The sequence below is a fragment of the Panthera onca genome, chromosome D4 (genome assembly GCF_046562875.1).
Source record: "Panthera onca isolate mPanOnc1 chromosome D4, mPanOnc1 haplotype 2, whole genome shotgun sequence".
In the NCBI taxonomy this organism is placed as follows: Eukaryota; Metazoa; Chordata; class Mammalia; order Carnivora; family Felidae; genus Panthera; species Panthera onca.
Window position 1 is genome coordinate 24,909,025 of NC_138351.1, and position 519,368 is coordinate 25,428,392.

The 519,368-nt window shown below is 41.1% G+C and overlaps 1 protein-coding gene and 2 long non-coding RNA genes across 4 annotated transcripts; 2 read left to right on the plus strand and 1 right to left on the minus strand.

The window, feature by feature from the left end:
* Window positions 1-50,376: 50,376 nt before the first annotated feature.
* LOC132663895 (uncharacterized) lies at window positions 50,377-54,534 on the plus strand. The gene is made up of 3 exons (XR_009603312.3): window positions 50,377-50,536; window positions 52,768-52,819; window positions 53,265-54,534. It is a non-coding gene; the product is annotated as an uncharacterized LOC132663895 (long non-coding RNA).
* Window positions 54,535-175,517: 120,983 nt separating this feature from the next.
* On the plus strand, window positions 175,518-222,800 carry LOC132663579 (uncharacterized). Its single transcript, XR_009603134.3, has 3 exons — window positions 175,518-175,749; window positions 176,705-176,795; window positions 222,603-222,800. It is a non-coding gene; the product is annotated as an uncharacterized LOC132663579 (long non-coding RNA).
* Window positions 176,012-486,414, minus strand: FRMD3 (FERM domain containing 3). 2 transcript variants are annotated; one of them, XM_060609959.3, is made up of 15 exons: window positions 486,095-486,414; window positions 332,555-332,659; window positions 315,732-315,774; window positions 295,885-295,963; window positions 289,829-289,926; window positions 283,385-283,508; window positions 267,352-267,439; window positions 265,673-265,761; window positions 262,465-262,528; window positions 261,249-261,337; window positions 249,329-249,403; window positions 248,712-248,780; window positions 240,772-240,896; window positions 181,011-181,469; window positions 176,012-176,235 (listed from the first exon to the last, which is right to left on the minus strand). In XM_060609959.3, exons 1-15 carry the CDS (start codon window positions 486,239-486,241, stop codon window positions 176,222-176,224), a joined length of 1,668 nt encoding a protein of 555 aa, XP_060465942.1. In that variant the 5' UTR covers window positions 486,242-486,414; the 3' UTR covers window positions 176,012-176,221. The 2 variants fall into 2 exon arrangements, with proteins under 2 accessions (XP_060465942.1, XP_060465941.1); XM_060609958.3 differs by lacking the exon at window positions 176,012-176,235 and having other exon boundaries at window positions 178,627-181,469.
* Between the last annotated feature and the right edge of the window lie 32,954 nt (window positions 486,415-519,368).

Genomic DNA, 519,368 nt, shown 5'->3' on the forward strand with positions numbered 1-519,368 from the left:
AATACTTGTGGGTCAGTGGGCTTCTGTCATGGAGGGCATCTTCTCTATGCCTGCTCTGCCTTCCCCTTACCTCTTCTTACCATCCCCACTCTTGCTTACATTTGATGGGGAAGGATGAAGACGTTAAAGCCATTTACTGGTATTGTAAGGCAGGCCCGTTAGGAATATAGAATGGTCGCTGTGCTGAAATATTATCCTGAATTTGCCCTTCAAAAAAGTCTTTGGTCAGACAAAATCTCACACATCCCCAAACCGTGCATCTGTTCCTTTCTGTTTCATCCTATTCCAGTCAGTGTTGATGGGTCAGGTCACTTCACAGAATAATGTTGGCTGTTCTACCAAGACACAAAAATGTATCAGGCAGAACCCTGGCTTCTAATTCATCCATCCACAAGAATGTATGGTTATTTCAGTGATTTTTTTAAAAAAGAAAAATACACAGATCAAAGTCAGATTTCTAAAGAACAATGGGACCACTTTGCTGGGGTCTGGTTATGATGCTTACAGAGGGGAGATTACCTGAGGGTTCGCAGATAGGTGCTGATTTCCACCAAGCTCACATCTGTTACCTGAGAGCAAGAGCTGATGACCAAACTGTCCAGTTTAGGACACCGTGTCACAATGCAATGGACAATCCGATCCCTCAGCTACAAGAGGAAACAAACCAGAATTATTTTCAAGCACAGGGCTCTCTGCACAGAAAAGACAGGACGATGAATCGTGTGTGTTAACGATAAAAATGTGCATTTTTTCCCAGATGCATTATCATTATTATCATCATCATCATATTAGTAATTCTCTTTTGAGGAGTGCTTAAGGTGTGTCAGATCTTGAGCTAGTCACTTCATATACACCAGCTCTAATCCTTGCAATGGTCCTACAAAATAGACATCAATACCCCCACTTTACAAGAAGGAAATTGTGCACCTGGGAGTTAAATTGCTGAGGCTGCCCCTGAGTAAATGGAAAGCATAAAGTCAAATCTAGAACTGACGGTCCCAAAGCCAGTATTTTTCCAAGGTACTTTCAGTGAAGAACTAAACTAGTAAGAGTCAGTCATCTGATGCAAGCACTGAGGCTCATTACTAATATAATTGGTAACTAAGAGAGACCTTGATAAATTAATGATATAAAATGGAATTAGTTGTAAGATTCTAAAATGAATGTCAAATTTAGGCTTAGTAAGTTCTGTTTTAGGTTATTATTAGAATAAAATGAGTTATGAAACACTAAGAAACTGAGGTGTTATGAAGGATCAGAATGCACCAGACAAGAAAATCAGATCTAACTTGTGATTAACTGCATTGTTTTCTGATTTTTCTGCTTATTTTAATCACTGTTCACTATGTTTTTTTTTCACCATAATGTTAATAGCTACTGAGCACTATCTTAGTAGGAAGATTTTATTCATCTACCTAAAATTATTATCGTAAAAAGTAACTAATAATCACCTAATTGCTACTAGGATGGTGCTAGGCACTGAATGAACACAGACTCAGATTTTCCTTCTCATAATTTATAATAGGACAGGATCTTAGAAGCCCTGTCCCTTTATATACATATAGGTGTAGGCACCTATAGAGAAGGGGAAATCAACTCCTCAAGCCCTCATCCACCCTTACATCTTTATCTGTCCATCTCTATGTCTTTACATAGATTTATATCTATCCATGTTCTGTCATCCATCCATTTATTTTTTATGTTTTATAATTATGCTATAAGAATTATTGCCTTTACCCCATATAGTCTGGTTTAAGTGCACATTTACATTTATGCTCTCTTACATGAGTGAGTCCGAGCCCACTTTTCAAACCTTGAGCTCTATCTGGACCACAAAGCCTATGGTTTCAAGAGCAAAGAGACCTGTCCTTCTTCCATAGTGACTCTCAAGTTCTTGCTGAAAAGCTTGGCATTTAGAGATCATAAAGGGTCTTTGACTTTCTGGGACATAAGAAGATGGAAAATCACAAGAGAGATCCTGTCCAGGATATCATGCTGTGCTAAGTGATTTTCTCATACACTCAGGTGACCCACACTTTAAGAAAACCTTAAGTAAGAGAAAGTCAAACTTAAACAGTAGGCAAATTAGGCAGTACCTATTCATTTAAAAATAATTCCAGACAAAGTTCTTAAATAGAACAAGCCTTCCCTATGCATTCAAAATGAGACCTGACTCACAATATTTCAATCAACACATAATTTACTGTGATATAGCCTTCACAGCCTGGTCTCAGCCCAATCATTAAGTTAACACAAATTTACGTAGCACTGACTGTATTACAGCAACTGTGCCTTGTTCGTGATCAACACTCAGGGCCCCAAGACCTTTTGGGGCTGGGCTCCAAATCTGTGATCTTATATGGCTGTTTTAGTGCCAGAATCTATAGAATTCCCATTTGGTTATATAAATCAGAATGTCATAGAGGTGCTTTGTCCCATATTGTACTTAGATTAACTAAGGAGCCTCAAATACTATAGTGATACAGCATTTCTTAAACTAGGCTCACAATTTAAGTAATGGGCTCTGCCTATCTCATTCAGGATATCAAGTAATCCAACATGGCATACATAATGCTAATTTGGGAGCTCTTCATATGTTAGAAGCGAATGCCAAACATGAAGTAAGATTAAGCTATTGTTACTGTGTGAGTTTGCTGTTTTGAGTAAAAAGAGACGAAGAATTTTGAGTTTGTGAAAAGACTTTCCCAAACATATCTAAATACATCATCAAGCAAGCTAAGAGCAGACTGTCGACTTTTCAGTGGAGAATGCTTTTCAAGGACATGACATTTTGATTAAAAGAAAAAGAAATGCAGTATTGTTCTTCTCTCATTACTTCATTCAGAGTGGTGTTCAAGGCAAGAACACTTCAGAGCTCAAGATGAGACTATAAAAGAGAAAACTGAGCACAAAAAAAATTTTAATTCAACTGCTTACAGCAGCTGACCCTTTCACTGGCTTCCAGTCAACCAGTACCAAAAAACACGAGGATGTTCTGAGCCAGAAGTACCATCCACTCAAAGTTCACAGAATTGCAGTTCATATTCAGTTTGTGAAGATCAGCCTGCCCCATGGTCATGTCACCTTTTGGCTCATCTGGTGTGGAGGGAAAAGTCAGCCTGCCTTGTCCTTCCGCATACCGGTGGAAACCGGTGGATATGGGGTGGGGGGTGGGGGGGACAGCACACCTGGGTCCAGGCTTACTAGCTTTGTGACCTGAACCATATCTCTTTCAACCCTCAGAACTTCAATGACTCCATCTGATAATTGGGGAGAATGTTGCCTCTCCCACAGGGAGGATGGGATGCAAATGAAATAATACGTGTAACAAGTGCCTTGTACAGTTCCTGGAATATGGGAGGGGCTCAATAAATGATAGCTATTATCATTATCTCTTATTTGTTCAATAGTTTTATTGAATTACGGTAAATATTAGTTCAGTTGCAAAAGTGGTAAAAGATCCAGTTAATGGGTCGACTTTTAAATCTATCACCTGATCCATAACTATATAGCATTGTTTCCTTAGGGAGATCGTATTTGCTCCTCTAGTTTAAAGTATTTTGAGTGGAAAAAATAATCCAATGTCCAAACCCTTTCTATCCAGGTACTATGGGATTCTTTGCCTTCTGTAAATGCACATTACTTCATGATGAGGCTGGAAAGCCACAGAAACATTATTAGTTTTGTGTTCTGGAAACATAGGAATGTGGAGACCTCGTTAAAAGTCTGCAGACCAAGAAGTCTCACCATTTTGAGGCCAGCGACATTAAGTGCAGTTACTTCTCCTAAGTTCTCCAGGCTCCTGACCAGGCAGGCCTCAGAAACCTTGGGGACTCTCCCGATGTTCAGGGTCCGCAGGTGTGGACATTGCACGGCCAGGGAACCTACACTCTTGGCAGTGAGAGCAAGGCAGCCAAATACTTCTATTTTGTGGAGACTAAGGAAGGAAAAAAAAATTAGCAAAATATACGGTGCTTCCTGATCCACTGCACATGAGAAGATCCCTAAAGTCACCTGAGTGACATTTTTACTTTTTCATGGTGGAAGGCCTGCATTTTAATGTCATACTTGAGGCATAAACATATAGTGCTGATAACATGAAATGAGTTGGTAAATTTCATCAACAGACGAATAAAATTCACTAAGTGTGGTATTCTCAGCAAAGACAAGTCTTGATTCTCCTTATTCCTGATAGCTGTGTTCTATAAAGCTGCTGCAAATACTGGATGAGTGAATATGTAACCATTGTTTCTAAGGGAAATACAAGGTTAGGTTCCCACAAGCCTCTGGTCTTAACATTTTTGTCAACTCATCGATACATAACCTTGTTTTATGTGTGTTCTTGCTTAAAGACACTTATTTTAATATATGTTATTGATTCATTAGCATTGAACATGGCCAACACTGTAACTCCTGCCTAAATAAATTGAGCTGACACATGTAGACACTTTACAACCTTCTTGCCCTTAGGAATACTACACAGCACTTCAGTACAATGCTTGGGGGCCATTTTAATCAGCAAAATCGCCAACAAAAAAGCACAAAAATGTGAAAAACACAGCATTCAATAGACTGCATAAAAAATACTTTACACAATGAGAACTGAAACAAGAAGACAGAGCCTCGCCCTGTTGGATCTCAGCTGAGAATACGCACTTTGGGCAACTCAAATTTGTTACCACTCTATGCATGTCCACAAATGGCCAGGAAAGCTCCTCGAGTGTTGATTTGGGGGTTACAGATAAATTTTAGTAAGTAGGCAAGTTCACAAATATGGAATCCACAAATAATGCGCATCTTCAATATCAGTACACTAAATTCAGCAATAGTATGTACGATTAAAGGCAGCTTCTGAGAGGAAGAACAACCTTAGCTTATATTAGCGGCACCTGAATTACAGGGTAGCTGTGCTCACTGGCAGTGCAGGTTTATCAAAAATATTTTCACATTTCTTACAAATTGATATTACACGGGAAGATGGAACCATCCCTCACCTCAAACTAATTACAAGGACTTGTAAAACCTGTCTGCTTTAAAGCACTAATAAGGCTTGCAAATCTGAAGTATCCTTTCTTTAAACTATTTTAATTTATTTATTGAGAGAGAAAGAGCAGGAGAGGGGCAGAGGAAGAGAGAGAGAGAATCCCAAGCAGGCTCCACTCTCAGCACAGAGCCTGACACAGGGCTTGATCCCACAACCGTGGGATCGTGACCTGAGCCAAAATCAAAAGTTGGACGCCAGACCGACTGAGCAACCCAGGTGTCCCTGAGGTACCTATTCTTGTAGCTGGTGCCGTGGTGTATTTTTCACACATATTTGCCTGATCTGGGTTACTTCTTGCTGTGTTTTAGGAGCCTCCTCTTAGAGAATCTCCATTCAGAGTAGAAGCATGGGGAAGGATTAACGGTGTCTCCGTGGTATGAGGCTACAAGTTCAAGAGTCAGCTCTGAAGGAATCAGGAAGTTCCCACCAGCTCCTCCTGGTAGCAGCTCTCCAAATGTGCTTCCTGAACCAGTAGAACCTTGTTAGAAATGCAGATGGCTGGGGCCTCCCCAGATCTATGGTATCAGAAGCTCTGAGAGTGGAGCCCAGCAATCTGTGGCTGAGCCGGCCTCAGGAATTTTCTTCATCCTATCCAGGTCACTTTAGTACTTAGCACAGGCACGTGGGTCCTGGATCCATGTTTACATCTCGGATATGTAAGTTCACTAGTGCATAATGAAGCTTTAATTATTTCCCAGAACCAGTACAAAATAATAAGCTACCTTAAGTGATAGCCTGCTTTTAGGGCATGATTTCAAAATCAATCCATATGATAATGAGTTATTGTGAAGTATTTTAACAGATAGCCTGTTAATTTATTGCCCCATCCATCTAGACAGGTTAATTTGAGTCAAGGAATTTCTTTAAAAGAGCAAAAGGAGAGTGAGTTTTCAGGTGTGGGGTGTTTATGTTGTGTGTTAGTGGATGTTTGTGAGTATTTGTGCATACATAAGCAACAGTCAGAAAGAAAAATCTGGCATATTACAATAACAGAATTATAATGAAATATGACATAAATTGTTATTAGAACATTTTTTCACAAGAAAGTAATTTCCTGGGGTGCCTGTGTGGCTCAGTCAGTTGGGTTTCCGACTCTTGGTTTCAGTTCAGGTCATGATCTCACGGTTTGTGGGGTTGAGCCCCACTTTCATTGCGGAGGCTGCTTCGGATTCTCTCTCTCCCTCTATCCTTCCCCTGCTTGCTTGTGTGTGCATGCCCACATGTGCGTGTACTCTCTCTCTCTCTCTATCAATAACAAACTTAAAAAAAAAGAAGGTCATTTCCCAGTTATCTAAATAAATATTTATTATACTGATTGTGCTACGGCCAACTATAGTAGTCCACTAGAACTTGTTACTGTGAAACATGATCTATATTGAATAAAAGTCAGATTTTACTGAAAATTATCAGTGTAGTAAGAGAATATGTCCTTTAGTGTCAAAGACCTCCGCCTTTTTTGCAGCCTGTGTTCTTAGGACCAGTCCTTCACCTCTCTGAGGCTCGGTTTCCTCGTCTGTAAAATGAGAATATTAGATTTAGAGAAGTCTATGGTGCCTGATCTGAGATTCTACCTAAGGTGGACACTGAGCTGGATATGCAAGCATTAGCTTGAGAACTAGAGTCTCAGAACTAGAGACTAGAGTCTCAGAACTAGACTCTCAGAACTAGAGTCTAGTCTCAGAACTAGAGTCTCAGAAGAGGAAACACTTGAGGTAGAGTCAGGTACTGAAAGCCTCAGTTTCAGTCCTTCTCTGTTGACTATTATAAGATTGCATGGGATATGCAGCACCAACAGGAATGGTAGCCTGAGGGAAGAAATACTGGGGAGGCATCAACATCAAGTGCAAGGGAATGCTGCTTCCTAGTCCTCAGGGAATGTATCTGAGACGACATTCGTACCTAAGAAAAACTATAATTGCCCCTGGAATTCAACCCACCTCGGGAAGCCAGCAAGGTAATGATTGCCTATTGCCACTCAATTATGATGTTGTTCACGTGCTATTTACCTCATTGCCTTTGTCCCCATTGCTCTTCTTTTATAGAGTTTGATCTCCAACCTGATTACCTGACCCTGGACCCTCAACCAGCTTCCAACTAAGCTTGTCTGACCTTAGAAAGGCCCTGATATTAATCTCAAGAGATTTTACTCAGCTTTTACCATCTTGTTTTATTGTTTAATTTTTTTAATGTTTATTCATTTTTGAGAGAGACAGAGCATGAGCGGGGGGAGGGTCAGAGAGAGAGAGGAAGACACAGAATCCGAAGCAGGCTCCAGGCTCTGAGCCGTCAGCACAGGGCCTGACACGAGGCTCGAACCCACAAACTGTGAGATCATGACCAGAGCCGAAGTCAGACACTTAACTGACCAAGCCACCCAGGTGCCCCACCATCTTGCTTTTAAATGTAGGTTTTATTATTATCCAAGTATAGTGAGACCAACAGATCAACAGTTCCTAAGAGAAGGGGCATACAACACAACAGTGTGCCACATGGGGAAGCAACAGAGGGAAATGAAGGGAATACGGCCAAGAGTCTTTATTGTGCTTTCCATGGGAAGGAATGAGTGAGGCAGGGAGAGCAGGTTTAGGATTAGTTGGTTTGAATAATTTTGATGGGCTTTAGGGCACAGGGGCTGTCGCTGGTTGTCTGGTACCTGGCCCTGTGGTGATTAGGACAGATAGATAGTGGCCTGGGGTATAACACGTAGGTAAAGAAGGTGGTTAGGGGATATGGGCTTTGGATTGGTTGGCTTGCATATGAAAACCATACTTGCAAGTGAGTCCTTTACTCTTTCTAGGAACTGGAGCCCTGGGAACAGCAGTGTCTCCAACGTCAGCAAGGCCCCAGATGTCAAAACATCAGAATAAAAATGCTTAATACACATCTCCAATGACCACTTTCCTCTGGCTACCCTCAGCATCCTTTAGTTCATTCTCAGGTATCACAAGACTGAAAAAAGGGATTCTCTGCACAAAACAGATGAAGTCAAATACTCAAAGAATAGCCTTTTATTTGATATGGTCATATATACTGCAAGTGCAAAACTTAGCTAAGTATTTGTAGGGGACCCAAGTTCAAAACCCACTGTCACTATTCAGTAGCCCCTGAAAATGTCATTAACAATCAAAACCTCTGGGTTTGTTTTTTTTTATATGCTAAATAGTAATAGAGTAATATATAACAAATGATTGTGATAACTTCATGAGATAAGGCACTTTAAAACTGTAAATCGCTATGTAGGTTTTAACATTTAGAATGATTTTAACATAAAATAGATTGACAGAGGCAAATACTGAAGTGTTTATGGGTAAAATAATATATCTGGGATTTGCTTTAAACACCTCCTTCCCCCCAAAACAAACAGGAGAGTGGAGGGGATTGATGACACAAGATCGACAAAATACTGGTACTTATTGAAACTGAATGATGGGTACATGGGAATTCTTCACACAATTTTGTGTATTTCTGAATATCTTCATAACAAAAATTAAAATTTTTTTTAATGTTTATTTTTGAGAGAGCGTGAGCGGGGGAGGGGCAGAGAGAGGGGGAGACACAGAATCTGAAGCAGGCTGTCAGCACAGATCTGTCAGCACAGAGCCCGAGGCGGGGCTCGAACTCTGAAAGGTGAGATCATGATCTAAGGGGAAGTCAGATGCTCAACCGACTAAGCCACCCAGGAGCCCCTCATAACAAAAATTTTAAATACAAGTTGAGAGACATAGAGAAAAGAAGCATTAGACTTTACAATCTTTGGAAGTTTGCTATTCTATAAAAATGCAAACTCTACCATACAATATTTATTTTTGTCTACATGAATCAGAGGCCCTTCCTCTTTCCTTGGACTTCTGTATTGCTAAGGCGACTGGATCTTATCAATGGTTCCAAGTACCTCTAGGCTAAAATTGACGGAGGTTAATCAAATTCTTGTTATAATCCATTTGTGTTAAGCAACGGAATTCCTAATGGTAAAACTATAATCAACATGTTATGACTGGTTTATGATGAGAGGTCCTATCCAATTAGAAAATTTCCCTAATCAAAGGCTCTTCACTCTCAAGAGAGCTTCACTGAATAGCGGTGGAGGTTGCTTAATTAGTAAGGTTAAAACATCCTTCAGAAACAAGGTCAAGATGACATTTCTATCTGTGCCAAGTTGATGAAAGAATCCTCCAAAGACAGCACTGAGAAATCTTGATGTGAAAATTCCTAGAAGACTTAGCAAGAGAAGGAAATGTAAAATACATTGATATTAATAATATCAATGGACTTTTCTCTAAGCACATTCTAGGCAATGGATTTACATAAGCATTTCCTTAAGCTTTCCATAAAAGCGACCAACTTTTTGGCTTCAGAAAACTCTTTCCCCAAATGTATTATTGTTGTTTTAAAAAATAAAAATCCTTAAAATAACAATAAGCCCTCAAAGCCAGAAAACCATAAACCACAACTCTGACCCAATCAACAGAGGAAATTAAAAAAGAGGCAATTCTCAGAGAGTCTTTTTTTCATGATATCTATAAGGCCACTGAAAGAGATTGCAAGAATCACTGAGTCAGTCTGTGCAATAAGAGGAGAAGAATAACATAAGACTCTTTAATCAAAATGCTGTATGCAATGACAAAGAAGTTGATAATCAATGTCAACTAAACAAAAGCTCAGTGACAAATCCTGATTTTTTTTTTCTTCATCTGACCAGACAATTCTGCTTCCCAAACTATTACATTCTTGGTAGATGGCATCAGCTTTCAAACCCTCATTTAACTCTGTGTACTTTAATATAGCCTACAATGATATTAAAATGTTATCTGCTCTCTAAAAACATTTAGCTATTCAAATTAGTAACAGGACACCCAATAGTATAAAATAAAACAGGTCCCATTATGTAACACTTGCTCACTATCAAGGCTGGCTTGCCTCAAACAGAAGACACCCTTTCTACACTTTCAAACTTCACTTTAGTGTCAAGTGTAGACACTAGTTCAGCTAAAAGGATGAAATGAAAGTCTCACCTTTATGGAACAGTCTACCTTGTTCCAGGTAAATGAGTTTTATAACTTTCATTGTTAATAGGAAGGAAAATGGGGTTCGGGAGCAATTATGTAGCTGACTCAAGCTTGAGCATCTGTAAAAAGGTAAGTTTCTACACTTCATGCTTGGTTTTTTTTTTTGTTTTTGTTTTTTTTTTTTTGCTACTTCTGAGGCCAAACTGAGCTTTACATTACCAACCAAATATTCACAGCTACTTCCCTCCCGATTGTGAAGAGTCATAAAGCTAAATGAGAGAATACAGACTCCTGCCCTGAGGACCATTATTTAAAAAGTGAAAAGGGGCGTCTGGGGGGCTCAGTCGGTTAATCCTTAATCGTCCGACTTTGGCTCAGGTCATGATCTCGCGGTTCATGAGTTCGAGCCCTGCGTCAGGCTCTGTGCCGACAGCTCAGAGCCTGCAGCCTGCTTCAGATTCTGTGTCTCCTCCTCTCTCCGCCCCTCCCATGCTCATGCTCTGTCTCTCTCTGCTCTCAATAATAAATAAATGTTAAAAAAAAAAAAAGAGTGAAAAAGAGTGGAAGCCATCATCAAGTCTGGGGAACAACCTGAAGACTCACCTGCTAAAATTAACTTCAATTTGACCATTCAGGGTCTCTGAAAACTGACAAGAGATATACCTCGTCTTTCACTCCTCAAGCTTATTTTTCAAATCTTAATCCCCTCAATGTGTTTTTTTCATTTCCACGTGAGAAAACAATTCATTTAACTGAAATTATTAACCCAATATAAAATTTTCTTTTCTCAGCCTGAGTTTTCCCATAATTGTGGATAAACCACAAGAGAAAAGCTTTGTGTTTATAAAAAGAAAATGCAAGGCATTATTTGGGATCATGTGCTTGAAAGTACCTTGAAAACTGGTTCCAAAGCCTGGAAATACTATGAAAGTATATGATTGCATGATTATAGATCCCAGCCAATTTATGGCAAACAAGTATGATGCCAGGATATAGCAGCTAACTTCATCATAGCCAGGAATTTTGATTACAAGACTGAATAACAGTAAAGGTTTTATACCATCTCATGCCTTAGCTGTAGGGTTGCAAGTGACTTGACCCAAGGCCAAGTGACTGCAGAAATTCCAGCTGCTGGGACCAGTATCATCTAAGAGAAATCATCTGGACATGGGCCCATTACCCATTCTCCTCAAAAAGATTAGCTGAAAACCCACTATGCATTTTCACCAGGAATGCCCAAAGTATGAGGCTCTGGCCATCCATTCTCTCCTGCACCCTCACCCCCTCTGTCATACTTCTGGGCCCTTGACCCAGCCCATCCCTCCCCTACCCTATCTAAACCCTTGAGCTCAGCTCTATGGAAATACCATTCCATACACTAAAATCTTCTATGAAGTTATCAGTTTCTTTGCTTAATCCCTCTACCTTTCCTTAAGGGAGTCCCCTCCTCCTCCATGCAGTTACTTTCCCACATCCTTCACAAGTTGATACTGTTCATTCTCTCACTGTTATGTAGCTCAAAATCTGGATGGAGAGATTTTGTCCTTTGTGTTCCCCACCATCACTTGCCAGCAATTATCACCTCCTCTCACATCATGTGTGACCGACTGACCACCTCTCCCCTTCCTCTTAGCTGTCACTTACCACCCTTGCGTACACATCAACTTCCCATATCCCTCAATCACTACCATTTCTGAAAGACTTAACCACGGGCACAGTCTTCCTTCCCACCCAACTCCTGCCAGTATCCTGGGCAACTTTAGTAGCCAAGTGGATGACCTGTCTGACACCTTGACCTTGGGTTCTTGACCTCCTTATCTCTTACAGTCTTCTCCTCTGCACACCATCAGCCACCCATTCCATCAGTATGGCCTTAGACTTCATCATACTGTGAAGTTACTAACTAGGGCATCCCTTATTTAGATCTTGACTTCTTTTCCTTCCAGCTAACAACTACTTTTCAAGCTACCATGGCCATTCTTCCACTTCATCAGGGTCTCCAAATAAGTGTCCAGATGCAAGGGATTTTTCAAACATACACACTTTTCTTAAAAAGATAAAAGTAAGAAAGACTTTGTAATGGAAATGCTGTTTATGCGAGCATCTAAAAACAGAGTTCTGGAATTAGGGAGAAGGGTAGGAAGGGTATCATAGGAAAAAGTATACAGTACAACCTGCTGCTACTAATTTAGTCTGTGCTCGTTACAAAATATGGGGTAATCAAACCCATTGTGTAAATGAAGTCCTTAAATGAACAATATGTGTGTGTTTGGGGGCTCAGTGGAGAGAGGTAACTCATGCACGAACATAAGCTGATGTGAACAGTAGTTCCTGGAGATGATCATGAGTCAGCTGAAGCAAAAGACTAAAACCAACAAAACCAGAAAACATCTGCCTGTTGTAGGAGGGTCTAAAAATGTTTCTGTAATAAAGTAAAACTTAACAAAGACAGCAGTGGAAGATGTGATGGACATGAGTCCATTTGAAGTTTATAAGCCCTAAATGTGTTAACAATCTAAAAGCATATTTATCACATAAAAGCATAAATATTGACATAACATAAAAGTTATGTCAATATTTAATACATAAAAGCAGAGATGGTCGGGTAGCCTCAAGAGAACAAATTAGGCAAATACTATGATATGGAGAAAGCAGGACTTCCTGGAGAAAAAATCCACAATAAAACCAATAGAGGGGCGCCTGGGTGGCGCAGTCGGTTAAGCGTCCGACTTCAGCCAGGTCACGATCTCGCGGTCCGTGAGTTCGAGCCCCGCGTCAGGCTCTGGGCTGATGGCTCGGAGCCTGGAGCCTGTTTCCGATTCTGTGTCTCCCTCTCTCTCTGCCCCTCCCCCGTTCATGCTCTGTCTCTCTCTGTCCCAAAAATAAATAAAAAAAAAAAAAAACGTTGGAAAAAAAAAAAAAAAAAAAAACCAATAGAGGAAGACAAAGCCACGTTCCCACCTTTAAAGTTTAAACATAGAAATAATGGAAAATAGATGTTGTTCCACCAGGAACCCAAATTCCTAAGTTCCTATGGCTGCAAAAGACTCAGGGTCAGAAGTAGTCCAGAGATGGACTACAATCTGGAGAGTTACCCAGAGCTAGCGCTGTTTGTCTAATTTCATAAAGTAGACCCCTGGGAATCACCCTTGGTATCTTCCATTCCTCCTGTACTATCCTAGTTTCTCAGCAACTTCTCTCCATTTTAACTTGTAAATATCCTACTTCTCTCTGAGTTTTCACTGCCATTGCCCTTGGATACCATTGTCTCTGGTCTAAACCACACCAATAATAATTACTAGAGGAGAGCCCTGCTACTCAAACATGATTCTCATGCAGGTGGCATCAGCACTATGTGGGAACTTGCCAGATAGGCAGATTCCCAGGCCATACCCCCTGAATTATAACCTGAATTATAATCTGCATTTTAACAAGACTTCCAGGTAATTCATATGCACATAAAAGTCTGAGAAGCACTGAACCAAAGGACATGAAACTTCCTCGAAATTTCATGAGCCAATGGTAGTATAACACCAATTTGGTTTCTACATGGTCTTAATATGAGCCCTCACTTGTTAAGAACACACTTACGGGTAGGAGGTAGGGAAGATGGTGGCTTAGGAGGACGCTGGGCTCACCGCGCATCATGCTGATCACTTAGATTCCACCTACACCTGCCTAACCCAGAAAACCACCAGAAGACTAGCAGAACGGAGTCTCCGGAGCCAAGCGCAGACGAGAGGCCCACAGAAGAGGGTAGGAAGGGCAGCGAGGCGGTGCGCGCTCCACGGACTGGCGGGAGGGAGCCGGGGCGGAGGGGCAGCCTGCCGGCCAAGCAGAGCCCCCGAGTCTGGGTTGCAAAAGCGGAGGGGCCAGACGGAGTGTGTTCTGACAGCAAGCGGGACCTGATATCTGGAAGGTTATAAGCTAACAGCTCTGCTCAGCAAGCGGGAAGGCTGGAGGACAAAGGGAGGGAGAGTTGCTGAGCCCCGGGAGGACAGAGCTCAGTTTGGCAGGGAACAAAGGCGCTCGCCAGCGCCATCTCCCTCGCCCATTCCCTAGCCAAAATCCCAAAGGGAACCAGTCACTGCCAGGGAACTTGCTTCCTCCGCGCAAACACCCAACGCTGTACTTCTGCGGAGCCACCCCTCCGGCAGCGGGTCTGACTCCCTCCCACTGCCACATGGCCCCTCCTGAAGTGGATCACCTAAGGAGAAGCGAGCTAAGCCTGCCCCTCCTGCCCCCGTGCACCTTGCCTACCCACCCCACCTAATATGCCAGATCCCCAGCACCACAAGCCTGGCAGTGTGCAAGTAGCCCAGACGGGCCACGCCACCCCACAGTGAATCCCGCCCCTAGGAGAGGGGAAGAGAAGGCACACACCAGTCTGACTGTGGCCCCAGCGGTGGGCTGGGAGCAGACGTCAGGTCTGACTGCGACTCTGCCCACCAAGTCCAGTTATACACCACAGCACAGGGGAAGTGCCCTGCAGGTCCTCACCACTCCAGGGACTATCCAAAATGACCAAACGAAAGAATTCCCCTCAGAAGAATCTCCAGGAAATAACAACAGCCAATGAACTGATCAAAAAGGATTTAAATAATATAACAGAAAGCGAATTTAGAATAATAGTCATAAAATTAATCGCTGGGCTTGAAAACAGTATAGAGGACAGCAGAGAATCTCTTGCTACAGAGATCAAGGGACTAAGGAACAGTCAGGAGGAGCTGAAAACCGCTTTAAATGAAATGCAAAATAAAATGGAAACGACGACGGCTCGGATTGAAGAGGCAGAGGAGAGAATAGGTGAACTGGAAGATAAAGTTATGGAAAAAGAGGAAGCTGAGAAAAAGAGAGATAAAAAAAATCCAGGAGTATGAGGGGAAAATTAGAGAATTAAGTGATACACTAAAAAGAAATAATATACGCATAATTGGTATCCCAGAGGAGGAAGAGAGAGGGAAAGGTGCTGAAGGTGTACTTGAAGAAATAATAGCTGAGAACTTCCCTGAACTGGGGAAGGAAAAAGGCATTGAAATCCCAGAGGCACAGAGAACTCCCTTCAGACGTAACTTGAATTGATCTTCTGCACGACATATCATAGTCAAATTGGCAAAATACAAGGATAAAGAGAAAATTCTGAAAGCAGCAAGGAATAAACGTGCACTAACTTATAAAGGGAGACCTATAAGACTCGTGACTGATCTCTCTTTTGAAATTTGGCAGGCCAGAAAGGATTGGCACGAGATCTTCAATGTATTGAACAGAAAAAAATATGCAGCCGAGAATCCTTTATCCAGCAAGTCTGTCATTTAGAATAGAAGGAGAGATAAAGGTCTTCCCAAACAAACAAAAACTGAAGGAATTTGTCACCACTAAACCAGCCCTACAAGAGATCCTAAGGGGGATCCTGTGAGACAAAGTACCAGAGACATCGCTACAAGCATAAAACATACAGACATCACAATGACTCTAAACCGTATCTTTCTGTAATAACACTGAATGTAAATGGACTAAATGCGCCAAGCAAAAGACATAGGGTATCAGAATGGATAAAAAAACAAGACCCATCTATTTGCTGTCTACAAGAGACTCATTTTAGATCTGAGGACACCTTCAGATTGAGAGTGAGGGGATGGAGAACTATATATCATGCTACTGGAAGACAAAAGAAAGCTGGAGTAGCCATACTTCTATCAGACAAACTAGACTTTAAAAAAAATTTTTTTAACGTTTATTTATTTTTCAGACAGAGAGAGACACAGCATGAATGGGGGAGGGGCAGAGAGAGAGGGAAACACAGAATCTGAAGCAGGCTCCAGGCTCTGAGCCATCAGCCCAGAGCCCGACGCGGGGCTCAAACCCGCAGACCGCGAGATCGTGACCTGAGCCGAAGTCGGACGCTTAACCGACTGAGCCACCCAGGCGCCCCGACTACACTTTAAATTAAAGGCTGTAACAAGAGATGAAGAAGGGCATTATATAATAATTACAGGGTCTATCCATCAGGAAGAGCTAACAATTATAAATGTCTATGTGCCGAATACCGGAGCCCCCAAATATATAAAACAATTACTCACAAACATAAGCAACCTTATTGATAAGAATGTGGTAATTGCACGGGACTTTAACACTCCACTTACAGAAATGGATAGATCATCTAGACACACGGTCAATAAAGAAACAAGGGCCCGGAATGACACATTGGGTCAGATGGACTTGACAGATATATTTAGAACTCTGCATCCCAAAGCAACAGAATATACTTTCTTCTCGAGTGCACATGGAACATTCTCCAAGATAGATCATATACTGGGTCACAAAACAGCCCTTCATAAGTTTACAAGAATTGAAATTATACCATGCATACTTTCAGACCACAATGCTATGAAGCTTGAAATCAACCACAGGAAAAAGTCTGGAAGACCTCCAAAAGCATGGAGGTTAAAGAACACCCTACTAAAGAATGAGTGGGTCAACCAGGCAATTAGAGAAGAAATTAAAAAATATATGGAAACAAACGAAAATGAAAATACAACAATCCAAACGCTTTGGGACGCAGCGAAGGCAGTCCTGAGAGGAAAATACATTGCAATCCAGGCCTATCTCAAGAAACAAGAAAAATCCCAAATACAAAATCTAACAGCACACCTAAAGGAAATAGAAGCAGAATAGCAAAGGCAGCCCAAACCCAGCAGAAGAAGAGAAATAATAAAGATCAGAGCAGAAATAAACAATATAGAATCTAAAAAAACTGTAGAGCAGATCAACGAAACCAAGAGTTGGTTTTTTGAAAAAATAAACACAATTGACAAACCTCTAGCCAGGCTTCTCAAAAAGAAAAGGGAGATGACCCAAATAGATAAAATCATGAATGAAAAGGGAATGATTACAACCAATCCCTCAGAGATACAAACAATTATCAGGGAATACTATGAAAAATTATATGCCAACAAATTGGACAACCTGGAAGAAATGGACACATTCCTAAACACCCACACTCTTCCAAAACTCAGTCAGGAGGAAATAGAAAGCTTGAACAGACCCATAACCAGCGAAGAAATTGAATCGGTTATCAAAAATCTCCCAACAAATAAGAGTCCAGGACCAGATGGCTTCCCAGGGGAGTTCTAACAGATATTTAAAGCAGAGATAATACCTATCCTTCTCAAGCTATTCCAAGAAATAGAAAGGGAAGGAAAACTTCCAGACTCATTCTATGAAGCCAGTATTACTTTGATTCCTAAACCAGACAGAGACCCAGTAAAAAAAGAGAACTACAGGCCAATATCCCTGATGAATATGGATGCAAAAATTCTTAATAAGATACTAGCAAATCGAATTCAACAGCATATAAAAAGAATTATTCACCATGATCAAGTGGGATTCATTCCTGGGATGCAGGGCTGGTTCAACATTCGCAAATCAATCAAAGTGATACATCACATTAATAAAAGAAAACAGAAGAACCATATGATCCTGTCAATCGATGCAGAAAAGGCCTTTGACAAAATCCAGCACCCTTTCTCAATAAAAACCCTTGAGAAAGTCGGGATAGAAGGAACATACTTAAACATCATAAAAGCCATTTATGAAAAGCCCACAGCTTACATCATCCTCGAATGGGAAAAACTGAGAGCTTTTTCCCTGAGATCAGGAACACGACAGGGATGCCCACTCTCACCGCTATTGTTTAACATAGTGTTGGAAGTTCTAGCATCAGCAATCAGACAACAAAAGGAAATCAAAGGCATCAAAATTGGCAAACATGAAGTCAAGCTTTCGCTTTTTGCAGATGACATGATATTATACATGGAAAATCCGATAGACTCCACCAAAAGTCTGCTAGAACTGACACATGAATTCAGCAAAGTTGCAGGATACAAAATCAATGTACAGAAATCAGTTGCATTCTTATACACTAACAATGAAGCAACAGAAAGACAAATAAAGAAACTGATCCCATTCACAATTGCACCAAGAAGCATAAAATACCTAGGGATAAATCTAACCAAAGATGTAAAAGATCTGTATGCTGAAAACTATAGAAAGCTTATGAAGGTAATTGAAGAAGATATAAAGAAATGGAAAGACATTCCCTGCTCATGGATTGGAAGAATAAATATTGTCAAAATGTCAATACTACCCAAAGCTATCTACGCATTCAATGCAATCCCAATCAAAATTGCACCAGCATTCTTCTCGAAACTAGAACAAGCAATTCTAAAATTCATATGGAACCACAAAAGGCCCCGAATAGCCAAAGTAATTTTGAAGAAGACCAAAGCAGGAGGCATCACAATTCCAGACTTTAGCCTCTACTACAAAGCTGTCATCATCAAGACAGCATGGTATTGGCACAAAAACAGACACATAGACCAATGGAATAGAATAGAAACCCCAGAACTAGACCCACAAACGTATGGCCAACTCATCTTTGACAAAGCAGGAAAGAACATCCAATGGAAAAAAGACAGTCTCTTTAACAAATGGTGCTGGGAGAACTGGACAGCAACATGCAGAAGGTTGAAACTAGACCACTTTCTCACACCATTCACAAAAATAAACTCAAAATGGATAAAGGACCTGAATGTGAGACAGGAAACCATCAAAACCCTAGAGGAGAAAGCAGGAAAAGACCTCTCTGACCTCAGCCGTAGCAATCTCTTACTCGACACATCCCCAAAGGCAAGGGAATTAAAAGCAAAAATGAATTACTGACCTTATGAAGATAAACAGCTTCTGCACTGCAAAGGAAACAACCAACAAAACTAAAAGGCAACCAACGGAATAGGAAAAGATATTTGCAAATGACATATCGGACAAAGGGCTAGTATCCAAAATCTATAAAGAGCTCACCAAACTCCACACCTGAAAAACAAATAATCCAGTGAAGAAATGGGCAGAAAACATGAATAGACACTTCTCTAAAGAAGACATCTGGATGGCCAACAGGCACATGAAAAGATGCTCAACGTCGCTCCTCATCAGGGAAATACAAATCAAAACCACACTCAGATATCACCTCACGCCAGTCAGAGTGGCCAAAATGAAGAAATCAGGAGACTATAGATGCTGGAGAGGATGTGGAGAAACGGGAACCCTCTTGTACTGTTGGTGGGAATGCAAATTGGTGCAGCCACTCTGGAAAACAGTGTGGAGGTTCCTCAGAAAATTAAAAATAGACCTACCCTATGACCCAGCAATAGCACTGCTAGGAATTTATCCAAGGGATACAGGAGTACTGATGCATAGGGGCACTTGTACCCCAATGTTTATAGCAGCACTCTCAACAATAGCCAAATTACGGAAAGAGCCTAAATGTCCATCAACTGATGAATGGATAAAGAAATTGTGGTTTATATACACAATGGAGTACTACAGGACAATGAGAAAGAATGAAATATGGCCCTTTGTAGCAACCTGGATGGAACTGGAGAGTGTGATGCTAAGTGAAATAAGCCATACAGAGAAAGACAGATACCATATGGTTTCACTCTTATGTGGATCCTGAGAAACTTAACAGAAACCCATGGGGGAGGGGAAGGAAAAAAAAAAAAAAAGAGGTTAGAGTGGGAGAAAGCCAAAGCATAAGAGACTCTTAAAAACTGAGAACAAACTGAGGGTTGATGGGGGGTGGGAGGGAGGGGAGGGTGGGTGATGGGTATTGAGGAGGGCACCTTTTGGGATGAGCACTGGGTGTTGTATGGAAACCAATTGGACAATAAATTTCATATATTGAAAAAAAATAAAAATAAATAAAAATAAAAAATAAAAATAAATAAAAAAAAGAACACACTTATGGGTGCCTGTGTGGCTTAGTCGGTTAAGTGTCTGACTTTGGCTTAGGTCATAATTTCATGGTTCGTGGGTTCGAGCCCCCAGTCAAGCTCTGTGCTGACAGCTCAGAGCCTGGAACCTGCTTCAGATTCTGTGTCCCTCTCTCTCTCTGCCCCTCCACACTCACTCTCTTTCTCTCTCTCTCTCTCTCAAAAATAAACATTAAAATTTTTTTTAAAGAATACATTTAAACCTTTAAAGTCTTCAATGAGTAAAAAGTACTCAGTTCATATTTCAATTTGTTGATGTTATTTGTAACTAAGAGTTCCTGAATTGCAATTTCTGTGTTTGTGATTTAACTCCAGGTGGTGGGTGGGTACAGACAGCAATTCTCCTGCATCTCCTTGTGGCCCCTAGTATAGCACTATAAACACCAAAAGGACCAACAAATTCCTGCTAGTTAAGCAACTGGGGTCTTCAGTAACAACAATATAAAGAACCAGGATATCTATAATAAAAATGTATGTGTTCAAAAACACAGGTGAGCCTCAAAAACAAACATTATGCTGAGGGAAAGAAGTCATATACACAAAAAATACACACTGCTCTATAATCTCATTTAAATGAAGTTCACCCGGGTGGATTGGTGTCTCAGTTGGTTAAGCATCAACATCAGCTCAGGTCATGATCTCACACTTCGTGGGTTCGAGCCCCACGTTGGGCTCTGTGCTGACAGCTCAGATCCTGGAGCCTGCTTCAGATTCTGTCTCCATCTCTCTCTGTCCCTACCCTGCTTGTGTTCGTGCTCTCTCTTTCCCTCTCTCTCTCTCTCAAAGATGAATAAACATTTTAAAAATATTTTAAATGAAGTTCAAGAAAAGGTAAAACTAAGTAAACTAAGCTACAGTGATAGAAGAGTGAAGAATGATTACTTCCAGGGAGAGGGAGATTACAACTACAGAGGAACAATAGGGAACTTTCTGGAGTGATGAAAATAGTCTATATCTTGATGTGGGTGGTGGTTATACGGATGTATACACATGCAAAAATGCATTAAGTTGTACTAAGATTTGATCATTTTACCCCACATAAATTATACTTCATGAAGACACAAAAAACAAAATAAATAAAATTCGTATATTAAATATGATTTTCATAAAAGGGAAAATGTGGATATACTTACTTCAGCACAGTATTTTGAACATGAGTTCTTTTTGGTTTTGTTAAGTTTATTTATTTTGAGAGTGCGAGCAGGGTAGGGGCAGAGAGAGAGCAAGAGAGAGAGAGAATCCCAAGCAGCTCCAGCACTGTCAGAGCAGAGCCGGATGCAGGGTTCGAACTCATGAACCTTGAGATCATGACTTGAGCCGAAATCAAGAGTTGGATGCTTAACTAACTAAGCGACCCAGGTGTCCCTCAGCATAGTATTTTGAAAGTTCATGCTACCAAATCATAGCCTAAGCCGGGCCACCATGTTTTTGTTTAAAAAAAAAAAATGTATTGGAACACAGCCACATCTATTTGTTTACAGAGACTATATGTTCTTCTAAACCTAAAATATTTACTATCTGGTAAATACTATCTGGTCTCAGTTTTAGCCAGTCCTGTATCAATCCATTCATTTTGTTCTCCTTCTAGGTGACAGTCTATATACTAATTAGCTTTAGAAGTTTTTCTGAAAATGTCTAGAGTTGGTACCGGGGTAGACCAAGAACACCAGAAGTGACGAGCTGGTGTCCTTAGCCTCAATACTAGAGAAGAGCACAAGGCGATAGCTTACAGAGAAGTGAGCGGTCTCACATCACATATGAAGAATACTGACATGTTTATTTAATAGACCAAGAAAATAGAGGAAGCAAAAGCACGGGGACCAAACAGTGGAGCGTATGTGGATACTGTGAGCTCTTTCACAGCAGGGCTAGGCCCACGCATCCATTTAGCCCCTGCAGCGCCTTGCACGTCGTAAGAAACTAATAAGCAATAAAGAAATGGATAAATTAAACCAATTTATAAAAACAAAAGTCATTATTTTATTTAAGTGGTTCAGGCTTCCTGGGAGCAACATGATAGTTTGATTTATTTTGCATTACATAAAAAGACAATTATGAGTGGGGAACACTCCCTGTGTTTCTGTAATTCTGATTTCATATTAACGTGCTCACACAACATATATCAAAGGTCTAGTTGGTGGGAGGCCTGCCAACTTATTAGCACCACTTATTGTCCTGAAAGAAAGCACTCACAGAGTCATTTGAGGAGGACACGGCATGTTTGACCAATTCCTAAATAATTTTAAAAAAAGTTCACACAAAATAAAGACACCTCAGTCAGCATGATCTCTGATCTAATGCTAGTTGTACGATTTTCCATTACTGCCTTCCTAGCTGCTTTACAAACAGTGGGTGGCATTTTACAAAAGCTGATTAATGCTGGGATCTTAAATTGCCGAAAATTGAAGGAATGTGCCCATGCTGACAATTTGTTAACCAAAAAGTTGTCATTTCTGTCATTGTGCAAGGCTTTAGCCCATCTTATTTTTTCTCAAATGCCATGTTACATATTCTCCCCTCAGTGAAACTGAATGCTTTTTTCCCCAACAGTAAAAAGGTTTTATGGGTTCATCAAAAGGTTAAATCTTTCTAATTCCAATGAATCAACTACCAAAGTGGAAGGAATATATTTCTGAGTATATTTGCAATTTTTTGTATCAGTTTGATAACAATTCACAGATCTGTGGTGACACTGACCTCTTATAAGTTTATCAAAACAGCATTAGTGATACAATTATATACAATTATATATACAATTATATTTTTAAAGAAAATGAAATGTGCATATTCAGTTGTAGTAGGTAGCATTGTTAAGCCCTCAGAGCAACTGGCCTACATCAGCCTATGCAAAGTGGCCATCTCAATGTAGACAAATGATGACCACCAGAAAAACCATATTTAGGAGCCAGAGTGAACTCAAAAGAATATAAGCCACTAGTCCCTGTGGCTCCTGACCCACACTGTCCTAGTGGCTCTCACCATCCCTTCCCACTTGGCTTAAAGTCAAGGGGCACGTCCCTCTCTCATTAGAGTGTACTAATAACTTATTCCTCAAAATCCCTTTTCCAGCGCTTTAACCTTTACTTCTCATACAGGCTGAGACTAAGCATTTGCCAATCCTGCAGAACTAACAATACGTTCCGTTAGCATATCCTGTATGGGTGGTCTAGCATCTTGATTTACAATGAAAATGGGAGTATTGTCTCAAACCTTGTATTTTAAGGGCACCACAGAAGACAGGATATAAACACCCTAGGGTATGTAGGAAGAGGGGAGTCAGAAGAGAACCGTGCACACAGAGCCAGGATTCTTAAATGTCTCTACCTTCAGGAAATAATAAATTGTCCTCACCCTAGAAAAGGAGACACCGCAGAAATTGCCCATCTCCCTGAATATTATAATCATATTTATATTTATGTTTATAATCACACTGCTTTGTGGCCTAAATTTGTACCACCTGTTTGGTCTGAAAAGCCCTAAGTCCAGAATTTCTTCGAAGGTGATTCTGATTTAGCAGGGTTGCAAAACCAGGAAGAAGAAAAGGCAAATGCTTACCAGAGAAATATACATTTACCCTGTTCTTCTGCTGTTTCCAAAGGAGCTTGAAACACGAGCTGACATTAAAATCACAAGCCACAAGAGGAAACAAGGCACCGTGAGCAACAATTGCCAGAAACAGGGGCGCCTGGGTGGCTCAATAGGTTAAGTGTCCAACTTGAGCTCAGGTCTTGATCTCGCAATCTGTGAGTTCAAGCCCCGTGTCGGGTTCTATGCTGTCAGCCTGGAGCCTGCTTTGGATTCTGTATCTCCCACTCTCTCTGCCCCTCTCCCACTCGCACTCTGTCTCTCTCAAAAATGAACATTAAAAAAGTTTAAAAAAAACCGAATTGCCAGAAACAATAAGTGGCCAAGTCAGATGCACAAGATGCACAGAACCTGAAGATATTGTAATTTTTAGATGCAGAATATAAAATAAGAATTTGTACTATATCTAAAGAAATAACAGAAAATATTGAAAGTACTGTATGTGCAATAACAAAAAACTATCAACTTCGTTAGGCTGATAAGAAGAAAGGAAGGAAGGATGGAAGGAAGGAAAAGAAAAGAAATCCACCAGTAAATATGTAATAATTAAAATTTAGAACTCAATTGATGGATTAAATGGCAAACTGCATGCAATGCAGGAATTAATGAGGTAGAAATCAAGCTGAAGATTCTATGCAGAATGCAAGTGTTTACAAACTTGACAAGATATCGATTCTTCCAAGATAACTTAAAGTTTAAAAAAAATTAATAAGAAAATTTTAGAGAGAATTTTTGAAGGAAATTGATAAAACATTTCTAAATATAGTCCAGAAAATGGAACAGGAAAGAATGGAGAATAAAATGTTTAAAAATAAAATGAAGAGCTTCTCCTTTTATAGATCAGAATATTTGATAAAAATATAATAGAAAAATGTGCTGTTAGCACAAGAATTGACAGACAAATTAATGTAATAGAATGGGTTGCCATTCTACATGTTCTGATGAGGAGGAAAGCTTACTATCTGTTAAAGAAAACATTCTAAACCAATAAGATACTATTTAGAAATATTTCTATCTAGCAAATAGTATTAGGAGATTGGCCCAGCTTTCAGAACTTATGCCAAATCCTTACTTGACACTAAAATGAGTGAGAAGGGATCTTCAGGGTTGGAACTTTAACATTGACTCTCTTTTCCTAGTAGCCAATGGAATGAATGACCAAAACCTGAGAAAAGTGAAAACATTGCAAATTCTTCAATAACAACCCAGAAAAGACAAAGATCATTGAATGTGATAAACTTTAAAAAAAAATTTTGAAAGGAAATAAATGGATTCTGAAGCTGAGAGGGATCAGTGTGAGTTGGCTCCCAGCCCCACGCACCCCAGAATTCATGCTAACAACAAAATACTGAGAATTCTCAGCAGTTCCTACAAATATGTAGAGCAAAATGATTTTGTGCACAATGAGTTTATAAATCATAAGTATATGACTTTTTCCTTGAAAAGATAAGAAAAAGGAAGACTGAAAAATATTTAAATATTAATAGCAGATAATGTGTTAAGAATACATATAATTACATTTTCTTGGTAACATTTTTAGTTTCCAAAGAATAACATCTTGAGAGTTAACTGAGGGGCACCTGGGTGGCTCAGTTGGTTAAGTGTCCAACTTCAGCTTGGGTCATGATCTCAAGGTTAGTGAGTCGAGCCCCGCATTGGGCTCTGTGCTGACAGCTCAGAGCCTGAAGCCTGCTTCAGATTCTGTATCCCCCTCTCTCTCTGCCCCTCCCCTGCTCGCTCTGTCTCTCTCACTTTCTCTCAAAAATAAATAAAACATTAAAAAAAATGTTAAGAGTTAATTGAGAAAACACATTTTAAAATAGAAAAAGCAAATAATTAATTTCACAGGTTGCAAAGCCTTTTTTTAAACTAAACACAATGGAAGAAAACATAAATGAGATTAATATAACTAAATAGCTTTTATAATTCTGAACATAGAAGTGTTTTTAAAATTTTTTTAAAATTTACATCCAAGTTAGTTAGCATATAGTGCAATAATGATTTCAGGAATAGAATCCAGTGATTCATCCCCTACATATAACACCCAATGCTCATCCCAAGTGTTCTCCTTAATGCCCCTTGCCCATTTAGCCCATCCCCCCACCTACAACCCCTCCAGCAACCCTCACTTTGTTCTCTGTATTTAAGAGTCTCTTATGTTTTGTCCCCCTCGTTTTTATATTATTTTTGCTTCCCTTCCCTTATGTTCATCTGTTTTGCATCTTAAATTCCACATATGAGTGAAGTCATATGATATTTGCCTTTCTCTGACTAATTTTGCTTAGCACAATACACTCTAATTCCCTCCACGTTATTGCAAATGGCAAGATTTCATTATTTTTGATCGCCAAGTAATACTCCATCGTGTGTGTGTGTGTGTGTGTGTGTGTGTGTGTGTGTGTGTGTGTATACCACGTCTTCTTTATCCATTCATCAGTCAGTGGAAATTTGGGTTCTTTCCATACTTTGGCTCTTGTAGATAGTGCTGCTGTAAACATTGGGGTGCATGTGTCCCTTTGAAACAGCATACCTGTATACCTTGGACTACCTAGTAGTGCAATTAATTGCTGGGTCATAGGGTAGTTCTATTTTTAATTTTTTGAGGAAACTCCATACTGTTTTCCGGAGTGGCTATACCAGTTTGCATTCCCACCAGCAGTGTAAAAGGGCTCCTCTTTCTCTGCATCCTTGCCAACATATGTCATTGCCTGAATTGTCAATTTTAGCCATTCTGAAAGGTATAAGGTGGTATCTCATTGTGCTTTTGATTTGTATTTCCCTGATGATGAGTGATGTTGAGCATTTTTTCATGTGTCTGTTAGCCATCTGGATGTCTTCTTTGGAGAAGTGTCTATTCATGTCTTTTGGCCATTTCTTCACTGGGTTATTTGTTTTTTGAGTGTTGGGTTTGATAAGTTCTTTATAGATTTTGGATACTAACCCTTTATCTAATATGTCATTTGTAGATATCTTCTCCCATTCCGTCAGTTGCCTTTTAGTTTTGCTGATTGTTTCCTTCACTGTCTTGATGAAGTCCCAGTAGTTCATTTTTGCTTTTGTTTCCCTTGCCTCTGGAGACGTGTTGAGTAAGAAGTTGCTGTGGCTGAGGTCAAAGAGGTTTTTGCCTGCTTTCTCCTCGAGGATTTTTGTGGCTTCCTGTCTTATGTTGAGGTCTTTCATCCATTTCCGGTTTATTTTTGGGTATGGTGTAAGAAAGTGGCCCAGGTTCATTCTTCTGCATGTCGCTGTCCAGTTTTCCCAGCACCATTTGCTAAAGAGACTGTCTTTATTCCATTGGATATTCTTTCCTGCTTTGTCAAAGATTAGTTGGTCATATGTTTGTGGGTCCATTTCTGGGTTCTCTATTCTGAACATAGAAGTTTTTAAATGTAAATGCAAAACTGGAAAAATGCTTGCAATAGCTATGATAGAAGGTTAATATCCTCTATATTGAGAGTTCTTAAAAAAGAAATAAAACCTCTGAAATATAAACATATATTTCACAGAAGAATAGAAACAAATAATAAACTTCTGATAAATGTTCTTTTTTTGGGAAACAAATGTTCTATTAAATGTTCAACTCTGCTATCAAAGAACAACAAAATAAAATGATAAAGCATGACTTAATTATATAAAAGAAGCAAATATTTGTATTTAAAATTATAATAATGCTCAATGCCAGCAAAACAAGGTTAGAGCAACACTTCTACATTCTGTTGGAATATATACTATTACCACTTTCTGGAAAGCTATTTTGCAATACTTATGTTCAGTAATTTCATCTCTAAGTCTCCATCCTAAGATTTTTCATCATATCATATATAATAGCAAACATTCAGAAACCATTCAAATATGTTAGTGAATTTGTACATTAATTTTATGCAACCATCAAAAATTATTCTTTCAAAGGATATTTAATGAATTGAGAATATTTTTTCAATGTAGTCAATGAAAATAAATAGTACAAAACTCTATCCTTGTGATCATGGTTTTAACTACTTTTTTAACAAACAGAAAAAAAAGACTGAAAGAAATTGATCAGATGTGAACACCTCAGTTGGTAGTAAAATTAAGGGCAATTTTTATTTTCTTCAATTCTGTATGTTTTTATATTTAAAAACTTTGTTTTTATATTTAAAAAATATTTTATATTTTATATAAAAATATTAAATATTTTAATTTTAAATTTTAAATAAATTTAAATTTTAAATAATTTTAATAATAATTTAATATATTATTAAAATAAAATAATATTATTTTATAAAATAAAATAATATAAATTAAATAATTTAATTTAATAATAATAAATTTTAAATAATTTTAAATTTAAAATTTTAAATATAAAAATATTAAATATTTTATATTTAAAAAATAACCATTACATTTAAAGTTCCCTATGGGTTTGAGAGTCAATTTTCAACAAATATATAAGAAATAAAAGAAAATATAGATATAATTAATATCTAGAGAGAAAAGAACTCTGTTATCTTAAAAGAAATGGATATAATGTCTTTGTTACAAAAATCACTATGCCTTCCATAAAACTTGAATGGAAAATTTACAATTGAAGAAATGCATATAGCTAACATATGAATAAAGACAAAACCAAGCAAAGACAGGAGTATTAAAGTAAGCATGCAACATCTTTTTTTCCTTATTAAATCAGTGATGTTCACTTTGTCCCTGTCCGTCAATTCTACCCCACTCCAAGGAACAGTGACTGACAGGAGTATGATGAACAGGCATTCTCTTCCACTGTTGATGGAGCATAAATTCAATCCTTGAAATCATCTGGATATGTGAATCAAGAATTTTTAAAAATTTTTTAAGTTTATTTATTTTGAGAGAGAGAGAGCATGAGCAGAGGAGGGGGCAGTGAGAGGGGGAGAGAGAGAGGGAATCCCAAGCAGGCTCCATGATGTCAGCACAGAGGCAGATGTGGGGCTTGAACTCATGAACTGTGAGACCCATGACCTGAGCCGAGATGAAGAGTGGGAAGAAGCTTAACTGACTGAGCTACCCAGGTGCCCTGTGAATCAAGACTTTAAGGTATTTTCATGCAGTTAGACCCAGAAATCTCCCTGTACATATTCTAGCCTAAATTCATAGTCATAAAAGAGCTGTAGGAATCTCCATGTAGGAAAGATGTATCGTTAGAGCAGTATTTACTTTCAAATATTAGAAACCTTTAACTGCTCAACACTTCAGAGATGGCTAATAAATTTTGCAAACATTAAACTGATGTTAATCGCAAGTTTTCAATAATGTAAGAAAGTATTTGCTAAAATGTTAAAGACAAAAAAAGCTACAACTATTAAAAAACAATGCATTATGGGCGCCTGGGTGGTTCAGCTGGTTAGGCACCAACCTCAGCTCAGGCCATGATCTCACGGTTCGTGAGTTCAAGCCCCGTGTCAGGCTCTGTGCTGACAGCTCAGAGCCTGGAGCCTGCTTCAGATTCTGTGTCTCCCTCTCTCTCTGCCCTTCCCCCACTCATGCTCTCTCTCTCTCTCTCTCTCTCTCTCTCTCTCTCTCTCTCTCTCTCTCAAAAATAAATAAACATTAAAAAAAATTTAAAACAACTTATTAATAACACTTAAAAGCAAATGTATCCAAACAGTAATAGCTATAACAATGAAACAAGGACAATATACTGGAATTTTTCGAAACCAAATGATTAATATTCCAGAAGGAGCAAAGGTGCAATTTGAAACAACAGGGACCATTTTGGAATTCTCTGCCAAGACTTCATTTCTAGTTTTATCTTTCCATTTAATGTTGACTTCTGTCAAAATTGTACAAGGACAAGGATTCAAGAAACTTGAGATAATTCAGAGAAACAAGAGCCGGCTGCCAACTTATGTAAGAAATGCTGACCTTCTTAATTTACTCATACACTTTGCCAATCAGAATTCAATTTGATGAGGCTTTTTATTGGCCAGCTGCACTTTTTTTTTTTTTCAATCACAGGGGTCACGCTCCTTGGTGTGTTTTTCTACCAAATGAACTATTACACAATTCACAGGCTATTGACCTTGGGAGGATTCATGGTGTTTTCCCAAATTATTTGTGTAGTGTGTCAGATCCCACAGGTGCAAAATGTAGTCTTGCTTTAAAAGTTGCTTCAGGAGACAAGGTTATCATATTAGAAATATTGGGGAATAAACAGTCTATGATACAGGCATTCAGAGAAGTGGACAAGTCACTGCGAGGTGGGTGTTTTTGTTTTGTTTTGTTTTTATTTAGTAAACATTTCCTTAATTTTCATAGGAGCTCTCTCTGATAATCATTTGACCCATACTTTATAAATAAGGTAACTGGGACTCAGAAAGTGTATAACTTTCCTAAATTCACATAATTAATGAACAGGCTTATATGATTTCATTTTTTCCCCTCCTACTCAAAGAATGATTCACAGAGAAGGTTTGAGAAAACCGTAAATAACATGTCAACAGGTTAAAGGATAGATATTCTGTAAACAAATTATAATCCACCCAATACTTTCTCTTCATAAAAAGTTGATCAGTGATTTGAAGCAGTTTCATAGAATATTTTTCTCCTTATAAAGTAGAAAGTCTAAGGTATCAAAAATAACCACAGTCTTAAGCAAATATCTAGAGCCTCTCAGTCTTTCCAAAAGCACAATATTAAACATATTCCTATGCCTCATGGTTTATAAAATTATGAAGAAGAGAGTTAAGCAGAGTGAGGATGTTTCAAACAGATTCTTGACAAAATATCAAACTCCCAATTCACATCAGATTCATCATTTGCCATGTTTTTAAAATATCATCACATCTAATGTACTACTTCATTAGACTTTCCCAGGCTGGTAACATTGGGAATTTTATTTAAAAAAACAAAGAAAAGTTGAAGAGAAGGTTGTAGCCTCTCTCCCCGGGGAGTGGCCGAGATAAAAGTTCTGTTTGTCCAGGAGCTGTTTATGTATAGAGTCCCGTGCACCTTGGTCTCACACTGGGCTGGACTCCCCGGACTACTTTGGAATGTCCACAAATCAGAAGCAGACTCAAACCAGAGGAATAAAAATGTGTCATCCTCTGAATCATCTCACCCCAGAAATATGAAGAAGCCAGCCCTGCTATTCATGAAGCTTCTTTCTCAATGTTTCCTGTAGGTGTGGAAGCAGCAGCTGCCGCCCTGAGAGACCAGACACCTTATCTGAGGACTCCACGCACCCCTGCTTGATGAGCCTTCATGTTACAGAAAGCAAACCTCATCCAGCCCTATCCTGTGAGTCTGCAGTGCCTTCGCACAATGCCATCTGTTCCTGGTCATCTTACTATAGTGGGTGGGCAACTCCTCCCCCAAAGTGTGGGGAAATGACAGCTGCTGAAATTATAGTCATGTGATCTTTCCACAATGGTGGGGTAAATGCATGGTATTAACTCTTACAGTTCATCATTAAATCATGATGGGGAAAGTCTCTAGTTATTTGTGATTAGCCTTGAGGTTCTGAACAAGAGGAGAAGAAAATGTTTTCCAGATCTTTCCTTCAGTTGTTCCAGAACACAAAGAACACTCTGCTTGAAACTGGAAAGTCTAGCTTCTGTATCTTACTGTGTGCCAGTTAGCGTGTCACTTAGTGGCCCTGGGCCTCAGTTTATTCAACTGACAAATAGGGAAAATGAGTGCTTGATGAAACACCAAATAACATAATACAAATAAGACAATAGAATGCTCTCTGTGTAATGATAGGTGATACATAAATGTAAGGTATATGTAAATGAGAAGCTTATCACTATTACCTGTTTCCATGTTTTTTCACTAAAGCTCTAATGGCTTTATCTGTAATCTGGCATCCATTAATGGACAGTTCTTGAAGGCTGGAAGTTTCCAAAAAAAAAAAATTACATCTCAATAATGTCTCTATTTAAAAAGAAGAATTTCATAGCAAAAGCTTGCAGTTGCAGTTCTTTATTTATTCAAATAGTATCAATATATCTGAAGAGGAAGGGCACCTGGGTGGCTTAGTCGGTTAAGCCTCTAACTTCAGCACAGATCATGATGTCATGACTCATGGGTTCAAGTGAGGAATTTTGTTTTAGTAAACAATGCACTTCAATTTTGGTTTATCAACTTGGGGAGGGCTCGATAAATCAGGCACAAATATTTATCTTTATTTCTTGGATTTCTTTTCTGTAACTTTGATTTTGCCTTTTTAGAAAATATATTTTCATTTCAAATTATTTTATCCAGGCTTTGGTTGTGTCCAAGGAACCTGGTTGTGTAAGGGCTATGGTATATTCCTGGGTGTAGTCATTTTAAGTATACTTTCCATCATCACCATCATGTTATTAAGTCAAGAATGGCTTTCTATAAATTAAAGAAAGCATACAATGACATCATGACCCTTATAAAGATTCTCTATGCTCTACAGCAGTCCAGGCTTCAACTAGAAATTAACAAAGAAATAAAATACAGTGAGTCTTACATAGCCTTTAATTTTAGATTTACCACCATATATAATGGGACATAAAAGCAACCATGTTTTTTATATGACACATTCCTTCCCATTGGATGCACAAAATCAAAAAAGCTACAAAAGCATCTTACCTGACACCAGATTAGTTTAGCAGTATGGATTCTTTCTAAAAGCAAGGCTCAATATAAAATTCTTATCTTAGAACATCCTATAAGGAAAGTTTTCATGTTGAGAAGCCTGATTGAAGGAATATTAGTAAAGTCATATGTTACAGAAATGTGTATCTTACATTATGGCTGGAGCAAAGGAAGAATACTGAGACAATAGCTCTGGAGATAGAGATTTCCCTCCCCATCAGGCATGCCATCTGCAATTTTGAAGCATGCCATGAAGGAGTTGCAAGTTGCTCTATTCTCCTTACATAGGCAACTGGATGAAATTATTGATATTTCTCAGGGCAGCCATTTCCTGGTTTTCATCTGTTATATACTTGGAGACATCGTCAACAGTGGATTCCTGTCTCACTTTCCCCTTTTGGGAAACCAGTAAAGACATTGATATCTTCAAAGTGATACTAAAATACATTTCTTAAACAGTTCTTATGGACCCTGTGTGTAGAAATTACATTTGTGATGATTGACAATACATCTGGTTTTGCTACTTGGGATGGAAAAGCCATTATGACTTCTGCATCTGACATATTGACATCAAAGATTCTATTAAAAATTCTGAAAGAAGCCTTGCGTACTGCTGGAAGAGTTATCAACTTCATCAGAGCTAGGGACTGGGTGGTTAAAGAGGCAGGTGGAAAACTAAAAACTACTTTGGCCATAATTCTACTCTAGAAGAAGGGATTAGAAAAGGTCAATTATCATATCAGGATGGCTGTTCAAAATTGTCTGGCTTTCTCTTTCCTTCTAGAAATGTGCTCGGATTGCAATTCTACATTCAGTAGAGCTCACTGCTTTGACTATGAAATCTAATCAGTGGCGTTAGGATCTGGTGCACGCTTCACCACGTTCTCTTTTCCTTCTTCTGTGACGTTTGCCAGGATTCCAGACAGTGCTTACTCTTCTAGCCTGGGCCCTGGTCTTAGCCCAGGGTAGCTGTGGACTGGAGCCTCCAACCCATCCAGGATGGACATGAGCAAGAAATAAACCTTTGTTGTTTTAAGCTCCTGAGATCTGGAGGTTCTTGGTTACAACATAATCTAGCTTCTCCTGACTAATTCAAGGACTATGACAACTTTCTATCACCAGAGTACTTCTGCAAGTAGAACTCTGCAGATAATCAGAAACACTGCAGAACTCTTTTATGTGTTTCTTAAACTCAGGTGACCCTTAAAATGTAAATGTAGATCTGTAATCCTTTTCTTGCTGCCATAAACAGCACCAATGATGAAAACCTTGCCACAGTGACCTCTTGCTTTAGGAACAAAGGAAGTAATGCAATATCATTTCAACTTAAGAGCCTCTGGGAAATCCAGAATGCCTTGATATCCATCAACCATTATCTGATAAAGAGACCTTCTAGAGTTCTGATTCTATTTATGTGCCTCTGTAAGTCAGGGCTGTCAGCTCTCAGCTTCTGTTACCATCAAAACAAAAAGTCACAACCATTAGGATGTTAAAGACGATGTTTGTACTCAGGAACAGCCTTTATAGAGTTTCACTGGAGCAGATTTAATTTTTGCTTTATGCTTTAATTATGCAATTTGGAACTTTTTCAGGTTGTCAGGGATGGAATTAACTTTTGCATGAAAGATATTTATGAGATAAGTTATTTGAAAAGATTATGTTCTGATTTTTCTGAAAAGAATAAATGTTCAAGGCAATATATTAGTAAGTGTAAATATATCATACCAATAAATATACACATATGTGTATCAGGTGATATATACCTACATATACTACAGACATACACATATTTATATATATTAATATACTTATCAACATATGTAAAAGGTTTTATGCATGTGTTTATGTGGCTCATTATGGATAAGGAATCCATTACTTTCATCTGATTCTCAAAAAAGTCATACTCATAACACTGTAACTACTTCTCTCAACTAGGGGTCAACAAACTATGGCCCATGGCCCAAATGTCACCTGCCACCTGATTTTGAAAACAAAGTTTTACTGGAACATGACCAGGTTAATTTGCTTACATATTGTGTATGACTCCTACCAAGGCAGAGTTGAGTAGTTATGACAGACCGTATGGCCTGCAAAACCTAAAAATAAACTACCTGCTCTTTAGAGGTAAAGTGTTCTGATCCCGCTCTGGACTCTGCTCCATCGAGAAATCTGGCACTCCTGGCTGTGAACTTCTATTAACAGGGCTGACTTTACAAAAATCATGGCTTGAGTACAGCCAAACATTAAATCCATCCTCACTGTTTCTTTCTGCAGGAAACAGATATAAGGCAGAGGGTGATGAGACTCTAGGTTCCAATACAGACTCTACTACCTAACTCGATGTGTGAAGTTAGACCAGTTACTTGATCTCATTTGCCTAAGTTTTCTTCTCAGCAAATTGAAGAAAATAGCAAGAACACCTACATCATAGGGGTTAATATAATTCATAAATAGAACTTAGAACAGTGGCTTGCGGGGAGCCTGGGTGGCTCAGTCAGTTAAGTGCCAACTCTTGATTTCGGCTCAGGTCATGATCTCAGGTCATGAGATTGAACCCCACATTGGGTTCTGAGCTGACAGTTCAAAGTCTGCTTAGGATTCTCTCTCTCTCCGTCTCTCTCTGCCTCTCTTTCTCTCTATCTCTCAAAATAAATAAGTAGAACATTAAAAAAAACCAGTGGCTTGGGGTGCCTACGTGGTTCAGTCGGTTGGGTATCCGACTTTGGCTCAGGTCATGATCTCATGGTTGACGAGTTCGAGCCCCACGTTGGGCTCTGTGCTGACCATTCAGAGCCTGGAGCCTGCTTTGGACTCTGTCTCTCCCTCTCTCTGCCCCTCTCAGCTCATGCTCTGTCTCAAAAATAAATCAACATTAAAAAATTAAAAAAAAAAAACCAAAACAATGGCTTACATATAACAAGAGCAAGAAGTGTTATTTCCAAAAATGTGTTATCAGTGAATTAATTGGAGGCATGGCAGGGTAACTCTTGGTGCATTACCTTGAAGCTCCTTGCATGAGAGCCATCACACCCACATCTGTGGCTCCAGACCAACTCATGTCCACTGCTGTCAATCTGGTGCAAAGGGCTCCAGCATGGAGCAGGACCTTGTCTCCTGTAAGCCCAGGACCATTGCAGCTTGTCACATTCAGTTCCTGGGTGATTAAAACCAAGTGAGCATTCATTAGAAATGCTTCAGAATGCCTTCGGAACAGGGCATGAACAGAAGGAGATTTTAGTAACTAAGGAAGAGGATTAGAGAGTAAGAGAAATCACCATAGAAGCCAACAGCTGAGGTATAAACAGCTCAGCAAAGGGGGAAGAAGAACATGACTAGAGCAATCGAAATAGAATGTTCCTTTCTCAGCTGGCCTGTCTTCCAGCAGGCCTGTTTACTGAATCCATCACACCTTCCTTCTGATGGCTGAAGATTACACTAGGGGAAAGAAGGAACTCAAGGGCCATTATAGGATTACAGGAGCTCATTCAAATTGTCAACATTATGTAGCCATTCAAAGTTATTTTTATGAAGAGCTTTTAATTAATTGAGAAAATGTTTAAGTGAAAATGAAGACTACAGAATGTTTTATATATTTTATAATCCCCATTATGTTCTCTTTTTCTTTTGAAAGAGAAAAGAGAGAGAGAGGGAGAGAGAGGGAGAGAGAGCACATGTGGGGGAGGGGCAGAGGGACAGAATCTTAAGCAGGCTCCATGCCCAGCGAAGAGCCAGACAGTGGGGCTCAATGTCACGACTGTGAGATCATGACCTCAGCTGAAATCAACAGGCAATTGCTTAACCAACTGAGCTACCCAGGTGCCCCTCTATTATGTTCTTTATTATTATTATTATTTTTTTTTTTTTTTTTTTTGAGAGTGAAGAAAGAGTGTGAATGGGAAAGGGGAACAGAGGATCTAAAGCCAGTTCTGCAGGGACAGCAGACAGCTGGATGCAGGGCTCAAAATCACAAATCAAAAGATCATGATCTGAGCTGAAGTCAGACACTTAACCACCTGAGCCACCCAGCCACTGCCTCCCCGCATTATGTTCTTTACATGTTGTTTTAAGATGATCTTTAATTAATATGTATTAATTTTGTAGCCTAAAACATGTCATTGCAGCAAGGCAAAACTAATTGCTAGTGCACAACTCGGAACAGTGATTAGCTGTGGGGACGGTGGCGTGGGGACTAAGTGGGAAGGGGCTTGAGCCGGTGAGGTGGGGTGGAGTAATCCTATATCGAGATGGGGTAGGTTACACAGGTGTATGCCTTTGTCAAAACTCCAGAAATGGTACACTTAAAATATATGCCTTTCATTATATACAAATTTTACCTCAAAAAGAAAAACAAAAAGGAACTATAATGATATGCTTGCTGAAGTGTACCAGATGTCTATAACTCACTTTGAAATTAACTTTTTAAAAAATAAGGTGGGTTGATGGACAGGTAGAGGAATGGATATGTTTATAATAAAGTGAATATAAATATCAACTAATGGTAAGACCAAGGTGGTGAGCATAGGTGCTAACCATGCAATTCCTTCTATTTCTAAGTATATTTTAAACTTTCATTTAAAAATGAGGGGTAGGGGCACCTGGGTGACTCAGCCGGTTACGCGTTCAAGTTTACCCCAGGTCATGCATGATCTTGCCGTTTGTGGGTTCGAGCCCCACATCGCATTCTATGCTGATAGCTCAGAGCCTGGAGCCTGCTTCAGGTTCGGTGTCTCCTTTTTTCTCTGCCCCTCCCCTGCTTGTGCTCTCTCTTTCTCTCAAAAATAAGTAAACATGTAAAAAATTTTAAAAACTAAAATAAAAATGAGGGGTAAATCCAGCCAGAGCATACATCTGGTCTGGCCTTCAGTCCACATCAGAGCTTTATACCCTACACTTTAGAGCAGCATGACTAATATGGACTGGTTGGGTGGGAGAAGCTGGTTTGCCCATCTTTGGCAAACCCAATTTGTGAAAACTAAGAATTCTAAAACAGCTTATTGGATATAAGTGCAATTTATCTGGTCTGGGATGATAAAAGATACAAGATAAATTTTCTACTAGTAGAACCTAAAAGTTTTGAGAGGCTAAATTAAAAATGAATGATCTGAAATCATAATGACCTTGAAGAATCTTCCCATTCCTCAGATTCGGCTCTTGATTGCCCCCCATTCCTGCTTCCATAACGCTAAAGGCTGAAGCTGGAGCCTTCAGCTTCACACCTTCACACTTTCCCCAGGAGGATACCCAGCGGCTGCCTACTGCCCTTAGCTCTCCAGAATTCAAATAACCAACATCACCAAACATTTCCTGTTCATCATTAACACCAAAAGTGTCATGTGCAACATTATTCTAATTAAAGATTATAAAAATTAATTTTTAATGCCTCACGCCTTTTAAAAACCTGATAACTTGGTTTATCCTGGGACACCAAAGAAACAGGCTTGGATTTCTAGCTCTGACTATTTGTTTACAGAACAGTTTTAGCTCTTTTTGTGCCCTGCACTCCATTGACAGACTGATGGAGCCTATGAACCTGTGTCAGAATAATGGTTGTAAATGAATGAGACACAATATATAAGATTGCAAAGAAAACCAATTGCATTGAAAAAGTTACCACATTTTTAAAAATCTGTGAGATAGGTAATAATTTTGTCTCTTTATGAATGTAATATATCATATGATCTAGCTGCTGGTCTAATTTTGAAGTAGTGACAGACATAAACCTCATTTGAGATTTTGCAGCAACCTTAATATAAAATGAAAAGAAGTGTGTTTTCTGCTGACACTCGGTGGGTGATTAGTCGCCAGTAGTCATACTAGAAGGAGAGGCTGAATTTCTACAGGGTAGACGTGAAAATCCTTTTTCCAAGTTCACAAGCCCCTTGAATTTTATCCAAGGGTCCCAGGTTAAGAGCCCCTAGCTGAGACTTTCCCTAACCCTTTGTTAGGACAAGCTGGGAAAGAAAAAGTGGGAGGAGGGCGTGGGAGAAAGAAAAGAAAAAGAGAGAGAGAGTAGAGATGGAGGGATTGATATTCAGAGTGGAACAATTCCAGCAAAGTGAATGAAAGTGTGGTGTGTGTGTGGGCAGTAACAGGGGAGAAACAAAAGGCAGGAACACAAATGAAATGAGAGCCTGGAAGGAGAAAGTGAGCTTCATTTCCGAGACACCACAGGTGGCAGTTAGTTACAGGGGTGTCCCGATCCAGGAATGTCACCGCTTTCACAGGTGATCCTTTGTGAGCTGCCCTGAAACCAGATACCAGCAGCAAGGATGTGGCAAACGTGGCAAGTCACCAAAACGGACCTTCACAGAGCCCGCGGTAGCCACTGACTCATGAAAACAAATTCAGAGATGATGGGTCTAATTTTTTGTGCATTTCAACAAGAATCGAACCTGCTGGTGATGGCAATATTTCCCACGATATTCCTTGGATGGGTTCATATTTGCTCCCATGTATTGATCTGACACCCAAGGAATGGAGTGCCTACCACCACAGAGAGGATTTTTCGCGAAAGCTAATGGAATTATTTCTGACACTTCCACTTCTCCTACTCTGTAATTTGTATAAAGACAATGTTTTCATTATGGAGCATCTCAGCAATTCTGAAACTCTAAAAATAATGATGGTGGCTTCAGTATAATAGTTTTTATTCCATATTTATTTTGTTCTTTTAAGTCCATACTTCTAGTATCTGTCAATCACTCTTTCAGCAAAGAGTGTATTGCATGTTTATGACTATTCGGAGAAAATAGTTCAAATCAATGGATTTTCTCCCTGTACAGGTCAGTTATCTTTAAACAAAAACAAAGAGCCAAAATCCAGTTATGTTCTATCTCACAGACTATATACTATTAACTCTTGTTGGATGACTTTCAAATAGTGCCTCTGGGACAAAGACATCTCTGTGATAAAATCAATAAAAATTCATCATTAGTGTGGGAATGAATTTTAAGTACCTTGATTTAAAGTCAATTAAAATTTAACAGCTAGTGCTTTAAATTCAAATATTTTGTTATTACTCTGGAGTATTTATTTCAAAGAGAAGAGGTGCCCTCTTCCCATTTAAGCCAACAATTCACATAAGAGTAAGATATTAAGTGGAAGATCATTCCTTATTTTTTAAATATGTGGATCCTCCTTTGGCCAGGCTTAGCTTTACTGTCAGGAAGCCATCCAGTTTGATAAGGGCCCATCTTACTTGGAGAAGTAAGGCCCTTCCTTACGAGGGCCATCCTGGACTGCAATGGATCACTTCTGAACCTGCTCCAGTCTACATGCGTGAATGCCAAGAGATTCTACACACTCTGATTTAGCTGTTGGCACTAATGTGGAAGGTTACAGCATTAGCCCTTTCTGAACCATAAAAATTAAACATCTAAGTGGGTACACCCTGGACTACAGAATTTAAAATAATAGTGCCTTTTAGTATCATTGTGCTAAATAATCTCTTTGTGAATTCCATATCTGGACATGTCCAGAATTTGCGAAGACACCTTTTTTGGCCAAGTCTGCCTTTTTACGTAGAAGCAGCTCCCGTGATAACTGCCTAAAGCAACATTCACGAAGTATGTTTCGTGGAACCGACATTGAAGAGATTCCACGGAGAAAAGAGAGTCCTGTGGTAGAATGTATTTTCTTTTTTTTTTTTTTTTTTTTTTTTTTAATTTTTTTTTCAACGTTTTTTATTTATTTTTGGGACAGAGAGAGACACAGCATGAACGGGGGAGGGGCAGAGAGAGAGGGAGACACAGAATCGGAAACAGGCTCCAGGCTCCGGGCCATCAGCCCAGAGCCTGACGCGGGGCTCGAACTCACGGACCGCGAGATCGTGACCTGGCTGAAGTCGGACGCTTAACCGACTGCGCCACCCAGGCGCCCCGGTAGAATGTATTTTCCAAAGATGGTAGCACAATATCTCCTCCTTGTCTCCATGCTCTTATGGAGCTCTGCCATTTTCTCATCAAGATGTAGAATTGAACTTCCCTGTTTTTGTAGTCCTGTGACTCACTTGCATGTAACAGGAGGCAGTGAAAATAATGCTGCATCATTTCCAAGGTTATAAATCACTGTAGCTTTCACTTGTGGATTGAAATACTTTCATTTGAGGGGTGCCTGGGGGGCTCAGTTGGTTAAGCATCTGACTCTTGATTTCGGCTCAGGTCATGATCTCACAGTTCGTGAGTTCGAGCCCCATGTCAGGCTCTGCGCTGATGGTGTGGGGCCAGCTTGGGATTCTCTGCCTCTCTCTGTCTCTCTCTCTGTGTCTCTTTCTGTCTCTCTCTGTCTCTTTCTCTCTCTCTTTTTCTCTCTCTCTCAAAAATAAATAAATAAACGTTAAGTAAAAAAAAAAAAATACTTTCATTGGAACCCTGAGCTACCATGTAACAGTCCTATTAGCCTGAGGCAGCCATGCTGTGAGGAAGGCCAATGTAGCCGACATGAGAGACCTCAAGGAGATACTCCAAGGTGACATAAAGAGAGAAAGATGCCCAGCTGCTCCTGCCACCTGCTCTTCTAGCATCAGTCACCACCTGACTACACTGCATGAAAGACCCCAAGTCAGAGCCATCCTGGTGTGAGTCCTTCCCAAATTCCTGATCCACAGAAACTAGGAGATAATAAAATGTTTATTGTTTTAAGTCTCTAAGCTCTGGGGCAACTTGTTTCACAGTAATATGAGGAGGTTCCATAACAAAATTTGGTCAAAAGTGAGTTAAACAAAACTCCATAGATTTTTGTTTTCCCTGCAGGATTTTTCAGAGCTTCTGTATGCTAATGAGCATATGCATCTCCCAGACTGGCATTTAGTATGCAGCACTTCCCAACTTATTTCCCCAAGAAACCATTTCTATAGCTACTGTCAAGGGATAACTTTGGGAAATGCCAGGCTAAACGATGCTCTCTTCTCATGTGCGGGTTGCCCTCTTCCCCAGTGATCTGAACTACAGACAGTGAGCTTACTTCACTGTGATAATAAATTGAAGAACAAATGGTTATTGGCCAGCCCAGAAAGAGTCACCTCTTGGTGACTCCTGCGTGTGATGTAACTCATTCCAACAGTATCACAGAGCAAACAGCATAAACTCTGAATGTCACTCACTATTTGCTGTGCCAATAATAGCTCCAGGATGTGCTACTCTTCCAATGGGTTTGACAAACATTTCCATGCACTGAAATGTTCATTAACCCTCTGGCTCTTCCAGTATCTCACTTTCAAACTGAAAATCTCTAAAAAGTTGGTTAGAGAAAGAGGGGGATGGGATTTGGTCCCTAATGTCTTCAAGGGGAATAAAGGAATTAGGAAGAAAATTCTACTTTGTGGTATCAGTTCCCCACATAGCTCTAAAAACAGAGTGCTTCTCCTGTCCAGAAAATTTTAAAAGGCCAGGAGTGAGGATTAAACTGCTACAGATTGTTGGGAAACTTTTGCCCACTTTGTTGAGTGTTAAATAATTAGAGGGACAATATTGAAAAAGTTAGAAAGAATGCGTTTTTCTAATCAAATATGTGAAATGGGAATTAAGGTTTACAAACCTTAGTAAATATATAACAAGGGAGTACCACTTTCTGATTTGATAAAAGGATAGGAGTTACTCCTATGATTCCCAATTAGTCACTATATGACTATCAATGTATGACATCAAATGCTCTAATCCATGACTCAGTTTCTCCATGACTAAATTGCCACTCAGTTTTTAAGCCCTTTTACCTAAAAACTCTAAACATATTCAAAGTCAGACCTGGGACAAGGATGAAGCCAAGGAGGCACTTCCCTTGGATGTAAAATTTAAGGGGGTGCCCTAAATCTCAGTTATCAAGATACATAATATTTAGTGTAGTAGTTTTTTGAAAATCTGTATTAATGCAAACAAAATCTATAATGAACAAATGTCAAATTTTTCAATGAAAGCAGCATCAATATTACCAATTTGTCCTTTTGCCTCAAGCTCCAATATGGCAAAGTGTGGTACTATTACCAAGCTCTAAAAGTAAGATAAATTGAACTCCACTAATACATCACACATGATAATTATGACAGACAAGTAATCAATACCTACATTGTTTTGGGTTCCCTCAAGCAACTCAGAAACACTATCTTACATACCAATCATATTATTTACTTAAGCAAATTACTTTAGGACCCTGCACTAGTCAAAATTCTAATAGCCAATTTTAACAGATATAGATTCAGATATGGGTATAGAGATAGACTCACAGATACAGATATAGATATACAGCTCTATATGCCTGATGTACTGAAGTGGACTTTTCCCATCACACACAGGCTTCCTCATCCCTCTTCTCCCCTCCCTATTCTCGGCCCCGCAGCAGTACAGGTGGCTTTCCTGTACTTTCACAGTTGAGTGCAACAAGTTACACAGAGAAATCCTGCTCCTCTTCCAAACAGGTCTATCATTTTGGCCAAACTGATTGGGAGCAGATTCTTTATTCCAACAAATAATTGGTTTCTCTTTGATCCTAATAGCTTCTCTCTCTCTCTCTCTCTCTCTCTCTCGATAGACAGACCACAGTCTTTGTTAAATTTAAAGACAGAGATGGTACCCAAGTGGACTAAAAGCCCATTGCAAAGTGCCTATGGCCCACAGATGGGCAGTCACAGATTTTTTTAATAATTCTTTTTTTCTTATTATTAAAGTAATATATGCCCATTTTAGAAGAATAAGTGAGTGAAAGGAGAAAGTAAAAGCCCCCCTGCTGTGGGATTGTGAAACAGTCTAACTATTCTATTTCTGCTTTAGAAAACAACTTCGGCAGCACCTCAAAATGTCCAATATATAGTTACCATGTGAACCAGCAATTTCCCTCCTAGGTGTGTAGACAAGAGAATTGAAAATAAATCTATGTTCACACAAAAGCTTATACATGAATGCTCATAGCTGCATTGTTCATAGTAGCAAAAAAGTGGAAACAACCCAAATGTCCATGGATAAGCAAAGTGTGATGTATCAATAAAATGAAAATTTTCAGCCACAAAACATGAAATAATGATGCATGCTATAATGTAGACGAACCTTGAAAACATGCCAAGTGAAAGAAGCCAGACACAAAAGGCACCTATAATTCCATTTATATGAAATATCCTGAATAGGGAAATCCATAGACACAGAAAGTAGATTAGTGATTGCTTGAGCCTGGAGGAGGGGGAATGGGGATTGATTGCTAATAGGTATAGGATTTCTTTTGGGGGCAATGAGAGCATTCTAAAATTACATAGTGATGGTTGTATAACTCAGTGAATATAGTAAAAATCACTGAACTGTACACTTTAAAAGTAGGAATTTTATGGTTTGGAAATCATATCTCAATAAACCAGTTATTCCTTTAAAAGTCAGTTGTAAGTCTAAGACATAAAAATAAGTACAATTAATATTTCCAGTGTTGCTACTTATCCCCTGATGGGTATCCACCAGTCAGTTTGCTCCAAAATAATCCCATTTCTCAATGATGCAGACACAACCCAAATGCCTGGAAGCCGTGTTCTCCATAGGCAGGAAATACTACCTGCTTTGTATTTCACAGACATGTTAAAGTACACAGTGTTAAGAATATTTCTTGCAAGCTTCCCCTCACCCCTTAGTTGAAACTGCATGGCCTATACTTTGCTCATTAGTGAGTATGTCAATGTCAGTAGAGAGTCTGTTGGTCAATAAGTAAATAGTACAGTTTCCCTGGGAGACCAACAGCTTCACTAGGTTCATGAGAATGTAAATTATATGTATGTATATATTACAAATAGTAGCAATCACTTTATGCATTTTAATTAAAGCTACAGTATTAAAAATATGTAAAAGCAATAATAGGAAAACCTTAAGTTCATTACCCTCATGAAATTGCTTTTATTTCTACCTGTATATATTTTGTCTAGTATGTGCTAACAGAACTTTTTATAGTTGCAATCATAATATAATAACATGCCTTATGTTTTTACTTAAACGTCTCCATACATCTTTAGAATTAATATTATTTGCGTGGTTTCATAACATACCTTTGTGCAAAGTGTATATGCATAACCATATCCCTAATATTAATTGTGGTAAAGTTAGATTGAGTACCTTTAATGTAGAAGTATACATGAATATGGAAATACTAAGTAGTTATATCTATTTAATATGCACATGTGACTCATTTAACCTTGGCTACTTCATTAAAATAAATTTCTGCATTGGTGGATGATTAGCTCTTATTACAAACTATCACATTTCCTTCCAAAAGGTAACCAATTTATAGAGCTGCTACTAGGAATGGGTACTGATTCTACTATAACATTGCTGATATTATATGGTATCATTTTAAAAAATATTTCAGTTGACATATTTTAGTTATCCAGGGTTGTTTATTTCATATATTTATTCCTGGAATGATGAGCTTTTAGAAATTGCTTTCTATGTGTTCTCCCTTACTCAATTATTCCTTCAATGTTTAATAAATACGTATTAGGTGTGAAATATAAGGAAATATCCCTCTCCTGACAGAGTTTACAGTCTAGTGAAATATATTTGTATCCTCTTTATCCTTTGAAGTTTGGATGTCTCCTTTGTAAAGATGAATTGTTAAAAATATTATATATATGAGTGCCTTTGGGGTTTTTTAATAGTGTAGAAATTTTAAATACTGCGGAAGCTATTAATCATACCTTTACAATTTATTTTATTTCTTCAAAAATGAAGTTGTCCTCCTGTATATTGAATAAATGTTCTAGTCTTTGTTAATTTTTCTTATAAATTGATTTGATTTTTATATTTTTATTCCATATTGATTGATTTTGAAACATGATAAAGCAGGGACTCACCTTAATTTTACTGTAATGTTATCCTGTTTCTATAATACTCTCTATTAAACAATCCTTCCTTAGCCTTTTTAAACACATACACAGTTTTGCATACATATATTAATATATTATCTTACGTTGGTACTCTCTAGTCTGTATTAATTGATATTCCTATTTTCATTGTAGCAAAATACTGTCTGGGGAATTGCGTGTTTATGGACTAAACCTGGATAGTACACATGATAAAAGAACATAGTCCCTGGATGCAAAATGAATAAGTAAGATAGTAAGTATATAATGAAGATAATAATCATAAAATTGGAGCCAGTTGGAGTAGGGAGTTAAGTGTGGCAAAATATTTGTATTTAAAGGTTAATCTTGAAAAATGTTACTGCTAGGTCTATCTTAAAGTGACATTTCCTGTAACAGTGAGACATCATTCAGTAGACAGAAAACAGGACAATGGAGAATGTTGAGGAGGAAGGATTAAAGTGCTACAGGCAGCAAGACAGTACCAGACGGGTTCACGCTGGGAAGAAGAAAAACGGAGTGGTCCAGAGTTACTGAAAAGCTTGCTGACTGAAGTCAGAAGCTAGATCAGCTGGGGCAGGGGGCCAGTGCATGTCACTTGATTGGAACGATATGGAAAGGCATGAAAAGATTATTTAAGCACAGTTTGGAGCCAGGCAGAGTTAGAAGGCTGGAAATTCAGGAGGCAGCAGTGGAGCAGTCGCAAGAGATTTTTATGTATGAAGAGGCTGAAAAGGACAGGATGTAGAGCAGTAAATGCTAAGCAGCAGGGAGGGAGGGGCGGAGGGCGGGAGGAAGGGCCAGATGGATGGATGCAGGTTAAGCTGGCAACACGCTGTTACATTTCTTAAAAAGATAAAAGATACTTAAAAGACTGACTTTGGTGGAGGATAGACAAAACTTGAACATTAGCCTCAGAAGGAGCTGACCTATTTTAAGATATAAATGCAATTTAATTTTTTGTTACTTTACAAAGACTAAAATAGTATAAGGAATTAAATAATAACAGCAATGATTTGTCCAAAGCTACAGAACCTGTTTCAGTGGTACTTGTGTTAATCTGCTTTTCTAAACATCTAAGGCTCTGAAAGCCTCCCCCCAGGGGAAAATTGTTTTCCTACCTGCATCCGTTGGCCAAATACTCCCAGTGGGCTAGTTTCAGATGGCACTATCTGAAAATGCCACCACTATCTGTCCTTTACGAAAGGTCTCAAGCTTACTTGCTACGCACTTACAGTTCTTAGCGACAGCGTAACCCATTAACCACCAATCACAAAGATAGTCCTCTAAGGAATTAATGTTTAGGTTTGACACCATGAACATGCCCAAATGGGCAAAGGATCTTCCAGATCGATGGGAGCTTTTGTTATTAAATGTTAAAACATCAACAACTCAGCCCTTCTAGAGCAGAGCAAATCTTCACCCTGGCTCTCCTTCCCATAGTTCCACACACACCCTTGGCTTGGCTATTTTACTAAGAAGACTGCATTCCTCCCCAAATCCCCCGTGGAGTAATGTGACCTCTTGCTCTAAACGTGACTCAAAGGACTGTCTGAATTGACCTGCCCTACAAGAAAGCCTACTTGAAACTCTTAGAAGTTTTTTTTTTTTTTTTTTTTTTTTTTTTTTAATAAAAATGTATTACTGGTGTCATGAAAATGATAAGACTTATCTCTGGTCGCCACCTCCCTCCTCCAACAGTCTCCACCCAGATAAAAAGGCCCTGAGTATTTAAATGTGAAATGGCACACAATTATTGACCTAGCAATCACTTGGTGACAGTCTCTGTTTTGGGGGCAGGTCAGGGACACCAGGCCCTCGGTGGGTGTGGAAATGGTGACATGTCAGAATTTTCCCTGTTTGCATCTTCCTGAATGGTCATCAAAATACAAGTGATTTGGGCTCCAAATCATGAGCATACCAGCTGCTGTAGCACCTTCCTGCTCATAACAGCAAAATTAACATCATTGGGGAGCTCATTAGAAAGGCAGAATCTGCATTTTACCAGGATCCCCAGGGGATTCATATGCACATTAAAGTTTTCGAAGCACCATATATTAAAGATTCGCTGCTCCAGTGCACACTCCTCCAAGATATTTCTTTGTATATAAACTAGAGCAGAAGACATATAAACTAGAGCAGCAAATGTAGAGCATATGAATGGATTTGGGCTAAAAATCTTAAGGATCAGAGAAAAAAAATCCCTCTTAACATGAAGACATCTCCTTACTTTAGCCAATATTAGGATATTTTTAGCATATGGTAGCAGGCTGCTGGTTTCCTCTTCCTACTTTAAAATAACAACATGTCGGGGAAATGACAATAGCAGTGGAAACTAGGGGTGTAAATCAATAATATTTATGATGCTTTTCAATCGCCGGGAGGAATTCATCCTACTGCAGTGTAGATTGGTCACACTGAGACATGATGGCCAGTGATTTCATATGGCTTTCTTAAGAAAGCAAGACAGTTATAAAAATTCATCATTAGTGACAGACCTAATTCTTTAGAAGCTCTTCCTCCCTAAGGGAATTATTTCCTGGGAATTCTTCAGTGCATCATTGCTAGATTGACTATGGAGTCTATAACACCCAGTAATTTAACCTGGCCATGAGCTCATGGGTCCAACGATAGTGAGTTGCACCCAATGTTGTCAACTCAGGAGTAAGTGGGGGTATAAAAGGAAGCAGTCCACCTTGGAGACCGGACTTACCCATGCTGTACCTGTCACAAAGCACGAGCTACATGCTGATTTGAATTTTTCGGTAGTAAATACACTAGCTCATAGTAGAAAACTAGGTAATATGAACAAAAGTGGACCTGCCTCAACAAAGTACTATTGAGCAGGATAAATGTCTTCTGGACACTAAAAACTCAAATGCTAGGGGTTTGTGCCTGTTTGGCCTCCCAGCTTACATCCCGAAAGATCTGACTGCATGTTGGTAGACAGTGAGAGAATCCATATGGAATATGTGGACAACTATCAGATGGCAAACATCAGGCTGGGATCCATCTTCCTTGTTCAAAATTCAGTAATCAGAAAAACATTTATATATAATATGAAATTTTTGAAGATCAAAGAAAGATATAATTGCCCCACATAGGGAAAATTATTCTTTTTTTTTAACAGAAGAATTTAATTCTTTTAATGTTTATTTATTTATTTTGAGAGAGATATAGAGCATGAGTGAGGGAGGGGCACTGAGAGAGAGAGAGAGAGAGAGAGAGGGAGAATCCCAAGCACATTCCACACTGTCAGCACAGAGCCCAATGCAGGGCTTGAACCCATGAACTGTGAGAATCATGACTGGGGCCAAAATCAAGAGTTGGATGCCTAACCAACTGAGCCACCTAGGCACCCCAGGGAAAATTATTATTATTAGCAATGAGGTGTCAGATAAAAATTTTAGAAAGCATTTCTATTTTCGAAAACACAGAATAACTTTAAAAAAAAAGAAAGAAAGAAATGATGGAGAAAGAACTGACTGAGGCACAAGGGCTGATATAAAAAGGTAAACAGCAAGGACACATAAGAAATGTACAGAAACAAATGTGGCCAGAGCCAGCTAAAGGGCATCTCAACAGCAGTGCACAGCAGAAGGTGCCTTGCAGAAAACAGAACAAGTGTGATGAGGTGAACTAGAAACCAGAATCAGTGCGATCAAAGACCAACTAGTAAACCCAGAAGGAAAAAGAGATGAAGATAAGATAAAGAGCGAGCAACAGATCACAGAGCAAAGCAAGCAAAGATCCAAAATCAGGTCCAAATCAGATCCAGATCAGGTGGACAACTGTAAACAATAATTTATCCACAAAGTATTTGTGCTTAAACAGCAGCTAAACTTCAAGAAGGAACAGTGGGAGTCTGAGACATTCTTGGACCGGCAGCTCTAATCACTTCCCCGCTTCTTCCAGCTCTGTAGGCATGGGGCTCTGCCTGGACAGGGGGCAGGCTGTGCTTCCAGGGAAGGTGGTTCAGTCCCTTTGGGGTGGCGGTAACACCCATGCCCAATGGGATGGTTGATGGAAGTGATGAAGGAGGTGATGGAGAGAAATGGGGAGGGGACAGTAGCTCTTCTGCCTGAGGTTGAGGTCCTGACTGAGGCAAGCACATTCTCGGCTCAGCATTGGCTAGGGCTGGGGAGTGGGAGCAAGGATTAACTGCATGTGAGCACACAGGAATTTTCTGGGATCATGAAAATGTTCTAAGACCGAAAATCACTGAACTGTACACGTAGCATGCATACATTTTATATGACATTTATTCACCAATAAAACTTTTCAAAGACTATGTACAAAAAGAAAAACTTTCTAGGGCAAAAAAAAAAAAAAAAAAAAAAAGTCTGAGTCTACAGCTCTAATGAGCCCACCATGTCCCTTGCAAAAATTAATTTAATATTGCTCAGTCTTCAGCTTGTCTTGGCAACAGTTTTATTTTCATGATGAAAATTGTATAAGTGATATGATCTTATCCATGTAGGAAAAGGAAGCCAGACAAACAGATTACTTGCAGAAGAAAAATAATCACTGAACCCAAGCTTCTCCCATGCAAAAGTAAATGTCATAGTAATAAAAAGAAGAAATTTCTGTGCAACAGGACAAGTTGAGCTCTCAAAATTATATGCCAAGCTAAGATGTAGCTCTTTGTTAGGGCAAAAGGATTATAATCAAGTTGAGGCAATGGAGCCTCAAGTTTAATTGCCTTGAACTTGAACAGTGACAGGTAAGTAACCTGAACAAGGGGAGAAAGCCAAGTGTATTACCATGGTATGCTAGAGTCATTTTGTTGGAGTTTTAGCACTGATTTAACACTTAGGTTCTGCATCAGGGAAACTACAGGGACTGGTGAGGACTGTGGCAAACTGCAGAGCGTTCCAGCAGATTGACACTTTTCAAGAATGGGAACCCATAGGTGTGCCTGGGTGGTTCAGTCAGTTGAGTGTGTTTGACTCTTGATTTTGGAGTTCAGGAGACTGAGCCCCGAGTTGGGCTTTGCGCTGACAGCAAGGAGCCTGCTTTGGATTCTCTCTCTCACTTTCTCCGCCCTTGCCCTGCTCGCATTCTCTCTCTCTCTCTCTCTCTCTCTCTCTCCATATATATATATATATATAAAGAATGGGAACCCGTATTGCTGAGTCTTTTCATTTCACAGAGAAATTAGATATCTAGATTTTTATATTTAAAAAATCTTCAGTTTATGCATCTGAAAACAAAGGGCTTTGTTCAGAGTCAGTGGCTTTCATGATGTTTTATGCTACAGAAGTCTTTCTTCAAATTAAATTCTCCATAGAACACAAGATTTTGAAACAGAGAGAACTAGATTATATTTCCAATCCCTGTGATTTTAAAGGACCCCAAATATCAGTTGGCTGAGTTTTGACCTGTCATCTAGCTGTTTCGCATATTTAATGCCAATTTAATTCATTAGGTTAGCTCAATTTAACATGCGTTAAGTGACTGCTATGGATGGACACTGTGTCCAAGTCATGATCTGTGCCTTCGTGGAGATGTGATCACACAGTTGACAGTCACACCTACTTCTTTCAGAGCAAGAAAGGTACAACACCATAGAGGTTGCAGAATATCCTGCTTGAAGAGGAAGAAGAAGGGGAAGATGTCAGCCAAGGGGACATTTCTGCTGTGCCTTGAAGGACGGACTGAATTTTTCCAGGTAGAGATGGGACTGGTAGTGTGGATCTGGAACAGCATGAAAAAACACACATGGTTAAGAAAGGACACAGCACATGCAGAGAAAATGAGACACCTGGTACACGAAAGGAAACAGCACCCAGAAATTAAGCATTAACTTATTTACTGGAGAGCAATTGAGTTACACTAATCAGTTACTTTCTTAGAGTTTCCTGCATGGAGGGATGAGAAAAACCAGGGCTCAGAGTGGCATGGATGCAAATCCTAGCCTACATGTATAAATCACTCATTCAATTATGCACTTTTTTTTTAAGTTTCCTTTTTAAAATTTAAAAAAAAAATCCAAGTTAGTTAACATATAGTGTAATAATGGCTTCAGGAGTAGAATTTAGTGATTCATTATTTATGAATAACATCCAGTGCTCAACCAAATAAATGCCCTCCTTAGTCCCCATCACCCATCACCCATTTAGCCTATCCCCCCACCCACCTCCCCTCCAGCCACCCTGTTCGCTGTATTTAAGTCTTTTATGGTTTGCCTCCTTCTCTGTTTTTATCTTATATTTCCTTTCCTGCTCCTGTGTTCATCTGTTTTGTTTCTTAAATTCCACATATGAGTGAAATCATATGGTATTTGGAATTATGCACTTTAAATTAGATAATTTTACTTTAATAATCCAAATTTCTCTTAAATTTTATAAATACTTAAAACACAAACATGCACAGATTTTTGTACAAAATATTAATAATATCGGCTTGATTCTCATCAACATTTCTAGTCTTCATTTCTAGGATTACAATCTGGTAATTCATCAAGAAGACAATTTAAATCATCCCCAGCAATTCTGAGGCTACTTTTCCGAGCAATCTTTGGAGCTGCATCCTCAGTTTGCTAAACATCCTTAACCACCAGAATGATTGGCGGAATGTAGACCAAATTCTTGTTCAAAATCCAGGTGACACAGAGCCCTAATTTATGCCTTTAACGAGGACTATAAAACTTAGAGAAGGAGTTAATCAAACATTCCACATTTCTGGGGTGACGTCACAACATGACATAGTTTTCAAGTCATGTTTGAGCTTATAAATCCCATCCAGGGTTACTCTACCACTAGAGAGAGTTCTGGGTTAATTTCGCTCCCTATATTATATTTTTAAGACATATTGTATTTTTTTTTTTTTGCAGGCTCCAGGCTGTCAGCATGGAGCCTGTATTTTTTAATATGTGTTAAATATGATCATTTGTTTCCCATTTAGCTGAAGAGACCTTAGAACTCGAGAGAAACCTGAATTCTTTTCATATTATTCCTACTTGGCAGGGCCCCAAAGTTTTATTCATTTTTTTCCCCAAAGTTTTATTCAATATTAAAAAGGCAGCTAATTGGATTCTCTATCTTTTAAGACTGTCTCATCACACCTGCTGAGGTGGGTCTGTTGACATTGCCTGGCATATTTTGTAGTGCAATAAATAATAGATCCAAAGAAGATTGTGAAGCATAATATTGAAAAGGATCTTGTGTAACTTCAAAATACCCACGGGTCGATAAGATTAAACATAAGAAATGGAGAAAAAAGGAAGACACAGAAAAAAAAGGCATGAAAAATAAAATGAGACCAAAGTTTAGGTTAGCTTACAAGATATAAGTCATAACATGCTATGTCCTACTAAGATGTCTAATTTTACAAATTTGAATCTAGATTTCTTAGCAGCCATGGCAAAGCAGAAAGCATAGTCATACCTTCCATAAGGTAAATACAAATAAGTTACTCAGAAGAATGACAAATATCCCTAAGTCCAAGTTTTTTGAGAAATTTATTTCATGGGTCCCCATAAAGAGTTCAATGGAGACTACTATAGCGGTAAAGAATGCTCTGAGCTGAAGTTTAATAATCCATGATATGTGAAGAGGATGAAGGAAGTGCAAAAAAGGCAAAAAAACCAAAAGATTTCTTGAAGGTGAAGGCTCCTCAGGGAGCCATAAGTTAAGTCCTCAAAGACATTTGTATACAAATGCAAAATCAACTATTTTTTTTTTATAAGATCCCTCAAAGTAGGCCAAGTATATGAGTAATCGCCAGAACTCAGTTCATCTCTGTGGACCTCAATATGATTAATTTGAAAAGGAGAAGATGACAGGCAGGTGGAAAGGCCTAGATAATCCCTGAGGGTCCTTTTAGCTCTGGAATAACGTTTGTGATTTTCTATTATTATTATTAAAGTGTAATTGAGGTGCAGTGTTATATTTGTTGCAGGTGTACAACGTAGTGATTCAACAATTGTATACATTACTCAATGCTCACCATGGTAAGTATAGTCACCGTCTGTCACCATATAACATTACTGAAATATTATTGACTATATTCCCTATGCTAGTTTTCATCTCTGTGACTTTTTTGTTTTATGACTGGAAGTTTGTAGCCCTTCATCCCCTTCATCTATTTCACCCATCCCCCCACCTCCCCTTTGGCAATCACCAATTCCCTGTAAAGAATCCATTTGTTTGTTTTGGTTTTTAGAATCCACATATAAGTGAAATAATGTGGCTTTTGTCTTTGACTTATTTCACTTAGCATAATACCTTCTAGGCCCATTTATGTCACTACAAATGGCAAGGTTTCATTCTTTTTGCGACTAATGTGACTCTTTTTATTAAATTTTTAAAAAAAATATTTATTTATTTTAGGGAGAGCCCAAGGTGGGGTGCAGAGAGAGGGGGACAGAGGACCTGAGGCAGGCTTTGCACTTACAGGCTGACAGCAGCGAGCCCAATGTGGGGCTCGAACTCATGAACCGCAAGATCATGACCTGAGCCGAAGTTAAGACGCTCAACCAACTGAGCCACCTAGGTGCCCCTTTTTTATTAAATTTTTACTGAGCCCCTATTATGTGCTGTTTCCCTGGATTCAAAAGAATTCTACACACACACACACATACACACACACACACACACACACACGCATGCACCCCTTTGAGTATCTCATAATTTTGCCTTTCTGGAGAGTAGATGTGTTGCTATTTGCCTGTTATTATAGCAAGAAAGAATCCAATATTTGCACACCAGTTGATCCATGAATGTCAACATAGCGCAGGCACCTTCTGTCCTCCTAAACTGTTAATCTGTGAACTCAGATGAAGGTTAGAAACTCTCACTAAATGTTTAAAATTCCTTTTGGATGCTTCTGTCAGACTGAAATTTTCAAATATGTGAATGGTACATATGCTAAATGAGGCACTCGACACCCCCACTCTTTTAGTAAAGTCCTCGTATTCAAAATCCCAGGAATATTTCCCACCATTAAAAACCCATAAGTGAGGATACAACTAAACTGTTGGGCTTTTGAAAACTTGGGGACACAGCTGTGCAGAAAAGACAGAGCCCCTCAGGAACTGGATGAAAACAGAAGTGAGACCAACAACAATTAGCGATCTTAAGAGGAATTTTAAGAGGTAATGGTAAATCTTCAAGGTGTTTTATAGTATCATTATGCTTCAAATCTCCCAGATGCCACAAATATTTAACTTTACACATATATCACTTAGGTATCATATGTATGTGTGTGTGTGCCCCATAATATTTATGGAAATATTTTGGGAATATCTGTAAATCTGGCTTAGAACATTTTGCAACCCCATTTTTCTCTGCCTCAAAAGAAGAAAACTATGTAACAAAATGAAAAGCATATTCCAGATCATTTTTACAGTTGTAGGAGCTCGACATCTTTCTGTAAACATAGAGTGCTTTCCATGCGTTGTCTTGGTGATCCAATGTTACACCTGGTATTGCTATTAATGACATGCTATTTCCAAAGCCATGAGCAACTCTTGGTAAATTTCCAAACAAAACATCATACTTTTTCCTCAATAAACCTGGTAGTTGCATTTCTGAGAAATTCAACACATATTAAAACTGTGCAAAAATTACTTTGTATATGTAAAATAGTGTTGTTCTGTGCTCAGATAATTATAAAGTGTTTTTTCACCTGTATGCATGTCCAATCTGACATTAAAATATCATGTGGGATATGTGTTATGGGTTGAAGTGTGAGTCCCAAAACTTCACATTTTGAAGTCACGTCCCCAAGGGCCTCAGAACGTGACCTTATTTGGGAATAGGTTCATTGCAGATGTAATTAGTTAAAATGAGGTCAGACTGGTATAAGGAGGGCCCCTAATGCAATATGACTGGTGTCTTTCTAAGAAGGGGATATTTGGACACAGACAAATGCACACATCATTCATATGCCGTGTGAAGATGAAGGCAGAGGTGGGTGGTGCTTTACAAGCCAAGGAACGTCAAGGATTTCCGGCAAACCAGCAGAACGTAGGAAAGAGGCATGGGACAGATCCTCCCTCATGGCCCTCAGAACGATCCAACCCTGATGACACCTTGCTCTCAGACTTCTAGACTCCAGAACTACGAGACAATAAATTTCTGTGCTTTAAACCATTCAGTCTGTGGTACTCTGTTATGACAGCCCTCACCAACTGATACAACATGGGTGAGTGAGGTACCTCAGAGGATATCTTTTCTTACTATTTTCACTTTTTATACTACGTGAAATGTGGTGCCCATTTAATAGACTGCATTTTTTTGTGCAATCCCATGCAAAAGAGATTTTGTTTTATGGGGAGTGAGGGGAAAGGTAGGGAGAAAGCCATTAGAACCTGATCCATACAATTCCCCTTGGGGGAAAAAGCATCATGTATGTGGCCAGTACTGATACCTGAAGAACATCCCCGCAGTGCTGGAAAAGTCGCTTCAGCCCTTGGTCCGTCACGGCCTGGCCAGCATGGCGGCAGCGATGCAGAGACAGAGAGCGGGGCTGGTGGCCAGCCAGAGCCACCAGCCAGTCATCCTCCAGGACGTGGCAGTCTGTGATCTGGACCTGCTTCCCTGGGAGTTAAAAAAATAATGATAATAAATAAAACCAAGGGTCTTAAGGAGCTCCCCTTCGACAACACCCTCCAGATAAGGCCCATTCCAGGGTGTTTTCTCTTATGCCACAAATGTTACTGAGCACTAACATGTGCTAAGCACTGAGGTGACAGTGGAGATGTAACCACACAGACAGGGTACCTGTTCTCGAGCTGCTCAGGAGCTGCATGGGGGAGCTCCTTGTGTTTAAGGGTCATATGCACAAGGTAATTAGCAACCTTGAAAAGTGCTCAAGTACAAGATGCTGGAAGATTATATGAGGGGTAACACCGGAGTTAGAGAAGCCTTCCCCAGGAAGGGACATTTGCACTGATACGGGAATCCACGTGGCAAAGGGGGATTGGAAGGAGCTTAGCACATGAAAGTGAAGAAGGGCTGGTGTGACTGGCAGCTACACAGTTGGGGCGTAGGGTGACCCAAGATGAGGTGGCAAGGAATCACATTGCATGTGACCTTGTGCACCAGCATGAAGGTTGGGAGTCAGTGACTTTTTGTTGTTGTTGAGATTTTAAAGTAATCTCTACACCCAACATGGGGCTTGAACTCACAACCCTGAGATCAAGAGTCAGACACTCCATGGACCCAGCCAGCCAGGCACCCCTGGAACTCAGTGATTTTAAGCAAGGATCAGTCTTGGGTTGTTTTTTTGTTTTGTTTTGTTTTGTTTTGTTTTGTTTTGTTTTGTTTTGTTTTGTTTTAAAACAGGTCACTCTGGCTACCTTGTTGAAATGTGGTAGTTCATTTTTTAAAAAATTATTTATTTATTTATTTATTTATCTATTTATTTATTTATTTATTTTTGAGAAAGAGAGAGAGAGCATGGGGGAGGGGCAGAGAGAGAAGAAGACAGAGGATCTGAAGCAGGCTCTGCGCTGACAGCAGAGAGCCTGATGCGGGGCTTGAACTCACAAACCATGAGATCATGACCTGAGCTGAAGTCGAACAATTAACCAACTGAGTCACCAGGCAGGTCATTTTTAACACTCGCCCTTCTCCATAGGGCCAGATTGTTTCCAATAACAATTATTTGTTTTCTGGAATTGTTTAGGTTTAGTGCAATACCTTTACAAGACATTTTAAATTTTAGACATTTAAATGGAAAGACATTTCCATTTTAAAGACATTATTTAAATTTAGTAAATCACTTCGCATATGAACAAAAAAGTGCACATATCAAAGTTTTGCTGTTGAAAACATTAAACATATCAAGTCTCTATGTGGTCACATGGAATAATTGAAGTAACTCAAGTTCTGTTTCTTTATCTTTATAATCACTGTGCTATCATCATGTAATTTGGATCTGCTGTTTACATGCTTGAATGTAAAGCTACAGAAGGATTAGAGACAAAAACCATAATGAAAATGAGCTCCTCTGATTCAGAACCATCACAAACTTAACTTTCAAAAGACCAACAAGTCCATGCATGTCAGGGGCCCACTGTGTTACTTAGAGCTCAGAGTCCATTTCCATGTAGAATACAATGTTTGTTAAAGGGTAAGTATTCAGATGGACTCATTTAAAGCTCATATATTAATTATTAAAATTCCACAGGAACTGCAGCAATTGTATAGAACTTAGATCATCAAAAAAGATTTTTTTTCAGGGATTAGTTTTTTACTGCTGAAATCCTTTAGAATTGCCCATGCATGGTGATAGTAAAAAATGGACTGACTTTTAAAGGTTTTATTATTGCTTTTAAATTCTTTATAGTCAATGCACCCCTTTCCTAACTGCACCCAGGGCACATCTGCCCCCCTTTCCCTACCCCAGCCCTCAGGATACCACTGGTGCGGAGAATGCATGAAAGGAGAACAAGGGATTTGGAGGAGGCCAGTAAGAGGGAAGCCCATGGCAGAGAAAATGGAGGCTTGTTGGGACTTTGTGACTGATTAGACATTTAGGTGGGGACAGGAATGAGGCCATGTTATCTCCCAGCGTTCTGCTGGGGTGCCCAAGGGGATGGACTTCTTGGTATGTAGATGGGACTGATGCCACAAGAATGGTTGCAATTGCCTGGGGAGAGAGTATTGTGCAATAGTTCTAAACCTTGATGAACTCTAACATGTAAAATGGAATATGCTGGCAAATATTATTTCCATTTTGCAACTGGGAAACCAAGGCACTGAGTGATTATATCACTTTTCCAAAAGCAAGTTAGGAGAGATACCAGTGTTGATTTTTGTCCTCATCATGTGTACCCAGTCACTTGATCAAACTGTGATTTAAGAAAGAACCATCTTTGGGAGATATTGAAAGGAAACACAGGTCCTATCATTCTTCCATGCTAGGGAAGAAATGCTGATGGATGTTATCAGTCTCTGGGACAGGTGGAACTTAGACCTAATGAGTACGTGGTATGAAGGGAGCAACGTGGACTTTCATTTCTCTGGAAATAGATGTGTTTTACTTGAAACATGGTTTCAGGAAGTCCAGAAAGGCTGCCAGAGATGTGGAAGAAAGCTCGAAGAGCATGGCATCACCAAAACCAAGAGGGGAGGACATTTCAAGGAGAGAGACCTTTTCTGATATCCCTAGTGCCGAAGCATGGGCTCTCACATGTGGTAGGTGCTTAATACTTGCAAGATGGTGGGAAATCGGATAGACTAGAAGTCACACTAGGGTAGGGATCATTTACCTGAATATAGACCCAGCTCTGGGAAAACTAAACGTGTACTCTTAATCAAGTAATTGAACTGCTCAGATTGGTCCAAAAGCTTTCTTTCAACTCTAAGATTCTACATAAAGGATGACCACTCCCAAAATAATTAACAGTTTGCTCTCCATTCATCTGAATGATTCAAAAAGCAGAGCTGGAAGGGACCTTAGAGACCATCTCCCTTCTTTCAGCCCCTCAGTCTAAGGAAGCCCAGGCTAAGAAAAAGCCTATACTTTGATAAAGGTGCATCAGAATTCAATCCCACATCTTCTCCCTTCCGGGTCACTGTTCCATCTTATAGCTCCATTGTCTTTCTTCATGTGTAGAACTAAAACAAAAATGTTGCATAAGGTTTTCTTCCCCAGTATTCTCTCTTTAGAAGTGCCATTATGGTTAACTCCTGGGCATTCCACATTCTTGTGCTAACACACTGAAAATGATCAATGAAAGCCAGTTGATTCTCTGAAGGTGTATGTGTACACACGCACACACACTGAGAATTATAACCGAGGCCTAACTTACCTATTTTTCCCCATCAATCTCACCAACCTCTCTTATACACTATTGATAGTGCCAGCTATAACAAAGAGATAAATAAAACCTCAGGCACTATTGACAAGACTAAATCTTGCTAACCACATACAGCCCTTGTATAGCAGTGAGTGACATTGCACTCAGAAGAAAATAAGCACATCACTGGAGAATTTGGAAGACCAATGTTTTCTACTCTAGCCTAATGAAATATTCTGTGCCGCTTGATTTTGCCGTAAAGAACACCTTCAGAAAACTGTTTTTACAGACATCTCTGTATTATATAAAATTTACAGTTGACCCCTGAATAACACGGGTTTGAACTACATGGGTCCTCTTCCATGCAGACTTTTTTTTATATAAGTGTAATACACTACTGTGTATTTTCCCTTCCTTATGATTTTCTTAATAACATTTTTTCTCTAGATTGCTTTATTGTAAGAATATAGTAGATAATACATATAATATACAAAACATGTGTTAATCAACTGTTTATGTTATCAGTAAGGCTTTCGGTCACCAGTAGGCTACTTACTAGTAGTTTTGGAGAGACTTTTTACCGCACGGGGGTCAGCACTCCTCACCCCACATTGTTCCAGGGTCAACTGTAGTCGAAATTAGAAGTAAGAGTGATCAATTCCAACTCAACTCCTATGACTTTAGTTAAGACTTAGCTCAGCAGGTCTTGTCAATTCTCTCTCCTGAGTGACATATTATCACTAACATCGCCATTTCCCCTTATGCACCATGTATGTATCTCCTCCCCCAACACCTACTGCTCTTCCCATGACAACACATTTATTAAATGCTACCTACCTTATTGAAGACATTTTCTTTTTTTAATGACCTTTTTTAAGTAACGTTTTTCAACATTTATTATTTTTGAGAGAGAAAGAGAGAGAGAGTGGGGAGGAGCAGAGAGAGAGAGGGAGACACAGAATCTGAAGCAGGCTCCAGGCTCTAGGCTCTGAGCTGTCAGCACAGAGCCCAACACGGGGCTTGAACTCACAAACCATGAGATCATGACCTGAGCTGAAGTCTGACGCTCAACCAACTGAGCCACCCGGGAACCCTGACATTTTCTTTTTATTTTAATATGTTACTGCTTATAAGAAATGTGCTGTCCCCTGCACATTCAAGGGAACCCACTATTTACCTTAAATGTTCCAAGGCACTACAAAAATGTCCCTGACTTTAAGAAGACCATCTCTAATGCTATGGAAACTTCAGGGAAGGTTTATATCAATTGCAAGTTACTTGGGGTGCTTTTGTTTTGTTTCTCCATCCTGGGATATACTTTCCCTGGAGTGACAGTGGTCTTTCTTCTCCAACCTAGTAATTCAGCTGCCCGTCTAAAGCTCTCAAATTCCATCCCATGCCATAGAGTTCTCATACCAGACCCATTTTATAAGGCTTTTTGATGATATTTCTTTTTCTTTTTGTATTCTCTTGTAGTCCTCAGCACCAGGGGGCCTTAAGGGAAATAAAAAGATAAAACTTCAAAAGCAGCACCTAACAATATAGTGAAAACTGTGTGGCACATTCCGACCCAGGTGCGTCACCCACTGTCATGGAATGCCATTTTGCTGAGGCCAGGGCTTTGCCCTAGCACCTACTTAGTACCCAGCAATTGTCAAATCACCTTTCCATGAATCCTTAGTGAGGCTGCATGGAATAGTGGAGAGTGCATGGGAGATAGAGTCAGAGTGCCCAGATTAAAGTCTTGGCTCTCCTATTTACTGCTGTGTGACCTTTTAAGAGTTGTTTAATCTCTCTGGGCTTCAGCACATATGGGCCCTGGATAGCTTGGTGGGAAAAGAGTAGGCAAGATAACAGCCCACATCCTAGTCTACATTCTGCCCCTTGCCAGTTCTCAGTCAATATGGCCTCAAATGCCTTAGTTATAAAACAAAGATAATAATATCTTCCCTGTTTGCACAGAGTTGCTGTTACAAGGAAAGGAGAGATAGGATGTGGAAAGCCCTGTGAACTATACAGTCTTCAAAGACTGAGTGAACACTCACCCTCCTTGGGCCTCCTTATGTTATCCGTTTGCCTATAAAATCTCATTTAAAAATTCAAACCTTTCTAGAACCTTTTCTCCCCAGCACTGAAAGTGTCATCCACAGTCATATTTTCAGTTGCATAATTTCAGATGGGCCGGGAACTTCCAGAACACCGGGTCTCTGTCTGTCTTAGAGACACAGTGAGAAAACTCACAGCTGGGCAGAAAGCTGTTCTCCTCCCCTTTCCCTGCCCTCACACTGTGTCCTCACTCCCTGGGTACACACAATTGCCTTTGAAACACTAAAAATTCAGGAACAAAATTCAGCACAAAAAGTTGGAGCATGATTTCTACAAGTTCTTGATCATGGCTAGCCATCTCTCTTTCTATCCCATGGCAATTCCCTCGCTCACCATCTGATTTTTTTTTTAAGCCTTCCTTTTCCTTTTGCCACACAAGCACACTCCGCATTCTTCTTTCCTCCTGCTTATTTTTAAAATAAGAATCTTTACATCCACAGAGTTAAGTGTTCTCACAAAGGTGAAATTACCAATACTTTATTTTAGGCTCTCAGGTGTCTAAGGAAGTAATGGCAGAAGGTGTTTTTATCCCAATTTTGGAATTTCAAAAATAAAAAGGCAAGAGTCAGAAAGGCTGGGCGATGTGCTCAAACGCCACATAGAGAGGATGTGGCCACGCCCGGCCCTACACACCAGCCTGCTGACTCAAGGTCAATGTTCTAACCACTACTTCTTGTGGGTTCCAAAGGAAATATAAGAGGTACAGCCAAGAAGGAACATTCTAGCCACCTATAATGAACAGACAGGTTGAATTCAGGAGTAAGCCAGAAAGGAAAAAAGTTAAAGGTCAATGACTCCAAGAACAATGGGCAGCATTTGGGGGTCATTTGGTCTCCCAGTCGTGTTAAGGGGGCCATGAACACACTTATATGACCTTAGGATTCCTGGATACCTCTGTGGCTCTTCTTCTATCTGTGGTGCCTGCATTCCATATGTTTTCTTAAGATATGGAACTTCCAGTTAAAAATATACACAAGTGGCTCCATTTTCCTTTTAAAATGAGTATGGAGTAAGGGTAGAAATATTTTATTTATTTATTTATTTATTTATTTGAAATATTTCATTGATTTTTGAGAGAGAGTGAGAGTAGGGGAGGGGCAGAGAGAGAGAGGGAGTCACAGAATCAGAAGCAGGCTCTAGGCTCTGAGCTGTTAGCACAATGTCTAACATGGGGCTCAAATACACAAATCATGAGATCATGACCTGAACTGAAGTCAGATGCTTAACTGAAAGAGCCACCCAGGTGCCCCTAGAAATATTTAAAAGTACCAACGAGAATATGCTAGAAGGAAAAAAATATATCATTTTCTCCACTTTTTGCATTCGCTTCAACAGATGTATAGACAGAGCCAACTTGGTGCTTAGATTCATCAGTCAGCTTCCAGCAAGATTTGGTTTTAGAAATTCTAGGGTAGCAGTTTGGTGCAGTGAAAAGAACACCAACTCTGCAGCCAGCAGACTTGAGTTTACATCCCAGAATCTGCCACTTAATAGCTATGGGGCCCTCGGATGCATTTATCCTGCCTGGGAACATAGGAATATCTTTTGAAAAGTTAATATAGCAAGTATCACAAACTTATGACCCAAGGGTTTTATCTGGTCCACAGACACAATTTCCTTGGCTCCCCAATTTATGAAATGTACTTTATAAATTCCTTTATAAGAGGGCTGCCTTCTCCTGTTTGGCACACCCTTTATTCTTCCCTCTGGTCTTATAATGACCTGCATTATGGTTTGTGTTCTGTGCCCAGACCCATGGACCGCTTCTTCAGGAGTCCCATGAGAGTGTAAAAGCTCCTAGCATACAGCAAACACTGAGTGAATACTCTGAGCACTCTTTGCAACTGGGTAAGTGATTCTACAATCTGAGTTTCAGCTTTCAGTCTCTGTTGCTGGCCCCTCCTCTTGTCCCCCTTTCCCATGATGGAGTGCCCAGGGCATAGTCCGTGGACCTCTCCCCTTCCCTATGACACTTATCCCCACTGGTGACCTCATCCAATCTCCTGGCTTCAAATATGATATTTACATACTTATGATTCCCAAATGTGTAGATTCCCAAATGTGTGCGAGAACAGACACGCCTCAGGAACTCCAGGCTCATTTATCTAACTGTATGCATGACTATCTCCACATGACTAGCTAATAGTGGAGTAATCTTATATTTGTTTCTCCAGAACCTTCCTGGTTTGCATAGAACAGCCCTGGATTGTGCCTGTGGTCTCAGCAGTATCCCATCTGACCTAGCATGTGTCCTAGATTTTTCTTTTCTTTTTTTTAATTTTTAAATGTTTATTTATTTTTGAGAGAGACAGAGACAGAGTGCAAGCAGGGGAGGGGCAGAGAGAGAGGGAGACACAGAATCTGAAGCAGGCTCCAGGCTCCGAGGTGTCAGCACAGAGCCCAACGCAGGGCTGGAACCCAGGAACCATGAGATCATGAACTGAGCTGAAGTTGGACACTTAACCGACTGAGCCACCCAGGCGCCCCCTAGATTTTTCATTCTTAATGAAATATCATTATTTTAATTACAATGAGCTGGGATGGTTTGTTAGGTCTCTGTTTTGTACTTCCAGCTCCTGCCCTGGTCTTATCTAGTAATGTGGAAGATGCTTGGCCAGTAGACAGAGTTTTCACATTAACATGTGGTTACATTTAAAATAACCTCTCTAGGGGCACCTGGGTGGCTCAGTCGGTTGAGTGTCTGACTTCGGCTCAGGTCATGATCTTGCAGTTTGTGAGTTTGAGCCCTGCATCGGGCTCTGTGCTGACAGCTCAGAGCCTGGAGCCTGCTTCGGATTCTGTGTCTCCCTTTCTGCCCCTCCCCTGTTCGTGCTCTGTTTCTCAAAAACTAAATAAAGGTTAAAAAAAAAATTTTTTTTTAAGTCTTAAAATAACCTCTCTTTTCCCAACCATTTCCAGATGAAGCCTAATGCCTCCCTCTCAAATACAGCACTGAGGACACTTACTGCTTTAAAAAAAAAAAAAAAAAAAAGTCTGGATAGAAGAGATGGTATTGGGTGGTGATAGGAAAATATCGGAGGCTCCTGTTGCAGTCAGATACTTGGTGTATCAACCGGCTTTGCTATGGATGCTACCATGGCCTGCAAAACACATGAAGATACAGGTTGCCAGTCAGTGAGGTCAGTGGGAAACACAGGAATTACAGGTCAGGTGGACATAAAAAATATTCAAGAAAAAGATTAGTCTTAGTAGTTTAGTGAACTTTGTTACAAGGGTCTTGTCATTCACGGCATCCTATTAATCTACAACTACTTATTTATTTTATTGTTTGAGAATATAGCTTTTATTTTTGCAATAAATCTTTTCAGCAGCAGTGAGCTGAAAAAGAAATGAAAGTGAATGTTAGTGAAAACTTAAGCAGATGAATTTACCTGCCAAAAAATAATTGATAATCAAAGTGTAATTTATACAAAATGTTGACCCTTACAGGCTGTGGTGACATCAGTGACCACGCGAAAACCAGATACACATCTACTGGCAACCTTCAGCACTTAACTCAAAAATGATTCAATAGTGATTAGAAGAAAGCTGTGCCCAGAGATGATTTAGCAGATGCAACTACAAAAGGTACATTTAAATATTGTTCTGGGAAACATGAATTTTTGCATCAATTAAACGACTCTCTTCAAAATTAATCTAGTTTATTTTTGACTCCAAGTTTTCTTGTACATGTAGGAAAATTGAAGTGATAATAGTTAATGATGATGCCAGTTTTATCTCAGTATAATCAGATACTAAAAATAAGCAATCATTTAAGGTAATTTAGATTTTTAAGATAACTTAGACTTTTTTAACCCAATTAATGGAATCAAAACAAAGCATTTAGAAAAGTAGTCTGCCTAACATGAAATAGCTAACATTTTGCGAATGTCATTGTAAATGAACTTAAAGGTCAAAATTGAAGGTAAAATTGTGTGCAGTGATAATATAAATGCAAATTTTGGTAAAGCATAGTGTTGTGGTAAAAAAAAAGTTTTCTTACTGAGCTGAGAATCTCATGAGGCAGAAATGTACTAGGAAGTGGTTGTGGTACACATGTTAGAAACAATCTGTGACATCTTCTAATCAAAACAGACACTCCAGTTGTCAACACTTAGAACTACTATATACATATTTTTTAATAGTTATAAATACATATATTAAATGTAAACTGTTAGAAATATTTACGAATATATCTAATATTTGTAAGTAATATTTGTAAGATATATATAAAAATTACAAAACTGCATGTGAAGCAGATATTGAAATTTATATGCAAGACAAAGATATGCTTTCTCTCTTCAATGCATAGTTTTAAGCAAATTTTAGAAAAGTTTGAGCAGTTTAAAAACTGCTTTGTGAATTAACCTTGAATATTCTACACCTACATAGAACATTTTATAAATAAATCCTCTAAATTTGTATTCCTTTTGTTCTGCATCATTTGAAAAGCTTTAGTGAAATATCCAACGAATGGAGTACCAAAAATTTTACCTTTTGCAATTTGCTTTTAAAAGTTCCAGTGAGGGGCGCCTGGGTGGCTTAGTCAGTTAAGTGTCTGACTTCAGCTCAGGTCATGATCTCGCGGTTTGTTGAGTTTGAGTCCTGCATCGGACTCTGTGCTGACAGCTCAGAGCCTGGAGGCTGCTTCAGATTTTGTGTCTCCCTCTCTCTTTCTGCCCCTCCCCAGCTCATGCTCTCTCTCTCTCTCTCTCTCTCTCTCAAAAATAAATAAACATGAAAAAATAAATAAAAATAAAAGTTCCAATGATACATGAAAAGATGCTCAACATCAATCATCGGAGAAATACAAATCAAAATCACAGTGAGATACCACCTCACACCTGTCAGAATGGCTGACATTAACAACTCGGGCAACAACAGATGTTGGCATCGATGTGGAGAGAAAGGAACCCTTTTGCACTGCTGGTGGGAATGCAAACTGGCACGATCACTCTGGAAAACAGTATGGAAGTTTCTCAAAAAATTAAAAATAGTACTGCCCTACGACCCAGCAATTGCACTACTAGGTATTTATCCAATTGATACAAAAATACTGATTCAAAGGGGCACATGCACCCCAATGTTTATAGCTCTATTGGCAATAGGCAAAGTATGGAAGGAGCCCAAATGTCCATCAATTGATGACTGGATAAAGAAGATGTGGTGTACATATACAATGGGCTATTACTTGGCAATTAAAAAGAATGAGATATTGCCATTTGCAACAATGTGGATGGAACTAGAGCGTATTGTGCTAAGCAACATAAGTCAGTCAGAGAAAGACAAATATTATATGATTTCACTCATATGTGGAATTTAAGAAACAAATCAGATAAACATAGGGGAAGGGAAGCAAAAATAAGAAAAAAACAGAGAGGAAGAAAACCCTAAGAGACTCTTAAATACAGAGAACAAACTGAGGGTTGCTGGTGGGGAGCTGGGTGGGGGGATGGGTTAAATGGGCAAGAGGCATCAAGGAGGACACTTGTTGGGATGAGCACTGGGTGTTATATGTGAGTGATGAATCACTAAATTCTATTCCTGAAATCATTATTATACTATGTTAACTTGTATTTAAATAAAAAGTACATTAACATAAAAAATAAATAAAATGAAATAAAAGTTTCACTGATAAAAACAAAACTTAAAAGCAGAAATTTACTGAAATAAATTCTATAAAAGCAAGGGAGGAACGAAAAAATTAAATAATCAGAATTCCTATGGTAAACAATATTTTGCTTTGAAATTCTCTGTGCTTTTGGATATCCTGAGGTATAGGAATGCTCCTTTGATGGCATTCCTATTTTTAATTGGATAATTTTATATTCTACATTGAAATGGAATAGAATTGAGAAAATATACAAATTTTCACCATTTAGATTTGGAAAAACATCCAAAATAATCATAAACAACTTATTTGATGAATTTTATCTTATAAAAATATTTGTTGAATAAACATAAAATTTATGAAAGTATTATGGCTGCTATATTTACAAATTTCAGAATTCAGCTGTGGTTCACTACAGAGGATTTCCTGTGAGCTTTCTAGGTATCTACACACCTATCAAGAGCACAGTATATCAGTTTAAAATATGATGGCTTATAGATGAAAATCCATTGAAAGTATCCATTATTTCAAATTTGTAACTATATAATGCAACCACTTTCTCAGACAAACAAAAACTAAGGAAGTTTGTTGCCAGAAGATTTGCCTTGCCAGAAATGTGAAAAGGTCTTTAATTTTTTTAAATGTTTATTTATTTTTGACAGAGAGAGAGAGAGAAAGAGAGAGATATCGAGAGAGAGCAAGAGCAGGGGAAGGGCAGAGAGAGAGGGAGACACAGAATCTGAAGCAGGCTCCAGTCTCTGAGCTGTCAGCACAGAGTCCGACTCGGGCTTGAACTCATGAACTGTGAGATCATGACCTGAGCTGAAGTTGGAGGCTTAACTGACTGAGCCACCCAGATGCCCTTGAAAAGAAGTTCTTTAGAGAAGAGGAAAATTATATAGCTCAGAAACTCAGATTTATATAAAGAAAAGAAGAGCATCAGAGAAGGAGTATATAAGAGTAAAATAAAACTTTTATTTTTCTTATTTTTAATTGTTCTAACCCATTACAGTTTGTTCAAAACAATAAGAGAAACAATGTACTTGATTAGGCATATGTATATGAAATGAATGACAGCAATGATAAATGGGACAGGAAGGAAGAATTAGAGTAGAGTTACTATGTTATTATAATGTACTACAATGAACTCACACTACCTGTGAAGCAGTATAGTGTTATTTGAATGTGGACTTGGATTAGTTGTAAATGTATATTGCAAACCCTGATGCAACCTCTAACTAAAGTTTTGTTTTTTTTAAGTATAACTAATATGCGAAGAAAGGAGAAAAATGAAATCATATAAAATACCCCACAAAACCCACAAAAGGCAGAAAAAAGAGTGAAAGACAAAAATATGGCTGTAGGTGATAAGAGTGGGGGTGACCTCTCATTGGCTGTGGGTGATGTGGTGATGTGGTGGCCTCTCATTGGCTGCAGGTGACGGGCGCGGTGGTGGCTTCTCATTGGCTGTGGGTGAGGGCAGCTTGCTGTTGCCTGGCTGAGAGAAAATCTTCCTCCTTCCTGCCTGGCTGTGCAAGCTGCCACAAGTGGTGAGTGGTTATGTGGTGAGAGCCCTCCTTTCATGGTTTCCGGACTCCAATTTTGGATTAGGTTTCCTGAACACATTTTCACACTTCTCACTTAGATGATTAACTCCTCCTTTACCTGCTCCCAAGCTATCTCAAGCCAGAGTGAAATCGTGAAAATAATAATAATAATTATTATTATTATTATTTAGGGGCACCTGGGTGGCTCAGTCGGTTAAGTGTCTGACTCTTGATTTTGGCCTAAGTCATGATCTCAGGGTTCATGGGCTTGAGCCCCGCTCTGCACTGAGAGCCTAGAGTCTGCTTGGGATTCTCCCTCTCCCTGCCCTTCCTCTGCTCTCTCTCTCTGTCTGTCTGTCTCTCTCTCTCATATAAACAAACTTAAAAAAGAACAGAATTTCTTTATTAGTCCATAAGCTAATAAACATAATAAACTAATAAACATAAGCACTGAATAATAAATATAATAATAAACATAAAGCACTGAATATCAACAGCTGCTAACATCACACAAAAAAAGCAACAACTAGACATTCTACTTCCTCATGGAAGAACACAACACCACCTAAAAAGTTATCTGACAAAAATAAAATCTGAATCTAGGTAGACCTCTAAGTCTAATTAATGATGTAGAGGGAATACCAGGGCACAGAGACATGTAGTGCATCAAAAGATAGCATCAGCAAAACCAGAATGTGGAAATCTCCACAACTCTAGTAACAACAATCTGGATTTTTCTAAAAATAATCTAAACAGTTAAAAAAAATAAAATAAGGGTAGGGAGAGAACTTATAGATTAAAAAAGACTGTTGTATCAACCAATTGCAAGGTGTGTCCCTTATTTAGATCCTGATTTTAAAAAAAACTAAAAATATGACATTTGTGGGAGAATTAGAAGTATAAATATTGCTTGGGTATGTGATGATATTAACACATTGTTAATTGTGTGGTATTAATGGTATTGTAATTGTAATGTCTGCTCAATGAACTCCAGTGCCTTCTCATTTCCTTTGGAATAAAATGCTACAGCTCTTACAATGGCATTATAAAACTTACATAAACTGGCCACTTTACCTGTCACTTTATCTCTTATTATTCTTCCTCTTAGCTAATAGGTAATTAAGAGAGAGAGAAGATTTAGTGGGTATGGAAGCTGTAATACTAAACAGTATAAACCAGAACATACTAAAAGTCATGTAAAACAGAATCATCCTTGGGGCACCTGGGTGGCTTAGTTGGTTAAGCATCTGACTCCTGATTTCAGCTCAGGTCGTGATCTCACCATTCATGAGTTCGAACCCTGCATCAGGCTCTGCGCTGACAGTGTGGAGTCTGCTTGGGATTCTCTGCAGAGAGAGAGATTCTCTGCTCCTACCCCTCTTGCATTCAATCTCTCTCTCTCTCTCTCTCTCTCTCAAAATAAACTTAAAACAAAACAAAACAAAAAACTGAATTGTCCTTTTATCCTACCAACATTTCTAAGCTACTCTTCAACTTTCAGCACAAAAGCATTTATAAACTTTTTTCCTAAAATAAAATCACAATTTAGATTTAAGTTGTATTCCAATAAATAAATAAATAGTAAATAGGACATCAAGAGGAAGACACACTCGGGTATATTAAAAGGAGGAAAAATTGCAGAAGTTCCAGATTATAAAGAAATGAAGGCTTGTCTCTGGAAGGATGCTTTTAAAGGTACGGTCATTAATCCTCCCCACAGCTACGCACTGCACCCTGAATAAAGTACACAGCCCTTGATTTAACCACCATGTGAGCAAAATGCATGACGGTCCCCGGTGCAGGTGGCCTTGTCTTCCCAAGTGAGCTCCAGGAAAACAAACATTCCTCCACTCCAGCATTAAAGCTGCCTGTTGAACTCTTCGAATGTCTCAACATAATTGTGAAATGAAGCAACGTGGCCCTTGTCCACAAAGCAAATACAAGAGTGACTGGGCATCCCCGGAGGTAGCCAGGTACAGACCCTGCTGGGGAAGGCAGCCTGTGTGACCTGGTAAGAACTCTTAATTACACTTGACACACACAGTTGCAAATAGGGACGGGAAAAAGACAAGGAAAGCACTGTCACACTCGTAAGCCTTCTCTAAACAACCAACCAGAAAGACAAGTCCAGGAACTAGCTGTGGACGCCCATTGACGCAGAACCCTGAGAGCCCTGGTGTAAAATAACATGCAAACCTGTGGCCAAGTTAGCAGTAAGACACTGAGGATTGTGGTACTGCCATCGGCGCAGTGTGTGTGTGTGTGTGTGCGTGTGTGTGTGTGTGTGCGCGCGCGCGCGCGCGCGCGCGCGTGGGGGGGGGGTGGGCGGGGGCAGGGGGGAGGCGGGGTGAGTGAGTGGGTATGTGCATTGAGTCTTTTTGAATCTCACAGCTCTTGTTCAGGATCCCTCTTGAGTGGTGTTAGGTTTCCAGGTGGGTTTTTATAAGACTGAGGACATAGACTCTGCAGCTTCTCCTCTACCCTGCCTACCCCACCCCCACTCCAGCTGGATCACCTGATAGATGGAGGATGAGTTTACTTACTGCCAAGCAAGGACTGCTCCCAGCTGAGCCCTGGACCTGGGGTCATCAATTCCCTGATACCATTCACCTGAGGCTCTAGTGTCAGGAACCCAGAACCACCAACACGCTCAGGTAGAACCCCAGTGTCAGATCTCAGCACGACCACACAGATACAGCAGCCTCTCTTCATCTTTCTGCACTTGAGGATGAGGTCCAAGACACCCGCATTCAAGGGAGAGAAGTGCTGTGCCAAGTGCAGAGACTCCCTGGGTTCGAATCCTAGCTTTGCCAGTTACCAACTGCATGATGAGGGAAAGTTTTATCCATGCTTCTATTTCCTAATCTGCAAATGGGGTCAAAGTAGCACGTTCTTCAGAGGGTTGCAGTAAGGATTTAATTAGTTAATATACTTGAAGGGCTTAGAAAAGTGTCTGGCACAAAGACTTATTTATGATTCCCTACATAGGCAATTGAAGTAAAATAAGTAAGAAGCAGATAACCTTGGGGGAAAAAACCTTGTATAATGGAAATAACACTGGAATTGGCCTCAGGGGTGGGGGCTGGCATCTCCTTGCCCTACCACAAACTAGCCAATATCTTAGGTAAATCACTTAAAGTCTTTTGGCCTTATTCTCTGACAATACAAATCTCTTGCCAGGATTGCTATGAACGCCCGTAAGATGTTAAGGACAGCAACACTTTGTAAATTAAGTATTCTACAAATGTTGGGGATATGCCTTTTGTATTTCCTTCCTCTTGCAATAGCTTTATTGACACATAATTCATATTCCATACAGCTCACCCACTTAAAGTGTGCAGTTCAGAGGTTTTTCGTATTTTCACAGTTTTACAACCATTGCTATAATCAACTTTAGAACATTTTTAACATCTGCCAAAATATATCCCACATGCTTTAGCAGGGACCATCCCACTACTCACTTCCCCCCTCCCCCAAAGCTAGGTAAATTCCAGTCTACTTTATGTCTATATAAATCTGCCCAGTATGGACATTTCATATAAATTGAATAATATAAGGTACGGTTTTTGTGATAGTGTTCTTTGACTTAGCATGATGTTTTCAAGGTTCATCCAAGTGGTGTCAGTACTTTATTCCTTTACATTACTGAATAATATTCCATTGCATAGATATACCACATTTTACTATCCACACAGTTGATGAGCATTTGGGTTGCTTCTACATTTTGGCTATTATGAGTAATGCTGTTTTGAACATTCATGTATGACTATTTGTGTGGACATATGTTTTCAGTTCTCTTTGGTATATACCTACAAGTGAAACTGTTGGGTTATATGGTTGATTTCATACTTAACTTTTTGAGGGGCTGCCAAAATGTTTTCCAAAGAGCCTGCTCTAGCAGGCCCACCAATTTCTGCATGTCCCTGTCAATGCCTGTTCTTATGTCTTTTTTATTATAGCCATCCTCGTGGGTAAGAACTGGTATCTCACCATGGTTTTGACTTGCATTTCCCTGAGGGCTAATGATGTCAAGCATCTTATAATGTGCTTATTGGCCATTTGTATATCTTCTTTGGAGAAATGTATATTCAGATCCTTTACTCTTTTTTTACTTGGGTTATTTGTCTTCAAACTATCAAGTGGTTGGAGTTCTTTACATATTCTAGATGCAAATCTCTTACTCCAATATAGCTTTACTCCCACCACCTCCTTTGTGCTGTTACTGGCAAACATATTACATTTCTATATGTGATAGATCCACACTACAATTAAATATGTATTGCTTTGTATGTCTGCTTTTATTTTTTTTAAGTTTATTTATTTTGAGAGAGAGGGAGAGCATGAGTAGGGGAGAGACAGAAAGAGATGGAGAGAGGGAGAGGGAGAGGGAGAGGGAGAGGGAGAGAGAGAGAGAGAGAGAGAGAGAGAGAGAGAGAATTCCAAGCAGGCTCCAAGCTCCATGCTGAGCCCAACATGGGGCTTGATCTCACAGACAGTGAGATCAGGACCTGAGCAGAAATCAAGAATCCCACACTTAACCAACTGGCCACCCAGGCACCCCTGTATTGTTGGTTTTTAAATCCATTAAAACAAGAAAGGAGAAGGCTACACACCCAGCATGGAGGCCCACTTGGTGCTGAATCTCACGAACCATGAGATCATGACCTGAGCTGAAATCAAGAGTCAGACACTTAACTGACTGAGCCACCCAGGTGCCCCAGGGTTCTGTTTGTGTGTGTGTGGATTTAAATTACTATCTAAACAGTTACTTGCTTTCAGTCTGAAGAACTTCCGTTAGTATTTCTTGTAAGGTGGTTTGGCTAGCAACAAATTATTTTTATCTGGGAATATCTGTATGTCACTTTCATTTTTGAAGGATGGTTTTGCTAAATATAAAATTCGTGGTTGACAGGTTTTCTTGTTTGCTTATTTTTCAAATTTTGAAAAGGACATTCTACTGTCTTCTGGCCTACATTGTTTCTGGTGAAGTTTCAGGTGAGATGTTAATTGTATTCCTTTGTCTGTGCTATGTCATTTTTCTCTTGCTGCTTTCAAGATTTTTCTTTATCTTTGACTTTCAATACTTTTACCATAATGTATCCTTGTGTGGATCACTTTGCATAAATCTACTTGGGGTTTGTTGAGCTTCTTGGATGTGTACATTAACATTTTCTCATCAGTTGTCTTTCTCTCCTCTCCTTCTGGTACTTTCGTTATGTGCTAGTGTACTTACTGGTTTTCTTCATTCTTTCCTTTTTCTCTCTGTTCTTTGGGTTACAGAACCTCTGTCTTCAAACCTGTTAATTTGTTCTTCTGCCAGTTCAAGTCTACTGTTGAGCCCCTGTAGTGACAATTTCCAGAGATTTTAAATGGTTGTTTTTAAATACTCCTCATGAGTTATGGTTGTTTCATTGTGGGGCGGTGTGTGTGTGTGTGTGTGTGTGTGTGTGTGTGTGAGTTTCAGAGCTCCTCACACTGTCATTCCAGAAGTGGAAGTCCCTCCTTTATTGCTACCTCCTCAGGGACATTAAAGGTGAAAATCTTTTTCTCTCCTTTAGCCCACTTTACTATAAAAACACCATATTTACAATGAGGTACCATTCAAGCACTTGCTAATTGACAAATCTTATGGGCAATTCTTGCCTTGTCCTCCTGACACTATTAGGTACTCCCTCCTGGAGATTTTCTTCTCCCCTGGTTTCTCTATTCAGGTCACTCCTAACCATAAAATGGCTCTCCTGAAGAGGGTTCTTTCCTTCTATCTACTTTTAAATGCTGGTGCACCCAACAGAGTTGTCTGTTATACTGTCTCTCCTTGATACGTGAATGCCCAGGCAGCCTCATCCATGCCCATGGCTTACAGTCTCACTTATACCGTCTAACCACCAGTTCATGTCTCCAGCCAAAACCTTCCTCTGAGCCCCCACACCAAACTGCCTAATGGACATTTCTGTTGTTGACCCATAGACACCTCAAATTTAATAAACACATCTGAGATCAGACTCCCCCCTTTTTTCCAAAGCTTGTTTGTTTCTCTTCTTATATTTCATATTCTGGTTAATTATATCCAACTGTCTAGTCACCTAAACCAGGAATCTTGGAGCTTTCCTTGGGTCCTCCTCTCTTCCTACATTATATTATCCTGAGAGCTGGGATTTTTCCATAAAGTCTCTGCCTTAACTCAAGTTTTTATTGTTTGCCAACCAGCCTAGCATCATCTTCCATCCTTCCCCAATATCAGTCCATTCTCTACATGGCAACCAAGGTGATTTTTTTAAATCACAAATCTGATTATTGATTCCTTGTCAAAACCTTCTTATTACCAGCACTATCGTCTACAACCATGTTCCCTAATTTCAGTCATTTGAATACTACTACCTTCACGATTTTTGCCCTATCATCATCATCATCATCATACGTTTATTTGCATAGGACCTTTAGCATTATTTCCTTACTTAGATTTATTTCAAAAGGAAATTTTATCTTTGTATTTGAAAAATCAGTCTCACTGACCATAAGGGAGGTAACTAGAAAAATAAATCCATAGCTATTAAAACAAAAAAACAATATTTGTCTGGGTACCATCTAAACCATCCTGCTTCATAACATTAGTACACTTGCCACTGAGAAACTTAGTCCTAGAAAAAAATCATTGTCATGATATAGAAAGAAAAGGCTTTTGAATGTTCGATAAGGGTAAAATGTTGGATAAGATGGCTTATGTCAAGGGATAAATATTATTTTGGTTTTTGTTTCTTCAGTATCTATAGTGCCAACCCAGTCCAATGAGAAAGGGCAACAACATTAGATCAAGTTGCATCAAGGCAAGGACCAATGTCTTTTTCATTTGCCACCTGTCACTCACACTAGCCAGAGTGTGGTAGGCGCTTACTGAATACTTGATGAATAAATGTATCTAAAAAACACATTGTAATTGCAAAGAGATTTCTGTGATAAGTTCATATTATATTAAAAACCCAAGTAACTTGATATCTTGCTTTAAGGAAGGCATAGTGTGAATAATATGTTACCATATGCATAACACACACACACACACACACACACACACACACGAAATGACCACAATGACCACCTGTTAAAGGATAGGGTTGACTGCGACTAGAAGAACTGAAAAATGGAGAGAGAATGAAAACTTTTTTCACTATATTCCACTTGGTGGCACTTGAATTTTATACCATATGTACATGTATTACTTTAAGAAAATGTTTGTAAGCCAAGTGCAAAATATAAGAGTCCAAACCAAAAGGAAAATTCTTTTAAGTCATACAATGTGTACCTACTAAAATGGTTAAAATTATACTAACCTGCATCTTGCAATCAAAAAAAAAATGAAGAGCAAGCATGATTAAAGATGAAATTTCAGCCTATGAGAAGTAAGCACATAGTAAATAGTAGCCAGCCACCTTAAACTCAAGTCTTGAGGTCTGAAAAATCACATAATTTTACAGAAATCCGTATCTTTGCCAATTGTGAATAAGAAAATAAGATATAGACAAATGGTCAAATGCTACTCTTGTTTTCAAAACATGGCAAAAGGAAACTTAAAAAATCTGATCAATAAATAGGACACCAATCTCAGTCAAACTTCTAGAACACATTGATAAATGCATCCAGTGCAATCATTAGATCCAAGAAAAAGAAGAGAACTAGTATTTATTGTGTTGCTGTGCTGGACACTGTGGTGAGTATTTTACCTAATGTCCTTTTCAGCTTAAACTAATCACTATGGGGTGGTTAGGGAGAAACGTTGCTTTAATTGGCCAGATCTGGGTCATGCGTGCTCCTTGGAAACCATGATGAACCCAACTGAAGGAAGAATGCTTCCTGAGAGGAAAATTGGGAAGCAATTACCAAAATGGAAATGGAGGCTAGAAATTCAAGAGGAACACTCACCTACAACAAAATGTAGCCCGTAGCTGCATTAGAAGCAAAGCACTCAGATCTCAGGAAATAAGAATGCATGTGTAGCTGTGTCAGTCGGAATTCATCCACTTAGTCTTTATGACGCATTTTAAGTGAGATTTTGGTAAGAAGACCATATGTCTTGGTTTTCCCTGGACAGTCCTTATTTATACTTTTTTGTCTCACTGTAATTATTAGGTACCCCTTTTATTCTCAAATGTGTCCCAATAATGGGGAAGTAAATTATAAGATGATGCTAGATCTTGACAAACAAGAGAGTATCAAAAGGGGTGTATGTTCAAAATGGTGAAAGTCTGACTTCAAAAAAAAAAAAAAAAAAAAAAAAAAGGAAAGTGCTGGAGAAACCAGGGATGCTTATCCAACAGAAAGCTATCATAAGGCACGAGAGTTGTCTTCAAATATGTGAAGAAGAGCCACTTAAAGAGAAGGGCTACAATAGAACTGTTTTTGTGTGATTCCAGAAGACAACCAGCTACCAGGGAGTAGCTTTCATCTTTATATAAGAAAGAAATTTCTGAGCACTGTCTGGATGGAAGAACCAGAATGGGAGACAGGTTCAGATTCCTGAGAAGAGTTGTGCTCGAGAGTCAGATAGATGTAATAATGTTATTCCCATCAGACCACAGACCTTCAGGAGCAAACATGGCCAGACTTAAAACAGTATTTAGAATAAAGCAGTGGAGGAAGAAAAGATATGGATTTCTGTTTAATTGCAAGACTGGAGGAGGCAGTCCCTGTAGCTAAACATGTTTCTGAGGCTGAACCCTGTGATCCAGCCCAGGATGCCGGTGTCATGGAGGAGTCGGCAGTTAGAGAACTTCCTTAAGGTGACAGCAGCATGGTAATCAGTGGTCATTCCTTCATGTAAGATAATTTCCTGAACACAGTCACTTCCTGGTCAGGAAGGAGATGTGACCATGAGCAACGACATGCCTCCAAACCATTTCAGATTAGAACACCATTATTGCTGCCCAAATACCACCAATTAAAAAGCCGTTTAATCCAGGGGCGCCTGGGTGGCTAAGTTGGTTAAATGTCCGACTTCGGCTCGGGTCATGATCTCGCAGTTTGTGAGCTTGAGCCCTGCATCAGGCTCTGTGCTGACAGCTCAGAGCCTGGAACCTGCTTCAGATTCTGTGTCTCCCTCTCTCTCTCTGCCCCTTCCCTGCTCATGCTCTGTCTGTGTCTCTCTCAAAAATAAACAAACATTAAAAGAAATTTTTTTAAGCTATTTAATCCAAAGCATGATAAAACTGATGTTCACACGTTCCTCTCATTGTTTGACTAAATGTAACATGACCCAATATTCCTACCGACCTTTCTTCATCACTATCATATTACAAAACGCAGTTAACAAGCAAAGGCAAACACTGGTTGCTGTTGACTAGAAATTAAACATCAATTCATTTCACTTGCTTAGACACATCCATGTTTGTGGTCTTGGTCTGAGGAACGTGTGCATAGGCAAATGAAGGACTCGCATGTCCAATAAAACAGCCAGAAGCCATGTGGGGCTATTTAAATAAATTCATTAAAATTAAAAACATAGTTCATTAGTCACTTTTCAGTGTTTTTTGCTTATATCCATATGTGGCTAGTGGCTACCATATTAGCACAGACACAGAGCATTTCCATGATGATAGAAAGTTCTGTTCAACAGCACTGTTCTGTAGTCTAAATTGAGTTTCTATACATGTGTTTTTCTCCTTTTATAAATGGAATCATTCAGTATATACACTTATGTATCTCTGCTCTTCTGTCCAATATTATGTTTGAGCTCCATGTATGTTTTTGTTTATAGGAGTACTACATTCCTTTCCATTTTAGTAATGAATTGTGTCAATGGATCACAATTCATCCATTCTACTCTTCTTTTTTTAATTTGAGAGAGTGTGAGTGGGGGAGAGGAAGAGAGGAGGGGAGAGAGAGAGGGGGAGAGAGAGAGAGAGAGAGAGAGAGAGAGAGAGAGAGAAGGGATCCCAAGCAGGCTCTACATTCAGCCGGAAGTATAACTCAGGGGCTCACGACCTGAGCCGAAATTAAGAGTCAGAGGCTCAACCGGCTGAACTACCCAGGGGACCCTATTTATCCATTATACTCTTGATGGACATTTAGATTATATCCAGTTTGGACTATTACAAATAATGCCACTATAAAAGTTCTTTTGGTGCATATATGTATGTGATTTTGTTGAGTAGATACCTAGTAGTGGAATTGCTCAACCCACTTTTCACTGAAATAGCAAATGAAGCAGAATGGAGCTGGATGGAATGGAACAGAACAAAACATAATAACGTAGAAATAAGAACCTACCACATGCAATAAGGTTAAGTACCGTTTTTCACAAACTTTTGTTCAGTCTTACATGTATGCTGAGTAATGAGATAAAATGTATTTCTGCAGATCACAATCAATAAAATTTGTAAGCACCGGGAGTTTTTTCTTTGGGGAGAAGAGCAGGGATAGCTGAAATGAGGGGAAAGGGAAATCCGTGCTTCGTGGTACCTGTGAACGCAGTGGCTCAAGGTGAGCATTTCCTAGAAGGGGTATGGGGACAGGACTCCCTTCCAAAAATGAACTAAACACACGTGTACCAGTATACCAAATCTTTCACTGCATAATTCTAGAAAGATTTTCAATTGAACGCCCCTGGGAGAAGTAACACACCAACACATAATACTTCCATGGCAGGTAAGAAAGATTTTCCTGAGGGTGTTTTGAGAAAGTGAAAGAGGTAAAAGAGGGTATAAGGGTGTGTCTGGCAAACTTGCTCCGCTTCACAGTCTTGCCGGACCCTACGGAATGGGACTCGTGGACACTGGGACTTCCACTGCTGGGCTGATGTTAACTAGCACATCCCCAGCTTCACTCCCTAGCGCCTGGGACTAAGCACTTAGAATTCTGAGATCAGGCAATTCAAACACCTAGGCGCTTTTGTCTTAGTTCTTTGTAATTCAACCTAACTTGGGTCCACCTGGCTGCATATCTGCGGAGACAACATTCTTGTCACTGACAACTGGGACTGCCAGTGTATTAACCACACTTATGTGCTTTTTGCTCATCCTGGTGGTCCCTTTGCCTAGAAAGCCTCTCTCCTTCCTCTTTGGCTGGTAAATTCATAGATGTTGCTAAGGCCAGATCAGCCAACCTGCTTCTTAGAACTTCAAGTTAAATCAGCTCCCCTGTGCCCTGGGCATTATACTTAAAATCTTTAAGTGGCATTATAACTTAAAATCTTTCTCCTTCAATGCCTGTTTACCCAACTAGCTTTCCCTCATGGGTGATACATGGTGTTCTTTGTACCTCTTAGCACCAAGCAATACTAGGCACATAAAGGCACTTAATAAATAGCTGATATGGGGCGCCTGGGTGGCTCAGTTGGTTAAGTGTCCAACTTCAGCTCAGGTCATGATCTCACAGTTGGTGGGTTCAAGCAGATGGCATGGAGCCTGCTTTGGATCCTCTGTCTCCCTCTCTCTGCCCCATACCCCACTTGCTCACACAAGCGCATGCTCTCTCTCTCTCAAAAATAAACATTAAAAATAAATAAATAGCTGACTAACAATATGGATTAGAGACAACGTCTGTGCAACTGGCTGCTGGATGTATTCATTACATATGAGAAACCATTTATTTACAAAACACAGAACCTTAGGGGCGCCTGGGTGGCTCAGTCAGTTAAGCGGCCGACTTCGGCTCAGGTCATGATCTCGCGGTCCGTGAGTTCAAGCCCCACGTCGGGCTCTGTGCTGACAGCTCAGAGCCTGGAGCCTGTTTCAGATTCTGTGTCTCCCTCTCTCTAACCCTCCCCTGTTCATGCTCTGTCTCACCTTGTCTCAAAAATAAATAAAACGTTAAAAAAAAATTCAAAACACAGAACCTTAAAACAGCATCAAGAAAAGTAACATAGTAACATCACTGCCCTAAAAAAACCACCACTGAAGTGTCTCTCCTAGGAAGAACTTGCTTCTGTGAAAAGCCTTTTCTCTGAGCAAGTGGCTTGCTTTTCCTTTCTGAGCAATGAGAATTCTGTGATTCATCATGCTCACCTCTTTCTCTAGGCCCAGGAAATTTCAGAGTCAATTGTGCAGTGACTTTATAATTATGAAAGGATGAAAGAAGCACCCAATTCTATGTATTTATTTCCCCTTGTCTGTATTTTTTGACCTGACCCTTAGTTTTCTTTTGCGCTAAGGTCATTGTTTTCTAAAATGAAACACATATATTTTTTATTTATACACATTTTTCTAAATACCTCAAAATCTTTTAGGAATAAGTAGGGGGTACAGAAATAAATGATAACATATGAAAAATGTCTTCAAGTATTTATAAAACTACTTTCTTACATAATTTGGTCAACAAAAAGGAAAATTCTATGGTAACATTGTGCAAACTTTTTTCTCTATACTCATCCACTCCTGGAAACAAAAAGCACAACCAATTGAGGTCATTCCCCAGAGTAAGTGTCCACTCTTGTTCACGGCTAGTTGGATGCCATTTCAGACGAAGGAGACTGGTGTGGCTCAAAGATATCTGCACATCGCCCTTGGCTGCCCTCTAACCATGCAACTGCTCAAAACATTTGGCCTCATTTGCAGGATCCCAGCCCAGGAGTCCTGTTCACTATAAACATGCCTGATGTCTAAAACACTGATGTGCTGTGTCTGAGATACAAGAGTGCTGTTTCCAGACATTCAGTCTTGTTCAACACAGCCAGTTAATGTTAGCTTTAAATTTTACCGTGAGAATGTCACAGAAGCCAAAAATCTCTGACTAGCAGCAGGTGAAAATCAGACCAATCAACAGACATTGGCACCTCTTCAAATATATTTTTTACAGCCTTAGAGCTCCCTTTGACTGGATCATGAAAAGTGGGAGTTTCCTACACATATACCATGACAGTCACTGGGCAACCAAAAATTTATACTATCCATCAAAGGGAATCTGTGATTCAACTTTTAAAATTCCAACTGAAGTATAATTTCTTTGAATCACCTTCAATAAGGCTATTTAATTTGAAAGCAATTATCTTATAAAAAATTACATCACCAGGATTAGTGTAAACACTTAGGCAAATACACTCATATTTTGGTTTCAATTAACCAATTACATTGTCATTAGCAGAATGGTCAGATTGACCAATGGAATAGAATATAAAAAAATCCAGAAAAAGATAAATACATGTAATGATTTGGGTGACTTACCATTTGGGAAAAAAAAGTTACATTCCCAAATTTGCCAAATGCTAGATTGATTAAATATTTAAATGTAGGAGCAGAATTCATAAAAGTAGCAGAAGAAAATTTAGGCAAATATTTAAACAACCTTTGAAGTTTAAATGTGTGTTTTTTTAAAAAAAAGAACACAAAGTTAGAAAGCATAAAAAGATTTCATTACATTATAATTTAACACTGGTACATCAAAACAAGACCATAGAAAATCAAAAGGCAGGTGACAAACTGGGAAAACATTTGTAAAATATATACTAGGACATTGAAACTTCAGCATCCAAGGCAATATGTGCCAATTACCTGGATTCTAAATGTTTAGAAAGGGAGTTTGTGAAAACCAATTTTGCAGCCCTAGGCCACTCATCTACTTTGACAGGATCAAAAGGTTTAAGTTGGAGAGGCTAGAAACTGGAGTTGAGAGAATTTCTTTAGGAACCACTGTTGATGTGCTAAGGGTAACAGCCATGAGTGGGTAGTACTTGGTTCTTCTCTCAAGCCTAGAGACACACAATTTAAGACTTCTCAAGGAACTTGGTGTGCACTTCCTCAAGTGTGCAGGGCAGGATGGATTGGTAACTGACTCAATTCCAAATTTTAAAAAAATGCACCACAAGTGGGAGGCAGGGTGAGGCAAGTGTGTTAACAAACCAGAGAATTAAGTTTGGGAAATAACTCCTCTCCCCCAAATAGCAGGTCAGAATACATAATCTGGGAACAGATGTGGAATGCACCAGGTGAATATCAAGTAAGGGTCATTTTTAAAGGGATCAAGGAGGTATTATCAGGGCATCTGTTTCGGGACACTCAAACCAAATCTCCCACTGAGGACAACTTAAAAAGCTAAGGCAAAGTTACTTTTAAAGTCATCTTGAAAATACTAAAAAGCTAACTAAATGGTAAGGAACTACCTACCTAAAATCCTGGAAAAGCTGTAACCCAATATGGTGGGTCTACTACTTGAAAGCCCCTTTTCCCTAGGGCATGTACCTATCTAGCAAAGATAGCAGAGAGGCCAGACAGTAGTTTTCATAGGCTCTTGGGGATTGAGGGAATCAAAAGAAAGAATCCAGGCCCTGAAAGACAAAGACCCAAGGCAACCACCAGTGGGTTTGATCTGAACCATAGGAGCAAGAGTGAACTAAGAGTAAATCAGTTCTGGGACTTGTACTCTTCTAGGGGGTCAAGAAAACCTCGAGCACTAAAATTAGATAAAGTTGATACCATGTTAGTAGTGCCCCCAGGGGCCAAGTAGAATCAAATAAAAGCACCTGCTACAGTAATATAAAAGCATCTTAGGGCTCAAATTTTCCCACAAATAATTTCTCAAAAACAATGTTCCATCTATAATCAAAGCAAACAAGGCTCATAAGGACATAAACAACATGAACAAAACCCAGTACAAATAAGAAACAACAGGAAAGGACCCAGAGGGCTACAAATTACCAGACATGGGCTATAAAACAAGTATGGTCACTATAGTCCAGAAAATAAAATCTTGGAATGAATCTGCAAACTTTAAAAAGTGATTCACAAATTTAATAAAGAAAATGAAATTCAAGAACTGAAAGATGAGAAGAAAAAATTTAAGAACTCAACAGATAGGATAACACACCATGATGTGCTTGAGTTTAATATTCAAATGAAGGATTGGTTTAATATTCCAAAATCAATCAATGTAATTCATCATATTAACAGAATAAAGGAGAAAAATTGTATCATTTTACTAAATGAATAAAAACATGTGATCAAAAGCAGTATCAATTCATGACAAAAACTCTGAGCAAACCAGGAGTAGAAAATTTCCACAATCTGATAAATGTCATCAATTTAAAACCAACAACCAACATCAATCTCAATGATGAAATATTAAATTATTTCCCCCTAAGACTGGGAAAAAAGCAGGAATGATAGCTCCACCATTTCTGTTTAACATCGTCCTGAAGATCCAGAAGACAAAAGGCAAAAATATTGCAAAGGAAGATGTAAAACTGTCTCTATATTCAGGTAACATTATTATCTCTATCTGCATAAATCTAGAAACAAACATTAAATATAAGAAATGAACTTAGCAAGGTAAGGGGATACGATGTTGATATATAAAAACAATTGTATATTTTGCACTGAGGGCAAAGAAAAATAAAATTTTCAAAAGTCCACTTACAGTAGCATCAAAAAACAGAAAACACTTAAGAATAAACTTAACAAAAGATATATAAGCCTCTATAATAAATGCCTAAGTCATAGCTAATAAACATTATTTTTATAAGTTAAATAAATGGAAATATAGACCATGTTTATGTATTGGAAGACAGCATAATATTAGCATAGGGATAAAGATAGATGAATGGGACAGAATAGAGAATATGGAAAAGACCTGCATTATATGGTCAGTTGAAGTTTTATAAAGGTGTCAAGGCTATTCAGTAGGAAAAGGATAATCTTTTCAACAAATGATGCTAGAAGAATTGGAGATCCATATGGGAAAAGAATAAACATCACTCAAAACTTAATTCAAAATGAATAAACAACCTAAATCTAAAAGCTAAAACTATAAAAATTCACTAAGAAAACATCAAAAATTTTTGTGACCTAGTGGTAGGTAACAATTTCTTAGATAGGATATAAAAAGCACATATTGTAGAAAAAAGATTGTTAAGGTGGACTTTATCACAATGAAAAAGGTTTCTGTTTGAAAGACACCATTAAGAAAGTGAAAAGACAAGCCACAGACATAAAGGACTTATATCCCAAATATATAAGGAACTTTCACAATTTAATAAGAAAAACAACTTTAAAAAAAGGCAACCTATTTGAACACGCTACAAAAGAAAATATACAAATGGCCAATAAGCACATAAAAAGTTGTTCAAATGCAAATTCAATACCCAACGAGGTATCACTGCACATACATCAGAGTGACCAAAAATAAGACCGATGATACCAATTGTTGACGAGGATGGAGAACCACCACACGTCTTATACACTGATGGTAGGAACCTAAAATTGTACAACTATTTTGGAAACTGGCAGTTTTTAAAAAAATGTTAACACTTTTCCATGTAGCACATGACCCATCCATTCTGCGTTAGGCAAGATAAATAAAAATACATGTTTGTGCAAAGGCCTGTACGTGAATGCTCACCGCAGAATTATTTGCAATCACCGAAAGCTCAAACGTCCACCAAGTAAACCAACAAATGTGGCAAATCCAAATGTGAAAAGGAATGCAACAACATGGATGAATCTCAAAATCCTTGTGCTGAGTTCAAGAAGCCAAATACATATCATATGATTCTATTTACATCGAATACTAATTCATCCATAGTAACAAAAAGTTGCCTGAGACCAGGGGCCAAGGGTGGGATAGACTGCAAAGACATACAAGGGAAATTTGAAAGATAATGGAAATATCTTTTTATATCTTGACTGTGGTGGTAATTTCATAAGTGTAACTGTCAAAACTCATCAAATTGTATACTTTAATTGGATGAAGTTTTATATTATGAATTGTAGCTCAATAAAGTTAAAAAAGAAAAAAACTAATAAAAGGAACATTACTTAGACCTCTTAGATATATTTAGACTTATATACATATGCATGAATTTGTGTCTGCATGGAAAAAGCATTCTTACATACTCTATATACAGGGCCAATCAGTTACAATTTCACTGGACAATAAGCAATAAATTGCAAATCCTTGAATGTTGCAGTGTTTCTAGATAGGATTCCTCATTATTTTTTCAATTCTTCCAATGAGAAAGAATATATTCTAGAAAAAGAAATATAGAAAGAAAAAGAATTTATTCTAGAATATATTCTAGAAAATCTTCTGATGCCTTGCTTAATCTGTGCATTAGATTAAGCAAGGCATTAGAAGATTTTAAGTATGAATATAGTTTACTTTAAATGGACATAATATTTTTTAAAAATGAATTTAATCAGCAGGGTTTTTCTTCCTACTGTTAGATAGCTTGACTTCTATTAAATCATTGTTATTATCCAATTTGTTACAGCACTCTAAAGCATTCATTATCTATGGTTGAATTATAATCATTTAAAAAAGCAGTCAGGGCATTTGTACTACATAATAAAGTCAGTGAAATGTTAAACTTATGGAGAAAACATTCTCATTTTGTTTCTAAAGCAAACTGCTGAGGAAATTAAAACTGTTCATCTTAAAAGAAATGCAAACTCTCAATGCTTAAAATGGACTGTTAGTAATTAGAGAGTGGGGATTTCATCCTGGAGGAAACAGACTTCTGGGAGAGCTCTGGGGCCACTTGCCAATAAGTGGCTTTCCTCACAGAGCAGTATTTCTCAGAATCACCTGGCAGGCTTATGACAACTTAGATTGCTGGACCCACCCCCAAGGCTTCCCATTTGGGTCTGGGGTGGGGTTGGAATATTTGCATTTCCAACTCCTTGGGTAAGAGGACCACACTTTGAGAACAGGGATCATCACAGAGAAGAACAGGGAAACTAGAGATGAGAGATGATGCGTAAGACTTGGACACAAGTAAGTGGGGGAAGGAATGATACCCTCATCAATTTAACCTATTCACTAATCAATAAAATAGAGTTTGAGGAGGAACCGAGGACATTTTAAATGAGTCCTTGGTGGCATTTGAGCTGTGCCATGTGGGACTGGTAGAGATAGGAGAAAAGTAGATGTTGGGTACAGATATCAGGGGCAAAGGATCAGGAACAGCCTTGGAAAGTATAGAAAGCCCTCCCGGAACAGTGTGGGATCTAATCAAATGGGAAAGTAGCCGATGAGACAGGAGGGTGGAGCCAGCTGGTGGGGAATGTCCTCCTCCATGGCCAAGGAAGGCACACTGCTCTGTGGAGTCAGTGCTATCTGTGTACAGGGACTTTTCCACCTCTGGCCCTCTGCCCATGCTGATGGGTCCTTTATTGCTCCCACATCCTTTATTCCACCATTAACCTCTATTCTCAATTCAAAGACCAGCTCAAGCCCTATTTCACCCTGAGCTCTTTCCTAAAGACCCAAATCCACATTGAATTGTCCCACCCCGATCTACACTTGACTAGACCTTTTCTCCAATTTATATGCAGTCTTCATCTCTGCAGCCAATGAGAAAATCCCTTCAGGACAAGGACCAGCATGCCACAATGCCTAGTGCATCCCACAATGCACTCAGGTGCCAACTGCATAATAAGAATTAAAACAAAATAAAACCCTCACTGCTTGATTGGCAGGTTGCTAATAAATAATCAACATTAATTGTTTTTATTGTTTGTTTTCTTCATGACAGTGGCACTCAAAAGATGGTTCCTGGCCTAGCATCAACACCTGGGAATGTGTTAGAAATACACAGACTTCAGCCCTGCCCAGAGCCACTGAATCACAGACCATGGGGGTAAGGCAGTCATCCGTATTTTAATAAAACTTTCAGCTGATTCCCAGGCTTGTGTAAGTTTAAGAACCACTGGTTTCTACAAAGCCTGTACTCCAAAACGAGTTCAGCCAGCTTATAAAAGCTTGTAGACAGTACAGTATATAATTTAAAAATAGTATTTAAAGGGGCACCTGGGTAGCTCAGTCAGTTAAGCCTCTAGCTCCTTTTTTTTTAAGTTTATTTATTGAGGGAGAGAGAGAGAGAGGCAGGGAGGGGCAGAGGGAGAGAAGCCCACGCAGACTACACACTGTCAGTGCAGAGCCCGATGTTGGGCTCAAACTCACAAACCATGAGATCATGATCTGAGCCGAAATTAAGAGCTGGACATTTAACTAACTGAGCCACCCAGGTGCCCCAAGCCTCTAACTCTTGATCTCAGAGCTATGAGTTCAAGCCCCACATTGGGCTCCATGCTGGGTGTGAACCCTACTTAAAACAGTATTTTCAATTATAAAATTCTATTTTATCATTATATTTTATATAAGAAAGATATACACTATTTTTATCTAATATATGTTATTAGATAATATATACTAAGATGTATAATTATATTTTGTACTATAAAATTATATTTTAAATTATAAAGATAATTTAAACAGGAACAAAAAATGATATAAAAAGAGAAAACAAGGATAGGAAAACTTACTGGCACCAGCCCTGTTCTTGCTCAACAAAATAAATACCGGCACACTTCTCTGCACGTGTGCAATGGGCCACCAACGTGGCTTTAAGCTTTCTAAAGCAGCACAATTACACAATTCGGTGCCGTGAGATGAAAGAAGAGAGTCATTTAGGAGAAGCACAACTATTTCCGGTAGCAAGGCCTCCCCGTGGGTGCCACAGGGAGATGGCTGTGTAATGTAGAATATGATATTCTCAACATGCTTCCAGAAAGCACAGTGAGTCTCCCAGGGCTGTTTCTCAGCGGAAGCTGCCGGTGGCCATAGGCCAGATGACTTTCTGCTGAGGTGACAGTGCAAAGCTGGGAGACTAGCTCCTCTCGGAGGTCTGAATTTATTTATTTATTTATTTATTTATTATTCATTTTATTTATTTGTTTTTTATCATTTATTTAAAAAAATTTTTTAGTGTTTTATTTATTTTTGAGACAGAGAGAGACAGAGCATGAGCAGGGGAGGGGCAGAGAGAGAGGGAGACACAGAATCCAAAGTAGGCTCCAGGCTCTGAGCTGTCAGTCAGCACAGAGCCCGACGTGGGGCTTGAACTCACGGAATGTGAGATCATGACCTGAGCCGAAGTTGGACGCTTAACCGACTGAGCCACCCAGGCGCCCCTTTATTTGTTTTTTAATATTAAATATAATTTATTGTCAAATTGGTTTCCATACAACACCCAGCGCTCATCCCAACAGGTGCCCTCCTCCATGCCCATCACCCACTTTCCTCTCTCCCCCACCACCCATCCACCCTCAGTTTGTTCTCAGTGTTTAAGAGTCTCTTATGAAAGGAGGCAAACCATCAGAGGTCTGAATTTAAAACAGGGACCGACGGCAGAGTACCTAGAAGAAAAGATGCACTGGAAGCCTCAGCCACTCCTCCATAAACACCTCCCCTCAACTGGGCTTCTGACACACTCCAAACGTCAGCAACATGGAGGCCCCGGCCCGTTGGGGTGTCCCCAACAGCCCCCCAGGGTGTCTTATTTAGTCCTAAATTTTCCCCTCCCAATTTAGTGAATGCAAAGCCACAGTGGTCACTAGAGGGGCTGCCTTCACAGCCTTTTGCAGAATGAATGTCTCCTGAAAGAATCCTTCTCTCACCCCACAGAAGTGCTATTCCACCTGTTTCCACCCTCCACTGAAACATTTGTCCCAGTGTTGAAATGCATGACACCTAAAACCATAATCTTAAAATGACCTTTTTTTTTAATGTGTATTTTATTTTTGAGAGAGAGACAGAGAGTGAGCGTGGGAGGGGCAGAGAGAGAGGGAGACAGAATCCAAAGCAGGCTCCAGGCTCCCAGCTGTCAGCACTCAGTCCAATGCGGGGCTTGAACCCACAAACCATGAGATCATAACCTGAGCTGAAGTGGGCCATTTAACCGCCCCTTAAAATGACCTTTAATTAAGATTAGCCTCGGGGCGCCTGGATGGCGCAGTCGGTTAAGCGTCCGACTTCAGCCAGGTCACGATCTCGCGGTCCGTGAGTTCGAGCCCCGCGTCAGGCTCTGGGCTGATGGCTCGGAGCCTGGAGCCTGTTTCCGATTCTGTGTCTCCCTCTCTCTCTGCCCCTCCCCCGTTCATGCTCTGTCTCTTTCTGTCCCAAAAATAAATAAAAAACGTTGAAAAAAAATTAAAAAAAAAAAAAAAGATTAGCCACAAATAATTAAGAGGTTTGATTTTATCATTTGCTCTACTGGAAGAAAATTTAAATTTGAGGACTTGGTATTCACACTTGAGATTGCAAGGACAATTAAAAAAGCCCAATCAGGGGCTCATAACTAATTTCTAGTATTTTTCTATGGCCACGTGATTTACATCACCCAGGAGAGTAGGCAAATTGAATACAATTTTATTTTGTTTTAGTGTTTATTTTTTTTAAATTGTTTTTCAAGAAAGCTTAAACATTATAAAAAAGTACTGCTTAAGCCCCTACATCTCAGACCCAAAAGCAAAGAGGTCCATAGTTTTCTCTCTCCACAGAAATTATCCTGGAAAAAGAGGAATCTGGTGGAATCTAATGTTTAGGCAGGAACCAGAAAACTTTTTCTTTAAAATTGTTAAAGAAATGGGGCGCCTGGGTGGCTCAGTCGGTTAAGCATCTGACTTTTGATTTCAGCTCAGGTTGTGATTTCATGGTTCAGGGGTTCGAGCCCCACGTCAGGCTCTCTGCACTGACAGCGCAGAGCCTGCTTGGGATCCTCTCTCTCCCCCTCTGTCGGCCCCTCCCCTGCTCGCACTCTCTCTTTCTCAAAAGTAAACATTAAGAAAACAAAAGAAATAAAAGTTTGAAAGAAACTAAGTAGTAAATACATTAGGTTTTGCAGGTCATAAGGTGTTTGTGACAGCTACTCAATGTCAGCCCGGCCGTCGTAGCAAGGAAGCTGAGTCACAGGCAGCGTGTGAACAATCGGGCATGGCTGTCTTCCCAAATAACTGTATTTACAAAAGCATGTGGCCAAGGTTTAGGAATCTGTGGTTTGGAGAATCCTAGAACTTTTCTGATACCTAGCAGGAAAGGTTACCACAAACACAAAGGAGTAAGTTATCCAACAAAGCCAAGTGACCCAAATTAGGAACCCCCTTGTTCACTAATCCCCTTGTGCCCTGTGAGAAACTCATCCCTGCCTTTGAAACAGTACAGCAAGACTGCGGGGATCTGTTCTCAACAGATTATTAAGCACTGTCTACCGACAGAACGAAGCCAGAATAAGACAGAGCATTCCCCATCTCTCACACCAGAACCTTCAGTCATGGTGGACACACAAGCCCCCACCTCCAAACAGCTACCCTCAGATGGCAGAACAAAAGTAAAGAAGGCTACCTGGCTTCTTGATGACATCACAGAGCAATCCAATCAGTCCTGGACAACCTATCTATGGATTTCACGTCACTCAAGAGAAACTAAAACCCTTTCTGAAAGTTTAAGCCACTGTTATTTTGCGTCTCTGTAACTAGTCGTCAAACATAATCCCTAACCAACGCAATGCCTCTTTGCTTTCTTCTTGCTATTCCCTCTTTTTCAGAACGCCCTTCTTCCCTCTACCTTCTATTTCTCCACCCTTCAAAGTACTACTCATTTTTCAAAACTTGGCGCAAATGCAACCGTCTCCTATATTACTCTCTCATTTCACAGCTCCCCAGTCCTTGGCTCTCTCCCTGTACAGGAGTTGCACGGGAGGCTTTGCCATCTGCAAGCCATGAGATCGTAAGCCTGTTATTTAACCTTTCCAAGACGGACTTCCTTCATCTGCAAGACGGGGTGGAGAGAGTTCTTGTTTATATTATTATTGGGAGAAATAGATGACATAGAGTACATGAAACAGTATACTGTCTGACACATAGAAAATACTCAATAAGTGATTTAAATGACCATCATTATTATTATAATTAGTTGGGTCTCAGTTGGCTATAGGTCAGTCTCCCTAACAGTATCAAAGTGCTCTGAGGGTGGGGCCAAAATCTCATTCTTCTCATTTTCCCCATAGCACCTAATTTATAAGTCTGATGGATAGATGGACAGATGATAAAATGGCAGCATTGTACCAATCAACGTGATAACGGCCAGCAGAGTGTAAATGTACTTTCTAAAGGACTTCCCTTAGACAATGGAGAAATTAGAAAGCAGATTTGATGAAGTCACATGGACATTTTCTTCCCAATTATGGCCCATTCATTTCAAACATGGTTTTGTCTGCTTACAGAGACTTCCATCACTTGCAAGCCGGTAGGGGTGGCAACACACTTGTGCAACCTGGGCGAGCTCCTTGTGAGAAAGAAAGGAAAATATACAAATCCATATTTCATCAGGCAGCAGTAGCCACTGTGAGAAATCAGCAGCTCCCTTGTGCTCCTGGAATGGAACAAGAGACAAAGCTAGTCCAGAGACGAAAGGTCACACATCTCCAAAATAAAATGCACCGCATTTGCACAAAGCACATATACTGCACAAGAGACCAGGTATCTCTTTTCTTCCTTTTATCTACCTCACTCCAGCTCACTCACAACACAGAGCCCAAACATGCCAAAGTTTGGGAACCAAAATGAAAAACATCAATGAAGAAACCCAATAGAATATTTTTAAACCCTTCTGGGTTCCCTACCACGCATCGTCTTACTGGCATTGGCACTGGCTAACCACAGTTCAGCATCTTCTACTTCAGTCTGTGGCGTGGAGCTGTCCTCAAATCTCCCGGTGTCTGGCAGGGAGGAGCCCTGACCATGGCTCTGTGGTTCCCCGATTGACAGCAAATCCACCACACCGTCGGTCCACATTACGGGGTGAGGCCTTAGCCACTGGTGCTGGAAAGGAGCTTTGAACTGCCCCTTCCATGGATGATTCCAGTTTCTTGAGAAATTGGGTTTCTATTGAGGTTAAATGAAAATCTCCCAGATGAGATTTTTATTTGTAAGTGATTCAGATGTTTTTCATTTTGGAGATTCTTCATAGTATCAGAGAGGACCAGGTCTCTATCTGGAACATCTAGTTTGAACCACATCTTAAACTCTGAAAAGTTGTAATCCCAATTTCAACAGTGGTGCCCTAAGAACGATCATATTTCATGTCTTATTGCTCACTCTGCAATCTTATCTATGCATTCCACAGGTAAGGCAGACATGATACATTTGCACTGCTGTCTCAATTATTGTATAAATCTGAGATGCTCACCTGGAATCCAGAATCCTAGTTGTTAATAACCGCAAAAATGTAATTATGTCTCTTCTGGAGGCTGTCCCTGTGTGCCTCATTCAAATAAGCATCAGTGTAACCATCAAAAGCAAGAAGCAATTCAAATATTTACTAGAGTCTTTCTAAAAATATCAAAGGAGACTCCATTCCAATAAAGTGTCTTAAACCCCCCGCTTCCTTGTTTATTTGTTTACTCCTTGTTTAAACTCCTGATTCGTTCAAACTTCCTCACACTCTGGAGTGGCCCCAGGACTATACTTCCTGCTCTCTCTCTAAGCTCCTCCCCACCCAGTCCGCTCCCATCCCCCTGCCTTTCTGGATTTATTTCCTACTTTCCCTAGTTTTATTCCTTTCCAGTATAACATCTCAGCAGCCGACCTGGCCTCCTGCAATTCTGGAGCACTTTTCTCACAATATTCCCATCATCAACACAAATTTCTAGGATTCGAGAAGCCCAAAGGACCATAAATAGTCCTCTACATGCAATGTGTTGTCCCTGTTACATGAAGCATTTGCATCTGAATTATATGCATAATGTAATAAGCCCCATGGAAAACATACTCTTTAAAACAGTGTGAAAACTAATGTATTATTAAATGTACATTTAATTATTGTATTATTAACACTGCATTATTAAATGACTAAACTATGTTAAAAAATATACTTGTGAATCATAAAAATGAACTGTAAGTTACCCATTGAATTCTAATGGGTCAATGGGCATCTACCTAAACACACAAACACAAAAGACAAACACCTGTTCTTTGATGAGCTGGCCTTTCATTTACGTGATACATCAGGTCTTTGAGGATTCAGCTTTATACTCTTAGCTTTTCATTTTACTTATGATTATGGATTTCACAGCCCTCAATATTTTTATTCTGTGAATGCTGCACTTTTTATCTTGTGCTTAATGACAACAGCTTTTGCATATTGGGGGGAAAAAAGATGCCTTAATAAGAGAAGAGGAACACCTGGAAAGGCATGGCTCCTGGCCAAGGTTCCCACCTGCATTAAACCCTTCGTTAATATACATAATTACCGATCCAATTTAAAGGCATTTTTACTCTGATTGCCACAACTCTGATCATTGAAAAAAGCCTGAAATCCTCACCTGGCTTTAGGAAAAACCATAATTCAGAGACTCATCAGTCTTTCCCATCTACCATGTTCCATGCCCATCTGATCACCAAATGACCTTCCTACCAAAGCAAGGTTTTTTGCATTTGGGGCTTTTCAAAATTAAGTAACAATGAGACTAGCATATTGATTATTCATACAGTGCATGGGCTACCTACCTCATTTTCTGTCTCCACATCTTGAAGTACATTCTTACAAAAGAGTTTTTCAACAGGTTCTAGAAAAAGAAAAAAAATTAGCACATAAGACCCATCGGAGGAAACCAGACAGTGACATGGTCTTCTAGTGATATAGTCTTCTAGTCACATGAGCAAATACTCCCACAGCCTCCAGGAGGCTGTAAGTAATCACACTCAACTCACAGAAAGGGAAGTCTGGTCTGGGAAGTTGTGATAAATCTGTGGGTTTTGAACTTTCAATCACCAGGAAAACCAATCTGCTAACAAAGGCTGCAGAAAAGACAAGGGCCTTTCCCCAGACAGAGGGCATCTTAGTTTAATTACATTTTCCAATTACAGAGTGATGAACTGGCAGGTAACAATTATAATCCTACTGCTGAAACAGCCCCTTCCACTTCACAGCTACCCCTTTATTACTTCTTGACAGATTAAGACTAAAAGAATATCAGGTGATGAAAACAGGAAGGCCACCAGCTGTACTCAATCATGTCATCTGAACAATTTTCATCCATGATTTTTAAAACACTTGGAATCTACGGAAAAGAACCATGTGGTCAGTGATTGTATCACACCCTTAACACGTTATCCACTGGAGCTTCCATTGGAAGCCCACAATACTGAGTCATTTTTTTTTTTTGAGGAATTACTGACTTCCAAATTTCAAACCTTTATCCGCTTCCTCCCACTCTCCTCACCCCAATCAAAAAAAAAAAAAAAAGTTTTCTTTGTCAATGACTTGGATTAAAACATTATTTGGTGATATTAACATTAGAGAAAGTTGGATGAATGGTATATGGGAACTCCCTGTACTTTGTAACTTTTCTGGAAATATAAAATTATTCCAAAACAAAAATCTTTTTTTTTAAGAGAGAGAGAGAGAGAGAGCGCATAAGCGGGGGTGGGGGGAGAATCTTAAGCAGGTTCCATGCTCAGTGCAGATCCTGATGTGGGCTCCATCTCATGACCCTGGGATCATGACATGAGCTGAAACCAAGAGTTGGATGCTCAACTGACTGAGCCACCCAGGTGACCCAAAACAAAAACTTTTTAAAAAAGGAATGGGTTAGATAATGACAACAGTAGTAAGGACCACTGGCCACAGCCAGAGCAAGTAAAGCCAATTGTCCCAGGTTAACTGAAGCAATGAAGAGTGAAATTTTATCACCAAGGAAGAGAAAATAGTAACATCATGTTGAAATGCAAACTGTTGCATTATGATTTCTTATGTAAATGTCTCTACTGTTGAAAACCCGTAAGAATATGTGTTGGATAATGTGCCCAGGATCCTAGGAAGAGACAGGTTATAACATCCAGAAGTTAAATGAATGCATCCACACCATGCAAGGCCTTCTTGAGGTTTCGAGTACAGAATAAGGAATGCGTTTGCTGTGCAGAGATGCTGGTATCTTTGCTGCAGGAGTAGTGGGCAACACTGCAAAATGGGATAAAAAGGAGTTGCCAAAACCCATGTGCGTGCCCATCCCACCTCCCTGGGAGCAGCCCTCGTGCCCAGTCCCCACCCTGCCTGCCCCCATGTGCCTTACTCAGGTTCACACTGCACAGCCAGACCTGCAGGAAGGCAATACAGAAACCCATCCCCATGCTAAAAGATGAGAGAGAATGAAGAGTGGTTTTATTCCCCCATGTAAAGCAGAACTTCCTACAGGTATGTGAGATCAGAGAAAATCCAAGTACTGTGGACACTCACCCTATAGAATATCTTTCTTCATCCTCACTATGATGAATAGAAGTTTATGCACAAAATCAGTATGCTAGTAATTCTAAGCACTTCAATGAGCCCTATAGAGAAAAATCCATTCTTGGGATGGGCAGAACTCACCCCCCCCCCCTCCATATTACTGCAAATGAATGAAACAGCACCTAACACAGTGCTTGGTACATAGGAACCATACAATAAATGGTAGTTTCCTCCCTCTAAATGGTCTCATACATGTGGAATTATAGATCAAAATTGAACTAGATATTTATTTATGGTAGTAAATGTGATAACTGAGACCAGGAGGACATATCTAAAATCAAAAATAAAGAGAATGTAGGGGCACCTGAGTGGTTCATTTGGTTAAGCCACCGACTCGGTTTCGGCTCAGGTCATGATCTTGCGATTTGTGAGTTCGAGCCCCACATTGGGCTCCACACTGGCAGTGCGGAGCCTGCTTGGGATCTCTCTCTCTGCTCTTTCTCTGCTCACTGTCTCTCTCAAAATAAATAAAACTTAAAAATTTCTTTTAAAAATAAAGGGAATGTAAATTAGGCAGTAGGTGGCTGAAGAGCAACCAGCAGGGTCTAAGGGATAGCATATTTGCATAAACAGGTAAAACAATTATATTGAAACCTGATGACATAAAAAGCATTTTGCATTTGGGCGTCTTCCATCATACCCAATGAAGCCCCTCCAAGCATCCAGGAGGACCAGGTTCTAGGCTGCATGGGCTTGGGTGGACTGCAAATAGAAGTGCTTACTAATTCTCCATTGCTTTTTACACAAACTGCATTTTAGAATAGTTGTAGATGTAGAGAAAAGCCACAAAGGCAATACAGAGTGTTCTATATACTCCTCACTGTGTTTTGCCTATTAACACCTTATATTACCATGGAATATTTGTCGCTCCTAAGAAATCAACACCAGCAAATTACTGTTAAATAAACTCCACACTTTATTCTTATTTTGATAGCTTTTCCACTAATGTTCTTTTTCTGTTCCAAGATCCATCCAGGATACCACGATACATTCAGTCATCACGTCTCCTTAGGCTCCTCTCGCCTGCAATAGTTTCTCGGACTTACCTTATTGTCCATGACCTTGATAGTTTTAAGGAGTACTGTATTTAAGGTATTTTGGAGAATATGCATTGATTTGGGTTTGACTGAGGTGTTTTTTTTTTTTTCTCATAGTCTGTGTTTCTGGATTTTAGGGAAGAAGACCACAGAGGTGTAGTGCACTTCTTATACATCATAGTCCACCTGTTATCAACACGACTTATCACTGATGATGTTTACCTTGACCACCTGGCCAACATAGTCCGTCTCCACTGTAATGTTATTTTTTCTCCCTTTTCATATCCTTAAATCACTAAGGATAGCCCAGACTTGAATTAGAGGCGGGGAGTTTAAGCTCCACCCCCTTATTATATAAGTTACTAATACATAAATTATTTGGAATTCTTCTATAAGGAAGATTTCATCTCTTCTCCCCTGCTGATTTATTCATTCATTTATATCAGCATGGACTCATGGGTATTTTACATGTTCAGTTCTAACACTAGGTTATTTTCTTGCACTCCTTTGACATGCCCACCCTTTTGTTTCTTGAACAATTCCTTACTTTCTGGTACTACAAGGTATTCCTGACTCATCTTGTATACTTCCTTCTATGTCTCAGACCTAGAAGCAGACATTTGTCAAAGGAGACTTGCTTGCTTTAATTAGAGAATGGTATCAGAAAGGAAGAACCATGCACTGGGTACTCTCCATTGATTTGGTACCTGGAGATCACACCGCAACTGTCTATGATGGGCTGGGCCTTCCTGGGAAGCCTACCTTGGAGCCTGCACTTGGTCCACCAGCATCTTCTTACTGAATTATGGTTGTCCCATGTCAGGGATGTCACACTTCTGTGTGGTGGGACTTCAATTTGAGGAATTTTTCTGCCATGGACATGAATAAGAGCCAAGGCATATGGGTTCAACTGGACACAGAACAATTCATTCTACCATTCAGAGACAGAATAAATTATTTGGTGATTTTGAAAGAGGGAGCTAAGTTTTCTCAACCCCTTTGAGGTTCTCTCTCTTCAACTCCTTCAGGGCTCTCTCTTTCCAATGAGTCTGGTAGAAGAGCTGGGGCAGGTGTCACTGTCTGATGTCATCAAGAGGTCTGGGGTTGGGGCACTTGGTCTCACTTAGGGGTGTGGCCATGCTGCTAAGTCACGTCAGTCAATCAACCATCCATGCATTTGTTTGTTCCTTAGGTGACAAATATGTACTTACCTCATATACAAACTAGGCTCCATTCTAGGACTGGTGATACAGCAGTGGAAAAAAAGACAAAAACCAGACATCCTGCCCTCATGGAGCTAATACACTTGCAGGGGAATAAAGAGAACAATCAACCAACATCTAAAGGTCAGAGGGCTATCAGTGCTATAAAGAGGCAGGGCAGGCTAGGTAGAGAGAGCCAGTGAGGAGGAAGGGAGTCCAGGAGAGGACAACATAGACTCTGAGTGAGGTTGAGGTCATCAGTTGGCTTTGAACCCAGGAATAGTTCCTATCCTTTCTGTTTTGTTAGTGACCACTCTGACTGTTATGCTTGAAGTTGCCCATTGATAGGAGTGTTGGCCAGTAGGAAGGCAAAGGGCAAAGCAGGAAGGCCAGCCACGTGGCTCTCATAGTCACCTAGGCCAGGGATGACAGTGGCCTGGGATGGGATGGTGGCAGTAGCTGTGGCACATGGAAGAGAGAAAGAGCCATGGATTATTCCGAAGTGTTTGGTCTGTGCCACTGGCATGTAGAGTTGAGCTTGACCGAGATGGAGAAGGATGCGGGATTAGGTTGGGGTGGAGAGGATCAGGAGTTTGATCAGAGACACGATAAATTAGTAATTGTGAGGAAAGTATTAATGTCAGTGCCATAACTGACCAGGCCCCCTCAGAACTACCTTAGAAGCAGCAGTTAAGATAAATGGGACTATCATCCCCACTCAAGTGACTATGTGCCTGGACTGGAACGTCAGCCTGGGCCTGCACAACTAGAATGATATAGACCATTCATAAAAAGTGGAGCTATGGCTTCTGTGCGTCCAGGCGAGCCCATGTACCTTGCTCTCATTCACGTCCATGTCAGCCTTACACAACTCATGTGGGAGACAGGGCAGAAATGAGCTGTCTGCGGCTTGCTGCTGACCTCTCGACATCATGAGGATGCTCTGCCTGCTGTACTTTCCATTTTGTACCTTCCTGTAAAGCCCCCTAAACTTAACATGAGATTAAAACCTATTTGTGCCTTGTGAGTCGTTTACCCATAACCGCAGCTGTGCTGCTGCATAATAAAGATGATATTTAAATCTCTCTCTGTCTTACTCTTGTCCTCCCATAATTGGGAAGGGAACAAAGCAGCATTAATTATTGCCTCCCTGATTCTCTGACATCCCAGTGGGAGTTTCCTTTAGGTGGTGATACGTGCTAATCAGTCTTTATGGTAACGCAGAGGGCAAAAAGCTAACTGCAGACCTAGAAATCTAACCCTGTTACATCAATCAAATCTTTACCAATTCTTGGAATGACAGAAATTCCCAAGTACTGTTCCTTAAATGAAGAACGGATAGAGCCCCAGACTGGAAGATGTGAGCTGGTCTTCGATCAAGGCTGTCACTGAAAACTCTGAGCAAAATGGCCCCACTCTACCTCTGGAAGGCTGTGCTGTCACAGGGGACAGAACAGTGAGCAGTCCCAGAAGCTGTTTTACCTCTTCGTGAAGCATCTACTGATACTGCATAAATGTAGCCCATGGGAACCACAGAAAGACCAGCCTGGAGAGAGGTCTTTGCTGATGGGCACACAGAGCAGCTGGACTGAGCCTGTCGCTTCTTCCCTCTACTGGTGGCAAGAGGAAGAGAAATGACAGCACAGTATCACAGGTTATGTTGGTGGCATTCAATCATGATTCCCTAATAAGGAACTTTTGAAGAAAAGTTTTAAAAAATATTTTTGAGGGGCACCTGGGTGGCTCAGTCAGTTAAGCATCCAACTCTTGATTTTGGCTCAGGTCATGATCTCATGGCTCATGGGTTCAAGCCCCACGTCAGCTCTCTCTGTGCTGGCAGTGCAGAGCCTGCTTAGGATTTTCTCTCTCTCTCTCTCTCTGTCTCTCTCTCTGCCCCTCCCCTGCTTGCTCTCTCGCTCTCTCTCAAAATAAATAAACATTAAAAAATTATTTTTGAGACCACAGATTTTATGAATGCTTCTCTGAAAGCGATGCTAACATGCTAGCAGTTTGAGAGTCATGGATCCAGGTTTCCTTTCTTCACCCCCTGCTTATCAGCTCCCTCAGTTTTTAAATTTTAACTGGGTTCAGCACATGCAACCTCTCTCTTTATTTCCATCTGACAGATTTGACCACTTGGCATATTAATAACTTGGCCACCTACCAACAGTATAAGCACTGGGATCAGTCCTGGGGGAGACACCCTTCTCTGCTCCAGCTGAACTTGGTCTCCAAATGCTTTTAGATCTATGGCAACAAAAGCAAAGGGAGACAATTCAACTATTGGATGGTGGCACTGCTTTGTTCCTGCACATCAGAGAGAACCATATCTTGGAAGTTCATGGATACACCTCCTGAAGATCATCGCAGTCATTGCCACCTCACAAAATTTCTCTCTGGTCTAAGAGATGGCCCCAGAATGAAATGACTTCTATGACCAATTTATTTACTATAATTACACGACCACAGTTCATCATTCCTTTAATATGTAATGTCAGGAATCTCCAAATAATGTATTCTTTGCTAAATTATTCAAAGGTATATAGTTTGGAAATAACGAGCCACCTGAAATCTATGACTACCTAACACTGATGTTCAAAGGAAACAGACAGCCTAACACATGATTTCAGTAAAGACAATGCAACAGACATCACCCTCTCCTCTCCATTGCCAGGCCAACAGTTCCCTTTTATTGTGCAAAAGGAAACCTCTTTCCTTTTGCATAATTAGCAGCTTTTCACTTCCACTCTGGTCATGTTCTTACTCGGGATGAACCCCATGCCAGCCGCCCTCCTGGCAGACCCCAGAGAGCGGCCCCATTTCATTAACCCATTGGACTGCCTAATGTGGCACCACATGGAGATAAGGACGCCAATTACTGGACCTCAGGTGCCTCCCAGCTCTTACCACCCACCCTTCACCTCAGTCCAATGTCTCAGGCAGAATAAGCTTGCTTAATGGGCCTGAAAAATAAAGCTGTGTCCCCTCAGCATGTCACTCACTGAACACATTTTAGTTACATGCGCCTTGAACACCGCAGCCTCCTGCACCGGTAGGGACAGAGGAAACGTAGCCCAAAAGGATGAGAAAAGGCAGATGGAGGAGTTTTCTGTTCCTATACAATTTTGAAAACTACAAATAGGGAAAAGGGATAAACATAGAGAAAACACTTTACTATAGAAAGAAACACCTAAAAGACAATGAAAGAAGCAAAGATGGCGGCCACAAAAGCCACCTCTGCACACAGAGAAGTGTATACAGAATGTTACAAACGCCAAACAACTGTTCCCAGCACGGGGATGCTTTCATCTCATATTACTCTGGTTGCTAATTGCCTAGCTATTTCCAAGACCTTTGCAAGAGAAAAAAAGATCCAACCCTCTACCAAAGTTTGGCAGGATTTTAGGTGAGGAAATAAACTAGGTTACACTTTTGCAAGTTGGAGGCTGAGAAGTTATCATCCCTGCCCACTCCTTCCCCGCTACACCCTGGTAAATTTTGGAGGCCCGTGAATGGATCAAAATAAACAAACAAACAAACAACCCTGAAACAAACAAACAAAACCCCAGCCCTTGACCTCTGAAAACATATTAACACAAAGTCAGTTTTATTTTCCGGTTAGAGATCTGCCATAGAGTTACGTCCTTTTAGCAAAATCATGTGTCTATGCAGCTATTGACTCGCTTGTGTTGTGGCGGCCTGTTTGTAGCAGGGATTGCTAACCAACATGGCCAGCCTGCATGCTGAAATAGCATCATCCACTAGAGGCCAGAATGAGACTGTCATGTTCAGTGCTGTTGAGGCCCCTTCAGACAAGTACAGGCTTACGGACAAATGAAGCACGAGATATCAGTGAGTGACACCAGAACCATTGGTGACATGCCAGCACAATGCATTTCTGAATCCTCTTACTGAGAGTATCCTTCCACATCTAACTTAGATAGCAAAGGAGGCATTGACAGGACAACATCCGTCAGCAAGAGCTGACAGTGAGAACTCAGAAAGTAGCACGAAAATAGACACGCCTTTCCTGAGCTGAAGGTCAGAAGGAGGAAAAGCACAGGTAGGACACTGGAGTTGGCAAGAGAGAGGCCAAGATACAGCCAAGTGGCCAATACAGGTGGCAGTAAAGGGGAGCAGAGAAATGGCAGGGAAAATGCCTCTCGAGTTCTCAGACCTGGGGATGGACTGGACTTCTAGGACAGCCTAGAACATTCGTGGGGAACTGGTTAACTGCACATGACACATGAACAATGGATGTAGAACATGATACAGCCACCAAAGAATGAGGCAGGCATGTCCCTTGGTATGGAAAGACCTCTAAGACATGCTTAAATAAGAAAATACCAGCAGTATGCTCTTTAATGATGGCATTGGTGTACATCTGTTAGTGTTAGGTTGCACACGGACACATATATACCCACACATGCATGAAAGACTTCCAAAAAGATTCACGCACACACAACCAAACAGGCAGCTTCCAATCAGGGCCTTTGCATGTATTGCGCCCATTCAGATCTGTCCCCAGAGCTTCCTCTCAGCTCTTGGGTCAATTACAATCTCAGTAGGATACCCATGGCCGCCACATTTAAAATCCCAATCCCTCCAGCACTCTCTATCCCCCTTTGTTTCTTTATTTTCCTACCAAACACCTATTGCCAGCTGCCACATTTCATGGTTTCCTTATTTATGTGTTATATTTTGTCTCATTGTCTGGATTGTAATTTCCATGAGGGGAGGGATATTTTTGTCTGTTTTGCTCACTGCTGGGTTCCCCAGTGCCTAGGGCAGTGCCTGTTCCTAAACAGGTGCTCAATTAGTTTTTTACACGAATTAGTCAACCCAAGATGTTTCCTTTATTGATGTTCCCTGAAGTGTGAAGGGCCAGAAGTTACTTAAGGTTACCAAGGCAATGCAACTGAGCTGAAGCTGCTGCCCGGGGCATCATCTCTAGTTGACTTCACTCCAGAATGGGTCCAAGGAATCAATCAGTTCTGTTGGTCCTTAGCCTCTGGGACTTTGTACTTAAAGGCTTTCATTCTCTGGAACGTGTTTGAGGCAAACTTCTAACAGCTACTCTTAGACTTTGGACAGAAGGGTGGCCCTCCTTTTCCCAGAAAGGTCATCTACTTCAGCCAATGACACAGGTTTGGGAGAATCCTGGAGAAGCTGGGGATGAAGGACATCTGCCTGGCAAGTTGAACCAGGCTACTGCACCGTGGCTTTGAAGGGATGGCAACTGCCATGGTGTCCCTGTCTGGAATGAAGTTCTCGTCCACATAGCCTACTTCATTCAGCTTCACACTGCACCAAAAAGATGCAGCAGAATGTCAAGAAACGGCTCATCCAAGATTCTCAGCAGGGAAGTAAGTGTCTGCCTATCATCATATCTTGCTGAAATAACTGAATTGTCAGAGCTTGGATATTATCTTTGCAGAGGTCTTGCTAATGGAGATACCTCCAAATACTAATCGGATTCTGGGGGCGGGGGGGGGGGGCGGGAAGGGAGGCAATTCCTTAAGCAATCTAGCCCCATTTCACAATTTTTAAAAAATTGAACCATGAGAAATGTTTTTGGAATAAAAGGTGTGTTGTCATGTGGGCCAGTATAGAGCCGTTGGGCTAACTGTAAATATTAATGGGATGCTTTTTCTACTTCCTCATTCCTAACTGCAAATTAGTTACCTCCTAAAGATCTAGCTCTACTTAGCATGTAGATAGGGAAAATTACTTGGTGCAATTTCATGCTTGGTTTGTATTCTCTTCAGTTCTATTTATCAAGTGGTTTGCATTCTATTTTAAATGGTTTAGCTGCTAACTGCATGAATAAATATGGTAATATCTCTCTTCCCAGATTATCAGACCTGGGACTATTTCAAGTTTCCAAAAGTCAGCCCAGGACAGAGATGAACGCAGCTAAAATAACTCTGCATCATAGAACTATGCACTTTGCTTCTAGGCTTTCATGGAAAGCTTTATTAACTCTTATTTAACAAACAAGCTTAACAAGTATGTTTAATTAATTCCTAGATCTAAAGCAGATCGGAAGGAAAATAAGGCTAGGAAAAAGACCTAATAATAAGGCAGCTCAAATGACACAGAGATGAGAAGGATGATAATAATAAAAGGGCAAACAAACCATAGGTAATGAATATTTATAATGAAGATCAATTGTCAAGACAATATTTAACTATGACCAGCATACACTGAAATGTCAGGGAGCTTTCTAATGTTTTTTAGAAAAATTTTAAACAGAAATAGCTTTAGGGGCGCCTGGGTGGCTCAGTTGGTTAAGCATCCAACTCTTGGTTTCAGCTCAGGTCATGATCTCATAGTTCGCAAGATCAAGCCCTGCATTGGGCTCTCTGCTCACAGCACAGAGCCTGCTGCTTGAGATTCTCTTTCTTCCTCTCTCTCTGCCCCTCTCCCATGCGCTCTCTCTTTCTCTCAAAATAAATAAACTTAAAGAAAAAAGAAATCGCTTTAAAAGAGAGCAGTGTTTAAGATCTTGATTATTTCTTCAATAATTTTCTTCAACTTCTTCAACTCTTAATTCTTTAAGCTAGCCAAATGGAAATGATTACATATATATAGGCTATATAACATTCATATGTGTACATTACATATATGGTATACAGGTATATTAGAGATGATAGATCACAGAAATCCACTACAGATGAGGATAGCTGTCCACAAACTACATTTATTCACTCATTTATTCAATAATCTTATTAAGTGCTAAGCACAGTGCTGGTTCCAAGAGAACTGGACAGACTTGACCCTGCCCTCGTAGACCCTCCTTACATTCTATTTCATTACATTTTAGATAAGCTCCCAGAAAGATGAAAACTGGGTGCCTCGAGAGCATATAGATGAATAGACCAGATCTAGTCTGAAGGTGGTGACGTCCCTTTGAGCTTTAAGCTCAGATCTGGAGGGCTCATCACTTAAGTGGGTAAGGAGCTGGTGATGGGGAGGCACTCCTGGCCGGGGAAAGCTTTTGAGTGCTTTTGATACATTTGATTTCAGAAATTAAACCACTTGCACTTTCCAAAGACATTGGATGAAACAAGAAAAATGGATTCCACATCATAAAGCTCAAATAAAACATGTAAATATATAATCTAATAGTCGGCAGTGGCTGTAACTTCACATAAGGTTGCATCAACATCGCACAGCATACAGATGTCTTCATAGCAAAACATATTCAACCACAAGTTCACAGTCATGTTCTAGGGGTGGCAATCAGAACAACTGGAAATCCAAACAGATTAGCCTAGACTCCTTCATATAGAAGTTTACAGCTGTGGTGTCATGGGCATAGACATGAACTGGTTCAGAAATGTGGTGTTAATGACCTACAGGGCTCTAGAAAATGAGTCTGCAGAGAAAGTGGAGTGCAGGGGCTCAAAGCAAGAGTTCTCAGATGGGTTTGGACATCAGCTCTGCCACTTACTAACCAGGTGACCTTGGACAAGATCCTAACCTCTCTAAGCTCAGGGGTCTCTTTTCTAAAATGGACTGCTGGAAGGAATAAATGAGATACTGCATGAAACATGCTTAGCACATACAAATAAGTACTTCACTGTTTTGAGGAAGAGGAGAAGGACTATTAAAATAGTCATGGGACTGTTTTATAAAAGGAGTATAAATAAAAAGATCAGACAGTTCCAGAAGTTGGGATGTATCAAATAGATATACTATTAATATTACTTTTAATTTTTTTAATGTTTTTTTATTTTTGAGAGACAGAGCATGAGCAGAGGAGGGGCAGAGAGAGAGGGAAACACAGAATTAGAAGTAGGCTTCCAGGCTCCTAGCCGACAGCACAGAGACCGACGCAGGGTTCAGACTCACAAACCATGCAATCATGGCCTGAGCCAAAGTCAGACACCTAACTGACTGAGCCACCCAGGTGCCCCTTACTTTTCTTTATTTAAAATTTTTAATGTTTATTTATTTTTGAGAGAAATAATTATTAATATTACTTTTACTAATCATATCTTACATGTACTAATCGTATCTTACATGGAGCAGTCTGCTTTAGGAGCTGCCTCTACAGATTTTGCCCTGTAGCCAAATGTAATATAAAAGATGGATGAGGGTCCTTGTCATCTTGGAAGCAAAGCCAAAAAATGGAAAGAGGTTGAATGCTGACGTCATTGTGTTGAAATGTTATTTGAAACCATAATAAATCTTCAAATAAGAAAACTAACACCTTTGTTTTTTTGTTACCCAACTACTTTGAGGAATGTTTCCGTCACTTGCAACCAAAATAATCCCAATATATCCAATGAATTAGAAATATATAATTTAAATTTAATATAAATTGGATAAAATATAATCCAGCATATCCATTGCTCCTTCAAAACAATCTAAGTATCTCACCTCTGCAACTGTACTCATTCCATTTCCAACTGGTTTTTCTTTTCCTAAGTGTTGAACTCTTTTCCATCCTTCAAAGCCTCTCTTACCATCAACTAAATGAAGCCTTTTCTGATTCCAGCAGCATAATAACTTCTTCTTTTGCACTCCAAGAATTTTATTTTCACTTCTCTTAAAGAATTTCATACTCTGGAGTAACTGCCTCTTCTTCCCTTTTGTGTCCATTATAGCACCCTGTATCTTGCAATGGTAGACCAAATACATAATTGATTTTACCACATTGTATAAACTAGACTATTAACTAGTTTCTCAGAAGACTGCCGATGTTGATCTTAGCTAAAATGTTAATATTGGGGCACCGGGTTGGCTCAGTTGGTTAAGCATCTGACTTCAGCTCAGGTCATGATCTCATGGTTTGTGAGTTCGAGCCCTACATCAGACTTTCTTTCCACTGTCAGTGCGAAGGCTGCTTTGGATCTTCTGTCCCCCTCTCTTTTTGCCCCTCCCCTACTCACTCGCGTACTCTCTCTCAAAAAATTAAGTAAACTTAAAAAAAGAAATAAAATCATTTGGTCATTAAGAGAAGATTTAAGAAAAATAAAATGTCAACATTATGTGAAAAAGAGAAGTCAAACCTTGGCTTCACATCTCCATGTTTATGGGATGAACCGGCAGCATCAGGCATTTTCTGATATCCCCCATTGCTGGTCATTCTGGATGTCATTTTTGGGGTAACAGAACATAACCTCCCTAAAAGTATAAAATGAAAGGTTACAAATCCATCGCATTTCATATTAAGCACATAGACTGTATTTTACAGATGTACTCTGTAATCTGCACTACCAGAAGTCAGGACACTCAGCTTCCCAGATCTTGCAAGAATATTTGCAGCATACTTTAATAACATGTATATTCTACCATTTCAGCTGTATCTCAAAACATCTTTGGAGTGTTATATTTTACTATTTATAATCAATCATGTAACCCAGTTTCAAGAAACAAAACAAAGAATGAATTCAAATAAGAATTTTTTTGCATAAAGATCTAGCAAGGTGTTGTGAATTCCTAATCTGAGCTTATTCTATGAAATGAAAATGCATTAGTCATTTTCTATCTACACAGCACTCAAATGGGAGAGGCAGATTCTATTTTCTAATGCTTGGTTATTAAAATGTATTTTAGATGAAAGGCATAAAATGCTTATTTCCACACAAACTACTAGATAGCAGAATGAATAGAGTCATCATGCTCATGAAAACTGCAAGCACCTGAGAGAGATATCTATTCAGCCAAAAGAATGCTATAGTATTTATCTTTCAGAATAACTATTTCTAAGATTATTTTTAATTAGCTAATGGCTTTGGTTTGCCAAAATAAAGCGAATATTTGCATAATATCTTAACAGTTTATACTTTGATAATTATCCCTGGCATGGACTGAATGCTTGTGTCTTCCCAAAATTCATTTGTTGAAACCACCCCCCCCCCCCAACCCATGTGATGGCATTAGGAGATGGGTCTTTGACAGGCCATTAGGGTTAGATGAGGTCATGGGTTTGAAGCCCTCATGATGGGATTGGCATCCTGAGATGAGTCACAAGAGAGCTGTGTGATGTTGAAGACACAGCAAGGAGATAGGAAGCAGTCCCTCACTAGACACTGGATATGCTGGTACCTTGATCTTGGACTTCTCAGCCTCCAGAACTGTGAGAGATAAATGTTTGTTGTTTAAGCTACCCAGTCTATGGATGTTTGGCTACAGCAGCCCTGAGGGACTAAGGCAATCTCCATTTTATATTTATGGAAAATGAAGTTAAGAGGTAATACATCAAGCACATGATGAAGCCAAAAGCCTGTGTCTCATCCCCAATGACCACATGACATGTTATACAAGTGTCAATAAATTTGCTGCTCATGAAACTCTTTTCCCCAGCTTTTATTTCATACCATAGACACCTTGAGGTTTCCAAAAGCTGGTCTCTTCTGGAGCTGCTTGCTTGGCACAGCCTTGTCCTTGGGGATGGGTACCCCTCTCACTTTCCATAGCTGCAATGCTGTCCCCACCATCTCTCCACTCTTTGGTCTTTCTGTCCAGGCTGGCCACTTTGGACCTACCCTTCCCTTCTGGAGATGTGACTACGGACTCTGATCTGCACATTCCAGGCCCCCAGAAAAGCAAAGAAGAGTTCCTCTTTTCTGAAGAGAGACCCTTGCTCTTGTTCAACATGTGTAAATAATAGAAATACGTCTCCAGCACACTGGCCCCTTGCTCTGGTTTATGTGGTTGCTCATCACTCCAGGAGAGGGTATCACCACCATCTTGGAATGGGAAGGATCCTTTCAAACCAGTTTTGGAAACATCTCTGGAAATGGGGTGAGTTGAAGGGAGTGTCTTTTCCATTTGCTCATGACTTGCTTGTCTGGTGACTACTTGGGGTGCCTGTACTGGTCCACCGTCCATCTTAGTAGATGGCAATTGGTCAAACCAAGCACTGCCATGTGCACCATGTGCATTTGCAGCGGGCCCACGGAAGACGTTGGCACCCAAACTTCCATGAAACGCAGCATTGTCCAAGGCGCCCTCTGACACATTCAGTGAGAGGCTGGAAATTTGAGGATCCAAATAACTCTCAGGATGTGTGAGGTCAAATTCCGAGTGATCATAGGAAGGCTGCTTTTAGTAGAGCTCTGCATGCTTCTGTTTGGCTCACCTCTTGGCACTCTCCCCGTGAGAGTCCCCTCTACTCTCTCCATGATGGGATGTTCCCATTCATTTTTGTGTTTAATATCAGTTTGGAGGGACCCCAAAGCGAACCTCACATTATCTGATTCCTTCCTCCTTCCATTGGAGCTGTGACTGGGGGATATACTTGGACCCCCAGGCAGTCTCTGGATGGAGTTTTCACCTCTGGAGCTGCCAGCCTTGAATTTTACTGTGAGATCCTTGGGGCTCCTCAGATGGGACTCCTCTGGTCCTCTGCACTCCTTCCTGACTTCAGCCTGCAGGGGTACCTCCCCAGGGGAGGGAACACCACTTAGCACCATGGTTCTTGATGCTAGTGTGCTGTCACTTGTGGGAGACAAAGCAATTCCTGAAAACCCTCTACAGTTCCTGCCTAGAACACACTTTCTAGGTGTTCTCTTACTTTCTCCAGCTTCATCCAAATGTTCCTCCTCTGAGCTATCAGTGAGTGGAGTCCAGAAGTAACTATTTCTGGGTGAGCTCTGCCTGGTTCCCTCTAAAATCTTACTTTCTTCAAAAGTGCAGCTGAGTGGTGGCTGGGGCCCCAGCCTCTCAGGAAATGCCTCATCCTCACTGGGAATGTGAATACTATTTCCTGATCTGGAATACTTTTGTTGAGCAGAATCTTCCCACTGAAGACTGTTAGGAGGGCACTCGGCAGCTCTTCCGTCCCCCTCGTTCCTGACTGTAGTTTCTTGGCACTCACAAGACTCACTGCCAGGAAAATCCTCCCTCAAGAAGGAACTTAGAAATTCTGAAGACAAGTCCATTTCTGACCAGTTATTTGGGGGGCTTAAAGAGAATATCTGAATGTTTGTTTGTGCACTAGACTGGTCTGCTCTGAGCAGGAGTGGGCAATCAGGTGACTTCAGATGAGCATTCTTTTTATTTCTTGGAGCTTCTGAACTTTGGTATGGGTTAGACCGAGGGAATCCTAGAGAAGCTGTGGGACCCTTCAACCCATCCTCTTTTGGAGGTTTGGGCAAGAACTTCTGAGCCCAATTTATAACATGTCGTAGCTTCTCTGTCTCGGGGACCAAGGCATCAGCCAGCAGCTTGAGATCCAGCTCTGTTGGGGGTCTCTCTCTCCTGGGCCCCTCCTGGACCCTCTGGTCCTGATCCTGTTCTGCTTCTCCAGGTACCACTTTGGACACTTCCTGGAGCAGAGGTTTCTTTTCAATTGCCAAACAACCCAATGACATTTGTAGGCCTCTCAGCCCAAAGCCTTGATTTTCTGAGGGATTCACTCTGGTGTCTTGGGAAGCTGTCCACACTGGTTGGCTGCTATTTCTGGAAGCATCACCTTTGATGATCCCAATACTTTCATAGTAAGCCACACGCTTGGCTCGTAAGTGCTCTAGGTCATGGGTCCGAGGACTGTCTGCCTCATTCCATGGAGGAGAATGTGCAGTCAGTATAGGGAGTAAGGGATCCATCTGCAAATAAAAAGAGACAATTCAAAAACTAAAAGAAATTCATCAATGACTCTTCTGTCTACAGTGTGGTCCTACCATATTCATTAACATCCTACAACCCAACTAACATTTTTATAAGAACTTGAGGGCAGTTTTCTAATTACAAGAGCAAGACAACTAACGTGATGAGAAACTAATGTGGTGTGAGAAGAAAAATTTCACCACTAGTATTTTATCATACCCAGTCACGCGATGGGTCTTAGTTACTGAATGAGAAAGGTTAGTTTTGTCTTTTGAGGGGATACATGCTAATTTAGTGAATAGAAAATAGAAGATGATTTTTAAAATAAAGGTAGCCTGGTAGATTTCACTGTTTTTCTACTGCTTAATTTTTTTTTTTTTACCAAATATATAAGTTCTTTTTCATTTTTATAAATAGCATAGGAATTTAAAAAGAACAAAAGGCAAAAGTCTATGAAGGGGGGGGAAGAGGACAAGACAGGTAAAGAACATTTATTCAGACCCACTCGGTATAACCATTTCATAGAAATTTATCCTTCCTCCATACCTGGCCAACCCAGGCCAGGACAGAGAGAGACAGGATGGTAAAGACAGGCAGAAAGGCTCGAGAGCAAGCAAAAAAAAAAAAAAAAAAAAAAAAAAAAAAAAGCCAGAAAGTCACCTCAAAGTCACCTATCAACTGAATAGGCTACTCACCAAAACTGGACTCCTGACAAACCCCCACTTAAGAAAAAATTAAATCATTAGAGTCCTTTATTCCTAATGTAAGGCATATTTCGTAAAACAAAACTTCTCCTTTCTTCATCTCTTCTCTGCCTAATTTGCTAGTCTCCCTTGAGGAAGCTCCAGCAATTTGAAAATTACTGACATAAAAAAATACTCTTCACAAAAATACTATGTGTGGGGTTCTTCGGCATCTTTGCCATACATGGTCAGCCCCAGGAAATTTCTGCGTGGATAAAGCGATGAATGCAAGCACAACAGACACTAATAATTTAGAGATTTGCAGCCTGAATGCATGGCCACGCTCCACACAGTCTCTCCTTTCATCTCCACAGTGATCCTGAGAGAGCTTCAGGTGCAGTAAGTGAGGTTCAAGGGGGTCAGTCATTTATTTAGACACAGACTCACACCTGCCAAGCAAAGACCAACAGTCACATCTTCTGTTCCATCCAAGGTGCTCAGTGTTAATAACTCCTCACTCTGAACATAGGACCACCCTTCTTGCAAGAGTTCGATGAGAACTGGAACATTTTGAAGGGGCTCTTGATGTTCAAAAAAAACCAAAAACTCACTTTTTCTCTGAATTTCTCACCATCCCTTCTTCCAGGCTGGACATGGCTCTGAATTGATGAAAAAGTGTCTGTCCCAGACATTAGTTGATTAAAAACAAAATGTTTATTTACTTTTGAGAGAGACAGAGAGAGAGACTGTAAGCAGGGGAGGGGCAGAGAGTGGGAGACACAGAATCCCAAGCAGGCTCCAGGCTCTGAACTGTCAGCACAGAGCCCCACGTGGGGCTCAAACTCATGAACGGGGAGATCATGACCTGAGCCGAAGTCAGACGTTTAACCAACTGAGCCACCCAGATGCCCTGACATTGTGAATTTTCTTAATCATTATACTAAAAGTATAAGGACTCTCATGTTTTTGGAGGAAGAAATTTCCGTTGGAGCTGGACTTCTATTCAAAAATACCTTGACTTCACCTTGACCTTGACTTGACTTCACCTCGACCACTCTCTGCCCAATAGGAAATCAATCTCATAAATAAATGCATTCCTAGGTGTTACTAAATGACAATAAATTGTAATGTCATACAAATGATGCTGACACTAAATAGTACTAAGAGGACACTCTTAAACATGTACTTACACACTTTGACAAATAATTTCTGAAGACACCATGTCTGTCCTGGAAGGTACAGATATTTGAATCAATGAATTTTTTAGAAGAAAGGGACTCATCTATCTTACGAGGCAAGGTAACTTCCACTGTTTTCCATGGTAACTGCACAATTTTACATCCCCACCCCGGTGCACAAAGGTTCTCTTTTCTTCACACCTTCCCCAACACGTGTCTTTTGCTTTTTAATAACAGGCATCCTAACAGATGTGAGATGATATCTCATTGTCGTTTTGATTTGCATTTCCCTGATGATTAGTGGTGTTGAGCATCTTTTCATATACCTATTGACCACTGTATGTTTTCTTTGAAGAAACATCTATTCAGATCTTCTGCCCATTTTTAATCAGGTTATTTTTGTTTTATTTTTTTGCTATTGACTTGTAGGAGTTTGTTACATATTTTAGATATTAATTCCAATCAGGTATATGGTCTGCAAATATTTTCTCCCACCCCAAAGGTTGCCTTTTTTTTTTCTTTTCCTCTCAAAAAAATAAAAATAAAAATAGAACTACCATAGATTCCAGTAATTCCACTTCTGGGTATATATAATCAAGAAATAAAATCAACATCTTGAAAAAAATATCCACACTCTCATGTTCATTGCAGTATTGTTCACAATAGCCAAGATATGGAAATAGCCTAAGTGTCAACAGATAAATGGTAAGAAATATGATACATATGTGAATATTATTCAGTCATAAAAAGAAGGTAATCCTGTCATTTGCAACTTGGGTGAACTTGGAGGACATGATGTTGAATGAAATAAGCCACACACAGAAAGACAAATACCACATGATATCACTTATGCGCGGAATCTAAAAAAGTCAAATTCATAGAAACCGAGAGTACGATGGTGGTTGCCAAGGGCTGGGAGATGGGAAAATGGAGAGATGTTGGTCAAGGGATAGAAACTTCCAGTTATAAGATGAATAAGTTCTGGAGCTCTAATGTACAGCATGGTGACTATAGTTAATGATACTGTATTATATACTTGAAATTTGCTAAGCAAGTAGGTCTTGAGTATTCTTACTACCCACATACACACAAAATAGTAACCATGTGAAGTGAAAAAAGAAGGTGATTATAAATAATAAAGAATTATTTTCCAGCCAGTGCCTTACACTCTGCAGGATTCCAGGCTTGCAAGGAGGATCAGAGTGCAATATAGATTTTATACAGTGGGGTTGGGTGAGGCCAAGGGGACAGCAGGACTGCAAACCCTTGGTTCACTTCAACTAGAGCAGTTCCATTCCATCTGTGGCCAGATGAGACCACAGGGTGCAGGCTCCACTGCACACCAGGTGGAGCCCTCAGACTCCCACTAGCGCTCATGGGGTGCCATCGCCCACCTCTGACCATTCCAGCTTACCGTGATCACTTCTACCAGTGACACCACTGTCTGTACTACTGCTCGGAAACTAATCATGCACCGCTTCTTGAACCATGCCTGTATGGGTCGCTTGACTTACTACTGCTTGAATTATTTTACTTTTTACCAAAGCATTTATTTGGAAACAACTGGCACTTACGGAACAGTTACTGGTACAGTAGGAACAGAGTGACCAATCACCCCCATTTGCCTGGGACAGAGATGGTTCCCAAGCACACAACTGTCAATGCTAAAACTGGGACCATCCCAAGCACACCAGAGTGGTTCAAAGAAATTTCCCGAACAGTAAGCTGCTAACCTGATACTCCACCACCTCTGACCGCTGAATACGTTAGTGTAGATTTTATAGGAGCTAGAACATTTTCTTTCATAAAATAACAAAATAAGGAAAATAACATTGATACATTATGACTATCTTATTCTCAGATCCCACTCATGTTTAGCAATTGTCCCAACAATGTCCTTTCTAACAAAAAGATTCACTTCTGACTCATGCTTTGCATTTAGTTGTCGTGTTTTCTTGGTCTCCTTTAATTTAGAACAGTTCCTCAGTCTTTCCTTGACTTCAGTGACATTTTACAGTAGCCACACCAGGTTTCTCTGATCAGCCAGGGTCCAAGTTCCTTTGGGGCTCATGTTGGTTGATCAGTTATTTCTGGAACATCTTCCACAAGACGATAGTGTGCTCTACAGCACACTAGGCCAACAGTGCCTGTCACTTGTTAGAGATGGACTCTGATCCAGAGAGTAGGACCACAGCTATGCCCACGGGCAATAGTGGTCAAGTTTCAAGGGAACTTGAAAGTGAATTCTGGAAGCCCAGTGCTCTTGCCACAGCTTTCTGACTGTAAACAATGATGGCATAAAGACCACTGTCAGGAAGTTGTATGCCAATGGCCTCAGAAATCCAGAATCCAGTAACTTAAAAGGGGAGTGGGAAACCCCGTGTGTGTGTGTGTGTGTGTGTGTGTGTATAATATCTATCTATATCTAAAAAAATTTTTAATGTTTATTTTTTTTGAGAGAGAGCACAAGCAGCGGAGGGGCAGAGAGAGAGGGAGACACAAAATCCAAAGTAGGCTCCAGGCTCTGAGCTGTCAGCACAGAGCCCGATGTGGGGCTTGAACTCATAAACCGTGAGATCATGACCTGAGCCAAAGTCAGACGTTCAACTGACTGAGCCACCCAGGCGCCCCAATATATCTATATCTATATCATGGTCCAGTCCAGGGTATCTATGGAGAACCATGTAATCACAATAACACAATAATTACTAACACATGGCTTTGAAAACAGAGGCACAGAGCCGCTAAGTAACTTGCCCAGGGTCACACGGCTCATAGGTGGGAGGGCCAGAGTTCTTGCTCTTAACTCTTGTATATACTACCTCCCACTTAATTATTTAGTTGGCTCTGCATTGACATAACCGATGAATAGCCCGAGTTGACAGGTGACTAATTCAAATACAAACAGATTGGCTTGCCCATTGGAAAAGAAAACACCTGAAGCTAAACAGAAAAAAAAAAAATGTTTCAAAGTCATTGGCTGGCAAGGACTTAAGAGCATGGTGCAGAACTGGCAGTGGCAGAATATGCAGATAACAGATGCCTCCTTAATAGGTCTGTGTCTCATTCCCTGGTAAATGCCAAGATTTCTTTCTAGACCTCAGTGCTTCCTTGTTTCAATACTGTTTTCTTGCAATCTACTGAAATCTTCAAAGAATTCAGCCCTACCTCCCAGCCCCTCCTCAGACTGCGGTCTGCACATGCCACCTACAGGCATAACAGGATGCTGGTTTTCTCCACAGCAGCCAACAGGATTGCTTAACTCACTGCCATCCCTAAAGACCCTAGAAGGCAGAGCAGAAGTCGAGGTAGAGGCACAAAAACTAGCGACATTGAGAGACCCATCACAGGTGAATAAAGGAATTGGCAATCCAATGGGAGAGAAGAAAACAAAAGGGTCAACCACATTAAATTAACGGCTGAGAAAGTAGGAGAGTTTATCGGTTACAACCTGGAAGCGGAGCGTGGCTTTTACCTAAAGCCAGATCACAGGTGCTCTGGTAAATGGTTAGAGTGCAAAAGAGAACCTTCTAGGAAAATAAACCTGGAAACACGACACAAACAAGACCCTACATATTCCACAGCAAACCTTTTCCCCACAAATCCATCGGCCCCCACTACTGATCCTGGTGCTTACACAATACCTTCTTAGTTTCAAATAAAATAACCTGCAATTCCATCATAGCTTGCCTGAGGAAGAAGCTGATAGATAAAAACACTTCCAGTTTTCCCAGCCCCTATTTTCACGTAGAAGCTTCAGTAATCTCTAAGCCGAGACCTAAGTGAAACAAGTCTGCCAATGAGGAGCTTTCTCGGGCTTAAGCACTTTGCCATTATTTATAGGCTTTCTCTCTCCCATCATGCTTGTTGACTGGCTAAAGAATAATATATCCACAATCATGTTTTCACTTTTCATTTTTCTCTTAGAAAAAAAAATTTACCTTCCCCTTGACCACTACCACACCATTCCAGATGCTCCAGCAGATAGTGTGGTATGTTGGAAAATTGCGGAGTTTGGATTCTGGCAAACAATCCTGAGTTTAAATCCTAGCTCCATAAGTGATCAGTGTCTCTTGACCCTAGTTCCCTCATTCATTAAAAATAAAAAAATAAATAAAATAAAAAGAGGGATAGGGCACCTGGGTAGCTCACTTGGCTAAGCAACCAATTCCTGATTTCGGCTCAGGTTGTCATCTCATGGTATGTGAGTTCGAGCCCCACATTGGGATCTCCGCACGGACAGTGGGATTCTCTCTCTCTCTCCAAATAAACTTAAAAAAAAAAAGAGGGAGATAAAGTGAGGCTTACAGTACTTCCCTGTCTCAGCGTACAGAAATAAGTGGGGGATTATATACCCTAGGTGCCCAGCCCAGAAAAGGCAATCATAAATCTCCATTATGTTTCCTGCTCCTCCTAATTTATACGACAAATGCAAAAACTCTGAAGCACTCATTCTCACTGTTCTTTATTCATTTGCCAAGCTTTCCTGGGAGTCTTCTGTATGGCAGATACAGCCCTTACCATATGGATGCCACCATCTCTGTCCCTGTGGAACTACGATCAAGGGAAGGGGGTGGGGGCAGAAATGAAACAGCTCGCTGATAAATTAATGAGGGGGTGGGGCTTGAGTAAAAGCTCTATTAGGGCAAAAGAGAATGAACCTAAATTCAGGGTACTGCATGTGACCGTGTAAGCCAGACCCCGAGTGGGTTTAATTCTGAACTCCACCACTGAGCAAGTCCCTGAAATTCTCTGTGCCTCCCCATCGTCTTTGATAAACTGGAGATAATCATAACTCCCCATTGGGTTACTGAGAAAAGTGAACGCTAACACCCCTTCCTAGGGTTCCCCGCTTCTCTGCAGCACTCACTGTGCAAATCCACAGGCTTCCTCAGAGGCCTAGATTTCCATTAAGCCTCCAGGCATCTTGAACTTACCCCAAGGAAACACTTGTGAGGTAGTCCAGTGGTCATTACCAAACAAACAAACAAAACCACTGACATTCCTCGCCCCAGGGTAGGACCTGACTAGCTGACAGATGCAGACCCAGCTACCTATGGGCAGCTCTTGAGGAGTATGCTCAAAACCAAGGGCTGACAACAGCAAACCCAGCACTTCTTAAAGCTATGGCTCTCTCCTAAGGGAGGTTGAGTGGAAACAGCTGGGGCTCATTGATTAGAATTACCAGTTTCAACCCAGATGTATCTGCTTCACAGTTTTCACACCCACACGGGCGCCTTATAAACCTGACCTCCTCCATCTTGGTTCAGCTGAGGCTGCAGCCCCTTTGGAGAGAAAGGCGGGACTGTAAGGGACAGGAAGTCCACGGTCTGGGAATCCCCTCCCTGTGGCGGATTACCAGCATAACTGCATAAGCCACGCACCTGAGTGTCCTGGTGGATCACAGGAGGACAGTGCAAAGGTAAATAGCTGAGGCAAGTAAGAAATCGCGGTGTCTTATAGTCAAGGGGTCGGTCTGTCCCAAGGATTTGAATTGACCATGAAATGTTACATAAAGGTACTAGAAAAGCATGTGTGCCTCTTCTCCCACCTCCACCCCTAACAAAACCAAAACAAACAAACAAAAAAACTCTTAAAGCTTATTTTAAATAAGAATGGGCACAAGAAATACTCAAATCTATAATAATAGTAATAATAATGTTACTTCTTAGTCTGCCTGTTCTGGACCAGAATCCTCTTCTCCGTAGGGCAGTGGGCGCAGGAACAGACAGGTGGAACCTGACACAGTCCTAAGGAAGCAGCACGCAGTGCGCGTCCCGGGTCACCAAGGAAACCGCGGCGGCGGCGGCTGTGGCGGCTGCCGGGCGGATCCGCGGCGGGTGGGAGGGGTCGGCCAGTAGCTGCCCCCGGGAGCAGCGGGAGCAAAGCTGCTGACTTCTGGGTTCCATTGACCCGCGAGAGCTGGGCCTCTCCCCGGGATCCGGAAACAGAAAGTTGCTTCCCAACTCAGAAATGTCCAGATCTGCTAGGGGATCAGAATCACCTGATTAGAGACCAGAATCTGGTTTAGAAACCCAGACCCCAGGTATCCAGTTCTAGCCTGCTAAATCAAAATCTGCGCAGCGAGGACCCAGAATCTGGATTTAACCAGATGTTATTGAAGGTAGGGAGGTTGGGAGGCACTGGGTTCGCCTATTATTCTTTATCAGCACTCCCTCCCCCTCTCTCCCACCACCTCCTAACAGTAAAAGAATCTGCACCCAATTTCCTCCCCAGCGGCTCTCAAGGTTGGAGGGGAGGGTTTCCAGCTGGAAATGCAGAGTACCTTCAGTTCCTTGAACTAAAACGTAAGCTGATTGAAAGCGTCGCTGCTTTGTGGGTTTCCCACTTGGGGGCAGCCTAGTCCTTTGCTCCCGTTCATTCCGCAAAACAGTGGCCAACGTGTTTATTCCAGTTTATTTCTGCTGCAGTTTTAATATAAACTGTTCTAGAAAGCCGAGTTTAGATGCAGAGAGAAAGGGGCGGGGTCTCCTTAGGAGGAATGGGGCAGTAGCAGAGCCTGGGGCTGTAAATATATGAAGCTTTAGCTTCAATTCCTGGTTTACATTTAGGATTCAGAACAAAGAATCTGTGCTTGTAAAGCTACGTTCTTCTTAAGAATAATGCATGTGCACTGAATGACAAATTCTCAATTCTTTGAGCCCTATCCTTTATTGGACAGTTGGATGGGACCTCAGGATTGATGGATGATGAAGTTTTGGGGGTGATGGTGGGGTTCATGGGGTGCGGAGCCCATGGCCAAGAAAGAAATCTTGAAGACGTCTTTGGTGCAAAAATGGTGATTTTATTAAAGCACGGGGACAGGATCTGTGGGTAGGAAGAGCTGCCCTGGGACCGTAAGGAGAGATTGGTTATATACTACGGAGTTGAGGGAGGTAAAGTCCAGGGGAAGTTTCCAATGGGATTTTCACAGCTAAAGAAGACTCAGGACACTGGAGGCCTAGCTGTTGTCAAGCTAAGGTTGTTTTCCCTCTAGCAAAGCATTAACATTAAGACCATAGGGATTTCCTGGAGAAACTCTGCCTGCTTCAAGTATGTGCCAACGGGCTGCAGGTTATAAGGAAATTTAATTGTGGGCTGCAGGTTATAAGGAAATTTAATTGTGGGCTGCAGGTTATAAGGAAATTTAATTGTGGGCTGCAGGTTATAAGGAAATTTAATTGTGGGCTGCAGGTTATAAGGAAACTTAATTGTATCTGCCATTTCCTTCTGCCTTTGTTGCCCACATCGTTGCAGACTGATGAGGGAGTGTGGGGTAAGCGGGCAAAATACAGGCTAACGGCACCCCCCCCCCCCCAAGACGGAATATGTGTAATATTCCTTGGACACTCCTGACTACCCAAGAACAAAGGGAAGGGCTTTAAGTGCTTGCCATGGTAATGTGGGAAACTAAGGCAAGTGAGAAATTAAATTCCTTTACTGCCTATAGCCCACTGACAAGTCCTTGAAACCAACAGTGACCTCCCTCTAGGAGCTCAGCTGCCTGGATGATGACCCTTTGCTAGAGGCAAGAGAGAATCTTAGTTTAACATCCCAACCTCGAGGAGCCTATAAATCTACTTCCTTTATCTCAACAGCCCCAAGATATATGCTGGCAATCATACTTATGCACCCTCCATATACATTTGAAGGGTCTCATGACTGAGGTTCTATTAAACAGTAATAAATGGTGTTCCCTAGCAACAGCTAGCCCCTCAAGGTCCTAGAAACCTTGCTTCCAAAATACCTTAGAGACTTACTCTATCCCTGACCCTCTCCCAACCTGAGGATATATAATGAGTTACCGTCATGACCCCAGTGCAGATCTTCCTGCCCACGGGTCCTGTCCCCATGCTTTAATAAAAGCACCTTTTTGTACCAAAAGCATGTTCAAGAATTCTTTCTTGGCTATCAGCTCCAGATCACCCCACCATCACCCCACAGCTTCACAGACAACCAGCCCTGGTTGCACCTGAAACCCGGGCAACCATGTGCCTCACCTGCCTTCAGGAAGCAGCAGGGTAGTGAAATGGGCGAGGGGCTCGCTTCTGCACTAATGGGGATCCCCAGAGCAAAGTCAGCCCCCTCTGAATGCAAAAACAGTCACTGTAATATTTGCAGAAGCCTGGGGAGGCTCATCTCAATGGAATGGGATAATCTATGGACCTCTAGTACCCGATGCATTTACCATGCCTTATTATGATAACCTGTTTATAGGTCTGATTTCTGTGTTGCATGCATGGCATATAAAGGCAGCTTGTCCTAAATATTAGCTTAGAATGTACTTCCTCCAATTCAAATTTCCAAATCTGAATTATTGCTAAATGAGTATGAGGGGGCTGGGATGATTAAGGCCAATTGAGAAGCCCACGATATGTCCCTTGAGGTAATAAAACATCTTTTACACAAGAAAGGGGCTTTCCTGAGCTAATGGGTTAGCCATTGTGACTTCTCAAGATAAAGCTACAACAATGTAGCATTTATTTCCCATGGCACCTTTTTTCTAAGAGTGACTTAGAGAAACTATGCTGCAGAACATGCTTTGGGAAACTAAACTAGAGGAGCAGTGTGACCTCCCTGCAAAGTTTGTGGAAGGTAGAGTGGCACTGAGCTGTTGGACACTTCTGGTTTTTCAGCATGGCAATGGCAAAATAGATTAGGGCTGCCTTCTTCAGGAGAGGGGTGGGATCAATCGTTTGAGAAAGAGGGGATAAAGAATTAAATTGCTGGGTGGGGGGCACCTGGGTGGCTCATTCAGCTAAAGGTCAGACTTTGGCTCAGGTCATGATCTCACAGTTCCTGAGTTCGAGCCCCACATCCGGCTCTCAGCGCAGAGCCTGCTTGGGATCCTCTGTCTCACTCTTTCTGTCTCAAAAATAAATGAACATTAATAAAAAAAAAAAATTGCTGGGGAACATGCTAATGTGTATGTTTCAGACGCTTGATATTTTGTATTCTTGCAATCACTCTCTGAAATATTGGTTTATCCCCATTTTAGAGACCAAGAAACTGACATAAATTATTCCAATACTGTGTCCAACCTTATGTAGGCAGGAAGTGCTATGGTTGGTATTCGGAGCCAGATATTTCTTAGTACATGGCAGGACCCCGGCGTAGCACTAGGGTAGCCAGCAGGGCTTGGGGAGAACAACAGGTTTTATTTTCATCATCAGCTGAGTAATTAATGGTGAAAAACAAAGTAGAGCGCAATCAGCTCTCAATTAGTGAGCAGAAGAAAACCCCCAATGCCAGCTTTTGATGGTGGGCAGGGGGCAATCCTTCTTCAAACTACATATGGTTAGCGGAAAAAATTAAAAAATTCATTGGAATAGCACAGAGCAGTGACTTCATGACCAACAAAATTTTCATAGAGTCAGGGTGGAGAGCAAGCTTGACTTTGAATTTCCTGGTTTCATTGAGTGGGAGAAGGTAATGCCATTAGTCAGGCTTAGCAACAGAAGGAGAACAAGGATTTTTTATTATAAATTTTTATTTCGATTTGCTTTTTCAATCTTGTTTTGGTGGAAAGAGAATGAGCTTCGGATAGAATGAACCCAAACCCAAAGACCCTGTGAGCTATTTACATGGACCAAACACAAGTGTGAAATTGGGTCTCAATGCTGGATTATACTAATTTGGATTCCAGGTGCTACTTAAAATCATCAGCATGATAGGATTGGCTGCAGAGAAAATGGTTTGTGGGGTAAAGAGGACAGACGTTTTTCGGGATACCTGCGGAGAAAGAGATCTTGAAGGTAACAGAGACCGGCCTTTGAATTTTTTCTGGTTTCCAATCTTTTTGCCATTCTCTACATGGCAAAGCTATTTTACCTGCAACATAGAGAATCCAAATGGAAGAAGTACAGAGGGATATCTTCGTGCTAAGACTCCGTTTCTGGAGGGGCGCCTGGGTGGCTCAGTCGGTTAAGCGTCCAACTCTTGATTTCAGCTCCGGTCATGATAATGAGGTTTTGGGGGGATGATAGTGGACTTAATGGGGTCCGGAGCCGACGGCCAAGAAAGAATTCTTGGTGCGAAAAGGTGATTTTATTAAAGCATGGGGACAGGATCCGTGGGCAGGAAGAGCTGCCCTGGGACCGTGAGGAGAGACTGGTTATATACTATGGAATTGGGGGAGGTAAAGTGCAGGGGAAGTTTCCAGTGAGATTTTCATGTGCTAAAGAAGACTCCCAGGATAGTGGAGGCCTAGCTAGTGTCAAGGGAAGGTGGTTTTCCCTCTAGTAAAGCAGTAGCTTAAGACAGTGGGGAGTTCCTGGAGAAACGTTTCACTCTGCCTGCCTCAAGTATTTGTCAGTGGGCTGCAGGTTACAAGGAAGTTTAGTTCTATCTGCCATTTTCTTCTGCCTTTGTTTTCCACATCACTATGGAGGGTTGATGTTGGGGCTCCAGAAAACGGAGTCTAAAGGTTTCTGGAGATTAGGCTATTGATAAGAATACCTTTTTCTTATGATTTACTAAGATAATTGTAAATAGATGGAGACTTAGGTCCTGCAGGACTGTGCTCTCCCTGTTAACCATTTGTTTTTCCCCTTTCCTTTGTTCTTGGGCAGCCAGGAGTGCCCAGGAATATCATATCCCACCTGGGGGTGGGGGGTGTTTGCAGCCTGTCAGCTTGCCTTATGCTCCCTCATCAATGATACTTAACTAAGCATCTGATTCTTGATTTCAACTCCTATCATGATCTCGCGGTTTGTGGGTTCGAGCCCTGCAAAGGGCTCTGTACTGACAGCTGCAGAGCCTGCTTGGGATTCTGTCTTCTCTCTCTCTCTCTCTCTCTCTCTCTCTCTCTCTCTCTCTCCCTCTCTCCCTCCCTCTCTCCCTCTCTCCCTCTCTCCCCCTCCCCTGTTTGTGTTTCTCTCAAAAATAAACATTGGGAAAAAAAAAGACTCAGTTTCTGGAAAGCATTATGACATTTTAGAAGCCTAAGAAACTGGTTTCTCTCATGTTTTAGGTTCACAGTCAAAGGCTAAATCCCTGAAGTGAATGAATCAAAAGTTAAAAATAACATGTGCGTGGAGCCTGCTCTTAAATGTTTGCTATCACGTGTACTCCCGTAGGGCTCATATGGAAGGCCCATTTAAGCACAACAGAGATGCTTTCTGGAACTGGGAAGGCTGCTGGGTCAGCTGGTGTAGGGTTCCTGATGGAGGGCTCCTCCCCCTACGGTCAGCCACATCCAGAATATCTTTCAGTCTTCAGAGTTAGCCAGACTCAAAGCACACATGTCCGGGGGAGAGAGAGAGAAAGAGAGAGAGTTAGCCAACAGTCAGTGTCACTGTGGGAAACTGACTAAGAAGTACAGTTGGAACAGGAGGATCAAAGATTAGAAGCCGGCCAAGGCTCGCACACACAGCTGCTGAAAGAAAGGGCCTGGGGCCCTCAGCTTTCATGTGTGCTTACAATGATTAACTTGCAGGTGTCAGAAAATACCTGACAGCTCTCGGGCTTCAATAACTCTTTGATAACAGGCATACCCAACGTTCAAAAAAGCTGATTCCCAAAGTCATCCGTATGTCACCTGTTTGAACCTGGAAATGCTTGCTGCTCAGGACGGAGCCTCTCGATTCTTTACCCTTGTAGACATTCGTTCATTCTGTGGTCACCAGCGCATGTTTAATAAGCACCTACTGCATGACATGAGCGTGAAACATGTAGCAGTGAACAAGCAGACAAAAATCCTAGCTACCATGGAGCATATAGTCTAATGGGAGGGGACAGACTGTGAATAAGGAATATATATGGAAAGCATGTCATAGGGGCACCTAGGTGGCTCAGTCAGTTAAGTGTCTAACTCTTGATTTCGGCTCAGGTCATGATCTCACAGTTGTGGGATCAAGCCCCACTCTCAGCATGGAGCCTGCTTGGGATTCTCTTTCCCTCCCTCACTGCCCCTTTCCTGCTTGATTGCGCATGCTTTATTTCTCTCTGTCAATAAACGTTAAACAAATAGAAAAGCATGTTATATATTAAATAGTGACAAAACAAAAGAGAAAAGACATGCAAGAATAGACGGGGCGGGGGAGGGAGGTGCTGGGGCATGTGGCCTCATTGAAAAGGAGACATTCAAGAATCGGAGTTGTGCAGATGTGTGGAGAACTGGCATGCAGGGGTGAAGGGAAAGCAAATGCGAAGACTGCAGGGGGAGCCTGACCTCATGTCCAAGAGCAGAAAGGAGGCAACGTGGCTGGAGCTGACTGAGCAGGTAAGAGAGCCCTAGGAGGTGAGGTCAGAGAAGCAGTGGAGAGCGTGGTTCTACAGAGCTTTCTATTCCTTTGACTTGTTTCTCCGACCTATGAGGCTGTTGGAGGGTTTTGAGAAGAATAGTATGATCTGACGTCTTAAAATACATATAATTCACATACCATTACATTCACCCATTCAAAATATACAGTTGAGTGATTTTTAGTCCATTCAGAATTGTACAACCATCGCACTCTATAATTCCAAGACCTTTTCATCCTCCCCAAAGAAGCTCTGTGCCCATTCCTCATTCTCCCATCCCCCAAGTCCCTGGAAATGACTATTTTCATCTCTGTTGACTTGCCAATTCTGGACATTTCACAAAATTAAGTCCTACACCGTGTAGCCTTTGCATTGGGTCTCTCTGTCACCTGGCATATTTTCAGGATTCATTCATGCTGCGCCGTGCATCAGTACCTTATTCTTTTTCATGGCTGAATGATATTTTTAATTTACATGGGTATACCACATTTGTTTATCCATTCATCAGATGTCATTTATGTACTTGTCCACTTTAGGGCTGTTACAAATAATGCTATTATAAATACTCATGTGCAGATGTACTGACTTTTTGTGTGTGAACATGTGTTTCTGGTTTTCTCAGGTACGTACCTAGGAGTGCAATTGTTGGGTTACATGGTAACTGTGTGTTTAACTTTTTGAGGAACTTGCCAAGCTTTTTTTTTTTTTTTTAGAACAGTTTACCTCAGCAATGCATAAAGGTCCTAATTTCTCCATATCCTCGCCACCTTTTTTTTGTAGCCATCCTAGTGGATGTGAGGTGGTATTTCATTGTATTTTTTATTTGCATTTCCTAAAGACGAATGATGCTGAGCATCTTTTTATGTGCTCATTAGATATGTGTATATCTTCTTTGGAGAACTATTCATATCTGTTATTTTAAAATTGGGTTGTGTTTTTATTGAGTTGAAAGCTTCTTTGTATATTTTAGATACTAGATTCTTCTCAGATGTCTGATTTGAAAATATTTTCTCCAGTTCTGTGGATAGTTTTTTTTTTTTTTATGTTCTTGACTGCCCTGTGAAGCATAAAACTGTTTAATTTTGGTGAGTTCCAATTTATCCATTTTTTATTTTGTTGATAATGCATTTAGTGTTATATTTAAAAACCAATACCTAATTCAAGGTCACTAAGATTTATGCGTATGTTTTCTTTTAAGAGTTTTATGGTTTTGGCTCTTACATCTAGGTCTTTGATCCATTTTGAGTTAACTTTTTTTTTTTTTTTTTTTTACATTCTGTGAGGAATGCGTCCAACTTCATTATTTTGTATGTGGATATCCAGTTGTCCTAGGGCTAATTGTCGAAGACTGTTCTTTACCCCTTTGAATTATCTGGGTACCCTTGTTGAAAATAATTGTCCATGAATGTATGGGTTTACCTTTGGAGCCTCAGTTATGTTCCATTAGATCAATCTATCTTTACGCCAGTGCCACAAGACTGTCTTGATTACTGTAGCATTTTGTATTAAGTTTTGAAATCCAGAAGTGTGAGAATCCAACTTTGTTCTTCATTTTCAAGATTGTTTAGGCTATTCCGAGTACTTGCATCTTCATATGAAATTTTAGGATCACTTGCCAATTTCTGTAAAATAGGCAGCTGAGATTTTGATAAAGATTGCCTTAAATCCGGAAATCAATTTGGGGAGTATTGCCATCTTAATACTAAATCTTCTAATCCAAGAACATATGATGTCTTTCCATTTATTTAGGTTGTCTTTAATTTCTTTCAATGATGTTTTGTTATTTACAGCATACAAGACTTCTACTTTTGTTAAATTTATTACTGGCTATTTTACTCTTGTGCTATTGTAAGTAGAGCTGTTTTCTTGATTTCAGTTTTGGATTGTTCATTGCTAGTATGTAGAAATACAATGAATTATTTGTATATTGATCCTGTATCCTGCAACATTCTTGAATTTGTTTATTAGCTGTAATAGTTTTTTGTGTAATCTGTAGGATTTTCTATATACAAGATCATATCAGATGAAAATGGAGATAGCTTTAGTTCTTTCTTTCCCATTTACATACCTATTATTTTATTTCCTTGCTCAATTGTCCTGGCTAGAATCTCTAGTAAAGTGTTGAATAGAAATGGCAAGAGAGGGCGCCTGGGTGGCTTAGTCGCTTAAGTATCCCACTTCGGCTCAAGTCATGATCTCACAGTTCAAGCCCCGCATCCGGCTCTATGCTGACAGCTCAGAGCCTAGAGCCTGCTTTGGATTCTGTGTCTCTTTCTCTTTCTACCCCTTTTGGGCTTGTGCTCTGTCTCTCTCTCTCTCTCAAAAATAAATAAACATTAAAATTTTTTAAAAAAGTAAGAAACATTGCTGATTAAGTATGATGTTAACAGTGGGTTTTTCTTAGATGCTTTTGACAAGGAAAAAAAATTTCTTAGTGATTGCGTGTTCCTGTCATAATAAGATGTTGGATTTTGTCAAATACTTTATTAGAATGATCACGTGGACAGGAGTTCCTATATTAATATGTTGTATTACATTGATTTTTCATATTTTAAAAATTATTTTGTGAGCCATTGCCCTTCTTTTTAAATTTTTTAAATGTATATTTATTTTAGAGAGACAGAGTGTGAGTGGGGGATGGGCAGAGAGAGAGGGAGACCCAGAATCCAAAGCAGGCTCCAGGCTCTGAACTGTCAGCACAGAGCCTGATGCATGTCTCCAACCCACAAGCTGCGAGATCATGACCTGAGCTGAAGTTGGATGCTTAACCGACTGAGCCACCCAGGCACCCCTGATTTTTCATATGTTAAATCAACATTGCATTTCTGGGATAAGTCCTATTTGGTCATAGTGTATAATCCTTATTATATGTTACTGGATTCAGTTTGTTTATATTGAAGATCTTTGCATCTATATTCATAAGTGATTTTGATCTATAGTTTTCTTGTGATATCTTTATCTGTTTTGGTATCAGGGTAATGATTTGGGAAATGTGCCTCCCTCATATTTTTTACAAGAGTTTAAGGATTGGTGTTAGTACTCTTTTTTTTTTTTTTTGTTTATTTGTTTGTTTGTTTTTTAATACTGTTTGAAGCCATCTGGGTCTAGACTTTTCATTGTGGGAAATTTTTGATTACTAATACAATATCTTTGTCATAGGCCTTGATTCACATATTCTATTCTTGATTCACTTTTGGTACTTTGTGTCTTTCTAGAAATGTATCCATTTCATCTACATTATCTAATCTGATGGCATATAATTTTTTATTTTTTTATGTTTTTAAGGTTCAAAGTAGTTTTCTTTCATATTTCATTTCAGTAATTTGAGTTTTGGGTTTTTTTTTTTTTTTTTTTTATCATGTCTAGCTAAAAACTTGTCACTTTTATCTTTTCAAAGGACCAAATTTTGGTGTCACTAGTTTTCTCTATTATCTATCTTCTATTTCATTTATTTCTGCTCTAATATTTATTATATCCTCAATTCTGCCTGCTTTGGGTTTAGTTCTACTAGTTAAGGTGGAAGATTAGGTTATTGATTTTTAAGATCTTTTTTTTTAAGTTTATTTATTTTTGAGAGACAGTGAGCACAAGTGCGGTGGAGGCAGAGAGAGAGGGAGAAAGAAAATCCCAAGCAGGCCTTACGCTGTCAGTGGATAACGCTACATGGGGCTCAAACTCAGAAACTGTGAGATTGTGACCTGAGCCAAAATCAAGAGTCAGATGCTTAACCGACTGAGCCACCCAGGCACCCCAAGATCTTTTTTAATATATGTTTATAACTCAAAATTTTTCTCTCAGCACTGCTTTTGGTGCATCCAAATGCTTTGATATGTTGTGGTTTTATATACATTCATCCCAATATACTTTCTCATTCTCCCCTCCCCCCCCTTTTTTTTTTTTTTTTAACATAACAGAACCATTGCTAGCATATTTAGAATTTCAGACTAGTTGGTTTCATTTGTGTGTCTTTTTCCAGAGTTTTAATATCAATGTACATATCTATTATTATGATAATGTCCCAAATTAAAAATGTAAAACCTAAAAAGATTTTAATGAAATGAAGATAAGTGTCTTGCCTATAAAGAATGCAAAATAATGACCGTTAACATCCTCACCAAGCTCAGGAGAATGGATGAACATAGTGGGAAGTTGTGAATCTAATTTTCCAACTATTTGGAATAATTTAAAGAGAAATGCCTGTCCCTCTTTCCACATTGAATAGCACCAGAGCAATGGCAAGGTGTGTGTTGACCTGCTCATTCTCTAGGTATCCTACTCCACTATTCATAGCAGAATGCAGTCCCACCAGGGTCTTGCACAAAGCCAGGGCGGGGAAAATGAATTGGTTTAGGCAACAGTCTCATGCTTTACATCCACTGAAAGTGCCTTAACTACGAAGATCACAATTTTAAGTAATCTCATCATTTATTAGCAATCCAAAGAAGAAAGAAAATTGCTGAAATGTCCACCATTTTTTGAATGTAGGATTGTGTGTGTAATTTGTGTATTTGAATTTAAAGTGTGTTCCCTGGAGACAGCATATAGTTGGGTCATTGTGCCAGTATCTGCCTTTTAAACAAAATTTAAGTTTTATTTTACAAGTTTACTGTTCTATTTTTTTTCTTTAAATTCCAAGTGGTTAACATACAATGTAATATTAGTTTCAGGTGTAGAATTTAGTGATTCAACACTTACATGCAACACTCAGTGCTCATCACAAATGCAGTCCTTAATCCCCATCACCTCTTTAACCCATCCCCCCCACCCGCTTCCCCTCTGGTAACTATCAGTTTGTTTTCTGTAATTAAGAGTTTGTTTCTTGGTTTGTGTCTTTCTCCCTTTGCCCATTTGTTTCTTAAATTCCACGTATGAGTGAAATCATATGGTATTTGTCTTTCTTTCACTGATTTATTTCACTTTGCATTAATAATACTCTGTAGCTCCATCCATGTCATTCCAAATGGCAAGATTTAATTCTTTTTATGGCCAAGTCACACCACATTTTCTTTATCCATTTATCAGTTGATGAACATTTGGGCTCTTTCCATAATTTGGCTATTGTAGATAATTCTGCTATAAACATCATCAGAATGCATATCCCTTCAAATTAGTATTTTTGTACTCTGTGTTAATACCTAGTAGTGCAATTGCTGGGTCATAGGGTGGTTCTATTTTTAACTTTTTGAGGAACCTCCATACTGTTTTCCAGAGTGGCTGCACCAGTTTGAATTCCCACCAGTAGGTAAGAAGGATCCCCTTTCTCCACATCTTCACCAACACGTGTTGTTTCTTGTGTTGTTAATTTTAGCCATTCTGACAGGTGTGAGGTGATATCTCATTGGAGTTTTGATTTGGATTTCCCTGATGGTGAGTGATGTTGACCATCTTTTTCATGTGTCTGTTGGCCATCCGTATGCCTTCTTTGGAAAAATATCTATTCATGTCGTCTGCCCATTTTCAACTGGATTATTCATTTTTGGGTGTTAAGTTTTATAAGTGCTTTATTTTGCATACCAACCTTTTATCAGATATATCACTTGTAAACATCTTCTCCCATTCCATAGGTTGTCTTCTAGTTTTGTTGATTGTTTCCTTTGCTGTGCAGAAGCTCTTTATTTTGATGTCCCACTAGTTTATTTTTGCTTTTGTTTCCCTTGCCTCAGGAGACCTATCTAGTTGTCACAGCTGATGTCAAAGAGGTTACTGCCTGTGTGGTCATCTCCTCTAGGATTTTAATGTTTGCCTGTCTTACTTTTAGCTCTTTAATCCATCTTGAATTTTCTTTTGTGTGTGGTGTAAGAAAGTGGTCTAGTTTCATTCTTTTGCATGTTGCTGTCCGGTTTTCCCAATGCCATTTGTTGAAGAGACTGTCTTTTTCCCATTGGATATTCTTCCCTGCTTTGTCAAAGATTAATTGACCATATAGTTGTGGGTTTATTTCTGGGTTTTCTATTGTGTTTCATTTATGTGTCTATTTTTGTGCCAGTACCATACTATTTTGATTACTACAGCTTTGTGATATAGCTTGAAGTCTGAAATTGTGATGCCTCCAGCTTTGCTTTTCTTTTTTGAGGTTGCTTTAGCTACTCAGGATCTTTTGTGGTTCCATACAACTTTTAAGACTGTTAGTTTTAGTTCTGTGAAAAATGCTGTTGGTATTTTGATAGGGATTGCATTCAATGTGTAGATTGCTTTTGGTTAGCCTAAATGTTTTAACAATATTTGTTCTTCCAATCCACAAGCATAGAGTGTCTTTCCATTTCTTTGTGTGTTCTTCAATTTCTTTCATCAGCATTCTATAGTTTTCAGAGCACAGGTCTTTTACCTCTTTGGTTAGATTTGTTCCTAGGTATCTTAGGGTTTTTGGTGCAGTTGTAAATGGGCTTGCTTCCTTGATTTCTCTTTTTCTACTTCTTTATTGGTGTATAGAAATGCAACAGATTTCTGTACATTGATTTTTGTATCCTGTGACTTCACTGAATTGTTGGTCAATTCTAGCAGTTTTTTGGTAGTCTTTTGAGTTTTCTATATAGAATGTTATGTCATCAGTGAAGAGTGAAAGCTTGACTTCTTCCTTGCTGATTTGGATGCCTTTTATTTCTTTTTGTTGTCTGATCAGGCTAGAACTGGAAGTTCTATGTTAAATAACAGTGGTGAGAGTGGACATCCTGCCTTGTTCCTGACCACAGGGGAAAAGCTGTCAGTTTTTCCCAATTGAGGATGGTATTAGCAGTGGGTTTTTTGTATATGGCCTTTATTGCGTTGAATATTCCCTCTAACTGTACTTTTTTGAGGGTTTTTGTCATGAATAGATGTTATACTTTGGCAAATGCTTTTTCTGCATCTATTGAAATGATCATATGGTTCTTATCCTTTTATTAATGTGGTATATCATGTTGATTTGCAAATATTGAACCACACTTGCAACATAAGAATAAAGCCCACTTGATCGTGGTGCATGATTCTTTTAACCTACTGTTGGTTTCGGTTTGCTAGTATTTCATTGAGAATTTTTGCATCCAGGTTCCTCAGGGATATTGGCCTATGGTTTCCTTTTTTAGTAGAGTTTATCTGGTTCTGGTATCAGGGAAATGTTGACCTCATAGAATGAATTTGGAAGTTTTCTTTCCTTTTCTATTTTTTTGGAATAGTTTGAGAAGAATACATATATTTTTTTAAAATTTTCTTAATGTTTATTTTTGACACACACACACACACACACACACACACACACACACACACAAACACACACACAGTACAGGTAGGGGAAGGGCAGAGAGAAAGGGAGACAGAATCTGAAGCAGGTGCCAGGCTTTAAGTTGTCATCACAGAGCCTGATGCGGAGCTCGAACTCACAGACCAGGAGATCATGACCTAAGCCGAAGTTGGATGCTTAACCGACTGAGCCACCCAAGCACCCTGAGAAAAATATGTATTCACTCTTCTTTAAATGTTTGGAAAAATTTGCCTGTGAAGCCATCTGGCCATGGACTTGTTGGGGGACTTTTTATTACTGATTCAATGTCTGCTGCTTATTGGTCTTTTTAAGTTTTCTGTTTCTTCCTATTTGTTTTGGTCATTTCTATGTTTCTAGGAATTTATCTGTTTCTTCTAGATTGTCCAGTATGTTGGCATGTAGTTTTTCATGATATTCTCTTATAGTTCTATTTCTGTACTGTTGGTTATTATTTTTCCTCTCATTTGTGATTTTATTTGTGTCCTTTCTCTTTTCTTTTGGATAAGTCTTGCTAGGGGGTTATCAACTCAATGAACTTTTTTGAAGAACTAGCTCCTGGTTTCATTGATCTGTTCTGTTTATTGTTTTTTAGTTTCTGTAGCATTTATTTCTGCTGTAATCTTTATTTCTTTCCTTCTGCTAGTTTTAGGCTTCATTTGTTGCTCTTTTGCTAGCTCCTTTAGTTGTAAGATTACTAACCTATTTTCTATTCACTGAAGTCTAGTTGACATCCAATATTAGTTTTGGATGTACAGTTTAATGATTCAGTAGTTAAATATATCTGGAAGTGATCACCATGATAAACCAAGCTACCTTCTATCGAACAAAAATAGTTACATATTATTAACTATATTCCCTGTGCTGTACATTTTTTCTCATGTTTTATTTATTTTGTAACTGGAAGGTTGTACCTCTTAATCCGCTTCATCTATTTCACCCATTGCCCCACCATGTTTCCTGCTGGCAGCCACCAGATTGTTCTGTGTATCTATGAGTCTATTTATCTTTTGTTTTTTCATTTGTTTTGTTTTTTAGATTACACATATAAGTGAAATCATATGGTATTTGTCTTTCTCTGTCTGACTCATTTCACATAGCATAATACTGTCTGTTGTTGCAAATGGCAAGATTTTATTCTTTTTTATGTCTGAGTAATATTCCAGTGTGTGTGGGATGGGAATCTTCATTCATTCATCAAATGATGGACACTTAATTGTTTCTATATCTTGGCTGTTGTAACTCATGCTGTAACTGTACACAGTAGTAAATATATCTTTTCAACTTAGTGTTTTTATTTTGTTCAGATAAATACCCAGAGAAGGAATCATGGTATCATATGGTAATTCTATTTTTAATTTTTTGAGGAATATCCATACTGTTTCGATAATGGCTGTACCATTTTGCATTCCGATCTACCCCGCATGATGATTCCCTTTTCTCCATCCTCACCAACGCTTGTTACTTACTGCCTTTTTGATACTGGCTATTCTGACTGCTGAGAGGTGATATCTCATTGTGGTTTTGATTTGCATTTCCCTAATGTTTAGTGATACGGAGCATCTTTACATGTGTCTGCTGGCTATCTGGATGTCTTTTTTGGAAAATGTCTGTTCAGGTCCTCTGCCTATTTTCTTATTGGACTTATTTTAAGTTGTATGAATTCTTTATTTTAGACATTAACCCCTTGTCAGTTATATTATTTGCAAATATTTTCTCCCATTCCATACATTGTCTTTTCCTTTCCTTTTGTTAATGGTTTTCTTCAGTGTTAAAAAACTGTTTCATTTGATGTGGTCCCATTGTTTATTTTCCTTTAGTTGCCCTTGCCTGAAGAGACAGATTAAAAAAAAAAAAATACTGCTAAGACCAATATCCAAGAGCTTACTATCTATGTTTTCTTCTAGGAGTTTTATGGTTTCCAGTCTTACCTTTAAGTATCTAATCCATTTTGGGTTTATTTCTGTATATGGTGTAAGAAAGTGGTCCAGTTTCATTCTTCTGCGTATAGTTATCCAGTTTTCCTAATACTATTTGTTGAAAAGACTGTCTTTTCCATTACACGTTCCTGCCTCCTTGTGAAAGATTAACTGAAGTTAATCACAAGTGTGATTAACCACAAGTGTGGTTTTATTTCACAAGTGTGGTAAATTAACCACAAGTGTGGTTTTATTTCTAGAATTCATTCTGTTCCATTGATCTATGTGGGTTTTTGTTTTTGTTTTTGTTTTTTGCCAATTTCATACTCTTCTGATTTACTATACCTTATAGTTTGAAACCAGGAAGCATGATACCTCAAGCTTTGCTTTTCTTTCTCAAGATTGCTTTGGCTAATTGGGTTTTGTTTGTTTGTGGTTCCATACAAATTTCAGGGTTTTTGGTTCTACTTCTGTGAAAAATGACATAGGGATTACATTGTATCCATAGATTGCTTTGGGTAGTATGGGTATTTTAATAGTGTTAAAACTTCCAATCTGTGAGCACAGTATATCTTCACATTAATTTGCATTATCTCTAATTTCTTTCATCAATGATGTGTACTTTTCAGAGTACTGAAAAGTACTTTTCACCACCTTGGTTAAATTTATTCCTAGGTATTCTTTTTGATGCCTTTTCTTTTTTTTTTTTTTCTTCTTTTCTCTTTTTCTTTTTTCTTTCTGTTTGGGATCTGATTGCTGTGCCTAGGACTTCCAGCACTATGTAAATTGGTGAGAGTGGGCCTTGTCTTGTTCCTGATCTTAGAAAAGCTTTGAGCTTTTCGTTATTGAGTATGATGTTTGCTATGGGTTTGTCATTGTGGCTTTTATTGAGATATGTTCCCTCTATACCTCATGCTGAGATTTATCATAAATTGATCATAATTTATCATAAATTGATACCAGAATTTATCAAATGATTTTTCTGCATCTATTGAGATGATCATATTATTTTCATCCTTATTTTTGTTACTGTGATCATGTTGATTGATTTGTGGATATTGAACTCTTGCATCCCTGGAATAAATCCCACTTGGTTATGGTGTCTGATCCTTTTAATGTATTGCTGAATAAGGTTTGCTAATATTTTACTTTTGCATCAGTGTTCATCAGGGATATTTTTCTGTAATATTCTTTTCTTTTTTTTTTTTTTTTTTTTTTTTTTTTTTTTTTTTTTTGTAGTGTCTGTGTCTATTTTTGGTATCAGGATAATGCTAGCCTCATAGAATGAATTTGGAAGCATTCCTTCCTCTGCAATTTCTGGAATAGTTTCAGAAGGATAGCTATTAACTCCTCTTTGAATGTTTGGTAGAATTTATCTGTGAAGCCATCTGCTTCTGGGCTTTTATTTGAGAGTTTTTTGATTACTGGCTCAATTTCATCACTGGTAATTGGTCTATTCTATTTTCTATTTTTCATTCAGTCCTGGAAGATTGTATGTTTCCAGTTATTTTTCCATTTCTTCTAGGTGGTCCCATTTATTGGCATATATTTGTTCCTAGTAGTCTCAGATCTTTTTAACTTATGGGTTATCAACTGCAACTTCTCTTTCATTTCTGATTTTTTTGGGGAGGCCCTCTCTTTTTCCTAATGAGCCTAGATAAACCAAATACCACCTCTTAGTTTCATTGATTTTTTTTTTTTCCGTTTTTTAGATTTTATTTATTTCCACTCTCATCTTTATTATTTCCTTCCTTCTAACTTTGGGCTTGATTTGGTCTTTTTTTTTTCTGTTAGGTATAAACTTGGATTTTTTTTTTTTAAATATATTTTTGCTTGTTGAGGTGGGTCTATATCACCATAAACTTCTTAGAACTGCTTTTGCTACATCCATTATGTATTGGAATGTTTGTTTTCCCTTAAATTTGTCTAAAGGTATTTTTTTATTTGCTATGTTTTCACCATTAACTCATTAGTTGTTCAGTAGCATGTTGTTTGTATTTTTTCCAGTTATAGCTCTTGTAACTGATTTCTAATTTCATACCATAAAAGATATGATTTCAATCTTCATAAATTTATTGAGACTTATTTTGTGGCCTAATATGGTATTTAACCTGGAGAATGTTGTATGTGCATTTGAAAAGAATGTGCATTCTGTTATTTTTGGATAAAATGTTCTGTATATATCTATTAAGTCCATGTGGTTCAATGTGTCACTTAATGTCTATGATTCCATGTTGAGTTTCTGCCTGCATGATCTATCCAGTGACATAAGTATGGTGTTAAAATCTGATACTATTGTATTACTGTCAATCTCTCCCCTCCTGTCTGTTAATATTAACTCTGTCTTTAGGCGCCTCTATGTTGGGTACATAGATATTTAGAAGTATTATATCGTCTTGTTGGATTGATCCCTTTATTGTTAGGTAATGTCCATCTTTGTCTCTTGTTACAACCTTCATTGTCTCTTGTTACAACCTTTGTTTTGTAGTAGAGTTGAAACAATGTTACATTAGTTTCTGGTGTACATTATAATGATTTACCTCTACATTATGCTATGTTCACGGCAAGTGTGGCTACCATCTGTCACCATACAACACTAGTATAGTAACATTGACTATATTCCCTATGCTGTACTTTTAATACCCATGACTTATTCATTCCATAACTGGAAGCCTAGACTTCCCATTCCCTTTCATTCATTTTACACCCCCACCCCAGGTTAGGTAAACACAGGAACCATATGTTCTCTGTATTTATGGCTTTGTTTCTGCTTCTTTGTTTCTTCCTCTGTTCAACTTATCTCACTTAGCGTAATACCTCTAGGGCCATCCATACTGTCTCAAATGGTAAGACCTCATCTTTTTTATGACCAAGTAATATTCCATTGTGTGTGTGTGTGAGTGAGACATTTTCTTTATTCATCTATTTATGGACACATGGGTTGCTTCTGTATCTTGGCTATCATAAATAATGCTGCAATGAATACAGGAGTGCATATGTCTGTTTAGTGTTTTAGGGAGCACCTGGGTGGCTCAGTCAGTCAAGCACCTGACTTCAGCTCAGGTCATAGTCTCATGGTTCGTGGGTTCAAGCCCCACATCGGGCTGTATGCTGACAACTCAGAGCCTGGAGCCTGCTTCAAATTCTGTGTCTTCCTTTCTCTCTGCCCACCCCTTACTCACTCTCTTTCTCTCTCAAAAATAAACATTAAAAAAAAATTTTAAAGAAATAGTGTTTCATTTTTTAGAGTAAATACCTAGTAGTGGAATACTGGATTGTGTGGTATTTATAGTTTTAATTTTTTGAGGAACCTCCACACTGTTTTCCACAGTGGCTGCACTAATTTATATTTCTACTGACAGGGCATAAATGTTCCTTTTTCTCCACATCCTTATCAACACTTGTTATTTCTTATCATTTTGATACTAGTCATTCTGACAAGTATGAGGTGATATCTCATTGTAGTTTTGAATTGCATTTCCTTGTTGATTAGTGATATCGAGCATCTTTTTTATCTGTTGGTCATCTGTATGTCTTTGGAAAAATGTCTATTCAGGTCCTCGGCCCATTTTTAATCAGATTATTTAGGGGTTTTTTTGGGGGGGTGTTGAGTTGTAGAAGTTGTTTACATATTTTGGATATTAATCCCTTCTATATATCATTTGAAAATATTTTTTCCAATTCAGTAGCTTGCCTTTTTGTTATTTTGATTGTTCGATGTGCAAAAGGCTTTTAATTTTGTGTAATACAAATGGTTTATTTTTTTCTTCTGTTTCTCTTGCCTGAAAAGACATGTCTAGAAAAATCTCGATAAGGCCAATGTCAAAAAGATTATTGCCTATGTTTTCTTCTAAGCTTTTTATGGTTTCATGTCTCACATTTGGGTGTTTAACCTTTAACATTTGTTTAGAGAACTGCTTATCTCTTTTTCCATTCTGAATGATAAACTTATTGGATAGAGTATTCTTGGTTGTAGATTTTTTTTTCCTTTCAACACTTTGAATATATCATACCCCTTCCTTGTGGCCTGCCAAGTTTATGCCAAAAAAATCCACTGATAGCTTTATGGGGTTTTCCTTGTTTGCAAATAGATACTTCCCTCTTGCTGCTTTTAAAATTCTGTCTTCATCTTTAATCTTTGACATTTTAATTATTATGTGTAAGGGTGTGGGCCTCATTAGGTTGATTTTGTTTGGACCTCTGCTTTCTGAACCTGGATGCCTGTTTCCTTCCCTAGGTTAGGGAAGTTTTCAACTATTATTTCTTCAAATACATTTTCTGCCCCTTTCTCATTTTTCCTTTTGGGACACTGTAATGTGATTGATTGCTTGATGTTGTCCAAGAAGTTCCTTAAACCTATCTTCATTTTTTAAAAATTGTTTTTACTTTTTGCTGTTCAGCTTTAGAGCTTTCCATTATCCATTACCCTATCTTCTAGATCACGGATCCATTCTTCTGCATCTTCCAATCTGCTGATGATTCCCTCTGGTGTATTTTTCATTTCAGTTATTCTTCAACTTTGGTTCTTTTTTTTCTATTTTCTTTTTAAGTTCTCACTGAGTTGATCCACACTTCCCACCATGCCAGTGAGCATCTCTTTGACTGTTACTTTAAACTTTTTATCAGGCAAGTTGTTTTCTCTGTTCTATTTAGTTCTTTTTGTCAGTTTTTGTCTTATTCTTTGGAGAATATTCCTCTGTCTCCTCATTCTGCTTGACTTTCTGTGTTTCTGTGAATTAGGTGGAACAGCTAATTCTCCTAAACTTGAAGGGATGGTCCTATGTATGGCCATCCCCTGTGTACACTCTGTGTGCCTGGTGATTTTGTCTGGCTAGCTGGAGTTATGGCTGTTGTGAGCTGATTTTTCCTTGGCACTTCGTGCTGGAGCCATCTTGGTGGTTGGCCAGAGCTGAAATGGGCAGTTCCAGGGCTTGCTGTGCAGAGGGCACCCTGGCAGGGCAGCTGAAGCAAAAGTGGGCATGAGCGGGAGTGATACTGGCTCCCTGTACTCTGGCAGGATAACTGAAGCTTTATTGTGTGCAACTTGGGCAGCCTAGGGCTCTCTGTGCAGAGGCTATCCTGGCAGGATGGCTGAGGCTGAAGTGGGAGCTCCCACAAACTCCACACATGGGCACCCTGGCAGGTCAGCTAGAACAGAGGCTGGCATGGATCAGGGGGTTCTAGGGAAGTTTGCACAGGACATGCTCTTGTAGGGCAGCTAGAGCCAAGGCATACAGAGCCCAGTGCAGTGGTTTGAGGTGTTCTGCAGAAGGGGACACCCTCATGCGGTGACTGGACCCAAGGCAGGTGCAGTCCAGGGTGTTCTGGGGCACTCTGCACAGGGAACATCCTGGCAGTACAGCCTTTGTTTTGATGTCTCTATTGTTTGATGTAAGTATTACTACCACAACTTTCTTTTCATTTCCATTTGCATGGATTATCTTTTCCACCCCTTTGCTTTCACTGTGTATGTGTTTAGATCTGAACTGAGTCTCTTGTAGGAAGCATATATATGAGTCTTGGGTTGTTGGGGTTTTTTTTATCCATTCAGACACCTAATGTCTTTTGATTGGAGCATTTAGTCCATTTACATTTAATATAATTATTGATCTATACTTACTGCCCTTGTAATTTGGTGACTCTCCTTAGTGTTATGTTTATATGCCTTTATTTTTTATATATCTATTACGTGTATTTGTTTGGTGGTACCATGAAGTTCATATGCAATGTCCTGTGTATACAGTGATCTCTTTTATGTTGATGATTACTTAAGTTCAAGTAGAAGCACTAAGTTCTAAAAGCACTACCTTTTTACTCTCTGCCACCCCTTTTTAAGTTTTTGATGTCATTTTATAATTTATTATTTTGTGTATCCCTTGACTAATTATTGTAGATCTAGGAGATTTTTACCACTTTTGTCTTTTAACCTTTATACTAGCTATAGTATAAGGTATATAGGTGGTATAAGTATATAGGTAGTTTATCCACTACCTTTGCTATATGTTTACCTTTTCCAGGTTTTTTCTAATTTTCTTATTTCTAATGGTCTTTTCTCTTCCATTTAAAGAAGTTCTTTTAACATTTCTTGTAAGGCTGGTCTGGTGTTGATGAACTTCTTTAGCTTTTGCCTGTCAGGGAAATTCCTCCTCTCTCCTTGAGTTCTGAATGATAACCTTGCCAGTAGAGCATCCTTGGTTGTAAGTTTTTTTCCTTTTAGTACTTTGAATGTATTGTGCCATTCCCTTCTGGCCTGTAAAGACTCTGCTGAAAAATCAGCTGGTAGTCCTGTGGATATTTCCTTGTATGGAGCTAGTTGTTTTCCTCTTGCTATTCTTTTCCCTCTCTGACTATTGACACTTCGTTTATAATGTGTCTTGGTATGGGTCTCTTGGTTCATCTTATTTGGGACTCCTTGTGTTATTCCTGGACTTGGATGTCTGTTTCCTTTGCCAGTTTAGGGAAGATTGCAGCCATTATTCCTTCAAATAGGTTTTTTGTTCCTTTCTCTCTTTTCCTTCTGGAACCCCTATAATGTGAATGTTAGTACACTTGATGTTGTCCCATAGGTCTTTAAACTATCCTCATTTGTTAATTCTTTATTCTTTTTGTTGTTCTGATTCACTGACTTCCACTACCCCATCTTCCAGATTGCTGATCTGTCCTCTGCATCACCAAACTGCTATTCACTCCCTCTAGTGTATTTTTTATTTCAGTTATTGTATTCTTCAGCTCTAATGATTCTCTTTTATAATTTGTCTCTTTGTTGAAATTCTCATTGTTTCATCCATTTTTCTCCCAAATGAGCATTCTTATGACCACTACCTTGAACTCATTATTGGTAGATTTCTTATCTCTGTTTCACTTCATTTTTTTCCTTGAGGTTTGTCTTGTTCTTTAGTTTGGAGCACATTCTTCTGTCTCCTCATTTTTCATACGTCTCTTTTTCTAGGTACTGGGTAGTTAGGTCTCCCTGTCTTGAAGGAGTGGTTTTATGCAGGTGTCCTGTGGGGCCTGGTACCCCAAGCCCCCTTGTCCCTAGAGTCAGGTGCTGCAGGGATGATGCCTGTGTGAGCTGTATGGGCAGTGTCACGATTGGTGTGGAGTTGCTGCTGTGCAGGACCACCTCCTTGTGTGGCTGTGTGCCAGGTTTGGCCACAATTGCCAAGGGCATGCCAGTGCTTGTCCCCTAGTTTGTCTAGCTGGTTGTGACAGCTTGGGCATGCTGGTGGGTAGGGCAAGGCTTAGGTGCAGCTTGCTGCAAGGTCTAGCTATAACTGTTGTAGGTGGTCTAGTGTGCCAGGGTGGCCCCCTTGGTGGGGGCAATTGGAAGAGACTCCCACCCTAGCCATGGGCACTTTCCAAGAGTGACCAAGCAGGGAGCCACTTGGGAAGGTCTCTGGTGTTGGTTGAGGGTACTCACTGAGGACATCCGCCAGGTGTGGCATTGCTGGAAGCCACTTGTGAGGGACTCCAGCTGGGTAGACAGGATGGGTGAGGTGAGTCCACAGGGGAATGCTGGGGCAGGGTGAGAGGTAGTAGCATGGTAGATGGAGAGTATCAGGAATGTTGCTCACCAGTGCTGGGCCACCTAGGTGGGCCAGGAAAGGGAAGAGAAGGGGGAAAATAGTGAGGAAAAAATGGTGCCCACTACTGCCTCTACCCCAGGAGACCATTCCAACAGATCCCTACCCCTATAGCACATGCCCTAAAATTAGTCAGTGGATCTCCTTCACATGTAACCTAGGGGCTTGTCAAACTGCTGCCTTTGCACCAAGACTCAGAGCAAATGATATAATGCGTACACATTTTAAGAATGGAGTCTCAGTTTCCTGCTGCTTTCTGACTGTCCTATACCAAATCCCCTTTGGTTTTCAAAGCCAGATGTTATGGAGCTCATCTTGCCAGTGCAAGGCCCCTTGGCTTGTGGAGCCCAACACATGGAGCTTGGTACCCTTATTCATCAGGGGAGGGTCTCTACAGTTATGGTATCCCTCCCTTGTGTGTGTCGCTGCTCCCAAGGGTGTGAGTCTTGAGTATACCACATTTCCACCCCTCCTGTCTGTTTTGATGTGGCTTTCTCTTTATATCCTTAGTTGTGTGTGATCTTTTCTGCTACCCTTGAGTTCACTCTCAGAGATAGTTCTTGTATATGTAGTTGTAGATTTTGCATATCTGTGGGAGGAGGTGAGCCCAGGATCTTCCTACTCTGCCATCTTGATCCTGCCTCCATCTACTTTTTAAGTAAAGTGTCTTAGTCCTCTTACACTTAATTACTAATAACACTCCTGTCTGCTACTTTCTTGTTTCTTTTCTGTCTTCTATAGCTTTCGTTGTTCTCTTCCTCCTTTATTGCCATATTTTGTCCTATATAGTTTCTAGTGTACCATTTTAGTTTTCTTGTAATTTCTCTTCCTATATGTCTTTTGGATTATTTTCTTAGTGGGTGCTGAGGGTGTTACAATTAACATCTCAGTTTATAACCATCTGGTTCACATTAATAGAAAGATATGAATAAACAGTATATTTATATTTAATATTTACCTATTTATGATTATTAGTTTCCTTAGGTACATTGGAGTAACCACATGGTGTATTTTCATTTCAATATTAGGGACTCCTTTTAATATTTTTTTCAGGGCTGTTTTGTTGGTAGCAAATTCTCTTTGGGAATGACTTAATTTCTTCATTTTTGATAGTTGTTTTGATGAATATAGAATTCTTGGTTGATAGACTTTTTATTTCAGTACTTTGAATATGTCATCCCACTGCATTCTGGCTTTCATGTTTTCTAATGGAAGTCAGCTATTAATCTTTTTAAGTATCCCTGAACATGATGAGTCACTTCCTCTTGTTGCCTTTAAGATTATCTTTCTGTCTTTATCTTTCATGTTTTTGATTATGATGTATCTAAATATGGATTTGAGTTTACCCTATTTGGATTTGGTGGAAATTTTTGGATGATTGATGTTTCTCATCAAATTTAGGATGTTTTCAGTCATTTCCGTAAGTATTCTTTCTGCCTTTTTTTTTTCTCTCCTTTCCTTCTGGGACTCCCATTATGTTTATGTTGATACACTTGATGGTGTCTTATAGATCTCTTCCGCTGTGTTCATGATTCTTCATTCTTCTCTTCCTCCTCTTCCTCAGACTGGATAATCTCAATCAACCTATCTTCAAGTTTTCTGTTTCTTGCTGCTAGTTTAGATCTGTTGTTGAGTCCTAGTGAATTTTTCATTTCTGTTATTGTACTTTTTGAATCCAAATTCTCTATTTTTTTTATAATTTATAACTTGTATTTGTTTGAGACAGCATTCCTATACTTCTATTTTTTTAGACCTGATTTACACACTTAAAATCGTTGATTTAAAGTCTGTATCTAGCAGGTCTAATATCTGGCATCCCTTGCAGCCAGCTTTTATTTATTCCTTTTCCCCCTTGTTTATGGGCCGTATTTCTTTCTTTGTGCTTATAATGTTTTGTTGAAAACTTTACATTTCAAATAATATATTGTGGAATCTCTGGAATTCAGTTTATCCTCCCTTGGGGTTTATTTTTGTTGCTTTTTGTTTATTTAGTGACTTTTCTGAACTAATTATGTTGTTTGTATTCTTTATCACGTGTAACTACTGAAATCTTTGCTTCCTTATGTTAGTGCTCAGCAAATGTTTGGGCAGAGATTTCTGTAACTTTTGGGTAACCAAAGTTCCCCAATTTTTGCCAGTGGGTGGGGCGTGTGTGCACGTGTGTATATGTGTGTGCATTGAGGCATGTAGTGAACATTTAGCCAGGCAGTTGAAAACTCTGCATGAATGTTTGCTTCTTGCTTTCCAAGAGCCTAAGGCAAGAAGTTAGGGCCTTCTCAGGTCTTTCTAGGACATGGGCACAGCCCTGTGTTTGCTTGTGGCTTTCTAGATTACTAGCAATTTGTTAGAGCTTTTTTGAAGGCCCTTGGGGCATCTCATTCCCCAGATTTTCATTTTAAGCTTTTTAATAAGTCTATTTCTTGCCACAGCAGTTATCCACTGCTTTGGGCAAACTTGAAATTAAACAGTTGAGTCTAAATGTGTTAGACAAATGTCCCTGGAGAAGCAGCTGTTCTCACTTAGGGAAAACTTAGAGTCAGTTCCAATCAAAACAGCATTTCAAGTGGAGTCTTCCAGAGAACCATTAGATAGGTCACATAATGACAGTTCTTTGAGAATAAGGCTTGGAAGAAGCTCTATCCATGTGTTTCTAGGTGGCTGGTTTTCATCATAATTTAAAGCTGTTTCAAGGCTACCATAGAGATGGAGAAAGAAGGATGGGATGAGGGGAAGTGAAAATGCCACAGAGCTTCTTATTCTCACCTAGATTCAACTGTTTCTATTGAGTGAATACAGCTCCCCAAATTGCTGTAAGTCTTTAGCTCCTTTCCAGAGTTCTGACAGTTGATTCTGACCACTTTTGCCAATTTTTTTTTTGTTGGTTTTATGGAGGAAAGAATTTTAAGAGGTCACTATTCCACCATTTTCATCTGACCATTTAGAAGTTTCTTTTTAGTTTTTTTTCTTTGAAGAATGGACAGCAATTGGGCAAAAGTGGAGGTGGGAATACCAGCTAGGTTATTGCAACAACTCAGATTATGTAGTGGTTTGGGTTAGTGTGGCCGCAGTGCAGATGGTTAGTAGTGATTGGACTCTAGACATATTTGAAGATAGCAGGTTTTGCTGATGAATTTGAATGTGGCCTATGAGAGGTAGACTCTGAACAGAGTCTGAACAACTAGAAGGATGGATTGCCAAATAGGGAAGACTTGAGAGGAACAGTATTTTCCTGAAGCTGTTGGTGTATATTGATAATTAGAAAACTTGACAATGTTGCATTTTCAGGAAATCATAATCTGAATTACCACTTTGGAGGCAAGGAACTCACCTGTCTCAATGGCAGCAGAACCAAGGTCTCCTTTAGCTCCAGTCTGTCCAAATTAGCCCTCCTAGGGTGAGGGCCAACTCAGATGGTGTGTAGAGTTGTGGATAGAAAACAATGAATGGATTCTCAAGTAGCTGCTCAGGTGACGCAGGTAACCTGAAGCAGTCAGACCAAAGGTAGAGCCAGGGCTGAAGTCCTTGAGGGGGAATCAGGAGCCCAAACAAACAAACAAACAAACCCACACACACTCACAGAAGAGGGCTGGAGCCAGATTTGTAAGTAAGTGTGAACCAGTCAGTAAGCAGGATTGAAATGGTATAGGTGGGAAACAGGATATAAGCTTTTTGATGATGGCTTCTCTGATGGTCTCACCCCTGTATATGTGGGATGTGGGCATGTTCCCCCAGTGATATGGGGTCAGGAGCAGTATAAGCTACTTGATGCCTTTTTCTTTCATAACACTACAGGGTAGTGTCCTTACTACTTTCCTTATCTGTGTTCTCAAGCAGACTGTGGGCTTTTGAGGGGAGACACTAGTCTTCTCTATGTCCCCAAGGCTTGGTAGAATGCCTTGAACATAGACTAATAAATGTTTGTCAAATAATTTAATGGTGGCTGTCCTGTGTTTTAGAATGGAGGCTAAGGAGAGCATGAGAAACAGGCAGAAATCTGAGGGTTTGGGTGAAGGTTCAGGAGAAGGTGAGGGAAACAAGGACCTTTTGGTGAGGTCTCTTCCTTGAGTGTGTCAACACCTTGATTTTCTTTGGTAGCCCCAAGCCCCTGTCAACCTGGAAACAACCCGCCACTAGTTGTTCCTGCCCACATTATCACATCCTTGGTTCAGAGGGAGTCAGAACAACCAGATCTTCATAGCTTTACTCTTCCTACCACTTTCCAAAAAAGATACCACATTTGGGGGTTTTCTCAGAGTGCTACTTTTGGAAACCAACAGAAATAAAGGGTTTTTTTTTTTCCTTTCCCTTTCCTTTTTTTTTTATCCACTTTGATTCTATTTAGATACTAATGAAGCATCTTGGTACACATAGGGGTGAACAAAACTCAAATTTCTGAGAAAAAAATAGAGACCCAGAATTTTCTGGGTTGGATTTGGTAGAGGGATATGGAGTGAAGAGCAGGATGGAGCTACAGCAGGGACAGGAAGGAGATGGGTGGTGTGTGGGAAGCTGCAATAGCTGGTTAGGCCTTCCAGTTACAGACTGAGGGGCAGGTGTGTGGGTGGAGTGTATGTGTCGGAGAGTTTCAGAGTACTCTTTGAGCCATCCATTTTTTAGATTCATCCCCTGAGCCACAGCTACAGACCATAAGTTGCTTCTGGCCCTAGAACTGCGGAGCAGAGAACAGGTAGAGTCAGGATAGCAGAGCCATCTGAAGGAGGGGAGGAAGGCCCAAGTGAGGGCAACAACATAGGGCAAGGACATTCCAGTGGACTCTATTCCAGTGACCACCATGCTGCTGAGAGCATGACCAGAATTGTTGTTGGAAGGCTAATGCTGGTCCCAGATATAGTCAACAGTGGATTCTAGAAGAGACACTGCATTAAGGTCTCTCTGCCTTCAACAAGGAGCCTGGTAAAAGATATTCTTGACAAAAGGAAGTAGCGTATAAGGAGCTATAGAGAAGGAGGGAATTTCGGGAGATTGAAAACTATATAGTCAAACTTAGCTTCTGTATCTTGATTGTGTGAATTGGTTCCCATGAGTTGGATAAATTACTAGAAAATCATAGGAAGGGTAGCTGTTGCCACCGTTTAAGTATTTCTTCCTATATGCACTTTGAAGAGGGACTAGCTAGCCCTGAAACTTCCTTTCTCTTCCTTGGGGTAGTTTCTTTGGGCTGTGCTAAGTCTTCCCAAAGCAGAATATTCTTTGTCTCCCTGTTTCCTATCTTTATAAAAAGAAAAGTCCAGGTATTTCTATCACTTGTTCTCTAAAGTTCACTTCTTTTGGGTCTTTTATTACAAAAGACACTGTAAAATGTCTTTAAATGTCCAATTAAAATTGTTGATTAGGAAAAGAATCTCACCCCATGACAGTAAGCTTGAAAAAGAAAGTAATAAAGAACAAAATTGAAATTACCCATATTTTTACTCAAAAATCAAAATAACCCTACGACACAGGAAAATCCAATATTAACTTGAGATTTTTATTTTTTCAGAGTTGGAATCCTGAGCAGAGGTTCTTTCAGAGTGTTCTACTTTATGGTTTCTCACAATAAAAATATACCTATCTGCCTTTATCCTAGGCTTTCTCCTCTGTTATCTGCCCGCCCCCACCCTTCCCCGTGGCAGCACTGGGCTCTCATTTGGGGATATCCTACTTTCCCTGACTTTATGACTTGTCTCCCTTCTATTCTTATATACCTCCTAATTGGCTCCAAATATCCAATTCTTCTGATATGCAGCCTTCCATGTGGTGCTCTCTCTGGCCAGCTGTCGGCCATCCTGGAGGCCGTTTGGCATAGTCCATTGCTTTGGCCCAACAACATTAAATGTCAGTCTTCTTTTCAACCACATTCATTTTGGGCTTCTTTAAACAGCATGGCTATTAGATATCTGGGCTCCAGTCCACAGGTCCTACCAGAGGATTAAGTTTCCAGAAGTTTGGCCTGTAATATCCAGATCAAATTTAAATTGGGTGCAAACTGCTCCCTTTGCTGGATTCCTCATGGGCTGCCCCTGCTCCCCCCACAAGAGTAGATTTCTAACCGTGGCTTAAATATTTTTGCAGACAACCTAATTCTGGCTTGAAGGAAAGAGTCTGTGTTATTCTGGGGAGAATTCCATAAATAGTGCCATCTCCAAAGACCAGAGGAAGGCATGCGTTCTATACTCTTCTTAGACATTCCTTTCCATATTAGCATGACTGGGATTCCTTTGATATCTGCCTCTTTGCTTGACTAAGGTTTCCCTTTATTTGCAGTTCAGCTGATAGCAAAAGGAATATCCCAGTTTTTCCTGAGCACATATCTTTTGAAGAAAGATTCTCCTGCCTACTATCAGAAGCTGACACTACAGGCTTTCTTCTGCTATTTGATGGCTGATTGTTCTCTATTCCCACTTTCCACCATTAATTACTTCGATGATCATAAAAAAGAAACCTGTTGTTCTCCTTGCTGGCTGTCCTGGTGCTGGGTCTGGGTCTGCCATGCGCTGAGGATGATCTGGCTCCAAATATCAACACTATCACTTCCTGCTTAGACATGATATTTGAGTAATTTGTGTGTTTCAGCTTCTTTGGTTTATAATACAAAACCGAATACCAGAAAGGACAGAATTTTACAGGAGAAATCTGGAGATCTGTAGAAGGTCCTTCTCAAGTTTTCAGCAGAGTAATGATCAACACATGTACATGAGGAAGCTACTTGATAACCAAGAAAGATTTTAAAAGTGATTAGAAGAAATAGTGTCTGGCACTTACAGAGAGTAGGGAATAGTGCCTGTTGCCCTCAACAATGCTGAAAAGCTCATAATTCATAGGGCTTTCATTAGAATACATAGAATATTCTTGCCTCAGAAGCAGGGAATTATGAACCCTACGGTAAATTCTGCTCCCCTTTTTTCTAACAAATCTTAAAAGCAAAACCCAAAGGTTCACACTGTTTCTAAGAATACTAGATGTATCTCAGAACAAGCAAAAGAATATTCATAGGAATACAAAAGTCTCCAGCACTCAACTAAGTAAAATTCACAATGTTTGGCATCTGATTAAAGATTACCTTTAAAAAAGTTACCATATATACAAAGAAGCAGGAAAATATGACACATAACAAACCCAGAACTGGCAAAGATGTAATTAAAAGCTAAGAACATTAAATGTGTGTCCTATACGTTCAAAAGGTTAAGTAGGGGCATCTGGGTGGCTCGCTTAAGTGTCCAACTCTTGATTTTGGCTCCAGTCATGATCTCATGGTTCTTGGGTTCAAGCCCTGCGTTGGGCCCTGTGCTGACAGTGCGGAGTTTGCATGGTATTCTCTGCCTCCCTCTCTCTCTGCCCCTCTCCAGCTTGCTCACTCACTTGCTTTCTCAAAAATAAGTAAACATTTTTTAAAAAGTTTAAGTAGAGACATGAAAGATAAATTAACTTTTTTTCTAGAGATGAAAACTACACGGTGTGCGACTTAAAATACACACACACACTCTTGATAGGACTAACAGCACATCATACATCAAAGAAGTAAAAATTAGTGAATTTGAAGACCTAACAATAGAAACTCTCCAAAATGAAGCACAGAAGAAAAGAATTGACTAAATAACTGCAAAGAGTGTGAGTGAACCTACTATATCTGCAACTGGAGTCCCCAAGAAGAGAAAAGAGAAAGACGGGAAAAATGTAAAACCCAAAATTGTAAAATATCTAGAAAAGAACATAGCAAATCTTTGTTTAGTTAGGTGAAGATCTCTTTGCTATGACACCAAAAGTATGAGGCATAAAAGAAAAACAAAGTGTACTTCATCAAAATTTAAAACTTCTACTCTTCAAAAGGTACTGTTAAGAGAACAAAAAGACAAGCCACAAACAGGGAGAAAGTATTTGCAAAGTGTATGTAATACATCTACCTAGACTATATGAAGAACTCTCAAAACTCAAGAGTAAGAAAACAAACAACTTAGTAAAAAACTGGGTGAAAAACTTGAATGCACACTTCACCAGAAACATACGTGCATGGCAGACAAACACGTAATATCCTCAACATCATTAACTGTTATGAAAAATGAAAGCACCGTGAGATACCACTGCCCACTGTTAGAATGACAAAAATTGGAAGGACTGACCATTCTAGCTGTTGTCTGGGATATTGAGGAATTGGAACTTTTACATGTTGCTATTTCTTTCCTTTTCTCTTTCTCCTCCTCTTCCCCCTTCCCCTCCTCTTTTTTTTTAAGAGCTGTTTATAATCAGAAATGAAATCAACAAATGAAATATATATACACATCTGTCCAAGAAATTGTGCATAATGTGGCTTTTACAAGATTAAGACCAGAAAGTGGAACTTTTGAAAGAGGACCCATCAGGGAACTGAGGTCACGGGACCAACCACCACCCTGGAATATGCAGAGAGCGGTGAATCTAGAGTCCTATCTGAGATCTGTGTGCCTGGGACAAAAAAAGCTGGAGCCATAAACTGGTAGGAATTGTAATTTTGGCAAATCGCCAGAGGCTCAGTGTGGACAAAATGAGAGTGAGCAAGTCTCAGGGAAGCTCTTGTGCTTTTATGGGTTTTATCTCAGGGAATGCCATCAGGCCCTTCTGATGAGGAACCTAGAAAGGTCTCTAGGGATGGGAGGGAGAGAGTAACCACTGTGAAATACATCAGAAGCATTCTTTAGAGCAAAGGCTTGTTCTAGTGGGAAAGAAATACTCTACCAGGTGGTGAAAAGCAGTCCTCCCACCTCAGCCCCCTCTAGCCTTCCTGTCTCATCTAAGAAAAGAGCTAAGGAATGTCACCAGCCCAGAGACAGAGGCCCACAAGAAGACTGAAATTTAACCTAATATTATAAAATGCTTCTCCTCCCCTGCACCTTACCACCACACAAACAGGACCCCGTATAATAATAGTGAATTACAGCAGTAAGAGAAATGCAATATCTCTTTGAAGAGAGGGACTTAGCAAAGCCCACCATAAACAGTGGAGGTGAAAACAAGGACGCTGGAGGAAGTTGAATCTTCTGGCACCTATAGCTACAGCAAACATCAAACACAGCCCAACTGTTAGGCAGATTAGCATAAAAACTCACACTAAAGATCTACCTGCAAAACCGTTCTTGTTATCTGATACATCTGGCTTTCCACAAAAAAAATTAAAGCATGATAAAAACGCAATAAAAAACATAGTCTGGGAGCACCTGAGTGGCTCAGTCCCTTAAGCATCTGACTTCGGCCCAGGTCATGATCTCAAGTTTCGTGAGTTCAAGCGTGCTTCAGATCCTCTGCCTCCTACTCTCTCTGCCTCTCCCATGCTTGTGTGCAGGCTCTCTCTCTCTCTCTCAAAAATAATAAACATTTTTTGAAAAAACGTAGTCTGGAAAGTCTAAAGCATAGTCTAAAAGCAGGCATTAGAATCAGACTAAGGTATGATGTGTTAGAATAATTGGATGGGGAATTTAACTATGACAGGTTAAGGGCTCTAATAGAAAAAGCAAACAATATATAAGAACAGATGGATAATGTAAGCAGAAAGATGGAAGCGTTAAGGAAGATTTAAAAAGAAATGCTAGAGGGGCACCTGTGTGGCTCAGTTGGTTAAGCATCCAACTCTTTGATTTTGACTCCGGTCATGATCTCATGGTTCATGAGTTTGAGCCTCATGTTGGGGCTCAAAATCCTGTTTGGGATTTTCTATTCTGTATTCCTTATTTTCTTATTCTCTATCCTTTTCCTTTCTCTCTCTCTGCCTCTCCCCTGCTCTCTCTCCCTGTCTCTCAAAAAATAAACTTTATTAAAAAAAAATTCTAGAAATGAAAAGCACTGTAACAAATAAAGAATGCCTTTGGACTCATCAATAGACTAGACACATCCAGGGAAAGAATCAGTGAGCTCAAAGATAGGTCAATAGAACCTTTCCAAACTGAAATGCAAAGAGGAAAAAAAAGGGAAAACAACCAACAACCCAGAACAACAACCCAGTACAAGGTACTTCATGTATATTTTTTGAAATTTGACTAAGATTAGTTATAAATGTATACTACAAACTCGATGGAAACTAAAAAAATTTTTAAAGAAGTACAATTGCTATGCTAAGAGGAGAAAAATGGCATTATGGAATTAAAAAAAGTTTTCAATTAAAACTGCAGAATGCAGAAAAAGAAGGAAAGATTAAAAAAAATAAAGTACAACAAACAAGAAAGTTATCAATATTGTAGGAATTTATCCAGCTGTACCAATCCCTTCATCCTTGGTCCCCTGACATCTGTTTGAACACCCTTCTGTCTCCAACACCTATCCTTGACCACGTGAATAAAGAATTCAGCTTCTGTTTTCATCCCTCTGAAAGAATGCACATTTGCATGTGTGCACTTTTAATAAGGATTCTATAGCACAGACTAGCAGGAGCTAAAATCCTATGACCCAGAGAGAAAAATTATAAATTTATAGTAACATTTCTTTTCTGCAGATTTTCTATTTGGCCATTCTGTTACTTAGAATTTAGTTTTTGCTTCCTTTCTTGCATTTTTTTCTTTTTTTTTTTTTTTAGATGTATTTTGCTTCTCATATTTTTCACTTTTCTTTCTGGTTCATAGAGAGTACTGCAAGCCCCTCTGACTTCTCTCTCTACCTTTCTTGAATTTCTCTACCTCACCCCCAGCTCCGTTACCTTCCCCTTTACTGTGCAGGGTAGTTGGGATCTGACCCGGTTTCTACCCCAAACTTTGGGTGAACAGAAACTAAGAGCTCTAGCAGGACAGCCTCTTCCTTAGGGGACAGTTTACACTTGCGTTTGTAACTTGACCTTACATTTTAGATTATACTCCCCACCATGCAACAACTTACCCAAGCAGTTCTTGAATGCAGTTTTCTTCCTGAAAGGAATTTTGATGTATTATTTTTTCTGTATCTTCTACATTAATATTCCACAGGAATCCATCATCTAGGATAATTTCCCTTATTCTTTACCTATTCCATAACAAAATTGTGAGAATACTGTTCTTTTAGACCACGTGGCTGTGGACACATTCTTAGCACTTTAACTTGGAGCAGAATTAAAACTATTTTGGATACCGATGCACTTTACAGCTCTCAGAGTGTTTGGCTTTTAGATAAAGATAGAAGGAAAACAGAAGTTTACTTTTTAAAAGAGCAAGTTCTGATTCTTGTTATATCTCCTTCTGAAATTCCCAAATCCAATTTTGTTATTTTTGTTTCAAAGATGCTCTTGCTTTGGGGGAACAGAATGTCCTGGATAACTGACAGGATTACCATGAATCTGTGACGCCCCGGAGGTAGGGGACTATCCATCCCAACTCCAAACACTCCTAAAGCAGGTACTGTGCATCCAGTACGCTTCTAAAGGATTTACAAATACAAACTCGCTTAAATCTCACAACTCTGAAATAAGTTTTGTACATCATGTCACTTTAAAAGTGAGGAAATCAAGAGAGAAAGATGAAACCACCTGCCCAAGGTCACCCCTAAGCACAGCAGAGCTGGGATTAGGGCCCAGGTTATTTGTCTCATAACCCAAGCTCTTCATCACCCTACTACGTTGATTTCTTCTCCAGGTACACCAGATACTTTTATTAACGCCTTCTGGCAACTATTTGTATACTCTGGTCTTTTGTCATTATTATAAAAGCACTAAATCCCCACCATCAGCATTAAAGTTACTTTATTAAAAATGCACTATGTGTTTTACTTAATGTTAATATTTTGGGGTTATAATTTATATTCTAGTTAACATACAGTATAATATTAGTTGCGGGTATGCAATGTAGTGATTGAGCACTTCCATCCATCACCCAGTGCTCATCACACAAATGCTGTCCTTAATCCCCATCACCTATTTCACCCGTCCCTCACCCCCTCCCCTCTTGTAACCATTAGTCTATTCTCTACAGTTAAGAGTCTGTTGCTTGGTTTGCCTCCCTCTCTTTTTTTACCTCTTTGCTCATTTGTTTTTTTCTTGAATTCTACATATGAATGAAATCATATGGTATTTGTCTTTCTATGACTTATTTCACTTAGTATAATACTTTCTAGCTCCATCCATTTCTTTGCCAATGGCAAGATTTCATTTTTTATGGCAGAATAGTATTCCATTGTGTACACACACACACACACACACACCACATCTTTGTCCATTTATCAGTCATTGGGCACTTGGGCTGCTTCCGTAGTTGGGCTATATAGTAGATAATGCCGCTATAAACATCAGGATGCATGTATCCCTTTCAATTAGTATTTTTGTATTCTTTGGGTAAATACCCAGTAGTGCAATTGCTGGATCATAGGGTAGTTCTGTTTTTAACTTTTTGAGGAACCTCCATACTGTTTTCCAGAGTGAGTGCATCAGTTTGAATTCCCAACAGGTAAGAGGGTTTCCCTTTCTTCACATCTTCACCAACACATGTTGTTTGTTGTGTTGTTAATTTTAGCCATTCTGACAGGTGTGACGTGATATCTCATTGGAGTTTTGGTTTGCATTTCCCTGTTGAGCATCTTTTCATGTGTCTGTTGGCCATCTGTGTATCTTCTTTGGAAAAATGTCTATCCTTTCTTCTCATTTTTATTATTTTTTTTTAATGTTTATTTATTTTTGAGACAGAGAGAGACAGAGCATGAATGGGGGAGGGGCAGAGAGAGAGGGAGACACAGAATCGGAAGCAGGCTCCAGGCTCTGAGCCATCAGCCCAGAGCCGGACGCGGGGCTCGAACTCACGAACCGCGAGATCGTGACCTGAGCCGAAGTCAGACGCTCAACCGACCGAGCCACCCAGGCGCCCCATCTTCTCATTTTTAAATTGGATTATTAATTTTTGGGATGTTTAGCTTTATAAATTCTTTATATATTTTGCATACTAACCCTTTATCAGATAATATCATTTGCAAATGTCTTCTTCCATTCCATAGGTTACCTTTTAGTTTTGTTGATTATTTCCTTTGCCGTGCAGAAGCTTTTTGTTTTGATGAAGTCCCACTAGTTTATTTTTGCTTTTGTTTCCCTCGCCTCAGGAGACATATTTAGTAAGAAGTTGCTATGGCTGATGTCAAAGAGGTTACTGCCTGTGTTCTCCTCTAGGATTTTGATGGTTTTCTGTCTCCCATCTAGCTCTTTAATCCATTTTGAATTTTCTTTTGTGTATGGTATAAGAAAGTGGTCCGGTTTCATTCTTTTGCATGTTGCTGTCCACTTTTCCCAGTGCCATTTGTTGAAGAGACCATCTTTTTCCCATTGGATATTCTTCCCTGCTTTGTTGAAGATTAGTTGACTATATAGCTATGGGTCCTTTTGTAGGTTTTCTGTTCTGTTCTATTGATCTAGGTGTCTATTTTTGTGCCAGTACCATGCTGTTTTGATCACTACAGCTTTGTATATAACTTGAAGTCCAGAATTATGGTGCCTCCAGGTTTGCCTTTTGTTTTCAAATTTGCTTTTGTCTATTCAGGTTCTTTTGTGGTTCTATACAACTTTTAGGACTGTTCTAGCTCTATGAAAAATGCTGTTGGTATTTTGTTTTTTTTTTTTTTTTTTTTTTTTTTAACGTTTTATTTATTTTTGAGACAGGGAGAGACAGAGCATGAACGGGGGAGGGGCAGAGAAAGAGGGAGACACAGAATCGGAAGCAGGCTCCAGGCTCTGAGCCATCAGCCCAGAGCCCGACGCGGGGCTCGAACTCACGAACCGTGAGATCGTGACCTGAGCCGAAGTCGGACGCTTAACCGACTGAGCCACCCAGGCGCCCCTGCTGTTGGTATTTTGATAGAGATTGTGTTGAATGTGTAGATTGCTTTGGGTGGTATAGACATTTTAACAATATTTGTTCTTCCAGTCCATGAGCATGAAATGTTTTTCCATTTCTTTTTGTGGTATTGAATTCTTTCATCAGTCTTTTATAGTTTTCAGAGTACAATTCTTTCACTTCTTTGGTTATGTTTATTCCTAGGTATCTTATGGTTTTTGGTGCAGTTGTAAATAGGCCTGATTCCTTGATTTCTCTTTCTGCTACTTCATTATTGGTGTATAGAATACAACCAATTGCTATACGTTGATTTTTGTATCCTGTGACTTTGCTGAATTCATTGGTCAGTTCTAGCATTTTTTTTGTAGAGTATTTTGGGTTTTCTATATAGTGTCAGGTCACCTTCAAATAGTGACAGTTTGACTTCTTCCTTGTTGATTTGGATGACTTTTATTTCTTTTCGTTGTCTGATTGCTGAGGCCAGGACTTCCAGTACTATGTTAAATAACGGTGGTGAGAGTGGGCATCCCTGTCTTGTTCCTGACCATAGAGGGAAAACCTTTCAGTTTTTCCCCATTGAGGATGATATTAGCTGTGGGTTTTTCATAGATGGCCTTTATGATGTTAAGTTCTGCTCTCTCTAAACCTACATTGTTGACTGTTTTTTATCATGAATGGATGTTGTACTTTGTCAAATGCCTTTTCTACATCTACTGAAAGGATCATATGCTTCTTATCTGTATTAATATGATGTGGTGATTTGCAAATATTGAACCATGTTTCCAACCCAGGAATAAAGCCCACTTGATCGTGGTGAATGATTTTTTTAAATGTATTGTCGTATTTGGTTTGCTAGTATTTTATTGAGAATATTTATATCCATGTTCATCAGGGATATATTAAATATTAAAAGTAACTACTTAATAGTTTACCTAATAAAAATAAAATATAAAATTTTATTAGAAATTCATCTCTTAATGTTACATACAAATGGGATTATTCTTTATTTTGTATCCAGGGAGAATAGTACTGTTGCTAAAATACAGCTGGATTCAGTATCAACCTCTTTCTCATTTTGATAGAATTAAGTGCTGAGAAAACTTGCTGACAAGGAGATAGAAATGGAAAGATGTGGTTATTGCAGAGCCACTCAATTCATGAACCCCTTATAAAATGTTACAAAAATAACATAGGGAACTATAAACAAATGTAATGTTTATAACAGCTTTATTGAGATATATATAATTCACACACCATTAAATCACCAATTTAAAGTGCACGATTCGTTGGTTTTTAGTCTATTCACAGTTGTACAACTGTCCCCATCACCACTACATAATTCCAGAACATTTTCATCACCTAAAAACTGTACCTGTTAGCAGTCACTCCCCTTTCTCCCTGCCCCTAGCCCATATAAACCAGTAGGCTACTTTCTGTCGCTATAGATTTGCCTATTCTGGACATTTCATATCAATGGAATTCTATAACATGTAGCCTTTATTTCTCGTGTCTTGCACTTGGCATAATGTTTTCAGAGTCGATTCATGTTGTGACATGTGTGAGTACTTCATTCATTTTCATGGAGTGGATAAATCACATTTTGATTATCTAGTTTACAAGTAGATGGATATTTGGTTTGTTTCCATCTTGTACTGTTTTAAAAAAGCTGCTGTGAACATTTGTGTGCTGCCATTTTTTGTGTGAATATGTGTTTTCTGTTCTTGTGGATATATACCCAAGGGAGGAATTGCTGTCTCATATATTAACTTTTTTTTTTTTTTTTGGTAGAACTAACAAATATTCCAAGATAGCTGTACAATTTTATGTTCCCATCAGCAATATGTGAGGGGGTTCCAATTTCTCTGCATCTCTGCATCTTCACCAACATCTGTTATGGCCTGTATTTTCTTTTTAACATTTATTTATTTTTGACACAGAGAGAGAGCATGAACAGGGGAGGGTCAGAGAGAGAGGGAGACACAGAATCCGAAGCAGGCTCCAGGCTCTGAGCTGTCAGCACGGAGCCTGACGTGGGGCTCAAACTCACGGACTGTGAGATAATGACCTGAGCCGAAGTTGGATGCTGAACCAACTGAGCCACCCAGGTGCCCCTGGCCTGTATTTATTATAAGCATTCTCATGGATGTGAAGTGGTATCTCATTATGGTTTTGATTTACATTTCTTTAATGTCTAATGACGTTAAGCATCTTTTCATATACTTGCCATTTGTATATCTTCTTTGGAGAAATGACTATTGTGATTCTTTGCCCATTTTAAAAACTGGATTGTCTTTTTATTATTGAGTTATAAGCGCTCTTTATAATTAATATAACCTTCTTACCACATATGGGTTGTAATTATTTTTCTCCATTCATTGGGTTGTCTTTTCACTTTTTTGATGTTGAGTCCATTGAAGCACAAGTTTTTAATCTATTACTATCCAGTTCATGTAGTCACTACTATGCTTTTACTGTCATCTAAGAAATCATTGCTGAATCAAAGGTCACAATTATGTACTTCCATGTTTCTTCTGAGAGTTTTCTAGTTTTAGCTCTTAGACTTAGGCCTTTGATATTTTGAATTAATTTTGTATGTAGTGTCAGGCTATGGGTCTAAATCATTTTGCATGTGGGTATTCAGTTGTTACAAAGATTATCATTGCCCATTGAATTATGTTGGCACTCTTGTCAAAAATCAACTGTCCACTAGCATATTAGACTTTATTTCTGGACTCATAATTCTATTCCATGGATCTAACTATCTTTATGCCAGTACCACAGTCTTGATTAATGTAACTTTGAATTTAGTTTTGAAATCAGGAATTATGTGTCTTCCAACTTTGTTCTTTTTAAAGATTATTTTAGCTATTCTGGATCCCTTACATTTCCATATGAAATTTTAGGATCAGCTTGTCAGTTTCTGCAAAAGAAGCAGCTGGGATTTTGATAAGGATTGTCTTGAATCTGGAAATCAATTTAGGAAGTGTTGCCATCGTATCAGTACTAAATCTTCTAGGATTTCCTTTCACTTTTTTAGGACTTCTTTAATTTTTTCCCGTGATGTTTTATTGTTTACAGTGTGTCAGACTTATACTTATTTTGTTAAATTTATTGCTGTCTTTTATTCTTTCTAATGATACTGTAAATTGATATTTTTAAATTTCATTTTTGGATTATTTATTAATAGTGTATAAAAATATGATTAACTTTGCATATTGATCTTATATCCTGTAACTTTTTTTAAATTTGTTTGTTAGGTTAATAGAGTTTTTGTGAATTCTAGGATTTTCTGTATTATAACATCACTTCCTTCCCAATCTGGATGCCTTTTCCTTTTCTTGTCTAACTGCCCTGGATAGAACTTACAGTACAGTGTTTAATAGAGGTGGCAAGAGACACCTCTTATCTTGTTCTAGTCTTGGGGGAAATAATTCTTTTTTTTTCTTTACACATTCATTGAGCAGTAGCGCAACCCTAAGAAAACAGTGGTTGAAATAATACAGTTTTTGATACTGAAGTATGATGTTAGCTGTGGATTTTTTCATGGATAAGTCTTTACCAAGTTGAGAAGCATTCTTTTCATTTCCTAGTTTGTTGAGTATTTATGATTATGAAAGTGTTTTTTTCAAATGCCCTCTCTATTGAGATGAACATGTCATTTCTAAACTTTATTATACTGATATCATGTATTATATTCATTGATTTTCATGTACTAAACTACTTTGCATTCTTAGGATAAATCCCACTGGTCATGGTATATAATGCTTTCTATATGTTGCTAGATTCAGTTTGTAATATTTTTTGAGGATATTTCATCTTTAGCATAAGATCCACTAGTTCTTTTCCTGTCTTGCAGTGTCTTTTAGTTTGAAATCAGGGTAATACTAACTTCAGAATAAATTGGGAGGTGTTTTATACTCTTCTGTTTTTTGAAAGATTTTTCTGAAGTACTGGTGTCTTTTCTTCTTTAAAACCTTGGTGGAGGGGCACCTGGGTGGCTCAGTTGGTTGAGTGTCCAACTCTTGATTTCGGCTCAGATCATGATCCCAGGGTTCTGGGATCAAGTCCCACATTGGACTCTGTGCTGAGCATGGAGCCTGCTCAAGAGTCTGTCTCTCCTTCTGCCCCTCTCCTCCTCGTGCTCACTCTCTCTAAAATAAAACAAACAAAACTTTGGTGGAATTCACCAGCGTAGTTATCAAGTTCTGCACTTTTTCTGTAGGAAAATCTTTTATTACTAATTTAATCTTTTTACTTATTACAGATCTATTGAAAATTTCCATTTTTTTAAAAGTTAGTTTGGATAGTTTGTCCATTTCATCTATGCTAGTTAAATTGTTAGCATACAACTGTTCATAGTATTCCCTCAAACTCCTTTTTATTTCTGTAAGGTCTATAGTGAAATCCTCTATTGTATTCCTGATTTTAGTAATTTTAATTTTCTTTTTTTTAATTTTGGTCAGTCTAACTAAAAGTTTTTCAATTTTGTTGACATTTTAGAAAGAACCAACTTTTGGTTTCATTAATTTTCTTCATTGTTTTTTCTTGTCTCTATTACATTTATTTCTATTCTAATCTTGATTTTTCCCTTACCTCTGTTAATTTTAAGGTTCAGTTTACTCTTTCTTTTTACGGGTTCTTATGGAGAATGGTTATTGATTTGAGATCTTCTTTTTTACTACGGGAACTTACAACCATTATTTTCCCCCTCAGCACTATTTTAACAAAATGCTATAAGTTTTGGTATGTTGTATTTTCATTTTCATTCATTTACCACATATCTTTCTACTTTTTCTTATGATTTCTTCTTGACCCATTGGTTATTTAGGGCTATGTTAATTTCAACATATTTGTGAATTTCTTAGGTTTCCTTCTGTTATTGTTTCCTAATTTCATTTGATTATAGTCAGAAAACATACTTTGTATGATTTTGATAACTTCAAATTCATTAAGACTTGTTTTATCGACTAACATATGGTCTGTCCTGTAGAATATTCCATGAACACTTTAAAAAAATGTCTATTCTATGGTTGGGTGGGGTGTTCTGAAAGTATCTGTTAGATCTATTTGGTTTATTGGGTAAATCAAGTCTTTGTTGATCTTCTTTCTAGTTGATCTATCTACTCTTACAGTATTGAAATCTCCAACTATGATTGTTAAATCATTTATTTTTCTCTTCAAATCTGCTTTTTCTTCATGTATTTTGGCATTCTGTTCTTAGGTGCTTACATATTTATAGTTGTTACACTAGTAGTTTGACCTCATCATTATAAAACGCCCTTCTTTGCCTATATTAATAATTTCTTTAGTTTATTTTGTCTGGCATTAATGTTGCCACTCCAATTATCTTTTGGTTACAGTTGCATAGTTTATCTTTTCCTTTTTTTTTTTTTTTTTTTTTTTTTTTACTTTTAACCAGTTTGTGTATTTGAATCTAAATTGTGTTGCCTGTAGATAACATATAGTTAGATAGGCTTTTTTATGCATTTTATGTAGCTCTGTGATAGTGTTTAGTTCATTTACTTTAAATGTAAATACTGAAAAGTAAGTTTTATATCTATTTTGCTATTTGTTTTCTTTATGTCCTTCGTCTTTTTGTTGCACTTCTTAAATTACTGCCTTTTGTCATTATAGTTATATATTTTCTAGTGTACCATTTAAAATTCTTGTTAGTTCTGTTACTGTAATTTTGGAGTTATTTTCTTATGCTGAATTGGGGCTTAAAATTAATATATTACTTTAAAATATCATTTCAGTTACTACCAGCTTGATATCAACAGCATACAAAACTTTGATCCAATATAGTTTTATCTACTCCTTCCTTTATATATCTCTATACCTGATGAGCCCCATAAAACATAATTATTGCTTTATGCATTTGTCTTTTTTTAACTTTTGCATATATTTTGCATGTTTACTTTCATAGCATATTTTTTTTAGATTTTAATTCTTAGAACAGTTTAGGGTTCACAGAAAAATTGAGGGGAAGGTACAGAGACTTCCCATATGCCTCCTGCTCTAACACATACACTGGCTCCCCAATTATCAATATCCCCAACATAAGTAATACATTTGTTAAAATTGAAGAACCTACATTGACACGTCATAATCACCCAAACTCCATAGTTTTATATTATTGGTCACTCTTGGTGTTGTACATTTTATGGGTTTGTGTGACAGTATAATTACATGTATCCATCACTGTGGTAAATGGGTTTACTGTCCGAATGGACTGTCCTAAAAATCCTCTGTGCTCTACCTATTCAGTCCCCTTTCCTAACCCCCTGACAACCACTGATGTTTTCACTAGCTCCATAATTTTGTCTTTTCCAGATGTCACATAGTTGGGTCCATACAGTATGTAACCTTTTCAGGTTGCCTTCTTTCACTTAGTAATATGTATTTAAGGTTCCTCTATGTCTTTTCATCAATAGCTCATTTATTTTTAGTACTGAGTAATAGTCCATTATCAGGATGTATCACACTTTGTTTATGCATTCACCTACTGAGGGATATCTTGGTTGCTTCTAAGTTTTGGAGTTATGAATAAGGCTGCTGTAAACATTTGGGTGCATGTCTTTGTGTGGACATAAGTTGTTAACTCCTCTGGGTAAATACTGAGGGGCATAACTGCTAGATCATATGATAACAGTACGCTTGGTTTTGTAAGGAACCACCAAAGTGTCTCCCAAAGTGGCTGGTACTATTTTACATTCCCACCAGCAATAAATGAGAGTTTCTGTTGCTCCACATCCTTGCCGGCATTTGGTGTTGGTTTTCTGGATATGGGCTGTTCAAATAGGTGTGCAGAAGTATCTCATTGTTTTAATTTTCATTTCCCTAATGAAATACTATGTGGAACATCTTTTCATATGCTTATTTGTACTCTGTAACAGAAATGTCTGTTAAGGTCCTTTACCTACTTTTTAATCAGCTTGTTGGTTTTCTTAATGTTGAGTTTTACACATTCTTTGTATATTTTGGATAACAGATTTATCAGGTGCATTGTTTGCAAATATCTCCTTCCAGTTTGTGGCTTGTCTTTTTATTCTTTCGACAGTGAATTTTCCAGAGCAGAAGTTTTAAATTTTAATGAAGTCCAGGTTTCCAGTTTATCAGTTATTTCTTTCATGGATCCTACCTTTGCTGTTGTACCTAAAAGGTAATCACCATTCCCAAGGTCATCTAGGTTTTCTCTTAGGTTATCTTCTAGGGGGTTTATAGTTTGACATTTCACAGATGGGTCTGTCATCCATTTCGAGTTAATTTTTGTAGAGTATAAAGTCTGCCTAGATTTTTTTTTTTTTTTTTTTTTGCAAATAGGTATTGAGTTGTTCCAGCACCATTTGTTGAAAAGACTCTCTTTGCTCCATTATATTGTCTTAGCTCCTTTGTCAAGGTCAGTTGACTATATTTATGTAGGTCTGTTTCTGGGCTCCCTATTCTGTTCCACTGATCTATTGTCCATTCTCTTGCTAATACAACGCTGTCTTGATTCATATAGGTTTATAATATGACTTGACGTTGGATTGTGTCAGTCTTCCAACTTTCTTCTTCTCCTTCAATATTATGTTGACTATTCTGGGTCTTTTGACTCTCCATATAAATTTTAGAATCCATTTGTCAATACACACAAGATACTTGCTTGGATTTTAGTTGGGATTGCACTGAATCTATAGAACAAATTTGGAAGAATTGGCATCTTGACAACATTGTCTTCCTGTAGTTTTCCTCCTGTGCATATTTTGTTACTACCTAAGTATTAGTATTTCATTTGGGGGGGGGGGGTATTAATGTAAACAGTATTGTGTTTTTAATTTCAAGTTCCACTTGTTCATTGGTGGTATATAGGAAAGTGTTTGACTTTTTTTATTTTTTTAATTAGAAAGAGGGTGAACAGGATAGGGGAGGGAGGGAGGGAGGGAGAGAGAGAGAGAGAGAGAGAGAGAGAGAGAACATCTTAAGCAAGCCCCACACTCAACATGGAGCCCAACATGGGGCTCCATCCCACGACCCTGGGATCATAACCTGAGCCGAAATCAAGAGTCAGATTCTTACCCAAATGGGCCACCCAGGTGCCCCAGAAAGTGTTTGAATTTTAAATAATAACCTTGGATACTGCTACTTTGCTATAATCACTTATTACTTCCAGAAGTTTTGTTGTTGTTGTTATTCTTTAGGATTTTTACATAGATGATCATGTCATCTGTGAGCAGAGACAGTTTTATGAGTTCCTTCCCAATCTGTACACATTTTATTTCATTTTTTTTGTCTTATTGCACTAGCATGAATTTCCAGTAATGTTAAAAAGTGATCTTAGTGGGGAAGTTTCAAATTTCTCACCATAAGTATGATGTTAGCTCTAATGTTTTTATAGATATTCTTTATCAGGTTGAAGAAGTTTCCCTCTACTCCTAATTTCCTGAGAGTTTTTATTATGAATGGGTGTTGGATTTTGTCAAATGTTTTTTTCTGCATCTATTGACAGGATTGTGTGGGATTTTTTTTAGCTTACTTTAGTATGTTAGATTGCATTAATTGCTTTTCAAATGTTGCATAAATAACTGGGATGAATCCCACTTGGTCATGGTGCATAATTCTTTTTATTCATAATTGGTTTCAGTTTGCTAATATTTTGTTGAGAATTTTTGTATCTATCTTCATGAGAAATATTTTTCTGTAGTTTCAGGTATTAGGTGATACTGACTTCAAAAATTGAATTAAGAGGTAGTCTATTTCTAACCTCTGAAAGAGATTGTAGAAAATTGGTATAATTTCTTCCTTAAATGTTTGGTAGAATTCAATATTGAATCCATTTGGGCCTAGTGCTTTCTGTTTTGGAGGGTTGTTAATTATTGATACAGTTTCATTAGCAGATGTAGTCCTATTCAGATTGCCTATTGTTCCAGTGTAAACATTGGCAGACTGTGTCTTTTAAGATATTGGTCCATTTCATCTAGAATATTAAATTTGTAGGCATAGAATTGTTCATAGTGTTCCCTTAAAACATTTTAATTTTCATGAGATCTATAGTGTTGTTACCTCTTCCATTTCTCAATTTAGTAATTTTTGTCCTCTGCTTTTTTCTTAGCCTAGCTAGAGGCTTATCAACTTTATTGATCTTTTCAGAGAATCAGCTTTTGGTTTCATTGATTTTTCTCTCGATTTCTGACTTTTGATTTCATTGATTTCTGCTTTAATTCCATCTATTTCTTATGTTTACTTTGGATTTAATTTGCTCTTTGTCTACTTTTCAGAAGTGGAAGTTTAGATTATTGTCATAGACTTTGAGTTTGGATCTTTTTCTTGTCCAACAAGAGAGTGGACACAGAATTAAATATGAGAGAGGCTAATGTCTGGGAGGAGACAAGAGCCCTGAGTAAGGGTCCTTGCTTTGTATTTATTAGGATCAGAAGGCTTACAAACGTGATGGGCATGCAGAGACAATGAAACAGTGAACATTAACTCAAGTGTATGAGAGAAAGGGCATTTCCAAGATATGTGGTGTTAGGGGTTTGGGTCAATACAAAACAAAATCCTGGTGCTGAATAGATGACTGTTTATGGCAGGCACCAGGCACCTTGTCTGTTTATCTTAACTTCCCTAGGGAATAAGACTGAGCATGCTACCTCAGGGTCAACAAGGCACCGTTCTTTTGCTAATTAGCTTCAGGCAATTTCACCCTGCTGTGGTGGTCTATTGCCCTGTTTACCTATTCTGGATGCTTTCATTCTGTGGAAGCAGCTTTCTGCTTTTGTTCTATGCTGGGGGCACTTTTGCCCCAATTACCTATTCTGGATGTTCGTCCTAAACCTTGTTAACCCATTGGTGCAAGCTCCGGGAATTCCTAAACTTACTCCCCATAGATTATTGATCATTCTTGTTTCTTTTAAAAAAAAGTAATACTTTCTTTTCTCCAGTTTTATTGAGGTATAATTGACAAAACTGTAAGACATTTCAAGTGTACAAAATGATTTTTTGATATATGTATATGTTGTAAAAGGATGCCTTTTATTATGTCAATTAACATATCCATCACCTCACACTTTTATTCTATTTTTTTTTTGTTTTTGGTGAGAACATTTAAGTTCTACACTCTTACCAAATTGCAAATATATGATACAGCTGACTGTAGTCAGCATGTCATACTTTAGGTCTCAGAACTTATATATTGAGAATTTGTACCCTCTTAGCAAACTCCCTTTTTTCTCCACCCCCCAGACCATAGCAATCATTTTCCTACTGTCTGTTTCTAGAAGTTTGACTCTTTTTAGGTTTCACATATAAGTAAGTAATACCAAGCGGTATTTGTCTTTCTTTGCCCAATTTCACATAATGCCCTCCATGTTCATCTATGTTGTCACAGAAGACAGGATTTCCTTCTTTTTAAAGACTGAAAAATATTACATTGTGTACATATGCCACATTTCCTTGATCTGTTTATCCATTGATGGATGCTTACATTGTTTCCATACATTGGCTACTGTGACTAATGCCACAGTGACCTTGGGGAATACAGATACCTCTTAAAGAAAATGGTTTCCCTTTTGGGGGCAGGGGAGGATATATATCCAGAAATGGGATTTCTAGATCATATGGTATAGTTCTATTTTTAATTTCTTGGTGAACCTCCATGCTGTTTTTCATAGTGGCTGTACCAGTTTATATTCCCACCAACAGCGCACAAGTTTCTTTTTTTCTCCACATCCTCACTGGCGTTTATTATCTCATCTTTTTTTAAGGTTTATTTATTTGTTTTAAGAGAGAGAAAGACAGTGCGAGTGGCAAAGGGGCAGAGAGAGAAGGAGGGAGAGAGAATTCCACACAGGCTCGATGATGCCAGCCCAGAGCTTGATGTGGGGCTTGAACCCGTGAAAACATGAGATCATGACCTGAGCCAAACCGAGTTGAATGCTTAACAGACTGAGCCCCTGTCTTGTCTTTTTTGTGATAGCCATCCTACCAGGTGTGAGGTGATATTTCATTTTGGTTTTGATTTGCAGTTTCCTGATGATTGGTGATGTTGAGAATCTTTCCCTGTACCTGCTGGCCACTTGTATGTAATCTCTGGGGGAAAAATGTCTATTCTAGTCCTTTGCCCATTTTTTAATGGGATGATTTGGTTTTCCTTGTTTATTTGATTTTGAGTTACAACATTTCCTTGTGTATTTTGGATATCATCCCCTTATTGAAAGTGTGGTTTGAAAATATTTTCTCCCATTCCATAGGTTGTGTTTTTGTTTTCTTGATTGTTTCCTTTCTTAGGAGAAACTCTTTAGTTTGAAGCAGTCCCATTTATTTTTGCTTTTGTGGCCTTTGCTTTTGTATCAAGTCCAAAAAATATCATTGCAAAGATTAGTATGAGAAGCTTCCCCTCTGTGTTTTCTTCTAGATGTTTTACACTTTTAGGTCGTCTATTCAAGTTTTAAGTCCACTTAGAGTTGATTTTTGTTTGTGATGTAAGGTGGGGGTCCAGTTTCATTTGTTTGCATGCGTCTGTCTGGTTTTCCCCACATCATTTATTAAAGAGACTATTCTTTCCCCCATTGTAAATTAATTGATCATATATGCATGAGCTTATTTCTGGACCCTGTCCTGTTCCTATTGGTCTATTTGTCTATTTTTATGCCTGTAGTATACTATTTTTATTATTATAACTTTGTAACATAGTTTGAAATTGGACATGTGATGCCTACAGCTTCATTCTTTTTTCTCAATATTGCTTTGGCTATTTTGGAGTCTTGTGATTCTGTACCAATATTAGAATTATTTGTTCCATTTATATGAAAAATGCCATTGGAATTTTGACAGGATTACACTGATTCTGTAGATCACTTTGGGTAGTATGGACATTTTAATATGTTTCCAATCTGTGAACATGTGCTACCTTTCCATTTTTCTCCTTCTTTATGAATGCAGCCTTGCTGGATAAAAGGATTCTTGGCTGCGTATTTTTCCTATTCAGTACATTGAATATTTCCTGCCACTCCCTTCTGGACTGCCAAGTTTCAGTGGACAGGTCTGCTACTACCCTTATGTGTCTACCCTTGTATGTTAAAGACTGTTTGTCCCTAGCTGCTTTCAGAATTCTCTCTTTATCTTTGTATTTTGCCAGTTTCACTATGATATGTCATGGTTTTGACCTGTGTTTGTTGATTTTGAAGGGAGTTCTCTGTGTCTCTTGGACTTGGATACCTGCTTCCTTCCCCAGATTAGGGAAGTTCTCAGCTATAATTTGTTCAAATAAACCTTCTGCCCCTTTCTCTCTGTCTTCCTTCTTCCTCTTCTTCTTCTGGAACTCCTGTGATACAGATATTGTTTCATTTCATGGAATCACTTAGCCCTCTAATTCTTCCCTTGTGATCTAGTAATTTCCTTTCCCTCTTTTTTTCAGCTTCATTTTGCATAATTTTATCTTTTATTTCACCTATTCTCTCCTCTGCTTCTTCCATCCTGTCACTGTATCTAGTTTATTTTGCATCTCACTTGTAGAATTTATTAATTCATTATGATTAGTTCTTAGGTCTTTGATTTCTGCACCAATAGATTTTCTGCTATCTTCTATACATTTTTCAAGTCCAGCTACTAGTCTTATGATTGTTATTCTAAATTCTTGTTCAAATATATTGTTTATATCTGTTTTGAGCAGTTCTCTGGATGTCATTTCTTCCTGAATTTTATTTTGAAGAGAATTCTTCCATTTTGTCATTTCAGCTGTTTGTCTTTTGCATGTTTTAATAGCTTGTTATGTCCTGCACCTGGGAGTACTACCATATTGAAAGGGAGTCATTCACTGTCCAGGGCCTGGCACTTCAGGAAGGTGTTTTTGGGGTATGTTGCGTGTACTCTGTTGTTGTGTTTTGGCCGCTCTATCCCACCGGTCAGTCCTCTGCAGAGCTCCTCCTTGCGTGTGGTGGTGGAATGTTTGGACCTTCCACCAGGTGGACTTTGATTTGTTTGTTGAAGTCACCCTGGTTTTTCTTTCCTGTGGTTAAAGGTCAGGAGCTACGCAGCCTGTGGCAGTGACAAATCCATGTGTAGATTCCAATCTCACACACCCAGAGAAGAAAAGAGACAGTAGGTGGCATCCAAGGATGCAGCATTGGGACGGGGGCGGGGGGGTGGCAGCGGCATTCACCCAGCTTCTGTTCTTGCACCTACTGCCCCCTGGGACTCCAAATTCTTTTTTATGGCTGAGTTATATTTGATTATATATATCTATGTCACTTTATCCATTCATCTACCAGTAGACACTTGGATTGTTTCATATCTTGGCTACTGTAAATAATGCTACAATAAACATAGGGGAGCATATATCTTTTCAAATTAGTGTTTCTGTTTTCTTTGGATAAATAACCCAGTATTGGAATTATTGGATTGTATGCTGTTTCTCTTTTTTAATTTTTTGAAGAAACTCTATCCTGTTTTCCACAACCGTTTCATCAGTTTATACTCCCACCAACAGTGCACGAGAGTTCCCTTTTCTCCATATCCTTGTCAACACTTCTTTCTTTCTTTCTTTCTTTCTTTCTTTCTTTCTTTCTTTCTTTCTTTCTTTCTTTCTTTTTTTAAGGTTTATTTATTTTTGAGAGAGCCAGAGACAGAATGCAAGTGGGTTAGGGGCAGAGAGTGAAGGAGACACAGAATCTGAAGCAGGCTCCAGGCTCTGAGCTGTCAGCACAGAGCCCGATGTGGGGCTTGAACTCACAAGCTGTGAGATCACAACCTGAGCAAGTCGGACGCTCAACCTACTGAGCCACCCAGGCACCCCAACACTTGTTATTTCTTGTCTTTCAGTTATTAGCCATTCTCACAAGTGTAACATAATATCTCATTGTGTTTTGATTTGCATTTCCCTGATGGTTAGTAACATTGAACATCTTTTTTAAAAAAATGTTTTACTTATTTAGTTAGAAAAAGAGAGTGCATGAACAGAAGAGGGGCAGAGAGAGAGAGGGAAAGAGAGAATCTCAAGCAGGCTCCATGCTGTCAGCGCAGAGCCCAGAAGCAGGACTCGAACTCACAAACCATGAGATCATGACCTCTGAAATCCATAGTCTGATGCTTAACCAGCTGAGCCACCCTGGCACCGCTGAACATCTTTTTATGCATCTGTTATGTGTCTGGCCATCTGTATGTGTTATTGGGATAAGTGTCTTTTGAGATTCTGTATCCATTTTTCTATCAAGTATTTTTGATGTTGAATTGTAGGAGTTCTTTGTGTAGTTTGGATATTAACCCCTTACCAGATAAATCATTTGCAAACATCTTCCCCCATTCAGTAGGTTGCCTTTTTTTGTTGTTGTTGATGGTTCCCTTCATTGTGCAAAAGCTTTTTATTTTATTATCATCTCAATAGCTTATTTTTGCTTTTGTTTTCCTTGCCTTAGGAGATATATTTAGAAAAATGTTGCTAAGGCTGATATCACAGAGATTATTGCCTATGTTTTCTTCTAAGAGTTTTATGATTTCAGGTTTTACATTTAGGTCTTTAATCCATTTTGAGATTATTTTTGTGTATTGTGTGAAAAAGTGATCCAGTTCCATTCTTTTGCATGTAGTTGTCCAGCTTTCCCAATAGCATTTATTGAACAGTCTTCCCCATTGTATGTTCTTGCCTCCTTTGTAATCTGTAATGTATTACAGAAGATTAATTGGCCATATTAGCATGTCAGTAGTTTATTTCTGGGCTCTTTATTCTACTCCATTGATCTACGTGTCTGTTTTTGTGTCAGTACCATACTATTTTGATTACTGTAGCTTTGTAGTATATCTTCAAATCTGGGATTGCGATTCTTCCACCTTTATTTTCCTCAAGACTTCTTTGGCTGCTTGGAGTCTTTTGTGGTTTCATACAAATTTTAGGATTATTTGTTCTAGTTTTGTGAAAAATTCTGTTGGTATTTTGATAGGAATTGCATTCAATCTGTAGATTACTTTCTGTAGTATGGACATTTTATCAATACTAATTCTCCTAATCCATGAGCAAGGTGTATCTTTCCATTTGTTTGTGCATCCTCAATTTCTTTTATCAGTATTTAAGAGTATAGGACTTTTGCCTCCTTGGTTAAGTTTGTTCCTGGCTGTTTTATTCTTTTTGCTGCAGCTATACGTGGAATTGTTTGCTTAATTTCTCTGTTACTTCATTATTAGTGTATAGAAACAATAGATTTCTGTATATTAATCTTGTATCTTGAAACTTCATTGAATTCACTTATTCTAAATTTGTTTTTGGAGTCTTGGTTTTCTGCAAGTATGGTTTTCTACATATATCTACATATATGATATATCATCTGCAAATAGTGAAAGTTTTACCTTTTCCTTACCAATTTGGATGCCTGTATATATTTTTCTATTCTCTCTCTATATTCTCTCTATATATTCTCTCTCTGTATATATATCTTCTGTATATATTTTCCTTCTCTGGTTGCTGTGGCTAGGACTTCCAATACTATGTTGAGTAACTGTGGTGAGAGCGGACATTCTTGTTTGACCTGGTCTTGTTTGACCTTTGAGGAACAGCTCTCAGCTTTTCACTATTGAGGATAATGTTACCTGCGGGTTTGACATTTATGGCCCATATTGTGTTGAAGTATGTTCCCTCTAAACCCACTTGGTTGACAGTTTTATCATGAACAGATGTTGAATTTTGTCAAATAGTTTTTCTTCGTTTATTGAGATGATCAGCATTTTTATCTTTCATTTTGTTAATGTGATGTGTCAGTTTGATTTGTGGTTATTGAACCATCCTTGAATCCATGGAGTAAATTCCACTTGATCATGGTGAGTGACCTTTTTGATGTATTGTTGAATGTGGTTTGCTGATAATGTGTTGAGGGTTTTTGTATCTATGTTCATCAGGTATATTGGTCTGTAGTTTTTGTTGCATTTTGTCTGGATTTTTTATTAAGGAAATTCTGGCCTCAGAGAGTGTATTTGGAAGCTTTTCTTCCTCTTCCATTTTTGGGGATAGTCTGAGAAGAATAGATATTAACTCTTCTTTAAATGTTTGGTAGAATTCACCCTGACTTTTGTTTATTGGGAGATTTTTTATTACTGATTCAATATTGCCACTAGTAATGTCTGTTTAGAATTCTTATTTATTCTGGATTTGGTTTTGCAATATTGTACGTACATTTCTAGGAACTTATCCATTTCTTCTATGTTGTCCAGTTTGGTGGTATATAGTCAAGTAGTCTCTTATAACCCTTTATAGTTCTGTGGTGTCAGTTATTACTTCTACATTTCTGATTTTGTTTGATTCCTTTCTCTTTTCTTTTTTTTTCCTTGATGAGTCTGGCTAAGGTTTATTAACTTTTTTTTATATTTCCAAAGAAACAGCTTTGGTTTCATTGATCTTTTCTACTGTTTTTTAAATCTCAGTTTCATTTATTTTCACTCTGATCTTTAGTGTGTTTCTTTCCTTCTATTAACTTTGAGCTTGTTTGTTCTCCTTTTTTTGTTTCCTTTAGGTTTAATGTTAGATTTTTTTTTTTTCTTTGAAATTTTTCTTGTTTCCTGAGGTGGGCCTGTCTTGCTACAAATTTCCCTCTTAGAACTGCTTTCACTGTGTACCAAAGATTTTGGACTGTTGTTTTTTCATTTTCATTTGTCTCAGGTATTTCTATTTCCTCTTGATTTCTCCATTAATCCTTTGTTTTTTCAGTAGCATGTTGTTTCGCTTCCAATTGTTAGTGTTTTTCCCACTTTTTTTTTTTTAATTGATTTCTAATTTCATACCATTCTGGTTGGAAAAGATGCTTGATATGATTTCAGTCTTCTTACATTTATTGAGACGTGTTTTGTGGGCTATACAGAATCTGTACTGGAGAATGTTCCATCTGCACATGAAAGGAATGTGCATTATTTTGTTTTGGGATGGAATGTTCTGTTCAGTACATTTGGTCTAATGTGTCATTCAAAGCTACTGTTTCCTTATTGATTTTTTGCATGGATGATCTATATATTGATAAAAATGGAGTGTTAAAGTTCCCTACTATTTTTGTATTACTCTCAATTTCTCCCTTTGTGTCTGTTATTTTATTCATGTATTTGGGTGCTCCAGTGTTAGATACATAGTTACTTACAATTGTTTTATCCTTTTGTTGGAATGATCCCTTTGTCATTATATTATGTCCTTCTTTGTCTCTTGTTATGGTCTTTCTTTTAAAGTCTTTTTTGTCTAAGTATTGCTACCCTGGTCTTTTGTTTGTTTTTTGTTTCCATTTGCGTGGAATTTTTTTCTATTCCTTCACTTTCAGTCTGTATATATCTTTAGGTCTGAAGTGAGTTTCTTATAGGCAGCATGTTTTTTGTTTTTTGTTTTGTTTTTTTTTTTAATTGATTCCATCACCTCATGTCTTTTAATTGGAGCATTTAGACCATTTACATTTAAAATAATTATTGATAGGTATGCACTTACTTCCATTTTGTTAATTGTTTTCCAGTTTTTATAATTCTTCTCTGTTCCTTTCTTCTCTTGCTCTCTTTTCCTGTGATTGATGACTTTCTCTAGCACTATGGTTGTATCCCTTTCTCATTATTTGTTGTGTCAGGTTTTTTATTTGTGGTTACCATGAGGTTCTTATATAACATTCTAGGCACATAGCACTGTATATTGGTGGTCACTTAAGTTTGAACACCATCTAAAAGAACTTCATTCGTAAACTTTTTCATGTTTTGTGGATATATGGTCATATTCTACCTCTTTATTTTCTGAGTCCTCTGAACTAACTTTTAAGTTACAATCGATTTTACTACTTTTGTCTTTTAACCTTCATACTGGCTCCATAAATGATTACTGCCTCTACTGTATGTTTGCTTTTACTTATAAAACGTTGTTCTTTCATAATTTGCTTCTAAATATAGCCTTTTTTTTTCCACTTAAAGGAGTCCATTTCACATTTCTTACAAGGCCAGTTTAGTGGTGATGGCCTCTTTAACTTTTGTTTGTTTAGGAAACACTTTATCTCTCCTTTAATTGTGAATGATAACCCTGTGGGTACAGGATCAATGACCATTTTCGTGGCCCAGTGCAAAATGAAAATGTGGAGGTTTTTGTTCAAAATAATATTTTATTACTTGTAAAACATAAAAGGGTAATAGCAATATGTGAGTAACAACATTTATGTTACAACATGTGATACAAATTGCAAACAACATTTTGATCCCATAATTTTGTATAATACAATAAATAATAGCTTGTTATAGCAATATATGTGAATATATAAATATCTTGATCATAACATTTTTAGGGTTCATTTTTCTATAAACTTTTATTAAGTCATCAAAACTTATTTTAGCAACTGCATTTTTCAATTAATATAATTGAAAATAATATCAATCACCTGATTAATGTAAGATCACAAATAATTTTTGTTAATTTTCAGTTTTGAGAAGGATCTTTCTGCTGATGCAACTTAGTGGTGCTGTTAAGAATATTTCATAGGCTAACAACATTAGGATACATTTCTGATAAATTATTTTGAAATATAAATTTGAGCATATCTAGAGCTGGTTATTCTTGCACAATAATTTTTCTCAAAAGATTTAACTCTTCTTACAAATCAATTTTTTAAGTCTGAATGTAGGTTTAAATGTTACTCTATATCATGGCATTTTAATGTTTCCTCTGATCTTTCCTATAACTTGTAGAAGTTGTACAAGAAGCTGAAAGTTAGTTTCATGATTTGTATATAATTTCAAATGCCTATTTATGAATTCTAAAGCTAGATCTTCAATCACAAGGGAAAACTATTTTATAGTTGTTTGTTAATAACTGGCCCATGAAAGTTTTTAGATGAAAATGGAGGGTGGATTCTATGGACTGTGAGGGTCTTTAATTTCTATTTCCAAGCCTGTGGGGATTTGCTTTGCATTGTTGCAGTGGTTTTCAAAACCAGAAATGCTAAACTCTTTGAAGACTTCTAATGACTCTCTGATAGTTTATTATGATGTCTGTGTGCACACTTTCATGTTGTTAACAAGTTACTATCAGAGTTTACTGCCCAAGTGCTGGCAGATATTGTTCCAGTGCTCAGGCCAGAGTTGTTATCTGTGCAGATGCTTCAGAGATGGGTTCCAGGGATTGACAGGCAAGCTGGCCTCCCACCACAGGTTCCAGGGCCAGCCACCCCTATGTGGAATACCTCCTTTTTCCAGGGCCAGCTTCTGCTGCAACTGACACCATTGCCATTAATATGGGTTCAGGTTCTGGTGCAGGAATTCCCCTCAGGGACCCCTGGTCCCTTAGAGTGCACTATGTATGCATGTGTACATGCCTTGTATCCAGGCCAACTGCACAGTATGGCATGGTGCCCACTGTTGCCTGACTGATCTTTACATTTCATTTTCCCATTGGACTTCACTTACAAAACACAACTTCAAAGATAAAAATTAAGAATTTCAAGATAGTGCTATCAGAGCATTAAACCAAAGAGCCCTATACAAGTTCACAGGTCACATGCCCATGAAACCACTCCTGAACCCAGTAGTTCAGGGGTGATTTTGCCCATCAGGGTGGGTTTCCTTGGGTTCTAATAGTGGACGATTCCAATTAAGCTTCTGAAAGCAAGAGTGCCAAGACATATTAGCACCAAAACTAGGCCCCCACCCAGGTTTGGCACAGAATGGCATCTCTTCCCCTCTGTAGAGTGGTTCTCTAAAAGATCTCCCAGAAGACTCCAGTGCTGGGCGGTCCTTAGACCTGCTTTCAGCTGTACTCTCCTTCATTAGGGACGATAGCCAAATTGAAGAGTAGGAGTGGTAGCAGCAACAGACTTGGAAATTTCCCAGTTAGGATTGTGTTGCTCAGAAGTAGTCCAAGATGTGTTTGGTTTAGGATGAAGGGGGAGGTGCTCTGCTGCACACAATCAAGCACATCCAAATTGCTGGCAGCTCAAATATCCTCGACTTTAAGGCCATTGCAGTGTTAACATCCAGTGGGCAAATGGAGGCCTACGCCTAGTCCAGGCTTGAAAGCGATACAGATCACTTCCTATGCAAATTCCATTGGCCACAACTCAGGAATACAACATACCTAAGTATACAAGGGCTGGGATATGTAGTCAAATTCTGTGCACAAGATGAAGAGGAAGCTATTTTCATGTTCAGCTGCCAGTCTCTGCCACAAGAAATTTGAAAATGGGAGACTGGTAATAAAATGTGTATAATGTGTCCCCAGACCTTCTGAGAAAGGCATGTCCATGGGAACACCTGGTATCTTGGGGCAGACTGCCTTGAAATGCAGCTTTCCAGCTGTGATTCCTTGTACTTGATAATGTTTGGTTCACATTACAGCTTATGTTCTGGGAAGAGCACACGTGGAGCATCTAGCATTAAACAACTGCCAGCCAAGCTGGCTGGCATTTCTCAGTATACATGATCAAGTTGGCTTGACTGTACTTGACTGTATACTTTCTCAGTATACATGATCAAGTTGGCTTGACGCGTTGAACAGTCACGCACTGTTAAACTGATTCTGTAGGTGCAGATCAAAAATGTCAAAATCAGGACTATGGAGGCAAAAAGGAGCATTGAGATCATTTTAACCTTCTACCTGCCTCACATTGAACAAGAAATTCAAAATCAAAAATGGCAAGTAAATTGAGTGTATAGCATTAAAGACTCAATGCCAGAGGCTCACTTAAAATGATCTTCTGTGTAATTTACAGTCTTACACCAAACCACATGATAGGATTTATTTTGGTAAATTTCAATCTGATTTTTGATGGCAAGGAGGAGGATATGAGTATCAGGCAATAAAATTATTCCTTGTCAATATTTTAGACAAAGAAGCTGGGGCGTTTGTTGAAAGAGGGTACCTAGCTGATTGGGCAAAGCCTTACAGGTAGAACGTCTGGAGCAGTCCTAGTTAATACCTGATATTGTGACATAATCGTTAAAAACACCCCTTTCACTCTCAGAAGAGCCCTGGTTTGGACGATAAATTACATAGTAACCCTATGACCGGGGAGCAGTATGTTTATGTGGCCACCACTGTTCAAGGTCTGGTCCGTAACTTTGCAGAATTGGCAGTTCAGGGGTGTCAGGACACCTGGGCTGATTCAGGGCAGGAGGAAGCGGATTCACATCAGGGAAATTACAGGAGATTGATGCTTACACCAGAACGTTGAATTTTTAACTTATTATGAAGACTGCCAAGCAGAGTAGAAACTAATGTGGGTTTGTTATTGTGTTCTCTCCCTTGAAGGATTGTCTCCGCAGAAAGCCAATGTTCATGATCATTATTCTTGCGGATGAGGAGTCTCAAGGTGACTGGTGTTTGCTGGAGAAGCTGCTGTAATTTGCAAGACACATTTCAGTACTCAGTACCCACAGGAAGTATATACAGCCATTGTCCTACTAAAAGTTTTTCTTTACAACCGGGAAAGTGGCCTTGGTTATCTTTCCAAGGAGATATGTGGTTAAAGCATCAGCTACAGGTAAAGAATAGGGATGCTTGGTTCCAACTAACCTTTTGTTCTTTACTAGGTCTCAACCCCCTCACTCACTTGCAGGGCCTGGCAAGGCCAGTGTCAGTGGCCGACATCCCCTGATGCCTGAGGTCCAGCCAGAAGCAGCCCTGTCCTTTCTTCCCCTGCTGCGGGTTGCAGAGATCCTCAATATTCTGGAGTGTGCTTAGTGTGACTCTCGCCCCCAGCCACCACCCCAGTTCCCAGTAGACAATAGACACGATGGCCAAGAGAGGATTAAAATCAGTTTTATTAATAGGTTGGAGAGCACAGCTGGGATCTGAGACCCAAGTGAGGCTTCTTTTGTCCTCTCTGAAGTGATGGCAGCTGAGCCCATTGGGCGGGGCTCGCCAAACTTACCCACCCCATCACAGACCGAGGCTGGTGTGTGGAGAGCCGAGTCCTGGCTGGGCCCACCACGGGCTGGTCCTGCTGGGTCTGTTTACTGCATGTAGACTGGAAGCCCAAAAGCAGGTCCAAGAGAAAGAGAGAGAGAGAGAAGAAGCAGGAGGACAAGTAAGCAGGGACTTTTAATACATTATCTCCACCCAGTAGAGACAGATGGCCCAAAGAGTCTCAAATTCATCAACCACAACCATCCCGAGGTCACCCCACAGGTGGAACCTTCTCCCCAGTACTTTCCTTCCAGGCTGGAATGTGGTTAAGAGATCTTTTCCCTGTTGGGCTAAGCAAAGACTATAGGAATAAGGAAAAGGGTTTCTCCCAAGAGATGAGGTTGGGTCAGGAGACTGGACTTCTCAAGGAATAAGTAGCCCAGAGTCACCTTGTGTGAACCTTCCAGTCTGTAGACACTAAGCCAAATAAAGTTGTGAGCTACGGCAGCTAGAGCTGGGACCATAGGTCCCTAAGTCACCTCATGCCTGAATAATAACCACAGAATTCTTTTCTTGCCTGTACTCTACAGCCTGACCTCTGACAACTGCTGAGTAAGAACTTGACAGACTTCCCCCACTCCCCACCCTCAGGTGGGCAAAATGGATGAAAGTGGTCAAAAGGTACAAACTTCCATTTATAAGATATATAAGTCCTGGAGACGTAGCATACAACACGGGAACTCTAGTTAACAATACTATATTGTACTGAAAGTTGCTAAGTGAGTATATCTTAAAGGTTCTCATCACAAAAAAAAATTAAATAATTCTGTGAGGTGATGGATTTTGACTACACTTCATGTGTGATCATTTCACAACATATACGTATATATAACCATTACGTTCTACACCTAAAACTAATAGAGTTTTATATGTCCATTTTATCTGAGTAAAACAATGACAGACTTGAGGCCACCACAGCTGAGGTACAATTTGGCTTGACGTCTATGGTGTTCCTATAGAGCGCCCTTTTTGCTTCAACAGAAACACCTTCTGATTTAGCAATCAGGTATGGAGTTGTTAGCTTTGTGTCAAACCAAAGCAGAGGGCCTTTTAGGCCATGCTGTATGGAAGGGAAGATAAGAATAGAATAATAAGATTCTTCCAGAGCCCATGAACAGAAGTTTCATGGCAAGTGTTGCATCTGACGTGGTTCTCTCTGGCACAGGAAAGCACCCTTTTCTGCCAGAAATGACTACCTGCCAATTTTTTAACATCCTGCAATCCTTCCTCCTATCTGTAATGAAGAACCCTCTCTTCTGTTTTTTTCCATGCTTTGCTATTTCTCTAGTTATCTTAATGCCATTAATTAGACTATAGCTATCTTTTACATCTGGGTGCATTTTCAGTACACTCAATATTCCTGGTTTTAGCCTGAGTGATTTCTGCAAAGGGTTGATTCCATCCATTACTTGTAATTTTGCTTTTTGTTTTGTTTTGTTTTTTCATACTATCACCATTCAAGGGTGACCTCATTCATGGTCAAATATGGCACCTTTCTGTAGTTTCCAATAGGCTATTTATACAACTCTCCTTTGAATAAAACTAAATGATTGCAGAAACATTTTTCCCCAGAGTATTTTTATTAGGGATTCCTGCCACCATATTAACATATAAAACAATCTGGATGTTGACATAGAAATGCAGATCTCACTATACAAAGATAAGGCTCCAATCACAGGTCACATGGCCCCAGTATCTCTAGTATTTCAATGAAATCAACTTTTGAATTCTTCCCAGAGTTGTCTTTATAAATATTAGACAAACCACAAAATATATTCCAAATACATAACATTTTACAGTATGTTCCAAGCACAGACAGAAATACACGATACTTTACCTACATTTTTTTCATGATCAACTTGCATTAGCACTAAAGACAAGACTGTGTGTGTATATGTATTTGCCATATATGTGTGTATGTATAACCACAAATGTACACACAGTTGTTTGAACTGTGGAAAATTGAAAGCTTTGAGACTGTGGGTTTTATCCACCATGATATCTGAGAGGGAAAAAGAATAATATGTTACAAACTCCTCAATTGGGGAAAAATAAACACAACTGTGTATGAAAGGCATGTCAGTTGTGTGTATAAAAATACACACACATATATACAGATTCATATATAAACACATCTATACCAATAATATGGAATATACATATACTCACACACTTGCTTTGAATTCTGTATCTCACTATGTTATAAACTCACCATCCTTGGAAGCACTTTTCTCCTCATTTGATTCAGGCAGCCGGTGACTGTCTCCTAACAAAACTTAAGTGGATATTTCTAACAGGCTGATGCCACTCTGACAAAAAGGTATTTCAGGATCCAAGTTTTATGTTTGGTGGCTAGTGCTTAAATACACAGACCCTATTCTGTTAACTCCTTCACTTAAAAAACATTTCTATTCAATAATGATGTTTTTTGCCTGAAAGAGATGTTAGCTGGAAATGTTAAAAGTAATTTGTTACTCCCTAATATAAATCTGCATGGTTGGATTGTGTGTGGCATTTATCCTGTCAATATTCAGGGTTTCATGATGGGCAATAATATATTACTTCCATGATTTAAAAAAATATTTAATATTACTTTAAAAGGGCAAGGGCTAGGTTTGTTATGGTTAGAACCTCAAAGGAAATGATAAGCATGATGACAAGGGGGACTAATTTTGTGCAGACTATACTGGGTACCCTTTTGTCAGAAAGTATGACTTGGAAGTCATAACAAAGGGGAGTAAAAACCTTTGAAAACTTCCAAAATAAACTATAGAAAATCTATTGCTACCAATAGAATTGGTATCAAATTTCAGGCAATAAAGATTCTTCAAGAAAAAGCAAAATAAATCACTGAAAGCACGTGAGAGAAAACACCCTACAAACTTAATAGCAAATGTGTATTATAGTTTGCTCAACTGAAGGCTTCATGAGCAGAATTTTTAAAACTTATTTTCAAACTTAAATGTCTAATACAGTGCTCAGAGCTCCATGAATGAGTAGGACAGGAATGGCCAATTTGGAAATCAGGCTCATGATAGAGTTGAAGCATCTATTACAGTTTAGGAGAGAATATGGGCATCCAATCTCTTTGTAAATGAAGGGATTGGAACATTCTCAATCCAAGGAGAAATCCCAAATGCCCTAAACTCCATACCCTTTTCTTTCTCAGTTATACCACAGTATTGGTAGGATCTGTTGCCTCCCCATGCAGAGTACTTGTCTTTCTGTTGTGGATTTAATGGTATGAAGGAAGGTACTAGAACATTTGTCCCCTCTGCTATCTGGCTAGGGAGTCATTTTACTATTTCACCCAGGCTGAAATGGTGGATCACCTAATGAATCCATTCTACTTTCTTAATGGGAGCCCCAATTATGAATGAGTTAAGATCTTAAGAAAAAAAGGAATATAATGGCCAACACAAACGAAGATCATCAGCATGATCAATAAGTCAAAATCCATTCTTTTCATATCCTCCCCCCATCCTTCTCACACATACACTTCTTTTGAAATTTCTTCCACAGAATCAAAATGAATGGCATGAGGGACCAAAAAACTATGCCTTAAAGTTTCTCCACTTTTATTTAGATCCACTTAAACATATTCGTGTCAACTCAACAGCAAGTACACATTATATCATCCAGTACCATGCATCAACACCGCTTTCAGAAAAGCTGGTTTGCCTGCCACCACTTGCGTACCAGCCTCACCAGAACTCCTGTTTTGCCACTTGCCCCATCCCCATCTGCTTCCACTCTTGGGTTAATGTACGATCATGTGCGATTAACTACCATAACTTTTAACTTTTTTCCTTTAGTTTCACTTTCTTTTAAAAACGTTCTGCTTCCCCAACCAAAATATTATGGACAGAATGCAAATGAAAGTAGTAAGTCTTCTGGTCCAAATACTTTGAAAAACAGACTACCCAGTATCTGCTTGAGTGTTCTTAGTTTCTACATCCTCTAGTTCCATCATCCATTTTAAGAGCTTACTTACTACAGTGTCTTCCTATTTTCTATCTCCTCTGAAGGTAACAAATTATGTAATTGTTCAGCCAAAAATATTTTAAAAAACAAACCAGTGCCAAAACATTAAAAAATTCCCGACATACCCTTTGTGCATTAGTCTCACAATCTGTACACTTAAATAACTCCAGGAGGCTTCTTTTTTTTTTTTTTTTTGCTAAAAATTTACCAAAATATTTTGAACACATAAAAATAGTTTTAAAAAAACAGAAAACAAAAGCCCAGCATAAATTTAGTTGTATAGGCATCGGTTAGAGGACATTGTTTTCACTAAGGATTATATTCAAAAACTTTCTCTTGGGTTTTTACTAAAATTCTGATTCTGAACCTTATAATGGTGCTAACTATTAAAAAAGGAGGAAATCTAATTCAGCGCAATGTATTCTGTATTATGATATAATAGATAAAGAGTATGTCTGTAGTATACTAAAAAATAAACATATTTTTGGTTAAAGGCCATCTTCCTGACCTAGAACTAAAATAACTGCATTTGACTTAAACTTACTTAGCTGCAGTGAATTATGGAAAGCTAACTTAAAGTTTTTAATAATCAGTTATGAGTAACGAACACCTGTTGATGGCCCCATGACCATTCGGAACCAGGTAGTTGCTGAAAAAACCAAAAAAACAAATCACTAGTATTGAATATAGCCCTTAGTCACATGAGATATGAACTTTATGAGCAACCCAGCATGTAGAGAATGAGGTTTACTTTGCCAGCCACCCACTCCTTTAGAGGACAGTAGTAGTCATAGTGAAACTGCTCAAACTCTGGCGTCTGGCGGATTTCACATAAGAAGGAGAGATCAATACCTGACTCCAAAAGGAGGAGGAGCAGGGGGAATACAAAGAGCAGCAGCCCCAGGCCCACCACAAGGAGCCTGGAAAAACTCTTGACCAGTGGGTTCACCCGAATATGGCCGCTCAGAATGTCATAGCTCCACGACAAAGCTTGGCGAGCCTCCTTCAGCTCTTCTTCTTCGGCCATCAAAAAGGCATTTTCATCTGCTTCCAGTTCCTCAAATGAATCTGTGTCTTCTCTTTCCAACTCCAGCCTTGATGGACAGTCAAAGAGCATGTCAATCTCATCATCATCAACAGGGGTGGGGAGCAGGCTGGCACTCGGGTTGTATGCCAGTTCAGAGATGGTCAAGGGCTCTTCTTTTATTTTATCTTCCTCTTCACTTGGGGGGTTTTCATACTCCCGGGCTTCCTTCACTGGCGAGCTAGAGATCAAGGGGGCAGAAATGTCTTCTTTGGGTAAGGGAATACCTGTAAAGAGACATTTTTTACCCTTAATTTTATATTTCAGGTTGTGGGTTCCCTACCCCACCCCCACAAAGATCTGTAGATGGAAACCAACCAAAAAAAGAGAAAAAAATGGAATTCAGGAAATTATTCTGTGGAATCCTAATTTTAACAGGGTCTGTTACAAAAAATGACTTTAAGGTCAACATGCTAAACCCCAAATAACCAATGGTTGGCAATATCTGTGTGTGCGGTTATGGTCTGCAAACTTCCAGCTTGGGCCATGTCGGCAAGAATAAGATGACAATAAACCACTATTGTAATTTTGAGCGGTGTCTTTTAGAAGTCAACACTATATAGTACTTCACTGCATGACAGATTATAGAATCTACTGTTCAATGATAGTCTATTTTTACATATTCTAGGTACAAGTTAGTGGTTTCGAGATTTAGATAACTGCGAGCATGTATGCACAAATTTGCACCTTGCTCCCTTCATTTAACATTTTAACATTCTCTATGTTGAAATGGATGCCCATTGGGTTGAGTCACAGCTAATGGCTATGGAGAGTAGTCCCCAAACCCATGTGACAGGAAGGGCTGGTGAGAACACCTGGAAGCTGCCGTACTCAGCAGTGCTCAAGCTAAGGGGTAGGTGGGCAGGGCTGACTGCCCTCAGGGCAAAGCAAGGAGCCCTGTTGGCCAGAAAAACTGCAGCATGAGTCAGCTTGAGTGAGGACAACAAAGAGCCTTACTAGCCTTTGAGCTGCTTCCCCTGCCGTGTCCGGGCAGGGAAACTAATTCATAGCCCCACTCATTGCTGAAAATTTTAAGCCCGCCTGACCATGGAGCCTAACCAGCACACGTCGGATGTTGCATAGACCATTCAACAGTGGCACTTGAATGCAGAGCAAAACTAGTGGCCTCACCTGCCTGGGCTTTCCAGTGCACACTCTTGCTTAATCCAGGCCCCCAAACTATGCAGGTCCTGCATCCCATCCTGCTGCCCTAGCAGGGCAAGGAAGCTAATTCATAACCCTACCTTCCCTGCTGAGTCCTGCATCGAGTCCTGACCATCCAGTAAGCCTACCCTGAAAATCTAGGAAACTCTGGTGCCCATCGTACAGCCTCACTTGGGCCGGGCACCAAGCCAGCAGTCCTATCAAGCTGTTCTCAGTTGGCAGCACACCTAACCACCCATGATCTCAGAGCTTAAACCCTTGCCATGCTCCCAAAGAGTCCATAATAGCAGGCTCAAAGATGTTACTGGTAGACCTGTCCAGAAATCCAAACCAAGCTAACTGTTGAACTGTCTTTGCCAAAATTAACCTGCAAAGTCTGAGAGAGGAGATTACTTACCACTTGCAGATACCAAAGTAAGGAATTAATAATCACAAAAAGGCAACTTTGCCCCAGAGGAAACTAATATAGTGCTAATAACCTTAAAGAAATAGAGATCTGGGAACTGTCAAAGAATTCAAAATAATCCTCTTAAAGAGGTTTAGTGAACAAGAACACACAGCTAACTAAACAAAATTAGGAAAATGAAAAATTAACAAAATGACAAGTTCAACAAAGAAGCAGAAACCATCAAAAAGAATCCTAGGGGCATCTGGGTGGCTCAGTTGGTTAAGCATCCGATTTTGGCTCATGTCATGGTCTAGCAGACCGTGGGTTTGAGCCCCACGTCAGGCTTTGTGCTGACAGTTCAGAGCCTGGAGCCTGCTTCAGACTCTGTGTCTCCCTCTCTCTCTCTCTCTCTCTGCCCCTTCTCTGCTCGCACTTTGTCTCTTTCTCAAAAATAAATAATCCTAGAGCTGAGGAATAGAGTAACTGAACTGAAGAATTCAATAGAGAGCTTCAAAGGCACACTCAACTATGCAGAAGGAAGAATTAGCAACCCGGAAGATTGGACATTTCAAATTATCCAGTCAGTAAAGCAAAAAAAATGAAAAAGTGAGATCAGCCTACAGACCTTATGGGATAAAATGAAAAGAAACAATACTGGCATTATGGAAATCCAAGAAGCGAAAGAGAAAAAAAGGGATAGAAAGGATATTTAAAGCAACAATGGCTGGGCTTCTGGTCTAAGATACAACAAGAAGACCCTGAACTCACTTCCTCCACCTCCACACCAGATCTACAGCTAGTTACAGAGCAGTTCCTCCTGAAGAATGGCGGGATGAATGAATAGCTTCTGCACAACACACTAGAACACATAGAGAATGGCAAGAGAGATGGAGACGTTGTAATGAAGGAAACCCCTACCCCTGATGCTGCCAACTACACAGGGGAGAGCTAATACTGAGACCGGGAGCAGATTCACTGCAGCACAGAAACAAGCTGTGGTTAAAAGAGCAGCTACGATATGAAAGATCGAGCCCTAGAACTCTGCCAGATGGCAACAGAACTGCTAGAACTCTCTTTGGATCAGAGGGGCTGGCAACTGTCATGGTTTACATTCCCCTGCCATCTCTATAGCACAGACGGGAGCAGGGTCTGGATAGAATAGCCAGGCTGCCACCTCAGGGAGCCCTAGGCACCCAGCCCATACCAGTCCTGGATGCCCTGGGGCACACAAAAAGAGCTGTGGTTTAAAAAAGCAACAGGGGCGCCTGGGTGGCTCAGTCAGTTAAGCATCTGACTTCGGCTGAGGGCATGATCTCCTGGTTTGTGAATTCGAGCCCCACGTCGGGGTGCTGACAGCTCAGTCTGGAGCCTACTTTGGATTCTTTGCCTCTCTCTCTGCCTCTCCCCGACTTGCTCATGTGCTCACTTGCTCGCTCTCTCAAAAATAAACATTAAAAAAAAAAATTTAAAGAGCAACAACAATATAAAGGATCCAGCTCTAGAACTCTGCCAAATGTCAGGCAAGCTCTGGAACTCTCTCCAGGTCAGAGGGGCTGGTGACTAGCATGGTTTACAGTTTCCCTCCATCTTGGTAGCATGGATGGCAGCAGGGTCCGTGAGGCCTGGGACCCTAATTTACACCATTCCAATTGTCCAACCAAAGTGGCCCCGGCACAGCACACACCGAGGCATGCCCAATCAGTGCTTACGATAGCTCCGGTCATCTTACCAAGGTATCACAGGAGCAAAGCACCCTGCACTGCAGGCCCACACCTGGGCCCACACCTCAGCTCCAGCTGACTTGCTAGGGCAAGCTCACACCTGCTTCAGGTCCAGCCACCCAAGCCAGAAGGCACCCTGGGAACACCCAGCTAGTACCTGCCTCAGTTCCAGGCACCAGGGTGTACCCTGTGTGAGCACCCCAGGACCCCTGGCTTGTACCCACTTCAGCTTCAGCTGTTCTGCCAGGGTGCCCTCAGCACAAAGAGCCCTGCGAACCCCAGTCCATACTGGTCACAGCTGAGCCAGCCAAAGTAATCAGGAACACACAGGAGACAACCATACACAAGGCCATTCTTTTGTATTTAGAAGAGGCAGTTTTGCCACCTAAGTCATAGAAATAAACACAAAGTAAAGTGAGGAGACAGAGGAATATGCTCCAAATGGAATAACAAGACAAAATCAGAGAAAAAGAACTAAATGAAATGAAGATAAACAATCTATCTGATAAAGATTTTACAGTAATCAACATATTGGGGCACCTGGGTGGCTCAGTCGATTAAGTGTCTGACTTCAGCTCAGGTCATGATTTCATGGCTCATGAGTTTGAGCCCTGGGTTGGGCTCTGTGCTGACAGCTCGGAGCCTGCTTCCAATTCTGTGTGTGCCTCTCCCATGCTCATGCTCTGTTTCTCTCTCTCTCTCAAAAATAAACATTAAAAAAATTTTTTTAAAAAGATGCTTGCTGGCCTGGAGAAAAGAGTTGAACTCCAAACTTAACCAAAGAAATGAAAAAATATGCAAGAGAAAATCAATAGTAACTTAGTGGATACAGAAGAATGAACAGATCAGTGACCTGGAAGACACAGGATTAGAAAGCACCTAACCTGAAGAGCAAAAAGAAAAAAAAAATTTTTTTTAATATTTTTTTAACATTTTATTTTTGAGAGACAGAGGCAGAACATGAGCAGGGGAGGGGGAGAGAGCGAGCGAGAGAGAGAGAGATACAGAATCTGAAGCAGGCTCTAGGCTCTGAGCTGTTTGTTAACACAGAGCCCGACGTGGGGCTTGAACTCATGAACTGTGAGACCGTGACCTGAACTGAAGTCGGATGCTGAACCAACTGGGCCACCCAGATGCCCCCAAAAAAGAATTTTTAAAAGTGAGTATAGGTAAAGGGATCTCTTGGTCAAAATTAAGCAAACAAATATTCACATTATAAGGGTCCCAGAAGAAGAGAGGGCAGAACACTGACTTGAAAAAATAGTAGCTGAAAACTTCCCTAACCTTTGGAGGGAAACAGACATCCAGGTACAGGAAGCACATAGTGCCAAACAAGGTGAACCCCAAGGACATTAAGTACAATATAATTTCACTTATACATGGAATATAAAAAACAAAACCAAAAAGCCGAAACAGACCTGTAAATACAGAGAACAAGTTGATGGCTGCAGGGGCAAGGTGTGCAAAATGGTTGAAGGGGAGTGGGAGATACAAGCTTCCAATTACAGAAGGAACAAGTCACAGAGATAAAAGGTACAGCATAGGGAATATAGTTAATAGTATTGTAATAGTGTTGTATCGTGGTGAATGGTAGCTACATTTGCAGTGACCACAGCATAATGTATAGAGTTGTCAAATCGCTGTTGTCCATCTATGACTAATGTAACATTGTGTGTCAACTATAATTTTTTAAAAAAGCAACAATGGCAGAAAACTTCCCAAACCTTGAGGGAGAAATACACATTCAGACCCAAGAGGCTCATAGGACCCCAAAGAGGTTGAACCTGAATAGAGCAACACCCAGTCATATAATTTGTCAAATGTGAAAGACAAAGAATTAAAAAAAAAATTTAATGTTTTTATTTTATAGACAGGGATAGAGCGTGAGCAGGGGAGGGGCAGAGAGCGAGGGAGACACAGAATCCGAAGCAGGCTCCAAGCTCTGAGCTGTCAGCACAGCGCCTGACGCGGGGCTCGAACTCACAGACCGTGAGATATGACCTGAGCTGAAGTCGGACGCTTAACCGACTGAGCCACCCAGTCGCCCCCAAAAGACAAAGAATTTTAAAAGCAGCAAGAGAAAAGAGAAGTTACATACAGCAGAAACCCAATGAGACTATTGGCAGATTGTCAACAGACACCTTTCAGGCCAGAAGAGAATGGGATAACATATGCAAGCGATCAAAAGAAAAAAGCCTGTCAAACAAAAATGCTATACCCAGTGAAGCTGTCTTTCAGAAATGAAAGAGGAATAAAAACTTTCCCTAACAAACAAAAGCTGAGGAAATTCTTTACCACTAGACCTACTTTACAAGACATGCTAAAGGTACCTCTTTTAGTGGAAATAAAAGGACACTAATTAACATCATAAAAATGAAAAAGGGAGTGTAAAACTCACTGGTAATGGTAAAATACAGTCAAAGTTAGATTGTGTAGTATGGTAAAGGTGGAACATAATTCATGTGCCTTTAGTAAAAGGTAAAAAACAATAAAAATCATAAAATCTTATTACACAATATAAAAATATGTAAACTGTAACCATAAAATGTGAAAGGGAGCAGAAGTCAAAGTGTAGAGCTTAGGAATTCTGTTAAAGTTATTATTTTCAAATACGGTATTATAATTTTAAGATAGTTTATGTAAGTTTTATGGTAGTCACAAGGGAAAAATCTGTAGGAATTACACAAAAGAACATGATAAAGAAATCAAAGCCTACTGATACCACAAGACACCAAAACATTAAAAACAACAAGAAAAAAAGAGCAGGATAAGAACAAGGAACAATTAACAAAACGGCAATAGTAAGCCCTTACTTAGCAATAACTACTTTAAACATAAACAGATTAAATTCTCCAGTCAGAAGACACAGAATGGCTGACTGGATAAAAACAGCTAGATCCAACAATATGCCTCCTACAGGAGGCTCACTTTAGCATTACAGACACAACATAGACTGAGAGTGAAAAGATGGAAAAGATATTTCAAGCATATCATGGTAACAAAAAGAAAGCAGGGTTAATCCTTCTTACATGAGACAGAATCTACAGTATAAGTTATAACATTTCCTTTTTCATGTATAATTTTATAAGGTTGGCATTACCCTGACACCAAAGCCGGAAAAGAACACTACCAGAAAACTACAGACCAGCATCCCTAATGAATATAGATGCAAAAATTCTTAGTAAAATAATAGCAAACTGAATTTAGCAACTCATTGAAAGGATCATTTACCACAATCAAGGGGGATTTATACCTGGGAAGTTTCAACCTGCAATCGGTGTGATACATTACATTAACAGAATGAAAGAAGACGTCTTGTTTCAATAGACACAGAAAAGCATTTGACAAAATTCAACATCCATTTATGATAAACACTCAGCAAATCAGGTACTGAAGGAGTGTACCTCAACATAATAAAAAGATCACATACAATAAGCCCACAGCTGACATCATACTTGACGGTGAAAGGCTGAATGCTTTTCCTCTAAGATCAGGAACGAGACAAAGGTGCCATTCTCACCACTCCTATTCAACATAGTACTGGAAATCCTTGCCAGAGCAGTCCGGCAAGAAAAATAAACAAAAGGCATCAGAGTTGGAAGAAATAAACCTGTCTCTATTAATTGATAACATGATTTTATAAATAGAAAATCCTAAAGACTCAACTAGAAAACTTTTAGAGCCAGTCAACAAATTCAGTAAAGTTACAGGATATATAATTAACACACAAAAAAACAGTAGTATCTCTAAACACTAGCAATGAATTATCTGACAAAGAAATAAAACAATCCCATTTACAATAGCATCAAAAACAATAAAATACTTAGGAATAAACTTAACCAAAAAGGTGAAAGATCTCTACCCTGAAAACTACAAGACACTGATGAAAGAAATTGAGAAGACACAAACAGAAAGATATCCCATATTTATGGATAAGAATTAATATTGTTAAAATGTCAACGCTACCAAAATCTATCTACAGATTCAGTGTAATACCTGTCAAGATTCTGACGGCATTTTTTATAGAAGTAGAGAAAACAATCCTAAAATTTATATGGAACTACAAAAGACCTTGAATAGCCACAACAGTCCTGAGAAAGAAGAATAAAGCAAGAGGTATCACACTTCCTGATTTCAGTAACGTATAGTAATCAAAACAGAATGGTACTGGCATAAAAACAGACAAAAAAAAATCATGGAACACAATTGACAGCCAAGAAATAAACTCAAGCATACCTGGTCAAATAGTATTCAACAAGGGAGCCAAGAATACTCAATGGAGAAAAGACAGTCTCATCAATAAAATGGTTCTGGGAAAACTGGATATTCACATTTAGAAGAAAGAAGCTAGACTGTTGTTCTTACTCCACTCACAAAAATTAACTCAAAATGCATTAAAGACAGACAAAAAACATGAAACCACAAAACTCCTTGAAGAAAACACAGGAAGCAAGCTCTTTGACATGGGTCTTGGCAATGATTTTCTAGATACGACACCTAAGTTACAAGCAACAAAATAAATAAGTAGGACTATGTCAAACTAAAAAGTTCTTCCCAAGAAAAGAATCAACAAACTGAAAAGACAACTTACAAAATGGGAAGAAAAATATTTGCAAACCATCTATCTGATAAGGAGTTAGTATATAAATATATAAAGAACTACAACTAAATGGCAAAAAAAAAAAAAACAAACAAAAAACCCAAAAACAAATAATCCAATTAAAAATAGACAAAGTCCCTGAATAAACATTATTCCAAGAAGATATACAAATGGCCAACAGGCACATGAAACAACGGTCATGTATAGTCTTAGGAATTGAATTTAAGAAAACACAGAAAAATAAATCAGATTTGTGGTTACCAGAGGTAGTGGCTCAGAATTGGGGGAATTGGAGGAAGGGGATTAAAAGGTCCAAACTTCCAGTTATAGAATAAAGTGCTAAGAATATAAAGTAAAACATGAAGACTATAGGAACACTGCCGTATTATACACATGAAAATTATTAAGATAACAGATGCTGAGAGTTCTCATCACAAAGAATTTTTGGTTTTTAAAAATCATATCTGTATGAGACAGTATATGCTAACTTTGCTGTGGGAATCATCTCACAACATATGTAAGTCAAGCCATTATGCTGTACACTTTAAACTTACACAGTGATGTGGGGTGCCTGGGTGGCTCAGTGAGTTAAGCATCCGACTTTGGCTAAGGTCATGATCTCACAGCTCATGAGTTCGAGCCCCGTGTCGGGCTCTGTGCTGACAGCTCAGAGCCTGAAGCCTGCTTCAGATTCTGTGTCCCTCTCTTGCTCTGCCCCTCCACCACTTATGCTTCTCTCTCTCTCTCTCTCTCTCAAGAATAAACATTAAAAATTATACAGTGATGTATTTCAATTATATCCCAATAAAACGGGGGGGGGGGGGGAGAGAAGATGTGCAGAAGTGAATTATTGGTTGTATCTTTCAAAATTCAGATATTTCCTGATAGCTGCTATGATAGCACTGAGCAATGTATATGAACAATACCATAAAACATGTAAGCCACATACAAGGTCCAACAAGCACACGAAAAGATGCTTAACATCGCTAGTCATTAGGGAAATGCAAATCAAAACCACAAAAAGCACATTACACCCACTAGGATGGTGACTATTTTTTAAACCTGAAAATAACAAGTGTTGGTAAGAAATGCAGAGAAATTAGAACTCTTGTACCAATGGGGGTTTAAAAATGGTTCAGCTGCTGTGGAAAACAGTTTGGCAGGTCCTCAAAAAGTTAAACATAGAACTACCATCTGATGCAGCAATTCTGCTCCAATGTATATACTCCAAAGAGTTGAAAACAACTACTCAAGCCAATACATGTACACAAATGTTCACAGTAGCACTCTTCCAGGAGTTAAAAGATGGAAGCAACCCATCAGTGGTTGTACAGATAAAATATGGTGTGTTTAAGGGTGCCTGGGCGGCTCAGTCAGTTGAATGTCTGACTCTTGATTTTGGCTCAGGTCACAATCTCATGGTTTGTGGGATCGAGCCTCATGTCGGGCTCTGTGCTGACAGTGCAGAGTCTGCTTGGGATTCTCTCTCTCTCCCTCTCTCTCTGCCCCTCCCCTGCTCACACACTCTCTCTCTCTGTCTCTTTCTTTCAAAATAAACAAAAAAAATATGGTATATCCATACAATGGAATATTATTCAGCCACAAAGGCAATGAAGTATGGATACATGCTACATGAATGAAACAAAAAATGTATGCTAAGTGAAAGATGACGGACACAAAAAGTCACATAATATGTGATTCCATTTATCTGAAGTATCCAGAATAGGTCAGTCCATAAATACAGAAAGTGCACTTACAGTTTCAGGGGCTAAGGGAAGAGAGGACTAAGTGACTGCTTAATAGGCTTCATCCTTTCGGGGTGATGAAAACATTTTGAAACTAGACAGAGGTGTTAGTTGTAAAACATTGTGAAGGAACTAAACACTACTGTATTCTTCACTTTAAAATGTTTTGTTTTGGGGTGCCTGGGCGGCTCAGTCGGTTAAGCATCTGATTTCAGTTCAGGTCATGATCTTAAGGTTCGTAAGTTCGAGCCCCATGTCAGGCTCTGTGCCGATAGCTCCAAGCCTGGAGCCTGCTTCTGAGTCTGTGTCTCCCTCTCTCTCTGTCCGCCCCCCCCCCCCATGCCTCTCTGTCTCTGTCTCTCAAAAATGAATAAATGTTAAAAAAAAAAAAATTATAAAATGGTCGGTTTTATGTCACATGAATTTCACTTCAATAAAACTAAAAAAAGTAAATGCAAGCCATAATCTTCCTAGTACTATATAATACTCCATGAAGAGTATTTCTCTGAAGGGAGAAAATATTCACAGTGTAGAGGAACATGACAAGCGTTAGGATTGTGGAATGCTAAATCCTTACATATCTGGTATTCCATATCCCCAGAAGGAGGGTCCGTGTACTTTCCTCTTCAGGAGAGTAGTGAAAATAATGTATTGGATATAGGTTATATTACTGCTCTAGAAAGACCATTCCCATTCTGGTTATTTTGGCTATTTTCTTTGCTCCTGTGGTCACACAGATCTTCCATACTTTTTGTACTAACAGCATCTCCCATGTATGTTTTTTCCTCCTCACGTCTCCTAACACACAACGTCTTCTCCCTCTGTCTTCTGCTTTCCACATCCTTCTCCTATAACACGAGGGTAAGGGAAATCTCATGTCTTCAGACTGCAGTATTTAACTGATGGCAAATTAATGCCATTCTTCCACCCCCACCCCCCCCCATGCCTTCCCACCTTTGGGTGGGTTTGCTCACACCCAAAACCTTGACTTTCCTCTACGTACACCCACACTGTACCTGTCAGCAGCTTCTATGTCTCTACCTTTAAAACATATCCAGAATCAGACTACTTCTCACTACCTCCACTGCTACCACCCCGGTCCAAGCTATGTCCTTTCTCACCTATATTACTGCCCCAGCATCTTATCTCCCTGCTTCAGCCCATGCCCATGTTAGGGCCCCTATCAATACAGCGGCTGGACTGATCCTCATGAAAGCATAAGGCGGTTTATGCCATGCTGTTCAACGCTCTCCCGTGGCCAGGACAAGCCAAGTCCTTACAGTCCCTACTCAGTGTGCTGTGTCCTTCCCTCCTAACCTCTCTGACCTTGTTCCCCTATGGCTCTCTCCTTTGTTCACTCCATTGCAGCCACACAGATGCCCTGTTGTCCCTCAGCTATGCCAGTTGTGCTCCCACCAAAGGGCCTTTGTACCTGCCGTTCCGTCTGCTTGGAGCACTCTTCCCTCCAGATTGCTTCACACTCGCTCGCTCTTCACGGGTCTTTGAACAGATCTCACTTTCTCAGTGAGGCCTTTTCTAGCCACATTATGTAAAATTTCAGTCCCTATTCCCAGCGCTCCTGACTCCCCTTCCCTCATTTATTTTTCTTTTGAGAAGTACAGGATACAAGGACGAAAAGTAGAGCATAAGCAAAAGGTGAAGGCAGTAGCTTCTGGGGAAGACAGAATCACAGCAACTAATACAGGGTCACAAAGGCCAGTGGCTCCACAGGCCAGGCAGGTACTTAAGGTGAATGAGTGTGGGACAATAGGAAGTGCTGGGGACTGGGGAAAATGGACCATATTGAGCTTCATCTGAAAGCTTTAAAATTCCAATTTTAAAACACACCCATACAGCTCACACAAAATGTGCCTGTGGGTCCTTTTTGGCAATAGGCTGTCTGTCTACAACAGCTGCTGTGACCAAATCAGCCAAACTGCTGATGTTTCAAAGTCACCCAAGTGTTCTACTACTTTGATCTCAATCACAGGAGTATTCACTTATTTTCCTGGAACGGAGGAAGTAGGCAAGGGAATAAGTGCTTTCTTCTCTTTCCTAATTTTTCTAGCCACTACTGTTAGATGTCTGGAGTTTCATATTACTTTCCCTTCATGTCTATGCTCGAACTGTAACTAAGGTTGCCAGGGTAGAGTGGTAAGGAGACCATACAAAGGTTAGGCGACCCTGGGTTTAAACGCCAGCGCTGTCACTTACCTGTGAGACTTTAGTTATTAAGTAACTTCAATTAAAAGTTAATAGTCTAGGAACTCAGGTTGCTTCCCTAGAACACAGGAGTAACACCTACCTCATAAGGCTGGAGGGAGGGCTCAATGTAATTATGGATGCAAAGGTGTTATCTATGGCAAAAAAAGAAAACCTATAGAAATCAGATGTTACTATCTTACCCAAGAACACTAGGCTACATTTGCTCTTATCATCCAGCAATATCATTTTATCACCATGTAGGTTATTTTTCTAAAAAGTCCACTGTTGTCAACCACAAGGAGAATTATGTTATGGTTGCCTATCTGTATTTTTTGTTTTCTTTATATGCTACATGCTTAAAGTTTCCTATCCACCTTTTCTGGTGAATTCTAACGAATATCCAAAGAGACCAGGGGTGTCTGGGTGGCTCAGTCAGTTAAGCATCCAACTCTTAATTTCAGCTCAGGTCATGATCTCACAGTTGTGAGTTTGAGCCCCACGTCTGGCTCTGTGCTGTCAGTGCGGAGCCTGCTAAGGATTCTCTCTCTTCCCCGTTCTGTCTGCCCCTATCCTGCGCTCTCTCTCTCAAAATAAATAAACTTAAAAAAAATAATATCCAAAGATACCAGAAATACTGGAAATTAGTAAGATTTATCTACACTCCTTTATTAAATTTATTTTTACTTCATCCAAATATGAAAAGTTTCCTGAATATATTCACAAAGCTCAATGGCTGACGAAATTTTTAGAAATGACAATAATAGAGGAAAAGGAAATAGCTTTCAAGTTTATATAATTATGCTGCCCCAATTAAAATTAGATAATGGCTGTAAAGTTTCTAACACATAGGAAATGTGCAATAAATATTAACTATTATACATTAGTACAATAATATGTTTTAATGCCATTATTGTCATTATTCAATTTGAAGAAATACTCTATTAAGTGAAATAGCAAGAATCAAAAGACACTGATGGAAACGACCGGCCACTGATGATAAACAGGCAATGTGCCTGCCATGTATAGTCAAGCAGGTTGCACACTGCCTATTCCATATAACACCGTTAACACAATCCCAATGTGATGGCACTTCCTAAAGATAAGCCACTCACCACAAAACAACCTACTCAGCAGGATTCTAACAGATGCTGTTACGGAAAATGTTGTTATTCCTCTCATTGCTAAAGGGAAAACAGACCTTTTACATACACAGAAAAATTAGTGGCAGATAAAAACGGAGTAAGTATTGCACACATTGACATTCAGAAATCAGCCCCTCCATTAACTGAGCATACGACCGAATCCAAATAATAGAGCAGAGATTACCAGCAGCATGTGTGCATACAAAAGAGTTAAGGGACTGACTAATGGTCTGTATCTGGTTTGCCTGTGTGTGATGATCTTTGTGATGAAGCAATGCAGTATCAGTGGTCAACAGATTAAGCCTCTTAAAATGAAGCTAATAGTAATCCCCAACTATCTCACGAGTTTGCGAAAAGGCTCAAAAGTATGTAGAAAAGAAAAATGAGAATTCCCTTTAGGGGCAATGTGGTGATATCATAATATAACAGATCCCCTGTCATGTGCATTTATCTGCACTAACTTCATTAGCAAAGACGCTGGAGTTTGGATTACTTGGGGAAACTTTAAACCCACTTGGCAGTAACTTTTCTATTAGAATCTGCCGATGCTGTTGCTGTCACTGGCTGAAACCAAACTGGCTCACTTTGCAGGAGATAACTCCTACAGCCTTTTCCTTTCTCCACCCCTGCCATTGGCCTCATGACATTCACCTTGTGAGCAACACACCTTTCTTGGTGCTGGAAGCTTTGGGGAAAAAATGGCACCATTGGGAACCACCATTCTGGTTCCCTGTGAGGCACTCCAAGTCACCCTGTGCTGATTCCCAACTACAGAATGCCCCTGAAACCACACAGAGTAAAGATACACACAAAGTGGTACTGCCATTTGTCAGGGAGGAGGGTATTTAGAAAATCAGAGAGGCTATTTTTAGGAGTCACAATGGTTAGAGGGGCCAGCGTTATCTAACGGGTGAGGGTCGAGGATGTGCAGGATGGTCCCACAAAATGAGTAATAATTTTGCATCCCATATGCCTTTCAGATGTCCTATCAAATATTACCCATCTCGGCAAAAACTTACCAGAATGATCTGAAACTATAACCTGTCTCTGTGTTATACTTAAACTTAAGGCATTTGGGTATGATAAGTGTATTTTTTTTGAATTTTTCATGCATACATCCACTGGGTAAACTGAAGGAATTTTTTTTTTGACGAGTTTCTGATCGGAATATCCTATCACTTCCATCCTGAATATCTAAGGTGTCCAAGACGCCTACGTAGTAGCATATGTTCACACATCTGTGAGTGGTGCCCTTGGTGCCCATGTCCCGCCATTGCATTCACATAGGTACCAGCATCCCATTCCATTCTGCCTCCCACTGAGTCATACTTAAGAAAAACCTTTGGAATGACTTACTGTTTTATTATGAATTACTTTCTTTTTTTTTTAAGTTTATTTATTTTGAGAGAGAGAGAGAGAGCAAGAGAAAGAGCATACGCATGTGAGTGTGGGGAGGGGCAGAGAGTGAGGGAGAGAGAGAATCCAAGCTGACAGCTTGGAGCCCAATGCAGGGCTCAAGGTCATGAACCGTGAGATCATGACCTGAGCCAAAATCAAGAGTCAGATGCTTGACCGAGCACCCCATAAATTACTTTCTTCTAATTTCTCCTAACATTACAATTAAAGCATTAATTTGACTTTTAAAGCTATGTGTAAGTAGACTGTGTTTTGTCAGAGTTTCATCTCAGGATCATAGAGCATTATAAAATCTTTGTTCTCAAATGAGAACACTGGATCTGAAAGGGATGACAGCCACCGCTTATGCACACACAAAATGGACAGGTCCCTACAGAGGTTGCGTATTTGATGCCTAATAACCAGAACCATCATCCTTTTTGAGGCTTCTAATTAAGCTACTTATGTTGATCAACATAGCCATACTGGCTCTGGGAGTTGTGCTGTAGTCTTAAATTGAGGGCAGCGACAAGAAGGGTGAAGGAAGAGTGGGGGACAGGAAGGGAATAGGTCATCACTCCACTTCTGGGAAGTAGGACAGATAGGAAGAACAATGGCCTGGAACTCTGGGAACCTGGATTCACTTCCCAGCTGAGCCAGAACTCTGTGTGTCCTTAGGCATGTCACTTCAGTTCTGTAGGTCTTGGAGTTTTAATCTGCAAAATGGACCTTTCCTGCTCCAATGTTGTGTTGCTCTTAGTCTAAGTCTGCCAACAGTATCCCATTTAAGGGGCGCCTGGGTGGCATAGTCAGTTAAGCATCAGACTTTTTTTTTAATTCTTTTGAAATGTTTATTTATTTTTAAGAGCTGGAGAGACAGAGTGCAAGCGGGAAAGGGGCAGAGAGAGAGAGGGAGATACAGGTTCCGAAGCAGGCTCCAGGCTCTTGAGCTCTCAGCACAGAGCCTGATGCGGGGCTCAAAGCCACCAGCCGTGAGATCGTGACCTGAGCTGAAGTCAGACACTTAACCAACTGAGCCACCCAGGTGCCCCTAAGCATCAGACTCTTGATTTCGGCTCAGGTCACAATCTTATGGCTCATGGGTTCAAGCCCCGCATCTAGCTCCACACTGACAGTGTGGAGCCTGCTTGGGATTCTCTCTCTCTCCCTTGCTGTCTGTCCCACCCCCACTTGTGAGCGCGCTCTCTCTCTCTCTCTCTCTCAAAATAAATAAACTTTAAAAAAATGTCCCACTTAAAACTATACATGTACTTTCCTGCAAGGACCAATCACCTGTATATAATAAGCAAAGCTACTATTCCTTTAGCTCTTGAAAAATGTTGTGGGTGAGGAAGAGAAGACAAAGGCACTAAGAATTTTAATAAATTTTTACATGGCTGGACATTCTAAGCACATGATCATGTGATATGCATAAGAGGAGATACAGAAACTAAGGCCCAGAGAGGTTAAGTGACTTATGCAAGATCAGGAAGGCAGGAAGCAACAACGCAGGGGTTTGTACCCAAGCCAGTCTGACCCAAAGCTGGTTCCAAACCACCATGTTGCCTGAAGAAAAAGGGGTCTGAGAGGCCCAGAGAGATCAATTTGTAACTAAGGAGGAAGAGTCTTCTCTGTTACTGGCCCAATTTCATTTGCTAAGACCAGTGTCATCATATGTAGGATGATCATTTGTCCCCATGTGTCGAGAACAGTCCCACTGTATGCCTGTTGTCCTAGCAGCGTTATTAAAGTTTCCTTTTCACTCTCAAAGGGTTTGCCTAATCAAATTTTACAGTCACCTAATTATATGTCAGATCTGTGGTTATAGCATGGCCAGAGTAGAAACCAAAAAAAAAAAAAAAAAAAAAAAAAAAAAAAATATATATATATATATATATATATATATATATCACTTGCTGTTGTGAGGAGAGAAAATAAACTTTAAAATTTACTACATTTCTGCATGTGCAGTCAGTCCCTAAAATGTTTTCTATCCACATTAAGCAGCATGCAGACTTCCAAAACGTGGTAAAAAAGTATACCACTGACCTCCTATGTGACTCCTTTATCTTTCCTTTTTTGGGGATAAAGTTTAATCCTTCAAGTGAAGCTCATATCCCACAGGTTTAAAGAAAAGATCCTAAGAATGACATTTACTTTTTCAGATTTACTTTTCCCTTTCAGGCATGGACACTGCAAAAGATCTCATACTAGAAATGTACCTGATGCCTCTGAATATCCTTGGGAGGCTGCCCATTCATTCTATTTAAAACCCACGAAGAGTCATCCCAGTGACTCAGGAAAGTATGGACGACTGAACACTTAAACACACACACACAGAAAATCCTAATGTTTTTCCCATCTATGCACCCGAATCTCACTTCTTTTTTTTTTCATGTTTATTTTTGAGAGAGAGACAGAGAGGGAGCAGGGGAGGGAGAGAGAGAGAGGGAGAGAGAGGGAGACACAGAACCTGAAGCAGGCTTCAGGCTCGGAGCTGTCAGCATAGAGCCCGACACGGGGCTCAAACTCACAAACCGTGAGATCATGATCTGAGCCAAAGTTGGACGCTTAACCAACTGAGCCACTCAGGCGCCCCCAAATCTTACTTCTTATGGTCATTATCTACCAAACTTCTGGCCATGTCTCTAAGAGTAGCTGAACATTTTAACACTCTTTGTCTTACCATCATTTGGGGCAATTTCAATATCTAAAATTCAAGGGGATGATTCACTGAGTCCTTGTCATTACATTGTAGCAGTCAGCTGCCCCCACCAACCCCCTGAAATGGGTCTCACCAGAATCACCAATGACAACCATATTGCTAAAGACAATGTGTGTTCTTTTTTGCCCTCCTACTGACTACTCGGCCTCTGAGACCACACTCTCTTGGTTTTCATCCAGTGATTCTGAGCTACCTCTGTCATCTTCAAAATCTCACCTTTATTTGTGGTAGCCAGAACCGCCTGGTCTTGTCATTCTGGACCCTCTCCCTTAGAGTCCCAACCATATGCATGGCCCAATATGCTACTGCATCAATGCTCAACTCAGCTCTGTGGGTCACTAGTGTCCCTTAAAGTGCTGCCAGTTGTTCTTTGAAAAGAGCATTCTATTACTTTGAGAAACTGAGCACACAGCCCTTTTAGATATTACCATCAAGGTTAAGTGTACAACTTCATATGGCTATCATCCAAACTAGAAGATAATGGTAATGGAACTCATCCAAGCTGAACAGCAAAAAGAAAAAAGAATTTTAAAGATCAAGGGACCTCTGGGACAACATCAACTGTGCTAACATTCACAGTATAGGGGTCCCAGAAGGAGGAGAAGAAAGGGAGAAAGGGACAGAAAACTTACTTGAAGAAACAATAGCTGAAAACTCCCCTAACCTGGGGAAAGAATCAAATATTCAAGTCCAGGGCACAAAGAGATCCCCAAAGAGGTCCACCCCCGGACAATTAATAATTAAAATGCCAAAAAGATAAAGGGAGACTCTTAAAAACAGTAAGAAGAAAAGCAACTAAATATTTACAAAGGACACCCCATAAGACTATCAGCTGACTTTTCAGCAGAAACTTTGCAGGCCAGAAAAGAGTGGCAAGACATAGTCAAAGTGCTGGGGCGCCTGGGTGGCTCAGTCGGTTAAATTCTGACTTTGGCTCAGGTCATGGTCTCGCAGTCCATGGATTTGAGCCCTGCGTTGGGTTCTGTGCTGACAGATCAGAGCCTGGACCTTTGCTTTGGATTCTGTGTCTCCCTGTCTCTCTGCCCCTCCCATGCTCATGCTCACTTGCTCTCTCTCTCAAAAATAAATTAACAGTTGGGGCGCCTGGGTGGCTCAGTCGGTTAAGCTTCCGACTTCAGCTCAGGTCACGATCTTGCGGTCCATGAGTTCGAGCCCCGCATCGGGCTCTGGGCTGATGGCTCAGAGCCTGGAGCCTGCTTCCGATTCTGTGTCTCCCTCTCTCTCTGCCCCTCCCCCGTTCATGCTCTGTCTCTCTCTGTCTCAAAAATAAATAAAACATTAAAAAAAATTAAAAAATAAATAAATAAACAGTTAAAGAGAGAGAGAGAGAGAGATAAAGTACTTCAAGGAAAAAAACCTGCCACCAAGGAGACCCTACCCAGCAAAGTTATCATTCAGAATTAAAGGACAGAGTATCCAAGACAAAAGCTAAAAAAGTTAATCATTACCACACCAGCCTCACAAGAAATGTTAAAGGGACTTCTTTAAATGGAAAAGAAAAAGCCATAACTAGAAGACAAAAATTATTAAAGAAAAAAATTTTACTTGGTAAAAGCAACCATGAATCACCTTTAAAGCTAGTATGGCTAAAAGACAAGTAGTAGTAAAACCAATTATATCTATAAATTTTAGTTATGGGATCCACAAAATAAAGAGTAAAATAAGACATTTTATACATAAAACATGGAAGGAGTAAAAATGTAGTGCTTTTAGAACGTGTTCAAACTTAAGTGACCATCAACTTAAAATAGACTGTTATATACATAGGGCTTCATATATGAACCTCATGGTAACCAAAACCCTGTAATAGGTATACAAAAAATTAAAGAGAAAAAAATACAAGCATAACACCAAGGAAAGTCACCATTTTACAAGGGAAGAGAGCTAGTGAAAAAGAGTAGAGAAGAACTATAAAAACAAAACAAAATGGTAATAAGTATACACCTATCAACAATTGCTTTAAATGTAAAATTGCTTTAAATGTAAATGGTCTAGAGAGAGAGGAGGTGTGTCACGGGAGAAAGGGCCCTAGGAAGCTTCTTGCAGCAGCTCCAACCTACGCTTCCTTCTTCACTTCTTGCCACTCTGGCATTCCCGGCTCTTGACCTGGGAAGGATAGTTACAGTAGTCACGAAGCTGGTGCAGCGCTTTCACTTCAGTTACTACTAAAGACACTGGGATGGGTCTGCCTCCCTCCCGGTGCTGCAGGGCCCCTCCCACAGGGGACCACCCATGGCAAAGCGAGCTAAGCCTGCCCCTCCCACCACTGTGCACCTTGCAGACCCACCCCGGCCAATACGCCAGATCCCATCGAAGCAGCACCACAAGCCTGGCAGTGTGCAAGTAGCCCAGACAGGGGCCACACCACTCCACAGTGAGTCTTGCCCCTGGGAGAGGGGAAGATAAGGTACACACCAGTCTGACTGTGGCCCCAGCAGTGGGCTGGGGGCAGACATCAGGTCTGACTGCAGCCCTACACACCAACACAAGTTACTCCAGACAGCACAGGGGAAGTGCTCTGCAGTTCTGCACCTCCCCACGGACTATCCAAAATGACAAAATGGAAGCATTAACGTGAAAAGAAACTCCAGGAAGTAGCGACAGGTAACAAATTGATCAAAAACAATTTAAGCAATATAACAGAACAAGAATTTAAAATAATAGTCATAAAATTAATCGTTGGGCTTGAAAAAAGTATAGACAACAGCAGAGAATCTATTTCAATTGCTACAGAGATCAAGGGACTAAGAAATAGTCATGAGGAGCTAAAAAATGCTACAAATGAGGTGCAAAATAAAATGGAGGGGACCACAGCTCGAATTGAAGAGGCAGAGGAGAGAATAGGTGAATTAGAAGATAAAATTATGGAAAAAGAGGAAGCTGAGAAAAAGAGAGATAAAGAAATCCAGGAGTATAAGGGGAGAATTAGAGAACTAAGTGATGCAATCAAACGGAACAATAACCATATCATAGGAATCCAGAAGAAGAAGAGAGAGAGAAAGGGGGTGAAGGTGTACTTGAACAAATCATAGCTGAGAACTTCCCTGATCTGGGGAAGGAAACAGGCATTGAAATCCAAGAGGCACAGAGAACTCTCTTCAGACATAACTTGAATCGATCTTCTGCATGACATATCATAGTGAAACTGGCAAAATACAAGGATAAAGAGAAAATTCTGAAAGCAGCTAGGGATAAACATGCTCTAACATATAAAGGGAGACTCATAAGACTAATGGCAGACCTACCTACTGAAACTTGGCAGGCCAGAAAGGAATGGCAGGAAATCTTCAATGTGATGAACAGGAAAAATACTCAGCCTAGAATTCTTTATCCAGGAAGTCTGGCATTCAGAATAGAAGGAAAGATAAAGGTCTTCCCAAACAAACAAAAACTGAAGGAATTCATCACCACTAAACCAGCCGTACAAGAGATCCTAAGGGGGATTCTGTGAGTGAAATGTTGCAAGGACCACGAAGTACCAGAGACATCACTACAAGCATGAAACCTACAGACATCCCAATGACTCTAAACCCATTATCTTTCAATAATAACACTGAATGTAAACACACTAAATGCTCAAACCAAAAGACATAGGGTATCATAATGGATAAAAAAAAATAAGACCCACCTATTAGCTGTCTACAAGAGACTCACTTTAGACCTGAGGACACCTTCAGATTGAAAGTGACAGGATGGAGAACTATCTATCATGCTACTGGAACTCAAAAGAAAGCTGGAGTAGCCATACTTATATCAGACAAACTAGACTTTACAGTAAAGGCTGTAACAAGAGATGAAGAAGGGCATTATATAATAATTACAGGGTCTATCCATCAGGAAGAGCTAACAATTATAAATGTCTATACACTGAATACAGGAGCCCCCAAATATATAAAACAATCAAAAACATAAGCAACCTTATTGATAAGAATGTGGTAATTGCAGAGGACTTTAATACTCCACTTAGAGTAATGGATAGATCATTGTATAGATCCATTACTATATAGATCTATAAAGAAACAAGGGCCCTGAATGATACATTGGAACAGATGGACTTGACATACATTTAGAACTCTGCATCCCAAAGCGACAGAATATACTTTCTTCTTGAGTGCACATGGAACATTCTCCAAGATAGATCACATACTGGGTCACAAAACAGCCCTTCATAAGTATAAAAGAATTGAGATCATACCATGCACACTTTCAGACCACAATGCTATGAAGCTTGAAATCAACCACAGGAAAGAGTCTGGAAGACCTCCAAAAGCATGGAGATTAAAGAACACCCTACTAAAGAATTAGGCAATTAGAGAAGAAATTAAAAAATGAATGCAAACAAATTAAAATGAAAATACAACAATCCAAATGATTTGGGATGCAGTGAAGGCAGTCCTGAGAGGAAAATACATTGCAATCCAGGACTATCTCAAGAAATAAGAAAAATCCCAAATACAAAATCTAACAGCACACCTAAAGGAAATAGGAGCAGAAAAGCAAAGACACCCCAAACCCAGCAGAAGAAGAGAAATAATAAAGATCAGAGCAGAAATAAACAATATAGAATCTAAAAAAACTGTAGAGCACATTAATGAAACCAAGAGTTGTTTTTTTGCAAAAATAAAAAAAATTGATAAACCTCTAGCCAGGATTCTCAAAAAGAAAAGAGAGATGACCCAAAGAGATAAAATCATGAATGAAAATGGAATTATTACAACCAATCCCTCAGAGATACAAGCAATTATCAGGGAATACTATGAAAAATTATATGCCAACAAACTGGACAACCTGGAAGAAATGGACAAATTCGTAAGCACCCACGCACTTCCAAAACTCAAACAGGAAGAAATAGAAAACTTGAACAGACCCATAACCAGCAAAGAAATTGAATCAGTTATCAAAAATCTCCCAACAAATAAGAGTCCAGGACCATATGGCTTCCCAGGGGAATTCTACCAGACATTTAAAGCAGAGATAATACCTATCCTTCTCAAGCTGTTCCAAAAAATAGAAAGGGAAGGAAAACTTCCAGACTCATTCTATGAAGCCAGCATTACTTTGATTCCTAAACCAGACAGAGACCCAGTAAAAAAAAGAGAACTACAGGCCAATATCCCTGATGAATATGGATGCAAAAATTCTCAATAAGATACTAGCAAATCGAATTCAACAGCATATAAAAAGAATTATTCACCAGGATCAAGTGAGATTCATTCCTGGACTGTAGGGCTGATTCAACATTTGCAAATCAATCAATGTGATACATTAATAAAAGAAAAGATAAGAACCATATGATCCTGTCAATCGATGCAGAAAAAGCATTTGACAAAGTTCAGTATCCTTTCTTAATAAAAACCCTCAAGAAAGTCAGGACAGAAGGAACATACTTAAACATCATAAAAGCCATTTATGAAAATCCCACAGCTAACATCATCCTCAATGGGGAAAAACAGAGATTTCCCCCTGAGATCAGGAACATGACAGGGATGCCCACTCTCACCGCTGTTGTTTAACATAGTGTTGGAAGTGCTAGCATCAGCAATCAGACAACAAAAGAAAATCAAAGGCATCAAAATTGGCAAAGATGAAGTCAAGCTTTCACTTTTTGCAGATGACATGATACTATACATGGAAAATCCAACAGACTCCACCAAAAGTCTGCTTGAACTGATACATGAATTCAGCAAAGTCGCAGGATACAAAATCAATGTACAGAAATCCGTTGCATTCTGGCACACTAATAATGAAGCAACAGAAAGACAATTAAAGAAACCGATCCCATTCACAACTGCACCAAGAATCATAAAATACCTAGGAATAAACCTAACCAAAGATGTAAAAGATCTGTATGCTGAAAACTATAGAAAGCTTATGAAGGAAATTGAAGTAGACATAAAGAAATGGAAAAACATTCCATGCTCATGGATTGGAAGAATATTGTTAAAATGTCAATACTACCCAAAGCTATCTACACATTCAATGCAATCCCAATCAAAATTGCACCAGCATTCTTGAAGCTAGAACAAGCAATCCTAAAATTCATATGGAAACACAAAAGGCCCCAAATGGCCAAAGTAATTTTGAAGAAGACCAAAGCAGGAGGCATCACAATCCCAGACTTTAGCCTCTACTACAAAGCTGTAATCATCAAGACAGCACGGTATTGGCACAAAAACAGACACATAGACCAATGGAATAGAATAGAAACCCCAGAACTAGACCCACAAAAGTATGGCCAACTAATCTTTGACAAAGCAGGAAAGAATACCCAATGGAAAAAAGACAGTCTCTTTAACAAATGGTGCTGGGAGAACTGGCCAGCAGCATGCAGAAGAATGAAACTAGACCACTCTCTTACACCATTCACAAAAATGAACTCAAAATGGATGAAGGACCTGAATGTGAGACAGGAAACCATCAAAACCCTAGAGGAGAAAGCAGGAAAAGACCTCTCTGACCTCAGCCGCAGCAATTTCTTACTTGACACATCCCCAAAGGCAAGGGAATTAAAAGCAAAAATGAACTATTGGGACCTCATGAAGATAAAAAGCATCTGCACTGCAAAGGAAACAATCAACAAAACTAAAAGGCAACCGATGGAATGGGAAAAGATATTTGCAAATGACATATCAGACAAAGGGCTAGTATCCAAAGTCTATAAAGAACTCACCAAACTCCACACTTGAAATATAAATAATCCAGTGAAGAAATGGGCAGAAAACATGAATAGACACTTCTCTAAAGAAGACATCCAGATGGCCAACAGGCACATGAAAAGATGCTCAACGTCTCTCCTCATCAGGGAAATACAAATCAAAACCACACTCAGATACCACCTCACGCAAGTCAGAGTGGCTCAGATGAAGGAATCTATAGGCTCAGGAATCCTGGCTCAAATCAGGAAACTATAGATGTTGGAGAGGATGTGGAGAAACGGGAACCCTCTTGTACTGTTGGTGGGAATGCAAACTGGTGCAGCCGCTCTGGAAAACAGTGTGGAGGTTCCTCAAAAAATTAAAAGTAGATCTCCCCTATGATGCAGCAATAGCACTGCTAGGAATTTACCCAAGGGATACAGGAGTGCTGATGCATAGGGGCACTTGTCCCCCAATGTTTATAGTAGCACTTTCAACAATAGCCAAATTATGGAAAGAGCCTAAATGTCCATCAACTGATGAATGGATAAAGAAATTGTGGTTTATATACACAATGGAATACTACATGGCAATGAGAAAGAATGAAATATGGCCTTTTGTAGCAATGTGGATGGAACTAGAGAGTGTTATGCTAAGTGAAATAAGTCATACAGAGAAAGACAGATACCATATGTTTTCACTCTTATGTGGATCTTGAGAAACTTAACAGAAGACCATGGGGGAGGGGAAAGGAAAAAAAAAAAAAGTTAGGGAGGGAGCCATACCATAAGAGACTCTTAAAAACTGAGAACAAACTGAAGGTTGATGGGGGGTGGGAGGGAGGGGAGGGTGGGTGATGTGTATTGAGGAGGTCACTTGTTGGGATGAGCACTGAGTGTTGTATGAAAGCCAATTTGACAATAAATTTCATATTTAAAAAATTAAATGTAAATGGTCTAAATGCTCCAATGAAAAAAAGGGGGGTGGGTGACTGATTGGATAAAAAATAAGACCATCTATACGCTGCCTATAGGAGACTCACATCAGACCTAAAGACACATATAGACCAAAAGTGAAGGAATAAGAAAAGATGTTCCATGCAAACAGAGGCAAACAAATGCTGGGATTCTTTAGCCCTAAGTAACATGTAAATTCAAATGAACTAATACGCCTACCTATTTTACTACTTTCTCCTCACCTCATAAACCTAGTACAACAGTGTTCATTAAATAGGTGATAAAAAAAAACACAGTTGGGGTAGCAATACTTAGACAAAACAGTCTTTAAAAGAAAGACTGTAACAAGAGACAAAGAGCATTACATAATGATAAAGGGATCAATCCTCTATACAAGATGATATAACAATTGTAAATACCTAAGTACCCAACATAGAAGCACCTAATATGCAAAGCAAATATTAACAGACACAAAGAAATTGACAGTAACAGAGTAATAAGGGAGACTTTACCACCCCATTTAGGTCAATGGACAGATCATGCAGACAAAATCAATAAGAAAACAGTGGCTTTGAACAACACATTAGACCAGATGGACTTAACAGATAAATACAGAATATTCCATCCCCAAACAGAACACACACTCTTTGTAAGTGCACAGCAAACATTCTCCAGCATGGATCACAATGAATTAAAAAGACTGAAATCCAGGGCGTGTGGGTGGCTCAGTCGGTTAAGCATCTGACTTCAGCTCAGGTCACAATCTCACAGTCCGTGGGTTCGAGCCCCGGGTCGAACTCTGTGCTGACAGCTCAGAGCCTGGAGCCTGCTTCCAGTTCTGTGTCTCCCTCTCTCTCTGCCCCTCCCCTGCTCATGCTCTGTCTCTCTCTGTCTCAAAAATAAATAAAAACATTAAAAATAATAATAAAAAGACTGAAATCCTATCAAGAATCTTTTTGGACCACAAACTATGAAACTAGAAATCAATTACAAGAAAAAAAAACTGGAAAAAGCATAAATATGAGCAGGCTAAACAACTTGGTACTAAATAACCAATGGGTTAATGAAGAAATATAAGACAAAATAAAAAAAATACATAGACAAATGAAAATAAAAACACAAAGTTCCAAAATCTTTGGGATGCAGCAAGAACAGTTCTAAGGAGGAAGTTTATAGCAATACAGACCTATCTCAAGAAATAAAATTTCAAACAATCAAACCTTACCCCAAACTAGCAAAAGAAGAATAAAGCCCAAAGTTGGAAAGAAGGAAATAATCCTCAAAATATTAAAAATAAAGCCTCCATATGATCCAGCAATCCCACTTCTAAATATTTAGCCAAAAGAAATGAAATCAGGGAGCGCCTGGGTGGCTCAGTCGGTTAAGCGTCCGACTTCGGGTCAGGTTGTGATCTCGCGGTCCGTGAGTTCGAGCCCCGCGTCAGGCTCTGTGCTGACAGCTCAGAGCCTAGAGCCTGTTTCAGATTCTGTGTCTCCCTCACTCTGACCCTCCCCCATTCATGCTCTGTCTCTGTCTCAAAAATAAATAAACGTTAAAAAAAATTTTTAAAGAAATGAAATCAGGATCTTGGTGAGATATTAGCCCTCCCATGTCCATAGCACACTGTTCACAATACCCAAAATGTAGAAACAACCTATATATCTACCAACAGATGAACTGATAAAATGTGGCATATATACATACAGCAGAATATTATTCAGCCTTAAAATAAGGAAATCCTGCCATTTGCAACAACATGGATGAACCTGGAGGACATGTTGCCGAGTGAAATAAGCTAGACACAGAAAAAAATACTACATGACACCACTTACATGATGACTCTAAAACAGTCAACTCACAGAAGCAGAGTGGTTGTCACTCTGCAACAGTGGTTGTCAGGGGCTGTGTGGAGGGGGAAAATAGGTATTAGTCAAAGGAGGCAAAATTTTAATTACAGAAGATGAGTAAGTCCTATACATCTACCATCCAGCATAGTGCCTCTAGTTAACTCTATTGTATATCTAAAAATTTGCTAAGAGCCTGGATGTTATGTAGTGTTTTTATCACAAAAAAATAATAAAGGCAGAAGGAGGAAAAAAGAAAGAAATAAGGAAATAATAAACATCAGAGAAGAAATAAATGAAATGGAGACTCCCAAAACGATAGAAAAGATCAATGGAACTAAGAGCTGAGTCTGGTTAAAAAGATAAAAAAGACTGTTAAACCTTTAGCCAGACTCATCAAGAAAAAAAAGAGAGGACTCAAATCAATAAACAATAAAATGAAAGAGAAGTTACAACTGACACCACAAAAATACAAGGAATTATAAAATACTACAAAAAGTTACACATCAACAAATTGGACAACCTAGAAGAAATGGATAAATGCCTAGAAACATATAATCTTCCAAGACCAAATTAGGAAGAGAAAATCTGAACAGACTGATTACTAACAAAATGACATCAGTAATCAAAAAAATCTCTAACAAATAAATGTCCAGGACCAGATGGATTCACAGGTGAATTCTACCAACCATTTTTTTTTTTTTTTTGAGAGAGAGCGAGAGAAAGACAGCCTGAAAGGGGCAGAGAGAAAGGGAGAGAGAATCCCAAGCAGGCTCCATGCTATCAGCATGGACTTACGTGTGAGAACATGACCCGAGCCAAAGTCCGGCACCTAACTGACTAAGCCACCTAGGCACCCCTCTACCAAGCATTTAAAGAAGAGTTAATACATATTTTGCTCAAACTATGTCAGACAAGAAGGAAAGCTTCCTAGTACATTTCACAAGGACAGCATTATCCTGATACAAAACCAAAGAAGACTACAAACAACAACAACAACAAAAACATTATAGGCCAAGGTCCCTGATGAACATAGATGCAAAAATCTTCAACAAAGTATTAGCAAACCAAATTCAATGATACATTAAAAGGATCATTCACCATGATCAAGTGGGATTTATTCCAAGAATGCAAGGGAGTTCAATATCCACAAATCAATAGGATACATCCTATAAACAAAATGAAAGATAAAAATAATATGATAATCTGAATAGATACAGAAAAAGCATTTGACAAAATTCAACATCTGTTCATGATAAAATCTCTCCATGAAATGAATATGGAGGGAACATACCTCAACATAATAAAGACCTCATATGTAAAGCCCACAGCTAACATACTCAATGGTGAAAATCTGAGAGCTTTTCCTCTATGATCAGGATCAAGACAAGGATATCCACTCTCACCACTTTTATTCAGTGCAGTGCTGGAAGTCCTAGCCACAGCAATGAGACAAGGAAAGAAAGAAAAGGCATCCAAATTGATAAGGAAGAAGTAAAACTGTCACTATTGGCAGATGACATGAAATCATACGTAGAAACCCTAAAGACTCCCGACAAAAAAAACTTAGAATAAATGAATTCAGTAATGTTGCAGGATACAAAATTAATATACAGTGATGTGTGGCATTTGTATACATCAATAATGAACTATCAGAGAAATTAAGAAAGCAATCCCATTTACAACTGCATCAAAAATAATAAAGTGCCTAGGAATAACTAACTAAAGAATAACTAAGTAGGAGTACTACTAAAGACTTGTACTCTGAAAACTATAACACATTGAGGAAAGAAATTGAGGATGACACAAACAAATGGAAAGATACACCAGGCTCATGACTTGGAAGAATATTCGTTAAATTGTCCACACTACTCAAAGCAATATACAGATTCAATGCAATCTCTATCAAAATAACAACAGTTTTCACAGAACTAGAACAAACAGCCCTAAAATTTGTATGCGAACATAAAGACCCCAACTAACTGAAGCAATCTTGAGAAAGCAGAACAAAGCTGGAGTTACCACAATTCCAAATTTCAAACATACTGCAAAGCTGTAGTAACCAAAACAGTATGGTAGTGGCACAAAAACAGACACATAGAACAATGGAACAGACTAGAGAGCCCAGAAATAAACCCATGTGTATATGGTCAATTAATCTACAACAAAGGTAGCAAAAATATACAACAGGGAAAAGACCGTCTCTTCAATAGATGGTGTTGGAAAAACTGTACAGCTACATGAAGAATAAAACTGGTTCATTTTCTTATACCGTACACAAAAATAGACTGGACTAAAAACCTAAATATGAGACCTTAAACCATAAAACTCCTAAGAGAAAACATTAGGCAGTAAACTCTTTGACAGCAGTTTTAACAATATTTTTTGGATCTGTCTCCTCAGGCAGGGGCAACAATAGTTAAAGTAAACAATTGGGACTACATCCAACTAAAAAGTTTTTTGTTCAGTGAAGGAGTCCATCAACAACCTATTGAACAAGAGAAGATATCGCAAGTAATATTTCCAATAAGGAACAATATCCAAAATATATAAAGAACTCATACAGCTCAATGTAAAACAACAACAACAACAACACATCCAATTAAAAAAAAAATGGACAGAGGACCTGAATAGACACTTTTCCAAAGAAGGTATACAAATGGCCAACAGACACATGAAAAGATGTTCAGTGTCACTCATCACCAGGCAAATGCACGTCAAAACCACAATGAGATATTACCTCACACCTGTCAGAATGGCTAGTATCAAAAAGACAATAAATAACAAATGGTGGCAAGGATGTGGAGGAAAGGGTCATACACCACTGGTGGGAATGTGAACTGGTACAGCCACGATGGAAAACAGTATGGAGGTTTCTCAAAAAGTTGAAGATAGAAATCTTATACAGCCTAGCAATTCCCTATCTGGCTATTTACCCAAAGAAAGTGAAAATACTAATTTGGAAAGACACATGCCCCTCTATGTTCAAGGCAGTATTGTTTACAATAGCCAGGCTATGGAGCTATGGAAGCAACCTAAATGTTCACCAATAGATGAATAAAGATGTGGTAAGTGCACACACACACACACACACCCTGGAAATTGTGTTGTTTGCAACATGGATGGACATAGTGGGTGTTAGGATACATGAAATGAATCAGAAAAAGACAATATACCCTGTGATTTCACTTATATGTGGAATCTAAAACACAAATGAACAAAACAAAATAGAAACAGACTCATAAATACAGAGAACAAGCTGGTGGTTGCCCGAAAGGAGGGGGTAGGGGACTGGGCAAAATAGGTGACGGAGACTAAGAGGTACAGACTTCCCATTATAAAACAAATAGGTCATGGGGATGTACAATCAGTATAGGAAATCTAGTCGGACATAGATGCTCCTATCTGGTAGTTTCTATAGTTGACTCCTTATTGTCCATTTCTCTCCCAAATGATCAGTCTAAGCCAGTCATGATAATTCCATTCTCTTGGTAGTGTCTGGTTTAGATAATGAAAATTGAAGGGAGGAGCTGCAGGAGGGGCAGGTGGTGTTGGAGGCATAGAGACTTCTGAGAAAGGTTTCTGGCTTCTCAGAAGAACATCCTAGAAAGATACAGACTCTTTCTCTTGACATTGTTGTATCTGAAGGAGATACCAGGAATTCTGGTAGCCATCCTGTGATGCTGATGGCAACAGGCCTGAGGGGAATTCTGGCCAAGTGACCAGGGCGGTGCAGGGAGATTAAATGAACCTGGGTTCTCAATCCGGGAATCCTCCCTGACTCTGGACTTGGAGTTTGTCTTGGATAATAAATCACCTTATTATTTAAACCAGTGTTTGTTAGAGCTGTCTATCTATTACTTGCTGCTAATGGCATCCTCACTGATGCAGCTGTCACACCATCTCTTTGGATCTCTCTGTCATCACAATCAATCATCAGGTCAAAGTCAGGAATGTGACAAAAAACCCTGGCTACTCTTCGGTGTCATTCTGGTAGCCCTGAATAATGCAACGCGATAAATACAAAAAATGTTGTACTGGAAAAGAAGACACACAAAACTCACTATTTGCACATAACACTATTATCCACAAGAAAGGGCAAATGTTTCTAATGAGAAGCTATGGGAATTAATGAGAATTCAGTGAGGTGTTCGAATGCAAGATCAGTATACCAAAGACAATATAAAAATATGATCATGGAAAAATCGCATTCAAAATAGTTAAATGCCCAAATCAGAACAACCATATAATATCCAGGAATATCAGTAAGAAATATGGAAAACCTGCATGAGGAAAGTAATAAAACATAGCTGAATAACATAAAAGAAAATCTGAAGGAAATGTAGAGACATAACAATGTTCCTGAATAGAACTCAATATTTCAAAGACCCATACCTTTTCTAATTAAAATTCTCTGCAATTCCAGTACAAATCTCAACACATTTTCATAAATGGCAAATGGAGAAAGTACACATAATGAGTCAAGAAACTGTGGATACAAAAACTATCAAAAAGGGGGGAACTTGACATGATAATTGAAACTACACTACAGGGGCGCCTGGGTGGCTCAGTCGGTTAAGCGTCCGACTTCAGCTCAGGTCACGATCTTGCGGTCCGTGAGTTCGAGCCCCGCGTCAGGCTCTGGGCTGATGGCTCAGAGCCTGGAGCCTGCTTCTGATTCTGTGTCTCCCTCCCTCTCTGCCCCACCCCCGTTTATGCTCTGTCTCTCTCTGTCTCAAAAATAAATAAAAACGTTAAAAAAAAAAAAACTACACTACAAAATTAGAAATGGAACAGGAATACTAAAATACACAAATGAGAGAAGCGCCTGGGTGGATCAGTCGGTTAAGCCTCCGACTTCTCCAAGTTTGTGGGTTTTGAGCCCCACATCAGGCTCTATGCTGACAGCTCAGAGCTTGCTTCAGATTGTGTCTCCTTCTCTCTCTGCCCCTCCCCAACTCATCCTCTCTCTCTCTCTCTCTCTCAAAAATAAACATTAAAGAAATTTTTTAAATACACAAATGAGAAACATGGATTTGAAAATAATGAAAATTACAAATAACTTTGAGAAAAACTGCTAACCAATATAGGAGGGAAAGTTTCTATCCCTATGTTATGGCATAGACACAGTGACAATTCTGAAAACATTAACAAGTTGAATAAAAACAAATCCAAACCACATGAAATCACCATTTTTATAGGTCAAAAGCAGTTGAGGATTAGCAATTACACACAGTTCAAGTTTCTGCATTAATTATGAAGAAGAAAACATTTCTATAATCTTGGAATGAGGAAAACAGACATTAAAAAAAAAAATAAACCATAGAAAATTTAAGTAATCCACACATGTAGAAGTCAGCTGTGCATATGAACGGTGCTGGGGCTTCAAAGTCAACATTAAAATAAGCTGAAAGCCAAGAACAAATTAGGAGAAAAAAGTGAATATCTGTAAAAGGCAAAGAGTTAACATGCAGATTATAAAAGAATTGCTACAGTCTATAAGGACAGGACAAAAAGAGAAATGTGTAAAGTAAATAAGCAACAGCCAGGAGAAATGCACATGGAAATTAGCATTTGAAAAGATGCTCACCCTCACTAGTAAAAAGGGACCTGTAAATTAAAACAATAAAATCTCATTTTATTTCAACCTTTTTGCAAAAAATAAACCAAAAAACTGGTTATATCAGAGTTAGTGGTTATCTGGGGGAGTAGACATTCTCATACACACCTTGTTAGTGAGTGTTAGTATTTTTAAGACGATGATTTTCCCATTTCTGTCAAAATTTAAGACTTGTGTATCCTTCAACCCAACCATTACACTTTCACAAAACTATCATAGTGAAATGCCCATGTGCACATTCATTGCAGCATTTTCTGTTAAGGCCAATAAATAGGAAATATCCATTTCCAACAAGAATTTAGAGATTGAACAATTATGGTTTTCTATACTACATAATATTCTTCGGCCATTTTAAAAAAGGATATAGATTAATATGTATTGATATGGAAAGTATCAAGTCATGATAAAGTGGAAAAAAAAGGAATTGGAATATACAGAACAATTCCATTCATGCAAAATCACGTATCCTGTATTTTACATGTCAACATGCATGGATTGGTTACTGGGGGTATTAGGGCCAAGGAAAACACTCTGTATAATTGTACTTTTAAAACTCTTTTATGATAGGAACACATCACCTATGTCATTACACAAGTTCAAATTAATTTCATTTCAATTCACTTAGTTCGTTCCACATGTGTGTATCAGGTGTGGCCAATTCCAGACATTGTTCAGGATTTGTTTTAAATAATTGGTGAAAACCATATATCTGTATCTGTATCTATATCTATATCTAACAGCATCTTTTCTACAGTAAGCTCTAATTTTTTTAAATACCTCTTTCCCCCAAGGACCACAAAATAACACAAAATACATTTTCAGTGAGAAGTAAAGTGACAGAACAGTTCCCAATTCTTTAACCTATAATGTTTTGGTTACGCTCTACTTGGAAGAGAAAGGAGTTCTGCCTCATCCAGGAAAGCACACTTTAGATTCTATCCTTCAAACAATGAGAAGGAGTGGGTAGCGTGTTTGATCATCCAATCTGCCTTCTCCATAATCTTCCAATGATCCTGAGCTATCTGGAATAGGCACACCACCACGGCCTCCTCCCTAGGGCTGCCAACAGGACTGCAATTAGCCTTTATGACTTCATACCATTTTCACATAACAAAAGAGGACCGCATTCTAGTCCCCCCCCCCACCCTTTCCCTTTGCTCCTGCTTGCTCACTCTGCTGCTCAATCTCCTGCTTGCTCAATCCTGCTGCTTCTAGCTGGTCTCTGGGCTCTTCAGCCTCCCTCTCCCATCCTTATCACTAACCTCTAACACTAGGTTCACGCTGGCTTCTCTCCCAGCTGCTAGCTGGCCAGTGAGCAGGAAGCTGGAACCCACACCCTTCCCCCAGGCACGGAACGACAGCCCAGGGAAGGGCACGTACCGGCATTTCTAGCTGTGATCTTGGAGCTGTGTCTCAGCAGACGGACAAACACATTGCTGCTACAGTGGTTCACCATGTGCAAGCGGAGGCCCCTCCGAGTCTGGATCTTGACCAAGCATTTTGCCATAACTGTTCTGATTCCCTCCGTTCTCCTGTGCCTGTCACGGCCTGGGGCAGCTACCACCAACCATAGTGGCTTTGACCTTTCACTAACTCTCCATTCTGTTTTAAAGGACTGAGGCAGGGCCCACTCAATGAATCAAATGTCAGGTTCCTAATGCAGCCAACAGAAATAACTCCGGAGGGATCAGCGTGGGGCCGGAGGAGGGAGGGGGCTGCTATTTTTAAACTCTTCACTCACCCCACTAACAAACAATGAAATACTATGCATCATCCCAACCCCAGCCCTTCTAAACCTTCCCATGAGAGGACCCCTCCTAAACGCCTTAAAGTATCTTAAGAGGCAAATACCCCCAGGGGATAAAATGACAATTGGGCAGCTCCAAAAGAAGAAACACAGCTGCCTTGATTTCTGTTTAAAAAATATTTTATTGAGCCTTTATTTTGTTCGAGAGCAGTGATGTCCAATAAAAACACAATGCGAGCCACATTTAAAAAGGAAAAAGATTCAGAAAGTTAAAAAAAGTATTAAAATTATGTGTTTACTTGAACCTAACGGATTCAAAATAGGATTATTTTGCTATAGAACAATACAGAAATTAATAAAATAGTGTTGATTCGTTTTTAGTGCTAAATCTTTGAAAGTGATGTGCATTTGCACACCCAGAGCACACGTCAGTTCAGACAGGCCATATTTCAAGTGCTCCGTCGCCCCATGGGGCTGCCTCGGCGGACAGCACAGCCATGCATGGAGCGCTGAGCTCCTCGCAGCATTTTCTGCACCCTCAGAACCAGCGCTGATATTTTCTTCATTTTATAGACAAGGAAACAAGGCCCTGCAGAGTAACTGATCTTCCTGAACTCAGTAAGAGACAAAGCCCCCATTTGCCCCTAGGCTCCAATTAATATCAGTTGACTATAAAAACCAGGCCTGAGAGCTGTTCCTGCCCCCACCTCTCACCAACTGTGTTTGAAATGCAGGATCCAAACTTTACATCTTACCTCTCAGCATTCTGGAAGTCCTGCACTTGTACATCTGCCGTATAAAATGTGCTTGCACCCCGGTGTAACAAATGATTTTCAATGTTTCAGTACATGCTATATTTGAAAAAAAATCTCAACTGATTATTAACTGTGCCCCACATGCCATCTTTCTGTTATATTTCTTTGCTGGCACGTTTTTCTCTCATTTTCAGAAAAAAAATTTTTTCCCCTCACATATGTACAATTTCATGCATACATGCATTTTTCTACTTTAAATAGTGACTGTGGCCAAAAGATAATGTTCTAATAAAAATACTTTTTTTTTCTTTTCGGTTGAAATAAAGCATTAAATTCAAGGCAGCTGGCTGAAATTCTGCATTGTTATACTTCACTGTGGGAATATAAATTGATTTAGCATTTCTGGAGAAAAAGAAGGTTAGCAAAGTATATTGAGTTTTATACGTGGGATATTCTTTGACCCAGAAATTCCACTTTCAGGAATTTATTCTGAAGAAATAATTAGAAACGTTGACCAAAGTTTTGGGACAAAGGTGTTCATCAGAGTATCAGTTATTATAGCCACGGCCACACCAAAAAAATCTAAATTTCCCATGGGAAAAATGATTAAATACACATAATGGGATATTGTACATTCATTAAAATTTATGTTTAGGAATATAACGATGGGGGAAATCTTGCAATATATTGATAAGTGAAAAAAGCAGTTTATAAAAACAATACAACCTCAACTATGTAAAATTGTACATTATAGGCCGGACTGTAAATCTTGAAAGGGGAGAAAGGTGGCAATTAGCTATGCACTGTGAGCCCAGTCATCTCCGGAGACCTTCCAGGGGGTTCCTGATGCCCCTTCCCCAGGTTACCAGTTCTAGGCACAGTTTGGGGGAGGGGTAGTCAGTTTCCATTGGGGGGTGGGGGGTGCGTAGTCAACTTCCAAACCTGGAACTTCAAAGGAAAATACCCCTAAAAATTCACATTTTCAACCCTTTGTAGCTCCTCTTGTGGTATAATTCAGAGCAGAATCTTCATCTATAAAACAGATACGCCACACAGTGGGGCCCTCAGATAGAACCTACTAGGCCCTTCCTCGCTAGCCACCAACAGTGGATCTTAAAGAACTGCTGAAAATCTTTAGGATGCAGAAGAATAAATCAGGAAATCCCTGTCCTCAATAAATCAGCACTTTGCAGTAACACAGATGAAGGATTTCAAAAATTCATGTGGGTTCATTCGCACGGCAGCAGCAGTGGGCCAGGCTCAAACAACAAGAAAATCTCCCTTTGTCTGTTTGGAGGGGATATAGATAAATCTGTATGCCTGTCATTTTGTTAAGAAACATGTGACCTGATCCCACGGCACACTCCAACAAACAGACCTTCCCCGCCCCCCACCCACCCAAGAAAGGCAAGTAAACAAAACCACTGCCATACTTTTTGTTCTTGTCTGTGATCACTCTCCATTAATTCTCAAGCTTCAAATCTCACCAGTTTTAAAATGTCACCCTCCTTTCCTTTTATTAACTACAACTCATCCTAATATTTTGCATTTCATACATTTTTTATTTTTCATACATTTTCATAGACTTCATACATTTTTAATTCTCTTGAATTTGTGCTCTCTCGATGCTACTTTTCAGAGATCCTAAGTAGACTCTTTAACCCTCTTTCTGCTGGGGAACTTCTGCTTTATTTAGAAAGAGAGAACAGAGCAGGACCAGCATTCCACATGGTCCCAGCATTTCTTTCGGCCTTGCCCGACTCTACCCAAAATGGCTGCATTTCAAGAGGGAGCAGCAAAGGCGGGCAGAGAGGCAGAGCCGGCCTCAAGATTCCGGGAGGTCCTGCACAGGGAGAGACATTATTATTCGAGGTGCTGTGCTGAGAGCAGTATCAACAGCACAATGATTGGACGCCCTTCAGTACCCTTCCTGGTTAGATTCACCTGTTTGTTTGAAGGATCAGGAGCGCATGTCTGGGAAGTGACAAGAGGCTAAAGAAAGCTGAGGATGTGTGAAGAGGGGAATCGATTTTCCATAATGAGATGCCAGAGACTGATAAATCAAGCAGAAGCCAGAGTGGAGGGAGAGAGTTCAATGATAAGAGCTGTTCCTGGGCCTGAATTCCAGGTCTGCTTCTGCGACAAAGCTCCTGACACAGATTTGGCATAAGGCAAAAAGCTTGCCTTTGCTTTGTGGGTGACTGGGAGCTACGGACAACTTGGAGCCCTGGTGGAGCTATAAAACGGGGACCGTACTCCTCTCGTGGTTGCTAGGACCATAGCTCATGCATAGCAGCTGCCTAGTGTAGTGCTGGTTCCTAGTCGATGAACTAGAACTTTATAAGTAGTTATAGAAAGCAAGGTTTAAAGCACAGGCTCTGGGTTCTAATCCTGACTGTACTGTTTTATTATCTCTGAGCCTTAGTTTCCATGCCTGTAAAATGAGCAGAGCAACGGCAGTACCGACCTCCCAGGGTTGTGAGGATTAATGAAATTAATCCACATGGCAAGCACCATCAGTGCCCAACACAGAAATTACTCAAGAAGCATTAGTGATTTTTCCCCCCAATGCTCATTCCTTTCTCTATCTGAACTACTTAAGCAGAGGACAGTGAGGATTCTAAACAGTCTGGATTCTCTTCATTCTGTCAACCATTTGCCCTCTAGCATTTCTAGTTACTTCTCCCCAAACAGTAGGGACGCAGTTATCAAGAGTTTACCTGACCAGGGGTGACTGGGTGGCCCAGCCGGTTAGGCATCCGACTTCAGTTCAGGTCAGGATCTCAGAGTTCATGAGTTCAAGCCCCACATCAGGCTCTGTGCTGACAGCTCAGAGCTTGGAGCCTGCTTTGGAGTCTGTGTCTCCCTCTCTTTCTGCCCCTTCCCTGCTCACACTCTCTCTCTCTCTCTCTCTCTCTCTCTCTCTCAAAAATAAATAAACAGTAAAAAAAAAAAAAAAAAAAAAAGATTTAAGAGTTTACCTGACCAGCCCTGTAACCGTGGGAAAGTTACACAAGCTTGTTGAAATGCAGTTTTTGGTCTTTTAAAACAGTAATGATATTGGCACTTATGTAACCGAATCCCTGCTATGTAGTAGGCACTTAGTAAATGCTAAATATTGTACTCTATCATCATCAATATCATATACCTTAGCTGTTTTGATAACAGATTTCACAGGTGTCATGGATTTAGCCATTAAAATACAGATTCACTAAAATTTTAGCTGTTATCTCCAATTAAAAAGGTAATTAAAAAGTATTACATACATTTAAATGTGCTTTGTAATAAATTCAGACTTTAAATATCCATTATTAAGAGTTCTTGGGACTATCACATACCTTGAAGGACTTTTTAAATATTTTTATGGACATAAAAACAATATAATAATGATACAAAATATTTTAACAGTCAGGGCCCCTGGATGGCTCAGTTGGTTGAGCATCTGACTTTGGCTCAGATCATGATCTTATGGTTCTTGAGTTCGAGCCCTGCATCTTCACTGCTGTCAGTGCAGAGCCCGCTTTGGATGCTCCTCTCTTGCTGCCCCTCCCCCACTCACACTTTCTCTCTCTCTCAAAAACAAACATTATATATATATATATATATATATATATATATATATGTATATATGTTAATAGTATATTTGTGATATGATGAACATATTCTTGGGTGTACAGTAAGGAGAAGTGGAGGCCATTCCCAACACTGAAACAGGGTCATTCAGCTAAATAGTCAATCATCTCTATAATTCAGTTTCCTCGTTTGTCAAGTTAAGGCAACAATGTCTGTCCTATCCATTTGAAAGAAATAGTCCTGAGCCTCAAATGATGATAACTGATGTGAAAGAAACTCTGAAAATGTAGAAGATGCTCTGGCATATTGGATACTATTACACTTATTATTCCCCTTATCTAATGAAGCATTTGCTGAGTGTTTCCTGCCTGTAAAATGAGAACACTGCTCTGTGGGGCCAGGCATCACCATGTAGTGGTGGGAGAAAAGCCAATGAAAACCCTCTGGAGAATTATAGTTGCAGACAGAATAGAATTCAAACAGCGCAGCTGGGCTCCCCACAGCACCATTGTGGGGAAAGAAAATCCTCTTTGCAGGAACTCTATGGCTGCAGAGCATTCTAGCATAAGGGCTAATCCATCTGCTTTCCTGGCCGTCTCATGCACTGAGAGCGTGGCATCTCTAAATAGGCAGCTTATGCAAGCCAGGGAGAGGGAGAGAGGCAGAGCCCTCTGTCTGTTGGGGCTGCCAGCGATTATTTCTAAATAAAGGCAGAAAAACCGAGACAAAGAGATCAGGGAAGAACCCATCGGATACTGCTCTGCTCTCACTTCCTTTCTTTAGCGATATGGAAGATCCTGCGATGTTCCAAGCAAGAGAAAAGGAATCCCGCAATGAAGCTGTCGCAGCAGGCTGAAGAGCTGGGGGCAAACGTCAGAGTTATTTCTGCACTGCAATGGACTCTGGGATGGAGTGGGTGGGGGTACGGGGAGGGGTAACAAGGCAAAGATGGCCTCCAGGTCTCTGGCTGAGCAACTGTGTAGATGGTAATGTCACTGACCATGTCGGAGCAGGAGCAGTTTTGAGATTGGGGTTGGAGGCAGAAGAGAACATGAGTAGTAGTAAATCCATTAAGTTTGATGTGTTAGGTATGAGCTGTTGTGTGGCACCCAGGCAGAGGTGGCCAATAAGCAGCTGACAGTTCAGGATGGCAGTGTGGGACTGATGGCAAGCACCATCAATGCCTGACAGAGAAATTATTCAAGAAGCATTGGTGATTTTTCCCCCCAATGCTCATTCCTTTTTCTCTCTGAACTACTCAAGGAGAGGACAGTGAGGGTTTTAAACAGTCTGGATTCTCTTCATTCTGTCAACCATTTGTCTCTAGCATTTCTAGTTACTTCTCTCCAAACAGTAGGGAAGCAGTATTACTAATTGTTAAGAGTTTACCTGAGCTGTATGGAGGCTAACACGAGGGAAACAGAGAGGAGGTCAAGATCACCCTGGTCAGTGAAAACACTGCACCTAGCATCCTAGTCTCCAAGTTCAGTGGTCTCTCCACTTTGCTGCTTTGTCTCTCCAAACACAAGAGGAGAACAAGTTTTGCTGTCTTCTAATCAGGGTAAGATAATATTCTGCACTAGTAATGGACGGGCTTCTCCTTTCACCCAGAATTCCTGGAGGCTTTTTCTTGATTGGTAGCCCAGAGATCAAATCTAGCCCACCAATAAAACAATGACCACAAATACTTGACCATTAATTTCACAAACCATAAATCCAAGACGGAAGGACATTCCCCACCTGCACACTGGACAAAAGAATCCATACTCTGAGTAAAGGAGAATCGAAGGGGCCTCAAGTAGAGGAGAGGGTGAGATAAGGGACCCAAACCTCCAAGGATCGAGGACCAGCCACTGACAGTGCCTAGGTGCCTCATGGGAGTCATTACCCAGCAAGCCACTCATAGATTGTGCAGCACCACAACTCTCCCTCCCCGGTCTGATTTATCTACGTATATGAGAGACACCCGGTGCACCTAGGCGGCTCAGTCGGTTGAGCATCCGACTTTTGATTTCAGCCCAGGTCATTATCTCACAGTTCATGAGTTCAAGCCCCATATCAGGCTCTGTGCTGACAGTGTGAAACTTGCTTGGGATTCTCTGAACCCGCCTCCCAACCCCCCCACCCCCGCACTCTCTCTCTCTCTGCCCCCCCATTCGTGCTCTCTCTCTAAAAATAAACTTAAAAAAAAAAAAAGACATCCATATTCACTGGCCCAAGGTACTCTTAAAACTCTTAAAAACCAAGGTGAATAGGGTGCTGGGGTGGCTCAGTTGGTTAAGTATCTGACTTCAGCTCAGGTCATGATCTCATGATTCATGGGTTCGAGCCCCACATCAGGTTCTGTGCTGACAGCTCAGAGCCTGGAGCCTGTTTCAGATTCTGTGTCACCCTCTCTCTCTGCCTCTCCCCCCATTCACACAATGTCTCTGTCTCTCAAAATTAAATAAATGTTTAAAAAAAAACCTTTTGTTGAAAACAACCTGTGAATAAAGGTAGTGCCAGAATACCTACAGTTCCCCGCATTATAGGGGTGGTGGTAACACAAAGGGGAACCTTCCACAGCAGTCCATAGATGAAACCAGCAGAAATCTCCCACAGAGGCTGGACAGGGACTAGGAATTTCACAACTATACCATATTCTTCAGGAGCAGACATGGACATGAGGATCTCCCTTGCAGAGTTCAAACCAGCTCACCGACCAAGGCTACCTACAATTCAGACTCTACCTTTCATATAGACAAAATGTTTTTCCTCTATCCTCGCTGAAGCTAAGGCTTAAAAGTTCCCCAACTTAGATGCATCAAGGCAATCGATGGATAGTGCAGTTTGTCAGATGCCAATTCAGCCCCCCAGAGGTCTCCCTGGAGGAAATGGGTGGCAGCACTATCTTTCCAGGCTCTAGGCGGAAAGGCCTCCTTTGGTCTGGGCTTAGTAGTTTCAAGCAAGAACCTATTTCCTTTGTTTCTGGGCGGAATGACTTTGTTTTCTCACCGCATCTACTTTATTATTTCACCCCCTCCAGGCACAAGTCACCATTACAGATAAGCCATTTTTCTCGGAGTAAAAGGAAATTAAACTGGGCTGCGTTAATAAATAGTTTTTCCCCACTTTCCCCCAACAGCTTTGCCGATGGTATTCAGGAACAAGGCATCTGTATCTTCCTATGGGGAAAACAATAAGCAAAAAGCAGGCTCTTCTGGAACCACAGGCTCCTTGTGCAGCTGCTGTGTAATCAAGAAGCTAGAGGTAGCAGGACCCGACCCTTCTGCCCAACACACCAGCCAAGAGCCTCTGGTGCACACATCCTAGTTACCTGCTCAGAAAGGGAAACACAATTGGTCAATAAATGCAAGAAAAAGATCCAGCCACTCTAAGTTTTGCCTTTCAAATTATCAAAGATTTTTAAAAACTTGCTATACTCAGTCTTGTAAGGCTACGATAAGAGACATTCATATATAATTTGGTGGAAGGTGGGGGAGGAAGAGATATTTTTGTGTAGTATTTGATTGAATAATGTATGTCCCTCCAAATTAACACTGTGGAAGAATATTTAATGTCACAGGGAATGCTCCTATGATATTAATGAAAAAGCAGATTACAAAATAATATCTCAAGTATAATTCTCTATTTGTTAAAAATATACAGATGAGTTATACACATTCAAACCACAGTTTGAACATAAAAGGCTGCAGGTACTTTTATACTTTTATTTGTGGTTTCTGTATTTGCCAGATTTCCTACTATGACAATGGTATGGCTTTTGATTTCAGATTAAAAAAAAAACAAAACCAGAAAAGAATATGCTTGGCTTCCAGTAAACCCTAATCCCAGGAGAATATTCCCCTTACAGGCTTTCTCTTACATTAAAAAAAAAAAAAAAAAAAAAAAAAAAAGCTGTCCTGGCTGCAGTTAGAAATCATACATTCATTCATTTACTTGTTCACTAATTTGCCAAGTATTAATTTAGCTCCTTCTATGTGTCAGAGCGTCTCTTCAGTGCTGGCAATAATAGGCGGGGGGGGGGATGTAGCAAGCGAAGTCTTCTCTCACGGAGCTGACGTTTTAGTCAAGGGAGACAACCAACAAACAGGACAAATAGTTATTGAGTGTTTGATAGTGCTAAGCACACCTGACAAAAATCAAACAGGGTGATGGCAAGAAAGAGAACAAACAGGTAGGTTGGGAAAACTAACAGAATTTGGTAGTCAGGGAAGACTTTCCAAGAAGCGGAAACCTCAGGTAAGACTTAAAAGAAACAGCTGGCCTTACAATGACCAGAGGAAAAGCTCTTCTGAGTAGATGAAAAGGCTTGTGCAAAGGCCCTGAGGTAGCCATGAGCTGGCATAGGCATATTCTCGGGGGAAAGGCAACTGGTATGATAGGAACACCGAGATTCGAGAGGAGAACAGTAGGAAATGGCCTAAGGGTAGGGAGGGGGCAAGGTGTAGACCAGAGCAAGGAGCTGAGATTTTTTGACTAGATCAGAGTTCCATTTATAAAAAAATCACTGGCTTGCCGTGTGGGAAATATGGGTTGGGGAGGGGGTTGGAGCAGAAGCAGAGATACTGTATATCCAGGAGTCAGAAGAATGGCTGTGGCTGGGATGGTGCAGTGGCCATGATTCTGGGGTATATTTGAAAGGTTAAAGTGAATAGGAATCTGCAGACGGATTTGACAATTTAGCTTCTTATGACCACTGGGCAGTCAGACTCTTCTACTCAGGATGGGGCAAGTGCTAGGAAGGAGTCTGGTCTGGGAAGGAACAGAATATGGCCCCAATAGAAGCCAGCAAGGGAGATCCATGCAGGCTGTCAACCCAAAGGATAGGGCAAGGCCCCGGCCGGTTGGGAGTACGGCCTAGCCATACTAGGTCATGCTAAGGTCCACTGAGGACCATACAAGGCCACTAAGGTCAATCTGGAGTAGAGTCTGTCCCCAGGGCAGCACCAGGATGGAGACTCAGGAGAAGGAGCAAGGCTGGCATGAGGACCAGAAGGAGACAGGGCAGAGCAACAGAGCAAGAAGAGAAGCCTGATCCAAAGCACGGGCTTCAGCTTCTCAGTTCCCTCCCAGGTCAGGGCAGGATTGGCTCTAGAGTCGGGGTGAGGCTGAGCCCGTATTTAAGGGCAAAATTGCGCAGTTGTGGCAGAGGGGCTCAGGCAGGGGGACTGACGAGCCCATAGATCACAAGGGAGGTTTTGTTTTTTGAATAGGGATACCCCTTCCTTTAACCGAGAAACCTAGTCTATGTTCCGATTACCAAGTGGGTCATCCTGAAAATCCGATTTAGTTCTCTTTTGGCCACAGCACCTGCCCATTTTCACACTTCCTATGCTGAAGTGGAGATTTGGGAGTTAAAAAAGTCTCCAAATTGGACTTCTCTTCTAAAAGGAGACTTTTTAGAAGGCTCTTTCAAGTGGGGAAATGTTCATCTTATATGCCCTTTTAAGCTAGCCGCTATTAATTTTCAATTTTATACTGGAAATTTGCAACTCACAGAAATAAAGGAAAAAATGTAACCCTGCTTTTATAGATCATTGTGCCCCATGCTTACTGTTTCGTTAGCCACATTTAAAACGATGTGTATACTTATTTTGAGAGAGAGAGAGTAGGGGAAGGGCAGAGACAGAGGGAGAGAGAGAGAATCCCAAGCAGGTTCTGTACTCAGTGAGGAGCCCAACATGGGGCTCGATTTCACAACCGTTGAGATCATGACCTGAGCCAAAGTCAAGAGTTAGATGCTTAACCAACTGAGCCACCCAGCGCCCCTGAAAGCACATTTTTAAGAATGGCAGCAATCTGGGGGGACGATTATGAAACAACAGCCAGAGTGGGGAAGAAACGTAGACATAATCTCATCTTGTTTTATAAAAGAGGAAATAAGATCCAAGTGATGTCAGTGGCTAGCATGTACCAGATAAAAAGTAAATGTTTATCCAATGAATGAAGGAAAGAAGGAAGGAACGTACTCCGGCCCTCTCTCTCTTTATCCAATACCCTCCCCACCACCAGAGAACCCTCACTAAGGCCGTGTCCTGTGCTCACTCAGAAAGGGAAGTCTGGCACCCACGTAAGTCAGGCCACGGGGCTGCCACCGAACATGTCAGTGGGAGTGACGCAGCACCTGCCATGCAGCTTGGCAAAGGTCTAGCCAGTGCTTGGGTGACTCACCCCGGTTTGCCAGCGTGAAAGACCAAAAGCATGTAAAAAGGCGTGTCACCACCGTAACTAGAGCACATAGATCTCACATCTATTTTAGGAATCTGGGGTTTTGGCATGAACTGGGTTTTCAGAGTTTCAAAATCATGCCCTGCCTTTTCTTCTTTGTAGACTCATCTGGAAGATCTACAGCAGTTGTAACTGGACCTATTGGGTGGGGGGAGGAAATATGTGCCTACTTATGAATAAATGCATATTTATTTATAAATTAGACACATATATAGCTGTCTTCATATATTATGTCCCATATAAAAGTCACACAAATAGAAACTTTATAAGAAGGTGATAAAAGTGAAATACCAACAGAAGTCTGAATAGTTTCTTTCTCCGCCCCAGCGGGCCGTTGTACACAGCCACTGCCCATGCACCCCGCTCTGGAAGCCATGTCTCTAGGACCTCAATTCACCATTAGCCAAACCAAGCAAGAGGCTGCACCCCACTGTAGATGGCATTGGACATGCATCCTAATGGACACCCCAACATCCAGCCTGCGCCCACTGACCACAGCCTCCTTTTCCTTTGCTTTTGTTTCACATTTATTACTGCTTGGTAAAATCCGGAAACTTCTGAAATTATAAAATCAACTTAGGCCATGTTACTCTTACTACTCACTGAACTTTATACTGCTATCTTTCTCTCTTTAACTGTGGTAACATATACCCTTCCTGCAGACACTAAAAATGTTAATACAGTCAAAACTTTAAAAATTATTTTTTTAATTTTTTAACGTTTATTTTTAAGAGAGAGCATGAGGTGGGGGAGGGGAAGAGAGAGACAGAGACACAGAATCCAGGCTCCAAGCTGTCAGCAGAGAGCCCGACATGGGGCTCAAACTCACGAACCACGAGATCATGACCTGAGCTGAAGTCAGACACTTAACTGACTGAGCCATCCAGGCGCCCCTAAAAATTGTTTAAAAATAAAACAGTCAGAGCCTCTTTTCTGAACCCTGCCCGTACTGCCCATAATATTGCCACAGACCTACCATTACAGGTCTACCTACAGGAATGGATGCAGCCTAACACTTTTTTTTCTACAAAATTCTGAGTCTTAACAGAAGAGCAGGGAGGGGGGAGATTCTGTGAGATCCTGCCTCAACCTAAGCCTGGGTATCACAAAGAACATTTATTTAACACTGCTAACCCACTAACAACAACACTAGAAAACAGAACCCCATGCTGATTCTGGAATGCATCTAAAATTCAGACAATTACAGCCTCTGCTTCCTAATGACGATGGTTTAGTAATATTTTCACTTTTCCCCTCCTGCGGTTTCTTAGGGACATGATGGGAGTATTTACTTGTGTAAGTGCCAAGCCACATTTCTCTCCATCACACACCACGCTCTGGCTGTCACAACTACTCACACTTAAACTCTCCCCTGGCTCATATCCCAACCCTCAGGGGCCGTGACCGGATTACTTCATGGGACACTTGACTGACATATTTTTTTCCCACCCCAGCTGAGTCCTTTAAAGCAATTAATTATTACTACTTAAGTACAGCAGCAAAGTGCCCACTGGAGCAGGAGCTGGGATTTGGGAAATTCTGTACCGAGTGGCTTTCACTAATGAAACAAAGATCCTTAACACAGTAATGAGCAAATGAGTAATTAGAACTTGGCCCGAAGTGAGCCATTCCTTATTTAACAAATTCGACTTTAAAATCAGAATATGATTCCCAGAAGGCAACAAGCTTCCTGCTCAAAGTCTGGGGTTTCCCCTGCAACCAGGTTCTACTAAGAATTCTGCTGGGTGTGACACACACTCTGACCATGCCTTTCCCGGTAGGGTGACACTCTCCAGTGTGCTGGAGATTTCTGAGCAGTTACTGGGGCCTGGCATACTGTGACTGAAAGCCAAAGGCTCGAACCCCCCAGCTGTACAGCCGCTCTTCTCACTGAATCACAGATTCCTTATACTTACAGAAGTCACCTCTTTTGATAATTCATTTGATAGAATTTAAAAAGAAATGCAGTCCTTTGGTTACTGATTCTGTTTTAGCAAAAAAAAAAAAAAAAAAAAAAAAGCCAAGCCATCTTAGATGTGTTCGATGCCATCTAAGATCCCTGGCCCAGGAATTTGATAACCAGGACCTTACCCAGCTAGCGACTTTGGGCAAACTATCTCCCCTCTCTGGGCTTTCTCATTTGTAGGATACCAAGGGGATGGGGGGAGTGCTAGATCAGGGATTGCCAAACTTCCTCTGAGGGCCCAGATAGTAAATTTGAGGCTTTGCAGGCCAAGAGGTAAAATCAAGGCTATTATGTAGGTATTTATATGATCATCTGAAATGTAACCATTTGCTCCTGGGCCAAGAAAAAAAAAATAAGCAGTAGGCCAGCCATAGGCCATAGTTTGCTGATATCTGTGATAGACCATCGTCTACCTCCAAAAGCTGTGAAAAACATTCCTGTCCCCAAGTTCCCATTTACACTGTAAAAGACGTCAAGCCATATCTTAGAATTTGGCCTTGATATTAAGCAAAAGAATCGAGTTTAGAGCTAGAAAGTATTTGAGTGGTATTCAAGGCCACTCTTATTACCTTATAGACCAGAAAAATGAGGCTCCAGAAAGTGGAGCATCTTGTCGATGGTCACCTACCTGCCTGGTGGAGGTGGCAAGACCAGAGTTCGTACTTCCCCATTTGTCTAAGGCATCAATGCAGAAACAGAGCAGCTACCTGAATCGGTGCTATATTTACACTGAGGAATACGGTATTGTGTAAAATAAAATTTATGGGAATTAGCCAACTATAGACCTGAGATGATGCACACTGTTGGCATCTTGTGATGCAAAATATAAAATCCTTGCAAGATAAAACACACGTAAATCACATCAGAAACAAAGCATTTAGCTTCCTTACAGCAGGGTAAATGCTTAAAATTTCAAAGATCTCCTTCAAGTGAGCAAAACTCTTAGGAGTGCTTGAGTAGTCAGTAGATACCAGAAACTAAAGTTCCCGAGATGAAACAAACCCCAGAGAAAGGCACACAAAGGGAAGGTGAAAAGCTTTTAAGAGCTCACAAATGTGAATTTGCAGAGCTTGCTCAAGGCCTTTATCTCGTCCCCTGAGTGGTTCTTGGCATCTCTACCCCAGCGGAGTGGCTGACACAAGCTGTGGTTCTTTCTTCCAGAGCTCAATAGACGTGATAACAGATTCTGAATTTTGACTTTGCTAATCCACTACCGCAGTTATAAATACACCCAGAAGCTGTCCTCTGCTCTGGGAAGGCGACTAGCTCCTACAGAAGCAGGTGTGGCTGCCATATGCCTATCAGCAGTGGGAAACTGTAGGTGCCACTGAATGAAAAAGTTCAAGAGAGCCCAAAGTTGCATAGTGCTGGAATGATGCTTGAAATAGCCCTTTCAGGAGTACCTTGTTATTCAGGATATTAGTCCATGTGTCTGCATTTGTGCTAAATATGTTCCCAATTCATTTATGATATATCTTCTTGCACTGATGGTTTCGACATTAAGCAAACAAAGCAGGAATTTCAAAAACTATGCGCATGAGATGATTGCGATGGCATTAAAATGCATTGGGAAGGAAACTGCTAACACATTAACATTGATTGTCTCTAGGAAGTGGGACAATCTGGGAGGTGATTTTTATCTGTTTTAGAACTTTGTAAATTTTCTAGATCATAATCAGTTTTATAATAAAAAATAAAAACAAACCCTACGGCAGGGATGAGTGCAATTAGAGCTGGTGCTAATTGATCTGCCGTCACCAAGTAGCAGCGACCACAGGGGGAAAGGTGGTTCCACAGAATTTATGAACAGCTCCTACTGTTTGCTGGAATACGGTATAAAAGAAATTTCAAAAAAGACCAGTGTGTCACTCCTAGTGCATATCCTGATATATGCTAAGCCAGGGGAAGAAATTACTTAACATAAGGGGGAAAATGGCAGGGAAGAAAGACACTGAAGCTATGAGAAGAGATTAAATCTGTCTGAGCCAGAGCCATGAAACCCCACAGAGGGAGAAAAGAAGGAGGAGAATTTTCATATCAGATCAGCAGGGAGGGGGCCAGACCCAGTGGAGAATGGAAGAAGGAATTCATAAGCAGCATACCCCTAGCAGCCTTGGGATGTGAGAGGCTTCACCGGTGATGTGACTGGTTCAGCTGTGTAGTGTAAGAGTGGCTTTGCCCGGTATGATGTTGAAAGATTAGCACGTGGGGTGGAATGGATAAAAAAAACAAGACCCATCTGTATGTGCCTATAAGAGGTTCACCTCAGATCTGATGACACATTCACACTGAAAAGTGAAGGGATGGAAAAACATTTACCATGCAAATGAAAATGAAACAAAGCTGAGGTAGCAATACTTACTTAGATCAGACAAAATAGCCTTTAAAACAAAGACTGTATAAGAGACAAGGACATTACATAATGATAAAGGGATCAATCCAACAAGAGAATATAACAATTGTAAATACCTATGCACATAATACTGGAACACCCAAATATATAAAACAAATATTAACAGACTTAAAGAGAGAAATTTATGATAACATAATAATAGTAAGGGACTTTTAATACTCCACTTACATCAATGGGTAGATTATCCAGGCAGAAAATCATTAAGTGTCTTTAAATGACACATTAGACCAAATGGACATAACATACATACAGAACATTCCATCCAAAAACAAAAGAAAACACATTCTTTCCATGTGCACATGGAACATTCTCCACAAGAGATCACATGTAGGCCACAAAACAAGTCTCAATAAATTTAAGAATATTGAAATAATACCACACATCTTTTCTGACCATAATGAAACTAGAAATCAATGAGAAGAAAGAAAACTGGAAAAAGCACAAACATGTGGAGGCTAAACAACATGACACTAAACCACCAGTAGGTCAACAAAGAAATCAAAGAAGAAATCACAAAGTGCTTGGAGATAAATGAAAATGAAAACACAACAGTCCAAATTTTGGAAATGCAGTGAAAGCAGTTTTAGGAGGGAAATATGCAGTAATACAGGCCTACCTCAAGAAACAAGAAAAATCTCAAACAATCTAACTTTACACCTAAAGGAACTAGAAAAAGAACAAACAAGCCCAAGGTGAGTAGCAGGAAGGATATAATAAAGATAGAGAATAAGCAAATGAAATAGAGACTAAAAAACAATAGAAAAGGTCAACGACACCAAGGGCTGGTTCTTTGAAAAGATACACAAAGTTGATAAATCTTTATCCAGACTTATCAAGGAAAAAAGAGAAAGGACCCAAATAAATAAAATTAGAAACAAAGGAGAAGTAACAACTGACACCACAGAAATATGAAGGATTATAAGAGAATACTGCAAAAAATTTATATGCCAACAAATTGGACAACCTAAAAGATATGGATAAATTCCTAGAAACATACAGACTTCCAAAACTGAATCAGAAAGGAACAGAAGATCTGAACAGACTGATTACTAATAATGGTATTTAATTGGTAATCAAAAAACTACCAAAAAATAGAAGTCCAGGACCAGATGGATTCAGAGGTGAATTCTATAAAACACTGAAGGAAGAGTTTATACCTATTCTCCTGAAATTATTCAAAAAATAGAAGATAAAGGGAAGCTTCCAGATATACTCTGTAAGGCCAGTATTAACCTGATACAAAAACCAAACAAAGATAACACACACACAAAAAATTATAGGCTGATATCCCTGATGAACACAGATATAAAAATCTTCAATGTCATATTAGCAAACCACATTTAACAACACTTAAAAGGGTCATTCACCATGATCAAATGGGATTTATTCTGGGGATGCAAGGACGGTTTCAATGACTCCAAATCAATCAATATGATATCCTACATTAAGAAAATGAAGGATCAAAATCATATGATCATCTCAATAGATGCCAGAAAAAGCATTTGACAAAATTCAACATCCATTCATGATAAAAAATACTTTTGACAAAGTGGGTTTAGAGGGAATATACCTCAACATAATAAAGGCTATAAATTACAAACCCACAACTAACATCATACTCAATGGGGAAAACTGAGATCTATTCCTCTAAGATCACCAACAAGACAAGCATGTTCACTCTTGCCACTTTTATTCAACAAAGTACTGGAAGTCCTAGCCACAGCAATCAGACAAGAAATAAAATGCATCTATATCGGGGCGCCTGGGTGGCTCAGTCGGTTAAGCGTCCGACTTCAGCTCAGGTCACGATTTCGTGGTCCGTGAGTTCAAGCCCCGCGTCGGGCTCTGGGTTGATGGCTCAGAGCCTGGAGCCTGCTTCCGATTCTGTGTCTCCCTCTCTCTCTGCCCCTCCCCCGTTCATGCTCTGTCTCTGTCTCAAAAATAAATAAACGTTTAAAAAAAATGCATCTATATTGGTAAAGAAGTTATACTGTTACTATTTGCAGATGACATGCTACGAACAGAAAAGCATAAAGACTCCACCAAAAACTACTAAAAGTAATAAATGAATTCAGTAAAGTTGCAGAATACAAAATTAATATGAAGAAACTGGGTATTAATCAGTACTAATTGGGTACTAATAGCAAAGTAGAAGAGAAATTAAGAAAACGATCATAGTTACAACTACACCAAAAAGGAAAAACATACGTAAAAATCAATTTAACCAAAGAGGTGATAAATCTATACCCTAAAAACTATAAAACACTAATGAAAGAAACTGAAGATGACACAAGAAAATGGAAAGATATTCCATGCTCATGACTTAGAAGAATTAAAATTGTTCAAATGTCCCCTTCTACCGAAAGCAATCTACAGATTCAATGCAATCCTTATCAGAATACCAACAGCATTTTTTATAGAACTAGAACAAATAATACTAAATAATAATAAGTATTTCTGAAGCAACCTTGAGAAAGAAGAACAAAGCTGGGGTTATCACAATCCCGGGTTTTAAGATGTACTACAAAGTTGCTGTAATCAAAACAGCATGGTACTGGCATAAAAATAGTCACATAGTTCAATAGAATAGAATAGAGACCCCAGAAATAAACTCATGATTATGGTCAACTAATCTATGGCAAAGGAGACAAGAATATACAATTAGAAAAAGAGTCTCTTCAACAAATGGTATTGGGAAAAGTGGTCAGCTACGTGTTAAGGAATGAAAATGGACCACATTCTTTTACCATACACAAAAATAAACTCAAAATGGATTAAAGACCTAAATGTCTTTAGGTCTGAAAGACCTGAAACCATAAAAATCCTTGAAGAGAGCACAGGCAGTAATTTCCCTGACATCAGCAATAAGGCAAGCAAAAGCAAAATAAACACACACAAGCAGGGACACACACAGACAAAAGTAAAAATAAACTATTGGAACTACATCAAAATAAAAAGCTTCTGCACAGTGAAGGAAGCAATCAACAAAAGGAGAAGGCAATCTACTGAAGGGTAGAAGATATTTACAAATGATCTATCTGATGAAAGGTTGGTATCTAAAATGTATAAAAAACTTACACAACTCAACACCCTCCCCCAAAAAACAATCCAATTAAAAAATGGACAGAGGACCTGAATAGACATTTTTCCAAAGAAAACATCCAGATAGCCAACAGGTACATGAAAAGAACTCAACATCACTAATCATCAAGAAAATGCAAATCAAAACCACAATGAGATATCACTTTACACCTGTCAGAGTGGCTAAATTCAAAAAAACAAGAAATAACAAACATTGGTGAGGATGTAAAGAAAAAGGAACTCTTGTAAACTGTTGGTGGGAATGTAAATTGGTGCAGCCACTATGGAAAACAGTATGGAAGTTCCTCAAAAAAATTAAAAGTAGATATATTATATGATTCAGTAACTCCACTACTGGGTATTTACCAAGGAGAAACAAAAATGCTAATTTGAGAAAATGCACCCCTATGTTTATTTTTTTAACTATTTATTTTTGACAGAGAGAGAGAGAGAGAGAAAGAGAGAGAGCACACACAAATGGGGGAGGGGCAGAAAGAGAGGGAGACAGAGGACCCAAAGCAGGCTCTGTGCTGACAGCAGAAAGCCCGACACAGGGCTCGAACCCATGAACCATGAGATCATGACCTGAGCCGAAGTCAGACACTTAACCAACTGAGCCACCCAGGTGCCCCTATATCCCTATGTTTATTGCAGCATTATTTTTAATATCCAATAATAATAAAAATATTATTTTTAATATGGAAATGAGCTAAGTGTCCACTGATGAATGGATAAGGAAGATGTGGGGCATGTGTGTGTGTGTGTGTGTGTGTGTGTGTGTGTGGGTATGGGTGTGGGGGTGTGTGTGGGTGTGATGGAATACTATGCAGCCATAAAAAGGATGGGATTGTGCCATTTGCAACAACACGGATGGACCTAGAGGGTATTATGCTAAGTTAAATAAATCAGACTGAGAGGCACGAATACCATAGGACTTCTCCCCTATGTGGAATCCAAAAATAAATAAATAAATAAATAAATAAATAGAGAAATAAATAAATAAATAAATAAATAAACAAACAAACAAACAAACAACAAAAAGCAGAATCAGACCTATAAATACAGAGAACTGATGGTTGCCAGAGGGTTGGGGGAAGTATGGGCAAAATAGATGAGGGGGAGTGGGAGATACAGGCTTCCAGTTAGAAAGGAATAAGTCAGGGAATAAAAGGCACAGCATAAGGTCATGGTAATGTAATAGCATTGCACAGTGACAGATGGAAGCAACATCTGTGGTGAGCACAGCATATGCATAGACTTGTCGAGTCACTATGCTGTACACCTGAAACTAATGTAACATTGTGTGTCAGCTATATTCAAATAAAAATAAAAGAAAGACCCTAAGATGGGAAAATGCAGTAGGTCGCAAAGGGCACCTGCTCTGTGCTGGGCTGAAGGGAGTGGGGTCAAGAGTACAGCATGCTTGATGATAAGGACAATATGCCTTTTAAATGCTTGGAATGCCTTCACAGATTCACAGACTTCCTAGAATTTCAATGGCATCATTGTAAGCAATCTATGGTTGGGGCTGAACCCTGTAAACAACCCTTTAAATTGTAACACTGTAAACACCCCTCCACACACAGAGCCACATCCATGACACATGCATGCACTCGAACACACATGCACAAACACACACAGACATTTACAGGGACACACACACACAAAAAGATAAATGGTGGCATGGAAGAGCTAGTATTACCACTCTCCTTAATTTCTATCTATGCTTTGGTGTAGATCTATTCTCAACCATATGCAAATGCAGCTTCAAGCCACCCTCAATCCAACCACCTTGCCATCCTGAAGACACTCCTTTATAGAAATTCCCGTGTTGCCACTGTGCTTTTGTTTTGCCAGGGGGAGGGTATCAAACACTTTCAACTCTTATTTAGTTCTTTCTACCAAGGGAAGAAAGCATGCTTCCCTGCCTGTTCATTTATGCCAGCCTGCACCACTGCTCTCGTAGGTAAGAATGATTTTCACTGGGTGTCAGTAATTGCCAGCTACCAAGTCCTGCAAGAATGTTATTCACCTTCTCTACCATAATCCAGCATTTCTATAACAAAAAGTACACTCCACAAATAAAACACACAAGCATTTTGCTGTCCACACTATGGAGACCCTACTCCATATTGAGCGTGATTTTATTCATATTAATGACTCCTTAAAATGTCATTTTTACCCAGAACAATTCCTACTTACAATTTTTTCTTCTCCTGAAATTTTCAGAAGCTCTACAGGGCACTTTTCAAATGGTTTGCCATTCCCATAGAAAGTTTTCCATATAGCACTCATCTACTTGGATCCTGTATCTGAGCAACTTTGGGGTAGCAGTGAAAACTTTCCTATTGCCTAGTGGTGCCTAGGAACTGGTTTTGTTTTGTCTCTTCCCAGATACAGCCAACTTCAGAGCTAATCCTCCAGCTGTCATAGGAATGACTGGGGTCACACGTTTTCCCAAAGCGCCACCAGGCTAATCTGGGCAATAATGCTTTCCACAGCTGTCTTTGAGAAACATGAAATTCTAGGAAGAATAAAAAGAGCTTGTCAGACAAATGAGTGGTTATAACCCCAGAGAGTCATGATGGCAGCACAGATGCCACCACCATGGCACCCATGTGAGACAAGGTGCCAGGACCTTCCCAGGACCTCACAGACATGGTGCCTCCGAGGGTCAGGGTTAAGAACTTCTTTCTTCTCCCAACCCAGTTTTTAAAAAATTCCTAACCAGACAACTCCTGTAACAGAATTCAGGCTGCCAGCCTTGACCTGTTCATGGATCCAGTTCCAAAATGTGTGATTTGAAACTCCACCGAATCAGAATCTGAACCACTCTACGGAGTCAGGGAATAGTGAGGTCCACTCTCCACACCATGTTTGAAGCTCAGCAAAGCAATGCATAGTATGTAACTCTCTCAATGCCTCCAATATCCAAATGGAATCATTTTTGCCATGGACTCCCAGTGTGATACTGACACGTCACTTAAGCCTTCCTATGCCTCTACGGTCTCATCATTAAAGAGGCTGAACTGTTCACTCTGAGTCTCAAAAACAAGGGCAGAACCTGGACAGGAGTCCATGGGTTGCTCACCTGCCATGTAAGCAGTGACCCCGTGTTGACAACTCTACCACATGACTAGCGTGGATGCACTGCCTCCTCCCTAGTCCCACTCTCTCTGCCTCAGTTCAGCCCTTGTTTATCTATTTTCTGGGCTTTTGCTATGGTTCCTGTGTGGTCTCTGTGCCTCCAAACCTGAGATTCTCAACCAGGGAGCATATGTGTTCCCCCTGGAAATCTGACAAAACCTGGAAACATTTTTGGTTGTTGAGATAGGTGGGATACAACAGGCATCTACTGGGTAAAAGCAAAGGATGCTGCTAACCAGCCTACAATGTTCAGGACAGTGCCCAACAAAAAATTACCCAGATTAAAAGGTCAATGGTGCTGATGTTTGAAAAACTCTGCTTCGGCCATACCTGCCTCTAATCTGTCCTCTCTACACCACAAATGATATAAAACACAATTCCAATCAGGTCATTCCCACACCTGAAATCCTCCAGGGTCTTCCAAATGCCCTCAGATTAAAGTCGAAGCTCTCCAGGCAAGTCATAGAGACCCTCATGATCTGATCCTTTCTTAACTTTCTAACCTGCCTTTCACTTTATCCCCTGATCTTTCTTCCCCAAAGCAATCAATGCAGCCAGACCAGATCACTCACAATTCCCTCTGCCTGTCAGTCTCACCCACCCCATTCCTTGGCCTACCAATTTTATGTCAGACACTCTAATTGGACTAGAAGGGAACAAGGCACTCTCCAGGTAGTTTGAGGCACTGATCTCTCATGAGGCATGTAGAAAAGTGAGTGCACTTTCAATCTGCAGAGGCAGAACCTACTCGTCACCTCTGTGATTCTGCTTCAGATTCCCCAACAGGCTGTGAGCCTTCAGGAAGACAGTGTCTTCATCTTTATAGGCTACAGTAACCTGCACATGCTAAGTGTGGTCTACCAGTTGTATCTGTTGTATTTATCATAGATGCTGCATTTAGGAATGAATGAATTCCTAGCTTCTTTCAATTTGGCTGATGCTCAGGCATAAAAAGCACTGAACTATCAAAATACAAAGATGAAACTAAATTAATCACACTGTATATGCCAAGAAAGTCCATTCACAAAGGTGGAAACATCTTTGTTTAAAGCTGTGTTCTCTGCGTCTCTTCTCTTTATATACCAGAGAAATACAAATCTGTCAAATAAGTATTTATCCCTATGGATTGTCTAAATCCCATTGCCTGATACTCAAAGACAAGATACCCAGAGCAGAATCAGACTCTAAAATAGTAACTGAGAAATAATGGTATCAAGAACACAGAACTAGGTTCACTGTGAGGAATCATAACTTTGAATTTCATGGTACCTAAAATGATTTTGCTTTCTTTCTCTAGATTGAGAAGGTCATTCCATCTACTGGACATTTAACAATACTGTCATTTTTACTTCTCTTCCTTTTAAGTTGATTCTATATCCTGGAGATTGATAGGGTTTGCCTGAGCTTCAAAATCCAGATGTCTCATAAGGAGACTGTCTAATAAAAAAGTTTTTATTAGACATTTATAGAGTCATTTTGGACTTTTATTTTTTTTTAAATTTTTTCTAACGTTTATTTATTTTTGAGACAGAGAGAGAGAGACAGAGCATGAACGGGGGAGGGGCAGAGAGAGAGGGAGACACAGAATCGGAAGCAGGCTCCAGGCTCTGGGCCATCAGCCCAGAGCCCGACGCAGGGCTCGAACTCACGGACCACGAGATCATGACCTGAGCTGAAGTCGGACGCTTAACCGACTGAGCCACCCAGGCGCCCCTCATTTTGGACTTTTAAAGAGAGCAACCTATCAGTTTGACTTTATAGCTGGTGAAAGAACTTAAGATTCTTCTTTAAAATAACTGGAAAAAATTGAAAAAGTAGCTTATGGATTCTTATCACACATCATGTACATTTGTATTTTTATTGCAGTTAATTGTAATGTATGTGTCTCTTGTCCACAGTGTTCACGTTAAAGACAAGGTTAGGATTTAGCAGTGGAACCTCCTTATGGAAAATGGAGCAAAATGGAGGTTTTTAATTGAATGGGGGCAGAGGATCCAGGGTAAAGCTTTCCCAGCTCCTTATTATATCCTTGGAGAGACTCCTGGGGCCACAGCGGCCTGACTTCCATATTCCTGATGGAACCTTTATTCCCATCTAGGTTTCCATCTTTGTAGACAAGGCAGTCAAAACTCCAGGCTTGGATTGTTCCTTTTCCCTTCCTCTTCCCCATTCAACTTTGGAATAATCATGACCTCCAGCAAAAGCGATTTCCAGGTATGTGAGAGTGTAGGGGTCCAGGGCAAGCCGCCCAAATGTACTACGGTGCATATTAATTACTTTGAATTGAAGTTACTTGGAAAAAAAAAAAAACAGTGCAAGGACACTCAGACCCTCCTCTGTCCCCCAGAAAGCAGGAAACACATCTCCCATATGAAAAATACCTTCCCTGAATTGGAAAATAAAACAACATCCTTATCACCAGAGACAGGGACTTTGGAGCCAAGAAAGCTATAGAAAAAAACCCTGTTATTTTTTTCCAAACTACTACAACCTCAGCCTAAATTCTGCTTAGAATTCCCTGCTAATTAAAGCTCCCAAACACCTGTTTTCTTTATCCTATCAATACCTCACAGATTTATTATCTCTTTGTCTAAAATGTATATACAGGGGCGCCTGGGTGACTCAGTCAGTTAAGCATCCGACTTGAGCTCAGGTCATGATCTTATGGTTGGTGAGTTCAAGCCCCACCTTGGGCTCTCTGCTGTCAGCAAAGAGTCTGCTTTGGACCCTCTATCTCCCTCTCTCTCTGCTCCTCCCCCGCTGGCTTCCTCTCTCTCTCTCTCTCTCTCTCTCCCCCTCTCAAAAATAAACATTTAAAAATTAATAAATAAAACGTATACAAAGTGCCTCTCCTGATCACTTATTTAGGTCTCAACTTCATTTTGGGGCCTCTGTGCATATGTAATAAAACTTCAGGGTTTTTTTCTCCCATTAATTTGTCTTACATAAATTAAATCTTAGCCCAGCTGAAAGACCTTGAAGGGGAAGAATTTTTCCTTCTCTACAAGAGGAATCCCAGAAGAACATCACTGGTGATCAGGAGTGAAAGCTGCTTTTATTTCACTTGAAAACCATACGAAAACAGAGAGGGTGCTGGAAAATGTAGACAAGCACCATGGACTGAGAGATCCTTGGACTGAGAGAACTCATTTAGCATGGAACTTCCAGAGTTAGTTAAGACAGAGTACAGGCCATTATTATAACAAAGACATTCTCCTTATCATCATCTTGTGGCTCAGCTGGGTCCCCTAAGGCCCCATCCTTCCTACTTTGCGTGCTTTCCTTCCACTCATGGAATCTGGGGCCATCCAGTTATCCGGTTCTCCTTCTCACCATTAAACTTGCTTACAGGTAAAAGATTTACTAAAATTATTTACACTTCAGTGTCAAGTAGCCACTGCTACCTCTCCCAAGAGTATTTGCATCCCAAGCCACACTCTTATTACAGGCAGAAGAGTTTTCCCCTATGGACAGAATCCTTGAAATGAAGCTGCAGGTAAAGGTGATCTTTTGGGGACAGAGAGACCTGCTCTCTTGAAGCTGCTCAATATCCTAATTTTAAATGATAAAACCCAAGCCACTTAATGTTAGGGAAAAGCATGTTATGTTTGTGTTCAAGTTTCCAGTAACTTTATTTTGTGTGTATTTGAAAATACACTGAAATTAGCATGTAAGATTTGCCTCACCAGGTGTCTACAGCAAGCAGTGTGGGGAGATTCTTCTCTGAAGTAAGTAAAGTCCTTAAAACCAAAAAATTTAAAAAAAGAGAAAAAATAAAAAGCCTAGACACACACATATTATAGTCCTTAAAAATACAACTTTTGAGTTGAAGTGGACCATACATATTTTAGCTTGTATCAAAACTATCAGAGAAAGGCCTACGGAAAAGCGAATATAAGCATGAAGAAATATTGAGGCAGAACAGAATGACCAATATAGAGACACTTATGGAGATTTCTTTACAACCATTAATTTGATTACGATTATAATAAAAACTTACCATCCAGGAAAACTTTGTACAGTGATGGAAATGTTCTTGGTCTGACCTTTCCAAGATGGTGGCCATTAGCCACATGCGGCTATACTACTCATTGGAAATGCAGCTAATGTGCCTAGAACTGAATTTTTAATTTTTAATTTTAACAAATTTAAACAGGTTTCAAACAGCCACACATTGCTACTGGCTACCATGCTGGAGAGTGGGGGTCTAACACCATTACTGCTTTAACACATAATTTTTAGGAATACTTTGTATCTGTGAACTTTCTCTGGGAGAAACTAATAAGACTCTCAATATAATGCAGACTTCCAGCTGCAATCAGTTTATTTACTAGAAACAATTCATGACTCACTCCATCCCCTACCCTAACCATTGCCCAGGTATCCAGGATGGGTGCCTTCTCATCCCTTCAGGGTAAGGCTGCAATGCCAGCTTCCGGAAGGAAGGGTACTTACCCTCGCCCAATGGAAGCTCCTCTTCCTGCTCACTGGGGGAAGGCAGCAGGGGCTGCAGGGGCTCCATGTTAATGATGAGCTGTTTGTTCAAAGAGTGGGAACTTCGGCTCTGAGTAATGTTGGCTCTGAAAACAGACACACGCCAGGGTGTTGGTTTCTGTTGCAAACACCAGACCCTCCATCTCAGTCAGCTACCAAGGTTGGGAACTGTCTCTGGACTCACACAATGGATTAGGCCAGTGGTAAAGGCAACATAACACTTAGGATGCACCAAACTTTTTAACCTTAAGGTCCTGACAAAATGTCCTTGTGTTCTAATGCAACACAGTGACTGAAAATGTACTTCCCCATATGTTACCAGATTTGGGCATGCAAGGTGACAGCATGGGCATTGATAAAGACATGGGAGGCAGGTGTCACTGAACTAGATATGCAGAAAAGTAAATGAAGGTGGGGACTTCTGGGTGGCTCAGTTGGTTCAGCATCTGAGTCTTGGTTTCAGCTCAGGTCATGATCTCACAGTTTTGTGGGTTCAAGCCCCACATTGGATTCTGCACTGACAGTGTGAAGCTTTCTTGGGATTCTCTCTCTCTCTCTCCCTCTCCATCTCCCTCACTTGTGCTGTCATTCTCAAAAATGAATAAATTTTAAAAATTTTTTAAAAAAGAAAAGCGAATGAAAGGCATGGCTCAAAGTAATTTAACAACCACCAAAAAAAAACAAAAATGAAGGCAGAACCCTGCCAGACAGACGGTACAGGAGTTCTACGGCTTTAAGCAACCTTGCTGTTGCTGGATGTCTAACATTTAATATCAGTGTTTAATACTCCCATTTGAATTCACACCCCTCTCATCAGCCAGGCACAGAAGCTCTTTTTTCATTTTGAAAGGAGCAGACATGCGTCATTGACTGCAATGGGCAGCAGATGGCAAAGAAAATGTACAAGTGTCTTGTCAAGACTACTGGCTGATAGCAGGAAGCCCGTCTACACTGCCTGCTGCAGGGAGACCAGCTGTCTTCCCTGTCATACAGGGAAATGGGGCATCTCTGGTGGGGCATCACCTTTCCCTCCTCATGTTTCCTCTCCAAACCAAAAGCCACCCATCTTCAAAGATGATATCAAATGTCTCCTACCTCTTGATGCCCCCTTGGATGGCTCTCACAACACATATTCATTCATATTCTCATTCTCTCTCTCTCTCTCTCTCCCACACACACACACTGTTCTCCCTTCTTTCACATCTCATGGCACTTGCCACTTCTGTCTCTCTGTAATTATTGGTGTGTACTAATCAGCCCCACCTTGACAAGTGCCTTAAGGTCAGAGACAGATCTAACCATCCTGGTGTGCCTTACAGCGCCTCCCGAGGCATCTTACTAAGGGCTGTTCACGTTGGAAACTGGTGTAAATTGAATGCAATCCTGGCTTGACATAAGCTGCCATTTCAGACTGGCATGGGTGTTCCCCGGCTGGTAAGGGGACTGCCTTATAACTCAGGCATTTCTATTTGGCACAGGACAGGAAAGGAGAAGAATCTAGCAGCATCTAGAGTAAAAAGCCCTCCACAGCTGTCACTGGCTGGAAAAATAAAATTATGAGGACTTACTTAACCATGGAGTCCTGTCCTTCATTATTTCACTCTACAATCACTTATTCTGCAGTTGATATATATGTAGTGGATGGTCTGCCGCATTCTGGTGAGCCATGGTCCTTGCCTTATGTAACTCACTCTTTAGAACTATGATTTTCAAACATTTTAACTGAGACCCACATTAAGAAATATAACTTAGGGGTGCCTGGTGGCTCAGTCAGTTGAGTGTCCGACTTGGGGTCAGGTCATGATCTCATGGTTTGTGAGCTCGAGCCCCACATTAGGCTTGCTGCTATCAGAGTAAGCCCGCTTCGGATCCTCTGTCCCTGTCTCTCTCTGCACCTCCCCCATTCATTTTCTCTCTCTCTCTCTCTCTCTAAAAAATGAGTAAACATTAAAAAAAGAAATATCTTTTATATCATTTTTCTGTACACACTCACAGAGAGACATACAGGTAAAGTGAGTGTTTCGTGCAACAATAGTAACTAACTCTTGTTACGTTTGATTCACTTTTTCTCCCCCATTCTATTTCATTTTCTTTAAAGTGCTGGTCTGTTTTCATTTCATGACTCATCAATGCGCTACAGCCACAGTTGGAAAAATATGTATCTCATGGTCGAGACTGATGGCCAAGGATTCCCCGGGAACATTAAGGAGGGACACCTGACCCTGCGGTGGCTGAGGGGAGAGCCAGGAAGGACCTCCCAGGGGAAGAGATGCCTGCGGCACATCCCAGCAAGCATGGTGGGATTGACAGGGCAAGAAGTGAAAACAGGGATTCCTTGCAGGGAGAAGGAAAGAAGGAAAGAGTAACAAGGGATATTAAAATCTACCATGAGCAGTTCCATCTTTTATTGTGATGGGTCCTCAGATTTTGAGCTTTCATGGGATTTCCTCTGACCCTGTGGCCTTCGAAACTCTGATTCTGGCTCTGCGAAGCACCTATTGCCATGTTTGTGTGGACCATGAAGCTTTCTGACCTCAGAAAAGCCCATTCCCCATTGTTGCACAAACTCTGAATTGCTCTGCCCACCTCTGACCACCCACGCCGGCTGACTGGCAGCATTTCCATCCCCCAGAAATTACCACATATCATCAAGAAGGACCTGTAGCGAGTACAGAGGGCTCCACAGCAGCCCCCCTCCCAACATTCTTCAGTTGAAGTTGTAAAGCATCCTGCCACCTGCCACCTGCCCCCTACCAACACTGTAATGTCTGGGCAATTGCCTGGGACAGATTGAAGTCACTGAGAGTGACCTCACAGGTGTGAGCCTGTAGGGCACTGGCTGCTCAGGAGGATGCTGACTCAGGGCCCATACTCACAGGCTTCTGCTGCCAAACTGTAGTGGAGTCCTATGGCCAGGGTCAGGGGGGTTAGGGTCTGTCTGCTACAGTTGATTACAACCCTGAGACTCTCCAGTTCTATGATTCAGAGAGGAATACTGCCTCCGCGATAAGTGCAAAACTCAGATAAACCCAAAGGTGGGCACAACTAGAGGTCTCCCTAGAGCACAAAGAATCCAGGGCTCCAGACCATGGTGCTGGGCAGTAGGGCAGCTAGAGGGTTAGCTTAAGCAAAATTAGAATCAAAATGCATGTCTCCCACCCTTTGTTTCCCAACTCTTGTAGACTATGGGCTACCTTTTTATACCTCTCTTCTTGCAACATTTTGGAAGGTGCCAACTGATCCTGGTTTCATTTAAAGCAAGAGCCCTAGGGGCACCTGGATGGCTCCAGTCGGTTAAGTGTCTGGCTTCAGCTCAGGTCATGTTCTCACAGTTCATGAGTTCGAGCTCCGCATCAGGCTCTGCACTAACAGTGTGGTGCCTACTTGGGATTTTCTCTGTGCCCCTCCTCCACTTATTCTCTCTCTCTCTCTCTCTCTCAATTAATTAATTAATTAATTTAAAAGAAAATAAAGCAAGAGTCTGCCAGCATAGTTATACTAATAATGAATATAATACCAGAATTTGATGGCCCCTTTTATAGTTTACAGAACAGTTTTATTTATTTTTTTAACATTTATTTTTTGAGAGACAGAGTGAGACAGAGCACAAGTAGGGAACGGGCAGAGAGAGGGGGGGACACAGAATGTGAAGCAGGCTCTACGCTCTGAGCTGTCAGCACAGAGCCCGACACGGGGGCTCGAACTCATGGACCATGAGATCATGACCTGAGCCAAAGTTGGCCGCCCAACCCACTGAGCCACCAGGCACCCCTACAAAGCAGTTTTATACACTTTACCATACTTGTTTTCCTCAGTGTACCTGTAAGACAGGCAAGAAAAGTACCATATTCACAGATGAGGACACTGAGACCTGGTGAACTTATCGAACTTGACTAAAGACACTTAGACATGCAGACTCAGATGACCTGATCCCCAGTCGAGAGGTTCTGCTGTGCTCTGCACTGCCTTTCTGCACCTTCTGCATGATTTATCCTACAATGCCCCAGAGAGGACTCTGTTCACTACTGCTAATGTCCTGCTCTCTGGCTAAATGAGGTTCTGCTGTGTCGGGCAGTCTTCTAGAACATACGCCAATATCCCAGTCAGTTCCCACCCTACCCTCCCACTTGATCTCCTGATGCAACAGTTTCTCTGGCTAGAGTCTCCCCAAGCCAGCTAAGGGTCTGTACCATGTTTCCCATTCTCAGAATCCACCCGTCAACGGGTTCTGCAAAATGCCTGACCCCCTTTGCAGCCCACTCATGTGTGTACTTAGTACAGAACAGTTTTCCAATGAAACGATCACTAGGAATTCTATTGAGGTAGAAAGGTTTCTTTGGAAGCTGCAAGTATATTCTAAGATTGGCTTCAAAAACTGATGGCATAAACTCAAGCAACTAACATAAGGTTCGTGGAATCTTCCAGCAGTTCTTGTGGTGGAGGAAGTGGTGTTGGCCTGTCACCAAAACTCCATCTGAAAAAGCTTTAATGAGGACACATCTGTCAAATTCTAGCTGCCCATCTTTGGAGGAGAGACAAGAATAATAACATCACCAATTCATGTGTGTATGGCACTTTCTAATTTTTAAAGCACTTTATTTTAATGCCCATAACAAAGCCTAGATGTTGGGCAAAGTAATATTCTGAATCTCATTTTATAGATGAGTAAAGTGATGATCAGAGAAGTTAAGAGACTTACCCAAGACCACACAGCTTGTAAGCAATACAACCAAGATGAGATCCCGTTCATGACCCCTAGACAGGTGCTCATTTCAGGTCCAAATGCTGCCTCTATGTGTCCCCTGGTGGTGGCTACTATGCCCAGGTGGCTCACACTTCCTTCTGCCTCACTGGGCCCCTGACATGGATGGGTGATTCTCACCAAGTAATCAGCCCAGGAGAGCTTTGCTTGGGGATCTTACCATCAGCAAAGATCAGTGAGCTATCATGAGAGTTAGCTTTCTCTCTTTTTTTTTTTTTTTTTGAAAAAAACCAAAAAAATCCCAAGACAGTGTCCTCAGTCTGTCTCTGCTGCCTCTCTCTAAACACACACACATCAGCAAAAGGAGTAGTCCATGAACTTGTCATTCTTTGAAGAGTACAATCTCAGGTGTGAGGGAAGACAACCAAATGAAGGCTTACTGTCACCATTCTAACTAAAGGAGTGGGCATCTCTGAACACAGCCAGAGAAAGAATTCATTACTATACTCTCACTTTTGACAGCCACATCAAAGAAGCCAAAATAATTCAAAAATAATTGTTTAAGAGAAACAATTTCCTACCATGCAAATGGCTACTAGGAAGAAATGAGAAGTTGCTACTGAGAGTGGTATATCTCCATGGCTCCGATCACACTATTGCCTCCCAGGAGGCCAAGGTCCCCAGAGCAGCACCTTGGACAGATCTCAGGTCTCAGAAAATTGCAGGCATGCCATTGTCACCCCACACTCCTGGTTCATACATTCATTCAACAAATATGCGTTGACCTCTACTGTGAGCCAAGTGCTGTCTGTGTTAGGTGCTGGGTGATACGTAGATGACCAAAACAGACACAAGCCTTTTCCTCCCACATCTTGCTTTGTAACATTACTTTAAACAAATTCCTCCCTGTATTGTCAGAGATTCGAGAGACACTGCCAAAGCTGAGGACCAGAGATGGGTCCTGAGGATGTGAGCTCAACAGACTTTCACATACACATAAAAGGGGTCAGTGTAAGGGAAATAAATAGCATGTAAACCAGTATCTCAAGGGCCTATAGGTCCTTGTTTGCAGTAACATCCTGGGGGATTTTAGAAGATTCCAGAAAAGGGAAACTATAAATTGACTGATGCTTCATTTCCATCTCCCCTGGTGGTTCAGTCCACTACAGGAAAAGATTCTCACTGTGGTCACTCTGCTCCCTTCACTCCTACATCCTGGCTATTCAAAGTGTGGTCCATGAACCAGCCACATGGCCATCACCTAGGACTCAATGGAAATGCCAGATTCATGAATGAGAATTTGACTTTAACAAGATCCATAGGTGATTCCTGTCAAAGTTAAGGCTTGAGAAGCCATGATGTAGGAATCCTTGATTTCCATAAGTAATGCAAACATCAACTGAAAAGAGAAATTTTTTTTTCAAATTATTTCTGATCTCATTACCCAGCTATATATGGTAACTATGGGATTCTTGGAAAGTCTTAAGTATTTGGAATATGTCTCTCTGAAAGTACCTTGTTAAAAACAGTTTCCTTCTTCGTGTTTGTGCTATCAAGAGAACTCCCCGGCATCAAGTATTTCTTCTTCTTCTTTTTTTTTTTTTTTAAGATCAAACACTCATACTTCAAGCTACAAGAACAAAACCCAAGCTGAGCCCCTGGGGTGGTTCTGCCTCCCAGCTTCTAAGAGAATGCCAGAGGTTTCTTGGGCAGAGGCGGGAGGGGGGGCAAATGCTACAAAGAAAATAATGTGGGCTTAGGTATGTCACAAAAAAAATTTATGACCTTAGATAAATCATTTAACTTCTCCAAGACTCAAGTTTCCTTGTCTATAAAATAGAAGCATCAAATTAGGTGATGCTTAAGGTCATTTCTGGCCCAAAGAATCTAGAAAAGTTCAAATAATACATTTTATCATTTCCTCTTTTTCACTTCTGCTTCACTGAGTAACCATAATTTGCAGTAGAGGAGGGAATATACAGACTATTTTAAAATAAATACAAATAAAAGACTAGTGTTGTCAATGGGTAGGCTGTAAGACTTGCTCAGTTTTGTGCTAAGGTGCTCCCAGCCAAGGTGTCCCCGGCTTCCCTAGCCTGAGAGCTTTCTCCTGCTTCTCAAAGCAGGGAAGACCACTTCTGCTGACATGCCCATGACAGCTTCCCACTGAGTCACCCAAACCAGGAATGAATCATTCTCTGCACACGTCTGCATGGGATCTTGTGCCAACTGTAGTTCTGCTCCCCTGCGTGGGAGAGAAGTGCTATCTGGAGGCCCGTGCCAGGCTGGCTCAGCCACACTTCCAAGAGACCAGCAACCCAGGGAATAAGGCAAGAGGCAGCCAGCTCACTGGGTCATGCTGGAAATAGAGGAGACTGGGCAAATCTGAGGATAATCCCTTATGCTCCTCCAAGCAGGCTCCTTGGAGCCTCCTCCAAGTCTGAAGAGGGGGAAGGAACAGGTGCCAACCAGTATGTAGGAATCTCCTGAAAAACATAACCTAGGATGACCTTGCCTTCAAAATGGGGAGTGTCGTGGTGAAAATGTCCAGCTTTGTGTATTTAGCATGTTTGAGGCTTCGTGTGCAATGGTTCGTGTACCATGGTGGTATGAAGTCCAACATGACCAAGAGAATATTTAATTCCTAAGAATCGGAGATATTACCACATCAATGAAGATACATACCCTTGAACTGCTAATCACTAAGTTCCTCATTTCTGTGAGTGACCTTTGGGGGTAAGGAGCCCTAGGAGAGATGAGCACCCTTGCCTTCCTCATGTGAAATAGCCTAGAAGTTGGGCCAATGGGGACTGGCCGTGTCTGGTGAACAGAGGCAGGAACAGAGAGCAGCTCTAAGAGGACAGGTCGGCAGACTCAGCCAGGAGGTGACAGTGCTGTGCCTCACACACACCGGTCATGTTGGCTCCGGGCCCAATCAAGCCGACGACTCCCCACAGAGCAAGGAACTCAGAACAGCATCAAGCTGTACCCACACTGTGGGCCTGTCAAGTCTGCCCCCGAGAGGCTGCCAGGATGATGAGGGTATTGTGCCTGGAACAAAATGTGCCCAACAGGACACCGGCACAGGCAGCTGGTACCCTTATGCCCTTTCCTGTTATAGAGGAATTGGCAAAGCAAGCTTTGAAATCCTTTTGTCCATCCCAGAAGCCTCTCAGAGCCCTGAGGGCCACCCACTCACCTGTGCACCTCCGGAGGCTCCCTCTGGATTTTGGAGCTGGCCTCCACCACCTCTTTGGCAACTTTACCACTGCAAAAGACAAACACAATGTCTGTGCACAGACACTCAGAGCAGAAGGGGAGGGGTGTGCACATGTGTTTGTTTTTTTTAACTTCCCTACAGTCGGATCCACTCTAGAAATCCATGCTTTTTTTTTCCCTCTACAAGAGAAGTTACTATGGAATTTGAGGGGGCCCCATGAGTGTAAGACATGAGTAGAGTGTAAAGGAAGAACCAAAACAGGGGGATAAGTCAAAGCGCCCTGATTTACAAGCAAAATATTCAAAAAGTAAATGGCTGGGGCGCCTGGGTGGCTCAGTCGGTTAAGCGTCCGACTTCGGCTCAGGTCATGATCTCGCGGTCCGTGGGTTTGAGCCCCGCGTCGAGCTCTGTGCTGACAACTCAGAGCCTGGAGCCTCTTTCAGATTCTGTGTCTCCCTCTTTCTCTGACCCTCCCCTGTTCATGCTCTCTCTCTGTCTCAAAAATAAATAAATGTTTAAAAAATTAAAAAAAAAAAAAAAAGTAAATGGCTGCTTCCTCCCCAACCCATCACCAATATGGAACTATGGGTACCCACCTATATCGAAATCTACTTCCTTTGAAAAATATCTTGCTGCTTGACACAGTCTTGATCTGACTGGATTTCGCATACCTTTGAAAAGAAGTGAAACAGAAGTGGTAGTGATATTGGCAAATCCAAGTGAGACATGCTATAAAGTGCAGTACTTGGGTATTTTGGACTATAAGAAATGCATGCTGTTGGATGATTCAGCACGTGCACACAGGCACACACACCTGAAAGAGAAGTTCCACCAAAAGACAGTTACTTTCACTATGGGTATTGTACTCTGTTATCTCTCTTCATTCTTTCTAAATGCTAGTGATGGCCCATATATGGTTTCATAATCCATTATTGGATCATGACCTGCAGACCGGACCAGGTAATACTGATGAGCCAAAGGGCAGGGCTAGGTGGGTGATGGGGATTAAGGAGGGCACTTGTTGGGAGGAGCACTGGGTGTTGTATGTAAGTGATGAATCACTGAATTCTATCCTGAAACCAATATTGCACGTATGTGAACTAAAATTTAAATTAAAAAAAAAAAAAAGGAGGGGATTCTTTCCCAATTTCCAGTGGAAAGATATGGAGAAGACGCATTATGTCTCATGGTGTCAAGTTCCCGGTTGCCAGGGCACTTTCTTGCCTGTGCCTGAACCAAAGCTACAACAGAAAACAGCTTCCCAGTGATACAGGTCACTCGCCATGTCACAAAGAACCCACCTACTGTGTACTGCCTGAAAGACGACCCAAGGGCCTATGTCACCGTGGAAATGGTCACTGGCTTGAATATTCTCCGGTTAAGTCACCATGACCCAGTGCCCTTTAAAAGAACCCAGGCTGGTAGATGACTAAGATACACGCGGAACAAGAAGCCCAACCAAGCACTAATTCAGCAGCTCTGAGAACACCGTAAACACACGTGTAAACACGAACAAAACCACAGCATTCTGGAAAACGATGAGAACATGGGCTGCCCGGAGGCCACACACAGGGCACTAAATTGCCATGACAGCTAAACTGCCTCTCCATCAATCACTTTAAGCCTCATGCAACTAAACCCAAATTAGAAAGAATGGTCTGCAAGAGTTCAGGACCACTTAAAACACTGAGAGTCACAAAATCTTACTAGAAAAACCACACAGAACAATATGCTGTATAGAATTGTTCTATATATAGAACAATATATAGAATATATTGAATATGTTATATATAGATATACATAAATAGAATATGCTGAATATATATAGAATATATAGATATAGATCTATCTATATCTATCTATATCTATCTATATCTATCTATATCTATCTATATCTATCTATATCTATCTATCTATCTATCTATAATATGCTGAGCAAAGACCTGCACATAGCCAGGGCTGTGGTTAGAAGTCTCCCCATGCAGGCAGTGATCCCCACCCCCGGGCATCTTGAAGCCTTCATTCATCTGTTCAGCAATTATTAACCAAATGACTAGCCTGCTCCACACACCCTACGCTAAGAAAAGATACATGATCTCTGCATTCAGCTGTACGGTCTAGAAGGGAAATGGATATTAATCTAGAAACGAGGCACATAAGCGAATAACTGTAAAGTACAAGCGGTGGTGGGGCCATGAAGGAAATGATGCAATGAGAGCACAGGATGGAGAGATTAATCCAGTCTGGGGGCAGGGGTTGGAGCTGAGATCCAGGGGTGGGAAGGTATTAACCAGGCAAGTGGCGGGCAGTGTTCTGGGTGGAAGGCTCAGCAGGCACAAAGCCCTGAGCCTGAGCACTGAAGAACTAAAAAGATTTGATGTGCATTTCCCCTGTTGTCATTATTACTGTTATTATAAACCCACTCCCACATACATATATTTTTTCCCCTAATTTAGCAGGACCTGACCTTAAGCTGTCGTCATTAAGGATTTTGGCCTTCCTCCTCAGGACAATGGAAAGCCACAGTAACACTTTTACAAAGGAGCCCTTTCTCCCTTCCACCTCTGCCAACAGCCTGAGCCAATAGGGAAGGGTGCTGGGGACAAATGAGGAGCAGAGATGGGAGGGGAAGGGGTGAAATCCTGGGGAGGGCGATTCCACGTCAAGGCAGGGCCTGGAGAAGACCGTGTGGGAGCCCTGAGGAGCATATGAGACCCACACCGGGGAGCTCCCCACACCCGGGACAGGCAGTGTGGGCTGCTGGCCACAGCCAGGTTCTAGGAGGATACAAATCCCCAGCAACTGTGCTGACATGGGACAGAGTCCCACGGCACCCTCCTCCCCCTGTGAGGACATGCCTGCTCCTGCTCCGGACATACCTGCCCCCGCCACACACACACACACACACACACACACACACACACACAGCCCCGAGGAGCTGTGAGCCTGACACATTACCTACAGGAGCCTAAGAAAAGGCTTCATGTCTTTCTCCCCATTTTCTCTACAGGGTGTTGCTCCCCCAGCCTCAGAGGCAGGGGGGCCGAGAAACTTTTAAAGACGCTTCTGCTTTTAGAATGTTTCTTATTGTTGTTCTAGGTTCTAAGGATCCTTGGGGCAAGGCAGTCGGCTAAGAAGGTTAAGAACCTTAAATGGAGTTTTTAACCCCTGAAACTAATGAAACATCATGTCCACTATACTTCAAAAAAACATTAATTAACGGGGCACCTTGGTAGCTCAGTCAGTTGAGCACCTGAGTCTTGATTTTGGGGCCCAAGTCAGGATGCCAGGGTCATGGGATGGAGTCCCCCATCGGGTTCCACACTGAGCATGGAGCCCGCTTAAGATTCTCTCTCTCCTTCCGCCCCTCTCCCCTTCTCACACGCTCTCACTCACAAAAAAATAAATAAAACATTAAGAAAGAAAAAGCTTTGGGGCGCCTGGGTGGTTCAGTTGGTTAAGCCTCCGACTTCGGCTCAGGTCATGATCTCACGGTTTGTGAGTTCAAGCCCCGCGTCAGGCTCTGCGCTGACAGCTCGGAGCCTGGAGCCTGCTTTGGATTCTGTGTCTCCCCCTCTCCCTCTGCCCTTCCTCTGCCTGTGCGCGCTCTCTCTCTCTCTCTTAAAAATAAACATTTTTAAAAAAAGAAAAGAAAGAGGAACGCAGCTCTGTGCCCAGTTTCTAGAAGATACCAGAAGCTCAAAGGGGTGTGGCAAGCCCAGCAGTTCCAGGGAGCCTCTCGTGGGGAGGGGGAGGGGTGGCTCTGCTTTTCACTGGTTCGGCCTCAGCTGCTCTTGCAGGCCCTAGGAGGAGGCCGCTGCTGTCTCACGCCAGAGCAGCCTCTTGGTGGGAGGCCTCAGAGCTACTCCGCATCCACACAAGCCCTCAAGAGAAACAGGTCAGAAGACACATTTCACAGAGAAAGTGAAGAGCTGCCTGCTCAGGATGTGAGGAGTGAAACCGGTGTGGGCTGCTTTCTGGCAGCTGACTGCCCTGGATGAGGATTTGTTGTCATTTCCTTTGCTCAGAGACACTCTCCTGAGAGGTTTACTGCCAATTCCCCACCCTCCCAAATGTGCGGGCAGACTCCCACTCGTGTTTGGGTTGAGATTTCTTCTTTTTAAATGTTTATTTTTGAGAGAGCACAAGTGAGGGAGGGAGGGAGGGAGGGAGTGGCAGAGAGAGGGGGACAGAGAATCAGAAGCAGGCTCTTTGCTGACGGCAGTGAGCCCGATGTGGGGCTTGAACTCAAGAACCTCAAGATCACGACCTGAGCCGAAGCTGGACGTTCACCCGACTGGAGGGAGATGGTCAGGGGGAAAGAAAGGTGGCTGGGTTACACGACAGGTCTCCAGGTGTTCCCAGCAGCATCTGGAATAGGGGTCAAAACCCCGTGGCTCAGGCTCCATCCCTAGAGATTCTCATTCAGCAGGTCTGAATTTTTTATCACACCCCCCGTCATTCCAAGGCAGTACGCCTGCACCTAAGAACCCTGAACCCCCACATTCTCCTTGAATGACCCAAAAGATGGCGTTTTACCTGGAAGAGCAGAGGCCCAAGGCTCCTACCTGCTTTTGCAGCTTTTCCAAGCCTCAATTTGTCCATGAATTTTTTAAGGGGCAGGGGGAGGGTATTACAATGCTTAATTCATAGTGTTCTCAGGAGCGTTAAGCAAGATCAAATGATTTGAAAGCTCCTGATCATTATGTAATAGTTTCCCTCCCTCCCTAATATCACTCTCAAACCTCTCCATTGCCTTCTCACTATTGAACCATGAGAGCCAATCCTCTGAACCATGCAGATTCTGGGGAACTATTTCAAACACCCCGAAAGCATAAGAGAACCTTCATGCTCTAACTAGCAGACACGTTCCGGTGCTCAGTTCACCAGGCTCTCACATCCACAATGAAGCCGGAGCAAAAGTCTGCCCACTGAAGGCAATGAATGCACAAAGGCTAAACAGTAATTCTGTCTCCTCCAGCCTTCTTTCCTGTCTGCCCTCTCCCTCCTGCCATCTGCAGCTCCCCCATCAAAATCTCAGCAGAGAAGCTACAGAAGACTGTTCTCAGACATCTGACCTCACAGAGAAACCCGGACAGTCCCCAGTTTACCAACACCTGGCCTGACAACAACTATGTATCCACATGGTGGCCTAGTCACAGCTCCCCACTACCACCACCCCAGAACTGAAGCCACTGTACCCAGAGATCCCTTCCTACCACATGAGGGGGTTCTGCCCAGTCCTGACATAGAAGCTGTGCTTTCAATGGAGTACCTGGGGTGCCTGGGTGGCTCAGTTGGTTGAGCGTCTGGCTCTTGATTTCAGCTTAGGCCATGATCTCACCGTTTGTGAGTTCGAGCCCCACATTGGGCTCTGCACTGATACTGCGAAGCCTGCTTGGGATTCTCTCTCTCCCTCTCTGTGCCCCTCTTCTGCGTGCACTCTCTCTCTAAAAATACGTAAATAAAGCTGAAAAAAAACTTTCACGAGTGAAATAAATAAACGGGGTACCACGAGATGTGTGAGGCGTGCCATGCATGCAGACAGCACCTGGAATGCACGAAGTGCTCACTAAGTGTTAGGATCATGTGACACACAGCGCAGCCCTGCAGAAGAACACCTCCCCTCGCCCCCCTCTGACTCCTCCCCTGGTGCCTGCTCCTACAGGTGCTGGGGAGATGCTGGGTGGTGCTCCAAGACGTCACCTGTAGAATCAACAATACAATTTCCCATTTTATCATGGTTTACAGCTTTTGGAGTCACTACAGGCATAACAACACATGGTTATTATTGAGCACCTACTATGGGTCATGCACCATCCAAAGTATCTCAAACATTGATTTGGTTATTCCTCATAGCTTTCTCCTAAGAGGAAGCAATCTACCTTTTTATGGGAGGAAACTGAGGCACAGAGGGGTTAACTCATTGAATGATAACATGATAGAAGCTGGAGAGACCGGGTTGCAAATCCAGGTCTGTATTTTTTAAAATAATGCATCAGCCATGCAGGTTCTCAGGCTTCAGGGAGCATCAGATTCACCCGGCAGGCTTCTCAAAACACAAGTTTCTGATTCAGTAAGTCTGGGGTGCAGCCCAAGAATCTGCATTTCCGGCAAGTTCCCAGGCAATGCTGATGCTGGTCTAAAGACCCTATTTTGAGAATCACTGGATTAGAGCATTTAACCCTCAACTGCGCATTAGCACTGCCTGGGAAAGATTTAGTTCTACTAATATCTAGATCCCTCATCCCAGATTCTGATTTTTTAAAATAACTTTATTGAGATATAATCCACATACCATAAAATTCACCCTTTTAGATCATATACTTCAGTGGTCTTTAATATAATTCACAAAATTAAGAAAAATAAAATATTTTCATCACCCCAGAAGGAACCAGCCTCCCATTACTTGCCCTCATCTTCTCCACTCCCAGTCCTAGGCAATCACTAATCTACTTTCCGTCTGTAAGGATTTGCCTATTCTTGACATTTCATACCGATAGCATCATACAATGTGTGGCCTTTTATGTCTGGCTTCTTTCCACTTAGCTTCATGTTTTCTTTCTTTTTTTATTTATTTTTGAGAGAGAGAGAGCGCTAGCAGGGGAGGGGCAGAGAGAGAGAGGGAGACAGACTCCCAAGCAGGCTCTGCACTGCCAACATAGAGCCCGACACAGGGCTCCAACTCATGAACTGTGAGATCATGACCTGAGCCAAAACCAAGAATCAGACACTTAACCGACTGAGCCCCCCAGGCGCCCAAGCTTCATGTTTTCCAGGTCCATCCGTGCTGTGGCACGTAGCACTACTTTCCTCTGGATGGCTGAACAATATTCCATTGCATGGATATTCCTCTTTCTTTTATCTGTTCAGCAGTTGATGGGCATTGTAGCTATTATGAATAATGATATGAACATTTGCGTCCGTGGTTTTGTGAGAACCCGGATTCTGGTTTTTTTATGTATTTATTTATTTATTTTTTTGAGACAGAGAGAGACAGAGCATGAATGGGGGAGGGTCAGAGAGAGGGAGACACAGAATCTGAAACAGGCTCCAGGCTCTGAGCTGTCAGCACAGAGCCCGACGCGGGGCTCGAACTCACGGAGTGCGAGATCATGACCTGAGCCGAAGTCGGCCGCTTAACCGACTGAGCCACCCAGGCGCCCCTACCCGGATTCTGGTTTAATTGGATTTGGGGGTGGGTCCACAGCTTGGTAGTTTTTAAAAGCTTCCCCAAGTGGTTCTAATGTGCAGTCAGTTCTGAGAACCACTGGATTAGAACCTTATTACTCAAAGTGTGGTCCACAGGCCTGCAGCACAACCTCACCAGGGAGCTGATTAGAAACATGGACTCTTGGGGCACCTGGGTGGCTCAGTCAGTTGAGCATCTGACTCTTGGTTTCGGCTCAGGTTATGATCCCAGAGTCCTGGGATCCAGCCCCGTGTCAGGCTCTGTACTAAGCAGAGCCTGCTGAAGATTCTCCCTCCCTCCCTCCCTCCCTCTCTCTCTCTCTCTCTTCCTTTGCCCCTCTCCCCCACTTATGCTCTTTTTCACTCTAAAAAAAGAAATATGGACTCTGATGCCCCACCCCAATCTAGCAAATCACAATCCACATTCTGACAGGATTTCCGGGTAATTCACATGCTTACAGAAGTGTGAGAGGCCCTCATGCAGGGAGCTGTCTGGGCCCTTACCCACCAAATGTAATGCCGTTTCTCTGACAAAATATGTACCAAATTCTGGGAAAGAAATTTGTCAGGGACTGCCTTTAGCCCCTGCAAACAATCCCGTACAAAGTTGAGGGTGAAGAGTGTCATTTGAGCCTCTACAGTGTCCCCAGGGCATGGCATAAAGCAGATGTGACAGATTCATTGACTGGAACTCCTCAGCCCCGAGCCCTTCAGCGCATCCCGTGTGCGCTCGGGGAACCAGCACCGCAGGAGCGGCGGCACCTAGAAAACACACGGCAGAAAGGAAGCTCAAATGGTGGCTGTCAGTGTTGGGGATCCCCTGGGGTTTGGAGCAGGAGGGAAAAGCAGAGTTTCTGCACTGGGCTCCATTCCCAGGCAGCAGATCTCAGAGCCAGGGCTCTCAAACCTGATGGGTGGCTGTGGGCCAGCTGACAACTAGCAACACATTCATGTCTTAAAAGCACACTAGGGAATTCCTAGGCATCAGTCACCCGCCTCCCTCCCTGTTCCCAGGGCAGGTGAAGCAGGAAAGGAGGGAGCAAACCACCCCCAACCCAGGAAACGAAATCAGGGCCTTGCTTTGCCGGCAGAGACCGTTACAACGCAGTGCCAAGTGGACAGAGCTAGAAGCAGGTGCCCACCCCTGAGCTTAAGAGATTTAGAACCCTTCAGAGTCAAAGGGCCTGGGCTCTTGAACCAACAGGTGCTCAAAAATCTTTCGTCATCAGTGAAGGGGGAAGTAGTCGTGGTCACTGCTGCGACTACCACCCATAGATGGTCAGTGTGCCTGGTACGACTAAGCACTGCCCGGCAGGTATCACCGATCACATTTTAAACGAAAAACAAAGTCGGGGCTCAGGGTTTAAGTGCTTTGTTCCAGGCCACACTGCTAGTAAGTGACAGATCAAGACTCAAAGCCAAGCCTTTCACTTCCAAAGCCCATGCTCGTTAACACTCAACCACACTGAGGCAAACGAGTCTCGCCCGAATCCCTGTCCCCTCCATTGTACAGGTGAGAAGGCGGAAGCCAGACCTGTCTGAGGTCACGCCACGTAGCTGTGTCAGAACAGGTGATATCTTTCCTTCTCCTTGAAGAACAAGGATGGTTATGGAACAATGAAGGAACAAAGGGTTCTGACAGAACTCAGATAAGTACAAGTATGAGGGATCAGATGTCCTCATGAGGGAGATGGGGATAGCCTGACCTAACAAAGTGCAGGTGCAAGGACTCCATCACCTCTGGAAGGTCCCCAACACATGATGGTTTGATTTATAGTATTTTTTTTAACGTTTATTTATTTTTGAGACAGAGAGAGACAGAGCATGAATGGGGGAGGGGCAGAGAGAGAGGGAGACACAGAATCAGAAGCAGGCTCCAGGCTCTGAGCCATCAGCCCAGAGCCCGACGTGGGGCTCGAACTCACAGACCGCGAGATCGTGACCTGAGCTGAAGTCGGACGCTTAACCGACTGAGCCACCCAGGCGCCCCGATTTATAGTATTTTTAACGTAGGATGAGTTTATCAGGGTGTAGCCCCATCATAAGTCAAGGAAGATCTGTAAGGTGCCACTCGTCCTGCCCACTGAAGCCTCTGGGTCTTTGGAAACATCCACAGAAGACGGGGAGAGGTTCCTCTGATGTGCCTGGTCGTCCCATATAATGATAGGATTACCACACTGACCTCTTCCCTCGCTGCCAGCTAATGAGCACACCCTAAAATGTGCAAAACAAACCCCCCAGTTGGCAGGGTTTTTCTCCTCCTTCCCCTCTTTTCAATTCTGTTTTTGTCTTTATTTGACTCCATCCATCAGCAGACTCCCTCACACATGATAGAACAATATGTATGCAAAAGAAGCAATTAATGGCCTAAGTTGTTCTTTGCTAGAGATCCTAGAATTTCGATAAGGATCTTCAAAGCTGTGCTAAACCCCTCCCAAGAAGGGCTTACTGAGGTGCCTCTAAAAGGTCTATCTATGGAGTGTTTCCCTTTCCTACTCTCTCCCCCTACACTGTGTGTGGCCAGCAGCCATCAAACTCTCCTCTGCTGCCTCTCTCACAATGGCTGAGCCCTCTGTTCCCGCCCCATCATCTCCTCCCAGTCTCCTTCATCCACCCTCCACTCCAGCCTTGTGTAACTTCTCCTCCACAGTGTCTTCCACTTTCCTGCCTTGGTCTCTTACTCAGAATGTCCTTTCACCACCTTGCTCCCCCAGCAGCCAGACTCGCCCCTCTTTCGGGGTCCCCTCCAGCATTTTATTTGTACTTCCTTCTTGGTCTCTATCACAAAATACAAATCTCCTGAGGATAGGAATCAGGCCTTATCAATTGATCCAGGAAACATTTTTTTAATACACTGGATCTTTAGCAGATACAAAGATAAATAGAACCTAGTTCCTCCCTTCAGAGAGATCTGATCTAGTACAGATACGTACATAAAAATCTACAATAAAATAGGTCATGATGCATCTTGTCTTGCTTTGTCTCAAAACTCCCAACTACCAACTCCCTCAATCATGAGAAAAGATTCGTTCAGACTAACTAAATGTCTTCAAATTATCCCTTGACAGGAACCAGATGATTTTATTAAAGGAGGAACAGAAGAGTCCCAAAAGCTTAGGCTCCAAAAATAGTTTGTCAGTTTCTCAAAATGTTCTGCATAGTTACCCAGTGATCCGAAAACTCCACTTCTAGGCATGAACCTGAAAGAACTGTCCATAGAAAAGCTTTTATATGGATATTCCTAGCAGCATTATTCATAATACAAGAGCGAACAACCCAAATGTCCATCAACTGATGAGTGGATAAACAAAATGTGATCTATCCAAACAATGGAGTATTTAGGCATAGAAAGAAATGAAGTAGTGATAAATGCTACAACATGGATGAACCTTGAAAACACTACCTTAAGTGAAAGAAGCCAGGCACCAGAGGCCACATAGCTTCTGATTCTGTTTATATAAATGTCCAGAATGGGTGAATCCATAAGCACAGAAAGTAAACCAGCAGTTGCCAAGGTCTAGGGAGAGCGGGGAAATGGGGAGTGACTGTTAACGGATGCAAGGTTTCTTTCAGGGCTGGGGAGGGCGGGGGGCAGTGGTGGGGATGATAAAAATGTTCTGGAATTAGATAGCGGTGATGGTTGTGTGACTTTGTGAATTATACTAAAAATCACTAAATGTATACTTTAAAAGAGTGAATTTTGTGGTACATGATCTCAATTTTTAAAATAATTTAAATCAACAACAAAATATGTGCAGGCCTCAACTAGAGACAGAGCCTCAAACACTCTGCCTCTTCCTCTCCAGCTGTCATGCGCACAGACAGACTTGGACATGCTGATTTCAGAGGCCATCAGATATCCTTATATACCAGTTCCCAAATACCACAAGAGACCCACTGATGCTTTGAGGTGAAGATGGTTGTGGGAAGGTCTTGATACATGTTCTCATTCACAGTATTGTGTAGTTAATCTCATCCAAGGGCTTTCAATACTATGCCTCTGAAACGATCTGCCTGGGACAGAGGGGTCTCCCAGGATACAGGACTGTCAACTAGTCACCCAAGCTCCTGGGAAGTAGTGAGCAATGGGTGAAAGGTCTCCAGTCCCCAGTCCCAACTCTGGTCCCTGCCAACAACCACAGCTTCTCTATTTTTACCTGTTTTTCTCTAAAGCCTACTAGGGTTTGTCTACACATCTGCTTGAGGAAAAGAGCTCTGTGGATAAAAAAGGATTTGAAAAAGATTGCCCAAGCCATCATTCTGATCCTTGTCAGCCAAAGCCCAGGAGGTCCAGAAACTTAGCATCTTCAGAGACAGGTGTCTAAAGCGGGCGGCAGAATTCAGGGTTGGGGGCTGACAGAGCAAAATGTCACCTGAATGAGCTCCAGGGGCCAGCAGTGCTGATACCCTGGGCAGGGCTGGCCCGGCTCTTGCCTGCATCCATCACCACCATTCTTCCAATGAGCAAATGTGTCTCGAAGAGGAGAATCTGGAACTCGGTGGAAAGATCTCAGATTTGAAGCTCTTTTGAAACCTGAGAGCTTTATGGGTGGTTTCTGAAGTCCTGTCCAGTACTGACTTTCCATGATCCTAGGCTCCAACAGCATTCTACCCACAAACATTTGGCTCTCATCTCTGTATGCTGAAGGCTTCTTATTACGAACACCTGTGACTCTGCCAAAGCTTTCCTTCTCTGGTTGTGCGAGCACATTCAGCCCACATTCAGAGTAAGTCAGAGAGTATTAACTCTGCCCTCTGAAGTGGCCTTCCACCAAAATGAATGGGTAATTGGTAGACAAACAGCCCGGGTCCTTTGCTGGTCAGTGGGAGAACTCGGAGGGATGTTCTACAGCATGATAGAGTTCCTCAGAGGTGCTGACTGAGCACAGCTGCCCTCAGGAGTGACCTGCTCAACAATATGCCCTACATTGTTTGCTGTCCCATCTCTCTTCCCCAATCCCCTACTGGTATGTCCAGAAACCACATCCTAAAGAAACTACTTGAACTCAACTCTTCTCAAGGTCTGCTTCTGAGGGAGGCACCCAACCAAAAACAGATTCTGTGACATGTTGAATGGAAATAACAATGCTAAAAACAAACAAGCAGCCCACAGCAATTCTATGGGCATCACCCAAAGTGGAGCTCAGGCTTAGTTGGGCCAACAGTGGTTGGGAGTCAGCCTGCACAATGCATTAAACTTATAATTCCCTTTAATATAATAAAAAGGACTGAATTAAAAGAAATGATTATGCAGCTATTTGAAAAACATAAATGGTTCCATGGATGCTTTTAAAACCTGTGATTCAATGAATAAAAGCTACTCACTTATAAAAGGCCTGGTTCTCCACCCCACACTTCCAAAGATGTTTGCAGGCAGCTGGTGTTGAAGTATGGAATGCCAACATGGCTTTTTTCTAATAAAAAAGACAAAACAAGACAACAACAGGCATGTTAAACATAGTTTATGTTTTTCATGTTGCATCCCACCACCTACTAAACAAATTAAAAGTAATTTATGCATTACTATGGTCTTAAAAGTGTTGTTGGGGCACCTGGGTGGCTCAGTTGGTTGAGCATCCAACTCTTGATTTCGGCTCAGGTCATGATCCCAGGGTTATGGGATCAAGCCCCATGTCAGGCTCTATGCTGAGCACAGAGCCTGTTTAGGATTCTTTCTCTCTCTCCTTCTGCCCCTTCCTACTCCTGCTTGCATGCACTTTCTCTTTCTTTAAAACAAAAAAATAAATAAATAAAAGTGTTTTTGAAATGGTGTCTCCCCTTCCCTCACCCTTTGGAGACATCACGAATCTATTTGGGCCCTGTTTCTAACAAAAACAACAGCCTCACAACCCTTATCAACACTCCAGGAATCACTCACCTCTCGGTCAGACTTGGATTCCTTTAAAAACTTATTTGCCATCCTTGAATAACCAGTGCTTGTACTGAAAACTAGGGTCAAGAAAATCTGCAGACTTCCAGACCCAGCTCTGAGGCTCAAAGTTTCTGTAATGGCCTCCTCTCAAATGTGTTCCCTGATGAACCCAACCTACAACTGGTAACTTCTTTATTTGAAGACTCCTGGGGAGTATGGACTCTATTCATGAAACTGTAGACAGCAGTCATTGATTAGCCAGCTTTGGAAGTATTCTTTGCTTGTTTCATAAATCCATATTTTGGCAGATTACAGAGGTAGGAGGTGGTTCCATTTTATTTTATTTTAATTTTAAATTCCAATTAGTTAACATAGAGTGTAATATTAGTTTCAGGAGGAGGCTCAATTTTCTATTTCTCAAAGTCTATCCAAGGATATTTTTTTACACAGCAGTATATGGTCCAGCATTGCTCACTGACTTTGGTCTTTAAATGTGTAAACCCACTATCTGTTTACCTCTCAGATGTTCAGCATAGAGCTTCCATTAGCATCATTAAATTTCAAAGCGGTGGTGTCCTGGGGCTACAACACTAAAGGCACGTTTTATGCCTGTGTCTCGCTCACACACACGCACACACAACTACAGGTAATTCAAAAGCAGTATCTGACCTCCTTCTGGGTGCCAATCACATAAAATGTCTTCCCTTCAAACTTCAATTTGCAGACATCTGGCCTAAGAAAAGAAAATCTCTTTGGGTGAGATGCAAACAAAACAAAACAAAACAAAACAAAACAAAACAAAAAAAACAAAAAAACAAAAAAAAACATCCCTGGCAGCTAACCAAGGTACCTGGGTTTCCCAGAGGAATCTGGCTGACTCACAAATACCAAGCAGACTGCAATGAAACAAGATATTATCTTATCATCAGTGAAGGCCTAATGAGCACCAAAAAGCCCCCAAGTGAATTATACAGCAATTTTCTTCCCAAGAGAGGATCTGGAGGCAGCTCAGAATTATTTATTCCATTTTTTACAGTCAAGCTGCCTCTTTCTTCCAAGGAGCTCTGGGGGTTTCGTGAACATTAACGACCAAAACAATATTAACTGGCCAGCCCACTTTGCAAGGTAGGAAGAATGTGATCATTTCAGGTTCGGGTAATGAAACGACACGGACTCACAGTATCTGTCTCTCTCACCCTTTCATATCCATCAAGGAACACACACGACATTGCAAAATTTTCATTTCTGCTCTCTCTGTTCATGAAAGAATAGTTTTATTAGAGATTTAGATGTTCAAAATTGTGAGGACAACTTGACACATTGTACTCAGAAGAGTGATGTCTGGTTTTATCTTAAGGAGCTGCTCAATTAAAATCTGCCTGAAACAGGGACCCTAGGTCACCTCCTTGGTGAGAAGATATATGTAAAGAGAAGAGACAATTCTATTTCTATTCCTTTGATCTAATTCCTAGGAGACTGATATGTGCCCCTGTGCTTTTCCTGGGGGAAAAAGAACAGTGTGGTCACATTAAGCGGTTCAAACTTAGGAGAGCATTTGCAAGAGTGACAGAGTTCAGTGGATGTTAAAAAAACAAAACAAAACAAAACTAGGATTAACGTAGGAATCAAATTTGTTTTAGAAACATGTCCACAGCTGTTCCAAACACACGTGCCTAACTAGAGGCTGGAAAGGGGTGGGGGAGACATCAAACACCCCACCCACCATGAACTCCAAGATGTAGAACCCAGAAACAAATGGTCCGGGGATTGTCCATCTCAATTCTTCTGTGGACCCAGGAAGAAACAGAAGCCCAAAGGGCAGAGACTTGCAATTAATCTGCCCTGGACACCTGTCAGGTTCTCCCCTACCTACTTCAGAGCTCAAGCCATTCAGAAACCTGACGATCCAGCATCCGTCAGGACCCCCACGTCTCTTGTGGTCCTAGGGTAGGATTGGAGAATTCCCCAAATTTTCCATGCTTCCCAAAGTCAGTAGGAATTCCTAGGGAGCTTATTCTGGAATGGCCTGAAGGGTGATTAATAAATACCCTTCTTTACAACGTGCGGAAAACACAGAGAAGAAAACTATTCACCCCACCATGCTACCCATACACAAAATGTCACAGTTCATGAATCCCACCACTCATGACACTGTTGCATCTGATTCTCCTCCATCTCCCCTCCTCCCTGGAAGGCAGCCAGAAATAACTGACTCCCACCTTACGGATGAGTACACAGAGATTCAGAAAAGCCAAGAGGTTTATTACAGGTAAGTTTTGAGAACGCTCAGTGTGGAAAAAGAGAACAAGTGGGCACGGAGGGGAGCTGAAAGTAGGAACTGAACAAAAGGCAATGATAAAGAGGTCAAGGAAGAGATTGGTGAAATTGGGGATCTCAGAAAGAGAGGGCTGGTCATAAGGAAGAGAAAGTGGTGCAGGAGTGGAGTGGACATTAACTGGCTAAAGCTAACCCAGCAGAGAAGGTTTGAAAAGGTGGGGGGGTGCCAGGAGGACAGTGCACAAAGAGAGGGTGTTGATATGATAAACGGGTGCTAGAAGGAATCCTGAAGGTAACAGAACCTGGAAACCAAGGTTCAGGTAAGTATAAGAGCATTTCCAGCCCAAGACTGAAGATGGATGCCCACTGACCCGTCAAGAACAACTTCAGACCACAGGGGTGAGCCCACCGCCCAGTGAGACAGGATGGGGATGACAAACCTCTCAAGGGCCATCAGGGAGGAAACCAAATCAGGCTGAAAGTATGAACACCACTGAGCCTTTACAATATTCCACATACATTCAGCCTTCTTGTTCTTTGCCCAAACCATCCTGCTCCTTGATTCAACCCAGCAGGTGCTGCTGGTCATGTACCCTGCTCCACCCTCCCACTTCTGTACTGATGTGACTCAAGGTGACATGTTCATACAGATAATGCTCTTCTCAGCTGCAAGAGGTGGGTCTTGATTTGACCAACCCAGTCATGGCGTCCCCACTCTTCTCAGAAGGATTGGTTTAAGTAGGTGTGTGTAACCTAATCCTAGCCTATTAGATACATGGGAAGTCTCCTACAGGGGTTTTTGTTAAAAAAGTGATCATTGTTTTAATAGGAGACACATGGAAGGGGTGCTCTCCTCCAGGTAATGGGTATTGCTGTATGAAGATGGGATGAACAGAGTTGCATGTGTGGCCATCTTATGAGCTTGAACCTGGAGACAACAGCCACTCCCCTGGGATGACAGAGAAGAAAATGGGAGACCCAGATCCTTCACGGTGTTGTCAGGTAGTTAAGTTAAAGGATCATGGAAATGCCTGACCTCTGGAACTTTTGCTATGTGACATAACCTCTTATCTGTAAGCCACTGTGAGGAGATAGTTCTGTTACTTTGAGCCAAAAGCATCTTCACTGATATACTGGATACCATAGGATGAGTCTGCAACAAGGATTTAACAGAAGAGTATTGGAGAGAAGTGAGCAGAAGAGGGTCCTGAGTTATTCAAGTGAACTTGCACCTTTACCCTGCCCTGACCTACCCTAGGGTCACCCCTCTGGCCAGACGAGCAGCTACTGGTGAGGAAACACTGGACACTTTCTCTTTGGAGACAGAGCTCCTGAGCCCAAGACACACTCTAGGTCTCCTGAGGTCAAGGGCAACCTAGATTGGCTTTTATTTATAGATGTATAATCCCTTCATAATGACTCTCCACAGCAAAGAAATGAATTCTAAGCATTCTACCAGACATTTCCAATACTCATTCCCAAAGGGGTTCCCCTTTCTCCAGACATTTCCAAACAAACAAACAAACAAAAAAATCAAAGGCTGGGAAAGAAAAACAAGATTAAGAAAAATGGTAAGCCAGTTTCCCAAAGAAGTACTTACCATTTTATCAAATGGATTCTCTTATTTCCCTGAAATACCACAAAACCTGCTGCAGTGAATCCCAAAAATGTTGTTGTGCCTGTTGAATCCTGAAAAAAAAAAAAACAAAAAAAAACAAAAAAAACAAAAAAAACAAAAACCAGAAACAAAAACATCTAGATTGAGAAATATAAAATAAATGATAAATGGTATGCTCATTCATCTTCCTCCTGGGTTAATTTCAGGTTAATTCCATTGATTATAGTAATAAACTAAGTTTCTGAGATGGGACTTCCAAGGATAATACTTCTAAAATCTAGGGAAGGTCTGGGAATATGTAGCTTTTTCCTTCTACCTCTCCAGGAACATCCTGGAAAAATACAGATTACTCACAAACTACTATGTCTATTTCTAACTGTGTCCTGGGGCCACCTGAGTGCTCAGATCTGCCCTATAATGTGGGCAAACTATTCTCAGTCATCAAGAGCCCCCAAACCAAAGAGGCTATGAAACCAAAGCCCTGAATATCTAATTTAACTTCATTCAATTCCACATGATATTTCTGGCAATTTTAACATAAAGAAAGGTCCAGAAATGCCTACTTTGCTTTTAGCCTCAACCAGAAAAATTAAGCATAGATCACTAAAGGCAAAGGAAAGACAACAACAAAAATCAAGTCCATTTCCAAGTAACAAATAAACAGAGAGGCTCAAAATTGTGGATTAAGTCTAATTTGCTAAGTGGAATAAACTGATTTATACCATTACTAGGAAGAGGATCCTGGCCAATATGCTAAAATAATTGCATGGGCAGAGCAAGAAGCCCATGCCAATGTGAACAAGTACCTGCTGTAGTCATCTGGAGAGCCTGCTCTGCACCCCCACAGATCCTGATGTGATTGGGCGGCAGAAGTAGATGAAGCTACCCAGGTGCTTCTAATGAGCAGCCTGCACTAAAAGCTATTGACCTAGTACTTTATCAAACACTGTTAGCTGGTACCATATGGGTAAAGAAATGTTCCAGTAGGACTCAAGAACTTACCTTTAAGAGCCTGGCTGATATAAATGCTTAGTTTAGGATTCTAGTTAGTGTCTGGTTGATGCGTGGCTAGTGTAGGGTACGGAAAGAAGAAAGCTGCTTTCACGGACCATTTCTGGAAAATGTGTGCATCATCTTGGGGGCTTGTTAAAAAAGCATATTCCCCCACTGCACCCCCAGCGATTCTGATTCAGCAGCTCTGGGGTGGACCCCAGGTGATTCTAATACATGCTTAAGAAAAATACTGTCAAATGATACGAACAACAGAAACAGGAAAAACAATTATTCCTAATGTCAAAATATAATATTAAGTCTTTTTTTTCTTCTACCTTCCCGATTTTCAAGAGTCCGTTGTTGCTGACAATGGTCTTGAAAATCTGTTGGGATCCTATAACTTCTCAGGGGTAGAATCATCCACTTGATGGATAGATGGATGAATCATATGTGTTAATTGAGGAAAACGTGGCCACTACATAGCAATTAGCAAACTATTGGGAGGCTGCAATGGAGAAAATCAACTACCAGAACACGACACTGCAGCCTACTGTTGTCCCTTCCAATTAGGGGCAATGGATCAGGCTGTAGAAATATCCTGCATACCAATTAACTCTCTTGTGTGCAAAACAATCATTATATGTTGGCCTGCTATGAGGGGCACTCACCTTGCATGGGTGGGGGTCCACCCCATAGGTTTCCAAAGTGTGAGCTTTCAGGAGTAAGTTAAATTCAGCAACGGGTGGGCTCTGGCCTCTAAAAATCACACGAGAATAGTTTAGGGTGTTAATACAGAAGATTATAGAAACATAGAATCCTTTCATTCAATAAAATGTGATATCCTAAACTAAAAAAAGAGAGACATCCCTACATAAATAGTAATCAGTAAGACTGATCACTATTTCTCACCATGAAGAGCCCTTTGCTAAGAAACCTAAGCTCATGTTCCCTGGCTAATTGTTTCATAATAAACCTACATGTACTCTGAGGACTCCAGTGACCCGTACAGTTAATCGACATTATCAAGTTACCAATAAGTAAGCCTTGCAAATTCAATCTTAATATGAAATAGAAGTCAGCATCTGTTCTTTCCTGCTCACTTAAAAAGATTATACAGGGTAAATACCATTCCTTTTTGCTCAGGGTAAAATACAGGCAATCCTGTTACCCTACCAACAAGCCTGAACAAAGCCATCTGGTAGCACAAACTGTCAACCATTCCACTGGAAAGCTCTGGATTTTGAAAGGAAATCTCAGCCACTAATCCTAGCAGTGTCCTCCAGGGTGGTAAACAAGGTCTTGGCCTCAGCAAGGGAGAAAGGGGCTACAATACAGATGGCTGTAAAGCCTTTTGGGGCTAAATTCCAAAGCAGGATGGTGCAGCATTCCAAAGACTCCACTTTAACTAATGTTAATATCCCACATGTATCTTCGAGAATCCAAACCGTTCCCTAAGGATAAATATGTAACCCTAACAACCAAGTAGAGTTTGCTAAAGAAAACAACAGGAATGTGTTTTTATTTCCAAAACCTAAGATTACATTGTAATATTAAATCTATTTCCACCCACGCTTCCCCCCATAGATGCATTTCCTCCCCAGCCATCAAGACAACTAAATCATCGTGCCTCTAAATCAAAACAGCATGCCATCTACCTTCTCCCTGAAGCCTTTTGAGATCTTCTCTTTACCCTGAGTGACTGAAATTCCACTATGATATGTCTAAGGAGTGTCTTTACTCATCATGATCAGCACTGTGGGGATACTTTTAATCCAATGATTCATTTTTCTTTGGCTATTTCTTTTCGTCTCTTCCCAACCTCCTTCTTCACCAACCTTTATTTCTTTTCTTTCTCTTCTCACCTTTGAGAGACCCAAGTAAATGGATATTGAACCCCCTAGGTCTATCCTCCATGCCTTATAACCTTTGTTTCATTCTCTAAATCGTTCTTTTTGTACATTCTGTATCATTTCTTAATTCCAACTTCCAACTTGCTCATTTATTCTTCAGCTGCATGCATTCTGCTTTTATTTCCGTTTATGAGTTTTTTTAAATATAAATATTGCATTTCCAATGTAATATCTAATTGGCTCTGGAAATAGCTGCCTATTCTTATTTTATGCAATAAATTCCTTTTATTCCTCTGAGGAAAAAAACACATGGTTTCCTTTAAAATCTAATCCTGTTTACACCGTTAATGCTGTTTTCTTGGTGATGGTCTTCGGTTTACTGAGTCAGAATCTCTCATTCACGGAGTTGGTTTCCTTAAGTGTTTGGCGATTCATGGATGGGCATTCATTTTTGTATTTGATATTATTTAACGCAGTGGCCTCTAGAGGTTGTAGGGAAGGAGCGGGTGGTGGGGCATGCCATCTGGGAAGAGTATGTGTTAGTAACTTGATTTTAAACTGAAAGTTGTAGTTTCTCCAAGTGTTGCTCACACACAGGGTACTTCCAGCCCAAGCCCGCTATTGCCCATGAGGAACCAGAGAAAGAGGTCAAAGCTTCCCAACTGTGCCAAATGTAGTTTTGCACTCACCATGATGGCTGACCTGGGTATCTGTTGCCTGAAGCACCCAGAACCACTCCTACCCTACATATGTATTTAACCTGGATTTGCTCCATCTATTTCCCATCTTCCAGAGACACTGTAGGACTTCTGATCCAAAAATGGTCCACAAATGGTATACTTTCCTGCATCTGCTTTCTAGTACTTTTTCTATTATCCATAGGGACTTGGAGAGGGAAGAAAAGGTAGCCATATGTGTTCTTTTCAAAGAAGAAATAATTTTTAATTCATCCTTTACAGAACATATTTCTGAGGGATTGACTCAAAGACCTGCTTTAAGAAAATAAAGTCTTTCTAAAGCCTTTCAGGCTTTCCTCTTCTTTGGTCTTAGTGTTCTAAAGTTTTGCCATGATATATATAAAAACAGCATCTTTATTCATCCTGATCAGCACTGTATTGGCCCTTTCAATACAATTCCTATCTTTCTTTGATTCTTTTCAAGTCACAGTCACTGTGAATTATTTCTCTTCCTGATACCATAACAATAGGTTCAGAAAAGTCACCAACTATATTGATGGGGAAGGGAAAAGGGATTTGGGGGGAAGTTTTCTCAAAACATGCAGGTATTTCTCCATAGCTCTCGTGCAAGTTCCAGTAGTAATAGCTTCTCTTTCACTGAAAAATAAGTCATTAAATCCAAATATTGGATGCCATTTCCTTCCCTGCCACACATTCTCACTCACTCACTCACCCAGAGGCTCATAGCACCCTCTGACGAGGGGCAAAGCACAGAGCTAAGCCATCCAGCATCTGGTGGCCCTCAATGCAGAACTTCAGTCTAATGGCCCAGATGGAGGCCAAAGGGAACCAGGACCCCAGGGCCAAAGTAGCCCAGGCCATTAGCTCTGCTGGGGATAATACTGGTTGACATGAAAGGGCTCTACTCCGTCCCACACTAATAAGAGCTCCTCTGCTCTTGAGAGCTGGCCATTCTCCCCAGTGGTTACATTGTCAGCACCTCTGAATAAAGAACATGGTGTTTATTCTTAAAATCCAAGTTTGGTTTTAAAGCAGACCCCTCTTTTCTATTCAGTCTGGGAACAAGTTAATCATGAAAGGTTGTAATTTCGAAGTTCACATTGGAAAATGAATGGGTTCTGCTCGCCTGGGTGGTCTGACCACTTTCCTGTCCTTTGTAAATCTGATAGGCATCTGATTTCTAGTTGCAAACACTCAACCACAGATGGTAGCAGGTGCAGTGCCACACAGCTCCAGAGGAGGGGCTGCTATTAAACTCAAAGACCTCTACTCACTGGGAGATCACATCCAGGGTGTAAAATGGGAAGCCCTAGTACAGGAAAAGATTTCAGCAACAGGTGCAATAAAAAAAAAAAAAAAGGACTTCTATGTAGAATTTGGTTTAAACTCCAACAAATCAATAAACAATAAAATTTTAAAATATAAAAAATATATGTATATAGATATATATGTCTGTGTCTGTGTATATATATATATATATATATATATATATATCTCAGAAGAAAAGTTAGCAAGACTTAAATAGGCACTTCATAAGATATCCAAATAGCCTACAACTATGTGAAAATGTGCTTAACCTCCTCATGATCAGCAAAATGCAAATTAAAACTATGAGAAATCATTTATACATCATCTATACATTATATACGTTTAAATAGCTAAAATTTAAAACATAGTACCAAACACTCACAAGGATTTGCAGAAAAAGCAACTCTTATACTGCTGGTGGGACAGCAATTTGGTAGAACTATGTGGGAAATTGGCATTATCTACAAAAATTCAACATGTTTACCTTGTAATACAGCAATTCCATTAATAGTTTTATATGCAACAGAAACTTGTGCCTGCCACACCAAGAAATACATAGAATTTTCATAGTAGTGCCATTTGTAGTAGCAAAAAAATAGGAAACTCAAATGTCTATGCACAAGAGAATGGATAGACAAAGGAATGCTCAACAGCCACAAAATTAAATGAATTAAAGCTACATACAACATGGGCAACTATCACAAAGATAAAACTGAACAAAAGAGGCCAGATATAAATGAGTACACACTGAACGAATTTATTTATATGGCTTTTAAAAATGAGTACAACACAACTAACATGTTAAAAGTCAGAGAAGAGATTCCCTTTGGAGAGGAGAGAGAAGGTAAATGTTGAGAAGGGGCAGGATAGGAGCTTCCGGGCTGTTACCAATCCTCTCTGACTTGGGTGGTAGTTATACACATTTGCTTTGTGACAATTCATCTAGCTTTACATTTATGTTTTGTGCACTTTCCTGAATCCGTGTTCTATTTCCATTTTTAGAGCATAAGACAAAAAAAAAAAAGGTGATGAAGCACTGAGAACCCTCACGTACTGTGGGTGTGAGTGTCAGCTTGAGAAACCCCATTAACAAACAAGCCACCACTTCCTAGAAAAGCGAACACCATACAAACTCTACAGCCTTACAAATTCTACACACAGGTTTCTACCTAGGCTAGGAACTCCTTTACATATGCTCCCATGAGAATTATTCAAGAAACCATAAAGACTTTGTAATAGCAAAAACCTGGAAATAACCCAAATGCCCATCAACAGAATGGATACATAAAATGTGACATGTTCATATCATAGTGTATTAGTTACAAAGAAGTACAAATAAAGACCCATGGCTACAGGCATCTGCTTGGAAGAACCTCAAAAACAATGTTGATGGGGAAAGTAAGATGCAAGAATAGAGTAGGATCCCATTTATGTGAAAGTCAAACACAAAGCAATGCATTATTTAGTGATAAATATCAAGTACACTTAACGAAAGCAAAATAAGAGAATGAATACCTCCAAATTCAGAACAGTGCAGAGGAGGGAAGAAGGTGATCTGGGAGGGGTGCACCTGAGATTTCAGGGCATCTGGTGATATTCTAATTCATAAACAGAGTGAGCAGGTCATGGGTGTTTTTTCAACTATTCTATATTTTTTAAGGTTTTTAAATTTATTTTTGAGAGAGAGAGAGAGAGAGGGAGAGAGAGTGAGTGAGTGTGTGCATGAACAGGGGAGGGACAGAGAGACAGGGACACACAGAATCCAAAGCAGGCCCCAGGCTCTGAGCTGTCAGCACAGAGCCTGATGCAGGGCTTGAACTCACACTGCGAGATCATGACATGAGCCAAAGATGCTTAACCGACTGAACCACCCAGGAGCACCTCAACTATTCTTTAAATTACACATATATTGTATATAGTCTTACGTGCTATATATTTGCAATGGTGGAAAAAAAAGGAATAATTCCTGTCCTTTTAATAAAATAATTATTGAAAAAAATATCATTCAGTCTAAAAGTACTGCTGAACAAAACAGGATTAGGAACATAACAGATATGCATGCTGGGCTACCTTTTACTAAACTCTACTGTTCCAAGTGAAATATAATCATTTCTGTTGTAAAGCAATATATGTATTTTGTCACTTAGCACTCATAAAGGAGAAATTCTTATCATTTTATAGATGAGGATTCTGACACTCAAAAAGGAAAAGTAACTTGCTCAAGGTTCCTCAACTAGTAAATGCCAAGGTGAAGTTCACTGCTCAGTGCCTTTGTCACCATCACTACCAACATGATATGGTCATGCCATCGCAGAGCACATCAAAATGAAATGGTTTCTATCAGTTCTTATAAAAACCCTTTTTAAACTCTAAACACTGCATCTTATCAGTGATGAAGCCATCCATCTGAGGTGCCTGATATTCAGACCTGATGAGAGCAGTGAGGTCTCAGTTTTAATCTGGGTCAGAGATCCCCAAACTGAAGCCCATGGGCTAAATCGGGACCACTGCCAGGTTTTGTACAGCCCTTGAGCTAAGATTGGTTTTTCCATTTTTAAATGGTTTAAAACAATCGAACAAAGAGTACTTCCTGACCCATGAAAATTATGTAACATTCAAATTTCATTACCATAAACTCTTACTGGAACACAGCCATACCCATCTGTTTGCATACTGTCTATGGATGTGGTCATGCTCCAACAGCAAGACTGAGAACTTGCAACAGAAATCATATGTTCTGGGGGCCGCTGGGTGGCTCAGCTGGTTAAGCATCCAACTTTGGCTCAGGTCATGACCTCACAGTTCATGAGTTTGAACCCTGTGTCAGGCTCTGGGATGACAGTTCAGAGCCTGGGGCCTGCTTCGGATTCTGTGTCTTCTCTCTCTGTCCCTCCCCCACTCACACTCTGTCTCTTCCTCCCCAAAATAAGTAACCATTAAGAAATCATATGTTCTCCACAGCCTCAAGTGTTTATTAAGCAGCCAAGTATAGAAAAAGTTTGCTGAATTCTGAAGGGTAGGAAGTGAACACAGAAATAGAAAACAACTAAAGCTGATCTCCTTGATTCCATAAAATGAAGGTAAAAATAGTGCCTACACCTTGAAGATGTGGTGTACAGAGTAAGAGGCTGACAGATAAAAAGCCAGTAGACTAATGCCTGGCACAGAGTACGGCCTCCCCTCACCCTCTGAACAGCATTAGTTCAGCACGTGACTGAAATCAGAATCATGAGGCTGAGGGAAATGTCAGGAAGCATGTCAAGATATTCACACCAAAGCAAAGACCCCTCTTTAAAATAAAAGTCCTCAAATGGGTATCATTTGCCTTGGGTTTGATTGCAGATCTCCAACAGCTAAGCACTGAAAAGACCTTATCTAAAAAAGTCAGACACAGAGAAAGGCTAACTGCAAATGTTCAGAGTATAAAGATGTACGAAACCATGGAGGAAAGATGGAGACCCCGATGACACTGGAAACTGAGTCTCCCTGACTCACAGAGGAAGAAGCCAGTGAATGAGCAGGTTTTCAGGAAGACACTAAGACCAGTTAAACACATTTTTTGTGCCTCCTCAGATCTCCCTCTGGACATTTGTTTCTGTCAAAAACTCTTTTTGGTAATGGAAAATAATGATTTTCTATCCTTTGAATCTTACATCAGAAACTGTTCTGCTAAGATTAATAGTGTCTCTAATGAGACATTTAGATGAAACACCAGTGATTAGGTGAATTCTGTAAGAGCTAACAATTCTCTAAAAATATGCTTTCCTAATAAATTAGGTGAGGTCAAGTAATCGTGTATTTAGCCATCTATCTCCCTTCTACCTACCTGGTATTCTTTTTTTTTTTTTTTTTTTTTTCCAAAAGGAACACTCTTATTATCTGTGTATGATAATTAAACGGGGTGTGGGTCTTGCCAGCAAGGATCTGGATTGCTTGGAGCACGGCTGGCAGGAAGGGACGGATTTGGTTCCACCTGATCCATTCAGGTCTTTGAGATGCAGAATTAAACTCAGCAAAGTAGAATTCTCAAGCTAAGTTAGGTTAGGTTTTGCTGCAACTTGGTTGAAAACTTTAGATTTTACTCACCCCTGGCTTCAAATGCTTGACAGTGCTCTCAGAACTTACCCTTCAGCAGGGCTTGGGATCTTAGCACCCATTAGACTCCACAGAGAGTTCTCTATGCTTTATAGCATTGCTGTCAACGTTTTGAACTTCAAGGAGTCTCCTTTGCTTTCTAGAACCATCACTGGCCCTCTGCCCTTCAGAAGGACCTCCCTGTGGTCCTTTCTCTGCTGTTGGCAAGAGCTACCCTGCGCTGGATGAAGGTCTGGAGTGTCTTGCAAGAGTTTCACTCACCTACCTCTCCGATCCTGTCCAACTTCTTCCCTCTTCGCTTGGTGAAGGTCTAGGGCCAAATGGTGGTGGGAAAGTGCAACTCACTCTGTAGCTGGAGTCTTTGTGGTCTCAATCCATTAAGTCAGCCCACTCATGGCCATCAAAGGCTCATTAAGGATTTGGCTAGCTCCCCTTGACCCCACCTAAGGCATATTCCTCCCTCTCCTCCTCCTCCTCCTCCCATATCATCAGAAGTGAAAGCAAGTGCAGGTCTCTACTGTCCTAGGAAAGACATTCTGGATTTTAGTATTTAGGTTTCTTTTCTCTCAGATTGGTTTCAAAAATAGTATTCTGTAGTCTATGTAGCTTGTGGTGTTAACTTGGTGTTAGGGGAAATCAATGTCTCATGCTTTTCTATGTCCTAACTAGGAGTGAGAGTCCCCATTTTGTCATTTCTATTTGTTTACTTAGAGAGGAACATGATCTCTTGCAAACTCCTTGGGGACCACTGGGAACCATTCTTATGAGAGCATTAGATAGAACACTACTCATTTGGGTAACTGCCATGCTATGAGGGAGACGGTGGTAATGCCCGGGGGCCTGGCAAGGACAAAGCTTCCAGGAGAGCAGCCTCTTAGGAAGATGTGCAGGAAAACTCAGGTTTTAGGTCAAGGTCTATTGCTTCTTATCTGTAGGTCCTTGGATAAATTAATTTTTCAGGCATCCATTTCCTTATTGGTACAAGAAGATAGTCGCAAACTCAACCAACAGAGGGAGAAGGTGAATGAGCCAAGCAGGGATGGTGGCGATTTGGAGAGCAAATGAGTCTCCTACAGATAACTGATGCTGAGCTCTGGCCAAGCACTGCTGCATAGGAGAAGGTCTGGCCTTACCAAATCTCCCAGGCGCAAGTAAAGCTGGGGCTTTATGGCAACTGATGCCATTTTGAAAAATGTATTTGGCCCAAACACCTTACATCTGAGTCACAGCATAATTCAACAACTGTCATTTTATAACCCCTGCTTTGGACTCCAAGAGTCCCACAAGTGCAATAACTGAGTGTCAAGTTTTTGGCTTTTGGTTAGTGACCTCTTGATATTCAAAGGCTCTAGGTGGTAGTTTTAGCTGTGTATGACCAATAAAAATAAGGAAACAAGTTAATTGTTACTTTGTGAATATTGTTTTTTAGATAAAATCTTTCAAAACATGAGGGCATGGGAGAGTATAGATGATGAAGGGGATCCCAGCTTGGTGGTGAAGCAGTTGAGGATCAGTGGGCTAGGTCATCCAACACGACCACAGTTTCTGACACAGAGTTGCCTTTTAATAAGTATTTGTTGCATCAATAGATGAACAAATAGATGTATGGATGAATCATGAATGGGTGCATGGGTGGACGGACAGATAGATGGATGCATGTCTGAGTCATGAATGGGTACGTGGATGGATGGACAGATAGATGCATGAATGAATCATGGATGAGTATGTGGATGGACAGAGGGATCACTGGATGGATACACTGTTATAAGCTCATCTAAAGTTCAAAAAGCCTTTGACTATGTCTAATTTTTTTTTACATTTACTTATTTTTGAGAGACAGAGAGAGACAGAACACAAGTGGGGGAGAGGCAGAGAGAGAGGGAGACACAAAATCTGAAGCAGGCTCCAAACTCTGAGCTGTCAGCACAGAGCCCAACGCGGGGCTTGAACTCACAAAGCGTGAAATCATGACCTGAGGCGAAGTTGGACGCTTAACCAACGGAGCCACCCAGGCGCCCCTGACTATGCATAATTTACATGTCACATGTTGGGGGGATCAAAGAATGTATTGAGTCATGGCTGATTCAAGCTGTCAATACTATCCTTCTCCCCTTCTTCAAAGCTATGTTGCACTTTGATGACTTTGCTCTTTCTCCTTTCAAGTCACTGTAGCTAGATTTTACCTATATAAAAATGCTGGTGGCTTGGGTGCATACATGACACACACATGATTTGCCCATGGCCCAACCCTCCCTAGAAATGTCCCTGACTCTAAGCCACATAATACAAGGATTCAGTTTTTACAGGAGGAGCATTTGATGCCAAGTAATTCCCTCTTCAATTCCTATGCCAAATAACAACAGAGAATGGAAATGGATTTGATGATCTTTCAGAGAGAGAGAAAGAGATTCTAGGGCTTTAAAATGAGAGACTTGAGAAAAGAAAGGGCACAGGAAGGAGGTAGTAGAGATGATTAAAAGCACATCTTAAGAAAGATTAGAAGTTGTACAGTAATCTGATCGTTCCCATTTTCCTTTTATACAATAAACGCTCTTCCCCAAGCTGCACAAAAAACATTTCCTGAGGGGGCTCTTGTAATCTCTTCATCAGAAGCACAGGTAGAGGGTATTTATCATTGCAGATCACTTATTTCTAGAAGACTAGACGTTTTTGACACTATAAATCCTTGCCAGGAAGCACATGATTTACAGAGAATGTGAATTTTGAAAAATAAAAAGATAATGACTCTGTATGAAATATACTCAGTGTCATTATTGCTTCCAGGACAAGCCTCACTGCATCAGATCATTATGGTGGTAGTTAATTGGATGATTTTTCTGCTTTTTAAGGACAGGGAATATACTTCATCAAAAACACTTCACCACCAAGTGAGACTTTTGAATATTTGAAAGCTGATGACCTGTGCCTGAAGCTAATCCAAATGTCTTTGCCTCTAATGAGAAATCTGATAAACTGGTATTGAGAGAACCAGCTGAGTAGAAAGTGTAGGAAAACCTCCAGAGAAGCCTCTCAGGGTTCCCGATAGTAAAATCAATCATATTCTTGATCATCAACCCTCAGGACCAATGGAATGGGTATTCCATTCCCTTCTAACCCACATGGCCATGATTAAAGCTGTGGAAAACAGTAACCAAGACAGGCAAAAAAATAACAGAATTGTCACACCCCTAGGGATTGTGGCAACAGCTCCTTCCGGCCACCAGAGGGCTCTGGAAGGAAGAATAACCTATTGCTAAGCAGCCCCAATGCTAGGACCTCATTTCTGCGTACCAAACTCAAATGAAATCTGTAAATCATAAGAGATTCTTTCTTACATGTAGTTTTAAAAAATACTGATCTTTTGTCTTAAAATTATCTACAGAGGCAGGACAGTGAAGCAGAAATTGATTCCAGACCTGCTCTACCACGTGTTCAGAGCAGGAGTCCGCAAATTGGCACCCATGGGTTAAATCTGGCCCACCATCTGTTTCGTCAATCAAGTTTTATCGAATCATCGCCCACTAATTTATGTGTTGTTTAGGTCTTCTTTTTGCTCTACAAAATCATAGCTAAGTGGCTGTAATAGAGATCCCACGTGACCCAGAAAGCCAAAAAATTTATCTATCCGTGATCAAGAAGAATCATTCAGCCTCAGTGAGTTTTAGCCCTAATCTGTATTCAATAATGTGAATCACATATCCCTACATCCTCTAGTTTACAAGTTAGTAGGTGGCCCAATGATGCCTGTATAAAATCTCTCTGAATAAAACACTCTTCACTGCACACCTATTAGAATGACCAAAATCAAGAATGCTGAAAACACCAAATGCTGGTGAGGAGGGTAAATGGAGCAACAGAAACTCTCATTCGTTGCTGGTAGGAATGCAGCCACTTTGGAAGATTGGTGATTTATTTCTTTCAATTTTTCTTTCAATATTTCTTTCTTTCAATATTTCTTTCAAAACTAAACATACTCTCACCATACAATCCTGCAATTGCATTCCTTTGTATTTACCAGAGGGGTTGGAAATTTATGTCCACACAAAAAGCCTGCACATGACTGTTTATGGCAGCCTTATTCATAATTGCCAAAGCTTGGAACCATCCACGATGTCCTTCAGTAGGCCAGAGGATAAATTGTGGAACACACAGACAATAGAATATCATTCAGCAAGAAATGAGCTACGGGTGAAAACACATGGAGGGACTTTAAATGCATATTGCTAAGTGAAAGAAGATAATCTGAAAAGGCCACACACTGTATGATTCCAACGACATGATATTCTGGCAAAGGCAAAACTATGGAGACAGTAAAAAGATCACTGTCTGCCGGTGGCTGTGGCAGAGGGAGAGATGAACAGGCAGAGCGCAGAGAATTTCCAGGGCAGTGGAACCATTCTGCCTGATACTATAATGGTGGATACATGTCATTATACTATTGTCCGTGAAATGTACAACACCAAGAGTGAACCCCAAGGCAAACTACAGATTGTAGGTGATCATGATGTGTCATGGTAGGTTTATCAATTGCAACAAAGACAACACTGGTGGGGATATTGATAACGGGAGAGGCTATGCAGGGAGAATAGGGGATACTCTGTACCTTCCACTCAATTTTGCTGTGAATCTATAAAAAAATAAAAAATAAAGTTTTTTTAATTAAGTAAAAGTTTAAAAAATCCAGGGGCGCCTTGGTGGCTCAGTTGGTTAAACGTCCGACTTCAGCTCAGGTCATGATCTCACAGTCTGTGAGTTCGAGCCCCGCGTCAGGCTCTGGGCTGACAGCTCAGAGCCTGGAGCCCGCTTCAGATTCTGTGTCTCCCTCTCCCTCTGCCCCTCCCCTGCTCATGCTCTCTCTCTGTCTCAAAAATAAATAAAAACATTAAAAAAGAATCCTATTAGTTAATGAGATTACAAAAGCCACTAAGAGTTGTTTGCCAGTTATTTCCAGTTTGCACCTTCCTTGCCATTAGGTAGGACCATGTGACTAGTTATGGCCACAAGCTGAAGGAAGACCTTCCAGAACTCTCTTTTCCCTTTGGCTCAACAACTGGTAAATTCAAACCTGTGAGTACCTTGAGTGACAATGGTGAGCAGAGACCCCCCCCCCCCCAGCTGACATCTGATGGACACTTAGCAGAACAATGAGCCTCGCTCATTCTAAACACAGAGCTTTTGGAGTTGTTCCCTGATCAAAATCTAGTTTATTGTGACCAATATAGAGATGATCAATAACCATGTTGGTAGATTTGCAAAACTGTGACTTCTCCCTACCTACCCTCCTGTTCAGATGGCACATTTAAGGAAGCAAAATTGACCCAGCCATAAATTTCAATCTTCATTCACAAATCTCTTAACATCTAAAAGGAATCTAAGTTGATAACAATTCTTACTACACCCTTGGTCTCCTATTTTCAAGCACCTCAAAATTCCAAGGAGACTCTCTCACTTTCTTCTCCCTAAAAAACTCTTATTCATGGCCGTCTATCATGGCATCTTGGTTCCAACTTAAGGCAGTGTGTAGACTCCCAGAGACAGTGGTTTTCTTTTTCCTCCCTGGTTATTTTTCTCCTAAGAATCATAGTTGTGTCCCTTCCTCAGAGCACATATAAGGAGAAGGATTCCAATCATGTAAAAAGGCAGAAGATTGTGAACCCCCACAGGTGAGTACATTTATCTCACTGTAAATCATCATCACTATTTCTGCTGAACTTTGTGTCCCCCCTGCCATGTCTTTTGTTTTCTTTCTCCACTGGTTCAGAAGCCATGTAGGAAGCAGGAGGTTAGTTTGGGGGTCCCTCAGACCCCCCAAAATGCCAGCTGAATCCTCTCAGGAAGTTTCTGTAATAATAGTTCAGTGATCACACATTATCCCTTTGCTGAGTGGGGAGGGTCACGGGTGCTGTGATAACCTTGGAGAGTAAGATGTTAACACTCTGGTACAGCCTTGTATGGTTGTCTTCCCTCTACAACTCCTTCCTGACACTGTTGGGTTTGCAAAGTGATCCAACCAAACGTCCAATTTCCCACACCAGAAAATCAACACTTTCAAAACCTGTGTGCAAAGGGCTCACTGACTCCCCAAAATAACCTGTCTCTATGGCAGCCTTCCAACCAATTCTAGAAAGTCTCTCTCCCTCTGCACTGTCAGCTCATTCTGCTCTTATCTTCCCATCCAAACCTATAATCTCTCTCTGCTGTACTGATGCAGAAGGAAATGCATAACTACTTGAGGATGAGCAAAAATTCATAGGAATTCAAAATCACCCTCTAAACCTCTCCATGCAATGTCACATTACTTCTGGCTATTTCATCCTTCAACATACAACTTTCACTTCTTCACAAGGGCTTTCTGGATGTTACAAATGTGTAGTGCTTCCGAGTAGCAGCTTTGATCAAGCCATGGCATTTGCTTCCAAGATGTATAGATCATGGCTAATTGATGACCCCCTCTTTTCCCCTGGTGCATGAGGACTACTTTCAGGGTTATCAACAAAGTCAGGTGCTGGTACAAAGTCCAATCTACAGCTTTCTGATTATAAAAATCAACCTGGCATCTTCTCTGATTCACTCATTTACTCACGAAATCCAGGAGGTCACCAAGTCTTGAGGTATGGTTGCTCAAAACTCTATCTTTCAATATTCTCTACTCCTATTCTTTTTCAGGTCCGTAGTGTCTCTTGTCTGGCGAGCAGAAATAACTGGTCCTCCTGCTCACAGTCGCCATCCTCTGGCACCACTGCCATGGTGATCACTGTGGAACACCAACAGCTTATCTGATTGGCTTATGACTGCTCGGCACAGTGGATAAGAGCATGGGTGTTGGTGTCAAGTAAGAGCAAGTTTCAAGTCCTGACTTCACTGCTAACAGGGCAAGTCCTTGATCCACTCAGTGTTGTGCTATTTTCACCTTAGACTGGGAACAATAAATAGCACCTCCCCTGTAGAGCTTAGGAGGGCTGGGAGGACACACCTAAGACTCTTCACACAGTGTTTTGGCATCTAGTGATGCTCAATAAATGTTTACTAATATCTTATGTTCCAGGCACTTGAGCTCCTATAAATTCCGGTCACAGCAGACCTTTTGATTCCCATCTCCCACCAATCCACACGGTGGATGTGAATCCTTCGCCCAGAGGTTCTCGCCCTGTGCTGCCCAGACACTGCTGGTCCACAAACTCCTCAGCTAGAACATCGGAACTTTATTTTTACTCTAGCATTCACATCCCCACAACGTAAAAAGAGTAGTCAGTGTCTTATATTTTCAATAAAGCTTTTCATTAGGATACAATACTCCTAATTACACAGAGATGGCATGTTGCTTTCTGAAATCGGTACACTTCTGGGGTGCCTCGGTGGCTCAGTCAGTTGAGCGTCCGACTTCAGCTCAGGTCATGATCTCACAGCTCCATGAGTTCGAGCCCCGCGTCAGGCTCTGTGCTGACAGCTCAGAGCCTGGAGCCTGCTTCGGATTCTGTGTCTCCCTCTCTCTCTGCCCCTAACCCACTCACATTCTGTCTCTGTCTCTCTCAAAAATTAAAAAAAAAAAAATTAAAAAAAATAAAATTGAAGTCAGTACAATTTTTTGATGTCTAATCATCTTTATCTGTTAAGAACAAAGGTCATCTTTCAAAGCTGAAATACGCTGCCACCTTTAATGCCCACACATATACTCTCCTGAGACTCTCCAGAAGGGGGAGTGCTTGCGTAAAGTAGAATTTGAGCACTCCCGCCACAAGGGGACGGTTACTTGTTCCAGAATTCATAATCCGGTGACACTGTTTCTTTTTTATATATAATTACCGGAGGTCCAGAAGATGGAGGCGTCTCCGTTCTTGCAGGTCTTTGTCCATACTTGTCATAGCAAAGCCCATGATTATTATCAGAGTGAATTTTTCTGTGACTTGCACAGATCTAAATCCTAGTTACAGACTAGAGCACCTGAGTTACTTGATTCCAAGTTGGCAAGGATTCCTCCCCATGCCCATGTCATACCTGGTAGCCTACGCAGAGCAGAAGCATCCCAAGGATTAAGAGCACAGACTCTGGAGCCAGGCTACCTGGATTCAGATCTGAACTCTGCCACTTGCTAGCTTGGGTAAGATGCTTAATCTCTCTGTGCCTCAGTTCCCTCATGTGTAAAATGGAAACTATCATGGTACTTATCTACTAAGTCACTGTCAAGGCTAAGTGAGTCACTATGTACGAGTACTCAGAATGTTGCCTGGTACACAGTGAGTCCTGTGTGCGATTCCACTACTCCCATCGTCACTGCTCTGTAGTTCGCAATCACAATCAACCTGGAGCACCACAGACAAGGAACAGAGAAGACACTGAATCTGTCATCTTGAAAGGAAATCTCATCGACGGATTTTACCCTATCTGGAAGTCAAAGCTTCCAGCAACGGACACAGGAGAGGACAAGGCAATGCAAATTCAAAACAGAAAAAAGATCACTCACGTATGTACCCTAGATTTCACTTACAGAAACGCAGTGTGGTTAAAACCCATTGGAAAACAGAGGGCTCTAATAACTGCTGATGGTTCATAAACAGCTACCCAGGGGACCCCACGCTATTGAGATGGTTATTGATGGAGATCTTGACAGTGCCCAGAAAGATCCCTCTGCCGCCAGAAACCGTCCAGCCATACATCACCAATATTCTTATTTCACAGTACAATTTCCACATTCCCTGCAATGAGAATACTTTCTCACCTCTATCATTCTTCCAAATGTTTACCCCTATTACCTGAGTTCGTTTTTATGGATTTCCACTATTTTTCTTTCCAGCTTCTGTGACTGCTTGGGGAAAATCTCAAACTCACTGATGTAATTTTCGGGATGCTCGTCAGGATCGTAATCACCGAGCTCAGCTGTAATCAGTAAAAAATAAAGAGAGAGAAAGACTTAACACAACAAGGGTAGGGTACTTGTGAGATAGCTCCTGCCACCCAAACGAAGAGCTGGGAAGAGCTCACCCAACAAAACGTATTTGTATCCATGGGAGGACCACAGCCTGCATGTCTAGAAGCCCATGTTCTAGCTCAGATCTAGCTGTAGGAGCTTAGACACTTGCCAACCTCTCCAGGTCTCATTTTCTTCATCTATATAATAAAGGAATTTAAATAGTTTTTTTTTTTTTTTCCAATGGGGAGCTACTGGCATTTTGGGAGCTAAACAATTCTTTATCGTTTCAGACCTTCCAAGGCAGATAGGACATTTGTCCCCCCTACCCTTCAGGTACCAAGTGTTAGTGGTATACCTAGTCACTGCGATCACCACAGATGCCCCCAGGATTTCCAAATGTCACCCAGGATAGTAGTTGGAAACCACTGGATGTCCCTCAAGGTTCCTTTCATAGCTAATTCTCTGAGTCTAGGAATTCTCTGGCTGGAGCTGCCCTGCTCTGAGATTTGTGCAAGTGTGGGGCATCCAATAATAATAACAAAGTCACAACATGAAGGCACCTAAGAAGACTGCACTTAAAAATAAATGGAATGCTCTTCAGATTAAGGAGTATAAATCTAAGCATGGGCAAGTGTACCAGATGAAGGTTGTTGTTGGATTCTAATACAAAGCACCCCCAGAAGGTCTTTAAGGGAAAAAATAAATACTGGCACATCTCTGAGTTCCTAGAGGCTCTAGGAAACGATGGACCTGGGGCACCTGGGTGGCTCAGTCGGTTAGGCGGCTGACTTAAGCTCAGGTCATGATCTCGAGGTCTGTGAGTTCGAGCCCCGCGTCGGGCTCTGTGCTGACAGCTCAGCACAGACAGTTTCAGATTCTGTGTCTCCCTCTCTCTGACCCTCCCCATTCATGCTCTGTCTCTGCCTGTCTCAAAAATAAATAAAAACGTTAAAAAAAATTTAAAAAAAAAGGATGGACCTAGGATGTGCATCAACCATAGCCTGGAGCAGCAAAGGTGATGCTCTGGCAGAGGGGATGCTTTTTATGGATTGCACAAGCTTGCTAAGGAGAATGAGCCAAAAGGGGCAAGTGTCTCAGGCAGAAATGGCCCACAAAAGATTAAAAGATGGTGGGAAAATTGTATTAGAAGAACTTGATTACCAACACGACTTTGTAGCAGATAGGAATCAATATGCGTTGAGCACATCTGCAAAATCACATCCAACTCTGTAATTTGTATCTACTGTCCCTTCATTGTTGAATCATCTAATGACTACAGAAGGACAAAACTGGGAGGAAAGCAAAGCTCTTTAAAGCTTCTTAATAGAATTCAAATTACAGAGTTGTTAAAACTACTTCAAATGTATATCCTACAGGGGAAGGACTTTTAAAATAAGATCCAAAACACCATCAACCATAAAAGGGAAATCGATTAATTGGATTGTGGTAGGGTCCCCTCCCTAAAAAACAAACAAACAAACAAAAAAACCTCAAGGCAACCTGGCTTTACCTGTAGGTGACAACATCCCTCAAGACCTTGTAACATGAGACGACTTAATCAGACTGCCTGTTTGCGTGTTACCATATATGGGAGAAAAGAAGTAAAAAAAATATAAAAAAACAACGCCATGTGGCCTTCAGGGCTCTGTTCTTTGGGTACGAACCCAACTGTGCAGTGCCGGCATGAATAAAGTTGCTTTCTGGAAAGAAAAGCCTGGGTATCATGAGTCTATGCCAGAATCCTGCTACAAGATCATATTAAAATCAAAATACTTCTGTTCATCACAGGTAGTCCTAGACAAAATAATAGATAGATGACAAATTGAAAGACTATATTTGCAAAATCCAAAACCGACAAGGACTGATATCCAGAATAAAGAAGAAATTCCTACCAATCAACAAGAAAATGGGCAGGAAGACCAGTAGGAAAATGATCAAGTGACAGAAGGGGAAAGCCAAAGGACGAGTACAGAGAGAGAGGTTCAAACTCATGAGTAATCAGAACTATGGAGACCAAAACAAGACATCACTTTACACCTAGAAGATGGGCAAAAAGTGTAGGAAGCCGGATGATTCCATGTGTCGGCAGAGATAGGAGGTAATGGAAACACTTGTACACCTTCTGGAGGATCCTTGAGGCATGTAGCTCTTCTAAAGAGTCAGCTGGGAATGTTTAGTCGAATACTATCACCCACTAATCCCACTTCTGGGCATATATTCTAAAAAAATTCTTGAGTACAGGAAAGGTTTCAAAGGCAACTTGGATATTCGTTGTTGGTAGGAGCAATAAATAAAACACAAGCAACGTCCCCTAATGGATGCTCTGTGACAATTGAAAGCAACCAAAGAGATGGATACCCAGCAACCTGAATAGATCCCCCAAACAGTGTGTTGAGCATAAGAGGATTAAAATGAGTTTTACAGCCCCATCTAATTTACAAAACTTAAGCGGGTATACACACGACACGATGTAATCATTTATAAGGATGTATGTAAAGTCAAAGATCTACATGAACCCAGTTGTTGCCTTTAGGAATGGAAATGGAGAATAATGAAAAGGGAAAATCAATCAACTGGTGGACCCAAAGGGACCAGTGACGAGAATGAGGCATCAACTGATGATTAACTCAACCTAAGTTTCACATATAATACACCTATACCCACACCTACACATACGTATCACCCTGTGAGTCAGCTATGGACTTAAAAATTTAGCAGATGGTATAACCCCCAGTGTCTCCATTTTTCATAGGGAATGAACCCTCAATACAAAACTGGGTCGCGCTGGATGCAAACGTCAGCTTACGTGGTGGTTGGTGAGGGAAGGCATTGTTTGGCAGGGAGTCGGGGAAGGGTCTCTTTCCAGGAAAACTTGTGAGATGAAATGGACTTGTACTGCTAAACATCGCAAATAAGTTGGAAAACGCCAGAAAACTAAAAGAAGACCTGCCTTGGAACCTGCACTCGTTTGCTAACAAGGCAAATGTCAGTGCCTCCCGCATCACGTGCCCTGCTTTCTTGTCCCTTAAAGAGTGTCTTTAACTCGGACTTCACCTGAAGCAAAAGGCAGTTCATAAATGATTCAGGACTTGTTACTATCCAGACTTTGTTTTCCATACCAAGAGGAGTTGGGTAAGCGAGGGTAAAGTTGTGACAAAGGCACATCGGATGCCTTGCAATTTGAAACAGGCCCTAGTGCGTGTCTAAGGGAATTTAACTGTCAGAAAAATCCAAAGAGTTGAAGCAGAAGGATGAGCGCAATTGGGTGACATTAGTAAGTCTAAAGGGCAGGCCAGGTAATGCGTCCGCCCCCCCCCCCCCGCCCCCACTTTGGAGAGGACTCATTCCAAAAGAACAAGAGATACAGGATGTTACAGCTCCAGGGTCAACTCTGTCAGGAGCCTTCCCTGACCACCCTCCTGAGGTCATAGCAGGGACCTGGGTGTTCCTCTGTTGAGCCATTAACACATCACACTGCCATTTACCAGTCTGTCCCCCCTACTGCTCCCTCCCAACCAGGGACTTTGTACAGCAGTGCCCGCACCTAGCAGCTGCTCGGTAAACGTTCAGAGAACACGCAAACAAATAAGCGAATGAAGTAGGGAACCAACTGCTCTTTCTCAAATATAGAAATAAAGCCTACATCGCTGCAATTTAGGCAAGTGCCCTGGTTCACTCAGGACATCAGTACTGGAGAATGTCCTGTGTGCCAGACACAGGGATACTACGGTGAAAACTGCACCCCGAGGCCTGCTTCCATGGAACTTAGATTCTACATAGAGGGAAGGCCTAAGAAGTTCCAAAAACAGCGCAATAACATGATTCCAGATATGAGTGCTTAAAAGACAACAAAAAAGGGGTATGAGACAGAATGACGCGTGGGAGAGAGGCTGCTTTAGTAGTCCAGGAAGACTTCTCAGAGGAGGTGATATCTGAACTGAGTTCAAATTCAGTTCTGAAACTCTAGAACACACCAGGCGCAGGCGGCCAGAAAGAAATCCCACCACGTTGCTGTTCTGCAGAAGGAACAGGAAAGATACTATTTTTACCAAGAAAAGATATAAATAGATCCCTAGGGTTTTTGTGTATTTGTCTTGCAGTTTGTATTATGAAAGCAAATGCATTGCACATCTTGAATATGCTTGCTCACTGTGTTCAGTACGTACAACCAGCAACACTCTGGGTGCTGCCTGGTTTTCATATACCAAGAATATTGTGAAGCTTCAAACACGCTCCTTCAGACAGCGTTAGCAAGTAAGAAGTCAACGAACAGCCACATGGCCTCTCGCTTTCTAGTCATTTCCTCCACGTTCCCTCTCTCTCTCTAAGCATAAGCAGGTCCAGATCTTTATCAGCATTTGTAAGGATCTCTAGAGCTGCAGAAATATCACCCCAAGCATCAGAGAAGTTCATGAATCCAGCTTTTACTGGGTTTGCTACAAATGGCCCACTGCTGTATCGTAGAGTGGAAGGGTCCTTTCGAGTTCTGCCAGTCCATTTCTAGCTCTATTTCTCCACAGCATCTGTGCATGTGGTCAGGGGTAATAGCACCGAGGGCCCTGATTGTCTGGAGGGAGACTTAGTGGCTTTATTTCAAACACAAAATAGGATGGCGGGTTTCCCGTTACAGATCCATATTGAGCTTGTCCTTGGAGACTTGACCGTGATTCACTAATGCCTAAATGTGTTCTGAAATGCTCATGTGCTGGTCTGTTGCTTGGATTAGTATTGATCTGCTTTTCCCTTACAGAGGACGGTGGACCCTACCAGGAATTTGCAATCTCACCGGAAAGGAGGAGGCCTATGGGTTCTCACATCCCTTAGCTCTGCTATAAGAGAGGTGGTTTGGGGAAACACATACTCCACCTTGGGACAGATGGAAGGACTATGTCCCATCACCCTATCACTGTAGTTCTGACTTCAAACTTGAATATCTCCACGGGTTTGAACACCTCTGCCAAACGCGCTGTGCAGCACCAGGTGGACCCCAGGGGAAGGAGAATGCAACACAGACAACGCTCTTCAGAATTCTCAGGAAGCTCCCCTCCCCACCCCGGAAACAGGGCCCAAGGAACCATTTCACAGCACAGAGCACCCCACAGGGACCGTAGTGGGTAACAGTGAAACCCCAGGGGGAACGATGGGTCTCTCTCTTAAGCTCTGAGTGAAGCTTGGAATTATAATAGGCAGACGTCTGTCACGATCTGCTTAGGACCCATCATAAGCTCCTTTGTTATCCTAGACCCTTTATAAACATGACATGCTCACTTGACAACTGCCCCTCTCTTCCCCTGCCCCCTCCCTCCTCCTCCCCTTCTCTCATCAACATGCCATTAGCATCCACACAGCAAATGGCTGCATCACCTGGGTCCCTCCAAACAGGACTGCCAGCTGCCCCCCACTGGCCCAGGGGAACAGAACACCTGAGTCATCCTTTGCTTGGGTCCTAGAACCACCCCCACGGGCCATGCGCCACCTTGGGCCCAGAAGATGGCCTTCCAGGTGGTTTTCCTTATAGGTAGAAACATCCAGAAGCCAACCCTGGGTCATATGCCTTTACAGTTTCCCGCTGCCCCATCCTCTGGGGCTCGTTCAACCCTGAAAGGAAGCCTCGTGAAATCTTCACACAGGCGTGAAATGCCACCCCATTTAATATATGCTTAAAGAGCTGAAATAATTTGTCTGTGGTGAAATAGCCAGCAGATGGGAAGGGAGGCTGGACCCGAGTCTGACAGACTGTGAGCCTGGTGCTTTCCTCATGATGCTACCTTAGCCTGGAGCTGCTTCAGATTCTGTGTCTCCCTCTCTCTCTGTCCTTCCCCCACTTGCATTCCATCTCTCTTTCAAAAATAAACAAACATGAAAAAAGATGTAATACAATTAAAAAAAAAAAAAAAGACAGACCTGACATCAACAGTCAGATGCTTAACCCACTGAGCCACCCAGGCACCCCTCTAAGTGTAATTTTATAATTTATATACAAATATATTTTTAATTATTTTTAAAAGTATTTTTAAACAATAAATATAATAAATTTAAAAACGAAACATAATTTATATATATATATATATATATATATATATATATATAAATGTATATGTATAATTTTTTTTTTTTTGGAATTTCATTTCAAATGTCTGAAATGACCCCTATTTGACACCTACCTCCCTGGACAAACTTTTCCTCCTCGTGACACCCATTAGGCACCACACCTGGTGGTCAGAACTCAGAGCATAGAGCCCCCCGCCTCCCTTCGGAGCAGGTGGGCAGCTTCAGCCACGCTTACCTTGAACGATACAGGCACCCAGGTAGGCAGCATCTGAAAAGGAGCAGAGCAGTCGACCGTGGAAAATATCTCTTTTAATTTGCAGGTACAGAAGATACCTGCAATACAAAACGAGAAGGAGTCACCCTGTGTTTGGGCTGAGGCCTGGAAGAAGCAGAAGGATCGTTCGTGCTCTGTCCAGCTGGACCAGCAGGGCCTGACCCAGCCCCGTGGAGTGTCTGAGCCACACCAGGCCCCTGGGAGGACAAGCAGGGCAGACTGAGGGGCCCTCTGGATTGAGGAAATCTGGAGTGACTGTGGCAGCTTCCAAAACTGGGTGGCTGGCCCCTTTTAAAGAGACATGAGCCGGGCGCCTGGGTGGCTCAGTCAGTTAAGAGTTTGACTCTTGGTTTTGGCACAGGTCATGATCTCACGGTTTGTGAGTTTGAGCCCCACATCAGGCTCTGCGCTGACCGTGCGAAGCCTGCTTGGGATTCTCTCTCTCCCCCTCTGTCTCTCTCTCTCAAATAAACAAACAAAAATTAAAGTAAAAAAAAAAAAAAAAAAAAAAAAAGACACGGGAACAGAAGAAAGACACAGGGCCCAGCAGCCACGGTCCCTGGAAGGACAGGGGACATCCATCCCACCTCAGGTCCACATTGCCCATGCTCCCTGTGAAACAGAGAGTCAGGAAATGGACTCAGTCAGTATCCAGAGATTAGTCTCAGGGGCAGACAGACTCACATTAATCAATCTCAAAAGGACTTGGTTAGGAGGCCAGAAAGCCAATTAATTCACAACAAGAGCTGTCATTTGCTCAGTGCCCCGTCCCCCTCTCCAGGGACGGGAAACTCAGGTGCCCACAAGAGCCAGGCAACCCGATAATGAGTGAAACAGGCTAGTGTCAGGGGCTCCAGGAGGCAGAGTGGAAAGCACCGACTCCCGGGCAGGGGCAGCCTGGTGACGCAGCACAGAAAGCCGGCCAAGGGCAGCCAGCTTTTCCAGAAAATCAAAGAGACCGGTTTAGAAGTGGAATCCTTTGAATTTTAAATGTTGCAACAAATTCTGTTTTTTAAAACACCGTAGTGCCAAACAAAAAGTACGTGCAGGCCCCATTCAGCCAGGGGAGAGGGGACAGGCAGGTTTGCAACCTCTGGCTCAGGCTCACCTTGTCACGTCCCTTTTGTTCTCCATGCTGATCAAGCCCCCTTTAGATTTCCTCATATTTCTTAGCCACGTTGATTCTTTCCTGCAAGGCTCAGGCTTGGGGTCTACGGTTTCTGACTAAAGTGGCCCTGCATGTGTGCAGATTCTTTGGTTTTTTTTTTTGTTTTTTTTTTTTTTTTCATTTAACTCTCAGAGACCACTCTTTTTAATTCCAGGTTCTTGGAACCAGGTGGGGGCACTCAACTGGTCCAAGTCGCCACACCCAGGGCTCCGATGATCTGATCGTTACCCAGTATGTGAGCCAGGTACACAACGCACATCAGGGAGCGTGACTAACGTGCTAAGATCACACAGCCCCTGAGGCCTGGAGCTCCCCGGTCTGGCCACTGGATCACCTAAAGCATGCTGAACACGCTGAAGTGTTCAGAGGCTCACCAGTGTTTCCATTTGATGAACCTTTATCCTGTACCTGCTTTATGCCGCACACGGCGCTAGGCACTGGGGCCACTGTAGAGGCTCAGATGACACTCTTTGTCCTCAACTTTGTATAGAATTGTTTGCAGGGCATAAAGACAGTCTCCAACAAATTTCTCGCCCAGAGTTTGGTACGTATGTTGTCAGAGAAACAGCATTACGCTTGGCAGGTAAGGACCCAGACAGCTCCCTACAGGAGTGCCTCTCACACTTCTGTGAGAGGGTGAATTACCCAGAAATTCTGTCAGAATGTGGATTGTGATTCATTAGATTGGGGTGGGAATCAGAGTCCATATTTCTTCAAATTTTCAAATTAAAAAAAAATTTTTTAATGTTTATTTTTGAGAGAGAGAGAGAGAGAGAGAGACTGTGAGTAGGGGAAGGGCAGAGAAAGAGAGAGACACAGAATCTGAAGCAGGCTCCAGGCTCTGAGCTGTCAGCACAGAACCTCATGTGGGGTTGAACTCAGGAACAGGTTCATACCTGAACCAAAGTCAGACGCTTAACTGACTGAGCCACCCAGGGGCCCCAAGAGTCCATGTTTCTAATAAGCTCCCTGGTGAGGCTGTGCTGCAGGCCCGTGGACCACACTTTGAGTAATAAGGTTCCAATCCAGGTTCTAATGACCACACATTAGAACCACCTGGAGGAGCTTTTAAAAACTACCAAGCTATGGGGCACCTGGGTGGCTCAGTTGGCTGAGCCTCCAACTCTTGATTTCGGCTCGGGTCATGATCCCAGGGTTGTGGGATCGAGCCCCACATCAGTCTTCAGTCAGCGTGGAGACTGCTTAAAATTTGTCTCTCTCCCTCTGCCCCTCTGCCCCTCTCCCCGGTTCACACTCTCTCTCTAAAATAAAATAAAATAAAATAAAATAAAATAAAATAAAATAAAAATTTACACTACCAAGCTGTGGACCCTACCAATTAAATACGAATCTGGGTCCTCACAAAAACATGGACACAAATGTTCCTAGCAGCAATATTCATAATAGCTACCAAGTAGAAAAACCCAAATGCCCACCAACTGATGAACAGATAAAAGAAAGAGGAATATCATGCAATGGAATATTGTTCAGCCATCCAGAGGAAAGTAGTGCTACGTGCCACAGCACGGATGGACCTGGAAAACATGAAGCTACATGAAAAGAAGCAGACATAAAAAGCCACGTATTGTATTGTATGAAATGTCCAGAATAGGGAAACCTGAATAGACAGGTAGTCGAAGAATGGCTGCCAGAGTGGGGTTGCAAGGAGAGGAAATAGGAAATGACTGGATGGCTACTGGCTTCCTACTGGGGTGTGATAAAAACATTCTGGAATTAGATCATGCACAACTTTGTGAACACACTAACCTCCCTGAGGTACACGGTCATATCTACTAGAAGAAACTAATACTTTTGAAAATCCATTTGCCTTAGAGTAGTTCTCAAATTTTGACATGCTTTAAAATTACCTAGGAAGGCTCATGAAAATACAGATTGCTGAGCCCCGTTCCCAGGTCTGGAACAGGGACCAGGTTCCCAGGTGCAGGTGCTGCTGCTGCTGGTCTGGGGACCTCACTTGAAAGACCTCAGCCATAGAGCATTCAGACTACCAAGGTCACACAAGTACGATCAAATCTTTCCCTTTTTAAAGGCTGCAAGCTACCAGGCCAAATACCATGAAGTTTCTTGTCTATGTGTTAAATGTTACGCACTGAACAAAAAGCATTCCTTTCCATTTTTATCAAGTTTATATACTGATGAATGAGATGCGTGAGTTCTCCTCTCATAACTCGTAATCAAATTTGATGGAAGCTTCCAGAGAAAAGAAAATCCGCTTTTCACAACGTCTCAGCTTGGGTCTAGAGATCAGTGATCTCTAGAGATAATCATAGATTATTGTGGGTTCAACATAATCCACTGAGCCTTACAAATAGCTTCAGGATCAGATACTCATTTTTTAATATAATAGCAACCAAAAAATAGTAATATTGCATCTCCTTTTAGTATCACTCCTGTATAAAAAGACTAAGCAACAAAAGCACAAGAAGATCTGGGCAAACATTCTTGTGTCATCATTAATGATACTGCTTCTCTAACATGAACTTAAAAATGGTTCTTTAAAAAAAAAAATTAAAACCAACATACATTGATTATATTCAATTGTATACAGCATTTACAAAAGCCCCAGAAATCTAAAGGATTGAAAGAGGACTGTGTAAATGGAGAAATAAATGAATAAAAAATGATCTCAAATATCCTTTTTTTTATGAGTATTTGTGGTGTGACTCTTTCCAACCTGCCTTTTCTCCAATGTCTCTTTACCCCTAAGCACGGTCACGAGTGTGATCTTAACTTCTCATAGCAAATTCTTCCTAAACTTTAGATCAACCTGGGGCACCTGGTTGGCTCAGTTGGTTAAGTGACTGACTTTGGCTCGGGTCATGATCTCACGGTTCATGAGTTCGAGCCCTGCATCAGGCTCTGCTCTGACAGCACAGAGCCTGAAGCCTGCTTCGGATTCTGTGTCTCCCTCTCTCTCCGCCCCTCCTCTGCTCACGCTCTGTTCTCTCTCTCTCTCTCTCTCTCTCTTTCTCTGTCAAAAATAAATAAACATTAAAACAGTTTAAACCTTAGATCAATCTTACAACAAAATAACAACTTATCAAAGGACTAACTTCTTTCAAGATAGTTTAAGCCATAAGTACCAGGGGCATTCCACAGTTTTTAGATTCATTTTGAATTCTAAGGATTGTATTGACTAAGAAAAGCCCATTTCTATCTGTGCAAGAACAGGGCATTGTCTTAATTTCCTTTGGAGACATAAAGATGTTCACAATCTTCCACTGTTCATACCTTAGCTATTCAGTCTAATGCAGGGAAATGCTAGCAACTTTAATCGAGAGGAATTTAACTGGAGTTGTTAACTAACACTTTATATTCTTCTACTTTCAAATGGGACTCTTCTCAACAACAAAAGATCCATCCTTAACTTATATCATGACACATATTCAATTTTTATCCTCCAGACAAAATTATAAAAACAAATGACAAGAGTGAGCCATGGTGGCATCTGACTAAATAATGCCCAGAGTTAGTATTTGATTTGATTCTTCTAGTTACATTATGGGCACCGAGAAGGCAGGACAAATGTCTTTTTTTTTTTTTTTTTTTTTTTTGGTAGTTCATGCAGCCCCTGCCACATATTACATGATTCCACTCATACAAAATGTCCAGACTAGGAAGAGTAAATGAGCAGATGAGTGGTCATCAGGTGTCAGGGGCTGGGGGAGAAGAGAGTGAGTAGTGACTGCTACTGGGTACGGTGTTCCCTTTTGGTGACGAGAAAAAGTTTTGGAGTGAGACAGTGGTGATGGTTACCCAACAATGGGAATGTACTTAATGACACTGAATTGTACACTCTGAAATGGTGAAATTAACTTGTGTTACGTGAGTTCTAATCTTTTTTTAACAAAGCAAGCCAGATTGCAAACTGCCAGCCTCCACTTAATGTCCATTACTTATGTATCCCTCATTTCCACACATGCCCTGCCCCCGTCCCCAAGCACAAACCTCACTAGTGGCTGTGTGCAAATTAATAATGGAGAAAGGAACCATCTGCTCCCTGACAAGGTCACCTCAGTGCCACAATGGTCAAGCTTTACTGGAGACCTGTGAATAGGAGGAGGCAAAATATCCAAGAACCCCATGTATCACCGTGCATCTCTGCTGCGTTCGGACCTATGCAGGTTATTCTGAGGGATGAGTGTGCACAGTGATGTCTGGGGTCCCCTAACCAGAGCCTCATCGAGAACTAAGCATGTGTCAGCTCTTCACCACCCACCAAGTTGGCCTTCCTGGGACCCTGCTCAGCTGCACTGGCTGAGGCTGCTCTCAAAAGCAAAACCCAGAAGGAGACCTGGATATGGTCCCAGTCGAGGCAGATTAGAAGGGAAGAGGCTGAAGAAGTGGAAAATTCAGAGTTGGCCTGAGAAGAGTCTCCAAGTAGAGGGAAGACAGCCCCAAGGTTGGCCATTCAGCAAGCGGAATGTGGGGTGATGGTCCGTACTACCCAGTGATCTTTTCCCTTCCTGAACAGCTTAGATCCAAGAGATTGTCCCAGGGGCTGCACTAGCCATGAATTTGCCTGTATCCTAAAGACCGTCACCATCTATCTATTTTTAGCACCCCACTGTCAGATGTTTTCAGAGAATACCTTCTTCTTATAACCACCACTTTTTGTGTGTGCAGTTAATTACACTCCCAATGACAACGGTTTGAAAAATCCCAAGGCAATGAAGCGCAAGAGAAACAGGCCAAGCCAAAACGCCGAACTGAGCGCCTGCTTCGGTGAGACGTTCTGATCGAGACAGGAGGCACAGCTAGCCTGTAGGACTTGGAGGCCCTGGCTGGTTAAAGGTGCACGTGAAACATACAAACAAACGAAAAATACCTTGTGAGCTCTTCTTTAATCTTCAAGGGTTCATGTGGGTAGAATTTCACTCTAAAGCACATGGTGTATGGTGGATGAGCTGAAACATCATAAAGAAAAGGCATGAGAAAAGCAGCAAAAGACCATGGATTCCAACACACACAGGAAAGTCAGCTGTGAAGTTACAGCCTAGCTTGGGGGTGGGGGATGGGGGCCGGGGAGAAAGAGATTTTTCTGGAGGAAACAGATCTTATGCCCAGGGAAACAAAGCCACAGCGACAATTAAAGAAAACGCTTGACAGGACACCCAAAGCAAATGCGGGACACAGGCAACCTAGTCAGTTAGCACATCTTTCCACATCACGTTCTCTCCAGGTCACAGCTTCAAATGATATTCTTCCTTCAGATTCTTCCCACCCCCTTGTGACAGATAAATTGCCCGTTCAGGCCTTGGGCCTCGCAAAGTATTTTTCAGACTGTGAGGTGGAAAAATGACACGGCACATGACTAGTTTTCCCAAAATGATGGTGCCTTTGAACTAAAATCGCGATTTTAAAAATGATTTTAAAAATGAGTCAGCCATGCACAGATTCTACTTTGTATACATTTTTGATATTATTTTGGTATTATCTACGAGGCAGTCACTATGAAAATAAACGCTTTTATAACTGCCTGATTTCTATAAATCGAGATAGCAGTCTGATATTCCGATTGAGGTTCATGATTCTAGAATGTTCTAATTGCATTAAGTATCTGGAACTCAAGGACCAACTAAGTGATTCTGCAGGACTTCTGACATCCTTAATTATGAAACCACTGTTGACTTGAAATATTAATCTAATAAATGCACACAAGTGTAGTAAGATGCATTCAAATTCCAAACAGCACATAAAATGCACCCCTTAAAATTAAAGAAATACGACAGTTAGTATAATTATTTCTATGGATCTCAAATACCCACTCATGTTTTGCTTTTGTATCAGTATGGCTACTTGGGATGAGCTCTGACTCTACACCCAAATGCAAACAGGAAACAGTGTCCTATTCTTGTCCAAGAATCCTCTTTCATAATAAGGAGAGGTTAAATACCCAGCCATCTCTATAATGCCTGGGGCTATTCTGTATGTAGACAAATGATGTAGAGAGAACTATCAGCATCAAATATGAATGCATATTGAGTATAATTTAATATGGAAAACAGTTCTTAAAAATAATTTGAAAGAAAGCATCCAAATCACAGGAAAACACAGAAGCATCTTTCTGGCCATCTCAGCAGAGACAAACCGATTATACACATACACCCACACACACAGATGTCAGAGCTCTTTCCATTCAATGCCCTACTTCCCCACTAGGAACTAGCAAATTTCCTGAGTTGGATGCTTCTAACCCAACCCTGTGTTCCCTGGATTTAAGGAAACATTTTTTCTGGAGCACTAGGAGAAAATAAACACCAGCAAAGAAACAACGAAGAAAAAATACAAATGATTCTCCAGTCATTCATCTTTCATGATATCTAGAAGTTCAGTTTTAACTCAAAATATTTAATCTTTACACATTCCCCAGATTTAATGTGTTTAAGTCACCACCTTTAAAGGATTAGAGCTGATGGTTTTTCATTAGGAAACCTCTGGGCTGTCTTTAATAGAAAGGTTGAGACCGTTTTTATAAGACAAGAACAACGGAGCAAACAATGGAAACAGCATAAAAAAGGAATTTTTCTTTATAGCTTCTTTTATTAGTCTTCAAAATTAATACATGTTTAAGCACAACCAATGAAGATAATCGATAGACAGACAGATGGATAGATAATAGATTGATAGACGGACAGATAACAGATGGACAGATGGATGGATAGACAGATGGATGAATGGATAAACCATCCCCTTTCATTTTCCTTCTTTGTCTCTATTCCTGTCCCTTCTGTCTCTCAGGTCCCCACCCACTTTGCCCTTCCAACTCTCCAACCACTGTCAACAATTTCACCTATAGGCTTCCATCCTTTTTGCCATACTCATACAAATATATGCCAATATGATCACATATGTAAGGGATTTTTTTATAACTTATTCTCACAAAAGGAGATCACGCTACATGTTTCTCTTGCTTTTCTCACTTAACTATACTCTTCCCATCCTTCTAGGACAGTAGTCATAGATCCAACTCGTTGTCTATATTAACTGCATAATAGTTCATATTACGGATACATCTGAATTCATTCCACTATTTTCTTTTAATTGTCATTCAGGTTGCTTCGACATTTCTGTAATATTTTTATATACACCCTTGTGCATATTTCATCAAGTATTTATATTTTTATTTCTATAATACAGACTTCCAAATTTGGAATTGTTGGGTCAGTAGGTACATGCAAATGTTTTAAAGGGAGCTGAAAAAATAAAAGCCCACTGAAAGCAAACTGGGGAAAGAAGGATCACAGAAGAGGACTCCAAACTAGAGCTGTCATTTTCTCTTCCTCCTGGTCAGCATATCTGCTTACTGTGCCCTAGGCTGGCTTTAGTAGGTATCTGAGCTCACTGGCTACAAATCAGGACTCTTGACTTTGCCTAAGGAATCAGGCACTGAGGCTCAGACAGCTCCCCAGGCAACCATCTTTGAACACCCCTCACTGTAGGAAGTCCAGCCCAGGCATCCTCGTTCTCAGCCTCAGGCTCCAGAATGGTCTAATGCTTCTCCCACATGCAAAGCCCTTCCCTCATTTGGAGGAAGTTCTTAAGTAGTACTTATGGTCCTTCTGAGTCTTCTCGATAATAAACATCCTCCATTCTTCAACTGCTCTTCACATGAAACAGTTTGGAGTGCCCCATTCTGGGTATATTCTTGTCTATTTCCTCAAGCACCCCCCAGGGACTGCCACATCCACTAGGGTAAGGGGAACATCACCAGCCTCAGTTTGGACATAACTGTTGCTCCCCTTCACGAGCCTCATCTCATTGTCGATTCACTCTGAGTTTCAAATTGGCCAACACTCTTCATCTTTTTCATATATGCTGTTGCTAAGTCACACAGAAAGTCACATCTGACATCTTCCATTTTCTAGGATGTGATCATGGAAAAAATTAATACAAGGTACTGGGGATACACTCACCACCAGACCCATTATCAGAGAAGGGATGAGAGCACGCAGCAGAAAAAAGAGACAACGTCAAGTCTGAAATTTTCTATCCATTTTCTTCTACCATCATATATACCCCTACTGTGTCTTTCTCTCATATTGATCCAGCATTATTGACCCCGTGTTACCAATAAAAGAAAAAGAGTTTCCCCATAAGTTAAAAGGAGCACATGACTTTGACATAGTGAACCATATATTGCACCAGGGATCTGAGCTGATGAGAAGTTCAACCTCCTTGCCCAGGCCTGAAAAAGTCAATGTGGCAACAGGCTTCTCCTTGAGAAACTCTCTTAAGGCTCTGGATGCAAAATTATATTACAAACCAAATAAGTTAAGGAATGCTTTTTGACCGGGCTGGATCAGGATGAAAAGATAAATAATTTCTCCCCCAAAATGTTAATCTAGTTATGGATGACAAGATTTATGAGGGTGTGGAGCTATATATCTTGTTCAACTTTTTACCCCCAGAGCTAATTATTGATAAAAGATGGACTCTGTCTGGCTGAATGAATGATTAACCCCAAACTTTGAGGCAGATGTCAAAACAAAACAAAACAAAACAAAACAAAACAAACAAACAAACAAAAAACAACCATGCCCTACCATCACCATTCATCCCATCAAAATACTGGTCTAGAAGGCCCACCATGGTCTGAGTTATTACAGCAATTCCTAGGATTGAGATTTTTGAAAACTTCTGACCCTATATTTCAATTTCTGCCCTTCAACATCTGGAACAAATTCAGGGACTCTAGAGTTGGTTGGAATAGCTATTTCTAGAGGGAGGATTAATTAATTCAATCAACAAATGCTTATTGAGGACCTACTAGGTATTAGGCACAAGTTCAGATGTACAAGTAAGAGTAGCTATAAAAAGACAAAAGTTAGGTCTTCATGGAAGACATATTCTAGTGGAATAAACAGGCATACAATCAAAATTAATAAGTGAAATAAATAGGTCATTAGAAGGTCATAAATGCTATGATCAACAGAAAATAAAGAATAAAGCAGAAAGGATTTAAGGGGTGAAAAAAGACCACCCCCACCTCTGTTCCCTTTTACCCTCCCCACTATGACTAAATCCATGCAGGTAAGTGCAATTCTCTTTACTACCGTCCAGAAAACCAAAGAAGGGAAGAAATACGATTTAAAATGTTATGTCATTAAACCAGGGGATAGGGGAAAAGTCACTCCCAAAAGTGCTGGCACTGGTTTGGAGCACTGGCACGCACCCACACTAACTGGGTAACTAACTGTAAAAGTGAAACTGGTAACCAAAGTGTTAATGGGACTAACAAGTACAACTGTAACTCGTAACCCAAATCTGCTTTTCTCGGAATACAGCCTGCAGCCATGTTTCCATAGATGGCATTCTTACCTGAGACCACGATAGCAAAATGTTAATTTAATTGTTTTGCACAGACTCAAGGCTTTACCGTGAAACTGGCCAGAACCAGTCAAACTACTGGCCATCTCTTTGAGCATGTGTGTGAGTCCAATGGATGCACTTTTGACACAGAAGCACCTAAAACTCAACCCTTAGATCATACTAAGGATGCCACTGACAACGTAGGCAGAAGATCCCGACAGGTACAGAAAACAAGTCCCCTACTTATTACCGGATTCTGAAGTTACGTAGCTCCTCTCCTCTATACCCAGGTCCTTCTTCCTTTGCCTTTAAGTATCCCTGATTCTCCTGCTTTGAGGAGGCAGATCTGCAGCTCGCCCCCTGCAAACATCTCCTTGTTTGGTTACCTCTCCAATAAACCCTTTCCTTGCTGCATATCTGATGTCTCAGTGATTGGTTTTGCTGTGTATTGGGTAAATGAACTTGGATTTGTGTACAAAAGGAGCCTTCCCACGATCAACCTGGCAGCTGGCTGGGACATGTCTAAATGTCCTGTTTATAAATGGCTGTTCCCTTGTAGAGATGAGCCTATTCCCTTCTCCAAGAGACTACAGGTCTATGCCATTCCAACTTCCACACCTTCTTATCCTTAAGCTACAGGAGTAAAAGGATGAAGGATGACTCTTATCTGTGCCAACCATTTGGTACATGATCAGTACCTGGAAACATCTGATAAAGGAGCTACCCAGGGAACAGGAACCACCAGACGTGGAGCCCACACCCTGAACTGGGACCCTATACCATGGTGTCATCATGAACAGCCACTGTGTGTCTTTACTAGACCAGGCAGCATGGTGGCCCCATGGGGGAAGACGCTGTAGCCCATTTCTACTGAGGTTCTAAGGCTTCGGCATCAGTGACAGGGGCACACAGGGTGGAGGTAACCTCAAATCTCCCAAGGGATGAGTCCCCAGATTTGGAGGGGGACTTCCAACAGTGACTTCGAGCAAGCCACCTACATTCTCAGTTTCCTGCTCTGGAAGAGGGGACAGCACCAGGGGCCACATCTACCTTGCACAGGTGTTTGTACAGGCCCTTGGCAAGTGCACATGGCACACTACCTAAATATGAACTTTCGTTTCATTGGGATGTTTAGCCTACTCCTACTGGAAGAAGAGAAGGATATGAAGAGTTGGAAATGAGAAAAAGAAATGGAGAAGCCTGAATTGAATTCAGCTGAGAAACATTTACTCAGCCACGTAAGTGCTAAAAACGAGAATACCACTGAGTAGCAGAGGAGGGGGGAAATGCCAAAATCCACTTTAAAAATGCCTGGAGCATGTAACTGCACTGAGAATAACAGGGCCCCTGTCTCACAGAGGTCCGTTACCTGCCAGACGAGGGCTGGGGAGGCCAAGCGTCTCCATAGGACAGCTCAGTGGCCCCTTTGGGCATCAGCAGATCCCAGGTATTATCATTTGGGTAGCTGGTTAACACAGAACACGGGGAGAGGAACAGCCATTTATAAGGCAGAGACAGATTTTCTCATCTCCACTTTGAGATCTTGCCCAGAAATGGGGTTGGGGTGTGCAAGGATTAGCTGAGCAGGGTCCTGGGTGAAAACGAAAAAAACTACTTTCTATTTTTAACCAATGACTGTTATCAAATATTTATAAGAACAATTAGGGTTTGGGGGAGGTTTTTTCGAGAGGAACATCACTTAGCGGCCTGTCATAAAAGGAGTCTTCCTCCAATCGTGGTGTAGAGCTATAGGAAAACAAAAAGCATAACTGTAGGGACATACATATAAACACATGATCTTTATCATAAACACTCAGGCTGACACCTATGAAGAATCCACCCCCCAAACTCCTTTAAACTGCAGTTGAAGCTTAGAGCTGGTGGCTCCAGCAGATGTTAGGGCAACTCTTATAACTTGGACTATGTCTCTCCTGGGACTCCACGGCAGGGGCAGGGGCAGGGGCGGGGGGCACCGATCAATCTGTCAGATTTTAAGACTTAGGAGAAACACTGCAAAGGGCTTATTGTTGCCAACAAGACCTCTAGAGCCTGCAAACAGGAGGCTCGTTTCCCAAAGGGCCCCTAGCAGGCATCAGAGACTCCTGGTCTTCTCAGCACCACCAATACCTTTTTTTACTCTTAACCAAATGAACAATGTCCCTCCTGTGTCTTTCGGGGAGGGAGGCAGGGGCTTTACAGTGAGAACCGAGGGGCACACCGCACTTCATTGTGCATACAGCATGCATAGTGACACCAATGGATTTATCGGTGCTGTCTCTTCTACGAACCACTCAGGAGCACAAACTCTGTGCACATGCGCAAAAGGACACTTGAGCACCAAAAGGGCAGAGTATTACTCACTCATTCAACGAACTGTAACTCTTGGGATGTTTTAACGAGCCAGCCGGAGAACTGCTCTCTTAACGACTGCTCTCTTCTCGCTGGAAACGATTATGATCTTGCCGCGACAACTGTTACTATCATCATCATCAAGATGATAATCCCTCCGTCATTCTTCCACTGATATGACAACCAGCAGCCTCCAAGATGCTACTGGCACTGTGTTGCCTCTACTTCCAAAGCAGAGAGGGTTGGTTGTTTTTTTTTTCTTCATTGTATTTAATTCAACCTCCTCCTGTTACAGTTCTCTTAGGTTGGAATCACACAGGCAGACGCGCCCACACACACAAATGGATGCACTGAGAACTTCATAGGGGATCCTGGATCACCAAGCCGCTGCTTCACAAACGCTTGCTCTCGGAACTCTCTGGCTGCCTGTGCTGTTCAGGAGAAGCTCTAACAGGGACTTTGGTCCACCACTTCTAATCTCAAGTTCAGCATTGGGACAAACTGCTACGGCCAAACTGAAAACTCTCAGCTTCCATTTCCTTCTCTGTAAAATGGGGATAATAATGGAACCAACCACCCAGATTAAGGATCAGTGAACTTTTACTTTTGACTTTGCGGGATTCAAGGGCTCTGTCTCAACTACTCTGCTCAGCTGGCGTAAGGCAAAAGCAACAACAGACAAGATGTAGATCAATGGCATGGCTGTGTTCCAATATGACACTGAAATCTGAATTTCAGATCATCTTCACAGATCACAAAGTCTTGTCTTTTGCTTCCCCCTCCCCAACCATTTAAAACTATGAAACCTACTTTTAGTCAATAGGCCATAAAAAACAGATGGCAGGCTGCTTTTGGCCTCAGGGCCATAGTTCGTTGATCCCTGATATAGAGCCCATGATGAGGAGTATATGAGTTAATGACATAAAGCTCTCAGCAGACTGTCTGAGACCTAAGTACTCAACCCATAGGATTTGTTACTATTCTAGAGGACAAAAAAGAAACTGATGTAGATGAGGGAAAGCCCTTCAACTTGACCTAGACCTACATAAGCATACCTCAGAGCTACCGTGGGTTGGTTCTAGACCACCACAATAAAGCAAATATCTCAATAAAGTCAGTCAAATGAATTTTTTGGTTTCCCCACTTTGCTCCCTGAGAGCAGGGTGCAATGACCTGAGAATTTTAGCAAAACAAAAACAAAAACAAAAAGTTAGCAAAAGTACATGAAACTGAAGGCAGGAGATCCAGGTGTCTGCTTGCTGCAGATGTTGTATAACTAACTACACCCTGAGGAATCATGTCGGTAGGTGTGAATCAACTAGTAATGATGATAATTATAAAAGCCAAGTTCAATGACTTATGTAACTGCATACTAAGATTTTATACTATAAAATTGCATCCAAAAATGAGGCATTATAAAGGATTTCCAACCAAATGGAAAGAGACCTGAATAAAACCACCTACTTGACCCATGTTTGCATTGCCTCCAGTACTCCCATTCCAAGCATGGAATCTCCTGGTCCATCGGGGTTATCATTCACACATTTAGACCACTCACACATGTATAGGTTTGAATTGTGTGGCCCGGGAAACAACATGGGTGCTCCTGAAGGTAGAAAGAAGCCCCTGGAAGGTATCTAGCAGTGATTCAAGGGTGATGCTCTTTTCCTTCTGCTCTCTCCGATACCCCATCCCCTCCCTCCTTCCAAAGAGGAGGGGTATTGGGTCCTCCCTGAAGCCCAAGAACTGACCATTATACCCAGTAAAAATGACATCAGTGTCACCAACCATACCATAAGGACAAGCCTAAAAATTATCAGTCTGTGACTTACCACATGTGCATATCATTTAGAATTGCACACCATAATTTAAGGGTGTTTTTTTTTTTTTGTCATGACTCTCACTACCATCATTTCTTTCCATATTGGAAATAACACAAGAGTGCGACATGAAGACCACTTATAGGCCCAGACTGTAAGGACTTTCTGATACAAGGACCAAATGTGGGAATTTTCAGTGAAACAGTTGTACCTGGAAGAAAAAGAGATACCATGCCAAACCTACTGAGCTATCACTAGAATAACAGAAGCTGGCTTCCAAAGCTGGAGAGAAGCAATGGAATGAAGAAAGCTGGAAAGAATGAAAACAGCCACAACTAAACCACAACAGCTGGAGACCTACAGTTACTTGATTTATGCAATGGGTTTTCATCAGGTGTGTGTTTTGATTTGTTTTTAAAGAACACGACAGTCGATCTTCTTTTACCTGGTCCCTAAAAGGAACATTTTTGATTCTAGTCCACAAGCATTTATTAGGTACTGATTACATGCATAGCCCTAGCTTAAGCCATGGACCAGGTGAAGAAATCTTCCAAATTAAATACAGGGGATATGATTAGACAAGTATATAATGAGGCCAATGGGACAGGCCGCCCCAAGAGGTCAGAGATGGGGTTACTGTCACTATGGGTGTCTGGAGAAGTAAAATGTATGAAACTTTACTATCAGAGGCATATGATCGAGGTCTGCAAGAAAGAACACATACAACAAGTGGGGAAATGAGCCACAAAGCAAAAGCATGAAGGTAACTGAAAGAATAAACAGAAACATTAAAGGATGTGGGAGATCTGAGTGGAGGTCACTCAGTGCAGTGGGCTGGGTAGTGTTCCCTGGGAAATTCCTGCCCACCTAGAACATCAAAATATAACCCTATTTGGAAATAGGGTCTTCACAGATGTAATTAACATGAAGTCCTACTGGGTTAGAGTGATCCCTAAAGCCAATGACTGTTACCTTTGTAAGAGAAAGGAAACAGACTTGGACACAGACACAGAGAAACACAGGGAGAAAGTGATACGAAGATGGCGATAGGAATTGGAATGATACAGCTACAAGCCAGGGAAGGAACACCAAGGCCAGCCAGCAACCACCAAGAGCAAGAAGAGGCAAGGAAGAATTCTCTCCTAGAGCCTTCAGAGGGAGCATGGCCCTGCTGATACCTTGAGTTCAGACTTCCAGTCTCCACAACTGTGAGAAAATGGATTTCTGTTTTTCTAAGCCACCCAGTGGGGATAGTTTTGTTATGGCAGCCCTCGAGGAAACCAACGTACTCAGCAAACAGAGTCACTGGAAGAACAAAACCGGTGGCAGGCAGGCATCCAAACTGGCCTCGTGGATAGGTATGGGACCTACGGTTTTTCTCCTTCTGTTCCTCACCCCAGAGCAAAAATCTAGGCTCCTTGTACTCTCTCTGTATGCTGCAGAAGAAGATACATTCCCCTTTGAGGAAATTATTCAGCAGCAAGGGGACTATTCAGTAGATTAGCCTCAAGGGGTGCTGGAAAGCTAAAGAATGCCACATAAATACAAAGTTTCACAAAGAGCGCCATCAGAGAGAGAAATTACATGCCCTCTCAGGCTTCCAGGCAGAGCCGTCATAACTTCAGGGAAGGAACGCTCCAGACACCAGCCAGCAAACTTGACTCGACATTGCTCTATGGCTGAGTTACACCATGTATTATGCAGAAGCTGGCGGTAATCCCCATCCTGATTTGCATGCAGAAGCCACTGTCAAGCACCCCTGTTCCTTCAGGGTGCTTGGCAGCAGCACAGTGTCTGAGAAATAGAGCAAGAAGGTGATCTTAACTACCCAGCGGAGCTAATCAGGTACCAGCCAGGATTAAGCAGAGAACCTCCCTGGAGGTGAGCCTTCTTTCATCTAGGTATGTTTTTGCTATAGCAGATTTTTTTTTTTATTTTTATGCTTATTTATTTGGGGGGGGGGGGGGAGAGCATGAGTGGGGGAGGGGCAGAGAGAGAGGAAGACACAGAATCTGAAGCAGGCTCCAGGCTCAGAGCTGTAGGCACAGAGCCCGACGCGGACCCATGAACCGCAAGACCATGACCTGAGCCTAAATCGGATGCTTCACCGACTGAGCCACCTGGGCGCCCTTCTATAGTACATTCTTAATGCATAATGAACTTTGATTCCTCCCTTCCTCACTCCCCACTTCTCTCCCCCCTAACTTTCCCTCTCCCTCTCTTTCTCAATTTTTACATAAAACAGTCTCTCCTTCTGTTTGTTTTCTCTTTATTACCAAGAGATCTAGGAAAATATTCTCATTGTAAAAGATATGAGTAGGGGTACCTGGGTGGCTCAGACCATTAAGCATCCGACTCTTGATTTCGGCTCAGGTTATGGTCCCATGGTTCATAGGTTTGAGCCCTGCATCAGGCTCTGTGCTGAGCATGGAGCCTGCTTGGGATTCTCTCTCTCTCTCTCTCTCTCTCTCTCTCTCACACACACACACACACACACACACACACACACAATAAACTTTAAAAAAAGGATCTGAGTAAAACATATAAATACTTAAAAATATGCAGTTATTTTGAGAGAGAGAGAGAGAGAGAGAGAGAGAGAGATAATGAGAATGCAAGCAGGAGAGGGGCAGGGGGAGAGAGAAGAGAGAGAAGACACACACACACACACACACACACACACACACACACAGAGAGAGAGAGAGAGAGAGAGAGAGAGAGAGAGAGAGAGGATCCCAAACAGGCTCCATGCACAGAGCCAGACGCAGGGCTCAAACCCACCAACCACAAGATCACAACCTGAGCCAAAATCAAGAGTCAGATGCTTAACCAACTGAGCCACTCAAGTGCCCCCAAAATATAACTATATATAATAGAATGTATTTTGTCACCTCCCTCTACCCTACTCTCTTCCCCTGAGGTAACCAGTTAGTACAGACGTTTGCAGAATTTCTCTGCACTTACATATTCATCTAAAATAATCTGTTTAGGGGCACCTGGGTGGCTTGGTCGGTTAAGCGTCCGACTTTGGCTCAGGTCATGATCTCGTGATTTGTGAGCTCGTGCCCCACGTCGGGCTCTGTACTGACAGCTTGGAGCCTGGAGCCTGCTTTAAATTCTGTGTCTTCCTCTCTCTGACCCTCCCCCGTTCATGCTCTGTCTCTCTCTGTCTCAAAAATAAATAAACATTGAAAAAAAATTTTTTTAATAAAATAAAATAATCTGTTTATTTTCATATATAGGGATCATTCTCTAGGTGGTATCTTTAACTGCTTTCTTAACTCCAAGATCTATCTAATAAATTTTTCAGTGTCAATACTACAGGCTAATGACTGTCTGTATTCCACAATTTATTCAGCCTTGCCAAAATTACAGGCTTTTCATTTCTTCCAATTCTCGGTGCTATAAGCAACACTACAACAGATATCCTTGCATTAATATATACCTGTGCTTGGATAAACTTTGCTTTCAATAGATTCATGGAGATGAGTTCATTGGATCAAAAGACATAGGCATTTTTTTAAACACATCTACACTTTTACTTCTGATTTACACTTTAAACATCCTAGGTACTTTCTTTGAATTCACCACTTAGTCTCATAAATTTTGATGTTGAATATTGTTAATCATTCTAAACTAACCTATGAAGCATATCATTGCACAGTGCAAAATTAAAATTCAAGAATCTCCTATACAAAGCAGTTTATTCTACACAGAGAGAAAGTTAACTCATCAGATGAGTCCAAATGAGCGATGGCTGATGCCTTTAGAGAGAATTTTAATTCAACAACAAAAATGTAATCAAATCAGCTAAAACATAATTTTTATATTACCTTCCAGCTACTTTTTTGAGCGCTTTGACAAAAATGAAAGAACTAAAAGGAATCCAATGGCTAAATTACCACCATTTTGTTATAGTTCTTCACTTATTATGCCCAGGACAGATCATTTGTCATTAGCATGTGAGGGACGCAGACATCTTTAATCTAGAAAGATATGTCCAAATTTCCCTCCCAAATGGCTTTTCTAGTTTATACGCCCCCACCAGAAGTGTTGCCCTTATCCTCATCAATTGGATATTATCAGTATTAACCATTTTCCCAGTGTAACAAAAAATACCTTAATTTACATTTTCCTTGTTACTAATGATATTGAGCACCTGTTTATGAGTTTCCTGGCCATTTATTTTTATTCCTTCTACGGGTCTTTACACATTTTTTATTGAGTTGTTTATCTTTGGGTTTATACCATCACACTTTATAGATTCTGCATATTTACGACTCGTTAGGTAGTTGGCAAATGCTCTTCCATTATTTATTTTGCTTGTGCTTTAATTTATTTATAATTTGTTTTATACTCATTCACTCGACAAATATTTACTGAAAATCTACTGCTCATTTGCAGTAGCAAAGCAAATATTCTGGTACATGAGTTTAATTTTTCCACAAATTTGTCAGCATTTTGCTTCATTATTTCTGTTTTTTATATTTTCCTTAGGAAGCCCTATTCCACAATTATAAGAAATAGTCCTGAATTTTTACCTAAAACTTGTATAGATGATTAAATATATTGGGCTTTTGAATTTATCAGGAATTAATCCCATGGTGTGAGGTAGGTCTTTAGCTTCTTTTCTTTTTCCAAGTGGAAAGGCAATCCATAAAATCATGCCTTGAAATCCATCTTTCTGATAGGAAATACAATCTTTATCATAACCCATATTCTCACAAATAATAGGTCAGTTTGAAGGGTTTTTTTCTTTTTCTGTTTGGTTTCTTTTCCTATTCCTGTGTCTATCTTAACGTGTCTATCACGAGGACTCAATAATTATAGCTCATATGCCTTGATTTGCTACCTAATAAAACAAGGACCCTATCATTGTTCTTTTTCACATATTTATCAGCTATTCCGAAGCATTTTCTTTTGTAAATGAGCCTTTTTCACATTTTTTTAAATGTTTATTTTGAGAGAAAGAGAGACAGACAGACAGACAGATAGACCATGAACAGGGAACGGCAGAGAGAGAGGGAGCCACAGAATCCGAAGAAGCAGGCTTCAGGCTCTGAGCTGTCAGCACAGAGCCTGACATAGGGCTCAAACTCACAAACCATGAGATCATGACCTGAGCTGAAGTTAACGCTTAACCGACTGAGCCACCCAGATGCCACTGTAAATGAGCTTTAGAATCAGTTTGTTAAATGCCATAAGGGATCTCATTGATATTTTGATCTGAAAATTATCTGAAGGTATGCATTAATTTGCAAAAAAAATTGACCTTCGCAATATCAAATGGAAGCTAAGAAGTCTCCATTTACTGAACTCTTTTTATCTACTCCACAATAAAATTTCAAAATTTATATAGATTTTGCACATTTCTTGTTATATTTATTTGTGAGTAATTTATGTTTTTATTTGTTATTGCTATTGTAAGCAATAGCCCTTTTTCCCATTACATTTCAGAAATAGTTGCTGCTTATGAATAAGTATTGTTTCAGGATATTAATCTTGTATCCAAGGACAAAAACCAGTATCAATTGTGGGTAGGGGGTGAGGAAGGAAGACAAGTAGAGAGCCTGGAGAGACCCAGAGGACACAACCACATTTAAGATGCTATATGGAGCTATGCAAAGGCATCCAGCACCCCTGAACACCCTAGATTGGCTGAACAGAGTGAGGCATGGGAGCAAGACAAAGAAATCCTGGAGTAGTTTGGGGAAGTGTTGTGTTACGACTTTGAAGGACACTGAAGGACACTGTGAGTGTCAGTGAAGGACACTGAAGAAATGGCCCCATGCTGTGTTTAAGCAGAGGAGCACCTTACATGGTGTACATAAGTTTTCCTGAGGCTGAAGCATGGCACAGAAGAGGCTGAGCAGTGTCTGCCTGTCCCAGTGGTAAATACAGAAGTGCTAAGAGCCAGTGAGTGAAAGGTACCTGGAGAGGGCACCACCAGAGTGACACTCTGTAGACGTGCAGGGCAAGACCATGGCCAGGAGCACAGGTCTTAGCAGCATATGCCAGCACACACTGAGAGGCCAAATGGGACCAGTCACATTCCGAGAGGGTGCAGTGGGGAAAAAGGGCAGCAACCAAAGGCCAAGTCACAGAAGACAGGCCAGAGGAAGATTCAGAGGACTGGGCACAAGAGAGATGTCACCCTCACCGCCATGATGATACGTAAGCTTCCCCTGCCTCATGATGCCATTCTGGGAATGGAGAAAGAGGAAAAGCTCTCGGTATGGGAAAAATACCCCAATACGGAAGTATGCACTTTCAAGTGACTACGTTTAAATAATGAATTCACTGAGTAATTTCCTGAAAGAGATCAAATTCTAAACTGGCAGATCTTAAATTACCCTGAAGTGGCAAGACTGAACTTTTTTGTCCCCAAAGGAAAAGAGGCTCACAGCAAATTGAATTCAGTCATGGGGAAATAATGTCACATTTGTGCATGTCTGAGTCATAATGTATAACTTTTTAAAACCTCTTCATGCTAATACAGTTTTTGTGGTTAAATAGATCCTACAAGACATGAAAGTTCTGTTCTCTTGATGTGTGCTACTACATGTGAACACACTAAACTACATTCTCCAGTTATGGGAACAAGGCCAAAATCTGTAGGGTATAGGTGAGAACATTCACTATTCCTACATGGGAAAGAAAGACTCTGAAAACCAAACATCCAAAATATGCCATTTCATTTAACACTTAATCTGCAGACAACCCACTATCTGAATACTCTGGAAAGAAAAAGATGAAAGCACAGTCCACATTTGAACTTATGGACATGCAATGATGGAATAGGGAAATGAAGAAGATATTCCCCTTAATGCTGCCCAAATTATGTAGCCTACCTTCATTTTGACCTAGTCAACAAGGAACGATAAAAAGTTTGATCTGAAGGTTCCAGTTCCAGGAAGTGCTGATTCATTGCACCCTACCCTGTCTCTCCCACTGAATGCAGCTATAAAACCTGGACAGAATGTGTACAGCAGCTACCTAAGGACACTGGAAAGTAAATAATAGTAGGTAGAGTGGAAAAGACAACAAGAATTCAAAGGACCACTGAACTGGTGTTGGATTCTCCACAGTCTTTTCCTATGGTATCCCCTGGAGAGATCTCTGAGATACTGGAAGGGCACCACCATGGATGGTGAAGCTCCAAGAGAAGCTCCTAGTTAAGGCAAAGGGGGCTCTGGCAGCAACAGAGCAATAGCAAATGGGTTGGAGATTTTCTTGTCTGGAAGTTTTTTAACCTACTTTCTTTGATAATTACAAAAATTTTCAAGTTATGTATTTCATATTGGGTGAGTTTTGGTAATTCCTGGTATTTGAAGAATGAGCCCATTTCATCTAAGCTGCCAAACTTAAATGCCCAGAGTTGTTCTGTGGGGTCTGTAGTGATAGCCTCTCTTTCATTCCTGGTATTGGTAACTTGTGTCTTCTATTTTTTTTTTCTTTATCAGTCTTGCTAGAGGCTCATCACTTTCTTGATATTTACAAAGACCAATTTTTTAAATTAATTTTGTTTCATGTATCCACAAACAAAGCAACTTGGCTGATTCTCCGAGTAATTAATGCTGATTCAAGAAGCCAGTCTCAAAGGATTGCATGCTTTAGGATTCTATTTATATGACATTCTCAAAGGACACAAACTATACTGACAGAACAAATCAGGGGTTGCTAGTGGTTACGGGAGGAGGTGTGTGACTACAAAAGGAGAGGACAAGGGAGGTTTTGAGGGTGATGGATAGAGTCTCTACCCTGACTGTACTGGAGATTATACAAACCTGTATGTTAAAATTTATAGAACTATACACCAAAATTAGGTCAATTTTACCTTATGTTCATTTAAAAAGTAAAATTTAAGTTCAGAGGAGAAAAAAGACTTTGGTTTAAGAAGTTTTTCCACTTTAAAATGTATACCAAACTAAGGAGCTGTCCAACTAACTATTCTCTCAATTAAATATTTCTCTTCCTTAATATTTGGAGTCAACATAAAAATAAGTTTGATTCTGCCTATTTTCAACAAGATTCGGGGGAAACAAGCACTGTCATGTAACATTGTTGGGAATAACTTACTATAAGGTCTTTAAATGGATATTTATCACTAAGGAAATGAAAAATATGTATAACTTTTAATCCAACAATTTCATTTCTAAAAGGAATTTCTAATACAGATGTACTTGCATAAGATTCGAGAAAGTACATACAAGAATGTTTATTGTAGCATAATGTATAATAGCAAAATATTAGAAAATATTTTGATGTCTATTAATTATACATTCATGTAATTGTCAGCCATTTTTAAAATGAAGCCAGTCATCAATCACTGATACTAAAAAAAAAAAAAAAAAACAAAAAAACCACAAAAAAACCCTCTAAAATTACTAAAAAATAATAACGTGAAGAAAAATGTTTACAGATTGATCTCATTTTTTGTTTATAAAAGGTCTCACATACATTGGGGAAGTTTATATATACATAAGAAATCCCAGAAGGATATACAAAATATTGTTAACAGTTATTTCTTCAGAGTGGGCTTGGAGATACAAGGGGGAAGAGAAAGGAAATAGTTTGAGTTTTAATTTTAAATTATTTTGAACTAAGAAAAAGCATGGACATTTAAAACCTATTTTAATACATGAGGTGTGGATATCTATGTGAGGTAATGGATATTAACTAATCTTACCATGGTAATCATTTTGCACCATATACATATATCAAATCATTATGTTACACATCTTAAACTTATACAATGTTACATGTCAATTATATCTCATTAAAATTGAAAACCTTTAAATAAAAAGTAAAATAAAAATAAAGTTTTAAAAAATACTAGTAAGAAATAATAATGCCTTTGTAGAGAGTTTGTTAATCAGGGTAGCTGACCTCAGCCAACCCTGGGAAACACCATTCCTAGAAACACCCATAGGTAAAGGTATCTCAATAGGGTCAGGGAAAAGAACCTGAAAGTCTACCATCAAACCATTCCTCCAAGAAATTTTGTCCTCAATGGCTTCTGAAAAGCAGTCAAAGTATAAAAGGATACCCAAGAAGGAAGTTGCCTGGAGTTCTGCAACCAGATACATCCTTTTTCGATGAGTTCCAGGAGTTGAACCCAGTTTCTCTGGGTTAACAATATACAAGCCCTATTTTAAATTTTTTTCTAATTTAAAGTTAATGTTTCCAGGATATACATATAAGAATAAAGAAATTCTTGATACTAAAAGACACCATCATCAACAACAACAAAACTAGATTTGTGATCTTGGGAAAATTACATAATTTCTTGTTCAGTAATGTCCTCAAAAATACAATAGACTGGGTGATGGACAAGACCTTTACCACTTCCTAGAGCTAGTGAGTCACCCCATCTGGTTTGGAAATTGAATTTTACACAGCTTTTATCCAGATTCAGATTTCATTTGTCATTAGATTGACATTACCCAGTAGTCAAATGTCAATCTTTAAAACATTTTTACCAAACATTATACATTTCCAGTTGGTTGTTCAGGTTTACTTAGCATGGGAACAAAGCTCTTAAGCAGCAAATTCTTTACAAATTACAAGGTTTTTTTTTTCTTCTAAGTACTGAAATACATCCGACTTTAAAGATATTTATATTTTTAAACTGTGTGTAGCCGAAGGAAAATATTGCATGACATTGAAGAACCAAAGTCAAAGAATCATTAAATATGAAAATAAGTTTACTGAAAAATCGTCTAAACACGTTTACATACATAAACAAAAATATCGAAACTTAGTAGCCAAGGGATAAAAGCTAGGCATCAGCAATTTTTTTGGACATGCTATTCACTCTTATTATCCTGCATATCATTCTATATGGAGCCTCCTGAACATGCTATTCACTCTTATTATCCTGCATATCATTCTATATGGAGCCTCCTGATAACTGTCCTGCTATTTCTTCTTGGATGCCTGACCCAATTCTATTCCAGTTACACCCCAACGCACTGACCTCTCTGGACTTCACATGTCCACTGCTGCCCTTGTTTTCACCTCATACATCTTTACTGCCAGCTCCCTGCAACAGCCATGGCTCCCAGCAGCCATGGGCATTAGCCTGCCACAGAACAACTTAGTTGTCCTTCTTGCATTGATCCAGAGTTTGTTTGCTCCTGAGACATAGGGGAGGGAAGGAAGAAGAATGGGAAGGGATAAAAAGAAGGAGGGATGGGGGGGAAGGGAACAAGAGAGGGAGGATGGGGGGAGGTGGGGAAAGAGGGTTAAGCAATAAATGTATTAGTGGCTAGTTTGCCATCGGTGTTTGGTTTCTTCCTTCTTCCACTTAAAAGGCCTGCCCAGAATAATTTCTTCATATTTGAAAAAGGAAAGAATCCCCTGAATAATGATAAATGACATAATATGCACTAAACTGATTTCTGATGAGAAACTGATTTATCGCCTACATTTCAGAGCCGTGGGAAAGTTGACATGGAGGGATAAATGGATTTCAGGGCAGGCAATGAATTTCTGAAATGCATTTCAGAAGCCCTCCTCCGAGCCATAAATAAAAGCAGGTTGCCTACAGCCTGGCACAGATGACCAGGACAAAACACCATGCCATCTAGGATCTAGTCAACACCCTCTTCACAATGCCCAAAGTAGATGACCAGATGTTCTAGAAAGACGTTTCCCAAGGCAACTTCCCTCTGTTTCCCCCCACCAAAAAAAAAAAAAAAAAAGGCAGTTCAGAACATCATGAGGGCTTGAAAACAATTACTAAGGGGGAAAATTATTGTATGGAGTTTGAGGAGTACAAAAGAATAATACAATCTTCAATAAAGTTACTGGCAAGATTCTAGTTTCAAAATACACCTGTTTTCCTTATCCCCCCAAGACTGCACCTCCCATCCTGAACCACCTACTAGCAACCTCCACAATCCAAAGGAACCAGGTACCTGGTGATTATGTTGAACAGATACTTAGTCATCTAATTCCAACGTTCCTGTTCAAATATGAAATATGAAGGTAAGGTGATAGTGACTTCAAGGAAGGCAAAGGCCAGAAAATAAGAGAAGTTACACAGCACCCACTAAGAGAGAGAAGCCCCCACCCACACATGTTCATTTCCCTCCATCCATTTCTTCCCTGGCAGGAGAAACTTTGTTAAGAGACAGGACCTCTCTTTGGACATTTCGTAGCAAAAGTGAAACCACAGATTGACACTTACATTTCATTTGCTTGGAGATGGACTTGTTAGGTTCAAGCCAGTGCTAGGAAGAAAAAAGCAGAGATCATGGGTCAAACGGCTGAACCATACACATGACACATACTTAATAACTAAAAGAAATTTAATACAGATAGTCTTTTTCCAAAGTACAGTCTTGGTTCCCATAGATATTCCTCAAGGTTCTGCCTTCTGAAGATCAATACAAACAATTCTGCAAGAAGAATACAACAGGCAAGGGTATAAATTACAGAGAATTAGTACTTTCTGAGTAGTGTATGAGTCACACAGTTGCTAAGAGAGAAGAACAAGGGAGAGAACATGCACTTCAATGGGATATTCTCACGGCTCCAGTGGACTCCTAGGTGATACAGTTCCATTGCTCTGGGCAAGTCACAGATGGCTGAAGACTTTGACATCCATGACCTCAAAGAGTCACAGTCCAAGACAGTTTCAGCACCCTGCTCCCCTGCCTGGTAGCCTCTGTTCAGGTGAACAGTGGGCCAAGCCAGCATTAGCCCCGTCACACAGAGGCAATTCTCCCTTTATAGTAGGGAGGAACAGAGGACTTTAAATATCTAACTTCAAAGGCCTGAGATCATCCAGAAGAAAAACCAACTGTACCACAAAACAAAGATGCCCAAAGACTTGGGTAGCTCAGAATGGTGTTAGTGACAGGCATTCAAAGCCGATACCATGCTGGGCCCAGTGGCTGGCTCATTCCACACCACGTGTGGAGGTCACTTCAACATGCTAAGAGCCAGGCGACTTTTGAGATCACTAACCAGGGTGTCCCTGAAGCCACTTGGGAAATGTCAAGAAGCGTCACTCTGTACACCTGCGGTTTATAAAGACACTATGAGGAGTGCCACTGGTATCCACCGGGAGATCAGAGAGCCCACACTCACCGGGCATCCCCCACGCTCAATACTAGAGACAAAAGAGGATGCTCACCATGAGTTGAGGCTTACACCCCATTTGTGCCATCCAGCAAGCCTCAAAGTTCTGTATTGTCCCTACCGTTTGATATCCATGCACAACCATGAAGTTTAATAAGCACTAGCGTTGGTTGAGGGCTTCCTAAATGTCAGGTGTTACTCTAAGCAATTCCATGGGTCATCATTACCACCCCATTTACAGATGTGAAATCAGGGAGCTCAGAATATTAAACAACTAGCCTAAGGTCACCCAGAGAACAAATGGTGAGGCAGTGCACAGCGGGATTCCAGAGCACAGGCCCTTAACCTTGGCCATTCTGCCTCCCAACAGATCAGTTTGCTCTAAAACATATTAGTCTCCTCAACAAACATCACTTCTTTCCCCAGGAGCTGAAAAATTGAGCAGTCAAATCAATAGTTTCCAATCCAGGGTGTCAGAGCTCTGCAACCTTCAAAAACAAGACTAGGGGTCTTTTAACTACGTCAGCATCGTGAAGAGAAAGGCACAGAAAACCGTGCCTTTACCTCTGACGTATCGCACAAACTGAAAGAGCAAGTTTCTTTGCTTCTGATCAAAACTCTATCAGTTCATCTTGAGAATGCTGTTTATCTCCTTTTTTCATTTTTTTAAATTGTGGTAAAATACACATCAAATTCACCATCCTAACTATTTTCAAGGGTACAGTTCAGGGGTATTAAATACATTCATAATGGTGGGAAACCACCACCACCCACCTCTAGAGCGCTTTCATCTTGTAGAACTGAAACTCTAGTCCTAGGAAACAGTCAGTCCCCAGTCCCCTCTCTCCAGGCCCCTGGAAACCACCATTCTACTTTTGGTTATGTGTTTCTTTTTCTTATTTTAATTTTTTTAATGTTTATTTTTGAGAGAAAGAGAGAGAGAGAGAGAGAGAGAGAGAGAGAGAGAGAGATTGAGAAACAGCATGGGTTGGGGAAGGGCAGAGAGAGTGGGAGGCACAGAACCCGAAGCAGGCTCCAGGCTCTGAGCTGTCAGCACAGAACCCGATGCGGGACTCAAAACCACGAACCGTGAGATCGTGACCTGAGCCGAAGTTGGACGATCGACCTACTGAGCCACCCAGGCGCCCCTTGGTTACCTGTTTCTAATCAGAAGTGACGCTTGGCATTTACACAGTTATAAATGAACAGTGGGAAATATATTGATCGCACAAAGTTATACAGCTAGTAAGTGGCCCGAAGTGTTTTACCTCTCTCTCAGTTTCCACAACTATAATACGGGAATAGCAATAGTACCTACCTTGTAGTGTTGTTGTAAGGATTTTAGAAGTTAATAAAAAGTGAATAAACATAAGACATTTACACAGTGCCTAGCAGGTGAAAAATATCAGTAAATGCTTGTTTGCGGATCCTGAGGATACTTAAGTACAGTTTAATTGGTAGACCACATCCCATGGAGGAGAATAATAAAAGGGGCTTCTGACGATTAAATTATTTTCTAGAAATAAATAGGGTAATGTAGAACTAAGGCAAGAAAACAAATACCTACGGAGATCAATACCTACTGCTATTGTTTCACAGAGGAGAATCACCGGTCACAAAGACTGAAGTACGCTTTCTGAATTCTCCTTGCTTGGCATCCTGTGAACTCCTTAGCTCTTCTCTGCCAAACTTCAACCTGCCGCTCTTCTTCCTCTCTGCCTCCAGGGAGGACAGGTACATTTCACTTTTTGTGCCCATACTAGTTAGTCAGTGGCAATCTCCCAGGGCTGCGAAGAGGGTTTCAAGGCTCAGTGAGAATGAGTGCCATGATGGATTGGCTATCTCTGCCATGGAGGGGTAGGGAATATTTAAGGTACATCTGCAAGGTATTTGCCATCCGTGCCCCGAAATAAATTTACTCGAAATGAACTGGCCTCCTCATTGTCCTACAAAATACACCCTTAAGTTTCTGATGGGTTCTGACCTTCCTTCTCCTCTTGGCCTATTCACACCCCATGCTTGCCTCTCAAACCTTGTGTATCTTGTTTTTTTTTAATGTTTGCTTTTGAGAGAGAGAGAGAGAGAGAGAGAGAGAGAGAGAGAGAGAGAGAGAGGATGAGTGGGGGAGGGCAGAGACAGAGGGAGACACAGAATCCAAAGAAGGCTCCAGGCTCTGAGCTGTCAGGGCTCAGACCCATGAGCTGTGAGATCATGACCCAAGCCAAAGGAGGACGCTTAACTGACTGAGCCACCCAGGCACCCCAAACCTTGTGTGTCTTAATTACGTATGTCTACAGTGTGACCACTAAATATTCTTCCAGGACAATGATCCTTATGCAACAGTACAGTCATGGGGTGTAGAGCCCTAAGAAAAATAAGCCAGCAGTAGTCATGTGTCAAGGGATTATAGGAAATCATTTCTTCAGAAAGGGTCAATCTCTAGTATTTCTTAAAATCTAAATATCTGACTGGCCTATGGCCCAGCAATTCCTTTATCCCGCAATTTGTCCATGTGAACATAGAGGAACATAACAAGGATTCTCACTGCATAATTATAATACTACAATTGTAAAGTATTAGAATGTTAATGGCCATCATCAGGAAAATGGTAAGCAAATCGTAATCTGTTCATATTCCGGATTCTGCAGTGTTTTATAGGAGGTAGATCTTTATGGGTTAACATGGTTAGATCTCTAAAGCACGCTGCAAGATGCAAACACTGAATTCAGAACTATGGCCACAGTTCCCAATTCCTACACTGAAACACTCCAGGGAAAAGCAGCCATTCTAGACATCTGTCAGACACCCAGGGTGCCAACTATAAGCTCAAGGAAGTTCCCGGTTCCAACATTAGATCATGCTACATTCCTTTTGATATCATACTTTTTGAAAAGCTGGGTTTTTAGCGATTTCTGTGATAAAAAGCAAGTACCGTGCTAAAATAGGTGTGAGAGAGGCAATGAACATGGTAATATTGGATCCGATCCCAGAGTCTGAGGAGCCATGGGGCGCCCAACAGGTACACACATCCTGTTAGTAAGTAATTGTGGTTAAGAATGAACTGAAAATACTATTTTCATGTACGTCACATTTTAAATGGCACTAAGTTGTTAGCACATAAATACTAAATTGGTTGGCTCTCGCTCTTATCAGATAGCACTGTCAGATATTCTTTTTACCAAGGGCACCGTGAAATAATTACTAAAATACTGACACAGCCATAAATCAACAATGTTTGAGAACCTCTGAACTATTGGTATCATAGAATCGATGTGTTTTCCAAGTAAAAACTACACTAAACTACCATATATTTCCAAAGAATACATAATAAGCATCTCTATGTATTTTTAAAGACCTGAAATGATACACACTAAACTGATACCAGTGAGGTTGGGTAACAGGGAAGTAACAGGAATTTAGGGGTGTTGCTCAAAAGAAACCATGACTTCTGTTTTATCTGATGTTTTAACATACTTTTTACATGTATTCATGCATTACATGAATAATTAAAAGTCAATTTTTTAAAAAGGAAGCTAAGCTCTACTCAGAGGTTAAAGGTGGATTCTATGTAATTTAGACTCAAGAAGAACAATTTCATCCACAACAGGCAGATGCCAGGTCCAGCTGAGCCCCCAGCATTGGTCCAGCTCAGGAGCCAGCCTGGGTTCAAATCCCAGCCTGGCCACTTCCTCTGTTTCTTCCCTTACAGCAGCATCATGAGGTTGAAGCAGGTTAATTCATTAAGAAGTTCTGAGAACAGAACTTGGAGCATAGTGAAGGCTCAGGAAACACCGGCTGTTCTCATCTTCTGTGAGTTCACTCAGAGACACTCCCAAGTTGGTGCAACGGCCCCTCTCTGGTGAGCCCACCTCGGCTACTCTCTTCCTCCCACACTCCCTCCCCAACTGCCTCTTGCTCTACGTGAAGGGTAATTCTCCTACCTTTTTTCCTTCTTCCTTTTAGAGTTGGGCAATGAAGCTGAGTCTAGACCACACCAACAACTCCCGCTGTTACTATATGTACAGGTGGATCACACACCTGTGAGAAAGTCACCATGATGCTGTGTGCTTGATAATTAGAAATAAGGCTCAGAACATTCTATCTTCCTTTCAATTGCCACTTGGGATATATGCTAGTTTTTGTTTTTGTTTTTTAAGTCTGTTTCCTTGCTGAAAACTGAAGTTCCCTAAGAGAGGTAGAAAGAAAAGCCTGCCAGCCAAATCTCTGAATTTGTGGCTAGTTTACAATAGTTGAAAACTTCAGTTCTTGAACTCTCCCTTAGAATAAGAATTCCAAAGACTAAAGAGGCTAAGACCCAACTATTAATTCTACCTAAGGAGCTTAAGAAGTAAGAGCAATCGGAGGATGCGTTCCCTCAGTGTGATCTGAAGGTATCAGGAATTTATCTGCAGAGATAACACCAGGGCTCTGCTCAGATCCCCTCGATGCCATTTTCTCCTTGGTTATATAGCACCCTGACCCTTTTTAGGAAGGCTGCCTTCAGGTTACTGGAATCCAATGCAGGGTGAAGAACGAGCCTCCCCACTCATCTGTTAACTGACAGGTTAAGAAGTGACTGGTATCCAAGATAAATACCTCTGCTCCTTCACCCCTTGGTCGGGACAACCCTAAGGCATAACCTACCACTCTTCCAGAGCTCCTGTTTGGCTTTCAGCCCAAGTTACATGCCACACGACTTTGCTCAACACCACACACTTGTGGGACCTCCTTCCCTTCCCTGTCCCAATCCCTCCAATCTCCTACAAGTCTTTCTTCCTGGGAACAATGCCTAACAAAACTGGAATTTTTATCTCAGGATCCGCTTCTGGGATCCAGAGGCAACACAGCTTCCCTAACTCCCTGCCCAAAACTGCCCTCCCACCATGGTATTTAAAATTCTTCCTTTGAAGGTTTTATTCCTTTTGCCTCAGGCTGGAACCCCGGTAACCTGTATATCCCCCAAGAGAGGTCCCAGTTTGACAAAGGTTTCAGTCTCGACAATCCAGCCTGACCACATTTGAAGCCACCTCTTAGAACAAATTTATTTTGATTGATAGCAGCTTGATGCAAAGAAAAGTCAAAGGAAGCCTCACAAAAGGGGTGAAAAGCAGAGTGCTGAATAACCCTTCTCTGTCCCCATTCCCTTCTCTGTGGTCTTGGAGGGGGGACAGATTCCAGGAACCCTAAGATTCCTTCAGTTCTCACATTCCATATTCTATGAACCTGAAGGATGAGAATATTGCCAATAAATGTTATCTCTTTAATTTTGCAAGGCCCAGCTGCACTTAGCCCTAAGAGATCATTTTTCTCTACCCCATCATAGAAGTGGTGCATTTCTTTTATACTTTCCAATTTTGGCTTCTTTAGGAGAAGTTGGGGGGCGGGGAGGGAAGGTGGGTGTGAGGTGGTGATTTGTGACTAAGTAGATTGATTTTTAATTTGGTAGCTGCTAAGCCAGGGGGAAAAAAAACAGAACTCCCAAAGGTAAACAATATAACACACTTGGTTATCTTCAAATGTTGGGCTTCTGTTGAAATTGATTCACAGAATAAATTACACACCTCTCTGTTATCTTTCTCAAAACCCTTGATGCCCTAAACCAGAATAATCCATAGCCCAGAGAAATGTGTTAAATAACCAATGGGGCTTTAAATAAGAATGAATGAATCTCCCAAACAGGAGATTGTCTTTCCCCTCAGGAGTAACCAGATCCAAAATCTGACCAATTCCCATCACAGCCCTGAAAAGATGGCCTGATTCTCACATCTCACCTGGACAAAGCCCTAGAGTAACTCAGTCTCCCTGCATTATCTAGCCAATTTATGCCATTTCTAGACCCTCTGGCCTCTGCAGGGGGAAAAAGAATGCCATCTGAATGCACTCAACCTCAACAGTGTTCTGGATGGCCCAGTTAGAGCTAGCCCCTAGCTATTTAGCTACCGGTAACCAATGGTTTCCACTCCAGTTTCAGTGAAATCTACAACACAATGCCAACAACAGCAAAAATGTCTATAGACCAGGCACACTCATGAGTTGTTGTCCTTCTGGAAATCAACCTACGCAAGAAAACCTTCACTGCTTCAGTGTAATGTATTTCTTCAACCATAACTGCTCTTGCATTCTGGGTTCTCAGGGATGAGCAAAATAGAAGTAACAGCTGGGAGAAGAAACACCATGGGAAACAGAGGTGGAAACAGCAAGCCTAAGAAAGCACCAGCACCATTTTCTTTTCATAAAGGACTAGACAGCATAAATATTTTAGGTTTTGTGGCTCATATGGTCTGTCAGGACTACTCAACTCTGTCATCAGAACACAAAAGCAGCCATAAACAATACATAAATGAATAGAAATAGCTGTGTCCCCATAAAAATTTACTAAACAAATGGGGGCCATCCTGACCCTTGTGTGCCAAGCCCTGCTCTACATCCAAGAAACCCTTAATGTATACTTCAAGGAAAAAACAGTAGTACTCTGAAAATGCAACAGAGGTTGTAAAAATATCAACTGTTTAACATTAACACAAACTGCTGTTTATTTTAAAGTACACTAAGACACCAAAATGCAATTATAGAAGAAACGATGGGGTTCCTTCAAGCAGTGGAATTCGTCACCATGTAACACTTGCTGTCTAGCCGTAGACATTTCACATCGTCATCAAACTGGTCTAAGGTCAAAGATCTTCTAGCTGCCAGAGGCGCTGGGTGGCTCAGTCGGTTGAGTGTCTGACTTCAGCTCAGGTCATGATCTCACACTCCATGAGTTTGAGCCCCGTGTCAGGCTCTGTGCTGACAGCTCAGAGCCTGGAGCCCACTTCAGATTCTGTGTCTCCCCCTCTTTCTGCCCCTCCTCTGCTCATGCTGTCTCTCTCTCTCTCAAAAATAAATTAAAACTTTAAAAAAAAAAAAAAAGAAAGAAAAAGGAGAGGGGCACCTGGGTGGCCAGTTGAGTGTCTGACTTCAGCTCAGGCCATAATCTCGTGGGTCATGAGTTTGAGCCCCACTTAGGGCTTGCTGCTGTCAGCGCAGAGCCTGCTACAGATCCTCTGTCTCCCTCTCTTTCTGCCCACCCCCACTCATGCTCTCTCTCTCAAAAAATAAAATTAAAAAAAAAATCTTCTAGCTGCCAAACACACGAAGCTTTCAAACGCTTTAAAGCATGTAGTAAAAGATCTGTTACATGTTGGTAACATGGACTAATGCACTTAAATAACAGCCCTGTGGCATAGGTACCATTAGTGTACCGTCTTACAGACAAAGAAATTGAGCATAGGTTAAAGAGGCTGCTTAAAGTCATACAATCAGCAAAAGGCAGAGTCAGGACTTAACCTGGCCTTCCTGGTATAAAAGCTCTTAGATCTTGAGCAATAATGTCTCCCCTACTCCTTCCTTCTTGATGTTTAACACTGGAGCCCATTCTCCTTATATTAAGTCGACCAGCTACCCTTGTTTCCAGAAGGTCTCCCTCTCCTCATTCTATTATTTCTGCTCTAAATGTTCCTGGTTGGTCTCCTCTACTGGCTTCTCCTTCTGGACATCCTTTTTTTTTTTTTTTTTAATGGATGTTCTTTAGCCTTCAGATTCTCCTCTTATTCTCTAGTCTTTTCCCTCAGCTCTGCAGTCTCTCCTCAGGGTTTTGAGGTAATGAAGACCTCACATGCTCCAAAATCTCCATCTGTGGCCTAAACCTCTTCATTAAGCTTCAGATCCAGGCTCACAACTATAGACTGAACAACTCTACCTCATCATCTCACAGTATCCCAAACTCAACATGTCCAAAACTTACCACTTCTTCCCCAAACCCTCTTCATACAGTTTATTTCATAAGTGACTCTACCTGTACTTGGAACTCAAAAGGGCTCTGTAAGAAACTCAAACACCCAGATGGACAGGCTCTGTGGAGAAGCCCAAAACCACATGCAGAGGGAGGGGGCCCTCAAGCCCCACCTTCCAGCCACCCCCATCAAGGTTCCAGGCATATGAATGAAAGGACCTTGGGCCCCCTGCCCTCCAGAATAGTTCAGCCACTAGCTGAATACCACTGACTGAGCCCAGTCAACACCATGTGGAACAGAAGAAACATCTAGTTGAGCCCTGCTCAAATTTCTGAACCCCCAAATCCTGGCATATATAAAATTGTGTTCCTTTAAGCCCCTGAGTGTTTGAGGAGACTTGTTACACAGCAGTGGAAAACTAGAACTCTTACTCCTTGTTGTAGACTGAATGTTTGTCCTCCCCACCCCCACCAAATTCACACATTGAAGCTCTAATCCCCAATGAGATAGTATTTGGAAGCAGTAACTTTGAAGGTAATAAGGTTTAGAAGAAGTCATGAGGGTAGAACCACATGATGGGATTAGTGTCCTTATAAGATTAGGAAGATAGACAAGAACACCTGCATGCTTTCCCCACCCCCCACCCAAGTGTGCACACAGGCAAAAGGCAACACTCTGCAAGCCAGGAAGACAGTTCTCACCGGGAACCAAATCTGTTGGCATCTTGAACTTGGACTTCCCAGCCTCCAGAACTGCGAGAACTAATTGCCGTGCATGAGCAGGTGTTTTCTTCTCGCAGCCCAAGCTAAGGCACTCCTCATTATTCCTCTCCGTGGACAGAACACAATTACAGTTCAACCTTTAAATGACATTTTCTTGAGCATACATGAAGAAATAAACATCTGCTCAAATCGTCATTTCCCAACCTATACTGCTTTTATTTCTCCAAGTTATACATCATAGTTACATTCTAGTCTTCTTCTCAGCTTGACTTAAAAATGTTCTCTAGAGCTATTTGAAACTTCCAAACCTGCTGGTTTGCCGTCAGCTCTGATGTTCTTGCCTTCTGGAAGTCCAGTGAGAGCTTCTCTAATGGAAGGAACTTAAACCTCATCAACCTAATTGATTTGTGCCCTCTTCTGAACCAAGCCCAGGAGGTTCCCACCGCCAAGGAGGAAGACTGAGTCACCTTGGATATCCTCCTGGTTTTTCCCAACTCACATAAGAATAAAATGGCATTTTTCACCACACTTATTCCTGTGTCTGCCAATTGGCCCAGACAAGATAAACAGTTCATGTGCTTGCTCCTCCCTCTACTAAAATTATGACATCCCAGTTACCTAAATGACTTACAGATTGCAACCTGTCTTTATCAGGCATCCTCATCCCTTCCTAGGAGAGGACATCCAGTGTAGACAGTGTCTATTATGAGCAATCATTTTAGTTAAACACCAAGTTCTGCTTTCTGCTGGAGGAATATGACAATTTCCCCAAATCTGTCAAGTTAATACCTTGGGCCACAATTGAAACACTACACAAAATATCCAGTTTTCTTTTTTTTTTTTAATTTTTTTTAACGTTTATTTATTTTTGAGACAGAGAGAGACAGAGCATGAACAGGGGAGGGTCAGAGAGAGGGAGACACAGAATCTGAAACAGGCTCCAGGCTCCGAGCTGTCAGCACAGAGCCCAACGCAGGGCTCGAACTCACGGACTGTGAGATCATGACCTGAGCCGAAGTCGGTCACTCAACCGACTGAGCCACCCAGGCGCCCCAAAATATCCAGTTTTCAAGCTGTTAAGATAACTGCTATGTTTCCTGTAACGTGAATGCTCTAAGTCCTTTCCCATAAAGCCAAGTTATTTGTTCATACCTTCTCCCCAAATAGGCATCCAAATGGTCTTGAGTTTTAATACCCCTGAGACTTTTTTTTTTTTTTTTAATGTTTATTTATTTTTGAGACAGAGAGAGACAGAGCATGAACAGGGGAGGGTCAGAGAGAGAGGGAGACACAGAATCTGAAACAGGCTCCGGGCTCCGAGCTGTCAGCACAGAGCCCAATGCGGGGCTTGAACCCACAGACCGCAAGATCATGACCTGGGCTGAAGTCGGACGCTCAACCGACTGAGCCACCAAGGTGCCCCACCCCTAAGACTTTAAAAACAAAATCGGACAAATTCATGACCAGTGACCTAAAGCAGCAGTACAAACCTTCTCCAGTGCAGGGCTGCCCTAAATCTTAGGTACCACTCTTGATCCTAGTTACAAGCATCTGTGGGACAATTATCCCCAAGAGCAGGAAGCAGCCTTTCAAAGGCAGAAGCAGCTGGTGGGACATAATGCTGTCTGGCTTCCTGGCACCATCCCCAGAGTGAAACCTAAAATCATTGGGATTTTTTTATTCTATTCTAGATCCTCCCCAAAGGTGCCTCTAGAAAAAGCAAACTGCCCTAACGTAGAAAAGGTCTTTTCTAATTATTAATAAAACTCATTGATAGGTTCACTAGTTCTTTCTGGCTACCAACATTAAAAACGCCAGGGCTGTAATTATATCTGCATAAAGAAGGCATGTCTTTCCATTTATGATATCCCAGGTCATCCAATCAGAAAGTATATCCGGTGGCCACATGACCTACAATGCCCAAACACAGAATGGTGGAGGAGATTGTCCCAAAGGTGTCAATTTCTAAAGGGAATTTGTGGTCTTTGAGGATGAATCGGAATGGCCCTGAAGTTAGAAAAGTCAATGATACTGACGCAGGTGGGTTAAGCAGATGCTTAGATATAGGGAAGTTAAAATCAAAAGCACTGGGCCCAATCTGCCTGCAGACCGTAAACCAACACTACAACCTAGTCCTGGAAGGAGTCCTCCTCTGACTGGGCTGGTGGGGGAGGGGGTACTTCCTCAGTTCTAAAACACTGGGGGTGACTTCCCCCTAGCTGGGTTTGGGAAAGGGGAAAAGCCAGAAGGGAAATCTAGGACAATGGACATCCCAAACCATAGCCATAGAAAAACAGAGTTATGAAATCCAACTATTTCAAAACTTCAGCTTTCCAAAGAGAAGTTACCCAAACACCTGAGAAGCAGTGGAAAGAAAGTTACATTGAAGAAAAAAATGCCTGGACTTAAGCCAAGTACTACTTTTTCCTTCTAGAATTATTCCTTCTAAGACTTCTAAACTTCTAAGCCCAGCTTTCTCCATCAGTAAAATGAAAGGAATAATCACGTAACTTTTCCCTAATCTCAGGCAACTAAGATTATAGGAGTTCTTGAGAAGAACAATATGGTGGAAAGTGGAGGGGATTTTTACCGACTGGTATTCAATCTACCCCTCCCTACATCAAATTTTTAAAATAATGGAAATTCTAAGCCCTTGTCATTAAAATAGCAAAAGATAGTCATCATTTACTGATTCAGTCCTCATCACTCTCAGAGCATATGGGGCATGAGACATCTTGTCAAACATATGGTGTTCCAAATGTAATAGTGCTAAATATTTAATATTCCACAATGGTTTACTGTAAATCAAGTTGTGAAGAGTTGTAGGCAAACCACCAACTCCCATAGCAAAGGTAAGTTCCACTTCAGCTTTTCTAACTAACTTGATTTTCTGTGTTGACCAGCTTTCTATCCAAATAATTCACTGGTTTTTATTTTCTGCTGAGGAAAAAGTACACGACCTGATAAAACCACCAATGCTGGTCAATTAATCTCTGCTTAAAACTCCCATATCAGCAGGTCTTTGTGCCTCTGAGCCCATTTTTCTAATTATCCAAGGCTCATTTTCCCCCTTCTCTCCCCAAAGATCATAATAATGGCCATCCTGCCTTTAAAAGAAGTTTTTGACATATATAGATCTTAGACTCGTTAATCGTGGTTGTATTTCCTCTTACAACCTCATACAAGTGCCTCACTTAGACCCAGCCAAAGAATAATTGTAAAAATCACAATAAAAAATAACACACACCATGTACTCAGTATCTACCATTTGTTAAACATTTGCATGCTTTATCTCTAATTCCCATATCAACCCTACATGTATTGTTATCTGTTTTAACAATCAGGTAGGGACTCAAAGCCTCAATAACTTGGTCAAGATCACACAGCTGACTGACCAGCAGAGGTGGGATTTAATTCACATCTTTCTGAGTACAAAGTCCATCCAGTTCTGTGCCACAACTACTTTGCAACCCAAGTGGAAGCTAGACTCACACTGAATCTTCAGAATCAAAAGGCTCTAACAGTCGTATGGTGCATAGAGGGAAAAACTATTGAAGCAGCCCTCTAAGCAAATTTAGTGGATACATCAGATAAGACTATTTTGTTTTGAGTGTGGCCCACATTTTTTCCGCTAATATACTACCCAAATCTAGACACTAAAAATTAAGCTAAGCCAAGCCAAAATATAAAGAACAATGAAACACATCAACCTAACCACTTTTTTTTAACTTAAAAAAAACACAATTGTACACATGAAAAAAGGTACAATAGTATAACCATGTTCTTCCCCTAATGTTAACATCTTATATAACCATAGTACAATTATCAACATGAAGAAACTAAGATGAACACAATGCTATTAACTGAACTACAGACTTCATCTGGAGTTCACCAGTTTTCCCACAGCTGGACTTGCTGAGAATCCCACATTGCCTTAGTTGACGTGTCTCTCTTAGATTAGAGAGTTCCCCAGTCTTTCCTGGTCTTTAATGGCCTCAATGTTTGTGAAGAATATAGGTAAATTGTTTTGAAGAATGTCTCTCTCACTTCAGTTTTTCCTAGGTTTCCTAAAGATTTGAACAAAGTTATGCATTACTGGGAAGAATACCACAGAAACAATGTGCCCTTCTCAGTGCAGGATAATCAGGGTGTACATGATGTTGGTAGGTCCTCTTACTGGCGATGTTAACCTTGATGGCCTCATTAAAGTCGTGCCTGCCAGGTTTCTCCACTATAAAGTTAGGCTTTTCCCCTTTGCAATTAAAAAATATCTTGGGGCACCTGGGTGGCTCAGTCGGTTAAGCGTCCGACTTCAGCTCAGGTCACGATCTCACGGTCCGTGAGTTCGAGCCCCGCGTCAGGCTCTGGGCTGATGATGGCCCAGAGCCTGGAGCCTGCTTCCGATTCTGTGTCTCCCTCTCTCTCTGACCCTCCCCCATTCATGCTCTGTCTCTCTCTGTCTCAAAAATAAATAAACGTTAAAAAAAAAAAAAATATCTTGGGGGAAGGGCACTTAGAGACTATACAAATATCTTGTTTCTTCTCAAACTTCTGCCCACTAATTTTAGCTTTCATCAATGAATCTTGCCCACAACAATCACGGTGATGTTGTAACAGTTTTCTATTTCTCTCATTCCTTCTACATTTATTAATTGGAATTCTTCTGTAAGGAAGAGCTACTTCTTCTCCCCTTTTATTTATTCAATTATTTATACCATTAAGACTCATGGATATTTTATTTAATGGATTATAATCCAATACTATTGTTATTTATTTTGCCCTCCGATTTTCCAGTTTGGGCCACTGGCAGTTCTTTCAGGTTCACTCTGTGCCTTTCTAGTGACCTTTTATTTTTTTTGCAGTTCCTTACTTCCAGGCACCACAACATGCTCCAGGCTCATCTTGTGATTTCCCTGCCTCAGCCCTAGAATCAGCCATTTCTTCAAGGAGTCCTTATTCCTTTTATTAGAAAGTGATGTTTAGAAACCAAGATCTAGAGGATAAGTGTGCTCATTGCTAATATGGGGGTCATTGCCTCTAGGACATCTCAGAAAACAGAACTTGGAAATATATACATATGCATACTATCCCACATGCCCATCTATGTTTCTGTATTTTTTTAAACTATGAGTTCATACAAACATCTGATTCCAATTCTAAAGACTTCTCTTATTAGGTTATCTAATATCTTCCCAATGAATCAAGAGAAATGAAAATAGTTTATGCACTTAAGTGGTTTCCAGATATTATCTAGGCCAAGGGTCAGCAAACTATGGCAAATTGCCTATTTATAAAATACTTTTATTGGAAAAAAGTTTTAGAAGAACACAGTTACATCCATTAATTTAGGTATTGTCTATGGCTGCTTTCCACTAGAATAAAATAATTGAAAAATTATGACAGAGGTTGTATGGGTCACAAAAGTGAAAATATTTTCTATTTGGTCCTTTACAGAAAAAGTTTACAAATCCCTGGTCTAGGCTATGTTTCAATTTTTCACTTGGAAGAGGAGTGGAAAGAATGTGGGTTCAAATACCATCCTTCCACCATTAATTACTAGTCATGTAGCCTTAGGCAAGCCACTGACCCTCTCTGCACCTCAGTTTTCCCCTTCCTTATAATGTTGTGGGGAAGACTAGAGACTTGCTCAACTAATGGCTGCTAGAATTACTTCCGCAGGTCAGGTTTCTAGAGTTGATAGAATTTTACACAAAAATAATCTATATTCAGTGGTGATTAGATGGCTAATATAAACCACAGAGTCTACTTGACCTGCAGGGATTAGGGTTTGAACCATAATCCTAAACTCAACACTCACTCCATCACTTACTAGCTATAGGACCTTGGGCAAGCCACAATATCTTTGAATCTGTTTCTCTCTCCATAAAAGGTTAATATCTTCATAAGCCACAAGAAGCTATGTCTATGAATATCTTTATGCCATGGTCCCCAATACCAGTCTGAAGACCAAAGCTGGGATGGCTACATCAAATGTAGAATCAGGATGTGTTAAAATATATGTTCCTGGTCCCAGCCTCAGGTATTCTGATTCAGGAGGTCTAGAATAGGGTCCATACTAAGTATTGTTAGTAAACCCCTAAGGTGATTTTGTTATAGAGCCAGGTCTGGGAACCACTGCTAACAGTAGGAAATGCCATATGAATCCCCTCCATGACCTCATGTCAGCACTCCGTCCTCACCAGTATCCTGCTACCTTCCTCTCAGGTAAATGGCCCGTTAAAGAGTTCCTGCAAGTGCTACAGGAAAGCAAAATCTCTTTCTGAGCCACTGCATTGTATGTGTTTACAGAAGATTAGGTCCTACTGGAAATGATTCCCCATGTTTCAGAACAAAATCTAATCTATTCCTTAGACAGCCTCTTCCTTTACAAAAATACACTCTATAAGCCTCTCCTCATTGTGTTGGGTCAGTAAATATGAAACGAAGACTGTGGGGAGGGAACAAGGCAGAGAAAGATGACCGGGGACACCAATAGGAGGAGAGCAAATTAAAGAAGGCAAAGAGGACCTGTTCCCCCATCCCAGACCACCACCCAGCTGACCCCTGCTTGGCAGTAGGGGATAAAAAGCAGGTATCAGAGCAGGTACAGGGCCTTATGATCCATAGCTGGGACCCACAGCAGGGTTGCAGGAATGGGAAACCCCAAGTGGTGGCCCAGGATGGAGATTCCTGAGACCTTTTGGATGTGAAGGACAGATATCACTGAATCCAACGTATGTCATAAATATATATGTGCTGGTGCAGTACCCAGCTCAAAAGGCCAGACTCCCCTACTTTCTGTTACAAAATCAACAGATACCAAGAAGGATAGGCATATTCAGGAACAAGGATACAGTGGGGGTTGTCAAATTTAGTGGTATTCAAAGAGCAGCTTTCAAAGTATCTTAACACTTTCATCTGCCAAAAGCTTTTTTAAAAATTGAAACGAAATTCACATAACATAAAATTGACCATTTTAGTACATTCACAATGTCGTGTAAACACCACCTATATCAAGTTCCAAACATTTTCATCACCCCAAAAGAAAACTTTGTACCCATTAAGCAGTCACTCTCCTGTTCCCCTCTCTATCAATAGCTTTTTACAGTGAGAAGTAGATTTTCTCCACAATAAGATTTTATGTCGTCACTGTCTGAACCCAATGTTTGTCAAACCTTCTCAAAGACATAGGAACTGGGTGGGAATAGCTTTCTGGAAAGGTCTAAGGTAAGTTTTCCTTTCTCCTGTCCTACCCAGTCCAGTGGGAGTAGTGCCAAACTCTTCCACTCACACACACACCAGGCTTGTCGGTCTTATGTGGTCAATAACCATGAGAACAAGTATACATCATGAATTCTCTGAGAGGAACCTCTTTGCTCACCCATAGCCTGAATCACTCCCCAAAATGGGTTCAGACAGAGGTTGACTCTTACCCGCTGCTTCTCTGGGTCCACATAACGAATGCCAAAATAGTCCTTCTCCAGCAAGCTGTAGTAATTGCAGATGTGGTCAATAAGAAACTGTCCTTTGGTCTCCCTCTGCAAAAGAAGCACATTTAAGTTTCAACTAGAGCTCACCTTGTACATTCATGTCTAAAATGTACCTCATTCACACCATAGGTCTGTCCTTAGAGACTGGATTAACTCACTCCAGTCCCTGGAGTAGGGACTCCCAAACTCCTTTAACTACAATCCACAGTGAGAAATACTTTTTAAGGCTGTGAATGATTAAACACACACACACACACACACACACACACACACACACACACGAAACCAAAGGAAAACTAAAAAGAGAGCCAAAGAGACACAAAATAATACCCTGCATCAATGAAATGTATATGTTCTATTTTATTCTTTTATAGGCCATTTGATTTTTCTAAAGCTATTTATGACTCAGAACACTGCTTTAACAACTCAGTACCTAGTGGAGACCCAGAGCTCACAAACCCATATACAATGCACCTGAACGTTTGCTGTAATTGCTCTGTAGGTAGTCACTCATCCAGGCCTTAAAATGATCCTATGAGGAAGGTCCTCATATTATGTCTTAAGAAACGGAGGTAGTGAGAGGCTCAGCAGCTTGCCCAGAGTCCCACAACCCATAGAGAGGAAGGTAGGAATTGCCCCAGGCCACCTGGTTATAGAATCTGGGCTCCCACAACACCAATTTGTCTCCCTGGAACACTAGTGAATATACTGCAACTCTGCTAGAAGGCACAGTCTGGATGGTGCAGGACTACAGTGAACTGTATCGGATGGAACACCCTCCCTCCTACTAGGAAAGGTGGGAAACCTGCTGCTTCAGGCCTCAAAGCCGGCGCATCACATCCAGAAGGAAAGGAAAGGCACTGTGGGAGATGGCGGGGGAGGGGAGAGGGCAGACTGGGATTCCAAGTGACCCTAGGGACCTTAGGCAAACTTCACAGCTGTTTCACATGGGCAAAATGAGTTGGTTGGATTATTTTTCCTTCTAAAATTCTAGAAGTGAGAGCTTTGTCAGCCAAATCTGATTAAGATGAATACCATTACCACAAAACCCTGTTAATATCAAGGACTCTTCCAAGCCCTCATCAGGATCTTTGATAAGATTAATTTCTGCTTCAATCAAAGTCGCTGACAGACCCGAGGAATATTTTAGGGGTGGAATGTGAACTATAAAAATAAATGAAGAAATTAGAGATATTAAGTGAGCTACTCTTCTAAGCTACTAAAAATAATTTTGGAAGATCAGATTGATCTGTTACACGATTATCTTTTCATTAGAAACTACCATCATCAGTTCAGGAAGTTGATGAAAAAGCCACTCACTGATCTGGGATGCGCTGCATTGAATAAAGGACTGCGGCATATACGTACATAATATGATATGAAGCCCCAATTCTCCTCAAATTACCTTCAGTTTAATTTTGAATAAACTGAGCCTTTACTTCCTTTAGAAGAGGAAACCATCTGATGTAGCTCAAAGAGGGACAAAGCATCAAAATGGAATTTGTTTTTAGATTTCTCTAATTGTGTTTAACCCAGGAGGCTCAAATGACAAGCTATACCTGATGACTGCTGAATCTAATGCCCAGAATATAATCGATGGATTTAGTTCCTTTTACAGATTTCCTCTGTAATGCATCCATAGTTAAGAGGCTGCTGAAGAATCAAATCACCGAACACAACATGAGTCTATCATTTTTTATGATGGGATTGCTAAGCTCTCTGCATTCAGATTTGCTACGGTGGACTGCCCCCACCATATGTGAGACACACACGATATGTGGGTCAAAGCAATGCTTTGCAATGATGTGGGATTAAGCAGAATTTGATTGGGCCTGGCAGCTAGCATTTTGCCCTGAAGATGTACTCAAAAGTGCAACAGAGATTTTTTTTTAAATGACTGAACACATCAACCAATACATACTCTCATACTACGTAAGACCCTTGAGAAAAGGAAATGCCATTGTAGACTATGTGTTGACTGAAATACATAAATGTGGCTGAAACAGAAATCAAGATCTTCCACAAAAGCAGGGGAGGCCAGTTTCCACGCTTCCAGGCCACCAGGCCCCTGTCCCTGGGAGCACTGCCCACAGACCAGCAATCCTGCAGAGCAGTGGCCTCAGCATCACCTGGGAGGGAGCTGGTTGGAACCACAATCTCAAGCACCGCTCCGGACCAACTGAAGCGAATGTGTACTTTAGCAAGATCCCCTGGTTATTCACATGTTCATTCAAGTTTGAGAAGCACTGGTCCAGGGGAATTTCCCCCATGTGTGAGAAGTGCAAAAATTGTACCTGTCTCCAGACGTCACCAGAAAACAAAGCCCAGTTTCCCCTTGAGAATGGTCTACTCCTCAAGTCACAAAAATGAAAGTGTTTTCCATTCTTAAGAACAAACACTGCCTCTGCATCTGCAGGCTACAAGCCAGCCTCGTCATCTTGAGATGCTCTGTGTCGCTGCCTCTTGCCAAGAAAGCCAGCGTACAGCCTCATGTTCTGCTCTGCTCTGCCTGGAAATCTGGACAGTGTTCTTAAGGCGTTTAACTTCCTATTATCATTTCTGTGCATGAAGCCCAGTTCTCACACTAAATAAAAGACCACCCGGCCCAGTACCAAGGGTCAGAGGAGCCTATTCAGGGTCAGCTGTGTGAGCGGGTCCAGCTGCCAGTTCCACACACCTCACAGCAAGGAAGGGCCTTGGGGTGAACACTGGTTCTGTTCCCAGCCCCAACTTCTGGAATTCTCTGGAATTGATTCTCTGGAATCCACTTGCTTCCTCCTGAGCTTCCTGGACATATAAGCCACTGTTCACCACCCTGACTTGCTGCCTAAGCCAGTGCCTGGCACGCTGGAGGTTATCAAATGACTAAATGAGGCATTGCTTTTTCTCATGGAAAACCTGGGGTCTAGGAACTAACGGTGGGCCTCGGGAAGACACTAAAGTCCCTGCACTGGAGATTCCACAAGCATAGCAGAATTAGCCAACTCTCCCCAAAATTCTTCAAGGTCTATGTGGAGAAGTGATTGTCAAGAATTTCAAGTAGAAGGACTTCCTTTTAATGTCAAAATTTTTATTCTCCCACAAGATAGCAGCTGTACGTTCCATATCAACTAAATGGGGGGGGGGGAATCAAACAGCTAATATAAATTCTTTAGAACTATTACCTAATTGTGTTTTATCACAACAGGACAGAAGAAAAACATTAGGACATGTAAGTGTGTGATCCGTGCTTTAAGAAAGTGCCTTAAGTACAGACTTTGGATGTTGTCTCTAAATGAGGTTATACAGTCTCAGAAATGCACTAACAGCATTGGAAAAAAAAAAGAATGTATTCATCACACACATTTAAACTTATGTCCCAATACTGGTCCTCACCACCTGCAGTACATGGTGAATTGATTTACATATACTGTACTTAAAATATCATGAATATAATTATAATTTTTTTTCCGTTGTCATTTTTTTTAATGTGTTAAAAATCTAAACCAGGGCCCCTGAATGGCTCAGTCGGTTGAGTGTCTGACTTCGGCTCAGGTCATGATCTCGCAGTCTGTGAGTTCGAGCCCCACACTGGGTTCTGTGCTGACAGCTCAGAGCCTGGAACCTGCTTCAGATTCTGTGTCTCCCTCTCTCTCTGCCCCTCCCCCGTTCACGCTCTGTCTCTCTGTCAAAAATAAACATTAAAAAAATTTTTTTTTAATCTAAACCAATGCTAGTCAAGATATGGTCTATGGATCGTGTAAGATTGTAAACTCTTTGTTACTGGTTCTGCATGAAATAAATGCAGAAATTAAGAGTACTTTATTTTCATTGCGTGTGTGTGTGTGTTTCAATGTTTATTTTTGACAGAGAGAGAGAGAGACAGCGCAAGTGGAGGAGGAGCAGAGAGAGAGGGAGACACAGAATCCAAAGCAGGCTCCAGGCTCTGAACTGTCAGCACAGAGCCCAATGTGGGGCTTGAACTCATGAACCATGAGATCATGACCCGAGCCAAAGTTGGATGCTCAACCAACTGAGCCACCCGGGCGGCCCTCATTATGTGTGTTTTTGGGTTTGTTTTAACAAGCATTAGTCCAAAACAGATTGAAGAAACAAAATCTAGTACTGGTCTCACCACAGAGTTTGAGATGCTCAGATCTAAACTGCCACCAGGTTCTGGGTTCTGTTTGGGCTTTCTTTACTCCAGGAGCCTCAATGTGTAAAGAAAGGGGTCTGGGTCCTCTCTCCACCTCCTCTGCCCATTTTGTGACAATTCTTGGAGTGTGTATTGATCCCTGAATTTTTTGCAATAATATCACATTCACTCAGGACCCCCTCCCATAGCCTGAAAAGGAACCTAATTTTTGTAATCCCAAACTAGCCTACTTTTCAAAAAACCCATCTCTCCTCCCCACCCCAAAGTATGTACTGGAAGGAAAGAACAGGCCACTATGTTAGAGTCTGTTTCCACCACTTACCAACTGGCTGACCTTAAGCAAATCATGAAATCTGAGACTTCGTTTCTTCTTGTGTAAAAAAGAAATAATGGTAACTTTCAGAGTAATCCATTGGGGTGGATTTGAGACTCATTTATGTATTTGTTAAATATCCATTATGCAAGACACTGGGACAGGGATTAGAGATCGTGAACAAAACAATTTATAATTTCACGGATCTTAAGATCTGGTTTGTAAGATGTGAAAGCAGTTTGCAAACTGCAAAGCACTATACCCCAGTAAGAGGTCATTACCAGAAATATTAAGAATTATCTGAATCTTAAATCTTTGTATCCGATTTCATAGATCCTTTTAGATACAAAGAAAGTGAGAGTAATAGTATTTGCCTCCCAGCATTGGCCTCTTGGCAAAGAAAAAGTGAACAAAGAGACAAAGAACCCAGTTCTGTTGCTTAATTCCTTTTGCAACTAATTGAACTCAATTTTGTTGCTTAACTCCTCTTGCAACTAAATGCTGATGGTGCATTTACTTCGACTCCCTAGTTCCACTGAAGCAAAACCAAAATATTTGTGCTTAAAGAAGAAGAGCAAGAGAACTCAATTGGCTTAAATCAGCCATGGCTTGCCTTCAGTGAAAAAGCATGGCATATTTCAATCCCTAATTCCTAAAACTCCAAAGCAAGACATTTTTGCTACCGTTTAGACACTGGTTACATGAGGAGAAGAGTACCGGTCCAAAACTACCCAATGTATTGCTACAAATCAAGGTGTAGAGTTAGAACAGCTACCTTTAGGGATGAAATAAATATCATGATAATTAACTATTCCTTGAACATTTATCATACACCAAGAACTATGTTACTTACTTTGCACTTAATATCCTGACAACCCACTGAGGCAACTAATATTCTCCCCATGTTACAGATTTTTAAAAATTGATTCAGAAACATTGTTTGTAAGGATGTCAAACCCTGATCCAACACCTATGCCCAAGATATTGGAGGAACTCAATTCACCTATCTGCTGCCATTCTCTAAGCAGACACAGAAGAAACAATACAAGAATTTAGGGGCAGTCAGTATCAAGTACCCCGATTCCTTGAATTGAGACACTGGCAGAAAAGGGCACTGGATTATCCACCACAACACCAGGCCTGGACAGCTTTATAAAATACAAACCCATTATAGATGCCATTGGTTAGTTGCCCAGCATCCATACACCACTTTGTCATTCCTAATAGAACCCAGATTTTGTTCAGATATGTACATGCATACACGCAAATAACATACATGCACACAACTACATGTGAAGTCCCTGAGCTTCAGCAAACTATAACTCACCCCTAACTCCAGGGATCAAGCTTGGCTTGAATCCCACCCCTCTTGTCTGATTGGTTCATGAAAGGACACATGACCCAGTCTAGGCCAATGAGACATGAGGAACAACTGGAGTTTCTGGGATGGCTCTTGTTCACTCTCTTGAGAGAGCTTCAGGAAGACACTTTCTCTTCCCTCTGGATGTTGTTATACAAAGGGGTGGAGGCCTGGAACTGTTGTAGCCATGCTAAAACCAGGCTGAGGATGAATCCAACAGGGCAGAGCAAAAATAGTCACAGGGAAATAGAATCTGTGTCTTCAGATTACCAAACATGATGCTCACTTTAAGTGTGAACTTCCAGGATTGCCAACAAGATTCCTTGTTGTTTCAACTAGTACAAATTGGTTTTTCTGCTTGGTGCACTCAAAATTTTCCACTCGAGAGAGAAAGTGAATCAATGCCTCAGGCCAAGGCGAGGAGTACAGAAAAGACAATTTAGGGCCAGTGGGAAACACAATCACAGAGATTATCAACTAATGAGCCAAGGAGTGGAGTCCATCTACCATGTTTTACTTGACCAACATGGTGTCTCTGCAGCTTTAAATCGGGATGCTGCTCAGAAAATCTGTCTGCTAGATGCTCTTGAAAAGCTGGAGGGTCTGGAAGCTGGGCCATAAAAGTCTGTTGGAGCTCAGTATCAGCTCCCTTTTTCCATGGAGGGTGAACCTTGCAGTCTGCAACATTCCCACCCATTCTAGTATCTTCCACATTTTCCATTCCCCACACTTCCTTAATCCCTAGAAAAATTTGAGTTTACAACCCTGATATGAGGCAAATTAGAGGTTTTCAAAAGTGTTCCTTGAGTTTTCCTTGGAAGTGCTGGAGAACCACAGCCAGAAAAAGTCCTCAGTGGACATAGCTTGAGCCATGTAGCCACTGAAGTCCTAGGACCCTTTGGCAGGGAAGAAGAGTTCAACATAGACCAGAGACTTTAGGGAGGACCACTGGGATAAGGGGAGTAGGCAACAACCTTAAGAATCAAACACAAACCCAGCACACTAGGAACAGTGCATTCTGGGGAAGGTACCATGGCCCCCACTGTAACAAACAGAAGTGAAACTGCCAGACTTTGCTTTCTGGTAATCAACGCTGTAAGACTTGTCTGAAGGGCCCTGTTGCTTAGCTCCCTATGTTCACACAAGTTGCTCTTGAAAGGGGTGGCCTCCATACATACAAATCGGGGGAAGAGCAGAATGGTCAGTCTGCTGATTCTTCTATAGGGAAGGAAGAATCCAATTCCCATCTGAATACCTAGAAACTCCAAAGGGGCTTCTAGACAATTACAAGGCCCTGAACAGCAACTGAGTGATTTGTTGCCAGGAGTAAGCCTTCTCCCTAGAAGTTGCATTTCTTTTGTGAAGCAAGGTCTTCAATCCATTGATCTTCATAGGCAAATAAACAGAATAATAATGAGAAACTGGTGAACTAAATTGTTCTGCTTCTACTGTGAAGGACAAGCATTTGTTAGTTTAAGAAATATTGTAGGGGCACCTGGGTGGCTCAGTCGGTTAAGCGGCCGACTTCGGCTCAGGTCATGATCTTGCGGTCTGTGAGTTCGAGCCCCGCGTCAGGCTCTGTGCTGACAGCTCAGAGCCTGGAGCCTGTTTCAGATTCTGTGTCTCCCTCTCTCTCTGACCCTCCCCCGTTCATGCTCTGTCTCTCTCTGTCTCAAAAATAAATAAACGTTAAAAAAAATTAAAAAAAAAGAAAAAAAGAAATATTGTAGCTTGGGACGCCTGGGTGACTCTTCAGTTAATTAAGCATCCGACTTCGGCTCAGGTCATAATCTCATAGTTTGTGGGTTTGAGCCCTGCATTGGGCTCTGTGCTGACAGCTAGGAGCCTGGAGCCTGCTTTGGATTCTGTGTCTCCTTCTCTCTCTGCCCCTCCCCTGCTCATGCTCTCTCAAAAATAAATAAATGTTAAAAAAAAAAAAAAAAAAAAGGAAATATTGTGGCTTGATTGAACTACTTGGGCTACACCAAACTAAAATCTTTTGTACAATGAAGGAAACCATCAACCAAAAAACAACCTACAAAATGGGAGAAGATATTTATTGCAAACGATATTTCCTATAAGGGGTTAATATCCAAAATATGTGAAGAACTCCTGCAACTCAACACCAAAAATCTCAAATAATTCAATTTAAGAATGAGCAGAGGACCTGAATAAACATTTTTCCAAAGACTTACAAGTGGCCAAAAGACACATGAAAAGATGCTCAACATCACTAATCATCAAGGAAATGCAACCCAAAACCACAACGTGACAGCACCTCACAGAATGGCTAGAATCAAAAAGAAATAACAAGTGATGGTGAGGATGTGGAGAAAGAGAAACTCTAGTGCACTGTTGGTGGGAATGCAGCTACTGTGGAAAACCATATGGAGGGTCCTCAGAAAATTAAAAATAGGAATACCAGATGACCCAGTCATTCCACCACTGGGTATTTACCCAAAGAAAATGAAAACACTAACTCAAAAGGATACATGCATCCCTCTGTTTACTGTAGCATTATTTACAATAACCAAGATATGGAAGAAACCCAAGTGTCCATCAATAAATGAATGGATAAAGAAGACGTGGTGTACACACACACACACACACACACACACACACACACACACAAATCTTAGCCATAAAAAAATGAGATCTTGCCACTTGCAACAACATGAATGGACCTAGAGGGTATTATGCTAAGTAAAATAAGTCAGAAATATCATATGATTTCACTTATATGTAGACACTATGAAGCAAAACAAATAAAAAGCAGAAACAAACCCAAAGCCGATGGTTCCCAGAGGAAAGGGCAGTAGAAGAATGGGCAAAATGGGTCAAAGGGAGTGGAAGATCCAGGCTTCCAGCTATGAAATGAGTAAGTCACAGTAATAAAAGGTACAGCACAGGGAATATAGCCAATGGTATTTTAACAGTGTTGTATGGTGACAGATGGTAGCTACACTTGTGTAGCATAATGTATAAGTTTGTTAAATCACTATAGTATACACTTGAAATGAATGTATTATTGTGGGTCAACTATACTTCAATAAAGTTGCTTTGATTTACTGTGTTATTCAAATATTTCCAGATGTTTAAAAGGTAAAACCAAGGTTTCAAGAAGCTGAAGTACCTAATTCTATACATCTGCTATGTAGTAATAATATATTATGGCTAAGATAATTGAACATACAGGCTAGATTGATTAAAGGAATTTTTGTGCACAATAAATAATCATCATTTGGAGAAGGAGAAGGCATAGTTAGGACTGTAGCAGGGACCATCTACATGTAGTCATCCTCACAGCTAGAAGCTTAGTAGTATCAAGACTGGGGAAATTTTTTAAAGCCCTAAGGAAGAAAGACGGAGAAATACTGCATCATCCATGAAAAGCAGCAGCAGCCAGGACAGGTTGGCCACTTTATTGTCTGGGTCCTGAATGGTGTCTTCCGAAAGGGTGTCATAGAAGTCTAAGCGGGCATGGTGCCTTGGACTTGGTAATGTTTTCTTCAGGGTTCTTTTTGCCACTGCTACCTTCCCTGTGTTCCACAGCTTTCATTCTAAAGGATGGGCTGTGTGTCTGCACTCATAGGGTCCTTTCTCTTCTGACTGACACACAGATCCATCCCAACGCTTGAGGACTCATATTTGATGTTTCAGCTCTTAGGAATTTCTGCCACTTCCTAGTGCTCCAAATATTTTTCCTCCCCCACCTTCCCCCCCCCCCAATTTTGGGGCTTAGTGCCGTTGACAGACCCAATTGCTGAAGGCACTCACGGCAAAATAATTTTAAAGTTTTCCAACTCCAATCCTTTCTGTAATTTCAACATAGTGTCTTTTTTTCCCTCATGGTGTAGAAACCAAGGCTTAGAGAGTCTAATTAACTTACCCAAGGTCAACATAGCAAGAAAGTAGCATAGTCAGTATTTAAACCCAGGTATGCTTAATTTTGTTATACCCAAATTTTCAAATAGTTAAAAATAAACAACTTTCTCAACTTGATAAAGAACGTCTATAAAACCTTAACATCATACTTAATGGAGAGAAACTAGATGCTTTCCTCCTAAGATCAAAAACAAGGTAAGGATGCTCCTTCTCACTATTTCTATTGAATATTATACTGGAAGTTCTAGCTAATGCACTAAGGAAAGGAAACAAAAGGCATACAGATTGGGAGGGAAGAAATAAAATTTTCTTTATTTGAAGATTACATGATTGTCTATGTAGAAAACCTAAAGGAATCAACAACAAATTTCCTAGAACTAATAAGTGATTACAGCAAGGCTGCAGGATACAAAGCTAACATACAAAAGGGAATACTTTTCCCATATATCAGCAAGAACAATTGGGAGTTGAAATTAATAAACAAAATATCATTTATATTAGCACCAAAAAAAAGAAACACTTATGTACAAATAGCAAATAAGTACAAAATCTAGGTGAGAAAAACTACAAAATTCTGATGAATGAAATAAAGACTACATAAATAGAGAGATATACCATGTTCATGGATAGAAAGACTCAATGTTGTTAAGATGTCAGCTTTTCCCAACTATATCTATAGTTTTAATACAAGCCCAATCAAAATCTCAGCAATTTATATAAGTACTCTTATTCTAATGTTTATATAGAAAGGAAAAACTTCAGAATAGCCAACACACTGTTGATAAAGAACAAAGTCAGAAGACTGACACTACTCAACTGCAAGACTTACTATAAAGTTACAGTGATTAAGACAGTGTGATACTGGCCAGAGAACATACAAATAGAGCAACAGAATAGAATAAAGAGCCCCAAAATAGACCTACACAAATATAGTCAATGGACCTCTGACAAAAAACCAAAGGCACTGCAATGGGAAAAAGATGGTCTTTTCAACAAATGGTGCTCCAACAACTGGATATCCACAGACCAAAAGCAAAAAAAGAAAGAAAAAGAATATAGACACAGACATTACACCCTTTACAAAAATTAACTCAAAATGGGTCAGAGACCTAAATGTAAAACACAAAACTATACTTCTAGAAGATATCACAGGACAAAACCTACACGACCTGAACTTGGTGAGGACTTTTTGGATACAACCCCAAACCATGAAGGGAAAAAACAAAAACAAAAACAAAAACGGGAAGTTAGACTTCATTAGAATTTAAAATCTCTGCTCCGTAAAAGAAACTTTTAAGAGAATGAAAACATGAGCCATAGACTTGGAGAAAGTAGTCACAAAATACACATTTAACAAAGGACTTGTATCCAAAACATATAAAGAACTCTTAAGACTTGACAAGAAGACACAAACAGCCTACTTTAAAAGTGGACAATTTTAACAGACCAAAGATACATAGGTAGCAGATAATCATATGAAAAGATGCTCCACACCATAGGTCATTAGGGAATTGTGCATTAAAACAATGATATACCACCACATACCTATTGAATGGCTAAAATCCAAAACCCTGACAACACCAAATGCTGACAAGCATGTGAAGCAACAGTAACTCTCATTTGCTGCTGGAACAGCCACTTTGGAAGAGAGTTTGACAGTGTCTTGCAAAACTAAGCACGGGCTCAATCCAGTAACTGTGCCCCTAGGTATTTACACCCAAATGAGTCAAAAACTTATGCCCACACAGACACCTGCACACAAATGTTCATAGCAGTTCTATTCATAATTCCCAAAGTTGTAAGTAACCAAGATGTCCTTCAACAGGTGAATGGCTAAACAAAGTGGTACATCCCTACATCGAATATTTTTCAGAGATAAAAAGAAATTAGCTATCAAGCTATGAAAGGAAATAAAGAATATTTAAATACATATTGCTAAGTGAAAGAAGCTAGTGTGAAAAGTCTACATACTGTATACATACATATGGCATTCTAAAAAAGGCAATACTACAGAGATAGTAAAAAAAAAAAAAAAGATCAATGGTTGCTGAGGTGATGGGGGAGGGGAGAGAAGAATAAGTAAAGCACAAAGGATTTTTACAGGCAGTGAAGCTATCTGTGTGATGGTTTAATGGTGAATACGTGATACATTTGTCAAAACTATACAACATAAAGTGAAACCCTAATATCAACTATGAATTCAGTTAATAATAATGTATCAATATTGGTTCATCAATTGTAATAAATGTACCCACGCTAATGCTAGATGTACATAACATGGGAGAGTGGGGTGGGCAGAAAGGGAGTAGATGGGAACTCCATACTTTCTGCTCAGTATTTCTCTAAACCTAAAATATTCGAACACATTAATTTAAAAGTAAGGAAGAAAAAGAAAGAAACCAACAGAGGAACTGAGAGGATATGAACAGAAGAAATGAAACTCAGGAGATGGACCAAGAAAATAAATTCAGGAAAATGATGTTGTAATTATCCAAAATGAAGGTGGATCTAAAAATTTTCTTTCATTATTTAATGTTCCAAAGGGAAAAAATACATTTAAGTGATTCCTCACTCTAGTAGTGGAGATAAGATTCTAAGCACAGTACTTTCATAAGCAAACTGTCTACTTTAATCAATACTTCCAAAATTTAAGTACATCTTAATTTAATATCTGCCTTTTCCCCTTATTTTAGCCTGTGATCTGCAACACTCATTTCTCTAACAAGCACTGTGAAACAGACAGCCCAAGCCCGCTGGGCCCTATGGTCTCCCTGAGCTACATCAGGGGACAGAAGAGGCTGGTATCACCTCCTCTTCTCAGATTGGAATCAGTAGGCATCTGCTCAAACTCTCCTTAGTGCCTGGCACTGTGAGCTATGTTTGTTTTTTTTTTTTTAATTACTTCAACTATTCATCTGATTTAATCCACATGAGCACTAGGAGCTAGTGGCTTTTCCATTTTCTAAGAGAGGCATATAAAGCTTAGAATGGTTGAGCAACTTGCCCAAAGTCACACAGCAAGCAAATAGCAAAATTCAAGTTTGAACTCCAGGCTCTCAGAGTCCAGAGAGAGAGGACTAAAAATATTAACAGTTAGGGAATAGCACTAACTTTCTCAGAACCACAGAATGTTGGAGTTGGAAGGTACTGTGGAAAGAATCTGATCCAAACCACTCATTTCAGAGATGAGAAAACTGAAGTCCAGAGAGCAGCAGGAATTTCAACAAACCCAAATCCACAAATCAGTGCTGAAACTGAAGTTAAAAATCAAAAGTTGGAGTCAAGATGTATCAATCAGGATAGGCTAGGTTAAGCTGTAGTAACAAAGAATCCCAAATTATCTGTGGGTTAACAGCATATAGGTTTATTTCTCACCTATAACACACAGCCAGAGCTGATTGGCAGAGAAGAGCTTTTCTCATCATAGCTTAAGGATTCAGTATGAAGCTTCCTCTTGACAGCAGCTTCAACCATCACCACAGCAGTGGGAAGGGAATGTGGTAAATCCCACACTGGCTTTTAAACATATGTCACTTCAGCTCATTATCCAAAGCAAGTTAAAAATCTTTTCTGACTTTAAAGAGGATAAAGAAATGAAATTCCACCATATGCTTATAAGGATGAGAGAAAGAATGTTTGTGAAGATTCCTATACCTATCATACTAGGGCTGGTCCAACACTTGGCTTAATTAGTATAATATGCCAGATTTACTCCTTTCTCCAGAGCATTTTTTAAATGCTCACCTAAAGCAATACCATTTTATAATCCTCACACATTTACCTTGGGCATCTCTATTACAATTCAGTGGGTTTGGAGTCCATGATCTAGCTGGAATCGCCTGATCATATCATTTTTAAAAATTGAGAATACAGAGCTCCAGGAAAAATATGGCAATCATCAATTAGGAGCTTCCATTCATATACAGGGAGAACAAAGAGATCATTTTTATTTATGAAATTTTTAATGCATCCAAGAGCTTAATAAGACATAATTTCTCTTGAAATTACATACAGATGTCTACACCGAGCTTAACAGTTTTAAAACAAACAGAAAAACCTTGTCCAATTAAACGTAGAACTCCTTCAAGAACTTTAGAAAAGAAAACTGTAAACAAGGGCAGGAGATGAATTTAAGAGAATATCGTATACACATAGCCCCAATATATCTAAGGGAGTCCACACAGCTCAGACACATTTAAAGACAAGCAGGTCAATAGCAAAAATAGTTACAAGCAATTCAAGTCTTCATTATTAGTTTTTGAGGAACATTTCAGAGCACCTAAGGTTGAACACACAACATTTCCCTAACCCCCTTCAGCCTCCTCATATTTTCTTATACTTTCCAGGTTCTGTGAAAACTCTTACCCCAAAAGTCCCTCCCCAAACCCGCGAGACTATCTTTTATCTCCTACTCCCTACCTCTTCCCTAGTAACATGTAGGTTAGTAGCCTTGTTTGCAGCAAGAAATCCTCTTTCTTCTCTAGGAAAGAGGAAGAAGGAGAAACAGGGAAGGCCAAGGCAGAAGGAGGGCTTGAACACTCATGTGCTCTTAGAACTACAGAGGTAATATGGTTTTGAAGGGCATCGTGCAATGGCCCAAAACATATCACTGTCCTAGCTGGTCATGTTTGCCCAAGAAACATTCTGATAAAGTTGATAAGGCCAGACAGGGAAAGAGGACATTCCCACAGGGCAACAGTCTTCACTATGCTGCCATTCACATGTCTGGACATGGCTACCCCACAGGAAATTATAATTAACTGTGATAAGTAGTAAAGATTGCAACCGTAACAGGCCTAACAGCTACAAATTACTGAGTGCCAACTATAAAGGAGGACTCCTGCTAAGAGCTGCACAGAGATTATGCCCTTCACCCCTTCTGACAACCCTAGCACCAACCTTATTTGGGTGGATGACCTTCTAGAAATGTATGATCTCCACCCACCTCCATTCCTAATTCTTCCAAGCTGCATTTTTTCCCTCTGAAACTCTATGCCTTATTCTGGCAAAAGAGCAACCCAGCATGGTTCCATAATTTCCACTTTGTGAACGCCTGATGTCTCATTTCAATAGTGGCATTTTCAAAGATTCTTCCATCAACAGTCAGACCATTAGCTGGCCTGTAGCCTGCACTGCCCCTAAAACAACCCTCTGTGTGTTGGGGGAATTCCTGCATGTGCACGCACTTGCACACTCACACACACACACACACACACACACACACACACACCAGAACAATTTATTACAAATATTTACAGACTGGAAGGCGTAAGCTGGGTTCCCCAACTAACACACTCCCCATTTCTTCAAGTCACAAAGGAAGAAAAACATCTCAGTTATATTTACATCCCTTCTGACTATACAGCAACCCAAGTCAAGGGTTCACTTTTTATGAAACTAAAAATATAGAAAATAATTGATGTAAATTTTAACAGCCATTGTCATCTATTACAAACCAGCGTTCATCTTTAACTCTCCTCTGCACCCCCTCCCCCGCTTTATTTGTACACTCTCAGCAGCAGATAGGGGCTTCCTGAGGGAAGGAAAATATCAGTTGCAATCTACCAGCACTTTATACTCAAAGAATATTCTGGTCGATTGTTTAGCAATGCACAACACAGAGCCTGATGGCACCATTATCAACACATAAGAATGCACTGAAATACTTGCTTAAGATGGAGCATCAAGTGAGAACCCCTTTAGGGATTCACTCTTAAGAAGGCATGTTAAGATATTCAAGATACGACATTAAAATGGGGGGTGAGGGAGGAAAGCAAGGATTTTGATAAAATTCCTATTTTTACATATGTGTACATATTTATATACAGATTTACATAAACATACAGACACAAAGCAGAGAGACTTAAAGACTAAATGTTGATGGTGATATCTGTAGGAAAGGAGTTATTTTTAGTTTTTCTTTGTGCCTATTTCCTTTTTCCAGTTTTTTTGTCTTCTGTTTTTTTGTTTTACAAATAACAACTATTAAGTTGATTATCAGGCAATGGATTTCTTTCTAGTCACTTTTTATCACTAAGGTTTAATCTCTGGTTTCCTCTGAGGAGAACATACAGGCTATCCTCCCACAGTCCACTGGCTACAAGTAACCTTAAGACTCACAAACCAGCGGGGGCCCTGGGTGGCTCAGTCGATTAAGTGGCCAACATCAGCTAGGCTCAGGTCATGATCTTGTGATCTGTGAGTTCGAGCCCCGCGTTGGGCTCTGTGCTGACCGCTCAGAACCTGGAACCTGTTTCAGATTCTGTGTCTCCCTCTCTCTGACCTTCCCCCATTCATCCTCTGTCTGTCTCAAGAATAAATAAACGTTGAAAAACAATAATAATTTTAAAAAAAGACTCACAAACCAGAATCCTAGTTATTATTTTCCAGAAGTCTCAGCTCCTTTTCATCCAGAAAGGAAGAAGCAAGAGGCTGGGTAGAATGAAGATGCTTGTGACTTTGAAGTCTGGTTCAGGCTTAGAGTTCCCTGCCTCTACCAACCAATGGCCGTGGGCTGGTTAGCAACCTTCCTGGGCTTCTGGGTACCCAGGTGTGCTACAGTGGGCTGGCGCAGATGATGAGGGTCCATCCCAGACCTTAGCACAGGCATTTCTGGGTTTCCACACCCCTCATCCCAGAGGGCGGCTCCACCTTTGCTAGCACTCAGGGGGATTCATTTGTACCCACACAATTGGGGGTGGGGGGTGAGATGAAGAAGAGGCAGCTCTGGGATAAGAAGAGGTGATGTGGAAAGTGTCCATCACCCCTCCAAGCCGACACCTGCGATGAGGGCGGGACCAGAGCTGACCAAGGGGTTTAGCTTGGCAAGTATGCTGAAAGTGGGACAGGGCTGCAAGATAGGCTCTTACTTACTGTCCTGATGAAAATTCTGCCAATTTCACTCAGTCACAGATTAAATCAGATGGTAACTTATGTTTCATTTTACATAGCCAATTTATCTCTTGCAGCAATTCTACCACATTCCATTCCATATCCCCACTACACACACAAAACGCACACACAGAAGTTGGCTGCAACACTTATGCAAGGCATCAAGGGTTAGGAATCAGAAAAATAGATGAACAGAAAGCTTAGGAACTGCATGCAGTATTAGCTTTCCTTGAACACGGAACATAGTCCTTCTCTGCTTCTTCTGCCTCTAGTCACTGAACACTCACATTCCCTGCTTCCCTCCACCTGACACCTGTCAGCTCCTATCTCTGTGAGGAGCCTCCTAATCTTTCCTCACCACCTACGTATCCAAAAGTTGGAAGATGAGAAAGACAAAACAATCAGAAGCCAGTAGAGCCAAGGACTTTTTCATGAGGAGCTGAAGGGTCTTGGAAGACCAGTCTGGAAGCTTTATTCTGGGTTCAGTGCTCCACTGCAGGATTTATATACAAATGCTTTGTGGAAACAAGGATAATGGGTACCCCCCAGAGATTCTACCTAGGCCCTTTGGAAGGGAGGAAAGCCCCCACAGGGTACAACTGTTGGTTAACTACAAAGATCCAGACAGGAAGAGGAGATAGGTTTACCCCTACAAGTCAAGGAAAGGTCCTGGGGAGAACCTTCCCAGATCAGAAAACATCTCTCGACCCATGAGCGCTGCTCCTCCAAGTTATAAACCACAACTCGGAAAGTTACTTTCTTGGGCACTGAACTGTGTATGGACAGGATGTCAAAGGGTACTCATGTAGCAGTCAGTAGTTGTTAGCCAATGTCAGTAAGGACTTACTTCATCAAAAAGAACAGGTGAATCCAAAAACATTAGTATGTATCTGCTGTACAAGCAGTTGCGTGTTTTTGTTGTTTATTTTCCACATCTTCTTCCAGTTTGTTTTATCACTTAAATACTCTGCAAAATGCCCTACTACCAAGGATCCACTCATGCCACTCCCCTGCATGAACATGAAGCCCCACATTCTACCTACCAAAATCCTGTTATTGGTGTGTTTCCCTTGCCCCTGCCCGAGAATTTGCTGCAGGACCCACCCCCACGTTACAGCCCTCACGGACTGCCCACACACTCAGGGACACCTGGATCCTCCTCTGGAAACTGCTGGAATGCTGCCTGGTCCTCAGCGTTGTCATGTAGGACTATGCCCGCCTTATGCTTATCACTTTTCTCAAGCTTTTCTTAAGTTAACTTATTCGTCTTCAAATTCTTCATTGGGCCTCACCGAGTAATTCATACAGAGTAAATGGCTCAAAATAGTAAGCCATAGTGAACTGCTGGTTTTTTTACCTACCAACTTCACAGAGTCAAAAAAGTTCTGAAAATTGCCAAGTTAGCAACAATAGAATGACATTCTAATAGGAGTCAAAACTTAAGTGGGCATTAGTGAAAGTTGGGAGATACTAGTTTAGGGAATTTTTGAATCCCTACTTTTCCTGCCCTTACCCAGACTTCTTCCCCCATTGAAGGGGTAGCAGGCTCTGTAATCCCTAACCTCAAGGGATGCATGTGACAGAGTGAAAATGAACAGTTGACAGGACCTCCTGGAGTCTGCTTTCAAGTCTTTAAACCCACTGAACCAAACAGAGTAGGAGGAGTGTTCATAGCTGTTTCTGTGTAACAAACCATTCTACCTATACAATGGGGGCTTAAAACAATGATTTTAATATTATTTCTCATGGTTCTGAGTACGGACTGAGCTCAGTTGGATGGATCTTGCCAGGGTGCCTTATGTTGTTGCAGTCAGATGGTGGCTGTGGCTGCAAGTATCTGAACATTTCTTCCCTCACAGGCCTGGCCCCTGGGCTGGTTGGAATAGATAGAACCAATGGAGTCCCTTTCTACCTCTCTCCTTCTGTGCCCTGCCATCCCTCTCTCACTCTACCCCATTCCCTCTCCCCCTCTCTTCTTTCTCTTTCTTCCATGCAGCCTCTCCACATGTCTGGCTTGGGCTTCCTCACAGCATGACAGCCTCAAGGAAGCCAGACTTCTTAATTGGTAGCTTGCTTCCCCCAGGATAAGCTTTCCCAAAGGACCCAGGCAGCCGTTGCCTTTCATGCAACATCACTTTTGATGTATCCCGTTGGTTACAAGTGAGTCCTTAAGGCCAGCCTAGACTCAAGGAAGTGGCAATTAGACTTTCCCTCTCAATGGGAGAAATAGCAAAGAATTTATGCCTATCTTCAATCAATCACAGGGGGAAAAAAAAGAGACTTTTTCCAGATTAAAAAAGAAGGGGAAATACTCTGTGGACCTGGGTTTGCTCCCTGGACATGGTCTGTGTTGGCAGAAAGCCATTAGGAAGGAAAGGTGTGGTGGGTCTAGAGAAACACAACCATGAGGCACCTCAGTCGGTTGAGCATCCGACTTCGGCTCGGGTCATGATCTCACGGTTTGTGAGTTTGAGCCCTGCATCAGTCTCTGTGCTGGCGGCTCAGAGCCTGGAGCCTGTTTTGGATTCTGGGTCTCCCTCTCTCTCTGCTGCCCCTCCCCTGTTTGTTTGTTCATTCTCTCTCTCTCTCTCTCTCTCTCTCTCTCTCTCTCTCTCTCTCCCCCCCCCGTGTCAAAAATAAGTAAACATTAAAAAAAAAATTTTTTTTTTTTGAAAAAGAAAGAAACACAACCACAAGCATTGGGCTTTCTCGCCTCACCAGCTTGTCATGTCCCAAGAATACCTACCAAGTCCAAGGGACAGGCTGATATGGACATTATAGCCAATGATGAACATGCTTCCCCAAGTCAGGGAAAGGTCAGGAAAGACGATGGAGGAACTACCAACCACTCTGGCAGTTTGGAAGATTGGCATCAAAATTAGGTTGCTGGATGGAAAATAGAGTTGCCAACTCTCTTCCAGCTTGAGTTTGGGGACTGACATTCCTGGTCATGACATCTGGAATTAGACCTCAAATTTTATTTCTCCCAACTTGACTCTTTGGAGAGACAGAATGCCTCTCTGTTCAACTGAGCCCTCTGGTTATCTCCTTTCATCACAATCACCCGAGCAGAGTTAAACTACCCACCGGCATCCTCAGGCACAATCCACATAGCAGCACCTGAATTCAAAGATCAACCATTCAAATGCCGAGAAGACAGAGGACAGACTAATCCAGAGCTCTGTTTGGAGATGGATTTTTCATCCCTTTATGGGAAAGGGGAGAGAAGGAAGAGGCAGACTCAGAACCAACAAAATGCCTGATCCATTATCCTGAAAGTCTCCCTAGACAGCTCTGAGAATGCTGCAATGAATTACACACTCCACTCTGTTCCCCCAAAACACTCAGTTCCGTGTGGGTCAGCAGCACACATGGGAGCACAAAGGCTGTGAGTCTGCTGGCATGAAGGCTGACTCCCTCTTTGCCGGGATCCCAGAAAGCGGCCCCCATCAAGGTGGGAAGCTGAGCCCAGAGGCCACAAAGAAGACAGCAGAGGGTACATTGCACCCAACAGCCAACCCAGAACGGGAGGCTGACATGTGGAACTGCATGCCTGCCCCTGATTTTACAAGTTACTAGTTTGAGAAGGAGATCGGCTGCCCCTGTCTTGCTGAGTGAGTTATCGCCTTCCTTTCTAGTGTTACAGCTGGTTGGACACCCACCCATTAAGTTCCTACTCTCTGACTGTGGCTCTCTGCCTTGTCACCCAACTCCTGCCCTCCTCTTGGGGGGGGGGAAGAACTCTCTCCACCGGTAAACCTCTATCTGTTTCTTCCCATGTTGGTTCAGAAAAAGATGGAGGAGAACTTTTGTAAGAGAATGTGAGACTCCTCAGAGAAAATCAGCCATAACACGCTCTTGCATACAGTGGCAAAACATCCAAATTTCTCAAGAGCACACACTTTTAGTAGCACTGTGCGAAGCCACTTACGCGTATAACTTATCAAATCTTCCCAATCACTTCCCCAGGCAGCACTGCTTTCATCCCCACTTTACAGATGGGAAAACTGAGGCTCTACCAAGTACAAGCTGGACTGAAGACAAATGCTCTTCGGTGCCTCTCTAAAGCTTCTGTTCTTTTCCACCAAGTCACAGGTCGTCAAGTGGTGTGCACACTTTGAGAACACTTCTTTTTCAATGAGCTCTTCATTGAAGAGTCTCCAGTCTCTCTCTCTCTTTTCCTGAGTATTCACTGGCCTAAGCATAAAAGTGATCAGGGAAAATTAAGGGATGGGTGTCTGCCCGACAGCCTCTTCTCGAAGTCGGGACCGCTCTTCGTCTTGTTCTTACCACAGAAGGGACACATCAGCCCTGTGTCTTACTGATTTTTGACCAGTATCTTCTCTCTCACAAATGGAAGTAGCAGCAAACCCTAAATTCTCTAACAGATTTGCTCCCCTCTCCCCTCCACCACAGGCCAGAATAATGAGGCCAGACCAGCCCAGAAGGGCAAGTTGCTTAGTAACTGGAATCACATATCCCTGTGCCCCAGACGCAAAAGGTACCTTTTGCTGACCCTCCCGGGGTTTGGGAACATGATTCTTAATGACCCAGCTCCTTGCTGGGATGCCTCAGAAGATTTGGGGCAAGAGTGAAAAATCCTCCCCTTCTCACCTTCCTCTAGGGCTGTGACATCACCTGCCTGTTAGAGGCCTGGCTTATTAAAACAGTCAATTCCCATCTGGGCCTCAGGCTTCAGGCCATTTCCTCTTTTAACAAAGTCATTTTGGAGTAGGTAAGATGAGGCTAACCAGAGCAATTTCAGTGTAATATATTAGAGATTTAACTTTTCAACGTATGTTTACCCTGTGAAAACGCATTAATCCTCTTCTGGAACAGACTTCTTGAAATCTCTTCCTGTGTCAGTCAGCCCCTACTGAGGAAGGGAGGAAGTGGCTTGAGAGAGAAAGGCCAGGAAGACCTATTACTGAGACCTGCTCTGTGCAAGCCCTGGGCTGGGTGCTCCCATCTAGCGACAACACTGTGAGGTAACCTCGTTTTAACGTTTGAAGACACAGAGACCCAGAGAAATACTTAGAAGCCCCCCCACCGCCCCAATATCAAGTGGCTAAATCTTAAGCTCCAGTTTGATTTAGTTCCCAAGTCTAGGCTTCTTCCACTCCATCACGCTGTCTCTTTACATGTGTCCAGAAATTTCTCAGCAGAGCAGTGTGGGAGTAGAAGAGGCAGCTGCAGTTTTAAAGAATATGGTCAGAGTAGGGGGACGCCTGGGCAGCTCAGTCGGTTAAGCATCTGACTTTGGCTCAGGTCATGATCTCGCGGTCTGCAGGCTCGAGCCCCGTGTCGGGCTCCGTGCTGGCAGCTCAGAGTCTGCTTTGGATTCTGTATCTCCCTCTCTCTGTGCCCCTCCCCTACTCATGCTCGCTCTCTCTCTCTCAAAAATAAATAAACACTTAAAAAAAAATTTTTAAAGATGGTCAGAGTAGGCCTCCTTGATTTGAGGACATTTAAGCGAAGACTTGAAGGATGTGAAGGCATCAGGAGATGAGTAAGGGAAATGCATCCCAGGCAGGGAGACTAAACAGGGCAATGGTGCTAAGGCTGGAGTGTCAGGATGGGTCAGAGGAACACTGGGAAGCAGACATGAATCTGGAGCAGAGTGAACAAAGGAGACAGAAGTAGATGAGGTCAGAGAGGTGAAGGTGGCCAGGTCCTGTAGGACCAAGGAGAGGGTAGGCTCCAACCCACCTACGATGCAACTCCCAACTCAAGCCAACAATGATTTCGAGTATCATCTGCCAATCTTTCAGCGAGGGAGGGAGAGGGGGGACAAGTCCTCAAAAGTACAGACCATTACCACGCCACATATCCCTTTGTAAAGCTAGGCTGCCTCTTTGTTGGGTGAGTGGAGAGGCTATAGGAGGGATGGGCTGGGAGTTCCAAACCCATGTCTCTTCATTCAATATCTTAGGTGAGAAGCAAGCAGTTTCAGACCAAACTATTCCACAGAAACTCACCATTCTACATTACTTCCCACTTGCATGCCTAGTGGCTAGATGCAGCACATAGATCCTACTTTAATAAACAATACATCTATAAGTTGAACTCACAGAAACGAAGAGCAGAATGCTGGTTGTCAGGGGCTGGGGAAAATGGGGAGATGTAGGTCGAAGGGTAGAAACTTTTAGTTACAAGATGAATAAGTTTTGGAGACCTAATATACAGCAGCACAGGGACTGTAGTTAATACTGTGTTGTATACTAGAAATTTGCTGAGAGTAGATCGTAAGTGTTCCTTTCTCATACACACACACACACACACACACACACACACACACACACACACATAACTATGGATGAATAGTGAAGTGATGGATGTGTTAACACTATACAGGTGTATCAAAACATAGTGTGCACTTTAAATACATGCAGTTTGGTTAATCATACTTGAATAGAACTAAGAAAAAATATTTTAAAGAAGGATGGGTGCCTGGATGGCTCAGTTGGTTAGGTGTCAGACTCTTGATTTTGGCTCAGGTCATGATCTCACGGTTCATGGGTTCAAGCCCCACGTTGGGCTCTGCACTAACAGTGTGGAGCCTGCTTAGGATTCTCTCTCTTCCTCTCCCTCTGCCCCTGCCCTTCTCTCTCTCTCTCAAAAATAAATAAAATAAACTTTTTTAAAAAAGAAGGAAGAATAACTTTTTAGCCCTTTGGGCACTCACCCATCAGACTCCAACTGTACAAATGACTAGGATCTGCCCTGGCCAGAAGCCTACTTCTGACATGTAGAATTTACCAGAACCATACTTCCTGCCCATTCTCTAGCTTCCTTAGGTCTTCCCAGTGCATTCATTCAGAGCATCAAAAATCCACAGGCATAAACATTATGGTAGCTTCTCTCAGAAGTGCCTTCACTACTCACATCTGGGTGAGAGGTCACTCCTGGACTCTTAGAAAATGGGAAAAGAAATAACTATTCAAGATTTCTAGATCCCCTGACAGAAGGCAGGCAAAGAGAGTGTCCATTACTCAGTTCCTTTTATAAGAGGCTACAAATAAGTCTTCCTGAAATGATAGAAATGTAATCTTAGCAAGGACCAGCCAAGAGGACCTTGCAAAGCACTTGGATTAGGATTCCCTGAGCTTTCAGAAAGCTTGGCGTTGAGGTTTGTGCTTAATAGCTACACATCACACATACACACATACACACATACACACATACACATACACACATACACACATACACACATACACACATACACACATACACACACACACACACACACACACACGCACACCCCTAAAAGGCAAATCTATAGAGACAAAAAAATAGATTAGCAGTTGCCTGGGGCTAGGCATGGGAAGGGGGAGTGACTGCAAACGAGCACGAGGTTTCTTTCCTGGGTGATGTAAATGTTCTAAAATTAGATGGTGGAGATGATTGCACAACTCTGTAAATTTACTAAGAACAAAACAAAACCCCAAAAAGTACTCTTAAAGTGAGTAAATTTAATGGTATGTAAGTTATACCTCAATAAAGCTATTTTTTTTAAAAAATCAATCTAAGATGGATAATAGACATAAATGTGAGAGGAAAAGCAATAAAGCTTCCAGAAGAAAATAGAAGACTGTTGTCATGATCTTGGGAATAGGCAGAGATTTCTTAAACACTAGAAGCACTAACCACATAATAAAAATAATGATAAAATGGACTTCATTAGAATTAATAATGTCTGTTAGACAAAGGATATCAGTAAGATAATGAAGAGGCAAGCCACAGGGTGAGGAGAGATATTTGCAATACTTATATCTGACACAAGACTTGTGTCCACAATGTATTTTTTTAATGTTTATTCAGAGAGGGAGGGGGGAGGGGGAGGGAGAGGGGGAGGGAGAGGGGGAGGGAGAGGGAGAGGGGGAGGGAGAGGGGGAGGGAGAGGGGGAGGGAGAGGGGGAGGGACGCGGAGGGAGAGGGACGCGGAGGGAGAGGGACGCGGAGGGAGAGGGACGCGGAGGGAGAGGGACGCGGAGGGAGAGGGACGCGGAGGGAGAGGGACGCGGAGGGAGAGGGACGCGGAGGGAGAGGGACGCGGAGGGAGAGGGACGCGGAGGGAGAGGGACGCGGAGGGAGAGGGACGCGGAGGGAGAGGGACGCGGAGGGAGAGGGACGCGGAGGGAGAGGGACGCGGAGGGAGAGGGACGCGGAGGGAGAGGGACGCGGAGGGAGAGGGACGCGGAGGGAGAGGGACGCGGAGGGAGAGGGACGCGGAGGGAGAGGGACGCGGAGGGAGAGGGACGCGGAGGGAGAGGGACGCGGAGGGAGAGGGACGCAGACACAGAACACAAAGCAGGCTCCAGGCTCTGAGCTGTCAGCACAGAGACCAACATGTGGCTCAATCCCACAAACCATGAGATCATGACCTAAGCTGAAGTCAGACACTTAACTGAGCCACCCAGGTGCCCCCAGAATGTATTTTTAAGACACTCCTACAGATAAACAGAAAAACAAACAACTCAATTGTAAAAGGGCAACAGACTTGAATAGGCGCTTCATAAAAGAAGCTAGATATCCATTTGTCCAATATGCATGAACAGACATACAAAGGTTATGGCCATCTCCATTCCTAGTTCTGTGTACCTATGCCTTTCAACTTGTTTAATGATGGTTATCTCTTTGTTACGTTCTGATATTCACATTTGCCAAAATCCCAAGCATATGGCCCAATTTAGAATATTTTAATAAGTTTTGCTTCCCAAAGAAATTTATTAGAAGACCGGGAGTGGGATGGAAGGGCATCACCAGACACAGTGCAGAAACCAGGTAAGGAGCAGCAAAACTGTTACCTCCAACACACACACACACACACACACACACACACACACACACACCAGGTGCAAAGGGATGAAGGAAGCAGGTACTGGGACCCAGTGAAGAGTGTCATGTAGAACAGCCTCAGAAGAAGTAGTGACCATGGATCCAGGAATACAACCAGGCCAAGGTCACCTCATATCTTACTTCCTGGAAGGAACTAGGGAAAAAATACCCAATCCTCACTCTCTCATCCATGTGGCCTCTTATCTGGGGCCTCCATTGGTCAAACCCAACTGGAAGCCAAAAAAGACAAGGTAGGTCTTGTATCAGTGTCATTGACCAGGTCAGCCTTCTGGGGCCAAGGAGTCAGAGAGTGGCTTGGGAGGGACAAATGGAAGAGAGCTGGCACTCCATCATAAGCTGCCTGGAATCTCTTTTAAAATATGCAGGAAATAAACAATGAACAAATACCACAACCAGTAAAACTATGCTCCTGGAACAAAAAAAATAATGAGATTCTTTGGCAACATTATATTTGTGAAGGAGAAGATGGAAGAGGGGTAAAGGATATGGCTCATTATATGACCAACCAAGATAACGTCTTGAATAATCTTGTTTCTATTGATTGGACATAGAGCTGACTCCTGCCTAAAAGTGAATTCAACATCCTCAAGAGTAAGTGATACAACTTCTCCTCAATCTCCTTTCAGAGCTAGCATCTGGGCACTTGGGGAAGATTATTATCCCACAGAGACACAAAGGGAGTCTTCTCTTCTACAGGTACCTCTTAGTTTGAACAGCTTGTAAGGAACCTTCCAGCCTCTCCCTGTCTCCCCTACATCACAACACACTTGCTCAGCTGCCCAGCCCACCCCAACAAATCCATCCTCTTCTCTTTATCACTTACTTTAACTCAATTCTCAACCACAGTTTCCATTAGCACAGCATCTAAGACGTTGTCTACATTGATTTTCTTAAAAGGCATTTAAAGTGGCCATCAAGAAGCACCCTGATGGCATTTTTCAGTTTCACAAGCTTCAGCCTGCAAGGTGATCTGGGACATTGTTCAGATGCTTCCTATTCTAAACCTGTACATATTGTTGTGCAAAGCAAAAACCAAGCTGCTCCATGCAGGAGGTTCCTCTGAACCCAAAATAATCTTGCATATTTATCAGTGTACATGCCTGTTGTCCTCCACTAGAATGAAGGTTCAGGTGAGCAGGAATTTTGTCTCCCTTGTTCAGCTTGTATCCTCAGTGTCTCACTCAGCATCTGCCAACTAGTTGGTTAAATATACAGTAAACAAGTAACTGAATGTGACACCCTTTCTTTGAATTCTCTTTTGGCAGCACTCAGCCTAAATCTGCCATCCACTCTAACTACCTTTGTAATAAAGGTCCACTTGTGATTAATTAAGGAAATTAATGGATGTCTCTATCTCTTTGAAAAGCTGGTCAGCCAGCTGGTCTACCATCTTGTTTCACATCGTAAGCATTCTAAGCCAATCAGCTCAATAGTGAACACACACACAGACATCTGACCACACGATTTCACCTAGCCCATAGTTTGGTGAGCTTCCTGATCACATTCATCAAATACCATCCTTTGGGGATACCAAATATCCTTTCTCCTACTCCTGGGACCTCTCTAATGTTTAGAACACAAGTGAAAATAGTAAGAGTTCTGCATAGCCCTTGGCCACTGGGGGGAGAAAAAGAATGAAAAAGAAAGAAGAAAAATCAAACAACTGAGCATTGAAAGAAAAACACAATAATTTTATAATTTTTTAGTTTAAAGGGACATTAAAAATGATCCGGTCCAATAGTTCTCAATTTTTTTAACCACAACCCATAATAGAATATACATTTTACATCACAACTGAATACACATTCATCTTTCAACAAACATAGAGTTGGTACATGTGCCAAGCCAGAGGCTAGAAATAAAACAGGAAACAAAACAGATTTAAAAAAACAAAAAGCATGCTTGCTCTCATGGAGCTTACCTAAAGTAAGCTAATGTAATATAAACTAATCTGTATGTATATCTTTTGTTTGCTTACTTGCTGATTTCTTTGTGTTTGTTGTTGTTTTAATTTGAGAGAGAGCAAGCAAATGAGCAGGGGAGAAGAGCAGAGGGAGAGAGAGACAGAAAGAATCTTAAGCAGGCACCACACTCAGCACAGAGCCCAACACAGGGCTCAATCCCACAACCCTGGGATCATGGCATGAGCCAAAATCAAGAGTCAGATGCTCAACCAACTCTTTGTTTATTTTACTGCTGACCACCACTCTCTAAACTATTTCTCAGACTAACAGGTCACAACCCATAGCCTGAAGAATACTCATCTGATCCTACATTTTTATTTTGCAGGTTTAGAGACAGTGACAGTGAGTTTGACTGTGAATCCACTTGCTGAAAGCACCTGCAGATAATCAAGTAAAGATACCTAGGAGACACTTAAGTATACATGTGTGAAGCTCAGAGATGTTTAGAATGGAGACACAGATTTGCAAGTCAGCCAGTTAAAGCCATGGAATGAATAAAGTGTTACAAAGAAAGTGCATACATTTTCTTTATTTTTAAGAGTGTGCTGTAGGATGCCCTGAAGAACACCAATATTTAAGGGATGTGCAAAGGAAGTCAAAGAAGTCAAGACAGTCAGAAAACCCCGGCAGATTAACATGAAGAAAGTTATAATAAGGGTCATAGTGTCTGCACAACAAAGAGATAAAATAAGGCCCATACGCATGCATTAGATTTGGCAATTAAAGACATCTGGTGACCATTTCTTCCTAGAGCAGTTATAGTGAGACTTGGGCAGAAGGTAGGCTGAAGACACCTGAGACATGAATGGGTTAAGTGAAGACTATGCTTTCAACAAGCTTGACAAGAAAAGGAAGGATTGACCAACAGCACAATAGATGGACAATGGGGAGAGACTGGAGGAGAGGAGTAGGATATTTACGATAAAAAAAAACGGGATATTCACCAAGCTGAGGGACAAGAGCCAACAGAGATGGAGAGACCACATATCAAAGAGACCAGAGCAATGGGATATTACTAGACAACGTTGTTACTAGACAAATGGGATATTACTAGACAAATAGCACAGGTAGAGAGAGCAGGTTTAGACAGAAGGAAACTCTTCTGCTTGAATGAAGTGGGAAGAATGGCTTAGAGTCCGATGCAGTGAATTGTGGTGATCATTTCAAAATACATACAATTATCAAGTCATCATGTTGTACCCCTCAAGCTACTATAGTGTTATATGTCAATTATACCTCAATAGAATCTATATTTTTCGCCACTGCACATCACAATGATAGAAGCTTCAAAGCTCCTGTTATACACAACAAACAGAATACACAAACAAATAGCAGCCTGAATACAACCTCTCTTGCCAAGGTTTCAAGGAAGGAGCTCATTTCCTCCTGTAAAGAGCTCCATGCATCCTACAGCTGGCCCGTCCATTTGAGTGGCCTCCATTAAACAGATTCCCTCAAAGGAAACACAGATATTCTCAAACTTAATGTGCATCAGAGTTGCTTGGAGAGCTTGTTAGAACACAGATTCCCAGGCCCCACCCCCAGAGTTTCAGATACAGTAGGTCTGGAGTGGGGGGTATCCTAGAATTTTCACTTCTAAGTTCCCAAGTATATGTGTTCCTACACATACTTAGTATGGCAATTTAAAACAACACAGGTTTATTACCTTATAGCTCTGGAATTCAGAATTCTAAGTCCAAAATGGATCTCACTGGGCTAAGATCAAGGTTTTTGTAGGGCTGCATCCCTTTTTAGAGGCTCTAGGGGAGAATCCATTTTCTTGCTTCCTCCAGCTTCAAGAAGCCACCTGTATTCCTTGGCTCATGGGCTTCATCTTTCACGTTCAAAGCCAGCAATGTCTGGGCAAGTCTTTCACACATATCACAGCTCTAAGACTAACTGTTTTGCTTCCCTTCTCCACATTTAAAGACTCTGGTGATTACACTGGAACCACCTGGATAATCCAAGATACTCTCCTTATCTTGAAGTCAGCTGTGAGGCAACCTAATATCACGTGCCACTTTAACTCCCCATTGCCATGTAATTTCACAAACTCACAGGTTCTAGAGATGAGGGTGCAGACCTCTTTGGGAGGCTACTACTCTACCTACCGCACCAGGTGATGCTGAGACTGCTAATATGGGACAGTACCTTGAGAACCACTGGTGTAGTGGGATGCTGGCTGTGATGGAATTTAACACCACCAGATCCAGTAACGACAGGGAAGGAAGGGCAGATGAGGCCAAGAAACATGGAGAAGCAAGCTGCAGGGGGATCCAAGACAAGAGAGATGGGGGCCAGGGACTATAGAAACACCACCAATGCAAACAGTCATCAGAGTGAGTCTCCCAGATATCACACAAAGAGAGGAAGGAACACAACCCTAGGGAAAGAAAGAAACTCTTCCCAGGTGAGAAGAAACAGTGCCCATCAAAATTGTTCCTTTCACCCATGCTGCTCTGTCAAGGGAAGGCATTGCATATTGACTAAAAATGCCTAAGTCTAGATGCATACATATTTCCTAAGGGATCCCATCAGGGATCCATGGTACACTTGGGGTACAATAAGATTTCTGACAGTGGCAAGGCACATAAGCCAGTGCTAATTTTTATTCTGAATTAGGAGTTTTTCATTCCTAGAGAACTTGAATTTTGAAATATGTATTGCTTTTAAATAAAGCCTACAGCTGACTTGGCTTTTTTTTTTTTTTTTTTTTAATTTGGGAATGGAGAAGACTTCAAAGAAAATACCTGTTAAAAGGGTAGTTTTATCAGGCGTTATGATGGGTCCCAAGACTCACAAGCATGTATGTACAAGAGAAGTTGTCATGGGTTTCATGATCATAAGGAGCGATATGTATGTGTATATGAGTATGTTGTGTGTGTGTGTATGTGAGAATGTGCACACTGTGTGGGTATGGTGGGGAACAAGCCCAGAAAGATCTGAGAGGCATGGTTCATATTCCGTGTTCACCTTATTCTAAGTACTTACTTACATCCGCCAACTTAACTCTCTCAGCTGAATGTTTTATTATTGTTATTTTAAAGCAAATGTTCATCTTTCTCACCAATTCTTAGAGATATTTTTCTTTCAGAAATGAGAGAAAGTGAGTTCAACTATGCCACAAAATCATCTAAGACAGACCGTGGACCAGAAATTGTGTGTTCCCTTAATGTGAAGATTCATCTGCGGCCTAAATAGAAATTCATATCCTTCTCCTATGTCTCCTTTTCAGACAGACCCACGTTTGCCAAAAACACAATGTCTTTATTGCTCTGTTCCCAAAATGGTATGTCCAGCCAGCACTTAGCTTCCTATAAGATCATGTGTTCTGTTTTCCTGTAAACTCTACTGCAGGGAATGGAATTCCAGAAGGCAGATGGGAGCATTTAGTGGATGGTGATAGAAAAAGAGTGGAAAAGCTAGTGAAGAAAAGAATAATCCACCACATCATTCTGAATTCCCTCAGAAGGCTGAACGGTGGAAAGTGGACCAGCTGGCTTCACAGATCAGACTTGTAAGCAGACTTCCCTTAGACACAGGTCTTCCCTTGCTCTGAAATAGTCAGCAGACTGTAGTGGGAGTGGTTATCATTTATGGAGGGTCCGCTATGTGCTCAGCACTCTATATGCATTCTTGCACTGCAAAGCAAGGATTAATCCTGGTATTTTTATTTTTATTTTTTTAATATAATTTATTGTCCAATTGGCTAACATAGAGTGTATACAGTGTGCTCTTGGTTTTGGGGGTAGATTCCTGTGATTCATCACTTATAATCCCGGTATTTTTAATATGAGGAAACTTAGATGCAAAAGAGAAATCATTTGCTCAAGGTCACACAGCCAGGAAGTGGCAGATCTGATCCCCAATCATAAGTTGGCAGGTTCCAAACTCTGTAAACCACTCAAAGAGCTATACTTCAAATAGGAAGATGGCCTGCTGTCCCCTGGGCAATAAGATGACAGCTGAGAGTTATCACAGTGATGGGTTTCCTCTGAATAAGCTAAATATTCTTGCCCTCTACCTCCTTGAAGCCAGTACTCACCAATGGCAGAATGGTGCATAACAAAGTTCTCCCCCAGTAAAGCTAACTTCTCTGCATATCATCAATGACCCAGCAAGTGTCCTGTATGCCTTATCCTAAATCTGAGAAGTTGAAAGTCAAAGTAACCACCAAATCAGAAGAATTCAAAAGGAAAAGGATAGCATGATGCAAGCAACTCAGACTTCTGAGACTCTAATGAATGCCTTGGATTCTCTGTCCTAACACTGCACATAGACATGAAACTTTGCTACAGTTTTAGGGATTCATGGACCCCATCTGAAGCCCATTTATAGACCAATAAGTCAAGAGACCCAAGTTTTCCTAAACTGGCTTCTCTGCCACTCCCAGAGAAGCCCCACAGAAGAATCTTCACTCATGTGTACAATGAGATGATCACATCATCCCTTCCCACTGTCAAGGTCTAAAACATGGGTGCCTCCTAATCAGACAGGCAATATTTAAGGACAAAAGATGATATAAGGAGATGACAAGCTCCCCTATACCTGATGACAAAATATTTCTGAGATGTAATCAAATGTACATTTGTTAATAATATTTCCATTTTAGAGAAAAGTTCTTTGCTATCACATCAAGCTTCATTTTTATTCATCAAATGGCTCTTTGAATTCCCTCACCTCAACAGAACCCTGGGTCACATGGGTGGAGGGGGGGAAGTCAGACAGTCACAGAACTCCAGTTGGTGAAATATGAGGGCTACTGCAGCCAGGACAGATGTTTACATCATTGCTTAACCATGTATCACCAGTAAACAGCTGGAAGTGTGTTGAATTGCCAAATTTGATGAAAAGAATTTAAGTTTGGAACAACGATTTGAGATGATCAACATGGAGCAAGCAGAAAACAAGAGAAGTCTTAAAGATACAGAACCTACTTAAGTCACCACAGTAACAGATGATATCTACACAGCAGATGCCACCACCTGATCAGTGCTCAGGCCAAGAGGACAAAGAAGGTATGCTTGAGCAAAGATGTAGAAACAATGACTTCAGCAAAGTCTCAGGATATAAAATCAACGTGCAGAAATCTATTGCATTTCTATACACCAATAACGAGGCAGCAGAAAAAGAAATCAAGGAATCAATCCCATTTGCAATTGCACCAAAAACAATAAAATACCTAGGAATAAACCGAACTAAAGAAGTAAAAGATCATGTAGTCTGAAAACTATAGAACACTTATAAAAGAAATTGAAGAGGACACAAAGAAATGAGGACACAAATTCCATGCTCATGGAATGTGAGAACAAATATTGTTAAGATGTCTATACTATCCAAAGCAATCTACAGATTTAATGCAGTCCCTATCAAAAAACAACCAGCATTCTTTGCAGAGCTAGAACAAACAATCCTAAAATGTGTATGGAACCACAAAAGACCCAGAATAGCCAAAGAGATCCTGAAAAAGAAAAACAAAACTGGAGGCCTCACAATTCTGGATTTCAAGCTGTATTACAAAGCTGTAGTCATTAAGACAGTATGGTACTGGCACAAAAACAGACACATAGCTCAGTGGAAGAGAAGAGAAAACCCAGAAATGGACCCACAACTAGATGGTCAACTCATCTTCGACAAAGCAGGAATGAATATCCAATGGAAAAAAGACAGTCTCTTCAACAAATGGTGTTGGGAAAACTGGATGGTGACAGGCAGAAGAAAACTGGACCACTTTTGAAACTAAACTCAAAATGGATGAAAGACCTAAATGTGAGATAGGAAGCCATCAAAATCCTAGAGGAGAACACAGGCAACAACCTCTTTGACCGTGGCAGGAGCAACTTCTTCGTAGACATGTCGCCAAAGGCAGGGGGAAAGCAAACATAAACTATTGGGAGGTCATCAAGATAAAAATCTTCTTCACAGTGAAGGAAACAATTGACAAAACTAAAAGACAGCTTATGGAATGGCAGAAGATATTTGCAAATGACATATGTGATAAAGGGTTAGTATCCAAAATCTATAGAGAACTTATCAAACTCAACACCCAAAAACAAACAAACCAGTTAAGAAATGGGCAAAAGACAGGGTGCCTGGGTGGCTCAGTCGATTAAGCGTCTGACTTCAGCTCAGGTCATGATCTCACAGTCCATGGGTTCAAGTCTCACATCAGGCTCTGTGCTGACAGCTCAGAGCCTGGAGCTGCTTCATATTCTGTGTCTCCCTTTCTCTCTACCCCTACCCTGCTCATGCCCTCTCTCTCAAAAATAAATAAACATTAAAAATTTTTATTAAAAAAAAAAGAAATGGGCAAAGGACACTTACCAAAGAAGACATCCAGATGGCTAACAAAGACATGAAAAGATGCTCAACATCACTCATCATCAGAGAAAAACAAATCAAAACCACGATGAGATACCACCTCACACCTGTCAGAATGGCTAACATTAACAACACAAGAAACAACAGGTGTTGTCAAGGATGCAGAGAAAGGGGAACCCTTTTGCACTGTTGGTAAGAATGCAAACTGGTGTGGCCATTCTGGAGAACAGTATGGAAGTTCCTCAAGAAACTAAAATTAGAACTATGATCCAACTATTGCACTATTAGGTATTTACTCAAAGAATACAAAAATACAGATTTGAAGGGTACATGCACCCCAGTGTTTATAGCAGCATTAGCAACAATAGCCAAACTATGGAGAGGGTCCAAATGTCCACTGACTGGTGAATGGATAAAGAAAATGTGATTTTCTTTATCCATTCATGGGATGGATATGGGATACTAGCCAGTGGGATGGTTGGAGATGGGATGGGATGGGATTGATGGGATACTAGCCAGCCATCAAAAAGAATGAAATCTTGCCATTTGCAATGACATGCATGGATAGAGCTAGAATGTATTATACTAAGCAAAATAAGTCTATCAGAGAGAGACAAGTATCATATGCTTTCACTCATATGTGGAATTTAAGAAACAAAACAGACGAACACATGGGAAGTGGGGAGGAGAACGGAGGGAAACAAACCACAAGACACTCTTTTTTTTAAATGTTTATTTATTTTGAGGGAGAGAGCACGCATGAGCAGGGGAGGGGCAGGGAGAGAGAATCGCAAGCACTGCCAGCACAGAGACTAGCACAGGGCTCAAACCCATAAACCATGAGATCATGACCTGAGCTGAAATCAAGAGTCAGATGATTAACCGACTGAGCCATCCAAGCGCCTCACCACAAGAGACTCTTAATGACAGAGAACAAACTAAGGGTTGATGGAGAGAAGAGGGTAGGAGATGGACCAGATGGGTGATGGGTATTAAGGAGGGCACTTGTGATGAGTACTGAGTGTTGTATGTAAATGATGAATCACTGAATTCTACTCCTGAAACCAATATTGCACTATATGTTAAATAACTAAAACTTAAATTAAAAAAAAAAAAAAAAACAGGGGCACCTGGGTGGCTCAGGTTGGGTGGCTCAGTTGGTTAGGTGTCCGACTTTGGCTCAGGTCATGATCTCGTGCTTCACACATTTGGGCCCCATGTTGAGCTCTGTGCTGACAGCTCAGAGACTGGAGCCCATTTCAAATTCTGTCTCCCTCTCTGCCCCTCCCCCGCTCATTCTCATTCTCTCTCTCTCTCTCTCTCTGTCAACAAATAAATAAACATTAAAAAAACTAACTAAAAGGTGTAGAAACAGAAGTTTCCCAAGGCTTTTCAGGAGACCATAACTAAAATAATTTGAACTAGAGTTCCCCATAAAGGAAGAGTAATATTGAAGGAGAAATAAAACCAGTAGAAAGCATCAGTTTATATTTTGCAAGCCAGATACATTGCAGATGAAGCAAAGTAGAGAAATATGTCTTCTGATCTTCAGGGATTTGTGAAATAATAAAAATGACACAATTAGAAACTGGTAGCTTCCAAAGTGTTGTGTTGGTTTAGTTCAGGTTTTTGCCGCTCAAGTTTTTTCCCCCCCGTATGCAGTTCTCACTGTTCTGAGCCCCTAGAGAAGAAAGTGTGTCAGCAATGCTGACTCTTGAACTCTTTTCCAGGGACTATGCGTAGAACCACAGTCACGGACAAGGACCCCAGATTATTCAGTGGTACCTCCTGCCCATGCAAGGACTATCTCCTGGCAGTGATAGGGACTTGACATTACCATCCTGAGGAATCCTTTAAGCAAAACCTGGTAGAATGTCATGCTGCCTGCTCTGTGTGACAGCCACAAAACACGTGTGACTAATTAAGTCTAAATTACAGTTAGTTAAAATAAACGGTAATTTAAACTTTAGTTCCTTAGTTGCACTAGCCCTATTTCAAGTTCTCAGCCACATATGGCTAGTGTCTACCATATTAGATAATGCAAATATAGAACATCACTATCACCACCGAAAGTTCTATAGGGACAGCGCTGGCCAAGAGGAAAGCTTCTTTTAATGTAAATTTGAATCATGTGAAGATCTTCTTTAAATGCAGCTTCTGATTGAGTAGGTCTGGGAAGAGTCTCTGACTGCATTTCTAACAAGCTCCGGGTGATGCTCATGGTCCTGGTCCTGGTCCGTGGACCACATTGACAGGCTAGAGAAGATTCACAGCAACCCCGTTAAAGGCTGCCCTCGGGCTGAATGGTAAATGTTCTTCCTACTCTAACACGGAGAGCACCTTTTATGTTCATGTTGCTGTTCTACAAAATAATGAACATTAGACAATACATAACTTGTTAAATCCTTCTCCCTTGCCTATCTCTCTACCTTAGCACTTTCTGGTTTTAAACATTTCCAGCAAAAACGTGCAGAGCACTGAATATCTTTGCTACATTCCCACTATCTCCAATGGAGATTTCCTCCACAAAAGCTTAGCCTGATATAATTGAAGCAGCCCTGTTTTCAGAAGATAAGAGCAGTCCTTTTACATCTTGACACAGTGGCAACTCAAAGAGGAACAGCCAGGCATGTGCAGGGATTCAGTGTGGCTGCATTAGTAAAATATATTTAGAGTAATGGAAGGGGATGAAAGAAGTTCTCCCAGCTTAAAAGCAGAACATTGCATCACAAAAGAAAAATATAGTGCCACAGTAAATACCAAATAATATATTTGTAGCACTGCCACTGTTTGCAAACAGAAATAACTCAGTTGTTTTAGTCTTTGAAAACAAGAAGAAAGTCTTACCTATGGTGTGGATAACTCGTCATTATTCACGTTATCTCAATTAATCTTCATAACTACCCACACAAAGTAGGTCTTATTATTTTCATTTTTACAGGTGTGAATACTAACTCTCAGAGGAATTAAGAAACTGCCTGGGGCTTTGCAGGCTAACACTCTATCCAGTTCGATGGCTTTGCAGCTAACACTCTATCCATTGTCCGGAGCTAGTGCTCCAACCAGCACTGAAAAACAAATTTATGAATAGATGAGAAGAGCGTGATTACACCCTTTAGGCCAAATAACTATTATAGACTGGCAACCTTTTCTAGCTACTCCTTACTCACCCACAAGTAGAATGCCTCACCCATCAGTCCATTAAAGGATTAATTCAATCATTAAGAGATTTCTGCTAAAAGTGCTGAGGGAAAAATACAAAATCTAACAGCACACCTAAAGGAAATAGAAGCAGAACACCAAGGCACCCTAAACCCAGCAGAAGAAGAGAAATAATAAAGATCAGAGCAGAAATAAACAATATAGAATCTAAAAAAACTGTAGAGCAGATCAACGAAACCAAGAGTTGGTTTTTTGAAAAAATAAACAAAATTGACAAACCTCTAGCCAGGCTTCTCAAAAAGAAAAGGGAGATGACCCAAATAGATAAAATCATGAATTAAAATGGAATGATTACAACCAATCCCTCAGAGATACAAACAATTATCAGGGAATACTATGAAAAATTATATGCCAACAAATTGGACAACCTGGAAGAAATGGACACATTCCTAAACACCCACACTCTTCCAAAACTCAATCAGGAGGAAATAGAAAGCTTGAACAGACCCATAACCAGCGAAGAAATTGAATCGGTTATCAAAAATCTCCCAACAAATAAGAGTCCAGGACCAGATGGCTTCCCAGGGGAGTTCTACCAGACGTTTAAAGCAGAGATAATACCTATCCTTCTCAAGCTATTCCAAGAAATAGAAAGGGAAGGAAAACTTCCAGACTCATTCTATGAAACCAGTATTACGTTGGTTCCTAAACCAGACAGAGACCCAGTAAAAAAAGAGAACTACAGGCCAATATCCCTGATGAATATGGATGCAAAAATTCTCAATAAGATACTAGCAAATCGAATTCAACAGCATATACAAAGAATTATTCACCATGATCAAGTGGGATTCATTCCTGGGATGCAGGGCTGGTTCAACATTCGCAAATCAATCAACGTGATACATCACATTAATAAAAAAAAAAGAGAAGAACCATATGATCCTGTCAATCGATGCAGAAAAGGCCTTTGACAAAATCCAGCACCCTTTCTTAATAAAAACCTTGAGAAAGTCGGGATAGAAGGAACATACTTAAACATCATAAAAGCCATTTATGAAAAGCCCACAGCTAACATCTTCCTCAATAGGGAAAAACTGAGAGCTTTTTCCCTGAGATCAGGAACACGACAGGGATGCCCACTCTCACCGCTGTTGTTTAACATAGTGTTGGAAGTGCTAGCATCAGCAATCAGACAACAAAAGGAAATCAAAGGCATCAAAATTGGCAAAGATGAAGTCAAGCTTTCGCTTTTTGCAGATGACATGATATTATACATGGAAAATCCAATAGACTCCACCAAAAGTCTGCTAGAACTGATACATGAATTCAGCCAAGTTGCAGGATACAAAATCAATGTACAGAAATCAGTTGCATTCTTATACACTAACAATGAAGCAACAGAAAGACAAATAAAGAAACTTATCCTATTCACAATTGCACCAAGAAGCATAAAATACCTAGGAATAAATCTAACCAAAGATGTAAAAGATCTGTATGCTGAAAACTATAGAAATCTTATGCAGGTAATTGAAGAAGATATAAAGAAATGGAAAGACATTCCCTGCTCATGGATTGGAAGAATAAATATTGTCAAAATGTCAATACTACCCAAAGCTATCTATGCATTCAATGCAATCCCAATCAAAACTGCACCAGCATTCTTCTCGAAACTAGAACAAGCAATCCTAAAATTCATATGGAACCACAAAAGGCCCTGAATAGCCAAAGTAATTTTGAAGAAGAAGACCAAAGCAGGAGGCATCACAATCCCAGACTTTAGCCTCTACTACAAAGCTGTCATCATCAAGACAGCATGGTATTGGCACAAAAACAGACACATAGACCAATGGAATAGAATAGAAACCCCAGAACTAGACCCACAAATGTATGGCTAACTCATCTTTGACAAAGCAGGAAAGAACATCCAATGGAAAAAAGACAGTCTCTTTAACAAATGGTGCTGGGAGAACTGGACAGCAACATGCAGAAGGTTGAAACTAGACCACTTTCTCACACCATTCACAAAAATAAACTCAAAATGGATAAAGGACCTGAATGTGAGACAGGAAACCATCAAAACCCTAGAGGAGAAAGCAGGAAAAGACCTCTCTGACCTCAGCCGTAGCAATCTCTTACTCGACACATCCCCAAAGGCAAGGGAATTAAAAGCAAAAATGAATTACTGGGACCTTATGAAGATAAAAAGCTTCTGCACAGCAAAGGAAACAACCAACAAAACTAAAAGGCAACCAACGGAATGGGAAAAGATATTTGCAAATGACATATCGGACAAAGGGCTAGTATCCAAAATCTATAAAGAGCTCACCAAACTCCACACCCGAAAAACAAATAACCCAGTGAAGAAATGGGCAGAAAACATGAATAGACACTTCTCTAAAGAAGACATCCGGATGGCCAACAGGCACATGAAAAGATGCTCAACGTCGCTCCTTATCAGGGAAATACAAATCAAAACCACACTCAGATATCACCTCATGCCAGTCAGAGTGGCCAAAATGAAGAAATCAGGAGACTATAGATGCTGGAGAGGATGTGGAGAAACGGGAACCCTCTTGCACTGTTGGTGGGAATGCAAATTGGTGCAGCCGCTCTGGAAAGCAGTGTGGAGGTTCCTCAGAAAATTAAAAATAGACCTACCCTATGACCCAGCAATAGCACTGCTAGGAATTTACCCAAGGGATACAGGAGTACTGATGTATAGGGGCACTTGTACCCCAATGTTTATAGCAGCACTCTCAACAATAGCCAAATTATGGAAAGAGCCTAAATGTCCATCAACTGATGAATGGATAAAGAAATTGTGGTTTATATACACAATGGAATACTACGTGGCAATGAGAAAGAATGAAATATGGCCTTTTGTAGCAACATGGATGGAACTGGAGAGTGTGATGCTAAGTGAAATAAGCCATACAGAGAAAGACAGATACCATATGGTTTCACTCTTATGTGGATCCTCAGAAACGTAACAGAAACCCATGGGGGAGGGGAAGGAAAAAAAAAAAAGAGGTTAGAGTGGGAGAGAGCCAAAGCATAAGAGACTGTTAAAAACTGAGAACAAACTGAGGGTTGATGGGGGGTGGGAGGGAGGGGAGGGTGGGTGATGGGTATTAAGGAGGGCACCTTTTGGGATGAGCACTGGGTGTTGTATGGAAACCAATTTGACAATAAATTTCATATATTGAAAAAAAATTAAAAAAAATAAAAAATAAAATAAAAAAAATAAAAGTGCTGAGGGAAAACAGAAACCATTGTGTTCATTATTTGAGCTTGCTGGGTTTTAGAGAATGTACAGGAATTATGCGTTAAAATAGACATACAGTCTAGTTTACAGAATAACTGCCCATAGTAAATGCAAGATCGAACTAGTATCGAGGTCTCCTTTATGAGAATTAGCAGCCAGAGCTGGAAGCCTGGAACCCAACAAGTGGCTATGGGGAGAGGCCAGGGTCAGTGACTAAAAGGTCCCAGTCATCATTCATCCTAACTAGGACACCTTTGAGAACGAAAGGGGGCACTCAAGAACAACAGGAGTAAGTGTGAACCTTCCTGGGCACCCTATTCATAAGCCATGATAGGAGATTTGGACTTTTTCCTGAAGGGAGAGGGAACCACCAAGAGTGGCATAACCCAAATTTGCATTTCAGAAAGCCCATCCTGGCACCTGTGTGAAGGACGGGGTCAGAAGAGGAAGAGGCTGTTAAATCTCAGAGACTTATTCCAGAAGAGATGCATACATGTGTGCTCACAAGCATGAGTTGGACCATCCAGAGGAAATACAAAATCCAGGCTAATTTTAAAACCACTAATCTTGACCTAAATTAGGCACAAACGAAGTTGAATTTTTCCAATGCCAAAGCTAGCCACCCACTCCTCTGCTCCTCCTTTGGGAAGGTCTGTTGCGTTATAGAAAGTGAAGCCAAACCTTCAGGCCACAGGACACCATCTGGGAATGCAACGAGTCATTGGCCTCAATAGGGAAACAGCCACAAACAGCAAAATACAGACAAATATCTGTCTGGATCATTGGAATCATAGTTTGTTTAACAGGTCTTTGTTATTTCCTAAGTGCTGGCCACTGCAAATATAAATAAAGTAAACAGGGCATAATTGCTGCCCTCAAGAAACTTACACATAGACAGGGCGGTTATTATATTACCGTGTGAGAAGCATGACCGAGGTTAGCCCAGGTGCTAAGAGCACAGAAGAAGGGCAGTTATAACTCAGGAAGGAGCAGTTAATGACTCAAAGTGTGGTCCCCAGACTTAGCAACATCCTGCAAACACCTGGGAGCTTGCTGGGAATGCAAAATCTCAGGTCCCAACCCAGACCAACTGAATCAGAATATGCATTTTTGCAAGATCCCCAAGATTATTTATGTGCCCATTAAAGACTGAGGAATTTAGGGCATCTGGGTGGCTCAGCCACGTAACCATCTGAGTCTTGATCTCAGCTCAGGTCTTGATCTCAGGGTTGTGGGTTCAAGCCCCGTGTTGGGCTCCACTCTGGGTGCGAAGTCTACTTAAATAAAAATAAAAATAAAGCCTGAGAAACATTATCTTAAAGGATTAGGATGAGCTAGCCAGAGGGAGAGAAGTGGGAGGAGAGAGCTAAGATACAGGAAAGAGCAGAAGCAAAATGACTGGTGTGAGAGAGATGGTCCCACATTCCCAAATTGTAGAGATCAACATGCCTGAAGCACAGAAGAATTAACAACCAACACCCAACCCCTCAGAGGGTGGGGGGTGGGGGGGTGGGGGTGGTCAACCCAGACCAGGTCCTGATTCCAGGACGCAGCCAGGACTTTCTTAAGAGCCCCGTGTGCCCTTGAAAGGTCTGGTGTAGGAAACATTTAAAACACTGCCCTGGCAGCAGTGGGGAAGAAGCAAGTTTGGAGACTATAGAGAAAATCATGAGACACATCATTGTATCTGATAGTGGGGACACCAAGAAGGTCAGGTGGCCTAGAGCAGCTTCAGGTTGCATTGAGCCAAGAATCATCTGGCACAAGCTTGAGCACTGGAGAGAGGAGCTTAGCTGGTTATGTGAAACCAAGAAAATTTCTTTCTAGAGTCACTTGTTTTCCCCCAATTACATTGCTTCCCAGCTAGATTGGTGCCAAAGGAGTAAAAGGAAAAGCACTCAAGAAGCCGCCCCCACTGGATCTCAGTTCTGGGAATGGGGCTCGAGAAGGATTTCCCAAAGTCACTTAGAAATAGCAATTGCCTGGGGTGTTTGTTCAAAATTCCAATTCCCAGGCTCCAGTCACACCCTGTGGAATCTGAATCCCATGGGAGTGGCCTGAGGAATATGGGCTTGGGAGTAGCCAAGGTGATTCCACAGATCAGGAGACCTGGCACCTCTGGGGCAGGGTGTAGAGGGTACCTGGCTTCCATCACACAGGGACAGCACATCTTGGCTCCCCTTCCCCTCAGTCACAATAACCCAGGAAGCTGGAAGGTGCCAACTTCAGCGAAGGAGCTATCTAGAGGAGCTATTCAGGTCACACAAACCTTAGGGGGCAAAACCTGAAAAATAGGCTTCTATGGTACTAATTTAGAACAGTATCACACTTGAAGGATTAACTGTACATCTTCAATGGCAGGCTTGTTTTTCTCTCCATATTTGACTCATTTAATACTCATCATTCAGCACCTGTTATTATAGATATCTATTAGGTATAGGCAATAAACTTAATTTTCTGCCGGATAAAAGTGTTGATTAATGTTAGTATGAATTGACTCTTGAACTCTGGCATATGTACATATGTGCCCTACTCAGTGTTTTTATACCTTTTAAAAAGGTGAGTCTAGGAAAAATGTACAAAAAGGATGAATAGGCATGTTACAGAAGAGAAAACCCATAAGGCCAGCAAACATGTGAAAAGACGTTCAATGAATCAGTAATCAGGGAAATATTAATTAAAAAAAACCAAAATACCATTTCTTAGCCATGGGAAAGGCAAATGTTTTAAAGTTTGACATTTCCAAGAACTGGTGGGATTCAGAGCAGCCAGAAACTCTCATTCACTGCTGGCAGGGCTGTAAAAGAGCACTACCACCTTAGAAAATGATTTGGCATTACCTGGCAGAGGTGAAGGTGAACATCATGAGAAAGTCTAGAGAGAGCCTAGCACATATGCACCAGGAGATGTGTATAAGAATGTTTACAGTAGCAGGGAGCCTGGGTGGCTCATTCAGTTAAGTGTCCAACTTTGGCTCAGGTCATGATCTCATGGTTCATGAGTTCGAACCCCACGTCGGACTCTCTGCTGTTGGTGCGGAGTCTGCTTGGGATTCTCTCTCTCTTTCTATCCCTCTCTGCCCCCTTCCTCACTTGCACGCTCCCTCTCTCTCTCTCTCAAAATAAATAAATAAAGTTTAAAAAAAAAAAGAATGTTTACAGTAGCATGGTTTGTAATAGAACAAAACTGGAAACAATTCAACAATTCTAACAAGACAATGGAAAAATAAGTTCATACATACAAACACACCACACACTTATTATACATATATTATATTCTTATATTTGTCTGATATCTTTCATAAATAAAAAATACTTAGTCCTCAGTGCATTTGGTGGCTTATTATCATTATTTCCACTATTTGTTAAGACAAGTGCTAGAAGTTTTTCACATATTTCTAATTATCATAAAGACATTGTAAGGTATAATTATTACTTACCATTGGAAAAAGTAAAACGTTGCCTTTGGCCTAACACCACACCACTAGGAAAAGCTACAGCTCAGATTTGTTCCCATTAAGTCCAAAACCTAAGTTTTCTCTCACCGTATTTTTTCCAGAAAAATCTCAATCACAACAGTATGTGTTAAACCCATTATCTTGATATGACATAAACAGAATAACAAATTAATCCCTCCAATGTTGCTCCTGATATGTAGCCCTATTCTTCACTGAAACTAAAAACAAACAAAAACTCAAGTGCCAGCAACTAATAATAGTATGGTCTCCTTGAAGGAAAAAAAAAAAAAAGCATCCTAATTGAAGTCATCTCTACTTAATCTAGGCTGCATTTATTTGTGTTGAATTATCTAAAACTCATGAGCATTAACAGGAATGATCCATAGAAAATGTTCAGATGAAAAGAAAACACACAGATAATACTTCTCTTCAGAGTAATGCATGATTGGCCACCAGCGTCCAGAGCTCCTTTCAAATCTGTAGCTCTCCTACTGTGATGTCCCACCGCTGCTCAGGGCTGGGGCACTCTGTCCATAGAGAGCTTCTTCTCAGGTTCCTGCCACCCTGAAGATCTATCCTGACCCCATCCCTTGCTTTTTTGACTCAGCCCCATAAATTATTTATCCCAACGCCAGCTTTCATCTTTAGTATTTCCCTCTCCCTTTGATCCTTCCCCTTAGGTGACAAACATGCTCCCCATGACACCCTCAGATGCACCCTTTCTTTCACTCTGATATGCACTCACCACCACGCTCTCCCTCACTCTCTTCACCCCCCAACTTCTTGACTGAGCCCAGTCTGTCCCACAATCCCACTCCTAGTCTCTAATTGCTTCTCCCCGTTTCCTCATCTACCATGCTGGGTAACCATGTCTCTTCCTGGGCCCTCATGAGGCTTCAGTGAGCACATGTGTATGATGCCAGGTACCAAGTGGGAGCTCATCAGTGCTCCCCTTCTTGAAATTCTTTTCCCTCTTGGATTCCATTGAGTTCCCTATTCTCTACCCTGGACCTAGGTCTTTATCTCTTACCTCTGTCTGTTATTAGCTCAGGGAACTCACCAGTCCCCTAGATCCAATCATGAACTCTATGCAGAGAAGAAGATGAAGATTTCAAGATATACTGCAAAGCTGAAGTAATCAAAACAGTATGGTACTGGCATTAAAACAGAGACATAGAGCAATATAACAGAATAGAGAGCCCACAAATATACTCATACTTACATAGTCAATTAATCTTCGACAAAAAAACACAAGAATATACAATGGGAGAGAGACCATCTTTTTAATAAACGATGCTAGGAAAACTGGACAGCTGCATGCAAAAGAATGAAGCTAGACTACTTTTTTTACACCACACACAAAAATAATGGATTAAAGACCTAAAAGGGAGACCTGAAACCATAAAACTCCTAAAAGAAAACACAGGCAGTAATTTCTTTGACATTAGCCATAGCAACATTTTTCTAAATATGTCTCCTCAGGCAAGGAAAACAAAAGCAAAAATAAACTATTGGGACTATACCAAAATAGAAGGCTTTTGCACAGCAAAGAAAACCATCAGCAAAAGGAAAAGGCAACCTATTGAATGGGAGAAGAAATTTGTAAATCATATATCTGATAAGTGGTTCATATCCAAAATATATAAAGAACTTACATAACTCAGCACACACACACACACACACACACACACACACACACACACTCCAATTAAAAAAATGGACACAGGATCTGAAATAGATATTTTTCCAAAGAAAACATACAGGTTGCCAACAGACACATGAAAAGATGCTCAACATCACTCATCATCACAGAAATGCAGATCAAAACCACAATGAGATATCACATCACACCTGTCAGAATGGCTAGAATCAAAAAGACAAGAAATAACAATGTTGGCAAGGATATGGAGAAAGAGGAACCCTCGTACACTGTGGGTAGGAATGAAAACTGATACCGCCACTATAGAAAACAGTATGGAGGTTCCTCAAAAAATTAAAAATAGAAATGCCATATGATCCAGTAATTCCATTAGTGGATATTTACCCAAAGAAAATAAAAACATAAATTCACAAAGATATATGCTTCCATATGTTCATAACAGCATTATTTACAATAGCCAAGATATGGAAGCACCCAAGGGTCTATCAATAGATGAATGAATAAAGAAGATGTGGCATATATATACAATGGAATATGACTCAGTCATAAAAAAAGAATGAGATCTTGCCATTTGTGACAACATGGTGGACCTAGAGGGTATAATGCTAAGTGCAATAAGTCAGACAATACAGTCATATGATTTCATTTATATGTGGAATCTAAAAAACAAAACAAAGAAGCCAAAAAGTAGACTCTTAAATACAGAGAACAAACTGGTGGTTGCCAGAGGTGGGTGAGGGGATAGGTGAAATACATAAAGAAAATCAAGAGATTCAAATTTCCAGTTAAAAAAAAGCACAGCATAGGGAATATAGCCAATAAAAAATAACATTGCATGGTGACAGATAATGACAATACCACGGTATTGTATTACCGCTTACCACGGTAAGCACTGAGTAACACACAGAATTGTTGAATCAATATGTTGTACACTTGACACTAATATAACACTGCAGGTTAATTATCCTTCAATTTTTTTAAAATAATAATAAAGTTTAAAGCCAGAGCTAACACACTGGTGGCCCAGTAACCACAGCTTTGATGTCTAAAACTTCATGTTCAAAAATTAGAAGACTTTCCCTAAAATCTGAAAAGCTGGCCGCCCTTGAAAACTCACTTGATCCGGTAACATTTGCTCAGCACTGAGCAAGGCTGGCAAGGATTGACAAGGATGGCAATGAGCTGGAGGAGAATAATAAATGGCTGCCCCTTTGGCCATGGCACTCACTCTCCTGGAATTAGTTCTTAGATCACCACCTAAGAATTTGATGCTCTGATCCCTACTTTAGACAATACGGTTTTATTGTAATTTATATAAAGTGCCACTGAAGCCCTCTGACGCACAAAGTATGCCCAGCAAGTTCACACTGAGTGGCATGTCCTTGTAGATGGTTTCCATTGGCTCTTCACGAACCCATTTAAGAACCATGTGTGCTTCAGACTGTGCATTCCTAATTTGCTGGGACTGCCCAATAGCAGCGTGTTTCATTTTATCAGCCTCTTTAGATGTTCTACTTCCTTCATCCAACAGGACTTCCAGCCATAAATGACTATGACATTGGAGTAATATATCTCTTGTTTTGCAACGTGAAACTCACACCATGTGTGCTTCCAAATGTTTATTATTCCCTTGTGAATAATTTATCCTAGTACATTTCCAGGATTATGAATTAGGGTGGCTGGTTCTGCTCTCCAACATCAGCTTCGTTTTCTTAAAAATCCTAGAACAAACTTAATAAAATTCTGAAGTTTAAATTTATCTTAATTTAATCTTAATCCTTTTTTCTTCCTTATCTATTCCGACTTTTTTTTCTCTTCTATTTTAACTATTTCTACTTAACTTCTTTTATTGTAACTTTTCACTTTTCAAGTTTGTGGTTTAGTGGTGTGTGTGTGTGTGTGTGTGTGTTTTAACACTGAGGTTAAACATTTGACATCTCTGCTATTTTAGTCCCAGGGAGTATCACCTTCTGTCGATCCTATAAAGGTGTCAAAAGTGTCGCTTGCCTTGACCTTCCCTTTTGTCTGATTTGTTTATTCTAATGCCCATATTCATTTCTGCAATCTCACCGTTCCCTTATTATCTTGGCTTTCCCGGTTTTGTGCCTACATTTGGTGTTATTTCTCCATAATCTCACCCCACGACCTGGCCTGAGTTCTAATTGGAAGTTTCCATTTGCCTTTCAGGAATGAGCTCTTATCAAAAAATCACTGAGTCATAAACACGCTTGCTTGCCAGCTGCTAGCACAGCGTTCTGCAGAACGAAGACACTTGGTTAATGTGGGGCTTTGCCTTATTCAGAGAAACCCTGCGACTCTTCAGAAGGAGCCCGGGGCAGCTCTAGGCACAGGCCAACCTCACTTGGTACGAAACACCCCATATATTATCCACACTTTTACCCAGTTCCCTTCCCTGACGCACTCCCCAACCTGGCAGCTGGCCGGGACCCTGCCACACGCCCAGCAGGGCTGGGATCAAAACACTGCTTTTCAAGAGTCTTCCCCTACCCTCTGATGCCCAGCCTCCTTCCGGGATGACGATCCCTCCAGAAGCCTTGCAACCCTCTCCATAAACTGATCCTATAGCTCTGGCCTTGCCGCTAAGCCAGGGGCAGTATCTGCCTGGGTGACTCTGCTTCCCCTGCATCAAGGAATCCAGGAATCCACTCCCAGGAGAATGCCAGAGAGCACTGCCAGATGGCAAGCAGCCACCACACTTGCCGGATGGCCCCGGAGGAATGTGACTGTGTGCCCTTTGTGTGGCTGCCTCCCCGCACAGCCTGGCCAGCCCACGCTCACCAACAGCCCACCCACATTCCACGGTCTTCTGTGTGAATCACAGTGAACACCACCACCACACTGCAGAAAATGCCACTCTCGGCTCCGGGCCCTCTGGGACTGTCAGTGCTGTCCAGCCCAGCAGGTTAAACTTTTAAAACAAAGGCCACAGATCACTCACTCAAAACCTGCCAGAATATCCGTTTGCAAGCACAATGTAGAGGGATAGAAGTTCACGTGAAATAGAAGTTAAACTGCAAAAAGGAAGCACTTGAATCACTTATTCTTAAAATGTTTCTTTATGGGGGGGGGGGGGGAACTAGGGACAGTAAGAAGGCTAATTAGAGCTTGTTTGGTGTGTTATATTCACAAAGGACATGGGTGGAAATGACCTTTATCCACATCATATTGCTTGTTCAGCAATAATGGTGGAAGGATGAGAGCCGATAAGATAAGGGGAAGAGGAATTAGGCCTTCTCCCAGAACTATGCCCTGTCTGCTCCCATCTTCCTAATGGCAACAACACTCTCTAAAGGACAGGCGTCAGAAGCCATCATCTTGCTCAGGTCTATAAATTCCCCTTTACCACCTAGTCTCTAGGGCAGCAAAGGGCATGGTTTGAGGCTCCTGGACTGAAGGGAAATGGAACACTTCTTCATAAATGTCCTTCCTTATGCCCACAGGCTTAGCAGTTTGCTGTCACAAATATCAGATTCTCCCCCAAACTAAAAAAGGAACACCACTCCTGGCTAGGTTGTTCCATGCCTTGATTACCGGACCTTCGGCCACCTGAGTTTCTGGTGGAGTGCAAGGTCACTTTTAGGATGTTGGGCAACTGGTCTCCACAGGTCAGAAAGAAAAGAATTTGATTTGCTGTCCTGGGCAGTGATGCTGGACACAAAGGGACTTCAGTTCCCATCCTGGCCCTTCCTGGCTATGTCACCTGGGACAAGCCACTGGCTCTCCGAGCCTCAGTTCCCTCAACTGTGAATCGGGGTCAATGTCCCTCATTAAATGAGATGGTGCATATGAAACACTTGGCACCCTACCTGGCACATGGCGTGAGCCCAATAAATCTCAACTCAACCATCCTTTCCTGCTTAACGAGTAGTATAGCAACAGAGTTTCTAGATTCTTAAGTCATTTTTTACAAGCTTTTAAAAGCAAACTAGTTCACATCAAAGCATACACAAGCCATGTTTATGAACAATTCTCTCCCAATGTTTTAAACTTACAGCTTAAGGATTCTTGTGGTTTCCAACATACAACAAGGGGGGGTCGGGGGTAAAGTGTGGCATCATGATCAGTAATTTATGACCTTCCCCTTAAAAAGGAAACTACAATTAACATAAGACGCTAACATCTGAATCCCTTATGTAGAGCTCCTTGTTCAGTGTTTCAGTTCTGCAGATGCCGTGTGGAAACTGGAACATCACTCCAATGATGACTGTTCTTTTATCTCTGTTTTGATGTATTTATAGAATATGACCATATCATCTCATACGATGATATATACCCATGTATATAAGTGCACATACACACACGCACAAAGAGTGACAGAAAAGACTGGCATACACGTGCTAGGTATGAATGTGCTTGGCTCTCAGGACATGACATGAGCATGACACACAGACTTCCATTTCATTTCTTCTCAGGCAACATGTGCCCCGGGGTCTACTGAACTCAAATATCCAGGCTCATGCAGGGAAACCTCTTGTCCAGCCTAGTTTGGAAAATAGGAATTCTCATGAAATCAAGTATCCTACTTAAGAGAAAGCTGGTACCTCTCAAAAGTGGGTCTAAAGCCACTGTAACCCAGGAAGCCAGTGAGGGATGCTCATGGCTCCAGATCAAAAAGTTCTCACCGAATGCCAGGCCTCACTGGTGAGTCACCCAAGATAATAAAACCCTTCCCTAAACCACAAACACCCTCTGGAAGACTGCCTTTTATCATTTCCTCCTTGGTATGAACTATTTTAACTGATATCATTTGCCTTAACAAGAAGTCAAAATGATTTTAATGAAAGAATGTTTCATTTGTTTTGTTTTTATTTGGGACAAGGGTTGAAGGGTGACGCAGAATTAATACAACATCCAATTCAGCCGTTCTCAAATTATGAGAATTGCCTGGGGGTGGGGAGTGTTTAAAACAGAGATTCCCTGACTCAATCCCAGATTCCAATTTAGTAAATTGAAGGTCCAAACCAGGAATCTACATATTTTTAATTACCCTCTGCCCGAATGACTCTAGTTTGGTGCCCAGGCCACAATATGGAAAAACTGGACAAGACTGTACCACTCCAAAATCCCTAGAACCCAGAACCTGGATTGAAATAAAAGTTAAATCCCCACAAACTAACTATTAGTAAAAGAACACCCTGTACATGCACATATCCAGGGATTCCTGGAGCACCGATGTCTCCCCAGCAACCCCACACCACACCAACTCTTTTTACTCCCAGTCGCATTTCTGAGAGAGGGGTGTTGAAGTCTCCAACCATAATAGTGGGTTCATCTGTTTCTCTTCGCAGTTCTATCAGCTTTTGCCTCATATAGTTTGATGCTCTGTTGTTAGGTGCATACATGTTGAGGATTATTATATCTTCTCGGAGAAGTGACCCTATATCACGTAATGCCCCCTCTATATCTTTCCTTGCTCTGAAGTCAGCTCTGTCTTCAATTAATATAGCTGCTCCCACTTTTTTTAAGTAGTGTTTGCATAGTATATCTTTCTCCATTCATTTACTTTTAATCTATATGTGTCTTTATATGTAAAGCATCTTGTGGACAACACATAGTTGGGTCATGTTTTCTGATTCATGGCTCTTAGCCTTGCTCTGACTCCAGCTTACCCTGACCCTGCTCCCAGAAATCCCTTTCCAAAGGTTCTGATCTTGGACTCTGACTTTGCAGCATCTTCCTCATAATTAAGCAGTTCCAAAAGAAAGAAATGACCATGGAAATCCATGAAAACCATTTGCTGTTCTATCACACTGGGGGTCAAATCATAGCTCCTGAGACATAATTAGATCAAGTAATTGACATAAAATACTCTGCACAGCAGGCATTACAAAGGACTCAAAGGGCTTCATGATATTTAGCTTCTTACTAAATAAGAATCTAGTGTGTCTGAATTAATCACACATTTTTCTTTGATGAAGTCTAGATTAATAAGATTTATTGTATGTGTGTCTGTGTATTGTGTGCCTGCGCATGCATAAGAGATAAACCCATTAGCAAAGAAAACCTTGCTTCCAGAAGCAATAAAGAAATAATTTGAATGCTTTCAATTCAAGGATTAAAAAAATGTTTCTTATAACCTTAAAAAATATAATAGCCATTTCCTTTATTGAAACCAGTTACTTCATAAGGTTTGTTTAAAACTCTCTTCCGGACCTAGATAAAATACAGTTTTGTTTCTAAATCATACCTTCCCCAAAATAATCGTGCTATTTAAAGACATACATTTTTACCCTATGACTGAAGTTTTCCAATTTGGACCGGGGTGGGGTGGGAGGGGACAAGGGAGCTGGACAGGAAAAGAATATTGATCCAGATGGTTTACCTAGGAGCCATCACCCTGAAACTAGTCACAATATATCACATTGGGAAGACAGAGAAAGCAGAGACAACATTCAGGCCGGAGAGACCCATGAAACAGGTAACCATTTATAATAAATACCAAACAAGAAATCAGAAGACTGTTCAGTGGTCCCATAGGTACTGTCAAGAAAAATTACCTGAAATTTCAAAATAGGGCACAATTATTACTAGGTACCCTTTCCAGGTCACACAGAGCATCGTCTGACAAAGCCTTGTAAGAGTATCTGATGCTTTAGAGAACATACCTTGGCTTGGCTTAATGTTTACTACTCCTTAGGGTCCAGACTCTGTAGAGTTAGATGTTAGCTTGTGGATGAGGGATAAACTGCCAATGATGTCTGACCCATTTTTTGTTCCAAGAGCCCAAGACTGCGATTTTGTCACCTTATATAACATTGTATACCTCAGTCATGCCTCAGCAAATCTTCTTCTGGGATTTTGTCTCGTTGGCCACGTACATTTAAGTCTCCATACGCTCCCTTGAATCAGCTTCACCATTCTGTTAGTTGTTTCATTAATGAGTTGAATAAATCTTTGCCACATGCTCAGTGTATGTTTGTAATAAGAGTCATGATTCCACTGTATTAAAAAATTATACATCAAGACGTTCTTTATCATTTGGTCCACCCATCTTCCTGTCCTGGAAACAAATACCTGCTTTGTTCTTTCTCACTGAAGTCTGAACTTAAAAAAAATTATTTCCAAAATCATACCAGGAAGCCAGGGAAGGTTCCGTGTGGCTCACACAATCGTCTCTGGGAAATCACCACTGACTGAGGCCACAATGATTCCTCCTCCAGCCAACACCAAATGGCTATTTCCACAGACTTCACCATTCTCTAACCAGGCTAAGGCTCAGCATTTAACCAAGGTGCACGGACCTGGGTCTTTCATGGAAGCAAAGAAAAGAAACACAAGGCACACTTGCATCTTTTAAATGTGGTGTCCTATTTCTTTTTTGCTCCAGGGCATTTAGCTTCTAACAGACTTACCATTTTGGAAGGATGTGTATGTCACTGAAAGTGACAGACCACGGCTACGTGAATGAAGCAGGGGGTATCCTCAAGAGCACAAAAGGCGGTGTGGAATAAAAGGAAGCCAGAGAAGAGAGAATGAGGGCATGTGAGGGTACATGTGGGAAACACGCTTAGTTTTGAAGAATCGGCCCCCACTCTTAGCTTGCCTCCCACACACTGGCTGTTCTGGTGCTATAAGCGGACTCCCAGGGAGGCTACAAGTACCAGCACAAGGCTAAAAATTTCTGCTAAATTACTATTAAGCATACCAGGAAAAGATCTGACTCAAGGAAACACCTTACCGGATTTTCCCCCAAAAAAGAAAATGCATCTTCCAAAGCAAGCCACAAAGTATGGGGTGGCTAATTACCGTCAAAGGGACAAAACCTATGAATTCCATTTTTTGTACTGCTGAAATAAGCACTGTATGGCTATTTGGAGGAAATCATGATTGTTATTTACAGAAGAAGTCCTAAAATGGGGCTTCGGTGGAGCCACAGGTAGTTTCCCTCTGTCCAGCATACGTGTCTCAGAAAAGAGTGAGTTTTTCCCACATGGCACCTGAATGAGGCCAAACGACCTCATTGAGGGCAAGATATAGAAACAGCCTTCCTTGCTCTGTGCATTCTGTGTGTCACAAAGTTCAGAGGCCATCAGGAGTTGTTTCTGCCTCTAGGCTGTGCCTCAGTGTAGCTCCCCTCCCCCACAAGGAACAGCTACAAAGGGCCACTGTCCAGAGGACGAAAACTCTTCTGGACAAAGGGAGGAGATGCTTACAAACTCCAACGCACATGTGTGTGATCTGCACCTCAGGTACATGTGAACTTCTTCTAAAAGGCACCTGTGAGTGCTGCTCACCAGATCTGCCCCTGCTAAGCCCCAGAATCTTAATGCTCATCACTAAATGGGGGCCACACCCAGTCCGAGAAACTACATATAGTAATTTATTTTTGATCTAGGATTTGATTAATATGGTAAAATATGATTAAGGCCATGAGAGCCATAAAATGTTTCATGGTAATAAATGGATAATGTCCGTACATGCTCCAGAGTGGGTTATGATTTTAGTTTCCAATTCCTCCTCCTTAAGGACATGGTAACAACCCATAGCCAACCAAAGGAGGCTCCCTAAAATGACTGGGTCTAAATCCTTTTCTTTCTATAACCACACAGGATGTTTCTTCCTTAGGTCGGTCTACTCTGAGGAGTGTACTCCTGGCTTATTTTGGACCAGCGAGAGCCCTCAGTCTTTACCAGTTACAAAACACTGTATCTGTCCAATGACCATTTGGTGTCCACCATCTTTCTTGGAGTTAGCTTCTCTCTATAGCATGATCATGTTGCAAGGTGGGGAGGAAAGATTAAAGCCCTCTGAGACAATACAATACTATATCTATATCTGTATCTATATCTATATCTATATCTATATCTATATCTATATCTATATATCTATATCTATATATCTGATCCCAGTTCCTGGCACAAAGCTCCTAAAACCCTAGTTGTGATAAGAGCACTAGGAGCATATTTTGTTCTAATATTTGTTCAGTTCCTAACACACAGTTCCTAAACTCATTGGAATTTCCTGGATAGCAACAGTGTATTTTGTTCTAATGAGGGGACTGTTGAATGGCTCCTGGATGGATGCTAATCACCAGAAAGACCAAGCCATGATTAGAAGCTTGGAATTTTCAGCCATGCCCCCCTTCCCTCATTCTCCTGAGAAGGGAGAGGGAATGGAAATGGAGATAAGAGTCTATCATGCCTACATAATGAAGTCTCCATAAAAATCTCAAAAGTACAGAGTTCAGAGAGCTTCAAGACTGGTTAACATGTACCAAGAAGGTGATGTACCCCCAACTCCACAGGGGCAGGACCCTCCCAGATTCCACCCTATGTATCCATTCATCTGGCTGTTCTTCCTTATCCTAGCCTTCATTATATAATATACTGAAATAAACATAAGTAAGTGTTCCCATGAGTTCTGTGAGCTGTTCTGGCAAATAACCAAATCCAAGGAGGAGGAGGTCATTGGAACATCCAATTTATAGTCAAGTTGGATAAAAGTTTTGGGTAACCTGGGGACCTACTTCTTGCAATCAGCATCTGAAGTGGGGAGCAGTCTCATGGGACTATCTCCAGGTAGTGTCAGAATTGAGTTGAACTTCAGGACACTCAGCTGATATACAAGAATTGCTTGTTGTGAGGAACACCCACACACATTTGGTGTCAGAAGCATTATGAGTGTTAAGTATCGAGAGTAAAGGATAAACACAGGAAGGACAACTGAGTTCTTCTCTATACTCTCTCACCCTTGAAAACAGGTCTTCTGTTACACAGAAACTTCCCAAACAGCACCGTTGCATACATATTATGACTATTCGATTAGTAGGTGGAGACAAGGTCACAAAGAGCTATGTGTGCTTTGCTAAAGTATTCCACATTTACCCCATAGGCAATGAGAAGTCATCAGAAGTAGTTCAGTCACCAAGGGACAATAAGTTATCAGTAAATTAACAAAGGTAACGCTAACAATGGTGTGTATAAAATAAGGAAGAGCTGATAGGAAAACCAGATAGGAGACACAAATCTATTTCAAATTCATTTCATTATAATTCTGAAGATTTTCTTAAGCAAGGAGTTGCTTTTCAAGATCTCTCTCACGGTCCCAAAACTCACTTATGTCTACCTTAGTGGCACTATTTCCCTGGCACTAGTCATTATAAGAACCAGGGAGAGTAATCTTGGATATCAGTAAGTTTATTGACACAGACTGGCTGCCCAGTCTCTATCAGCAGAAGAGACCATACTTACACTTCTTTCTGGCCACTGACCACAGGCCTGGGTCATGTCAAGGATAGCACTTCACCTGTACCCTAATTCTGCAATCCAACTCATGCCCAGGGAAATTTTCTGACCAAATTGTCACTTAGATAAATAAAACACAAAGCTCCCCCTTGTAAATGTAAACTTAATCAATGTGTCATGTCAGTGTAAGTCATATGGTGGTGGTCCCTAGATCCCAATGACCAAGGTGAGTATTTGTCCTGTTTCTGACTATCGCCAAAGACCCCCATTGGTTCTCTAGTGACCTCAGGACTCTCCATATTTCTGCAGACATGATTCAGTGGGCCAACTCTCAGCTGGACGATTCGCACGGGGCTATCACCAATTATTACACCCTCCAAGGGCAATTTTCAACAATCATGGGACATATAAAAATTGATCACAGGAGAAGAATTAACTGGCAACCTTATTAGCCAAGAGAAATGTCCAGTTGGGGGAAAAGGTGAAAGTCTAAGCTATCAAAGGCAGTATAACACAGAGGGGAGTGTATAAATTTTAGTATCAGACAGAGGGGATTTCAATACCAACCCTGTGTGCCCTTGGGCAACTCACCTTACCTCTCTCTGAGTCTGTTTTCTCATCTACAAAAAGGAAATAGGGGAACCTGAACCTTGCAGAATTAGGGGAAAGATTATCGATGATACATGTGAGGCACCTGCCACAGTCTGGTACCCAGGAGGTATGGTGGTCATGAGGGCAGTTCCCATGCATTCTGGTTCTCCTCTCCTTGCAGGTACATGGCAGAATTGTACTTTTCAGCTCCATTTGAAGTAGGTCTTGGCCATGTGACCTGTGTTGGTCAATGAGGCTTAAAGAGTCAGTGAGAGATTCATACTCCCTTCCCTCTTCTGGGTCGTTCTGGGTCACTATGTGACCATGGTGGGAAGAAAGCCCCTACAGACCCACAGGGTGCATTACAACATGAACAAGAAATGTGGTATTAAGCCAACGAGATTTGGGAGTGCTTTTGTTACTGCAGAATGACCTATCCCATCCTGACCAAGAGAATAAGTACTTGATGAATTCCAGCTAATGTGATTCTGTTTTTATTATTTCAAAACGCTACCTTTGAAAGAAAAGTGGGAAAACCTAAAAAATCAAAGATCTGGACTGAACTGAATAGACTGATCCCAAGGCAGTTCGCCAGGCAAGGACCTGATACATTAGTTATTTAGACTTAAAAAGAGAAAAAATAAATAAGGCCAGCTCCTGAATCTGAACTATGCTTCCATGAATTAAGGATTTAAAAGGTCACTTTGAGCAGAGTAGGATAAATACACAAAAGAATTTCTGCAGATTAAAAGCTCTAGAGCGCTGGGCCCCAGCCAGAATAATCATAATCCAAGAATTGAGGTCAACAGCCCTGGAAAATAACTCTTAAGTATTTCCAGCCTTTAAAACTCTTCAATGGACCAGAAAACATCTGTTTCCTAATCTAGTGGAAAAAAGCTTCATTGCTAAATAGTAGTAAGCACCCCTAAGCATGAAATTCATTGCCATTTTTCCAGGCAAAACAAACACATACATTAACCCTTCCTCCCTTGTTATCTGCAGATGCCACCAGCTGTAGATGCCACTGCAGAAGGGGAGCTTTACACCCAAACAACAAACAGAATGCTTCACTTTCCCTGAAGTTGCCAGAAAAGGCCCATATCATCTCTTGAGCACCGGTGCCCAACCCCTACAGACTACAGTTTAATATGGAAGAAATGAAATACGTTGGACTATTGACTGGATAAATGTAATCTTTCTTCTTAGCCATTGATCTGGTGCCATATAAAGGATGTGAGCTCCAAAGCCCCACAGACTGGAGTTCAAATCCTGTCTTTACCACTCACCAGCTGTGTAATCTTGGGCATATTCCCCTCTCTGAGATCCAGTTGACTCACAGTCAGAATTATATACCACTAACAGCTACCATTTGTGAGGGCCTGCTGGATGCCAGGTGTAAGCACTTTGTGTGCTCTACGTCTTTATACAATGACGATATGAAGGGTTTGTATGGATCTCACAGATGAGACAAATGAGGCTGTAAACTAGCAGGAAGTAAAACCAGATGCAAATTTGGATCCGTCTGGCCTCTAAGCCTGAGCTCTTATTCCTGAGGACACTGACTCCATAAGCCTATTTCTCAGGGTAGCAGAAATCACAGCATGTAAGGTAAAGCCCCAGCCCTATCCCTATGATACGAAGTCAACACTCAGCCAGTGTTCGTTTCCTTTCCCTCATTTCCTCCTCTCTGTCTGTCCTAATTTATCCGCCAGCAACTCTTGACCTTGTCATCTTTTTTCCCAGTGGTGTATCTGGAATATCCCTTTGGAACCCGGAATCTTCAATAGTCTTAAAAAGATTTCTGGGGACATATGTTGATGTTCATACTAATCTTCTCATTAATCTGAAGATACGCCATCAATATAAAAATATACATGGCTTGAGGGGCAACCTTGGTGGTTCAGTCAGTTAAGCATCCGACTCTTGATCTCAGCTCAGGTCTTGATCTCAGGGTCAGGAGTTCAGGCCCCATGTTGGGCTCGCATGGAGCCCACTCAAAAAGAAAAAGATATACATATGGCTTTATATGTATATGTAAAGAGATATAAATACAGGAAAAAAATGGAAGGAAATGTTAACCAGTTATCTCTGAGTAGTGGAATCACAAATAGCTTTTAATATCTTTAAGGGTTTTTTTGTATTGTATATAATGAGAGTGCATTTCTTTGATAAGAAAAAAATAAATATTTGTCAAAGTCACGGAAGGAGATTACCAGTCTCCTTTTAATTTTTTCAACATTCGCATTTATCATTTCCCAAATAAACAAGGGCATTTCAGTCACTAAAAATATATTTCTTTGTTTTTGCTTACTTAAAAAAAATGTTCAGATGCTGCAATTAATGCAAAGAAAAAAAATCTAGTCTGCACTTAGGGCTGATTAGACTGACGTTCCTCCCACATTGTGAACAGGCTGAGATAACCGCAGTGGACCAGGACAACGAGCAGTTACCAGAGGGTAACCAGAGGTGTGGAGACCCACTAGCATGACCATGGTTGGGGCGAGACTCCACCAGAGAGCCAGGGTCTTTCAAGCTCCTCCTGACAAACCAATGATCTTCCCCTGCCCTTGACCAAAGTGACCATTTTTATACATAAAACCAAGCTTAGGTCTGGTTTAGCCTCCATGTCACTAATGCAATGACTGATGATTCTCCCAGACAGTGAAGGCTGCCAGACCGCTTTGGAAAATTCAAGCCAAGAATAAGATACAGCCTGTCCTCTTCAAATCTTCCCAGGCACAATAGGAAGCATTGGGGACTATCTTTAGTATTTCCTTCAAAAATCATGCATCCTTTGACTCTGGATAAGTGAAGTCAGTTCTCAGTGTCCCAAATCGAAGTCAATACAGCAATAGAAAGCTGTATATTTAGGCTACATTGACCCAAAGTAGCAGGCTACCATCAACACCAGGTTCAGGAAGTTGTATGCCTAGAAACAAGAGGTAGAAACGTGCTCCCAATTTCATGGTAAGATGTTAAGGCCACTGTTGACTACATCTCCTACTATCTGTGCAGCTCCAGGGTGGAGTTAAGCATTGAGAAATCTTTGCCTTCCAGAATAACTAATGAATCTTTTCTCTTGTGACTAGATTGCATTTTCTCAAGCTGCTTTCCAAGTCAGATGCATGCCCTCCCCACCCCCACAACTGAGCAAATCATATAGTCAACGAACAAGCATTCAGCTTCTTCCCATGATCTTGACATTCCATTTAGTTTACATTTATTCTGATTCTTACTTTGTATTCTTTCTAAATATTTTAATACTTTATTCTACTACCCCTTGTGAGCCAACTCAAATCCTATATAAAATATGTTGGATATAAATTAACAAGGCACTGCTGGCCGGCACCAGCCATGTCAAAAGGATACCATCCAGAGGGTACGTCCCAAAGAGCACCAGAAGAAGCCACTCCTCTCCCCATCTCAGTCTCATCTCAAATGTATGAGAGTTCACCATCTGAAATTCATTCATTCAGCAAGACTACTTTCTTCTGTTCTTGGGAGTGAAAGCAAATACACTTGGAAAGGATGCCTCACTGTTTACCCTTGCAGAGAAGTTCATGCTGACCCTGTCTAATCAGACATAGCTTGGCACAGGTGTGGATTTAGGAAACGAGAAAACGTAAGGAGGAGGATAATTGAGTTTGACGAAGGATTTAGGGAATGTTTGGAGATCAGGAATATTTACACAGTGGGGAAATTGCTTTTCTGGGACAAGCAAGCTGATCGGCTACAGGGCTTTTTGATAACGTGAGAGGGGGTGGGAAGGAGCTAAGACTCATTTACCTACTTCACGATTTGGTACAAACATCCAAACTCAAGCCTAAGGGCCCATGGTGAAGGGCTTGATGCTTATAGTAAACAGCACTTCAGAGCAAGGAGCACTTTATCAATATTATCATATTTCATCTTCAAAATGACCCCATAGGCTTCCATTATTCTTATTATCAGGTGTGAGGACTGTGGCTCAGAGAAGTTAGTAACTTGTCCAAGGGCGCACAACTTACTCAGTGGCAGAGGGGAGATAAGAACACAGGTCCCTTCCACCAGAAAGTGGCTGGTCTGGCATAACACCGCAAGTTGGGGCAGATGAGCAGGAATGCCCAGAGCAGGGGGGATCTAGTGCGTGAGGTCTGATCTCACCATGACTTCTGCAAGGGTCTGGAGCTCCACTCCATGCAGTCTGCCTTTTGGTAACTGTAAACACAGATCTCCTAGCAAAACTATAAGCCACATGTGAAAACAAAAATCCCCGTCTGCCGTGGCCAACATCCACATCCAAGAAAACACCTGCCAATTAGGAAGGTCCTTGTCTCGTACTTCGCACCGATTGTTCTACATTGGCCCCGTGTACAGGAAAGCATTCCTGGGGCACCTGAGGAGGAGGTGTTAAATTTACTGGATTCTAAATGTCCTCATTTATTTATAATCGAGAATATGTGAAAGGGAAGGAAAATGTAACCCTGAACAGTCAATTACACCTTCCTGCCTCACACACACTGTCGACTTCCAAGCCCTCCGCACGCACGGCAGATCACAGTTCTGATGAAATGAGAACACGACAGCTGCCCTCCTCTGCAGTGTGGGCCCTGGGAGCGGGTCTTGAGGCCCTGCGATCATGGTCATGCTCTGCGGGCTGAGGTTCATGTTCATGCCAAGCAAACACCTGAACCAAAGCGGACAGGGATTCAAGCCTGAGGAGACCTGACAGGCAATCAGACCTTAGGACTGAGCCAGGATGGATGAATGCCAGCCACAGGCCCAAGGCGCCATGGTGGCAGGTGTGAGACCCGCCATGGGGCAGAACAGGAATCAGCTGTCAGCATCGCAGGGAAATGGGCTGTGGATGAGAGTCTGGACCTCAGGAAGTCAGAGGGTCATCCCAAAGCACCAGGCTACAGAAAGAACAAATGGCACCTGCCAGCAATGGAAGAGTCCAGAGGGTTGCAGAGGTCACCAACCCAGCAACACCGTGGTGCAGGGCAGGAGCCTCTAGACTGGAGACAGAAGTCAAATCTTAACGCCACCATGTTCTGGCTGTGTGACTCTACATGACTTGTCCTCTCTGTGCCCCAAGTTTTTTAATCTAAGAATTGGAGATAAGAGACCTACTTCATAGGATTGCTGTGAGCATTAAGTGAGATTATATTTACAAAAATGCCAACACATAATCTGGCGCATAGTAGGTACTCAGTAAATGTTTCTTTTCCTTTTAAGACTCTACTGGAAGTAGCAAATTCTCAGTGCCCAATCTAAAGACCTCCAGACATGAGTTTGGATTTTATTGTTTTTTATTTTTCAGTTTGAATACCTAAAAGTTAGTTATTGTGTGTGCATGAGTCCAACTTCAATGTTATTCCCCTTGTAGCCTTCATATGTTTCTAATCTTCCTATAGGTATTCCTAAATACCCTTCTCCAAGAAACGTTATATCACATGTTTAAAAATAAACATCTTTATCTAGTGAAGGGTGTGCCTATGTCTGCCATAGTCTCCACTACTCCCTATTGTCTTGCGCTGGCCCAATTTGCACATTTATGCTCCCTGCCTGGCCCTTAAGGCATCTGCCCTTAAAGCAAGGATCAGAGTAAGTGACAGGCAGACACATGAGAGGTAAAAAGCAACAGCTCACATAGCCCACCCTCAAATCCTATCACAGACAGTCACAATTCCCCAGTGACCACCTGAGAGTAGCTACGTTCCCTGACAGCTGAGCCAAACCTAACAGAGCAGCTCGAAGTCCTCAGGTGCCACCAAGCAGACGGTAACCCTGGCGAGGCGGGGAGGAAAAGGAGACGCATCAGCAACCTTTCGGGGACAGTCAATAAGGTAGCAAGTCAGCATCAGCTTGGTCTCCAGAGCTGCATGAACCTCAGAGTAGAAACAATTACCCAGGTAACTGAAGGCCCGTGAGCCACTCTCCAATCCCCTCCCTAAGCCCACAGAGGGGGGAAAAAATGCTTGAAATTCGATTTGATTTTCAAGTTTCCATTTTGCTTAGACTAAGGTGATCAGCCATCCAAACCTCCGAAGCACCCAGTCTCCACAAAGTCCCAATGACCATGGCAGCAGTGGGGTGAGTAGTGGCCAACAGTTTCTTCTTGGGGTTTCCTGAGGCCCTAGCGGTACGGCTGGAAGGGGCAAAGGCAGAGGACATCCAGGCAGCGGACCCAGCCTCTGTGAGAGACTCCTGGTCTCCCGCAGCCTGTGGTCTTGCGCAGTTCACAGTTGTGATGTAGCCAAATGGGCCTTGGGGTATTATTCACATGAAACATGACTGCGTTCACAAGTGGCAAGTTTGCTGAACTGCTGTGGGCAGCAGAGAAATCAGCGAGGAAAATATGGGAAGGGGGGGATGTATTAGGGGTCTCATCGAATGCTCTCAGGGACTAGGGGACACATTCAAAATATTTAACAATCAGCACGGCGGCACGGATGCCCTGCCAAATCAGAACGAATGTCCCACCAGCCAGCAGCCCCTTGGAGAAAGTGGTATTGGCCACATTCTGCCATTTTGATAACCCAGCACAAATATTAAAAAAGAAAAAGAAAACCCTAGCACAGAGCTAGTGAATGGCTCCATAACCTTCCATCCAGCCTGCTGAGAGGCCTGGCCACTGCCTCGGGGAAGACAGAATGAGGCCAGCGAACAGCCGTAAAATGTCTTTTAGAAAAGGAACATCTGGTCTGGCTCCCGGATCAGATAAGTCTCCTGGTTGAACTCTGGGGTTATGGGGTTTATTGTTTTTACATGAGTGGCCATATTTCCACTGGAATCATCATGCCATCAGATTGTAGAGCAGGACCTCAGAAATCAAACCCAAACCCAGTGAGGTTCCCTGCTGGCTAGTGACAGAACCGGGTCCAGAACTCAGGCTCCCACTCAAGCCTCTTCAGGCAACAAATGCTCCCCTGCTCCTCTCATGCCTTTCTGTCCTCCATGACGCCGACCTCACCTTCATCAGAAGTGAAAACAGGTGCAGAGGTATGTCAGCCATGGAGTCACTTTTGTGGGTTGGAAATTACAACAAAGTGACAGACTTCATCTCAGAAGCTTTATATGAAGATTCAGGAATTGGGACCTGGGCTGCTGGAGTAGTGGTGCTACCCGAAGACTGGAAACTCAATATATTCCTAAAATGGCCAAATCAAGGCCCCATCCGCCCAGATTACAGAAATACTCTAATCTTGATCTGGGCTGCTGGTTTAGGAGAGTGCACCTGAGACACTTACCGCATGCATTTCATGCTGCAATAAAAAAATAAAAAAATAAAGCAAAGCCATAATATGTTTATTCTTCACAGTGAATACCCCTCTAAAAAGCCTAGGCTGAAATTTAAAGATATTCACAGAAGTGCTCATAAAGAAAAATTACCAAGCCTGATGCAACCCAACTGGCAATTTTTTTTTTTTAAAGCTGAAGCAAGTAAATTACATGGCAAAGCCTGAAATGCCTGCCCCACCTCCAGGCGCACAGGGACACACATGCACACGCACGCACACACACACACACACACACACACACGCATGCAGTTTCAGCTCCTTAGACACAATCAGCCGCATGCTTACGATCTCCTTCCTGGATATACTATGACAGCCACTAAGCTAATGAGATCCCAACTGTCACCCTCAGTTTTTACAATGTTTTTCATGTTTTCTTTCCAAGACCATTGCCCAAAAGGCAGTTTCAGGCAAAATGCATATCATCAGCGTTCTTCCTCCTCCTCTTCAGAGTAGCAGGGTCCCCGCGTGGCAGCCTAAAACAAAGACTCTCAGCTCCCCAGGAAAGGGGAGGGCTGGGACTCCAGGGATGTGACAGAGCCAGGTCTCTCTGGCCAGGGCTATTGCTGCTCTGCAGAAACTGCCTGCCCATCAGAAACAAAATTAAGAAACTGCCTGTCCAGAAAAACGTTGTGCTGGAAATCAAGTGCCAAAGCCAGTAACAGAGACATCTGAATGCTCACATTGGTGACATTATTCAAAGTCGAAGCAATGTGAAAAGACATTATTGCAAATTAGAGGAGGGGGGCGATCTTCCCAAATGGATAGAATGTAGGAAACGAGGCTCTAATGAATGCCCATTTAATAAGTACCAGAACATGAAACATGGTACACAGAGAAGCTCTGAGACTTATAAGCAATCCATTGCAAAATATCCTCAACCCAAGATCACCAAGTCCAGGTCCTCTAAGCTACAAGCAATTTGTTTGCTTGTTTTTATGACAAAAACAAAAACAAAAAGCAAGAGAAAACCACTACACCTTATCTTTTAAGACAAAGTCAGTGGTTTTTTTCATAAATAATTGTTTCATAAAGGAGAGTGACAGGCTACTTCAGCAACTATCTTGAGGTAGGGGATTAAGACAGGCTATATTGTCCTTTGGGGGGGTCCACATATTTTTTAATTTTTATTTATTTTCAGAGAGAGAGAGAACATGAGCAGGGGAGGGGCCGAGAGACAGAGAGGGAGAGGGAGAGAATCCCAAGCAGCCTCTGCAACTGTCAGCATAGAGCCCGATGTGGGGCTCGAACTCATGAACCCTGAGATCATGACCTGAGCTGAAACCAAGAATTGGATGCTTAACCAACTGAGCCACCCAGGTGTCCCTGTGGTTTTCCACAGTTTCCACAACATACATGTATTCATCAGAAAATGTAGTTGTTGAACTTTTTTTTTTTTGATGTTAAGGATGCTTTTTTTCATTGAAGTATAATTGGTAAACAGTGTTACGTAAGTTTCAGGTGTACAACATAATGATTCAACAATTATATACATTATAAAATGTATATAATTTTTTAACTTCTCTTAAGAGCAGTAGAAGGAGATAGTCAACTGGCCCAATGCGAAGGCACACACGCACACACAGATATGCACATGGCAGACACGTAAATGCCGAGTACTCCACTTGTGTCTCTATTTGAATAGGGAACAATGATTACCCACCCAGGTGACTGTCTTTGAAACACTGCAAGGTGACAGAGCCACAGTTGGGTGTAGGCTGCTTCTTACATGAAGTGCTCTGATAATCAGGCTGAAGGTTTAGCCAGGCAAGAGGGTTAAGGGGAAGTCGGCAGGCAAAAAGAGATGGCCATTCCTCTCCAGCAAATGAGTTGTCCATGGAGTGATGCTACAACATAGCACTCAGATCAGACTTGGTCCCTTCTCTCCCCTTCACTTTGACAGATAAAAATGCTGGGGCGCCTGGGTAGCTCAGACGGTTAAGCAGCCGACTTCGGCTCAGGTCATGATCTCATGGTCCGTGAGTTCGAGCCCCGCGTCGGGCTCTGTGCTGACAGCTCAGAGCCTGGAGCCTGTTTCAGATTCTGTGTCTCCCTCTCTCTCTGACCCTCCCCCGTTCATGCTCTGTCTCTCTCTGTCTCAAAAATAAATAAACGTTAAAAAAAATTTTTTTTAAATAAAAAAAAAAATGCCTGTCAAGGTGTCTATACATTATTAACAACTATCTCAGGGGTCCCGATGAATTGTTGGGTCCCGATGAATATAAGCTTAAGGGGAAGAACTAATTCTATTTCCTATGAAAACCCCAAGTCCCTGGACTTCATTCCTGTCAACAAGATATCAAGAGGGAGACAAGAGCACAAAAGAACCTTGCCCTTCTCTCTGGGCTCTTAGAACATTCCAGCAGCCATACTGATGGGGGAACAAATAATTGTGGCCTTCTTCCAATGGTTCTCGTCTAGTTAACTAGAACTTTGACATGATAGACTGCTCATTAATATCCTCCTACATAGTATGGGAGGTGTCAAGAACCTGCATTACAATCTATACTCACAATTAGTTTGGGGGGATGGGAAAAATAGGTGAAGGGGATTAAGAGCACACGTACCATGATGAGCACTGAGTAATGTATAGACTCGTTGAATCCCTATACAGTACACCTGCAACGAACAGAACACTATATGGTAACTATGCTGGAATTAAAATAAAAAACGTAATTAAAAAATTTTCAAATTCTACTACTATATGTTCAGTAGTTAAATTAGCCATCCCCTTGTTAACCAATTCTTGAAATTCACTTAAACCATGAAATTATAGTGTCTATGTTTTTTGAAGTTCCATTCAATTATTTGTGGATGAACTCTTTCATGTTCAAACTTATTATCTTTTTTTCTCTAAAAACTGGAAAGTTATATATCACTTTTTAGGGTGAGAGTTACTTGGATTTTTTGACCTGAGCTTAAGTATACTTGTGAAAGAATGATCACCCAGAGTGATCACCTTAAATCTCAGATGTCAAACCTCAGTTCTCAGAACTCAAAACAATATATACATCTGCTTTATTAGTTTATAATCTACTCAAGAGTAAGAATATGTCTAATTTTTATTGCATACCCTCAAAAACATATTGACAAACATTCTCAGAATGAAGAAAAATGTCTAATGTAGAAGTTCATGAATAAGTTCCCACTCTGCACTGTACTGAGCACTTGAAATGTGGCTAGGGAGACCGGGGAGCTAAATATTTAATTTTAATTCATTCTAATTTAAAAACTGATGCCCAATTCAGTTCCTGAAAAATCTTTCGGCATGTATGGGACAACTTGGGTATGCGAACCTACCCAGTTTTCAACTGTAAATTTCCCAAAATCTAAATCCAGATCAAGTATTTCAGATGAGACCTCAGCATCTGACTGGAGCGGTAAAACACACACAGGATTTCCAAGACTTCGTACAAAGAAAACGAATATAAAATCTCATTAGTACCCTTTACCATTAATTGTGTATTGAAATGAAAACATGTTTATATTTAATATAAAAATATATAAATAAAATTCAGTATTCCTTTTAACTAGTCATCTGTTTCTTTTGATGTTTTTAATGTGGCAACTAGAAAAGTTGAAGTTACATATGTGAATTACATTTTTATTTGACAGCACTGTTCTAGCTAGCTATCTATGGTGAGGTAACAGACCAGCATACCATTCCTGTATCGTCTCCGTGTATTAACACACAGAGCTACTGTAGGATAGCCATGTTTACTTTCCCACACTCTTTTTTCATCCTGTCTCTAAACAAATATGTGAACCAAATGACTGACTGCTACCCTAAGGGGCAAAGGTTATTCTGCCACTGACAGTGGGCAGTAGTAAATGCCAGTCATTTCTAGTTACTCCCATACAATCTGGCTCCGGGGCTGGGCACACAGACAAGACAGATGGGAGCAGCATTGCTAAGGGGAACTCAAGAGTTACACCCACATTAGCCATCTTAACCAAGTATAGAGTACACTTGATGCTCGTAACAACACCAACACCCTGGGCAGCCGAAAATCCATGTATAACTTTTGACTCCCCAAGAACTTAGCTATTAATAGCCTACTGTTGACCCAAAGTCTTACCGATCACATAACAGTTAATTAACACATGGTTTGTATGTGATATGTATTATGTATACTGTATTCTTACAATAAAGTAAGCTAGAGAAAATTGAGATATCATTAAGAAAATCATAAGAGAAAGCAAATTTACAGTTCTGTACTGTATTTATCAGAAAATCCACACATATTAAGAGACCCATGCATTTTAAACCCGTGTTGTTGAGGGTCAACTATATTTCTAAAGAGGGTCACTGAAGAGGGTCACACATTAAGAAAACATCCAGTCTTACTGTGAGACATAAAAGGGTCTTTTTCAAACTACGTGCCCTAGAGTACAAGTGGCAAATAAATTTTATTACAGACCCAATCACCTCTTTATATTTCATCTTCATTTCCAGGTATTGAGAAAACTCCCAAGGTTCTTCTCTTCCTACCCATCTGAAAGGTTGTGTCCACTTCTTTCCTGAGATCCTGTTACACAAGATGATGCACCAGAAAACTATATGCTACCCATCAGATGCCATTTCAGCAGCTCAGAGGGCTTTTGTGCCGATTTATGCATTTTTACAAACATTTTGTAGGGCCCACTCTCTGCCAGGCTCTCTTCTATGTACTGGCATGAGATGACAGAGAACAAGGAAAATAAAGGTCATCGATTCCCCTTCTGTTTCTGCATCTTATAATTTCATGGAACACAAACTATAGTATCCTGGCAGCAAGTCAGAAACACATGTTAACCTTTTAAGTTATTATGCAACATCTGAAACATGCAAGAAGCTATAAAGAAAAACGTAATGAATAATCACGCATCTATCCCTCCTAAATTCCATCCCCTACTGGCCTTCACCATCAACCCCATTGAATCAGTGATGAGTATGTTTGTGCATTTCTTTATATTCTTACTACTTATTCATGTGTCCCTAAGCAATATGTGGTTTGAGATGTTTTTAAATTGCATATGCATAAATGTGTTTAAACAGATGTTTTTAAAAACGTACATAAAGTTGAGATAAGTAACTAGCTTTGACTATACTAGAAACCTCAACAACTTGTCAAACTTGCAGGTAGAAAAATAAGTTTTTCTATGGGTGCCTGGGTGGCTCAGTCGGTTGAGCATCCACCTCTTGGTTTCAGCTCAGGTCACGATCCCAGGGTTGTTGAATTTAGCCCTGCACTGGGCTCCACGCCGAGCATGGAACCTGCTTGAGATCTTCTCTCTCTCCTTCTGCCTCTCTCCCCTGCTCACTCACTCTCACTCTCTCTGTGTTTCAATAAAAAATTGTTTTAATTTTAAAAAAGAAAAATAAGTTTTTCTTTTTACCCACCACCCCAGCCACATACATATGGGTATTAATTTAAATATTATATATGATTATTTATGTGCATATGCATAGCCTATGGAGCTCACAATAAGAATACCAGAAGGAGTTCAATGTATTCTATAATCATTAAAAACTTCGGGCAGATTGGAAATCACGTGCATATGTACTTTTTTCCCCAAAATAGACTTCAAATTAGTATTTTTAAATGTACAAAATATACAGAAGAGTTTACAGTGAAAAGAAAGCCTCCTCCATCCCTTGCCCCCAGTCACCCAGTGACCCACCTACAGGCAGCCAATATCACCTCCCATGTATATGGCCTGAGATATGACACATATTAACAAGCAACCTTGTATATGTTCTTCTCTTTTTAAGACAAATGGTAGCACCTTGTGGTTTTCAATTAATGGAATATCTTGGAGACTTTTTCAGGCCGGTGCATACAGAGCAATATCCACTGAATAGATGCGCCATGACTGATTTAACCGCTCTCCCCTTGACTGAGAAGTATTGAAACAAACAGTGCTACTCTGAATACCCCCTGTATATATGCATTTTCACAATGTGCAAAGATATCCTCAACATGACACTCCAGAAATCTAGAGACAGAACTACTGAGTCAGAGTGGGTATTACATACCTATGTACATACAAATGTATATATAGGTATGTGTGATTAAATGCACACATACATATGTAATATTTTGATGGATATTACAAAAGTATCCTCCATACAATTTAACTCCCCCAGACGTGTATAAGAACATCTTTTTTCCCTGCCCCCTTGCTGACATAATGTCTTGTATGTCCTGTCCACCAAGCTAAGTGATAAATGATATCTCCTTGAAATAATACCTTATGAATGTTTTAAATACTTTAAAAATTCTCAATTTTAAAAGTAATAAGCATGGCTCAAAACAATATAAGCTAAGGGATATAAGAAGCCTAATGAACAAAACACTGAGTTGTTAAGAGGATGATCTATAAAATGCAAGGTGTGGCCTGACTCTGTAGAGGGATATATTACCTTCACATGAGCAATAAAGACAAATATCTAATGACAATATTGCCCAACCTTTTATAATACACTAATTCAGAATGTTGACACATGTACAAGCTTGATAAAGACCAAGGATGGCTTCTTTCATACAGAAAGAACCACTAAGCAGCTGCCTGAAGTTCAACTAGTCAGAAATATAGTGATACACTATGTAAGAGGCTGCTTTATGCTATATGACTTTCCTGGACGTAACTAGTGAAAAAGACAGATGAAGGACAATCAAGGGTAAAATAATTCATTCTTCAGTGAGAATACACTCTCACTGACCCCAAGAATGTCCCACCCTGCAGATCAACAATGGACTTGGAGTTAGGTCACCTGGGTTCTGAACCAGGGCTCGGTTACTGGCTCATTGTGTGAATGCCGTCAAGTCACTTGACCTGTGTGGCTCCAGCTCCTCATCTATTAAAAAGAGAGGACTGAAGTGAAATTTTCTTTGAGGTCCCCCCGCCAAGTTGAAAGATGCTCCTGATGAGAGAGAATATGTCTGGAGGCCTTCACTTACCTTCATTCCAACATGCAGTTGCTAGACCCATGGCTACGGCCAAGGGGTGGTCAATTATCACTGAAATCAAAGAACAGAGATTTCTATGTGTATTAAGTAAGGGTATTGTACCCGCAAGAGCTATCCAAGGAGTCAACTGACAGGGTATCTGTTCTATCACATACTATGACCGAGAGAGATACATTCTGAATCTGAAATCTAGAATCAATAAGCTCAAGGAGGATTAAAAATCAATGGAACACAGAACTCACTCAGCTCAAGCCCCTTGCAATGGATTGATGGGTCTTGAGGATTCCCAGCAGCTGTGCTATCCATGAAAATGAAAAGCAAGGGGATTAAGAAAACAAGAAGATATATTTAATGAACTCAAAATCCAGAAAAATTGAAAACGGTGCAGAAAATATCCAAAATAAAAACTCAGTCATGACCTTAAGGCCATTATGCTAAGTGAAATAAGTCAGACAGAGAAAGACAAATACTGTGTGATCTCGATTATATGTGGAATCTAAAACTTTGAACTCGGGGTGCTTGGGTGGTTCAAGTAGTCGGTTAAGCATCCAACTCTTCATTTCAGCTCCAGTCATGATCTCACGATTCATGGGATTAAGCCCCGTGTCAGGCTCTGCACTGACAGCATGGAGCCTGCTTGGGATTCTCTCTCTCCCTCTCTCTCTGCCCCTCGCCTGCTCATGCTCTCTCTCTCCCTCTCAAAATAAATAAATAAACATTTTTTAAAAATATTTTTAATTAAAAAAAAAAAAAAACATCAAACACATAGCGTAGAATGGTGGCTTCTAGGAGCTAAGGGGTGAGGAAAATGGGGTGATGTTGGTCAAAAAGGTACAAAAGGTACAAGCTTTCAGTTAAACAATGAGTGAGTTCCGAGGACGAGTGTGTAATGAACAGCATGGTGATTACAGCTGACCATACTGTATTGTATACTTGAAAGTTGCAATGAAAGTAGAGCTTTTAATGTTCTCACCACACAACAACAAAATGGCAATTATGTGAGGTGAAAGAGTGTTAACTAACCTTATAGTGATAAGCATTTTGCGATATATACGTGGGTCAAATTACCACATTGTATAATTTAAACTTATACAATGTTACATGTCAAGTATATCTCAATAAAGCTGGGAAAAATGCAGTCATAATGGTCATCTTTATCAAATATAGAAATTCTATAGGCCACAAAACAGATGCTAAATGAGACAAGGGATTTGGTCAGGGGAGAAAAAAATCTCAAGAAACAAAACTGATGACTTAAAATAGGAAGAAATATGCTCAGTTGGCCAAGCACCGATTTCCATTTATGAATTAATTATTCATTCATTCAATAAATGTTTATTATTCTAGACATTTTGTTATACTCAGTTACCTTGCTGACACCTGCCATCAAATTATTTCTCTGTTCATTAACTGCCCCCCCGCCCACACACACACCCAATAGAGTGATCAGAGGGAAAAGTTCAATGTCTGGCAGTTGGGCTTACTCAGGGAACTCAGGTAAGTAGCAACAGTAAAAGGTTGTGGAAATAATGCAAAGGTAGGGAGAGGAAAAACGGAACTTCAGCTCTGTGGAGAATCTACACTGCATTTATTCATCATTTAAGAGCCTGCATGGCCATTAACCCGCATACTCCTCAAAGCTCTGGCCACTGGACCCTGGCTTATGGCATCATACCAATGAGTTCAGCTTGCCTGTGTGTTCATTCCCTATCTCCTAATCCTGGGCCTCCTGACCCCCAGCTTGGGCATTTCCAGGTCTCCATGAGCAGACACATCTGGTGCCCCAGCTCACACACTCTCCACCTCGCCCCTAATTTCCGTCAAGTTCCATGCAGACTCCACTTCAGCCCCTGGGGCTTCTCCAAGACCACAGAGGCTATGGGGAGATGCCTGGGCACATGCACAGTCCGCCAGTGCGGGACAGTTAACCCTTCCTGAGCCCACACTCAACCAAGGGGGTAGAAGCCAAAGGCAATGCCTGCCCTGGCTCCCGTTCTCCGGATGGAGAATTCTAAAGCCCCCTCCTCAGGAGATCTCAGCAGGAGTGAGACCCCACTGCCCACAGTGGTGATCTCCACAATGCATCTGTATTAGCCTGCTGGGGCCGCCCTAATAACACACGTTAGACTGCATGGCTTAAACAGTCGGAATGTATTTTTTCAGAGCTGTAGAGCCTGGAAGTCCAAGATCAAGGTGCCATCAGTGTTGGTGTCTGGTGAGAGCTCTCCCCATGGATTGTAGATGGCTGCCTTTCCTCAGTGCTTCCAAGAAGAGAGCTCTCTGGTGTCTCTTCTTACAAGAACAGTAGTCCTATCAGATAACAGCCTTACCCATATGACTTCATTTAACCCTAATTAGTTCGTTAGAGCCCTGTCTCCAAATACTGCCACACTGGGAGTTAGGACTTCTACATAGGAACTGGGGGGACATGAATATTCAGTCCATAACAACAGCTTTATCTTGGCTCTCCTCTTTCTCTGTCTCAGTCCCTCTACCTCTTCATTCTGGCTCCCTGGGATAACCTCTCAAATAAATCACCTACACATGAGTCCTTTCCTCAGGTTCTGTTTCAAGACCCAGCTAAGACGGCCAGTCACCTGAAACCCCACTTTGATCCCACCCATCAGATGTTCTCTGCCAGTCCTATAGACAACCCCCTTACAGGCTGGTCTCCTGTCTTCTGGTCTCTCAATTCAATCCATCACCTAGGTTTTAAGTTGGCCACCGAGTTATACCACTCATTCAGCAAATAAATGTATGGGGTTTCTATTACAGGACAGGATCTTAGTGCAGAATGCCCACAGGTCTTGGGCAGTTAATGCATGAGTGATGGAAGCCAAGTGAGAGTGAAGATCCCTTGAATCACATGTCCAATGTTGCCAAATTTTGTTTCCCATAAAAAGGGGACTCACAGTTATCATGCAAAGCCTCCTAATTATTCAATGTTGATAATGAGTTTAAATCCATTCATAACACTGCAAAGATCATGCCATCATCCTAAAGCTTCCAGATTGAAGTGTACAGAATTTCTGGCAAGACAACAAGAAACAGACAAACATACTGAGCCTGAAACGCCTAAGATGAAGACAGCCAAAGTGAGAGGCCACCACCATACAGTGTGACAAGAACATCGATGGGATGTGACAGGCAGCATAGTGGACCCCCAGTGACATCCATGTCCTTATTCCCAGAACTCGTGGATATGTCAGGTTACATGGCAAAGGGGACTTATGGGTGGCAGGTGGAAGTAAGGTTGTTAATCAGACAACCGTGAGATGAGGAGTTTATCCTGGATTGTCCAGGTGGGCTCACTGTTATCACAGGGTCCACTGATGTGGAAGGAAGCAGAGGTATTCAGAGTTAGGAAGATATTTGAAGATGCTGGCTTTGAAGATGGGGGAGCCTCCAGAAGGAATACAGCCCTATTGACACCTTTAGCCCAGTAAGCCCCATTTCTGAATTCTGTCCAAAACTGTAAAATAATAAATTTGTTCCAAACAACTAAATGTATAGTAGTATGTTACAGCAGCAATAAAAATCTAACTCATGGAGGTAAATCCAAGATGCCAGGAGAGATACCTAGCCCAGTCCTGGGGGACAAGGAATATCAGGGAAAGCTTCTCGGAGAAGATGACATTTGACTGAGTCCTAAAAGATGGACAAGGTTTGGGAGTGGGAATTCCAAGGAGTGGAAGCAGCATATGCAAAGGCCCGGTGGTATCTATTCAAGCCATTTCAAGGCACTTAAAATAGCAAGATTATAGATTTTGTTAGCCAGATTCCCAATTTCTTCATTACTTTCCTCAAACAATTCTCTTGGGAATTCTACTAGGAAATTCCCTTTATTGGCAGATCATGGAGAAGAGACCTAGAGAGGTTGAAAGACCTCAAAGAGTTACACAGTTCAGAGTTTCACTGTCTTCATTTGTGAAATAAGGAAGTTACATTAGGTGAACCATAAGCCCATCCATAACTACTTAGCAGATGAGCTCAGGTGTGACAAAAATATAACATTTCTCTATTTTTGCCATATAAATCTGGCTCTGGTTCTCCATACCACCGAGTTGGAAGGAGGAATTTCAACCTCAGTTATTACTGGTACATTTTCATGTCCTCTACTCTGGACAGTTGTGCTGAGGTCTCTGAAATATCTAAGCATCGAGGAGGTATCTGTGTTCTTGCCACTCAGGTTGCTGCTTATGGCGAAGATGTTCATTGTCCCAGCCAGTGTCTCAGGTCCAGTGACTTCGATGCTTTTAGGCAATTCCGGGAGCCAGTGACCCCAGGGCCACCTTCAATGGGATCATGTCATACCATCTCTTCTGTGATACCCCACCCCCTCTAGAACCTTGGTCCCATGCAAAGCACTTCCCAGGCTTTAGGAATCTCCTTCCTCTCACTCCCTGATGGATCTGAAAGGTTTATCCCCTCATCTCTATCCACCAGGAACATGAAGAGATTTCTCTTCCCAGAGCCTCACCTTTTACAGAAGAAAGGAAAAGCTACAGTCTTCCAGTACTTTCAGCCTCCTCCCTAATTTGATCACAGAGGAGAGTAAGTGATGGAGGGAGACCCCATGTCTGCTAACTAATATCTCAATGAACTATCCTGGCATACCTAGGTTTCAAAAAGGCAGATCATGATTTTCTGTGAATATGGAACTCAGTTGGGGAAAAAAAACCTACTCAAGCATTCATAGCTATAAAACTACCTGTACTAACAAGTATTAACTTCAAAATAACAGTCCCTTAGTAATCTATAGTCCACACACGTGGTCACATTTGCTTGGTGGTTGGCAAGGGTCACGTAAATATTCTCTACTTGGTATATTGTGCGGAAGGGGGGCAAAAATGGCACCACACTGTTCTGGGGATTCTCTGACAGCAAAGGAAATGAAAGCAAGTATGGAGACCAGAAGAGGGTCTCAAAGGCTGGTCAGCGAGCATCTTGCTCAGGGTATTTCTCTATTCTGCTCCACAAGATGCTAACATTAAACACTGAAATATTTATTACTGGTAAGGACAAACAGTAGGGTGGCTTCTCCCTGTCTAAATAAATAACTTGCCTGTCACTTTGCTTTTGCCAAAGAAATTTATTTCAGCCTAGAAAGAAAATGCTCTGCCCCTTCCCCTACGGAGGACCCACTCAGAATTAATGTAACATTTATAAAACAGCTCACAGCTGGTGGAATGCCTACCTGCCACCCACCTCGTGGAGAAATCAGTCCCCTGCCGCTGGACGGCCAAAGTGTCCGTCTGAATGTTGCTCTCTGGCAGGTAGGGCAAGCGGAAGACATGTTATCTGACAGGGCCACCACGCCCCATGAAAACTTCAGCCTCCTTCCCCCACTTCTCCAGCTGCACCATAGCCCCTCTCGTCTCAGGATTCCTGAGCATTTTCCCTGATCCTCAGCATATCTGTCCGAGCGTCAACCCTAACTGCACACACCCGATGTGCACACGCCCATTATTCCCTGGCAACCAAGGCCATCACATTTTCTCCCATCAGGACACTTGCCAGGAATGGCCAGCATCCTTTGAACTTCAGATGGGACCATTCCCATTGTTACTGCTGACAGCAATATTCATGAATGATTCAACAGCTTCTTTATCTGGGCTGGCAAGGAATGGCTTTTCTGATTGGAGGTGGCAGTGTCATCCAGCCATCACTTTCTGGACTCTCATCGGACCAGACAGTTGCCTCCAGAATTAAGCCCAAATCCTCAGTCGAGTCTGCCGGTTCAGGGGCCAGAGATCTCTCCCAAGTGGGGCCAGCTGGGTTCTGGCTCTAGCTCTGTCACATTAGATGTTGGAGGGTAGGAGATCTCAGAGGCCACTGTCACGCCTGTCCGCTCTGAGATGGAATCCTTCCTCTCCCAGAGACCAGGTTGGCCAGCATTTCCTGGGGAGAGAAGGCTCTTGGAAAGTGGGCCTGACCAGCACTCACAAGGGGTAGACCTGTGCCAGAGAGGCACTTTAAAGACAGACAGCTCTTTCTGGCAGACACCATGATCCTGTGTCATGGGCTTTCATTCCCTTTGAAAAGTTCTCTCCCACTTGGAACACTGAAATTGATCCAAGATTAACGAGATCCTTTAGAATAGTACCAGCGGATCCTAGGGACCCTATTAAACTCAACTGGCACTTCATTCTGCATTTCCATACACCTTCCTTTCAATAGCACAAGCGTGTGACATTGATAGGAAGCCCTGACAGATGACGAATCTGTAATGCATGTGCCCAGGAGCACACAGCAAGTCCATGACAATGGAGCGTCCTGACTCCTGTTCCAGGCTTTTCCCAAAACTCCAGTCTCCTCTTCTGCCCTCCTTCTCTCCCTCCCTCCCCTCCTTCCTCTCTAGCGTAAATGCACACAAATCTTCCTCCAGGATTTTTTGCTTGATTTTATTTTGTTTTTCATTTGCCCAGTGTTCTATAATTTTATGACACTGTTTGTGCCCAAACTCCTTGGGAAGGGTAAATGTACACATATGTCAAATAAATAAAGGTGACATGAAAACAATAGGGACCTAACAATGGGATCTGTCTACAAGCTGCACCTTGGCAGCTGGCTTCCTTGGCTACCCTGAAACTGTATCTCTCAGCTTTAAAGTCAGCAGAAGGTGGGAAAAGAAAGTACTAGGAACTATTGCCTATTGTCCATTGAACCGATTACAGCAGTGTTCAGCTCATTATTATTTTTTTTTTTTTTTGAGAGAGAGAGAGAGAGAGGCACAGACAGAGAGAGAGAGTGCAAGCAGGGTAGGGGCAGAGAGAGGGAGATACAGAATTCGAAGCAGGCTCCAGGCTCTGAGCTATCAGCACAGAGCCCGATGTGGGGCTTGAACCCACTAACTGCAAGATCATGACCTGAGCTGAAGTCGGACACTTAACTGACTGCAGTTAAGCAGGTGCCCCTCAACTTATTTTGTCTTTAATTTAAAAAGCTCTTAATCATGGGCTGTAAACCAAGCAACAACAAAACTCTCAGTAAGGTTCTTGAGATTAACCGTAAAATGCCTGAAAGAGCCCATCTGTTTAGACCATTCTGGGATTTTCTATAAGAAGAGGTTACCACTTGTGGGAATGCAAGCTGGTGCAGCCACTCTGGAAAACGGTATGGAGGTTCCTCAAAAAACTAAAAATAGAACTAACCTACGACCCAGCAATTCCACTAGTAGGCATTTATCCACAGGATACAGGTGTGCTGTTTTGAAGGGACGCCTGCACCCCCATGTTTATAGCAGTGCTATTGACAATAGCCAAAGTATGGAAAGAGCCCAAATGTCCATCGACGGACGAATGGATAAAGAAGATGTGGCATATATATATATATATATATATATATATATATATATATATATAATGGAGTATTACTTGCCAATCAAAAAGAATGAAATCTTGCCATTTGCAACTACATGGATGGAACTGAAGGGTATTATGATAAGTGAAATTAATCAGTCAGAGAAAGACAAATGTCACGTGACTTCACTCATATGAGGGCTTTAAGAGACAAAGAGATGAATATAAGGGAAGGGAAACAAAAATAATATAAAAACAGGGAGGGGGACAAAACAGAAGAGACTCATAAATATGGAGAACAAACTGGAAGGGTTGTGGGAGGGGGGATGGCTAAATGGGGAAGGGGCACTAAGGAATCTACTCTTGAAATCATTGTTGCACTATATGCTAACTAATTTGGATGTAAATTAAAAAAAAAACAAAAAACAAAAAACAAGAGGTCACCACTTGGAAGTCCCTCATCTCATTCACAGCCACCAACTACTGTGACTCGGGCAGCAGCTTCCTCAATACTCTGTAACATGAGGACTGTAAGCATGTAGTCTAGCAGCAAACAAAAGGGAACAAAACAGAAGGAGACAAGCAGGGCTATCAAGACCCTGTTAATCAATCTGGCCATTAGTGGCCTTCCCTGTAATTCCTGAGGGACCTCTGTGCAGAGCAGAGCTCCTGTTTATCAAATTATCACAATCAGTAGATGTGGGCCTGATTTTTCTGCATTTTATTTCTTTACAAATTTGCATTTTAGTGTGGGCCATATATCTCCAAAAGACATTGTGTTCTTCTTTTGGCAAAAAAAAAAAAAAAAAAAAGATTACCTATCAAGGTGTGCATTCGGTTGCCAGGGCTGCAACTGGCTTAAACAACAGACATTTATTGTCTCACAGTCTTGGAGGCAGGAAGACCAAGATCAAAGTGCTGGCAAGGTTGATATCTTCTGAGGCCTCTCTCCTCGGCTTGTAAATGGCCGCCATCTTCCTGTATCTTCACATGGCCTTTCTCCTGTGTGTGTCTGTGTCCTAATCTCCATTTCTTTTAAGGATACCAGTCATATTGGATTAGGGCCACCAGATGACCTATTTTATCTTAGTTACCTCTTTAGAGGTTAGTCATTACAAGCCACTAAGGGGTTAGGACTTCAACACATGAATTTTAGGGGGACCCAAGTCATCCCATAACAGGGTGGAAAAACTTGTAAATTGTTGCTCATGCAGAAAGGCTATGAAGCTGCGTTCTGCAATCCTGCTGGGCCTGAAGTACTAGGACTCCGCTACGCTTGTTCGCTATGCATTTCTGAGAAAGGAATCTCAGTACAGTCACCAGGGAAAATAGCAGGTTTACACATTGTATGCTGAGCATTTACCTAAACAGATGCTGCATCCCACTAGGTCACTCTGAAAGCCGACCTTTTTTGGTATCCCAGTTCATAGAAAGATTGCAAAGGAAATGTGTACCAGCTGGCACGGGCAAATATTGAGAGCTTAAACAGCATCTGGAGGTGTGTCATTTCAAAACAGACCTCTGTCATATTGAATTGCAAGTGTGATTCCCTGTGAGCAATTGAGAATAATTCTAACATCTCTCTGCATACACAGCTGTGCATGTGTACAAGGTATATATGGGCAATTAACTACAAAACACCCAACCGTTCAGTAAATAAGGCAGAGATGGCTGTGAAAATGTTTAAAAGAGAAGAGTGTGGGCCACTAAAAAAGACGCTGCAAACCCAGAAAAGTCACATTCTAATTGCTGATAGACAAGGCTCCACCTACCTTTTCCCTCCTTGCAGTGAGTACCTGGTTCCCAAACCTCAACCTGATAAAGAAATCCTAAGACCTGCATTTTAATATCCAGCAGGTTCTTAAACAACCAAAAGAATCTCAAATTTATTAATCCCTTGGGAAGCCACCGAACTATTTACCATGAAGATATCAGAAAATAGAGCATTAGAAAATAGATACAAAGATTTCTTTCACAAATCATGGATACGATGGCAGGAGTCACCCAAACCAAAAGATGTTGCTTGGCTAATTTTAAGAATTATATCTCAATCTTGATCTTAGCAGGAAGCCCAGTGGTTGAGTCCCTTTTGTCTGTGCTCAGTCAGGAAACAAACCTCCTTCAGAACTGTTTTACCATAGGAATTTGAAGAAATTTTACTGAGAGGAAAAGATAATAGAACACAAAGTTCTAGCCTGGTTTCTCAAAAGACCATTAAGCAGAATCGAAAGCAGGAATCCAAGATACCTGTTATAAGCTCTCCAAAAGATCTTCCTGAATTTCCCACCGCCTTCTAATTTGCTTCAGAAAAATAATGCACAACACTGCACAGGAGTTGATGTCGTGCATCATATTAAATAAAAATAGACCCTATCTGGGGGCACCCAGGGGGCTCAGTTGGTTGAACATCCGATTCTTGATTTCGTCTCAAGTCATGATCCCAGGGTTGTGGGACTGAGCTGAGATCAGAGCCTGCTTGAGATTTTCTCTCTCTCCCTCTGCCCCTCCTCTGCTCATGTGCACTCTCTCTAAAATTTAAAATATATATAAATACACATATGAATTGGTTACCTTGTAACTGATTGACATGCACTTTTGAAAGCCATCCAAGCAAACCTCCTTTTGCCTTATCAAGAACCTGCTGGGTTTGTTAGACTACGATGGGCCAGCACTCCAGAGAACTGCCAACTTGTCTCCTGTCTCCGGGAGCTTTAGGGCTCCACTCAATGTTACCTTCAGTTTGATTACTGCATTGTTTGCTCACAGACATCTTGCCGCCACCAAAATCCTACTTCTTGATTTCTGTCACAGCAAACAGTTCGGTGGTTGTCCAAAGGATTAACAAACATGAGATGCTTTTAATCATGCAGGGACCTGCTGGATATTAAGATGCAAGTCTCACTGCTTCTCATCAGCATCAGATGGGTGTAGGTTATGCTTAGGTCTCAGTTCCTAAAAAAAGGAACTTTTTTTCCATTAGAAAAAAAAAGTTGGGGCGCCTGGGTGGCTCAGTCAGTTTGTAAGGGTTAAATTGTAGTGTAGGGCTAATGCTTAGCTTGAAAAATAACAGCTTTGTGTTGACACTGAAGGTTAAGAGATAACAGCCTTGCTTTGCTCTGGTAAACTACGCCTCATACCCTTGTAAATTAGGCTTCACCAATTAAGGAAACAAAAGTTCAAAGAAAAGAGCATCAGAGGCAGGGTCAAGGAGATCCACTGGTTGCAACTTAGAGGCAGAAAGTCTAAAGTAAACACCTCATTAGGCAACTGTTAACTCATCTGGAACCTGTTTCTTTGTTCTGTTCCCAGGTGATGATAAAACGATGTGATCGGTTATAAAAACTCTGTCCCCCGGCTGTTCGGGGCCGCACTCTTATCAAGAGTGTTGGTCCCGATCGGTCGGCCTTGCCTCTCATTGTAATAAACTTTGTTGTGACTGTCACTGGTGCCCGTAGCATTCTGTTTCAGGAGTCGTGTGGATGCAACAAGTTGAGCCTCCAACTTCAGCTCAGGTCACAATCTCACGGTTCATGAGTTCGAGCCCCGTGTTGGGCTCTGTGCTGACAGCTCAAAACCTGGAGCCTGATTTGGATTCCGTGTCTCCCTCTCTCTCTGCCCCTCCCCCGCTCGCTCTCTCTCTCTCTCTCTCTCTCTCTCTCTCTCTTTCTCCCTCAAAAATGAATAAACATTAGAAAAAAGAAAAAAAAACGCCTAAAAAATTCAGTGGGAATAAAGACATCAGCCCAAAAAACACCTGCTTCTGAGCTCATTGTCAGTAACACATCCTATTACACACCAGCTTAAAATGACATTGTATAGCACTAAGTTCATTAGATTCAATGTAGTTTTGTGATCATCTCAGTAAGAAACTGAAATGTACGTTTTGTAATCATTTGAAATCATTTCTAGAAGAAATTGAAAGTCAGAAACAAGACAATGCCTTTACAAACTTTATTTCCATAAGAAACAAAGATGTGACTTAAGTCATTTCTAGTTATGTGTCTTTCCCAGGAATATCATCCACCAAAACCATAACAACCACCTGAAGCTGCATTCTCAAATTACATTAAATGAATCCTTACTATACAGAGAGAAGCAATGAGACCAGGACTTTTGGGTGTGCAGAGGTCAGAACCAAATGATTCTGGAAGTACATGCCCCACAGGGTGGTACAATGAGGTCAATACAGCTGGTCCAAGCTTCAGGTTCTGAAAAGGTTCATTTCTTGTCTTTACTAGCCATGAGGAATGATTTGGACCCAGGGCCCTTAGACAAGTCAAGTCTTACTGGATTTAGTTCTTGCCCCACAAATCCCTACTGTCCCTGATTCCTCAGGAAATTTGAGGCCTGGTAAATTGCTCCCACCCTCCCCCACAGCAGGATTAGTAAATTTGTCTGTGGAAATTTTTGGGCAATTAACAGAAAGGAGAAACACAGCATGTGTTCACCACAGAGTCTGCTGGCCTTTGCTCCAGCTCTGGGACAACAGCGACCCAGAAGATAAGCCGAAAAGGACAGGGAAACTCCTCTTTGGGGCCAAGCCCATGGCAGCAGTCAAGCAACCGAGTAACAGCCATGGCTTTGACTTATAACCCCACCCAGAAGCCCCAACAGTAAGCTGACAGAATGACTATATGTCCAAGCCTTCCAGCCTGATAAAAGGCATCAGCACAGAAATGCCCAGACTTGAGAGGCAGCTACCACTGAAGCTAATTCAGGCATGCTGTCCTGAGAGGAGTCTACACTGTCCAACTGCATAGCAAAGCATCCCAAGAAGGTTGACCCAAAATATGACAAGATACAGATAAGAGGAGAGATGAGAAATTGCTCTGGCTGGAGACAACCCAACACCAAGCGAATAAAAGCCATCTAAGTCAGAGACAGGCAGACAAAAATTAAAACTCCACTTTGCTCAAAGCAAGCTGGGTGGGGACAGAATCTCATCTCCACAGCTGGTATATAGAAGTTCACTGCCAAAAAGGTTAACTACCATTCAGGACGCTCTAAGAGCTGAACTGTGGCAAATTAAATCCAGTAGAGACTCAGTCAAAACATCCCGTTGGTAAAGCCGGAACTAAGAAAGTTAACGTGCTTCTTGGACAACCACTAGATGGTATGTCTATAGGTCAAGAGACTTAAGGATTTTGTATGTGCCATGGAGAATGTGAATTTCCACAGGACAAAACAGCAAAGGCAAACTAGAGTAAGAGGAGGCAGGGAAGAGTCTGCTGAGAGCAAGGAGTCATATCTTATTCATGAGGCTATCACTTGTAGAGGAGAAACTTAAAACCAAATAACCACACCTTGTCAAAGACATTGATAAAAATAAAAGTGCATAAACCACCTCACTGAAAGCATGGAATCAAATAACAGCAAGAGCATCTTTTTTACAAAAAAAAAAGACAAAACAAAACAAAACAAAAAACCCACTTTAAATTGAGGGAGAGAGAGATGAGTGAATTCAAAGTCAAGATGGAAGTTAGAAACCAACGGCGGTCAGGTAAAGGCTCCACGGTCATACATAATTAAAACTCATACGGCCAGCAGCTCCTCACGGGATGTCTCCAAAAACTAAGACCGGGCCTGGACAAGCAGTAATGAGTTACAAAGACCAGAATGAGTCACTGCAGGTCTGATGGTGCTCAAACTCCGATGCATGCTGGAATCCCCGAGAGCTTTGTAAAAGCACAGCCTCCTAGGATAGAGGCCTCTGGGGACAGGACTGGGCAGCTGTACTTTTTAAAGTGCAACTGGTCCAGGGTGTTGAAACCATTAAGTCTGGCTGAGAGGAGCTATGAGCTCATAACCACTTCCAGTTTTCCTGGAAAAATTGATGAGGCAAGTTTAAAAGTTGTTTTTGTTTTTGTTTTTTTTAATTAAGGAGAGGTTCTACTACCCACAGCCCCCAGTTCCTGCTGCCTCAAAGCTCCATTTGCCATTCACCCTCCACTAGAGCACATCTAGAAAAGCCCAGAGAAGGCTCTGGAACCTGCCCTACTGCAATTCACACCAGAGAGGGAGTGATGGGTTCCCCACTGGATTTAAAGTTGATCTGAGCCCCCATTCTGGGCAAGTTCTCTAATTCTTCTGAGTCTCAGTCTCCTCAATCCTCTGCAAGAGGTTGTTTTGAGATGTAAGGGAGAGAATATATGTAAATCACCTTGCATAATGACTGCACAGGGCAGGGGCCCAATAAATGTTCATGTGTTCATTCATTCGAGGGACTGTGCTGCCAACAGCAGATTTTCAGCCTCAAAAATCTCTTTGGCAGTGACAAACCAGCTCTCTAAGTCTGCAGGACACCAACATATGCCTCATCCAGAGGAAGGTGCTACATTTTGACATTCCAGGAGGGTCTGGATTCCTGAACAACACACAGACTAATCTGGTAGGATCTGAGCTGATGGTTCTTGGTGCTCAAGATCACGCATGGCACCTTGAACGTTGCAGGTGAGTAAAGAATGAATACTTGAGGGCTGGGTGACTCCAAGATGACTTGAAGATAACCTGTGAATTGAATTTTAGGGCGAGTCTCTTTTTCCCTCACTTCTAATAAAAGCCACTGAAAGATAGAGTCTTAAACAAGCTGCAACATTTTCCTCCATCTGGTTAGTTTCTAAGTCTTTAAAACTAATTAATTGTTACTAACAGAACATTGAAGCAAACAGTAGTGAGAGCAATTTAATGGTGTCGCCTAAATGCTGGAGGCAAGCAGCTCACATCTGACTTTACCCTATAAAGTTTCAAATTTAGGGACAAAGGTACCATCCATCTGCCCCTTTGACAGGTAAAGGGAAATGGAGAAAAGATGAACAAACACACCCTCAATAAGGTACATTCAGAACTGATCCAACAGCATATGGAGATGCTCTGGTCTTTCTGCTCTCCTGGCCAAATGGGGACACATCCTGAAAAGAAGCAAGAAAAGGAAACAAACATTGTGAGCCACTCGGAAATTCCTAGGCCCATCAGAGAATCCTGCAACCCACCAAGCAACTGGAAAAACAAGTCATCATCTACACATCCCTGAGCTATTTCCACATGTCAATGTTCAGCCTTAGGCTGTGATGCTCAGGAGGTGACTGCGTTTCTCTGTGGCCATTGCGAACTAGCATTCACAAGGGAAGGGCAGGAAAACATGGTCATGGATCAGTGAGGATGGGCGGGGCACCAGCTCCGAGAAATTGAAAGAGAGAAGGTAAGGGCTGAAGGAGCAGGTCCACAAGGGTCCACATTGCTTAGTGCAAAAGAAGAGAGGTGTCAGTGGGCACTTGTACCTGGGGTCCTTTCCCATGGTTAAGGGCTGAAAAGAACTATTACAGACTCGCCTGGCTCAAAGCTTCTTTTCTGAACACAGAAAATGAAATAGATCACTTCTGAAAACACCTGGGATGTGTATTTTACCAACAGAAATATTAGTATTTGTTTAAGTGGCAAAGCATGGAAACTTTGGGATGGAACAGCTGCTGTTTTATTGATAGACCCTAAAACATGGATTCCAACACCCAGGTGTTAGTGTAATGCAAAACTAGTGTTCCACGGTCAAATAAGTGTAGGAGACCAGGAGTTCAACGTTGTTAAATCATTTGCATCACTTGCCCAACTTCTCAGAGCCATTAAATATGCTTATGCGCACCGTGAACCCCAAAGAAAACTGAGAGCAGTGACTAAAATCTGCAGCATTTCTCACCCCTAGTTCTGTAAGGAACTCCTTCTCTGACAGACACGCTAACCTGGGAAAGGGTTCCACAGCCCACAGTTCAGGAAATGTTCATCCAGAGCAAAGATCAGTAATGCATATAAGAGAGTGGCTGACCCAGCCATCCTGTGGGGTATGATATTTCCTGACTGGTATTTAGCCAGCCAGTATTCATGACAGAAGAGACATTCTGGAGTCACGAATGATTGGTATTGCTACTAAAAAAGGAGAGTGCCACACCAGCCAACATGGGGCCATTAATATCAATCCACTAGAGGCCAGGCCCTTCCCAGTCCCTCCTCAGGAGGAGGGTGCCTGAGTGGCTCAGTAGGTTAAGCATCCGACTCTTGGTTTTGGCTCAGGTTCGTGGGATCAAGCCCTGCATTGGGCTCTGCACTGACAGCACAGAGCCTGCTTGGGATTCTCTCTCTCCCTCTCTCTGCCCCTCCCCCACCCCCACTTGTCTTCTCTCTCTCTCTTTCTCTCTCTCTCGTTCTCTCTCAAAATAAATAAACTTTAAAAAAAAAAACACCAATTAGGGGCCTTTTTTTTTTTCGTTAGAACATATCACTAAATGTATACAGCATAGCAACAGAAAAATCAGACTCTCCCTACTGAAAAAGTCACTTTTGGGCGCCTGGGTGGCTTAGTGGGTTAAATGTCTGGCTTCAGCTCAGGTCATGAGCTCAGTCTGTGGGTTCGAGCCCTGCGTTGGGCTCTGTGCTGACAGCTCAGAGCCTGGAGCCTGCTTCGGATTCTGTGTCTCCCTCTCTCTCTGCCCCTCCCCTGCTCATGCTCTGTCTCTCTCTTCTCTCTCAAAAAAAAAAATAAACATTAAAAAACATTTTTTTAATCCTTTTTTGTGTGACTGGATCCATTCTGTAAAGTGTAGAAACCTATACCATTGGAGTTGACTATTTGTCACAGGTGAGAAGGAAGGGTTATTTGAAAATTTTTCCCAGAAGATAAACTTGGCTAATATTTTTATGTTGCACTACTTCAAATGCACATAACTTACATTTGCATAAAGGTCAACAGTCTCTACTCCTAGCCGGTTAGTCACCAGTGTTCTTTCAAAAGCATTCTCCAATCTGCCATTTCATTTTCCTTTTCATATCACCAACTCTCACCACACTCACTGGGGTCACAGAGAAACTCCTACCCTCCGTGCCTACAGTATTTCCCCTCCCAACTCATTCTGCATGCTGCTGGCTCAACCTCCCTAAAACAATCACCACTGCACACCCTCATTCAGAGACTTCTGACGCCCCCTTTCTTGGCTTATGGGATGAGCAAACCCAACCCAGCAACTTGCATCTGAGGCTCTCCACAAAGGGACTCCAGGGTCTCTGCCCAGGTCTTCCCAGTAATCTTACAGGACACTTTCTGAGACCTTAAGGCTGCCTTGCTGCTCATAATTCCAAGGCTTTGTACCTCCAGTCACCGGGCAAACAGGTCCAGCCTGAGCATTGCCAACTCTAAATCCACAAGAACCCCCAGTCCTCGGGTCTGGGGATCTTTCCACGTGACTCCAGCCCAGCCCTCCCGCTAATCAAATTTCTGTAGCAGGGTCTGTACTCTCCATTAAGTACTTTGTCTTTTATTACCTTCCGTTGCTATTTAACTTTTTCTGTTGATATTTAATTTTTCATGTATCCTTGACTTGGTTCCGCACAACTAAATTCCAAGTTTCTTAGGGACAGAAAGCCTATCACCTGCTTTTTCTATAATCCCACCAACAATAACAATAGTGGGAATAATGGGAGGAGGGGGAGAGGGAAGGAACAGGTTAGTCAGCTTGAATGGGAAAATTCACCCCTCTGAAGGAAAGCATTTGTGCCAACCTCCATCTCCAAAGAACTGCCCACCCTCAAAACTATCACAAGAGACTGCAGCTTGGCCTCCTTCAGGTTCCAGGTTCACCACTGGCAGAGAAGGAGACAGGAAAATGAATAAACACAGGCAGGTGCAGCTGTACCAAATAAGACAGCAAGGTGACAAAATCTTACAGCCATAAACTCCTGCCAAAGTTAACCTCTTGGTTTAAATTTTCTTGCTTTTCACACTCTCAACAATAGCCAAATTATGGAAAGAGCCTAAATGTCCATCAACTGATGAATGGATAAAGAAATTGTGGTTTATATACACAATGGAATACTACGTGGCAATGAGAAAGAATGAAATATGGCCTTTTGTAGCAACGTGGATGGAACTGGAGAGTGTGATGCTAAGTGAAATAAGCCATACAGAGAAAGACAGATACCATATGGTTTCACTCTTATGTGGATCCTAAGAAACTTAACAGAAACCCATGGGGGAAGGGAAGGAAAAAAAAAAAAAAAAAGTTTAGAGTGGGAGAGAGCCAAAACATAAGAGACTGTTAAAAACTGAGAACAAACTGAGGGTTGATGGGGGGTGGGAGGGAGGGAAGGATGGGTGATGGGTATTGAGGAGGGCGCCTTTTGGGATGAGCACTGGGTGTTGTATGAAACCAATTTGACAATAAATTTCATATATTAAAAAAATAATAATAAATAAATAAATAAATAAATAAATAAATAAATAAATAAATTTTCTTGCTTTTCCTAAAGGTTGAGATTGGGAAGAACTTGTCTTTTTGCATTCAATGACTTTTTGAGAACAGGGGATACAAAAAAGGGCCTGTGGTACACTGTATGTGTTTATATGCACACGTGTTACAAAAACACCAACACAAATATAGAGAAATAGCATTGAAAACACCTCAAACTTATTATCGTACCCTTCAAAACTGCAAACCTTTAAAGGTAAGAAGTACAATAAAATTTCAGCATGGTGAGGCAACTAGAAATCACCATGGTCTTCCCTTCCCTTCCCTTATAGAAAAACGATTGCTCTTTGTGACCACCTGGGACACCAAAATAGGGACCTGAATCTCCTGAGTTACCTTTGTCTTCATCATTTATTTAAACCTGTTCCCTGCCAAATAAACCCCCAGGCCTCAGGTCCGGGGATCTTTCCATGTGACTCCAGTCCAGCCCTCCCCCTAATCAAATCAGATTCTACATCTGACAAAGCACATAATATTCAATTCCTCATCTTTGGGTTACCTCCTCAGAATACAAAACAAAAGTTACAACAAGGGAAAAAGCCAAAGGTTCTGATGGGACCAGCAGGTGGCTGACTTGCCTTCAGCTGATGGGCAAAGATCTCTCACCTGCATATCTGAATGGCACTTGATTTGGGGGCAATCTAATGAGTCAAAAACCAGCCCAATTTACTTAAATTCCAAAGCTTTAAAATTTAAAAAAAAATAATAGATGTCACCTTCCAGCAATGATAGACAAGCATATAAAAAGACTGGATATTTAAAAACAAAAATCTCTTTGAAGGCATCTGAAAGTGACCAGCACAACCAAAGCCTGAAAGGCTAGTTCCCAGAGTAAGGAAGCATAGAAGTTGCCCAAAACTCTCTCCCCACCACCACTACTTAGGCATTTGCTGATTTGTAAGTTTTCCAGGAAGAGAGGAGAGAAGCAGAGCAGAAAAGAGCTGATAAACTAAGCAGAGCCATCACCCCTAATAAGGAGATATAATTGGAGGTCAGGGCCTAGCAAAGTGGAGGAGCCCGGATATACACTCCAGGCTTTCAGTTGGGACCCCTGAAGGGTTACATCTTCTGGATAAGGGAGACTGAATTAAGATGATCTATTCCTACTATAAAACTTTGCCTGCCTGTCAGAAAGTAAAGAAAAAAAAATCCTCTGTGGGAGAACATCTCATCACGAGTCACCATAGTTTTTCATTTATAATGCCCAAGATTCAGTTAAAAGTTACCAGGCATAACAAGAGACAGGATCAAGAGGAAAAGAAAAACAGACAATTGAAATAATCTCGTGGGTGGTACAGGTATTGGGGTTATTAGAATGAACTTTAAAATAGCTGATTAACATATTTAAGAACATAGATGACAAGATGAGAATCGCACCAAAGACCTGGAATATATTTATATTGAAAGAGAGATAGAGACAGAGACAGAGAATCAAATGGAAATTCTAGAACTGAAAAAATACATTGTAACAGAAGAAACTGAGAACGCTATAGATGAATTTATAGCAGAACAGACCCAGCTGAAGAGAGAATTAGTGATCTGGAAGGTGACAGTTCAGTAGAAAATGTCCAGAGTGAGACATGGAAAGGAAAAAGAAAAATCCAAATAAATCCAAAATGGAGAGTATTTGAATCTGTTAAAAAGGGCAAATACTTATTGATTACATGCCATAGGCTAGACACAGTTGTTTTCCAGTAACTAAGTCTGATTTCATAAGACATACGGATTTGTATGTTACACATTTGAGGAAAAGCATTCAGAATTGGTATTTAAAAGAGACTTTATTTTTAAAATATATTCACAATAATAGGACTGTAGAGAACACTTTACCATGAACAAAGTGTGAAGTCTAGTAAAAGAACACAATGGTCTTTGAAGTTGGAAAAAACAATGTTCGCACGCTGCTGTCATCTGTTACCTGGACATACTGTGAGTCTCAGTTTCTTTATCTATGAAAGGCAACAATACCTTCCTAAAAGGCTACTAGGATAATTAAATTAATTAAAGTACATAAATACATAGCAAAAACCCATAGACTAAATAAATGTTAGTTCTCTTCCGTCTTTCATCAAGTCTCATTTATTTAAAAAGCATTGAGTATGTGATTTATTCCATGAAACAAACACATGTAATATATACCCTTTACAGATTCTATGGCAAAAATATATGCTACATCCTTGGGCCAACAACAGTCAAGTCCATATCAGTTCAAAGAAAATGCTGGGTTTTGCCTTAAAAAATGGTGATGGTGCTGTCAGAAATGCTGAAAAAGCTGGTTTGGTGAAGAAAGTGAGGAGTTTGTCCCAGAATATGTTGAATTTTTAGGGGCTAACCTGTCTCCTAACTGGAGATGTTCATCAATAGTTAGAAATCTGTGCCTGGAGCTTCAGAGAGAGGCAGAAGTGGAGATTGGGTGGATAAGGAAAGTCAAGGGATTGGCTGAAACCACCATGGGAAAAATGTACAGCAGGAAAAAAGGGTAACTCTACTAAATATAGCCAGTGCTTTGGGAAGCTTCAGGAAGAAGTCAAGGAGTTCCCACAGCCAGAATGAGCATCAGAACACAACATGGGTCTCTTGGGGCTTACTTTACCTCGTGAGTCACAATCATGTTCCACTAACTAGATCTAGGCTCCCTACCGCATGGTTTCATAGCAGCCTGTGCTTTTCCTTTGTGGTCCTAATCATAATTGCATTTAAGTAATTTTTGTGAAATGGATGGTATATTGCCTTTCCTCCTAGATTTTATGATCCTTGAGGGCAGGGGTTGTCTCTTGTTCACCACCATATCCCCAGCAGCACCTAACTAGCAAAGTGCCTTGCAGATAGTTAGCACCTTTCAATAAATGTGATAAATAAAAGAATGAGTAAAATCAGTTCAATGGTCAGGAGCCTAGAATCCTGTTTCTCAAAGTGTGGTCCAGCAGCATCACCATCACCTGAGTGCTTATTAGAAATGCAAATTCTCAGGCTCACCCCAGGCCTACAACCCCCTGGTGACTTGTATGCACATAAAAGTTTGAAAAGCACTGTCTCAGTATAGGCACTTTTGATAATGAGGCCAAGAAAACCTCCCCTTGAATGAATGGAGGAAGATGAGGGGAATGATTTTGACTCAGTAGCCTGTTTTCAAGCAAAATTATTAGGGAACTTGTATTTTTCAAAGACAACTATGATGTACAATGACTATCTGACTGCCTGCTCTCAAATCAGATGTTCTCACTTTGGCTGCACATTAGCACCCATTGGAAGTTTAAAAAAATACTGACTCCCACCTCCCTTTCCCAGAGATTCTGATTAAATGAGTCTGGAGGTTGGCTGGGCCACAAGGATTTAATAAAGTCCCAGGTGACTCTGAAGTGCAGCGAAGGTTGAGAACCACTGTCCTAGATAAGTCCAACTCCTACAACTGGAGCCTCTGAGCCAGGTGTGCCCCAGACTATACCAAGCCTCTCTCTAGCTATGGGTTATGCGGAGGCCCAAGGAAGTGGATGACCAGCTTAACCTTGAGCCACCTGGCTGCTGGTCTCACTCAGAACCTGACTGTATTTTGATCATATTCTAAGGCACATGAAGGCTTTGTTGCCAAGCTCTTTGATGACTGCCCTTCTCCCAGTCAAATTACCAAGACCTTCCCACGTCAAGATTCTATTACCAATGAAGAAGAGTTTTGTCTCAAACACCAGCACCATTTGATTGAGCCTGTAGAGTAAAAAGTATTTTGCTATGCCCTAGTATTTCCAGATACCATCTACAACCCAGTTATCAGCTTCTTGGCCTATATCTTCAGTCCCCTTACCATTCCCATCTCTACTTTCAGGCTTCTTTGATGCTACCCATCTGACTTCCATTTCTCCACTCTACCCTCACTCAGTTTAGACATTCCAAGCCTTGGACTATGCTTGGATCTTCCCTTAAAAGAATTCACATATTGCTTGTCCTTCCCCACTGTGACTTAAGCTCCCAGTGTGAGAAAAGCCACCAGACTTCACCCAAATGCGCTCATGTTTGCCCTGTTCCGATGTCTGGAGTACAGCCTTATTCATTTTCTCAGAACTGGCTTTCCTTCTTTATCCTCTCTCACACACCAAAAACTACAACCTGAAGAATGATAGCTCCTGTGTCCAGAGATTTATATTTCACTTTAGAATTGTCAGTTTGTCACCCTTCTGAACAAAAGTTAAAACCAGGCAGTCATTCTAAGCAATGGCTTGGAGAGAGATACTAACCATAATATTAACCCTCTAATAAGGATTCTAAACCTGGGTCTGAAGCTCCCCATATGGGCATCAGGGGGTTTGTGATGTCTTCTCCTTTGTTATTAGGCAAAGTGTGTATGGTGAACATACTTACATTTTTCTATGCAGAAAGTCCACAATTTTAATAAGATCTTCAAAAGAGTTCTGAAGCACATGAAATTAATCATTTGGAAAATGCCAATCAAAACCACCATGAAATACCACTTTACACCCATTTGGATGAAATACCACTTTACACCCATTTGGATATTAATGGGGGGGCGGGGGGGAGGAAGAAAAGAAAACAAGTGTTGGTGAGGATGTGGAGAGATTCGAATCCTTGTGCATTTTTGGTGGGAATGTGAAATGGTTCAGCTGTTGTGGGAAACAGTATGGTGGTTCCATAAAGATTAAATGTAGACTTATCATATGACCCAGCAATTCCACTTCCAGGTATATACCCCAAAAAATTGAAAGCAGAGACTCAAACAGATATTTGTATGCCCGTGTTTTCTAGCAGCATTCACAATAACCAAAAAGCAGAAATAACCCAAATGTCCATTGATGATTGAATGAATAAACAAAAGGTGATATATTTAAAATGGAAGGAAATTCTGATACATGCTACACCATGAATGAACCTTGAAGTCATTATGCTACATTAAATAAGCCAGACACAAAAGGAAAAATATTGTATGATTCCACTTATACAAGGTACCTAGAGTAGGCAAATTCATGGAGACAAAAAGTAAAATGCAGATTAGTAGGGGCTAGGAAGAGGGGTATATTGGGATTTATTGTTTAATAGGTACGGAGTTTCAGTTTGGGATGATGAAAAAGTTCTGGAGATAGCAGTGATGGTTTTGCAACATTATGAATGCACTTAATGCCATGAATTGTACACTTAAAAAGAGTTAAAATGGTAAGTTTTATGTTATGTATATTTTACCATAATAAAAAGTGGTTTAAATATAAATTGTATGGTAGGTATATGTTACCACAATAAAAAAAAAGAGTCATAAACCCAAAAATATATAAGCCTCCACCTAATGGAAGGAGAAGCTGAGCCTCAGATCCATTCACCTGTCACATATATTTGAAAGGCTTGAAAAATTCCCTCACTACCACCCTGCCTCATCTGTTTGGTAAATTATCCTTCAAAACTTGGATTAAACATCACAGCCTTCATGAAGCATCCCCAGTTGCCTTCAAGCAGAGTAAGGTAATTCCTCTTCTGAACTCTCCAAGGTCCCTTGGACGAAACTCCTACACATTATATTGTATAACATGGCCTAATCAGTAAATGATAATTGAATGAATTTTGAATAAAAGAATGAACAAATTTATATACGCACGTGCTTCTCTAGTTCTCCTTGATAGGGAAAAAGAATAACAAAATTTCCAAATTGGAAGAGCTCTTAGCAGTCATTCCCCTAGGGGCACCTGGATGGCTCAGTTAGTTAAGAGTCTGACTTTGGCTCAGGTCATGATCTTGTGGTTTGCAAGTTCGAGCCCACATCAGACTCTCTGCTGTCAGCACACGGAGACTGCTTTGGATCCTCTGCCCCCTCTTTCTCTCTGCCCCACCCCACTCATTCTCTCTCTCTCTCAAAATAAACTTTTTTTTAAAAAGTAAAAAAAAAAAAAAGAAGTCATTCTCCTAACATATCAAGTGATTTCAAAGGAAAAAAGCATATAATTCTTGGCAAACATTTGTTTTCTGTTTCCTGTCCTCTCTTCCCTCAAATTTTATTTCTCTCACCATAATCACTCCTAGTCAACAATGTCTTGAAATTGCAACTGAAATTACCCAACCACAATGGCTAAAGGAATTGGGAACAAGGAAATAAAGTTGCCATTATTTGCAAATGATATTATTGTCTGCCCAGAACACTGAAAAGGATCTGCTCATAATACATTAAAAATAACAGAAAAGTTTATGGGACGCCTGGGTGGCTCAGTCATTAAGCATCTGACTTCAGCTCAGGTCATGATCTCACAATTGGTGAGTTCAAGTGCCACTTCAGGTGAGCTCGTGCCCCACTTTTGGTGAGCTCCAGCCCTGCTTTGGATGAGCATGAGCCCCATTTTGAGTAAAAACATGAGCTCTAGGTGAGCCTCGCTTCTCTCTCTGTTTCTCTCTCTCTCTCTCTCTCTCTCTCTCTGCCCTTGCTCACTTGCACCCTTTCCCTCTCTCTCTGGGGAAAAAAAAAAGAAAAGTTTAGCAAAGTTGCTGGATATAAAAATAATATACAAATATCAGTTGCATTTCTATTCAACAGGAACAACCAGAAAAAGTAATTAAAAAGAAAACATTATTGGGGAGCCTGGGTGGCTCAGTCGGTTGAACGTCCGACTTTGGCTCAGGTCATGATCTCACACTCCATGAGTTCAAGCCCCGCGTCGGGCTCTGTGCTGACAGCTTAGAGCCTGGAGCCCGCTTTAGATTCTGTGTCTCCCCATCTCTCTGCCCCTCCCCTGCTCATGCTCTGTCTCTGTCTCAAAAATAAATAAAAACATTTAAAAAAAAAAAGAAAAAAGAAAACATTACTTACAGTAGCACAAGAGAATATCAAATTCCTAGGAATAAACCTAATGAAAGATGGTGTGATCTCTTTAGGGAAATTCATAAAGCTTTATTAGGAGACTTTAACTTACTGTTATAAATAGCCAATCTTCTTCCAAAATGATTTAACAATTCAGTGCAATTCTAATCAAAATTCTAATAGGGTTTGGGCTGCCCGGCTGGCTCAGTCAGAAGAGCATGTGATTATTGATCTTGGGTTTATGAGTTTGAGCCCCATACTGGTGTAGCTATAGATAGATAGATAGATAGATAGATAGATAGATAGATAGAGTTTTTTTTTAAAAAGTCCTAACAGGGCTTTTCATAAAACTTAGTAAGATGATTCCAAAATTTATATGGAAGAATAAAAGGCTAAGAATAGGCAGAACACATATGATAAAGAAAAACAGAGAAGCACCTGGGTGGCTCAGTCAGTTAAGCATCCAACTCCGGCTCAGATCATGATCTCATGGTTCGTGGGTTCAAGCCCTGCATCAGGCTCAGTGCTGACAGCTCAGAGCCTGGAGCCTGCTTTGCATTCTGTGTCTCCCTCTCTCTCTCTGCCCCTCCCTGGCTCTCTCTCTCTCTCTCTCTCTCAAAAATGAACAAATGTTAAAAAATTTTTAATAAAAATAATAAAAAATAATAAAATTTTTAAAAATAAAATTAGAGAGGGGCGCCTGGGTGGCGCAGTCGGTTAAGCGTCCGACTTCAGCTCAGGTCATGATCTCACCCTCTGTGAGTTCGAGCCCCGCGTCGGGCTCTGGGCTGATGGCTCAGAGCCTGGAGCCTGCTTCCGATTCTGTGTCTCCCTCTCTCTCTGCCCCTCCCCCATTCATGCTCTGTCTCTCTCTGTCTCAAAAATAAATAAACGTTAAAAAAAAAAATTAAAAAAAAAAAAAAGAAAGTTAGAGAGAAGAGACTTGCCCTATGGGTATCAAAACTTACTATGAGCTACAGTAATGAAAATCATGGATATTACCACAGAAATGAACAAAGTGAGCCATGAAATAGAATAAAGAACATAGAAAGAGACATTTACACATATGGGATTTTAAAATCTGATAGAAGTGGCTTGTCATATCAGTAAAGACAAGAGTGAGTTTTCACTATACAGAGCTAGAAAAACTAGTTTCCCATGAGAAAAAGTATGAAACTGGATCCTTACCACACACCATACAAAAAATTAACTCCAGGTAAGTCCAGGATTTAAATGTTGCTATAAACCAAGTGTTTATGAATGCCAGAAAGAAAGAAAGAAAGAAAGAAAGAAAGAAAGAAAGAAAGAAAAGTTAGGGAAGGAAGGAAAGAAGGGGAAAGAAAGAAAGAAAGAAAGAAAGAAAGAAAGAAAGAAAAAGAAGGGAGGGAAGGAAGGAAAGAAGGGGAAAGAAAGAAAGAAAGAAAGAAAGAAAGAAAGAAAGACAGAGAGAGAGAGAGAGAGAGAAAGAAAGAAAGAAAGAAAGAAGAAGAAGAAGAAGAAGAAGAAGAAGAAGAAGAAAGGAAGGAAGGAAGGAAGGAAGAAAAGTTAATCAAAACCAGCAGTGTTTAGGGAAACGCAAATCAAGACCACAATGAGATATCATTTTAAATGATTCCACTGACAAGAGTTTTAAAGCCTGATAATACTAAGTGTTGGAGAGATGTGGATCCACAAGATCTTTCACACTGCTAGCAAGCATAGAAATTAGTGCAACCTTTGGGGAAATTGCTAGGTACCATCTGCTAAAGTGGAACATTTTCACCCTAACAATTCCACGCTTAGAATAGACTGCAAGAGATAATGGCTGACGTACAACAGAAGACATGTACGAAAGTGTGCACAGCACCTCTTTCATACAAGTAAAAACCTAGGCACGGTCACAATTTCTATCAACAGGACAGTGGATGAATAAATTGTGGTCTATTCATACAACATAATATTATTCAGCAGTCAAAATAAATAAATTCAAACAACATCAAACAATATGACTGAACCATAGCAACATAGTTTTGAGTGAAAAAAAAAGTTACGTTCCAAAAGATCACACAGAGCAGAATACAACCATTTTAAAAACTGAAGAATAACTAAAATCTTTTTAAATACTTTATAGGAAACCATATAGGAAGGAAAATTAAATTCAAGACAACTAGATAAAAAGAAACACAAAAGAATGGACTCAGAATCCAGGATGGTGGTACCGTAGATAGAAGGAAGCAGGAAGCTGAAAGTGAGGAGGGCACATACAGTCACACATCCCTTATTGTTAAGGTTCCCAGTTTATGGATGCTTATTACACTATTATAAACAGATTAACAAATAAAGAAGAGGGAGCCCTTGCAAGTTCTAATGTTATGAGTGTGTTGTGAACTAGGGATTATGATTAACCCAACTCTGTGTAATAGAGCTAATTTAAGGAAAACAAAAACCAGACGAAAAATGCCTTTTCTAGGGGTATGATTAAAAAGGACAGTTGTATTCTTAAGAAAATTTCTGCTTCCAGCTTTTAAAAATGATCCTTGTTTAGAAGGCTATCCATACATAGACAAAGCAAATGCTGTAATAACAACATTAAGGAAAATCGATGGATGATATGAATTTACATTTAAAAAAAAAAAAACATGGAAGGAGGAATGAATCACATTAAGTAGTCCAATACTAACTTTTTTACAAGTTAAGTGTCATGATTTATTTAAACCCAAATTCCATGTACAAAACTTTAGTTTGCCCAAACTCTCCAGAGTATTCAACTTAATAATTCTATGGAATGTTCAAAAGTAATCAGGAAAAGGGGGGGCCCAGTCTAATAAAGAAGGGAAACTCTGAAGGTTAAGTAAAATTAAACCAGTTTTGGGGCACCTGGGTGGTTCAGTCGGTTAAGAATCTAACTCTTGATCTCATCTCAGGTCTTAATCTCAGGGTCATGAGTTCAAGCCCCACATTGGGCTCCACGCCAGACATGGAAACTTTAAAAAAAAAAATTAACGGGTTTCTTCTTCACACAGGGCTTCTCTGAGCGCTTTACATGCTAGCATGCAGTTTGATCACCAAGAGCAGGGACTATAGGGTTCCCCAAGGATACTGACCACAGAACCCTTTTTACAGAGAGCCAATATCCTGCTAATAGAATATAGTTGGGAAATGCTATTGTAGTTTTCTTTGTGGGGGAGGAGTTGGTTTTTATGAAGTAAACTCATGAAGACAATGAAGGAAGGAAACCTAACAAATCAGACATAAAGCAAAACTAACAAAAGTGACAACAGCACATCACTCGCCTTTTGCCAGGACATTTTCTCTGTGGCTCTTTGCTGTCTCCAGGACAGCTGCTGAGCCTTGGCCATCCTGGACAAGGTTTGCGTGCATGAGGAAAGCGTTCATTTACAGGGAGTTCTCCCGGGTACATTTTGGGAGGTAGCACTCCATCTGTTCGAAAACTTCAGACTGTGTATTTGCAAGATTCTCTATGATACGATTTTAACAAAAACCGTGAAGTTTTTACAACTGTGTGTAACTCACAAAATAGTAATGGACAAAGACTCCTCTTTTTTAAAGAAAACAAGAGGTACTATAATCTGTCTGTAAGGAGATCAACATCATCCATTAAGCACTAGGGCTAGTGGGGTGTTCCAAGAAAAACCAGACCCCATGCTTTCAGTGACTGTGGTTCCTTATCACTGACAACAAATATCTAAGGTCATTTATAGTAGATTCTACTAGGCTTAGCAGATGAAAACAGGCATAAAATGTGGGGTTATAAGCTAAGTCAGAAAGACAGGACATGTAAACTTTTTTTTAGCTTTCTTTTTTCATTGTTTATTTATTTTTGAGAGAGAGAGAGAGAGAGAGAGAGAGAGAGCACAGAAGGGGCAGAGAAAAAGGGAGAGAGAATCCCACACAGGCTCCACACTGTCAGCATGGAGCCCAGTGTGGGGCTTGAACTCACGAATTGAGAGATCATGACCTGAGCTGAAGCTGGACGCTTAACTGACTGAGCCACCCAGGTGCCCTTGTAAACTATTTTAATATGGTATTAAAATAGTTATTAATGGTATATAAAAAATAGTTATTAATGGTATATAAAATAAGTATCCTGTCGGGATGGCTATCATCAAAAAGATAAAAGATACCGATTGTTGGCAAGGCTGTGGAGAAAAGGGAAGCCTGTGCGCTGTCACTGGGAATGTAAATTAGTACAACAGTTATGGAAAACAATACGGAGGTGTCTCAAAAAATTACAAATAGAGCTACCATATGATCCAGAAGTCCCACTTCTGGGTATGTATCTGAAGAAAATGAAATCAGTATTTCAGATACATCTGCATTCCTATGTTCACTGCAGCATTATTCATAACAGCCAAGATATAGAAACAACCTAAGTGTCCATCAACTGATGAATGGATAAATTGTGGTACACACACACACACACACACACACACACACAGAGTGAAATATTCAGTGTTAAAAAAGAAGGAAATCCTGTCATTTGCAATCACATGGATGATTCTGGAGGACGTGATGCTAAGTAAAATAAGCCAAACCCAGAAAAATACTATGTGATTTCACTTATGTATAAAATCCTAAAAGTCAAATTCATACAAACAGAGGGCAGAATGGTGGTTAACTGGGGCAGAGGTGGGGTGGGGGAAATGTTGACCAATGGGTACAAAGTTTCAGTTATTCAGGAATAATAAGTTCTAGAGATCTAATGTACAATATGGTGTCTATATGGCATTGTACAATATTTGCTAAGAGAGTTAACTCTTCATGGTTCTTACCACAAGAAAATGGTAACTATGTGAGGTGATAGATATATTAATTAGCTTGACTACAGTAATCATTTCACAATGTATATGTATATCAAAGCATTATGTTGTACAACTTAAGCACAATACAATTTTTACTTTTATTTATTTTTTTTTAATTTTTTTAACGTTTATTTATTTTTGAGACAGAGAGAGACAGAGCATGAACAGGGGAGGGGCAGAGAGAGAGGGAGACACAGAATCTGAAACAGGCTCCAGGCTCTGAGCTGTCAGCACAGAGCCCGACGCGGGGCTCGAACTCACGGACTGTGAGATCATGACCTGAGCTGAAGTCGGACGCTTAACCAACCAAGCTACCCAGGCGCCCCCAATTTTTACTTTTAAAAGTCAAGTATTGTAGGACATTATGAAATAGGAAAGTTCCATGGTGCGCCTAGGGGGCTCAGTCAGTTGAGCATCTGACTTTGGCTCAGGTCATGATCTCACAGTTGGTGAGTTCCAGCCCCACATGGGGCTCGCTGCTGTCAGTGCAGAGCCCGCTTCAGATCCTCTGTCCCCGTCTCTCTCTCTCTCTCTGCCCCTCTCCCACTTGTGCTCTCTTTCTCTCTCTCTCAAACAGATATAAACATTTTTTTAAAAAAAGAAAGAAAGAAATAGGAAAGTTGTTGAAGCCAGAAACTGTTGAAGGTGGACCCTGGAAAGAAGTAAGACATCTCAGGCTCTGTGCCAAATGAAGGATGATAGTGATCAATCAGAAGGGAAGAGACAGCGGTCCTGCAGTTAGCCAGAAGTGTGCATGCAAACACACAGGCAGGAAGGAGAGTAGAGGCCAGCAGCCGACCAATTTGAGTCAAAGAATCCAAGCATGAACACGGAGCCCACACCCTCCCCTGAGAGCCACAGGAGCTGCGTTTGTACAAGTTTACAAGGTGGCAGGGATGGGACAGTTCTGACCCAGGCGCTGTTGCAGGGGCATCCTAGTGTGAGCACAGCAGGAGAGTGACTCCTTTGGTGGTCTGGTTCCGCTGTGTGCTTTTGAACCATTCCAGGGAGCTTAGCCCGGAATTTGTTTCTGACCCTGCCAATGAGTCTGTGAGCTGTCTACACCACTTGATAAATCCTTGTGTGCTGAAATGAGCTACTGTGGTTTCTAAATTTCAGAGTTTAACAATAAGCACCTATTCCTTAAGAGAGTGTGTCTTAAAGGCCTTCGTAGTAATCAGTATAAAACTTTCCTCCACAATCCCTATCAACTTTTTAAAAGATCTTACTTAGATCAAGTGTTCCTTATCTGTTTCCACACTAGCTATGGGAAAAGATGTTATGGAAGTCTGCGGCACACATGTGAGCATGTTTCTAAATAATATTCCTCACCAATATAGAATACACATAATACTGAAATTTCTGTAAGTCATAAATTCCCCCGGTCATGGGGAAATGTGGCAAAGGACAAGGTGGTCACGTGTATAGGTAGACATGGCTATGATATGTTGCCAATTTTCAAAGGGGTATAAAATATCAATTCTTAGACAAGGAAACATCTCAAATCTACTGAAAGGGAAATAATTCAGATTTGGGAAATATCATTTGCACCCTAGTAAAATCAAAGCAGTTGAAAAAAGAAACCATATAGAGAAATGCTGTATCTTGTAGACATAGAAGTCTAGAGACACAGTCTAGTAATTTTTTAAGTAAAATAAAGTCCACTGCTGTGGATACCAAATAAATATATGTCGATGACTTAGCTTCCATGTACACTGAAGGATTGTTGTAACTCTGTCCCTAGGGCCTCAGCCAGAGAAACAAGTTATCAGTGACCAGCTCACTAATAAATCCTCATCGAGATACCAGACAGAGGAGCCTAAATCAAAATTCTACACCAAGGGGCTGGGGAAGATTGTACATAGACAACAAACCTGAGTTATGCTATTTGTTCCCTGGTATGTAGAATTACATGTACTTACTGTGTATATTTCTCATGTTAAAATGCCCTTCAATAATCTGATGTGGAAAATCAGCTGGTTTGCCTTCAACACTAGCATCATCTCATTAGACCGCAAGGTAATTCATAAAGAATTTAACAAGCATATGACGAATTTTCCCGTTCCTTTTTGATCTCTAGGAGACAGGATATCTCCTAAACAGAGGAGGATATTTTGAAACAGATATCTTGACTGCGGCAGAGCTCTTAATTACATTAAGCAATTTCATTAAACCCAGGAAAAATAATTTAGAAGTATTTAAGCCTTTCATGCCATTAAATTCTGAGCCAGAGACATGTTGTATCTCACATCTAGAACTGGCTTTCCTGTCAAACCCCTGGGGACACAGTGCATCCCACACAGATCCCCCATTTCAGGAAAGCATGGGAAATATCATCCTGAATCACTGAGTTCGCTTTTGGGATTCCCACTACCCAGATGTGATTCAGGTCAACTAGAGAAGGGCGAAGAAAGAACAAGTTAGTGTGAAATAATATAAAGAATGTAAGGCTAGACATCAGAAGACTTGTATTACAGCTCCCATTCAGGCACTAACGTACCATGTGATGTACACATACATGCATGTGCGCACACACACACACACACACACACAGATTGCTTATCTATAAAAATCAGATGAATTTAACCAAGAGAGTTCAAAATTCTCTCAAGGCTGATGATTCTAAAATACCTTCAAAATTTTAGGGAAAGAAAAAACTCTTGTATCAGATTCTACTGTGTTAATAAATATATTTTATAATGCATAGTATATATTACATATAATATTATACATTACATGACATATGTTAATATAGTAATATATAATCCTACAGCAAAGAATTGCTACCTCTTGCATGAGCATATATATCTACATTGATCAACAGTGAATAATAGCTTATGTATACTTCCACTAAATTCCACCCAAAGGCACAATTTTGAAATTTGAGACCAATAGACAAATAGAACTAGAAAAACCTACTTTGGGGGCACCTGGATGGCTCAGTTATAGAAGTTCAACTTCAGCTCAGGTCATGATCTCAGGGTTCATGAGTTCAAGCCCCGCATCAGGCTCTGTGCTGACAGCTCAGGGCCTGGAGCTTGCTTCAGATTCTGTGTCTCCCTCTCTCTCTCTGCCCCTCCCCTGCTTGCATTCTGTCTCTGTCTCTCTCTCTGTCTCTCTCTCTCTCTCTCAAAAATAAACATTAAAATAACTTAAAAAATAAAAATTATATAAATAAATAAATAAATAACCTACTTTGCTTACTCATGACTCTGAGAGCTCACCAAGGTTGACCATCACCAAGCATCTCTTCCAGGCTGTACCCTCAACAAAAGCCTAAGGACTTGACTGCCAGAGCTTCCATAGTCCCTCAGGAGACACATTCCATGGCCAGCAGGCCACAGAGAAAAGAAATGTCCTTTCCCAAATATGGCACTCCACAGTGCCTGCCATTCAAGAGGCCAACCCTTCCCCATCTTCTCAACTTATGTATTCTTTTCCAGGTAGGCCAACCTGGTTCCACTGGCCCATGAATCTATGTCTAAGCCACTAAAACCTGAAACATAATGGGGGCTTATTCCATGCCTTTGCTTAAAGAAACATGAGTTAATGTTACAATTTACACACACATATACCCCACTAAGACCTTTGATAACAATTACTGAATATTCAGCTCTATGTCTGAGTTTTAAAACACGAAAAACTGAAGTCAACTTTTGCATTAACAATGACATCTTGAATCAATATGATGCCATAAAGTAATTATGAATAGTCTCCCAAAAACCACTGGGAGTATGTTTTATCTAAGCATTTGGTTAGCAGGGATCCTTGCAACACTGCGTGCATGGCAAATAGGATTATTTCCCATCTATCCCCTGCCATTCACCTAATTTGACATGCTGCTTGTTTTCAGCAGAGCAAAGAAGAGAATACTAATGGTGTCACCCAAGTTATCATCACCAGGAAGCAAAATTTACACCAGTGGTCACAATCTTGTGCGGAAAATATCATTAGCAATGGATGATATGAAAGGTCACTGAACAGCCATCTTCCAAAATGAATCAAGTGAGCTTTGTTAAAAGCACTTCTAAATTCTCTCTTGTGCCTAAAAACCAAGACTACCTACCACCCGCCCCTCCCCACCCACAAAGCCCATCTCAATGGAATAAGAGAAAGCTAAAGACCATACGTGGTATTTCTCTTTACTTGTAAAAAATGTAATGTTAATACAAACCACCTTTTCCCCTTCTCAGAAATCTGTGCTGAAAGACTTCTGAAGACATCAGTGGGATATAAAAACAGCTCTCCAGGATGCTGCTGTAGTTGAACTTCACACACCACAGTAGTAGCTAGGCTCTCAACAGATGCATTTAGTGAGACTAATATTTACTGAGCACTATCTAGCCGGCAGCCCTACTCTGCAGACTAGTCTCCGATGTCCTGGGAGAGCCCTCAGTTAGTCCAGATAGGGAGAGGAATTTCACTAAAGATTACCCCGTGGAAGGAACAACAACGGAAATATGAACTAGCAGAGAAGAGGGAACAATCAAGTTGAGTCTGAAGAGCTCCCACGGCCAACTGCACATCACAAGGGCTTTGAGGCATGAAGAGGGTTGGAGTTTGAAGGGGAAGGATTCAGCACCCCCAAAATGATAAAAAAAATCCCACCAAAATGTCTTCACTAGAAGACTACGAGTTAACTGCCCATTGCAATGATGTAAAGCTAGCTCAGAATACATTTTCATCCAAGTTCCAATCAAGAACGACAGACATGAGTTTTCACCAATTGTTGGTTACAGCCAGAATAGAAATAGATCCCAAGCTATTAAGTCTTAGATTTTTCTCCTATCAGCATAACTGGCCGTGAGACTATCTGGCTATACCAAAATTTATACTGCTTTTACTGCCTTTTAAAAGAAGCACACTTAACCACTGAGGTGTTCCTACAAGTCTATTACAGTTACCTAATTTACATACAACTAAATAATTGGCATTGAAGATACACAGACATCTCAGTGATACTGCTCTCCTTCAGCTCAGCTGCAGATAAAACATAGCAATTGCTCAAGAAGGAAGAAGAGAATAAAAGTATGTTGTTTGGAGCCCCTTTGAAACACCTCACTCTGCATTAGTCCTGAGCTAACATTAATTTTGCACAGCTTCATTGACTTAGCCATCTTTAAATGCAAATTTAGTCATGGAGGCCACTGAAACCCAAGTAGAAATTGATCAACAGTGAAAGAAAATGCTCCACTGCTTCAAACTATAGATTAAGACACATAGGATTACAAAAGAAGATAATGAAGCCATAACAGAACATCTACAATTTAGAAAAGGAGACTCCTGTTCTTTAAAAAATTTGGATACAATACTTCCACTTTCTTGATATGTTTTAATCATTCTCTGCATTTCATTTCACACTCAAAACCCCATATTTCCATGAAGATCTCTAAGGCTAATCAAAGGTTTATCCACTCAGTGGTGAGGGTTTTTTTTAATGTTTATTTATTTTTAAGAGAGTGTGTGAGTGGGGTAGGAGCAGAGCGGGGAGGTGGGGGGACAGAGGATCTGAAGCAGGTTCCATGCTGGCAGCAGTAAGTCTGATGGGGGCCCGAACTCATGAACCGCAAGATCATGACCTGAGCGGAAGTCAGACGCTCAATAGACTGAGCTACCCAGGTGCCCCTCAATGGTAAGGTTTTAAGAGCAGGCATTTTATTCATCGACAAGTCTCCTTCCCACTCCCCAAAACTGATACTGGACCATCAGCATCACCCTCACTAAATGTTTGACCTATTATTTAAAGAACACAAACAGCAAAGCAAATGACTTCAGACACTGTCCATGTTCCATAATGAAGAAAACCCTATAAGGAAAGTGGGGAAAAGAAATTAAGTAGGCTACAAGGAACAGGAGATTTTCAGACCAGAGGGATTTCTCCCATTTCCCACTTAGCTGAAGCTCAGTCCCACAGACATATGTGTATTTTTTAAATGACAGGTCTGCGTCAGGTCTCAGGTCATTTTAACAATCCTCCCAATTGGCCCTGCTGTGACCCATGGCAGAAACCTGCAGGATCTCATACTAGGTAAGCAGAGATGGAAGGAAAGAAAAGTATTCCAACTGCTGTGCTATGGGGACTTGGCACCACATCTTAGGACCACTTGAGAGATAAGCATTTAGAATAATAAACTAATATAAGTTCATTATGAAACTCAGCAAAACCACCTGAGCAGTCGGCTGCCCACACAATCAAAGGCGCCATTTCCCTGTCTCAGACATTTTGTCATTGAACTTCTCTGCAGTCCTATTGAATTCACCACTTTTTTAGTCATTATTTGTGATTCAACCTCAAATACCTGTAGAAAAATTATTTTAATAGCTGCTGTTTAAAATAATACTATTAAAAATGTTTAAGTAAATGCTGTTAAAAATATAGCTGCAAGCTATCTATCCAGGTAGATCATTTGCTAATCAAAATCTCAATAAATCTAACAACCAAGTACAATAAACACAGAGAAACTAGGGGGCTCATGACTTACACCCAGCCTCCCCAGGTCAGACACCCCCAATCAGCCAGGTCACTGAGATGTCAAAGACAAGGGGAATCCAAACTTTGTTCCAATCCTAATAAATAAGATTTATGTTTCCTGCCTTACTGCTCTTCAGTTCTCCCAACACTAAAATACATAAACACCCAACCTTTTTTTATATTCTATCACCTTACTTTTTAACTGCTAATTGTGCCTTTCCCCTGCAGTCATTACAGGAACTTACCCGGGGGGCCTGCTCACCCCAGAAGCAGAAACACCTGCAAATCTGTCAAAAACACTAGACCATTAGCAACGGGGCCCATCTGAAGAGGGACACTCTTGGGAAAGATTGCAATGGAAAAACAAACAGACATTTTTCTAACTTCCTTTCGCAGCTCTACATTCTATAATGGAATTAGCACTGAATCCATTTGGCACAAAAGAGATTTGGAAAACGGAGGAGACAGGAACACTAGGAAAACAAAATTCTTTTTGAAAAAAGAATGCCTTTAATGAGCTTTCTAAAATCTGCAGACTGAAAGCCTGATTAACTAGTTTGTAAAAGATCCACTTTGTTAGCCTCTCTCTCTCTCTCTCTCTCTCTCTCTCTCTCTCTCTCTCTGTCACACACACACACACACACACACACACACACACACACACACACAGAGTTCCCTGTTGCCAGTAGCAGCCATTAGAAAGTAAGAACAACAGGGGATGCCTGGGTGGCTCAGTCAGTTGAGGCTTCAGCTGAGGTCATGATCTTGCGGTTAGTGGGTTCAAGCCCTGCATTGAGCTCTATGCTGACAGCTCAAAACCTGGAACCTGCTTCAAGTTCTGTGTGTCCCTCTCTCTCTTTGCCCTTCACCTAGTCATGTTCACTGTCTCTCAAAAATGAAGAAACATTAAGAAAAAAATTTTTTAAGTAAGAATAAAGCAAAAAGTGCATGGAAAGTCAAACATTACAGTCCACAAGATCCCAATGTGTCCTGACCCCACTGTTTCATGAGATGCTTTATTTTTTAAAATTCCAGGTCAAAAATAATAATAATAAAAATAAGAATAATAAAATAAAATTCCAGGTCAAATGACTTCTATAATCACCATACATATATTTCAGTCCCAGAGAAGCACAATAAGCATACTGAAGGCTCTGTGAAGTCCTGCCATTTCAAAAAACAGCGGGGGGAATTTATTTAAGCCTTATTCTCCAATGAAATCCCTTTCTTAGTAGAATACCTAGAATATTTCAGGACATACAACCTTATCCCTTTGCACAGTCTTTGCTACCTTGATTCACTTTGAGTATAGAAACTCGAGACAAGGGAACCCTTACTAGTTAGTTTACTGTTCCACCAAGGACAAGACAAAAGGGCTGTGATAATAAACTGAGCCCCAATCAAGAAAGCATAAGGGTGACTGGAGATAACATAAAGATGATGCTCGCTGGGTTTCCGGATTCTCTGGACTCAGTGTTCCCTGCTGGGGGCCTGGGAGACCTGCATGCCAAGAAGCCTCCTCTAGCAAGCTTGGGCCCTGCCTGAGTGCCGAATCTCAGAACACGGCAGCCAGTGACACCTCCCCCTCCCCCATCCTCCACCTCGAAAAGAGATGCCACATGCAGCAGAGGGCACCAACCAGTATTTCCAGTCTTCTGTGATGAGCTGAGCCAGCAGGGGTCACTTGTCTGGAAGATTCTGCCACATTGGCAAAAAGCTTTAGCTTTAATGACCCTTGTCCTTCCACACAAATCCTTGCAGGGCCAGCACAATGGAAAAAAGGAAAGTCAGCCAAGAAAACCACCTTGGAGGCCTCCTGACCCCGACCACTGGTAGGAAAGCGATTGCGTTACACTCAGTCAGGAAGTGGTATTTTGAGATCTCGTCTACTTAACTGGATATAGCTGCCTGGAAAAGTTATCCTCCTCAGAGAGAATTAGCATGCATCTATAACACCAAAGTCAGGATGGCAGGTGAGGCTGGGGAGAGGGAAAAGGAGACAGGAATGGATCGGCATCTACAGGGGACTTGCATATCTGTTATAGTTTTTAACATGTTTGTTAATGTGCTATTTCTCAAGCTGGATGGCATTTCGTGGTGTTTGCTATCATCCACTCTAGTATGTATTTGTGAAATATGCAGTTTGATTTTTCATTTAAAAACCTATATGCATCACACTTTGGGCCCCCACGGAAAAAAGTCCCATAGACACCAAGAGTAAGTCAAGACTTCTGTCATTCTTCTAGGTCGCTCCAGCACAATCCAGCCTTAAATTAATTAACGCCCTAAATGGAAGATGATTTGATTAAAGCCTCTTCCCACTGGAACCTAAAACTGATACACTGAGAGAGTTAAAGAGAAAGATTCCAGCCTCACCATGGGGCCTCCTCCTTCATGGAGGAGATATAATAAAGCACCTATACGTATCCTTTAAGACATCACATCTCACTGGACTACAAACACAGCATGGGGTCGGGCTGGGTGTTTTCCCCAAAACGTGGCCCCAAATGTGTTGCATCAAATTCTACTTTCCTAGTAAGTTCCTTAAAGTTAACCAAATTTCCTAACTTTCCAGTCACTCTCACATACCAGGACAGGTTCGTGTGGGTATTTAAGACACAGTCCCAATGAATTAAAGAGTTCACCCTCAAGCTCAAGTCAAAACCTGTCACTCCAGGGTTGCCTGGGTGGCTCAGTCAGTTAAGCATCTGACCTTGGCTCAGGTCACAATCTCACAGTTCGTGAGTTTAAGGTCCACACGGGGCTCTCTGCTGTCAGCACAGAGCCCACTTCAGACCCTCTGCCCTGCCTCCCTCTCTCTGTGCCTCCCCCACTTGTGCTCTCTTTCTCTGTCTCTCTCAAAATAAACGAAGAGGGGCACCTAGGTGGTTCAGTCGGTTAATTGTCCGACTTTGGCTCAGGTCATGATCTCATGATTCATGAGTTAGAGCCACACGTCAGGCTCTGTGCTGACAGCTCAGAGCCTGGAGCCTGCTTCAGATTCTGTGTCTCCCTCACTCTCTGTCCCTTCCCTGCGTGTTCTCTCTCTCTGTCTCTCCCTCCCTCTCTCTCTCTGTCTCTCTCTCTCTCCCTCTCTCAAAAATAAATAAAACATTTTTTAAAATAATAATAAATAAATAAACTTAAAAAAAATGTGACCACAGTGGCATTGTGGAAAGGTTCTTTCCACACCTGACCCTCCTTTCCATCCTGGCTCCTCCAGAGGAGGGGCAGGAAGGAGCCACAGGGGGTGCAGAAAAATGCTTATCCCCCTCACCTTGACTGGCCGCCGAGGCCTCTAGAGAGTAGGCATTGGGATGGTCAGCATTAAAGCATTCTGCAAAGGGCTCTGCTGGGGTCAGGCTCCCCTCCACTCTGTTCCAAGACACAGGGAAATCTGTGTGCCCACCTCTCCCACCACCACAATTTACCAGAGTCCCTGGCCTCACAGGTCAGCCCTCCTGGTGGATGGCAGTTGTTCAGCTCAGGCTCAGCTACCATCTCAGTCACCCAGTTGATTAATGGAAGATTCTCCAAACTCGCCCTCACGGCAGCCCCCGTCTATCCTCTCTAATCCCCTTCTCTGTTAAGGGAGCACAGAGGTGGGACAGCAAGTTGGCTACAAGACGAGTCTCCCTTCTTGCAGATGCCCTCCACTGTACTAGCGACCCTTCTGGAGTCCCTCCCTCGACTTTGGGGAGGAAAAGCACCCGCTGCCTCTTTCTCCCTCTCTCCATGGACACTGCCCTGCCCCAAACCTTTTGACTCCCAGCCACCATCTTCTTGTTTCAGTCACCTCCTGGAAGGTGCACAGGGGGAGTGTGTTGGTGGTAGGGTTACTCTTCTGAACTGGCACTCAGTAAGCCTGCAGGGAGGGGGCTGGCCCCAGCTGCTGGCACCTCTCACGCCTACAGGATCCTTGCCATCCTCTGCTTTCCAGCTAACCTAGTGCTTCCCAAAACCCATTCCAGGAAATACTGGCTCAGCAGAAGACGTATAGATGTATTCAGAGAGGGCTGTGTGGCCAAATACTTTTGGGAAATTCCGAACTAAACATAGTCACATAGCTAATAATTAAATAGGTTAGTTTGTTTGTTCAATACCAAGACTTCTCAAAGCTTTTAATGTGCTAACGTGACTTGTGAATTTACAAGACAGGGATACAATACACAGCAGTTCTCAAACTTATTATTCACAGAATACCTAAATACCTCTCAAGGAACAGACTTTGAGAAATGTAGATTTTACTCAATCCCATCATGCCCAGCTCAAGCCCCTCCCCTCCCTGAATCTTCAGGAACCCTCACAAGTGTCCTTCATGAGGCACTTCCTGTGATGTTATTGCCACCATTAGTTAAGGCAGGTGTAGGCCATATAACTCCTCTTTTGTGCTAAGCTTATCTCCCTGTAACTCAAAAGCCATTCCCAAGCCCCTTCTTCACCATCTTTCATTATAGAGGCTGGAAACACCCGATAGTCACCTTCCTAGACTCCCTCCCATGTGACAACAGTGGCAGGGGTTCTGGGAAAGGTCTGCAACCAGCCCTTCTTCTTCCTGCCTTGAATACTCATGTGATGCCTGCAGCTTGAACAGCCACATTGTGACCATAAGGAAGAGGTCAAGGGAATTTCAGAGAAATAGCAACACTGCCCTCAGTGAGCCTCTGGACAAGCCTGCAACCATGTACGTGTGGATTCCTAGTTCTGTGTGAAAATTAAGCCTGGATCTGCCTAAACCACTAAAAATTGCCTATTACAGCTGATTTCCTTCCTAGTACACTCACCAATTAAAACTACAGCTACACCGTGACAAGAATTTCACCATGTATTTCTTTGTGAACTCCATGGTAAACAGTACAGCATGGTTCTTATTTCCATCTATGTGGAGGGTATATTGATTTGAAAAAATTCAGTCCTCTCTCACTTGACTTGTATATTGTTCATATATGATCATGATATTATTTTTATTGGGGTGCCTGGGTGGCTTCGTTGGTTAAGTATCTGACTCTTGATCTCAGCTCAGGTCTTGATCTCAGGGTCTTTTTGTTTCTTTAACTTGTATTTATTTATTTTGAGAGAGAGAGAATGAGTGGGGGGGGCAAAGAGGGGTGCAGGGAGAGGAAGAGAGAGAATCCCCAGCAGGCTCTGTGCTGTTGGTGAAGAGCCTGATGTGGGGCTTGAACTCACAAACCACAAGATCATGACTTGAGCAGAAATCAAGAGTCCGAAGCTTAACTGACTGAGCCCTGATCTCAGAGTTTTGAGTTCAAGCCCCATGTCGGGCTCTGCGCTGGGCATGAAGCGTACTAAAAAAATAAATGTGGGTGCCTGGATGACTCAGTCAGTTAAGCATCCAACTTGAGCTCAGGTCATGATCCAGTGGTTCCTGAGCCCCACTTTGGGCTCTCTGCTGTCAACTCACAGTCTGCTTCACATCCTGTGTCCCCCTGTCTCTGCCCCTCCCTGGCTCATGTGCGCGTGCGCTCTCTCTCTCTCTCAAAAATAAATAAAAACATCACCTTTAAAAAAAAAAAAAAAAGGAAGCTCTTTCTGCCCATGGGTCCTGTCCCCATTCTTTAATAAAATCGCCTTAAAAAGTAAAGAAATACATACATACATACATACATACATACATTTAAAAATAAATAACATATATTATTATTTTTATTTTCATTAGTGTATAAAAATGGGAAGATGAAGAAAATAAATTTATTTAATAATTCTCAATTATCTAGAATGTGGGGATGTGGTATAGTACTTTTCAGTTACTTGTATTAATGAAATAGAGCAAAATATTTTAAAATAAAGAATTCTGAAAATCACATTGTTTCCACATGTATTTTTTTTCTAACATTAGAACATGAATGTGTGTTATGTCCTTGGAAGTCATGCCAATTTAAAATAAAAAAGCAACATCAGAAGATGTGATTCAGAAAGATCTGGAATATTTCTCCACTGGCCCCCTTGCCATGCCCTTCCCTAGAAATCAACCCATGGAAGCAGGTCTTTTGTAGATCTTTACAAGTTTTGCTTTTTTTCTTCAAAAATTACTTTCTTTGTGGAGTGCCTAGGTGACTCAGTCAGTTAAGTGCCGACTTCAGCTCAGGTCATGATCTCACCGTCCATGGGTTCAAGCCCCACATAGGGCTTTGTGCTGACAGCTCAGAGCCTGGAGCCTGCTTTGGATTCTGTGTCTCCCTCTCTCTCTGCCTCTCCCTCCCTTGCACTCTGTCTCTCAAAAATGTTTTTAATTACTTTCTTTGTAATAGTAATACATATTCCTTCTGGAATTTTTTTAAAAAATAGTTAACAACTGTTAAAATTGTGATATATTTATACCTGCCTTTTGTCTACACGTATGTACTACATGAGTGTATGTGTGTGTATATGTCTACATGATCTTTTATAAAAATTGCCTAATTCTATAAACACAGTTGTATATCTTACTTTTATTTAAAAGATCACTAACATTTCCAATACCATTCATTATTCTTTGAAAAAAAATGTTTTGCCAGTTGCTCAATATTCCATTATATGGACTTTTCATGGTTTATTCAATCATTCTCCTATTACTTCCAATTGTTTGTTTATATAAATTATGCTGCAAAACATCCTTCTACATTCATCTTTGTCATGATCTCACTGTCTTTATCTGAGTCTAATGGAAAAGGGGGCGGGGAGAGATGAGGAAGACTCAGCCAAGGGGGACCAAAAGTAGAAAGGCCCAGAGGCAGGAGGAAATCATGGTGGGGGGAAGGGAGTCCAGGAAGCCACGGGAGAACCAGTTTCCAGGAAGAAAGAGCAGCCATCTCTGTCAAGAATTGTCCATTGGTAAGTAAGATGAGATCTGAGATCTAACCACTGAATTAAATAAAATGGAAGCACTGGTGCCCTTGATAAGAGGGGGAAAGGCTGACTGAAGTAGGTTAAGAAAGCCAGGGAAAAGCAAAATTGCCTTTCAAGATATTTTATTATAACAGGTGGGTACGGAGAAGGAAGTGGGGATAAGAAAAGGGTGTTAAACTGATGGTAAATACAAGAAAACAGAAAGGATGTTGCTATCAATTAAACTGAGATTATTAGCTATTATCTCAAATTGCCAAAAATACCAACAATCCACACATTTAAATCTATCTCCCAGAGGGGCATCTGGGTGGCTCAGTTGGTTAAGCATCCAACTTTGGTTCAGGTCATGATCTCACAGTTCATGAGTTTGAGCCCCACGTTGGGCTCACTGCTGTCAGCCTGTCAGCACAGAGCCTGCTTTGGATCCTCTCTCTCTGCCCCTCCCCTGCTCACTCATGTGCATTCTCTCTCTCTCTCTCTTTGTCTCTCTCTCTCTCTCAGAAATAAAAAATATTTATTTATTTTATAAATAAAATTTATATCACAGAACCATCCCCAGAACATAGAAAATGTTCCATATCTGAACACAGATGCACATGTACTTATTTAGTGATATGTACACTCAGCATCTTTGCTTAAATAATCATGGTGAATGAACTTCATATTTACTAAAACAAAAACAAAAATAAATCAGTCTATTTGAAAACAGTACTTGGGTGTGCGTGTGTGTGGTCACCATAAATAAACATTGAGATGGGCACACCCAACTAAAGACAGGGTCAAACAAATGATTAAATTCACAAGTAACATTGTGAGGTGACAGTCATTATCACTTGAATATTTGTTAGTGTAAATGTTTTGCTTTGATGAAGGCTACTGATGGCTATGCATGAAATGTAAATGCTTGAATCTTCACAAGCACGTTCCTATGTCTCAAGCTCACATGGTGTAACTCAGTCAACAAATTCATAAGCTGATACTGTACAAGCAAGAGACCTTCTTACACTGGAACATGAATTATTTTACACCATGTGCCCTAAATGTGGCATGCTTCATAGTGAGTACTTGAAATAATATGAAGTGGTACACAAATATTTTTTAATGGTAACATTATGATTTCACAGCATAGCATTTCCATTTAAATAAGTTGGTTCAAAAATAAACAAATAAATAAGTTGGTTGATGTAACTGAAAGAAAAATGTAAATAACTATTCAAATGGTAGGAGACCATGCAGAAGTTGTAGAAATGGCAGAGCAAGGACTAAAGTTTGGAAAGCTGATGAAATCCAACCCAATGTGTCAGCGTTCTTTGGCAAGGACACTAGCTAGTATTTTGTCATTAACCTGACTTATGTGTCAAGAATCCAACCCCCCCTCCATCCTAAACCTAGTTGATTGCCTTAAAATAAAGACAAAGCAGAGTCCTCCGAATAATGCTAAGAATCACTCAGAAGTACTTATCAAATATACATTCTTTCTTTAAGAGTTTTTTTTTAAGTTTATTTATTTTGGGGGGAGGGGCAGAGAGAGAAGGGGAGAGAGAATCTCAGGCAGGCTCCATGCTGAGCCCAACACAGGGCTTGAACCCATGAACCATGAGATCATGACCTGAGCTGAAATCAAGAGTCAGATGCTTAACCAACTGAGCCACCCAGGTGCCCCTTAGACATTCTTAGACTCTGTCCCAGATCCACTGAAAACAAAGTATATTGCACTTTTGACAACTGCCTTGTGATTTCTATGATTAGGTCAATTTGGGATATAATGACAGCATACCTCTGTAAGTTCTATGTGATGGTAGAAAAATGATAGTTGATGAAAGAGGAGACTTAGGAAAACATTTGCCACTTTAAAGGTGACTTTTGTGAATGAAGAGTGCATTTCACCTGCATCCATAGTACACCAAGTTTTGCAAAACTAAAAATAAACAAAACAAATCACAGGGTGCCTTAAAAATGTCATAATGATGTCCAAGTTCAGTACAAGCTTGAGGCAATTGTGTATGATACTCTTTCCACTTGTGTTTCAGTTCGCATCCCAAAAGATGTGAATTAAGACTGTTCAGCTAGATAGTGAAATTATTACCATAACTTTTCTTATTTATGTGCACCTGCTCCCAAAGAAACTCAAAGTGAATTAGCATTGTAAAAGCAAATGTTAAAAATGGAAAAGAAGTCAGGGCTCCTAGGTGGCCTCAGTCGGTTAAGTGTCTGACTCTTGGTTTCGGCTCAGGTCATGACGTCACAGTGCATGAGTCAGAGCCCCACACTGGGCTCTGTGCTGACAGCGCAGAGCCTGCTTGGGATTGTCTCTCTCTATCTGCCCCTCCCTAACCCACTCTCTCTGTCTCTGTCTCTCTCTCACATACACATTAAGTAAATAAATAAATAAACTTTGACAAAATGAGGGGGAAAAAAAGCCAAATGTATTTAGAAACAAGGCATCCAAGCAAATTCCTAAGAGGTACTAAAGCCTCTTTCTACAGAAAGAAAATATTCTGTACAACCTCCCAAATTGTATCTAATTGACTTAATGGAAATATAATTTAAAATTCCAAAAATCATTCTAGAGGGTTGGATGGAAAAGACATTTGCTACTCACCAAATATTCATAGGCTCCCCCAAATGCCCCAACCCTCTGGCATGGTCAGGGCCATGGTCAAGTGCTGGCTGAGGGAGTGTGAGCTGAAGAGACTGTGTCATCCTGGGTCTAAACACTTAAGAGCTGGAGTAGAACCCTCCTGCACTCTGTTTCTCTCCTACATGGATCTTGGCGGTGCCAATAAGGAAGGAGCAAGATGGAAACAGCCAGGATCACCGAGTGACAGCAAAAAGGACAAATACCCTGAAGAGCTGCCCAACTGCATTACCTTTTGGAGGGGCAAGAACTGAGACTTCATGGTGTTAAGGCCCAGAGACTTCAGGCTGAACCTGGTGCCACAGCATAGGCTAGCAAATCCTGACTTCCTGAGTTTCCAAATCAGAATTCTCTATGGGGCACCCGAATGGCTCAGTCAGTTAAGTGCCCAACTTCAGCTCACGTCACGATCTCACAGTTTGTGAGTTCAAGTCCCACGTCAGGCTCTGTGCTGGCAGCTCAGAGCCTGGAGCCTGCTTCAGATTCTGTGTCTCCCTCTCTCTCTGCCCCTCCCCCACTCACTCTCTGTCTCTGTCTCTGTCTCTCTCTCTCAAAAATAAATAAACATTTAAAAAAAAATTTTTTTAACGAATTCTCCAGAGCAGAGGGAATGTATTCAATGGCTCTGCCCACATCACATCCACCACTGAAGCTACATATCTTGAGTGCCCTCTCAGTGGTTCTCATTATATGTGGGAAACTAAAGCTCAGAATGTTCCAGTTCCTTGTCCTGGGGCACAGAGGACACCAACATAAAGATTGAAACTTCATGTTCCTCAAACTTCCTATGCACCATTTACAAACTTCTTGAGAACCATATAAGGCCTCACCTGACACAGAAAATCAAAGCAAGAAGCATTTTTTTTTTAAGTGTATTTATCTATTGGGGGTTCGAGGGGCAGAGAGAGAGGGAGACAGAATTCCAAGCAGGCTCCCTCCTGTCAGCACAGAGCCCCACACAGGGCTCGATCCCACAAACGTAAGATCAGGACCTGGGCCAAAATCAAGAGTCAGACGCTTAACCGACTGAGCCACCCTGGTGCCCCTTAGGAAGCATTTTTCAGGAGTCACCTCAGATTCCATGATGGAAGATAACAGGCCGTAAGTTTTTCAGACTTGGTTTAGTTACATCTCCCATACAATCTCTGTAATTCTGCCAAAGGCAAGAGCAGAGCAAGCCCCCAGATAAGCAGTTTATGTGCTCTCCTGCATTCCTCAGCCACCAGCCACAGGGGGCTTCTTAGGTTTACATTTAAATTAATTAAAACGAAATAAAATGAAAAATATATTTCCTCAGTCAGACTAGCTGCATTTCAAATGCTCAGTAGGCACATGTGGGCAATGGGCACCATCCTGGACAGTGTAGGACATCTCCACCCCCAGGCAAATTTTACTGGACAGCGCTGGCCTAGAATACCCTGACAGTGTCGATCCTCAAAGCCATACACAGTGGATCCTTGAACAACATGGGTTTGAACTTGCACGGGTCCACTTGAGCAGATTTCTTTGATAAATACTGTTCCATACTATAAACGTATTTCCTCCCCCTTACGATTTTCCTAATAACATTTTCTTCTCTCTAGCTTATTTTACTGTAAGAATACCATGTACAATACACAGAACATACAAAGTATATGTTAATCGGCTGTTATCAGTAAAGCTTCTGGTCGTTAGTAGGCTATTGGTAATTAATTTCTAATTACTTGGAGTCAAAGGGAATATGCAGATTTTCGTAGGGATTGGTGCCTCCAACTTTCCCCATGTTGAGTGGCCAACTCCACATACATTTGAAGTCAAACAGTGCACTTGCCATGTACAAACAGCTCCAACACAAGATTCCAGTCCCCTCCCCCAACTAATATTATCATTATTAATGACGTAAAATTGAGAAAAGCAAAATGTAGGAGAAATATCTATGACCTAAAGAAAGGCTTTACCATAAGATCGGCCGTATTAACTTTTCAAACAGAGGTCTGAGATAGGCAGGATGTGCCCGATGTATACGTTATGTCTAACATGGCGATATCCTTGTAGATTTACCAGGTCTTTATTTTTTATCACCACGATGCAAAAGTCTTCCTGAAACAGGTAGAGTCGGTAAAGTTGATGATCATGACTGTTACTGACACTGACCGCTGTCAGGGCACCAAAGCAAACTCAACCGAGAAAAATACCATGGGATTGTCTATGTAAACAAAACTCTGTGTGAGGTACTGTCCAGAATGACACCAGAAGACATCTTACAGCAAGATGCTTTTCCCCTGAGGACGAATCAGCAGCAAACTCTCTGCACTGACAATAAGATAAAAACCCCAACAGGGCCACTTCTTTAAAACTGAGGAACTGTGAAGGATATCTTCTAGAAGGAAAAGACTCGGCTTGAACAGGGAAGTTGATGAGGGAGCCTCACAGAGCTCTCACCAGATCTGACACTTGACTGAAAACAGCTACACTGATGGGTAAAAGTGATGAGGAGGACAATTATTTTCTGAAACATGCAGGGCTCAGAATATGTTAGTATATCACAAACTTTCCACTCCTGCCTATCTGTGCACATACCTTTACGAGGCTCGCATGCCTAGGGTGCTATGGTAAACTGATCCTACAGGGAGAGGCCACCACACTCCTATGAGCTAAAATCCAAAATGCCGACGGCACCTGATACTGGAGAGGATGTGGAACTCATTCATTGTTGGTGAAAATGTAAAATGTTAGTCACTTTGTTTTGTTTTTTTTTAAATGTTTTTTTTGTTTTGTTTTGTTTTTTGGAGAGAGAGAGCACGAACAGGGGAGGGGCAGAGAGAAAGGCAGACACAGAATCGGAAGCAGGCTCCAGGCTCTGAGCTGTCAGCACAGAGTCAGACGTGGGACTCAAACTCACGTACAGTGAGATCATGACCTGAGCCGAAGCGAGACGCTCAACCAACTGAGCCACCCTAATGTTAGTCACTTTGCAAGACAGCTGTCAGTTTCTACAAACCAAAACCTTAGCATGTGACCCAGCAGTTGTGTTCCTTAATAGTTACTCAAGTGAGCTGAAAACTTATATCCGCATAAAAACCTGCGCATGAATGTTTATAGAAGCTTTACGCGTGACTGACCAAACTTGGGAGCAACCAAACCAAGATGCCCTTCAACAGGTGAACAGAGAGCTATAGCGTTTCCAGACAATGAGATACTATTCAGTGATAAAAAGAAAAGAGCTATCGAGCCACAAAAAGACATGGAGGAACCTTAAATGAATATTGCTGAGTGAAAGAAGCCAGGCTACAGAATTTATGACTCCAGCTAAATGACAAGCTCGAAAAGGCAAAAAAAACATAGAAGGAGCAGTAAAAAGACAAGTGGTTGCCAAGGATCTGGGAAGAGGAAGAGAGGGATGAATAGGTAGAAAACAGAGGATTGTCAGGGCAGTGACACTATTCTGTATACTGTCATGGTGGGTTTATGACTTTATGCCTTTGTCAAAATAAGAGAATCACACAATACAAAGGGTGAACCCTAATGTAGACTATGGCTTTAGTTAATAATAATGTATCAATATCGGTTCATCAATTATAACAAATGTACCACATACCTGCAAAATGTTAATAATAGGGGAGAGTGGAGAGACATGGAAAGGAGCGGGTAGATGTGAACTCCATACTTTCTGCACAATTTTTCGGTATATATAGAACTACTCTAAAAAATAAGTCTATTAATTTTACTTAAATCACTCAGAATGTCTATTTACTACTCTAGCATATTCTAGGGCTATCAGCATGTATACAGGGCATGCACGTGTGTACACACACATACAAGCACATACACACATAGAAACATACACACCCACACTACATCAATACTGGGGTAAGACCACACTTTGAGAACAACTGGTCTATAGACTCATGAAAGGTAAAGCTCCTCTATATGAAACCACGATCTCAAAGAGATATCTACGCCCCCGTGGTAACTGCAGCATTATTCACAACATCCAAGACATGGAAACAACCTCAATGTTCATCCACAGATGAACGGATAAAGAAAATGTGATATAAAGGGACAGAGAATATTATTCGGCCATATAAAAGAGGGAAATCCTGCCATTTGTGACGACATGGATAAAAGTTGAGGGCATGAGGCTAAGTAAAATAAGCCATAGAGAGACAAATACTATACAATCTCACTCATGTGGAATCTAAAAAAGCTCAACTCAGAGAAACAGAGAGTAGGCTGGTGGTTGCCAAGAGACTGGAAGGTGGGGGAAATCGGAAGATGTTGGTCAAAGGGTATAAACTTCCAATTGTAAGATGAGTAAGTTCTGAGGACCTGATGCACAGCACAGTGACTACAGTTAACAATACTGTATTATATACTTCAAAGTTGCTAAGAAAGTAGATCTTAAATGTTCTCACCACAAAAAAAGAACATTGTTGTTTATTTATCTTTTTATTTTTGAGAGAGAGAGAGAAGAGCATGAGCCAGGGAGGAGCAGAGAGAGAGAGAGAGAGAGAAAAAATCCCAAGCAGGCTCAACACAGTGAGCACAGAGCCCAATGCGGGGCTCATACTCACAAACCGTGAGGTCATGACCTGAGTGGAAACCAAGAGTCAATTAATTGACTGAGCCACCCAGACGCCCCCAAAAAAACATTTTTTTTAAAGTAAGGCTGCTCTCTCTTATAGAGTGTTTCCTTCTCTTCATCTCTCGTGCTGTGATCTAAACAAAGGAAAGGCCCAGAGCATGTTCGTTGTGTGAGTCACTTAATTAGTCGATGCATTTGGCTAAAAAGGTTACAGAATTAATATATTCTTTGGACTCTAACAACAAGCAAAAGTCTAGAGACAGCAAAATATGTGTTTGGAAGACAGAAGCGTGGAGAACAGAGGTTAGCTTCTCTCTTGCACCATAACTTACAGTTCAGTGCTTTGTAATTATCTGTCAGATAATTATTAGTCACGCTATTGGGAAAGATAACAAATAAAGAATCAAACAACTGAAATCCCCTACTTAGAATGGTTAGCTCTATTTTAAAAACTGATTTGCATAATATGTGCGAAATAGGACCAGATCAGAGTTGTCAAAAACAAACTAATCTAGTTGATTCTGATGCTTATCAAATAGTATTGAGAGATAATAAACACCTGTTTTCTGTAATTGCTTTTCTATAGATCTTATAAGATACAACTAGAGCTCGTCCTATGAAAAAACCGTTCTTACAAACAGCACTTCTTTATGTATCTCAGGAATCAGTAAATATCTGTGGAAGGAGGAAAGATAAGCACCGTGAAGTCAAGAAGAGACTCCTTATTTGACATACAAGGCCCTGCAGTAATTTTTCAGAGAATAGAGCTACCCCCTGAAATTTTTAGAGATGTGGAATGTTCTTTCATGGGAGCGTTCTAATACGCTCAGGTTACAGAGCTGAGCTACCGAGCTGGTGGCTATAACTTGCAATTTCTTGCCAATAAAATTACCTACATTTTTTCTGTAGAAAAATGAGACAGATACGTCCCCAACTACATTATGTAAAACCATGCATTTTAAACCAAGCAGTGATGTTGGCATATTGCAGCAGATACCCACCACACTTGCTGCCTCTAGTAAGGTGATTGCTATGTACCCAACAGCAGGGCAATCACATCTCCTATATTTCTTGGGAGGAATATCTTACTGCTAGCGGGGATTCATTTCCATCTCTGCAGCCAAGTGCCCACATCAAGAGACGCATCTGACTAAGTGACTCCATACATTTGAGAGACAAGAGAAGGAAAACCAATTCCAAGTTTAATATGATCCTTTTTTCTCTGTAGTGGATTTACCTCCTCCCTTTCACTGCAACACTAAATGAGGGACCATTTAAATCAAGCACCAAAATTTGTTACTTTCGAAAGCAACTTTCCTCAAGTGCCCGAATCATTAACTTGTTTTATTATTTATTATCTATTTATGTGCCTTGTTCTGGAAAGGATTTAAGACAGAGACATTAACTGTTTCTAGGTAGAGATCTGGGGCAGCTCACAAGACTAGAAAATGTCAACTGGGGAGAACACGCAGGCACCTCAGTTCCAAAGAAGAGCGTGTCTCATCAATAAAGATTTATTGGTACCAACTACATACAATGCAATGTGCCAGGAGCCAGGGATACAGAAATGAGTACAACAGAGAAGGTCCTCACTCCTGACAGAACCCATATTCCGAAGGCGTACCCAGCACCAGAAGCAAACATTACATGACATTTGCCTGTCAAAGCTGGAGTCCAGCTAGGAAGACATATTCTAAGACTTGTTATCTGTCTCTACACATTTAAAAAACATATTTTAGGGGGCTCCTGGGTGGCTCGGTTGGCTAAGCATCCGACTTCAGTTCAGGTCATAATCTCAAGGTTTGTGGGTTCGGGCTCTGTGCTGACAGCTCAGAGCCTGGAGCCTGTTTCAGATTCTGTGTCTCCCTTTCTCTCTGCTCCTCCCCGACTCGTTCTCTGTCTCTCTCTCTCTCTCTCTTTCAAAAATAAATAAACATTAAAAAAAAAATTTAACCATATTTTAGGGCACCCAGGCGGCTCAGTTGGTTAACCATCTGACTCTTGATTTCAGCTCAGGTCATGATCTCACGGTTCGTGAGTTCAAGCCCCGCATAGGGCTCTGCGCTGACAGTGCAGAGCCTGCCTGGGATTCTGTCTCCCTCTCTCTCTGCCCCTCCCCCACTTGCTCTCTATTTCTCTCAAAATAAATAAAAATAAACTTAAAAAATTGTTTTAAATTAAAAAATAACTATATTTTTAAAAAGAAAAGAGGCATTTGGTGTGGCTCTAGGCCACAAATGCATATGCTAGGTGAAAGTCAGAAGGAAGCCAATATGCACCAAGAATTTTTTAATAAATAGACCTGTCCAAAAACGGGATACACTGCATTATAAGGTAATGAGCTCTCAATCATGGGAGGTTCTAAGAGAGTTGGTAAGTTATCAGAAAGTTGGCTGTGATGGATAAAAGCACATTCACGGGAACATTAGAAGCTACTTCCCATTTTATGATTCAGAAGACCCTAAATCAAACCCAAAAAGTATCTTGAGTATCTCAGGCCTCCAAATGTTAGCCTTAACAAGAAGCTTCAATGATCACATAATGATATAATAGGCCGGAATTTCCTTGGTTCCCTGTCATCCCGTCAGACAGAAACACTAAGCACTGATTTCTCACTGCTATGCTGGGTTCTGGGGCATCGAATGGCTTCAGGCATGCCAACAGTCTCTCTAAATAAGAAGGAACTCAGGTCCTGGAAATAAAATCACACTGTAGTAGCTGCTGGGGTACACCAGTCATGAGGGCAAGACAGGTGTACGAATGCTATTGCTATTGGAAGCAAAAGAATCTGTCACGTAGGCAGAATTCCTAAACCGGCCCGTAATGATGTCCTGCCCTAATCCCCAGAACTGTAACCATGACGAGAGCTTATTCCCGCGTGCTCCGTGGCACAGCTGACCTCCAGATAGACTGTCCTTGGATTATCCAGGTGAGCCAAACGTAATCACATGAGCCCTTAAAAGCACTCAGCTTTCTGCAGCTGGTAGCAGGAGAAAAGTCAGAGAGACTCGAGGCATGAGGGGGATTTGGTGCCCCACTGCTGGCCTAAAGACAGAGGGGGCCACATGACAAGGGATGTGGGTGACCCCCAGAAGCTGAGAGCAGCTCCCGGCCAGCAGCCAAGCAAATGAGGACTTGACTTCTACATGCACAGAGAACTGGATTCTACCACCAACACGAACGGCCTTGGAAACGGATTCTTCGGCGGAGCCTGCAGATCAAAGCCCAGCCCCACCAAACCTTGACTGAGGCTTTGTGATTGCCCGAGCATAGAATCCAGCTGAGCCCACCAGACCTCTGGCCTCCAGAGCTAACAAACGGGCGTTGCTCTAAAGCACTCAGTACGCAGTCATGTTACGCAGCCACAGATAAGCAGCACAGAATCCAAATGGTGACGTGAAGTGCTGTAAACCAGACACAAGGGTTGGAACAGCCCACACTCAAGAGCCACACCTCCATCAGCTAAGTGAACCTGGTGGGCCCAGATGCAGAGAAGTCTGAGGAAAGCGGCACCACAGTCGACTTAGTTGAAATCATGCACAGAAAAGGCCCAACTCCACCTCACATCTGTTAGAAGGACCGTCACAAGAAGACAAGAGATGACAAGTGTCGGTGAGGATGTGGAGGAAAGGGAACCCTTGTGCGCTTTTGGTGGGAATGTAAACTGGTTCAAACACTACGGAAAACAGTATGGAGCCCCCTCAAAAATTTAAAATTAAAGTAGGGGCACCCAAGTGGCTCAGTCAGTTAAGCGTCCCACTCGATTTCAGCTCAGGCCATGATCTCACAGTTCATGGGTTGGAGCCCCGTGTCAGGCCCCACGCTGACAGCACTGAGCCTGCTTCAAATTCTCTCTCTCCCCCACTCTCTCTCTCCTCCCTTCCCCTGCTTACACTGTCTTGTGCTCTCTCTCAAAACAGACAAAAAATTTTAAAATTAAACTAAACAGAACTACCATGTGATCCACTTCTGGGCATATATCCTAAGGAAGTGAAAACAAGATATCAAAAGATATCTACTCTCCTGTTTATTAAAGCATTATTCACAATAGCCAAGGTATGGAAACAACCTAAGTGTCTATCCATGGATGATGGGTAAAGAAGATGTGGTATATATATATATATATATATATATATATATATATATATATATACACAGTGCAATATTATCCAGCAATGAGAAAGGAGGCTGTCCTTCCATTTGCAACAACATGGATGGACCATGAGAGCATTATGCTAAATGAAATAAGTCAGACACAGAAAGACACACATGATATTACATCACTAATATGTGAATAAAAAAGCTGAATTCATGAAAACAGAATAGCATGGGGGTAACCAAGGACTGGGGGTGCAGGAATCAGCGGGGGGTGGTGGGGGGTGTTGTTTAAGGACACAAACTTACAGCTAGAAGCTGTATAAGTTCTGGAGAGCCAATGCAAAGCAGAGTGATTATAGTCCATGATATTGTTTATTACATACTTCAAGATTGCTAAGAGACTAGATCTTAAATGTTCCCACCACAGAAAAAGAAATGGTAGTTATGTGACATGACAGAATTGTTAGCGAATGACTATGTAGATGGTGGCAATCATATTGTAATATACAAATGTATCAAATCAACTCAATACTTTGTACACCTAAAACTTAACGCAGTCTTATGTGTAAATTTTATCTCAATGGAAAAAGAAAGAAAAGGCCCAACTTATTTTGGCAAGGAGGGAAAGGGGGAACTATGGCTTGTGGAGGCTCTGTGTGATTATGCTAGGTGAAACTCTCCAGCTACCCAGGGGAGCGGGTTACCCTGCAGCTGCTGGCAATGGCAGTGGGGGCGAAAGAGAAGGATACACTTGGGGTCCTACTGTAATCGGGGTGTGTCCCGAGTGTTGGTGACACCCAGATGCTACACTGCTTTGCTGGGGTTTATCCCCTGTAGTGCTCTGTGGTGACGGCCATCAGTAGGGAAGAGGGGCAGGGGGCTGGGGCCCAGGGAAGCCCTTGCTGGCTCCCTCTACAAGGCCAAGACGGTATTCATCCCCCAGGTTTGAAATTCACACAAAAGTAGAACAGTGTGTTCTGGACCACTGAACATTCTGGCAGCCTAGGGTGTTCAAAAATTCTTGCCACGCAATGGAACATCTCTTACCTGGAGTCCTGCGCCAGCCTCCCCACCAGTCTTTCTACACTTGCTCTGTCCCCATGGGCCTATTCTCAACACAACAGCTGAGCTGTCCTCTTAAAAGACATAGGTTCTGACCATGCCATCCTCTACCAAAACATTCCAATGGCTTTTGGTGCTTCCGGTAACCTGTAAGACCTTCAGGGTTGACCCGCCAACACCTCTCTGGGCTCCTCTCCCGGCCTCTCATGTTCCTCAAACATACCACACTCTCTTGGGCTTCAAGACCCTGTGACCTCTTCTTTTTTCCTGGATAGCCACTTGCCTCTATTCTCACTTCCTTTCAGGCCCTGCTCAAATACCACCTTATTTAATGAGGGAGGCCCTCCCAGATCACCCCATAAAGAACACACCTCATCCCCCACTCTACTTCCTTCTCTTAATCCCCGTGACCCACTTTATTTTTCCACATAGAATTCATCACCATCTGCCAGAAAGTGTTTTGCATAAGTGTTTGGCTATCATCAGCCTCTCCCCTCTAGAATATAAACTCCATGAGCTTGTATTGTCTTGTTCACTGCTGTTTCCCAAGATCTCCTTGTGGTACCTTTCACAGTAAATATGTGATTAAATAAATAAATAAGTGAATGAATGAATGAATGAATGAATGACAGGAAATCTAGGAGATGTTGGGTGGTCAGACTGAGATAGCTAGAGTCAATCAACAAGCAATACTGGGTTCATGAGACCCCAGTATAGCGGGATGTCAGAGTTACTACAGGACATCCGAAGACATACTTTCCTTATTCATTCTTTCAGCAAACAATTTCCACACATCTCTGTGCCAGGTATCTATTCCTGTCACAAGAATTTCTCTCACATGAGAGGAGAGCACCCCTCCTACAATAATGAACCACAAAAGCAGTATTTTACATTTCTCGTAGTAGCAACGGAATAGTCTAGAAATAGCCATGCTATTGAGAAATCCTGTAAAATACAGCATATATCCAGAAACAGGTGAGAATACTCAGAATTGCTAACTTAGAGGGCTGCCTTCTCTCTTGCTTTTTCTAGCCTACTAATTTCCTCAGTCTACCTGCTCATCTTCTTGGGCTCCTCAGTTTAGAATGATTTCACAAGGAGGAACGTCCCCCTCCAGTTGAATTGGCAAGTGCTCAAGAACGTCACAGAGGCTACATAAGCCCAGTTTGGTGGCCTGGGTGTGTTCCAAGATTAGCCAAGTGCTGAGGCCACCAGATGGGCAGATGGGGCCATGTTGTTTACTAAGAGGATGCTTGCAGATGGCGGCAGGGGCAGGGGCGGTGGGGGGGGGGGGGGGGGAGGATGTGCTGGATGAACAGAAAGGTGACAGGTCAGGTGGCCCAAGAGGGCAGGGGAAAGCAGGAGAGCCACCAACATCCTCCTGATAAAGTGATCAGATTTCTGCCTCATGACTCTACAGCTACCACAGTATACCTGGTCTGCATTTTCAGCACAAGAACCAAGTTTCCATAAAGGTCAGCTTCGAAATCATCAAAAAGGGATCAGCTTGCAGTAGTGCTTGGGCACTTCATGAAGGACACTCACAAACATCTTCCCTTCTCTGGGCAGATTCCACCTGAGCTTCCTACATTCTTAAGTTCCTTCCTTCGACGTGGGAAGTGTTGTGGCCTAAAAAGTATAGTTTTCCTGCAACATGCATTTACAGATTTAAAGGACACAGGTTCTCTATGACCCCACGGATCATAGCTGTAGAAGAGGACCCACCACAAAGGAGCCACTCTGGAACAGACAAATATCTGCTAGATGGATGTCAAAAGTCAAAGGTGGAGGGTCCCAACAATGGCTTGAGCAAACCACAACTCATGATGCACACCCACCGCACAGCTAGGCCCGTGGGCAGCTGCAGAACTGGCCGGGCTCCCACCTCTTGAGCTGCCGCAGAAGGTTAACAACCTCATCCCTGGACAAGTCTGGGAATGTTCAAGCCCATCTTCCAAAAGCTCCAAAATCCTCTATTTGACTGGCTCTGTGTCACTTAGGAATTTATCTATTTAAAAAGTTAAAAAGTTAGGCGTACCTGGGTGGCTCAGTCGGTTGAGTGTTGGACTTCTGGTTTCAGCTCAGGTCATGGTCTTGCGATTCATGGGATTGGGCTCCACACGGGGCTCTGCACAGACTGCCAGCACAGAGCCTGCTTGGGATCCTTGCTCTCTGCCCCTCCCCTGCTTGCATGCATGCACATGCGCACGCACGTGTGTGTGTGTGTGTGTGTGTGTGTGTGTGTGTGTGTCTGTCTGTCTGTCTCCCTCCTTCTCAGAATAAATAAAGTTTAAAAAAAAAGCAAGTAAAAATTTGAGAAATTAAAGAGGCACCTGGGTGGCTCAGTCAGTTAAGCATCTCTTGATCTCAGCTCAGGTCATGGTCTCACAGTTAGTTCGAGCTCCGCCTTTGGGCTCCACGCTGAGGAGGGCGGAGCCTACTTGGGATTCTCTCTCTCCCTCTCTCTGCCCCTCCCCTGCTCCTGCTCTAAATCTCTCTCTCTTTTTCAAAATAAATAAATAAACATTTCTTAAAATTTTTAAGAAGTTAAAGCAAACAAAGCAGTCTATAATGGCCAAAATTGGAAATAACCTAAATGTCTATCAACAATAGAAAAAGTAATTAAATAATATCATATTCATAGAACTGACTCCCATATGTCAATGACAAAGAATTATAACTATAAGCTGCAACAAGGATGAATCTCAAAAACATAATGTTAAAGATAAGGGGCCAGATACAAGAAGACAACAGAGTCCACACTGCATAATGCTTTTTATGGAAACCGTATGAAGTTCAACAACGGGCAGAACTAACCTACGGTGTTAGAAGCCAGGATGGCAGTCACCTTCGGGGTGCAGTGCTTGAGAGGAGGCACAAGAAAGGCTTCTGAGATGCCAGCCATGTTGTGTTTCTGGATCGGAATGCTGTCACCCAAGGGTGTCATGCTGTACACTTATAATTTTGCATACTTTCCTGTATCCATGTGATGCTTCAATTGTTTAAAAGCAAACAGTTCAGGGGCGCCTGGGTGGCTCAGTCATTTGAGCATCCGACTCTTGATTTTGGCTCAGGTCATGATCCCAGGGTGATGGGATCAAGCCCCATAGTGGGCTCCATGCTGAGCATGGAAACTGCTAATGATTCTCTCTCTCTCTCAAATTAGAAGAAAAAACAGTTCATTGATTAATCTTCTGAATATTCCTAATCAACATGTATTAAGTTTACACTGGCCTAAAAACCCCCACAGGGTGGGTTCTACCACCTCTCCCATTTTATCTACTCTTCCACATGTTCATTCAACTCTTACTGTTCCCTCAAGTCAGCCTCAGGGCCTTTGCACTGGCTGTTGCTTCTGCTTGGAACGTTCTCCCCACAGATGTCCACAGGGCCTACCATACAATCCACTACATCAAAAAGATACTTGTAGCCTCTCATTATTGCAGCATTATTCACAATGGCCAGCACGCGGAAACAACCTAAGTATCCATCGATAGATAAATGAATAAAGGAGGTGTGGTATACACACACACACTGAAATATTATTTAGCCATGAGAAAGAAGGAAATCCTGCCATTTGCAACAACATGAATGGACCTTGAGAATATTATGCTAAGCGAAATAAGTCAGACAGAAAATGACAAATACTGCATGATCACACTTACATGTGGAATCTAAAAAAAAAAAACAAAACTCACAGATAAAGAGAACAGATTGATGGTTATTAGAGGTGAGGGGGAAGGGAGTGGGAGAAATGAGTGAAGGGAATCAAAGGGCACAAAATTCCATTTATAAGATAATTAAGTCCTGGGGTATAATGTGTGGCATGATATTATTCCAGGGAATACATTATGTATAATAATTATATTCTGGAGGATATAAGCTCCATGAGGGCAGGAATTTCTGTGTTTGGTTCTCTAAATGTATCCTTAGCACCCCAAGAAGTGCCTAACACAGAGTTATAACTCTATAAATACACACGGAATTAACAACAGCATCACACTCAAATGATATGCCAGGTATTACACTGACCAATTTTATAATCTCTAGTTCATTTACACTCTTTGCCTCATTTAGAGGATTTTTTTTTTCCCATCGTGGGTAGGTCTGAGTTAAAATGAGATCTTTGCAGGCTTAATTTCCTTTAAAAGTTAATGGATCAGGGCAGCAGTAGCAGCCAAGGCAGAAAAGATTCAGTATTAGCAACTGACCCTTAAGAACAGGGATGAGAAGAAAGAGAGGCATAGTGTTACTAGGTTTGTCTACTTTAAGCCAAAATAAATCGCAAAGCTGAATAGCTGCTGTCAATAAAAAACCACTCCTCAGGAGCAGCTCATTTGATTGTTGGGTCATATGGTCCTCATCCTGGGAAAAGCAAGAAACTGATGGCAGCAGAAATAGTTTGAATTCTTGGCACACTTTCAGAGTTATTTTCCAATCCCTCCGTAAATCACTTTCTCCCACAGCTAAACAGTTCCAAGGATGGGATCTCTCGGTATTACTTTTTACAACTGGGTGTGAATCCACATCTCAAAATAAAGGATCTAATTTAAAAAAATAAAACTTACGCTAAGGATTCGGCTCTGCTAATCTATTCATTTTTTTAAGATACCGAAACGCTGGAAAACACACACATTCTTCTGTGCTGTGGGCTTGATGTATAGTGTCTTCATCAAAACACTGTGAACTTAGAAACTTCCATAACTTCGGTTGTAGCTAAGACAGAATAACATTTGTAACTGACTTTAAAAAGCAAATTGCAGGGGCACCTGGGTGGCCCAGATGGTTAAGCATCTGACTTCGGCTCAGGTCATGATCTCGTGTTTTGTGAGTTCAAGCCCAACATCAGGCTCTGTGCGGACAACTCAGAGCCTGGAGCCTGTTTCAGATTCTGTGTCTCCCTCTCTCTCTGCCCCTCCCCTGCTTGCACTCTGTCTCTCTATCTCAAAAACAAATAAACATTTAAAAAAATTTTAAAGCAAATTGCTTTAAATCTTTCTTTTTCTTGTGGACGGTGTGATATTAAAAATGGCCATAAAGCGAAGGCCAGCTCTGAAGGCGGCTAACCAAGGGAAGGAGTGGGCAGTGGTTCAGTGGGTCCACAGCCCTTGGGACCACCCTAGGTCCACCTATAGGTGAAAAGGCTCAAGGGTGGGGAATGTCCCATAGCTGTGAGACCACCTGAAGAGAAATGGGCTCCAGAAACAGCCGAGCTATCCTCACCTGTTCAAACATTAACCCCTAAAAGAACGTGCAGAAGCCTGGGGAAAGTGTACTGTCCAGATGCTGGTGGAAGTCATCAGGGAAATGCAAATCCAAGCCAGAGTGCAAATCCACTTTACCACTTCACAACCACGAGGATGACTACAAGCAAAAAGTCAAAGGGCACCTGGGTGGCTCAGCCAGTTAAGCGTCTAATTTCTCGATTTTGGCTCAGGTCATGATCTCATGGGTTCGTGAGTTTGAGCCCCTACATCGGGCTCTGCACTGACAGTGAGGAGCCTGCTTGGGATTCTCTCTCCTTCCCTCTCTCTGCCCCTCCCCAGTTTGTGCTGTCTCTCCCCCCCCCCCCAAAATAAACAAACTTAAAAAGGTTTTAATAAAAAAAGAAAAGAAAAAATAAAAATAAATAAAACTTTTAGAAGTAAAAAAAAATTTTATTTTTTTTTAAATTTTTTTTCACATTTATTTATTTTTGAGAGGCAGAGAGACAGAGCAGGGGAGGGGCAGAAAGAGAAGGAGACAGAACCCAAGCAGGCTCCAGGCTCTGAGCTGTCAGCACAGAGCCCTAGGCGGCGTTCAAACTCACAAACCGTGAGATCATGACCTGAGCCGAAGTCGGACGCTTAACCAACTGAGCCACCCAGGCGCCCCAAAAATTTTATTGTTAAAGTCAGATAGTAGTAAGTGTTACTGGTGAGCACGTGGCGTAATTGGAACCCTTGAACACTGCCAGTAGGAACATAAATGGTGCAGCCACTGTGGATAACAGTCTGCCAGTCCCTCAAAAAGATAAACACAGAGTGACCACATGACCCAGCAATTCTGCTCCTAGGCATATGAAAACAAATGTCCACGTAAAAACTTGCACACAAATGTTCCTAGCAATATCTTGGCGATAGTCGAAATATGGAAACAACCCAAATGTCCACCAACCAATGAACGGGTGAACAAATTATGGGCAAATCCATGCAATGGAATACAAGTTGGTGATAAAAAGAAATGAGGTGTTGACACAACATGAAGAAACTGCAAAACATTAAGCTAACTGAAAGATGCCAGTCATAAACTGCATCATAGAGACAGAAAGTAGATTAGTGGCTGCTCAGGGCTGGGAGAAATGCAGGGGTTGGAAAGAGTGACAACTGAGGGGTCTGGGGCAATGAAGTGGTGATGACAGCACAACTCTGTGATATACTAAAAATCACTTCAAGGGGGTGAATTGTATGGTATGAATATTACATCCCGATATAGCTGTTTGGAAAAAAAAAAATAGATGTGAGAGACGCTGAACCACATCAACCCTCCTTAAGAAGATGCACTTGGTCCCTCTCAAGAGGTTCCCCCCGCAGGGTGCTGGGAGAGCTCAGTCAGTTAGCGTCCAACTTGATTTCAGCTCGTGACCTGAGGGTTGTGGGATCAAGCCCTATGTTGGGCTTTGCAGTGGGCATGGAGCCTGCTTAAGGTTCTGTCTTTCTCTCTCTCTCTCTCTCTCTCTCTCTCTCTCTCTCTCTCTCCCTCCCTCCCTCCCTCCTTCTCTCTGCTCCTGTCCCCAGCTCATGCATGCCCACTCTCTCTCACTAAAAAAATTTTTTAAAAGGCAAACTGAATATGAGGCAGTTTACAAAACATACAGTGCCGTGTAGATTTACAACAATAGGCTCAACTGATCCCCAAGTGGCACAACAGCAGTAGAGGTGGGAAAGCAAGGGAGGCCTGGAGAGGGCCCAGTGACGCTGCAAGTTTGCCATGACGAAGGTACTCATTAGGCCTCTGGATTCTCTGGGCTGAAGCTCTCCTGGCAGAAAAGTGAATCAAAATGAGCCCTCTCTGGACATCGAGAATGGTGAAAATGGCTCTCAGGTCTTTTGCAAAATGGGACATAATAAAAATAAAAAGACTCACACGCACTGAGGGGCCCTTTGGAGAGCCAGGGAAGAGTAACAGAAAGGTGAACCAAATGGCTGATTGCTGGTGGGTTGCTTCCTCTCCCCCATTCATTAACAGAAAAATAAATAACTGCTGAACCTCTTGACTTTAATTTTAGGCACAATTTTCGTTAGGGTTCAATGCCAGGAAGCATTGAGGTTTCTGCTTCAGGGCCTAAATAATTCACGACTGCTCAGAACATCTAGCCAGAATCCACATGAGGCATAAACCCACTCTGGAGAACCGTGTTGGCAGCCTGTGTGGGTGTCTCCATCTAAATTCCTGAAGAGCAGGTGCCTGGTCTACTAGCCACCACCCGACACCCATCTGGAAGGCAGAAACCTCCTTCTTTGGCAGATCCCCCTTCCTGAAGCTACTGCCCAAGGTTGACATCTCTAGGGATTACACCTTCTTTACTGAACTTGCTGGTCTTGGGCAGACCAGGGTTCAAATCCCAGCCCACCACTTGGGCTGTGTGATTTGGGACAGGATGCATCTCCGTGGCTCATCTTCCTAACCTTTAAATAGGGATTAAATGAGATAAAAGGTGCTTGGCCAGGGAGTTGGCACACAGTAAGTGCTCAACAAACGGTAGTGATCACAGTCATTATGATTTGGTAAAGTGTATTCATTTATTTAATCTTTTAGCTAACCAATATTTGTACTGAGCACCTATAATGTCCCAGGCACTGGGCAGGTTCTACACATTGAGATGCAGGAGCACCCCTGCCCTCAACAAAGCTACCAGTTTAGTGGGGGGGGAGACAACAGCCAACAGGTCCCCAAAGCAATGAACAAGTTAATAAACAGCCATATGTGCTATAAAAAAATGTGACCAGGAGCAATGTGATTTGGAGTGTCACTTTAGAGAGAAGGTTCAGCTAGTATGTGTGATGGGGCATTAAAATTGTGTTGGTTTATTAAAAGCTTACTGGCTAATCAATGGATTCACTGGAAAAATCTTTCAAAGCCTTCCAGCAAAAATGAGCACAGGGTCTACCAAGGTCATATATGCAACCAATACCCTCATTGCAAGTCACACTCACACACTACCTGAGCAAATCTTTTCCCTTTCTGCTCTCCTCCTCCAAGACGCCAGGCCTCCTTTCTTCTTGCCCCTCAGTATCCTGGGTCCTCTGGGATCTAAGTAAGTCACTATTCCCTGAAAGGAATGTCACATGTCAGATGTCTTTCAACATCTCTGACTGTTCTTCACACATCACTGAGGGAGTAGAATTTTAAACAGGGCCCTTGGGAGGAAAGGTCCTCTTTGAAGACATCCTAAGTCTTCAGGACAGGGAGGGTGAGCAGAGAAGGGGGAAGAGCATTTATTCCAGTCACACAGCAGAGGAAGAAACAAAAATGACACGATGGAGGAAGAGGTGAGGACACTCCAACCCCAGACGTGACTGTCTATCATCCAGTGCACACGCACAAGCCCACCAAAGAGAATGAAGGAGCTCAGAGAAACATAAAGTGGGATCCACCGCTTCCGAAGCATTCAGACCCTGAGACAAAAAAACCCAACATGACTTACCTCTAGTTCTAGAAGTGTAGCCAACTTAGCCCTCTAAAACAATTCTCTAGGTCATGTGGCCCATACAAACTACACCCCGGTGAGGTTGTTGTTACTCCCTAATAAAAGGTGGTTGATAATCATTTTCTGAAAGGAAACAGAAAATTCTGGAAAGATGCACCAAAACAATCTGTGGAGAATAATGACCTCTGAGGAATACATTTGAAGTAAGGTATAGGAGGATTTCTTTTTCATTGGGTAATCTTTTGTATTATTTGAACCATCACTGTGTTCTATAGTAATTATTAAAGATAAAATATAATATCTCCAAAATAAATGATGGGAGGAAAATTGCTGACTTGAGGAGTGCTATTTATTTATCAATAATTTCAAGTTTTAGCAGTTAATTTCCTTTGTCTAAATCACTGGATGATCCAACAATGTATAAAAAGAATTATACATCACAACCAAGTGGGATTCATCCCAGGCACACAAGGCAGGTTCAACATTCAAAAATGATTAATGTAATCCATCACAACAATAAACTAAAAAAAGAAAAATTGAGCGCCTGGGTGCCTCAGTCGTTAAGCATCTGACTTCAGCTAGGTCATGATCTCACTGTTCGTGAGTTCGAGTCCACATCTGGTGAGCCTGTTTCAGGTGAACACAAGGCCCACTTCAGGTGAGCCCCACTTCTCTTTCTCTCTTTCTCTCTCTGTCTCTTCATCTCTCTCTCTCTCTCTCTCTCTCTCTCTCTCTCTCTCTCCTTCTGCCCCTTCTGGGATTTTCTCTCTCTCTGCCCCTCGCTCACTTGCACCCTCTATAAGGAAAGAAAGAAAGAAAGAAAGAAAGAAATGAAAAAATAAAAATTACATGATCCTACCACTAAATGCAGCAAAAACATTTGAACAATATCCAATACCCATTTAAAAAAAAAAAACCCACTAAGTAAACTAGGCTTGATTAAACTTGATTTTAAAAATCTATCAAAAAAATACCCTACAGCTAACATCACAGTCAATGGTGAGAAACTCAAAGTTTTCCCACTAAGATCAGGAACAAGGCAAGGATGTTCCCTTTCACCAACTCCTTTTCAACACCGTACTGGAAGTTCTTGCTAAGGCAAAAAGGCAACAAAAGAAAAGAAAAGTTGTACAAGTTAGGAAGGAAGTAATAAAATTGTCCTTGTTCACAGATGACGTGATTGTCCATGTAGAAAATCTGCAAACATCAACAGAAAAGCAAGGTTAATATAGAAAAGTCAACCTCTTTCCTGTATACCAGGAATCAACAGTGGAATTTGAACTTAAGTAATTATATGTCACACCTTTCTAGGTACAGAAAAAAAAAACATGGCAACACAGACCAGGCTCACATAAATAATGCCTTATCGTGAAGTCAAAAGAACAATGAAAATGGATGTCTGGATGCCTGGGTCCCAGCCAGTTACTCAGCATTCAAATACCTTGTCTTCCCTGGATTTCAGATGCTCCTGAGAAAGATACAGGCATTGGACTAAAAAATCTAAAGTCCTTTCCCATTTTCTAAGTCCTCTTGGAGAATAAAAGTGCACATCTTCCTCAAAATGTCCCACGCTTTGAAAATTACAAAAGCAAACAACACGTGCTTATCAAAAGTTTCAATGATACAGAAGAATGTAGAGAAGAACAAGACTGTTTTCCTGTGCTACTCCCCAAACTTGGCTCTCCACGCCTCTCTCCTCCCAGAGTTAACCACCGCTAAGATGCTAACGCTGTGCTGTGTGATAACCACCAGCACAGGTACCTATTTAAATTTGGATTGGTAACGAATTAAAATTAAATAACATTGGAGTTCAGTTCCTCAGGCACGTATGTCACATTATATGAGCTCAACAGCCACTTTTGGCTAGTGGCTACCAAGTTGGACGGCACAGATATAAAACAGCTTCACCATCACAAAAGTTCTACTGGACAGTGCTTGTCTAAAGTATACAAGGAGGCCTTTTTCAAGTCATCTCATTTCCATTCAACACTTACTTCCTGCAGCTGTTCAACATCTACTTCCTGGAGCCCCCACAATGATTTCCGTCAGGCCCTCCCTGCTTGGGCTCGGAACTATCCCAACAAGTTAATGGAGTGAGTTGCCTTGGAAAGGTCTGTCAGTTCCCTGATCTCTAATTAAGAAAGACTTGCTTCATCAATGGGCTCACTGAAGGTCATGGAACCATCACCACCCCCAACAACACATAAAAGTTTAAAACCTTCACTAAGAACTCGAAAACTCCAGTGTTCCTCATGGTGGTGTTTTCCAAGAAGCACTGAGGCATTCAAAGCCAAAAATAAAACACCCAATGTATCTTACCTCTAGCTCTGGAAGCGTAGCTCAGCTGCAAACCAATTTTCCACGTCATTTTGGCCCATGCAAACCATGCTTCAATGGGGTTATCTTAATTATTCCCTAGTAATAGTAGTAATTCCCTAGTAAACAGTAGTCATATTGTTTTCTAGACTCCAACTGTCCACTCTATTGTCTACGTAGTCTGAGCAGGTAATTGCCAACTCTCCACTGCATAGTATAGAACTCTCTGTTGATATATAAAATCATAATGCATTTCTTTTAGCTTCCCACAAACACAATGCCTTTGCCTACACTCAGCCTTCTGCTAGAACGCCCTTCTTTGCCCAGCTCTACACCTCTGTATAGACTCCCCTGATTTACTGGCCAAACAATACTTACCTTTTCTTTAAAACTCACTTGAGACATCATCTCCAGAAAATCTTCCCTGTTCTTCTCGGGCTAGATTAGTAGCCCCAGGGGCTACTCCAGAATTTCTATATAGGAGACACTTTGTGGGTGAAAATCTAGTAGGAAGCAGGCAAGCGAGTTTGTAACTTCTCTTAAAATCACATTATATAGCAAGGCACAATTTTTGCTGAGATATTTGCAAGAAGAGCAAAGTTCATAATATGATTTTTTTAACATTTATTTATTTTTGAGAGAGACAGCACAAGCAGAGGAGGGGCAGATAGGGAGACACAGAATCCGAAGCAGGCTCCAGGCTCTGAGCTGTCAGCACAGAGCCTGACGTGGGGCATGAACTCACGAGCCCATGAGATCAGGACCTGAGCGAAGTCGGACACTCAACCAACTGAGCCACCCAGACGCCCCAAGAAGAGCAAAGTTCTTAAAGATGTTCTTATTTACAAGTAAATGTGAGAAAACATCAGTGATCCATTTAAAGAACATCCTTTTGAGGAGCAGTGACTTTGGAGGAGAGCAACCAGAGATTAAAGGAGGGATAAACCCTCCCCCAAGCCACACTTCGGCTCTACTGTTGGCTGCTCTGTTTGCTCCAACAATGCTCTGGTGCCCTTCTATCATAGTATTAGCACCTTGAATCTGTTTATGTGTGCATCTTCTCCACTAGACAGCAAAGGACCATATTTTTCTTTATCTCTGTATCTCTAATCCTCAGACCAGTCCTTAACAGAGGTGCTCAATAAATGTTTGTTGGATGGATGGATGGATGGATAGATGGAAAGATGTGAGGAGACACTTTCTTAATATTCAATTTTACCTTCAGACCAAAATCTTCTAAAAGATAAAGACCTTGAATCTCAAAATCAATATCTCTCCCTCAACCTTTCTCTTTCTCCCCCTCCATTTCCAGTAATACCAGAAAAATGTTTTATATTTAACAACCGCTCAATACAAAGGCTGGCATTCCCCACCCAGTGAGTGTACTAAAGAAAGACTGGGGAGAAAGAAGAAAGAAATCTTTAACAATAAATATTGGATAATAGCTTTAAAACCCTCCCTTTCTCTAATGGAGGTGCAATTTGGAGATAAACCTAAACCACCTTCCTCTCTGTGGCATATGATTAAAATCTGCTTTGTTCTTCTAATTTGCTCTTCTCAAATTACCACACTGCTGCTGGCGCTGCAAACTCAGACTTTACGGCTGCCCTTGAATTACTGTATAACTTTTCCTTTTTTTTTTTTCTTTTATTCAGCATTGAACCAAGAAGGTGCCACCTACAACCTGGTGGAGAAATTATGTCTCCAAACCCGGAGACAAAAGGTGCCGTTCAAGGTGTCCCTTCCACCCCCTGCGCCATGACACCGCTCCGCGTAAGTACATCTCCCTTGAGGTTTGGGAACACAAGAGGTGAAGTTCTCCTTGATAAGGCTCCAGGTGGTACTGAGTGTTTCTTCCATCCCTGACTCCAGGGATTTTATTATTCTTCTGTCTAAGCTTGCAAAACAAAGAGAGCCTGACAAGGATGTGGCAAGGGCCTAACTAACAAACGTTTGGTTTTCATATGCTTCCAGAAGTCCTCTAAATACCATGGTCTGAGATTGCTAAGAGTTCAACTTCCAGAGTCAATCTCAAAGCTACAAGCTAAATTACCATACAGGACAGAAAGAAAATTCTAGCAACATCATCCTTCCTCTTTTTTTTTTCCTTTCAATTTCTTAGGAGTTAATCTGAAATTTCAAAGTGCAAGCAAAGTTTATGCCAAGCCAAACAAGTAAAGAAAAAGGGAGGTGTCTTTCAACTATCTAGTTATGTGACACAGCAAAATATTCATAAATACACGATAAGTTGATCGTACTTTTCACGTGGATATACACCGAACCACATGTTGACGAAAAGAAAGTAGAGAAGAACTAAAATTGTGTCCTCAGATGACAGTTCTTTTTTTTTATGTTTATTTATTTATTCTGAGAGAGAGAGAGAGAGAGAGAGAGAGAGAGAGAGAGAGCGTGTGCAAGCGAGAAAGGGGAAGGGACAGAGAGAGAGAATCCCAAGCAGCTCCATGCTGTCAATGCAGAGCTGGATGTGGGGCTCGAACCCACGAACTGTGAGATCATGACCTTAGCCGAAGTTGGGTCCTTAACCAACTGAGCCACCCAGGTGCCCCTTCAGATGACAGTTCTAAAATGTCAATATGCAGGGGTGCCGGGGTGGCTCAGTTAAGAGGCCAACTTCGGCTCAGGTCACAATCTCATGGTTCATGAGTTGGAGCCCAACATCAGGCTCTGTACTGACAGGGTGGAGCCTGCTTGGGATTCTCTCTCTTTCCCTCTCTCTCTCTCTTTCTCTGACCCTCCGCCACTTGCACTTCCTCTCTCTCTCTCTCTCTCTCTCTCTCAAAATAAATAAGTAAATAATAAAATAAAATGTCAATATGCTGTCTTTACCCAGAGATGTGGTCAGTGTATGGCTTCTCCCTTCTGCTATTAGAAAAGTTGCCAGTGAAAAAGAATTGCAGCATTTAGGCTACCAAAGAAGATTCAAACACAAAATAATGTAGTATTTAAGCAGAGTAGGAGCAAACCTAAAACTCAACACACCAGACCCCATCCTACTTTTGCTAAATATGTGACCTTAGGGAAATCACATCACCTCTCTGAGACTGAGATTCGATTTAATCAACTAGCTAATGCACATCATTAACATACTACTCAAGGATATCAAGAGGCAGATGAGGGTAGAGAAAGGATGCTACTAAACAAAGAACAATAAATACCCAACACCACCGTAACACTGTAGACAACACCTACATACAGACACAGATCACAAGGACTAGAATTATTTTCAGAACAATGAGCAGCACTATGTATAGAGACCATCCCCCAAAATAACATCGGCTAGTAACATCAAGGAAGAATTATTAGCCAACTTATTAATGAGGTCTTCGGCCTCTCTTCTATTAATATTTTAAGACTGCTTAATTTTATTTTTTTTATTTTTTTTAAGTGTTTTTATTTATTTCTGAGACAGAGAGAGACAGAGCATGAGCAGGGGAGGGGCAGAGAGAGAGAGGGAGACAGGGAATCTGAAGCAGGCTCCAGGCTCTGAGCTGTCGGCACAGAGCCCGATGCGGGGCTCGAACTCACGGACTGTGAGATCATGACCTGAGCTGAAGTTGGAAGCTTGACCCGAATGAGCCACCCAGGTGCCCCAAGACTGCTTAATTTTATTACCAGTCCATTAGTAAATGATATTGTGTTTGAATTTTTAGTTTGTGTATGAAGATCCTGGTTCAGTCGATCCTTTCCAGGCCAATGTTTACCAGCAAGCCCTCATGCCTTAAAGCAACAAATTACACCTCTGAGGGGAGAGATAATAAACCAAACCTTAATCTGTTAACATACTAATTGCTTTCCCCTGCTATAGAATAATCACGCTTCAAACCTTAGCGTATATATTCAGACAAAACTCTATTGTGCATCTACAATCTGGTCCTTCTGTTACTGATATTAGATTATTTCTTGGAGCAATTACACAGAACTCGAATTTATTTTAATTAATAGTCACAATAATTCCCTGGGAACTAAGTAGAAAACAAAATTTGCTATAGGAGATATAGGAGGTATAAATTAATATTAAATAATAGATAAAGTATTACAGCATAACTCGCAAAGCTGCTCTTCATACAACATGTTTACTTTCATTTTGTACCAAGCTGGTAGGATTTTAAGATGTATTATCTGTTTAACGTTCGTGACACTGTCTCAAAGGGTGACTTCCCTGGAGTGAAAATCCGATGCTTTGTAACACAGAACCTTCAAGCTGAGAGAAGACTTTTTTCATTTGCTAGTCCAAGCAAGGAAATGAGGATGAAGAGCAGAAAAATGCTTTTACACTGGTAACTCTGATCTGGCTGTCATGCTTGCAGGAGAAAACGGAGAAGCCCCTATTCTGGTCCAAGTTGCCTCACAAAAGAAAAGCGGTCAAGCATTCTTGGGAAGAATTCCAGAGCTCATAATCCATTGGTTTGATCTACGAGGATGCCCCCAACAGAAAGATAGACAGAAAAGACCCATCCTGATGGTTTCACTTCACACTTCCATGGTTTCTATCACCACTTGTGTGCACACTAAAGGACTCCCTTATCTGTGTCTCCACACCAGACCTCTCTGCTGACTTTGTCTGCTTATTTCCAACTGTCTACTGGGAATTCTCCACTCAGATACCCTACAGGCTCCTCAAGGTTAAGAGCCCAAAATGAAACTCATCATCTCCTCCTCCTCCTCATCTTCTCAGGGCCAATTTTATGGGTGCATGACCCATGCTTAGAAGGGCCCCACACTTGGTTTAAAAGTCGACTGCTGCATTCTTGAAATTCTTAATTTTTTAACAAAGGGCTCCATGTTTTCACTTTGCAATGGGCCCCCAAATTATGTGGCCATTTCTCTCTTTCCTGGGGGGGGGGGGGGGGCAGTGAGGGGGGCAGGGCATGGCCATTACCTTTGTTACGGAAACAAACCATGTGGGACTGAATCCCGGATTCTCCCTTCCTTCATTTCTACATCTGATCATGTGGTTTCACGCTCCGGGTTTTATATCAAGCAAAGGCTCACCTTACTTGAAATGCCTTTTTCTCCTTCTTCAAATAATTGATTTCCACTTGTCCTTTAATTATTAATCAAGATCCATCTATACCAGAAATACTTACTGATGCCTCAGTCTGATACAGATGCCTCCTCTTGGTTCTTCATCTCCATATACCTGTCACTACAGCTGTCATTTTGTCCTTGTACCATTATCTTGTCTCTCTTCCCCCAAATGACTGGGAGCTTCTTGAAGGCTGTTTATTTTTTCTTTTTATGTCTAGTTACCCGCTCTGTACTCAGCATACAGAAGATATATTTGAAATGCTTATCAAATAAGATTGATGTTATTTCAAAACACTTCACTAATTCACTTGTAAAAATATAATTGTTCGATCTACACAATTGCTCTTTCCTCTTAGACTAAGCTTCATTTTTTTTTAAATGTTTATATATTCTTGAGAGAGAGACAGAGCACGAGCAGGGGAGGGGCAGAGAGAGTGCAGAATCTGAAGCAGGCTCCAGGCTCTGAGTTGTCAGCACAGAGCCCAACGTGGGGCTTGAACTCACGAGCCCGTGAGATCACGACCTGAGCCGAAGTCGGAGGCTTAACCGACTGAGCCACCCAGGCGCCCCAAACTTCATTTTTTTTTTAAGTTATCATCTCACTTCTCTCCTAAACCTTCAGGGAAAGCAACCAAAACAAACAGCTTCAGAGCCTATGTTACACCTCGAATGCATTTTTCACTGTCCTCCAGGGTCACTGTCCCCTGGGATCACTTCTGCAAGTGAGGACAGCTGGGTCCCCTCTGCCCCAGGGAGCTTCCAGGCACTGCTGGCTGACATACAATGATTTGTTTGTGCCAAGAAGTTGCCAGAGTTCCTCTGCAATGCCACTGAGAGTCCAGGATACAGGAAAGCAAGAGCAGGAAGTGTGGCCCAGAGAGACAAGAAGTCTCTTATTAACCCTGCGCCCCCATGTGCTCAACACTTCATCAGATTGGCCATCATAGGAAATCCTGCTTAAAAAACAATCTCGTTATTCGGCTGCAGCTGGGAGTCGAAAGGAATCAGGCCAGCCAGCATCAGTGTCTCATCAGTATTTCAATCTGTCATGATACACACACCTGGATGGATTCCTTTATCCATTCATTCACTTACTCAAACATTCACTGAACATCTACTAAGGGAAATGTGCCGGGTGAGAGGTTATCAAGGGAGATAAAAGCCAAAAAGTCCCCACACTCAAGGAAATGAAGAATTTCATTATGAGGGGCACCTGGGCGGCTCAGTCAGTTACGCATCTGACTTCGGCTCAGGTCACGATCTCACAGTTCATGAGTTCCAGCCCCGCGTTGGGCGCTGTGCTGACAGCTCAGAGCCTGGAGCCTGCTTCAGATTCTATGTCTCCCTCTCTCTCTGCCCCTCCCTCACTCATGCTCTGTCTCTCTCTAGATAAAAATAAAAAATAAAAATAAAAATAAAAATAAGAATTTCATTATGAGACAGATAAATTCCCCTAACTCCGTACCATTCCACAGACCGGTAACAGCAGCTTGTTAGAATGCTGGAAGCTTGTTGGAGATGCTGAATTCCAGGGCCTTCTGCAGGACTTCGTAGATGAGTTTTGTTTGTTTGTTTGTTTGTTTGTTTGTTTGTTTTATTCTGAGAGGGTTGGGGAAGAGCAGAGAGAGAGGGAAAGATAGAGCCAATCCCAAGCAGGCTCCACACTCCGTCACCACGAAGCCTAACTCAGGGCTCGAACTCATGCACTGTGAGATCATGATCTGAGCCGAACCCAAGAGTCAGACGCTTAATCTGCTGAGCCACCCAGGGGCTCCAGGACCTCCTAGATCAGCATATGCATCTTAACAAGAGCACAGAGGAGCCACATGAATTATCAGAGACTAAGAAGCATTTACACTTCCCTCCCAAGAGCTGAACACCAACTCTTTTGGGCCTGAATTAAGTTCAACTCTCACTCACAAAACCTGCCCTAACAATTCCTGACCATAATCCTACTTTTCCCCATTTCTAGACTCCAGGTCTGGCTCTCTGCTACTTCATAGAAGCAACATGAATCCTTCATCACACAAAGTGGAAATAAGGAGAAACTGGGCTATATATACCACATGCCTATCACTCATGCACGTGAACCTCATATTGGATTCTCTGCAGGGCAAACTCTGATATTTCTATTCATGCAATTTTTTTAAGTTTATGTATTTTGAGAGAGAGAGAGAAAGAACAAGTAGGGGAGGGGCAAAGAGAGAGGGAGACAGAGGATCTGAAGCAGGCTCTGTGCTGACAGCAGAGAGCCCAATTTGGGGCTCGAACTCATGAACCGTGAGATCATGACCTGAGCCAAAGTTGGATGCTTAACCGCTTGAGCCACCCAGGCACCCCCTCCATTCCTGCAATTTTTAAGTTTTCCCAAAATGCCTACTTAGAAAAAGAAGTAGAACTTAAGAGTTCAAGTGACTAATTCAAGTGACTTCATTCAAGTGGTTTACATTTTAAACTGTTAACCCATTGTTGCTGTACCCTTTCCAGTCAGAAGAGGGGTCTCAAAGTAAGACGTGGCTTTATCTAATTATTACAGTTGAAAACTGAAGATTCAGCTGGAGAGCAAGTTCATTTGGGAAATGCTTACTCCAGTGGAATCTAGTTTTGTCCTTCTCTTAACATTGCTACACACGCACAAGCACACACGCGTGCGCACACGCACACACACACACACACACACACACACACACACAAAGTACATAGTTACTAGTAAGAATTCCAAATACACATATACACATTTTCCATGTATACAATGGGTGTTTTTATTTAGTTGCTATCATTTCAAATACCTGTAACTTGTCAGGAATCTTCTGGAGGTCCAAGATACACTGGGAGTTCCATTTTGATTTATTTGTTTTTTTTTTTAATATTTCAATAAGTTCAGTAAATTCAGAGGCACCAAAACCTATAGTTCTTAAGCTTGTTGGTCTCAAAACTCCTGTACACTATGAAGGATCCCTAGAATTTTTATTTGGGTTGGATATATCAATTTCCTGAGAATTTTTTTGAATAGTGAATATTTTGAGTCATGCAAGAATAATAAACCCACTGCACGTTACCAAAAGTTGCACATTTTATGAAAAATAACTTGTATTTACAAAATAACTAATTTAATGAGAAAAGTAGCATTGTTTTACATTTTTGCAAAAATCTTTAATGTCTGGCTCAATAAAAGACAGCTGGATTCTCACATCTGCTTCTGCATTTAATGTGTTTCCATAGCACATATCATACAGCCTCTAGAAAACTCCACTGCACACTTATGAGAGAACGAGAGTGGAAAAAGCAAACAACATCTCCACAAGGATGACAAGACAATTCAATGGGGAAGAAAATCGTTTTTTCAAACAACGGTGCTGGGATAGCTGAATATTCACATGCGTAAAAATAAAGTTGGACCCCTATTTTACACCCTATACAAAAGTTAACTCTAACTGGATCAAAGGTGAGGAGTAGCTGTGTGCTACTGTGAATTATAATAAGAAATATATATTTTGTCTTTGTCCTCATTTCTGGCACAGAGCTCCTAAAACCCTTGTAATTTCCTAAGTGACGTGAGCAATAAAAGTATCTTTTGTTATGTTAATGAGGTGACTTTTGGAAATCCCCTGTGGATGGGGGCTGGTTGCCAGGAGAGCCGGGTGTTTAGAGAGGGTTGGAACTTGCAATCCCACTGCCCAGACCTCCAGGGAGGGGAGAGGAGCTGGAAATTGAGTTCAACCACCAATGGTCAATGATTTAATCAATCGTGCCTATGTAATGAAGCCTCCATAAAAACCCAAAAGGACAGAATTCTGAGAGCTTCCAGGAGATCGCTACTCCTTGGAGAGGATATGGAAGCTCCATACCCTTCCCCCTGCACCTTGCTCTATGTGTCCCTTCCATCTGGCTGTTACAGCCTTTTCTAATAAACTAGTGATCTAGTAAATAGAATGTTTTTCTGGGTTCTGGGAGCCGCTCCAGCAAACTAATCAAACTCGAGGAGGTTGTGGGAACCTCTGATCTACAACCAGTCAATCAGAAGCCTAGGTGACAGCCTGGACTCGTGACTGGCCTCTGAAGTGGGGGCGGTCTTATGGGACTGAGCCTGTAGGATGTGATGTTATCTCCAGGTAGACAGTGTCAAAATGGAATTGAATTGCATGTGTAGGTGGTGTTGGATGTATGGGGGAAAACCCTCTCTCCGTACAGTGGAATGGGAACCAGAACACTCTCAGGCTGTTAATGGGTACAGGTTTATTTGGGGGATGATGAAAGTCTTCTGGAAACAGACAGTAGTAATGATTGTACAACCTTTTGAATACACTAAAATCCACTGAAATGTACACTTTAAATTGGTAAATTGTGTTGTGTATAAATTATATATTAATACAATAATGAATCCAAAACCTAAAGGTAAAACTATAAAACTATTTAAAAAAACATAGGCAGAAGCCTTCATGACCCTGGATTATGAAATAGCTTCCTAGCTATGACATCAAAAATACAAGCAACAAAAGGAAAAAAAAAGTTGGAGTTAATCAAAGTTGAAAAACTTCTGACACCATCAAGAAAGTAAATTCTTTTGGGGCGCCTGGGTGGGTCAGTTAGTTAAGTATTTGACTCTTGATTTTGGCTCAGGTCATGATCTCGGCATCTGTGAGTTCGAGCCCTGTGTCGGGCTCTTGCTGACAGCTCAGCCTGCTTTGGATTCTGTGTCTCCTTCTCTCTCTGCCCCTCCCCCACTTGTGCTCTGTCTCTCTCTCTCAAAAATAAATAAACATTTAAGAAAAAAAGATTCTCTCTCTCTCTCTCTCTCTCTCTCTCCTTTTGCCCCTTTCCCCCACTCACATGCTCTCACTATCTCTCTCTCTCTCTTAAAAAGAAAAAGAAAATAAATAAAGTAAGAAGACAACCCACAGAACAGGAAAAATATTTACAAGTCATGTATTATATAAGTATCCACAACATATAAAGAACTCTTACAACTCAATAATAAGACAATCCAACTTAAAAATGGGCAAAGAATCCAAATAGTTCTCCAAAAAAGATATACACATGGCTCACTGGCACATGAAAAGATACTCAACATCATTAGCCATCAAGGAAATGCAAATCAAAACCACAGTAAGAATACCACCTCACACCCACTAAGGTGGTTATAACCAAACAGACAAGTAATAAAAAGTGTTGGCAAGGATGTGGAGAAATTGAAACCCTTGTACACAGCTAATGGGGATGTAAAATGGTGGGGCTCCTTGAGAAAACAGTTCAGAAGTCTTCAAAAAGTTAAACGTAGACCCAGCCAGTAATTTCATTCCCAGGCATACGCCCAAAAGAAATGAAGGTGTATCCACACAGAAATGTTTGCAGTAATGTTCACTGCAACATTATTTGTAACAGCCAAAAAGTGGAAATAGCCCAAATTTTCACCAGCTGATGAACTGGTCTAGCCACACACTGGAATATTATTCAGCAATAAAAAGGGAAGAAGCACTGATACGTGCTACAACGTGGATGAACCTTGAAAACATGCTTAGAAGCCAGGCACAAAAGCCCACATATTGTATGTTTCCATTTTTTTTTTTTATCAAACGCCCACAGCAGACAAATCTACAGAGACAGAAAGTAGATGAGTGGTTTCCTAGGGCTGGAAGGGTCAGGGGAAAAGGAGGGTATGACTGCTAAAAGGCACTGGGTTTCTTCTGGGGATGGTGAAAAAGTTTCAAAATTGATTGTGGTGATAGATGCACAGTTCTGTGAAGATATTAAAACTGTATACTTTAAGTAGGAAGATTTAAGTATGTGAATTACATCTCAATAAAACTATTCCCCAAGGAAATGTAAAACTACATTTTAGTATTACTTTGAAAATAGTTTGAACCTCGAAGATGCCCTGAAAGGATCTGAGGGACGTCCAGGGGTTCCCAGGGCACAATTTGAGAACCACTGACCCAGACAAAATATCTAGTGTGGGTATTATGGGTTATCTTCCTAGCGGCTATCTCCCCCTCTCTCTACCCCCCTCTCAAGAGAGCCTTGATTTTTAGGTATTGACCCACCCCCACCATACAGGCCACCAGCAGGAGGGAAGTTGACTCCATGCTGAGTCCCAGGGTCAGGTTCTGCTCACCTTAAGCTAATAAGCACATTCCCTCCCACTGACTACAGTCAGTGGTTCAGGGATGGGCATGTGACAGGGATGGGCGTGGCTGCAGGACTTTTGCTTGGAATGCTGGGTTGGAAGTCGTTTCTCTCTGCCTCTGGAGAGTGTCCCACGAGAAGGTGAGAACTGACACTACCATAACCATTCCCTGCCAGTATGAGGATAAAGCCTTACAAAAGGCAGGATGGGGGCGCCTGGGTGGCTCAGGGGATTAAATGTCCAACTCTTGATTTCCACTCAGGTCATGATCTCACGGTTTGCGAGTTCAAGTGCCACATCAGGCTCTGAGCTGGCATTGCAGAGCCTGCTTGGGATTCTCTGCTTCTCCCCTGCTCGCTCTCTATCTCTTTCTCTCAAAATAAATAAACATCTAAAAAAAATTAAAAAGAAGGCAGGATCATCCTTGAATGAAGCCCTTAACTCAAGACTTCTGGATATATGATCCAGCAAGTGTCCTTAATGTTAAAGTCAGTTTGAATTAGAATTTGTTAGATGTCGTTACAAGCACCCAGCTGATATACTGTCCAAATGATGTGGAGCCAACGATATTACATTCACTCTGCAGTCAATACACTTTGCCTTTGCTTTGAGGACATCAAGAGATAAGATCTTAGCAGACCATTGAAATAACATTACTTTTTTATTCACAACATACTTAATATAAAGAGCTGGCCCATATAATCTAGGCTTAAAAACGTCAGAGCGGGGCCACAGTATTTCACAAAGTGCCTCCCCCTTCTCTTCCTTTTGTGTCTGATTTTCAGTGGACTCTTAATGGCATTCTAGATGAGTCTGATAGAGAAAAGTGTTGGAGTGTCCTTATTATCAGAAGAGGTGTGGCTGTCGATTGGACCTAGCTTGGATTTCATCACCAGGACCATCGTGGGGCCTGATATTCAGCATATGTGAATGTTTGCATGCGATCATCCAGTTCCTGTTCCAACAGATAAGAAAAAAAGGAATAAACTACTCTCTTTTTTCCCCCCAGATAAATTAATTAGAATAGTGTTCTACATTTGGGTGATTTTTTTTTTTTTAATTTTTTTTTTTTTAATGTTTATTTTATTATTTTTGAGACAGAGACAGAGCATGAATGGGGGAGGGGCAGAGAGAGAGGGAGACACAGAATCCGAAGCAGGCTCCAGGCTCTGAGCCGTCAGCCCAGAGCCCGACGCGGGGCTCAAACTCACGGACCGCGAGATCGTGACCTGAGCCGAAGTCGGACGCTTAACCGACTGAGCCACCCAGGCGCCCCTTGGGTGATGTTTTAACCTTTACAACATGCTCTCATATACGTCACCTCAACAACCCAATGGAGGCTGGCAACAAAGAATTATTGTGCCTATTTCACAGATGGACAACAGGAGGCATAGGGACCTGTTTAAGGTCTTGCATAATCATAAAATGATGGAATTTAGGCTTAAAGACATTAGAGCCTAAGCTAAAGTCTCCCCACTACTTAGAATTACCTCGACTATAGCTTCACATAATAATAATAACAGTCAGTATTTTTTCAGCTCTTACTAGGGGCCAGGTACCAAGCATTACAACAAGCCCATGCGGTCTCTGCTATTGTTATCCCCACTTTACAGATGAGCAAACTGAGACCCAAATTGGGAAAGTGACTTGCCCAAAGTCACCTGGCTAGGCAGTGGTCGAGCCAGGGTTCCAACCCAAGCAAGTAGTACTCCAGAACATAAGCTCTCAGCCTCTTCGCCATATGGCCACTTCAACAAGAGTAGAGCTCTGCCAGCTGTGCCTCTGCGACATTAGATGACTCGGAGCTGCCCAGAACCCACCAGTTCAGTAAGGACTGAAGTGCCATTTAACAACACAAGCAACAAAGGACAATCCAACAATTTTTCCTATTCTGGAATATGATCATACAAAGGTTACCTCTAGTAAGCCATGGCTTACATAACAGCTCATTAAACTCTTCTGACAATTTTATTGTAACAATAATTGCAACTCAATCTGACCAATTCTGAAAGACGCAACAGCTCTCCCTGCCTCAGAAAGACCACAGACATGCACGTGCGAGTACCCCCCCCACACACACACACGCACTTCTCCATTGCTTCCATAAGGTCAAAGCCCACCTCCCACTATAGAGAGTGAAGAGCGAAGCTACCAGACACACATGTTCCTAGACTCTTTTGAAGCTAGGGCACGGGTATATGATCCAGTCCTGGCCAACAAGATCTGACAGGAAGACTGAGGGGGGCCTCTAGCAAAGGTCTTCTTCTGTGATAAAAAGAAATGCACGAGGAAGTACCACCTCTTATATCGCGGATACGGTAGTGCCTGACACATCCACATCACATCCACAATGCCCGCAGCCACCTTATGATAATGACCACTCTAAGCAACAGAGCTGATGTGCTGAGGATGACAGAGTGGAAAGACCGAAAGCACCCGGGTCCATGCAGAACCACCAGACAACTCTGCAACTGCCCTACCTCTGGATTTCTCATTACAGAAGACACTTAGTGTACTTATTATTGAATCCACTTCAACTTGGCCACTCTCTCACTTGCAGCCAAAAGCACCCTAACTCTCAAGTCTCAAGAGGCAGCTACAGAGAAGGAAGAGCTCTGCATTTTTAGTCCAACAACCTGGGTTCTAAGCTACTTCGTTGCCTGGTAACCCAAATAGCATAATCTCTATAGGCCTCTTTTTCCATTATCTATAAAACTGAGGTGATACTCAATAACACAATAACATCAATAAAAGGGAGAGAAGAAAATCATGAGATGAAGTGTATCCAATCCCTTTGTTAACAATACTGTTCCACTCCAGTGCAACTGGTCTAGGTAATGATTAAACCAAACTTATTAAATTGGAACCGTCCATCTAACCCAACTCCCTTATTTCACAAAAGAGGAAACACTGACTACAAATGTCAAGTGACTTGCTCCTTGTCACCAAACTGGTTGGTAACATAATTAAACCATGTATCTCCCAATCCAGTGTTGTCACGCTCCTGTCATGCTGATAGGTAATGAGCTAGATTAAATACTGGGCGTTCATTCAATCAACAAGTGTTTATCGAACACAATTATATGCCAGGTACTCCTTCAGGTATTGGGGAATCCTTAATGAACAACAACAACCTCAACAAAATGTTCCTACCCTGCGAATTTAATAATCTACGAAGGAAATTATTCAATCTACATTTATAAATATTTATTGAGTGCCTAATGTGTGTTAAGCACTATGTTAGAGTTTCTGTTCAAACACAAATCAAAGTCCCCAGCCAATTCCAATGACATCAACCATGTTTACCAGGCTTTGCTAAAGAGTGTATCATGTGAAAAGTCTACATTTTACTCAATAAAAGTCAGTATTGAAAAATGACAAGTTCATTAGAAGGAGTTATGAATAACCATGCCAGCATCTGGGGGGGTGGGGGGGGAAGTGGATACAATGGGGGAGGTGGCTAGCTAGGACTCCACTCTGCTAGAAGCAGAAAGACTGAATAAAAGAGGTAAGAGTTAACTCATGTCCTTTTACACTGTCCAGACTTCAAGGATTGGCTCAGTGGGAAAAGCCTAGTAGGGAGTATTCGGCAACTCCTTCCTTTCCCCAGGCCTCCGTCTGGTGCCTTACACTCTCTTTTTGCTCCCTGTCCACTTGGAATTCCTCTTCCCCAGCCCTAAACAGTCATACCCTAATGACGTGATGGGACAACATCCTAAACTCCGTGGAAAGAGACAGAGCAAGTGACTTTCAGCAGCTCCCCTGGAACAGATACCAGGCAGCTGACACTGGGGCCATTAGGTTGTTTCTTTGAAAGTTTTCCTTGTCAATAAGCACTCCAATTATCTACTTTGGAAAAGAATAATTAAAAGCTGTTGTTTTGCAAAAACAAAAACAAAAACAAAAACAAAAACCTTCATAACTCATATGTTGTGCAGATTTTGGAGGGAGGATGAATGTGACAGTGCACATCCTTCTTTATCTTTGCGATTCCCTGGAACAGAGGGGAAAGGCAAGCCAGGAAAGATGAAGGGATGGATTCCCTAGGGCATGTACTAATAACTCCAATAGTTCTTTTTTCAAAATACCATTTTGTTCTAACTTTAAACAAATGGAAAGTTCTCTGTGACCCTGTACCCAGAAGGGCAATTTCAATTCCTGGACTTGAAAAAGTCTAGGAAGGCAGAAGGTCCAAAACTATCAATATAGGATCTTTAATTCATTTCAATTGGTTAAATAATAATCACCATTTGCAGGCAGAAGGAGCAGAAAAAGATGTGCCACAAAATGAAACATTTGACTTTTAAGCAATTCCAAAGTCAACATTTTGGAATATAGCACATTAACCCTCTTTGGCATGGGTTGGGCCATATAGACTCTTAACTTTCCAAACTATTATTAGACCTGCTACCATTTATTGTTTCCCAGGACACCAGGCAACAAATACATGTCCTTTGGGGACTACTTATCTATTCTGAGGAAGACTAAGTCCCAAAGGAGATAAAACCCAGTGGTGTCAACTCCAAGTGGAACAGGACTGTGCACACAGAGGACTGAGAGCAGAGGAGAGCTCAACATTTCCACTCTGCTGCTCGCCCCTCTAATGTTTACATATTCAATGTGGGTTAAAGGTTCTGTACATCCATTCTAGGACCTAAAGCAAAGTGCTCAAACAACTATCTCTGGATCACAAAACAGTACATGCCAAAGGTTTCTGTGCAACCCTGAGGCAGGAAAAAAAACTGCCTAACCTGCTAATCCTTTTATTATTAAGTTTAGCAGCACTGCTTAGCTCAGAATGAAATTCAAGATCCTCCAGAAAATTCACTAGGAGCCTACTCTCCTGGGAGATCATGGGGCACCACATTCCTGCCTTGAAACTTGTCCCGCTGTCAGCCTGCAAATTAGTTGCCACTGTCTCTGTGTCACAAACTCCCACTGGCAAACAAACAAATAAACGGGAAAAACCTTTCATTCATTCATTCACTCATTCATTTAGGGGTTAACACAGCCAGAGACCTATTCCTGCCGCTGAGAGACGCTGCCCCCATTCATCTCCCAACGGAACTCGGTAGTGTGCTCTGTATTTAAAATAACAGCTCAGTCCTGGAGCCTCAAAACTCAGGTAGGAGAGAGAGGAAATCCCCGAGATAAAAAAGCAAACAGACTTAAAAGTCAGAAGCTAATCGTGCTGAGCCTTGACACGACCTTTCCAGATTGTGCGCGCCTAGTGGGTCAAAGGAGAGGGCACACGTTTGCCTACATATACGCTCACCGAAAGTGTGCGTGCGTGTGTGCGCGCGCGCACACACACACACACACACACACACGCACACACACACACCCTTGCAGCTCACACTACATCTCCTGCAAGCTCAAAAGCACTTACTACCCGAGAATGAGGCTGCCAGGAAAGCTACCTTCGCCCAAAGAACTCTTGCTTCTCCAACTTGGGAAGGAGCACTGTCCACCAATATTCCAAGGGGCGCTTCTTCCCCGGACCCAAGTCCTGCAAGGCTCCCTCTCTGAGAGTCTCACAGCCCTTTTCCTTTCTCTGAAACACACGGATTTCATGATTCTTTTTGGGGAATCCGCGTAGCGCGCGCCCCATCCCTCAAGGCTGGAGCCTAGGTCGGTCCAGCCGCTCTCACTCCCGGGAAACTTCCCCGCTGCCCCACGCGGAGAAGTATAGGCCATCGGTAGGAGGGCGGCAAGGAGTGAAAGTGGGTCCCTAGGGCTGAGGCACCTTCGGAGCCTGGGAGCCCGAGAGAAATGAGTGAACCCGAGCTGGTGCATGCCTTCTCCACGTGGAGGAAGGGAAGAAAGAATGGGCGACACGCAGGTGTCCCTCTCGGCTCTCTGAGCTCCCATTTCGTGGCGTGGTAAGGGACAGAGGGGTTAGTCTCTTCCAGGGAGCAGCTGCCCGGAGCCCCCAGCCTAGGCGCAGCGAGACGTGCGCGCAGCTTGCACGCCAGGGAAGGGGCCCCAGCGCGGATAACGCGCCCCATCCCTGGGCACTGCTCCCAGTCTCACAGGGCGGGGAAAGAGAAATCTGGCTTTCCAGCAGGCCCTCGCGCGGGTTCCTCCCCCGTGCCGGCGCACGCCCACCCGCAGAGGCCCCCGCGCCCTCGTCAGGGGCAGCCCGCACCTGGATGTGGCAGGAGATCTCCGAGTCGTCCAGCAGCCGGATGGTGCATTTCATCTCCTGGCTGAGCGATTTGATGCTGGAGCTCCGAAAGTGGATCATTTTCATGGTCCTCCTGCCTCTCGGCACACAGTGGCAAGAGGCGAACATGCACCGCGGCCCGGGGGAGCGAGCGGGAGGCTCGGGGCCGGCGTGGCGCTCGCCCGCGCGGACAGACACACTCGCGCACACACCGTCCCGGACACCCGGGTGCGGTTCAGCCCTGGGACAGCGGCGGCGACGGGCGCCTGCGGCCACACATGCCCGGCGGCCGGGGCGCGGCGGGCGGGTCCCTCCTCCCCTCCCCTCCCTCGCCTCCGCCTCGCCGGCTCCTATCCCCGCCTCCGCCCGTCGCGCGCGCTCCTGCGCCTCCCTCCGCCCGGGCTAGCGTGCAGAGGATGCCCCGGGCCCGTGACCCTGGGCGGGCGCGCAACGCACTCACTCCCACGCGCGGGGAGCCGCGGGAGGAGGAGGCGGGGAAGGTTGGCGCTGGTGGCCCGAGTGCCCTGGCAGTGGCCTGCTTCGCCGCCGCCGCCGCTGCGTCAGGCTGGGCCTGGCCGCCTCCTCCCTCTCTGGCCGCGATCGCTCTGGCTCCTGGTCACGCTCGTCCCTGCCCTGGCTCCCCCACGCGCCCGACAGCGCCCAGCTCTTCTCGCCCCCAGGGACCCGAATGCGGGGTGGGGGGGGCGGTGGAGGGCGAGCCTGACCTACACCCGCAGGGAGGATTCCACCACGGGAGAGGATTATTGGACCGAGGACGAACCCCCCTCCCCCCGAAAGTGGCATGAGGCCCTGGTATGGCTACCCCAGGAATATGGCTAATAGTGACAATCTCTATACTCATGGGTATTTTTAAAAAGCCTTTATTTTATTTAATATTAGCTAGGAGTTCATCTCCCTTATAAAAAAGAAAGAAAGAAAGAAAGAAAGAAAGAAAGAAAGAAAGAAAGAAAGAAAGATAGAAAGAAAGAGAAGAAATCAGGGACGCCTGGCTGGCTCAGTCAGCGGAGCTTACTACTCTTGATCTGTGGGTGGTTAGTTCGATCCCGCGTTGAGGGTAGAGTTTACTTTAAAAAAAAAATTTTTTTTTTAAAATCTGAGCCTTTCTTAAGAAATTTCTCATTTATGACTCTCAACATGTCCGTGTGATCTTTGGTAGCAGAACCTTAGACCTAAGCAAGAGGATCCTTATCCTGCCAGTCCCCCTTTAGGGATCTGTCTCCTTCTCGCCCCACTCCTCACCCAACCCACCCCATCCCCGGACCCATTGCTTAGGAATGGAGATGTGTCCGGTTCCGTTTTATTTTTTTTTTTTTCAACGTTTTTTATTTATTTTTGGGACAGAGAGAGACAGAGCATGAACGGAGGAGGGGCAGAGAGAGAGGGAGACACAGAATCGGAAACAGGCTCGCTCCAGGCTCCGAGCCATCAGCCCAGAGCCTGACGCGGGGCTCGAACTCACGGACCGCGAGATCGTGACCTGGCTGAAGTCGGACGCTTAACCGACTGCGCCACCCAGGCGCCCCTCGGTTCCGTTTTAGACCAATTCCTGGGTAATGGGGACCCTAGAATTCCCTGCCCACCTCCAGGGTGTTGGGGCTAGGGGATCTGCTGCCTCTGTCTTCCCCAGGGTAGACCAAACCCGTTTGTGGTGTGGCCTTAGGTCCAAGGGGTGGCCAAGGAACGCGTGTGGAGGCAGGTAGATAGAGGTTGGATGTTGGGGCAGGCACATTCAGGAGCAGGAAGAGAAGGGCCTCTCACCCTGCTGGCCTTTCGGAGCTGAACAAGTCATTATTAAGGAGTATTTGTTAGAGGAAGGATTTGCCTAGCTGTCAGCGGCACAAGATTCCCCTCATCCAAAGGTATGCCCTGTCCCAAGGGCGTGGGAGGGAAGCCCGGCCATTTCTCCTAACCTTGGTACACTCTGATGGGCTGTATATGCTCGAGGACACCCTCTGGGGTTGGCTGTGGTTTGATGGCGCCTGCTTTGATGTCGGACTTCTTCCTCTGCCTGCTCTTGCTTCCTCCCCATGTTGATCACTAATAAATACCCTATGGCCAAATCCAGTCTCTGTATCTGCTTCTGGAAACTCCAAATTGTGACAATTTGTCAAGACAGGAGGATACAGTATATTTTATTTAACAGTCGACAGCCTGATTATTGATTTTATTATTTTTTTTTTTTAATGTTTATTCATTTTTGAGAGAGAAAGCGCGAGGGGTAGAGAGGAGACACAGAATCCAAATCAGGCTCCAGGCTCCGAGCTGTCAGCACAGAGCCCCACACACGGCTCCAACCCACAAACTGTGAAATCATGACCTGAGCCAAAGTCAGACGCTTAACTGACTGAGCCAGCCACGTGCCCCATATTATCGCTTTTAAATATGATAATAGTATGTGGACCTCCATATGCACTCTTGCCCTGGGTTGGTGAATATTAGGGCAGGGCATACCAGGGAGGTCAGCATGAAGGGTCTGGGAAGATGAGGATTTGATTCTTGGTCCAGCTCCTGGCCAATCCTGGGGGCCTTGGGGAAGTCTTTTCATTTCTTTTCTCAACTTCAAAGGTGAGCACATCTGTGCTTCTTCTGCCCATCTCACGGGTGGACGAGAAGCTGGGATGAGACACGGTCCATGGAGGGCAGATTATAGTCTATAAAACCCGTATGCCTGTATGAAGTGGCAGTGATGGACCCCACCTGCTACTGGGGTTGAAACATCTGTCCTAACCCAAAGAACAGATATAAGATTAAAAAAAAAAAAAAAAAAGTCACCACCCAACACAGTACAAGCTTGTCCATCCTTATTATAATGACTTTTGACTTCAAATCAGTCATGCTCAATACCCCAAAATTGTTATCTCAAATTTCAAGGAAGCAAAATGAGACCAGCAAGGACAGTAGGAAAGAGGAAAGAACAAAGATCACCCCAAGTGAGATTGCAAGCAACAGCATTTTGAGGAAATGAGAAGAATCAAGAAAAATCTAGAACTGGTTAGCTGACCAGGTTTGGGATGAGGACTGAGTTCAGCTAGTATAAAGGTATGGGCTCTGGAAACCTTTGGCATATATGGGAAAACACCTAGGTAAGCTACCACATATGTTCACTTGGATTGAAGTATGCATTGAAGACGAGGCTTTGGGAAACCAAGCAGCCGTGGTCAAAAAATAACATGAAGATTAAGAGGAATTCAAAGAATGAACTCAAGAGATCACTTTAAAACTGGGCCGCTTAGGGGCGTCTTTCTACAACAGAGCTAAAAGAGTTTTTTATTAATTGAACTTACCAAATTACAAAATCAATTGAATTATCAGCCTCACCAGATTTCATGTGTGGGAGATAATTATCATTGAGAAAAGAGTGGGAACCTGGGAATAGAAATGGAACCATTAAAGAGGATCTGGATAATTCCTAGTAACTCAAACTCCCAAGATCCCTTTGGCAACAGAAGCAAAGCCTTTCCCTTTACAGAATGAGGCTGTTCCTGCCTTGTTTGAAGACCCTATTCTGACCTCACCTGAGGCAGTTACCTTGGAAAGGGAAGCCAATTTCGTCCCCACCCCTGGCCCACCACCTCTGAATACTACCACTGTTAATACTTGAATCAGATTCAGGCACATCTTTGGAGGCCAATTACAAAGTCATCTCCAAGAATAGAAAGAATAGCAAGGTGTTACTAATTTAAATTGAAAAGGATGTGTGTAAATAAACCTAAATTTGTCCACGTGAGTGCTCTTTCCAATGACTCTGGTTTCAGTGTACTATCTAAATTAATTGACTGACTTCTAGGGACACCTGGGTAGCTCAGTCTGCTAAGCGTTCAACTTCAGCCCGGGTCATGATCTCACAGTTTGTGGGTTCGAGCCCCCGCGTCAGTCTCTGTGCTGGCAGTTCAGAGCCTAAAGCCTGCCTTGGATTTTGTGTCTCCCTCTCTCTCTGCTCCTCCCTCATTCATGCTCTGTGTCTCTCTATCTCTCAAAAATCAATAAAAGTTAAAAAAAAAATTTTAATTAATTGACTGACTTCCAGACTTAGCTAAATGAAATGAGAAGGAAATATCCTGGTTGTTGTACAGAAAAGAATCCTTAGAATCAAGAAGAAGGAAATATTGAAATGGGTTTTCATATGTAGCCAACTCACCTTTCTTGTAACCTTGTCTCTGGAGGGGACCTCCAAAAGACCTTCAGAGAATCATTGCTGAAGGAAGCAGAGCAATCTTGAACTACCATGGTGGCTCTTCCCTGTGACTAGGGATGCTGTGAAAGACACTGCAGTTGAAAGGAGCTCCCTGATTTAGATGGGAGATGATGGGGGCGGGGGGTGCCTGGGTGGCAAGGATGTGGAGCAACAGGAAGTCTCATTCATCACTGATGGGAATGTAAAATGATACAGCCACTTTGAAGACACTTTGGTAGTTTTTCACATATCTAAACAAAGGCTTACCATATAATCCAGCAATTGGTTCCTAGGTAGTAACCCAAAGGAGTTGAAAACTATCTCTACACAAAAACCTGCACACAAATGTTTATAGCAGCTTTATTTATAATTGCCAAAACTGGAAGCATCTGAGATGTCTTTCAATAGGTGAATAAACTACGTACATCCATATAATGGAATATTATTCAGCAATAAAAACAAATGGGCTATGAAGCCACGAAAGGACGTGGAAGAACCTCGTGGCAAAAGAAGCCAACCTGGAAAGGCTACGGGCTGTAAGATTCCAACCATATGATGTTCTGGAAAAGGCAAAGATGATAACAATAGGGGACACTGGAAGCAGAGGGCAGGAGATAGGATATATAGGAACTCTGCAAAATTTTTTCTTTAAACCTAAATATACTCTTAGAAAATTAAGCATATTAAAAAATTGATCGAGGGTTGCCTGGGTGGCTCAGTCACTTAAGCATCCACCTCTGGATTCTGGCTCAATTCATGATCCCAGGGTCATGGGATGGAGCCCCATGTCAGGCTCCGTGCTGAGCATGGAGCCTGCTTAAGGTTCTCTCTCTCCTCTCTCTGTCTCCCTTTGCCCCCCACTCTCTAAAATAATGAAAAAATAAACTGATGGATCTCCACCATGTGAGGACATGGTAAGAAGGCAGTCATTTGCAAGCCAGGAAGAGAACTCTCACGGGAACTGAACTATGTGTTACCTAAAACTGGACTTCCCAGCCTCCAGAACTATGAAAAAATTAATATATGTTGTTAAGCAAAATGAACAAAAGGTCATTGAAAATATTTTGGACACTATTGATATGACTCCATCTGAAATTCCCACATGTAGTAAATATTAGTTTGGGGTATATAACTCCATGTGTCATTGACTTAACAGAGAGCACTTAGCAGTGGCAATACCACATTGCACCTGACTTTGACTTACTCATTAGACCACTACAATTCATCCAGTTAATTTAATTGAACCTAGTCATTTGGTTTTTGTCAGTGAGATGCTTTGTCTTTCAGATGAATGTAAAATACTTCCTTTTGTTTTTAATTTTCACAGTCTTTCACAATTTTTTCTATTAATTTATTTTTTTTCAATATATGAAATTTATTGTCAAATTGGTTTCCATACAATACCCAGTGCTCATCCCGAAAGGTGCCCTCCTCAATACCCATCACCCACCCTCCTCTCCCTCCCACCCCCCCATCAACCCTCAGTTTGTTCTCAGTTTTTAAGAGTCTCCTATGCGTTGGCTCTCTCCCATTCTAACCTCTTTTTTTTTGTTGTTCCTTCCGCTCCCCCATGGGTTTCTGTTAAGTTTCTCAGGATCCACATAACAGTGAAAACATATGGTATCTGTCTTTCTCTGTATGACTTATTTCACTTAGCATCACACTCTCCAGTTCCATCCACGTTGCTACAAAGGGCCATATTTCGTTCTTTCGCATTGCCCTGTAGTACTCCGTTGTGTATATAAACCACAATTTCTTTATCCATTCATCAGTTGATGGACATTTAGGCTCTTTCCACAATTTGGCTATTGTTGAGAGTGCTGCTATAAACATTGGGGTACAAGTGCCCCTATGCATCAGTACTCCTGTATCCCTTGGGTCAATTCCTAGCAGTGCTATTGCTGGGTCATAGGGTAGGTCTATTTTTAATTTTCTGAGGAACCTCCACACTGTTTTCCAGAGCGGCTGCACCAATTTGCATTCCCACCAACAGTGCAAGAGGGTTCCCGTTTCTCCACATCCTCTCCAGCATCTATACTCTCCTGATTTCTTCATTTTGGCCACTCTGACTGGCATGAGGTGATATCTGAGTGTGGTTTTGATTTGTATTTCCCTGATAAGGAGCGATGTTGAGCATCTTTTCATGTGCCTGTTGGCCATCCGGATGTCTTCTTTAGAGAAGTGTCTGTTCATGTTTTCTGCGCATTTCTTCACTGGGTTATTTGTTTTTTGGGTGTGGAGTTTGGTGAGCTCTTTATAGATTTTGGATACTAGCCCTTTGTCCGATATGTCATTTGCAAATATCTTTTCCCATTCCGTTGGTTGCCTTTTAGTTTTGTTGGTTGTTTCCTTTGCAGTGCAGAAGCTTTTTTCTTCATAAGGTCCCAGTAATTCATTTTTGCTTTTAATTCCCTTGCCTTTGGGGATGTGTCGAGTAAGAGATTGCTACGGCTGAGGTCAGAGAGGTCTTTTCCTGCTTTCTCCTCTAGGGTTTTGATGGTTTCCTGTCTCACATTCAGGTCCTTTACCCATTTTGAGTTTATTTTTGTGAATGGTGTGAGAAAGTGGTCTAGTTTCAACCTTCTGCATGTTGCTGTCCAGTTCTCCCAGCACCATTTGTTAAAGAGACTGTCTTTTTTCCATTGGATGTTCTTTCCTGCTTTGTCAAAGATTAGTTGGCCATACGTTTGCAGGTCTAGTTCTGGGGTTTCTATTCTATTCCATTGGTCTATGTGTCTGTTTTTATGCCAATACCATGCTGTCTTGATGATGACAGCTTTGTAGTAGAGGCTAAAGTCTGGGATTGTGATGCCTCCTGCTTTGGTCTTCTTCTTCAAAATTACTTTGGCTATTCGGGGCCTTTTGTGGTTCCATATGAATTTTAGGATTGCTTGTTCTAGTTTCGAGAAGAATGCTGGTGCAGTTTTGATTGGGATTGCATTGAATGCATAGATAGCTTTGGGTAGTATTGACATTTTGACAATATTTATTCTTCCAATCCATGAGCAGGGAATGTCTTTCCATTTCTTTATATCTTCTTCAATTACCTTCATAAGCTTTCTATAGTTTTCAGCATACAGATCTTTTACATCTTTGGTTAGATTTATTCCTAGGTATTTTATGCTTCTTGGTGCAATTGTGAATAGGATCAGTTTCTTTATTTGTCTTTCTGTTGCTTCATTGTTAGTGTATAAGAATGCAACTGATTTCTGTACATTGATTTTGTATCCTGCAACTTGGCTGAATTCATGTATCAGTTCTAGCAGACTTTTGGTGGAGTCTATCGGATTTTCCATGTATAGTATCATGTCATCTGCAAAAAGCGAAAGCTTGACTTCATCTTTGCCAATTTTGATGCCTTTGATTTCCTTTTGTTGTCTGATTGTTGATGCTAGAACTTCCAACACTATGTTAAACAACAGCGGTGAGAGTGGGCATCCCTGTTGTGTTCCTGATCTCAAGGAAAAAGCTCTCAGTTTTCCCCATTGAGGATGATGTTAGCTGTGAGCTTTTCATAAATGGCTTTTATGATGTTTAAGTATGTTCCTCTATCCCGACTTTCTCAAGGGTTTTTATTAAGAAAGGGTGCCGAATTTTGTCAAAGACCTTTTCTGCATCTATTGACAGGATCATATGGTTCTTCTCTTTTCTTTTATTAATGTGATGTATCACGTTGATTGATTTGTGAATGTTGAACCAGCCCTGCATCCCAGGAATGAATCCCACTTGATCATGGTGAATAATTCTTTTTATATGATGTTGAATTCGATTTGCTAGTATCTTATTGAGAATTTTTGCATCCATATTCATCAGGGATATTGGCCTGTAGTTCTCTTTTTTTACTGGGCCTCTGTCTGGTTTGGGAATCAAAGTAATACTGGCTTCATAGAATGAGTCTGGAAGTTTTCCTTCCCTTTCTATTTCTTGGAATAGCTTGAGAAGGATAGGTATTATCTCTGCTTTAAACGTCTGGTAGAACTCCCCTGGGAAGCCATCTGGTCCTGGACTCTTATTTGTTGGGAGATTTTTGATAACCGATTCAATTTCTTCACTGGTTATGGGTCTGTTCACGCTTTCTATTTCCTCCTGTTTGAGTTTTGGAAGAGTGTGGGTGTTTAGGAATGTGTCCATTTCTTCCAGGTTGTCCAATTTGTTGGCATATAATTTTTCATAGTATTCCCTGATAATTGTTTGTATCTCTGAGGGATTGGTTGTAATCATTCCATTTTCATTCGTGATTTTATCTATTTGGGTCATCTCCCTTTTCTTTTTGAGAAGCCTGGCTAGAGGTTTGTCAATTTTGTTCATTTTTTCAAAAAACCAACTCTTGGTTTCGTTGATCTGCTCTACAGTTTTTTTTAGATTCTATATGGTTTATTTCTGCTCTGATCTTTATTATTTCTCTTCTTCTGCTGGGTTTAGGCTGCCTTTGCTGTTCTGCTTCTATTTCCTTTAGGTGTGTTGTTAGATTTTGTATTTGGGATTTTTCTTGTTTCTTGAGATAGGCCTGGATTGCAATGTATTTTCCTCTCAGGACTGCCTTCGCTGCATCCCAAAGCGTTTGGATTGTTGTATTTTCATTTTTGTTTGTTTCCATATATTTTTTAATTTCTTCTCTAATTGCCTGGTTGACCCACTCATTCTTCATTCTTTAGTAGGGTGTTCTTTAACCTCCACACTTTTGGAGGTTTTCCAGACTTTTTCCTGTGGTTGATTTCAAGCTTCATAGCATTGTGGTCTGAAAGTATGCATGGTATAATTTCAATTCTTGTATACTTATGAAGGGCTGTTTTGTGACCCAGTATGTGATCTATCTTGGAGAATGTTCCATGTGCACTCGAGAAGAAAGTATATTCTGTTGCTTTGGGATGCAGAGTTCTAAATCTATCTGTCAAGTCCATCTGATCCAATGTATCATTCAGGGCCCTTATTTCTTTATTGACCGTGTGTCTATATGATCTATCCATTTCTGTAAGTGGAGTGTTAAAGTCCCCTGCAATTACCACATTCTTATCAATAAGGTTGCTTATGTTTATGAGTAATTGTTTTATATATTTGGGGGCTCCCGTATTCGGTGCATAGATATTTATAACTGTTAGCTCTTCCTGATGGATAGACCCTGTAATTATTATATAAGGCCCTTCTTCATCTCTTGTTACAGCCTTTAAAGTCTAGTTTGTCTGATATAAGTATGGCTACTCCAGCTTTCTTTTGGCTTTCAGTAGCATGATAACTAGTTCTCCATCCCCTCACTCTCAATCTAAAGGTGTCCTCAGGTCTAAAATGAGTCTCTTGTAGACAGCAAATAGATGGGTCTTGTTTTTTTATCCATTCTGATACCCTATGTCTTTTGGTTGGTGCATTTAGTCCATTTACATTCAGTGTTATTATAGAAAGATACGGGTTTAGAGTCATTGTGATGTCTGTATGTTTTATGCTTGTAGCGATGTCTCTGGTACTTTGTCTCACAGGATTCCCCTTAGGATCTCTTGTAGGGCTGGTTTAGTGGTGACGAATTCCTTCAGTTTTTGTTTGTTTGGGAAGACCTTTATCTCTCCTTCTATTCTAAATGACAGACTTGCTGGATAAAGGATTCTCGGCTGCATATTTTTTTTTTCTGTTCATCACATTGAAGATCTCCTGCCATGCCTTTCTGGCCTGCCAAGTTTCAAAAGAGAGATCAGTCACGAGTCTTATAGGTCTCCCTTTATATGTTAGAGCACGTTTATCCCTCGCTGCTTTCAGAATTTTCTCTTTATCCTTGTATTTTGCCAGTTTCACTATGATATGTCGTGCAGAAGATCGATTCAAGTTACGTCTGAAGGGAGTTCTCTGTGCCTCTTGGATTTCAATGCCTTCTTCCTTCCCCAGTTCAGGGAAGTTCTCAGCTATTATTTCTTCAAGTACATCTTCAGCACCTTTCCCTCTCTCTTCCTCCTCTGGGATACCAATTATGCGTATATTATTTCTTTTTAGTGTATCACTTAGTTCTCTAATTTTCCCCTCATACTCCTGGATTTTTTTATCTCCCTTTTTCTCAGCTTCCTCTTTTTCCATAATTTTATCTTCTAGTTCACCTATTCTCTCCTCTGCCTCTTCAATCCGAGCCGTGGACGTTTCCATTTTATTTTGAATCTCGTTTAAAGCGGTTTTCAGCTCCTCCTGACTGTTCCTTAGTCCCTTGATCTCTGTAGCAAGAGATTCTCTGCTGTCCTCTATACTGTTTTCAAGCCCAGTGATTAATTTTATGACTATTATTCTAAATTCGCTTTCTGTTATATCATTTAAATCCTTTTTGATCAGTTCATTGGCTGTTGTTATTTCCTGGAGATTCTTCTGAGGGGAATTCTTCCATTTGGTCATTTTGGATAGTCCCTGGAGTGGTGAGGACCTGCAGGGCACTTCCCCTGTGCTGTGGTGTATAACTGGACTTGGTGGGCAGAGTTGCAGTCAGACCTGACGTCTGCTCCCAGCCCACCGCTGGGGCCACAGTCAGACTGTTGTGTGCCTTCTCTTCCCCTCTCCTAGGGGCGGGATTCACTGTGGGGTGACGTGGCCCGTCTGGGCTGCTTGCACATTGCCAGGCTTGTGGTGCTGGGGATCTGGCGTATTAGCTGGGGTGGGTAGGCAAGGTGCACGGGGGCAAGAGGGGCAGGCTTAGCTCGCTTCTCCTTAGGTGATCCACTTCAGGAGGGGCCCTGTGGCAGCGGGAGGGAGTCAGACCCGCTGCCGGAGGTTTGGCTCCGCAGAAGCACAGCGTTGGGTGTTTGCGCGGAGCGAGCAAGTTCCCTGGCAGGAACTGGTTCCCTTTGGGATTTTGGCTGGGGGATGGGTGAGGGAGATGGCGCTGGTGAGCGCATTTGTTCCCTGCCAAACTGAGCTCTGTCCTCTCTGGGGCTCAGCAACTCTCCCTCCCTTTGTCCTCCAGCCTTCCCGCTTTCTGAGCAGAGCTGTTAACTTATGACCTCCCAGATGCTAAGTCCCGCTTGCTGTCGGAACACACTCCGTCCGGCCCCTCCACTTTTGCAAGCCAGACTTGGGGCTCTGCTTGGCCGGCGGGCCGCCCCTCCCCCGGCTCCCTCCCGCCAGTCCGTGGAGCGCGCACCGCCTCGCCGCCCTTCCTGCCTCTTCCGTGGGCCTCTCCTCTGCGCTTGGCTCCGGAGACTCCGTTCTGCTAGTCTTCCGGCGGTTTTCTGGGTTATTTAGGCAGGTGTAGGTGGGATCTAAGTGATAAGCAGGATGCGCGGTGAGCCCAGCGTCCTCCTATGCCGCCATCTTCCTAGTCCTGATCCTATTAATTTAAATATACATGTGGTTTCTTCATTGTTGATATTATTTGCTATTAAGTGTTTTATTAATCCTTTCATTATTGTTGTTTTTAATTTTTTTATTTGATTTTGAAATTTTCAGTGGGCCACATTCAGGATTTTGCTGAAATTTCTTTGTATTTTTGAATAAAGAAATATAATTCTACTCATTGAATGTGCCTTTGCAATTTCAGAAGATTGATTCGGATTTATTTTATGCTATGTGAGGGTAGTATTTATATTTTGTGTACTTTTTTTCAGAATTTGTTATTTAAGTGAAAAGTAAAGTTTTGATTGTTTATTTTGTTTATTGCACATTTCATTTCTTTAAATTTTTAATGTTATTTAATTTCTTATTGTGGTAAAATAGTCATAACATAAAATCAACCATCTTAATCATTTTTAAGAGTACAGTTCAGCCTGGGTGACTCTGTCGTTTAAGGATCCAACTTCAGGGGCGCCTGGGTGGCGCAGTCGGTTAAGCGTCCGACTTCAGCCAGGTCACGATCTCACGGTCCGTGAGTTCGAGCCCCGCGTCAGGCTCTGGGCTGATGGCTCGGAGCCTGGAGCCTGTTTCCGATTCTGTGTCTCCCTCTCTCTCTGTCCCTCCCCCGTTCATGCTCTGTCTCTCTCTGTCCCACAAATAAATAAAAAAACGTTGAAAGAAAAAAAAAAAAAAAAAAAAAAAAAAAAAAAAAAAAAAGGATCCAACTTCGGCTTAGGTCATGATCTCACGATTGGTGAGTTTGAGCCCCGTGTCCGGCTCTGTGCTAACAGCTCAGAGCCTGGAGCCTGCTTTGGTTTCTGTGTCTCCTTCTCTCTCTGCCCCTCCCCTGCTCATGCTCTCACTCTCAAAAATAAGCATTAAAAAATTTAAAAGAGTACAGTTCAGTGGTATTAAATACATTGATAATGTCATGCAACCATCACCACCATCCATCTCCAGAACTCTTTTCATCTTGTAAAACTGAAACGCTATACACATTAAATACTACTCCCCAAATTTACTCCCCTCCCCCTCTAGTGACCACTATTCTACTTTCTGTCTCTATGATTTTGACTAGTCAATGTACCACATGTAAGTGGAATTACACAGTAGTCTTTTTTGTGAATGGCTTTTTTTACTTAGCAGAATGTCCTCAAGGTTCACCCATGTTGTAGCATATATCAGACTTTCCTTCCTTTTTAAGGCTGAATAATATCCCATCGTATGTATACTACATTTTGTTTATCCTTCATCCATTGATGAACACTTGGACTATTTTCACATTTTAGCTGCTGTGAATGTTATGAACATGGGTGTACAAATATCCCTAGACTCTGCTTTCAATTATTTTGTGTATATATCCAGAAGGAGAATTGCTGGATCATATGGCAATTCTATCTTTAATTTTTTGAGGAGCCTACCATACTGTTTTCTATATGGCTGTACCATTTTACATCTCCATCAACAGTGCACAAGGGTGCCAATTTCTCCACATCCTTTTCAATACTTGTTTTTTGTTTTTTTGATAGTAGTCATGCTAATGTGTGTGAGATGGTATCTAATTGTAGTTTTGATTTATATTTCACTAATGAAATGTGTGATGTTAGTAATGTTGAATATCTTTTTTTTCTTGTGCATATTAGACATTCATGTATCTTCTTTGGAGAAATGTCTATGCAAGTCCTTCGCCCATTTTTGAATTGGGTTGTTTTTGTATTATTGAGTTTAATCATTCTCTATATATTCTGGATATTAATCCCTTATCAGGTATATGATTTGCAAACATTTTCTCCCCTTCTGTGGGATATATTTGACTCCGTTGAAAGTGTGTGTCTTTTGATGCACACAATTTTTTATTTTAATGAAACCCAATATGTCTTTTTTCTTTGGTTACTTGTGTTTTTGGTGTCATAGCTAAGAAATCATCATCAAATCCAATGTCATAAAGTCTTTGTCCCATTTTCTTCCAAGAGTTTTATTGTTTTAAGCCCTTAATCCATTTTGAGTTAATTTTTGTATATGGTGTCAGGTAAGGGTCCAACGTATTCTTTTGCATATGAAAACACAGTTTCCCAACAAAATTTGTTGAAAAAGACTGTCCTTTCTCCATTGAATAGTATTGGTACCCTTGTCCAAAATCATTTGACCACACATATGAGTTTATTTCTGGGCTCTCTATTCTATTAGTCTTTACATCTGTCTTTATACTGGTACCACACTGTTCTGATTATTGTCGTGAAGTGCAGGTCCTCCAGGATTGTTCTTTTTTAATATTTCTTTGGCTATTCAGTGTCTCATGAGATTCTATTTGAATTCTAGAATGGGTTTTTCTATTTCTGCAAAAACTATAATTGAGATTTTGATAGGAATTGCATTGATTGCTTTGGGCAGCATTGACATCTTAATGATAGTAAGTCTCCTAATCCATGAACATGGGATGTGTTTCCATTGTGTTTCCATTCCAGCATGTTTTACAGTTTTCATTGTGCAAGTCTTTTGCCTGTTGGTTAATTTCTAAGTATATTATACTTTTTGATGCTAGTGTAAGTAGAATTGTTTTTGTAATTTCCATTCAGATTGTTCATTGTTTGTGTATAAAGATGCAACTGATTTTTGCATGCTGACTTTGTATCCTGCCACATTGCTGAATGCATTTATTCTTTTGTGGAATCTTTAAGGTTTTCTATGTATAAGATCATATTATCTGCAAACAGATAAATTCTCTCTTTTCTTTCCAGTGTAGATGCCTTTGTTTCTTTTTCTTGCCTACTGCTCAGGCTATAACTTCCAATACTGTGTTAAATAAAAGTGGCAAGAGTAGACATCCTGGCCTTGCTCCTAATATTGGAGGAAAAGTTTTCACTTTTTCACTATGATGTTCACCTTGGGTCTTTCATATACAGCTTTTATTATGTTGTAATCTCCTTCTATTCCTAGTTTGTTGAGTGTTTTTATCATGAAAGGGTATTGAACTTTGTCAAATACTCTCTCTGACTCCATTGAGATGATCATGTTTTTTTTTTCCTTTCATTATGTTAACGTGGCATATTACATAAGTCAATTTTCATACAATGAACCATCCTTGCATTCCAGGAATAAATTCCACTTAATCATGGTGTATAATTCTTTTAATATGCTGCTGAGTTCGGTTTGCTAATATTTTGTTGAGGATTTTTGCATCAAGGTCCATAAGGGATATTAGCTTGTAGTATCCTTTTCATGTAGTATCTTTGTCTGATTTTGGCATCAGGATAGTGTTTCCCTCATAGAATGAGTTAGGAAGTATTCCCTCCTCTCCAATTTTTTGGAAAAATTTGAGAAGTATTGGTGTTAGTTCTTCAAGTGTTCAGAGAATTCGCCATCAAACCCACAACTCTTTGTTAAGAAAATTTGGATAACTGATTAGTCTCCTTCCTTAAGTTATAGTTCTATTCAGATTTTCTATTTCTTTGTGATTTACCCTTAGTAGGTTTTGTTTCTAGGAATTTGTCCATTTCTTCTAGGCTATTCAATTTTTTGGCATAGAATGTGTAGTAATGTCCTCATTTTTACTTCTGAGTTTAGTAATTTGAGTCTCTTTTTTTCTTCATGTAACTAAAGGTTCAACAATTTTGTTGATCTTTGCAAAGAATCAACTTTGTTTCACTTATTTTTTTCTAATGTTTTTCTATTTTCTGTTTCATTTAGCACTCCTCTAATCTTTACTATTGTCCTCCTTCTACTAGCTTTGGGTTTAGCTTCATTTTCTAGTTCCTTAATCTGAAAAATTAGTCTGTTCATTTGAGAACTTTTTCATTTTTTTAATGTAAACATTTATGGCAGTAAAATTCCCCATTAGCACTGCTTCTACTGTGTCCCATAAGTATTGGTATATTGTGTTTGTTTGGTATGTTGTGTTTTCATTTTCATTTATCCCTAAGTATTTTCTAATTTTCCTGGTGATTTCTTATTTGATCTACTGGTTGTTTAAGAGTGTGCTAATGTTCACAATTTTGTGAGTTTTTAAAATTTCTTTCTCCTTTCCTTGTATGCATATTTTATAGCTCTTTCCCTTGGGATTAAATTTAATACCCTAAAGTTACAAAATTCTAATTTGAATTTATACCAGCTTAACTTCAATATTATACAAAAACTCTGCCCCTTTAAAGCTCCATCCCCACCCCTTTTAGTTTTGATGTCACAAAATTACATCTTTATGCATTGCTGTGCGCAAACCATAAGCTAATCATTCTTTTCAATGCATTAATATCTTAAATTGTGTAGAAAACAAAGTTTGTAGTTACAAACTAAAGTTACAATACTAGCCTTTACACTAATGTTTTCTTTTCATGTATTAGTCCCTTAAATCATGTAGAAATAAAAGCGGAGTTACAAACCATTGTTATGATAACACTAGCTTTTCTAGTTGTCCATGTATTTACTTTTATTGGAATTTTCTTCATACAAGTTACTGTCTAGTATCTTTTCACTTCATCCCGCAAGACTTCCTTAAGCAGTTCTTGCATGGTGTCTAGGGTAACAAATTCCCTCACTTTTGTTCACCTGGGAATATCTTAATTTCTCCTTCACTTTTGAAGGACAGTTTGTCAGATTTAAGATTCTAAGTTGACAGTTTTTTTCTTTTAGCATTTTAAATACGCTGACTAACTGCCTTCTGGCTTCCAAAGTTTCTGATGAGAAATCTGCTTATGTTGTTATCCAGGATCCTTGCCTGTGATGAGTTGCTCTCTCTTGCTGCCTTTAAGATTCTGTCTTTAGCTTTTGGAAGTTTGATTATAATGTGTCTCACTATGCGTCTCTTTGAGATCATCTTACTTAGCTTCTAGGACATTTATATTCATGTATTTCATCAAATTTGGGAAATTTTTTTAGCCATTATTTCTTCAAATATTCTCTTTGCCCCTTTTTCTCTCTTCTCCTAGAGAAGACCATTTAAGACCATTGCTTTAAAGTCCTTGCCTGAAACGAAGAAACATACTCTTGACTATAGAGAATAAACTGAGGGCTTATTTTTAGACCAGAGGTAACCAGAGGTGGGTGGAAGGATGGGTTAAATAGATGATGGAGATTAAGGAGGGGACTTGTTGTGATGAGCACCAGATGTTGTATGGAAGTGTTGAATCACTATATTATACACCTGAAACTAATGTTACACTGTATGTTAACTAGAAGTTAAATAAAAACTTTAAAAAAAATAACAAAGTCGTTGCCTAGTAGATCTGGCATCAGGTCTTTTTTAGGGACAATTTTTGTTGATTGATTTTTTTCCCTTTTTTTTATTATTTTTTTTAATTTTTTTTTAACGTTTATTTATTTTTGAGACAAAGAGAGACAGAGCATGAACAGGGGAGGGGCAGAGAGAGAGGGAGATACAGAATCTGAAACAGGCTCCAGGCTCTGAGCCGACAGCACAGACCCCGACGCAGGCCTCGAACTCACGGACCGCGAGATCACAACCTGAGCCGAAGTCGGACGCTTAACTGACCAAGCCACCCAGGCGCCCCGATTTTTTTCTTTTTTTTTCATTTTAATGGACCATAATTTTTGGATTCTTTTAGGCCTTGTGATTTTTTTGCTGTTGCTGTTGAACACTGGAATTTGAATCTAATAATGTAGTAACTCCAGAAAATATATTCTGCCCCTCCCTAGGAATGCTAGGGTTTCATTAGTTTTCGTTTATTGTTTGTTTGGTTTTTTGCTTTTTACTTTTAATAATTTTAGCCTATCTCCAAAGGACCAGACTGAGATATAAATTGAAGGTCCTCTTGGGGCTTTTCTGAGCTTGTGCCTATCCCTGACTGAGCATGCATGGTCACTTTCTGATTTTCCTTGTAAGGTCAGTTGTTTTCAAATGTCCTAGTCTTTCATGAAGAGATTGGGGGGCGGAGGGGTGGGGCCAGCCCTTTGAGTCTCCTGGAAGTCCCTTCAGCCTGAGGGGGAAGAGACTGCAAGAATGAAGGGAGGTGCAACAATGACTGCCCTCTTTTTCTGTACTTCTGTGATCAGAAGCTTCAATCAGCAATTAGAGCACAGATCCCTGATATTTGGAGGACAGTGTCCATGCTGCCGTTGTAGCTCCTGAAATCTGTGTGCAGAGAGCTCCAGCCACAGGTGTAAGGCTTCTGCCATGGGGCTGGAGGTGTGGATGGGTAGTTGTTACTATGCTAAGAACTGAAACTGACCAAAATTAACCACAATTTACAATGTACTGTCCTAGGGTCGCCTGAAAGTTGCAAGCCTTCAATAGACTCCTGAGTTCCAAAGTAGTTACATCAGATAGATCTTGCCAATGTAATTATTGTCTAGGTGAGGAAGCAGATTCCTGGTGCTTCCTATTCCACCATATTCCCAAAACCTCCCCCCATAGTTGTTTTTTTTTTTTTTAACATTCTAAAATCGATAACCTAAAAAAATAAATAAAAATTAATTAAAATAATGACCTAGAAATATATTGACCAAAAGATTTTCTGAAGCCATAAAGGCCTCTAGTCCCGTGGAGTGTTTTATATTTAAATATTTATACATTTATTTATGAAAAATCTTTAAAAATTTTAAGCTAATAGAGATATAAGACACACACTGCAGTTAAAAAGTTTTTTGAGCCACTAATTAGTAATTTCTAGGGAATGTCTCAAATTTGGATTTGCCTGATCGATCTTCTCATCCTCAGCTTAGATGTCATATATTTGCAGTTAGCAAATAGAGCAATGGCTCAATACAAACTTACATCACCACCTCAGCCCAGTTCTTCTATGTTAAACAGAAAAGGATACAATCATTTCTAAGCCTCCAAATACTCAAAATAAAAACTGAAGTTCTTTTATGAGATTGATAACAATACCAGAACACTGGTCATAACAGTGATACCTAAAGCTAAAATGCAGACTTTCTCTTTTTATTGGCCTGCATGGAAATTGTCCACAGCTTAATTGGGACCACCAAAACTAAAGGAAATAGAAAAGATGATAATATTAGCAGACATACAGATGACATATAATGGAGAAACCACACTAATGCAGAAGTTTACCAATTGATTGTAACCATAGATAGGAATAAGTGTGCCTATTAATAGCACTAATTAGAAGGCCTAAATAAAAATGCTTGAAGGAACCTTATTAGTCCAACAAGCAAAGTGCCAAATCAAACTACTGAAGATGAAATATTTGAGGTAATAAATATTTTTAATAATATATGATGGCAGGGGCTCCTGGGTGGCTCAGTAGGTTAAGCATGGGACTCTTGATTTTGGCTCAGGTCGTGATCTCACAGTCATGAGATGGAGCCCCACATCTGGCTCCACACTGGGAGTGGAGTCTTTTAAGATTCTCTCCCCCTCCTTCTCTCTCTTTCCCTCTGCCCTCCCCCACTTGTGCTCCTGTGTGCATGTGTGCTCTCTCAAAAAAAAAAAAAAAAATGTATAGATAGATAAATAGATAGATGAAACATTGCAAGTGTTTGTGCACTTAAGATTTTGCTGAGGGGCGCCTGGTTGGCTCAGTCAGTTAAACATCCAACTTTGGCTCAGGTCATGACCTCACGGTTCATGGGTTTGAGCCACACATCAGGCTCTGTGCTGACAGCTCAGAGCCTGGAGCCTGTTTTGGATTCTGTGTCTCCCTCTCTCTGCCTCTCCCCTGCTCACGCTCTCTCAAAATAAATAAATAAATAAATAAATAAATAAATAAATAAATATTGTTGAAAAAATTAAAAATAAAAGATTTTGCTGCAATGCCAGGAAGATGCAAAGGCCCTATGCAGCATATATTTTATCTGCAACCTTGAGATTCAAGTAACACATGTTGCTTTATTCAGAAAAGCTCTCATATGTAAATGTTTGTCTTTTGCTCTAAATTGCACGTTTAATGATGAAACCAAATGAGGAAATCTAACAAAATGCAAACTCCTGGAGTCCATCTGGTTCCAGCTTTCAGTGAAGCATGAGCTCAAAGTACCACTGTTTTTCATACCAAAGTATGTTGGTATGCAAAGTAAGAGTTGTCAAGAATATGTGAGTTTTCATTTTCTTTGGGTAAATACCCAGCAATAAAATTACTAGATTGCATGATATTTCTATTTTTAATTTTTTGAGGACCCTCCATACTGTTTTCCACAGTTGCTGGACCAATTTACCTTCCCATCAACAGTGCAAGAGGGTACCCTTTTCTCTACATCCTCGCCAATGCTCAACGTGTCTTTATGATAGTAGCCATTCTGATTGGTGTGAGGTGATATTTCATTGTGGCTTTGATTTGCATTTCCCTGCTGATTAGTGATGCTGAGCATCTTTAAATGGATCTGTTGTCCATCTGTAGTTCTTCTTTGGGAAAATATCTATTAAGTCCTTTGCCCTTTTTAATTAGACTATTTGTTTCGGTGCCAAGATTTAGGAATTTTTAATATTTTTGACATTAACCTTTTATTGTATATATCATTTATAAGAATCTTCTCCCATTAAGTAGGTTGCCTTTTCATTTTGTTGGTTTCCTTCACTATGCAAAAGCTTTTGGGTTTGTTGCAGTTACAATAGTTTACTTTTGCTTTTGTTTTCCTTGCCTGAGGAGACACATCCAGAAAAATGCTCCTAAGGCTGATGTCCAAGAGATTACTGCCTATGTTTTCTTCTAGGAATTTTATAGTTTCAGGTCTTGCATTTGGGTCTTCAATCCATTTTGAGTTTGTTTTTGTGTATGGTAGAAGAAAGTGGTCCAGTTTCATTCTTTTGCATAATGTTGTCTAGTTTTCCCAAAACCATTTATTGCAGCATTATTTACAATAGCCAGGATATGGAAGCAACCCAAGTGCCCATCAATAGATGAATGGACAAAGAAGATGTGGTATACATGTACAGTGCAATATTTCTCAGCCATAAAAAAGAAATCTTGGGGTGCCTGGGTGGCTCAGTCACGTAAACATCCAACTTCAGCTCAGGTCATGATCTCATGGCTCATGGGTTTGAGCCCCATGTCAGGCACTGTGCTGACAGCTCAGAGCTTGGAGCCTGCTTCAGATTCTGTGGTCTCCCTCTCTCTCTGCCTCTCTCTCTCTCTCTCTCTCAAAAATAAATAAAAACATTTAAAAAAAAAAAAAAAAGAAACCTTGTCATTCTAAACAACTGGGATGGGCCTAAAGGGTAAGTGAAATAAGTAAGTGAAGTAAGTCAGACAAAAAGACAAATACCATATGGTTTCACTTCTATGTGGAATATTAAAAACAAATGAACAAACAACAACAAAAGAAAAAGACTTATAAATACAAAGAACAAACTAGTGATTGCTGGGAGGGGGGTGAATTAGGTGAAGGGGATTAAGAGGTACAAACTTCCAGCTATAAAATAAGTCACAGGGATAAAAGTATAGCATAGGGAATATAGTTGATAATGTCATAATAATGTTATATGGTGACAGATGGTAACTGCATTTATCATGGTGAGCATAGCATAATATATAGAATTGTCAGGTGACTATGTTATATACCTGAAACTACTATAACATTGTATATCAACTATATCAACCATATTTTAAAAAAAAACAGTGTGAGTAAAGAGGTGTCTGGCTGGCTCAGTCAGAAGAACATGCGACTCCTGATCTTGAGGTTGTGAATTTAAGCCCCGTGTTGGGTATAGAGATTACTGAAAAAATAAACTTAAAAAAAAAACTGAGTAGAATGGAGGATTTTCTTTTACAAATAAATCTCACCTGGTAGATTTGTTGAAGGCTATTCCTAGCTTAAATAAAGTAGCTTACTTACTAACATTTCTGTTTACCTGGTTAAATTGACATCTGCAAGGTTTTAAAATTTTAAAATGTGTTAAAACGTTCACATGTATGTGTGTGTGTGTGTGTGTGTGTGTGTGTGTGTGTGTGTTAACAAGTAGTTTGGATTCAAAACAAAATGCCATCTTTGGTGAAATGTATGTCAAGCTTTTTATCTTGATGAGGTCCCAATAGTTCATTTTTGCTTTTACTTCCCTTGCCTTTGGAGATGTCTCAAGTAAGAAATTGCTGTGGCTGAGGTCAAAGAGGTTTTTTCCTGCCTTCTCCTCTAACATTTTAATTGTTTCCTATCTCACATTTAGGTCTTTCGTCCATTTTGAGTTTATTTTTGTGAATGGTGTAGGAAAGTGATCTAGTTTCATTCTTCTGCATGTTGCTGTCCAGTTCTCCCAGCACCATTTGCTAAAGAGACTGTCTTTTTTCCATTGGATATTCTTTCCTGCTTTGTCAAAGATTAGTTGGCCATACTTTTGTGGGTCTAATTCTGGGTTCTCTATTCTATTCCATTGGTCTATGTGTCTGTTTTTGTGCCAATACCATGTTGTCTTGATGATGACAGCTTTGTAGTAGAAGCTAAAGTCTGGGATTGTGATGCCTCCTCCTTTGGTCTTCTTCTTCTTCTTCTTCTTCAATATTACGTTGGTTATCCAGGGTCTTTTGTGTTTCCATACAAATTTTAGGATTGTTTGTTCTAGCTTCGAGAAGAATGCTGGTGCAATTTTGATTGGGATTGCATTGACTGCATAGATTGCTTTGGATAGTATTGGCATTTTAACAATATTTATTCTTCCAATCCATGAGCACAAAATGTTTTTCCATTTATTTGTGTCTTCTTCAATTTCCTTCATAAGCTTTCTATAGTTTTCAGTATACAGGTCTTTTACATCTTTGGTTAGGTTTTTCCTAGGTATTTTATGGTTCTTGGTGCAATTGTAAGTGGGATCAGTTTCTTTGTTTCTCTTTCTGTTGCTTCATTATTGGCGTATAAAAATGCGACCAATTTCTGTACACTGATTTTGTGCCTACAGGAAACCATCAAGACCCCAGAGGAGAAAGCAGGCAAAAACCTCTCTGACCTCAGTTGAAGCAATTTCTTACTTGACACATCTCCAAAGGCAAGGGAATTAAAAGCAAAAATGAACTATTGAGACCTTATCAAGATAAAAAGCTTCTGCACTGCAAAGGAAACAATCAACAAAACTAAAAGACAACCGACAGAATGGGAAAAGATATTTCTGAATGACAAATCATATAAAGGGCTAGTATCAAAATCTATAAAGAATTTACCAAATTCAACACCCAAAAAATAAATTATCCAGTGAAGAAATGGGCAGAAGACATGAATAGACACTTTTCCAAAGACAACATCCAGATGGCCAACAGACACATGAAAAGATGCTCAACTTCACTCCTCATCAGGGAAATACAAATCAAAACCACACTCAGATATCACCTCACACCAGTCAGAGTGGCTAAAATGAACAAATCAGGAAACTACAGATGCTGGCGACGATGTGCAGAAACAGGAACCCTCTTGCACTGTTGGTGGGAATTCACACTGGTGCAGCTGCTCTGGAAAACAGTGTGCAGATTCCTCAAAAAATTAAAAATAGAATTACCCTATGACCCAGCAATAGCACTACTAGGAATTTATCCAAAGGGTACAGGAGTGCTGATTCATAGGGGCACATGTACCCCAGTATTTATAGCAGCACTTTCAACAATAGCCAAATTATGGAAAGAGCCTAAATGTCCATCAACTGATGAAGGGATAAAGAAGATGTGGGTTATATATACAATGGAAGACTGCTTGACAATGAGAAAGAATGAAATCATGCCATTTGCAGCAATGTGGATGGAACTGGAAGGTATTATGCTGAGTGAAATAAGTCAGTCAGTCAGAGAAGGACAGATATCATATGTTTTCACTCATATGTGGATCTTAAGAAACTGAACAGAAGACCATGGGGGAATGGAAAGGGGAAAAAATAGTTACAAACAGAGAGGGAGGCAAACCTCAAGACACTCTTAAATACAGAGAACAAATTGAGGGTGGATGGGGGGTGGGGGAGAGAGGAAAGTGGGGCATTAAGGAGGGCACTTCGGATGAGTACTGGGTGTTATATGTAAGCCAATTTGACAATAAATTATATTCATTTAAAAAAAATAAAATAAATTTAAAAAAGAAATGTAAGTCAAAATGGTTCACATGTGAAACTTAGCCAATGTTATTATATTCATGAATTGCTAAGATTAGAAGGTTGACATCAATATGTGCCAAAAGAAACAGCTTCACCATTATTTCGAAATATTTTAACAGACAAGTTTGATTGTATTAGCTTGAACCATATGAAACCGCCATTTTTGCAGGTCAAGAAAGACCTCATATTGACAATTTCATATGGTTCAAACTATTATTTAAAACCTGTCACTATTATAATGAGAAATTTCCACAGGATTTAAAAGTACTTTTCCAGGTATAAAATTTGTTACCTAAAAGTCATGTATCACGTTACCAAAAGTCATCATATTGTATATAAAATGGGTATATTTATTTAAATGGGTATATTTTCCACACACAAATTATATCTCAATAAAATTAGGTTCATCGAAGCAAACTCAAGTTTCTCATAAAACTGAAAACATTTTGTTTAGGGGCACCTGGGAGGCTGAGTCAGTTAAGCATCTGACTCTTGATTTCAGCTCAGGTCATGATCTCACAGTTCATGGGTTAGGGCTCTACGCTGTCAGTGCGGAGCCTGCTTGAGATTCTCTCTCTCTGCCTCTCTCTCTCTCAAAAACAAATTTAAAAAATAAAATATATTATTTAGGAGTTTTATAGTTATTTAATATTTAATGTCTTCCCTGATATTTTGTATTTCATTTTATTATAAGTAATATTGAATTTTTTTCATCAAGTCCCAAATGGATGGCCCCAAATTCCTTCCAATTCATTCTCGTGTGCTATACAAATCCTATGAATGCCAAAAAATGAAGTTAGATCTGGCACAGATTTCTATCTATCCATCAAAATACATTCTTCCCTTAATTCACAGAGCATAGATTGAATTACTGTTCTTGTTATTCATGTGCTCCTTGTATTAGAATTACACACCCACAACTTTGCTATAGAAGTATGCAGTATCTCCCAATAGAGTAGGCAGAGTATTGTTTATACTCCCTTGATGTTGGTGCAGTCACTTGCTTTGGCCAATGGAATGTAGGTGAAGGTGACAAAGTGGCACTTCTGGGCAGAGCCTGCAGACTCAGCCACTAAGCATTTCTGTTCATTCTATACACTTCTTTTTTTATTATTTATTTTTTTAATTTACATCCAAGTTAGTATATACTGCAACACTGATTCCGGGAGTAGATTCCTTAATGCCCCTGACCCATTTAGCCCATCCCCCCTCCCACAACCCCTCCAGTAACCCTTGGTTTGTTCTCCATATTTAAGAGTCTCTTGTATTTTGTCCCCCTCCCTGCTTTTATGTTTGCTTCCCTTCCCTTGTGTTCATCTGTTCTGTGTCTTAAAGTCCTTATATGAGTGAAGTCATATGATATTTTTCTTTCTCTGACTAATTTCGCTTAGCTTAATACCCTCTAGTTCCATCCACATAGTTGCAAATGGCAAGATTTCTTTTTTTTTTGATTGCCGAGTAATACTCCATTGTATATATACCACATCTTCTTTATCCATTCATCCATTGATGGACATTTGGGCTCTTTCCATACTTTGGCTATTGTCAATAGCACTGCTATAAACATTGGGGTGCATGTGCCCCTTTGAAACAGCATACCTGTATCCCTTGGATAGATACCTAGTAGTGCCATTGCTGGGTCATAGGGTAGTTCTATTTTTAGTTTTTTGAGGAACCTCCATACTGTTTTCCAGAGTGGCTCCCCCAGTTTGCATTCCCACCAGCAATGTAAAAGCGATCCTCTTTGTCCGCATCCTCGCCAACATCTGTTGTTGCCTGAGTTGTTAATGTCAGCCATTCTGACAGGTGTGAGGTGGTATCTCATTGTGGTTTTGATTTGTATTTCCCTGATGATGAGTGGTGTTGAGCATTTTTTCCTGTGTCGGTTGGCCATCTGGGTGTCTTCTTTGGAGAAGTATCTGTTCATGTCTTTTGTCCATTTCTTCATTGTATTCTTTGTTTTTTGGGTGTTGAGTTTGATAAGTTCTTTATCAATTTTGGATACTAACCCTTTGGATATGTCATTTGAAAATATCTTCTCCCACTCTGTTGGTTGCCTTTTAGTTTTGCTGATTGTTTCCTTTGCTGTGCAGAGCTTTTTATTTTGATGAAGGTCCCAGTAGTTCATTTTTACTTTTGTTCCCCTTGCTTCCAGAGACGTGTTAAGAAGTTGTTGCAGCCAAGGTCAAAGAGGTTTTTGCCTGCTTTCTCCTTGAGGATTTTGATGGCTTCCTGTCTTACGTTTAGGTCTTTCATCCATTTTCAGTTTATTTTTGTGTATGGTGTAAGAAAGTGGTCCAGGGTCATTCTTCTGCATGTCGCGGTCCAGTTTTCCCAGCACCACTTGCTGAAAAGACTGTCTTTATTCCATTGGATATTCTTTCCTGTTTTGTCAAAGATTAGTTGCCAAAGATTAGTTTGTGTGTCCATTTCTGGGTTCCCTATTTTGTTCCATTGATCTGAGTGTCTGTTTTTGTGCCAGTACCATACTGTCTTGATGATTAGAGCTTTGTAATACAGCTTGAAGTCCATCACTCCATACACTTCTAGCATGAGAAGAACATGCCCCAAAGAAACAGTGCCCTTTCAGCCTGAGCCCCAGAACAAACATATGTGGAGCAGGCCTAAACCCAACACACAGCCTGGCACCATGCCCAGCCAACCTATAGCCTTACTTAGAGTCTGAGACTAGCTTAGATCAGCTGAACAACAGCCAACATGCAGATTTGTGAGTGAGGATAAATGCTTTTGTAAATGCTGCTAGGGTTTAGGAGTGGTTTGTTACATGGCATTATCATAGCAATAGCTGACTCACACACATATCAATACCACTATTGCTGGACACATGGCTAGCTCACTAGACTATTGTCATATGTCTACCTAACTGCAAGGGATGTAATTTCTTACCAATGAAATATAAACAGAAGTGTTAGATACCACTTTCAGATTAGAGCAAGACTATGAACGTACTTCCCCCTCTCTCTTGCCCCTGGTTAGAATCTAGATATGAAAGCCACTCAGCTTTGATAATTCATATGATGACAATGCCCTATATATAATGGAACAGTGACTTGTAGGATTCTGGGTCCCTGGATGACCACCAACCTAGACTGTTCACCTTGGAACTGTTACATGAAAGAGAAGTTCTATATTCCTTAAGCTATTGTATTTTGAGTGTCTTTGTCACAGTCATTTATTTTTACTCTTACTAATAGAGTCGGGAAATGCTGCCTTCTGAGAAATACTGTGGTGTTCTTCCTGGAAACTTAGCCCCAAGTCTGCTTCTCTTGCCCTCCCCTCCCCGCCCCCCGATGATTTTGTGAGCTACCCAGTATCCTTTCAATATCACTTCTTTTCCGGCTCATCAGTAGAGTTAGCTTCCAAAGCTTGCATGTGACAAAAAGAAGACCTAGAGAGAAACAAAAGCACTGTGATCCTTTCCTGTCAAGTTCATCTAGAAAAGTTCATGGCCAAGCTTCTGCTGAACTTCTTTGCAAAAGGCCTTCCAGACCCCACTGAACCTCTCTTCCTCACTCCCATTCTTCCTCACTCAGCATCTCATTCATGATGAACTTTTATGGAGTGGCTACTGTGCACCAGACACCAGGGTACAAAGACAAAAGTGTATCAGTCAGAATTAACTAGGTTAAGTCACACCATCAAATGACCCTGAAACCTTAATAGCTTTAAACAGCAATTTATATCTTGCTCATTCTGCATGACCATCACAGGTCATCTCCACTTCAAGACCCAGACTGACAGAACAAGGCGAAATACATGCTAGTCACCATGGCAAAGGGCAAAAGGAAAGAACAAGGCAGACCGCATTCTGGCTTTTACAGCTTCTGACTCCAAATGGTACACACCATTGAAATGGCCAAAGCAAGTCCCATTCCAAGCCTGACATTAATAGAGGCAAGTATAACAATAGTAGGGGAGTCATCTTTGCTGCAGACAAGAAGAGTGTATATTTGCAAAGAACAACACAGTCTACCACAAAGAGCTCGGTCTGTCCTCTTTTCTTGTGCTTCTGCTATATCTCTTACTTCTCTGTCTGCACTTACTGGGCTGTAGCACGATTAATTGTATATGTGTCCATCCCTTCTCCAATATTGAGTTTCACAAGACGAGGATCACATCTTATGCATCATCCCAGCCTAGCACATTGCTGAGTACCAGGCAACTATTACTTATTTGGAGATTAAGGGAGTAAGGGAGTGGATGGGATTAAGTGCTCCTGGTCTACAGAAGGTATGAGATAGGCAAGTGAACACTCCCAGAATGGTCTAATACTTAGCAAAACACGAATGGAATGGCAGTGGCTTCTCCAATTCAATAGGCTTCTTCACCCAGAAAGGTAGGAAGAACATGCATAAGCGGAGATGAGAGTAGGCAGGTAGTTAGCATTTATGACAAGCAGGTCCTTAGATGCGTCATCCTTTACTACTTGAATTTGCTGTCACTCTTTGAAGGAAGGTGGGGGAGGGGGAAGGAGGATGAAACCGCACCAACGCGGGCAAAGGCAGGGCAGCTGATGACGAAGCAGGCCACCACAATGACCTCCCTGATGGAGGCCGCCCACGAGCAGCTGGGAGGCTGGCACTCAGGCGTCAGCAAGCTGCACTCCAGGGACAGGAGGTGAAACCTTCACAAAACCACAACCCGGGCAGACCACCACAGGGCATTCAAAAGCCGTGCTCAAGGGGACATCAGCCAGAAATAAACACAGGAATGTAACACTCCACAGCTGAGCCACCTGGAGCTTGGTTCTTTTCTGTGTCTTAGTTGCCTTTTCCACCTCAAGTGGCTCCAAATAACTTTTAGCCATTTCCAAGTATTGAAAGCAATTTCTCAAGGCAAGAATTTGCTGTCATTGAGCCACAGGCTCAATGAAAAAAAAAAAAAGGGTTTTCCTTTGTTTCTTTTTTGCAGGGGTGGAGGGTGGAAGACAAGATATCATGTCAAACTTGCTGTAATAACAGAACTACAGAACATCAGAATTGCCAGGAGCTTAGAGACCAATCACTTATACCGCCTCATTTGGGAGCTCTGGGCTGGAAGTTTCTAGATGACAGAGCCCATGTCCGTGTATATCCAGTGGCCAGCACAGGGTTTTGCCTATGAATGGTGCTCAATATAGGTGAAGAGTATGTAAATACCTGTCACATGAAAAATATTTTCATTAAAAAGTAAAGTCTGACAGGGTGAATGAACGCATACAATGTGGGAACTGTGACCCAAAGGGATGCAGCCTTCTGCCCAAGGTTACATGGTGACTTAGAAGCAGAGTCCTGATTATGAGCTAGGCGCCCCAGCACTCCAGGACCTTATACACCAGAACAAGACTGTGTTAACTGTCCCCACTGGGTGGGTGGGGGAGGTTCCCTGATGGTTTCCTTCACTCCCACCCCTACGCTTCCCAGGAGCTTCCCTCCACCCTCTGGGTGTCTAGAGCCCTACCTCCACCACTGTTGGGTTCACAGGTGTCACGAGGGAGTACCAGGGTAAAGGGCTGACAGTCAGCACAGCCTAACAGTCCTGCTGTGTAGCCTCTCATTAAAGTGCTGGTGGCTGTGGAAGTAAAGGCTTTAGAGACCCTGACAAAAAGCTGGGTGAGCCTGGCCCTCCTAGATAGAGGACATGCTCACTCAGGTGCCTGCCGACTTGGTTCCCAGCTGGCTCAAACCAAACCCACAAGGCCCCTCCCGGTGGCCTCCAATGGGCACCTTCTCTGCTTGGTCTGATCTCTCCGATGGATACCTCCCTCCTGGGTCTGATCTCTGGGCCACCCCCACCCAACCCCAGCCAGTTCCCAGCGGGAACCTCTCCTGGGTTTCCCGACAGCCACACCCCAATCCCCTCCAGCCAGAGAGAGCGTGGGCTTTTGAAGAGCAAAGCCGGGAAGAAGCCTGTTTATCTCTGCTTCCAGCTAAAGCGGGGAAACCGAGGCTGGGGACAGGTCAGGATCACAAACATTATCCTGCACGAAGTGCTTGAGGGTCTTCAGAGAGCTTTCACTGCATTATTTTATTAGAATAAAAACAGATCTTCAGAAGGGGACTACTTGAGGGGGCGCCTGGGTGGCTCAGTCGGTTAAGCGTCGGACTCTTGATTTCGCCTCAGGTCAGGTTGCCGAGAGCCCCGGTTGGTGAGAGCCCCAGGCTGGGCTCTGTGCCAACAGCACGGATCCTACTCGGGATTCTCTCTCTCTCTCCCTCTCTCTGCCCCTCCCCCGATGGTGTTGTGTGGTCTCTCTCTCTCTCTCTCTCTCTCAAAATAAATTAAAAAAATAAAAAAGAAGGGGACTACTTGAAACAATAACGTGTTTCCTTGTATATATTCCAACACGTGTACTTAAAATTGCTCTCCTGGCAGTATTCCTCCTTAGCAGTGGCAGCTCAGTGTGCCTCCCTCTGGGGGAACTTCCCCGCCAGGGGCCCTTCCTTGGTCTTTACCAGTTTAAACTCACGGTTGGGATATTGAAAGGCTCTTGCCAGGGGTCTCAAGGCTGAGTCTCTGTCCGAGTCAGTCTTCAGAAATCTGGAAGTAGGAAGGCCACATCTAAAGTGGAGACCATGATCGAAGGCTTGTTAACTGACTTACTGTGAACGTTGCAAGCCATCCAAGTTTTTTAAAAAGCCACCTCCACTGTTGTATAGACCTCTAACTATCTCTACTTACCGCCTAAATATTCCTCTCCAGGTTTACTTCCTGTAAGTATGAGGAAAGGGAAAGAGGGAGAGAAGAGTTTCTAAATCCCCAGTAAATGCCAAGCTCTGAATGGTCCCAGGGAAGACAGCAGGGGCAGGCCAGCAGTCTGTGTCTCCTTCTGCTTGCACATTTGCATGACTATGAAGTCTCTTGCAACCAGACTGTCTAAAACCTGACAGCTTAATGAAGCCCGATGGAGAGCGGTATGTGAATGCAAGGGCTGGTTTTCCTAACTAACGCACAGTAGAAGACGGACTTTACCCCCCTCTACCCCCACATTCTGGGAAAGCACATCTCTGATCTACCTCAGTTGCTTCAAATCTGCCTGTGGCCTGGTCTGTGTTGAACTGGCCGATGTTGGACCATTTATAAAGAGAGAAGCACACCCCCTGTCTGTGCTCAAGAGCTTTCACTTAAGTCATCAGGTAGCTCGGCTTGCTGGGACAAAATACACAGCTTGCTTTAAAAACTTCTGCTTCGCTTACCAAAGGGGGAGTTGGGGGATCTGAAGGAGGTACAGCTCAGAAACCACGCGGACCTGATTATTTGCTTTTTAACGCCAGGCCGGCCAACCCCGGGGGCACCGAGTGAGCCAAAGTTGGAAAATAATCACCTCAGAAGGCAGACGCAGATGTTGGAAACATGTTCTATTTAAGGCTTTGTGGCTTCCCAGGTGGTGCTGGCTGGTAGTCCGGCCACGGACACCAAGAACATTCAACTTCACTTTCCCCGCTGTAAACGCCGTGTGAACTCGCTAATCCCCCCCCCCCCCATTTCCTAGGAACGTAATAATAATGAGATTGAATCGGGCACACAAGCGTTCCAGTTGCCTTCCTTACTCCACTATTCTGCTGACGTATTCCACAGACCAATGATGCTATTTTTGCAAAGGGAGCAGCAGGCAGAGACCACTGCCCATCACATAGGCAGCCGGCTCCTGCTCCTTCGATGTGCCAGGGCCCCACTAGAACAGGGCATCACAAATAGATGGGAAAGTGCCCAAGATTGGAGATTGATTCTGATGTCACTTTGGATTACTAAAAGCACATGCAGAATACGATAATGAGGAACGGCAAGAGGAAGTTTTCTACGCAGAGGTCACCCCCAGGTCAAGACTCTTCTTCCTCTCGGAGCCTCACTGCTGGACATGGGGCTCCCCTGTCTGAAATACAGTCGCCCCTGCAGAAATACAGTCCACAACCCCATGAAAAACTTGCCTGTCCCCAATCCCACAGCTGTCACATCTGGCACATCTGAGTGGTGGGTTGATCCACTGTATTAGCTGGTGTCCAAGGAGTGATAGACGCTGATGTTTGTGCTGTCCCTCCAGATACAATAGCATGCATTTAACTGAAGCTTAAGTTTCAACCTGACTTTTGCTAATGATGGGGATTTCAGCCAATACAGCAGGTTAAGAGAGAAACGTTTGGAAATGAGTTGGGGAAAGGTCTCATTTCATATCAAATAAGCCACCAATTTATTCAGCTGACACGTGGAGCCAGCTCTGCACACCCCACCTGTGAGAGGAACAGAGGCTTTTAGGTGGGGTGCTACAACACTATTTACAGCAAACAGTCCAACAGAAAAAATTATGTAGAAATATGCCAACATTCATTTTAAATTAGAATAATTGAGGGGCGCCTTGGTGGCTCAGTTGGTTGAACATCCGACTTCAGCTCAGGTCATGACCTCACTGCTCGTGAGCTTGAACCCCGCATCAGGCTCTGTGCTGACAGCTCGGAGCCTGGAGACCGCTTTGGATTCTGTGTCTCCCTCTCTCTCTGCCCCTCCCTTGCTCATGCTCTCTCTCTCTCTCTGTCTCTCTCTCAAAAATAAACAAACATGGGGCACCTGGGTGGCCCAGTCAGTTAAGCGGCCAACTTCGGCACAGGTCATGATCTAACGGTTCATGGGTTCGAGCCCCGCGTCAGACTCTGTGCTGACAGCTCAGAGGCTGGAGCCTGCTTTGGATTCTGTGTCTCCCTCTCTCTCTCTCTGCCCCTCCGCTGCTTGTGCTCTATCTCTCAAAAATAAATAAACATTAAAAAAAAAATTTTAATTAATAAATAAACATTAAAATTTTTTTAATTAAAATAAGTGAAAAAACTCAAAATAGTATCTCTACTATAATTGTACCCCTTTTTAAAGCACATAAATATGGATAATATTTGACACAGTGTCAGAAAATGTAAACAGCCCTATATGAGCAAGGGGTAGGATCATAGAACCAGTTTTGTTTTCTTAAAGTTATCCAGGTAACTTTTGTTACAAAGATAATAATCTAAGAAAAGGGAAGATACAGTAAAAAAAAAAAAACAAAAAACAAAACAACTTCTAGCCTGCATGTTCCAGAGGCTCTCTGATGGTAGATCAAAGAGATATATATGCTCAGGTACTGAACTGTGCTGATGAAACAAATAGATATTTAATGCCATGTTTAAAGACTCGTACCACCTTTTTAATGAAGCACGTTTACCTTAGATGGACTAACACTAGAAGAGAATGTTCTCTGGCACAAGAACAGACACTCAGATCAATGGAACAGAATAGAGAACCCAGAAATGGACCCACAAATGTATGGCCAACTAATCTTCGACAAAGCAGGAAAGAATATCCAATGGAATAAAGACAGTCTCTTCAGCAAGTGGTGCTGGGAAAACTGGACAGCAACATTCAGAAAAATGAACCTGGACCACTTTCTTACACCATACCCAAAAATAAACCGGAAATGGATGAAAGACCTAAACGTAAGACAGGAAGCCATCAAAATCCTCGAGGAGAAAGCAGGCAAAAACCTCTTTGGCCTTGGCTGCAGCAACTTCTTACTCAACCTGTCTCTGGAAGCAAGGGAAACAAAAGCAAAAATGAACTACTGGGACCTCATGAAAATAAAAACTTGTGCACAGCAAAGGAAACAATCAGCAAAACTAAAAGGCAACCAACAGAATGGGAGAAGATATTTGCAAACGATGTATCAGATAAAGGGTTAGTATCCAAAATTGATAAAGAACTTATCAAACTCAACACCCAAAAAACAAAGAATACAATGAAGAAATGGACAAAAGACATGAACAGATACTTCT

Coding starts and splice junctions, on each gene's coding strand:
- FRMD3 (XM_060609958.3), bottom strand. CDS start 486,241: ATGTTCGCCTCTTGCCACTGTGTGCCGAGAGGCAGGAGGACCATGAAA. Junction 283,509..289,828: donor GGGTGCCTGTATCGTTCAAG/GTAAGCGTGGCT, acceptor TACTGATTACAG/CTGAGCTCGGTGATTACGAT. Junction 267,440..283,384: donor ATCCATAAAAACGAACTCAG/GTAATAGGGGTA, acceptor TGTGATTTTTAG/AGGCCAGAGCCCACCCGTTG.